We start from the raw sequence: 576,716 nt of genomic DNA on the forward strand, positions 1-576,716 counted from the left end.
TAAACACACTCCTAAACCTTGTGGAAAGCCGTCCCAGAAGAGTTGAAGCTGCTGTAGATGCAAAGGGTGGGCCAACTCCATATTAAACCCTACAGATTAAGAATGGGATGTCAGTAAAGTTAATGTGCATGTAAAGGCAGACGAGACGTCCCAAAACTTTGGGCAATATACAGGTAGTGTATGTTCTATATAGTATGTGTAGTATGAATATAATCCAGACGTAGCCTACTACATTCGCCATGTTGTCATTATTATGTGATCTATACCAGTGTCAGTTATGTCACTTCTCTGCCATTCATAAATCCTCTCCCGTGGCCTCATGGGATAGTAAAGTGTCATGCTCCATAGACTGTAAAAAAAGATGTATGCACACTTCAAAATCTTGCCGGATGTAGGTTATCTGGGTACTTTTGCCAACTCTTTTATGAATACTGTGAATTCGGACATACTTTTGTCACATATATTGTTTTACTAGTAGGGAAGTAGGCTATGCGATTTCGGATGCAGCCAATTTTATGAATACTGTGGATTGACCGTTTTCACATTTCTGGATTTCTCAGAAGCGGAAGTCGTCAGTTGGGTAAACCTCAATATCGTTGAATGAGAGACTACATTAAATATATATATATATCATTTGTGCTCCCATTGCTCAAATAGCAAAAGAAAAACTAGAGAAAAAAAGGTAAAAAATGGAGAGACTGATAATGGCAATCAGAAGAGAGAGAGATGTCAACTTTACCATCACTCCCATAGCCGCTGTATTTGAAACACCCTCACAGCAGTGCCATTTAGTTTTTTGCAATTTGATGCAAAGGTAATATAGACCTAATACTAAGTGTAGTGTTATAAATGTAGGCCTACATTAAAAAAAAAATGAAAATATAAAAAAACTTTTTACAAAACCGGTTCCATTCGGACATAGGCCAAAAGATCCGACATAAATTAACCATCTGTTCAAGAATCAGAGACAATGCTAAAACACACTGGGATGAGCTTAGAACCTGAGACATTGAGTAAATATTTGAAAATAAACAACATTTTGGGAAGCTTATGCATATTAAGTGCTGCATGATTGTGAAGTTGTAGACCTGTAAATGAGATCATCTCAATGCCAAAAAAAACAAACAAAAAAAAACATTAGCGTGTTATAGTTAAGTTTTCAGTTTTCCTCTAAGGGTGAAATATGTTTACATTTCAAACATTAAAAGTCTCAGTGAGTGTTGATAGCACGCATATAAACATCTGGTAACTGGTTTTACTGAGTGTGGGTCGATCTTTATTACATGCAGCAGATCAGGTTAAAGCGCGCCACCGCTGAACATGCGGGAGCGCGCAGGCAGATTAACACAGGATTTGAGCACTAAGTACGGGAAACTGCTGATCAGTGATCACTGTATGAACGCGCGCTGAAACCTTGTCATTTAATTGCTAAATGGATAAATGAACCGCAATTCTTATTTTTTGCCTTGCTGACCCTTATAGCCTAAACGAAGATGGACTGAAGCAAAAGTAGCCTTATCGATTGATCTGTTTTATTTGGCAGTGCTTTGTAATGATCTTCTAATGTTTCTGAAAGATGTTCGCCAAGAGTCACAATTATGAGCTGTCAAACTATTATTCTCTAATTTACCGTGCCTTTTAAATATATTGAACCAAACTGACTAGAAACAAAAGGAATTAATTGAATATTTGACTTGTAGCTACTAAGCAAAAGGTCATTTGATGAGCTTAGCTGCGGGCGTCTGTCAATGTCAGGTCACCGTTTTGTTTCGTGCCCTTCGACATCATTTACAAAGGTTACAGAATACAACCGTTTGTCGTTTTGTTGAACATGAGAAAATCTTTTTTCAAACGGGCAAAGGTATTGCCTTGGCTCAGTAATGTGACTCTGTACGGATGCTTGTTCGCCGGAGGGGATTTCGTCCATCAGTGCATCGCGCAGAGAGATGAAATGGACTGGAGACACACGAGAAACGTGGCGATTGTGGCTCTGAGTTTCCACGGTAACTTCAATTACTTCTGGTTACGAGCCTTAGAACATCGTTTCCCTGGAAGGTCGGCTGGTATGATTTTCCGCAAACTGCTTTTTGACCAAACTTTTGCTTCACCTTTGGCGACCAGTGTCTTCTACACAGGTAAATAGGCTATACCAACTTTGTCACATATATTGCACATGTTTATTTGTTCTATTTCCCTCAGTTCTTTGTCTTTACAGGTGTGAGTTTCTTGGAGGGCAAAGAGGACATATTTGCTGACTGGCGAGAAAAGTTTTTTAATACATACAAGGTAGGTCCATATGTCATATTTTACCAGCTAGCCCATCATCAACCTCTTTTACAGAGGATAATTCATTAATGTCTAAATCGAATATGGCCAGTAGTTGAAAAATCCATCTAAGGTTCAACTTTGAGTGTTTGTAGAGCCAAGATTTTCTTCTGGGGGTCCATGTCAAGGTATATAAACATGCATTAATTTCTTCTAAAATGTTAAAAGAATGGTTTTTGTTATTAAAAATAAAGGTTACTTATTAGCATCTGTGGATCCATGAAGAACCGCAAACATCCATTGAACCTTTCTGTCGCACAAAAACTTCTTTATAGTGGAAAAGAGTTCTTTAGATTATTAAAATGTTCTTCACACTAAGAAAAAAATTGGTTCTTTTAAGAACTGTTCATTGAAAGGTTCTTTGGGGAACCATAATTGGTTCTTTTATGGCATTATTGCAAAAAAAACCAAAAAAAAAAAAACCTTTTGGAACCTTTATTTTTGAGAGTGTACATTTCTATATGTGATACAATAACTTATGATTAAGTATTATGTGTTAATGTGTTAAACTCCGGACATAAGTGTCATCTTTAAAAGAGACCAAAATCTATAAAGTATTCATAAACTGTAATCATTTTTATTTAAAACATTTTACCTTTTAAACTTTACCTACCCAAGGTAGCAGCTAAGTAATAACAAGATTAATCAACATGTTATACAAGTTCCACAAAAAATTCATATATATATATATATATATTGTATGTATGTATATATATATATATATATATATATATATATATATATATAATTGTATATATGTATGTATGTGTGTGTAATTTCTTGGGTTTGTGTTCAAAGGGTGGTAAAGTTAACATGTTAATGTTCTAAATTTAGGTTATACTGAGAATGATACTGAGAACATCTAGCTTTGTATGGCAAATACTCTAAATATGTTTTTGCACATTTCAGACTGGACTAATGTACTGGCCATTCATGCAGGTAAGAGCTACATTCTGTCACCACCATGTATACACAGATAACTGTTCCATAAATACTTCTTGATCCTTTGCATTGTCAATATTCTTATGACTATTCATGTTGAATAATCTGTATTTTCTTGCAGTTTCTGAATTTTGTTCTGATGCCTCTTTATCTGAGGACAGCGTTTATGGGCTGTTCAGCATTCCTGTGGGCCACGTTCTTATGTTTCTCACGACAGAGTGGGGATGGGACAGCAGCAGTGGCCTTCGCTTGGGTCATGGCCCCCAAAAAACGGCTTCTACCTCGCAGTAACGACGAGGAGAAGTAGAAATACAGTGGCGCACATGAACAACTTTGTGCCTTTGCGGATGAATAGTTCTGTCCCACAGTACTGTATTGAGGCTGTTTATAAATCTTGTCACTTATGATCTTATTAAAAGTGATATTAAATTAACTTATAATTAACATGTCCACAGATTTCATTTATATTTATACTGGAAAAAACAAACATTTTATTTTGTATAGTTTTACGTTTGATGTGATTCAGTTTGTTTACAGAAGGGAAATTAATTGTGTCTTTATGGTATGGTACACTGTATGGTGTTGCTGGGTGTTTTAGAGGTGTGCCCTGATTCAGCTCTGACATTAGGTTGCCATTTTACCCAAATACCTTATTAATTTATCAAAAAATACAAAAATGGACATACTATGCCGTGTTTCGTCCAAACATGACTATCTTTCTAAAGACAAACTCATAAGGTTTACATAACATGCACATTTACTCATCAAAAGATTTGTATCTTATTAAAAAAAAATCTTTAATGTGATTATATATTACTTTGTGCGGTTTACAAAATGTATTTTAGTGAATTCAGTGGTTAGATTGTTTGTAGATGAGCCGTAAAGTTTCTGTTTTATGGAAGTGTATGTGAGAGGTGAGGTGTTTAACCGTGCAGAATTGTGAAACGCGACAGCTTAATAGATTTTATGAGATATTGAGGGTGATGCTGGGTAACAGATAAACAGCTTTTCCGGTACTGATTGCCTGTGTTGGATTAGGCAGGATCACACGCTTGCTAATCTTAGAAGAGCAAAAATGTCTGCTGTGTGCTTTCTCTCTGCTATATATGACCTCTGATAACAGTAGACAAAAAAATTGTGTACATGTAGCATATTAGTTTCAAAAATGCTTTTTTATTTTGGTTTTGAAATGTGTGATATTTTAGACAAATTAAGAAGGATGTTGCCATAGATCAAATACTTTTAGTCATTTATTGCATGCAATTTGCATGAAATGCACTATTTGGTTGCAACATGCATAGTACATGATATTTTTGCACAGGACTAGTGTTGGGGGTTACACATTACAAGTACTGTGTGTTATGTAATCAGATTACTTTTTTCAAGTAACTATAAAGTAGGCTAACTTTTTCAAATAAGTAACGCAAGTTACTTTGTTTTTCCTTTTATTGACTGACCTGTACAGAAATTGGGAGTAAAGGTTCAGAGGTGTTGTGTAAATATGATGGTTATAGATATGTGAGCATGCATTGACTCATCTCACTTGCACACAAAAAGATTCAGTATTCCTCAAAATGACTAAAAACGGTGTAATGCAAACTTAGCCTAGAAATCTAGACGCACCCCAGCGGCAGCAAAATTTATTTTGCAGCCAGGGTAGTCTAGCAACTCTCCGTTGACTTTCGGAGCTGTAAAAACCTAAATTGGGTCAGGCCAATCACATCGTGTATAGAGTAGGCGGGGCGGGCTTAACATAATGACGACAGAGTTGCGACTGTTCCCTGCTTGAAAACAAAGAACTGCTGCTGCTGGCGAACAGTCTTTCAAAACGGCTTTGGCCGCGACTCTGGAGGACTTGGAGTTAAGTTTTTCTTTGAGAAAAGAGCAAAGAACGGCACTTAAGTCATTTTTAAAACTTGCAATAGTAAGCAAACTTGCAATAATTAATTAAATGTGAAATTACACAAATATACATATGCATTTAATCTCATTATATTAACCAATGTCTTTGCTGCTGACCTTTGATGATCAAATTCAAACATACACAGTAAAAAAACGTTGGGTTACACATATTGGGTCACTTGGTAAGTCGTAAGTAACACTATATTGACTTTTAACCTTTAGTTTAAACTGATAATCGTTTGTTTTACTCGCGTTTTCGCGTTGTCTAAGTGCATATGAAATAGGTTCACACGCGTGTGGATAGATGAAAACTTTTTTTTTTCTGTAAACTTGTCTTTCAAAGATGATCATGAAGAAATTGCCTTTAAACCCCTTTCTGACATCCTTCCATCATCGCCATACCTCACAAATGGAAAACTGGTGTGGCCAACATATGCTGAAATGAAGCGTAGCTTCATTCAGCCTGTAAGTAAAAGCAACACTATCAAATTAGCTTTGATAAATTACACTGCTCTACGGCTCATATGCATCAATTTCTTATTTTCTTCAGTGATTCTGCTGCTTGTTAATGGGATAGTTCACCCAATTTTTTTTAATTCTGTCATTAATTACTTACTCTCATGTCGTTCCAAACCTGTAAGACATTCGTTCATCTTCAGAACACAAATGAAGATCTTTTAGATTAAATCTGAGAGCTTTCTGTCCCTCCATTGACAGTTTACGCAACTACCACTTTCAAGCCCCAGAAAGGCAGTAAAGACATCATAAAAGTAATCCATGTGACTACAGCGGTTCAACCTCAATTTTATGGACTGACGCGAGTGCTTTGTGGAAAAAAGCATAATTGTTAATTGTTGACAACACAACACGCATGCATCGAGGGGCTCTTGTGAACATGTGTTGGAGATTAATATTTTGTAAATAAGGTGGTAAATTATAGCCTGGTTAAAACCAGACCATTCTCAGTAGTAACTTTATGGTCTGGCAAAGCTCCATAGACAAATCATTTCCAAAGGGGCCTCACCAACGGACGTCGCTCAAATGCCTCTGGGCGCAGTTGGATAGACCTAAAACCAATCAGAGCGATCGTCATCGTGTAAAGTCATATGCTGCGTCCCAATTCGCCTAAGTTACACTACGCCATAAAAGTATGTACTCTTTTTGTGAAGAAAAGGTATTTACTTTTGAATGTGTAGCAAAAAAGTAGGCAAGCTTTGGGACACACTACTTTGTCATCTTTATCGGACGGATCTGTCGCGTGCATCCTGTCACTTAAACTGCCCTGTCAATCATCGTGTCACAGTTAAAATCCTCTATTAAATCTAATTTAATTTCCTACCGTTTCGGAGAGAAATGTAGTAGCACATTCATCTGCCAGTGGGTCTTTCATGGAGACTGTCCTCATGTGTTTGCAATTTGAATATAATAATGCATTTAAAAGTTGAACGGACGTCGCTGAAATGCCTCTGGGCGCAATTGGATAGATCTAAAATCAGAGCGATCGTCATTGTGTAAAGCCCGCCTCAACGTTTCTGATTGGTGCCGGGATTTCTAGGCTATGGAAATGGGCTTGAATGAGCTCTTTGCCAGACTACTTCTCGAACAAATCTGAATTTGCCGGAAGTTGTCTGGGTTTTCCCAGGCTAGGTAAATTATGGTTAAGGGATAGAATATACTCATGTCGCTCCATAAAATTGAGGTTGAACTACTGGAGTAACATGTATTACCTTAATTATGTCTTTGCTACCTCTCTGGGGCTTAAAAGTGGTATTGGGTGACTGTCAATGGAGGGACAGAAAGCTCTCAGATTTCATCTAAAAGATTTTAATTTGTGCTCCGAAGATGAACGAAAGTCTTACAGGTTTGGAACAACACGAGGCTGAGTGATTAATGACAGAATATTCGTTTTTGGGTGAACTAACCCTTTAACAGCAGGTGTAATGATAGATTAGAGTGACCATAATTTAATTAAATATAGCACTGATTTGGTGTATCTTTTACGTAATTTAACACTGTTGATGTTATCACAGTGCATGCCAGCTGAACTTTCTTTATTCTTTTAAGGTTGAAACTAACATGGTGCATTAAGTGAACAGTGAGACAAGCCAGGATCCACACGACTTGATGCATGGGGACAAAGTTTTAGTGAAGTTTTTATCATATTCAGTGGAAGCAGTTGAACAGAAGATTTTATTTCAAGCAATGGATGTGTTTAAAAACATTTATATCAATGACATAAACTATTTAAAGACCTCTGCACCCATTTGGGAGTTTTTGTAGCATGCAAACTTTAATATATCCGGAGGAGTTCCTTCAACACATTGCTGTCTCATTAAGAACATTGATCATCATCATTAGGTCCAGTAGCCAACATATGTATTTGTAGTTTTATTACTTAAGGTATGTTTACAACAACACATCAGTGTATAGTGAAGACTTTTTTTAATAAAGTTGTGTTTATTTCTTAAAGGATTTAATGTTATGAATTTGTGTATTCTGTCCATATTTGTGTAGGTTTTGAATTTTATGTGTTAAATTTAATGTTCTTTTTTTATTTGTGTGTGCTGTATATACATTTTATGTATTTGTAGTACATTTTTGTGCTGGTGCTGGTATTTAAATATAGGTTTTGAATGTGTACTGTTGCATAGGTTTTGAATTTATGTACACAATTTATGTATATTTACAATAAATACTAGACTCCACTGCCTAAGACTCCACTGTACAGATGTGAATTTGCACTTCTTTCAGCCTGAGGCTTATTCATTTAACTTTTGGTGTGAAAGGGCCTTTTTGCCAAAAAAAAAAAAACTTTTTTTGTTATTAGAAAGACAATCAAGCAAGCCCAGCCCAGATGAGAAAAAGTAACGCAAAAGTGCTAACTAGTAGGCCTACTTATTTAGTAGGCTAACTAAATAACCCAGTTAGTTTCTTTTTTAGGGAACGCAATATTGTAATGCATTACTTTAAAAAGTAACTTTCTCCAACACTGCTCAGGACTTCGAAAGGATATTTTATTTAAAATTAAGGATTACAGAATTTTTGTCCCTATTTCTAAACGTGTTAAATCTGTTTACGTTTCTAAACATTTAAATTTTCATGTTTCTAAATGTGAGTACGTTTCTGGATTTTTTTAAGCATTTATTATAGCTGTCTGGGCACAGCAAAACAGTCCTGGGATGCATTTCCCAAAAGCATCTGGAGCCTAAGTTGATCATGTTGCCACCAGGCTCATGAAGTATGATGCTTTTTGAAAAGCAATTGGTATAGCCTCAACTATAAAAAAATAAATAAATGAATAAACACACAAATGTTAAAACAAATTAAAGACATTAAACTAAATTCTGAAACTTTTCACATTGTTTTAGTACTTTAGAATTATTTATAATAATAACAACATATTTTTTAAATTATTTTATTAGTATATTAAATATAATCATATTATAAATGGTTAATATATAATAACATTTTGACTAAAAATCTGGTATCTTTAAAAAAAACACCACTGCCATCCAAAAAAGATCAGAGAAGGATTCAGATACTTTACTATAGTACGCCTACTTGAAAGTGTTTCCATACCTGAAGACAGTCGTCTATATGGAGGAGTGTTGTGTCGTACACTCGGGGCAGCATCGGGCTCGTGTCTAGGTGAGTCTGTGTCTGTGTAGTTAAGACGCACCCACCGCTCTATGCCACTCCCTTCCAGGTGAAGTTGTAACAGAAAGCTCCTTCCTTCGCGCTGCTTACCTATGAAACAAACGAAAACACTTTAAAATCCTTCCAAACGCTTCATTTAGACGGCTGTTCGGCAATTCAACAGTCCCAAACGACCGAAATAACTATAAAAACAGCTTGGAGATGGAGGCAGCGCCGGGCGGTCTCGGGCGCTGCTCTTGCGCGTTCTGGCTCGCGGTGGCTTTCGACGTATTTGGACTCATCATTTTATTGCTTGGCGTGTTTGGAGATTTGTTTTACTATGACTTTTTGATATATGCAGGCGCCATCATCATTTTCCTGAGTCTCATCTGGTGGGTTTTCTGGTACACTGGTAATATTGAGGTGCCCCCCGAGGAGCTTGAGGATGATGTGGGTTTGCTGAAGAAGGGCAGAGGTTTGGCAGGGGTTGTCAGGAGGTTCTCCAGTCGCCTCTCGAGCGGAATCAGAAACTCTTTCAGGAGAAACGAGGGAACCCGAGGTCAAGGGTCAGCTCCCCGTCAAGCAAAGCACAGAAGAGAAGGCGGTCAAGTACCAGTGGCTTTTGCAATGACCTCTCAGGATAATGTGAGCACTGTGTCTGCGGCCGTGACAGAAACACAGGTCATATGAACCATCAGGAATAACTACAGGTTAATACACTTTAATTACGTTTGATTGTCTGCATTCTATCAATAATAGACATAATAGACCAACATCACCAGTTTATCAATTCTTTGTTGAAATGTTTTATGAATGTGTCATCGCTTATTCTTGATTTAATAATTGGCATGGTATGAAAATTGGACAAGGCATAGAAAACGTTAAAGAAATGACTTTGAGGAAGTATTTGCATCATAAGTAAGGGCATATCACTCTGTTAAACATTAACCATGAAACCAACAATAGCTCAGTTCAACAGTGGAGACCTGCAATGAAAAATATGACAGATTTATTTCATATTTAAGACTTTATTCATATTCTTTCTGCACGATATGAAGACTTATTTGAGTGTGACTGCATACAATGTTATAAAGAATGTTGAAGGACAATAAAATAATATATAAATGAATAAAGTAGCAAAAAGTATTTAAAAACTGTGTATGAAAAATGTATAAAAGCACAAAAAAAGTATTTTGTTTTTAAGTGGGTTCAGCAAGGATAAATATATTGGTAGACTGTAAGTGAAAATAATATAGAACAAACAAGACACTTAGAGCAAGAGAGAGACTTTTCAAATAAAAATTAAAATGCTTGAACATTTTCTTGTTTATTTTGACAGGTTACAGAAGAGGATATTCAACCATATGGCATTGAAGCAGAGTTTGGTTTTTCTCTCCTGTTGAAACAATCATTTTTTGGACTTTGGTGTTTTTATTGAAAATGTTTACAATTGAATGGCATTTTGTATTATTTGTTGATTTGACTGATTTTGTGTTTTGTACTTTGTACTATACACTGAGATTATGCACTGACAAAAGAAAAAATGGCTGTATGACAAAAGAAATACAATTGTGTATTTTCCTACATATGATTGAAATCCAGACCTTTTCTAGTCTCCTGCTTTTATTGAATCTCATACATCTGTACTGTATACAACCTTTGGACAGTGAGAAGTGTTATTAGGTTTGCTTCCTCTTATCTTTGTTTGCTCATACCAATTTAGACTCAGCAGGTGTAAATGAAGCAGATGGGCGGCAGGCAATTTGATCGTTAACTCAACGACGGTCCTCTCTTTTTCCACAACAGTTTACTAGATATTTACGTTCAGCTTTCAGGTGGATTCACAGCTTTATTTCTCATGTTTATTGAGAAAGGTGATTTATTCCTAAACTTTGTTATATTTTTTCCTAAACTTTGACAATTTTACGATATGCCAGTGCAAACATGCATTTTAGTCTGGAACTAATTTAAGCCTTGTCTGTGAAACCATGCATGGGTTAATATTGAAATCTTGGGTGAATCTTCCGAAATGTTCTTGTCCTCGTCATATTTCACATTAAAATATAAAATAAGAAATTATATTTTGTAGCTTTTAAGTGTGACAGTTTTCAAACCCTGTATGTGTCAGGTCTTCAGTAAGAGGTCCACCAATTGTTAGATCTCACACAAATTTTACACACACACACAAAAATACAATATTAAAGGATAGTTAATCACTTTCATGTCGTTTCAAACCTTAATATGACTTTCTTTCTTCTGTGGAACATAGAAGACATTTTGAGAAATGTCTCAGTAATTTGTTTTATTTATTTTTTATAGTTTTTTTTTTTTTTTGTCCATACAATGTAAGTCAATGATAATACGATTATATACACGTTATAATATGCCAGACTAAAATGCGACACACCATTTTATATCTATGTACTGTCTCCGTTCTTTCTAACAGCTAATGATGATACAGAGGAAGCATTTATCGAGTTATCACACTTCAAACCACTAGGTGGCAGAACTTTCATTTCTAGATCACAACTGAACTGGACAGGGCCAGGCTACTTCCGTAATAACAATATTGCAGCTGTATGAGAGCTTCCGGGTGTGCAGAGCTCGGCAAGGGCTAACATCTGGGGATTCAGATTCTTTATAAACAAAACTCATGTAGTATGTTTTTCAAGAAAGAAAGAAAAAGATTTAAAAAGAAAATAAGTCTTAGGTTGTACAAACAGGTTTTAGAACAAGTTTCAGAAATCAAGTTCTTATAGGAACATGGATGGACTCTAAGGCATCATTTGGATTACAGATTCAAAATATAGTAAATAAATGAAGGAAGGGAACTAATATGCTCCGATGCTTGGCTGGGACAGATTGGGGAGCTAAACCGGACCTCATTAATACGAACATATAGTGCAGTATTAAGATCTATAAAACCTATAGATTATGCATTGTTGATTCTTCTGCATCAGCATCACAGATAAAAAAGGTGGAAAGTATACAATCACAGGCTTTAAGAATTCGCCGTGGGGCTTTTTTATCACCAGTAGCGCTGTTACAGATGGAAATGGGAGAAATGCCTTTGGTGGCAACAATTGAAAATGGTTTACTGGATATCAGTAAAAGGACACAAAAATAGTCACCCTGTTAAAGATGTTCTTATGAACTGTTGGGAATATGAATATTCACAAGTAGCCAGTATGAATTCATTATATGAATTTTTGATTATGAAATTAGTCCGACATTGGCAATATCAGCTATGTCCAATGCCGTTGGTCAATCTACACTTACTGGAAGAAATAAATGACCCTCAGAGAAAGATTTCTAAAGATTTGTTGGTGAAACAATATTTACATCAAGAGTAGCCTACTCAAATGATGGTTCAGAAGATCCTGAATCACAGCTGGACTTTAAAATAGGTGAAAGAACATCTAATTTCTTATCTGTTTACTCCTCAGAATTGATTGCTATTCAATTGGCCCTTCAATGGGTGGAACTTGGAAGAGGTAGGCTAGTCTACATTTGCCTTGTTCAATCTGTTCTGATTCTTTATCCCTTATAAGTCTGAAAAATGTAAAATATATTGAACATAGGATATATTCTTCATATATCTTCAGACCCCATTAAGAATTCATCAGTCAGGAGAATATCTATTCTTCGTATTGGACACACAGCTTTGAATCAATCACTTTTTAAAACTGGTAAACAATAGGCCTACAAGATTGTGCAGCAGCATATGGATTACAAACTGTTGAACATGTTCTTCTAAAGTGTGCTGGTTTAAAGAACTTGCTGAAAAGCGACTACTGCTTTATTAGAATATCTTAAGAAAACACATTTGATTAGAAGAATGTAGATTTTTATTTATTCTTTTTTATTTAGTTTTTTCATTGTCCTTTAACGCTTCTCACTGACTCCACCCCAGTAGGTGGCGGAAATGCACCAAACCTGGTTTGCCTACCGCCATGAAATTCAGAAAGAGAAGAAGAAGAAGAGTTCGGCATGGTTGCGCATGTGATTATTTCGATATTTCACTTATAATGCCGGTTTTATGTATAGCTTGTTTTGAACAAACGTTTTTTGTTTTGGTAAGTTGTGATCTATTGACTCGCGTGATGTAGTCGTTTTAATAACTACGCGCAGTCTTTAACGATGCTTAAAATCTTCATACAGCGTTTGTCTTTTTATTGATGATCTTTACCATTACCACCATGTGTAATGTTACATGGAGGCAGCGGTTATAGTTTACTGAATGAATTGTGAAGTTGATTTTGTTGTCATTTGTCAGGTGTCATTGACTCTAACATCTTTTTCTTTTGTGTTCTCAGATTAAGAGTTTCTGCGATACATAATGGAATGTCAGGGCAGAGATTTCCTCAATTCACCTCCGATGAAAACTGTGCGTTTTGGAGGCAATGTTGCCAACACTTTAGCTAAACTACAACAGGCGAGTAGGGCCAGATTATAAATACAATATAAAGCTAATACATATCAGTGTCTGTTAAACATGCCCTGACATGTCTGATGTGACGTCCACAGGGCGACTCAAGTGACTATGAACTGATAAAACATCAACTCTCAGATCCTGATATTAAGGCAAGTATTGCTTTTAATGGATATTTCAGAGTTCCCATGCTCAGTATTTTGTTCACCTCGTTTTAGTTTAGGTCAATGTTGACTCCATTCAGGTCAATAATAGTGGCAGTGTTGCAAAGTTCATCAGTTATTAATAAGCAATTTCAAGTTAAAGTGATGTTCAGTTTGTTATTCATTTATTTATTCTCTCGAGCCTTAATGATTCATTGGCGAATCGGTCTGAATCAAAATAATGTATACAAATCCTAATTTAGTAAGCACAAATGATTGGTGTGGGAATCCTGCAATTTGTTTACACATGCACATTGGAAATTTGCTTTCTCATTGTTATATTTCTCATTGTAGGATGCTCAAATTATCAGCTGGTTGCAGGAATTCAGGGTTTGTGTCACACAACTTGGAAAGGATCATGAGCAATTAATATATGTTGTTTTGGTGAGTGAAACCGCAATATGTCAAATGTGAATCAGATACAGTCAGGTCACTTTCGCTGTAACATACAACATGTTTCCCCACACAGAAGCTGCCATGGCTCGGCCGCAGTCAGGCTGTCGTGGAGGAATATCTGGCTTTTCTGAGTAATCTAGTGTCGGCCCAGACGGTTTATCTCAGACCCTGTCTCAGAATGGTCGTCTCTAATTTTGCACCAAGTAAGATTATTATTATTATTATTCCTTGATAATGCTTCACTCCATTCACTATGTTCAGATCACTTAAATCATGCTGTTGTTTTGTCTTTTTTCCAGAGAGAATAAGAATACAAGAGGGAAATGTGGATATTTCAGATTCTGATGACGAAGATGAAAGTTGGTGCATTTCATTATATAACTTCTTGTGGTTTGTGATTCAATTTGTGATATTGACTATTAGACCTGTCACGATTATTAATTCATCGTATGGTTGTGGTTATTCTACCTAATCACAATTATTTGAGATAACTGCAATGGTTGTGCAGTTTAAATTTCAATGACATTTTTCCATCCAAATAATGAAAAATGAAGCACTTAAAAAATGCCATCAAAAGACCACTGTTATAAAGTACAAAAGATTGTCAAAGGTCTTCCTTCATATGAAATGAAGGCTTGTGTGTTTAATCAGACTGCATTATATATTATTAATATTATTTAAAAATATTACAAAAAAATTAGGTTTACACGCTAAGTGACATGAACAAAACAGAATTAAATCACCAATCGCAATTATTTGTATAATTACTCGTCAGCACAAAATTTGTGATCGTGACAGGCCTATTGACTATTGTTTTTGTTGATGTACCGTTTTATTAATACTTTGGTAGCACTTTATTTTACAGTCCTGTTTCCCATGTACACATTATGTACTTATTATAGTATAACTCGATAATAACCCAGGACCTACACCTAAACCTAACCTTAACCCGTGACTATGTGCGCTAACCATTACCATAGTAAACATGGTAAATACGACTGCTTGAAGAATTCAGACAAATCATAAAGGCTATCACAATCGTGTATTTATTTTATCTTTCAGTACGTCTCGTCTCTTTATACCGGACTGTCTGATATCCATATTTAGGTCCGCATGTGTCATAAAATTAAGCAAGTTTGGTTTTTCGGGAGCTTCCTCTGTTTCTCTGACTGAAAATATTACTGTATTGAGACTGTCAATGGAGAGAGTGCTAAAGCTCCTCAGGTCGTATTTTTGGTTGAAAATTTGTAGAAATGATCATTTTCTAAATGTGATGTAAACATACTGTCCTGTGACTTCAAATAAACACAAACCGACGCGACTGAATTAAGTACGTGTGTCCTCTCTTGTGAAATACCGGTAAATACCATTTTATTTCTGTGTGACTAACTCGCAGTCTTGACACAAATTAATTCATTATGATCAATGTATCACTTACTATTGTAAAACTGTGGTAAAACATTGATGCTTAGGTTTAAAAACAGCCACTTTTATCATATCCAGTGATTACTTTCTGATTAGTTTTCTGATAAAACTTCCATTTGTTGGTGAAATGATGGGTTTGTGTGACGTTGTTCCAGATAGGCGTGTTACGGGCGTGTTTTAGTGAAGCGCTGTGGAGCTTCTGGCCCGAAAGTGGAAACGCAGCATGGTTTTGAGCTCGCTGCCATTATAGGTCCAAGGCTATTAGTCCAGCCCGGCCCGGTGAAAGCCCTGGCTCACATATCGCCCTTCTACTCCACTCCATAATTCACTGTTTCTTTTCAAATTCACACAGATCTGCCAAGGACCTTTGATCAGTGTCATCAAGCCTTACAGCTGATTACGAGATATGTTCCATCGTAAGTGTCTCACAAAAGCCCCCAAAGCTTCTTTTAAATATTTATCAGTCTCTAATAAACTGCCTCGCTCTTTCAGAACCAGTCGATTCCTGATGCCAATCCTCTCTGACAAGTTCCCTTTTGTGCAGAAGTCCACCAGAACACTTGTGAGTTATTCACAGCATTTAAATCCAGTACTTGAGTAAAGTAATGTGATTACATGTGTGAATGTGATTGTACTGAGGCTGTGCTACATTTCCACTCAGGAGTGTTATGTGCACAACCTGTTGAGGGTTTCGGTCTACATCCCTGACCTGAGGAGAGACATCTTAGAGCTCATCATCAGCAAGATGCTCACACTAGATGTAAGCGGCACTGTACTGATGTCTTTGCATCCGTGCAGATGTTTGACTGCTGCTTTTACATTTTTTGTATTCATTTTCTTCCAAAAAAGCATGACCTTTTTTACATTTAGGTTAGTGCACCACGGAGTGAGATTGAAGAAGTGGAAAGTGGAGCTCAGCAAGATGCCAGTGGAGCATCGCAGGATGAGTGCCTCTTCAACATGGTGAGTTCAAAACACTAATATATAACACTCACATAAAAGCACAAAAAGCCCATACTCAATGAGACTAATTTAAAGTGATAGTTCACCAAGAAATGAACATTTATCATGTATGACTGACTTTCTTCTGTGAAATCTTGAACAATGTTGTGTAGTCACTGTTTTACTTGCAGTGAATGTGAGCGGGAGCTTTCACGCTTAAAAAAGAGGCAAGATTATCGTAAAAGTAGTCTATACCAGAGGTCTTTAACCCTGCTCCTTCAAACACACCTGAACCAGCTGCTCAAGCTCTTCAGGATCGCTTGAAAATCACAAGCTGAAGCAGGTTGGATGTAAACTTTGCAGGGCAATGGGTCTCTAGGAGCAGAGTTGAAGACCTCTGGACTATACATTATTTTGATAGCAACACAGCAGGTTTGTATGAGGGAATGGGCTTACTCATTCATATCATAGTCTTTCTTTTAATGTTTGAATAGTCATAAATCTACTCTTTTGATATGGTTGATTCAGGATGAGGAAGAGGAGTCTCCACTGAATTCAACACCTGATGGAGCTGCAATGGTCCATCCCATGGCAGAGAGACTGGACACAATGATGACTGTCCTGCTGGCTTACATTAAAGACATGTGCCATGTTAATGGTCAGGGAATTACCATTTTATTAACTCAATAGTGTTTTTTTTTTTTAAGGGATGTCGGTCAAGAAGAATGTTTAATCGCAACTCAGTTAGCACATTCAGTCCTTTTTTTAGGAATGAAAACAAGAAAATCTAACCTTTCAAAAGTCTGGGGTCAGTAAAGGCATTTTTAATCTTACAAAAGATTTTTGTTTCAAACAAATGAACTTTCTATTCATCAAAGAATCCTGAAAATTTTTTATTACGAATTACACAAAAAAATTAAGCAGCACAACTATTTTCAACATTGATAATAATAAGAAAAGTTGCTTGAGCAGCAAATCATCATATTAGAATGATTTCTGAAGGGTCATGTGACACTGAAGACTAGAATAATGATGCTAAAAATTCAGCTTTGCATCACAGGAATAAAGTACATTGTAATATATATTTAAATAGAAAACACTTATTTTAAATTGTAATAATATTTGACTGTGTTTGCTGTATTTTTGATTAAATAAATGCAGTACTGGCGAGCATAAGAGACTTGGAGACAAAAACATTAAAAAATCTCCAGCCCAAAACTTTTGAATGGTAATATATGTGTAATTGTGTGAGCCACATTGCAGAATATAAATACATTTAAATAAGAGTGTTAAAATACACCAGCATTAATATATAACTAATGACATGCATTATTAATATGTGCATTAATATTATAAAATGTTCCTATTCATCATCTTTTTTTTTTTTTTTTTTTAAATCTCATTAGGCTCTTTAGATATTGAGAAAACCAAAGCTCTGTACAGAGACCTGGTGTGTGTGTTTGATAAGGTGGTGCTTCCCACTCATGCCTCCTGTCACGTGCAGTACTACATCTTCTACCTGAGCAGCTTCCATCTGGTAAGGTCCCACTTCTCTCTCATTCACAAACAATCAAAAAGCATACCTAGACATCTAAAACTATTTTCTTTTCTTTTTTTCAGGGTTTGGCTGAAGCTTTTTTGGATCACTTATGGAAGCTGTTACAAGGCCCCAACCAGCCCCCCATCCTGAGACAGGCCGCTGCTGGGTACATGGGCAGCTTCATGGCAAGAGCCAAGTTTCTGCCAGTGTCGTAAGTGACTTTATCATGCAGTTTTATCTTATCTGATACATTGGAGTTCAATATTTAATCATCTTTCTTGGCAGTGGTTTGTTACCTCGATTAGGTAATTGAACATTAATGCCTCTTTGTTGGTGTCTGAGAAAGAAAAGGGGTTTGATTGGACACGGGTACCTTTAGTTGTCAAAACATAATTTGAAACCTACATGTCAAAATAGAGTTTCCTCTCTCTTCCACAGGACAGTCAAGGCCTGTCTGGACCTGTTAGTTCCCTGGCTGCACCTTTACATTGACAGTCAGGACACGGGATCCAAAGCATTCTGTGACATCAATCTCCACGGCCCCTTTTATGCAGCCTGCCAGGCTGTGTTTTACACACTGATCTTCAGGCACAACGTCATTCTGGAGGGCAGTCTGAAGAAAGGTCAGTACATGTGGAATTTAAATCATTTGTAAGTTTTTATTTTTTTTTCTCTCATTAATTTATCAAAAAATGCATGCACAAACTATGACCACTTTTCACTTTTCAATTTATTTTGAATTTCAAATTCATTTAGATATTCTGAGGGTCTTTAAGTCAAAATTGTAGAGTAAAAAAATAACCTGATAACATAATGAAGAAAAAAAGCCTCTTCAAAGGGATAGTTTACCCAAAAATGAAAATTCTGTCATTAATTTACTCACCCTCATCTCGTTCCAAACCCATAAGACTTTCGTTCAACTTTGGAACACAAATTAAGATATTTTTGATGAAATCTGAGAGATTTCTGTCCCTCCATTGACAGTCTACGCAACTACCACTTTGCCGCTTCAAAAAGTTCATAAAGAGATCGTTTTCATAAAGAGAACCCGGATTACACCCGTGTTCAACTGATGTCAGAGGTTGGTTCGTTTGGATGATGTGAACACTGTTTTCCGAACTCGGGTGTGCACCTGTGAACCATACCCAAGTCCGCATAAAAAGGGTGGTCTGGGGTACGGTTCATGTGAACTCTGGTACGGTTCGCTAGCCTGGGAAAACCCAGACTACTTCCGGCAAATTTAGATTTGCTCTACAAGTAGTCTGGCAAAGAGCTCATTCAAGCCCATTTCTAATCCGTCGAAATCGCGGCACCAATCAGAAACGTTGAGGCGGGCTTTACACAATGACGATCGCTCTGATTGGTTTTAGGTCTATCCAATTGTGCCCAGAGGCATTTGAGCGACGTCCGTTGGTGAAGCGCATCAACTTTTAAATGCATTATTATATTCAAATTGCAAACACATGAGGACAGTCTCCATGAAAGACCCACTGGCAGATGAACGTGCTACTACATTTCTCTCTGAAACGGTAGGAAATTAAATTAGATTTAATAGAGGATTTTAACTGTGACACGATGATTGACAGGGCAGTTTACGTGACAGGATGCACGCGACAGGTCCGTCCGGTAAAGATGACGAAGTAGTGTTTCCCAAAGCTTGCCTACTTTTTTGCTACACATTCAAAAGTAAATACCTTTTCTTCACAAAAAGAGTACATACTTTTATGGCGTAGTGTAACTTAGGCAAATTGGGACGCAGCATATGGCTTTACATGATGACGATCGCTCTGATTGGTTTTAGGTCTATCCAATTGCGCCCAGAGGCATTTGAGCGACGTCCGTTGGTGACGCCCCTTTGGAAATGAGTTGTTAATGCAGCTTTGCCAGACCATAACTCAGTTACTACTGAGAATGGTCTGGTTTTAACCAGGCTAACGGTTCGCAGCTGATGTGAACGCAATCGGACTAAATTGCGAATGTGAACCGCTATTGATGATGTTTGATTTGATTAAAACTGCTTTTGTGTGTGTTCTCACTCACTTTCCTCCTGACAAGCATGACTGATGCACTTCAAGCAGAGAGGCCCGAGTTCAGCAGAAATGGACTGCCGCGTTCTTTAGAACATTTGTAGTACATTTGTGTGGAAGATAGACGCGAGTGCTGTTGTGCTGACCCTTTGAAAACAAAACCAAGCATTAAAAAATCTTAATATACTAGTGAGGCGAGAAATGCTATGCATTTGGTCGTTGTTACCTCCTTTGATGATGCAAACGCACTGTGGTTTAGACCCAAATAATCCAGCAGGGGGAGGGAGAGCGATTAAACTCTAGTTCGGACCAGGCAATCGAATCAAGTGTGAAAGCGCCCTCAAAGATCAAAGTCCTTTCTTTATTAAAGTATTTTAACAAAAGTACTTCATTGTGACGTTTGTCTGCCAAATCAAACTCGTGTGGTCCAACCAACATGCAGAAAAAAAGGGAAGTGATATAAAGAGGACCCTCTCATGACTGTGTGTCAAGGTCAATAAGTCTCTTAAAATATCAGATGTTTTTTACAGCAAAACAAGGTCAGTTCAGGTTGTAAAAAAAATAATAAAATGATAGTAGAATTAATACAAGCATGTTATTACTTTTTTATTTGCACCACATGATGTTTTGTTTATATATTTAATTGTAAAAGAATTAACATGAATATGAAGAGTACATATCTAAGACCTTGACAAATGTGTTTGCTTTTCTTTATGGTGAACACTGATCATTCTGCAGGGTTGGCGTATCTTCAGGGTTTGAATCTAGAGCGTATAGTGATGTGTCAGCTCAACCCTCTGAGGGTCTGTCTACCTGCTGTCACCAACATGTTTGCAGCCATCACCAGGTACAGCACAGAGCGTTCATCAGGTAACAAAGCTTTATGAAATGAATGCATGACAAATGAGGGCAATTTCACCCGTCTGTTGGCAGGAAGTACCAGCTCGTGTTCTGTTACACCATCATTGAGCGGAACAACCGCCACTTGTTGCCAGTGGTGAGGAGTTCAGTGGGCGGCAACTCTGTGTACACTAACACAAACCCCCTGGATACCTTCTTCCCTTTTGATCCATATCTCCTGAAAAGGTATGAAAATCATGTCCATTTCGATCTATCTCAGTGCTGGAATAATAGAAGTTCACTGGATGTTTATTTATTTATTTGTTCATTTTTACAACAGCTCTGGAAAATTCATTGAGCCAATCTATCAGGTGTGGGAGGAGCCATCCGACTGTATGATTCAAGTGCCCAAAAAGGAAGCGAGAAAGGTGACCCTGACCTGCATTCACAGTGGCCACAAAGAGGATTTCATTTGGATACTTAAAATACCGACTTTTTGTGACGCGTATATACAAGTGAAATGGCTTCTCGAACAAGAAAAAAATGCAGGGAGGGACTTGATTTTGTTCATTGGGAATTGATTAGATGGTTATGGCTTGTTATTAGGGCTGGGCGTCCGCGATATTAATGCGATATGGCTCAGCTTGTCAGTTAACTACGGCTCTTTGTAGTGAATGCCGCTCCATCTGAAAGCAGGTGATGGCGATTTACTACTAATCAAGGAACCGGCTTTACTGACGAGATGCGCCTAACAACGTCATGCGATATATCGCCCAGCCCTACTTGTTATTGTTGTGATGTCATGTGAGTGACAGGTTGCCCCGCCCTCTCGCCAGTAAACACCTTATCAGAGATGTTATTTTAATTAAAGATTACGTGGGCGCACAAAATATGTGCACGGATAAATATGGAAGTAAAATAATGTCAAATGTTTTTGAAACAAAAAGCCTGTTGAATTGCACTTCTTGAAAAAAAATAGGCATTGCATTAACCATGCTTGCATTTTAATGCATTGTATTTTTAGGGCTTGCATTTTTATGGGCTGAAATTCAACATGGTTGAATATTTAAGCTGTGAATATTTCAATTAAAAACATTTCAAACACATTTTCATTATTAAAAATTCAATAATCCATATTCACCTTTCATATTTCACTTCCAAAATATTCAAACTGTTTAAAAATACAACCTATAATATTCAACAGGCAATTTTCGGTCCATTTTATTTCGCTTTGAAAATTCGCTTCCACAAATTCGGTGGTTCAAATTCGACAGAAAATATTACGTTGACATCCATGAACTGCAGGAAGAGCAGTAGATTACCGAGCGTACTCTCCATCTGCTGTTAGTCGGCTTCACCAGCAGGTGGTGCAAAAGCTCGTGTTGTTGACGAAGACAGAGCAACAGTTAGAGCAAGCCATTCATTCATAAAACTCATCAATGCAAGTGTATTTGTGATTATTATGACGGCGGTTTTATGTTAAATTCAGTGTCTTCACAGTTACTTTCCCTGTGTAACCTACAAGCATCTTTCTCTACCGTTAACAATATTATAATGTTATTCCCCGATGCGGATATACAGATCCAATATTACATTTTTGAGGTTGACATATATTTCTCTTGGTTGTTTAGTTGCCTTAACTTTATATTGTGGCGATGTGCTGCATGCAAGCTATTAGGGTTTCCCTCAATACTTAAGGATTCACCAGCTGGACATATAAAACGCTTAACGTATAGCTTAATGGACTAATTACAGTGATATAAAAGACCAAACTCGTTTAATGCTGAGCGTTTCCCAGTGATAGACTGGCATAAAGTTGGCTTGACGTTGGACATTCGCACATTTAGGGACCGTCTCTAAAGTGTAGGCTATACGACTTTGGTATACACGTTTCTAACTTCAATAGGATTTGAATAGAACAACTTACAGTCATAAAACCAACTATAAAGTGTTCATGTAGTGTCAGGCATAATGCGCACCCTTTGGATTTTTTTATATTTATTCAATTAAAGTTTGCTATTGAAGTTAGAAACGTGTATGCTAGTGTTTTATGCAACTTTTGAGACGGTCCCTAAATGTGCGAATGTCCAATGTCAAGCCAATTTTACATTTATTAGGCTACATTTAGTCATTTATTTAGCAGACGCTTTTATCCAAAGCGATTTACAGTTAAACTAACAATAGGAGGACAGCAATATGCAAGTGCTATGACTCTTCCCAGTTTAAGCTAATGCAATACACGTAGGCATAGCCTATACTATACTATACTGTAGAGAGAAGAGAAGAGAAGAGAAGAGAAGAGAAGAGAAGAGAAGAGAAGAGGAGAGAAAGTGTTAGTATTGATCAAGTGTTGATTTTATGCCAGTATATCACGAAACGCTCTGCATGAAACTTTGCGCGTTACGTTCATATTCTTAGTCCATCGAGCCTATATAGTAGCCTACAGCCTACATCCCCAATAAGATGCTTGTAGGCTACACAGGGAAAGTAACTGTGAAGACACTGAATTTGACATAAAACCGCCGTCATAATAATCACAAATACACTTGCATTGCTGTTAAATGAGTTTTATGAATGAATGGCTTGCTCTAACTGTTGCTCTGTCTTCGTCAACAACACGAGCTTTTGCACCACCTGCTGGTGAAGCCGACTAACAGCAGATGGAGAGTACGCTCGGTAATCTACTGCTCTTCCTGCAGTTCATGGATGTCAACGTAATATTTTCTGTCGAATTTGAACCACCGAATTTGTGGAAGCGAATTTTCAAAGCGAAATAAAATGGACCGAAAATTGCCTGTTGAATATTATAGGTTGTATTTTTAAACAGTTTGAGTATTTTGGAAGTGAAATATGAAAGGTGAATATGGATTATTGCATTTTTAATAATGAAAATGTGTTTGAAATGTTTTTAATTGAAATATTCACAGCTTAAATATTCAACCATGTTGAATTTCAGCCCATAAAAATGCAAGCCCTAAAAATACAATGCATTAAAATGCAAGCATGGTTAATGCAATGCCTATTTTTTTTCAAGAAGTGCAATTCAACAGGCTTTTTGTTTCAAAAACATTTGACATTATTTTACTTCCATAGATAAATCGTTTATTATAAATACATCAATATTCCATAAACTAAAACAAACTAAATGATGGGTGTCAAATAGATTTTTCATGAACTATTCTCAGAGAATATCTAATAACACTTTGATCTCGTCTCATAGGGGTCTATGGAGGAGGAAGATGACTTTCTGCATGGAGAAACACCTCATGGAGACTCAATAATGGGCATGACTCCGGGCTCTTATGACTCCAATCTGCACAGTCCGCGGAGTGTGGGCTCGCCCCCCATCTCTTTCCTGCAGCGGCCTTTCTGATCGATCCACTGCTGTCGTGAACAGCTGGTCACAGACTTCACGCCACGAGGGGGCGCTCAAGGAATGCTTGTGTTAGCGCAGATCTTTCTCTAGAGCCATGACACACCAGCATTACTGACCCCAGTGTTTGTCAGTAGTTTTACACTCTACTACACTTTAAGACTGCATCATATAATACAAATGTGTTTGTTGCATATTTTAGCTATATTAGTAGTAAAATGAAAGAAACATTGGTTCTCAAGTTGACAGTCTAATGTTTTTTTTTCTGTTTTCAGGAGACTCTCGAGACTATTGTTATTAAATTATCACTGAGATAATTAGCAATTTTTTGTAATATTTTCAGCTTGTTCTGAAAGGATTGGAGAGTTTGTAATTAACTGGTGGTGTGTTTCATTGGTAAATGGGCATCACTTCCCATGTTATAAGTTTGAGGTATGACTAAATCGGTGTCTGTTTGTACAAAATATTTTGTAGGAAACTGACCATCATTCAAAGATGGAGTTCTGTTATCTGTTAAAGTTATTGGAATATTTGGACTTGTCATATTGTTCTGTACAAATTTCACAACATGCACAGTGAATATGTTCTGAATGTTGTGTTTGTGCAACACTCAAGAGTTTTGAAATTTGTACTCTGTAAAATAATTAACATGAAATAATGAAGTGGTCATGCTATTTTATTAAAATATTAGAAATATGTAATTATTGACTGTTTTCCTAAAGGTGTATTACTCTGTTAATTAATTTTCTCCCACCAAAAATCCAAATTGTATTTAGTATATTTTGAGTAAAACAATATTTTAGGTCAATAATTGCATTTTTATCCTTAAGCTAGATATATATTACTGTTCAAGTTTGGGGTCAGGATTTTATTTTTTTAAAGAAAATAAAAAAAATCAGCAAGGATGCATTAAATGACAATAAAGACATTTATAGTGTTACAAATGCTGTTCTTTTGAACTCGCTTTTCATCTAAAAATCTTTTCAGCAACTGTGATTTTTTTTATGTATATATATATAAATAAAAATAAAGGTTACTGGAAGGTCAAATTCAGTGATGCATCCTTAACAGAAACTGTACAGATGTGCATATTCATATCTTTTAAAAAAAAGCAGACCCACGCAAGCTGTTGCAGATTACACAAGCATTAAAACTGTCTCAGCATTCAACCCTTGGTTGCCAAATAAAAATGTTAAAATATTTTATCATGAGCCAGCTGTGGCACAACAATGTATACTGGCACATAAGCATGAGTGGATTTAAAAATAACAGACAAACCCTGTAGTATTTTAAGTGTCCAAAGCTCTACAGAATTCCACTACATATAATTATACAAAAACACACATGACACATTTGTTCTGACTTTAATAAAAACATTACAAGAAAGATATTTAGGCCACACATATGATGCAATCTAGTTAAATCACAGGACTACATGTCAGCATTTGTAGAGCATGTGCTGTTATTAATATCAACAAACCACCTCCATAACCGTACACCTCTATCCTCAGGAAATGAATGATACCAGCTTATTACACATTGATATAGGTGATGGTAGATCCTACACGCCAAGACAAAACAGCCGAATACAGCGAGCTTATGAAAACAGTAACCTGAACCATGTGCATTGTTCAGCTGAATGGATGCATTCGGGGTGGAACGCTGCAATATGACCCCCATTACTTGATTCTAGTGCCATGACAACCAAAATCCCCCTCAGAACTATCAGTACAGTGACGAGGACACTGAGATGGAGCAAAGTTACCGTCCATCTCAGAAACAAGCCACGAAGGATCCCCCCTAAAGCACTTAACAGACCATACCTGATAGTAGTGCGGTGGATGCTGGGTGACATTGGACCGACCTGTACCGCAAATGCGTCCGAGCACAGACTGGCGCGATCGGCAAATACATGAAGAGGACATCGAAGGGTTTGACGGCAAGATTTACAAGCTTTATGACGGCGAGCGCCCACGTACTTAGAAGCGAGCATGTCTATGTGTGTCTGCATAATAAAAGATTCGGACCAAAAATATAAAATCTTCAAAACGTCATAGCACTTCTCAGAACAGATACAAATAAGCATCATATCAAATGATGAAAAGTGGGGACTGTCCCAAAAATCCCTAAATGAAATGTAATACATGTACTGTATAATATAGCTAACTCTAAAAGAGAGGTCAGCTGCTCAGCCACATGTTTTTTCATTACAGTGGGGAGATATACGTCTGAATGCTCTCTTTCTCATTCTGAAGAGATCGTCTTCCTAACTCTTCGTGTTTTGCACGGCACACGCTTGAAATCGCATTTGAGCATCTCAGAGTCGCCTCTGCTGTTAATAGTGCCGTTCGTGTTTCAGATTTCAATCCCCTTGGTTGGTTTCTGCCTTTACATTATGACACCGAGTAATGCTACATGTTAAATAAGTACATGGACTGCTTTAAAAAATGGTTATCAGTTTGATCAGTAGAGCTCAGGCCTCTGATTCCAGTCGAACTATGAACTGAAGGAGTAAAAACCACACTGCAGAACTTCACAGTCTCTTATTTTCCACAGTATAGTTTCAGTTTAGCCTTGATGTTCTGAGTGAGCCGGGTTTGTCTGTCCGTCCCAGACGCTCTACTGACCTCTCCGCTCCACTGCAGGACCGCCGAGGACAGGAGGTTGTGGCCAGTGAACGAGGCTACAGGAAAAAAGAGAGCATGATTGTAGATCATGTGTGGTATTACGTAAATCTATAATATTCTACTGTACATATGATACTGAATCTGAAAGATGTTGTTTATGAGTGCATTCTTTCATGTCATATTCCCTTCAGAGGACACAACTTCCATGGTGAGAGCTGACACTATTGGACATCAGTTGTATTTTTACATAATGTAAATTATTTTTTAAAAAATTTACTGTTAGACTTGAGTGAAGAAAAAGACTAATTTTCAAACTGTCATAAATCAACATTTCAGGAAAATGTTTTGGGGATTTCATACATGTCCCCTGTAGTGGACAACGGGACTTAAAGCATGTTTATCAGGCATTTTGAGAGACAAAGCAAGTGAATATGGAAAGAGATTATATATCAATATTCCTATGAAATATTTGATATTATGAAAATGTTGCCAATTATTACACTTCTTTTTTTATTACATGTTGCCCCAAGAAGACATTAGCATAACGTATGAATAAAATATCATTATAATCATATCAATTCAAGACTATAAAAAAAAAATAGAAGTGAAGGGTCTTTACAGCCTTTTAATTTCCAGAATCTGTGTGTGTTTGCAGGTGCATATTGTTTATTATTATATGGCTCTGTGGTACTAATACTTGATTCTGATTGGTCAATCGCGCCATCCAGCGGTATGTTATCCCCTGATAACAACCGGTAAAAACTTATAACACAGGCCCAACTGTGTAACTGAAGTCAGCTCTTTACGTTTACTAGGAACGTTTGGTGAGCTAATAAAATATTAAAACACAAAATTTTGTGAACAATTATTTATGTCATCCGGGTATCGTGGACTATCGTAGACAGCTGCTGCCATTTTGCGACTATTGGTTAGTACTCTGTAATGGGTTATAAGATAATAAACAGGTAAGATTTTAAAACAGTTCCATCTCAGATCAATATCTCTTATCTCCATAATTATTTATGTGGCGAAATACCGTGTATTAAGTGGTATGACTGTACCGTATCCCTTAAATGTCCCGTCTAGCTTGAACTTGCCACGCTAGCAACTGCTTTCTAAGTGAAAGCTTTGCGTTTAAAGAGCTAATAAAATATTTCAGCGCAAGTCAATATTTCGTGTCTAATCACTTATTTATGTGGCAAGTAGCAGTGTGATAAGCGGGATTTGGCCTGAGCTGAACTCAGCTGACAGCAGCAGTTGAAGGGAAAAATGCTGATTGCTTCATAACACAATAACGGCCACTCACTTTGAATCACAGTCCTCTTCGGCCGTCACAACGCATCCCTCTACGTACTGCGGTAATGCTGCAAAACAACCGAACATTTTGTGTGACAACACAGATTTGACAACAACACAAGTTCAAATGAGTTCATTAGAACAAAAAGTCCAGAAACTGTCCCATTCTACCATATGAAGTCACACTGCACTCAAACAGAGTCGGACTGAAAGAGCTTTGAAGCAGCCACTCAGATTAGACGCCCAGAACTGGTGATGATCTAGTGCACATTTCTCACTTACTGTGATCCTCAGTGCAAAGTGAGCAGACACCATCCACGAGCTCTTTGGCCTCAGCTGCGAGCTGGCAGGCGGGGTCGGGGATCGGGGAAGGTGTGTCGGGGCTGTCATTCGCCGGAGACGCCCGTGCGCTCCTTTAGGATGAGAAGGAAATGTCATGATCACTGATAGGGGGGACCACTGCAACTTTCAAAGTGTTTGGCTTGAGAAACTTACCCATTTTCAATCCCAAATAAGCTGGTGTTGGTGAGAACTTTGTGCACATTCTGTAAAAATAGTGCAAATTATAAACTTGGATGTTCTTGAAGGACCACTGATACCTAAATACAACAGATTACAACTGATTTTAAGTCAAAAAGTGGTTTGTTTTTACCTGGGCAAAGCCAAGGAGTTTCTTGTTGGAAATCTCCAGGTGTTTCCGTGTGAGTTCAGACCTTCTCAGCTGGCTGTCAATGACGTTGAACTTTCTGTTCAGATCCATCACATCCTCCTGTGAAAAAAATGGCCTTTAATACCAGTGTTGTTAAAGTGAACTAAGAGGACGTTTACACAACACCGTTTTCCAACTAAAAAAAGAAAACCTTTTATGCGTTTTGGCTGTTCATTTACACGACAGTGGTGTTTTAGGGGCTAGAAATGCAAACATTCGAAAACAGGTTTCAAAGAGCACATTTTTGAAAACGATATCGTTATCTTCTCCATGAATTTGTGAGAACGGTGACGTCATCCGCATGCATGCTACGTTTAGTCTATAGGCATGCGTGAGTACTTGACAACCAAAACAACAATAGCGGACTACAGGACTGTGTTTGTGCTGCTCAAGACACTGAGTTTATTAACACTTCTCCAGCAAAGAATTGTATTCGCCGCTCTGTAGAAAAATGTGTACGTGCACAGGTGCGTAGTATTTCTTGACGTCGTCAACTACTGGCCTGCATAATGCAGCGTTTTTAGTCGTTTTCACAGATCCGTGAGAACGGGGACCATTTTGACAACGTTGTACGTGAAACTTGCGAAAACGCGAAGGAAAAACGTTTCCATTTTTGCTGCATTGCGGTCGTGTATACGTAACCTTAAACTTAAAATTAATTAAAATTAAAGCTGAATTAAAATAAAATATAATTATTAGACAAAAACTAAAAACTGAAATGTTGCATGGCAACTAACGCAAAATACAATTAATTTTTACTGAAGTATTAAAATGACTAAAACTAAAAGTGAAATAAAAAACAAATTAAAGCTAAACAGAAATGTAAAAAAAAAAAAAAAACTAACAAAAATGACAAAAAAGCACAAATAAATTACTAAAACAAACTAAAATTATAATTGAAAATGTAAAAAATAAAAACTAGGGCTGTCAACAGATTAATCGCGATTAATCGCATCCAAAATAAAAGTTTGTGTTTACATAATTTATGTCTGTGTACTGTGTATAATTATTTTGTATATATAAATACACACACATGCATGTATATATTTAAGAAATATTTGCATACATATACTGTTTATATATTTATATAGTTTATATTATATATAAATATAATTTTTTATATATAAATAACATTTTTCTTAAATATATACATGCATGTGTGTGTATTTATATATACAAATTTAATTATACACAGTACACACACATTATTAAAAACAAACTTTTATTTTGGATGCGATTAATCGCGATTAATCTTTTGACAGCCCTAATAAAAACTAATTTAAAATATTCATAAATACTATAATAATACTAAAATAACACTGTTTCAAGTGTTCGTCATGAACTGGACTGGACAGTGTTTAATTAGATAATCACCTGGCAACTCAATGACGTTTTCATCTTGTAAATTTCATATAAATTATATGAATCATTTTTCAGAGAACAAAGAGATGTGATGAAAGAGGACCAATTACCTTGGTAGCCTCAAGTCCTCTCTGTTTCTTTCCGGCTACCTGGTTCTTCAGATCTTTGATTTCAGCCTCCAGGAGCTGAATGACCTGCTCGTAGTCTTGTTCGGCACTGTTAGTCTGTCTCTGAACAGCCTCTGCTACCTGGAGCTTACTCTTCAGACACTTATTCTCTTCCACTGTGGCCGTGGCCTTCTGTTTCATCCACGCACATTGAAATAAGGGAACACACAAATTGACGGGTGGACAAATGTTCAGATGCTCATGTTGTGATAGTATATATTTGGTTAAATCAGCTCTCATGCCTCTTTATATTTGGATGCCATATTTTGAGACATTTAAGATTAGTCACATAGAAGAAGTCGTGTTTATTTCCAGGCTTTACCTCAGCCGTCTTCTGCAGTTCCTCCTCCAGAGTCTTCTTACTGTCTTCTGTGTCTTTCAGTAACACCTGAGAGCAATGTCAGGGATGTTCATGTCACAAAAGCTTTTTGCACAAATGTTCAGCTTAGTCTTGTACAGAGCCTCGTACATGACACGTGGAAGAAAAACAGATATTGTGGCCAATGGATATTTGATCCCACAACTTACTAATTTGTGGCCCCCTTGTAATAATTAGTTTTCTTGTGTTTTTTAATTGTGGCCACAATTTACCTAAAATGAGGGAATAAATTAATTTGTGGCAACGATAACTTGTGTTTCCCCCTGCATGTCATGTGTGGGACCTCATAGTCTAGCAAAATTTGATGGAAAGTCAACCAGGGTCCAAAATTAACTTTCTGCCACACCAATGATGTGTGAATTAACTACCCCACACACCCTTAACACAATGCACAACTTACACAATATATTCTTTGCATTTCTTCTCTTCTCTAGCTTCTCTCTATTTAGTTGTCAGAAAACCTGGCATTGTTTATTACGAATAGTATTGACTCGTTGACATATTGCTTTGTTCCTTGTAAGTCGCTTTGGATAAAAGCGTCTTCTAAATGCATAAATGGAAATGTAATGCAAATGTAAATTAAATGTAAATGTGCAAAATGTACTGACTAAAAATATTTATTATAGGTTATGAAACTTTATTTTGTATGGGAGCCCATTTCTGCCACATAAGAAAATAAATCATGTTTTTGTATATCATAATTATGACACAAAGAGTTGAAATTATGACATTCAATCATCATTTAGATTTTCTGTCAATTTCAACTGTCATCATTTCAAAATTTTAAATCAATTTTGACTTTGTATGTCATAATTTGGACTATCTCAAATTCGATTTGTCAAAATTCTGTCAATTTCAACTTTTTATGTCATAATTATGACTTTTATCTCATTATTATGATTTAGTCTATCATAATTATGACTTAGTATGTCATAATTATTATTTACCAAAGCATGAGTCTTTTTTTCTTATTGGCGAAAATGAGCTTCCATAAGTTTGCTTTTTTTTTTTTTTCTTTTTTTTTTTCTGTCTATTCTATTTATTCCATATACTATATATTTTTTGTTGTTGTTTTGTGGGTTTAGGTGAGGAATATTCCACGTGTTGAAACATGGAGTTAAACATGATGGTAGGTTTTCCACTGAGGGAAAAGTTGTACGAGCTGCGACAGGTGTTTCTAAAGTGAATCAGTCAAGACTATCATTCTTACAATTTGACTAATTAATTTACTGTACAATTGTTGGTTTATTTACTCACTAAAGCCAATTTTGACTTGAATTTGGCACTTAGCGGGTGTTCATTTTGGACCCTGCAGTCAGCAATTATAGTCCTATACTTATATATTGATTGAAGGAAGCAACACAATCCAGATCCAGATCCAAATCCAGCTACCCCTGTTTATTTCAGTACTCACTTTGAGTTGTTTCATTTGCAGCTGGAGTTGTTTGACTTCCGTCTGAAACTCCTCCAGCTCCTCACTGCTGTAGCTGCACTCTGACTCATAGGTCTGAAAGAGAGAGTGACACTGTTAAAACAACTCTTTCATAAGTGTGTGACCCTACCTCTGGGATCTGAATGTAAAAAAAACAATGAAACCAGTACCAATTCAGTGCTCATACATCTATGTGAGACAAATCCAAAGGCACAAGGCTACAAAACAGGCAAACTCTGACAATCGAAGTATTTAAGAGCTTCAAAAGACAGCTTTGATAACTTTTATGAGCGGGAGAAAAGCTCCTTTAAGATCCCTCTGAGTAAATCTCCCGACATGCTCAGCTTCAGGAGAAAGTGAAGTCTCAAATGTGAGGAGGTGCTCTGAGGATTGTGCCGAAGTTTAGCCCAAATCAAAGTCAAGCACTCCGATACTAAATCCTGCGGGTCTACTTACAGGGGAATGAAAGGCAGAGGTGTCCATCAAACTAGCTGCTTCCTGATACGAGAACATAAAGGGTCCCTGTCCCAGTCCCGCCTCCTCCAGCTTCTCTTGATACACACTGCGGGTGGCTTCCACAAAGTCTTATTAAGGAAACAGAGGCATATTTAGAAATAGCCAAGAAGTACACTAGAAATATAGAAATTTAGATTATAACAATTACAGAATCAAAATCATTAAGAACTCAGAGGCTGCATTTATTTGATCAAAAATACAGTAAAAACAGTAATATTGTGAAAAAAAATGACTTCTTTCTATTTTAATACATTTTGAAATGTAATTTATTCCTGTGAGGCAAAGCTAAAGTTTCAGCATCATTACTCACTGTCAGATATTCAGTGTCACATGATCCTTCAGAAATCAGTCTAATATGATGATTTGTGCTGTTTTATATTTTTGTGAAAACTGTGATACACAACCTTTCAAAAATTTGGAAAGTAAGATATAACAAAAGAAAAAGAAAATCACAAGAATAAATGACATTTTAAAATAGAAATTATTTTAAATTGTAATAATATTAACAATATTACTGTGCTTTTGATCAAATAACAATGCAGCCTTGTTATTCGAAACTTTTGACCAGTCTGCGTGTAGATTTGAAAATGTGATTTCAGGTCAACATATGCTTTCTGAACAGAAAAGTGGGTGCCATATAGTCTCTTCTCCTGTCACTCAGCTAAATATATCCAGATTGTTCCTCATAACAGGAGAAAGAGCATCTAGAGGGAATATTTATGTTCAGGTGCCCTTGCTGTAAGTGTTTGCACAGCTGAAGTACAAGAAAACAGGCAGAACTCTTGCTCCACCACACACTTTGATCAGGATTTGCCGAGGTGACATCTTCCTGCTGAGGAGTTCAGGAGTGAAGCGTAACTCCCTGTCAAGAGCAGCCTGGAAATATACTTAGCTGTCTAAGTTTGTACTGAACCCAATTTTTTTCCCCTGACAATCTGTCTCTAAAAACTCATTCTAAGTGTTTCAAAGCACAAACTCAAGCCCAATATCCAAATACGGAATGTGATTCCCTTTTCAAAAGGGGTATTTCCGTTCATGTCAAAATGTGATTATTTCCTGTGGTTATTTCAGGAGGATGGTAACCTTATCTTAGGCACGCAAGCCGAACCAGTAATCATTGGCATCCGAAGATGAATACGAGAGAGATTAATATTAAATGTTTTTTTCAGTTATTTCAGTAATGTTGAAATCCAACGCATTGCGTGCTAAACTCCAGATTTGTTTTCGATAAACTGCAGTAATCCGTTTTTCTTCGTCATGCAACCTGTTTAATTTAGTTATAAGCACTATGGAACAGTGCAAGTAAACTGCCTATCAAGTGGGTCTCATGTGCTCATACTGGTGATTCAAAAGTGAGGAAATATTAAAAAAATGGCACCTCAGATCAAAAGGGTTGCTGACCCCTGTTTCAGATTCATCTCCAATATTGAAATATGTGATGAATATGGGGATATAAGTCCCCATATGAATGTGAAAATGAGGAAAATTTCCTGCATCTACAGTAGTTGACAGACTGAGGATCATGTTAAGAATGTGTCTATACCTCCATATGAGACCGTTCCCTGAGGGTCTGTAGTGAGACTCTCTCTGAGCTGCCGTCTCATCTCTTCTGTTAAATCCAGACCCAGGTACGACAGAGCCTGCAAAATGATCAAACGGTCAAAAATCTTCATCATTATGGTGCTACAAGCCTGTGCTACAAATTCTTTTAATTTATTCACTTCAATTTTCCAATATTTTATTATTATTTTACTACAAAACGAGTGCGAAATGTTTCTTTAAAAAAAAGAAGAAAAAACGGTAACACTTTACAATAAGGTTCATTAACATTTGTTAACTACCTTAGTTAACATGAACTAAGAATGAACAATACTTCTTCAGCATTTATTAATCTTAGTTAATATTAATTTCAACATTTACTAATACGTTATTAAAATCAAAGGTTGTATTTGTTAACATTAGTAAATGCACTGTGAACTATCATGAACAAACAATGAACAGCTGTATTTTTATTAACTAACATTGACAAAGATTAATAAATACTGTAACAAATGGATTGGACATTGTTAGTTCATGTTAGTAATACATTAACTAATGTTAACTAATAATAAAAAAATATATGAAATGAAATGAAATAACTATGAACACTGAACCTTAAATATTTAGTATAGTATATTTTAAGAGTTGACAGATTTCAACTATGATTTCAACTGTATAGTATCTAGTCAAGCTTGAAAAGAGTCATGCTACTGCTACATACACAAGATGGCAGTGTGGTAACAGAGGTCAAGTCAGTGGCGTACAATAAATCCAGGCTTATGGTCCATAAGAGTTCAAAAGGCATTAATAAGGCTAATCAGATTAAGGCCGAACCAACAATCTGATACTGCCACAAAAATAAGATATACGGTTCAAACACCAATGGCAAGAAAACTGTCCTGTACCAGGTAAAACATCTGCTTGAAAAACGTGATGAACAGTGCAATGAACAGTATAAAGTCACATAGAAAACTTTGCACCATGTCAAATACCTGTCCGTGCAACACTTAACATAGTGTGCATTGTGCCTTTAGTCCACATTTAAGTGCTCTCGTCCATTGAGACCTAATCCTATTAATGGGCCGGTAGATTAGGGTCAGCCCCAGGATCAGCAGGATTAAATTAAATCTCTGCTAAACAACTGCACCATAACAAAGAGCAGAGACAGATATCTATGAGGAAAGTGACACTGAGATACGAGAGGTTATCTACATAAGCACTCTGTCAGTTACTTTGCACTGAGATACAGGCTCCTTTTGAAGTCAATCGTACAGATTCCAATGGGGGATTAACCCTTTAAACTCATCATTACTAAAAGTACAGGTACAAGCATAATGTCATTGCAGTCATGAATAATGCAAAATTATATATCAAGAGAATTACATTTGCGCTCATAATTTTTCTTAATAAAACATATATCCCTAAATTAACAGCATTATTTATTTATTTAATGTATTAAAATTTTTTTTAAAAACATCCTACCCAAACGTAGTCAACATTTGGCCACGAAAACTGTTTTATGCCAAATGGAGGGGGCAAAACTGAAAGAAATGGCCTTCTGTCAGTTCTGCCCAACCCACCACAGCATACAGGTGCAAAAGCTGTAGCCATAGTGGACCATTTTTACCATAACGCTGTTTAAAGAGTAGGCAAAGCACAATCATTTTTAGTGATAATACATTAACCTTACAATAACTGTTTTATAATAACCCTCTGTTGATCTGACTGTCCGTGGGCGGGAGTGTAATCTGTACTTTTCACAAAAGCCCTGGAATTGTCAAAATACTTTTGGTGACAAATAAATGTGAATTTCTTGGTCCATGTATCATGGAGAATGAGTATACATTGTTCATTTACATTGTAACAATAAAAAGAAGGTTGAAAATCACTGTTTGTGTAAACCCAGGCTTACCAGATCAAGCTTCTCTGATTTGAGCCGTATGTGGGGGTCCAGCGAGATCTTGGGTTTGGAAACAGTGGCTGGTCTCTGTGCGGTGGAGGCTGAGGGGGAAAAAGGGACGTAAAAAACACCAACTTTAAGAGTCATGCTCACATTACAGCATTTAGTGGTGAGAGCTAGTTAGCTGCTTTGGAAAACATGGCCTTAATGTGTTTTTTTCATTGTCTAGGTAGGAGAACAAATGAATGGGTATTATATTAATACAATAAAGATTATGAACTGTGTGAGGGATTTGAATCTAGGGGGCGAGAGAGATAGCGATAGAGAAAGAGAGGTATTAACGCCAGTGCTTTCAGTGGCGTGAGTATTGTTAAGCAACGCAGGGGATTTAGCTGCCTTCTGACGCTCATGACTGACAGGTTGAGCTCAGACACATCAGACTCACGCAGACTCAGACAGGTTCAATGCTGGTAATTCAGGACCAACACGCACAGCAGGGAGCTCGGACAGGGGGAGTGGATTTAACAGGTGGAACTGATTGTACACAATCCAGGACAACTAAAACAATCCAGATTAATGGTGCTTCTACGAATGTTCCACCGGAATTGCAAGCATGTGGATAGCCAAATATGTTTGTAGCATAACTATTAATCAAAGGGATAGTTCATCTAAATATGAATTGTCAAATCACCCAAATGTTGTTCAAATGCATATCAATTCCTGTCTTACATAAGGAGAAATTACAAAAGGTGAACTTGTTAAGAATTCTCTGGCCAGTTTTCCTTATCATGAAAGTGAATGGTGAGCTATCAAGCTCAAAAATCACAAAAAACTACAATAAAAGTGACCATTTAACTTGAGCACCATTTTCCCAAGTACTCTCAAACTACATATGGCAACATTAGATTTGGGGTCCTAACACAAATCACATTTTGTCACTTTTGTAGTCCATTTCAGAGCATCATGGGGGGGGGAGATTATCACACAAAGCTATTATATGACTTTGGAAGACTTGGGATATAGCATATGATTAATTTAGACAACTGTTTTGATGCTTTTTGGTGCTTGACAGTCCCCAATCACTTTGAGAAAGAGCAGCCTTGATATTCTTCCAAAAATTCGCCAAGTGATACAGGATTCAAGTGAATATGGGTGGCATCAGAAATTCAACTATCTACTGTCCAAGCTCAAAATCTGACAACTTAAGCACTTAAATCAACTTTCAAATAGTTTCATGTTTAGCCTAGTGTAGTACATTAATTTAACTAAATAACAGTTAGCCTTTATGTTAGGTGCAAACCAGTTGTAAACATCAGTTTCCATTGAATAGCAGAATTCTATAACAATCTCCACATCTCTACAAATCACAATTATTAAAGAATGACAACGAATGAGGATAAGCATGTGTCTGAGTCTGAGCACAATCAGTCTTCCTTTCCAGGAAGGACTCCCAGAAGGGCTTTTGCAGGATTGCAGTGCCCATTATTCTTCTAAGATTTTATCAGCTGGTCTGGATAAATGGGTAATTAAGCACTATACACTTCATAGATGTCATGAATGATTAGAACACTGTGCTCGTAAACACGAGGGTTCACCCAGGGTTCAAGGGCGAGCCAGGGATAGCCTGACGGACAGGTGGGTGGTGCACATCTCAGTGGGCCTGACATGCATTCATAGTGTGAACGTGAAATACAGTGGAGCCACAATGTATTTGGACACTGAAGCCATACTTAAAAATGTCTGAATGTCAAATGTCAAAATATCAAACCAAAAGGCATTTATTTTAAAGACAGCACACATTTAAAAAAAAAAAAAAAAAAAAAGGTTTCTTGATGGTTTCAATGGTTTCAAATGATAAAAAATGGATTGAAATTCGAAGGTCTTGCATTATTTGTTTGCAGATTCCACTGGGTTTGGTATTTTGCATCTAATACACAACCTTCCGATGTTTTGGATATGTCCACAGGTGTCAAAATACTTTTTGGTCCTTTATGCAGAGAAATACAGAGCATTTTGGGGCATTATTTAAGCATACAAAGATCTCAGTGTCTGGAGAAGTGACTTGACATGTTAACATCCACACAGATAGCTTCTTCAAAGTATCTAATAGCATAAAATGGACCTAAGGGGCTATCTCTGTATGGTTTCTATAACAATTTATCAATCCCATTTTGTGCCCCAAGAAAGGATTACACATTATGCACAGCAAATCAATCTGTATTAAACAGCTACCCAGCTGCTGTGAACTGAGATAAGAGCACAATCTGACTCAACATGAAAGAGGCCTTCTTCCTTTATTTGGTTATGTCTTCTAGAATTTGATTGTGTAATTTCAACACCTCACATACATGCCCGACCCCCGGAGCACAGAGAGATTACTTTGCAACTAGCCGTTGATTAAAATCCAAACACTGCTACTGACTAATCCCCAATCTTTCTCTCTCAAAATAAATAATTGCTTTGCAATAAATCCTGTTTCTCTGTGCACTGGTTCATTTTGGATGCTACTTTCACTGAGACACAAGGTGCAATCTGCAAGGTACAGAAACTAAGAGAGCAACTACTTCCAGTATTCATTCAATTCAATACATCTTTGTTGAATAAAGATGATTTCTTAAAAATCTTAATGAACCCAAACTTTTTAACAGATATTTAGATATTTATATTTATATATTAGATATTTTAATAAATTTGTTTGCTGTAAAACACTAACATAATATGATATAAATGTTATGAAATTAGAGTACTCCTTTCAAAATGGAAATACTAGCCTTATGAATAACAAAATCTGCACTGTTCATGTGGGTGATGAGAAAGGGTGGAAACTAGCTGTAAAGCTCATTAATATAGAGTTAAGGGTGTTATGAGCCAACCTTTGAGACATGTACCTGAAACCTGTATGTCTGGAGGGCAGATTTCTGGGGAGGATGAAAGGACTGGAACTGTTTCCTCTTGTCGCATCTATGAGAAGAAAGTTATGAAGCATTGCATGCTTAGTAAAAAAAACCATAACAAGGAAATTGCCTGTGAACAATGTACACAACAAGATATTGGTGTCATACTAATTATACAGAGACATGACATGATTTGTAAACTATTAAACACTCACCTCAGGAGATCGGACATGAACCTTTAACCGGCTGGGGTTGTATCCATTTCCAACCCCCCTCTGAACCCCATTATGCAACAACGGGCTGTTGGAAAAAGGTCCTTTTCCTGGAATGAAGGCAATATCCACCACTTGTTCCTGACTTCAAAGGTAAAGAACAGGGACAAAAGAAATAAATTCTATAAAAGAAATAAGTACAATGATACTGATTAATTATTAAATATTGTTCAAAAGACGTAAAGCTACATGAACCAGAGCGAATACCTGAATTTCACTTTATTGAGCACACTTTTGGCCTCCTCATACGTGACTCCTATCAACGACTCCTTGTTAACGGCGATAAGCTGATCTCCAGGTCTGAGCCGTCCATCCTATAAGGCCAAAGGAATGAAGATCCTTACTAAATGTTGCTGATCAGTCACAATTCTTGGCAGACGTTCAGTTTGAGAAAGCTGCACCAACAGCATCAGCAGGAACATAACCTACTGCACTACTCATCACCAGGTGGAGACCTCTCTCATGTCTTTACAGAGGACACCACTACAGCAACTCCATCCCCCCAGAGACACAAAAGTCACTAAAACTACACAACTGTGCCAAAAGTCTCATATTCGAGTGAATCCAATCCGCTTCCAAACCATTTCCACAGCTTGATGGTTTAGGGATGCACTATATCCACCTTATTTTGCAACACAGAAGTAAGCTATGTTCTGTGAATGTGTGAGAGTTCTGATTCATTTGCCACTATAGGTAAATAAATACAACAACTGCAGTTAACAGTGGAACAATTTGCACTACAAACCAGTGTGTTTATAATTATGACAATCCATTAAAATACATTTGTTTGCAATTGTTTGTTTGTAAAACCATGTTTGAAATATCAAGTAGCATAACAAGCTGTTTTGTACAGCTAAAATAACTGAAAGTCTTGCACATTCAAGTTAAAAATGTCTCCTACGTTAAAACTAAGGTGGATATCAGAGTCGTATCAATATCGGCAAATAATTGTTACTTTTTTTAAGTCCTACTGGTTAGTTAAATCAAATGATTACTCCCTGTATGCTTTTTTTGTAGAAAAAAAAAAAGGTACCCATCCCAATCTTTTGAACATTTGTGTATTTTTACTGGAGGACACAACAAGAATATTGAGTAAGATTAAATACCAATTCAGTTATTTATTGCAGCATTCCTCTCCTAAGTTCTAACTATGAGCAACAATAAAAATGAGGCTAGCGTTTGGAGACACCAATATATGCAAGAAAACACTAAAACTAAGGGCTAGACAAAGTGATTCTCAAAAAAAAAAAAAAAAAGACAAATTCCAATGGCTGGCTACCAAACCAAAAACATGGTAACAATATTTCAGATTGGAAGCTCTGAGTTATGATCATTGATTCTGGCTAAATTGATCTGACCTTATTTAATAGATGTTACAGATGGCCAACAATCTGACGCTGAAAATCTCTAAGGGATATTGAATATCTGAGTTTCAGCACAATAGTCCTGTAGGTGAATAGTACAGCTCCCCTCCCCGTTGTGGAGTTTTATATTCCACAGGGAGGGCGATGCCCTAGACGGGGTGCACCTGACCTCTGGAGTCTGCTGCGACAGCACTGTCCATGTCCAGAACAGCCCAGCGGAGTCTAAACCTATTCTGTCTTTCAGGAAAAGCACTTACTGGGGAAAACAATGTAAAGCAGGGGATAAATTGCTTAGATCATTTCCAGGAGATACCTACTTAATACCTACTACCTACTTACTTTAAGAGGAAACCTTTGCACTGGCTCAGGCTATAACGTAGTAGTCTGACATTCTAGGATGTTATCCTCACTTAAATCCTGACCCCCTCAGTGATAAAGATGGCTAAATGTGTTGAAGCTTATTGGTAAGGTGTAAAAAGCTGAGTTATCCTTGCATTGGGGGCAAGATTCCCAGAGGTTTATAATCTGTTTCTTTCTCCAGCTCAGACAAAACACTTCCACGAATTGTGTGACAAATCCCGCTCAACAAACTTTAAACAATTAGTCAATACATCATCAATCCTTTTTCCAAACCGTGTACTTGTCTTACTCTGATTCACTATGGTAGGCCTATTTTAAGTGTTTATATTTTAGACCTAGCAGGATGGTTTTCAAGGGAAATTGCACACAAAGGAGAGTCTGCAGGCAAATGATGACATAATATGACAATATATGATGACATAATATGCTTCAGTAAATGAATGCAATATAAATGACCGTACTTTCATTTAATACACGTGTATGTAATACACTCATGTGCATTTATAACTATTAAGTCATTAATAATTGAATTAATATATACTGTCATTTTTGAAAGTGCTACACTGAGTGATAAATGTCTGTTGCATTGTTTATTATGAAAATAAACATTTGGTTATATTAGATTTGGTTATATTTAATCTTTTTTTTTTAAGTAATCATGAGATTTGCACTCCACACCTGGGACAGGTAAACTCAGTCAAAATGTAGGAGCCTCAACTCATTTTCACCACCATTCTTGTATACAAACTTCTTTAATACTGGACTGACATGCAATGACTGGTGGTTAAATTTCCCTCTCCACATCCTGTGAAGTGATATATCGATGTTCCCTTATTCCTTATGCCGAAGCGAACTTCACTTACAGTCAAATGGAACCCACCTTATGTTTTCTATTAACTGAAAGTCATCTGTCCGGGAATCAGACCCCTCAAAATCTGCAGTGCAAATAAATTACTGATCCTTGATCAATGATTTCTGCGTGAAAACACTAACACTTTATGCATAAATACACTCAGGCACACAGTTTGTTAAAGGGAGCCAATCTCTCACCCGATGACAGTCTCCTCCAGACAGCACTTCCTGGATGAAAACTGCAGGGCCATCAGTTCTGTTGGAGCCACCTCCAATGGTAATACCCAGACTGCAGGAGCGAGCGATTGATATCAGCTGAATCACCCCTTCACCTGGGTGACTGAAACCAAACACACACACACACACACACACACACACACACACACACACACATACTCAAAATGACTAGTGAAGTACAGCGTGGTACTGAATCAAAATAAACTGTTAAACAACTCAGTATGTAAACTTTACTAGACTAAATCATTTGTTATCAGTACCTTAGGGAGCGTAGCATGGGTCCTGTGTTGTTGTAATTGCTCTGAGATCCAGCAGGACTAAGCAATAGAGGACTCTGAGATCTGGACGAAGACCCCGATGATATGCTGTCCAAGTATCTGCCTGCTGTGGCACAAAAAGTGAGATTTGGTTATTATTACAAAATACCTGATCAAACTTGACATAACACTACGTAGTTAGTAATTATGCAAGCTTATATGATAACCACCAGAGGGCAGTGACACAATCCATAAAGTTATCCATTTCAAAAACACTGGCTTGTTTAATCCACAATTTTAATAAAAGTTAATATTGGAACTCTTGGAAGGCTGTTTGTCTGAGCTAACTGTTGTATAATGTAGCAAAAACTGAAAAAATTAACAAACGGAAAATTCTCTTCAAAGATGTATATAATTCTTTGAGTGAATACAAAGTTTTTTGAGTTTGCAAGTTTTGCCAATCTCGGAAACTTCATTCGTCAAAAACAAACACAAAACGTCCAGACGAAGCCATCTGAACATAACTCCTGTAAATCTCTCATTTGCACTTTTAAATTAAAGACTCAAATGAAACTCTTTGCTGTGCTTAAAGCAAGTTACATCATTAGAATATTCTACACAGAGGGGAGAGCAGGGATAAGACTGAGCACACGCTCCGTTCTCAAGAACTTTTCCTGTGAAGCGTCTTTCCTCCGGCAGAAACAGATGTTCAAAATTGCATAATGGACAAATGCGCTGTCTTAAGCCATTTTCAAGGGCTGATTTGTTTCTCCCCCAAACATTATAATTATAATTGACTTGAGCCCCTCAAAAAAAGAGATTGTTTTTTTGAAAACACAGTTTGTTTGTCTCCTGTTTTTCATTTATATTTGAGAAAGAGTATGAATGTAGAAGTTAAAATGGTTAGGGATGATGATGTGAATTTCTTTCTCTGTTCCTCCCGTTTGTTAGCCAGTTGTGAGGATCATATTGCATGAATCAGCATTTCATAACCTTTGTCATGTCAGGAAGTAGTGTGGTTATGAAAGAGAGATATTCTAAACACGAGCACAAAAATGAATGAGTAAAAAAAGATTTATATTATGTGCATTTCATGTAAACTTGAGAGAATATACATACTTTGCTGAATAGGAGAATTCCTGGTAGATCCTGTGCTTCCGTTCGAGCCATATTTTTCAAGGAGCTCTGCAAATTCTCGACTACACAAAGACAAAAGAAGAAATAACAATAATGCAACCGTCCAAGAAAAAAAATGTAAACCTTCAAAAAGATAATAATTAAAAATATGTAGACACCTAAATAACATAACAGTCCTTACTTCAGTAACAGCTTGCACTATTCCGAAATAATAACATGTCAGTTAATTAGTTTAGGACGGAATGTAATTATGTTCACATGTTATCTACACAATCCAAATATGCTCTAAGCAGATACAGGTGCTCTCTAGAGGGCTGAATTCAGTGATTAAAATTATTCCACATCATTACTAGAAGGAAAAAGCATGACCAATGTTATAAATCTACTCTAAACGTTTCATTCTGCTGCAAGTAGTCTGATTGACTGCCAATGCCAATATAGGGCTCGACAAGGCCAGTAATTAAAAATTGTACTTTCCCTGTCAAAATTTTCATTGGTCCAACCACAAAAAAAAATAAAAAAATAATAATAATTACATTTTACTTTTAGAAATGTATTATTATATGTCCCAGAAAAATATTTTCTTTAGAAAATAGATAGATATATAGATAGATCCTTGTTCTGTTACTGAAAGATAAAGCAATGTAAATGGATTTTGGCCTATTGAGTAAAAATAAACATGCTGAGTTCTCTTTAGTTCCCAGGCCATTTTTCCACCAGACACCTCTTGAAAGTCAGATATAGGTCAACAGAAACGTCCTGGAACTGAACTCAAACCTTATTCAGTTATGGACATGTGTTCATTACGCACTGGTGCACAGGCTCAGCCACTGGCCTCTTTACCTACATGCAGGTGTCCCTGAGTGATCCCAGATATTTGCTTGTTTTAACCACAATACAAAGACTATGTGGGTTCAGAAGACTATATAAACACAGCCAAGCCTTCAATAACTAGACCCATAATTCTTTGCATTCCTCCATATCAGAGCCGAATCATATTTACTCTAAGCCTAAAATATCTAGGTGTACTCAAAGTGACAGCTTTCGAAGTGAGTGATTCAATGCAAAAAGAGCTTTTTCCTCTTTTTCCTCCGTCCTCAGGACAGGTTATCAGTGCGGATTAAAGGGAAGCAGGTCACACAAGGTTGTGATGCATATGGTAAGGAGCTGACTCTAAAAGGCATGAACGCTGTCTCAATAAACCATTGTGTGTACATGCACATTCTAAACCATCTTCCTCATAAATACACACAAACAAAAAGCCCAGAAATGCTGCGCTCAGTCTTTCGGTCCCTGAAGACTTCCAGGTTGTTGATATGCGAGTGAAGGCAGCGGAGGTCTTTGCATGGAGGCAGAGGCGTAATCCCCTCAATGCGCATTGGTTAAGGGCAGAACGCAGATTAAAGCATGGAGACGCAAGGACTCATCTCATCATGGCTTAAAATGTGAGTCTGTTCCCATTCTCCCTCGCACTCGCTCCCTCCATATCTCCATGCATGGAATGGCTTTTTCCTTCATTCATACAATCCCTGGGCTGCCAGTCCAGAGACATGGGACTGAATCTCCTACCAGTCCAGAGACATGGGACTGAATCTCCTGCCAGTCTGTCTATGTGTAAAGTTCAAAAGTACACTGCGGTCATTCCACTGACTCTCACAGACTCATATTTATTTTGAGATTTGCTAAAGATTACATTCAACAATGTAACATTTATTAGTGTTTGCACTAATCTGTTCAAAAGTTTTTTAAATATCTGTTCAAAAGTTTGGGGTCAGTAAGTTTTTTTAAAAGAAATGTATACTTCTATTCATGAAACATGCATTAAATTGATCAAAAGTGACAGTAAAGCCATTTGTAATGTTACAAAAGATTTCTATTTCAAATAAATTAAAAACATTAGAGCATTAAAAGTGCTCATGACTGAAAAATGATTGCTCGTTACTAAAAGGCAATAGACCTAATTTAACTGAAGTTTTAAAAAGTGAAAAGTCACTACTAGCATTGCCATACGCAGTGATACTGATTTTCCATTGATAGTTTTTTCTAGTGAGCGAAATGAACAGTATATGGGAGCCATGCGGGCCAGAAACTCGTCTTTGAATAGCTCGCCAAGAGACTCACAGGCACTGCCAAAACTCAGTCAGATCTAGTTTATGAACAAAATTATTCATCTTTCATTGAATTATTTAACGTGTCTTCTAAGGGGTGGACATTCAAATGAAATGTACTCAGGTCAGACAACCATAGATCAATATCAGTGGATGAGTGTGTTTAAGTGATGGCAAGTGTTTAGGTTGATTAAATGTCACCAAGTGGCAGGTTGGCAATGAAATTGACTATCAGCATTAGAGATGGAAAGAAAAACAAAAAAACATTCCTTTTTTTCAATTATTTTTTACATATACACTTCTGTGGGGTCTAAATGTTTTTTTAAGAAGTCTCTTATGCTCACCAAGGCTGCCTTTATTTGATATACAGTAAAAACAGTAATATTATGAAATATTATTACAATTTAAAATAACTTTTCTATTTTATAATATATTTTAAAATGTAATTTATTCCAAAGCTGAATTTTCACTGAATTGTCACATGTTATAATGGATGGATCAGGGGCTTACCTGGCTTCCTCATCTCTGGCAATGAGAAGGCGCATGTGATTGGTTGAGGATGCTGATCTAAGAATGTCCACCGCTCTACAATCAAAGAACAATATCAGGCATCAAGTGTTTTAAAGTGGCTAAAAATTAAAATTTTTGCAGTTTGCAGTTTCAGAGGTAAAAGTGAACACAAGCTTAATAAACAGTCCTTGAGGTATTTTAAGACTTAATTTATTTTGTTATCACAGAAAGTACATACATGGAGAATAGAAGAACAAATTAATTAAAAAAATAAGAGAGTGTCGTATGTACCGTTCACTTGTCACGCCAATCAAGCTGTCACCATTCACCTCCAATATTTGGTCTCCAGGCTGCAGGCTTCCTATTGAAACATTTACAAAATAAAAACTATTAAAGGTGCCTTGTGTAATGTCCCCCAAAAAATCAATTCATACTCCACATTCCATACCAGATGGGAGCAGTATACCTCCAGAAAGTGAGTTGGTCTACTCTAGAGTAACAACCGAGAAACGGCATAGTCTCTATGCTCCGCCCCTACCTTCACAACGACCCTAGAGCCATAGCCGAAGCCGAGACAACTCCTAATAGAGGACGTTTTGACTCCAGAGGAACGTTGGTTGATGTCAAGTGATTTTGAAATATGACATCTTCAAGCTACTCCCCTTCACCTTTACCAGTGAATATGTTCATATTCATTTTGTTCATATTACATTTTTATTGTTAGTTTGAATTACATTAATTTGACAGACAGCATTCGCTGATGTTGACCAAGCTGGCGCCAACGTAACTTACCAGAGCTGCCAACTCTCACGCATTCACCGTGAGACACACGCAATTGACACTTTTCACACTCTCTCACGCCACACATCAATTTTCTCACGCACAGAAAAATCGCGAAGCAAAGAGGACACGGAGACCGACAGACTAGACAGAGCAGGTTACTTATGATATAAAAAAATCTCAGCTCTCAGATTCTGTCAATTTTATTACGCAATTCAAACAATAAATACCGTTTTGGCGCTTGTAAATGTTACACGACAGATCCCTAGCGCACATGAACCGACCATCTCTACTAGCTAATAGTAAAAAAACACGAACACTGTTGAAAGATACAGTAGGCTACAACTTACCAAAATGTATTCCTCATACATAATATCGACCAATCAGTGTTTTTTATCAGCGTGAAGAGGTCAATAACATAGCTGGAGAACAATTATGTCAGATTTATCTCAGGAAAGCCATTTAATAAACATAATATAGGTCACGTAGTTGGCAAGAAAAAAAGAGCTATAGAGAGTATTGTGCTATATATGTGTACTATATTACAATACTAAATATTTATTATATTTTTACTTATATCATGGGCTTCAGCCATTCTTCCGCTCTCTTCCCTGAACTGAAATGTAGTAGTGGGCTGTACTTTCCACACGATTGACATCAGGTTCAAGTACGCCCACAAGCCGTGCGAGTTATTCGTGTATTGCAGTTTGGCTGGTGGTTACGTTGCCCGCATACCGCCTCCCATGGCCGAAACTGGTATTATGACACCTGTCGGGCTGTGGCTAGTAATTTAGCATGCTAATTCAGGTTGAGATCTCTGCAGCACTATAACTTGTCATTTTTTTAATGACGTCATCGCCCTTATTTCTTCTCATTCTTTTCATTTTTTGGATATTTTTACCTCAATTCTTACACATGGCACCTTTAAGACCCATAAAATGACTTGACAAACATATTACTATTACATACTACATTATAATATTCTTAATCTTTTTCCATTTCTATCATCAAAAGGTTTGGGGTCAGTACTTTTTTTTCCTTCTAAAGAAATGTAAACTTTCAATGTATGTATATTCAGCATAGATTCATTAAATTGATCAAAAGTGACAGTAAAGACATCTATAATATTCCATAAGATTTCAAATAAATGTTGTTCTTTTGAACTTTCTAGTCATCAAAGTATCCTGAATAAAATGTAGCAGTTTCAACAAAAATATCAGCACAACTGTTTTCAACATTGATAATAATAATACATGATTCTTGAGCATCAAATCATTATACTAGAATGATTTCTGAAGGATCATGTGACACTGAAGACTGGAGTAATGTTGCTGAAAATTCAGTTTTACCGTCACAGGAATGAATTACATTTTAAAATACATTCAAATAGAAAACAGTTATTTTAAATTGCAATAATATTTGTTTTTACTGTATTTTCTTACCGACCCCAAACTTTTGAAAGATAATATATGTACTCATTAAATCTGTGGTCCACTATGAAAGATTCAAAAGTACAGGCAATTAAGAACTAAAACCATAAGCAGCTAATGTTGATCACCTAAATAAATGAAATATATACTTTTGTTTTGTCACACTAGGGTACTTGTAAATTTACCATGACTTTAATGTTGTTGACTCTGTTAGCTGTGACCATAAACTCAAATTTTGTCAAAACGATAGTGTTTCACAGCTTTATACAACATAAAAAGTGTAAACAGCCCAGAAAAAGTTCAAACTGCATTTTGGTTTAAGAGATGGCCATCATTCAAGTGTTAACACTTTTTATTTTCATAATTTAGCTAATTCTCGTGTGTTTTAGCAAATTGTGGCTGCAGAAGAGACAGCATACGGCCCTCAAACCTTTTCATTTCCGTAGGACATATTAAGAACATCTCTCTCAGATGTAGGTCAGGGTTATGTCTTCTATCTTCACTTCAGTGATATCTTGTCAGAGCAAATCAAATCCGGAATGGAACAAGCTGCAAAGTCTCAAAGGGGTCACCTATGTCTTACTTTGTGTCAGAGCACTTTAGCCAAATACCACTTTTCGGGTATCCGATTTTACAGTCACCCTGGATTATCGTCAGTACTGTGAAAATCTGTCTAGATTCCCTCAGAATATCTGTCTCCCAGTTAAATACCAGCATGTTTATAATGTCTTTCCACTAAACCAAAGAGAGCAGCCAGAAAGCTAGCTAAGTTCTCTGAATGGCGAGCTAACAGCAATCGTGTGAGACGGCTAAAAACAAGCAAAGACCCCGCAGAGCGCATGCGCCCATATAAGCTCCCACACCCCGTGCTCTGTAGCAGCAGAATGGGAGACAGACTCTAATTCCAGTCCGTCAGGGGCATTAACTCTAAGCACAGGGATGACGCTAAACTCCCCTTCACACGTGAGAGACTTAAGCAGAGGTATACGCAGTGAGACAGACAATCTGTTTCATAGAAATGTAAACAGCTGCACTGACACGGTTTCCTTTCTAAATTTATGCCTTAACTTTTGAATTTCTGTTTCACATTCAAATTCTGATTTTGGTTTAAATGTAAAGCTAATCTCCAATTACAGTAAATGATTTGATTCATGATAACAAGATTGATTCACTTTGTTCATTAGCAAAAGCTGTTGACTACAATGTGGATCAAAGCAATTTAATCAAGCTCGCTGGTCAGAGCAGATTTCAACCTCCCATTGTTGACTAGCCTGAGCCTCACCACCTAGGTTTTGCTGGTAACAATGTGATTATGCTAGTCTAAAAGCTAAACCAGCATGGAAAATTCATGTCTTTCTGAGCTGTTTCTTTTTCAGGTTTTGAGAGACTATAAATTACATTGTTTAAAACCTTTAGGAGACCACCTGGATAAATGTATAAAGCTCCCCTATTATGCTACTTTAAAGGTTACTAATTCTGTAGGTCTCCTACAATAGGTTTATATGCATCCAAGGTCAAAAAACACTTGCATTGCTCATTACCTCTTTTCTCACAGTGTCTAAAATAGCTCGATGAAGTAGTGATGTCCGGTTTGTGAACGAATCGTTCTTTTGAACCGGTTCTTTTTAGTGAACCGGTCGAACCAGTACACTAAATCGGACTGAATCGTTCAAAACAGTTTGTGTGTCAGCGCTGATCCACAAGTTACTACAGTTACTCACTTTTGGACATGCCTGACACAGTCCCTCCGACTCGAAATAAACAATATCCCGGAGTATATGTTACTGCAGTAACTCCAACAGTTCCCTGAACTGAGACATGTTGTGCTGAGAGAAGTGATGAGCACGAGCAGCTGATACTGAGCATGCGTGCACTACTGAACGTACAGGTACAGCGGTTCTCGGATCACCAGTACAGAACCGAGAACTGTTTCTTTCGGACACGTTCGACACTAAGAACCGATGAGCTGATGAGCTGAGTATGCGTGGGGACGAAATGCATGTTTCTTAATTGTTGAACATTAATAAATGTAACAAAATAAAACATGTTGAAAACATGTTTATCACATAATTACTGTCTTATCTCTGTATTATTGGAAACACAATGAATGATTGTAAAACGAAACATTTATTATTATTATACTAAAACATTATTTTCAGGAACAGCTAATTTAATTTCTAAGTTGATATAAATCTTTGACGTAAACTCTTGCCAAGGTTTTAAGGGTGCTTAGTAAATGTTTATAATGTGTTAATCAATATATAACGTATTAAACATACTGGAGACATGCATCGACTTGTTAGTTTTGTCGACTGTATAGTAAGGTTTCAGCAGTTCTCAGCTCAGCACATACAGGCCTACTGCAACAGAGTTTCTCGAGTCAAGGCAAGAACTGGTTGCTGCAGCGGTTCTCGAATCACCAGTACAGAATCGAGAACTGTTTCTTTCGGACACGTTCGATACGGAGAACCCATGAGCTGGAGATACTGAGCATGCGTGATAGCACCGTCTCTGAACCAAACTTTCTTTCGGCCACCTGGACTTAAATGAGGGGCCGAATTCGGCGAAATCTACGTTTATTTAATAACAAATAAAATAAAATTGATGAAGACCAGTTTATTCACTTTATGTCTTTAAAACATATGAAACGTTTTCTCATCGCCTGTAGGGTTCATTTGCAAAACGTAAATGTAAGAAACTTATCCAAGATGATTATGACGATGATTACTATTATTTAACTGAAGTTATGATTACAAATGCCTTTATTTGAATGTATTTTTTTTATCCGCTGGGATGATAGAATTGACGTCATTACGTGAGGATGCAAAAAAAAGACCTTTCAATCTGTGATAAACTATCTTTGAGAAAACTTACCATCACTGGAAGCAAGGCCACCAGGTAAGATCCTCTTGACATAAACGCCATATTCCTCTCCTGTTTGTTCTTTCACACCACCGATCACTTTGATTCCTTTAGAAGAGACAAAGCACCACTCAAAGTAAGACGTTGTAAAATATTATTCTTACATTTATATTGCTGTTGATATTGTATTTATCAATCAAATTATTGAAACAAAACCCAGAAATCATACCACAGTCCCCGACAACAGGATGTTATGGCCATTCTGATTGCATTGCCAGTACTCACTGACAATGATGACAGGTGATTGTGAAATGAAAGATCTAAACATTCACTAATGTTATTCTGACAAAACAGACTATGATTCCTTCTTTCTCTATCCAAACAAGAGCAGATAAATCATGTTTACCATGAACATTAGACAGCTTTATCTGATGCAGGCTGAAAGAGCTTTAGCTCTAAAGTTTTATTTGTGTTCTGAGAGATTCCAAAAGCCATTTTAATAGTTATAAAGCTTACTTAACTTTGACTTTTTTATGGGAACTGATTATAGACAACTGCTTGATTATAAGACCAATTCTTGTGCACTGTGTGATATAACAGACAAAGCTTCAATATTCTGTCTACTGGGTTATGATCTGAACAAAATATTTCAGAGAAATGTTCAAAATTGTATGTACTTTGTGTTGTGTGTATTGTGTAAATTGTAACATACAATATTGTCCAAAAGTTTGGGGTTTGTAAGAGTTTTTAAAATGAATACTTCTATTCAGAAAGAATGCGTTAAATTAATCAAAACTGACAGTAAAGGCATTTATTATGATACAAAAGATTTATATTTCAAATAAATACAGTTGTTTTGAACTTTCTTTAGTCAAATAATGCAGCCTTAGTGAGCATAAGAGACTTATTTTAAGAAAGGTATAGTACGGTAGTGTACTTTCGGTTGTTTTTCACTTTGGTAATCCAAATAAATGCATGATGACTAAATAGTGCAGCCCAGCTGCTGTAGTGTGTTCCCATTTGTGTCTGATTTCAAGTCAGATAAATGAGGCTTTAAACAGCTTATGTTCAAACCAGTCTCCCTAAAATTAGGATTTACAACTGACTCTGGTCAGTATTTACTTCTAAGCATTACATACACAGAAACTTCAACTTTCAGAGTTTCAGGTAAATGCTGTGAGGCTTGAATCCCCCTGCAGGGAGTTTTTCTTTTGCTATTTGAGCAAATGGGAACACAAAAATTATATTTAAAGTTTTCTCTCATTCACTGCTACAGAAGTTTACCCAACTATGACTCCTTCCGCTTCTGAGAAACCTGGAAGTGTGAAAAGGATCAATATGGTGGAATAAGTCCATATTGATAAATAAAATAGTCATTCGCTGATTGGTAAAGTCATCGCTCTGGTTTGCTATGGAAACGAGCGCTTAGCACTGAATCCATTAAACACACAGGAATTCTGTTTTACTCCATTGAGGTTGAACATAATGAGGTTAAAAGTATTTTAAAATTATTATTTTTCAAAGAAGCATTAGATCACATTTCATGTTGACTGTAAAAAAAACTCAGGGTTTATCTTAAAAACAACATATTGAATATAGTCATTGTCTAAATGCCAACATGAAAGGATGGCAGATCCCTTATTTGAGAGACCAACAGCAAATTGGACAGTGTTGTCAGGCCATTAATTGTTGATACAACAGGAATGAGCTTTGACGCCAACAAAGCATGAAAGCCTTTAATGAGATGAGCATCTTTCACAGCCAACCTAATCTCATGAGTATTCGAAAGTATTTTACGTAAAGTGTGGTTTTACCACACGTACAGTTATTTACATTTCCATAGACACTGAAATGTACAATATTGACATCCTGCCAGCACTAAAACGTTCATTTGCAGGCAGTTCAGAAGCAGAATACACTTCCTTTGATGGACAGTACAGATTCTTTAGATTCGCTTTGGTCGCGCGGTTTAGTCACACTCATGGAATAATAAATATCCTCTTTTTGCTTCAGGCTTATCTGTTATTAATAGAAAGACAATGTATTGGCACTAATTGAGTTTTGAGCTGATATTGCATATTAATGGATTCACTTTAAGATGAATCTTTAATGAGAAGAACTGCAACCCGGTTACACAAGCTAAACTTAAACTCAAAATTGTTCATATACTCAGTAAATGCAAAGTAAGGGCTGTGTCCAGAAAAAAAACACAGTGTCACACTTTTAAGTCTGTACTTGATAGAATTGCAAAAATGCGTTGTAAAATATTTGATTTAGTGGTGACGTTTTTATTCAGAGCATCCCTCCTGAGTCTGTATTCATGAAAATGTCTCCTAAAACAGAATCGTCTAGTAACACAATGGATTGTTGACTGTGCAAGTTGGGATGTAAGAAGGACAGGTTTAAGGAGCTTAGAGCTGCCTTCAAATAATGTTTTTGATCTATTGTGAAGAGGGAGATCAGGCTGCGGTATAAATATAATGAAGACAGCGCAAGACTTAAAAAGACTGGAAAACAACCGTACCCTAAACCTATGCCAACGGTTTGCTTCGAGACTTCGCCATACGTTTTAAAAGACAAAGGTTCTGAAAGGTTTTCTTTTGCAGTAATGCCATAATAGAACCATTTTTGGTTCTTCAAAGAACATTAAAACATCTTAAAATATCATTCTTAATATGAAGAATATTTTAATAATCTAAAGAGCCTTTTTCCACTATAAAGCATCTTTTGTGCAATGGAACGGTTTAATGGATGTTAAAAGTTCTACATGGAACCACAGATGCTAATAAAGAAGAGTCTACAGCCCCTTTCGCACATACAGTCTTTACTAGTAGATTACCATTAAGAGATCACGTTCAGGAACTCACATGCCCCGAAATCGCGAGATATCGAGGAAAACATTCCACTGTAGGTAAAATTAATTAGATATTACATATAATTTGGTAGTAAACCAAAGTGTTGCACATTCTATTGGTGCAAAGATGAGCATGTGTATTTTGTGCAACATTTGCAACTGCTTTGTATCACTTATTTAGAAGCACCACCATTACTAAATTGACATAAGGACTACTGAACAGATATTTAGACGTTTATTTTAAGATGCAAAGTATTGAAATCAAGATATTTACTCTGTAAAATACCAATTTTACAACACTATAAGTGTGTCCCATTGGGTAATCAAAAGTTCTACACACACTTGCGGTCTTCATGCCCACTTGGGACAAATATAGGAAATAAGTCATGTACGTAGACAAGTGGTAAAGTGTGGGTATTTGGACAGGCCCATAAAGTTCTGTCAGAGCGGTTTATGGTAAATTCTGCTGCTTTTAACTGTTTTTCTATGTAAACATGCACTAGACGAACATCTGAACATTGCTCTGCGTCTTGTGCTCGAGACCATGCCTTCTTTTCCATTCATCAGTGCTTACTTACTATGGTAACTATTATGTGTCTCGTGTTTTTAAGAGCCAAACCACGTTCTGTGAACTGATCCCTTTACAACTGTCACTCAGAAAAAAAGGGAAAACAAAGTAACTAAAATAAATCTAAGGCACTTCTCCTCATCCAGGAGGATGAAGAAAACAGCTCAGCGTTTAAAGGTCATTTCCGATGATTGACATCACAGAGTTTACTTGTATTCTGGTACTGATGTGTAAATGGTATCTTACCGGGGAAAAAGTTGGAATGACGTTGACAGCACATTTGTGTATTTACCGAAAAAGTAATTCTGGTAATTTTACGGTAATTTACCAGGATTGCTGTGAGAAAGGGTCTTGAATAAATTTGAGTAATCCTTCAGTCTCAATCCACACCATTCTAAGAGTATTTATAATAAAATGCCTTCTGAGGTGGTCTGCACAGACTGAAGACAGTGTTTTAAATTATATCAAGATATGATAGGATATTTAGTAAATTATACAAACACACAAATGTTAAAAGAGAGGAACATCTTGTGAGGCACTTACCTAATCCATTCTCACAGTCTGTAAACTCCATAGAATGCACTGCTCGATCTACTCCATATGGACCCATAAGTGTCCTGTGCAGCACAGAGAAAAAAAGTGGAAACATGGAAGAAAAAAAAACCTTAGTAACATAGTGAGACCTGTTCGATTCAGATACATAATCAAGGTCTTTTTTTAAGAATCAAACTTCTCTCTGAATTCAGTTACATTTGAAGCAGGTAACATTCAGTTCATATCTGAATATTGTAAACAAAATGTCACTGTACGTGCTGTGCTTGTGGACTGTTATTAGCATCAAGACCAGTTATTTCCAGTGGGGAATCAGTATTAATTATTTAGCATGAATGTCCTGCTTTGGACAGGCTCCTAAAAATTTACTCTTTCAAATGAACTCAGAAACTGTGTATGATTCTGATTTTTGAGAACATAACAGTGATTAAGTTTTTGAGTCACATAACAGGGATTAAATTTTACTTACATACTTAAATCATTACGTAAATTGATGTTATTAATTAAAGGAACTCAACCTTGTTGGCAATGGAAACACTGTTACTATGCAATTGAAAGAACAAAATATTGTCTTTTTGTAGGAAATACAGTATCAGGACACTGACAGGGCCTTATGTTGTTTACCAGCACTACACCAGAAAGATTACAAGCATCCATTCCAGTATTTCCTGCAGGCTCGATGCACTGTCCTTGAAACTGTACTTTAGATTGTCAGAACCTAAGACTTCATCTGAGGCTCAAATTCAAGCTAACCATAAACAAAGAGTGTCCGCTGTCCCCAACACAGCGCCCTCTAAAACAGCCTCTTAAAATGATAGGGGGTCTGTGGAAATTAAAAAAGATATAAATTGTACTTTTTAGGGTTGTTAAAGTTAACTTGTGATTTTAATAAAATGGCTATTGCAATCATTTAAATATATTAAATAAATATGCTTAATGCAATAATATATCACATACTTTTTTTTAATATTATTTCTAATTCAAAGAATTCAGAAATCCTGAAACTAATTATTTACTTTATTCTAATAATAATTCTTGTTTGTTGACAGTAAGAAAACAAAAACAAAAAATATGCGCATATAGCATTTATATATCAAGAATCGTTACCATAAATGGTAATAATAATAATAATAAAAAAAAAAACCTGTCACAGTCACCCTAATACCTTGAGTAAATATTCATAATATTTTAATGATTTCTTTTAGTTTTAGTGTAGGCTAATGATTATGAAAATATAAAAGCCAATCATTTAATTTAGCAAACTTCATGCCTAACATCATGCCTAATAGTATAATGCTGCCTTCAGGTGCTATCGGAAATTTGCTTCTTCTGAGGCACGACTTTGCCAAGTCGTGATTGTGAGCTCATCCTCTTCAAATTTTGACTTGAGGGCGTTCATATCTATTTTTTTTTTACTAGTAAACTAGTACAATCATTTTGATAGCATGTGAAGGCAGCATAAGCATCAATAAGTTTGATACCAACCTCTGATCAATAGGCAGCTAAAAGCACATAAAGGAAGTTTTATGAATTCCATGAGGCATGTATGCATGGATTTAGTGAGTACGCACAAACACATTATAATCTCCGGGTGATTAGAGCACATTATTAGTACATCCTTTAAAGTGTTTTGAATTCTTCAAAATATAGCGGGCAAATAAATTCAAAGATGCCCTTTTCACACTGTAACTACGGTCGGTGCAAATGTGTAGGTTAGCATATAAAAAGAATGGTGAAGAAACCGTCGTTTAACGCATTTTACTCACGTTTTTCATTCTCTCACCAGTTATATTAGTAAGTACGAAACAAGCACGCTTTATAAGTGACACACCTGAGCACAGCACAGGTAAAACAAAGTACCAAAAAGTCACCGAAACCTTCAGTAGAGGACAAAAGTGGCAGCGCGCTTGTGTCGACGCTTCTCTCGAAAACACGCGAGCGCTTATCACTCACTGGAACTAATGAGCTGAAAAAAACGAGCCCAACAACCACAAAATGACAAAGCAAACGTTTTTACCTGCTAATCATGACTGCTCCCTTGTACATAACCGAAAATGTTGGCATTTTGAAGCGGTTTTTGCGCATCCAGCAACGCGTAGCGTATGCCCATTCCTCTCGTGATCAGCGCCTCGCGGAGGTCCGACACAGCGCGAGCCACATGATTCACTGCTACATGCAGCTCTAATACAGATGATCCTAAACATCACCAACTTTGCCCACAGATTAAATCTTATGCAACAGGAATGGGGGCTCGTGTTTTTTATATAGACATTTTAGAGGTAGAGATTTTCTTTTTGGCCATTGTTTAACAATGACTGAACAGGTGGTTCCCAAACAAATATCCACATTTATGAAAGGACTTTAAAGGTTTAACGTGATATATGCTGCAAAGTCTTACTGACATTAAGCTATTTCAATCCATGGGGTCTTTCAAGGACACCGGGCTGAAGTCTATTATAGAAATATATTTCTATTATGTATTATAAAAATATCTTTTTTTTTTTGCATCAAATTAGACCTGATTTGGGAATTGAAACTGATAAGATACTTTAATCTATTGATATCTATCCAGAGTCTCCAGACAAAACACAGGGTGAAGTCCATAGTCTAGTGAAGAAGTAGATAAATGTTATATTATTACTACAATAAACTGTATATATAAAAAATAAAAATAAATACTTCTAAAATGTGCTGCATGCATCCTCTTAGGTGGCAACATCTAAAAATATATCATTAAATCAACCTTACTACATTTGGTTACACCAAGAAACGTCATTGGTAAGAGTCAGGTCAGACAGAAATAGCTCCTTAATGACATATTTTCAGTTTTACAGTATCCTACTGAAGGATGGTTGTGGTTTCTTAACCTCTGATGGTGTGGAATCACACTGCCATTAGTTATTTTATGAGTCATGAAAAAAATGAAAAAATAGGAAATGCTGATGTTTTGGGAGGGTGGGGGGGGGGGGGGGGCAACATTTGTGCAAAAGCAGAAAACTCTAAATCCTTGTCCACTCAGAAAGACATATTTAATCTCTCAACCGTTTCCATTTTTAGCCAGCGTTATTGTCTATGGTCATCCCATGCGAAGCAAGAGTGCTTTTCTCTCACGCAGCAATCAGATTTATACACGGATACCAGAGGTAAAATTACACAATGGGTGGATTACACTGTCCAAATTTACTCAGCTTTTTGTATTCTTACAATACGTGTAACATTTTCAATGTTAAGTAAGTGGGTTGAAAAAAACATTCCTTGAAAAGACTAACTGCATGCATAATGTAATGAAGAGACAACCTGTTAAAAGAGATCATTGTCATTTAGTGCTCAACAAACAGTGTTGCTTGCGCCCTAGTTAGAGTCAGAGTGACACTTTGCTTTAAATGCATTGTCACTGTGTGACAACTCCTCGCTGTCATTTACCTCGACACATGTCCGACATGAGCTACAGTCCAAAACAAGGTACACAGGGTTGTTCAAAAAGCTTCTTAGGAGTGTTTGCTTTAGATTTTCTGTTGTTTGAGTCATACCTGTAACAATACAGAATCTTGGATATGTTATCATGCGAAGAGGAAATATGTGCATTTATTGTTATTGTCTTAGTTAATAATGTAAATAATGTATCTGCTGCTGTCCACAGTCTGTCAAGTACCATATGACAATCAGTGTGACCAGACTAAGGTTTCTTGTGCCAAACTCTTCTTGAGTTTGAGTTCTTCTTGTCTTCTTGTGCTGTAATGATGTAATTTGTGGACTAGCTTTTACACACACAGCCATGATAAGATATATTTTCAAAATGATCACACCAAAATACACTGACTTACAGAACTCTCTCATGAGGTTAATATGTCAAGTGTGATTTGCACATTCACATATCAAGTCATGACTGGGCAGAGTGCTTTATAGTGCACAATAATCTGCTAGGACAACCTGTCAATCAACCGTCTACAGCAAAGGCCTTCGACCCTGCTCTTGGGGAACCACTGTCCTGCAGAGTTTAGCTCCATCCCTAATCAAACACACCTGAACCAGCTAATCAAGCTTGAAAATCACAGGCAAGTCTGCTGAATCAGGTTGGAAATAATCTCTGCAGGACAGGCATCTGCGTACAGGGCCAATTCATGGTCCCACGAGATCCCTGGGTCCCGACCCTCAACCGCCCCTCTTCACAGACACCTTATCCAATGTTAAACTACAAGAGAGTGATTTGGCTAAAAAAAACTGAAGAAATGTATGTTTTTGTAGACTATAAAATAAATAAAAAGATAGTAGCCTACACAAATCTTAAGCATTTTTGTGTGCATACAGGTGTGCAATCTGTTTGATTGGTTGTACGGTTGGGTTCCTTTGCATTGATTGAGATACAGCATTGAAAGTAAAACATTTTTAAAAGGGTATAGTTCACCCAAAAATGGTTTCTTCAAAAATCATTTACACACCCTAATGTCATTCCAAAACCGTATGACTTTCTTTCTTCTGTGGGACATAAAAGAAGATATTTTGAGAATTGTCTCAGAGTTTTTTGGTTTTTTTGTCCATGTCAATGGGCACCAAACATTCTTCAAAATATCTTCTTTTGTGCACCACAATGGTTTGGAATGACATGAGGGGGAGTAAATGATGACATAAAATTCATTTTTGAGTGAATTATCCCTATTCACGAGTTCACACTTACATATAATCGAATAGGGCAGGGGGTTCCAGTCCTCACGCCTCCCCACATTTTGTATGTCTCTCTTATTTGACACGCTTAGTTGAGGAGTGGGCTCCATTCAACCGTAAGTGTGCTGCGAAGTGGACTTAAAAGGGTATTTCACCATCTTAAGATTCCAATCCGAAGTGAGATGCGACAGTTACAATCATTTAGGGTTAAATAAGATAAAAATACATATTTAATATAACCAATTTATCTAACTATAGCAACACACATATCAATTAGTTTAGGGCTTTTGAATTTGACAGATTAGATTAAGTAAAAAAGAAAAAAGAAAAAATCTGTCATCATTTACTCACCCTCAAGTTTTTGTATCAAACATCTATGAATTTCTTTCTTCTGCTGAACACAAAAGAAGATATTTTGAATGTCAGTAACCAGACATTTGACGTCATCCAATGACTTTCATAGCATTTTTGTCCATACTATGGAAGTCAATGGGACCCATCAACTGTTTGCTGGTTACCCAAATTCTTTCAAATTATCTTCTTTTGTGTTCAACAGAAGAAAGAAACTCATACAGGTTTGGAACAACTAAATGATGACAGAATTTTCTTTTTTGGGTGAACAATCCCTTTAATATTTATATGGATGTATTATATACATTATTACACCAACATCCAATGAGACAGGCATGATCTTCAATTGCAGTAATTGCAACAGAACACGTCTTTCAAGAAACGGGCTCTACAGTCAGGTGCTGTAACTCAACAAATGTCTCCATTGTCTTTCGAGATAGAAGGATGCCAATATTAAATGAAAGTATGGTAATTTATAGCCTTATATATTTATGTACATAAATGTAATATTGGAATCAAACCTCCTTTAGTATGCGTGACTTGAGTTTCGTCTGTTTGATAACGTTGCAGGGTGTTCTGAATGAACACATTTTGTTAAGGGAAGTGAACTTTAACAGATATCCTGTGCTCAGGGAGTAGGGAGCAGTGAACACTGCGTAGGGACTAGGGACCCTGTCAAACTTCATGAGTGTTCAAAATCATGACTAGTGTATTACTGATGTATTTGTATACTATGTATTATTACCATGAGTCTGTGACGACTGAAATAGTACAGTTTTCATCTCATTTGCTCTAAAAAGGCAAAATGTGCCTACATTTATAAAGCCTGATACTAAAAGGCTATAAATATCCTTTCAGAGCAGCCACTGTGATACAGGAGACAGCTGTTCTTTATTCAAGAATCTGCTATTCCCGAGAATAGCAGAACAGTAAAGCTCAGGCAGAATGGCAGATATTTAGCACTGGAAGGCTTAGCAAAGGCTTGAGACAATTTGAGATGAGCTATTGAAATGTCACCGAGAACAGCCTGAAAAATCCTACATTTTAAAAACTGAAATCATCTTTTATTCATCAGACAAAACTATTTATGAATATATAACTCACTTATGCTGTGTCTGCAGTGTCTTTCATATAATATTCTACCAGCACTAAAAACACCCTCCAACCACCTCTGATATACACTGCCTGTCAGGCACTGGCAGATTATATAGCGCAACATGCTCTAACATATTTGACAACACAACAAAACGAGTGAGTAAAAGAGTATGTTGCAGTTGCAGTACTTACATTGTGCTGTAGTTTTTTTCAAGCTTTGGATGAAGGTGACTATTAAATTAATGTTGTGAATTTCACTAAATCTTGCTCCGAAGTATCATTTATCTCACCACTCAAGAATCTCAGAAAGCCAACAGCCCTTCACCCCTCTTAAATCACTGAAGCTGTAAATCCTATGAATGATGATTCATGACAGATTGCCTGTCCATGTGATTTCTCATGATGCAGAGACTTAATTCATATGGGCTGTTTCTACATTTATTGGCATAGAATATATAGATTATATATATATATATATATATATATATATAGATTATAATTAGGCATATCTGAAATGGATGTCCTCCAAGGGAAAATATTGTTTTCTGTCTTCAATCTGTTCATTCTGATCACAAGTTGTAAGAATTGTAAACAAATACACTGGCATTATCCACCATGCAATACATGCATATATATTGGTGGAGCAAACAAGTGCCATGAAAATCATATACTTATTTTAGGCACAATGATGGTTGTGGTTAAAAATGTGGTTAAAATATTTGATAAATAATATGTTGTGTGGATAAATGTTTAAGGTAAAATAATGCAATTGTATTTTAATTCCAATGATCCTGCAGTTAAAAGTATGAATATTCTACATAGTTAATATTATCCCAAGTAATATGAAAACTGCATGGATAATAATTTGAATGATATATGATATCTGTCATCTTTGCTTGTTGGCTTATAGTGATTGACTGATGAAATCACACAGTCCTAAAATCCTGAGCTGTGGCGTGAAAGACATCAGACAGGACAAATATAAATGCATTTCACACTTTCAAGAGTCCTCAAAAACAAAATACATACAGTACATAATATAAAACACATTACTTACTAAATAAATACATTTGGATTTCTTGGATTTCTAAATAAATTCTTGGATTTGTTCATAGTTTTGTTAAAAACGTGTTTGTCTTCATTTTAGGATTTAGTTTTCAATAAATTTTAAAGCTACACTGTATATTTTTTTAAGTTGATTCTTAGCAAAAAACACTTTGTTCTTTCAAAATGATATGTGCTCATTAATGTGTAATTACTTCCACCAACTAATCAAGTATTCTCGTAAGCGTAGAATCTGCCATTCAGTATACATACGAGCGAGTCGCTCGAATGGCGGCAGCCATGTTGCGCTTCCATCTTGAAAATACATTAGCCAAAGAGGGACATACCTGGAAATTCAAGCTTCGCCTTTTCGCGCTTTTACACTCAGTGGCACCGTGACGAATGCGAGGGGGAGATTACTCGCGACTGCCGGCAGATTTGAAATAATACGGCCATCGTAGGAGTTAAAACGCCCTCGGAATGGGAGGGGCTAGAAAGTAATATTCAGTTGGTAGTCATAAACAATTTCACCGCTAGATGGGAGAAAATCCTACACAGTGTAGCTTTAAAATTTCACTTTTTGTAGTTGGATAAATCTTTGTAATTTTTTTAATATTTGTTCGAGCAATGTTTGTTCAAACAATGTTTGAATAACAAATCTATATTATAAAAGAGCATTTACACTCAAAGGACATCGAAAAAGCACATCATGTCAGCCCCTCAAAAGAAAAAATGTATTCATGTCTTTGTATGCAAATACATTTATGCACAATACACATACAAATACTATCCCTTCTCCTTCCAGCAGCCATGGCAACTACCCATTGCATCAGAAGTTTAATCACCAAATCTGCACAGTGGGTTGTTATCAGATTATCGGATAATCCAGTCCACATTGAGAAATCACAACAGCGAACCGTTTTTGGCCAGTCCCGCTTCTTGTTTTTCATCTAGGAAAAGCTCAGTAAACGTGCCACCCATTGCAGTAATGAAGAATGGGAAATGAGAGTGGCAGCTTTACTCAGGAGCCAAGTTTCCATGCTGGACCACCGAGTGTGGTGAAATGGGTTAATCTGAAACAGTCTGACAGGCCAGTCTGACCTGTTTACTAACAGCTGCATTCTGGGCCCATGACTGCCCTCCATAGGTAACAAACAGAAGCGCATCCCAGGAAATGTCACAACATATCATTATCCACTTTTAATCATGCTTGATGCTGTCAGCATAAAAACAACACTGAATGGGATGAACAATCATGAAGGGATTGTTGAAATTGTTTTTCTCATGTTACGGAAGGACAGAGATTATTGTTTAATGAGACGGCTTTGGACCAACAAGTCTATTAATGGTCTAATTTTTGATCAAATCAGAGAAGAGAAAAATTCACATATTCACAGAATATTGTAAACCGACAAAATCTACAAAAAGGAACTCCCGCACACTATCAGTACTCGCAAATGAGTATCAAAATTGTATTAGCAACGTTTCGGTCTCACGACCTTCATCAGGCATATACAAACATTCAAACTCAATCCCATTTAAAATAATCACATGACCAATCAATGTAAAGATCCATTTGTAACCAATTAGCCTCAATGACTGAATACATAATTAACACCACATCATCATGACCCAAACGTTGCTAATAAAATTTTGATACTCATTTGCAAGTACTGATAGTGTGCGGGAGTTCCTTGTTTTATGTAGATTTTTTGACCTACTTATATGGTCTTTTTTTCCCAGGCACCTATCACCTGCAGGTGATAATATGACATAATATGACAGATAAACTTTTAATGACAATAAGGTGTATTGTCAATATTACGTATAGGTGCACCATAATGTATACGTTTATGTTCTTTTTCTGGTAAGTACAAAAGCTGACTCTTTGCAGGTCAACTAATGTAAAAACATGCCTGTTTTTTTATGAATCTATAACAGTGTTGCAAATAGCGTAGAAATCAATAAACCACAACAAAGCTGATGCAACAGACCGGTTAACAAGACCTCATTATTAGGCAGGACTCTGACAAACAAGATAACAAAACAGCAAAGTCGGCAAAATTATGATGTTGATACAACCATTGATAATGGTTATTAGCGAAAAACATGCAAAAACTAAATCAATAAAAAACAACCATGCAGATAAAGATTTGCTATAGGATGTGTTGTCAAAGTATAAAATCAAGGCTTTAAAATAATGTTTTAAAAATATATATATGTCTTAGGTGTTAGCTGTCTGTGTCTGTTGTATAATCAAAGTTTGCATCCAACACAAATGATTCTACTCATTAATTGCACATATTTCATTTGATTACACTGCATTTAAACATCGCACTGAACTCTTAATGACCCCTTATTTGTGTAGAAGGCACATAGCGTGCCATTATAATGCTGTCGAGCATTTAATCCACAGACATTGACATAAATCACAGATTCCTGCAGTTACACTGAAAAAAAACGCAGGCTGGTAGAGGGAGCCCTTTCCTGCAAAACTTTTATACAGATCCAAAACTTCTATGCTGGCTATGAGATAAATGCTGCAAAAACTTCTCTGAAGCCTCATACATCGTCTGTACAAAGACACAAACCAGAAGCATGATGTTGTACGCCACATGCATTGGTTCATATTTGTTTCAAATAAGGAATTCAAAGCCAATAGAAACGCAGTAATTTTCATAGTGTAACATCAGCGCAAATCCACAACGTTAAGAACACGAGGACACAATGCCCTGTTTGTGAAACACTATATGCACTGATTGATTAAAGGTAAAACTATTGGTATACAAAGTCATCACATTCGTGAGGTTGAGCTGATATAGCATCAAACACACTGATTGTATCTTAAATCCATTAAGGTTAATTTCTTAGGTGTTCAGGTGACAGGACATGTGTTTGGGTTTACAGCGCTCACATGGACACAATGCTGAGACTCGGACACCATGTCCATGATCGGATCGACTATTTACACATGTACATTTGTTTAAGTTTTTCCTCCAGATATACATAAATGCTCAAGTAGAAATTATATTCAAGTTTTTAGCATCGATTTTAGCATAGAATAAGAAGTTACTGATGAAAAAGTGATGAAAAGCGACAAAAATAAATGAAAAAGATCAAAATACAGACTTCTTTTCTTCAAGTTAAAGTACTCATTCAATGTACAATTAAACAACATCAAAAGAGAATAAAATAAAAAAAGACAACTAAACTGTAGTATCTTGAGGAAAACTACTTGTACTTGTGTTATAATATCATGCAGCTTTTGTTATATTTAAAAGATTTTATTTTGTTACATTTGCAAACAACATGCTTCAGTTGTTCAGACTGTTTCTTCAGGTCGTCACTAAAGTACCGGTCACCAAACTCTAAATTTAGCACGTCACTGGGCAGATTCATTCTCAGGTAGGCTACGCAACCAGCTATTCCTATATTTCATGGCTATAATATTAAATGAATGTGCCTTCAGTAGAATATTCAAGAATGTGTCCACCTGTCAATCACACACCTGCTATGATGCCTGATACTGGTGATGCAACTACTGACTTTCATTTGAACTTGAAGGCTGCTGACAATCACAAACAGTGTTAAAATCCTTTCAGAGTGTGTGTTCACCTTACTTAACCTCTATATTTGGGTAATGCCTTAGATGTAAACAAAAAACAAAACAAAAAACTGCCATATACTGTTCTCAAACTGGGGTCCGGGAACCCCATTAAGGCTCAAGGAGTTGCTTGGGCATCCACGAAAAATCTGAGAGGAAAAAAAGACAATTTACCTAAATGCAATTTTAGGACTGTAAAAGTTATCGTGTTAACTTAAGAAATTGATTAATTACGTTTAATACTGTTCATGTGCATTCCAAAACATTTGTTGAAATCAATTTTAATCACTAATCTTTTATCAGCCCCGGTTTTTAAATGTAAAAAGTCATTTTTAAAAGTTTTAACATTTGACATTATTTTTAGTGGGTAGAAAATATAGGCTACATAGAAAACATCATCCAGATATTGTTTTCATCGTCTCTTTTGCTTTATTACACTGACAATATCAGTTATTTACAACAATTATTTAATTTTGCTATAACAACATATTGGCTTTATTATATAAGGCTTAATATTTTCCGTACAAAAAGAGTTTTCAGTACAAATGAGCCTATATGAAAATATAAAACTACCTTTATAGCCTATAATAACCGGCTGCAGGTTCTCTCGCAAAGGGATCATTATCTGTGGGGTCCTTGGCATAAAAAAACCCTGTTCTAAAAGAAGATGAAGATACGTATAACTTCATCTGTACAGGCTATATAAACGCAACACGTTTTTGTCAGTAGTAGCCTACTTTTTTGTTTAATAATTACAGGCTATTACAGACATTGCGCACGAACTTGACGCCTCAGTTTTTAAAGAGACTGTCCAAAATATCTATTATCATTACTCAAAAAATGTCAATGCCACAAATCTGTAGCCAACCTAATCTTTGTTAATCCGGGAATATGTTTTAAAATGCTCACGGTTACCTTTACTTTGTGGAAATAGCGAAACCTCGTCGTCAAGAACATTCGGTGTGTGACCGGTAGCCTACTGTATGTAGCGTAGGCTACTACATGCTCTTCATTAATAATGCTGATCTTTACTTGTCACATATACACAGTTAGAAACTTAAGTCGTTTACATGAATACTTGTAAAGTTTAGAGTTTAATTTAATGTCAATGGGAAGGTGGGAAATAATAGAGAGCATGCAAAACTCTAAAACCATATTCAATTCTTACCAGTAAATGAGCGAAAGTCCATCAAAACGCTCGAGCTGTCTTCCCCCGGGGTTCAGATAGGACATCGCATCCAACTCAAACGTTAAGGTTGAAATAGCCTGCTCTGGAAACGGAATTATATGCTGCTGCCTCCTCCAAATATGACCACCAGACACATCACCGCGATTTCATGTCATGCTTGTGGTTCGCGCATGCAGCTTCGCTCAAGAGTCAGCGTTCATTCAGCATTAAATCAATGATACAGCAACTGCCAGAGGGGAGAGAGAGAGAGAGAGAGAGAGAGAGAGAGAGAGAGAGAGAGAGACTCAACTATGCCAGTTTCTAATCTGTAAAACACGTGGTTTTCATGCTGACCTGGTCGTCTGTTACAAAATCTACATCTTGTCGACAGCCCTCTGGTCACATTACTTTGACTTTGCCAAACTACAGGTAGGCTAATGTCTGTGTATGTAGGTTATACTAGGATGTGTGAGTCTCTGGCTGCCTCTCAAGAACCATGACCTGTCTACCTAGAGAGCATTTTAGGGCATCAGGTAACTAAGCTTTGATTGGTTAGTACAGATATAAACTTTGTCTAGGCCTATGTGCAGCCAAAATAAGGTAAAGCCAATGACCGTTCAGCTTCAGGTAATTGAGATGAAGTGCGGCTGTTGACCTGTTCTAAGAGATCGCTGCACTGCAGCCTAAACACCAGAAGGGTTTCCAATTTCCTCACATAGACATTTGTTTGTAACACCAATATCTGTCCCTGTAGCTTCATACGTAAGTCAAATCAAAACCTGTCTACATTTGTTATTTTGGTGCATAACCCATCACTCTTTGTAATTAGGCTACTTAATTAGACTCAAAACCAGTAGGCCCTCAGTTATGTAAAGGAAACTGCAATACCTTTTACATGCAAGAAGGATCATGGGTATAAAATATGATGAAAAATAAATAAATAAACTAGTCCCACTTTGTTTTGTGCTTTATAGTTCTGCCATTTTCTGCCTTACAGTACACAGTCATTGCTCAGTCACCTTTTGTGTGACAAACTCATAAAGGACACTACTAACTCCTCCTTCATTTAGGCCTACATGAACCAGAGAAGTGAGGAGAGTGATTTGTGTGTGACTGTAAACTCATCAAGTCTTAACGAAATAGGATTTGCTGTCTTTTTCTTCAGTAACTCTGACATAGTAAAAACCGTTACACACATTTACCATGGTATTCACTTTCACCTATTGCAGTTATTGTTACTAATGTACAATCATAATAAATTAATAGAGGCCAAGGACTCAAATAGTGTAAAGAAGCTTGAATAAGATGATATGAATCAAAGCAACACTCCTGGTCAAATTAAAACTCTTTGTTGTTTGTTGTTGTTCTTTAGAACAAATTAAGTTTAAATTTAAATTTATTATAAATTTATTAACAAAACTAAAATCAGAAAATGTCCATTTGGCCTACATGGAAAGAATTTTCAACATTAACGATCAATGTAATTTGCATACAGAATTCTGATCTATGTTCTGTCTCGCATCTGTTTGCAAACCGAATTCTGTTTGGCCTTTCTTTTCTTCACACTATAAAAAAAGAGGCTGTTGAATCTGTCTATGAGGAGGACACTGGTGACTGTATCAAGTTACCACTATTTTATTGTAGAAACAATAATTTAGTATGATATGGTATTCTCTTAACTACAGTTTTACAATGAAAACTATTGTAAAAGAGATTGCTTTGAGTCTTTTGCTTCAAGTAAAAATTATTCAGTTTATTGGCCATCATACATTATCCCAGAATAAGATGGTAAATGATCGCAAATTTGCCTTTAAATGTATCTTATTTAGCTTCAAACAAGCATATTATTGTATATTCTGTTTTCTAAATGATGGTGCAAAATTTCGAGGTGTTAGTACCTGATGCACCTTTTCCAAATCTCCCCCTAGTGGTGAAGTTTGGTAACGCAGGGAAGCGCACATCTACAGGCTAATTGCTGAGACAACTTTAGTGAGACGTCAGTGCAGTTAGCCATGTCATCCTCAGGACTCCTGGCATACATACTTTACATTACTTATACTCAGTATTTAAAGTGTGTCGCAAGTTGCAGATGACTGGCACTTAATCAGTATGTTTACACACTGCTGTGCATCATTTCAGCAGGTCTGAGAGGAAGCGATATTGACATCCTGCCTAGGAAAGAAAATCAGAGTAAGAGAGCCACTACATGCTGACTACAATGCTTGACATACTTTGAATGAGATCACGTGCGGCGTAAAGAGACAGAGAGAGTGACAGAAAGGGTGTGGCAGCGTGTTTTTAGATAACATAGTAGATCAGTGCACATAACTGCCGTTCACAGTCATTCTGTCAACATTCCTCCTTATCTGAAAGGCAATGTTCCTTGTCCGTCTTAAGCAAGCAGAGAGGAATTACAGCTTTCGACAGCATGACATTTTCAATAACACATCATATTGGACACAGAACACTTATGGCTTCTTAAAAAGCATGTTTAACACTCTTTCTAAATAAATGAAATGGCTTGGGCCCAGGCAGGATTGGCTGGTTTTCTCAGACCCTCCCCGTAGTAGAATGTAGGTGGGGCTGCACCTTCTGTCATCAGACCCAGCCAAGCAGGTTCGTTCTGAATCTCATTCTTGACCTGGGTGTGGTTGTCACCTGTACTCTATGTGTCAATGCCACTCCATTACTCTTTTATACATACTTGTTACACTGACATAGCCACTTTCAGCTGTACATTTTCTAATCAGGCATTTCTAATCAAGACAAAAACAATAGCAAATTCTGAAGGGATAAATAGAGTGATTAGCCAATGGTGGCTGAAAATTATTGCTCTGTTGAGATTTTCTGCTGGGGATTTGAGACCATGGCCAGTCTGGTTTGCTGAACTGTGGCTGGGCCATAACAGGATTGCTGCAACACAGCAGTTTTGTGTGTCAAAGGGTCTTTGGGGGGTTTTCAAACTCACTGAGCCTTGGCTTCCTGCTTTGTCCACAGTCTCAGGGAGGATTCAGCCATTCTCTGAGGCTGGACTCACTCTGCATGCCCGAAACAGCATGGAAATGTAGTACTGAGATACCTAAAACACAGTTAAACAGAATCTTTATAGAAAATAGAAACTTGTACTGGTAACGATAACCCAACGATGCAAAACTATATGATACGATATGATAACAATACGATAACCAAACAAAACTTGAACCCTAAGGGTGCGGTCACTGTTGCTTGGCGAAATTTCATGGGTGATATCCAGTCATTTCAATTGGAATTTACGTGACTGGGAATTTCGCATCAGGTTCAAGTTTTCCCCACGTTAACCAACAAAAAACTACTTGGTTTGAAAGTGACTTCTGTGCTTTGTGCATCACTGCTGACAATGGACAATGTACCTCTTTTGCCCGTTCCAAAAGGTGAATAATGCAGAGAAATAATAAGTTTGGAGTGACATTAATCCCAATGTCAATAAATAAGTACGTTTACATGTGCAGTCTCAAAGCTACAGTCTCCGTCTGTCCAACTGTACGTGACACAAAGACTGTTTTAAGGATGAAATACATGCTGAGCACCACTTCTGTCTCACCTCTAGGTCTGTTCGACCAACTTCACAAACTGAATCATCCAAATGGTACAAATTCAGACAGACTAAAGCATTTACATGGTGAATTACTGTTTTAGCTGAAACAGAACATTTAAAGTAATGACCTTTCTTGGCCTCTCACTGAAACAGCATTTTCAGTGGTTTTGTAAATGTTCCTCTTTGGCTTAAAGAAAGGGAGGATAAGTAATATGTCTACCCAAGTGTCACCTTTATCTGAAAGAAAAACAGGTGTAATGCAAGACTTTACGACTGCAAAGCGTATCCCCTTCAGAGACAAAAGTTGTAAAGCCATGTTGTCACCAACAATGTCCTAGCATACCTCAGCGGATGGCTAGCATATTTGCATCTTATGGTTTCTAGGTGCATTTTTTGGGACATATTGCAAAGAGAAACTGCGCGACACACCTTTAGCGACTAGAAAATGCAGTTGTGTATTTAACAAAGCAGGTGCTGACACTCCTGCCATTGAACCTTAAATCTTCACACCCGGAAAAACCGACACTCCTCTTTCATTAGAAATCAGAAGATTGAAGAATGTAATTTCTACATTTGTTTTATAAATGTATATGGTAATGTAATATAAGTGACTTGGTTTTTCATGTTTTAATCAAATGTTATACTGTTTAGTGGAGGATTTTAAGAAATCCTTGATATGAGACTCATGCTTTATTCTTTAACTGTCTGGTAGGGCAGTCTATTTGGTTGATAGCTCAAAACTACATATTTAAAATACTTTGGTCTCTCCACCCATGTTTGGATAATGCACCTTGCACTGAGAGAAATGCAGTACACACCCCATAGTCCATACACATTTATCACAGACTAGACTCTCCCCCAGAGGAGAATGAACGGTCATTTGTACCCCCAACCACTAAAAAGTCTACTTCACTATGGCTAATTGCACACAAGCTCATCGTTACAACTTTGAATTATGTGTGATGAGTTCCAAAGCAGGCCCATCCTGGCAGAGGAATGCTAAGAAACCCACAAGTATAAATACACTACGGTACTTCAAATCTGGCAGCACAGGTCTCGCTGCTGAATTGTGTTCACATAATATTCCACACACGTCCGTCAAAATCACCTTCACTATGGGTGTGTAAGGGAATTCCGGCCTTTCACCTGTTTCATAAATTCCTGGTTCCAAACCCACTTACACAGTATTATTACAGTATTATTCATTAGCAGTGCATGCAGATATCTATTCATTTGCATATAATGTGTGATGACAGATTTATTTCTTGCCCTTTTCACTTGTAGAATATGTAGCAGCTAGAATGTGGCAACAACAATTGAAAAGAGACTTGATACAAGCACATCAGGTACAGAAGTAACTCTGCAGCTAATGAAAATGACTCTAATATGGTGCAGATCTAAATGTAAATGATAGACAAAAACCCATTCGCACATAAAGATCATTAGGAAGTGTTCTATATAAACACTGTTTGAGGAGTATGGCTGCATGTCAAAGTTAATATTTAAGCTCTTCGAATGGACTGTGTTCACTTTTAGCCAATTTCACACAAGGACTCCACAGTTGTAGCTTATCTTCGGGCATTCCTTTAGAGATGTGATAATATTGCAACGCAGCTGTATTCATTATATCCATAGTAAGATAGGCTGCTATAACACATTTCATGTCTTCTGCAGCGTCAGGCATTAGGCTCTTTTTACAGGATACTAAATATTTTTTCACTTACTTTTGCAAAATGTAAAGATTTATCATAAACAATATTATCAAATTAAATATATTGTCACTGTACTGTAAGCAAATCTGATTATTAAAATATTATCTGAAAAATATTTACTTTTAAAATTTAAATTTAAAATTAAACCATTGTTGAGAAACACTGTTAATTAATTTCAGATTTATTTGTAAAGCTCTTTTCAACTTTGACTGACCCAAAAATACATTATAAAAATAGTTTTCTTTTCGTTTACATTTTACACAGAGCCCCTAGCACCCCTTTGCTTCACCCAGACCCCAGATCACATTAATTGCATACACATTAGTGTTATTTTAGTGACATACTATTGTAGTATTTAATAATATTTTAAATTAGCTTTTGTTTTATATTTTCAGGTTTCATTTTCATTTTGGTTATGTGCTTTTGTCATTTTATTAGTTGTTTTTTTTATATTTCTATTTAGCTTGAATTTATTTTTAAATTAAAATTTTTTTTGTCATTTTAACTCAAACCTATTCTATTTCAGTTTGTTGCCATGAGGCAATATTTTCATTTAAGTTTAATTTAAAAAAAATTATCTAATATTTATATTTTATTTCAGCTTTATTTCAATTAACTAAAAGCAATTTAATAGTTTACATTTTATTTCTGACAGTATTCAACATGTAAGGGATTGTCTGGGTTTGCTATATGTGTAAAGTTCTGTGTCCTAATTTTTAGTTCATTGCTATGCTTTCTCATTGATTTGTTTATGTTTTAGGCTACACCTGTTGTTAATTTAGTTTCATTTACCCTGTGTTTCTGTCAGTTCTCGTCACGATTACACCAGTTGTTCTGTTTTCAAGTTCCTAGTTTTCTGAATGTTTGCAAAGACTATAGATTATTATATCACTTATGAATGGGAGAAACTGCAACGTGCAATATGGCGGAATACGTCGCTTCTAAGTAAAAGAGCCAATCGCTGATTGGTAAAGTCATTGAATCAGTGCAGCTGCAGTAAGAAGCTCCGGTTCCCATAGAAACCTGAGACTCGCTATTAGGACTGCACATGCCTAGCCTGAAAAATACGTTTTTTTAGCGCTATTTGAGCACAAACAGTATCTATGGGACCGTTCATGTCAGATTTTGTTGCTGATTTGAAATATGTTATTTAATTGTGAGTTCGGCAAGCAGTTTTTGAGATGCCTGAAATAGCTGCCTGGAGGCCTTGCAAATATGGCCGCCGAGTGAACAGACTTTCCTTGAAAGGGACTTTGGTGTTTGTTTAATAAACTTTGATTCTGCTGCAATTAGATCCTTCTCGTCATCGTTTTTGCAACCAACTGTGACAACACACTAGTTCACACTTGTACATGTTTATATGCACTTTACAGTTCTTAAAAGGCTCGAAGCTTCTTTGAGTCTGACGATATTCAGGTAGTTACAGCAGCATAAACATTAGCATAAAATATTCAAATATTTGAATTTGGTTTGAGGTCAATGCAGCTGATCAGTGTATTTGAGGGCTAAAGCCTGTTGACACCTGTGGACATGTTGCTATTTGTTTTAGTCTACTGCACTTATTCAGCTATAACCCTGTGTAATATTATTCTTGTTTTTCATTCATGTTTAACTGTACTTCAGATAACCAAAATGCATCCTGGGTCAACTTGAAATTATACGCCCTCAGAAATTATTTGTCCTGTGCTCTGTTTACTTGTTTGTGCTTTATGGTTTATGTGTGATTACACCGCAATCTTCACCTGACACCTGTTGAATTGGTCTTTGAAAAATACATTATTTATACAGCATGAGACCTCAGGCATGCTGGAAAATTGAATAGTAAGAGAGATACTGAACACCAAACTAATATTGCTGTTGCTTTTCCATCTGCTTCCATCCAAAAACAGACAGTAAAAAAAGACACACAAATGCACACACACACAACCCCTGATGACTCAGTGTTTAGCCATCCATCCAACAATACCCGGTTCTCATTACTTCTTCCTCCGTTGGCATTAAGAAGGGTCCCCTGACTTCTTAGCATGAGGCCCTGTTCAGAGACAATTGTGATGTTTTAAATCTGTTTCAGATATGTACAATGGCTATACAAATGAAAACTGCTCTGCAGTTTAACAAGCACATCAGCAATCAGTCTAACAAAAGGTCTGGCTTTTAAAACTCTTCATGAAGCGAAGTCTCACAAAGTAGCTGCATCACAAACAAAAGTCGGGCTGGTTATGTAAACTCTCTGTTAAGCTGACACTCTAGTATGAGGGAAAGATTTGTTATGTCCACCCAGAACTTTATGGCTAAAACAAAAGCCATCAATAAATAAGACATGCTAATTTGTACTGTAGTGCATGCGTTCATGTTTTGTTTACATGAGAAGCAAGAGTCATTATAATTTTTAAAAGTTTTTTTTTATTTGCCCTTTTCTAGCTAAACATTAAATAAACATCAAAATTAAAGTCGCCATGAACCGGAAGTTGCAATAGTCTTTTCATCCCTATTTTGATGTATATCCGAGTGAAAAATCATGTCCTCCCTTGAAATGGGGTATCTGTTAGGAACCCAAGCAATCCATCTGGATCAAATTCCTTTTGATAGGTACTCTCTTTAGTTACAATTCCTACAAAATCATGTTATGATGAATGCTGTTTGAACTATGTTATAATGTTAAAATATTGTATATAAATTAAAATATTATTAAATTAAAAATGTATATATATATATATATTTTTGTAATTCTACCTTTTTTGGCTAAATTAACAAATGTTGAACAGAATTAGTTAATAATTTTGAATAAGTTTATGTTAAATGATAGTTTATGAAACATTGAATAGGCCTCAAGCACACTTCTAATTTATTTATTTTTTTAAATCATGAGATACCCAAAAGTATCGTAATTGTTGTGGACTGAGCCTTAGTTAGGCTACACACCCTATGGCCACAATTCTATCCACATAATCACAATAAACGCCAATGTTGCTTACTTTTCTGAACGAAAAGACATAGCCTACTATTGATTAAAAGTTTGCACTGTTAAATGTATCCCACGAAAGTACAGAAGTAACAGGGACGACGCCTCTGTTTCGATAGGCTGCAGGTATGTCTCTCAGAAAGGGGCGGACACCAGCCCGTGCTTTAAATGGGCTTGATGTCTTTTAGCACGGCTAACCTTGAGAGCTCCTGTTCGTGGGAGGATAGTTGCGGTTTCGTTCATTGTGGGCGTTGTATGTGAGGTGTAGCTGTCCTGGAAGACGCTACAGGTAGTTGAACGACAGACACCAGAGTGGGATCCTATCTGAGCCATTTTAACAGCTAGACTGGTGTTGGAGAAACACCGCAACTGTCATCATGTTCAAGAAAAAGCCTGCAAAGAGCACTGCGACCATCACTGAAAAAAGGTCGGTGGCAACCGGATACACTTATACGTTTTTGTTGGGATGAGGACTTTCATTCGCGTCACTGAGGAGTCGTACGGAGCGGCGCGCGCGAGTGTTTTAACTCTGTCGCGTTTCATTATCTTTGGTTTGTAGTAGCTACATTAGCCACGGTGCACAATATAACCTGAAATTTAAAATATAAATGTCTGCTTTGGGCTTGCTTGACGTGCGGTTACTGTAGTAAAGGGTGTGGCGCTGTAACAGGTTGGATAACTTTTCACTGAGATCCATATTGCTTTACTTGCGTGATTATTCTGTACTAAACAGAGTAGACTGATGTAAATTGATATTAGAGGAATATAAAGTAATCATTTAAATGTATTATTTATGTTTTATTATTTATTATTTATTGTTAATATCAATAGGCTATTATTAATATTATTTAACACTAAACAACATTATTATTTGGCCTATATTATATTTTATATTATATCTTGTTGCATATAGTTCTCAAATTACATGTGTATTAGTACATGCTGGAGTCAACATATGTAGGAAATGTTGATTGGTTAAGGGTAAAAGTTTAATCAGAGTGACACTTTCAAGTTCAAACAAGCATAAACTACTAATGGTTTGATAGACGAGTCTTGCCTCGAGCTTTGTTCCTGCAGGACTCTATATAGTAGGGTAGTTCACTGCAACTATGGAAGTTTTTACTCTTGGAATATGGTTTCAGTTTGAGTCAAAATTATTTTATTGGTTACAGATGTACAAAAAAAAAAAAAAGTTTTCCTAAACTCATAGTTTTCTGTTTAGGTCATCTTTGGGTGTCGTTTGACTGTGCTACGCGCAATGGGTCCCTCAGTGTCAAATGTGCCAAGTTTTGTGACTTGTCATTCTGCTTTTAACAGAAACAAGGCATGACGTACAGAGATATGGGCCGTTTGCTTGCAGTGAACTATAAAAGGACAAAACCTTAGTCTATTTCATAACATTGTTCTTAAGATATCCGGATTTCATAGTTTATGTTTTTGCATTTGTACATTTTGTACATGGGAACAACTCTAGGGAAGGGAAGCGAGCATCAAATAGGCCTAATTACTTGCCAGACCCAGAGCTTCTTCTCGAATCAGATTAAATAATTTTCTCTTGACAGCAAAAAAAAAAAAAAAAAGATAGATTGAGCTTTGTTTTTCTATTTTGCTTTAATGGTTGTTTTTGATTAAATAAATTACAACAGCATTTGGTAACATAATCTCTTTCTTTAACAGTCCAGCTGTGTTTTGCCACACCTTTTGATGGGTTTCACATACAAATTCATTTATTTGAGGTGACATAGACAGTCTTTTTAACCTTCTTGCATGTGTGAATAAAACCAGTTAGACCCGTTTGAGTTTCTAACGCCCTCATTAAAGCCACCTTCTTGTTGTAATTATCATTATCATTTACATATCTCACTCATAACTCAGTTCTACGGTTGTTGTTGTTTTACAGCTCAAATTAACACAAAACTGTGTTGTGTTTTCTTATTCATGACATTATCATTTTAATCAGTTTAAGATATTTATAACTGCCATGCACTAACCTTATTATTAATGATTCATGCTATTGTATGTTCAAATAACATGCCTTGTCCTTAAGGCAAATACGGCCCAAGGTGCATCATTTGTTTTCTGATCAAGTTTAGTCATGTCCACCGTGCACTGTCACACTGTATTTTTCTAGAATTCATAGACTGCACTAAAACTGTGCTAGGCTGCAGTTATGTTGAACAGCATTTCTGCATTTTTTTCAGTACGGTTCAGCTGAGACAATATTTTTTGATAGCACCAAGGTTCTCTTAACAGATCTGAAGTCTGTGCCAGATGATGTGGAATGAAAGTGTTTCAAGTCCTGTATTTATTTTAAGAGCATCTCAGCATGACAGATAAGTGAAGTGAGGTGTTATGTTCTACAGCCAGAGATTCAACATAACAAATCTACTACATTTGCTGCAGTATTTTGGGAAAATGCAGACCGAAAATTGTACATTTGGCTCACTGTAACTATATCAAACTGCACTAACAAAAACTAATTTCCTTTAATTTCACCTCAGACCAACTGAAACTGATTTGGTGACCCTGATTGACAAGTTGCAGAGGAATGCAGACAAGGTGGAAAAGAACATCATTGAGACAGAACAGAATCTCAATAGGGTAGGTACAGCAAACGCGTCCGTGGATTACAAATAAAAGCCGTTAAGCATGTTAATGTCATCTTTAAATATGTCCATTTAGGGTTATTTGGGTTAAAATAGTGGAAAGTTTATGCCAGTGTTACTTTAGTATTATTTAAATACTATTGTAGTATTTATCAGTATCTTGAATTAGCTTTTATTAAAAAAAATAAAAAAAAGGTTTCATTTACATTTTAGTTTGTGATTTTTGTTATGTATTTTTGTCATTTAATTCGTTTTTGTTTTATCTATTTATAAATAATTTTACATAGCTTTAATTTATTATTATTTCAGTTTAAGTTTCAATCATTTTAGTACTTCAACTTCAACTTATTTGATATCAGTTAGTTGCCAAGTCTACATTTTAATTTTCTTTTAAGTTTTTTTTAAGTTTTTTTTTTTTAATGTTTCCATCTAATATTTATATTTTATTTTATCCCAGCTTTATTTCAATTAATGATTCAAGAAATCATTTTTAATAGTTTTAGTTAGCATTAACAACACTGGTGTATACCAATGGAAAAATAATCTTTAAAGGAATAGTTCACCCAAAATTGTTATTATTTATGTACTCATGTAATTCAAAACTTTTTTTTTCCTTCTATGTAACACAAAAGAAGATATTTTTAAGAATCTTTAAAAAAAAAATTGTCTCTACAGTGAAAGTCAGTGGCGTTCAAAACAACATTGGGCCTCATTGAATTTCTTGATATAGAAAACAAAAAATCTTTTGTGTTACACAGATGAAAGTCATACAGGTTTGGAATGTGTGTGTGTGTGAACTATCCCTTTAACTATTGTTACATAACTATCATAAATTGTGTTGCACATTGACGTTTCTAGGATATCAAGAAGATCAATGAGGGCAAGCCGCCCCTGTACCAGGAGGACACCAACAAGAGGATCCAGAACTCACTGGAGCTACTGAAAAGCCTGGATGATGATGCATCCCAAGCCACCCGTTTGCAGCACCCTCAGGCTGAGATGATTGAGAAGGAGTACGTTTTTATAGCCACCTTCAAACTGAAATATCTGATAGCATCTCATGCTATATGCCATGCAAACAGAATTATAAGCTGTGAATGCTTATGCTATGGGATTATGGATGACTCATTTTTTTTCTCCTCTATGAAAAAGTATGAAACAGCTGCGAGTGCGTGTGATGAAGCTCCGCGATGATCATGATCGCATTTACAACGTCAGACGATCTGAGCAGGTTCCCACCGTCAACTGGGGAAAGATGATTGATGAGAAACTGGTGTGTATCTAAGCATACCTCTCTCTGTTTCTTTCTTTCGAATAAATGATTTCAAATGCAAATGATTCATGGTCAAATATTTTTGGATGTAGGCAAATTTGAACAACAAAGGATTCGGACAAGATCTGCCCACCATCGAGAATGAAGTGGAGGAGCACAATATTTTCCACAGTGAAGTGGAGGCATTGGCTCCGTATATCACTGCAGACCGGGTACATTTTTTTAACTTATGGTTTTAAAATGAAATGCAAATATTTGACTGTTTTAAACAGTCATGCGAGTGGCATCTGTGACTTATTTGCTTACTTGCATAACAGGACGGTTTGGATGGCCAGCAGGCGAAGTACAACAAACTACTGGTGAGACTTCACTTTCTGGATTTAATTTGCTACCTAGTTATGCACTGAAGTTGTACTAGTAAAAGACTGAGTTAGTTGTCAATTCACATGTCTAAAAACACTGTGGATTTCACCAATTGTCCATTACAGGCGAGCTCCGCAGCACGTCAGAAGAACCTGCTCAGTCTGAGAGATTACATGCAGCGCTGCACCAACGAGCTCTACTGGATGGACCAGCAAGCTGATGAGCGAATCACATATGACTGGAGCGACAACAACCTGGACTACCCTGCCCGAAAGAGGCAGTACGAGGTAAGGCTTGGAAGCCATTTAATGATTGGTATTACAAGTCTCGATGGCACTAAGACTTTCGAATATGCTTTCATGATTCAAACCTCCTACTTTATAAATAAACTACTTATAAATATTTTTTAACATGCTGCTTGACATCTTCATCAGAACTTCATCAGCAAGTGTCTGGAGTCTAAGGAGAAAACCGTCACCCAGCTGAATGAAGATGGAGAGGAATTTATTGAGCAGAACCATCCGGGAAAAAATGTCATTGGGGTAATATTACAAGCCGTTCGCTATAATGATTAATTGATAACTTGCTGACTCTGTAGACAGTTTTATTTTTTCAATTTATTTCATTTTATTATTTATTAAATTATTTATTTGTAAATGTGTTTGTGTTTTTATGTATTATTCTTTATAATTACATTTTTTCAGGGTATTTTACTGTTTTATTGTATGTTTTATGTATGTAAATGTTTTAATTCATTGAGGTTGTGTTTGTTTTGGGTAATTAATCCTGTGAAATTTCAACTTGTGGCGAATGGGTACACTTTTATATGTACACTTGTTACACTTGTTAAAAAAAATCCAATAAAGAAATAAATAAAATAAAAAACATAAAAACACAGGTGGTAAAGTAGGAAGACATTGGGCTAGCACACATTAGGTAAAACTGCAATGACTGTAAATAAACTAAACTTAAGAAAAAAATGAAAAATAACATTTTAAATTAAATCAAATGTGATCATTTAAAGTATTCTCAAAATGGCAATTTCTATCTAAATAATAAGATGACGCATACTACTGTGATATAGCCGTAAATGCTTATTCTAAAACATGTCTTGGTTTTAGGCACACATGGATGCTGTGCATGCGGATTGGAAGGAATACCTCAACCTGCTCATCTGTGAAGAGAACCACCTCAAGAACATGGATGACTATCACAAAGTCAGTCTACATTTTACACACTAATTTCCTGTTCCATATTCTATATTGCTATCAGTTGCATTATTCCTTTTTCTTTTTTTTTTACAGTTCCACAAGGATGCAAGAGACACCAACGATTTGTTGAAGCGCCTGGAGACCGAGATCAACCAGAAGTATAATCCAGAGTTTAAAGACATGTACCAGATGGAGGGGCTCATTGCTGACCTGGATGTAAATATATTGTTTAGTTTGGCACCTATATTGAATTTCTTTTTAATTCATATAATGTGTATATTAAATGATTAATGAATTAAAAGGTGTCTTCGCTATCTAAGGCTGTCTGTGTTTGTATTGCCAGGATCAGGCAAAGGCCATGGGTCATTTTGACGAGCGTCTGAAAGGTCTTCAGAAGCGCAGCCTGCAGGTGCTCCCTCTGAAGTACCGCAGGGATACTCCTCAGAAACTGCTTCCTATCGAGGCTCTGTGTGAATACGAGGCTAATGAGGTATGGAGTTTGAGCTCTCGCTCACTGTATGCATGCAGCTTAGAGCTCCGCTAATACCAGTCAGTGTAACATCAGCTATTATCATGAGTAAGCACAGAAAACCGTTACACTCTGTCTCTGCTCGGGTTTTCGGCGTCCCCCATCTAATGTATTTAAATCCTTAAGACGGCCTTCACCCAAACGATTCATCTCATATAAACCTCTGGAGACGTGTGCAGGGGATTTTGTACGGATTTCACATTTGTGTTTTTTTTTAGCTGCAATATCAAGTTGAAACAGAGCTTACTTTGCTTATTTTGAACGACACAGGGTTCAATTTTGCGAGGGGAGCAGTACACCCTGCTCAAGAACAATGGGCCCAAATGGGACGTGAAGGATGCAAATGGCCGCACCATGAGTGCTCCAGGAGTGTGCTTCATAATCCCGCCAACCGACCCTGAGGCTGTGGCCGTTGCTGACAAGTGGGTATTCCTTGATATCTGTATATGTCATGCGTAAATGTGTCAGTTGTGTCTAATATGAAAACATTTTTTGTAGTCTGATAAACCAGCACAAAAGCATCAAACAGAAAGTAGCCAGTAGCAAATCTGCACTACAGGCACGACTGTCAGAGCTAAGGAAGGATAGTACAGGAGGTCAAGGTTTGTCTCTTACGTTATGATAAACTTAGATGCAAAGCTCTCTTAAAGAGAGTTAAATACTTCATTCATTCTTACCTCCATCCTCAGATAAACAAGAGCAGCAATGCCGTCAGCTGATGGCAGGACTGGATAAAGTGGTCAGTGATCTGGATAAGCAGGAGAAGGCCATTTATTCTCGAGTGCGCCCCCCACTGGAGCAAACACGTCCTGTTCAAGACAGCTCTGACAGGCTACAGGACATAAAGGTACAAAGTTTGGTGTCTTAATGTTAATTCTGTAGTGGACAACAAGTGTCATGTGTCTGACTAAATGTGCTCATTATAAAAAGTACATTCTAATAATATTCATTATCATTATATTTCAGTCACATTAGTACAGTGGTTCTCAATTGTTTTTGGTGATGTCCACTTTTAAAGAATAAAAATGTTAGTTTGAATCTTGATTGCACATTTGATAGTCATAAGGTTCGTTGACACTAAGAACGATAACTATAAAGTTAATGACATAGGATAAGATGTACTTTTAAAAATAATTTTAAATATAAAAGGATAGCAGAGTCCGCTATATCGATTAGCAGCACAGTGAAACTATTTCATTGGAATCGCTTTCAGAATAATTTTTTCTAGCTGATGAACGATAAAAGCAGTGAAAACCAATCAGAATCCATCCTGGTTTAAGACCTCAAACAGTTAAAGCAACAGACAACATAAACTGCAGCATGCACTAAGAAACAACAGAACAATATCATCCGCCGGTGTGGAATCTAATATAGCTATTGTTAAAGTTATCTTGGTCACACTTTAGTTTAGGGTCCAATTCTCACGATTAACTAACTATTAACTATGACTTTTGCCTCAATAAACTCCAAATTACTGCTTATTAATAGTTAGTAAGGTAGTTGTTAAGTTTAGACATTGGGTAGGATTAGAGATGTAGGATATGGTCATGCAGAATAAGGCATTAATATGTACTTTATAAGTACTAATAAACAGCCAATATCCTAGTAATATGCATGCTAATAAGAAACTAATAAAACTAATAGTTAAAAGTGAGAATTGGACTCAACTAAAGTGTTACCGTTATCTTTATAGTTATCATTCTTGGTGGTATTCAAAATAACAGGCATTCAAATCCAATAAAATGTGAATAATAAACTGCACATACACCTCGTTTGTTCTCGTCTATCATCAACACAGTAGACTTAAATGTGTAAAAGTGAGCAAGCATCTGAAATGACCCTGACCCTGTATTTCAGTGGCAAATGGCATTTTGACCTTGCCTTAATCCAGTATTTTCTTCATAGGACATTACTTCTGCTGTTCGCAAGATAGAGCCAGAAAAGTCTGCAAAATTGCAGGAGGCTGAGACTTTCCTCAGATCCTCTCCCAAATGTTCAAGTGCACCACAGCTCTACTCCAAGGTGGATGAGACTAACAAAAAATACAACAAAGTCGATTTGCTGTTGAAGTGTGCAGGTGACAAGTAAGTACACTTTTTTTTTTTTTTTACAACGGGATTCAAGAATGTCATGCTAAATGAGAACCTGAATTGTGAGCCTAAAAAATGTACTTTTGTAGACTGCAGAACTCCTATCAGCTGGAGAATTCTCTGCAGAATGGCAAAGCTCTACTGTCCACCTATGAAAACAAACTGGCAAGAGAGGAGGTTGCCCCATCCGACCCCACCTCACTGGAGAAGACCCAGCGCGAGTTGGCGGTAAGCTTCGTAATCCATGCCACTTTTTTTTTCTCATGATCTTTTTTTCCAAGATTCACTAGGATTCACGGACACCCTGCTATATGATTGATGTTTTTTCCAAGATTCACTCATGATTGATGTCTGATGTATTCTTGTCTCCAGGACATTACATCTGAGCTAAGGAGCAAAAGAGCTATTATCACAGAGTCTGAGCAGAACCTGAGAGATGCCAAGGCCAGCTGCAGCAATATGGCCAGCAAAGTGCAAGAGCATTGCCCTGATATTGAGAGGCAAGAAGCTGATGTTCAGAAACTCAGCAAACGCTTTGACAACCTGAACAGACAGACTGAAGCCAGGTGAGTTCATATTAATAAACCAAAGTTATTTCAAATGCGAGTGTACTTTAAAAAAATGTCATAAGAATTTAATTCAGATTAGTCTTTAGAATACTGCGTTCTGTGATTTTATATTATTTATATTGCATCTAAAATGAATTGTTTTCCCTATTAGTGTTTGTTACACTTTACAGCAATTTGTTAATATTAGTTGTTAAATTTAGTATCATGAACTTCATTTAATAATCCATTTTCATTTATACATTTACTATTGTTCACTGTTAATTCATGTTTGTTCATAATACATACATTAATGTTAATTTATACAACTTGAAATTAATAGAATTATTAAAAATTTACAGATCGCAAAGTCTGCAAAGAGCCAAAATCGCCTACGCCAACTACCACAATGACTACGACAACCTCAATAACTGGCTTTCTCGAGTACCAAACTATGAGCCACGTGAAACTGATGACATCAAACAGATTGATACAAAACTGAAAAATCAAAGAGTAACTTCTATAGTCATTTCCGTCATTACAATAGTTGCATTGTAATATTACAAATTATATTTATTTACCAAAACCATGTTTGAAATGTACAGATTCTGCTCTCTGACATCACAAGAAAGGAATCAGACCTGAACAATGTGTCAAGAAATGCACAGCTTTATCAGCAAGCAGTCAAGGTACTAAAATCTCAGTGTATTACTTGCAGAGAATTATCCTACTATCATGTTTATGCAAAGCTGTGTGAACTCCTTTGTGCCGTGGCTTTCAGGACTATGAAAATGAAGCAGAGCGGTTTAAATCCATCCTTGACCTTGAAGATGGCTTGGTTCCCCAGACATACAAAAGGACCAGACTTGAGTCTCCTGCCTTGAAAGTGAATAGAGAGGTGAATATTTTTGAAAAGTAAACAGTTTCCTGGATCAAGTAATTAGAACATTTTATAGTCTTTTTAATGAGAACAGTTTTTCTGACTGTTGAAGTTTAAACATCTTGTGTTCTAAAGGAATCTGCAATTGAGGCTAAATTCACTGAAGTGAATGCTGTGAACAAACAGAGACTGCAGAACCTTGAGTTTGCTCAAAGCCTTCTTAACCAGGTAAAACACATTATCATATGCTATGATATAACAATAGCATGATATAAGCATGGCCTTTTAGTGCTGTCAAATCAATTACTCGCGATTAATCACATCTAACATAAAGGTTTGTGTTTACATAATATATGTGCATATATATATATATATATATATATATATATATATATATATATATATTCAATTAAGTGAGATTCACAACTCTCTGCAAATTCATTTTGGGGGTCGTAAAAAGTCTTATCAGTTTTAAGGCTGATTTATACTTCTGCGTCGGACCTATGCCAGAGCCTCATATATATATATATATATATATATATATATATATATATATATATATATATACATATACATATACATATACATATACATATACATATACACACACACACACACACACACACATATATATATATATATATATATATATATATACACACACACATATATATATACATATATATATATATATATATATATATATATATACACACACATATATATGTATACAAAAACATATACATTAATCGATTTGACAGCACTTCTTTGTTTTTTTACTTATTATACACATTCAATATTTTATAATTCTTTATAGCAACCAGAAGTTTCAATAATCAAGCAAGATGTCCAGACTGTGAGATCATCAGCCCCAGGCGAAGAGCCCTGGAGAATCAAAAAAGAGCTTCAGGAAGAAATTCAGCGTAGAGACCAACTGGAAAGGGAAATTCAAAGTGTACAGACTGACATCTATTTACTAGAGGGCCAGAAACCGCAGGATACTATCGTCAAGAAAGAGCTCATCAAGCAGGTGCCTGACCCTCAACTGGATGAAGAATATCACAGGATCCAGCAGAAGCTCTTAGATGAAAGCAGGACCACTCGTGTCTTAGAGAGTGAACTGGACACTCTGCGTATAAAGCTGCGTGGGATTGAGACCGAAATGAAAGAGGGAGCTCAGCAGTATACAGTCAAAGAGGTGCTCCGCATTGAGAAGGACAGGGGACAGGAAGAAGATCTTAGGAGACTAAGAGAAGAGCTAGAGGAAGTCAAGCGGCTAAAGATGGTCAGAGAGAATGAAATCATTCTGATTCAAAAGCAAGTGACTATTCTTGCCGAGGAGAAAAGCAAGGAGCAGGAAATAATCACTGAGGAGGAAGTCATTAAGGTTCAAAATGACCCTCGGCTTGAGAGTGAGTACAGATTGTTGCTTGACCAGAAACAAAAAGAAATAAACACCCGAAAAGAACTTGAAGATGAGCTTCGATTCCTGGAGGAGAGATTAAGGCGTCTTGAAAAAGAAAAGGCAATGGCTGAGGAAAAGATCTCCATCAAAGAAGTCGTGAAGGTTGAGAAAGATATTGCTTTAGAGAGAGAGGTAGAGAATCTGAGAAGACAGTATGAAGATGAAAAAACAAGGCGCAGCACCTCACTGAGAGAGAAAACAGACCTTAACCGCAAGATTACCAGTCTGGAGGAAGAGAAGTCGAAGGTCATAATTCAGGAGAAAGTCCGTGAGATTGTTCGACCTGATCCGAAGGCAGAAACAGAGGTGGCAAATCTTCGACTTGAACTGGTGGAGCAGCAGAGAAGGTGCAGAGATTCAGAGCAGCAGCTGAGGTCCCTTCAGGATGAACTGACAATGCTAAGAAACAGAGGCCCACAAATTGAATACAAAGAGATAATCAAAGAGGTCGTCAAATACAAGATTGACCCAGAAACAGAAAGAGAACTGGAGAAACTCAGGAATGAAATTGTGGATAAATCCCACCAAACAGAGAAGTTCGAGATGGAGATCCTCCAACTCAAAGAGGAGATTCAAAGATGGAAAGACACCAAGCCTCAGATTCAGACCAAGGAGGTCGTAAATGAGATCATGCAATACAGAGAAGACCCTAAAACCAAGGAGGAGATTGAGAGTCTCAAGCGGAAACTGTCTGAGGAACAGAGGAAACGTTTGGACCTGGAAAACGAAAGGGCTGCAAATGAAGAAAGGATCAGGCTCAAGAAGATCGACTTGTCACAGGTGAGGGAAAAGTTTGTCCAGCAAGAAGTTGTGAAGATGGAGAGGGATCCAATCCTGATGTCAGAATGTGACACCTTCACTTTAAATATCAACAATGAGCAGAAACAGAGAGAGATCTTGAAAGAAGAGCTGATAAGGCTCCAGCATCAAAAGGCTGAATTGGAACTCCAGCTTGAGGAGCTGGAACGTGAACGCAGAGCACGCAGAGATGCTGAGCTTGAAATTCAGAGGTTGAGAGTGCGGCTCAATGAACTAGAGATTAGGGACAAAGAAAACAGAGAAAAGGTTACAGTAAAGCAAAAGGTTGTACTCCAGCAGGACCCTCAGCAAGAAAAAGAGCACTCTATCCTTCGTCTTCAGGTTGAAGAGGAGAGGCACAAGCGTATGCTCTTGGAGAAGGAGTACAACGCCTTGTTGCAGCAACAAGAAATACTTGAGCGAACGGAAGTGCGTGAAAAAGTTGTGCGAACCGAAAAAGTCCAAGTCGAGCGAGACCCAGATGCCGAGATGGATATTATAAGGCTGAAGAAAAGTCTTGAAGAAGAGGAAAGGCGACGTCGTGAGCTGGACCAACAGATTATCATCCTAAACTCTAAGCTTTCTGAGGTAGAGTTTACCAATACAAAATCATCTAAAGAAGTCGACTACATTCGCGATGAAAGCAACAAGCTACAGCAGGAGAACCAGCGCCTACAGAACGAATTAAGGAAGCTTCAATCCGAAATCCAGATCACATCAAAAGAAACCAGACAAATCACTGCGTCTTCTCCGGCGGAGAATAGCAGGAACCTAGAAATTCGACTGGAATCCTTGCAAAGAGAACTCACTGACCTTAAACGCATCAGAATGGAGAAGGACGAAGAGATTGAAAAGCTTCAGAAGAGTCTCTCTGCAATGAGAGTGAAGAGGGAGCAGCGAGAAAGTCACCTCCGCCGTTCAATTGTCGTCATCGATCCAGACACCGGAAAGGAGATGAGGCCTGAGGAGGCTTACAAGCTTGGTCTAATCGACTGGAAAATGTTCGTCAACCTTCAGAGTCAAGAGTGCGACTGGGAGGAGATCACCGTCAAGGGTCCGAATGGCGAGTCTTCTGTTCTCCACGACAGAAAATCAGGCAAGAAGTTTGCCATTGATGAAGCTCTGAGGGCAGGAAACATCACAAACCGTCAGCTGCAACAATATCAGAACAAAGAGATAAGCATCCAGGAGTTCGGTGTCATGCTGTCAGGCAGAGGCATATAAATTGCACCGAAAATCTCTTTTTATTTTCCCTTTCTCAATACAGTATGTATTTATTTTAAAAAAGCATTTTTATATCAATGCAAGATGGTGTTCCTTTATGGTCATGGTGCTGAATCTGGTTTAATGTTTCTATCACTATTCCTGAAGTGTTTTCATTAAAGATTAGCACTTTGAGGATGTATTACTGAAATCTAGTTCAGTTTCACTGTAATCTGATCTAAGACATGCATATAAAGTATGCGCCTTAATGATAAAGTTACAGCCCTATCTCGCTTTTCATGCACTTTTCACTAGTCAGATTAATCTATTCTCCTTTCATGTGTTTGATTTGAGATTAAAACATGAATGAAATGTGAATAAACCTGAGTACTGCGTGTTCTTTCCCTTCATCTTTATCATAAAGGAATAAAAGCTCAAACTATCTTTACAATCACTTTTTAGTTCACAAAACCATTGGGTGTCTTTCATCTATGGTTTAAATGATTACCAAATATTACACAATAAATTAGCAGACTGAAAATATTTTGATTACTTAAAATATATTACTCTTAAAAAGAGTAAAAAATTGGGTTACACTTTATTTTAAGGTGTCATTGTTACAGTGTAATTATATATTGAAGTACTGAGTAATATTAATTAACTACATGTACTTAATATAGGGTTAGGGTAGGATTAGGGTTTGATTGAGGTTTAGTTGCATGTAATTATGCATAATTTACTGTTATTACTATGGTAAGTACATGTAACATATGTAACAAGGACACTGTAAAATAAAGTGTTACCAAAAATTGTTTTGAAATTTGTTTTGCAGGAATTTAAAGCCCCCCTGAAGTCAATAATTGTATCCATTCAAACTCATCTTTGATCGCCAAAAAGGCATATTTAGAAGTTTTTTTCGTGTGAAAAAAGTATTCATGCCTTAAAATAGCTTAAATGTAACTACACCCTTGCTTCATTTAGTATACGCCTAACCATGAATATGCAAATGAGCCCTAACTCCACTCACTCCAGGGTCGTCCACAAGTTGATGTATCAGAATGGTAACGTGTTTTATGTATCGTTCTCTATAACATTGGACAGTAACGGTAATTTATATGATTAGCCTTTTACTCGACTATCAAACAGCAAATAATATGTTGCTGATGTTACATAAACCATGTTTCCGTTCACCATCTCAGAGTCACAGCTGCCTTCTGCAAATCAGCATCCTTCAAATGTTTTGAACACCATAGAACATCAGTGGAGAAAGGCATATAGTTCATCATAACGTGTAATATACATCATATACACCCGCTATATTGCTAAATGTACACGATTTTTCATATCAACAGAAAAATATACAGGGATAACCTAGCCTATCTTGAGACTCCCCTGCTTCACAGTAATGATGATATGCTAAAGCCTGCCAGCACGATGACGTGATTGGTTACAAGGTAGTTTGTGACGTAAGAAACACCAACGATTTCAAACCTTTTTGACTGTCTTTTTTCACTGCAGTTTTAAGAAGAAAACACCATGTCAGTGGTGTTGACATGAATTTGCACATGTTTTGTCTTAAAGGGGTGGTATAGTACCCCTTTTTACAATATGTAAAATAAGTCTATGATGTCCCCAGAGTGTGTATGTGAAGTTTTAGCTCAAAATACCCCACAGATAATTTTTACAGCATGTTAAAATTGTCCCTTTTTGAGGGTCAGTAAAAACGTGTTGTTTCGTGTGTGTGTCCCTTTAAATGCAAATGAGCTGCTGCTCCAGGCACAGAGGGCGGAGCTTCAAGAGCTCCTGTGTGTTAGCAGCTCCAATTACCTCACGCAGACATACACTAAAATGTCAGAAACTGTTCTGCCTTTTATGTTTAAACTGGAGTCGGACAATGATGGAGAGACTCAAGAAGAAGTGACAACGTGTAGAATGCAACAGGACGTTTCTGAATGGTTAGTTGATGAATTTATGTTGCTGATGTGGAGTTAACTATCTTTAATTAGCATATTCTGTCATGATAATCTATAAAATTGCTTGTGTGGGAACTGTTGTAAGATGCCTACAGAGTTGCATTTGTGTTACGTACTGTATTGCATGTGAAAAGACAGATGCGACAGCTTGAGCAGACTCACAAATGTGCTGCAGTACAACAACTCTTCCTCTTCTCAGCATGGAGCTGGGGGTGGGGTTTATGTAAATTTTAGGGTTAGTGATGTCACTAAACCGGGAAGAATGTTATTTTTGTCCCTACCAGCTATTCGTTGTAGTCCTTAAAAATGTTTTTCTTTCAAAGCAAATATCTTCCTCTGCTTTGAACTTTGAGCGTTGTAACTCCGCAGATGTTGGTTTGTGCTCAAACAGCAACATTACAAACTAACTAAAGTTAGATAACTGAAATCATAATCAACCACCCCTTTAAAGCATATTAAAAACACCACATAGACAATATAAACAACATTTAAAAACATGATTTTCACCACAGGGGGTTTTATAAGCCGGGGTAGTTGATAATCTGCAGTAAAGTAGACTTAAATATGAATTAAGCATTCAGACTGATGATCTTACCTTTAAGTGGATTATGACCACAACTGCAGTTTTGTAATTTCACATGAGCTTTATCAAAAGCTGATATTGTCTGAATTTAATTGCAAAAAGTTAAATCTGAGCAGGTTTGTGTTAAACTGTTGTGTAAACCAGTATAACACAGTGCCATTTCCATGACATCTCAAATTGTATTGTGTTTAGTGCCATATATAGGGAGTTTCATTTATAGAAATGTTTGGAATAAAATGGCCTCCGTTATCCTAATGCTACATTTTTAGCTAGCATTTTATCCTAAATAAACACAAATAGCTAGTAATTTTCACACTTTTTACACAATTGGACAAACTGTTTTTTAACTATTTTTGACTAATGTAATAAACTTGACTCGGGAACAAACAGTTTCCGTTTTCAAATCTTACTGTTGTAAATTCATATTTCTCTTTAAGATGGTTATCTGAATTCTCATTGGAGAACTTTAAACTTTGTATAACTTCTCATGTCCAGGACCAGCTGTTTAGAGATAACTGTTACATGAATTAAAAGAGCTATCCCCATCTACACTAATGAGACGAGAGCGCCCTACTTTGTCGCGTCGCTTGTAATGTTACTGGTAACGTTAGATGGGTGATGGGTGTAGTGGGTGTGTTCATTCCCTGCATTCAGTGCGACGTTTCTCACTAACAGTTTAAGATGGCGACCGTGCATCTCAGGATCGGGGATCTGGTTTGGTGAGATAACAAATTTAACTTTTTACAATTTAATTTCACGTCAAGGTTGAATACCTTTTTCGAGCACGTGGAAGACAAATTATCGTGGCTGCAATCACATTTTTAGTTAAAAATCGAGCATATGGCCCAGTTTATGTGTCGTCAAGCCAAACACTGAAACACCGAGAGAGCTTAGCATGCACGCTAACGATTACTTTCCATGCTCTTTTGGGGAGGAAAACACTTGATCTTAATGTGTTTAACGCTACAGGGGGGTTTCAACTTACTTTTAACTGTGTTTTTATATGAATACGGAATATAATACAAGTTTAAGTGCAGTTAAGATGGTTGTTTGCTGATGGGATCGAAACGGGTTACGCTATACACTAACGTTAGCTAACTTAGCTAGTTTCGAGGCACGATAGCTTTCTTTTATTAAAACTCTCAATCGAGCCACGGTCATTTAAAACACTAATTTCTCCTCTCAATATATTTTCAGGGGTAAGCTTGGACGCTATCCACCTTGGCCAGGAAAGGTGAGACCTGTGCATGTAAACGATTGAGTTGAACTTGTTTTTCCTGTGGTCAGCTGGTGGATAATGCATATAGAGGTCGAACCAACCGGCTGTGTTCAAAACCTAGCTATCTTAAAAGAGTTTTTGGTTGCTATTAATCCAACCAAAGCAAAAATGCTCCAAATTAAACGTTCAAATGTGTAAATAAATGATGTTTTATGTAGGCAGCTTGAGATACAGTTACTGAATCAGTAGACTATTGTGGATAATGTTTATTTACTAATCCCCAACCATTGTGTTTTCAGGTCGTCAGTCCTCCGAAGGATCTGAAAAAGCCAAGAGGCAAAAAATGTTTCTTTGTGAAGTTCTTTGGGACTGAAGATCAGTGAGTAAAAAAAAAATATATATGATAGCCATCACTTCCTCTTGTTTGCAGAGGTTTTGAGAGTTTAAACCAAGCAGATGTTGACTTTTGATATGCGTTGCCATTTTAGCGCCTGGATTAAGGTAGAGCAGCTGAAGCCGTACCACCCCCACAAAGAGGAGATGATCAAGATAAACAAAGGCAAGCGCTTCCAACAGGCTGTTGATGCGGTTGAGGAGTACCTAAAGAAGGCCAAGGGGAAAGATCAGGTTAGTATGTTCACAAATTTAAGGGTAGGGTAGGTAATTTTTTTTGGAGAGATTGTTTTGAAAGCATAAGATCCCACCCTCCCTTCAGAGCGCTCTACAAAGCCACACCTCCTCCAAAACACATGAACACGCACAGCAAGGAGCAAACAAAAGTGTCACGAGAGACTGCGTTAAATTACCTCATGTCTCAAAGCATATAACATTACAATAATAATGAACATAAACAACTTAAAGAGCTCTTACCTGTACTGCAAATTCATTTCGGCGTTGATTGTGTTGCCATTGAAACGCATAGATTTGAGTCACAAACCCCTCCGAGTATAACATCACGGGTTTCCGTCTCTTCCAAATTACAGTAGTTATGGTGTGAACTCAGCATAAGCTCGTTGTTTTGGTTCAGGAGGAACTATGGCTGCTGTCTCAGTTGCAGTGCTGCTTGGTGACTGACGTCTGTCTAACTCATATCATGAAATGCGCTGATGACGTGTGATGTCTGCGCAAGGAGGGTGTACGGCGGTATGAAAATGCATACGTTGACAGGCAAGTAGGGCATCGTATCGGACCGAAAACAATGATTGGACGAACATTTTATGGTCCTATGCCTTCCACAGACGAGATGCAAATCAGTACATATAGACCACTTAACTTAGTGATTGCTATCAGGATGTGAAGAGACTTTCAACCAGCATAACAAAAACTGTTACTGGAACAAATCAACTACCCTGCCTGCAAAGACCTGTTTCCACCTGGTATTATGATTGGTTTTCAGTGATTCCATCACAAGTGGTCTGTGAGACGCATACTGTTTGGTATTAAATGCATTTCAAATGTGAGCACTGTTCGTATTTCCTCAAGATGCTCCCCTCTTATTTCATCTCACTGTACATCACTTTCGCGTGAGCACTCGATTACTATTGACTGAACGGCTCGTGTTATGCAGATTACGAGGATCGGGAAAGGATGAAAATGATAAAAAAGCAGCTACGATTTCAGCCGTAATTAACATGTTTTGGTAAATGCAGTGAAATTTGAATTAGTGTGTTTTCTCTCAACACGTCCCACAATAATTACGTATCAGGCGAGTTGGCAATCTGTTTGAACATGTTCTATCACATGAGCCTCTACACTACCAAAGCAATCTGGTTGAAAGTGGACAAGTTTAAAATGTTTTAGACTAATTTATTTAGCACCGCCCTCTTGTGATAGGGTTGACAAACACATCTTAATACCAGGTGTCAACAAGGCCTATAAGAATCACATTGTCTGCTGTTTTTTTTTTTTTTTTTAAATGGGTAGTTTGCTCCAAAATTAAAATGATCATTTACTCACCCTCATGTTGTTCCAAACCTTTGACTTTCTTTCATCTGCTGAATGTAAAAGTAGATCTTTCGAGAGATGTCTTTTTTTTGTCCATATAATGGGTGTCAGTGAGCACCAAATGTGTTTAGTTACCATTACTAACATTTTTGAGAATAACTCTGTTCCACAGAAGAAAGTCATACAGGTTTCGAAACACATGAGAGTGAGTAAATTTTTATTTTTGGGCAAAATGTTACTCTAAAGGGCCTGGTTTCACTTAGTAACAGGACATCAAGACCACGAGACGCATCACTTTTTTTCTTTTTTTTTAACACCTGATATTAATGTGCATTTTAAATGTCACCACTTGTGAGCAGATTTCGAGGATCAGATTCATGACTCGCAACACCAGTGTGTAACTGTTAAAAAGCATATCACGGAGACAGTATGCTGTTGTTTTCAAATAAAAATGAACAGTATATAAATCTCACTGTAAACAGCATGTTTTGAACAGAATGTTTGTCATTTGTTTAGTCAAGTTCCACTATTAACCATACTATATTATTTGTTTTGCCCAGGATTACCTGTGAATCTGAGCGATCAGATCACAAACCTAAACCTTTATTTAATGTTGTCCACTTGTTATGATTGACACCCAGAATACATTGGTACCAGGTGTAAAAAGGTTATTTGAATTTGTAGGTAGAAGTGTTTCAGCAATAATTGCTCATGTTGCATAAAACTTTTTGTTTTACAGACACACTCTGATGACAAAAGCAAGTCAGATAAAGGGCGTAAAGCAGCTAAACCAATGAAGATCATTGAAGAGGATGATGAAGACGCCTTTAAGGGTGGCTCGTCGGACAAGGTTGGGAGATAATGCTTTATCATTAAATGGTACTGTGGAGGGCAAGGGTTAGACCTTATAACCTGACGCTTTTTTTTTTTTGGTCAGCTTCACCAAAGTCCTTTGCTAAGGCCATTTGCTGTTGCACCTGCTGTGGAGTCAGGTTACAATTGTATGTTTTGGTATCGGAATTGTCAAGTGGGACCCACCCATTCATTGAGACTGATGTCATCTTTTGCAGTGCGACCAATGCATCCACCTTGTCAATTTTGACTGGGTAGAGATGCAGCTATTTTAGGGCTTTGTTTCATGAGATAAAGCCATTCTGTACACAAGGTGAATGTGTCTCTCTTTCCCTTAAGGAACAGACTGATTCTGACCCAGAGCCATCCTCTGTACAACGGCTGGTCGCTGGAACAGTATCAGGATTCAAATGGGAGAGCAGTGTAGGTTACATTCACAGTTTATTTCTGCACTTTTATGGGTTCTTCACATAAAATACCCTCTTTTTTTTTTTTAGTTAGCAGTAAGACTTATCCACGGTTGGTTGATGGAGTTAGGTGCAGTCACAGCTGTGAATTTTCATAGCAACTGCACAAACACATCCAATAAGGTTTTTTTAAGTCACTTAAATTGAGCTGGTGTGAAAATACCCTAATTTTTTCCTTCACTGTATAGTTGCACCTTCCACCATGTCACTTTAATTAGTTGCAGATTAAACGGCTCTCAGGTCAGTAAGTCTCTTTGGAGAATAGTTTCCAATTTAACTCTCTTCCATTATAGCCAGTAAAGGATGACCCACATTTCCATCACTTTCTGCTCAGCCAGTCTGAGAAGGTAAGGAGACAATTTTACTGGGATGCTAAATGATTTTCTAGTTAGTGCAACCTTACCCCTGTCTCTTGCACATTGCACACAATGGCTGCTCTAATAATCTCTGAATAATTCCCTCCCCCAAACTGCTTCTGGCGATGCTATTTGGCCAAATCTGCAGCATGGCAGTTGTACTGAATTTGTTACTTATCAGAACAGAGTATGTTGTTGTTGAGCTTATGGGTTGACCCTCTAATCATGAGCTGACGTGTACTTCTTAACCTATTTTTGGCTATGGTTTTGAAGTCATGTGTAAAAGGTCTTTGTCTGGGCTGTGGTCAGGGTCCAAAATGAACACTTGTTATTTTACTACAGAACTCCACTTGGCTAAACATTTACACTTCCAATTTGGGGTCAGTAAGATTTTTTTTAAATGCTTTCATTTAGCAAGAACACATTAAATTGATCAGAATTGACAGTAAAACATTTAGAATGTCACAGATTTCTACTCCAAATAAATGCTGTTCTTTTGAGCTTTCTATTCATTAAAGAATCCTTAATTTTTAAGAAATGTTTCTTGAGCAGCAAATCATCATATTATAATGATTTCTGAAGGATCATGTGAAACTGGAGTAATGATGCTAAAAATTCAGCTTTGCATCACAGGAATAAATTACGTTTTAAAATATATTAAAAAAGAAAAGTAATTTTGAATTGTAATCATTTCACAATATTACTGTTTGTGTTATTTTTGCTCAAATAAATACAGCTTTCAGCCAGCAGAGACACCCGGCCAAGTCACTCTTGTGCTGCTGTTCATGTGCCAGTTATACTAGCAAACTGTTGAAATGACTCTTCCTTTCCTCTTGGCACTTCCTCTTCAGAGGAACATTTCTTTCTTGCTTGTCCTTCTGCCCTTTTGCTTTCAGGCGCCACAGTCAGAACAAATTGATCTTAAATTTATATCTCCAAAAAGGAGACACTGAGATCTTAATTGCCTGAGGCTTTTCTCAAAAAATGTTCATGTAGGCTGTGTCAGCCGTTTTCTTGCCCTGTATAAGTTTCAGTTAAACTGAAACTGAGCATGATAACTTGATTTTCAGTTCCTTACACTGGCTTTGCTCCTGGCTCTCACATCAGATATGGCAGTATGAGCCGCGTGACATGACAGCAGAGGATAATATAAGTGCAATCCTTACAGGAAGCTGGCAGAGTAATAAATAACATGCACTTAAGATCATTTGTGACTGTTGGGCCAAAGGGTTTCCACCTGGTTTTCCTTCCCTGGCTCTCTACTTGGTGTTTTCACCTTAATTTGTATCTAGGATCCTTTGAGTGCAAGAGTTTTTTGCTCTTTCTAGAAAATCTGAAATGAATGTTGAATTGACTTTGATTTACAAAAAAAACCCCTCCCCTTTCCTTACAGCCAGCTTCATCAATGGAGCCCATCACCAAGCGTTTAAAGATAATCGAGGAGGTGAGCACTGCCTAGAAATTCACAGCTTGCGGTTTCTTCAGTAACCTGATATATTAGCCGGCTAGAATTGCTTAGTAATTGTAATAATTTTGTGTTTTATTTTTGAAAAGGACACAAGATCAACATCTATTCAAGCAGCAGACAGCACAGCCATCAATGGCAGCATTACTCCTACAGACAAAAGGTAATAAAGAATCATATTTTTAGTGGTCTGAAATTTGGGCCACATTGAAATGAAAAAACTTAGAAATAAAGGTTTATTCAGTATTCTGTGCTATTTTAGGCTATTGATTCATTTTCCAATTAATCGTGATCAGTAGCCGCATTTCCATTACAGGTTTGCGCAAAACTTTTGCGATATTTTCTAATTGTCAATATAAAAAAACTTTTGCGAAATGGTGGCTTTTCCATTAACTGATGTTCTGCAACAAAAACGTAGTTTTTTTTTCCCTTCTCGCGATAAGTCTTTCCAAAATCATGGCAACGGATGTTGGTAGGTTTACGTATATATGCCAGCCACCGTACTAGCCATTATTTGTAATCGAAGGAGACGTAGGTGTTATCCACACATTAATGGCAAGGAAAGCCCCTTATTCTTGGGAGTGGCACATATGAGTGTTTCTCCCTCCTATCTGCTTCAATGTCTTGATAAATTGTGGCATTTCTTTGTTTAGAATCCAGTATTCCCATAATTATGAGTTTAACAAAGAACTCTTGTCTTCTGTCCAAACATACTGCGCCTTCTTTAAAGAATGATCAACTTTTACGTACGCCAGGTGACCTGTAAATGCGGAAAAAAAACTATTCCTTCGCCTGTATTCGATTGCTCTGAAAAACCACCTCATGCGAGCATATAAACTTTTTTGCGATATATATGGGAGTTTTTGCGAAATTGACATGTTTTCATTGGGCATATTTTCAATTCGCAATTTCAATTTGCGGGGTAATGGAAATGTGGCTATTAGAGATGCACCGATTACAGTTTTCTAGGCCGATTCCGATTTCCGATTTTTCATTGAGTTTGACCTGCCGATAACGATTTTAGCCGATTCCGATTTATTTATTTTCTAATCACTTTACAGCACACACAAATATTTATTTTCGATCTTTACTTTAACCCTTTCAAGTTTAAAATATTCTAACTGACACCCCCACCCCCAGAGTGAGTTTTTTCAAGGCGAACGTTCCCTTTAATGTTTCCATGGCGACGCGTCACGCGATACACCGCGGCCACAATAATACTGTATGACAGATGTGTCGCTTTTATTTCGCTTTTCCTTTTTTTATTCAAAATATTCGCAAACTTACTTACCATGTCATCAACTAGCCTATCTGATATTCCGATTCTCAAATAACATTACGTGTAAGTGAGTGTGTTTGGTCGTTAAAAACCGGCGCCGCAATGTTGTCCTGTCAGTCGGATTTACAGCACGTGAATTCATCAGTTTCTCCCGAAATAAATGCAAGAAAGTGGCCGGTGAACTGAGAAGAATAGAGTAAACTTTATAGTTACTTCCACTATGTTTGTCTGATATGAATAACACATGTCGGAAAATTATATTTGAATAGATTGTTATTGCTGCTTCCACAGACATTGTGTATTTTACAAACTCCTAATGTATTGTTTTAATCGTGTTTATGTGTATTTAAATATCTGAAACCTAAAATAAACATTATGAGGCTGAAAACACTGCTTAGTTGTGATATATGACAGCGCTGAACGCGTCCGACTCTGGCTCAGCGCCAGCCAACGCGCAAAAGCACAGTTTGAATCTGGCAGTTATGCAACGTCACTGAACATTCTAAATGTGGCGCCGTACTCTCAGGGGCGCAGAAATAAAATCCCATATATGAGACCGCACCGCTCAAAAGGTTAATCATGCGGCGCCCGAGTGCATTTGACCGGCATACAATCGGCATATGTCAGACTGACCGGCCGGTCGCCGGTCATGGCCGATCACGTGAAAATCGGCCAATTCCGGTCACCAGCCGATCAATCGGTGCATCTCTAGTGGCTATTGTTATTTTAATATTTATACACTAATATAGTGTTCATTCATATTTTGAATGAGCTTTTATTTAAAAATGTTAATTTTAGTAAAATCTTTTAGCTTTTTTTTTTTTGGTATTTTTAATACTTCAACTTCTTTCAGTTAGGTTTCAAGGCAATATTTCTCATTTTTAATAATAATTAATAATCACATTTTTCTTTCAATATTTATACTTTATTTCGGTAAAAAAATTAATAGTTTTTGTTAACAATAACACTGATTGCAATCTTCATTTCAGTGACTCTACATTCTTAAAATCCCCAGACCTGTTTTCAGTTTGTACAGAGCTTCCTGTACTGCGGATGTCACCGTGTTCTGCTGAGCCGTGTTTTGATTGCATGCAAAAACAAGCGCTCTACGCAACCAGTGTAATTTGATTAACAAACAGATTACTCTAATGAGCAGGTTCATTTTAGAGAAAATACTGTGTAGCCTAAATCTGAAATTTAAGTTAATTTCCTATTTAAACTTCACTTAAATTGTTATACTGATAGTACCTATAATGTTTGTAATGTAGTTTATTTGTTTTCACAACAGGATAGGGTTCCTTGGACTAGGACTGATGGGAAGTGGTGTGGTTTCTAATTTGTTGAAGATGGGGCATGTTGTGACCGTTTGGAATCGCACTGCAGAAAAGGTACAAACAGAGGGGTTTAAATATAGTCGCTTTCTGAAGTTACACTAAGTTTGAATGATTTTTCAACTTTTTTTTTTTTTTTTTTTTTTTTTTTTTTTTTTTTTTCATTCTGCAGTGTGATTTGTTCATCCAAGAAGGTGCCAGATTAGGACGAACGCCTGCAGAGGTTGTGTCCATGTGCGACATCACATTTTCCTGCGTATCAGACCCAAAAGCTGCCAGAGATGTAGGTCAATGTTTTGTAAATGGCTCTCTTTGTTTCAATCTGTCAAGCTGCTTTTCTTTGGTTTACATATACAGTGTTATTTCTGTTCAGCTTGTGTTAGGTCCTAGTGGAGTCCTACAGGGAATCAGACCAGGCAAATGTTACGTGGAGATGTCCACGGTTGATCCAGAAACCATCACAGAGCTCTCACAGGTAACCAACATCATCCAGACGAGTCTGTCGGGGATATGAACGGAGGAAGTCTGTAACTAAGGTTCATTTGAATCTGTAGGTCATCACGTCCAGAGGCGGCAGATTCCTAGAAGCCCCAGTTTCGGGCAGCCAGCAACTTTCTAATGACGGTATGCTGGTCATTGTTGCTGCAGGAGACCGTAGTGTTTATGAAGATTGTAGCAGCTGCTTCCAGGCAATGGGGAAGACGTCTTTCTTCATAGGTACTGCCACCTTTCATTTGTGGCGTGTGGCTGTATGAGGTTGATGTTATGTGATTTTTAACTTTGTCCTCTCCAACGAAGCAGGGGAAGCAGGAAATGCTGCAAGAATGATGCTGATCCTTAACATGGTTCAAGGCAGTTTCATGGCAACCATCGCAGAGGGATTGACCTTGGCGCAGGCCACAGGACAGTCACAACAAACATTCTTGGATATTCTTTGCCACGGACAAATGGCAAGCACGTTTGTGGACCAGAAATGCCAGAGTAGGTTTACTTGTAAATGTTTCAAAAATTCTACTAAACATAAGTGATTACAATGAAGTATTTTGTTGATCTTTATGCTAGTCATTTATGATAGTAGTTGTCACAGAGTTACTAGTAGTTATAAGTTGTAAGTTGCTGCCTTTGAATCCTCCTGCCTTTAACCATTTTCTGTAACATGGTGCTGCTCGGAGATCGTAACCTTAAGTCAAACTCTGTTATTTAGTCATCCATTGCGAACAAATTTAGGAACGTTGCAAAACTTTTAGACTATTAGTAACTATTAGAATCTAGATGCAACACTATGACAATTTAACCTTTGGAACTATTAAAATTAGGCTGTCAATAACGATTATTTTGGTAATCAGTCGGTTATTTTGATGATAACTCAAGTAATCATGTCGGAGCCGATGACATGTACCGCCGTTGCGCTTCGTGCGACCTGAGTTCGAGTCCTGGCTCGTGGACCTTTCCCGATCCTGTGCCCCCCCCCCCCCCCCCACCCCCCCCCACCCCCCTCTCTCTCTCTCTCTCTCTCTCTCTCTCTCTCTCTCTCTCTCTCTCTCTCTCCTCACTTCCTGTCTAACTACTGTCCTATCCTAATATAAAAAGGCAAAAACGCCAAAAATAAAATCTTAAAAATCAAGTAATATTTTTTTTATTTGAGGTAATAAAAACACACCTAAGCCTTTAAAATGACTTCAACTACATATATAATAGAGGCAATAATAATTGGTTCAAATAGAGAATCAAAAGCAAGTAATCATATGGTTTTATAGAGCAACACTGTTAAAATACATAATATATATATTAACAATCATCTTATGTACATGTATTATAACACATGCCTGCAGAGGGCACCAGGGTGATTGTTGTTGTTGCACTTTACCCAGCAGATAATTGTAATTTCCACTTATAACCACTGTAATTTCTTGAACAAGAATATGTGGACATTAAACATGCAAACTCAGAGCGAAGATTTAAACTTTTATTTTGAAATCGCGATGAACATTTAGCATTTTTAGAAAACTATTGATGTGTTCTCCTGTGTTTGTGTAAGTTTATAAGTGATTTACCTTAGAAAATGATGAAATGGCACACATTGCGTTCCCAGATGAACATTATAAGCAACCTAAACTCACAGCATATGCAGAAATGCGCATGTAAATGATAACAATTGATGTGGAGCAGCATTTACTGTGAACAAAGCCACTCTGAGACGCACGTAATCTACACGCATGTAAGTGAATAATAAACTTGCAGGGCATATTTATTTATTTAAATCCTAGCTTTTGTGAATTCACAATAGCACTATGCTATAGTATGGCTTTTAAATGTTTTTTATACATCGTGCAGCCTTTGAAAATGGTCTAATAATGCGGTTCATGGATTCTCGTCTGTAGAATGCTCCACTTCTGGTATTTTGGCGGTTACTCGACACGGGTAAATTGCAATCGAGGATTTTTTAAATTCGAGTACTCAAATTTAATTGAGGAATCATGACAGCCCTAATAAAAAATACAAAAAATTACCTTTATTAATTTATCATTTGATTGTTTCTTTGCAGATATCTTGCAGGGCAACTTCAAACCTGATTACTACCTGAAACATATTCAGAAAGATCTGAGATTAGCCATTTCAATGGGAGATTCGGTAAATCATCCAACACCAATGGCGGCTGCTGCAAATGAGGTAAGACCACATTTGGTAACTGAATGGATTATTTTGGAGTGTCATCTGTGAATTAATTTATTGGATATTTTATTGTGCTGCTCATTTTCCCTATTTTTACAATTCGATTACCTTTTGTTGTAATCTAACGTTCACAAAGTTCATATTGAAAAGCACCAATTATATAACAACACGCTTAAATGTAATCATTAGCTAATCTCCAAATGAATATCTTTTTAGTGGTTTATTTTTGTATTATTTGGTGTGTAGTAGTAATATTGAATTTAAATTTTTGCTGTTTATCAATATCGACCATAAAATACCTATATCAGCTTATATGTAAATAATCAGTAACATTAAAACTAGGGCTGGGCGATAAAACGAAAGCTATAATTATCGCGATATAATTTTTCTCGGTAAAACGATATCAAGAGTTCGATAAATGTACGATAATGTTTATGCGCCAAAAGCGGAACGAAACTCATTTGAACCGCGCGCCACACGGACCATTTATCCACTCGGCTCCAAACGGCAGCGCAGCGCGAGCTCACTAGACCAGATGCTTTTACTCTGATCGGTCTCGGTCACGAGATCCAGTGAGAAGTGCTTGAGTTCAGCGAAGAACACAAATGTGTCAGTGATTTAAACCAGTTTAAAGGCAGATGAAACAGCGCTGACAAACAGGAGAAACACTGTGCGCAGAACGCTTTTCCGTCTACAAATTCCCATCATTTACCATGGATTTACTGTAACGTTAGCCTAGTAATATTAACTGCACCATGAAATGTGGGATATACATATTGATTTGTATTATATTATTAATGTAGACAATGTATTAAAGGACTGATGGAATATAATTACAGTATTTAATAATGTATTTAGGCTACTGTTTTTCATACAAATACCATAGAAACCATAGTTACATTTTGCCATGAGTGAGGTTATCATGATCTTAATGCATGATACTGGATGACCAATGGTTAAGTTTAATAAAACTCAAACAGTCAGAATATTACATTTTACCAAATAAAAATTAGCACATGCAGAAACTAAGAAACTAATTGTCTAATAAAGATATTTATTTTGTTAAGGAAAAATGACAAATATTTGAATGTTCTACCTCAGATTTGTGAAATGTTCACCAGTTTGGCAAGTGTTTGTCCTGATATGTTCTGACAATAAAGAGTAGTTTAAAACCACAATTAACGCTCTGGTTTCTATAACTTTCACTTAAGAGCAAAAATCTGCCTTTAAACTTGAAAGAAATAAAGATTTGACTTTTATCGTGATAATTATCGATATCGACTGATATAAAAAAATAGTATCGTGATTTTTTTTTTTTTTTTTTTTTTTGGCCATATCGCCCAGCCCTAATTAAAACCGTAAATGTTTTCTCAAGGGCTGAATGCAATTTCTGCGTATACTTCCATTAAAGTAATGTATTATTTCATACTTCTGCAGGTGTACAAGAGAGCAAAAGCATTGGACCAGTCGGACAATGACATGTCTGCAGTCTACAGAGCTTATATTCACTAATCCTGTAGATGTGCTCTGTCCTAGACCACAAACCTCACCTACTTCTTTGTTCCTCTGTCTTTCTCTTCTCTGCTGATGAATTTTGTTGGGCACCAGTGATATGTTTTCCCATGTATAATGGGATCTCTTTAGCAGCCTAATCTGAGCATTGCACTGACTGTAATATTGCTGCACGTACACTCAATGGGAGGTTATTAAACTCCCTGCGAATGATTATTTTTATGATAGACTGTGCAGTGTATTATATCCGCATTTTGTTAAGGCTACTGCATACAATGCAGTGTTGTTTGAAGAGGCTAGGTTTTTATTTATCATTTCATATCTTTACAAATTAATTCCCTCGTTGTAATTTTCGATGTTCAGAAATCTGTAAAGTATGAAGTTCTGATCACAAACAGACTTGAGGAGCACGACGAAGATAAAAGCCACTGCATTGCCTTAATACCCATATAAGATAGATGTATTTATTTATTTTATCTCTAAAGATCATCATCATGTCAGGTGCAATTTGGCTGTACATTTTATTTAATTTTTTCTCGTTTTTGGAGGTCCCCTGTTCACTAGTTATTGATTTTTGTTTTTATTGCCTTATCAGAAATGCAGTGTTTTTTTTAAGTTGGGCGTGTAACAGTAACTCAGAAGATCCTGAAATTATTTTTCATTTACAGTGAATTTAATTCTAAAAATAGAGTCTTGACCGCAATGGAACAACTTGTTTTCCATCTTGACTACTTTAGGGTCGGATTTGTATCACAGATATTCAACTGGGCTGTGAAAAAAATAATTTTGACATTTGAAGTTTATTTTTTATTTTTTATTTTAACGTTTTTAAATTGGGCTTCTCATATTTTGTCCAAGCCAGTCATCTGGCAAATTGATATGTTGCCTTTTGATTTTCTTGTAAATTTTAATTTCCGCTATGACTCATTAGAAAGAAAAATGTAAAACAGTTTCAAGTATCGCTGCATTTTACCCCTAAATTATGTCTGCATTAGTTTATTTTAAGTTATATTACAAGACATAAATTCAGTGGCGTATAATTTGGTCATTTTGGTATTTTGTTTAAAACTCAAAACAAATACAGGGTGATTAATTTTCTATAAATTGTTGTTCTGCCAAAAAAAAAAAAAGACTTTTGATTATGCTTGATTATAGATGAGAATTTTGTGATTTACTAAGGACTCTGTAAGATTAAGACGTTGTATATATCCCCATGAAAGGGTTGGGTTATTCGAACACATAGATTGACATGCTTTCAGTTTGACTCTACTGAATTTATTAAACATGGTGTCTTAATATTGTATGCTGTTCTTTTGTCTTAGCTAATGGGTTTATTTACTGTAAATGGTTTGATTTTTGTGGCTTAAACACAGTTGGTAATGACATACTGACAACTTGATTCCAGTTGTGCAAGGAAGGTATTGGTGTTATAATCGGAGTTATTTATAATTTCATGTAAATGTGAAATTTCTTTTCTTTTTTGTTTGTGCGGTCAACTGAACCCTCTGAATAAACAAACCGAAAGTCCAACTTTCATGTCCATATTATGTTGTTGTTTTTTGTTCACGAATAATTCTTAACAATAATAATACATGCCATATATTACAAATACATATGCATGCATGCAGTAACTGATTACATGTAAATAAGTATTACACAAAATAAGTACTCCTAATCAGATTGTTACATTTGAAATACTTTTAATCAGACTAGTTTCTTTTTATTGATTACATATTATTCATACAATGGCAGTAAATCATTTGTTTTCAATTTAAATATTGCTTAGAGTACATACATTCAGAAAGTCTTCTAGTTTTGTAAAATTGCACACACAGGCCAGCCACTAGTCATGTGGCCATAATTACATGGAAAATTGAGAGGCCATATAGCATTTGACCACTGGATTTACAAAAATCATTTAACTTTTAAGAAGTGTTTTCTCAACACTATATCGAATCAACTCCTGACGAGCACATTAATATTTGAATTATCACTCAGTAAGTCATTTAACCATATTGCTATGTCTTTGGAAGGCTTTTGTGTCACAAACACATTTTTATTATAATTGTTTATTTCGATTTTAAATGTATGCAGTTTCTTCACGAACTCCAGTTTGGGAAAACCTGACGTATGTTTAATGCACTTCATGTTGTTGGGAACAAATAATGGAACATTCTCTTTCTCTTTGTATTTATATATCACCATGGTACAAGATTATCTTGTTCAATTCAATGTGATAAATAAGGTCAAAAGTAATCTAAAATTAATCAAAAACTAGTCAGATTATATTAACTAAAATGTGTAATGTAATGGATTACGTTACGAACTACAATTTTTGTCACGCCATTTGGAATCATCAACACTACACAAAAATGCAGTAAAACTAAGTGAATTTTTTTTTTTTTAAACTGCAATGCCATTACATAGTAATTATTTATTGTTTTTAATTTACAGAAATAAATATTCAAGTAGATTTTGAATAAATGGGAGATCCTCCAGGCTCCAACCAATCCTCCCCAAGCCGGAAGATTTCAAGGCTACACAAACCGGAAGTTTGGGAGAAAGGAGCGGAAAGGAGGCGGTGTCAAAAGCCTAATTGTTTATGTGTGATCCTCTAGCCCGTCACACTAAATAGCTGACTGCTCAGGTCATTTTTAACAGATTTTGGACAGCTTTATTGAATTGTAATGCTCGGAGCAGAGCTATCTTCTATGTCTGAATTAGCGAAAATGACCGCCGCGAGTCAAGCAGAGAGGACTGTGCTGGTGAGAGATTAATTTGTGTTTAAATACATGGACCAGATGCATTACAGACATGCGAAGTCGTTATGGTTTTATTATGAACAGCCATATATTCAGCTGTAGATTTCAGGTGCGTTGCAGTTGCATATGTGCATATTGCTTTACGATGCAGACTGAGATTGTTGGTGCAGTTTTGCAGCGAAGCTCCAGGGACAAAGTTTAAATGCATCCCAGTGTGAATGATTAAACAATCGAAACAGTGATTTGTTCTGCCTTATCATTGCTCTGTTCAGTTTATGTATTGATGTCGGTGTGCTGCTACTGACCACTGTATCATCTCCCAGCAATGCAACAGAATTAAAGGGATAATTCGCTCAGAAATTGTTTACAACCCTTCTGTTGTTAAAACAAATGTTAGACAGAATAGGAGCCTGAGTCACCATTGACTTTCACTGTATAGAAAAAAAAAAAGATGCAGTGAAAGTGAAGGATGACTGAGGGTTTTAGTCTCCATCATTCTGCCTAACATCTTTATTTTTGAGTTCGACAAAGGAAAGAAAGTCAAACATAATGAGGGTGAGTAAAGCATGACTTTATGGCTATGTCTTTAAGGCAAGTTGTGTTTCTAGGAGGAGGAATTTACTTGGCTGCTGAAAGAAGAGGTGCATGCGGTGCTGAAACAGCTGCAGGACATTTTGAAGGTATCTTCCGCCAAATGGCTTACGACAAATTAATTCCGTATTATTGTGCAAAGCAAAGTGCATTAATAATAGTGTTTGTGTGATTTTCCCCAAAGGAGGCTTCAAGGCGTTTTTCAATGCCATCACCAGGTCTGGAAGGACAACTGAAACAAGAGAACTTCATTCTGGGCAGCTCAACGTAAGATCCATTAAATGTGTCCACTCTGCTTGGTTAATGTTAGATTTCAAGAATACAATAATGTATGAATACAGTTTTATGGGAATGTGTACATCTGAGGATTTCTTTTTCATTAGAATGGACCAGGTTAAAGGAGTCTTGACGGTACAAGGGGAAGCTCTGACTCAGGCTGTATGTTTAACAACATCATGGAAATGAATGGCTCTGTTTTGATTCTGGTATATTAATTGGAGTTTTTAAAATGTGTGAGTCTAAATTAAATTCATCAAAAGATCAACTTGATGTCAACCAGTGGAATTGCAAAGACACTTGCAATGCAGTTTAGTTTATTATGTCAGCTCAATTGTTATTGTTATCATATAAAATGGGCAATTTTTTTTCTTTGCAGGATATTAATATCAAAGTCGCTAAAAGCAGTCAAGTCATGCATTTTGCATTCCGAGATGATAAACAGTGGAAATTGCAGCAGGTAATGTTTCTTTCTCCCTTGGTTTGATATTATTCTCTCATAAAAATAGCTGTTGAAACGCATTCTGCCTCTCCTCAGATCCAGGACGCCCGAAACCATGTGAATCAGGCCTTGCAGTTACTAAGCAGCCGTGATGAGAGTTATCACTTTAAAACTGGGGCTGAAGTCAATAAGGTTTGTTTTTCACCAGTAAAAACATCTAGCTGTTGAATTTGCATGTCACTAAATTTTGCATATTGTTGTCCAGGAACCGGATTCACAAAAATCTAGTCTTTACAATGGCACGCACTAAATAAAGGTCCTAGATCACATAATTTGTATAACTCACAACTTTCAAAACCTTTTCTTTTTTTTTTTTTTGTCTACTGAATTTATTTTCGAAAAGACGTTTCATGAGCTGAACAATCGGTATGTTGTTAAACAACAGAATGAACCACTGACGCACTGTACTTCAATCCCTCACAGCCTTGTTTTCATTCCTGTCTAAAAATATGGCACTGCCTAAAAATGTTTTTGAGAAAACAAAATATTGGTAACTTTATTCTTAAGTTTAAAAAAGACGAAAATAGCAGTTAAGAGGAATTTTATTTATTGAGTCCGGCCCCTGGTCTCCTTAATGTGGTAAACATTCTCATGAGTAAGTTTGAAGGTGTTGTGCGCTACAGGTTATTCAGGAATAGGAACATTCTTTCCTTACAAACAGTCTTAACATTTTCACTGGTATTGTATGCGAAGTACGACTGCACTTGGCATCATTTGTGTTTCAGCTCATGGATGCGATAATGCTTCAGTTGACCCGAGCCCGTAACAGACTCACGACCCCGGCCAGCATGACTCTTCCTGAGCTCGCAGCCAGTGGCCTGATGGTTCGTATGTGGATCTTCAACTATTTAAATGTGGATACTCCATGTGCTGTTATGAACATTTCTCCTGTTCTTTCTAGAAAATGTTCACACCTCCAATGCCTGGGGATGTGATGGTGAACTTCTATATCAATCTCAGCAAACTGTGTCTGACCGTGTATCAATTACATGTGCTGCAGCCTAACAGTACTAAGGTATCAAGACATCTGAAAATAAGCACTGAATATGAAAACAACTAGTTTGCATGTCTTTTACAGTCATGCTTAACATGAATGTCTGTTTTAAAATGCATCATTTTGTTTTCTGTTAGAACTTCAAATCAGCAGGAAGTTCAGTAGTGCATAATCCAGGAGCAATGTTGTAAGTGCTTATCACATTTCCTGTTTTCATGCTGTAACACCAGCAGTCAGTCTCATACAGTATCATAATTGTAATCATCAGTAATCATAACAGTGTCAGTCTGCTCTTTTTAAACAGTCTGTTTGATGAAGGTTTTCCGTCATTTTCCTCTTATTTTATTTTCTCCTCAAGCGAATACAACAACACCAAGTTCGAGGTGAGCCACATCCATAAGGTGGAGTGTGTAGTGCCATGGCTGAATGACACACTGGTGTTTTTCACCATTTCCCTGCAGCTCTGTCAGCAGCTCAAAGATAAGGTGGGTGTGGCCTGTTGATACGGTAACAAATATAATCTCACCTGCACTGTCACAATTTAAGAACATCGCATGGTAACAGAATGACATCAGATGGGTATCAGAGACACTTGGCAGTTTAGAATTGGGGCTGAACGATTATTGCAAAAAGAATAATTGTTGATAATTACCCTGATATTGTAATCACATTTGTAACAATCCTTGTAATTTTATCAAGATTAACAGTAATGGTAATAATAGCAAATAATAATATTAATAGATATATTATCATTTGCTATTATTACTATTACTGTTAAAGATTAAGAATTTTGATAGAATTACTAGGATAGTCAATGATTTTCAAGCATGTTTTTGAGTGAAATGTGTCTGGTGGTATTTCTTCAGAACTCATTTTAGTATACCAGTGAACATAAAAGTCAAACATTCAAAAGCATTTGAAAGTTTGGGGTCAGAAAAACACAGTAAAAACAGTAATATTGTGAAATATTATTACAATTTAAAATGTGTATTTAAAATACAGTGCTTAAGGTTTATTGGCAAAATGTACACTTTCAGCTGTTTGCACTGAACAAATCAAACAAAAGTAATTGAAATGGCTCAACACAAGAGATGTTTCAAATGGTTTCCCCAAATTCAACTAAAAAAATGCAACTTTTAATGACTTCTGCAGTCTCAAAATTATTCAACCCCTTCATGGCAAGCATCTTTAGTACTTACCAGAACACCCTTTTGCTGTTATGACCTGCTGCAAACGAGATGAATAACCAGACACCAGCTTCTGGCAGTGTTTCTGAGGAATCTTAGCCCATTCCTCGTGAGCAATGGCCTCCAGTTCAGTAATATTCTTGGGTTTGCGTGCTGAGACCGCCTTCTTCAAATCCCACCAGAGATTTTCTATGGGGTTCAAGTCAGGTGACTGTGATGGCCACTGTAGAATCTTCCATGACTTCTTCTGCAACCAAGCCTTAGTGGAATTTGAGGTATGCTTGGGATAATTTTCCTATTGGAAGGTCCAATGACACCCAAGCTTCAGCTTCCTCACAGACGGCATGACGTTTTCTCCTAGGATTTCCTGATACTTCAATGAATCCATCTTGCCTTCCACACGCTGCAGGTTTCCAGTGCCAGAGGATGCAGAGCAGCCCCAGAGCATCACCGAGCACCACCATGCTGAACTGTAGACAGTGTTCTTTTCAGAATATGCTTCATTCTTCTTCCTCCAGTCATACCGCTGATCCACAGGGCCAAAAAGTTCCAGTTTTGTTTCACAGAACAGAATCCCAAAACTTCTGTGGCTTATTTACATGATTTTGATCAAATTGGAGCCGAATTTTCTTGTGCTTTTGGATCAGTAGTGGTGTACGTCTTGGAGTTCTGGCATGCGTTTTGTGCGCGTCGTCCTGTACAAGCTGAAACCTGTTGCCTGTTGCCACCAAGTCTTGCTGCAGGTCTTTTGCAGTCACTCGAGGGTTTTTCTGAACCTGCCTTCTGAGAAATCTGGTTGTAGCCGTTGATAGCTTTCTTTTTCTGCCCCGTCCAGTTAGTGTAATCATGTTTCCTTTAACTTTGAACTTGCAAACTATGCTTCTAACAGGGTCTCTAGGAGCATTTAGTGCCTTCGCTATATTTTTGTATCCTGTTCATTGTTTGTGAAGGGCGATGATATCTTCTCTTTAACTTTTTGGACCATTCTTTTGACTTATGCCGAGTTCAGGTTTTGTGAGATCGCCGACAAATGCCCGAAATCATAGGCAAATCGGTGCTCATTCACATGAGTGACAATCGCGCAGTGTAAATTATCAAAGACGTGATCTGAAAGATTCGCCTGTGAGATATTTGGCATGCTAAGTATCTGGAGCTGTTGGCGATTCAAAATCCTGCTGTGTGAATGTGTTCTGACTGAAAACTACATCGGTGATGACCTACAGCCAATGAGAGAGCAAGAAACAGGACAGCAGGATGTTTGGGGAGGAGTTATAGACCAGAATATCAGTATTTTAATAGATATATTTACTATTATATCAAACCAAAACAAAGCACAAACATTTGCTTGACCAGCAGCAACAGCAGCACATTATTTATTTACCCCCAAATCTCTTTGCAGAACACACAGTCCTTGCTCCCCTCGTCTCCCCAACCATTTCCTCCTACATAATCTTTTTTTTTTTTTTCTCCTTTTCGCTGCAAATCAGCGCACAGACAATTTAGATCACAATCTTCTTGCAGGTTATCTTTTTTTAATAACAATTTCGGTCTCACGCACGCGTGATCTTGCGTTATTTCTTTAACACATCTCGCGTGTTTGGTTGTGAAACGTAGTTTGCAGACCAGACAGTTGTCAGCGATTCTTTCTTTTAAGTCACGCGGTGTGCAACCTCCTGTCGCCGATCCATCGTGCAGTGCGCACACACCAGCAACTAAATGTTACCCCATATAGTCGTGCAATGTGAAAAGAACAGTGACTACCGACTACTTTGAAAATCTTGCAGTGTGACCTCGGCATTAGACATATTTCTAACATGCAGTCAAACGTGACACTCAACAAACCTAGCTAGTTCATGTATTTTATGTGTTCTGGCTCAAGCACACCTGGTGCAACTAATGAAGCCCTTGATTAGTTGCATCAGGTGTGCTTGAGACAACACCTGGTTTGCAGATTTGTGCTGTTTTGAGGGATTCTATTCTGGGGGGTTGAATCATTTCGATTACAACTGTGTGTGTGTTTATATATAATGTAATTTTATTCCTGTGATGGTGCAACTGAATTGTCAGCAGCCAAAAGAAATGGAAATCTTTTGTAACATTAAGTCTTTTACTGAACTTTTTGATCAGTTTAATATATCCTTGCTGAACAGCAGTATTAATTGCTTTAAAAAAATCTTGCTGACCCAAAACTTTGAACAGTAGAGTAAAATGTGGCTCTGTCCAGTTAAAACTCACCGTTTGTTGTTAATGATTGGCCTGTGATTCACCATTGAAGTTGATTGATTGATTATAATGCTCAACCGGTGCAAAAAGCAAAGCAAACATTTTGACACAATGGGAGCAGATCTGAATGGAATGCTGTAATCAATACTTTAGATTATCTAATGTTCATTTCTTTCCTTTTATTTGCAGATTTCTGTCTTCTCTAGTTTCTGGAACTACAGACCATTTTAAGCTATATCTGACCAAAACTCAAGAGTGAATGATAATGAAAATGATATAATTATTATGCTTTAGGATGTTCTAGGAACAAAAAAAAATTCTGTGAACGAGTTCCATGAGATCTATTGTGGATTTACTATATGACCGATGTATTCATTTTGTGTGCTTCTTGTTCAGTATGTGTACTGCAGCAGAGATAGTTTGCGTAGTTTATGGACTGGATGCATTCATTTGAAACAGGCTCTTTAGATGAAGGTATTTAGTTTTTTGTGTTAATGCAGTATTTGTCATTGTCAGTGTTGAGTATTTGTCAGTAATATTGCCTATATTGAAGCTTACCTCATCTAATGTGTTTAGGTTTAGACAATACACAATGCTTTTGTTCTTATTTGTCACAAAGCCTGTGAAAATATTCCAGCTCATTTGTTGAGAGATCCCTTCAAACTCATTTTACCAGTGTTTATTACTTTTAATCCAGGGGCTTGTAAGTTTAACACTTGAGCATTAATCATCTAATACCAGGGACTATCATCAATGCAGCAAAGTAAAAAGCATTGAGACCATTATCATATGCTTATAAATGTGCATAAATGACCAACAGTATATTTGCCACTATGACTCAACTTGTAGAATGATTATATTAACACTAAATGATAACGTTGAAAGATGTCAGGGCTTCATATTCCATTAAAACTTCACACATTCCTGAGAATATCTTATAATCATCATTCTATGATTATGTTGATCGATATTTATCTGATAATGTTCAGGGTTTGTGATTGTTACAGAAAGGGTTTATCTGTGTTGGTAGTTCATTTACTCTACTGTCAGCCTTGTTTATTTATTGCCACATTTTTATTTATTTCATGTTAAATGCACTTAATTTGAGTCCTAATTTTTATTTCATTTCATGCATGACAATTTGAATATTGCTTAAGTAAAACCTAAGCTATTTTAATGTATATTTCACACTTAATATGGAATATTCTGTGCAATAAACATACTTTATGAACACTACCTTGCTCTTGTCCCAGTTCTCAAAAAATGATTTCGATTGAATTAACTGACCAATGCTATTGTCTAAAAGTACTTAGTATACAGGCAAATTAAAAAAAAAAATTGCTCAATGCCATTGAATTTCACTGAAATTAATCTTTTAAATAGATTTATTTTTGGTTTACAAAGTCTGCATTTTATAATAAGGTGGTACATTGTAAAAAAAAAAAAAAAAAAAATACACAAAACATTCATACTCATTTTTCCTGGTTCGTTATCATAAATAAAACATTGCTTAATCTGTTTGCCTCTTCTAAAAGCTTTTAGCAGTAAGGTAAACCATTTTCATTTTTAGATATTTTCAGAAAGTGTGTATGTTCTGTAATGATTACATTTCAGATTTAAAAGTCAAGACTAAACAAATTCACTCAAAACTCAATTCAAGGTGTTAGCTGAGTGGCTGGGATATCTGGGATAACCAGTAACAGCCAGGCTTCAGATTAAAAGATCTTTAAAAACAAGAAAATGTCAATGAAGGCTGTTTGTTAAGGGCCTGCATTCATTTCATCCAGGAATGTTGCTATAAAGTGCTTAACTAGAAAGTGGATCTGTGGATATAGGAATCTGTAATGGACAAACGCAACTTCAGTCATGTGATGTCCTGGGTAAATATTAATAGCATTTTTACACAGTTGGGAAAGGTTTGGCCTTTTATCACCCCTATAAGGAAGCATCTACCTAAAATATTTTCTTCCTCTATAAAATTACCTTTTCCAAGTATAAATAATGATTAGGTGGCATAAGTGATATAAAAAGCTATTCACATAATTGTTATTTTGTGAGTGATTTGAATGTAGTGGTTCCCATCATTTCTGGAAAATCATGGCTCCATTCCCATATTGTCGATGCCCACCTTCTGTCTTCTTGGCTTTAATGTGGAAACAGTAGCTGTTACCACAATTGTCATGACATGTATCGTTTCATGAATCTATAGATACGTAATCTGTGAGATTACAGTAGAAATCTGACCTTCTCATCGCAGCAGCAGCAACAACAGCAGCGGATGAGAACCAAAAGAACCAGCAAGAGGACCATGCCTATGAACATTTAACATTGTGTTAATGATTCTTAATTATGTATCATCATTTTTTTTTACTTAATTTAACTTGCCTATAAAGATGAAGAAAACTGCAAAGGAGGCAATGTCCCAATCTGACTGAAACATCTGCTTTGATTGTAGTCTTGAGACCACATCATTGAACTGGTTCTCAAAATCCTGTTGAATATTCTTGTCCATGACTTCGGTACGAAGATTCCTAAATGGAGGGAACGATATTAATTACATGCTGTTGCCATATACTTTGAAAACAGAAACTAAGAAAATAAAACCCAGATGCCCATAAACTAAACCAACCTGTTCAATACACAAATGTAGGCTACTCAAATGACATCCTGAATAAACAGGAAGTTGTTTTCTATAGTCTTTCGTACAAAAGAAATTAGATTAACCACAACGAGAATATAAACTATATTCTAAACTTTAGAAGAGTGTATTGTGAATTAAGACATTACAAACTAAAAGAGAAAATGACATGCTTCTAGTCACGCCATTGTTGAACTCATTCATACGTTTACTCAGTTTAAAGCGACAGATTGAGCTTTAACACTTTTATTAATCCTGGAATATTTTATCGTTCGCTTTTAAAGTAGGCAATTAATCTTACAATTACCAATATTATGAAAATCAAAGATCGCACTTCAACCTCAGGTAGATTAATCGGATATAATCTAAAATAATTGATAATCGTCCTAATTATCTTATTTCCATTTTCATAAATCGCCTTAGTGTAACTTTTCGAAGGATTCTCGATCACTCACCTGTTGTTTTGCTCTGTCGAGTTTCCGGGTTAAGGCGCTCCACCTGTCTGTCACTGCGCTGCTCATAAAGGCTGCTCAGCCTCTGAAATTATTTTGCGGAAGTGCGATGCTTGTACAAAACTACAGGGATCTAGCGCCAAAGCAGGGATCTAGCAGCCACAATAATCCACCAATACACCACTCTACCTCCAGCAACTCAAGAGCCCTTATAACCCACATTGTGATTTTTTTGTTTTGTTTTGTTTTTTTGTAACATGTAATGACATTTTCTATCGTGCATTCCCCTGGAATTGTTATGTATGCTCTAAGCATTAATACAAATAAATAATACATATATTCTACCTGAAGGGTGATTTTTTTCTGTTTATTCATTTTAATTTATATATATATATATATATATATATATATATATATATATTTGGAAACATTACTATTTTTAAAGTTTTTGAAAGAAGTTTATTCTGCTCATCAAGCCTGCATTGATCAAAAATACAGAAAAAAATGTAACATTGTGATATATTATTACAATTTAAAATAATTGGTTTTCAATTTATTATACTTTAAATTCTCATTTATTTCTGTGATGCAAAGCTGAATTTTCAGCATCATTACTCCAGTCTATCAAATGATCCTTTAGAAATCATTCTAATATGATGATTCATTATCAAAGTTGGAAACAGTTCTGCTGCTTAATATTTTTTCATAACCTGTGATACTTTTTTAGGATACTTTGATGAATAAAAAGTAAAAAAATAAATAAAAAAAATACACCAAAAATACAACAATATACACTACTGGTCAGTAATTTGGGGTCAGTCATTTTTTTCTTTCTTTTTTTTTTTGAATAAATCAATACTTTTATTCAGCAAGGATGTGTTAAATTGATAAAAAAGTGATAGTAAAGAAGATTTATATTATTAGAAAATATTTTTTTATTTTGAATAAATGCAGTTCTTTTTAACCTTTTATTCATCAAATATATTAGGCAGCAGAACTGTTTCCAACACTCATAATAAATCAGAATATTAGAATGATTTCTAAAGGATCATGTGATAGACACATGTGACACTGAAGACTGGAGTAATGATGCTGAAAATTCAACTTTGCATCACAGGAATAAATTATTTTTTAAAGTATATTCAAATAGAAAACTATTATTTTAAGTTGTAATAATATTTCACAATATTACTGTTTTTTTTTCTGTATTTTTGATCAAATAAACGCAGCCTTGATAAGCATTAGAGACTTCTTTCAAAAATATAAAAAAACGTAATGTTTCCAAACTTTTGACCTCTACTGTATGTATATATATATATATATATATATATATATGTATATATATATATATATATATATATGTATATATATATATATATATATATATATATATATACGTATATATATATATATATATATATATATACGTATATATATATATATATATATATATGTGTGTGTGTGTGTGTGTGTGTGTGTGTGTGTGTAGTTGTAGCGAAAACAACATACCATGTATGTTGTAGTACCAAACATCCACTAAAGGGGTCGCTGTCTCCCTTCATAATGACCTATGACCCCTTGTTTACGTGGAAGGAGAGCTGTTCGTGCTTCCGGGTTTTATTTCTGCAGTTCTCTGCTCAGTTTTAAAGAGATGGCTACGGTACCGGCCCAGTCTCTTCGGGTTTCAGAAATTAAAGACCCCACCGTTTTATTTGAACGGTACGGTACGGATGAGATCCGTGCGATCGAGAGGAAAGTGCGCGGAGAGATAGAGCATAAAAAGGAGGAACTTCGACAGATGGTCGGTGAACGTTACCGGGATTTGATCGATGCTGCTGACACTATCGGTGAGATGAGACAGTGCTCGGAAAGTGTCGTTCAGTCCATCCAGGACATGTACCGGTACTGTCACAAACTAAAGCAGGCGAAACACGCCCCTCAGTCCAGCGGCAAAGCAGAGGTAAAACTCTCTTTCTGGAGCACGGGGACAAAACAAACAGCATGCAGAAAATGTCACGTTTTTTGTATTTATTCTGACTTCTTTTATTCAGCTTCGCCCCTATGTTTGGGTGCTGCTTTCCTTTTCTAGTCAATCGATATGGGTCACCGTCAGATACAAATCCAATATGTCAAATATTTGTTAGAAATGTTGTACGTTATAAAAAGGTGAAATAATGAAAACTCTATTGAACTGCCACAACTGTCAAAAATAAAATCTTACAGTGTTGACACAATATCCAAGTGATATATATGGATTAGATTTTTGACAGTTGTGGCAATTCAATAGTTTTCATTCGTTCACCGAAAAAAAGACGTAACCCCAGTTTCTATCAATATATACAATAAATCCCAAAGTCAGAGTTCACTTGTTAAATGCTCATTAGCTGTATTTTTATTCCTGGCAGGGTCAGAAACAGTCCCAGGAAAAATTCTATACGATGGCGTCACAGATAAAGCTCCTCCTGGAAATCCCTGAGCGGGTCTGGAGCGCAATGGAGTCCTCGCAGTACCTGCAGGCCACTCAGCTCTACCTGCTGTGCTGTCACCTTCACAGCCAGCTACACCTGGAGGGCGGAGGGCATCAATACAGCCCCGTCCTCTCTCGCTTCCCCATCCTGGTGCGTCAGGTCGCAGCTGCAGGTCATTTCAGGTACACTGTACTACATTATAGGCTGTCAAAAAGGCATCTTTTAGATGAGTTTATTGCTCTTACCTAAAGCTAGCTGCCTTTTATTTGTAGGTCTACAATCTTATTGGACAGTAAGTCTGTGCTGCGGGGCAGGGCGGTGTCTGATCAAGCGATCGCTGAAGCGCTGGTCTCCACCATGCTCCTGGAGGACAGCTCCCCTCGACAGGCTCTTGCTGATTTCCTGCTGGCTAGGAAAGCATCCATTCAGCAACTGCTCAATCAGCCCCAGCACGGTGAATGAGCTCGATAATATGAATAACCTTTTGGCTTATGAATAGTTTAGCTTGTTCTCTTTTATTTGGTTGATTAGAATATATATCATTACATTTGCACCTGGTTGTTCTTTATACAGATGTGATGCTGCTGTCCCTCTCTTAGGTGCTGGTGTTAAAGCACAGGTTTGTTCTTTGGTGGAGCTGCTGGTCACCACTCTGTATCAGGCGTACGCTGTGTTTTATGTGCCTCCGGAGGGCCAAGTGTCCGATACCGGTTTGGGCTGTGGCCTACTTTTTACCACCTTGGAGAATGTGACCTCCAACACATCCTCTGGTGAGTTTTCCATTTTACCATTACGTTGGGATGCTTAAAGGTGAACTAAGTAACTTTTTTACCTTAACCAAACAGCTTCGGAGTCATTGGAATAGTTATATGACTTTTTTCGGATTGAATGGTGGTCTTCGCGCAGCCCCCAAGCGCCTGTGAGCCGAAAAATCACACTGGACTCAGCGTCAAAAAGTATCGCGTGATATCAGGTCTCGCGATGTAACGAATTGCTTTACGGCACTGCACATATACACAATAGGGATAGCTCACAGATGAAGTTATTAGAGGCCAGACAGACTCACGGAGGCGATTGGCATCTCACAACTTGCACTTTATTCCCAAATCGAACTCGTGTAACTGTCTGTCACCCGTTCTACCGTCCACAGCTTTACTTGATAAACAAAAGTAGGATAAGAACGAGCATCAAACTGAAATAACCCGCATACACGGGTTGTTCGAGGTGCACATACAATACAGACTGCCGACAGTTCAACGGTGCGCGCAGCTCTTAAAGGGGCTACACCTTATTTCCACTCATTACAGCTTCCATCCTACTGAACAGGTACCGGTATAGAGGGCGGAAGGGATCAGGCCGTGAGTGCAGAGACGGCTCTGCGCGAGTGGTATTTACGACAGTAACATTAAATACAAGCGACTCTAGGGGTCGCTGTTTGACAAAAACAGAAAACTGCATAGTGTGCCTTTAAGGCAGGGTTCACCAATCTCGGTCCTGGAGGGCCGCTGTCCTGCAGAGTTTAGCTCCAACCAGCTCCAACACACCTGTTTGAAAGTTTCTAGTATGCCTAGTGAGACCTTGATTAGCTGGTTCAGGTGTGTTTAATTGGGGTTGGAGCTAAACTCTGCAGGACAGCGGCCCTCCAGGACCGAGATTGGTGAACCCTGCTTTAAGGGGTCAGCAATATCAGAAATGAATGGAGCAAAAATGCCACCAAAAGAAACAAAAATTACCCCCAAATTCAAGATAAGGGGGTAAAAAATGTCCCTGCACAATAAGCTAAATCTATTACAGCTGTCTTGGTTAAAGTGAAATGTGAAAATGAATGAAAAGTGTTAATTGCGGCATTAAAATTAGATCTGCTCACGTTGCATCAGATTTCTTTTTACACATTTCTTTGCATTGACCATTATAACCAATCACACGTTTCTCTTCTGCTCGAGCTTACGAGTGCAATGGCCAATTAAAGGTGTTTAGATTGGTCTCAGATACGGAGTTTTGTTCAGTGCGCTTGCTCGCTGACTGAATTCTGAATTCTTGCAAATCCTGCTATCATCATAAATAACAGATACAATGTAATTAAGAGATTCATTTCACAGTGTAGATGTCGTGCAGAACTCGCACTAGAAGTCATAGTGGGGATGTTCTTTGCTCACGTTCTGTATTTCACTTGTTGCCAATTTAAATAACCGTTTGTTTTTCATGCTACTAAAATTACCAATGTAAAGTCTTGATTTTCTAAATGATACTTTATTTACGCAATTTATGTAAATACTTGAATGCCATCTTTGAGCAGCATTAAACAGTTTGTACAAATGAACATAAATGGTGACAGTCTATAGTATTCTGTTTGAAGTAATTGGTTAACTTTATCCCACGGTTTCACAGACAAGGTTCAAGTTAGTCCCAGACTAAAATGCATGTTTGAGCTGTTTTATCTGAAAGCCACTTGCTCTGGCATATCTTAAAATATGTCACTGCCATTGTTTTGTCTCAAGATGCACATCAGTAATGTTTTTTTCTAAGGCACGTTTATAAAAGCTGCTTAAATGTCCTAATTGAACTAAGGCCTAATCCTGGCTTAATCTAAACCCTGTCTGTGAAACCAGGCCTACGTATCTGACATAAGTCAACACAGATACATTTAATAAGTTAATAAAAATTTCCTTGGAAATCAATTACAAGGGGCCTCTTTAATGGAAAAGTAAATTTATGTCACTGTGCGATCCAGCCTGACACCTTGTTTTTTTACATTATGTGTCTTAGTCTAAATAACTTGCCTAAAAGAACCTTTTTGATGTTCTGTGAAATCCAGGGAAAGATAAGAAGGTTCTGGACAAGGAGATGAGCACAGGAAGCTGGTTTAAATACCTTCCCCCTTCAGTGATGAACTTCCAGCCTGTCCTTCGGACACTAGCGCAGCCTATACAGAGAGAGCAGCTCAGAGACACTCTGCAGCAGTGGATCGATACGTATGTCCCTCCTACAAATGTTCATTTACATTTCTCAAATGATTAGTTTTATACGCTCAATTTTCTTGTAATAGCTGTAAGGAGGATATCCGCAGTGGAGTCAGCAGCCTTCTGGTCTACGTGAAGAGTCTAAAGGGTCTGGCTGCGATTCGAGATGCCGTGTGGGAACTGCTCAGCAGCGAGTCCATCAGTCAACACTGGAGTACTGTGTGTCTGTCCCTCCTCGAACGACCTCTGGCCTTGTGGGATGACCTTTTGCAGCAGCTCTTCCTGCAGAGACTTCAGGTACTCATAACTGATTTAACCAGTTTAACTGGTCTGATGTGTTTACACCTGAAGTTAACCTATATTGGGTGATCCCAATGCAGGTATTCAGGTGAGAAAGTTTGCCGTTCTAACCACCAGTGAATAGATTTCAAGAGAAGGGTATCTGACTATATACATAATTCACCATGGCATTATGGTACTACATGTTAATAAGGCACACAAATATATAGATATAAAAATAAAAATAAACATGAAAATTTGAAAGACTGTTGCTCTAATTATTAGATTACTATTTTGATAAACTATAAATTTGTGCATTTTTTAGTTCATTGAATGAACAAGAAAAACATCTTTCCCAATGTCCAAATTAAATGCTGGATATACATTCATGATTATAATACGCTCTATATATCGTGGATAAATTGCATAAAATATTACAATATCATTATAGTAATTGTATAATATTATTAGTATTGTATTTATGTACACTAGCGTTAATTTTAGGGTCGGTAAGATTTTTTTGGTGTTTTTGAAATAAGTTTTTTGTATGCTCACCAAGGCTGCATTTATTTGATCAAAAATACAGTAAAAACAGTAATATTGTGAAAACATTATTACAATTTAAAATAACTGTTTTCTATTTGACAATATTTTAAAATGTAATTTATTCTTGTGATGTCAATGCTGAATTATCAGTATCATTACTGCAGTCTTCAGTGTCACATGATCCTTCAGAAATTATTCTAATATGATCATTTGCTGCTCAAGAAGCATTTGTTATTATTAATATTATTAATGCTTATAACAGTTGCGCTGCTTAATATTTTTGTGAAAACCGTGATACATTTATTGAACAGAAGAAACAGCATTTATTTTAAATAGAAATCTTTTGTAACTGTGAAAAAGTCTTTTCTTTTTTGGTCAATTTAAACTGTACTTACTGATTAATATTTATTTATTTATTTAAAAATAAAAAAAAATCTTATTGACCCCAGACTTTTGAACTGTAGTGTAGTGTAAAATAATCTGAAGATGTAATGTATATAAAAAATATATATATTAAAGGTGCACTTTGTAATATTTAGGAGGATCTGTTGACAGAAATGCAATATAATCATATACATAACTATGTTTTCAGTGGTGTATAAAGACATTACATAATGAACCGTTATGTTTTTATTACCTTAGAATAAGCAGTTTCTATCTACACACACTGCGGGTCCCCTTACATGAGAAGTCACCATTTTGCGCCGTCATGTTTCTACAGTAGCCCTAAACGGACAAACGCGTTTCGTGACTGTTGTTCTTCGTGCAAAGAAACTAGCTAAAGTCAGCGAATAAAACACTGACACAATGATGAACAAGTAACAATAATATTCGCAATAACTTTTCGTTGAATAATTAAGTAAACATAATTTCTTACTCTATCTTTGTAATGAAACCTCATTGCTTAACTGGCTACTCTCTGCTGTTTGCAACTTCTGTTGGATGCAATTCGCAACCTCACCACTAGATGCCGTTAAAATGTACACACTGCAGCTTTAATATACATGTTTTGCAACCCCTTTACACCTGTAATTACCACTGTCTTCTTGTGATCGAATCATCTGACATTGAATGTTAATACCATGCCTTGTCATCCAAGGTGCGGTGTCAGTTATCTCTCTAAACCTTGAGTTTATATATACAGGTAACCCGTCTCCTCCTGCACTCATGTACCCTTGATCTCTCTAGGCGATCACGCAGGAGGGCACAGAAGGGATCTCCAGCAGCTCCAGACAGTTCTTGTCTTCAGCCCTGCGGGATCTGCAGGGTCAAGCCACAGCTGGGACTTTCAGCCGCGGGGCGCAGTATGAGAGTGACGTTGCAGCTTTCCTGTGGTCCGAGTCTCAAGGCGACCTGCTCAGCGACACCGCCTGGGTGAGTGTAGCGCAACGCAGCCCGCAGCAGAAGAGCGGCCTGTCCATGAAGACCCAGGCCCTCACCCCCTGCGTTCAGACCTTCTGCTCCTCCCTGGACTCCAAGCTCAAAGCCAAACTAGATGATCTGCAGCACTACTTGCCCTCGGAGGAAAATGGCAAGGAGCCTTCAAAGACGGTCCCAGTGACGACTAGCTCTCCTATTAACCGCTTTATGGATGCTGGAGCAGTGGAGGACATTCTTAGAGAGCACTGCCTGGCATGCGTGAGGGATGTCCTCGCCAGCGTTCGTGCTGAGCTCACTAATGCCCAGAATCAGACCAGCAGCCCCAGCCATTTAAGTTCAGTGCTCTTTATGGCCAGACTATGCCAGTCAATGGGGGAACTGTGTCCTAGTCTGAAACAGTGCATCCTGGGAAAGCAGGGAGGCATGGATCCGGTGAGCAGAGGCACTCCACGACAGGGCAAGAAGTTGGGCAAAGGGAGCACAGCCAAAGCAGCGGACGTCAGCCCAGCTCAGGCTAAGTGGAGCTGTCTGAAAGAGGAACTTCTTTCCTGCAGCATGGAGGCCTATGGGATCTGGAGCTCGGCACTCACCAGGGTAAGATTATGAAGACAATACGAAACATTCTGAGGACAGGGAATCAATTCGCCAGCTTGATAATGCTTGATGATAACATTTTTATGCAGAGTACATATTTAAGGCATATATCTTTTAACATTTTAATGCTTATATTCTTCAATAAAATTGAATAATTCAAAATGCATTTCAGGCACTTGTGGGCAGCTTTGCTGCGACTCTCCATGCAGGAACTGCTGGATCCATCCTGGGTACTGCAACTAATTGGGAGGAACTTGAAATACCGGAAGAAACAGAGTCAGGCAACAGTATAATGTCCAAAATACGCCTTCCTGTGCAGGTAACAGCTACATTTCTCCTTTTATTAATATTATTATTATTATTATTATTAACATGAATACTTTAATATATACATTAAGGAGACCAAATGTGGGCTACACAATTTTTATACCTTATTGTATACTGAGTTTTCAAACTCCTCAGTGCCAAATCTGAAATATGATGATTCCCTTTTAAGGCATCACCTCTTTAAAAAAAAGTCACTTATGTTTTTTTCATGTATAGCAACCCATCTAATGAAAGATAAACAAATACAATACTTATTATGAAAGACATCAATACAAACTATTCTTGCACATAAGTGCATATTTATTTATTTGTGGCATTATTAATGTTCTTATTTTTACAGAATAGAATAATAGCAGTTAATTCTGTTATACAATTTTGTAAATGTTTTATTTAATTATTTGTTTAATTATTTCATAAAGTCCTACATTTTGTATAATACTTGCATTATATTATTTTTTGCGGACTCCCTAGCACCCCCTTGTGGCCCCCTGGATTATGTATTATTGCACAGTGTTTTATGGAATAGAAAGGATGTCTTTATATTAATTGTAAAATAATTGTTTTTCCATTTTTCTCTCTCTACAGCCATCATGGTATGTTCAGTCGTTACTCTTCCATTTGTGCCTTGAGGTCAATAGGGTTGGAGGTCACGCATTACCAAAGGTCACTCTGTTGGACATCTTGCGGAGTTGTCTTGACCAGGTGGTGAGTGAGTATGAAAGACTCACTCAGAACACACAGAGCAAGGTGAGACGATCTTATTCTTCCGTTCTTGCTTTTTAGTCACTGTTGTAATGGAATAATTCCAAAAAGCAAATGTCTGTTGTTCTGTCTCATGCCGTTCTCTCCTCCCTGTCTCTCTCTAGGATGCAGGCCTCCCCATGACCCAGAACAGAGCTTTGCAGCTGTTGTTTGACCTTCGGTATCTCAGTGCCACTCTAGGGTCCCGTCTTGAAGAGGGTAGGAGTTCCCGCTCTCACCAAGACCCAAGGTAACCTCTTCACAAGCTAGGGATGGGCACACGTTTTCAGTAGGAAGCAACAGCAATGAACTGTCATAAAAACACAATCATAGCGTGACTTGACCTTCCAACTTTAAAACAAAGCACAACCGATTACACCAAGAATAGCTTATGCCTGAACGGCAGACCTCTTACACTTTTCCTTCATTCTTGCTGTTTGTTAAAGGATCCAGCAGGTCTGTGACTCCCTGGAAAGTCACATTGATCCATTTGACCTGGATGTTTTCACTCCACATCTGAACAGCAACCTGAACCGACTCTCACAAAGGACTTCTGTAAGCATTGCCATTTATCTCCCACTAACCCCGTTTTACACATTTCAATTAGCCTGTTCTTATTTAGATTGGCATTGTGTTTGTCGTCTTTTTTGTATTGAACAGTGTTTTGTCCTAATGTTTTTTTTTTTTTAGGTGCTTTTAGGATTGTTGACTGGCACAGAGAAGCAGTTTATCTCTAGGACCAACAATATCAACTCTCAGGAACCATACAACATCCTTCCTTTGGCTAGCAGCCAGATCCGGTGAGTATAAAGCTCTTGTCTTGCCCTTCACACTGTTTAACTCATTGTTATATATATTTATGGCTAGTTAATTGCTGTCATGCTGGGGTGCTTCATTATCGTACAAGATAATAAAAATATATTTTATGTTAGAAACTTCATAAATGCATTTAGATAAGTAAAATTATACTTTACTATTTTTCAAATTGAATTTCTCATTTATACTTTGTTTTTTATTATATTTGAATGAAATTATTTTCGTTAAATATAATGATTTCATCCATTTATTTAGTTTTGAATTCATTATATTTTTAAATATTTAATTTGTGTATATTTAAATATATAATTATACATTCCTCCCCCCTCAAGGTTTGGTTTGCTGCCACTGAGTATGACAAGCTCTCGAAAGACTAATTCAGCCACACATGGAGCAGATGTCACTAGATCACTGGTAGGTTGTTTAAGCATTTGTTATGTAAAATACCTCTTCTGGTATGTTTAAAAGAAACGTGTTTATTGATGTTTATTGAAAAAAAACTTCAGTTGGTGTTTTATTTTATCATGCCTTTGCAAATGAGCCACTTTCTACCAATGCTCCCAGTTTTACGTGGCCTAGCAGAAGAGCTGCTGGATCTCGAGGCGATAGGTGACGTTATATTGCGTGGTGCTACTTCATTTTTTGCTGTGAGCTTGCAGTGCATAGTTTTGGATTTACTTGACTAGGACTTGATTCACTCTGATTGCATCAGCTGATATGCTTTGCGAATGAAACACATGGCATAGCAGCAATCAAATGCAACTGATATATTGAGCACTTGAGTTTAATACCTCTGTATCATAAGCAAACAAGCATCATGCAGTTACAGATTTCTCCACTGGCTTTAAACCTGCTAAATCTTCTGCTTGTGGTGACAATTTTTGGCTCTAAATGTGAATTTTTAATGCAATTCATATATATATATTTTTTTTTTTTTTTTTTTTTTTTTAGGTGGCTCCCTCCTCTGCTTCTGCTCCACAGGACAGTTTCCGGCCAGGAAATCTCTTCAGGCAGTTAGCAGATCAAGAAGAGGAGTCCGCAGCCCCTTCTCTCTTTAAATTAGGCTGGCTTTCTGGCATGGCCAAATAAACTTTTATAAAGTTGTTGTTTTTTTTAACCGCGTACAACACTATGTATAAATAATATTTAAAATACATTTGGAAATGTAACAACTGTGTCCTGTATTGCTTATTCTTTCAAAATCACATAATATAAAGAGAAATTGCAATCCAAAGCATTAATAAAAAGGGAGAGATTAAATGAACATTACAGTTACATCTTTGTATTTATCAAGCACATTATCTATTATTTAGTGGCTTTTGATTATTTTATTCTGATTAAATATGTGACCCTGGTCTTATGGGTATTTTTTTTTAAAAATTGAGATTTATACATCATCTGAAAGCTGAATACATAATCTTTCCATTGATGTATGGTTTGTTAGGATAGGACAATATTTGAAAATCTGGAATCTGAGGGTGCAAAAAAATCAAAACATTGAGAAAATCTCCATTAAAGTTGTCCATTTCTATTGGCGATTGTTCTGCATCCATTTTTGGCATAAAAGAAAAAACAATAATTTTGACCCATACAATGTATTGTTGGCTATTGCCACAAATATACCCGTGCGACATGACTGGTTTTGTGATCCAGGGTCACATATGTTAAGTGAATCAGAAGCACAATAAATGTAAATGTATAGTTTATCTCTATATCCTCAGTTAGTTACCTTTATTAAGATGTTGTGTATATTTAATTTAAACATTTTTTGGTTAGCATAAGAAAAAGTTAAATGGGATTTTTTTTTTTTTTTTTTTTACTTTTTAAGTAAAAAGTAATTTTTATAAAAGGGCTTTTGTATGTAGCTTTGTAATTAATTCATTTAAAATAAGAAATGTAAGCTTCTACATCACTGCGAGCACTGTTACCATGCGAGCACTGCACCAATGAACATGCTGTCTTTTATTGTTTTACAGTAAGAGATACAGGTATCGCCATGACTACTGCACACATACAAAACATGTTCACACGACAATGGGAAACTGCTATATGAACAGCAATTGAAGGTAATGCGATCTTTGTGTTGGATGAAATATCACTGTGCAAAAACAAATGTGATCTGAAAAAGCAGCTGATTTCACAGCAGTCATCCACGTGTATAATTTAACCCGAGAATATGACATTTTGTTACAGAATTTAGCCAGCTCCAAAAAACATATTTGGATGCAGCAATACAAATGATTGGAACTAGCTATTCGGCAGTGATATGTACACAGCTGTCATGTTGTACTGTTATTTTTATATATTTGCTTTTAGACTCTTAGCTCAATGTGAGACTTTGTATTGATATGTACATGTAAAAATCATGAAGCATTTTATGGGTCTCTTTTAATTAGTCAGATTATTAAGTAAAGCATTTTCCAGCATGTATCTTTGTCTCTTTCTATTTGCGATCTAGTTTGCTGGCCATCAGTTTTTTAATGTCTACGGGTCCAGATGCAGCTTCTGCCTTTGCTTTCTCCTCCTGCTCCTTCTGCCAGGTGATGATGGGGCTGATGCTCTCCCTGCGGCCCCTGGCGTTTTGCTGCAGCTGGGCATCACTAAATGGGGGAGAACAGGTCTTTTTATGGCAAAATACTGCTGGTTTGATGACATGTTTTATATTTCTGAAATGACTGGTGAATTGTTGTGTATAAATTGCAATAAAGACAATCAGTAGCAGAATTACAAGCAGAAGAGGATGAATTAAGGGTGAAAACACACATACACACTGACTTACGAGAAATTGTGTGGTACTGGTGAAATGGCCTTTTTCTGCATTTCCTTATAAACTGGTGACTTCAGGTAGCGATAAAAGGTATCCTAAATGACAAATACAGAGTTCAGAAATGTCCAGGGTGCAGCTTTTTTTTTAAACAAATTAATGCGAAAGTTAAAATTAAGTCAAGTCAAGTTTATTTATATAGCGCTTTTCACAATACAGATTGTATCATTAAGTAGAGATGAAGCAGTTACCAGTTTGATGATAAACCATGATAAAATCTCGACAGTATTGCCGTTTCATATTTTAATTATCATTAAACAATACCACGATTTGAAGAGACGGTAAATACTGTACAGCGTTAAAGGTAGGGTAGGCAATTTCAGAGAGCCTAGCAGGGTGATTCTTCAATTGGGGGCTATTTAGCCATCTTACATTTTGATGAATGAAATTTGGTTGAATTTTGTTAGAATTATGTCAAGACAATGTTTACATGTTTTGATGTAAAGATATAATAATGGCCACGACTGAGCTTAAATATAATTTGAGTATTTTATATCTATTTGCCATCTGGCACTGCAAAACGTCATTCCCGTCACAACATCAAAAAGTCTCATAATGCAAAGAATGTATCAAGGAGATCATTTAAACTCATTTATCTTGCAAACATTGTTAACCTTCAACAATACGTATAAAAAACAAAATGTTTCCATTCAGCGAATTACATATATTTTCTTGTTCTTACCATCAAAATGTGTTTTTCTGTGTTCATCAAAGCACACTTTTGTTTAATATCTGGAAAATTAAGTGGATGAGTATTGCATTAGGCTTTTCATGTAGCACCTCAAGATTGAACATAAAACCGTTTTAAAGGTATGTTTGCTGTAAATTAAGCAACGTTGCGGTAATGACATACTGTTCTGGTAATGACATAGTGTTTTGGTAATGACATAAATGAAAAGTGCATTGATACATAAAGCAAATTTAAAGGCTTAAATAATGACTTCTGGTGAGTGTTGTTGAAAGAAATGGACAGATTTGAGGATATATATATATAAATATGACACAACCATCAACTTGAACATGTTTATTTATCAGTAATTTGTTAGTCAGAAAAATATTAGACAACCTTAAAAGTGTTGCTTAATTTAACAGACCTGTGTGTGTGTGTGTGTGTGTGTGTGTGTGTGTGTGTTTTACATCACTAGTGCAGTGTCCGTTCACCCGCGTGAGGTGCGCCGCTTCTGCTCGCGCTGTTCTGTAGTTTACTAAAATTCTGAACGTGTCGCGTCTCGCATGTCCATCTATATTGCACCAAATGCGACACTGCACTCCTCTGTGAAGTCGATTGAATGAACGGTTCTCGAAATAATAAAAATGCAAACGGACATACCGACACATAGAGATTCCTGCCTTTATTACAGAGAAGAATGTTCAGCCCCCTCTCTCCGAAGGTTCGAATATTCAATGTTCATTACTACCGAAGCTTCGAAGCTCAAAAAATGGTATTCGGACCAGCCCTAAAAATCACACTATTATGCTTCTTTAACTTAATTTATAAACACATAATATGATATAGATAGTGACACAGAAAATGTCATTACCACCATCACTTGTCATTACCATCACAAGTTGTGTGTTGGTAATGATGTGTTGCGGTAATGACATTTTTTATTTTTTTCAGGAAAAAAGATGCTAGGTCATGGATTTGCTAACATCACTCAACAGCTAGTTCAAAAAGAACTTTAAATACACATAAATCATGTGAATATATATATACATTTATCAAAATATTGCTGCCACAGCATTTATGGTAATGACGCTGAATAAGTCTACTCCATGATTAGAAGGAATTCATGATTAAATTACTTACTTTTTCAGACATCAAATATCACTGTTCTTTCATGGCTGACATGTGCTCCCCTGCTAGTCTTCATTTCCATGGTTACGGCATAAACAAGTCTTACACTCAAAAATATCCTTGTTGTAATCATAGACTGTCGCGATAATGACAGTATTGTTGTGGACAATACTAAATTGTTAAAAATATTCACAAATTGCACAGATATGAACCCAAATTATGCATCAAGTGCCTTTTTAAGTTACTGTTTAAACATATATTGTGATTTTTTAATGAACTGATAACATTTTATCACATTTTCAGAGCAGATAAGTTTTAAAGTCTGGGTTGGGGACAAGGCCTGAGTGGCCAAATATTAGTGATGAAAACATTTTTAAAAATGGAAATCATACTGATTTTAGTGTATAACATTTTTTGGTGGTGCAATGAATATTATTTGAAATGACTAAATTATTTATTTTATAATATAGTATATTTAACATGAATGTATAACCTGGGAACATAAAAGTTCCCCTAATTGAAGAATCACCCAGCAATAGCAACAAGAACGGGCACGGCGGAGTCTTCAAAGCGTCAAGAGAGACGGCGTTAAATTACCTTATGTCTCAAAGCACATAACATTACAATAATAATCAACGCTTAAAGAGCTCGCTCTTGTTCCACCTGACTGCTGCAGATTTATTTAATGGGTTTTTAATAAGGATTAATCTATATTTAATTCAAAATGTATGCAGTGCAAACTGTTTGATAACTTCATTCAATTTCTGTACATTTCACAGGGCACAGGTAAATTATGGGTTTATGTGAGGATTGTTTTAAGTTCACTTAAATTAAAAATTGCAATTTTTTTTAAAGCCTAACAAATGCTTAACAAAATTATAGCTTTCAATTTCACTGTTGAATAGCTATAATTAATGTTTAAAATTTAAAAAAAGAAAATTTCATTGAGGCATCAATAGCTTTATTAGTATCAGTGATACTGGCCTTCATTCATAAAAAGATGCCCTTAAACAAGTATTTAAAATAGGCTACTGTCTTTATGTTGTTTCTACATTCATTTGGTGATTTACTGTGAAATGATTACATTATAAAATATTAAAACTTATAAAAATGTATATTAAAAACGTACATATTTTTAATTGCGATTAATCGTGATTTATTTTAGTCAATTGGCAGCACTAGTTTTATTATTTATACCCACATCTATTTCTGATTGCTATCAGGATGTGAAGAGAGTTCCACCCAGTATCACAAAAAGTGTTTATAAAAAATTGCCTACCCTACCTTTAAGTTAGCAAGTCTCACACAGACGCAGCATCCAGCGTGGGTTTCGTTTTGTGTGAAAACATGATGGAAGACAACTCAGCTCAACTCTTATTTATAAAGCCCTTTCGAAACCATTAGAATGGACCAAAGTGGACAACTTTGGACAACCTTTACAACCTAGTCTTGTGGTTTGTGTACAGCCATTCCAGGGAAACAGCAGCTCTATTTCTGCTGTTCCATAAGTGCCACCTACTGTCAGGGAGTGGATTTTCATTTTTATTCATCCTGTCTAGAGCTTTTGTTCAAACCAATGCAAATATTTCATGCACTGTTGTAAATTTTAACCAGTTGATGAAAAATAAGCTAATGTGCTTTCTAAAAATCGAAACAATTTGGATAATACGGGATCTAGAATTATTCACAGAGCAAATAAAATAACTAATCATTTCTCATTTTACTTATCCTTATTATTAATAATGATTTAAAGGCTAAAGTGCGAGGTTTCTCATTTAATAAAACTTTTTTGTCACAACTTAATTTGAACATGTTAGTAAATAATATGTTATGTTATAAGTCACCCAACCAAGTTCATTTAAAGTCCGACCATCATGGTTAATTTTATTATTTTTTAAACCAAAAATTGTACAGCGCTGGTAATTATTTTATTTATTGTTTGTTGGTTTTCAATATAAAATTTGGTCAAATGATTGTTAGTGTGTGTATCAGTACTTTTTTAACATTTCCAGCACATTTTATCAATACCGTGGTAATACTGATAACGTGATTATTTTTGTCACTATAATCGCAATATGAAATTTCATACCATTTCATCTCTATTACAAAACATACAGAATGCAAGTGGCCATCACAAAAATAGAGGCGAGAATACAATCGCACCTTTTTCATCAGCATGAAGATGTGGGTCTGAGCACCGTCCAGTACATATCGGTGAGGATGCTCCAGGCCCTTTACTGTAATACCCATTGTCCTGCCATCGATATTGATCCAGCGTGGTGCTCCCGGGGCCAAAAAGGTTCTATAAAAAAATCAAATGCTGAGAAATGGAGGCCTGACATGGAAAATACATGTAAAGCAATAATGTGCAAAAATAATGTGTATCTGACTTGAAAATGTGTTCTGCTTTCTCTGACATAGAAGCTGATGTGCCCCATTTCAACTCCTCAGCGGCTTCCCAGAAAGCCATATTCTCACCTGCGGTGAAAATGAAAAGAAGAAAAACATATTTAATTACTAATTTAAATAGTTTGCCTAAAAAAATGCAAATTCACTTTGTTTCACAAACATATAAATTATAATGATATAAAATGAAAGTAAATAACACTGGAACTGTAAAACTATTAAAACTGTTTGTTAAAGCTGAAATAAAATAAAATATAACTATTACATAAACTTAAACATTTTAAACAAAACTTTTAAATGCAACTGAAATCAAATGAGTACTTAAATTACTCAAAAAATCCAAATAGATATAAATAAAAACTAATTAGAATTAAAAAATAATAATAGAAATGACAAAAGCACATAACAAAATGACTAAAATTAAAATGACAACTAAAATATAAAAATAAAAGCTAATACTAAATATTAATAAATACTATAATAGTACATAAATAATACAAAAATGACACCATTAAAGTAATCCTCAAAGGTGTTCTTTTGAGTCTGATGTCTCAGTTGATCCAGTTCACAAAAGTGGTCTAAACCATTTGTTTGACAGATATGATAGATAATGATCATAATAGACATTTTTTTTCTTTATACCAACTATTAGTCAAAGCATTAATTAAATATTCACAAACCACTGAATTCCTTCTTTAGGAAAACCTTGAAGTCTGCACGGCCCCGTGGGTCACTGATCAACTCATAGAAGCTAAAGGACCAGCGCTCCACTCTCATCTTTGTGGGAACTTCAGCACTGTAAAAAATATAATACACCAAAGTGATATAAAGGTACACTGTAACTTTTGGCACTCTAGTGGTTAAAGTTTATAGTTTACCCAAAAATGAAAATTTTGTCATTAATTTACTCACCCTCATGTCGTTCCAAACCCGTAAGACTTTCGCTCATCAGAAGATCTTTTTGATGAAATCTGAGAGCTTTCTGTCCCTCCATTGACAGTCTACGCAACTACCATTTTCAAGCCCCAGAAAGGTACTAAAGACATCATAAAAGTAATCCATGTGACTCCAGCGGTTCAACCTCAATTTTATAAAGCTCTACAATTGGTGCTCTATTGAACCTGAGTAGGAGATTAATATTTTGTAAATAAAGCGGTAAAATTATGTTTTTTTGCACAAAAAAGCACTTAATTTGCATCGCTTCATAAAATTGAGGTTAAACCACTGTAGTGACATGGATTACTTTTATGATGTCTTTAGTACCTTTCTGGGGCTTGAAAGTGGTAGTTGCGTAGACTGTCAATGGAGGGACAGAAAGCTCTCAGATTTAATCTAAAAGATCTTACTGGTTTGGAACGACATGAGGGTGACTAATTAAAGACAACATATTCATTTTTGGGTGAACTAACCCTCTAATAAACAAAACTGCAACGTCTTGTGGAATAACATTATAGCCGGAGCTTCTTCTCTCTGTTTATGTATATGACTAGGCTACTCTACAGCGGCTGTCGTCCCACCCGGTCTAAAATAGTCCAAATATGAACACTTATTATAGGCGTACCGACAAAAACACAGTTTGGAAGATGGATTTATGATGCACAAGCTAATTATATAACTTTTGTAAACATTGAACAAAACAAAGTTATATAGTGTACCTTTAAAATGAATGAATTTAACTATGATTAGTTTAGAAAGCTCTCAGGGAATCTTACTCTGCCGTGTTCAGCTCCCAATAAGCGTCATCATCCGTTTGCCAGGGATTACTAGGGAGGCAGGGCACGAGGAACGGGTCATGGTTCATAAATGTCGCCATATACTTGACCAGGCTGAATGCAAAGAAAAAGATATGTAGAAGAAAAGCCCATGAAGCACATTTAGGTGACAACTAAAATTGATAGCGGCAACTGCTCTGTTTTGGTAGGCTAATTTTGACTTACGCTCCAAGAGATACTGTAGACTTGACCCTTGACCTCATGATTGCCTGTTGTGTGTAGATGATCTAAAATATACAGATAGAACCAATTAATCAATATCATTAAATAAAATACAACCAGTTCTCTAAATGTGTGTAAAGAATCAATGTCACTTACGATTCTTCTATAATAATCATAGGGTTTTTTCTGAAAAAGATGGAGAAACAACATCCTGTTACATGTTATGAAATGTTTCCGATAAGACGCCACAAGACCACACGCAACATGCTATTCTGCCAAACACAGGTGATATACAGTATATGTGTGATGCCTACAAAGTATCTTGCCAAACACAAACAAGCACAAGCAACTACATATAGCCACAGTCTAAATGTCAAGGAAAAATTAAAGGAGCAGTCAATGTAATGGCCTGAAATGATGCTCAGGGTATATAAAAAAGGGAAATACTGTGGCACACTATATATACACACTTGTTCATATAGTATTTCTGAGTGTTTGAATGATATTCAAGGAAGGAAAGGATAGTTTGTGCTCTCTCTCATGTGTGTGTGTGTGTGTGTGTATAGGAATCATCTTGAAAACTGAAGACGTATTAGTACAAATCTGCGTGGGAAGGAAAGAGAGAAAAAGAAACAGTCACACCAACAGATTCACAGTCTTATCTCTCAAAGCAGTCAAATAGGAGTTATACAGTATACACCACATATTATAAGGTTACATAATATTATTATGATTGATCATGACAGATACACAACTGTTCGAAGGTTTGGAGGTTTTTTTATGTTTTTGAAAGAAGACTCGTATGCTCACCAAGGTTACAATAATACAGTAATACTGTGATATATTATTGGAATTCAAAATATCTCTTTTTTGTATTTTAATAAATTTTTTAATGTTTTATTTATTCCTGTGGTGGCAAAGCTGAATTTTCAGCAGCATTACTCCAGTCTTCAGTGTCACATGATCCTTCAGAAATCATTCTAATATGCTGATTTGCTGCCCAACAAACATTTCTTATTATTATCAATAGTTGTGCTGTTTTTTGTTGTGAAACTGTGATAATCTTTTTTCAGGATTCTTTGATTAATAGGAAGTTCAAATGAACAGCATTTTTTGTAACATTATAAATGTATTAATCGTCACTTTGGATCATTTTAATGCACTCTTTCTGAATAAAAGTACTGATTTCTTTAAACGTGTTAATTTCTGTACTTTCTTACTCACCCCAAACTTTTCAACAGTAATGTGACTTATTCAATGACTTTATGCATTTTAAATTAAATTAAAATTCTGTCATCATTTACCAACCCTCATGTTGTTCCAAACCTGTATGAATTTCCTTCTTAAGTGGAACATACAGTAAGAGAAGATATTTTGAGAAATGTCTCATACAAGTCAATAGAGTCCAGTGTTGTTTTTTTATTACTTGGACAAAAACAGTTCATTCATTCATTCATTCATTCTTCAAAATAACTTTTGTGTTCCCCAGAAGAAAGAAAGTCATACAAATCTGAAACAACATGAAAGCAATTAAATGATGAATTTAATGAGAATTTTCATTTTTGGGTGAACTATCCTATTAATACATATAACAATAAGTGTAATATCATATCATTACAATCTATTCACATTCCAACAGGTCCTTTACTCAGTTTACAATGATAAGCTGCCCTTGTGTATTTCCAACAGGCCCTATGAGGGGAAAGGGTCGGTGGGTAAACGTATCTCCTCGAAAGATCAACAGGTCAAAAATCCTCTTAAATCGCAAAGAAGATTGTGAGAGAATCTTCATGGCCAGCCCAGGACTGAGACAGACACACTGCTAATCGGCTCTATAGTAAGAGCCTTTCAAACCGCACTGCGTTCAGTAGTCTTGCCTATGGAGTCCCTCCCATAGTAACATAAGCATTTAAAGGGATAGTTCACCCAACTCACCCTCATGCTGTACCAAAATTGTATGACTATATTTCTCCAGTGAAAAATAAAACAGGATATTTTGAGAATTGTCTCCATGTATTGTTTTGCTTTGTTTTTGTCCACAGAATAGATGTCAATTGGGTTCAATGCCTTTTATGTTCTTCAGATTAAAGAAAGTCATACCAGTTTGAAAATGACAGAATATTCATTTTTGGTACCCTTTAAATTTACCCTTTAATCCCTTTAATCAAATGACATCAATCATTATTGATGCTCTGGATGAGTTAGTGTGGTGACTTTTGAGGGCTCACATGGAAACTCACCAGTTACCTCCTCTGTATTAGGATCAATATGACGATCCAGGACATCCATAGCACTGTGTGTTTGTGGCTGTAGACACACATAAGAAAATAAACTGTATCCTCATCATAGTGTCTTCAAAGCAACTGTATACTAGCAGCTTCTGCCAACCACTTACTGGAGGCCTGTGGACAATCCAGTAGGCTCTCTCCTGACAGTCAAACACAACTCTGTCTGCCTTCTGACGTAACTTCCCAGCCCTTGAAAAACAGAACACAATTAAATCAAGCAAGCACTAATAACATGACAGTCCTAAAGAATCACAGTAAAGGAAGTAAAAGGACAAACCACATGGCTGATGGACACTGAAAAGACTGAAGAAGTAGTAACTAAGACAGCAAAAGAGTATAGAAACTCACTGGTACTGCTCTTTAGCTTGCATCACAATAAAATCCCATTTGTGGTTCAACCAATTGTGGAGTTTGTTATATTCCTCCTGTAAAAAATGCACAAAAATGTTGCTTTATAATGTCATTAAAGTCGACAGGAAATGGAAATTCACCCTATTCACTTTCTAAATGCATATTATTGATATTATGTGGTTTATGCACAACAAACTTCCATATTCTGTAAAACAGGTTGCATCGCGTCCGGTCCAGGTCTTTATTTTGTATGTGCTTGGTTAAATATATTAAAGGGGGGGTACCATGGTGTTTCATGTATTCAGAGTTGTTTACAGTGTTAAAGAGATGGATTCTCATGTTAAACATGGGCAAAGTTTTAAAAAAATATTTTGGACGAATAACGGAGAATTTCTATGCTGAAAATCTTACTTCCGGGTTGGTACAAGTTTCGGCTGGTTTTTTTTAGATCGTGGATCTAATGACGTAGATAAGAGTGGAACTCCTTATATGAGCATTTCTCTCGGAAAAGCTCGCCCGCGCGCATGTCGACCAGAGGAGAGCGAGACCGCGCACATCAACGCGCTTCAACAGGAAATCATCGGCAGCGCTGCATAGGATTTGTTCAAGAATGTCTCCAAAAAAGTGTGTTTTTGGATGTGAGGGAAAGCTTACCGTGTTCAGTTTTCCAAAGAACCCAGTGTTACAGGAACAGTGGATGCCGTTTGTTTTTCCGGGGCAGCAACGGAGTGTAGGAAGTGCGGTTGTGTGTTCTGGTCATTTCAGTGACGAATGTTTTATTAACAAGGCTCAGGTCGACGCTGGATTTGCAAATCGTTTGCTATTAAAACGTGGAGTGGTCCCAGTGATAAAAGACCCCATTCATGTAAGTACAACTGGATCAGATTTCTGTCTTTTGCTGGAAATCAAGCACTACCGCTTGACTCTATAGCTCCGCCTCCAGGACCTCAGCTTTTTCCAGAGAGAATCGGAAAGCTGTATTTTTCTTTTATAAATTTAATAAAACTAAACACTTTTTTGAGATATTAAGGATGCACTACTACTCTATAGGTACTCAAGATTAACATGAGATTAGGTGAAACTGTGCATGTTATGTACCCTTTAAGCTGTTTTCCTCAAGACGCCCTTCAAAGGAGCTGCCAAAAATGAGAATTACCGATGTACCGATCTAAACGTTTTTTATTTTCCTTCTTCTCACTAACATTCGAATATTAAAATGTGAATAAATCTGTTAGCTGATTACCTTAAAAGTCAGATATCGCCGGTCAGTTCATACTGCCATTAACACTTTCTCCAACAAGCGGATGCGTTGAGACCTGTTTTCCTGTTTGTTCATGTGACATTCGGCATAAAGCCTATTGTGAATGATTCACCCATTTATGTGTTTATTTATTTATTTATTGAGCCTGTAATTTTTTATCAAAATGTCATAACTCAAAGTTACAGTGAAGCGACAGACTTCTCTCTGGTGACGTATGTAAGACTTCTCCAATAATTAGGTCGTTTAAAGGCACACTATGCAAGATTTGTACCTTAATATAACAGCTTTGAAATCATTTCGATGGTAAACAAAGTCGTAGTAGGGGCCCCGACAAATCACGCGAGAATCACGGCTTGCTTTACGGCACGACGCCACATACATCAACAACATGTGAAGCAGCCTCTATGGAAGACACTAGCACACATTTCAGACGTGAATCATGGCAGAGTCAAAGAAGAAAGCGCGGTCGGAAGAGTGCAGAGATGGCTCTGCGTGAGTGGTATTTACAACAGTAACGTTAAATACAAGTACTCCACAGCGACTCTAGGGGTCGCTGTTTGAGAAAAACGGAAACTGCATAGTATGCCTTTAAACCTCGACACTTTCGTACAATCAACTGCATCATGTGCCCTCGTAATCTTTAATCAAAATAACTTTCCCACCCTCTTGTAGTGACATCTCATCTCTTCTCTGATGACGTTGTTTACACAGCATTATACCATGGTCTGGGTGAATACTCGATTCTGATTGGCTGCAGGGTGTCCATTAAAAAGTGATAGAGGACACCTAGTAAATAAACCGTCAGGCGTAACCAGGGAAACCAAGTTATTGTTTGTAAAAACTTTAGATTTCGATTGTAAAACTAATTAAAATATAAACTAATGTTTTAAAAATGTGTTATTTGGCAAGTGACCATGGTATAAGCGGGTTAATGCCCTTCGAGGTGTCCATTGTCAGGTATTAATGGACTTCGGCGGAGGCAACCATCCTCCGCTGCGCGTCGGACAGTTCACGCCTCGCCATCGTCCATTAATACCTGACAATGGACACCTCGTCGGGCATTAACCCTTACATAGAAAACCACAACCATCCAACTATTCAATCAATTCCCAGTGGACAAAATCAAGTCCTGCCCTACACTTTTTCTTGTTTGAGAAGCAGTTTCACTCGGATATATACATCACAATAGGGAAGAAAAGACTATCGCAAAGTCTATTTCATGCTGACTTTAAAATTGTTTAAAATAATAGCTTCACTTATGAGTAATCAAATTAATATTTTTACGTACCTGTTCATAAGCATCAAGTACTCCCTTTTTTCGAATGTTTCTCTTTGCCAGATAGATTGCTTTAGTGACAGAAAACACTTTTATTAGGACAAGCATGTCTCTTTAAATGGGTAAATGAAAGACCTCTGGTCAGCAGCTTTTCATATCCAGATTCATTTTAAACTGTAATTATAAATCGCACTTCATAAAGTGTGTTATAAATTCTTTATGTGATATGTTTTTTCCTTCTGCAGCCAGATGTTTGTGAATAGGCAGAATATTACAAACCGTAATCAGTGTCCTCAGCTTTCAGTTTCTGCACAGGCCAGAAATAGGGGGTCTAGACAGAGAGAAAAGGTCACCTGATTACTATGCACCATTATTAAAACATTTTTAAAGACACAAGGTCTACTGACACAATTACCTGAAAGCGGTACAAACTGCCATCTGGTTTGAGGACAAGCTTTTTGTGGTCCTGCAGAGGGTAGATGTACCCGAATGCCGCTAACATTGTACCAAATGCTTGAGCCTCTGCCAGAGGGCATTCAAGAATATTATTGTATTCAAACACATTTAAAGGATATTTTTTCAGACCATTAATTATTCAAAACAATATATTTTCACAGTTACCATCATTGTCCATGTTCATATGTTTGGAGATCCATGCAACAATGTCCTGACCTGTCAGACAAGCAGAAACTATCATGACAACTCTAAAAATAGCACATCAAGTAATGAAGTGATTTTATAAAGTAATGAAGTGTGAAAAATAAATTAAATTATTACATTACATTACAAACAACTCATTATTAAGCATGTCAGTGTATGGCCCAACACTAAATTGTGATGAAATGAAAATATTTATAACAATTTTCTTGCATTTTGAACATTTGTGTTTTATAAATCTCAAGCTTATTACTATAAGACCCAGTTAAATGTAAGATGAAGTTAAAGATCCGGCTCGCTAGATTTTTCGACAACCGTTGCGGAGATTAAAGAGCAACTTTGGAGCCTAAAGTAGTAAAGATCTCATCCAATTGAAGTCTGCTGTATATAGCCAGTGCCGTCAGATTATGATCTGGCAGCACATAGCTTGTGTCTGTATATAGACCGAAAGGGAATGTACAGTAAACAATACATGGTGATCTGTTGAGATTCAGCAAGACTCCATTACAAACTCACCAGCGATGGCATGGGGAATGGTTGTAACATTTAGCTTCTGTTCTGATCCCTTCACTCCAGTCGATGGGTCCTGCATCTGAAGCACTATGGCCTCCAGCTGTGAAATTCAGGAAGTTTGTTTAATATATGAAAGCTTAATATTTAATATATAAAGAAGTTAATATATAGATGAAAGTGCTAAAGGACACAATACAATGCTCAAGAAAGGGCAGTGTCACAACTTTTGAAGTTCAATGCAGGAAACAGGGTTCATAACAGCTATATTTAGGAAAATATAGCTGAAGCGGTGAAAATCAGCCGTGACTCTCTGTCACATTTCAGAATGAGTTTCAGTTGTACATGTGGACCCACATACCAAAAGATTTCCTTACAAAATAAATGTACAAATATTTCAAATAATACAAATCCTGCATAATTGTAAATATAATTTTTCCAGTAGATGTTGTGCTATGGCAGGGGTATCAAAGACGAGTTAAACAATTACCTTTCTTTTTCTCAAGAATTTGCCTGTTTATTTTCCCAAAGTGTGTGGCATTAAATATTTGTTAATAGTTTTCATGGTATAGACCCATAAACTCATACATTTTAAAACTTTTAAAATCAAGTTTATTAATTATAAGTCAGCAGGGAAGGGCCTGTTGACCTAAATAAAAAACACTGAACCTTTTTGTCTGTGAATCTTGCTGAATAATTTGTCAATATTCAAAAAAAAAAAACTTGTCCAATTTAAGTGTTGCCATTTTTTCTTTGTTATTACTTTAATTAACATTGTATCGTTATGTTTGATTAATATTCCCTATAATGGACATTTTTATATTACATTTGTAAGCTCATGAGCTCTGCAAGAGTAACAACTAAAATACATTTTTGTTACAGGTAACAGTTAGTCCAGTCTGGCCTTTGACCTAAAATGAGTTTGACACTTCTGTACTATGGCAACATGCATGACCTTTGAAGTTGAGAGCCGTTCTTAAGGCAAGCTGTCAGATGTGGCATGATGCCAGGCTAATTGGATTTGAATCAGAAAGCTCTTTTAGAGCGAATCTCTTCAATGAATAAGATCTCTCCCAGGAGCTAAGAATAAACACAGAATCAAGAAACAACAAGAAAATAAAATAAAAAAATAGGCCTAGTTATATATTTGAGCTATGAGAGTTTTGGTTTCCATTTTAATCATGACACTGTTAGAATCACATATTACAGAATTTCTGAAACTGGCATATTGGGGTAGCCTATATTTGCAACAGCAAACAGTGAGACAAATTGGTAATTATAAAGTATATGGTCTTTAAAAGTGAATTAATTGATCAATAATAGATCAATACACTAAATAAATCACCACTTGCTTACTTTGCTTTAAAACAAAATAACTTTACCTTTTTAAGGCAGGACATCCGCGGCCGATAATGTTGTGCATGGTCTCGGTCCGATCTTATTGTCATTTTGCAGTCCGCACAAAAAAAAAATTAAAAACAGAAAACAAATCCTGTTGTCAGCAGCCTTAATGAGAATTTAAGTTCAGGTTTTCTGAGAGTGGTAGACAGAGCAGGTCCCTGCACCACGCGCACACAAAGCAAGCATCAAAAACAGGGACTGGCAAACATAAGAAAGTGACAGCGGCCAATCACAGCGCAGCATCAGAGCATCAGGTGATGCGCTGCTGAAACACACCGACAGGCGGCGACAGAGAGAGACACACACTCACTCGACACTGTTTCCTATGGGAATGCACTTCATTTCATTTTGTTTTTCCATCACCAGAAATTGCCGTTTCAGTTACAGTCTGATTAAAGGCCTATAAGAAATTCAGCTGCTATAATTTGCATGGAGGACTGCCTTATGGGGGCCGATCAGCTGAATACTTCTCTTTATCCCAGTATAAGCATTGGGAACTGCATCCAGAGCACTAATAGTCCAAGGTGGTCGTCAGCATCTTTATATGAGTCAAGTTGGATGGGGGCACATATAAGCTCATTTTGATTTTAAGTTAAAGGTGCACTCATCAATCCCAGCAATAGGATTTTATATCTGGGCATTTTAATGCCAACAGCCTTTATGAATGTGTAACCCACTCCATAAAGTAGCCTAGCTACTTTTAAAAGACTGATACATCTAGTCTTCATCTCATGTGACTGTATACCATTTTAATGATTTTCCCCAAAAGCGCTAAAAGGTATGTTTCATATTTGATACATGAATTACTAAATTGCACTCAATCTACTAAGTGCCTTCTGTGATAGGTTATACTTTTTTTTAGTAAAAGGCCTTTTAGCATTATTCTACACTCTTAAGAAAAATGGTCCTAAACAGTACCAAATTAGGATTCTTCGGCTTGTAACAATAGCAGAACCCTTTTTGGTGCTAAGTAGAACCATGTTTATAAGGTTCCATAAAGAACCATGCTTTGAAAGTGCTATATATAGGACCTTAATGGTGGTATAAATAACCTTTTCAACAATATTTATTTTCATTAATATTAGTATATTAGTATCTTCATATTATTAATATTACTATTATTACTATTATTTTTATATAGTATTTATTAATATTGTTTTTTAGTCCCCTAACTGCCTGGTCTTATATCTTGTTGCCTCAATTTGCGTTTTACATTTTTTTTTTTTTAACAGCATGTTGTGTCATTTAGGTGCTTTTATTTTTCATTGACATGACAAATTGTAGCAAAAATGGCAGTGATCTAATAACAGTTGTTAGCTGAATACATTAATAAATAGCAATTGACGATGAACACGATACAGATGAAGACCAAGTTCCAGTGAAATATCTTCAAAATCCTCTGATGTCTTTACGTCCTTCATTATTTGTGTATTCGTGGCAGTTTCTCTCTGCAGATGATGAGGTTATGATACGGGACAGCATCTGAAATACACAATTGAGTTGTGTCTCTTCCATTTGATTATGTAAAAACAATTATGTTCATGAAGGCCAAAACTAGCAAAAAAGTGGACATTATGAGCCCTCTATCATGTTAAAAGGAAAAAGTGACATAAACGCATGAGATAACTTTAATGTTTTTTGTAGCTGGTATGTTTAGGCATATGGTCATAATAAAAAAACTTTTTTTTTTTAATTAAACAATATGGATCATAAATTCCATATCTCTGTTATTATTTTGTGGAGAAGAGAAGATGAGTATCCTTAACTGAACAGAGCTGCTCACACTTACATGTTCAGTTAAACTAAAAAGAGAAAAGGACATGATTGTTAGGAAATGATTGTTACAATTTTTAACATTATTATTTATAGACATTTTAAGAAAGAAACCATTTACCTGTTGAGAGTATGTTGACAGTCTGTGTAGTAACTGTTGTAGCTGAGCTCCAGAAATTCAGTAATGAGGTGGCTTTGACAGTTAAAGATTTGAAAATGATCCATATTGTTTGATTTTTTTCTTTTTTTTTTTCTTCTTCAAGGTCGCATGGAGAGGAGACAACTGACCACAGCACGTCAACTGACCACAGAGGTTCCTCAGGGTTCAGTTCTTGGACCCCTCCTCTTCTCCATTTACACCACATCACTGGGACACATCATACAGGCACATGGTTTCTCCTACCACTGCTATGCTGATGACACACAGCTCTTCCTCTCATTTCAACCAGATGATCCCACAGTAACTGCACGTATCTCAAGCTGTCTGGCGGACAGCTCGGCATGGATGAAGGAACATCACCTGCAGCTCAACCTGGCAAAGACTGAGCTTCTCGTCCTCCCTGACAATCCGTCTCTACAACACGACTACACTATCCAGCTAGATTCATCATCAATCACCCCTTCAAGGTCGGTCAGAAATCTTTATATCTTTATAATCTAATATTTGATGACCAGCTGACCTTCACAGACCAAATTACAAAGACCGCTCAATCATGCCGGTTTGCACTGCACAACATCATGAAGATCAAGCCTTTCCTAACTGAGCATGCAACACAACTTCTCGTCCAGGCCCTGGTCATCTGGCTGGACTTCCATCATGTGCAACTAGACCTCTACAAATGATTCAGAATGTTGCAGCTCAAAAAAAATAAAAAAATCTTCCCTCTTCCTTTAAATCCTCCCTTATTGGGCTTATGAGCAATGCCTGAATTTTGTATTTTGAGCACTTCTTGCATTGTTTTTGCCTCTTCACAATGACTCGCTTAATTTAGTCCTAATTTGTAAGTCGCTTTGGACAAAAGCGTCTGCTAAATGACTAAATGTAGATGTAAATGAAAAACAAAAAGGTGGGAATAAAGAACCCTAAACTCTAACACAAAGAACCATTTCAGTATATAAAAGGTTCTTCAGGACGATACAGTTCTAAATAGAACTGTTACTACATGTAAAGAACTTTTAAAGAACCTTTTTTTTAGAGTGTATAATGTCCACCTTTTGCATGTGTGTACATTGTAAATGCCCTCAACCATATCACCCTGTCGCCCAAGACTGGTTGCCCACTGAAGGTTGAGTCTGGTAAGTACCTAGATGGGAGACCTCCTGGGGTCCTAATGCCCCAGTATGACGGGGACACTATATACTGTAACAAGCACTGTCTTGGATGAGATGTTAAACCAAGGTCATTAAAGATCCCATGACACTTCTCGTAAAGAGAAGACCATATTCCCTCCATTGGCCCTAATCAATCATGGCCTCTCTATCCCCATCCTTTGAACTGGCTCTATTGCTCTCCACCTATAGCTGGTGTGTGGTGAGCACACTGGCGCCGTTGCTCTTTTAGTGCTGCAGACTGGTGGTGGGTGAGGAGAAACCCTTATAGGATTGTGAAGTGCTTTGGGTATAGTAGGCCTACATAAGAAAAAGCGTTCATTCATTCATTCGTTCATTCATGTGTCTTTTTGCTGTAAAATCTTTAATGATTTTTATAAAGTTAATATACAAATATCTTTTATACTCTTATTAATAATTCAAGAAGCAGTGCAAGGTGGTTCATAGAGCCCACTGGTCTAAGAACAGGTTAGCTCGCATTAATAACCCCTCTATTGACCCGGAGTGTGACAGGTGTCATTCTGGTTCAGCAACTTTAATTCATATGTTCTGGTCCGTATGCCCTGCCCTGTTTTCCTTTTGGAAGCAAATGTTTGTCTCATTGCCAGCCAACCTCTGTGGAAATCCCACTTTGTCCAATTACTGGATTATAATTTTTGTCTCATTGTCAGACATAACCTCTGTGGAAATCCCACTTTGTCCAATTACTGGTTTATTTTAGGTTCTCCGGCCTGGCCACTCTTTGCCTTCTTATTTCTCAGACTTTGTAGCCTATAACTCTTTTGGCTATAGGCGGTTAATTCAATTGAATTGGAAGAGCCCTCACCCTCTTACACTCGCTGGGTTAGAGATGTTCTTTATTTTCTTTAGGTACTCTCTTCGCCGACTTAGTGCTATTTTTTGTCAAGCTTTGGCAACCCCTTCGTATCCAAACGCAGCTTGACCCTGCTTTCTGTGTTAGATTTTGGATCCCACCTGAACCCCACCTGAACCCCACCAATCACCAGCCTAGATGATGATGATACTAATTTTGTATTGCCTGGCTAATAAACAATTGGGTTTACATGTAGGATTGTATTGGATTGCATTAAGGTTTTTTTTTTTTCGTGGGACTTCAATATATCTGTTTACCGTTACATATTTTAGTGTGTCTTTTTGTCTCCCACTGTTCCTGTTATTTTCTTTTTGTATTTTTTTGTAATGTTTCTTAAAATATATAAATAAATCTTAAATAAAAATAATAAAACTAAGCATTTAAACATCATCTTAAGACATATTATTGGGAGCTATAGGCCTTCAGTGACAATAATAGGCCTTCAGTGACAACTGATATTTATATGCGTATATTTTTATGCTAAAGCCTACTGTTATAAAAATCTCATTGATTTACATTACAATCTATCAGAATTTCAGCTTATTTTTTGGCTATATAAATAACAACTTAATCAAATTTGGCCCATTGAATGAAATTAAAATAAATAAATATAAAATAAATAAATATAATAAAACAAAAAAGTTCTCACTAGATTGGTTTTATATATGAGATACAAACCTATTTGGGGTATAACGGGGATAATTTCTACGCGTAAAAGTTTAATTAAAAACAAATTATTACCGAGTGCACCTTTAAGTGGGGGACAACAAACTCGGAACATTTTGCCCCGATTTTTCGAAGTTCGAACCCGCCCAAAACTTTCATCAGCGAGCAGAGAACTGGTAACGAAGCCCCGCCCGCCACTAGCACTCAGGCGCGCGCAGTTTCACTCCCTACTGTATCGATGAAGTTGCACAAAGATGGCGGATTTCCTGCCGTCCCGGTCCTTTCTATCCGTTTGTTTTCCAAACTGTCTTCTCAACAGCAGCGAGGCGGAACAACTAAGGAAATCTAAAGAAATTGACCGAGGTCTCATGAAAGACAAACCCTATGTGAAACGGTTAGTCAAGATACTTTTGCTCGGCGCCGGGGAGAGCGGCAAGTCCACTTTCCTCAAGCAGATGCGCATCATACACGGGCAGGACTTCGACCAGCGGGCCAAAGAAGAGTTCAAAACCACCATTTACAGTAATGTTATGAAAGGTAGGAGGCGCGTTTCTCATTCACAGACCTATGCAAAGTGGCGTGTCGGGTTTAAACTTGACTTTGAACGGGATGAGAGGACCGTGAAATGAGGTTTAGCTGTAGCGTTAGCTGAAGTTGCGCTGTAACCTGCCCAGGAGAAACGCCCATGTTATTCTCTCAACTTTTCCCCGCCGCGGTCTTGAACAAAGACCTCCGCGGAGGACCTGATTTCTGTCTAAATCGTCTCCTAGCCTGTCGTCTCATTAAACATGTGGATTCAATCTCACGCGTGATTTCCGTGGTCTAGAAAAGCAGGGCTCGGCTTTGAATTTGGTCAGAAATGACCGTTAGCGCTACAGTTTTAGTAACATAACGTCTTCATAAAAGAGCTGACTCATTTAAACTCAGCCTTGTACTTTCTAAAAGTACCATACATCTTCGTTTCTGAAATATTGTACTCCGTAGTGTCTTAGTTTTTGGCGTTTTACCAGAATCTCGGATCTGTTTAAAGAGCTGCGAAATCTCCCCTCGTGTGTGTGTGTGTGTGTGTGTGCTAATGTTTTGTCTGTCCGAGTTTTAATGCCATAACTGAAACTGGATTATGTCAAATAAATCGATCCAGTATGTTAAAGCCTGGCTTAAATTGTAAATCCGCTCTCTTGTTTGTTGGTATGCTGAGCCCGTCTCATAAATAACAAAGAGACTGGTGTCTACCAAAAGCACACCACTCAACTCATATTCAAAGCCTCTTATTTATTGGCTTCATTGTAGCATTTTTAAACTTTTTAAATGAAAAGGCGATTTTCAAATATATGTGTATATATTTCTTGTAAAGGACGTGTTTCGGGCATCTGTGAAATGGGTGGAGTCCAGGGCTCTCAGACTAGCACATGATGAGGAGAACATGGGCTAACACACTGGCACCAAACACTCACCAACACCTGTTATGGAAGAAGAAATCCAGCTTTACTATATCTGACATTTTTTTTATAGAGATACAGACAGTTTGAACCAAGCTAAAGGTGACAATAAGTGAGTTTGTTATTAACGTTTTTAGGCATGTCTTTTTTTCTCTCCCAGTATTTTACTTTAGGTTTCTGTCTTCAGATTTGCTTTTTGTCTTTCAAAAAAGGGATGTGATAAATCAGTATACCCACCTGGTATAATACGGGCTCTCCGTTTGGGCTGCCTCAGTCGGGGATTTCCAGTGCCTATTGCTATGAAAAGATTTTGAGATTTCCTGCACGAGATTAATATGTCACAGCGGTCATCATTTACAAAGGCACCGCAATGACAAATGGTTCAGCTGTGATCTCGTGGAGACTCGTCTGTAGCAGTCGCGAACATCATATCCTTCCCTAACTCAACTTAAACAGGAAGCATTTAGTCAAATGGCTGCTTGGATCTAATCCTAAGGCATTCCAGAAAACACTGAAATGTCTCCCTATAATGACTAGAGAGTAGAGACACTTTAACCATCAGTAGCATTTTAATTCCACGTTTCACTTGAGATTCTACTCGCATGTATCTGTGGAGATGTTATGTTTGAAGCAGAAAGGGTTCTCACTGTTTGACAGATCCGATTGGCCAGTGATCACATGATCTCTAACACAACTAGTTATGTTTTAGCACTGCGACCTGATGAAGCGCTATAGCCAGTACCAAGTGATGGAGAGTTACTTCCGTTCAAAAGTTTGGGGTCGATACAATTTGTATTTGAAAGAAGTCTCTTATGTACACCCATGCTGCATTTATTTGATCAAAACACAATTTCAAATAACCATTTTCTATTTTTAATATATATATTAAACTGTAATAATTTATTCCTGTGATGTTAAAGCTGAATTTTCAGCATCATTACTCCAGTCTTTAGCGTCACATGATCCTTCAGAAATCATTATAATATGCTGATTTGATAATGTTGAAAACAGTTTTGCTGCTTAGTATTTTTGTGGAAACTAATTAAAAAAAAATACAACAAAAAAAAAAGGCTTTAATGTATTTTTTTAATAGAATAAAGTATTCATTTGTTAAATTAAATAATAAAGTAAATAATTTGTTCTTACTGATGCTAAGCTTTTAAACAGTGGTGTATGTCAGTCCAACAGAATCGACTGAAAACATCAGGGCTTTTACAGATGTTCCTCTTTAGCTTAGAAAGATCAGAGGGCAGGTGTGAACTACTTTTAATGCACTTATGGAGACAGAAGTGGAGGAGGAACTTAGCAAGGTTTTTAATAAACTCTTCTAACTAGCTAAGTTTCCATCCAAAGTTACAAATTTAATTTGCGCAAAATTAAAATATCGCATTAAAATGTTTGCGAAAAAAGCATCGTTTCCATCCAGTAAGTCGAACAGAACAAAGCCATCACTTCCTGATAAACTGGTGATAATATCACTTAGAAAAGTAGGAGAAGCCACTGTATATAGCCTAATAATTTTCTAAATTACTTGTGCCTCAGAGCATGCAGATAAAGCAATAAACGTGCTTATGTTATTTTGCTTTCGGATGCCTGATGTTTGGGAGCGCAGTCGTGTAAAACAGTTCTGGGTGGGAATTATACAGAACCACTTTGCTCAGGCATTTCAGAATGACCAAAACATCGTCTTTATGTGCATGTTTTCTTATCGGATAAAAAAAATGTCTCCAATTAAATTGAGCGAATAAGTTTTAAGTGCTTTTTCGGAATTGATGCACATCTTGTCGTTTCCATCCAGCGTTAACCCCAAATGTGCTTAAAAGTAGTTGGATGGGAACATTTTTATTTAATTCTACTACTCCTTTCTAAAAGATTTCACTTGAGAGAACAGAATATCAGCCCTGAGCATTCACATTGTGTAACCGGACTGAAACGCCAGCTGTGTCAGTGTAGTTTATCCTGTGAGTTTGTTGGACAGTATGGATGAAATCCTGCCTTCTGTGATTTCTCTCTTAAGCTCTAGCAGGTTGTTTATCTTTTCTGACTCGGGCATGATTCTGTTTATAATCTTGAATAGTTTAGCCCAGCGTGCATTTGTTGCATCCTGCTGTTGTTTATAGAATTCGATGTTAAATTATAGATCTCTAGATCTCATCCAGACCTCATCTACGTCTAAGGTTCCATTAACATCTGCGGTTGTGGGACAGATTTGAAGAGGAGTTTTGTTAGACATAGTCAGTTTTAAGGTGAAAGTGCACATGCATATCGTGAGGTCACATGGACACACCGCTTCACAACAGATGTGGGATGTGTCAAGGAGGTTACGCCTCTGAGCGCATCTTTCTACACTTTCAGTTTCCTGCACAACTGAGTGTCTCTGACGTTCATAACTTTTTTCCTGTCTGCATTTTGTCTTGTATGAGTAGTTGACAAATTGACATGTCCTGTGATGACGTACGATACTTCATCTAAAACATTTTGTTCTTTTTTGCATACTTTTTGAGCTCTTTTTAATTGAGGCTAAATGTTAATATATTTATTTTTAGAAATTCATTTGCCACAATGTAAAACCATTTAAAATAAACTAATGAAGGCAAAACAAATGATTAACCATGATTAAAGACTTTGTAGTTGTAGAAGTTACCTTTACACATTCATATAGCCTACATTTTAACTAGGGATGCACCAAAATGTTGGCCGCTGAAAATTAATGGCATTTTCGTTTTTTTTGTCCGAAAGAGAAAAAAGGCCAAAAATAAGAGCCGAAAATATATACTGCCCCGCCCCTTAGTGTTCAGCGCTCGGGTTTCACTCTCGCGCTGAATTTTTTGTAACTCCGCTTCCGAAGGCGCTCAACTTTGAAGCGACTCAGGCTGTGTCTGTACCGGCACCCAGTTTGTTCTGCTCCGTGTCTGCGCTCTCTGCTCAGTCGCTCACGACCCAAGCGAACACTCACCGGAAAAGCAATGTCTGCTCAAATGACGTGCCGACATAAAATTTCTCTGTAGACTTGTTTCTGTTTGCAATAGCTGTAATGTGGTGTGGTAAAGCCGTGCTGAGCAACGCTGGTAAAATGATGCTACAAATTACAATCTCATTCACTCCTCTGCTCCCACACTGTCGTCTCATGCTCTGGTAATGATAGCTTGGACTAAGGATGTCAATTTACACAAATTGATCGATGGTCATTTAAATTAACGATCAATTAATCGTTAGCCTTCAGGGCTCGACATTAAGCCTTTTCATGTGCTTGTCCTGATCAAAGTATCAAAAGTTAAATCCAGTCATAAATACCATGACTGTTTATCAATCTGTCATCCCTGAACATGCAATATGCAATGCAATAATTTCAAAAGGGCGGGGGAAAAAAACACATTCTTTATGATTTACCAGTCAAATTTGTAACTAAAACAATATGATTTCCCTTAATGACAAAAAAGCAGGATTTCCAGAATATATTCATCCCAGAATATATTTAATGACCTCAAGTTATTTTTTTTCTACATTAGCCCATCATGTATCTAACCATCTGGTTGATGAATCTGAATGTATTGTAGTTTACATGAACGCTAAACACGTGATCGGGTTGATGTCCATGTTTATGTCACAAGCTTCAAATCAGAATACATTTTTTGAGTCTAAATGAATACACTGGTCTAAATAAAGGGCTAGTAGGATTGTAATGTAATGATTGTGATTGATCATTTAATTGAATTACTTATTTAATAATCAAATATAACAACTAGGCTAATACAATGTGTCACCAATGCATGCTAGTCAGAATTTGTAACTCCTGTTGTGGATGCGCTCTTCCTGAAACGGCAACTAAACCCAATGAATTCACAACAATTTATTACAATAGTGTTCTCATTATAATGTTACGTAATATGACAGTTAGTCCCAATCATAGTTTTTATTAGTCGTGCATTGCTGTTTGAGCTGCATGCGCTGAATGAACACCTGTAAACTGAAGCCCCTTGTTAGCTCTTTATTTAAAGCGGCACTATGCAGTTTTGGCAATTTCTTCGCTGTTTTCTGGCTTTTTGCTTGTGGGTTTCTCTATAGAGCTCCCCCTACAGCTTCGGAATAGATATTTTTTTTTTAATTCGTTAAATGACGGACGTTTTACTGTCAACACAGCCCTCATATGTCGGATTCGTCTAACTTATACTTGATGTGCTTTTTAAAATAAGTGATTCGTTTTGCTATTATTGGACTGTCTATTCATTGTCAACTGTTTTCTATAAATTTGTTTGTCTTGGCTAACATTTACTCAGCTAATGCGTGTCCTGTTTAAAATGTGCAATGTTCAAATGTAAAGACAAATAGAAGCCCTTTTTTCTGTGGGATTTAGTATCATATTTGGATATTGGAATATTAAATTAACTAGTATTAACTATAAATTTTATTAAGTATTAATAAATTAAGTAGCCTATCTTAAATTTACACACAATGTTCCTATGTTTTTTTTTTTTTTTTACTGTTTTGTGGGGGTTTCTTAATTTTAGACTAGTTGACCAGCACACATTACAGTGTTCCCCCTACAATGTATTCAGCTGCGCCGCTGGATTTTCAGCGCTGCTGGAAAATCTGCACATGATCAGTAATATCACGACATTCACTTCATTCACTCGTTTTTCCAGACGCGCCTCTGTTCATGGTACGACATAGCAACGGCAGACGCCACGGGAGAGCAAACGCTTGTGGAAAGGAAAAAGCGGTACAAACTGCGAAATTGGTACAGAGAATAAGATAATTAAATTAGTATTTTTCGTAGACCATCATATAGCCTATTGTGTTTCCCACAGTATTTTTGTGGTTGGAGGTCGGTACCTCTAGGGGCGTCTGGGGGCATGCCCCATCTGGTGCACTTTGAGTCACCCGAATCCACTGTTAAAAATAAATAATCCACCCGCCAACCGCGCAAAATATGATATTTTTTGATTTAGATATCTGCATCATCTCATCACATTACAATTATTTAAAATTCTCAGTGTTAAGCATGATGATATGGCAACATATCACACTGAAGTAGGCTGATTTAAAATTAACATTTATTTAAAATAATAGTTCTTCTTTTGGTAAAATTAGATTTCCTTAATAACCTAAACAGAGGCTTTACTCCCTTAGAACTTAAATTGTCAATGTTTCATTACATCACTGTTGGAAAATTTTATTAAATGTATGCTTCATCTTTCGTTTCAAATTCTTCAATTTGATCAATACATTCAATTAGAACAAGACACTAGGCTGTTAAGAATCAAAACGTGGGGAAACACGGTAAGACATTTATATTATTATCAACTATAAGCTATCAATCGCCACTTAAATCAGAATCATCCTCGCGTTTTCGGTGATTCCTTTATTTTTTATTTTATTTTTTGATATTGGCGTTTTAATCAGGGCATTTGTCCGGTTGGGCAAGTACAATTCTCTCTCACTTGTCCCTTAAAAAAAAAAAACATGTGTCCCGGACAAGCATTAATGTCGAGCCCTGATATGTTTTCCTTGATTGGTTTTCCCTGAAGAGAATTACGTTGTTGAAAACAGAAGTAAAAGAGTGACACTCGTTCATTGCGTTTCACCGTGATGAGAGTTCCGTGTCTTTATTAAACTCAACATATTATAATGATTTATCTGTCATCCACCCTCGGTTAATTGGAATGTTATGTTTTTATTACTTGGCCCGCCCGACCCGCGGATTATGATGATCCGCGCAGCGCTATCGGCAAACTATACGGTTTGAGAATGGACACATGAGAATGGAACCCGCAACAGAACCGTCACGGTGGAAAAAGTGTATCTGAGCATGATGTGACTGTCTGTCCGAGTTTTGTCAAGAGCCGGAGGCGGCACAAAATTTGACGGAGGCGGCCGCCTCATAATTCTCTATGCAGGAAAAACCCTGCATGAGTATTTTAGACAGAATGGTCATTTGCTTTCGCTAATGTGTGTCTATGGACTGCTGTTATTGATTGTGCTTTAGGACATGCGTATAATAGAGACAGCTCTCTTTACATGCCATTTTGTGCTGCACTAATGGGCTTCTACTTGGACATTACTCACCTTTTAAAGGGCCTTCGGTTAAATACTCTTGACCTGCCGTCAACTCACAATGGAATGTGTGGCGAGAACAATTAAGGTCTTATCCTGTTAAAAACCCTGGATCGTCTTATAACTGCACGTGAGGTCTAGAAGGGTGAAGAATATTGTGTGAAGTCCTCCATCAAATGCTTGAGTTATATTGGCAGCGTAACTGATTGTAAACAAATGGTTTAGAAAGAGCAGTTTATTTAAATCTGGGATGGAATAGGCTGGTTGGTTTCTATGCAGAATGGAGGATAACCGCAAAGTAAATCCATTCATCATTTCAGTAACCATTCTTTGTTACCAAGAACTTTTCCACCAAACTAGCGAAAATATCTGAAAGGTCACAAGTGCTCTGTCATTGTGTGTCATTGTGAGGGAGAGAGCTGCTAGTGGAAACTGGTTTAGCAGGTTATTTGTACTATGACTGCTGGAGACGCCAGTTTTTGAAAGAGAAAGACAGGTGTGAAAACCAGCTTACAATGGGTCTCTCCTACGCTGATAATCTTGAGTTTAAAAAACTAGAGACCAACACTACTGAATCTGATACTCAAACCCTCACCCAGGAGTGATGTCTCGTGCTCTTATTTGTTTCTTGGGACAAGTACATCAGTAAAACGTTAATCTTTTTTATCTTTGTGTTGATACAAACAGGATTTTCATGTTGTTGCTGTAGGATTACATTACAAAAGGGGACAGATAGCTTTTGAGGACCCAAATGAAGTTGTTCTGGTGCTTTATGCCTTTTGTAGGACACGTGCGGACCTCTGTGGAGGACATTTTGCTCTTTTGGGACTATCAATTAAGCATAAATTAAGATGAGATTTGAGACCCATTTAGACTGAAAATAATGTGTGTATGTGATGTTTATGGCATCTTGAGTGTGTGCTGCAGAACTCATTTATTCCACATATCTGTAGCATAGATTTGAAGGTTTATTGCACTAAATGCATGTTCAGTAATGTAGACACCTGTGAGCAGAGTCACTGTAGCATGTGCTGATGATGACAGCACAATTATGTGTGTCACTGGCTAAGGTGAGAGAGAGCAAATGGTAGTGAGCAATGAGCATACACTGAGTTTGACACTTGCGCAGTGCAATTGTTGTGACTCTTGTGTCGCTTCTGGCGCGTGTGCTTTTGTATGCGCACCGTCCGCATATCTGTCTGTCTTAAATATTGTCTTTTTAAAAGGAAAGTGTTCTTGCTTTGTGTATTTCTGCAGCCCTAGGTCATTAGTAATGCTAAATCCGATAGCAGCTATACTTTAGTCTATTCACATGTTTAGTACATTGAAACTATGTATTTGTTGTTGTACCTTTGAATGCTTCATGTGCAGGAATGTGTGAGAATCATACTTTTTTTTTTTTTTTTTAAATAGGCCTAGAGATCAAAACTAACAAAATAACATAATTTACTTGAGGTTGTGACAATGTTGATTGCTGCAGTGTATTTTTTTTATTTTATTTTTTTTTATTTGAATGAATTAAAAAAATTGCTTTGAATAAATTATTTAATAAATCACTCACAAGTGCTTCACCTATTTCTTTACTGGATGAATCAGCGTTTTTTTATCAAATCTCTTGAATCAAACCTCCTCACCTCACGATCCGATTCGATTCCTGTTCTTGGAGTCACAATCCTCTACTAAGTTATCACATTACTTAACCACTTGCTTAACCAACACAAAATAGGTGTTGTTTTAGAGCTTAAAGCATGAAAAAAACAACTATTTACATGGAAATATGATCTGGAAAATCATTGTACATAGCCTAACACATAGACTTTTCATATATTGTTGAAAAGGTCTCAACTAGCAGAAAGAATACAATAATAGCCTATTTGTTTCAGTTAGAGACCAAACTATACCAAGTATTTGTTTGAAAAGCGACGCCAACACGTGTAAACGGTACGGATGGGCATTTTTCAAAAATATTGTATTCGAATATTCGGGCTCATAAAAACCGAATATTCGAATATTTAAATGTCATTTAACGAGAGAGTTTTTAAAGTTTTTTTTAGTTTTTGTCACCATTTCTGAACAAGCTTACGATTAGGCAATATACACAACAAGCTTACTATATATTACAAGCAGCGCAAACGGAAAAAAAAACGCTAATAAAGCAGACTGCGCCATTATGTACAGAACGTACATGCACTCAAGTCAGCATTATCGTGTTTATATTGTTTCACGTTCATGTTGAGAAAAACAATAATATCCACATGCTCGAGTGAGAGAACTTAAAGGAAGCATACGTCTCAATCATTTTGCTATCAGAAGACATCATCTCGGATCACGATTCCCTCGGGGTACAGCTGCGCTTACCTGCAGTCGTTAATGCGTGATGAGCAGCTGCTCCCTCAGTCGACTGGTGTTTGGATTTCATGTGATTTCTCATTGTGGTGGTGATATTATGATAACTCAGTTTCATTAATAAATTTGATTGAAAGTAATTCCATTTTGCAATATCATTTTCATCCAAGTAATTCCAAACTTCGTGAGGCTGACAACGACATTATGTAATCAAATACAATTCACTTGTTAAACATGCTCCACAGCGCCACCCAGTGCATTTAATTATAACTGCGAAAATATATCGGCCCTGGTAATATATCGGTCGACCACTAGCATTAATACTTTTAGAATGCGTAACAACGCACGCTGGCTATATTTCCTTGTGCGTCTGCTGCAATTGTTTTGCACATGAGCCGTACACACCTTGCTTAAGCCATATGCGCTCTAATGATGTCCTTACTTAATAGACCATTGATAAGTTTTAGCGATTAAATTATTGACAACTAGTCGTGCAGCTCTATTAATCGTGTAGTCAGTGTGAAGTTACTCAAAGGCTCTGCATTTCATTTTTATCCTGAGATGCATGTATGCATGCATGTATTAGGCTTGCTGCGTTAGTCTGTGTTACTGGTGTTACGTTTCAGTTGGACAACAGATGCTACAATTATAAACTGAAAGGGTCTGCTCTGCTTCATACATCACAAGCTGCAGCATAGTGAAGCGGTAGTCATATTTCAATTATTATGTGACCAGAGTAAGGAGAGATGAGATGACTGACGTAGGACGATGGTGGAGGATTTGGTGTGCAACAGGTCTTGAGTGTTATTACAAAAAAATCTCATCTTGCAAAATGTGTGGTCAGTTCCACTGCACCCTATATACAGAGTACTCATCGCGAATTCGAAAAGTGAGCTCTCATTCGCAGCTCCCTGTTGTCTGCATGTTATAGGCCTATAGACAGAGTACACATGATCGCGAATTCAAAAGCGACAGTGAAAAATGAGCACGTATTCATAAGCACCGCCCACTAATTACCCTAATGGGCTACTGCACAGTTATAATGCATCCTTTCATATAGACCCATTGTCTTGTATTGTGATAAATAAATGATAAACCTTTGATGAAAATTGAAAAAAAAAAAAAAAAGTGTTTAGGGTCTAAAGTTGTTTGCTTCGTTTTGCTTGAAAACAGCATCATATTGAACTTTGTCAGTACACTGCATCATACAATGGAGAGCCACTCGTAATATTCCCTTTTTTTTTACAATTTTCCTCCTATTGCTGTCATCACAGGTGTTCGAGTGCTTGTGGATGCCAGAGAAAAGCTGCATATCCCGTGGGGAGACCCTTCAAACCAGGCCCATGGAGACACCATGATGGCTTTTGACACACGGTCACAGGGGATGGTGGAGACCAAAGTGTTCCTGCAGTACCTGCCATCGATCCGTGCCCTCTGGGCTGACAACGGCATACAGAACGCATATGACCGGCGCAGGGAATTTCAGCTGGTGAGCTTTTGGTGATCTCAATGTCATGTGAAGTCATAATGCATTTCACTTCTGTAATGTGTGATTGAGTGAAACTGTATATTTAGCAGGAAATGGGTTCTGTTCGGGACAATTGTTGTCGGCATGCGAGTCGAGTGCACTAACAATGACGCTAAACACCGCATTCTCTAGCAGTCGTCAGCGCGACTCCGTCATGCAAGCAATCCAAGAGTAGATTTCTGCAGAAATCATAGCAGAAGCGCAACAAAATAATGCTTCACGAAAAATAAAGCGCAGTGATGAACAAACAAGAGTTTCTAGTCAGTTGCTAACAGCACAGCAACTCCAGACAAACAATGACACTCAAACCCAGTGTTACTCACATGTGGACACGAATCAAAGCAACCTCCGTGTCTATTTTCAGGCCTCTCTCTCCAGCGCTGGAAAGCTTTTCTAATGTTAACGCGAGTTCTAAAGCTCTTGCCTAGTCATAACCTTTTGTTTTCCAGTGATTTCCTCTGAGCTTTTCTCTTTGTATTTTGTCTCATCTCTATTTCTGCAGTCTTTCTTCAAAAATACTCTCTTGCTTGTTCTCTCTCCTCCACTGTCATACGCTCCCTAATGCTGAAGGTTGGCTACACAGGTTTGTTGTTGTTTGTTCGTGTGTCGGTCTGACTAACTTCCAAACAGCGTTTATCAAATATCACTTTCCCCACCTATTAACTAACATCATGCTAGTTATTATGCTTTTTTTGTGTGTGCAAATGTTACTTTAGGTCATAGCCACCTACTTTGCACTACAGAGAGTCTGTGGGATTTTTTTGGCATTTGACAAGTCTTGGACAAAAATACTTTGAGACTTTAGACCTCATCTAAAAGTTTTGCAGCTTGCCTTGCCAAGATGGCGTGTGCGTACATCTAGGAGGATGTGTAAACCACATCACTGCTGTGCTCAGGCCTGGCTGCTGTGAGCTGTTTTTCATCAGTCTGCTTCTGACATCATCAGATTTTCTGCCCTAGGTTTATCTAACGTAGATTAAAGATTGCTATTCCTGCTTTATTTATTTATTTATTTTTAAACTTGGGTTGCATATCAGTATAGTTTGATAATTTTTGGTTTTCCCCTATAAATCTCAAACGATTTCTCATTTAGGCCCTGACATAAGCAAGTGCCATCTTAGCACACAACTTCAGACTTCTCTAAATGCTCTCAGTTCCTAATGCGTTGCTTCCCCATTTTAAATGTTGATTTCACCAAAGGACTTCACACGCAGTAACCAACTCCTATTATTATGATTTGTAGAGGTTACAAAGAACGAGATTGCAGATATAGACTGATCCACGTTTTCCTACATTGATAAGTAAAATTGACGTGGAAGAATTTGGGGCTGTTGCACTTATACATCATATGATTGCGATCATCCATGCAACATGAACATCATGTTTTTATGTCTCTCTTGTGGTGCTGTAGTACTTTGTGCTGGCCTAATGCTAAACAAAGTTTATCATGCATTGAAAGTGCAAATTGTATGATTCCAAGTTCATGAATGGCTCTTTAAGTTGCATGTATGTCAAACATTCTGTGTAGGTGACCTGTAAAACTGACATTTTAATTGCTGCTAGTTAATTATTTGTACGGCAATTAATTGTTGGCTAAAATAGCATGACTATGACAGCCCAAGGTGGCTGTATTATTGTGATTAAACGTGAAACGTGGTTTTTCCCTGTGCATAAGTTATGTAGTTTTTTTCATTTTAGAAATCACTGGTTTCATGCACAGAGAGTTTCCTTTTTTTGCTGGAGGATAAAGGTGGTCTTTGTCCATTTCTAGTGATCCTCTCAGCATGGGCATGTTGGGACTTTAGCAGAGCAGCGGATGCATGCTGGTTAGGACAAGAAACAACACAACATTGACTCTGTACTGCGGCCCAGATCTGTGGAACTGATAACAGGGTAGATCTGCTCTTCACCAAACTCGGGAATCTCCGTTTTCATTGAGCAATGGCTGGTCGAATGCAAATCCTTGCATTACCGCTGAGGTTTCCATACAGCTCGCCTGTTAAGTAGGCAGCCTCTGCCACAGGCTCTGGTGATTTGCATTCAGCCTGTGTGAGTGAAGGCAACAAAACAAAACACTTTTGTGCTCCGTAATCCACTAACCACGTGTGTCGAGTGCAAAACATTATCAGGCTTCCTGCTTTCACAACTCTGCCCCTCCAGCCTCTGGGGGTTATGGTATGCACCCAACATGTAACAAAACAAAACTTGTTCTAGATTCGCCTCTGGCTCCTCCTCGCTCCACCCCTCCTCTTATTTCTAGGCATTGCATAATCCTAATCCACTGCTTTAGTCCTCGCTGTTCTGCTCTCACTACCCCTGTACACGGCACTCTGATCCGTCTTCTTTTGGTAAAAAGCCAGCACATAGTTTATAACTGTCGGATTCAGTTCGGTGAATCATTACATGGTTTACTTATAGTCTTTGAGCATCTATGTGAGTCGGTGAAAAACCCCACTCACTGAAGGCTTAATCTGATTTAGGTAATACTTGCAAGACAGTGCATTTTCAAAACGCTCACTGCCTGGTCAATTTAGATGATCATGCTGCAATGTAAAATGAAACCGTCTTCAGCACTGCTAATCTCAGCTCCGATTACCGCGGGATCCATGATGTCTGCAGATTGAAGGCACCAGAAGAGATGTTTTGATAGGAGACATCCACCCAAGTGTGCTCTCTCTCCCGTTTTCCCAAATACTGCTTTCTGTGCTCTGCCCACCCCATATAGGGACAGCTGGAAACTTGTAGGGTTGGAAAGGAGCATGAAAGAGTGTTGTGTCCATTTCTGTAGTACTCTGGACTGGTGTAAGTGTGATTGTTGGATGAAGAGGGCTCTGTGGAGGCTGACCTGCCTGAGCTCTCAGGCTTGCCTATCTTTCCCCTTCCCTTCGTCCCAGCCTAAGATTACCAGGATCAATAAGAAGGATTGCATGATCCGTGAAGGAATGTTGAGCTGTGATTTCAAATGAAGACCCTCGTGCATGCCTGCAAATCTGAGGCCTGGGGAAGGAGATATTTTGCTGACCCTGTTGCTCATTATTTCTATTTATTTAATACAGATAACAATTAGGCTATTTTATTAATCATCTTGTCTGGCAATTATCTTGACATTTAGGTTGTCCAATATGTTTGACTTTCACTAATGCTGTTAATTTATACACTATTCCTTTAAGCTACACATTTCTTATAATATTTATATTTTTTTAAATGTGGTCTTCTATACATTCCATACATAACTCCCCAACATTTGTGGAACAAGTGTTGAAAAAAATGAAATAAAATTGAATAAGACATAAAAGAGAAATACATATACTGTTATGCATTATTAAAAATAAACATAACTTATATTATTATTTAAGTCTATTTCCATATTTTCTATATATATATATATATATATTTGAGCTGGGCAATACATCGAATATTAGCAATTCTATAATTGGGGAATATTGTGAAAACGATACAGTATCAGCTCAGCTCTTTTGTTGCTTGTCGCATTTGTGTATAAGTAGCATTTTATTATTACATTCAGAAATGTTAGAAGCACTATAAACGTATTTTAATTCCACTTACTCAACAATAAATCATTTAAATTTAACTATATTCAGAACAGAAGAGGAATGAAAAATATAAATTATAGTGGCATTCATCATAAACATTTATTATAAATGCCATGCCTTAACCTACTGAAACTGTGGGAAATGCGCTATACAAATAAACTTGGACTTGTGTGGCTCTCTCATTCGGCACAAATCCCAATGTGTATGCTTTGCACGTGTTTTGCGTGCTTGACATTAATCGTAATATATTGTATTATAATCATTTAAGTCGCCTTGGAAATGTTAATCATAGCACGTTTCAGATGATTAAAAAATCCTGGAAAATACAGTATATAATTTATTTATTACATCTGTATTTACCATATCGGAATCGGCTGATATGTTCATTTTTGATATCGTTATCGGCCCAATAAAAGAATTTGAACAATATCTTAAAGCCGATAAATAATGGATTATTTTCTTCAGCTGAGACGCATTAGATGTGCACTGTTCGCCATGATGGTTTTGAATCGCTTAAAAAAAATTATTGGAATTACTTCAAAAAAGGAAAATACAGTGTTAAGTGCAACACAAGTCTGTCATATAGGCTATAAAAAATAAGAAGGACATTATAATTGTGTGCTTGGGACATGGATTTTAATGGTGAGACTTTTGTTTTTGTAATCAGGCTCTCAAAAATTATATGTAAACTTGGATTTAGATTTATCTGCCAATATATCGGTTATTGGCTTTCAAATATAAATAATTATTGGTCATCGGTATCGCCAAAATTTTCATATCGATGCATCCCTATTTTTTATGAATATTTCAGTTTGCATATACATTTTATGTAATATGTTATATACATTATCAAGTGACTTTGCGTTCAAAAACATTTTGTGTGTATGTAGATAATACAGATTGCAGTGAACCAACAGTTCTCAGTGGGCTTTGCTTCAGGTGTTGCTGAGTTAACAGGACTTCCTTTTTAGCATTTCTCAGAAACTGATATCCTGGCCTGCTCTGAGTGTGTTGTTCCTGTGTGCCCACACCCTTCATTGAAGATGAACAGCACAGTGTGGCTTCATGCCCAGCTGGGGGAGGATTACTAGGGGTTTTCTTAAGACATGCATAATCCCCTCTCTACTGAAAGCCACCTCAAAAGACCTGCGTGTACCTCTTGTAGACCTCAGCTAACCCCAAGATGCAAATAAATGCTGTCATATTTTGAAATGGTATTTTATGCAGGAATGAGGAAGACTTTTTTCTGACTGCTCTCACTGAGCTTTGCTCCATCATACGCTGAGAAAGATGAGGATGATGTTAAGAAGGAAGCTGAACAACAGAACTCCTTCCTGCTGTCCTGCTGTCAGCATGCCAAACTGTTGAAATTGCAAGCGGCTAATTGGTCCATTATACATCTGAGCGTCACGGAGCATTAGCTCAAGCCCTGTTGCTGTTTCCTGGGCAGCTTGTTCCTGTTACTCACAATTTTCATTTTCCAAACCAGAGTGCGCATTGGTGTTTTCTTCCTTAAAGGGATAGTTCACCCAAAAATAAAAATTATCCCATGATTTACTCCCCCTGAAGCCACTCTAGGTGTATATGACATTCTTCTTTCAGACGAATACAATCGGGGTTATATTAAAAAATGTCCTGGCTCTTCCTCATTTCAAACTTTATGGACTAAGATAACTAGCTTCCGGCAGACGGACGTACGCATCGATTTACGGCGAAAGAGTAACCCTTGAACTTGACTCACAACGTATTGACGAACGCGGTTGCCCAGCCCTGTTTGTTTGAACCGTGGCGTGAGAGCTTACGCTACTCCTACATCATAAATTTATTATTTATGGTGGATATAAACATTGGTAAATATGTATGTTATTTTTTTATTTCTTGGTGTGTGGAGATAAACAGATTAAGATGATCAGCCAACCGGATTGTTTCTTTTACATGTTCGAAATAAAGCCATTCATTTACTCATACATCAAGTGTTACTCTTTTGGCGCAAGTCGACTTGCGTACGTCCGTCTGCCGGAAGCTAGTTATTTTAGTCGATGAAGTTTTAAATATGGATATTTTTCTTACACAAACGCATCGCTTCACTTCAGAAGGCCTTTATTAACCCGCCAGAGCCGCGTGGAGCACTTTTATCATGAATAGATGGATGCACTTTGATGGACTTCCAAAAAATATACCCATTCACTCCCATTATAAAGCTTGGAAGAGCCAGGACATTTTTTAATATAACTCCGATTGTATTCGTCTGAAAGAAGAATGTCATGTACACCTAGGATGGCTTCAGGGTGAGTAAATCATGGGCTAATTTTCATTTCTGGGTGAACTATCCATTTAAGGCCCAGATATACTTCAAGCAAAATCAGAGAACAAACTGGTGTGTCATTTCAAACAAAATCCGAGCAAAACAAAGTTCATTTGGAGTTAATTTCTGGAGTTGGTGTACCATACTGAGACCAGATGTCACAAATTGATGACTAAAGCTGTAAGTGGTTCTGGTACAGCCCTGAGTCACCATTATGAACTCTTAAAAATGTAAATAAACTTGCTACAACATCAATATCATGAATGATTAGTTCTTTCCAAATAAAGCTAATCAATTAACTGGTGAAATGGTTTTCATATCGCAATATGTATAGCAGAAAACCAAAATATCGCAATGTCAGTTTTTTCCAATATTGTGCTGCCCTCACGCTTACTGTCTGTATAGGGAGCTCATTTTACAAGATAAGATATTTGTCAATGACGCTTAATATCTGTTGCACACCAAATCCTCCGCCATCGGCTTGTCCGGCGTCATCTCTCCTTACTCTTGTCACATAATAAGTGAAATCTGACTCCTGCTTCACTGTCCTGCGACTCTGCATCTCATGCTGTATGGAGCAGAGCAGATGCTTTTAAGTTAATAATTGTAGCGTCTGTTGTCCAACTGAACTAAATGGTTTTTATTTCTACAAGTAAGCAAAATGACATTGGGGCGGTGCTGCCACGGCAAAGTAATGTAATCGGTGTACGTCCGAACACGGTGTAACACCGACTACCTCAGCAAGCCTATACAGAATTTCTCCATGGAAGTCAATGAAAGATTACAGTAAAATTTTCTGTGATTGTAATTCTGTGATTACTGACATCCTGTCAGAGGGTTTTCATGAGTCACATCCGTCTGTTCTGGTGTTAAATGAGGCCCTCATTTCTTTAAGTACATGTCTCTGCACATTTTACACTTTGGCTGATTGACATGTTTATTTGACAACATATTACCACAATAACCTTTTTGTCACGAACACACAAGTTCATCTAGTTCAATCTAATTATGAAGAAATGAACCACAGTTAACTTTCTGTACACATTGATCGTATGACTCATTTGTGCTCAGCTGTTTTCATTGTCAGTTTATAGTTCTTTGGTAACCTGACTGATTCTCTCTGCTTTTTGTCGTTCTCAGGGTGAATCGGTGAAATATTTCTTGGATAACTTGGACAAACTCGGAACACCGGTAAGCATGTAGCTGTATGTCGTCATTCTGTCCGTGCTGATGTCACATGTTTTTTAGAGACCTGATATTTATGATTAATAGTGTTTCTAAGTAATTTAGTATGCTTTAGGGTGCCTTTAATTTTAGTGGTGGGTAATCAACAATCAATGCACTCATTTTAGATTGAGTTCTGCTGAATGGGTTTAAACACAGTAAAATTTGTTAATGGAGCTGACTCTAATTGAAAGTGGAAAGCACTAACAAATTAGCCAACGCGTGTAACAAACAAAAGGTCTTTTAACCCCGGGTAAAGGAATTTTTCACACTTGAAATTTAGAAGCTGGGTTAGCACCACGTTTTTACCTAGTGTTATGAAACCTGCTCTGGAGCACCGGTTTTGCGGTGTTCGTCCAGGCAGTGACACTGACACAGCAAATGTGCAAATAAGGTTGTTAACCCAGGGTTTAGGAATATACAGTATGAAACAGCAGCGTATGAATACCGAGGATTAATTAAACCCTTGTAAATTATATGCAATGTAAAACATTGAAGCAAAATAACCCAGGATTTCATTTACATGGGGTGTGCAATGACCCAGGGTGAAACATTTTAAGTTTGAAAAGCTTTAAAGATGCATTCATGTTTGTAAATGGCAGTTTAATTTCTGTTGAAATGTGCGGGCATACATTCCATATGGGCCTGGAAATGTATTGGATAAATATTGACAATAGTTCCAGAACAGAAATTAGGAGCCTTGTCTTATGGAGTACTGATGGAGTTTGTCCAGGGCATATTAAATAAACATCTCAGCCTGTACTTGCATTCACTAGACTGATCCATTTCATATTGGATGATTAAGTGCAGTACAGAAACAGCTAGCATTGCTAAAGAGCTCTTTTATAGTATCAGTCAAAGCAGTCTTAGATGAATCACTTTATACGGCAGAGCATGAAGGAAATGGGCAATGGCAAATGCTGAAGATAATGTCAGAAAGATGAATGCCCGTCTGTTTTTTCTCACAATGCTGTGGGCCTTGACAGGGTTTCCCTGCTCACCAGCCAGCACATACAGAGAGAAGTGAAACTAGCTCTGCTGACATCAAAGGTCACGTGTCAACCCTTTCTCATAATACTTCCTATAGCAACTTTTTCGCATAACATTTTTCCCTGAGAAATTGACAGTCTTCAGTTTTAAGTTATTTGAAAGAATCAGTGGAGAAGGCACTGCGTGATTAAAGGAGAACTCCGGTCAATTTTAACATTGATCTAATTTTTTTGTACATTTGGAGTGCTGTCAGTACAGAGAACAACGACAAAAATCGGTGTTGCCTACACCGTGTTATCCTCTTTTTAAAATTTGCACCCTGTTGACTTAAATGGGGCAAGTTTTAAACCTGCTTTTAGCCTCTTAACATCCTTGATGTGTCATTACAAGTGCCCAGCCATGTGAGTGATTCCTTCAGAGTGAACGCAGGTGAATCTGACTGCAGTAGATGTGCAAGATATGAATAAAAATGATGTTATTTCAGCCAGCGCACATACCTGTATTTACATCCTGTTTTCGGCTGAAGTCCACAGTAGTCGATTGTCGAGTTCACGCGCATAGGTTTAGTACGTACGATCATGCGCCGAACTCGACAATCGACTACTGTGGACTTCGACCGAAAACAGGAAGTAAATACAGGTATGTGCGCTGGCTGAAATAACATCATTTTTATTCATATCTTGCACATCTACTGCAGTCAGATTCACCGCGTGTTCACTCTGAAGGAATCACTCACATGGCTGGGCACTTGTAATGACACATTAAGGATGTTAAGAGGCTAAAAGCAGGTTTAAAACTTGCCCCATTTAAGTCAACAGGGTGCACATTTTAAAAAGAGGATAACATGGTGTAGGCAACACCGATTTTTGCCGTTGTTCTCTGTACTGACAGCACTCCAAATTTACAAAAAAATGAGCTCAATGTTAAAATTGACCGGAGTTCTCCTTTAAGGATGACCTGAGGGTTTTCTTACTCACTCGGATAATCCATGTGATTACACTGATGAAGAATGATGAAATGTGCTGTAGGTTTTCTTAACAATCAACACTGGCCATCAGAAATAGAAAATAAGCACAATCCTACTTTCAGTGGTAATACCCCCAAAAAAATTATGATTCTCTTTACCAAATTGGGCAAAAAAAAAAAACTAATATAAAATGAATTTATAGATTATAGAGCAGCCATCAAGACTTGTTGACTGACTCAGTTTGATGGAAAAAAGCAGTCTTTACACTCATTTTTTTTAATAGGCCTACACTACTATTGTTCCATATTCAAACCATGATGACAGCACTCAGGTACTGAATTGAGTCGATATATAGGTTTTTTTTTTTTATTATTATTATTATTTTATTTAGTGCTAGAACTTTTTCAGAACCCTAGTTATTTAGGTCCCTATATTTATTCCCACTTCCTTTGCATGTTATATGTGGAGTGTGTTGACGAATTAGTTTTTTGAAGATCATTTGAGACTGCAGCTGTCACAGCGTCTGGCTGATGCACGAGGGCCCAGTGCAGTTCCCTTTGCGTCATGTGACTTGCCGCCTGCCGCTCGTGTTCTTGCTCTCAGTACTAAACGGATGTTTGTGGTTTTGTGCTCTTTCTAGACGCTGCTGACTGCAGTAAATGTGATGATTAGTATCTCAGCTTTGACTCCAGACAGCTCTGTTCATGAACCAAAGATCAGATAACCTGTTTTAAATTCACAGCTTATGAAAACAGTCACAGTGGTTCTTATTGTTTAAAGCACTAATGCCACGTGTGGAAGAGAGACCGAAAGGACCATTCACTTGTTTCCCCACATATCTTACTTTCATTATTATGCTCCTTGACATCATGCTGTCGTTCGGTCTCGATTCTCATGTCTGGCACACTAAATTTCTGTTCGGGGGAGTAAGGAAGCAGAGTTGAATGCGCTCTGGTCCGGGGCGCCGCGCCTCAGACTGGCTACTCTTCACTCAGCCACGTCACGGCAATGTGGACCCACTTCTGCAATCACACCATCAACAAACAGGAAGAGGAAACACTGCACGCTTCCGAGGGTGCTCAGAGAGGGAAATGGCCGCTTGACTCTGTTGGAAAGTATGTGTTTGTTTCAGTTACATTCATCCTTCTTGGGTGGATGAAGTGTGGGAGTCAAATGTTTGGGGAGAGACAGACCTCAGCGGCCCAGACGCATAAATATTTAGGAAGAGATGAGGAAGAAGGGTTACCTTAGGCAACAAAATGCAGGCATGCAGAGTATGTGTCAGGGAGAGGTGTGTTTGGTTGAACATTAGTTTGAATCTCTCAATGGAAAAAGCAATTCATCTTCATGTGACTAGAAATCCTTTTCACATCTTAAAGTAGGGGTGTGCGATATCATGATTTTTGATAGTGGACGATTAAAATGTCTCTGCGATCTGCTTTTGAAGAAATATCGTAGTATCGTGCTACAGTGCATTCTATCAGTTGCATTTCTGCCCCCTTCGTCCCAACATACTGTACAATGCGACTTACATTCACATCACGTTAACGCAGAGATAGTTACACTCACGGGAATTCACAAAAATTCATTATTTGCATGTGCTTTAAAGCCTTGCCGGTTTAACATTTCTTTTGCGTGCTGATGTGCTGTTCTAAGATGCGCTTTTCTGAGCGGTGAGCGCATACACCCTGTGCACTTAAAAGCCTGCCAAACAGCGCCTGGTAACTGGACTAAGTTATCTTTTGAGTCTTACTGCGCTAATACTGTCAAATACACACAAGATTTACATACTAAACACAGTATGTATAAAGTGAAAGCAAACATTTCAGAGAAAATCGGGTGCGTGTCATATGCGTGTATAGTAGGTGCGTGCCAGTCTTAAAGTGACAGTAGCCTAATAGTAAACATGCTGCACCTTGTCCTTAAAGGGATAGTTCACCCAAAAATAAAAATTCTGTAATTATTTACTCTAATGTTGTTCCAAACCTGTATTAATTTGTTTTCTTGTGCTGAACACAAAAGAAGATATTTTAAAGAATAAGGGTAACCAAACAGTTGCTGTTCCCCATTGACTTCCATAGTAGGAAATAATATACTATGGAAGTCACTGGGGACCAACAACTGTTTGGTTACCCTTATTCTTTAAAATAGCTTTTATTTTCAACAGAAGAAATAAACTGATTTGGGTTTAAATTATTTTGGGGGGAACTATCCTTTTAATGTTAATAAAACAACAAAAAAACAGAGAGAAAACAACTCCCTGCTGTTGACTGAGAACCTTAATAATAGCTTTAATAAGAATCAATGTATAATTTATCCAGTGAAGTCAATGTAGTGTTTTATTTTTATATTTGTTCGTTTAATTTCTTTCTGGTTGCTGCTGTTAAATACACCTACTGTAGCTGAAAAAATAAAGCACTGTTTATTTCATTTGTATAATATGTTTTCATTGTATATGTAATGTGTATATTTGTTCTTATCTTTTAATAACAAAGAAAACAATGAGACAGATGTATGTCTTGCATTCTTTTTTTATCTTATATTTTGTTACCTTTAAAGGCTTTTTTTAAAAACAGGGACATTAGTTTGGCTGTAATGCTCAGTCACTTGCAAAATAGTAAAACCAACATGAAAAAGAATTGTGATTAAAATCATGAATCGTGAGTTTCCTGAAAAAAAAGGTGATATAATATTTTTGTTATATGGCCAACCCCAACCTAATTCATTGTTAGATGCAGCTTAAGCTCCTTTGACCGCATCTACAGGATGCTGATGATAAGCCAAATCAGTTTAAGTGCGATTACATGGAAATTGTGATTTTAATCGTGCAGCCCTACAAATAACGCAACTTTTCCATGGGTTCAGCATCCAGACATGAGTACCGCCATGTTGGATGCCGTATCCATTCAAGGCAGACGTCTTTGATGTTATCCTGTCTGGAATTTCAGAAATGTTTCTCAGGTTTTATGTGCTAGCACTGAGCATGGTTTCTCTTATCGACTTGATATGTCTTGCGTTTACTTAGTGTAGAGTTTCAGCTGATGCAGTTTGTGTGCATTTGCCCTCACACTCTGTATTGGCCAGTGCTTCGATCCAGATTCACCTTTTTGCTAATGTTGTCCCCCACCAACCCCCAACTCTGGTATGCCAACAATGTGGAGAATGAGCCATGGGCTGGCCGTAATAGTTGTTTGCTTTTTTTTTTGTCCTGGTTGTCCTGTCCCCACAGTTTGCGTTTTATGTACCACTGATTTATTGTAGTGTTTTATCTTCAAGTTTTTTTTTTTTTTTTTTTTCCTGTAAGGAAAACCATGATGAGATCACACAATGGAGTCCACAAGTCTGAGATCACATTCCTTTATTTTAATAAACAATGTTTGATTTACGAAAATGTTAATATTAGCATAGCAATTTTACCAGTAAAAAAATCATGAATGTCTCTATAATTTTGTAAACTATTTGTTTCGTCACTCTCCTGAGGATAAAGTTCACATTATAGACAGGGTCACAAATTTAAATGGTTACCTAGAAATTGTGCAGAGTATTAAATATTTCTTCTCATTTTATGTCAAAACTTTTATTTAGTTAAACTTAATAGTAATTTCTATGTTTAAATGGAAATAAATATCTCAGTGTAGTCTAGAGTTTTGGACCCCCGCTGTATCTGTATTGCTTTAAACACTATTTCTACCTCTTAAATTCTTTAATTTCTCTCTAATTAAATTAAATTCTCTTTAATTTCAGTAAAAGACGTTTAAGAATTTACAGTTGCTACCGAATTGTTAAGAGAAAGGTGTGTATGCAGTACTAGTAGGGAAAATATCAAATTGGGTTAATGTCTTTATAATTGAACATAATTATTTTCTCTAGTAGTTTAATTTAAGACTGGAATAGACTACCTGAAATTTTGCCTAGATTTTTTCCCCAATTCGCAGTCTGTAGTCAACACTAGTTGCCCAAAGTCAGAGTTAGCCTAGTCTGCAGATTTTGGCCTGTCAGAATTGGCAGATTTTACAGAAAAGTGCAGAAAATGTCCAGATTTTCTCGAACCATTTACAAAGTTTAAATGTATGAAAGTGTTTGATACTAGTGTTTTAAAAATCTTTTCAGACTGTACACAGTTGTGTTAGTGTATTCCAGACTTCAAAAGGTATCTATCGGATGTGTGGTATGCAAACTGCTGTCGCATGCTATGATTCAATAACGTATCGTCCACCACATGCAAATCTCATTCCACCATGATTCAAGTGCCTGTGCTTGGAACTCACCAGTTTTACACCACAATCTTTTTATCATGAACATGAAGAATAGGATAACATGCATTTTTTTTAATTTGATGCCTGCTTGACCCTGAAGTCGAAGTCACCGTTAAATTTTGCTTTGAATCTTCTGTATTGTCCCTTCACGTCATCCCTGATTAATGGTTGGTGGTCCCTTTGTCTCTCTCTCTCTCTCTACAGGAGTATCTACCATCACAGCAAGACATCCTGCTGGCACGTAAGCCCACCAAGGGCATTCACGAGTACGACTTTGAGATCAAGAATGTGCCCTTCAAGATGGTGGATGTGGGCGGCCAGCGGTCGGAGCGCCGCAGGTGGTTCGAGTGCTTTGACAGCGTCACCTCGATCCTCTTCCTTGTCTCGTCAAGCGAGTTCGACCAGGTGCTGATGGAGGACCGGCTGACCAACCGTCTCATGGAGTCACTTAACATCTTCGAGACCATAGTCAATAACCGCGTCTTCAGCAACGTTTCCATCATCCTCTTCCTCAACAAGACAGATTTGCTTGAGGAGAAGGTCAAAACGGTGGCCATCAAGGACTACTTCCCCGAGTACACAGGGGAGCCGCACAGCCTGGAGGACGTGCAGAAGTTCCTGGTGGATTGTTTCCGGAACAAGCGGCGAGACCAGCAGCAGAAGCCCCTCTACCACCACTTCACCACCGCCATTAACACAGAGAACATTCGCCTGGTCTTCCGCGACGTCAAGGACACCATCTTGCACGACAACCTCAAACAGCTCATGCTGCAGTGATGTTTGTCCAACCGTTTCCTTTCAGATCTCTCCAAAATAACCCTCTTCTGCTCAGATGTTTGTACTCCACACAGTAACCTTTCTGAATAGCTCTGACGTGCTTTTATGCGAGGAAGACGACGGCCCAGCCTAGCGGTCTGTCACGAGCACGGGACGGCGGGTAGTTGTTCTCTTAAAGAGTACGCTTAGAGAAGAGAGTGCATTACACTCACACTTGTCCTGCCAAGAGAAGCTGTACGTGTCATTGAGCGGCACCCTCTCGCCGAAAGGTGCCAAACGCAATGCGTTCCTCCATCAAAAAGTGGAAGAAAGCAGGAAGAGATTCTAGCACTGTCTTTGATCTGTTACCTTTGAGCCTTGTATTACTGACCAAATAGCAAGATGAGATGCAAATGCTGTTTTAACCTTTTAACAGGAACTATGTTCTGAGCCTTTCTGTCGACACCTGCCTGGCCTTAATTTCCCCCCTCCTCATTTTGATTGGTGTTTTTAACGTGTAGATGTCTAATCAATTGTAAAATTTTAGAATCAGTTTTTTTTATATATATATATAGATCTATGAATATATTTACAGATAAACTTCTTAAGTTATGTTTCAAAACGTTTACACTCTGATTTTCCTCTGCTGATGGACAACGCTCACAATTCATACCACTTGATAAACTGAACTTATACTGTGGTTAGCCACGCTAGGCGAGCTGATAGATACAGTATGCATACAGCATAAACTCAGGGCTGAATGTAGACCACTTTTAACTGTTCGCCTTCAGGAACATCCACTAATTGTAGCTCTCCATCAGTGGCTGGAAATCACATTTCCTTGCTGGCCTGCAGACATCCTCCTCCGCTCTGCCCTAGCTAGAGTCTGGAAGAACTTCTTTATCCATCAGGGAACAAAAAAAAAACAAAAAATACGGTGTCTTGTTAATTTATTTGCTTTGTTTTAAATCCACAACCAAACTATACTGGCTTTTCGGTCAGACCCCGCTAACAAAAGCGTCTGTATTCACAAGTGCCACGTGTTTAAGGTACCAATAATTCGAACAACTTTCCTCAAAAGGGATAGATCTTACGATGTGAACCTCGTTCCCTCAATGGTTGTGTATAGCTACTTTGTATAGTGCCATGTCCGCCCTGAATACTACCGTTGTAGTAAGTATTTTATGTAAATAGTCTGTACCTCACCCTCCTCACTCTTTTCTAACAGATTTGTAACCTACACTGAAATGTATAGCTGTATTTGCCACTGCACCCACAAATCCAGAGATACTGACTCCCTGCCCGCAGTTCGCCCCATTCAAGGCTGCTCTTTTGGCTGCTTCATCTCAGCTTTTGCGCTGAACGATGCCTGTATGTGTCGGCTATGCATTCAGATGGCTGTGGACGGGCACGGCAGTAGAGGACTCTTTGTCTGGTGTCGAATTCTGCCTTACGCCCCTGGCTCAAGTCCCGGGAGGCTCGTGAAAAGCAAGTGTTACGTCTTAACGCTCCACTGACAGTGTCCTGTGTCTTCTAGTGCCATTCACTGCCCCCCCCGATGCCAGCAAATTGGGCATTGCGGAGCTTTCGTTGTCGTCTTAGTATCCGACTTTCTCTTAAACTCAACATGTTCCAAGCACAAGATTTTGACTGATTCGAACGAGTTTGTGTCATTTGAGAATGCTGAATAACCTCTAGTATTTGCTGCCTAGTTCTAGCATGCCGAGTCTTAAAACGTTGTATTATCTGCCTTTGAACTTAATAAAGCGAGTGTTATGCACTTGCCAAAACCCAGAGGGATGGCTGAGGACGGTTATGAGTCCCACGACCTCCTGTGTGCGAGAGCCCTGAGGGTGAACCCAAGTGCTTTTGCAGATGACGTCACTGTCTGATGTAGCTTTGACAGATATGACAGGTGCAGGACAAAGCCGTCACCCACTGACATACACAATGCCTCTATCAGAGCGCATCGGTTTCTGTCGTCTCCTAACAGTTGACAGGTTTAAAGGAAGGGCGATGCTGCAGATAGATACACTACTTTAGCTGTGTTCCTCCTCCGTACACTGTGATGTGTGAGAGAGAGAAACGTTTTCTCTGCTCTTCCTGTAAGAATTGTCTTTCTCACTGTAGCTTTTCTCCTAAACCCGATTCTGATCAGAGGTGGCTGATTTGCCCTTTTCAGTTTTGCCCAGATAATCAAGTTTGATTATTGTAATTATGCAAGACTTATGCCTGCCACAAAGGATTCTTAGTGCCTCCAGTTTGATGCCTCAGACATTTCTGGTCTTTTTTTGTACTTAGGTTTTTTGAATTTTGATTAATGTGGATGCTTATGAGTCCTCATCAAAATAATTCATTCTAAAGATTAAGACTGTTGTGCTCAGTACTGAATATAGACCTGCTTTTCATTGTACAGTCTAACCTATGCTTCCTCATTCTTCATCATTGACTCAATAAAATCATTTTGCAAAAACTGTCATTTGATGTGTTTATTTTATTTATTTTTTTGGCTCAGAATAACTACGTTTGAGCAATTCTGCAGCTTGTTTTAATTTCTACAAATATTTCTTAAATCGACAATGGTGAAAGTGCGATTCCACTTTGTGAACACTAGGTTGTGGTGTTATACCAAATGTAGCCAGGGTTTCAGTCAGTTCTACTTCATTTAAAATGCATGGCTTTACAAATGATCAAAATTACACTTATAAATACAATTGTATTTATATCATGGATTTTTCACGCTATTCTTAAAAGAATGTTTCAGATTTTATATAAATAAGCTTAATTTATATTAAATCTAAAACATCATTTTAAGAATAGCATGAAAAATCATAATACAATTAGAAATTGGTCATGTTATTGCTACATAAAATAATTTGTGCAGAAACAAAGATTGTGCGCGCCCTAATGGACAACTGGTCTGTGGTGCGAGGAATTCCCGAGGATTAAAAACGGAAATGTTTAAATGCATTTCAAATGTTTAATTTTATTTTCATCTGCAGTTAGTGCCAATTCATGTCAAATATAATGCAGGCGAACTAAAAACAATTGTGTCTGTGTCTTATATTTCGCTTTTGTTTAGACAAATATTCAAGTAGATAGCCAGCAGTGTAGCTACTACATCAAAACAATAGTTTTACTGTAACCTAGCTTTAAACTATGAATCGCTTTTAGCTTGGGACAGTTTCCACACAGGCTACTGCAGGCACTGCTGTTGCCACCACACTGCACTCCTCTGAGTGCATGACTGTGCTTATCTTTTGCTGCAGCGGAGCAAGATGACTCAGCTCTTTGTCCAGTGTCATGTGACTGCTTCAAGGCCGCTGTGCCTATGTGGTGTTTCCCAATAAGGTTAAACCTGTGTAGTGGCAAACAAACAAAAATGACTGAGCGGGACTCCATTATACAGGGTTCCAGAGTCATTTCCAGGTCTGGATAAGTATGGAAAATTATTTGTGTTTCCAGACTACTGCCACTGCCACTATAAAGTTTTCTAAAATATATAATTAAGAATTTCAAGCAACCGATAAAGCAGCAAAGTATAATCTAAATCAGTCTTTACTTGGCCGTTTGTATACGAATACATCACTTTGAGAAAATCAATGAAAAAAAAAAAACAGGCGACTATACCCAAAATAATGCTGTATAAACAATTTGTTAAAAATGGTCTGAAAAATCTACAGAAAGGTTTGTAAATTTAAGTATGGAAAGGAAAATCCTGATTATAAAAATCATTGTGTTTATTATACATTAAACAAATTGTCATTGCAATATTCAGAAGTGTAGCATCTCACAGGCAGAAGTCTGCGTTACATTAAAAAAAGATTTGAACAAATCAAAGAAAAAAGGCGCACAACATGTGCCTTCTCATCAAAAGTACAAAACCCAAATAAACAGTCTTTAAATACATGTATGACAAATTAAGTTTACAGAACATAAGAGGTACATAAGAGTTCAAGTCATTAAGTGCATTTAATGGAATTTACCGACAGACTCATCTCATATGCTAGAATATATGTAATTCTTTTTGCATTTAAATTGACTCCATTTCTTGAGTCAAGATACTCATCGAGTGTTTTATGTGTTTGGGGCCAGTTCTCACAGAACACACTCCACTGCGATTCTCCTTACGGATGTCTCTGAGCCGCATCTGTTTACGCGTCTCGAGACTGTTCATTCTTCCGTGCCACATCTTGTTTTTTTTGCGTTCCACTATGCTGCTTTTAAAGTCGACAAGACACAATATTCAATATTGTTCAAAGTTTTCTTCAATATTGTGATGTATATTCGAGTGAAACGGCTTCCTGAACAAGAACAAATGTAGGACGGGACTTAATTTTGTCCATCAGGAATTGATTGGATCGTTGTGATGTCATGTGAGTGACAGGTTGTCCCGCCCTCGTGCCATGTCATCAGAGAAGAGATGATTTGATCAAAGATTATTAATTATAATACTGCAATATTCCATTAAAAATGATTTGCCAGTCACCATTTCATGGTGACTATAACTAGACTGACATTTTTGACTGTTGCACCGCCTCATGTGGCGTTTTCAGCGTCTCGTGTCAAGTTATAAATTAACTTTTTAAAAACGCATCTCGAGAGACACCGAATCTCATGCTTTTAAACGCAAGAACAAGTTCCATGTGAACGGCCCCTTTAGTTTCCCGTTTCAAGTCGCAAGCTCTTGATTCCGCAGAATTCTTGGACAAGGCACAGACTACAAATTACAGCGGTAACATGACATTCTTTCACCATAACTTATAAGAAACTCTTGAATGTGTTTCTAAGTAGACAGCATCTCTGAGCAGGAATTCAGAGGCCTTTGACATTTGTCAGCATAATTGATCCCTCATTCAACGTGTTCTGACTGATGATGAGTTACTCTTGAGGGAAGGTTACATCACAATCTGCATCATCTTTTATAGTGAATGCTTGGGAATAAGTGGTGCAAATCATCAAAGCTGCATTAAACAAGGGACCCAAGCACCCTGAAACACTAGACAGCTTCGTACCTCTCTCACCTTTAACTGTGAATGAGGTTTATTCAACCTAATGCAATATAAATATGCATCATGGCCTCACTGTAAGCAGCAAAACAGCCTGAGGTTTCATTTTTTAGATGTTAAAGCTGAGAACTGAGCGTTGTGATGATTTTTGGTCAATATAATTATGAAATAAATAGTCAGCTTCGCACTTAGCAGACTTTGGTAAATGACAGTTACAGAATTGAACGCTTTATAGGTTTAATTCTTACCCTGTCTAAAAGTGTGTGGAGACTGTAGTATGCGTACTACCACAGTATGAACGGAAAGGAGTCTTGTTCCCCGTTTCAATAAATAATAGCGAGTAACACACAAAATGTAAACTTGTTTCGGGGGTTATGATTGGGTGTTCAGCAGAAGTGCAATGAAGAGTGATTAAACATTTGATTTGTGACTGTTTTACCCTGTTGGAACAGGGTTTTTGTGTATTGCAACCTTTGGGACGACATTCAAGTGGAGGATTAGGAGCATGTTTACTCTTGAGGTGAGGCAGTATTCATACTGGCCAAGGTTTGCCCTTCGCAGGACTGTCGTCTGTCTCCATGTCCATTTCTACAAAGTCAGCAGTGCCATCATCACTTCCCTGTGAGGTAGAGTCTCTGTCTGGTGTTTGCTGGTCATTTCTCCTCCTCCCAAGGCAGAATCCGGATTTGGCTGGACGCACCAGTCCAAGAAACAGAGCCCCTACTCCCATTCCAGCCGCGCAGGAGTAAAAGGCTGATCCGTAATTGTCCGTCGTGTCTACCAGAAAACCTGAAACGCCAAGATTAACATAAATGTGTGGTGGAGGCAAATTTACGAGTAACTTTGTAAACAAAAAAAGACTGGTGTAGTGTTAATCCTTTTACGTTAGTACAATGACCATGTCAAATTTTAATCGAGTAAACAATTTAATCAACAATAATTTGGATACCCCTTTATTTTCCATGCGTGTAAAAATATCTAGCTGCTTTTATATTTTAGTAAGGGGTCCCATCATATTTTCATCTTTTTTATAAAACCCCTGTTTTGTTTGCTAGTTGACAGAAGCTGTTTTTACCTCCTAGAGGTGGACCGGCCAGTCCTGCAAAGCTCTGGATGCAGACATAGACGCCAACAGCCGATGACATCCTCTGAATGCCAATCACGTCATCTTCAGCCAGCATGGGGATGTGGCTGGAGGCCACGGTGCCCAGCAGGAAGCCATAGAAACAGGAGCAGGACATGAGCCCCCAGAACTCAGTGACAAAGGTGAAGATGACCAGCACCGGACACAGCAGCACTGTGCAAAACAGCAGGATGTAGATCTTGCGAACGGGCCTGCGATTAAGGACCCAACCCATGGACAGACGACCTAGAATCTCAGCCACGGCCATTGCCGAGAGCATGTAGGTGGCGCTGTCACGTGGCACGCCTCGGCTCACGCTCAGATCAATGATGTAGAGCTGCGGAGCGAAGAAGCCCAGCGTGGCGAACAGGCCAAACAGTGCGTAGCAGTTGAAGCTGGCGTCCCTGAGCACGGAGAAGTCCAACAGCTTGGGCCTGGAGACCCTTGAGGTCTCAGTTAGCACTAGTGGCTCGTCTTCAACGGTTTCTCCTTCCTCTTTTTTCCTAAGTGCTTCTTTCTCTGCAGAGTCCCGCTCTGTAGATTCCAGGCCAGACAGGTTGATCTGAGAGGAGGTGACGGACTGGACCCCTGAGTCCACAGAGCCAATAGAGGTGTGTGTGAATTCGTTCTCCAGGTCATATTTGGATTCAGGTTCTTTAAGGGGGGATGTGGAACCCTCTGGTGTGGCAGGTTCGGGTTTAATGACTATTGGCTTCAGCAGAGCCCCACAGACAATGATTGAGGCCTGCATAACCCCAATCATGATCAAGCAGTAACGCCAGCCGATCTGCTCCTTCAGCGCATTCAGAGCTGCAGCATGAATTCAAATAAAGACACGTTTTTCAGCAGGTCTAAAAAAACATTGGGCTTTCTGTGAAAAATAATCTCTTTTATGACTATTCAAATGTATTTGACTCCCAAATAGGCTTTTATCATGTTATGTACATGCTTGGCTAATCTGTAACATATAAAATAAGTTTGCAAGTGCTTGTAAAAGTTGCCTGTGCCTAGTAAATATTAATATTCTGTCGTTATTTACTCAGCCTCATGTCACCCCTGTATGACTTTCTTTCTTCTGTGGAACATAGAAGATATTTTGAAAAATGTATATTTTTCTAAGTCCAATATCCAACAGCTGAAACATTTTTCAAAATATCTTCTTTTTGTGTTCTGCAGAAGAAAGTCATTCATATGAAAAACATGAGGGTGAGAAAATAACACAATTTCTATTTTGTGTGAACTACCCAGACGAATCTGTTGCACAACCCCTGTCGATCATACCTGGCGCGAAGGCTAGCAGGGAGAAGCATTCTCCAGTGGAGGCTATGGATGTGACGAGGGAGCGGCGCTTGCTGAAGTACTGCGACAGGATGGTGACTGTAGGCAGGAAGGTAAGGCAGTAGCCCAGGCCTGTAAATAAAATGCAAAGAGGGAGATGACAGCCACTGGTCTCTTCAACACAAGGGGCTCAGGTGCGCAAAGAACCAGGCCGCTCTCTTCCGTGGGACAAACTTGACAAAGGGCTGAAAGAAAACTGTATTTAAAAGAGACAAAAAAAGAGACAAGGAGAAGATCGGCAAGGTTAGGATCAACTAATAGTGGCGGGAAGGGAGTGTTTTGAATTTTGGGGAAAGCTAGCAGTGCATCTTTAGAAAAATCTGGAAAAATAAAAGGAGGTCACACTTTAGTTTAGGGTCTAAATCTCACTATTAACTACGACTTTTGCCACAATAAACTCATAATTACTGCTTATTAATAGTTAGTAAGGTAGTTGTTAACTTTAGGTATCAGGTAAGATCAAGGGATGCAGAATAAGGCATTAATATGTTCTTTATAAGTACTAATAAACAGCCAACATCCTAGTTAAAAGTGAAAACTGAACCCTAAACTAAAGTGTTACCCAAAAGGATTATGTGGTCATAATTTTCAAATTTTGTTTATAGAAAACATCAGCCCTTTGGAACAATAAATGAAAGAGGGACATGTGGACTGATCGGCTAGAGTGTGAATATGTTATTTAGTAAAAATGAAATATTCAAACATCTTGGCCTGGTTTCACAGACATGGCTTACATTAAGCCAGGATTAGACCTCAGTTCAGTTAGGACATTTAAGTAAAAATGCCTTGGGAAAAAAACATTGGTGATCTTGAGACAAAACAATGGCACTGACATAATTTAAGATATATCAATGCAAGTTTCTTTCAGTTAAAACAGTTAATAAAATGCAGTGTTATATTGGGAGTTTAAAATGTGCATTGTGAGATATTTAAATAAATGACTGTCTATAGCTTTCTACAGATTTCTTTAAAGAAGGAAATTTGAAACAAGACTATTTCACTTTGGGACAATGTGCTTGAATCTCATTAACGTCGATTTGTGTGTGTTACCGCATGAATGTCAACGCATGAAAACACTCCACCCAAAAAACGCTATATAAATTCATCATGTTATATAAGGGTGTGTGTTACTAAAGGTGTCAGGGATAACAAGTCATATACCAGACAGCACTGCTTGAATTCCCTATCTGTGTCTTTGAAAAAAAGAACATCATGTTTGCTAGGGAAATACAGTAATATAGTAATCAAAAAAATGAGTTTAATAATTTAGTGATATTACAGAAAATACTGTTCAAAAGTTTGGGGTTGGTAAGATGTATTAATGTTTTTGAAAGAAGGCTCTTATTCTCCCCAAGACTGCATTTATTTTATTAAAAAAATACAGTAAAAACAGTAATATTGTAAAATATTATCACACTTTACAATAACTGTTTTCTATTTAAATATGTTTGCTAATTTAATTCATTCCTGTGATGGCAAAGCTGAATTTTCAGCAGCCATTACTCTTCAAACAAAAAGAACGAAACAACTGAATTACAAATGCGATGTATGGAAAATATGTCTCTTCTTTAAAATAAGAAATTAAAACATAATCAGTTTTCACAATGTCATGCCACGCCACCCTGAGGAAAAAATTCAGTAACACGCCGCATTGGCAATAAAATAACGCAATGCAAAATTTCTTAAAATACTGAATAAATTCATCTTCATTTACTTTACATATTTTGTTATGGAACAATTAGGGTCCCAAAATATGTATCGCACATACAAACTCACACAGCAGGTGAATTTACCTGCAACGACTCCCATGGTGATGTACATCTCAGTTATGGTTTTGGTGAAGGCCGTTGTAATTGTGCCCAGGCTAATCAGGAACCCACCGAGCATGACGACAGGCCGATAGCCAAAGCGGTTGCTCATCACTGTGGAAAGAGGAGCTGTGGGAAAGATGGTGCCAATTACAAACATGTTTGAGAAACTTTGAGAAACAACACAGTGGATCGATGCACTTCCTTAAATTATCCATTTATGGTGGTGTCATTTTTACAGCAAGGGCATAAGACAGTATCACTAGCAGCTGCAGGTTTTGCTTTGGTTCACTCTCAGACTGCTTCTGTTTGAACAAGAATGATCTTTTGAAGCCCTTTCAGCAGGAAAAAAATGTGAATCTGTCCACTGAGTCATGAAATGGTGGCGCTGCTTTGTCACTGGGCAAAGTGAGTGAATCTCCAGTCAGCCATCACAACAGTCGGCATTTCTTTCACAGCACAGTTCAGCTCGCTCTCAGCACAAATGCCAAGATGAAAAGATTTGCTTGGAAGTCAGGATCTGTTTGACAGGTTCACACTGAAAGACCACAATATCTGATATGTTTTAAAGGGACAGTTCACCTAATTATGAAAAGTCTGTCATAATTTACTCACCATATGTCGTTTTAAACCTGTTTGACTATTAATTCTTTGGAATATAAAAGAAGATATTTTGAAGAATGTTGGTAACCAAACAGTTTTGGAGTCCACTGACATCCATGGTGGGACAAAAAAAACATTCAGACATTTCTCAAAATATCTTCTTTTAGAATGAAAGGGTGAGTGAACTATCCCTTTAAGGCATGGGAGAAATACAAAGGAATCACAGATCTGATGACACAGCTTGTTTCTTAATTTCCGTTTGTACGCACCTCTTTTGAGATATGCCTGGTATTTTTATAATGACCTATTTCCCCTTCAACTTCCCTAAACTAAAACTGAGTTGTGTGGTCGCTGTAGAATAAAACCTGCATTGATGATGAAACAAACTATGTGAAACTAAAAAAATAGCACACAATGGCTTCTACTGATGTCTCAAAGGTGTTCACCAGAAAACAATCTTCTTGTATTATCATAGATTAAGGTATTTTTCACTTGTAAAGCTTAGCCTACCATTTGTGCAGACACCATTTGTATTGTGAAAACAAACACTGTGAGGTACAACCAGCGCTATCGTACTGTATCTTTAAATGTCTTGACTGAATTACCTGTGAAGGCCATGACAAAGACACAGATGGAGACGACCCAAGACACTCTGCTGTTGGTTTCATTAAAGTCTCTCATGAGGTCCTGGAGGAAAATCCCAAAAGTCTTGATGATGCCGTAAGTGAAAACCTCCACGAAGAAGAAGGCCACAGCCACCATCCAGCCCCAGCCTCCATCTGGCACCTCAGCGTACACGTTAGGGCTTGTGCAGCCCTTCAGGGCTGACATCAATCCTGTCATGATGGACACTGACGTTTCTATAAATGTAAGCAAAGTGACAGTACAGAGAGTTTTAGATAGGATGTATTTCCACACCGGCTCTGATGGTGTCCCCGTGTCAACTTAACAGCGGGCTTTGTTTGCAAGCTTGTCTTTAATCTGCCTTGTCAGCTGGATTATTTTACCTTTCAAGGTGCTATAAATCCATATGCATAAAATCCTTGTTATGTAACCACTGTTGGGATATTAAAAGGGAGTGCCAGAGTCAAGCAACACTTTCAAATATTTAGGCTATATTGCGAATAATCGTATCTAACAAATTTAAGTTTGTTTATATAAAATATATATAAATATATATATATATACACACACAGTAGTCAACATTTGAAGTGGATCAAAACCTTTCATCAAAGTTATACATGAATTTTGAACAAAACCCGTTCTTGCCTTAGGACAACTTTGATAAACTTTTTTGATCCACTTCAAGTGTTGACTACTGTATATGTATGTATGTATGTATATATATATATATATATATATATATATATATATATTAGGGCTGTCAAACGATTAATCGCGATTAATCACATCCAAAATAAAAGTTTGTGTTTACATAATTTATGTGTGTGTACGGTGTATAATTATTTTCTATATATAAATACACACACATGCATGTACCGGTATATATTTAAGAAATATTTGCATGTATATACTGTGTATATATATTTATATTATATATAATTTATATTATATATAAATATTTTATATATAAATAACACATTTTCTTAAATATATATATGCATGTGTGTGTATTTATATATAGAAAATAATTATACTCCGTACACAGACATAAATGATGTAAACACAAACTTTTATTTTGGATGCGATTAATCGCGATTAATCGTTTGACAGCCCTAATATATATATATACTGTATATATATATATATATATATATATATATATATATGATGAAGTCTATTTGGCATTATATATATATAATAGCGCAATAACTCCATTGCGCTATTATTGGATATGATTGGTTAGGGTGAATCCGGCCAATCGTGGAACAGCTGTGTCGTCACCAGAGCTCATGCTGCCGCTCTTGAGAAGCTGCGCCGGCTGAGTCAACCGTCTGCTCTCGAATCTCTCTCGCGGTACTTTGATGCCATACGTCACAGTGACGTGGCGTCAGCGCTGTCTCAAGTCAGACAAAATTTCTAACCGGCATGCACTGCTTCAAGTCAGCTGCCGATCGGTCTGCGCAGCGCTGCATGAAGTCAAGTGGTGCTCACTGCAGAGCCAAATGACATACATGTCCACCTCGCTGGACTTCAAACGGGTGGAGCGATAGAGTTATGGGTATGGTTAGGGTGTGGTTAGAACTTCTAGCTCCATCCATTATACCCAAATTACATCCAGAGAGGGGGATCTGGACTTCATGCTTCACCCATGGCTCTGCAGTGTGTAGCCTCTCCATTAAGTCGAATAAGCCTATCGATGGCATTAATGGGAAGGCTAATGAAAAAGTAAGTAAGCAACTCAGTTATATATATATATATATAACTTAAATATCACTGCTTTGTCAAAATCAAACTTGAAAACATGAATGTGTTTTTTGTTTTTTGTGAGCAATCAGCTTGGGGAAATTAAAGGTACATCTTCGTGTCTGTAACATTGTGAACAAGCTTGATGACTTGATTGTTACTGGCTTTAGTGATTATTTTGGAATAAATGCAAAAATGCATAATAACACTAATTTGGTGACATTTATACTTGGTTTTAATAAATAGAACATTACATAGTTAGTGTAAAATACAAAACAGAATTGTATTTAACTTAGTCTCTCTTTTTTATGTTTTATTTAACCAGGAAAATTAAGTGTAACAGGGACATACATTTACATTTGATATATATATATATCTGACATAGGCATTATTCATTTAATTAAGTCAATAAATGACATAGCTTACTATCATAAAATAGTACATCATGTGACGCAATAAGTAACTTTATCATGCAATAAAGGGCATCTGTCCTTACACGCGCTAGAAAAAAATGGCATTCAAATGCTATAACTGTTACTTTGGGTATAAATCGTTTTAACTTACCGAGACGTTGAAGAAACTGCGGAAAAATCGGGATGTTGAAAGAAAACAAAAAACCAACAGCTCTAGCTGGCTTCTTTGTAAAAGTGTTAACCAGAGATCATCGTTTCTGCCCTGAGCATCCGCAGTCACTCCTGTGGAGAGCGCGAGGCGTTAGTAAGTCACAACCGAGTGACATATATTGAACTATATCGTTTCCTAGTTTATGTTCGACTACATTAACAACTTATAAATACTGCTATTATACTAGATCAAGTATTATCTGCCAGCTCTCTGTCTCTGTTTCCTCTCACTGAAGCTTGGCAGATTTTATACCGGCTGAAGCCGGTATTCGAGCTCGTGCGCGACTGCTACTGCGACTGCACTGAATCGTGAACGCGCATTGGACTTGGTGAACTGGCTGAATGGGCTCAAATTATCATAGGCAAATTATCTCTGCTATCTGTTTAAATAGAGAAACAAATCCTTACAAGACCTGGAGCTCATATGTCTGAAGAGTCAATATATCACAGCACTGAATTAAATCATTTGTTATTTGACCGCAACATCACTAGTAAAATAAAATATAGTTATATGAAAACACAAGTATTTCAAAATGAGTTTTAGTGAATAATATAAATCATCTTATGAACAGCATTTTGAATAATCAAAACTATGTGAGGAATTTGAGGATCATAACAGGACTGAGTGATCGTAGTTATCTAAATGCACGAGCATGCGCATGCCGGTGAGAGTTGTGGGGAGGCAATTCTCGTGCACGTGAAGCATGATAGGAGCCGGCCGGGTAAAACAGGTTTGTTCCAGTTCTGTCTCCAGCATGAGCTTACTCATTCATTAAAGATTGCATTATCAGCGTGCGTTTTAATGGTATCATGTAAATACGGACGGACATTTCAATATTTGTTCAACACCTTTCAAGGAGATTCCTTAAAACTCCGACATTTTGGTTATTTTTTACATTGCCGGCTGTGACGTCACATGCACATCCTCCCTCTTTTCACAGACACCCGGGTGACGTGCATCTAGGAAACTTGTAGCGTACTAGCGGTTATAATGCAACCCTTGAGATGAATGCATGGATTTTTTACAGTCTATGATGAATACACATGAATAAACATGAATACACAACTATAACACAAAGCCGTCGTCACATTTAAAACAGGCTTTGCTGTTGCGATATACTGATAACTTTTTTAAGGATTGCTTTAATAAAGTACGTAGTTTGCGAGATGAAGGGTTCATGGATGCTGTCTTAAAAAATATTCTATATTGGCCTTGTGGGGTCCAAACGTCTGAGACCACCAATTTAATATACATATTTATTTTGATTTTATAAGCACAACAGTTCTTAAAAAGTAAAAAGATAATAAAAAATAAAATAAAATCTTTTTATGTCCCCTTTTTTGCTTCAACTCAACAAATTTGTCTAAAACCTGACGATCATGAGGTCTCCAGCATGATTTGAGATCACCCAAAAAGCATCTTGAGCTTCAATAAAAGGAACATCTGACAAATCTCACATGTATGTTGAGGCAAAATTGGCATATTTGACTAGACCTAGTGCATAATCTGAAATATTTTTTTTTTTTTTAAATCCTTACATTTCTATCTTATTTCCAATTGCATTTCTAAAAAGTTAAATTAAATCTAAATCTAAATAATTTCTCTATGCATTTATCAGTAGATTATGCATTTATCTTTTCAGGCGGCCTTACAGAGGCCAGTCATTGAGAGATAAGTAACCAACTGACTTTGTTACCTAAGAATGGCTTGCGTCATTCCCTTTAGTAATTAGGTGTTGAAAGCTTGTGTTGTGTTCAGCACACAAAACAGAGGCATCAGATTTTTTTAACTGCAGCTGATATGGTGAGGAATATAGGAATCCTTCACTTTTGGATAACTCCAAATCGTGTTTTTCTAATTTACTATTATTTTGTTTGTATTTCTTTATTATTTTATTAATGTTTTTGAGATTGTTTTTCACAGAAGCCTAGTAATAATTAACATCATAAGATGTTGTTACACAGTAGATTTAACCATAGCAAGAGTTCATATGATCATTAAATGCTGACTTATGTCTAGTTAAATTATACACTGTGTACAGTCAGACTTTAACAAACAAGATTACAGGGCAACGCTCTGTCCTCACAATGAATAGCTGACCATCATTTTAGCTTTACTACAATGTAAGAGTGAAAGTAGCACTGAGCTGCATCTAAATATTTGTTGTTAATGAGTAACAATAACTGTGAAAAAGTGTCCTTGTGAAAAAATGTAAAAGTTGCTGTTTATGTGTTACAGTTATCATTTCGGTATCCGGTATGTGTGTGTCTATGCCAAACCCTGCATCGAAGCAGAAGACGCATTAATGTTCAGTACCCTGGACAGCTCATTTATCACACACTTCAGGCCCATTTTTTTCAATTCAAATTTTTCTATGCAAATAATTGTTGTTTGGAATGCTCAAAAACTCGGGAATGTGTTCATTTCAGGGCTTTTAGGTAAATACTTGAAGAGTTTATCATCAATACCATTCTGAGAATCTGCATTTTTATCTTCTTGGAGGCATCAAAAGGTTCCAGAAATAGTCAAAGCACTTGTCATATTGGTGAATTTATGTTTGTTGCTATCCTTTCCCCTTCCAGATGTGCGTTGTGTTAATATATTTGATAACTGACTGTAGGCTTTGACACTATAGCCCAAGGATGTAATATATGCAAATACTCACAGCTGGGAAAGCTAAAACAATGTCACTAAAGCATGTTCATTGTAATGCTTTCGGTGTATGTACAAAGTGTAATTTATGGATTTATTCTAAATGAGCCATTTTTAGAATCTGTTTTAACTTAATTGAGGCAGAAATGTTCTAACAACACAATTCATTTTTGTTTGATGGCACATTCTTTGTTTTACACTGTAAGAGGACCTTTTAAGTTATAACGGTCAGAACACTGCTCAGTATCACTTTACAAGAAGTATTAACAAATTCCATTTGTTAACATTAGTATGAACAATACTTCTATAGAATTTATTAATCTTAATGTTATAATTTCAACATTTATTAAAATCAAAAGTTGTATCTATGAATATTATGTAATGCCCCTGATCTAACATGAATTAAAAATGCTAAAACTAACATTAATATATACTGTAATGTATGTCTGAACAGCTCAGTTAGTTAATGCTAATGGGACCTTATTGTCAAGTGTTACCCTGCTCAGCTGCGCATGTGTAGATCATATCATTTCAGACTGCGTACAAAGTACATTTACATAAATGTACCTACATGTCACGTTGAAACAGTTCTTTTCCATCTGTTTGTCCTTCTCTGGCATGAGCAGGTCCTGAAAGCACTTTCTTTATTACACTTATCAGATCAGTTGTTCACTCTGACCTTTAACCTCATCTGCTGCATCGAGTCTCTGTTGTCACAACACCAGTCCTGTCTCAATGCCATGCCCTGCATTTGAGCTCTGTACATCAATTATGCTGGGCCTAACTTTCAGGACACATAGAATTACATAACCTATAAACTATTATTAGTATCCCATTAATATCCTTTTGCAAGCAAGTGCAGAGAATAACAGGCAACATAACATGACCTTAGAAGTTGAACACAGCACTGTGGGACAACAGAGTTATTTTGACGGGATTGTGCCCAAAGCTGAACATGTTCTTTTGCCTTTCAAAACAAATATTGATCAGTGAAGTACAGCTGATTTCTCACACTACCGAAGTGCTCCAGTTTCTAAGGTTTTCCATCTCTTCTCTTATACTCTTGCTGAAATATACAACGGTATAACCAAGGGATTATTCTAGCCTTAATGATCTCATATTTGTACAAACTTATATCCTATATCATTTTGTAGTGTTATCGACTATGAAATGCTTTGTTTACACTGTAAAAGGAAGACATGGCAAACTCACACTTCATATGTTTTGGTATGAAGGATCTCAAGATCTCTGTGGGCCATGCCATCAAATTTAGAGTATATGTGAGGGGGCAAACCCATCTTGAGGAGTTTGCCCCCTCACATATACTAATGTGCCACAAACAGGACTTTAATATCACCAACCATTCCCATGTTATTACGGTGTATCCATATAAATGGCCCACCCTGTATTTTATAATGTAATTTTATTTTCTTTGATGTCAAAGCTGAATTATCAGCATCATTACTCCAGTCTTCAGTGTCACATGATCCTTCAGAAATCATTATAATATTATGATTTGCTGCTCAAGAAACATTTCTTATTAGTATCAATGTTGAAAATAGTTGTGCTGCTTAATATTTTTTGGAATATTACAAATTAGTCTTTACTGTCAATTTTAATAAATTGAATACATCCTTGCTGAAAAAAAGTTTAAACAATTTATTTAAAAAAAAAGAAAAGAGAAAGACCTTTTGAATGGTAGTATCTATTCACTTCCTTTGTAACAAATAATTTGATTAAGAAAAAACCACAGGAGACAAGAGGTGCTTTGCATAATTTCATTCCTAATATATTTCCTACATATTCATATCTTTTTTTGTCTTTTGGTCTTGAGCGATCCAGCAAAATACTTTGCACTTTTACAAGTAAAATTATAGGCACATACATACAAAACATCCCGCTGTATTAGTATTCAGGATGGTAACATGTAAACATATTAAGTATCAATACAGCAAAACACATATATATAAAAAAAGTAATTCCTCCTCTCTTATGATTCAATATGATGGTGTTATAAATTAAAAGAATAAAATGCTACAGTATTACGACTGAATTAATACAATGTGTTACATAACTAGAACAATATGTGGTTATATTTCAGTCATGCACCTCATTTATAACACACCCTTCAGGGGATTGAGTGACAACGACCCAAATCCCTGATCAACTCAAATTTAAGATATTAGCATTTCAACCGTTCCGTTAATAATTTAGCACCCTGAAGTTAGTTTGTTGGTTTTTATCATTATTATCATTGTTTGTCCTTGCTCATGCACTGAGGGTCCTCCATTGACAGTTGCGGCCTCCGCCTGTTCTCTACCCTCTCACGGTCGTCTCCCCTTGCCTCGCCCAGATCCGTCACGGCACCAATTTATCTACCGGAAACCAGAACAGAGCTTTATTGTTCCCTCAGCCATGGGTGTGTTATAGACAGATACAGATCTCAACAGGAGCTAGCTGAGAACATGTTTGACCCATATCAGTTAGTCACAATGACACTCGGAAGGTATATGAAAGCAATAGCAATGGCATCTGAATATGTATCTTATAATAAATGATAAAATCCTTCTGACATCAGAGTCCTGAGCTCCTCCGTTTAAACCAATATTATTAAACTATCTGAAAGACTATAGTTTCTGATCTATCAAAACGAGACATGAAGCGTTAGCAGTAACAAGGCCTGCTGGACAACAATAAGTGCTCCACCATGTGGAGTTAAGTGAGCACTGCATCAATGTAAAGCATTATTAATATCTCCACTTGATCTTGAGATTGCTCGCATCATAAAATATCTTTGTTAAAATCCAATTAATCCATTGAGATTTGTTCAGAATATAAGGTGTAGAATGTTTATACTCCTGTATGTTGTGTGTGTGTGTGTGTGTGTGTGCATAGACAAAAATGTGTTTGACGTCATGAAATTTAGACTGAAATAGAAAAAGAGTTCTCATAGTTATCTAATGAAGCAATGGCCAGGAATCAACCCAGCATTTACTGCATCAAAACAAATAACTAGGGTGGATTCAATGCATTCATATCTTGGTCCTGTCTGTGCACAAACAAACGAATCAGTCCACTAACTTCTGCTCACGTCCATGTATATAAGATCAGAGACATCATAAAACAGCAACAGCTGGTTTAGTGTCAAAATATTTTTCAACATCTAAGATGAATACATATAAAGTGAAACACATTTGGATGATTTGTCACTGCCTTTGTTTTTAAATTATGATTAGATGTGTTACATACAGTATACACCACCGTTCAAAAGTTTGGAGTTGGTACGTTTTTTTAAATGCTTTTCAAGAAAGTCTCTTATGCTCACCAAGGCTGTATTTATTTGATCAAAAGTACAGTATGTGAAATATTATTACAATTTAAAATACAATTTTTTATTTTAATATATTTTAAAATGTAATTTATTCCTGTGATGACAACGCTGAATTTTCAACATCATTGCTTACTATTTTGATAAAGTTAATAGACAGCATTCATTTAAAATAACAATCATTTATAACATTATAAATGTATTTACTGTCACTTTTAATTAATTGAATGCATCCTTGCTGAATAAAAGTATTAATTTCTTTAAGAAATAAAAAAATCGTACTGACCCTTAACATTTGAATGGTATTTCATTACATACCGTTTATATTAACTAAATGCTATTTTTTTAGTAATAGTGATTGTGCTTAAAGGTACACTATGTAACTTTTGTTTTTGTTCAATACATCATCAATCCTTCTTCCAAAACATGTTCTTGTCTTTCCCTGATTCTCTATGGTAAGCCTATTTTAAGTGTTTGGACAGGCGGGTAAATTGATGTCACTCGTCCGTGCCTGTCTCGTCATATCCGTAAATAGAGGAAAGTTCCTTCAGCTCCTTTGAAGCGTGTATGGTGTGCGAGTGGTATAGGTTAGCTCTCACAACGAGCGAGAAAGGTTGAGATGGAGCAGCTAAATCTCGAACCTCCGGAGAATCACCCGTTTTTTAAAAAGCACAAAATAGAGGAGAGTCTGCAGGCAAAAAGAGAACGTGACAGAGCTCCTAATAAAACAAGAATCGATATTGGCTTGACTTTTCAGAGATGGCGAGAACTGAGGGATTTGAAATGTTGTAAAAGCAACATGGAGATGCTGTTTTATTACTCAACAGGTAAGATTGCATTATGTAGCTCTCTAACATCCTTTCTAACCAAACTGTATATCATATCTCTTAAGCCAAGTAGTGAATGTTTTATGATCAGTAGGAAAACCATATTCATCCGCAGTGTACAAGCACAACCAAAACAATGTTCTTCTGCAAAATGCATGCAGTTTTGTTTTTAATCGCTAGAGGGCCAAAAGTTACATTGTGTACCTTTAAGTGTCTCACTTTGCCTGTATTCACCCTGAACTTAGGCTAAATACTTACATTAATGTAGCATTACTTCAGTCTAAATACAGAGAAATACCACTGAAATATATACTAAATTATTTCATTTTTCAAAGAAATAATGTCTGGAGTGATATTTGTCATTTACGTTGTGTAAGAAACAACATATTCAGCTTCTGATGTGACTAAACTGCAACATTTGGTCCTCATCAGACCTGAAGAGGCTGGTGTTGGTTTGGTTACAGATAATAAATCACACTTAGTTTGAATGCTTGTGGACAGAGGGACAAGACAACCCCATACACTGGAATGCAACACCGGTGCTTTGACTTGGAGATGTTAGCGAATGCTCACGGGAGGAAATTCAGTTTCGTCGTCCAGGCACACAGGCCCTGCTGCGAACTCATGCTCGGGAATCACCTCGCCCTTCTTAGCTCCCCCATCCTCAGAGTACCCTGAGAAGAACACAGTTGGGTGATCATGAAAATGAGTTCAAATGTAAATGAATGCGTGTGTTTAAGGGTGTCGTGGTACCTGTGAGAGTGGCTGTAACGGGTCCAGAGGTGGGGATGGCCACGGTGGCAGCATATGACTGGCATGCTTGCGGTGGCTCTGTGAGTTCAGATTTCTCTGTCTCCTCCCACTCCTTATCTGATCCAAACAACCTGGGGGTTAAAGGCGACATCAGTACAAATAAGGTCTGCACTTATAAAGAGACTTTCATGCTTTGTTCTACGATATAAATTGCACAGTCATACCTCAAACATGAATTTTGAAACTGCTGCGCTTTAAAAAAATATGTAAGTTGCTAACTACCACATCGAGGTCTCTTGTTCGTAAATGGATTGAATGAATTGGGTCACCTCATTCATGAACGAGGATTTGCTGAGTCAGTGACTGAACGAGAGTGTGCATGTCGGCATGCGAGTCATTCACAGCAATAAAAGAAAAGGGGTGGAAGAATTATGAATTTGTAAAACTTACCGCTTACCACGCACATTTAAAACTAACTAAGAATCTATTCATTAATTTAGAGCTATTTTTAGTTGTTTTTTATATCTTGATTAATTATGCCCCACATTTGACTGGAGGGAGATTTTTTTTCTTTTTTTTTTGTTATTTTAGTATTATTTATGCACCATATAGTATTTACTTCATCATATTGCTTGATGAACTGACCAAGATGGGGACCTCCTGGCAAGAAGTAAAGTCCTTAGCACAGAGGAGAGTGAGGTGGAGATCCATGGTGGACGCCCTATGCTCCCAAGGGGGCCAAGAGGATTAAAGAAGAAAGATATAGTATTTTATATTATTTTACTATATGAACTTTTTATATTTTCAGTTTGCATTTTCATTTTAGTTTAAGTTTTAGTTTAATGTTGTTATGTGCTGTCATTTTTAGTTTTTTATATTTCTATTGGGCTTTAATTATTTTTTTATTTAAGATTTAGTTTTAGTAATTCTAATAATATTTTCAACTTCAGTTAGTTTCCATGGTTAATTTTAGGTTTTATAAGTTTAAGTTTTTAACTAAAATCTTTATTTTATTTCAGCTTTATTTCAATTGACCTAAAACGATTTTTAATCATTTTAGTTGTAGTTTTAGCTAACTGTAACAAAACTAGTCATTTTGGGGGGAAAAACACTTATGCATCTAATGCATCTTAATGAACACTCTTTCTGTAGAATCTCAGTAGAATTGTAGGCATGAAAAAGACTTAATTGTTAGTGCTTTTCAATGAATCACTTGAGTCAGACTCAATGACAAGCTCATAATGCACAAAAAGACACTACTTGTTGATTCTTGTCATCCACTGGCATGATGATGTAAAATGCAGAAAAGGTCATTGAACCAATTAGTCAACCAATCTTAAAGGAATAGTTCACCTAAAAATGAACATTCTGTCATCATTTACTCACCCTCAAGTAGTTTCAAACCTGTGTGAATTTCTTTCTTCTGCTGAACACAAAAGAAGATATTTTGAAGAATGTCAGTAACCAGACAGATGATGGACCCCATTGACTTCCATAGTATTTTTTTCCCTACTATGGAAGTCAATGGTGTCCATCAACTGTTTTGTTACCGACATTCTTCAAAATATCTTCTTTTGTGTTCAGCAGAAGAAAGAAATTCACACAGGTTTGAAACTACTTGAGGGTGAGTAAATGATGATAGAATGTTCATTTTTAAAACTATTCCTTTAACCATTTTGAGTGAACAGATTTAAAAGTTTGAAGCCTTTTGAACTCGTCCAGTTGCCTGAGCACTTACAATGGAATCCAGCATGAAAGTATGTATAGCACAAAAACAATTTATTTAGTATTTTTTTACGTGCTATATTTAATAACATACCACACAGCTCATTTGTTTAAAAAAAGAGTGAAAACTCACCTGTGCTTCTGCACCAGAGTGCACTCACCCCCATCTTGAGGGTCGATGTTATAGATGAATAGCTGCCCATCAGAGGAGGCCACAAGCAAACGTGGAAGTTTCTGGATTCTGATAGGTCAAGTGAAACTCTTGAATGAGTTTTTTCCTCAGTAAATACTGTTACTCATTCTAGATTGCTGTGTAATGCCTGCAGGACTCACATTGCCAGGGCACAGACATTCTTCTGACCGGCCATCTGGAGACGGACGGTTGCGAAGGCTCGGTCTTGACTCATCATGCCTGACACCTGTGCTGGGAGGTAGCTACTGGCTGCTGTGAACATCTTACCTACATATGTTGACCAAGAGGGAGCTTCCTCCTCCCCACTGCAAGTAAAAAACATCCACAAAAACATGGATGAACACAAACACTGACAAAATTTAGATTTGTCAGTAAAAAAAAAGAGATCCTGACTCAATTACACTGGTAGCAAGGAGCTTTTTCAGTACCTTGGGCTGTGCTGTTCAAGCTTGAAAATGTGCACCGTCTCTGTATTGCTTGAGGCACAGAGGAACTGAGCATCCGGGCTGAAGGAAAGGGAGCTGATGTTGACATACCTTTGAGGACACAAACACACAAAGGTCAAAAGCATACACAAAACAGACTCACACATACCACAGTTTACACAAACACCTTCAACTCTCTTTCTGTATGATTCAAGTATCTTCAGTGTTCACTGTGAGCTTTGAATCATCATCATCATCATTGTACCTTTTCATCCCCCGCCGGAACTCAAACAAGCGCAGTCCCTCTGGAATGGAGAAGACTCGAATCACTGTGCCCTGGGACGGGAGAAAAGAAGTGGACAGATGCTCGGAGCTGTGTGTCTACGTTTGTGTATAAGGTATAACTATGTGAATCTCTCATAAACACGTCTGGGTTGCATTTCAACCCGTAAATAGAAAAAAAACAAGACATTATATTTTGCCTAAAGAATACAAAACATATTTTAGGACAATTAGAATTGTTTATCATTGTGACATTTTATTTCTATGGAGCCCCTAAAGGGTCATGGTGGAGGGAAAAACTATGACGTGGATGGAAAAATGATGCCAATGCCTTTGCGTTCCCTCGCATATTTTTGAGTTCCCCCGAGAAACTTTTGTGAGTGAATGCAAAAGCATTGAAATATTTTTTCCCTCTCATCTCATTTTTGTCCCTTTAGGTGCTCCGTATATTTCACAATACAGCAAATCTGGACATATGGGGTCATATGATGCGATTTCTTGTTTTCCTTTTTCTTTAGTGTGTTATGTAGCTGTTTGTGCAAGTATAAGATCTGCAGAGTTACAAAGCTCAAAGTGTCAAACCTAAAGAGATATTATTTATAAAAGTTAAGGCTCAGCCACGCCTTCCTAAAACGCTTCGTTCAAACCTATTTTTTACAGTCTATGGTTCAAACACACCCCCACAAATCTACGTCAGTATGTTTCATAACACCACCCAAATGTGTACAAAGAAAGAAGGCGTGACTTTTATTCTCGCTGTATTATTGTTGCCGCCATGTCGTGGAGACACTGTTTTTCGTTGCTAAAGCCAAACTACTTTGTTCGGCCTTCCAAAAGAGGACACAATTAGAAAACAGTGCTTAAGCTTTATTTACAACACTGTTCCAGAACAGTGTCATTATCATTAATCACCTGTCATTATTGCTTTGGGAGCTGATGTTTCAAATATGGTAAGGGGCGTGACATTTCTGTCACACGCTTAAGGTTTTTGGGCCAATCACAATGCACTGGATCGCTGGCCAATCAGAGCACAACACGCTTTTCAGAACGATGAGCTTTGTAAAAATCGATGAGTTTCAGAAAGGCGGGGAATAGAGGAGCAACAATAATATACAGTATGTGTAAAATAATGACTTTTTTAACCTAAAACAGTGTAAACACATTGCATTAAACCAAATACACAAAATAATGGTCTTTTTTAGAACCATCATATGACCCCTTTACTTAACAGCTCTAACATATTTTATAGGGTAGAAATTCTGAGTAAAAAAAAAAATATTTATCCTTAATTGTTGTCTAATAAATCACAGACAACTGGAGATATCTGGGGCCTTCAAATATTCAGAAAGATTAAAATAATGTAAATATAATTAAATATTACATTTAAAAATAAACAAATATTATAATTACAACAAAATTTTAAAATTTAAATTTAAATCAGCATAAAAGCCTTATAACATACACAACCCTAAAAAACATAAAAAATGACATCATATTTCTTTTTTGCATAATGAAAATTTTGCATATGAAAATGCAATAAAAAATGCTTTATGTTAATGACAATGTGGGGTGTGCTAAACTGACATAAAAATAATCACAATGCAAAAAATCTTAAAGGACAAGTTTGGTATTTTACACTTAAAGCCCTGTTTACAGATCGTTTCTGATGAAATAGAACGGTTAAGATTAAATTTTGGACAAATGCTGCTGTCCCGAGAATTTTAGGTTTCTTTTGCTTCCCCCCCCCCACCAGTAGACTGGGTGTATAGGTGCACTGGAACACTCCTTCCTAAAACACATTAAACTTTCGTTTACAAAGACGTGAAACTCACCGAGTGGTCAGGGGTGTTCACTAATATGCTCACACAAAAATCGCTGCAAAATATGCTTTCCAACAGGTGTTTTACCATTCATTGTAAAACTGTGGACCTATTTTTCCAAACGTCTCACACCCGTACTACTTCCGTTGAGAGCTTGAATAATAGACACTCCAGCCCAGTTGGTGGCGATAATGCACATTTGCAAGCAAACCACTGGCATTTCATTGTTTGTGATCCGCCGTAAAAAAAAAAACAAGAAGAAGAAGAAGAAGAAGAAAACAACCCCATTTCAGTTTCCGGCGGCGGAGTAATACCGTACCTCACAGCACATCCAATGCAAGTCAATGGAGGAGACAAAAACTACGATAAAACCTGTTGGAAAGCATATTTTGCAGCGATTTTTGTGTGAGCAAATCAGTGGACACCCCTGACCACTCGGTGAGTTTCACGTCTTTGTAAACGAAAGTTTAATGTGTTTTTGGAAGGATTGTTCCAGTGCACCTATACACCCAGTCTACTGGTGGGGGGGGGGGGAAGCGAAAGAAACCTAAAATTCTCGGGACAGCAGCATTTGTCCAAATTTGAATCTTAACCGTTCTATTTCATCAGAAACGATCTGTAAACAGGACTTTAAGTGTAAAATACCGAACTTGTCCTTTAATGCTACCAAAAACAGGCAAAATGTAATTTCGGCATCACTTTACAATAAGTTTCCGCTTATTAACATTACTTAACTGCATTAGTTAACATGAACTAACAATGAACAATACTTCTACAGCATTTATTAATCTTAGTTAATATTAATTTCAACATTTATTGATACATTATTAAAATCAAAGGTTGTATGTTAAGATTATGTAATGGTCCTGAACTAACATAAACTAACAATGAACAGTTGTTTTTATTAGCTAACATCAACAAAGAATAATAAAAACTGTAACAAATGTATTGCTCATTGTTAGTTAAAGTTAGTTAATACATAAACTAATGTTAACTAACAGAACCTTATTGTAAAGTTTTTTTTGACCCAGACGTGTTCTTAAACGGCTTTGTGAGATTCACTAACAGGCTGTGTTTCTGTATAACAGTGGAGCTTTACCCTTTCAGAAGCACTGGCCAGTTTGGTGCCGGAGGCATTGAAGGTGATGGCGGCCAGTGGACTGTCGTGAGCTGGAATCATGGTCACAGTGCTCTGAGCAGACAAAGACACACAAACACAGAACAAAGATTTATACAGTGCATCAGGACTGAAGAGCAGGCATTTGTCTCATGTATAGCAACTAACTTAACCAAAGGAACTGCCAAAATGAGCAGCTAAACAGTTTCTTGGCCAGCGTTTTTACCAGATTGTTGGCATCATAGACAATAATTTCTCCGATGGTGTCACTGCCTGGATATGCCAGGAAAGAGTTGGAATGGTTGATGGAGAGAGCACAGAGACCTACAGAAACACATGAGTGGGTTAATATTTATTCAGATTTACACAGACAGTTAAAAATGATTAGTCTAGATTAACTGTTTTTGTTTGATTTGTTTTTCAATTCCCTTACCTGATGGGTTGGATGGTGTGTTGAGAAGGGTTTTCAGGAGCTTCATGTCTTTTATATTGTGGATATAAATGGATTCCTCCAGACAGACAACCAGTCTCTGCCACGAAAACACACACACACACACACACACACACACACACACACACACATAAAAACAAATGACATATTTACTAACAAACCAAACCACATTTTCAAGTTTAACGACGAAAGAGCACAGAAAGGCAATCATCTTGTCCAGAAGCTTTATAATTTATAAGTGGCAGGTGCCTCGCTCCAGCACAGCTGTGTTGTATTTACCTGTCTGTTGAGACGCACTGCAAGAATGTTGTTCGAGTAACTGTAGTTGCAAATCTCTGTGCCCTTTTTGAAGTGGTAGACATTCATGCGACGTGGCATGGACTGACTCACCACCACAACCAGGCTGCTGGAGAAAAGCCTTTCCACGATATACACGTCTGGAGTTTCTGCTGAAGGGGAGAAGAGAAAAGGACACATTAGCAGCAACATAAACTAAAGAAGACACATGCAGACACATGTAGTTGAGGATGAGCAACATTTAAAGGGGAAATAACATCCAAAATGAAAATGCTTCTCATAAAATCAGTTTAAATATAAAATGTAAACACAGTCATTGTGTACACTTAATAATCAGTGTAAATGTGTCTTTTTTGCAGCTTGACCCACTTTATTTTGTTCCAAAGAAATAAAAGAAATATACAAGTTGTCAGTGATATGAGGCTAAAGTATTATTTTCATTTCTTTTTTTTTACCATTACATTATCGTAAATAAGTCCCTTATGATTTTCCAAGTTTACCTTTTATTTTACACACATCAGCAAAACAGGCTGTTTCTCTGTCTATAGCTTTTTACCTGCCATCTTTGTTGTGGGCTGCAGATACAGTATCAAACACACAAGGCATTGCCACCATGTAACATAAATCAAAACAGACAAGGACAACTTTACACCCTCTGGGGTGAGTTTATCACTACATCAATACTGACAACACAACCACAGGTTGTGTTGTCAGGCATTTTCAATGTATTTGTTAAGTGACTCGTTAGAAAGTGACTACACCCTTTGATAACTTCATTATATTGCACATGATGGTTCCTCCTTTCGCACTGTAGGTTTGGCAGACAGTCATACTTGCCATTTATCAAGTTTACACAACAAAAGAATGGGAAAATATCTCACTACTCTCATGAATGCAGTCCAGTTTGTCCACAGAGGTCACAGAGAATAGTTTGTATCCAGTTTTGGTGCCCACAGCCAAAGACCTGGAAAAACAGCAAGATATGATGCTGTATCAAATCTGTTAAATGAATACATCCATTATTTGGAAGTTATTTTCACTTACTAATTACACTGTGTGCATGCAATTTATTATGTATAAACAGCTTAATACAGTCAAATATAATATGAAATATAATTAGATTGATTTTCTTGAAGGAAAACACAGATGCAATGGCCAACACAGAAACTACCACTTCATTTTTAAGTGGCAAGCTAAGTCCTTTTAAAATCCTAATACAACACAGATCCTGACTCAAGAGAGAAACATTTGTGTGGATTGTAATCATTTGGCTTACATATAAACAGAAGAGTTGATGTCTGTTACATTAACTGGGATCTATTTTTAAGGGGCGGGGGAAAGCCCACATCTGTTTTGCAGGCCCTTCATCCCTCTAGAAAAAGCTGTTCACGTCAGATCCTGTGCTTAGCATGTCCTTTTCTACTTTTATTGGAGAACATAGGTATGTCTCCACCATCACTGACCACACTGCTGAAACCCAAAACAAAACCTTGTGTTTACAGCAGGACTGTCTGACATGTGTTGGTAATAATTACCACTGTGACTGGTATATATACAAAATAACAAAATTCTGATTATTCTAATACACATGTGTTTTGCCCCAAGAGAGACAGCTGACTACAATCTCAAAGGGGCGATATATCAGATCACCTGACTCTCAGTATCATGTTTTGTGTATGATTTGCTGTGCTTGACTTTTCAGACAAGAAACCAGTGTGATCAATCACCCACTAGAAAAGAGGACACGAGCGGCTCATCTAGTCAGGAGACTGTGGACTGATCAATGCAATCTCACAATACTGCAAATGCTGCTTTGAGAAAACGTGAAAAAGGGAGCAACATTCAGTTTCTTCTCTATAAAATCATGTATAGGCCACAATATTCATAATCATATCTAATCTATAAGTAATATTAGTGGATTTTTGTTGTGTTTTGTTTGTTAGTTCAATCCCATTTAAAGCACTTCTGCTCAAAAAACATTGTACAACCATTGAAAAACTGTGCTGAAAAGCTCCTCTCTCCTATTATGCATGCAAAACACCGTTATAACATAGTGACTGGGCTTTTATGGATGTGTAATAATCAAAACAGACAGTAAATAGCGGACAATCCTTTAAGCAGAGGTGACATTCCCTCTTGTAAGGTAACCCGCTGTTAATAGCATCATAGAAATATCCGATTCGGCAGATGATGCTTACGTGGAGTCCTGGTTGAAGGAGACGCAGCACGGCCCCGGCCCCGGCCCCGGCCCGCCAGGACCGTCGGCTCCCTCCTCGATCTCCATCCCGATCCCGATTCCCAACGACCTCCTTCCCTCCCTCCGCCCTGGATCGGAGGCCTGGGATCGGTTGGACCTCTTGGAAAGATAGTGGCAAAGCGGAGACCTACTGAAGAAAAAACTGTGAGGTCCGAATAAAGTGGAAGACAAATATACTCCAACGCTTCAGCTATTCTTCTGCCTCACATTAATTAATTAAAACGCAAGTTTTTGTACATTTACGACTTCTAGCGGAGCATAGGGAATGAAGCAAAACAAAACCAGCTGATAGTTGTTGCGTCACATCAACATCACATACTAGTGGTTGAAGGAAAATGCGCTGTGTTGTCGTCCGGCTGAGCGCTGATTGGTCGAGTGAGCTAAGATAGACGCTGATTGGCGGTGAGTGCGGAATTAAGTCAAAGGGGGAGTGGTTTGGCTTTGCAGTGTTACATTTGTCCAATTTTCACGAACACATACATCCATGAAAGAGTCACTCACTCACAGCCTTTTTATTCTTGCTCTGCCGCGCAATATTTATTAGTCCTAGGAAGCCCGACTCATTTCTGCGAATCGCTTCTTTCCAACAGTTTATTGACTGATTTTAAACCGATTCGGTTGTTCTCTAACGTCATCACGTGATCATTCACATCCTGGCCTGGCATGTTTTCGGTTAAGTTTGATCAAAAATGGTTTATTGAAATGTAATGTGTTCCAGTTTGTTGCAGCCGTTATTCAGTAAATAAAATACATGAAAACATATACATAAACATTATACAAAGTTTATTATAATGTTATAAAGCGCTATATAAATTCCTCATTCATTCATTATATCTCTCGGTTAAAAAGTTTTTTTTTTTTGTTTGTTCATGTTTTATTAAAATGCTATTTAAAAATACTCCATCCGTCAAATCCTTCGTCCAGTACTCTTACACTCATCAGTTTATCAGTCATTTGCATAGTAGTCATTTGCATCTAACAAACTTTTGCAGTTGATCACGTGCTGTAGCAAGAGTTCCAACACACAGAGAGAGAAAAAGACAAAATCACCCAATGTTTTTAATAGTAATTTTTGTATTTTTACAAATCATTAAAAAACAAAACCTGAAATGCAGAAACTGTGTTCTTTCTTTAGCAGCACACTTGGAATAGAAAATGAAATGTGCATTTATGATAGTCATTTCATATAAAGTTAATTCTTTTTTTGGTGCTAAACGGTCATTTATTTTTGCACTGTTTAGATTAATTAATACTGCATCACTAATACTGCCATCACACCACAGTACATCATTATATCAATAGGATATAATTACTTTAAAGTGTAAGTATTGTAGTTAATGCAAAAAAAAGTGTCTGAGAAAACAAACAAATAAAAAATGATGGCCCCAGATTATTATTGTTTTCTGCTCTCTCCAGATCCCATGGTGTTTCAGTGCTAAAAATAACATTAAAGAGGAAAAGTCATTATTAATATAAGTACAGACAATGCTTAGACAATCTAGATTTAAACAGTAATATTAAAATGGCTCACAAGTTGTTTCCTGACAATACAATACCTTGAAATCCCAGACAACCATGGCACCATCTAAAGACACACTGCTGAATTTCTCCACCTTGGTCTTCAGCCCTTCCAGAATACATAGTTGGCTACAGTAGAAACACAGTCTTAGCAAACTGCAATTACATTTCTCTAAAATGTTCGCATAATGCAAAAGATGTTGAAATTAGACCAAAATCTTGTGTGCTAGCACACGTCAAGCCTTCTATTACGTGATGCTGTTCTGATGCAGACTGCCCAACTCAGTGTCTTCATCATCAGTCGCTCTTTTGTCCAGATTACGGAAATGCTGCATGGCAGACATGTTGCCCTTGGAGCTCTGCTTGGGAATGTCCACTTTCTTCACAAACTCTAAGCATCCAGGACCCTTGTATGAGAACTGATAAGGGCAACAGTCGTGGCCCTAAGATCAACCACACACATATACACAAATGTTATTTGATCAAAAATACAGTAAAAACAGCAATGTTGTGATTTTTTTATTTTTATTTAAAATAACCGATGTAGCCTATATTTAAATCTGTTTTAAAATTTATTTTATTCCTTTGAATGCAAAGCTGAATTTTTAGCATCATTAATCCAGTCTTCAGTGTCACATGATCCTTCAGAAATCAGTCTAATATGATGATTTGATGCTCAAGAAACATTTCTTATTATCCTCATTATTGTCTTACCGCAGCCACAATCTGAGTCTCACTGACATACAGCAAGCTCAGCAATGGAAGATGTCTTGTTGTCAGCTGAGTAACCCTGCAATGCACAAAATTTCATATGTGGGCAATCTAAAAGTGAATTGAAGATCATGCTGTGCATATTATTACTTTCAGGCAGTGTTTTTAATAGATGCATAGAATTCAAGGATATTGAGCATCATAATTTAGTTTGCTTTTCTGTGTATTTATGAAAATGGAGTTTTACTAAGCTAATTGTTATATGTAAATCTTGGTATTACTCTTTTCCCTGTGAGGCGTCTGCTACACTGATGGCGCTGTTGTGGCTAACCCAGGCTAGAGCATCACCAGATGGAGAGAAACAGACACTGTGCACCCAGCCTCCGCACTCCTTATACTCCAGAAGCACCTCCCCAAAGGGCATTTTGGATCCCCATGGTGTTGGTCCAGGCCTGTCCTCAATGTCTTTGATATATGCAGAAAAAATTCTATGACAACAAAAAAGACTTGCGTTACAAAAAAAAAAAAACATTGTGCAGTCCGAATATAATATCATTGCAATAATCAAACCTGCAGTTGAGATCAGCAGAGCCAGCTGCCAGCAGCATGTTGTTGGGATGCCAGTCTAGACTCAGAACGGTGGAGTTAATGGGTTTCTTGATATGCTTACTCAGCCACCTATAGAGGCAATCATGAACATGAGAGCTTATTAAAGCTAGATGAGAGATAATGCATAATAGTCATAGATATATTATAAGCAACAAAAGATATTACACAATCAAGTCTCACCAGTCATTTTCTTTTTCAAAGTAGCACACTGAAATAAGTTTGGCTCCACTTCCAAGAGCAAACTTGTTCTCAAGAGGTGACCACTTGACACATGTGGCAGCTCGATTGATGCGAACCAGCACCAATGTTGGCTTCCAAACCCCATCCTTAAGTGTCCACACATAGGCATTCCTATCGGAGGCACATGTCACTATACGGTTGGACTCTGGGGCCCAATCAATCCCTAAAAGTGACATCAATTGTTAGTTATGTTCATTTATTATTCAAATCTATATATTAAAAGATTTTAGTGCAACATATTTTATTGTGCAGTTTTAGTAACAGGCAAACTGAAATAGTATCAATTCATTTAGTTTCTAAATGCATGTTATTGATCTTATTGTGAACTATCCATGCGTATGTTTAATTTTTTTAAATTAGTTTTGACCTTGTAAACCACGCCCCTTTCGTACAATCCACTGCATCCTATTTTTTTTCTTTATCGATAATCTGTTTCGCTGGGATGTACATCATAATATGGAAGAAAAGATCTGACTCACTACTTCCATTTCATTGAAAAAGTGCAGAACTCAAACATATAGGCTTGCACTGTTTACAGTGGTTTAGTTCATGCCCTTCATTGGAGCGCTGAGATAATGTTTGTTTTATGGGTCAGTTTCACAGTATCGGCAGGTTAATGACTAATGTGGCAGCTATTCTCTTTTGTCTTACCTGTGATTCGCCCACTGTGCTCTGTCAGTTCATGAATCTTAATCCATTCCTTTCCTTTCTTCTGGTAAATGTGCACATCATTGGTGTTGGGGCTAAGGGCGATTTCTAATAAAAACAATATTATTAGGATTTTTTATACACATAAAATAAACCTGAAAAAATGATATTTTGGAATTTCTTGTAAACAAAAATCCACGTGTAAAGCAACAATATTACAGTAAGTTCATAGCAAAATGCTGTGTACAAATGGAAAAGTGCATGCTTTTCTCCCAAAGCCAAACTGATATTCCTCTGAGTATTTTAATGGATGAAAATGGAACTGCAGGCTGCAACATTAAGAGGCTGAAGGGATGTCATTTATATTTAAAATGTAAACTAGTTTGCTCTTACGTGTTCGGTCTTTGTTCCAGGCATGACAGGACAGAGGCTCCAATCCAAAGCTATAGAGGGACATGTTTCAACAACGAGGCCCTGGAATGCACCACAGGTGTTAGAAAGAGTATGCAATCATGAGAATGTGACTACAAAAGGAAGGCAGAGTGTTGTTAGTTTGGATTACTCCACCCAAATCTTCTTGTTTTAAATGTTCAAAAATGTTATAATTTCTCCTCTGAGCCAATAGTCACTTTCAACATATTCATTCAGATGGTACATTGTTACTATATTCACATTTTCCACAATCTAGAATCCTCACCAAAACACAACATTTACACAATTTCAATTTATTTAAATTAATTTTACAGACATGTTACAGTGTTCAGTACCGGAAAAGAGCCACTCTTCATCCAATTCCCATTAAAAATGGCAGTTAAGTTATGGTACATTGGTATGACTGAGCAGTGATTACAGATTTGCACAGCAAACAACATAACCTTACCCTACCTGACTTTGGGCAATTGACTATGCCCTCACCTTAATCTTTTCCTCTCTTTTGGATCATTAGATCCAAGATGGCGCCGCGGATGGCTGCCTCGGTGTTGAGCTCTCCAGTTGTTACACTGTTTTTGTTAGTTTGTCCTGTTTTATGTTTGTCATACGCTATCAGTTATTCCAGGGACGAACTGCTGAACATTCGGCAGCGCACACCAACTGATCACCAACCAGTTTTTGATTCTTCTGGCGTTTTGCGGAACATTGTCGTCGGTTGCGCCGCTGCACTGTGGAAACAGTATAAGACGCGCAGGCGTGGGAAGCGAGCCGGCGCGAGCCGGCGCACTCGTTAAGCTCAGGCAGCGCGAATTCAGAACGGCGCTGCCTAGCATCCATCTGGCGAATGTCCGCTCTCTCCCTAACAAAATGGACGAACTACTTCTGCTCTCACGCAAAAACAAGGACTTTACCAACTCTGCTGCTCTGTGTTTCACGGAAACCTGGCTGAACGAAGCCATTCCGGACAGCGCGTTACATCTACCGGACTTTCAGCTGTTCAGAGCGGATCGCGATATGGAGTCAACGGGGAAAACGCGCGGTGGTGGGACATGCTTTTACATCAACAGAAGGTGGTGTACTGATGTAACTGTGTTAAGGAAGATGTGCTGTCCTGATGTGGAAGTGCTTTTCATTAACTGTAAGCCGTTCTACTCGCCGCGGGAGTTTTCCTCGCTCGTTCTCATCAGTGTTTACATTCCACCGCATGCACACGTGAGTACGGCGCTGCAACAGCTGGCTGATCTGATCACAGAAACAGAACAACAACACCCGGACTCTGTTCTTATCATTCTCGGAGACTTTAATCAGGCAAAACTCACATGTGAGCTGCCTAAATTCAAACAGCACATTACATGCCCCACCAGAGACAATAATATTTTGGACCATTGCTACACCACAACAAAGGATGCATATCGCTCCGTCGCCAGAGCAGCTCTAGGACTTTCCGATCACTGCCTGGTTCATCTTCTACCAACTTACAGGCAAAAACTTAAAACTGCTAAGCCAGTAATAAGGACTGTAAAGAGATGGACCAACGACACAGAGCAGGTCTTACAAGCCTGTTTTGAATGCACTGACTGGAGTGTTTTTGAAGCTGCTGCCAGCGATCTGGACGAGCTCACAGAGACTGTAACATCATACATCAGTTTCTGTGAGGATTTATGCATCCCTACCAGGACTTACTTATCATTCAACAATGATAAACCATGGTTCACACCAAAACTCAGACAGCTTCGTCAGGTCAAAGAAGATGCCTACAGGAGTGGGGATAGGATCTTGTTTAATCAGGCCAGGAACACACTGACAAAGGAGATTGAAGTGGCTAAGAAGAGCTATGCCAAAAAGCTGGAAAACCAGTTTTCCTCCAACGACCCTGCATCAGTGTGGAAAGGCCTGAAAGACATTACCAACTACAAGACATCATCCCCCAGCACCGACAGCAACAAGCATCTTGCGAACGAGCTGAATGTCTTTTACTGTAGATTTGAGACCCCCGATCAGACACCCCACACCCGCCCTGACCATCTCTCTACACAGCCATCAACACCTCCAGTCATCCCCCTCCCCTCTCCCCCTGCACTTCAGATCAGTGAGGATAATGTGCGTCAGATCTTCAGGAAACAGAAGAGAAGGAAAGCACCAGGCCCAGACGGTGTTTCACCAGCCTGTCTGAAAACCTGCGCTGACCAGCTGGCCTCTATCTTCTCACTGATCTTCAACAGATCACTGGAGCAGTGCAAAGTCCCTTTCTGCTTTAAACGCTCCACCATCATCCCAATCCCGAAGAAACCAAAGATCACAGGACTCAATGACTACAGACCTGTTGCCTTAACATCTGTGGCCATGAAGTCATTCGAAAGACTGGTGTTAGCATATCTGAAGGACATCACTGGACCCTTGCTGGACCCCCTGCAGTTTGCTTACAGAGCAAACCGGTCTGTGGATGATGCGGTCAGTATGGGACTGCATTACACCCTGCAACATCTGGACAAACCAGGGACCTATGCAAGGATTCTGTTCGTGGACTTTAGTTCTGCCTTCAACACCATTGTCCCATCACTGCTCCAGACCAAACTGACCCAGCTCTCTGTCCCTAGCTCCGTCTGTCAATGGATCACCAGCTTTCTGACAGACAGACAACAGCTAGTCAGAATGGGCAAAATCACGTCCGACAGCCGCATCATCAGCACCGGTGCTCCACAGGGATGTGTTCTCTCACCACTGCTCTTCTCCCTGTACACAAATGACTGCACCTCTAAAGACCCCTCTGTCAAGCTCCTGAAGTTTGCGGACGACACTACTGTTATCGGACTCATCCGGAACGGTGACGAGTCTGCGTACAGACAGGAGGTGGAGCAGCTGGCTCTTTGGTGCAGTTATAACAACCTGGAGCTGAACACGCTCAAAACAGTGGAGATGATCGTGGACTTCAGGAGAAACCCCCCTGCACTCCCTTCACTCACCATCATGGACAGCACTGTGACTGCAGTAGAGTCATTCAGGTTCCTGGGCACCACCATCTCTCAGGATCTGAAGTGGGACACTCACATAGACTCTATTGTTAAGAAAGGCCAACAGAGACTGTACTTCCTGCGTCAGCTGAGGAAATTCAACCTGCCACAGGAGCTGCTCGTACAGTTCTACTCAGCTGTCATCCAGTCCATCCTCTGCACTTCCATCACCGTCTGGTTCGGCTCTGCTACCAAAACCGACCTCCGTAGACTACAGCGGATAGTTCGGACTGCTGAGCGAATCACTGGCACTACCCTTCCCACACTCAAAGAACTGTACTCATCCAGAGTGAGTAAAAGGGCTCGCAAAATCACTCTGGACCCGTCACACCCAGCACACTTTCTGTTTGAACTGTTACCGTCTGGTCGACGCTACAGAGCACCGAGCACAAAAACAACCAGACACAGGAAAAGTTTCTTTCCCCAGGCCATCTACCTCATGAACACTTAAATGTTCCCCTACTGTGGAACAAACATGTGCAATACTTCCCTCAGACATTTCATTATAGCACCTTATAACTTTACTTTATATATATTTATAATTTATAATCTTTTATTTTAATTTTTTTATTTATACCTATGTTACTTGTCACTTGTCTTGTCACTTTATATTGTATGTGTACTGGAAGCTACTGTCACCAAGACAAATTCCTTGTATGCGCAAGCATACTTGGCAATAAAGCTCTTTCTGATTCTTTTGCTAGATAGTGTTATGTCCTCTATCCTTGAGCTGGAGAGCTTTAGGAAGGCTATGTTCGTGGACTCTGGGCAGTCGACACGAATGAGATTGAGCAGTGGCAGGAAGGGCTGCAGAGGCAGCAGGGAGGAGATAAGAGAGGGTGTGTTTTTATGTTCTGATATAGGCACCTGGCCTGTGCAGTCTTATCCTCAGCATTAAAGTCACCATGAAATCAAAATAGACAACTCATATTTTTTAGGGAATATTGCAGTGTTTATTATAAATGATTTATTAATTTTTGCTTACATGACATCACAACAATAGCAATAATAATACAAAAAGTGTATTATGATTGTCAAAACATTTTAGTTAATAAACAATTTTATTAGGTTTAGTGACAACATGCTACAATGTTTACATGGTACAATTTCTGGTAAGCTACGTTTTTTTAATATTGCTTGACACAAATTTCACGATTTTAATTCAATTCTTGTGATTTTATTCAATATCGACCCATTTGGATAAATATTAGGTAGCCTAAACAAGATAGGTGTTAATTTTTCTCAAGGAAAAAAAAAAAAAAAAAAAACTCACCTATGCTGTAAACATACAAAGAGCCCTATCAGCTGGTAGTATTATTTAAGGTTAAAAATAACTAGTTTTTTATTATAATAACAACTTTATTTAATGATATAAGTAAAAATATAATATATTTTTTAAAAATAATAGTAGTAATAATAGTAGTACATTTTAGTAGTGCACATATTTAGCAAAATACTCCCTATAGTTCTTTTTCTAGCCAACTAACGTACTATAGCCTATGGTAATTAAATGGCTTCCCTTAGGTAAATGTTATGTGACATAATTGTTATCCAGCTGTTTTATTGACCTCTTTCCGCGGTTGAAAAACACTGATTGATCGATAGTATGTAGTATGAGGATTCGGAATATACATTTTGGTAAGTTGTACTGTATCTTTCAACACTTTCAACATTGTTCATTCGTGTTTATTTAGCCTACTATATTAGCTAGATGATCGGTTCACGTGCCACTTGAACTGAGGCGCGGATTTGTCACGTCACATTTACAAGCGCCAAATATTGTTTGAATTTCGTAATAGAATTGACAGAATCTGAATTGTTTTTTATATCATTAGTAACCTGCTCTGTCTTGTCTGTCGGTCTCCGTGTCCTCTTTGCTTCGCGATTTTTCTGTGCGTGAGTAAATGGATGTGTGGCGTGAGAGCGTCTGATAAGTGCGTGAGAAGCCATTTCAGTCAGAGATAACAGCGTGGCACAACAGGGAAGAAACAATATTCGTTTTATACTGACTTTAACTAAAAGGAAAATCACTTGTTTGTTTCATAGATACATGATAATAATTTAATGTGAAAAAATGCTTTTTAAAATTCTCTTTGCACGTTCACTCAAAAATGAAATTTTGTATTCACTATTTCTTTCTTCTGTGGAGCATAAAGTAGGCCTATACATTTTTATTCCATACAATATAAGTTAATGGTCGCCAAAACTCTTCAAAATATGTCTTCCGTAAAACAAAATGTTATGAGGTTGTGTAAATAATTGCAGAATTTCTTTTTTTTTTTTGGGTAAACTATCCCTTTAAATTACGTGGTTACGCTATATCACCAAATAGATAATTATATAGAAGTAATAATGGCTTCTGCTTATATAATTTTCCTTTGTAAATCACTTTGAATAGTAGTATCTGATAAATGAATAAATGTAAATGTTTAGCTATATAATGTTACATTTTGATTAAGGACCTCATTACCAGTGATGATGTGCTAGTGAAGTGGTTTAGTTGAAGTCAAGAATGCATTCATGTAGGCCTATTTTAAGGGGGGAGTAACGTTAATGTAGGCCTAATAATATTAGTCAACCATTCAGATGCACATATCGGTCGACCTAATCCTAATATTGCGGGGATTACGTGCCCCCTCAATGTCAGTGGTGGTTATGATGACCCTGGTTGAATAAGGACAACGCAGGCTTGGGTTTATGCACAGACCATTTAACCTTTTCAGCTGTCATCAGATCCAAATCACACAGGGTCACAGTGTTTTTTTTGTTTAAATGTCTCGGCCGGATGACTGTAAGATATGATTTAAACACTTAGCGCATGTAGCACATTATGTGAGTGCAGCAGAATGTAATAAACTAGCTGGTTGATAAACTCGATCTCATCGAAATACAAAAACAAGCACTTGCCCTTTAAGGTTGTGAGGAGTAACGGGTTTCCCAGATCGAGGCGCATTGACGTCAATCGTTGTTTGTGATTGGTCATAACCTTTTCCGGTGAGGCATCCATCCATCCAAGGACTGTGGGAAAGCCAGTGTAAAAGAGTAAAACACGTCGACAAACTCATCGAAGCGTCTCAGGTATGAATATTTAAAGGTAGAGGTCTTCGCTGTAACGTTTGTTGATATCGATGTGCGAGTCGACCGGCTCGTAGAGAGAGGTTACTGTAATGCCGTCGGCTTCCGTTGTTGTGAAAATGTAGCTTTGCAAGATGGCGTATTTTGCTGCTTGACAAAACTGGCTACAGATAACACAGAGCTGCAGGTTTACGCTGTTTAGCTTTTAAACACGCGCTAAATGGCGTGTACTTGCGTCGGCATGTGTTTTCTGCGCTAAAATAACGTTATGTTCACATGACCGAATAGCGTTATATTGTGAGATGCCTGTGGGGATGTGAACTGCGCATTTTATGAGCTCAGGCGCCCGGACAGGGGCCAGGGACCACAGCATACCTGACAAAATGCAACACTCTCTGATTATTTACATGGTAGAGACATAGCTGACTGTTTTTTTTTTTCTTTTCTGGATTTTCTAGTCTAGATATGTTGCATGTGCGAAGTATGGGAGCCATGTTAGCCGTTTAACTTGTTTCACTTTGACAGCACCTCCTTTGAAAGTGTTTTAATGGTTTATTGGTTTGCAGCAATATGTCTATTTATTAGCACTGGTAGTTTGTTTTTTGTTTTATTAGGTTATGACCACGAGGTCACATGGTCAAGGAAGACCTGGTAATATAAGGGAATTTTAAAATGTCAACTGTTAGGCCAGGATAAGTCATGGAATTGAATGAAATCTTGATCATTTAAATTTGTTTAAGGTATTTTATTCAGTTGGCATTTCATCAGTTGGGAAATTCTCTTTGTGAGTCCAATATTTTCAAAGTTATTTTTCATATCCCATAATGGCAGACTGGAAATGTTAAATGGTTAAAATATGTGGGAATATTGTAACACTGTAACACATGGTTGCGATTTGAATTCACAGAATTATTTACATGTACTGTTGACAGGATTGTTGGAGATGATTTTAACCAGAGGAATATCTACACATGATCTGATAATGAGAGCACACGTGTGTGTGGCCTGGTAAACCCTACATTATGGGGACAAACTTTGTGTCCCCACAAAGATGTTAATATCTGAAATCCTTGTCCTTGTGGGGACATTGTTGGTCCCCCATGAGAAAAAACTAAGTGATGCTTTTTGAAAATGTAAAAATGCAGAAAGTTTTCATTGATTGGTAGGTTTAGGGTGAGTGTAATGGGATAGAATATACAGTTTGTAGTACAGTATAAAAATCATTATGTCTATGGAAAGTCACCATAAAACATGAAAACACAACGTGTGTGTTTAAAGAAGATACAGAATCCAGAATGCTTGACAACTGTACTGTCCTCATACCAGGAACATACAAATATATTAGATGCATGATTTTAAGAATTTCCATAACAGTGTGGTATGCACAGGAGAAAATAGTTTGTCTTCATGTCTTTAGTCAAAATCTGAAAATTTGCTTCTCCCTGGAATGACATTCCTTCTCTGATGACGTTAGTTTGAAGGAATTTCGAGAACGTCCTTTAACCACCTCCCTCCACGTGTCAGTCGGCTACAAGCTCGAGATGGTGAGGAGGTGTGCTAAAATCAAGCCCCACTCTATATATGTCACAATTTGTTGTTTGTCACAACAGTTGTTTGCAACTTCTGTTTCATGAGGACTTCACAATGAAATTAGTGAATTGCACTCATGGCATTACACTACTCTGATAACTCTTCATATTTCACTATAAAACCAGTTGGTCTAATTACATTTAGCTAAGGTTTGGATTTGCTCCAGATTTCCTGGGTTTCATAAGCTGATGTGAATTGCATGTTTCAGGTCACCATGGCGTCCAGCAGTACGAGCAGTGAAGAAGAGAGGAGCTTGCGGGAGTGTGAGCGCTACGTGCAGAAGCACAACATCCAGCAGCTTCTGAAGGAATGCATTGTGCAGCTGTGCACCGTCAGGCCTGAGAGGCCCATGCTTTTCCTCAAAGAGTGCTTCGAGAGGCTTGAGAAGGTTAGTCATTTTCTTTGGAGTAAAACCTCATAGGCTTAGACTCTTTACAGATGTTCTTTACTCTCGAAAAGTGAGTTTCAGTGCCGTGAACAAAGTTTATGTCTATCAGGAGGAAGCTAAACAGATCAGCAACCAGCAGAAGTCGAGCTCTCGCTCAGACTCCCGAGAAGATGAGGTCTCTCCTCCCATGAATCCTGTAGTTAAGGGCCGACGGCGCCGCGGTGCCATCAGCGCAGAGGTCTACACTGAGGAAGATGCAGCTTCTTATGTCAGAAAGGTAACTAGCTTCTTACTTTTTCCTAGAAATTTGTATTTTAATCAGAACTTGTTGCATTTACATGTCATTCTTTCAAAATCTTTCAAAATAATATTATTGGCATGCTGAATTCTACTTTCCCTGCAGTTGCTGTTTACTTAGAAAACTTTCTGTTTTTACAGGTCATTCCTAAAGACTACAAAACTATGGCTGCCCTTGCTAAAGCGATTGAAAAGAATGTGCTTTTTGCCCATCTTGATGACAACGAAAGAAGGTAACAAATTTTGTTTTTGAATAGTAGATTGAATTATTTAGTTTAACTAATAACGTATTTCGTTTACTGAAAACAACTCATTTTACTCTTCACAGTGACATATTTGACGCCATGTTCTCAGTCACCTACATTGCAGGAGAGACTGTCATTCAACAAGGTTAGGCTTCTTTTGAGGAGGAGATGATTGTGTAAAAATGGAAAGAATATTTAGACTAATATATTGTGTTTCTAATTTCAGGGGATGAGGGTGACAATTTTTATGTTATTGATCAAGGTGAAATGGATGTAAGTGCAATTCTAAATTGATGTTGAATCAGGATGTAATATAATAATACATACATGTTTTTTAACTTGCATAGAGTTATTAAAGTGCCCCTATTATGCTTTTTCAAATATTACCTTTCATGTAGTGTGTAATATAGCTGTTTGTGAATGTAAAAGGTCTGCAAAATTTTAAAGATCAAAGTTCACAACAAATAAAGTTATTTTAAAGATTCTGAAGATTTTGATTCTGAACTGCCGAAACGAGTCGTCAGTCTCACTTCCTGTCACAAATCCATGTTACAATGTAACACATTTGCATAATGCCAGCCTATGATCTTCATTAGCTGCCTGCAAACAACGTCTAAGTAGTCCTTTGACGTGCCATCAAACTGTAGTTGTAGCTGAAGCCTGGAAGAGTTTGGTTCATGTTGTCGTTTTCTGCGCTGTGAATCCACTTTGCATGCACTTCAAAGGATGAGGATTCAGGCTCAAATTGACACGGTAAAACCAACACCATGATTACTGTTTGTATCACTGTATATACAAGTGCTGAGGAAGCCTCCGGAGCTGAAATTCAGATATGGTAATAGGCGTTTTGTTTCCGAGGGTTTAGAGAGCCTGAATCTTCGAACAAACCGTTTTCAGACTCTTTGAGAAATGAGGTCATGTGCAATGTATATTATGAGAAAATAAAGTGTTTGACCTTTGGTGCTATTGTAGTAGGAGACCTCCCAAACACAATTAGGATCCTTTAAATTAGCATAACAGGGGCTCTTTAACATTTGGAATGATAATGACTGAGATATTCATAAGCACTTTTGTTTTTGATAGGTGTACGTCAACAATGAGTGGGTGACCAGTATTGGAGAGGGTGGCAGTTTTGGTGAGCTGGCTTTAATCTACGGCACTCCCAGAGCCGCCACTGTCAGAGCAAAAACTAACGTCAAGCTGTGGGGAATTGACAGAGACAGCTACAGGAGAATACTCATGGTTAGTACACTATTTAACTGATAATTGCATGTTATGATATTATACAAACAACTTTTACTTTTTAATTTTGAAGTGTTTTGGGATTTATTAATTTTTTTTATCATTTGTTATTTTTACCGGTCTTGTATTTTCTAAAATGGCCACATTTTCTTTCTCCTGCTTAACATTTTTTATTTATTCTGTGTTTAGGGAAGTACTCTAAGAAAGAGAAAAATGTATGAGGAATTCCTTAGCAAGGTCTCCATTTTGGGTGAGTTTAATGCATTTCTTTTTAGGTTATGTATATTTGCAGGCTTGTTTTCATAGTGAACTGTGTAAAAAAACAAAACATAGCATTTGCTTTGTGTGGCAGTGTAATGTAGCTTAATAATGCTGTAAGCAAATCTTGTGAAGTGCTCAGTGATGACATTCTAACATCCTGTGAGCAGAGTCTCTGGATAAATGGGAACGGTTGACGGTTGCTGACGCACTCGAGACAGTCCAGTTTGAAGATGGCCAGAAGATTGTTGTGCAGGGTCAACCAGGAGATGAGTTTTTCATTATCCTTGAGGTAGCTTTCCATGCTCTTTTTTACACTGTTCTCATCAACAAGTCTTTGTTAATTAGAGTCATATGGTTTTGTATACTTTTTTATCTTCACATTAATGAGATCATCATGGGAGAATAGATGTATTGATTTAGACTTGTGTCCTCAGGGCTCGGCAGCAGTCCTGCAGCGGCGGTCGGAGAATGAGGAATTTGTGGAGGTCGGAAGACTCGCACCATCTGACTACTTTGGTAAATGTGTTTTTCTTTACTCTCTGGAAAGCTTATCCCAGTCATCTCCCAGAAATTCCTTTGTTAATGTAATTACATATTAGCCGCTTTTCCACTGTCGGGCCAGTGCGAGCCAGGGCTAACAACGTGCCGGCGGGGCCAATAGCCTCGGACCTCAAGCGCCAAGCTGCGTTTCCACTGTCGGGCCAGTAGACCCGCAGCGCTACCTTGAGTCTTTACTTAAAGACTCTGCCGAACACTTTACTTAAAGACACTGCCGAGGACGGTCCTAAGCCCGTCTGCATCATGTATGATTTGTCTACGTTCTTCAAGCAGTCTCTAGTATTTTCCATAATCATATACGTATTTATTATTGCAATGGTTAGCATAAGCAGCCTTTAGCGTCACATAAATATATTTCTGCATCATAAGGTGACCAGAATTGGCATCAGATCGCAATCAGAAGTTATTTCAAACTCTCGCTGGTGTCTGAAAGTGAGTTTTGAGTTGAATTTTTTTTTAAATGTCTTAAATGTTGAGGTTAGCTGATTGTCTGGTAGCCTGGGAAAACCCAGACTACTTCTGGCAAATTTAGATTTGCTCTAAGTAGTCTGGCAAAGAGATCATTCAAGCCCATTTCTCGCGGCACCAATCAGAAACGTTGGGGCGTTCTTTACACAATGACGATCGCTCTGATTGGTTTTAGGTCTATCCAATTGCGCCCAGAGGCATTTGAGCGACGTCCATTCAACTTTTAAATGCATTATTATATTCAAATTGCAAACACATGAGGACAGTCTCCATGAAAGACCCACTGGCAGATGAACGTGCTACTACATTTCTCTCTGAAACGGTAGGAAATTAAATTAGATTTAATAGAGGATTTTAACTGTGACACGATGATTGACAGGGCAGTTTAAGTGACAGGATGCACGCGACAGATCCGTCCGATAAAGATGACGAAGTAGTATGTCCCAAAGCTTGCCTACTTTTTTGCTACACATTCAAAAGTAAATACCTTTTCTTCACAAAAGAGTACATACTTTTATGGCGTAGTGTAACTTAGGCGAATTGGGACGCAGCATATGGCTTTACACGATGACGATCGCTCTGATTGGTTTTAGGTCTATCCAATTGCGCCCAGAGGCATTTGAGCGACGTCCGTTGGTGACGCCCCTTTGGAAATGAGTTATTAATGAAGCTTTGCCAGACCATAACTCAGTTACTACTGAGAATGGTCTGGTTTTAACCAGGCTAATAGTCTGGTATTATAACATGGGAAATGAGTGGTGGTATTGACCCTTACTTGATTCAGGGGAAACTCCGCCTTTGTTCAAGCCCCAGTTGGCCCACTTTGGACCAAGGTATTTGCTGGGCCAAAAACCCCTGGCCGCTGGAGGAAGCCCCGATGAGGCCGATCAAGCCCCAGAAGTGGCAGTGGAAACGCAACTGGCCCTGGCACGCACTAGTGGCGCGACAGTGGCCCAACAGCGGAAACACGGCTATTGACTCCATTAGCACAGTGTCCATTAGAGCACCTTAATGTGTTTGTTTCTCTGTTGCTCTTTTCTGATTTCCCTCCATGTGTTTCATCAGGTGAGATCGCTCTGCTCATGAACCGGCCTCGTGCTGCCACCGTGGTTGCTCGCGGCCCTCTGAAGTGCGTAAAACTTGACCGTCCCAGGTTCGAACGCGTGCTCGGCCCCTGCTCAGATATCCTGAAGAGAAACATACAGCAGTACAACAGCTTCGTGTCTCTGTCGGTCTGAGGCACACTAGGCTCTTACCTCCTCAATTGCAGGGTCCACCAATGCAAATTTGCTTTATTTTCTTACTTTTCTTTACGCATTTTCCAACACCCAGGTGCCCATTCACTTCAGTGTTCTCTCTCTGTCTGTCTGGTTTTTTCGATTTGTGCCGTACCCTGTCGCATTTGAATCCATCCTAGATTTACCATAAGGCTGATTGTTAGTTTTGCCTGAGAAACGAGCCAGTCGTTGTGCCACAGATGCCTGTCACGTGAACAGATGTTGAAATAACAAGGTCTATCGGGATTTTCTCTTGCGTCCAAATTGCTTCATGTTTCTGTATAACAGTGTTTGGAATGGAAGGAAAACAGTGGCAGGACTGATATTCATGTAGTGTATTTACTCAGTATATAAGGATGTATCTTAATTGAGCCATTGAGTTTCAGATTCAGTTTTCCCTCATTAATTTCAAGCGTTTGAATATAGGGAAGCCAAAGGCATAAATCCATGTGTGTTATATTGTTTTCTAGGGGGTACTGAAGTTAAAATGTCACCGTGTTTATCATGGTGATCAGCTTTGCTCTTTTATTGTTATAGCTGCACATATATAGTGTATGTAAAAGATTATATATTAGAAGTAAATGACCATAACCATATTTTTTTGCGCACTTTGTGATATAAATTCTTTATATACACCTGCTGTATTTCATTGTGGCATTTGATCCCTTTGCATTGGGCTTTTTTTATTTTCCTTTGGGCGTTTTGCTATACACACAGGCTTGCTCTGGACTCTTATTTAGAACAGACCGGGATTAGTTAAATCTCCTTTTAAAGTTGTTTTTTCTTTTCTTTTTCTTTTTTCTATCACATTTTCTCCCTTCTGAAATGCCACATGCTGCAAATGCTTTTATTTGTTTGTTTCCCCCACACAAAGGCCGTGTAATCTTATTTTATTCAACATTGTGTTTATGGCGGATACAGAAAAGATATTATATTTGTATGTTTTGTTTAATTGTTAAGAAGAGTTACAGTAATGTAATGGTTAATGAAATCTGAAGCTTTGTTGACTGAGTATGTGAGGATCCTCCTCAACAGGAAGTAACTACTTGGTGACCTCCTTGACCCACTAAGATCCCAGTGGGGTTTCTCTCTCGATTAGTGTATGCGAACTGCTTCGAAACCCCAAATGTCTTTTTTTATTTTTTTTTAACTGAAATAGTCTGGTTAATAAACAGGGCAGGTCTAAGAAAAACTGTTTTCAAATAATCACTGTTGTTTTTAGAGTTGAGATTTAGATTATTCACCTTACCTATATAGTCAAATGAAAGTCTTAAAACAGGGACAGTATTTGCCGCTTGTGTTGAGTTCATGGTGTCTGTATGCCATTAGGGTTGGGATCCATCAAATGTTTGGAAATCGATTTGCGATCCACTACTGCCACCACCTTAATCTCAATCAGATATTGTTCTTCGAGTTCTCCGAGCTGTGTTTTACTGGGTGGTACAATAGTGTTAACAGTTGCTGAAGGTAGATTTTAATTATCGCACAGAGATACTCTTGTATTATTTGGAAATAACTGATGTGAATTTTATTTTTGTGTTATGTAATTACAGATATCCAGCTCATTTGTACAACAGACTCATGTTATTGAAAGCAAATTTGGGTTTTGAAAAGTGCCTGATTTCTTTACTTTCATAATGCAAAGCCAACAGACATTTTCTTGTAGTTATTTCCCCCCTAATATATTCATTAATATTCTATTAGCTTGTCACCTGTATTATTTGTAATCTACAATGTTTTATTTCATCTGTATATCCAGATCCTCTGAGCAGTGTAATTTATTCAGACTTAAAGCTCCAGTAATTAAGAGTTTGCACAGAACTGTCCCAAAATTGCTGGTAATTGAAGAAAGATATTATGTAGATATTATAAAGAAAGACTTATATTTAGTGTGTTTTTATCTGACTCTGTCCTATTAACCACATGGGAGAATGGTTTTCACTTTACTCTGACGCTTGATTCGAGAGCCTTACAGCATGTCAGTGCAGATGTCTAGGAAAATAAGATGTTTTCTGACGTTCACAGATTTCTGCCCCTCTAGACTAGAATTTCAGACTCAGTCAAATCTTGGTGCTGTAGCTTTAAAAACACAGAATTTGCACCCATAATTACAGGGGATTCCAAATAGCCTTTTGATTAACCGTTCCACTGTCTTTTCAATGAGTGGTTTATGCCTTATGATGGGGTTGAATAAATGAACATGTTGAAATTCTATATTATTATGAGTCCTTAATGTTAAACTGTGACACCCGAAGATAGGCAAAGAATTGCGGATTAGTCTACTTGTTATTGCTCATATATGCATTGATCTGTTCATTTAACTTCATTTGATGACAAATGACAAAAAGTAAATCCCTTGTTTTCTGTAAAATGCATCATTGATGTTTATTGTAATTCTCTCCCCTTTATGAGTGGATTAAATTATTTTGTTCCTCTGCAAATTTTCTGCTTACCTTTTTATTATGTTTTTTTTTTTTTTTTTTTTTACAACTTCAGGCCATGTTTCTTGAAGATCATTCAGTGGTCACTGGAAATGTGTTTGTATTAGCAACCTCTACCCCCTTTTTTTTTTTTTGTAGCCTGCTTTTCATTCCCTGGTTGTGACTGCCAGTTGTGTTTTCTTCTGGAGTTTTCAGTAAAATTGTGTTCTAGTAAGTACAGAGGAATTGATATTTGCTCATAAGCTTTGCCACCAGAGCGTAGAGACTCCTGTTCACCCATTCTTCAGTTTAAGCCCTCAACACAGAGAGTTGTAAAATGTCGAGGGACCATTTTTCTATTATGCTTTTTTGTATAACTGTGTACGGTTTGATTTCATTGGATGTGCTCAAGTTGTAAACCTTTTGGTATAGATTGTCCCAATGGCAGGTCAAGCAATAAAATGATTAATTCTTGAATATGTAAGCGTCTTCTGTTTTCTGTGCTGTTTTCATATATCAAAAGTATTTCTGATGTATTTCTGTAGTATGTCTCAAGGACTACCGATTCAAATATTAACTCTTACATCCCACAATGTATGATTTGTTTATTAGGCTACATATTTTGACATCAATACCTACATTGAATTAATGGATCAAACTTCTATCCTGCTGAAATCTACCTGTAGACCCTGTGAATCATTCCCACTTTTCACTCCATAAGCAACATCTTTTAAGACTACTGTGTGTAACAGGGAAATTACATCTATAATGTTCTCTTTTACAAAATAAAATCATGTAAGCAGCTGTTTTGTAGAACTCTGACAGAAATGTTAATCTGGATCGATGACTGCATTCAGTTGTTAAAATGCATATTTTGAGGACTTTTATTTCATAATTTCATGAGAGTTAATGGGATTTTCCCAGAGATTTCTGTCATTTTGCCTCACCCTGCCCTCCACACTCAACAGACAACTGTCATTCCAACTGGCACTGGAATGACAGTTGTTCTCTTAACCCTGTCACTGGTGTACAAATCTCATTTACATCCACCGTTTCCAGTTTCTTTAAAGATGTAAACGTGTTTTTAAGAATAAAATTTAAATGTGAAGCGTTTGCTTTGTCTATAACATGAATATTTTCACAGACGCATCATAATATTGAAATGAATAGGAGAGAAGAAAAGCAGATGGGCTCCTCACGAGACTTCCGAAAAAGCACGAACCTTCTGTTCGTGTTTTTCCGGAAGTATCGTGAAAGACCCCCGACTGCCACCGACCGCTGCTGCTGCACACACAGGCACCTCAACATCACATTTCAGGCTATTTCTACAGATTCCTCGCTCGTCGGATACTACTCGTGCACTGCAAATGCAAGCCATCAAGTGTGTTGTTGTCGGCGACGGGTAAGATGTTGAAGAATAAATGGTAAAATTGCTCGTGTTTGTACGGAGGTTTCTTTGGGAGAAAAGCAATTGTTGCGAGGAGCTGGGGATTTGGGGTTGGCACAGCGGTTGAGTGGATTCAGCTCAGACAAAACTGATAATTTTATAATTATTTATAATAAATATTACTGTCATTCTTCGAGACACTGTAGGTGTTATCATCATCGTTTAAATGAGATTGTAATGAGCACAGACTGGTGGTGGCCGTTTTGTTTAATATATGCTGCTCAGGCGTTTTGTCTGTTTTTTTCCAATGTTTCAATTGATGTTTTTCACACTAAAGTAGTATGACAATGTATTGTAAACCATGCAGAAAATGCATTTAACGGATATTAAACGGATCTCGTGCAGCGTAGAAATAATGCGCGTGTACGTGGACTCGCTATGATGTCATGTTTTACTCCTACATCACTAGAGCTCTCTATTGGAAATGATCCACTCCCCTAAATCATAAAGTGATCGTGAGACTGAACTTTATTATTAACCTTCACATAATTCTTTTTTTTTCTTCCTTTATTTTTACATGAGAGCAAAATTTCACATCATAAAATTGCATTTGTTAATAATCCACAATGAAATAACAAATAGCTGCATTGCAATTGGTATTTGATAGAGATCAAGTGAAATGTTATTTCTTTTAACATTACTTATACCGTTATTTTTTAACATTTAAGTGGTCATCATATAATCACTACGCAACATAGTTTTTTTCTTACTGCTTTATTTTGAAAGAATAATCTTGATAATGATTAGACTACAACAGTAGAATGTACATATGCACTATGAATTTGTAACAATAGCTAAATAATACTAACATTTTAGCTTACAATACCATTTCTGTAACAATTCATAAGCATGAATAGCTGTTCTGTAAAATTATGAATAATTACAAAGTGTTAAATTAACTTACCTGCGCTGCAATGCTATTGTTGGGTGATATTGTTATTATAAATAGTTACATTGAAGGTCAGATCAGTCAAACTGTTTATTATCTATACTATTTGATATGATTTGGATTTATATCATGGTGTTGGTTAAATGTATGCTTAATTCAAAGTTTATTTTAGACTGTGGAGAATTAATAAAAGCTGTTTCATTGATGCAGTTGATCTTGCAACTGTTAAGGGTTTAGTCCCTGTCTCATGATACATGCTTTCTGTCATTTGCAATGGGCAACCACATTTCACAGCCGGGCTTCTCAGCCTTCAAACATAATTGTTATTTTGGCCTGTTCACTTCTTCTTTCCCCTCTCTTTTATTATCACGCTTCCTCACTTTTACTCCTAAATTTTATCACTTTTCCTTAATTCAGTGTCACCCCGCCAATGCATTTCCTGTGTACGGTCTTTGTATGTGAGTGTGTTTTTTTCATGACAACAAGCTGTCATCCTGTATTCACTCCTCATCCGGCGGGGCAGTTCATTTGAAAACAGCGCTGTTAAAGAGCTGCTGCCAGCGTGCCGTCGAGCCCAGGAGTGAACGCGATGTCTGGATGACTAACTGAAGGACTTTTCACAATTGTTTCCTTGATGTGCTGTGAATGTGCTGTCCTTGAACCCTCAGTGTGACCGTTCAGAGTATATGTTTATATGTTTTGTTAGATTACCTCTTTTTAATATAGGCAATGTGCATTTATATATGTTTATACATGGAACATCGTTGTCCTGTGAGGCACGACATTTCGTTCCTTTGTATATCTCTACATATAAACTCACTTGACTTGACTTGAGTGCTGCAGTCACACTTAGCACTTAGCATCTTTTGTATTTCAGTGCCGTGGGTAAGACATGTCTGCTCATCAGCTACACCACTAATGCCTTCCCGGGAGAGTATATTCCCACAGTGTGAGTACAGTTTGATACCTTGAACTGGGAATTATTCTGTGCTGCCTGTGTGTGTCAGTTTACTTCTGTGTATGTATTTCTGAAATGCTCTGAAAAATCTGTGTGACCCTCAGGTTTGACAACTACTCTGCCAATGTTATGGTGGATGGTAAACCTGTCAACTTAGGCCTCTGGGATACAGCAGGACAGGAGGACTATGATCGCCTTAGACCACTCTCATACCCTCAAACGGTACTTAAATATCTCTGTTATTGGCTCTGTAATCCTGAGTTATCAATAATCATCTTCTAGTTTAGCTCAGAGTATAGACATGTATTTTTATATTTTTTGACACAATGGTGTTTTTTTTGTGTGTTTTTTTCAGTTAAGATATTTCATTTTTCTTTTACTAATTACTGGCATTCGATGGAAACTTGTTTCCGCCACTGAATAAAAAAGAAAAAAGAAAATTAAGACTTTTTTATCTCAGAATTGCGTGATTTCGCAGTTGTGTGATATAAAGTTCCAACTGCGTGTTATAAAGTCAGAATTGTCAAGAGTTTAATGATATAAACTCATAATTCTGAGAAATGAAGTCAGTCTTTTTTTTCTTCAGAATTTGACTTTTTAATTGTGAGAATTTGACTTGCAATTGTGAGAGAAAAAAAATCTGAATTGTGAGATAAAAATTCGCAATTATCCTTTAAAATGTATTTTATTCCATGGCGGAAACAGGCTTACATAACATTCATAATTTTAATAATAATATTATTAAGTAGAAACTGTTGAATATATCTGTTGCCTCATCATGTTTTTGGACTCTGTTTTTGCTCTGCCTGTTCTTTGTTTTGTAAATATAACCAATAATTCATTATATTTTGCTACAGACTAGCTTTGTTTTGAGTTGGCATGTACATCATATTTCTTTTGAGCATTAGGGTGGGATTTGGGCATGTAGCTAATTGAGTTATATACAGTGGTTTTGGAAAATATGAATTCCCCACCTTTCTTCTGTCCCTTTCTATGAAAATGTACAATACCGCTCAAAAGATTTTTTTAGGACACATTCAAATGATCAAAAGTGATAGGAAAGACGTTCATAATGTTACAAAAGATTTCTATTTCAAACAAATTGTTCCTTTGAAATTATATTGCATTATATAATATTTCAATACTGATAAAGACATTCACAAGAATAAATTACATTTTTAATTAAATTAAAATAGAAAACAGCTATTTTAAATTATAATGATATTTCACAATATTACTGTTTGTACTGTATTTTTGATCAAATGAATGCAGCCTTGGTGAACGTAATCAAAATGATTCAAACTCCATTGTAAATCAGGTTTATTGGCAAAGTTTACAGACTTTCAAGTGTTTGCAATGAACAAATCAAACAAAAGTAATTGAAATGAATAATAATTGTAATTGAAACAAAATTGGTTTCCCCAAATTCAATTGAAAATGCAACTTTTAATGACTTCCACAGTCTCAAAATTATTCAACCCCTTCATGGCAAGCATCTTTAGTACTTAGTAAAACACCCTTTTGCTGTTATGACCTGCAGTAAACGAGATGAATAACCAGACACCAGCTTCTGGCAGCGTTTCTGAGGAATCTTAGCCCATTCCTCGTGAGCAATGGCCTCCAGTTTAGTAATATTCTCGGGTTTGCGTGCTGAGACCGCCTTCTTCAAATCCCACCAGAGATTTTCTATGGGGTTCAAGTCAGGTGACTGTGATGGCCACTGTAGAATCTTCCAGGACTTCTTCTGCAACCAAGCCTTAGTGGAATTTAAGGTATTCTTGGGATCATCCTGTTGGAAGGTCCAATGACACCCAAGCTTCAGCTTCCTCACAGACGGCATGACGTTTTCTCCTAGGATTTCCTGATACTTCAATGAATCCATCTTGCCTTCCACACGCTGCAGGTTTCCAGTGCCAGAGGATGCAGAGCAGCCCCAGAGCATCACCGAGCACCACCATGCTGAACTGTAGACAGTGTTCTTTTCAGAATATGCTTCATTCTTCTTCCTCCAGTCATACCGCTGATCCACAGGGCCAAAAAGTTCCAGTTTTGTTTCATCGCTGCACAGAACAGAATCCCAAAACCCCTGTGGCATATTTATATGATTTTGAGCACTTTTCTTGGGATTTTGGTCAGTAGTGGTGTACGTCTTGGAGTTCTGGTATGCGTTTAGTGCGCGTCGTCCTATACAAGCTGAAACCTGTTGCCTGTTGCCACCAAGTCTTGCTGCAGGTCTTTTGCAGTCACTCGAGGGTTTTTCTGAACCTGCCTTCTGAGAAATCTGGTTGCAGCCGTTGATAACTTCCTTTTTCTGCCCCGTCCAGGTAGCGTAATCACGTTTCCTTTAACTATGAACTTGTGAACTGTGCTTCTAACAGTGTCTCTAGGAGCATTTAATGATTTGACTTAGCCATAGCCTATTTCTAACATGCAGTCAAACGTGACACTCAACAAACCTAGCCAGTTCAGATATTTCATGTGTTCTAGCTCAAGCACACCTGGTGCAACTAATGAAGTTCTCCTCTGGCCAACGAACGAACACGGTGTGATTATGATTCAGGCTGCATCACAAGTCAGAATTCAGATTGGGATAGGTAGCATTAAAATAATCATCCCTTTTGCTTGAAGAGCGATTCATCATGCCAGTATGGAGACGAAGCTGGCCAATAAGGTCTGTGCAGAGGACCTGTCTGCTGAGGATCTGTGCCGATGGCTGTCATGTCGAAGAGGCCTACGATTACATATAGTGCCATGTAATCTGTAATGAATAATCGATGACAATGATTTTTACAAATTGCCTCCTTTTTCTTTCTGCAGGATGTGTTTTTAATTTGCTTCTCACTGGTGAGCCCTGCTTCCTTTGAGAATGTAAGAGCAAAGGTAAGGATCCACCTAAGAATACGAAATATTTTCAAAGACATCCCTTAACAAGATTCGTTAGGTGTTAGGTGCCTTGTGTTAACCAAATTTCTTTTTGTAGTGGTACCCTGAGGTCCGCCATCACTGTCCAAACACCCCTATCATACTTGTGGGCACTAAACTTGATCTGCGGGATGACAAAGACACGATTGAACGACTGCGGGATAAAAAACTAGCTCCAATCACTTACCCGCAAGGACTTGCCATGGCTAGAGAAATTGGTAAGAACGATTTCATGGGTATAAAAAAATGGTGCTATAATGATGTTTCACTATTGCCTTGGGGCTTTGTGTCATGTATAGTTGGCTCATTGGATTCTTTGGCTTTGTAGGTGCTGTGAAGTATCTGGAGTGCTCTGCTCTTACTCAGCGGGGTTTAAAAACCGTGTTTGATGAGGCCATCCGTGCTGTTTTGTGCCCTCCGCCTGTAAAGAAGAGGGGCAAGAAGTGTACTGTATTTTGAGGAACACCACAACTAATTCCTTCACTGATATGCCATGTAAACAGCGGTTTCTTCCTCTTCAGCTCTGCTGTTATGAACAGATAAGTCCAACTTGTGAGGTGATGAACTGCAGACTTATATTTCCATGGTATATCTGATGTAACAGATACATCAACATGCCAAATTTGCTTTGTTATATTATTAAACTTTGCCTTAAATTGTTGGTTTAAAACAAAACTATGTTGGAAGAGAATGACATAAGGCCATGGCATGTCTATCAGAATGAATAATTAGTTACTAAAGAACAAGCATAGCTAACTGTAAAGTTGTTTGCCCTGTTGCAACAAATGTTACATTTTTCAGAGCTTTTTTCATGTGGACATTGTGGCTATTCATATTTTATCTGCAGGTACTTTTCCCGTGTGGGATCTGTGAATGTGTCAGAAGAGATTGTGAATAGCGTTTGCGAGTTAAATGTGTGGCCATAGTCAGTGCTCTCACTTGAGGGGTGACGGTAAATACATTCTTTTTAAAGTATTTTACTTTCAGCTTTTATTGCCTGTTTAACATTTCATACTGTACCTGTGTTTTACTGTGAATGTACTGTATGTTATGATTTATTAAACAATGATAGAAATAATACACTCTGAAATATTTGTTTGCTTATAAAATACTGTTAATAAAATGAATACTATATAAAATAAACTGTACTCAGAATTGGCTGTAATGTTTAATGGACTTAAAAGTCATTGTTGTGTCTTATATTTTTTTGCTAAACATTTTCCTATGTGTGTTGATGTTTGAAACATGATGAAATGTGCCATTTCTGATTTTTGCGCAGGGCTAATATGTCAAATTGTTTTAACACTTGTAAGTGTTCAGAGATTTCTTTGAAATGTTATTTTATTTTACCTCTAAATGATTAATATTTCAATTTCGAGATAGAAATGTGTCTATGTGTGCCATTTGAACATTTATGTTTTGTTAGTATACATTAGCATTAGGCATTTTTGTTTTTATTGAACTAATGACTGAAAATTAAACCACTGGCACATACGTAATCAGTTCTTGCCATAAAATAAACCAGTATGAGTGTGACATCATTTTGAAGGGATGGTTGTGGCTATGGTCTTTTATTCATTTGATAAGAAACTGTGTAACAAGGTAATGTACAGCCAACCGGTCATTATATGAAAATAAACCCGATAATGATCGGCTGATTGTACAATATCCGTCACATAACCAGACATAACCAACACTTAAACTAAGGTGACCAGATTTCTGAAAAGGAAACAGGGGACATTTCCTAGTTCAGTGGTCAAAATATAATTGATATATCACTTGTTATTATATATTAATTAAAAAATACAATTTTTTTTGTATGATTTTGTTTTTTAATTGTTAATTACACGTACTATTATTATGTGGTCTTAATACAATTCACCAAAAACCAATCACAAATAGTAAATAGTAACCATTGCAAATTTCAAAGAGATCATAACAGTATTATAACAAAATTATGACTTTACAAAAACACATTACAAATATAATACAAAATAAATGTGACAACTTATAATTAAAACTGTATTTAACAACATTAAACATCTAATTGTATTTAATATATTCATTTTCACCAACTGAATATAGGCTACCGTTTACAGTAACGATTTCTTTAAAAAAAAATATTTAAAAAAAAATGTTTTATGTTTGCTTTTGGAGGTTTTGTTGGCCGGGGTGTATAAAACCAGTCAATCATGTTAGAATGTGTAAATATGTTTTTATCCTGACCTGTATTAATATTTCAAACCAAGACTCGATGTAGTGACGTCTCCGCGCTGCAAGACGTCGACCACGCGCACTCTCATGCCCCGGATGTGTTTGTGTGCTCTGTTTCTGCAGAGGAGGAGGAGATGCCACTACCCGTGCAGGTCTTTAACTTTCAGGTAAATCAGCGCCTTTAAATGCTTTATCGTCATCTTCCACACCGCGAGAGCGGGTAGAAGAAGCACACCAAGTTGAAGTACCTATGTTTACAATGTTAATTCCTCAGCTCTCGCAGCCGTTGTAAGCTGTTAGCTCGTCTAGCATGAGCTCGTAAGTCAGAGCGGCCCTCAGGATGCGACAGGCACTTCTCAAGTTTAGCGGCAGCGCGCGACTATCCGCCCGAGGACCTTGATCAGTGTAGTTTCGACAATGAATACAACCAACAGAGCTGTTTTGGTTTACACCCGAAGCGGTCCAGTTGGTTTTCTCGTGGTTGTTTGTGAAACACTTGGGTAGAAACTTTCTTTAGCCGGCTAAGTGTATTTAGCTAGCTATCTCGTTAGCAAGCAGTCTGTTGTGTCAATTAGCCAGTGTGCTTGAAATCAGGCTGTCTCTCAAAACAGAGTGTGCTGCCTGCCTAGAAAGTATTTCAGTCGTCGTTCAGATGTTCCGCACTTACATATGGTGCTGTAAAATACTGTCTAGGTAGGCAGCACACTAGGTTTTGAGACAGCCTCCATCATTTGCTTGCTGAGATGAATATAGAACATTTGAATATTTCAGTTCCAACCACATAGCCAAAATGGGTAAACACTGTGGAGCTGCTTCCATTTTAGAAACACTAGACACATTCAGCTGTATTAGACTGTCGTAAAAAAAAAAGTGCATTGTAATGTAGTTGATCAAGAATGACAGACCAGGTCTCATTATGCACTATGTAATCCTAAAAATGTTGGGTGTAGTAAAGTGCATGTGGTGAATGATGTAACCGCTTATTTGAGATGGGAGAATAATGGTGTTTTGAAGAATGAGTAATTGAAAACCTAATAAAATTGACTAGGGACATGAATTTTTAGGGAACGTTTCCCCCTCAATGTTTTTGGTTGTTACAATCATGCATATGGTAACAAGTATTAAAATGTTGCGTTACTAATGTAATCGTTGCTGTCACTTCTTTCATCTAATGACTTTCTTTACAACCCTCGCTTCTAGAGTACAAACATTGTCCCATTTGGTTGGTTTAGCCTATATTTTTGTATTAATTTCAACAACTTTGACTTGTTTTTGTCTCGATGCTGCTGCCGGCCCAGTGTGATTTTATAAGCATGCACCTTCTTGCAGGAGAGTTTACAGTCAGAACGGAGAGATGCGGCAGAGCAGGTTCAGGGCAGGATCAGGGAAAGCTTGTATTTGCCAGTCAGATCAGCCTCATCCTCATGGGAAGAGCTGAACTACTTCTGTCAAAGAAGCATGTCTGACCCGTTCATGGAATTTCGCGCACGATTCAGTGTGTACAGCTCGAGCTCCTCATCATATTCTCTGGAGGTAACCACACAATGTAGGCAGACAGGATGAAGCCACCTGAAAGCCTGGGAGCTAACACTCAGTGTTGTGATATTATGTTTTTTGTTTCCACACAAGATTTCTTTGGTGGCAAGGGCAAAATGTTCCTCAGAACTTCATATATTTCACATGCTCGATAGGACTTTTTGTTTATGTCACTTGAAACCATTTCTCCTGTGCAGCGTGTTAAACGTAATGCTTTCTGTATTACCAGGGGTCTGTAGAGCCCATGCAGATAGATGCTGACCCTCAGGAAGACCAGCAGAATGCGCCTGACACCAACTATGTTGTGGAAAACCCGACTTTGGTATGTTGAGTGTTTATGATTGACGGACGCTTGTATCATTTGAGGATCATTCGAAGTGTTTAATGGTCCGTACAATTGTGTATTTGCTTCCATAAGTTGTTGGCTTTTTAAATACTTTTAAATTATTTTGAACAAAATATCCTTCAGAATCTAAGTTCTTTTGGTGTTTTGATCTTTGATCTTCTTTTGGTAGAGATGCACTGATATAGAAATTCTATAATATTTTGTTTTAAAAATAAAAAACACACTTCAGGATTTAGGCATCACAGCATTATAATTTAAAATACAAAATATTTTCATTTTGAGATTTGCTAAAGATTACATTTGACATTACATTATTACTTTTATTAAGCATTTACTTTACCTCAGTGTTATCTTAGTATAATTTATATACTATTATAGTAATTTTAAATATTTTGAATATGCTTTTATTTTTGTATTTTCTGTTTTTATTTTCATTTTTGTTTAATATGTGCTTTTGCCTTTTTTTAAATATTATTTATTTATTGTTTTTAATTATTTTAAATTGTTCTATTTAGCTTTAGTTTGTTTTTTAAGCTTTTCATCTAATATTTGTATTTTATTTTTTTTCAGCTTTATTTCAGTTGACAAAGGCAATTTTTAATAGTTTTACTTTAGTAGTTTTAGTTTCAACAGTTACAATACTGCTTTACCTTTGCACTTACCTAATGCTCACTGAATTCAAATGTAAAAATTGTGGAAATGAGCATCACTTTATTGTTCGATATCCAGTAATATATGGTGTCAGTATAGTTTGCATCCCTACTTTTTTGTGACTTGACTTTTTTTTTTTTTTTTTTTTCTGTACAGGATCTTGAGCAGTATGCCTCCAGCTACAGTGGACTGATGAGGATTGAGAGGCTGCAGTTTATTGCAGACCACTGCCCCCAGCTACGAGTGGAAGCACTGAAGATGGCCCTGTCCTTTGTCCAAAGAACCTTTAATGTTGATGTCTATGAAGAAATCCATCGCAAACTCACTGAAGCTACCAGGCAATTCCAGTTCCATTTCTAACATTTCTAGCATAGCATGCATGGCTTTGACGAAGTTTGTACTTAAAATATTTGTCAATCACAGGGACGTGCAAGGTGTCCCTGATGCAGTACCGGAGGGAGCAGTCGAACCCCCTCCTCTCGACACAGCCTGGGCAGAATCCACCAGGAAAAAAGCCCTACTCAAACTGGAGAAGCTGGATACCGACCTTAAGAACTACAAGGGAAACTCCATCAAAGAAAGCATAAGGCAAGGCCAGACTTATTGTTTCTCTCTTTTTGGTATTAGGGGCTTTCGCACCGGAGGAACTTTTTCATAGTTCCTAGAACTATTGTCGGAAGTACCCGGATTTTGGCGTGTTCGCACTGCAAGAACTAAGAACTATTTTAGCTCTAGGAACTACTTTTGGAGGAACTAATTTAGCTCCTACTTCAGAGTAGGGTCTAAACCAGCGCTATAGGAACTATCCGTGACGTTAGTGTACGCTGATTGGCCGAACGCACGCGAAACACCAGCACCCGCCACTTTTAAAAAGGCTGTGTAAACGCACAGATTATAGCCTATATATTTACTCCACAAACTAACTCTACGAACATGGAAAACAGTGATAGATGGACCTCTTAACCTTTACACATTAATCCAACTCAACTTTGAGAGAACCAAGCTAAACATGATCATGTATTTCTGCTCAGCTAGCAACACTGTACATCAACCACACGGCAAACGCTAATAACTTTTCTTTACTGTCTACTGTCAATTTATAACATTTCTATCTAATAACGTATTAGACAGGACTGTTAGACAGATCGTGAACTAATGAACACGGAGAATGCGAGCGCTGACGTTCTCAGCGCCGTCAAAATAAAGGTCCGCCTCGCCTTCAAATTAAAAGTCACAACAACAAGCGCGACTTACATCACTTCAGAGTCCTACCGTCCTACTGGTGGTGCGAATGCAACCAGGAAAACGTTCCTAGGGGAACCATTAGCTCTCGGGGAACCAGCCTGGTGGCTAGTCCTAGAACTATCCGGTGCGAAAGCCCCTATTGACTGTGATTCTGTTCCGTGGCTATTTTACATCTGAATATCTCTTGCTTGTGTTCAGGAGGGGTCATGATGACCTTGGAGATCACTATCTTGACTGTGGTGACCTCAGCAATGCCTTGAAATGCTACTCCCGAGCCAGAGACTACTGCACTAGCGCCAAGCATGTCATCAACATGTGTCTTAATGTAATCAAGGTATGGATGTATTGTCCTCCCTGGCCATCAACTGGTGTGTTTAATGATACACACAGGGCCTAAAACTAACTTTTTGCCACACATGCCAGTGGTCGGTGACTTAATTTTTTTTGCTGCCCATAAATATTTTTTTACTGACCATGAAACCAAATGACACCAAAATTTGTGTTACCAATGAAAATTCACAATTTTATATTCAAATTTCGATACCACAGCTAAAACTACTAGCCTAACTAATATACATTTAAAACATTATTAAAGACAAGTAAACAGTCTGTAAAAACAATAACAAATAATCAAATTACAAGCAATAGCACAAATAAATACAGTAGAACAAAGATACAAATGAAATGAACAGTGCTTTTCAGGTTTTTCAGGTAGGTCTAACAGTAGTATAGAAACTGATCAAAGTAATAACACTGCATAGTAGTCGCTGTATACGTTTAATATAGATTAATCCTTAAAGTTAAAAAAGTTATTCAGTCAAGAGCAGGTAGAGATTTTTTTTGTCTTGTTGTTTAAGTCAAGTCACCTTTGTAAAGCTCTATACAATACAGATTGTTTCAATTGTTTCAGCTTTGGCTGTTATTCAGCTGAAGTCAGTTCAGTGTTGATTCAGTTCTGTTGTAAAGATCATCAATTATTAAATTAGTTAATTTCATCTATAAAGCAGTTCTGCAAAAAAATTGATGTCATTGTCCATCTCAGTTCTCATATAACAGAGTCAGTCAGATCAATAATATTGTTGAATATTAAGTGTCCCCAACTAAGCGACCCAGAGGCGACAGTGGCAAGGAACCCAAACTCCATCAGGTAACAGAATGGAGAAAAAAAAACCTAGGAAGAAACTTGGCTCAGTCTGGGGGAGCCCAGTTTTCATCTGGCCAATGAACGAACACGGTGTGATTGTGATTCAGGCTGTTCACAAGATTCACAAGTCAGAATTCAGATCGGGATCGGTAGCATTCAAATATTCATCCAGTTCCTTTTTGCTTGAAGATCGGATTCATCACGCCAGTATGGAGACGTAGCTGGCCATAGGGTCTTTGCAGAGGACCTGTCTGGTTCTTGTGGTCTTTGCTGAGGATCTGTGCTGATGGCTGTCGTGTCAACAAGGCCTTCACAGGGGATTGTCTAGTAGACACGGTCTCTGCTGACATTCAGGTCTGTGTTGTGGTCGTGTCTAGGTGCAGGTCCACCATCTGATCTGGAGATGGACCGGATCCGGCTGATTACGGTAACCTCGGGATAAGGATGAGACAGACAGACTAATATTAGCGTAGATGCCATTCTTCTTACGATGTAACAAGTACATCGGGTGTTATAGAAAGTGTTCCCGGTTCTGGTTGACCTAATTTATGTAGCATGACGATCATTTAACTGATTTGAATGATAGAAATTGATTATGTGTATGCCAGGTTAAAGAAATGGGTTTTTACTAGTCTAGATTTAAACTGACAGAGTGTGTCTGCTTCGCGAACAAGGCTAGGAAGACTGTTGCAGAGTTTGGGTGCTAAATAGGAAAAGGATCTACCGCCAGCAGTCGATTTTGATATTCTATGTATTATCAACTGGCCAGAATTTTGAGATCGCAATAGACGTGAAGGACTGTAATGCGTTAAGAGCTCACTCAGGTACTGAGGGGCTAAACCATTTAGTGCTTTTTAAGTAATTACCAAGATTTAAAAATGTATGTGATGTTTAATAGGGAGACAATGCAGTGTTGACAGGGTTAATATGGTTATACTTCTGGTTCTAGTAAGAACTCTAGCTTCTGCATTTTGGACCAGCTGGAGTTTGTTTATTGTGTATCGTGTAGGGCAACCATCCAGTAGAGAATTACAGTAATCTAGCCTTGAGGTCATGAACGCTAAAGAAAACTAACTTTTCTGCATTTGTAATTGAGAGCATATGTCGTAGTTTAGATATTTTTAAGAGGGAAAAATGCTGTTCTACAGATGTTAGAAATGTGGCTTTCGAATGAAAGATTGGTATCAAAGAGCACACCCAGATTCCTAAGTGACAATGAAGACTTGACGGACCAGCCATCAAGTACTATCATTGTCTAACAATATTCTAGGTTATTCCATGCAAAGGTTTTTCGTCCAATAATTAAAATCTCTGTCTTTTCAGAATTAAGTAGGAAATTAGTAGTCATCCAATTTTTTTTTTATATCAACTATGCATTTCGTTAATTTTGTGAATTGGTATGTTTTGTCAGGGCACAAATAAATATAGAGCTGAGTATCATCAGTGTAACAGTGAAAACTAATGGCATGCTTCCTAATGATATCTCCCAAGGGTAGCATGTACAGAGTGAAAAGCAACGGTCCTAGTACTGAGCCTTGCGTTACTCTATACTGAACTTGTGATCGATATGATACCTATTCATTTACTGATACAAATTGGTAATGTTCAGATTAGTATGATTTGAACCATGCCAATGCAATTCCACTAATGCCAACGTAATTTTCGAGTCTGTTCAAAAGAATCTTGTGGTCGATAGTATCAAATGCAGCACTAAGATCCAGTAACGTTAATAGAGAGATAAATCCACATTCCGATGATAAGAGCAAATCATTTGTAACTCTAATGAGAGCAGTCTCAGTACTATGATAGTCTAAATCCTGACTGGAAATCCTTGCAGATACAATTTCTTTCTAAAGAGGAACATAGTTGTGAGGATACTCCCTTTTCTAGCATTTTTGACAGAAATGATAGATTCGAGATCGGTCTGTAATTAACTAATTCTCTAGGATCAAGTACGTATTCTAATGACAATGATGAATTAATAATATTAAGAAGAGGATCTATGACTTCTAGAAGTATCTCTTTCAGTATCTTAGGGTATAGGGTCTAACATACTAACATACATGTTGTTTTTGATGATTTCACAAGTTTAGACCATTCTTCCTCTCCTGTAGCAAAGAATGAATGAAACTGTTCCTCAGGGGGTTTATAGCACAATGTCTGATGTGATAGTGTAGTAAACGATTGCTTGGTTATAATTTTCTCTAATAGTATCAATCTTGTAAGTAAAGAAATTCATTAAAGGGATACTTCAGGATTTAGCATTAAGCTTTGTATTAGTAGAAAACCTGTAGTATTTTCGAATTACCGTGCTTTCCACCCTCATATCCCCCTGAGACAAGAGATTTATGTATTTTTTGTCTGGAAAAAATCCTCCGATGACGCAAAAATCGTCATTTTGCGTCATCGGAGGATTTTCTGGCCAGAGGCTAAAGACTACAGCCAGTAGATGGCGCTGTTCCGCATGTTCTCAACCTGCCCATAGAGGGTGGGATCTCACTCACAGAATGTACACAGTGTCAGCTGTCTTTCTTTGGAGGCTAAGCTTGCAGGCTCTTGTTCTGTGGAGAAAGCTGAATAGTAGGAGAAAGCTGAGTAAGTAGGGAAAACCATCCTCCTTTTCCCGGACTTGTCCGGCGGGCGAGATCGTTCAAAATGTCCGGGATTCAGCTTTTGCGTTCTGCGGTCACCATTCATTGTTTACATGCACACCTTTTGTTTCAATCTAACTGAATTCATTCCGATTGGTGAATCTGAATGTAGTGTTTACATGAACGCTAAACAAGTGATCGGTTGATGTGCGTTTTACCATTGCTAAGAAAATTCCCGCTCCTCCGTGAGAGATGCGAGACCCGGCGCGTCTCAGTAATGACGCCACCGGCCTCGCGCCGTTCTCCCGCGGCCGTCAGCCTCGTCCTGCTCGCCACAGTTAACATGATGAATGAATGGCGACTGTAGAACGCAAAAGCCGAATCCCGGACATTTTGGGCGATCTCTAAATCCCTGGCAAACTCATCACGTAGGCTAGTCTTGTTGTTTGTTTTCAACTGCGCTCCCTTACCGGTAGGCGTGGCCTCCTAAGGCAGCGAAGCAAGTGCATTCTGGGAGTTGTTGTCTTTCATCCACATAAGCCAAAAATACATTTTCTGGCTTTTCTCAGTCTAGAAAGCTCCAAATTCAAAAATTTCTTCACATTTCTTCAACTTAAATTACCTATTTTAAATACACATTCATCTTCCCAGAGGTGAAGTATCCCTTTAAGTCATTACTGTTGTGCTGTTTGCAAACATCTGAAGTTGAAGCTTTATTTTTCATTAATTTAGCCACTGTATCAAATAAATACGTAGGGTTGTGTTTGTTCTCTTTTAAGAGAGTCAAAGTAAGCAGATCTAGCAGTTTTTAAGGCTTTTCTGTATGCAATAACACTTTCCTTCCACGAAATGCGAAATACCTCTAGTTTTGTTCTTTCATCTGCTGGTATGCTAAGGAGTAGAAACTGATCAGGAAGATTATTTATAAAGCAATCTTTAGTTGTAGAAGTGATAGGTCTACCATATTTATAACGGAGATGGTTTTGGACCCTTGGCTAAATGGAGTATACATGAGACTAGATAATGATCTGAGATGTCATCGTTCTGCTGCAGAATTTCAACGCCATCAACATCAATTCCATGTGACAGTATTAGATCTGAAGTATGATTTATGACAATTAGTGGGTCCTGACATATGTTGTCTATCTCCAATAGAGTTTAGAATGTCTGTAAATGCCATTCCCAGTGCAACTTTTTCTTTATCTACATGTAGATTAAAATAAAAACAATTAAGACTTTGTCTGCAGCCAGTACTAATTCCGATTGAAAATCAGCAAATTCTTTGATAAATCTGTATGGTATCCTGGTATGGTGGCCTGTATACAGTAGCCAGTTCAGATGTCAAACAGGATTTATCACTTACACTAGATAACGCTTTATACTTGAAACTAGACCTCTAAGTAATACTGGAAATATTACTATAAATTACAGCAGCACCTCCCCCTTTGCCTTTCAGACATGTTTATAACAGCCTTGGAAGGTAGACTCATTTAAAGTAATGTAATTGTCTATTTTTAGCCAGGTGTCTGTCAAACACAGCACATGTAAGTTATGATCTGTGATCATATCATTTACAAAAAGTGCTTTTGTAGAAAGGATATTAAAAACTCAGACAGCAGAAGGAATATTAGGCTGCTGTCACTTTAAGAGCTAATGCACTGATCCAATATACTGATACTGTCACACACGTGTTGTCTTTTTCTACTGTTTACATTTACTTAAGCCGTATCTGACTGTTTACTAGGATGCACAAGGAGACTGGTGTTTTTTTTACAGAATTTTGTGTGAATTTGTCCATTCAAGCACAAGATGATATGAAAGCTCAATTAATTATTTGCGCATGTTTATAAATGTTTGCGCAAAGAAAACTTTCCACACCACCGAGAGTAACTAATTGTGCTCCCCTTCACGTCGTCGTGCGCTTGAATATTTAAATTGGCAAGGCTTACACTATAGTGACGATGCAGTGCTGTCCTTTCAACTGTCACGAGCATCATTCACGTTAGTTCACGTTAATGTTCTCACAGTCACAACATTGCATTGTTAGGAATCATAAAAATTATACCGGTTAATTGGCGATTGACATTTCATATACTCACCAGCGCTGATTTTTACTCTCATTTGGCGAGTGTTAATTTTAGGCTCTGGATACACATTTATGAAAGGGTATTAAGTTTTTTATTTTTGGTTAATGCTTTAATGCATAAAATCTCAAAATTTTGCCTGCATATAGCAGAAGTTTCTGTTTCACAGTTGTGAATCTTTTTGGTGCTTATAGCTTGAAAATTCAGGCAATTTTCTCTAACAACTCATCTAAACAACTTATTTTATAGGTTAGCGTTTACCTCCAAAACTGGTCCCATGTACTTAGCTACGTCAGCAAGGCTGAATCCACTCCAGAGATAGCAGAGGTAAGAACAATCTTTCATCTTCTGCTTTACTGACCGTGCAATAACAGTAGAAAATGACTCATTTGACTCATAAAATGTTCATTTTTGTTTGTCTCTGCAATCTAGCAACGAGGAGAGAGAGATAGTCAAAACCAATCTGTACTAACCAAACTAAAATGTGCTGCAGGCAAGTACAGTATTTGTTTTTCAAGTATATTAAGTGTCATTTGACCCATTCTGAAGGATAAATTCAGCATGTTTTTAAAATGAATGTTTTATGTATCTGTATTATCTGTATGTGTTTGTGTATATATATATATATATATAAAATCAGTAATTTCTATTAGTCACATTTTCAATTGGTAGTCAATTCTTACGATTTGTCGTGTTAAAAAACTTTTTTGAGCATGTGATTTGATATCATCATCATCATCCTCATCTCTCTTTGGTCACATTAGGATTAGCAGAACTTGCCTCAAGAAAGTATAAACCGGCTGCCAAGTGCTTCCTGCAAGCCTCCTTTGACCACTGCGACTTCCCTGAGGTTGGTGTCATTCTCAACCCTGTTCTAATGCTACAGCAGATATGTCCAGTAATATTACCAATTGAAGTAAAGATGAATGAGATGCAGTTTTTCCTACAATTAGTAATGAGATGCTCTATTTGCTCTTTAGCTGCTTTCCCCCAGTAATGTAGCGGTGTATGGGGGGCTTTGTGCCCTGGCTACATTTGACAGACAGGAACTTCAACGAAATGTCATCTCAAGCAGGTGAACCTTTTGCTTAGCATGTTCATGCTAGGTGCCTTAATGAGAGTTAGATTGTTACTGGTTACATGTGGATAAACCTCACTTGTTTCATTTTACTCTCCTTTTATTTTCTAGCTCCTTTAAATTATTTTTAGAGTTGGAACCCCAAGTCCGTGATATTATCTTCAAGTTTTACGAGTCAAAGTATGCATCTTGTCTGAAAATGCTGGATGAAATGAAGGTAAGTTTGACATTGACAATGTGCAATTGCAAGATTTATATATTTTTTTATGTCATTTTAGTTGGGATATTGTGATTCATAAGTGTTTTATCACTGTTTTATCACTTTTATAGGATAATCTCCTCCTAGACATGTATCTGGCCCCTCATGTAAGAACACTGTACACACAAATCAGGAACAGAGCCCTCATACAGGTACGTAAATGGATATGAGGTTTCGGTCAATGCATTTGATTTAGATGTTGATCTTGACTTCTGCTTAATCTGATTTTAATGGTTGTTGCTCTCTGATATCTTGTATCCAAGAACAACAAACATTAAAATCAGATTAAGCAGAAGTCAAGTTGAAACTTTTTTTGTTTTGTTTTGCCCTACATTTTATTCTTTTGAGTCATTTGGTTGTTTTTGTTTCTATATATGAAAAACATATTTATTGAAAAAACTAGGGATGTCCCGATCAGGTTTTTTTGCCCTCGAGTCCGAGTCCGAGTCATTTGATTTTGAGTATCTGCCGATACCGAGTCCCGATCCGATACTTAATACATAAAAAAAGAATAAAGAAGAGCGAAAAAACAGATCCAGGATGTTCCTTATTTTTTATTTAATTCACCTTATTTTAACATTCAACAACTCTGTTAACAAACAGAGCACTTCTGTGAGGTAGCTTGAACAATCAAGTAATACATAAATTCTTCACTTTTGGACTTAGTGCAACAGTAAATATAAAAAAAGTCTAATATATAAACAAATAGCACCTCAACTTAAAATACCCGGCAGGCATGTAAACAAATAAAAAATAAAAGTGCTACAGTGTTTACAAAGCCAGTTATGTGCTTTTAGGAACTGCACTCCTAACTCTTACACCGGTTTCACACTGCACTGTTAGCAGAGCGTGCAGTGCGTATTTTTTTCGCCCCCATGTTACCAGATTAAACCAGGCTTTAGAGCATTCACACCGCGCGCAGAGGCGGCGTGGCAGTGCGGAGCAGAGCAGAGCAGGAGTGCCGCGATCGTTTCGGCGCCGAGTCTATTTTTGCTGCGCCGCTTTTGCTGAATTAAAGTGATAATACATTGATCATGGCCAAAATACACCACAGTTTTATCCAAAAAGTGCATTGATGATATCTATTGTGTTTTAAAAAGTCAATCAAATGACCAACAGCAATTTAAAAAGAAAACAAATGTCCAAAAACAAACTTGTTGCCATAACAATAAAATCAAAGATGAAACAAAAGTTATATAAATGAAATTATTAATAAAATAAGCTTCTTGACAAGTCTTTTCTCTTAAATGTATTTGAAAACGAAAAAAAGCAATGCCAACTTATCCATTATGGAGTACTCTGTCTGTAGCCTACACAACCCGCGGTTCAGCCGCGCGTGACAAACGCTGCCAGTGTGAAAGCAAAACGCACGTGTCCTGTTACTGCTCCTGCGCTGCTTACTAACGCGTGCAATGTGAAACCGGCGTAACTCTGTGCCACCGCATAAATATTGATGTGTTAAAAAATAATGAGAATATATATATCCGAGTCCTGATCGGGAGGTAACGTCCGATTCCGATCGAGTCTGAAAACACGTGATCGGGCCCGATTTCCGATCATGTGATCGGATCGGGACATCCCTAGAAAAAACCTTACATTTCCATAAATATTTTGTTTGTTTTCCGTTTATTATTGTAATAATAGCTGGAAAACAATGACAGACAGTGGAAACATAAAAGATTTGTGTATAGTTTACAAAACTGTTTGTGATCTTTATATAGGTAAAAACCCAACAAAAAACAACAACTGCAGTTTGCAGGTCATCCCGGTTTTTGATCCTAGCTTGGCATAGTTATATTGATATGAAATGCAGGATGTGAGAGTTTAACATGGAATGGTCATAAAATAATATTTCAGGGTTCCTACACAGTTTATAAAAGTATGTAATTTGATTTGAGTAATTTCCAGGTCTGGAAAAGTATGGAAAATATTTGTTTCCCCTGTTCAGTTTTCTTAAATATAAAATTAAGAATTCGAAAAAGCGAGTCTCTTAAAACTTTCTCTTAATGTGTGCCACTCAAACCAGCAAATGATCATTTCATTCAAAATGTACTTTCCTGTTTGGTGATCATGCAAGATCAGAGCACGATTACAGTATCAAAGTGATGTGTCACAGGTGAATATATCCAGGTTTTAAAGTGTTATACGTATTCATCACTGAGAAAACCAATGGAAATAAAAAGTGAAAATTTTTACAGATGATGATTGTTCTATATACCAAATATAATGCTGTATCATTAATGATAAACATGGTCTGAAAAATCTGCAGAGAGGTTTGGAAATTTGGGTCTGGAAAAGTATGGATTTTTTAAATGGAAAATTTGTAGGAATACTGATATCTGCTTTGAAAAGTGTCAGCATAGTTGCACTTACATGAGTAATTGCTTAATTTTGTCTTTTATTTCCCATGGGCAGTACTTTAGCCCCTATGTGTCAGCAGACATGAACAAAATGGCTGTGGCCTTTAATACCACAGTGGCAGATCTGGAGGATGAACTGACCCAGCTGATCCTGGAGGGCCTGATCAATGCTCGTATCGACTCCCACAGCAAGGCAGGGCTGCGTTCTCTCATTTGTCACCCTGATACTTCCTCTTCTGGAACAACGTTCCCTTTGCCTGTTGCTAATCTAAAATACTTAGATTGAATGAATTATATTTACTGTCAACATTTCTCTCACTTTGTCATTGAGCTTGATCTTGAATGAAACATGCTATGATACCTATTTTTGTATTAATTATAGAAACAGCCTTTGGTCATTAAAATGCAATAAACTCTGACACATGAGTTGCACCTGTGAATTAAAAAATGTTGTCTCCCTGTTTGTAGATCTTGTATGCCAGGGACGTGGATCAGAGAAGCACAACTTTTGAGAAGTCTCTACAGATGGGCAAAGAGTTCCAGAGACGAGCGAAAGCCATGATCCTGCGGGCAGCTGTGCTTCGTAATCAGATACACGTCAAGGTAACAGGGTCCCCAGGGTAATGTGTCCTCGCTCTGCTCTGCTCTTCACCTCACCATCCCCTGACCATCTCCTTCCCCGTCCCTTCAGCATGAGTGTCTCAGAGCACTTACGCTCCTCTGTATTTCTAAGGCAGTAAGTGATCTGCGTGAGCTTTGTTGTGGTAAGCGAATGTTAAAGGAATATTCCTGGTTCAATTCAACAGTGCTTTTGTCCCTCCTTTTCTTTAAACAAATAAAAAAATCTGGGTTACAGTGAGGCTCTTACAACTTACCAAAATTAATGTCCCAGTCCATATAAATGTTAAAATACTTACGGTTTCAAAAGTATGACCACAAAAAGTAGACAGTATGCAATGCATTAAGATGATTTTTAACTTCTCTTTGTGAAATGACACTTCTTTTCAGAAGTTTGAGGTCAGTAAAGAAATAAGTGTTAAAGAATGTAATACTTTTATTCAGCAAGGACACATCACATTAATAAAGTGAGAGTTAAAGCTACATTCACACTACACGCGACGCGATACCATTCATTTTCAATGGGGAGCGGGCGACTTCCGGTGACACGCGCGGTCGCGACCGTTGGCGACTGGATGGGGCGTGTCTGGCGACGCGACAAAGTTGAGAAATGTTTAACTTTATGCAAATGAAGAGCAACTTTCGGGAGCGACAACCAATAGGAGTGAAGTCAGTAGGGCGCGCGTGATCCGTCACTCTTCAGTGCCGAGTCCGACTGAGGCAAGATGAATGAGAAGTTTATTTTAGCAGTCAGAAACTGTCCAATAATGTATGATATGTCTCTGTGTACATACAGTGGTATTTGCCGTGCTGACTCCAAACCTGAATGGTTTTGTGAACTCAGAAAGACCAGTATTTGCCCATTTGCTGCAGTTAAATAGCTGCGATAGCAAAGAGCACTCGCTGTTTCTCATTCATCGTTAATATTATGCATTTTATGTACTGATTCCATTTATATTTAAACTTTTCCTTCCAAAATGTTAGCTTGTAACAGCAAGAAAACAGATTTGTTGTCTACAACTGTGAATGTCACTCATAAACATTACTAGGCAACCAGTAGTGGGAACGCCCACTAGCGACCTCACCGTCAGCCACTGGCGACATGCAGCGACAAAGTCGCTTGTAGTGTGAACGGGGCTTAAGGCATTAAATAATGTTAAATAAACAACTTTCTATTCATCAAAGATTCCTGAATTTAAAAAAAAAAAAATTCTTACACTCTATTTTCAATCAAATAAATCCCTTGGTGAGAAAGAGACTTCTTACCAAAATAAAAAACTTTTGAATGGTTGTGTGTATATACAATTTTGCTGCCAAGACAATGTAATGCTAGGTGCATTTTTGACCAAAAATTCTTTTCTTTTTTTTTTTTCATTGGAATGGTACGAAACTTGGTAAAGGTTTTGGCACTTGCTATGTGAACACAAAAAAATCATGGACTTTATTTGAACAGGTTAAATGGTCCTGAAAAAAATAGTCACACTTGTGCTCCTCGCATTGGAAAATGAATGGGAGACGAATTTCATCAACTTTTGGTACTGTGGCCAAACAAAATCTTACTGAAAGCTAATTTTTTGAGGTATCAGGCTCAATTTGAACAACTTGTTTAGATTTATGGCTTTGATTTTCTCACAGTTTTAGAATAAAACGTTTTTTTGAAAATATATATTTCATATAAAAATTGAAAATAGTATTTTTGCTGATTTTTCATAATAATAAATGTAAAATTCTATAACTTTTTTAAAGTTTACGTTTTAACTTTTTACTTCAGCCATATTCTGCCAAGTGTGGTCTTTAAAAAGAGATCAAACTTAAGTCTGTGCTCTAAAGCATTTACGACAGTTTAAGTTGGAAATTAAATTTTCAGGTCTATGCTCAAAGAGTGAATAAATGGATTATAAATACAGCGTACATATAATTTAGTACCGTAAAATCCTAAAAATAAACTCCTATAAATACAAAATAAAAAACATTATCGAACTAAAATATAGTAGATTAATTTCATTTAAATAAATAAAAAGATGTCATTTTTGACCGACGTGTGAAGAGCACCAGAGGGTTAAACCCTAAAACAAATGTAAAAATTGAAGAGAACAACTTTACTCTGCAAACAGTACAAGTTGTAACTGAAAAAATAAGCTTTACATTTCCGCTGTTAAAAATTGGCGGCCATTAAAACCATTGTAAGTGCTTCACCATGACCATTTTTTTAAAGTCTTTTTATCATCTTCACAAATGCTGTCAATTGAGCTTTAACTTGTATTGAACCTGGAATATTCCTTTAAAGCAGTCCACTAGCCTGTCATTGCTCTATTACTTGTCCAGCACTCAACTGTTCAACTAGATGCAAGTTCCTTTAAGTTCCAATGACCAGAATAACTGAGAGCTCTCTTCAGCTTTCTTAAGGTTCTGTTCCCAGAAAAGGAGCTAAAAGAATCGGAGACACACAAACATTCAAATGTTTCAGTTACACCCCTAGTCTTCATCCCTCTCGGTCACCCTGCCATACTTCATGAACATCAGCATGCGTTTCCTTCTCAGTCTGTTTTTCTCGCTCTACATGATGCTTCACACTAATACCACTGATTCCTTTCACAGTCCCCTCCAAGAGAAGGCAGTCAAGGGGAGCTCACACCTGCCAACAGCCAAACACGAATGAGCACCAACATGTGAAGACTCGACCAGATGCCTCTCTAAGGAAAGTAAAGTACACGGGGCCACTGCCGCATCTTAGGCCCCTGTTTAGAAATCAATTATTTCCCTGCTGAAGAGAGAAAAATCACAATCTAAAGACTTTATTTAAGTTGGGAAGAAGATATCTGTTGTCTATTAAAGACAAGCACACCCTGTTGCTCAAATGAAAAGGAAAAATAGATAAAAAGAGAAATGCGGCACTTAAGCTGTACTGGCCTGTTGTTCTTTGTAAAGGATGCACTTTCCTCTGTATCTTGTGACAAACCTTGATTACACATTGAGAAACCTCATCACAAAACATGCTTTTAAAATAAACATACATTCAAAAAGATGATTCAACCTGGAAAGGCTCTTTCTCCATCCGTTTCTGGTGAGATTTAGGCGGTGGTGTTGCAGATGAAAATGCAAGTACACCGACTTTAACACTCTTTATAGCGATTTCAGCCTCATCTCTGTTTAATAACATTTTGTTATTTCTCTGTTGTATTGTGTTCTGATTGCCACTCCAGTGAATCATCATGAGCTGGTCAGTGACGTAAAACAAAGGTAGACTTTACTTGCTTTTATGGCCTTGAATAAACTACACAGAAACGTTTAGAAACCATGCAGTTTTTTGGTCATTATTAGAAAGGGAGAAGGGCGACTACATTTTTCTTTCTTTCAGAACTTCATTTATTTGAGCAAAATTCCCAAAACCATTACTGTAAGTCTAAGAAACTGATAAGCAAAAAAATTAAAATAATCCACACAGAATAACCACAGCTCTGTACACACATTTACATTTATGGACAGTATAGGAGGATTCATTCAAGGATGTCTTTGAGTAACTGACCCACATTCTTTAGGATAAGGCACTGAGTTGAGTCTTGATGCTTTAAAGTACTGTGTGGAATAAGCATGTTTGGCTATAATAATAATAATAATAATAAAAAAGTCAATGTTGAACCAAAGTTGTATTAGAACTGCATACTTGAAATGCTAACAGAAAAAAAAGGCAACACAATGATGGCAAATAGGGTAAGGCATCTAAATCAGATCATTTGTAGTGTAACTGTGTTCTCTTCTAAAATGAATGTCAGTATGTGTGATCATACATGATCACGGCAGCAGAGGAAAGTAGTAAGAGATCTCGGAGTAAAAGTGAATTTATATAGGCCTACATGCTCCAAAAAAAACATTAAAAGTTGTTGTTTCATTGTTGTTGTAACATACAAATCTGCTGAATCTTTCATTTCGGAAGACAATAAATAAAATAAAAATGCAAATTTCAGATTATGTCTGCGTGAAGATGTCCATCAGTGTATTTCCACAGAATGTCCCGAGATAAAAGGCCAGATCTTCTTTCTTGGCCGAGCAGGATTGTGCGTTCAGAGTGGCTGCTTCATATACCATGTTCCTATCATTATCAAACACATAAGTTGACAAAAACACTAATTCTAATAAGCAGTCTCAAAATATGGATCCATTCACCCAGCAGCAGTCCAGAAAGTGGTGCATCATTGAAGAGAATGATTAGCACAAGTAACAGCAGCACTGAGGATACATCAACAGCAGATGTACCTTGAACTTTTTTCTGTCTGTTTCTTTGCATGTTCAGTTACTTTGGATTCATCTACAAAAATGATCCAAATTACATATAAAGAGATGAGAACCAGGTTTGGCCACGACTGCAGTCTTGAGCTTCCAATTCAGTGCAGCAGCTTCCCAATGGTAAGTGGTCAATCAGTTCAATAAGTTTTCAGATATCCAGGACATGAGCCTCCTTTAGGTCAGGGCACAGCCTACAACGGATCATGGACAGCAGTGGAATCTGTCTGACTGTTGAGTTTCCCATTTGTCAGCCCACCACCTGTATCAGAGTTACACTGACTCAAAGCCTTGGTTTTGAATCTCAATCCATGGCCTGAAACCCAACAATGGACACAGAGGAAATAGTCAGTCTTGTAGAAGTGGAAGGATATTACTAGATTCATACAGATACAAGCTGGGTGAGCAGACTGACCATAACAATAGTGTTTTCATTTTAAACATTCATAGTTAATTTAACTTTAAACAGTAGACTCAATATTTACACTACTATATATTTTGGCAAATTAAAACCAAATACCCCATTCTCAACAGTATTAAATCACTAAAAATGACTTCATTTCATAGTGTGCAATGTGCAACTTGATCAGTAGTCTCTGTGGTTGGTATACTAACCAGGACAATCAGCCACTTCCTTGAAAGCCTTCCTCTTGCAGCAGCCACGGCACAAGTTGAAGACACATTTATTCCCCTGTTGAAGCAGTAAAATAACATATATTCACCTTGTGTACATTTTAAGATTTTTAAAAGGCACATGAAATGGTTCTGTAAACACTTCGAAAATGAGTACATTAAACTTAAAACAACAGTTAAAAAGACAATCAAAAGTCTTACTTTAGGGTTGCCACATTGCTCACACTTAATGTATTTTGCTGCAGAACACAAGGAAGCAAAGGCATGTTACTTTACCTAAATCAATAAAAGAATGTCGTTCAACACTGCCGTTCAAGAGTCAGTGATTTTATTTTTGAAAGAAATTGATTCAGCAAAGAACCTGCTATACTTTTATTCAGCAAAGATGAAAGATGCATTAAAGTCATCAAACGTGACAGGGAAGACATTTATAGACTAAATGCTGTTCTTTTAAACTTTCGATTCATCAAAAAATCCTGAAAAAATGTTATTGCTGTCTATGTATCAATCAGAAATGTTTCTTGAGCAGCAAATCATCACATGATTTCTGAATGATCGTGACACTGAAGAATTCAGCTTTGACATGACAATATTACTGTTTTACTGTAAATTTAATCTAACAAATACAGCCTTGGTGAGCATAAAAGACTTCAGTTAGTGAGGTCTACAGGCTTTAGAAAACACTGGGAAAGGATTTGGTCTTACGTTTCAGCTCTGGACAGAAGTTCTTGTAGGGGTTACGGGCTTTCTTCTTCTGCTTGTTCTTGGAGAGCGAGTCGTTGGTTCCGTCACTGTCCTCCAGTGCCCTCTTCACACACACAGCTTTCATTTCCAGTGCTTTCTGCCCGTTTTCAGTGTTTGGATCCTTGGGCCTGCAAAATATCCAATCCTCACATACAAGTTCCAGGGTATACACCGCTATATTCAAACTGGTTTATGTCCATCATGGACAGAAATGAACCTCCTCAAACCTTGGGTCATTCAGTTACAGTTATGATTAATATTATACTGCTTTGCTGAGAACACAGAAATACTATGATTGTGATGGTGTCGCACAAGATCAGAAAACACATCCTCACGGTGGTCTGACGTAGGGTTGACAGATCCAGTGAGGGAAGGGAAGTCCAGTCTGATTCCATTCTGATTCATCTTTATCCAGCTCCTCCTTAAGAGTAAAAAGCCAGAGAATTAAACTCCCAAAATCAATCATAAGCCTAATGTTTATTATTGGAATTAAGTTTGTAATCAGCAATGTTCCTTTACCTGGCAACGTTGTTTCAGCTGTCTGTTGATCTCCACAATACCAGCTACGTTCTTGGCTTTGGCTAACTCCTCCCTGAGGTCTTGATGTATCTGTAGGCTGTTGTAAACATATACATACTTATTACAGAACTGACCACCAGTTTGGGGTCAGTTAGATTTTTAAAAATGTTTTTGAAAGAACTCTTATGTTCACCAAGGCTGCATTTATTTGATAAAAAATGTAGTAAAAAAAAGGTGATATCGTGAAATATTATTACAATTGAACATTTTTGCCACAAGCAGAAATCACTGGGGTCCAAGCACTAATGGCCCATGTGGATGATTAGCCAATAAGTTGAAATGTATCTTACGTGGTTTTTAGAGTAAAGTCCATCTTGAATCTTCGATCATAATACGTATACGAGTGGACTCGCATTCAACATTTAAATTCAGATGAATTGCATGCCATAGGATGTCACAGGACAATCAGAAATAAATGTGAAGATATCATCTGCAGCTCAAAACCTTATTTATCTCAAGGCCCTTTTCATTTTTATAATTTATTTCTATGTGCCCATACACTTTTATGTATGTAAATCAGTACAAACACAATAGGGTTCCAGCACCTTCAGTGCTTGGACTCCTAATAACTCATTTGTTTCTGTGAAGCTGAATTTTCAGCATCATTACTTCAGTCTTCAGTCACACGATCCTTCAGAAATCACTCGAATATGATGATTCAAGAAACATTTCTGATTATTATCAATGTTGAAAACAGTTGTGCTGCTTAATATTTTTCTGAAACTGTTACTTTTTTTCCAGTATATTTGATGTATAAAAAGTTCAAAAGAACAGCATTTATTAGAAATAGAAAACGTTTGTAACTTTACAAATGTTTTTAAGGTCACTCTTGATCATTTTAAATGCATCTCAGCTTAAAAGTATTATTTTTTCAAAAGAAAAATCAGAATGACCCCCCGAATGGTGGCTCTCTCCATTTTAAGAGATGAAAATCTCAAGCCACAGCACAATATTGTGGTCAAATGTGAAGGAACATACGTGTGGTGCCATAGTTTGAAGATGTGGGCTCGGACGTAAGACAGACTGCAGGGTGGGTGTTTCTCCACAACGTCCAGGTACTCCTCAGCCATCTCCCACACAGGTGGACTTTGGCCTTCAAACAGGGCAGGATTGTGGAGATTCCCTTCTGTGAATGTAATGTGTTCATGTTTATATTACTGCTGCAATATGAAAGATCAAAGTATCAGTCTTTCTGTACAAGTCTGTTTATGAATCTTCTCTTTGTATGAGGAGAGCGTTACCTGCACTCATGACACCTTGTACTCCAGTCTCCTCCATGCAGCGCTGAACATCACTCAGATGCTGGATGTTTCCGTTGGCGAAAACAGGAATGTTTACAGCCTCCCTTCACAAGTACAACAAAAGTTAATCACCAGGGGACTAAACACTTATAGTCAGCACCAGCAGCAAGGGTTGTATCTCTTACCGTACAGCTTTGATATGCTTCCAGCTTGCAATGCCGGTCAAAGCCCCTTTTTGATCTTTGGTTCTCCCATGAACTGTGAGGAGCTTTCAAAAAAACAGATACCAAACCATCAGTTGGTTCAAGAATATATGAATCACATATATTCTAAGTGGTTACATCTGGTAACACAAATGTTGACTAATCAATTCCAGGTTAGAGAGACCCTAAGAAGAGATCCCCATCCGCCAGTGGGCTCCTGACAAGGGCACGTAATCCCAGTTTGCTCCATATGCACTACCCCTTCTAGACGTCACTTTAGATAAGAGTATCTTCTATATGGAACACTTTACCTGGCATCCAGCCTTTTCCAGCATTTTTGCATACTTCACTGTTTTCTCGATCTCCGGGAAGACCCGGATTTTGCAAGTAATGGGCACGGAGAGTTTTTCATCAGCCAATTTAACTGTAAACAACAGCACCTGAATAAGATACATATTCTCTGCATGATTCACATCTGCACTGAGCTTTTAAAATGAGACCACTTACTCATTTTCTCAAGAAGGTCCCACTCATCTTGAAGGAACACACCATAATGGCCTAGGAGAGATTCACAAACATTAAATGATTCCATACAGGGACAAATTTGAAAGAAGTCTCTTAAAGGGTTATTTCATCCAAAAACCCATAATTTACTCACCCTCAAGATATCCTAGGTGTATTTGACTTTCTTCTTTCAGCCAAACACAATCGGAGTTATTTTAAAAATATTTTTTTAATATGCGTCAGCTCAGAGGTCACTCTTCCACCAGAACTCGACTCGTGTACGATCGTTACCGGAAGCCAGTGATTATAGTTTATAATGTTATAAATATGGATATTTTTCTTACAAAAATGCATCACTTTGCTTCAGAAGTTATAAACTTCACATTTTTACCTGAGAATATGTACCAACAAATATTTAAAACAAATATTCTAAAGTTAAATTCCTTAAAGGACAACACAATTTATTAACCCCCTGGAACCGGATATGGATTATTTTATGATGGATGGATGAGCTTTTTTTGGGCTTCAAAATCTAAGGTACCATTCACTCCCATTATAAAGCTTGGAAGAGCCCGGATATGTTTTAATATAACTCCGATTGTGTTTGGCTAAAAGAACAAAGTCATATGCACCCAGGATGGCTTGAGGGTGAGTAATTTTCATTTTTGGGTGAACTATCCCTTTAAGCACAACAAAGCAAGAAAAATTAGTCTGGACCCTTCTCCTGCGCTCTGTCCAGAATTTAAACTTCTCCCATCTGATTAACGTTTTCACACCCCAAGATCTAGATACAACTGTCTGCTTATGAGAATTATCTTGTTCCTTTGGCTACAAAACTGTTGACCTCTACTCTAGTGTGAAGGACATGACTGTGTTATTGTTATTGATGTGTTTATCTTGTTGTGCAGCTTCATATGTATTGCCCAAAACAAATTTCCCTTAGGGGACTAATATTAAAGTATCAACAGCAACAGAAATACAGTAGAAGCAGTAATATTGTGAAATTTAAATATAGTTACAATAAAAAAAAATTAAAAAAAAATTATTTTAATATATTTTAAACTTTAGATAGATTAAAGTTTAGAACTTTCAAAAAAACAGATACCAAACCATCAGTTGGTTCAAGAATATATGTGATGTGATTCATGTGATGTCAAAGCTGAATTTTCAGCATCATTCCTCCAGTCTTCAGAGTCACATGATCCTTCAGAAATCAGTCTAATGTGATGATTTGATGCTCAAGTAACATTGATTATTATCAATGTTGAAAACGGTTGCTGCTTAATATTTTATGAAAACCGTGATGCATTTTTTCAGGATTATTTGATGAATCTAAAGTTTTATTTGACATCGAAGTCTTTTGCAACATATAAATGTCTTTACGGTCACATTTGATCAATTTAATGCGTTCTTTCTTTAAAAAAAAAAAAAACACTTTTGAATGGCAGTGCATATCTTGCATACAACAGAAATGAATTGTTACCTCTTTTGGCAATCATCTGGGGGCAACCCAGATTGAGATCAATAGCGTCACAGTAATCCTGGGCAAGTAAAGCTGCCTGGATAAACACCTCAGGATCATTGGCACAGAACTATATGGAGACACCAACACAAAAATACTTAGGTCAATAACTCGCACAATCCTCTCTGTAACCTCATGGAGGAGGAGGAGGAGGATGTGTTCTTGTGTTTACTGACGCCAAACAGCCACCTGTGTGATGAGGGGTCGGTCCTCCAGGCTGACTTCGTTGTAAAGGTTCTCGCGGCGGTAGTTGGCGTCTCTGAGGAACACCTGAGCGTGTAGCATGGGCGTGTAGCAGAGCTCTGCGCCATGTCTGCGGCTCAGCAGCCTCCACGCCAGCTCGCTCTGGTCCACCATAGGCGCGACCACGTAGCGCGCGCCCTTCAGGGTGCTCCTCCAGAACTCGAACCCGCGGGGTTTCGCCATGCTGCCTACATGATGGGATGAAGTCATACTGACTACAGATTAAATCATAAGATTATAGACATGGATATTATTCACTTGCATGTTCTGATTAACATAAAAATTAGCTTCACTATACGACCTAAAAGGAACATTAATGAACACATTAGTAATGGTAGTCTATATGGATCTGTCAAGGCATTCTTGACTAAACATTTTGAAATGTGCTTCACCAAGAGACTGTGATCACGGAATGATTTGTGCTGTACATCTGAAGAAATAATAATGCATATGAAAGGCAAACACATCGACAGAGCTTATATGTGAACTACGAGCTGTCATTGTTTTAAAACAGACTGATGAGAGCAGAATACTTACAGTAGCTTGTGGTCCAGCTACAGACAGCAGCTCTGTAATGCGGCACATGAACTGCTCTGTGTGTGTCGCGGTGATACACATCCGTGAGGAAACAATATACCTACTGGTGTATTCCGTGTTGATTATGAAAACAGATTACTTATCTTGCTGGGATAACTTTTTTTGTGGTTTTTAAATGTTTGTTTTTTTTTTCGTTGAAAAGTAAAAATTAGTCATGTCATCGATCTTTCTAATGTATAGACACAATTGTTTTGTATATAATCGTGTTCGTATACGGTATATCCATAATTTGCGCCATGTTAATAATGCAGACGGATTCAGTGAGGCAATCTGTAATATATAGAATCTTAAAATCTGTTTTGTTTCGATTTTTCATTCTTCTAGATTTACAGAAGTCAGTGAAATAACACATTTACGACTGCGCCATAACTGATCACCAGGTGTCACTGCAAACCAAATAATATTACTGGGATATATAGCCTACTGTATTTTTCTTTGTAAGCTGAATTATGGATCTTAAATGTGTTTAGTTGAATGTTTATATATATATATATATATATATATATATATATATATATATATATATATATATATATATATATATATATATATATATATATACAGGATGTTTTCATGACTTAAGAAGATTAATTTTTAGGTTTATTTGTGAGATACACATGAACTAAGTGTAGCTGGTGCAGCTCTTAGATACAGGCCTACACATTCATTAACCAATTGCAAAATAAGACTGAAAGTTAATATAAAATACATGAGATATTATTAAAAGGCAAAATTATTCCATTCTTTCAACTTAAAATATATATTTATATCATAATTTGGTCTGAAGGCCAGTTGTACTGTAATCAATCTATTTGTACTGAGTTAATACATCATATATGAAGAAACACGAATGTCTGTTATCGTGACACTTCTCTTTATTATTAATAGAATCAACAAGCAGGAAATTGTTTCATCATGTTTTAGGACCTTTGTGTTGACACAGCACTGGTGAAAATACCAGTTAAGCAAGTAGCTGTAAAAGAACATACACATTTTCTTTGTCAACTCTGTTGTGAAAGTTTTTTTTTTTTTTTTTTTTGTATGCCTGTTTAGATCTTATAGGCTCGGTTTCACAGACAGTGCTTAGATTAAACCAGAATTAGGCCTTAGTTTAATTAGGACATTTAAGTAGCTTTTATAAACGTGCCATGTAAAAAAAAAAAAAATATATTACTGCTGTGCATCTTGAGACAAAACAATGGCACTTACATATTTTAAGATATGCCAGTGCAAGTTGCTTTCAGTTAAAACAGCTCAAGCATGCATTTTAGTCCGGGACTAGCTTAAGCCTTGTCTGTGAAACCGGGGGATAAAGTGTTGTTTATCACTGCACTAATACAGTGTGTGTCGGATCTAGTTCTCTTTTAGAAATCTGGTATGGCTGATAGAGAGTGGGCGTTCACAGACTTTCCTGGCGCATTGCTCTCAACGTGACTGAACACATGCAACGGAAAGCGGAGTAATCCAGTCATGTGACTTTCCTCCAGTCAGCCTCGAGCGTTGGCTGTGCTCTGACCAATCACGGTCCACTGAACACAACACCAGCTTCTGTGGGCGTTATCATGTTTCAGAAGGAGGGCTCAAACTACTGGAAAAAGTTGTTTTTCAAGACTAACTGCCTAAGTGTTTTTTATTTGTTGTTTTGAAAAAGTATTATATTCTTTTACCCAACACATTTTGGCAGCTTGTCACATTGTACAGCATCTCTAAACATGACTTTATGAAATATGAATTACATAAAGCTTAGATTTGAACTCAAATAAGCCGATTAAATATAACCTGCAATTTAAGTAAATGTAATTGTTTTTTTTATCAGCGGGCACAGGGTTCATGTTGATATTAGTAAATCATCTGCTTCATGTGATTGTACAGGTGCTAGATCACATAAAGTCAACATATTCAGTATACGATTATCATAATGTTTTAGAGTATGGTCTTGCTGGTTTCTTTGCAACTTTCAGGACAAGTTTGCACATCAATGTTTTGCTTGTATATTTCAAATCATGTGAAGTTTCAATGATAGGCCTATTTGTGACAATCAGAAACGGTTTGGTTTTAATAATGCAGTTAATGATTTTCAGGGCTTGTTTCATTACTGCATGAAACAAGTCAACTGTAACAAACCGTTGCTCTTCAAGGAAATAAACAACTTTAAACCCAATCAATATTCAACAGGATCTACTGTGAACCTATTATCTGTTATCGCCACCTGAAGACCTTTCATGACATGAATGAAAATAAGATGTCAGTTATGTGTTTAGCATCAGTTTCAACTTTGCAAACTGGTTTTGCAAGGTATATATCTTCCTGAAACATCAAGATGAACACACACAGTAAACAGCCATAGATGTAACCGGACTTTTACCATATTTAACAAAGACTTAAAAAATAAAAGGCTACAACTGAAAAACTAGTTTATAAATGTAATTCAGGAATGACAAATACATTGACTACAATACATAAATGTATTTAAAACGCATTTATTTACATCCCCGAGGCGGTGCATCGTCTAATAAAACGCTTTTACCCATAGACATACACCAACTTAAAATAAACATCTAATATATAACTGACGCTATGGTCATGAATGTCTCGAAATGTTGACAGATTTAACAACAGAAACTTTGGTTTGGTTTTCTAAACCCGAGATTTTCCAGTGGGCCGTTGTTGCTACGGGAAGTGACGTCCCTGCGACCCGCTGGATTATTCAGCTGATGGAGGAGCTTCTGTTGTAGAAGATACACACACACACACACACACACACAGAGAGAGACAGAGAGAGTCGATGGTAGATCCGGGGCCAGCAGAACAGGAAGGGAGTCGTTCTCAAAATCCGACTTCATCCTTTTTTAAACAAACTATTTTCAGGGTGAAAATTGCCAGAGCATAAAGTTCACACTTTACTCTTTTTAATGAGCCTAATATTTCGATAGTCACCGATTCGGAATGTTAGAAAACGACTGGTGAAAATCGGGTAGCTTTACTGTGAAGGGAATTAGCAAGCTAGCTGGGGGATTCTGGCTGGAAGACACTGAAGAATAGACGGATAACAAAGAGCGGATTTTCGTTTCTTTTATCAAGCTCTCCGAACAGATATCATTTAAATTATTCCCGTTAAAGCTAGCTTTATCGCTAGCTTTGAAATATAGCCATTTATCATGGAATTGAGAGTAGGAAACCGATACAGACTGGGAAGGAAAATTGGCTCTGGATCCTTTGGTGACATTTATTTGGGTAAGCAATTGTGTATTTCTTTTTTCATTTATCGAGATAGTCGGTATTATTTGTCAGTGTAATCAAGGTAAACATCATATTTTGTTTTGAAACGTCAACTCGATCGCCAGTGTCCCCCCAGTCAGCTGCTCTTGAAGGTCCTATTCAGTGTAGCTTGAAAACCCCCACTAACCATTGCTATTCTGATGGGTAGTCAGCTAACGTTAGTTTAAAAGGTCAGTTAACTGGAGATCAGTTTAAAAAGACACCAGGCCCGTATTTGATTGTATATTGTTATGAACATTACGTGACACCATTAAGCTTTTCTTGAGTGAAAATACAGAATTAGGCAGTCTAACGTTACATGGACTAATGTTACATATTGTCAGATATTATTGTCAAGAACCTGCTGTGCTCGGTGAACATTGAGCAGACTGTAGGTCTCAGATCAGTTTTATATATATATATATATATATATATATATATATATATATATATATATATATACACAGCTTTAGTGCTTTGCCATTTGTAATACACGGTTATGCATTTGGGTTGCTGACCTGTCGAGTGCATTTTTAATGTCATTATTTTTGTATAATTTGTGTGGAAGTTGTGTTGAAGCGTTTAAAATGTCGTTAAATGTCCCAGCATATCCTGTCAAAGACAATCTAATGGCGAGTTTAGCCTGTGTTTTGTGTCTTAAACGTCTAATATTATTGATGTGTCCCTTTTATTGACTTTGCTACACTGTAGAGTCTAGAATATACAGTATATTTGTTATATCTTACTGGTTTGTCAGGAGTAACAATGCAATGACTGACAGAGAAGAGGAAGTGAAGTACTTTGTCACAAGTAAACACTTGCAGCATTTGTATTGCATGCTGTCTGATCAGAGCTTTGCAACTTCTGAGTTGTTTCTACATGTTGGTAGAGGTCTTCAGTTATAAGAACCTTTATAAAAGGTCTGTTATGCTCAACTTGAACTAGCTGGCAAGTTCCCTTAGTGTGCAAGTTTCAACTTAACTTCCACTTTGTGTCGTGAAAAGCGCTGATTATGTAATGTTTGCTTTCGTCATTGGTTTTGGGAGTATTGTTGTATTACCCTGTATGTACATGTACATTTCTTGTAAGTTCTTACGTCACCACAATAAAGATATTGAAGGCTGCCGGTTATACATGGTTCTGGACATAGCAGTCTTTGTGTTGTTCGGTTCCTTTTGAAGCATTCTGCCCAGGCCTTCATGGTTTGACTTCTGACGCAAAGTTTTATAAACTACTCATTGCGATATGGGATGCATATGTTTCCTTGTGGTGTGATGAGCTTTGTTCTCTTGCACAACTCCTTCGTTTTTGTTTCACAGTTGGAGTTGTGCGCAATGATCTCATTTGCTGGACAGAGTTGTGTTTATGATATGCTCTCTGCAGTACTTTGGTGGAGGAATACTCCACGCCTCCACTCTGTACTCCTTTCCAGAAACGGCCTAAAAAAACAACCGTTAGTTCCAAAGCAAGATCCCAAATCTGAATACATAAGCCGTCCAGTATGTTCTTGCGAAATTACCCAACACTTGGTAGTTTTTGTTTTTGTTTGCGGAAGTAGATTGAGGTTTGCAGACAAAGTAGATCAGCTGATTGTTGTGTGCCTGTTGTTTACATACAGACTGGGCTCTTTGTTTCTGTTTGCTGCAGGATGGCAGGATCAGAGCGGTTGTGGACTCTAGAGTTATGTTACACATCTTGTACATGTCGGTTTGGCATTAATGGTCAACAGTACAATCCAAGTGTGTGAATTGCAAAGTGCCTAAATGTTACGCAACAGTGGTGATTCAGCTGGTGTAGTGGAAACAGTCGTGTCCATGTACTCGCTAAGGGGCTTATGTAAAGACTCCCAATATCCCCACACCTGGACCTGGGGAGGCAGAGCCTGATGAACTCCAGCTGGGGCTGAAGGAGGCCAGACCGACCTGATCAACAACACATGCTCTCACTCTACCAAGCCTCTAAAAAAGTACAGCATTGGCCTGCCTACATGAACCAGAGAGGGTGAAATACTCACAGAGCTCTCATGAAAACATGGAGCTGTCTTGTGGCTTGTTAAATCATGCAGCCAAGAGTGTTTTTATTGGCACTATGTGCATTGTTTACTTTATCTCGAGTAACTAACCTCTTAGGACTGCACATACTCAACAATACTGTTTATCAGATCATATTTGAGTGTTTTTGTCAGTATTGGACATTTATTTGTAAAAATAGGAGAAAATTAGTGAAATTAATGTTAAATAAGTTCAGGGTGAATACTGGCCAAGTGGAACACTTATGCTTATTTGTTATTGCTAAAAATTAAGTTCATATATGTAGTATACGTAATGACACTATTCAAAGTTTTGGGGTGTTTTTGAAAGAAATGAATACTTTTATTTAACAAGGATGCATTAAATTGATCAAAAGTGACAATTTAAGATATCACATATTGTCAAATGAATGCTGTTCTTTTAATCTTATAAAATAAGGCTAAATCAGTTTCCCCAAAAAATTAAGCAGCAAAACTGTTTTCAACATTGATAATTGTGAATGTTTCTTGAGCATCAAATCGCATAAAAAAATTGAAGGATCATGTGACACTGAAGACTGGAGTAATGGTGCTGAAAATTCAGCTTTGACATCACATGAAGAAATTAGTTTAAAATGTATTGCAATAGAAAAGTTGTTAAATTAAAAAAAACTTTACCCGACCCCAAACTTTTGAATAATAATATAAATATGGATTACATTTTGCTGCCATCTAACGCCAAATTTACTTGCTGTTTTTAGTGTTTCATTTTTAATTTATAGAGACAAAATGTTTAGAATTTTAATATCTGCCATTTATCAATTATCGGTCATACTCATAGCATTTAAAAAAAGGACTGAATTTGTTGCTAGGTTTAACCCCATAGAGCATTTTCCCACATGCTGTTTGATAGATAATATCATAAATCTCTTTGTTCTTAGACTCTCTTTTTGTGTAGCTGAACAGGTATTAGATCCACACAGTTTTAACATGCTGTTCTCTCATTTACCATTTAAGATGCTTATTTAGCAGATCTCTCGCTAATGAATTGAATCTCAGCGCTGCAACACAAGTATCCATCTGTCTCCGCACTGCACAAACCAACAAGCGTGTGGTCACGAAAAATGATGTGAGCATATGCACATGAATGAGATGAGTGCAACCAATTTGTTCTCCAGACAGGCTCAGGCCGAACCTTTAATCCCTCTGGAGGGCCGTGGGCCTGGTGTGCGGGACAGGGGTTGAGAAACATGCCAGCTGCCTGCAGTGGGGGGACGGCTGAATTTTATTGATCTCCAAGAATACATCATGGAAGGCTTCCCCAGGAAATTATTGCACAGAGAGTCTTATGAAGGAACCGGTGTCAGGGCTCCAGTCTAACTTTTCCACTGGTTGCACTGGTTGTGACCAACTTTCTCAATTGGTCACAGCAGCACATTATTTGGTCGCACCTTTTTTTCCCGCTACAACATAGGATTAATCAATGCATGCTGATGAATAGTTGTCTCAATCTTTTCATTTTTATATGACTTAATTCCTAAATTCCCTGAATTCCTAATGGACTATATGCACAGTTACTTCCTGGTTTTCAATAAGACAGCTCGGTCATTTCCGGTGAACATTCTGTACTCACTGTAGCCTACATCCACACAAAACCATCAATGGTTGACTTTGATGTTATATTTATATTTTAATACCATTATCACACTTAGGCCTACCTAATTTGCCAATAAAGCAGTTTTATTGTTTGCAGTCAAGACTTGAAGCTAATGTGAACGTTGGAATAAGAAACACGACATTCAGGACATTGAAGATACCAACACACCAGCAAGTGACATTTCACAGGTTTTCCAGCTGGCTTATATGGAAGTTTAAAAGAACGTGCATATAGTCCATTGGCGCGTTTCATCATCAGTGTGCAATGCGCATGTACGTTTGCTCTCTAGCGGTTAATAAACAGAACTGCATGTGTCTTGGCGGAAGAACATTGTAGCCGGAGCTACTTCTCTCTGTTAATGTCTATGACGAGTCACGCAGGTACTGGGCTACTCCGCAGCCGAGCCGACCCTGGTCTAAAATACTCAAAATATAAACACTTATTATAGGCGTACCGTAGTGATTCAGGATAAGACAAAAAACACAGTTTGGAAAATAGATTAATGATGTAGCCTACTTGTTCATTATGTACATTTCTTCCATTTTGAACACAAAAAGTTATGGACTGCAGCAGTTGCGGACACAGACCACATCAAATTCTAACTCGCACATTCTCAAAAATGCAGTCTGGAACCCTGAGTGTGCAAGCAGATGTAAAGGGAAGGCTCAAGAGCTCTAAACCATGATTGATATGCAGTCACTTGAAAATCACCATGGGCGTGCCGTTGAAGACTTGTCATTTGCTGTTGAACCATGTGAACTTCGACATCTATGTTAAGGATGGGCTCCTGTAGTGTTTACTGATGTATTAAGCGGATGTGTCTGAACATATCCCCTGTGCTATCAGTATAGGGGCGGAAGAACATTCTCTCCTCTATATGTGCCCAGGCAAATCAAATTCCACTGTACATATCTTTGCAGTCTTTGATATTCACCAGTAGTGGTGGTGTCACATTCATGGAGGCATGAAATCATAAAGATCCAGGGGAGATATTTTACAGAGAAATGCACAATGTAGGCTAAAGCACCATTCACCTTAGTCTTGACTGTCTCAAATAAAACAAACACGTTTTCAGAAATTATGGACTTAGTTAATTTAGTTTTTTTGAGGAAACTGGTTAAATTGATCCTTGTTTGTTTGCATGGGCCGTTGGCTGTCTCAGAGAATGGACTTTGCTTGTTGTGATAAGTCTGATCATGTGTCCAGGCTTTGCTCATGTTCATTATAGTAGTAATATGTGTCTAATGTGTAGCTGTTTGTCTTTCCCTGTGAATGCACTCGTTATGCGAGGCTAAAAAAGGCAGGGTGATTGGAGCTGTGTAGCCTGGTCTCGCTGGTGTGTGACGGGAAAATCTCGCCATCCCCAACAATGGACTCAGTTCAATTTAGATGGAAATTGGGCTGGTGTGAGTAGCCTTGCACACTGACAAACAGCTGTAAATCCTGGCAAGAACCTTTTAAAATATCCCAACCGCACAGGGATTTGTTTAGATTTTAAGCTGTGTTGGTGAATTTTTGAGGTGACATGTAGAATAGTGACAGTGTCGCTTTTGGATAATAGCGATGCCTTCATTTATTTGTGCTGTGGTGCATCTTTCTCTACCAAAAGGCATAAGGTCTATTTTCTAAATGCATGTTATAGATTTTATTGTGAACAATTCATCCATGCAATGTTTGTATATTTTTGACCTTGTAATTTTTAATCAAAATGTCATGACTCAATCTTAAGGGGTCGCAAAGAGAAGCGCAGCGCTGCACCATATCTTTAATATTCGAATAAATTGTTTTCTATGGCTACGTTCAAATTGCAGGCAAATGTGGCCCAAAACCGATTTTTATTTTGCTCACATGTGACTCAGATCTGTTTTTTTAATGACAGTGTGAACAGCACAAACCACATGGAATCTGATCTTTTCTATTCTGATTTGTGTCACTTACATCTGTGGTACTAAATCCGATACAGGTCAGATGTCTTGCAGTGTGACCGCAGTCTGAGCAGTCATTCATGCGACTTATGTCACAATTCTGCACTCATGGGAGTCACTTCAAAGATTTTACATACCTGACTTTATCATTACAGTACAGTGACAGCTCTACATACAAGCAAAACACGAGGGCTGGATCATAAATGTTTAAAAACGCAATCCTTTTTTCACATCCTTGTCTTTTTTTTCACATTGCTTGGGCAAAAATTTGCTGGCTTTGGCGGCAATGGGAGATGGGAGAAAGTGCAACATGCAATATGGTGGAATAGGTCCCGCCTTCTAAGTAAAAGAGCCAATCGCCAATTGGTAAAGCGAAGTCGTTGCATCACTGCAGCTGCTGTTAGAAGCTCCGGCTGCTACAGAAACAAACAGTGTTCTGAGACGCTTGCTTAGGACTTGGACCTAGGACAACATTGGCTGGTCCAACCTCAATAATTCAGTTTTTTGTCATGATTTGAGCGTTTTTAAACAACATTTATAATAGTCAGTTGTCAGATTTCATTGATCATTTCAAATATGAAATTTAATCATAAGCTTAGCTTAGTGAACAACAGCTTTGGAGAATTTGATGTTTCCCAGTTTAAAGAGGTTGGAGCTGCACTTGCATGACTGAAACAGCTGCCCTAAAGGTGTTAGAAATATGATCTCAGAGTGAAATGACTTGCCTGAATAGGTCTTTGATTATATTTCAGGTGAGATTCTCAATTATTTCAGTTAACGTACTCCCTGAGTTAGGGCTCTGCATCGTGGCCGCATTACCACCTCGGGTGTGCATTATTTTTCTAATGATTCAACGGCCCGTCGTCAATTATTTCTTACATATTCTCTTCTCAGGTCAAGTAACTTTTATTCATAATGTTTCTCCTTTAATTTGACATAAAATATCATACCATATCATATCATACCTTATCATATCATATTGTCCCTCATAACCAGTAGTATAACAAGCCTAAACGCAAACAATTGTTAGTAGTATACTAGTTTGACGTGACAGAAGAAAACAGAAAACAGTTTTGTGTAGGCTTTTATAATTTTGTAATTATTTATTGTATACGAATTACTCTGAGACTGAAAACCGTAATCATGAGCTGCATGTGTGTAAATGAACGCAGTGCCACTCTTCACTCTGAAATGTGCAGCTCATATATTTATTCATTAGGCTAAATTGCAGAATTTATAGCTGCATGTCACAATATAACGATTTCAGTTTAGTTGATTTATCATTCAGCCTGATATATTTATAAAACATTGTAAAAAATGTATATCAATTTATTCACATGATATTTGCTGTTTTGTTGTAGACCTGCATCTGACATCAGTGGTTAGTAGGTTTTAGGGGACCTTTTTCCAGTTCAGAACCACATTTCCTGTGGAAACTGTTTCAGATAGAGTAGCGGCTCCCTGTTTTGTGGAAATTGGGCATGTAACAGAGTGGTTGAGCATGTCAGTTCCCGGACTCTTGAGTAAGAGGGAAGGGAAGTTAGCAATGTTGTTGTTTTTTTAAACCAACTTATTCATCCTGCTTTTTGTGTCATGTCCATCAGGCACAACACATACTAGCCTAGTCATTGGAAATGCCAGTGTTGTCATTCTCCTTATCTGTTTTGTTTTGGGTGTCTTGTTACAGCAGATGAAGGTGGATGATTTTCAGCATCCTCTGCTCAGGATGTTGAGTTGAGGCAGATGGTGGGGCGGAAAGGAGGTGGTATAGCAGTACGCGTAGATAATTCCCACTCCCTCACGCTGGAAAGATGTGTGTGTGTGAGTCAACCTTAGATATGCAGACTTGTTTTAATCATAGTGGGCCTGCATATTCATTATATTTTTTGGTTATATTTAATTGTGTCCCAATGACTCATAATATACTGGAAGCTAATGCTTATTAAGACATCGCAAAGCCTCTCTAGTTGAGTGGATTTATTCTTCTCACCCTCGGGTATGCGTGTATTGTACGTCACAGGTACATGAGCAGATATGTTATGTTAAAGCTCCCTACTGTAGACATATCAAGCAATTTGGTTGTTTCTCCATCCACTATCAGTCTTTTGCTTTTCTGTTTGGTGACGTATAGTGTAATCCTGTCTTTTCTGATCTTCAGGCACAGACATCTCCGTGGGGGAAGAAGTAGCCATCAAGCTAGAATGTGTGAAAACGAAGCACCCACAGCTGCACATCGAGAGCAAGATCTACAAAATGATGCAAGGAGGCGGTATGTGTTTCCACACTCAGTCAGCGGCTCCTCGTGGTCTCCATCCGGCTTCTCCGTTTATACACAACTATGAGTCACATGTACACACCTCACACTGCTGACACATACATAAGAGCCTGTAGACAAATAAAACTCTTCAAAATGAAATATTTATTAAACCATTAGGTATCAAGTTACAATTTACTTGCAGGTTTTGTCATCACACTGAATATTGAAAGGTCATTTTATTGTTTTGTAAAATAGTGTCAGGCCAGCTGACAAAGTTTTAATTCCCTTTTTGGGACAGTGCTTCTTTGCCACTGGAATTCTTACATTCATCAATGATGTACATTACTTTTTTTTTTATGCCATGCACAATTAAACGTTTGTTTTTCTGAGTTTTATTCTAGATTTTTGTTTGCAAAATGTGCTGCTTTGTCACCAAGGTATTATCTAGTTGGCTGTGATAGAAGAGGGTTTGTTGAAATTGTATAAGTCTTGAAAACATCAAGAATGTGTTAAACTACAAACCAAACACATTATAGCAGTTACATTGTAGCAGTAGGGAAATTTTTTTTTTGTCAAGACCGTTTTCATGATGAATACCAGGACAAAAATGATTATTTCTAGCAAATATAAAAATTCATACACTACAGTTCAAATATTTGGGGTCAATAAGATTTTTAAATTGATGCTCACCAAAGCGTTTATTGGATAAAATCATTCTAATATGCTGATTTGGTGCAAGTAATATCAGCTGCTAAAAGCCTTCATGAACAACGACCATTTTATGCTGGCTTAATAGAGTTCTTTTGTTGGCCTCTTTAGTAATTTTGTTTGAGTAAGAGGGTTCTCTGAAAGTAAGGTGTAGGCTAGTTCACAGGATCTCCATTTCTTAGATGGTGTTAGAAAATACTTTGGCAACAGTGGGTGGCAAACCAATCGTGACCAATTCCCCTTGCCTCATCAGTCAGTGAGTCAACACATCCTTCTTCGCTGAGAGTAGCATTATCAGATCTCAAACTACTCACAGCGTTCTGTCAACACCATGAATCGTTTTCTCATTGGCTCAACATTTAGCCTTGTGAGGAAGTACGTAATTTGTGGCCCTTTTTGTGGTTGTGCATCCATATCGTGCGTAGGCACAAAAATATTTTTTTTCTTGACATTTATGCTTCTGTTGCAATGTACAATGATGGTTTATGAATATACATGAGATGCCTGAAGGATACACCCCACCCCCCGCCCCGGTTCCAGCTGGGTTTGCCCCGATTGCTTATTCTAGATAGACGGATGACAGTCCTGGCGGGGGTATTTTATGGTGCCAGCAGCAAAAGTGTGCCGTCTATTGCGTTCGCTTTCAAACACACTCGAGTCTGTCTGCTCGCTCTCAGCATGACTGAGCATGCATGACGTCCGCTCCGCAGCGCCCAAACTTTGTGATGACATCCGTGCCACAACAGACATTCTGAGTGAGCTTCCCTCTCAGCGCTTGTGTTCTCTGTGATCACATGGACCCCAGGCCAGATGGTGCGTGCGCAGGGGAGTGGGTTCAGGCGGGAGGGGCCGCCCTGTGCATTCCATCTCCTAACTGGGTCTCTTTCACCACTCCCAGCCTTATTTAGCATAGCATGAACAGACATACACACTGACAACTTTACACTGAAAAAAGGTGTGGGTATCTGCACGCATTTGTATATGCATTTTTTAGGGAGAAAGAAGTCCTTGTCTTCTATGTTATTTATTTATTCATTTTTATTTCTGGATGTTTTAATATCACAATTGCACTCTACGAGTCCATACATGGAGAAGCATTAGGCTCAGCATTTTTCTATTTTAATTCCTATTAATATAGACTGTGTCAGAGCTGTCCTGACATGAGAATGGAAAGGCGCGCTGGACGGCTCAGACCAGGAGATATATTTAACCTCCTGAGTTTGCGCAGGAATAGCTGACCTGGAAGATGTTTTCTGCAAAGTGCTGAACAGCAAAATCTCTGTGCTGGTGAAGGCAGTGGCCAGGCTCAGGGCACACATGACGGTAGACACGACAGCAGCTGCTGAGAGAACTCTGACCTTCCAGAATGCTGCTGAACCCTCTGTCTCATCCTCTCCTCGTGAATCATGAGTGTATATATATGAACAACACTAGAAAATCTAGACTGTCTGGTTTTCTGATGGGACACAAATCATATTACCTATACATGCTGTCGAATAGGGCACTCCACACTAACTCTTATGTTTCTGTTAATGGGTGAATATCCTCCTTTATTCCCCTCGTGCCAGGGGACGTGCCATATTCCCATCAAAATATGCTTCAGTAATAATTGGATAGTTTGAACTCTGTAAGAATTTCTTTTTCAGTTGACTCTTATGAAAATATTTTTAAGTAAGACCAGATCTACCTTTTTAATTGCCTATTTTAATCGTTCTTTTTTAATCTCTTTCTCGCCATGAATATAGCCGAGGTAGCTGGCATGGCATTAAACTATAAACAAACAAACAAACTAACTAACTGATGGCACACATCTGTGGTTTGCTAGAAACTGTATTTTACAACTTGTAAACAAATATATAAAGTTTGATATCAAGTTTTGTTAAAGCTTGTAATTGGAGCTTGCTTGTTTAACTAGAAGATAATGTGTATTCAACATTGTATCAGTACACATTCAAATTTAGGGGTGGGAATCTCTAGGCACCTCACGATTCGATTACGATTCAGAGGGCTGCGATGCTAAAACGATTATCGATGCATCTTTTCTTTTTTGTGTGTGACTACTTAGCACTTTTAAAGCAAAGTATTTATGACCCATAAATAATTTACTTTCCATACATTTTATTAATAAAACAAATGGAAGGGATTTGGCAAGTCAACTGTAAGGTTACATTTGCCAGCATAGTTGCCAGCATATGTCCCAACATTGCAAAGAACCAACAGGAAAAGTGTGAACCTGTACTAGCAGCATACTTGTAGTAAATGAATACAAACTTCAACATATTCTGAATCTCTAACATAAAATAATAGACTTCTATCCAACATCCTCCTGTTATGTGCAATGAGCAATATAATCCTTCAGACAAAAAATTTTTTTTGCTTTTGCAAAATCACAAACAGCTTTCATACAAAAAAATATAGAATGATGTACCAGCAGCTCTCAAACAAACATAATGCTTGTGGACTTACGCATATTCTGAAAAATTAGTTGCATACAAAGCTGCTCTTATACACAAATAAATAATAAAGAGTATAATACTTATCACTTGAAATTGTTGCTGTATACCAAAATCAAAAACAGCATACAAAAAAAGTAAATGAACATCTGCAGAGAGCACAGTCAAAATGTTACTTTTTGTGACTGGCATTGCACACACTGTGACTGGAGGGCAGTATAGTAAACCTACGAATAGCAGATCTGTTTACAGCATATTGATGTGAAAACTAAATACAGAAAGCAGCTCTCATACAAAATACAAAATAGTCCACAACAGCTTTTAACAAAGAGATGTCTTTGTTCGGATTTATGAGTTCGGATTTTGCACTCAGCCATCATGTGTCTCTGTTATGCGCACACCACAGACTGTCGGGGCACTGCACTTCCGCACTACAGAGTTCCGCCTTTTGTGGAAAAAGAACATTTAGAAAATCAATTTTTGACATTTGTGCATCAATTCAGAATCGTCCATGTCGCATCGCGATGCATCTAAGAATCGATTTTTTTTCCCCCCACCCCTATTCAAATTATGTTATGGTGTTGTGACAGCTGCCTTTTCTGGTTCACATGTGGGTGAACTGTGAGAGGGGGCACCAAAATGCTCTTGAAGTGATCTAATTGGGTATTAGCTGTCCTTCCACGGCAGCCTATATCTTTTCGTGAATCACTTCAAGGTCTTCTAGAGATGGTTGATGCTTTATAGCTGATGAGTTAGAGCCCTTTCTGAGGGTGACCAAACAGCACCGCTGGTTTATTCAAGCTAAAGCTCTGCTTGGGTTTTTTATCACATCACTGTCCTACTGAAACAAATGTGCTCCCAACCCCCCCACCTATAATGTTGTAGGTCACCTTCAGATTCTGTCTGTCAGTCCTTCAAAGATACAGGTACATATTAGTTAAAGTACATATTAGTCCCATCTATTCAGTAATCTAAACTTTCAAGATAATTTTGGTTGGCTAGGATTTTCTTCATAAACCACATTAGATTCCCTTTTTGAAGGAAAAAATCTTCTGTACTAATGGTAATTGTTTCTTCAACAGTCGGTATTCCAACTATCAAATGGTGTGGAGCAGAAGGAGATTACAATGTGATGGTGATGGAGCTGCTGGGACCCAGTTTGGAGGATCTCTTTAATTTCTGTTCTCGCAAGTTCAGCCTAAAGACTGTTCTTCTGCTGGCTGACCAGATGGTAAGGCTGTATGTAGACGGGATCACCATATAGGGCTGTTGAGGTGAAGGAATTTCCCCTTGTGGTAATTTTGAGTGGCTCAATAGCGCGATAGGCGGTATTATCGCCATTTATTTGGATTTATTTATATTTATTTGTTGCTATATAAATAAGTGTTACGATGTTTTTAGCATGCACAAAATCGAGGACATTTTCAGTAACTAATGTAACCGAAACTAAACAGCGTCTCTGCGCATTGAAAGGCGCCATTTATGGTAAATACCCTTAAACGTTAAAAGGCCGTTACGATATTTCGCTTTCCTTGGACACGGCAACCTTTTTAATGAATATATATGACTTGACCCCAAAGCCAGACACAGGTAATCGCATACGCTCAGTGGATCTCTCTCATTCACTGTCTGTTTAGGCTTAAGTGCAAATCCACGAAGCCTCTGTACAAGTCACCATGATAAACAGTCTTGTTATCATTATTAACTTATTTAACATTCAACGCACACGAAGTTCAAAACAAGAAGGGTATAGCCTTATGAAAAAAGAAAACGCGAATATCGCGGTTGCTGTGGTTACTTGCATTCCTCTGCGGTTGGCTTGTCAGTAGCGCGGTACTACAATATTGCGGTTATCGCAACATCCCTATTACCATAACCGTCGTCCTCTCCACCCTACCTATCTCTTGTTATAGGACACCCAAAATGGGATAATGACTCCAGGAAGTGGCGTCCTGATGACACAACAAGCTTTACTGTCATCCTTTCAGCTGTTTTACATAGACAACCAGTGTCCTCTTTCACTTTGTGTTTGACTGAGTATTAAGTGCCAAGAGGCATAATGTGAAAGGGCTGCTTGTTCAGCAGTTGTCATGCCTTCATTGGCTTTATTTGAATTGGTGTGCTAGGTTTGCATGAAGTCTCTCATTCAGTCATTCGACTTGCTAAACCTGTCCTCTGTTCTGTCATCAGATCAGCCGTATCGAATACATCCACTCCAAGAACTTCATCCACAGAGACGTCAAGCCTGACAACTTCCTTATGGGCCTGGGGAAGAAGGGCAACCTTGTTTACATCATTGACTTTGGCCTGGCCAAGAAGTACAGAGATGCTCGCACCCACCAGCACATCCCTTACCGCGAAAACAAAAACTTGACTGGCACTGCTCGCTACGCTTCCATCAACACCCACTTGGGAATAGGTACCCTAATATGCCTTTTGAAAAAAGTTAAAATAATATTGTAATATCTTATTGAAACCTCCTGTACATTCAGACCTGACCTGTCATCACCCTAACATTTACGATCAAGCCACTTCACCTGTTATGGTCAGGCCATCTTAATGACATAGTGTTTATGGGTGTTTTCTTTCACAGAGCAATCCAGACGAGATGACTTGGAGTCTCTTGGCTATGTGCTCATGTACTTCAACCTGGGCTCTCTGCCATGGCAGGGTCTAAAGGCTGCCACAAAGAGACAGAAGTATGAGCGAATCAGTGAGAAGAAAATGTCCACTCCTATTGAAGTCCTGTGCAAAGGATACCCATGTAAGCTTCTGCTTATACATATAAGGTTTTAAATATGTTATAAGCTTATGTTATATAAGATTCCTGTTTCAAATAAATACTGTTCTTTTGAACTTTCTTTTCAACAAAGAGTCCTGAAAAAAATCACGATTTCCACAGAAATATTAAGCAGCACAATTGTTTTCAACATTGAAAAATACCTCTTTATTTAAAAATTTGGAAAAAGTGTAGTTGACCTCAAATCTTTTTTTTTTTTATTACATTTGCCTTTTGTTTGTTTCCAGCTGAGTTTGCCACATACCTCAACTTTTGCCGATCCCTTCGCTTTGACGACAAGCCCGACTACTCTTACCTGAGACAGCTCTTCAGGAACCTTTTCCACCGGCAAGGCTTTTCATACGACTACGTGTTTGACTGGAATATGCTCAAATTTGTGAGTGTCAAATGGGTTGTCTCCGCATGGTTGCTGTATTTCTTAAATTGTTCTTGGTTTTTATTGTGGACTTTTTGACTTAATGCTTTGTGTTGTGCTGTTCAGGGTGCAAACAGAGCGGCAGAAGATCCGGAGAGAGAGCGGAGGGATCGAGAGGAAAGATTGCGGCATGGGCGGAATCCTGCTGCCCGTGGCATGATGCCTTCCAGCTCAGGCAGACCCAGAGGCACGCAAGAAGTAGCACCTCCCACACCCCTCACGCCAACCTCACACACAGGTAAGACGTCCACTGTTGTCTGTTGGTGCTTGTTTTTTTGTCCTTTTGTGCATGAGGATTGTTTTGATTTGGAGAAAACATCTCCGGTTACCTAACGTAACCTTAGTTCCCTGAGAGGAGGGAATGAGACACTGCGTCACCATTAGGTGGCACTGCGGGTTTATCCCTGCTCCTTCGAATCTACTGAAGATTTATGAAATCTTGTGGGCGAGAATACACCTGCCAATGGCGTTCAAGTGCGCGAAATAGAGGCAGGCTCCACCGCAATATAGGGCGGTGCTGAGTGCCATTGCCTCAGAATCTTGCACTGTAGCAGAGCACAGCCGACTAAGTCTCTGAGATAAGTAACACGACAGCGCACGCAGTGTCTCGTTCCCTCCTCTCAGGGTACCGAGGTTACGTTAGGTAACCGGAGACGTTCCCTTTCGAGTCGGTCTCTTGACACTGCGTCGGTCTCACGGTTATATACTAACCGTCACACCCCTAGCGACGACAACTGTGAATATGCGCAGTTAGATCGGAGTAGCCGGTTGCACTTAAGGATACAGGACAACAAAACAACAAAAAAACACATCAGTATGTTCATGAGCACAGCGTCAGCAGCCGTAGCGGCGACAACTGTGAGCCCACGTCATAGTCAATAGCAAGACTAGGAGATAAGTGAGGTTAATTACTCACCGAAAGCACGAAACTGGCAGGCCATTGCAGGTATAGACCACGGCTCAGCGCTGCTCTAAGGCAGGGCAAGCAACGCAGTATTGTCCTGAAGGTTTCCTGTCGTTTGTTCAGACAGACTCGCTCAGCGCTGCTCTTTAAGGGCATCGTCCAAGCAGAAGCGCCGCGGTCCAGGAGGCATCTTGAAGAAAATGTCATACTCGCCGGAACGTTACAGGAGAGCGGCAATCCTTTTGGGCTCCGACCCTGAGGAGTGCGTACGTCAACAGCGAGCTGTCTTCCTGTAGCTGAAGGAAAAGGTTTTGCGCGCTTGAACGCCATTGGCGGGCGAATTCTCGTCCGCGAGATTTCATAAGGCTTCAGTAGATTCGATCTTTTTTTCCCTCTCATTTGATGTCATCTTAGCTGAAAGGAAGTGGTTAAAGGGTTGCAAGCTACTACGCTCAGCAGGATGTTTGCTAAACATGACTTAAATTTACAAGCGTTTGCTTTATCAAAGTGTGGAGGTACAAAAACAGACATTTCTCCCTTCAAGACACTTAAACAGTGACCCTTGCACTGTTGTAGGCATTAGTTAGCATTAGTTAGCAGCCTTTTAAGTGTATGGTCTCAATTAGCAGAGCTTGGTGGAGTTTGGTGCAAAAACTCTTAAACCCAACATATTACCAGAGTCCTAGGAAACTTCAGTTTCTTAAATTCAAATAAGGCTTATTCTCAGTGGAGCCTTAAGATCAGCACAGTTCAGTTTTTCCAGTTTGGTGTAATTTGTGGTTCAGACATTGGAAAACAGAAGGCATTTTGTTTAGGTTAACATGACCCAATGTGTGTTTTATTCAATTTTTTCCATACTTTTGATGACACGTCTTCCTCCTTTTCTCTTTTTGCCAGGAATGGAGCGAGAGAGGAAGGTCAGTATGAGATTGCACCGTGGAGCCCCTGTCAACATTTCCTCCTCTGATCTAACTGGCCGACAGGACACCTCGCGCATGTCCACATCACAGGTACCAACTTTATGACATGAAATACTCACCCACCATTGCCTGTGTGTTTGGCTGCAGTGTCTGTCTCTGGCCCCAGCTCTGCTGCTCTTAAATGGCCCTGTCTTTATTTCTTCGGTTTGGTTAGAAGAGCTTTATAAGCAAACTTCTCCTAAATTGTTTTCCAGCAAAGAGGCAAAGGGGATAATGATAGAGACTGATAGCCATGAAAGAGTGCTCTATTATGAAAGCACTGAGAGGTGTTTTTGGACTATGTATGCTGTATAGCTTATCTAGAAATTTGCGTTCAACAGTGAAATAGACATTTATGTGAATAGATGTAGAAGACATCTGCAAAAAAGTAAGTCACACTGTAATTTACCTTGATAAATAACCTGCTAGGATTTAAAGATTAAGGAAATAGAAATTCATCTTCATTCCCATTCTACAAAATTGTATTATCATATTAAATATTATTTGTATACGTTGTTTTTAATTATGAAATATGTGTCTATTATTGATATTGCTGGGCTCAACAATACTATTTTTTTTCTACTAGTTAATATTATTTTTTATTTTTTTATTTTTTTATGATTGTTAGGGAAAAAAAAAATTTTCCAAACATTTTTTTTAGTTGTAATAAGATTTTTTAACCCAGCTATATATGTAACAACAAGAAAAAAAGTACTGCTAAAACTTCATGTGTTTTTGAAAATTATGGAAAATTATGCAGTAAAAAATTTGCCAGTTTAAAAAATGCTGCGTTGCTGACATATTGACATCAGTAAAATTTGCAAAACAACATTGTTCAAAACATCACAGAACACCAAAATTTTACATTTGCAAAGCCTCAAAACTGACGTACATAAATTAAAATTGCAAGGATGGTTGAAACTCAAGCACTGGCCCTGGGGCCATTGGGCCATCCTTGTTGTTGAGCCCTGTATTGTGTAACCAACCACTGCCACATATTTCAGATCTTATTTGCATAGAGTTGTTTTTAAAACTTGTCACACATTCTTGACATGCTGCACAGAGTCACTATTCTGTCTATAGAGTCTCTGGTAATTTGAATATTTGCTATGTTAACGTTTTTTATGATCCGCATTTTTGCGTTTTACCACGTTGTTGATTTTCTTCACAAATATGTTTCCCCCCTCCACCCACCCACCCACTTCAGAATAGCATTCCCTATGATCACCACGGCAAGTAGATGCTCGCCATGTTCTGGTATGAGAGGCAGCATTGGGTGAGTGACAGTTGGGTACAATGCCTTTTTTTTTTTTTTTTTTTTTTTAAACCTGACCTCCACTTCCCTGCATTGAGTAATATGCTCCCTGTCCCACATCACTGCTGTACGGCTGTTATGCAGCACATCACTCACGCAGAATGAAGAGAGAATTCACTACTTCATTCCCAAATGTAATTCAGATGAAACAGGCAGATCTTTAGCAAATGCTGTTTAAGTGTCTCATTGAAAAATAACATGGTGTTATTCAAAAATGAGCCACATTCGGGCACCAGAAGTAAAATCCCTGTTCATTTTCTCAATAGAGAAACATAAATCTACCATCAGTTCTGAGATCCACTTGTGAATATTATCAAACGAATGTTGTGCAAACATTGTGGAAGATTAGCACCCAGACGGTCACTTTCTGACATTACACTCGAGTTTCTGCACAAAAAAAAGCTTTCTTCAGGATAACTGAGGATAACTTCATTGACTTCTATTCAAACAAAATATTGTTTAGGATTTTTTGGTATTTTGCTTTCACCAAGTATTGTTTTTATACTTAATGACTCAGTAGTTTTATATTGTTCATTCATTTTGCATTACAAACTCTCTCTCCACCTCCTTACACTTATATTTTGAGTGTGATTCATTGGCCAAAAAATAGAGAAAATAGTTAAAGATGTCTTTGACGGATGTTAGTATTATTATTGTTTTTATTTGTATAGCCATCACCATAAAATCGTTATTGTGATTTATTTTGGCCACGATAAAAGTGTAGTAAAAAATCTTGTATCGTGGCAGACCTGGTTCTTCTCGAAGCTGGTTGATTGGTTTGGTTTGCAGCTTAGACTCGCAATTGAGGAGTTTGTTTGAAATGACTATAGGGAAAATGAATGGGAAAAATGCTTCTGGGACCAGGGCCATTGAAAAAGTGGGCGATCACTGTTCTACACCGAAACCACCAGTATTCATAGCTGGGATGCTTGCGTTCTTGATTCCGGCTTCATCCCGGTTAGCAGTTTATGACCTCACGCCCCAGTCTAATGACTCGAATGGTATTTTTAATCCTCGCAGAGAAAGTAATTCATAACACCAGATGATGTGATGCGTTACTCACAGATGGACAGTACTGTGATCCTCCGAGCCATTTTTAACTGAACTGAACTGTTGGGCTGTTGCTTATTTTTTTTACAAAAAATGTGCCAAAGCTTCAGTCTCTGATGCTCCAGAAATATTTCCCCGCTGGAAAAAAACTGCTAAAAAAAACATAATAATTGCAACTCTTGATGGGTTTGAGTATGCAATTGCACTATTATCCTCCCTTTTAGTCACGTAAATGTCTGGCCGAGATATCTCCGTACCCCGGTGCTCAAATTTGATCAGATCAAGAGTTATAAGAGCTTTCATTTTGTGCAAAAGTACTAAATTCCCATATGCACGTATGCCCACCAGCCCATAAGTCCCCACTTTCCCGAACAACTGCTAGCAGCCTACACATGATCACCATGTACTCAGCTGTATTTAGAAAACCCAATAATTGATTATTTTAATCTGGTGTTTGGAGTGCTGATCAAAAATCAGTCGCTGAAGCAGAAAGGAAGCCCAAATGCCATGCAGCAGAGCGCTGTTGATTGTGTGCTGTGCAGCGCTCTCTGCCTGTGACTGTGTGTTTCTACACTCAACTCTGTGATGTGTCGGTAACCTCTAGTTGCCTGGGTGTGGATGCCTCTCTCTGTCTCTCTCTTTTAACCCCCAGTGCTTGTCTCTGGCATGCAGTGTGACCATCCGGACTGTGCTCCTCCTGTGCCCACATATCAATGCAGCTTTATACTTACAAGCCTTTTTGCTTTCAATTGTTTGTGAAAAAAGTGTAAAACTGCTGCTCATGACCTCAGTTTACAGAAAACTGCCACCACTTCATTTATTGTTTGTGCCCTGAATGAAATGTTCACTTGTAGTCTCAGATTTGCTGAACGGCTCACCTCTGCAGCTCTTTTGTTCCCTCTGTAACGTCAGAGACGGATTCACCCCCGCCCTTTTGAGAGCAACCATCACATGATTGGCCCCTGAGTCCTGGTGGGCCCCCTGCACTGCCATGCATTTGACGAAGGATCATGAAAAATATATCGCCACCTAATTAATCACCTCAGATTTTATGCATCTGAAGATGCAAGACACAGTTAGCTGTCACCCCTCCCCCATTCGTGAAATATCCCGCCATTTGTGTTCTCCAGTGGAAATCAACAATACTAGTGTATTGTTTTTCCCCTCCTTTGTGTTTGGTGTTATAAACCTTGTTCCCCCCACTCCTGCCATATGCCCTCTGCTCGGGCAGGCCATGGGGGAGCTCAGAGGATGGCCCCCAGACTACCTAAAATATTTAGGACTCGGATAGTTAAACCCCGTAAGAACTAGCGATGCACCAAACTAATTTACAGTTTTGAAGGCTGAAATCGTTGAACAAAACAATGGTTCAATTATCTTGTGCACACAGCATGGATAAGCTACAATATGAAAACATGTTATCTTGGGCTGGGGTTGACCATATTGATTTCTCGTTTTTAATTGATCGTCATTTAATTGATTTAGCTATTTATTTAGTTGATGCATAAACACTAAACCAGCCTAAATTAGCCTTATTGTAGCACGCCTACCATCCAATAATTGCTAGCTTTGTTGCTGCTGATGTGAAACAGTCAGAGCTTTTGAATGGTCAATTTTATAACAAGATTCAAACAAATGTCGTTTTGACGCTCTTTATTGTAGAGTGACAGATGCTGTATCCAGTGTTGAGTGTTGATTTATTAAAGAAATGTTATTATTAAATAAACTTTAATTTGGGTTTCAGTTTTTGGCAGAATTTTTGTTAAATTCATTTTGGTGCATCACTAGTAAGAACTGTATAGTTAAATTGACCCAGGCTTAGTATTGTTGAGCAAAACTGGAAAACAAATCTGATTACAACCTTTAATCCTAAGGGCACAAAGCTAAAATTCATGATGAAGCTGAAAGCACGACATCATGAATCTGAAAATGGTGATTCTGAGCACTGAATTTACACCTGGTATTAAGTGAAATCTATCTCGGCTGAACCAAGATCAAATAAAAGTATTGTGCATGTTTTAAGTGCACTTTTATTTTTGCTGACAAGTCATATATATAATCAGCAAAGTTTTAAACTTTTGTTTCAGTGCTGTGGTTGATTGACATGTGAATAGGCGGTCCTTTGAGGTTGTGCACGATGCTGATCTTTATACCAGACTGTAAACGGGGGTCTCAGAGCCGTGATTTTAAGTCAGTGGTATCCTGCACATTCCCATGAGATAGACTGAGATGACTCATGGGAATAGGGGAACAATGGCTAATACTATGTTCACACAGCAGAATGATATAGTTGTCAGTCCTGTTTGGAGTGTTAAATATGATTCATTCATGCACAGCTTATGAAAGAAAGTGAATTTTATATTCTATAACCAAATACTGTCTTAAATATGGACAATCTGAAATATTTGTACGGCACAACCAAATTTATAGAGCTTTTTAAGTTGATATGCTGTATGAACAGAACCACAGTTGACAGCTAATGTCACATTATTGACTTGAAGTACACTGCCTTTCTTTTTCTTTTGACAGTAAAGGAATTTATATTGTTCCCAAAAAATTATATTTCAAATAAATGCTGTTGAACGTTCATCGAAGAATACTGAAAAAACTAAATATTATGCTGCACAACTATTTTAAACATTGATGATAATGTTTTTTGAGCACCACGTTTGAACAGTAGTGTATCTGATTCAAGTTCAATTTCTTTATTTACTATTATTATCGGTTGCTGTGGTGCATTATGCAAGAGTTAGAGAAGGGATTTGGTGACGCCCGTAAAGACGTCACGCCAAAAACAGTTGTCACTCCCAAACACTGACTGTGTGAACAGCCTAAATTTTTTTTATTGGGCTGTTAAAATAAAGTCTCCGGAAGCTACTGAGATATTCTCGGCAGCAGTTTGCTTTTGTGTCATGTGGCGCTTCTAAACTGATGTGTCTGTCTCTCCTCTCCACCCCAGGCTCTTTCTCGCGTCACCCCAAGCGGCCTGCAGTCTGCCGTACCTCGATGAGACCCTCCACACGCCTCAAGAGCAGACCAACCACGGCCCTGATCTGCACTAGGGCTTCTCCAGCAGCCTCTAACCATGTGAAATCAACCTCAACAAATCAAATCGAAACAGAGACTTCATTTCCTCCTTCCTCTTAATGCAATTAAACACACTTGAGAGTCACACAAAACTTGAGAGATGGACAGTTTTTGGTTTTCTTTTCTCCTTTTGTCACATACACCACAAACATTTCCTCACATCCACACCTACTCTAACTCCAAAAAGGCACATCAGTTGTGCTCGTTAACATCACTTTCTGCCAGACAATCGCTGGCAAGGTGGGAGGGGCGGGGGGCGTGATTCTCGCTCATCGCTGCCTTTGGCCCTCTGACACACACCAGGAGGAGAGGGCCGTCCAGAGGCCTCTTTGCAAAGCAGAGCGTCTTGGCTAAAGCCATGTATAATGGCTCTGATAGTGTGACTCACCCTCTCCTGTTGCAAAAAAATTACTTTTACACAGCTTGGAATGCAGCTGTACTGATAGCCATTGACATTTTGCTCACCGTAACATTTTATTTTTGTCTTTTTGTTTATGTCCAACAGAGATTAAATTGATTTCACACTGGCTACAGTCTTTTGCAGATGAATCTTATCTTTTTGTTCGTTTAACAGCGTTAAGCTTAATGAAACATGCATTGAATTGAATAGAATTGTTTGAAAGCCTGTTCGTTAATGTGGCAGGATGAAGACAGTGTCACTTTTATGTCTTTTTTTTGTAGTTTATTATGCGGAAGGCCAGGTGGAGAATCATACAGCAATGGTTCGAATAGTTGTTCCCACAGTACCACCTTTATACCGTTACAGCTTTTTAGATTATTTTTTTAATTTTCTTTGCACCAAGCAACCTGGCCCTCTTTATCAACTCTAGTTTTGGTCATTGTTTTTTTTTTTTATTGCATTCCCTTAAGCTTTTCTTTTGTTTCTCAAAAGCTGTGAAATGCCTGTATTGTAGAGTTGTTGATGTTATTAATGTTGCTGTTTGTTTCTTTTTTTTACCCCCCTGAACTAAGCTTAGTGCTTTTACAGTAACACAGGCACACGTGGTTGGGACAAGACTGTTGGACAGTGTCACGAAAATATATTTATAGCAGATTAGGAAGTCTAATAATGAGAAAAGGGCTTCGTTTTTCTAACCAGAGGGTATAAACTTGGAAAAACTCCTGGTAATCTGACAGGTTTGGGAATACGTTGAAACAAACTGGCACTTTTTCTTTTCACATTTGTGTTTGGGTTTGGAATGCCAGCTTGTCTCAATGAGAGAACACCAGCCATCATTTAAGCCATGCCTGATTTCTTTTTGATTTTCTTTTGACTGAAACTTTTAACAGTTGAGATGCAGGTTTTTGTTTTTCTTCAACTTTATTTACTGAGTATTACCAATGCTTTTAGTACTACTTTTCCCTTGTTTCAGAAGTGTGGTCCCTTGACTTACTGGTGCTATAAGTCACGGAGGACATGGAAGGTGAGCTTGCCTGTCCATATCATTCAGCATAGTAGAGCGTAGGCTTTTTCTGTAGTCATGGGGTGGGGGGTCTAGTGGTGAAACTCTGAAAATTCTGTTGTCATGTATATAGGATGTTTCTAGTGATGGCAAAGTACCATTTTTTTCATAGCCACTGTCTGTGTGTGTGTATCGTGAGTTTGGGGAAAAGGCTAGTGCTTAGAGAGGTGAGAGGGACTTTGTTCCGTTCTAGATTTGATAAGTTAGTAATTTTCTCTCCACTGGTGGTCTCACAGAAACAGCCGCTCCAGTACTGGTGGTGTTTAAATGTAGGCACAAGTACACTTTGTCGGGATCGAGCTATTATGGATTTCTCTATTTCATTTTTCTGGTTCATTCTACACACGACTGCTTGGCCAGTCCTTCTGCATCACACTGTGCTGTATCAGGTGGAATTATAGAAATCTTCCTTCCCTGGAAGATTTTTTTCCTCATTTGTATTGCCACTGTATTTGTGTATTTTAAAATGTGTAAATAAATTAAGTACTTGTAAGTTGTATTTGTTTTTCTTACTCTCCCTCTATTCAAAATTTTAATGTTCCCGCTCTCATGTCGTTCCCAACCCGTGAGACTTTTGTTCGTCTTCGAAACATAAATTAAGATATTTATAATAAAACCTGGGAAACTGAGTTTGTAACGCAAACGTTAACACTTCAAAAAGTTAATAAAGAGATATCGCACAAGTGAACCTTATGATTCGAGCGGTTTAATCCAAGTCTTCTGAAGGGACGTGATCGATTGATCAGCGAACATAGAGCTTCAGAAATTGACGTATCAAAAGTTTTGGTGTTATACGTAATGCCTGGTTCAGATTACACGATTTTAGCCCGATTTTGGCACGATCCGTTTGACGTAGGGTGTCGTACGTGGGGATTCGTAAACGACAACGGGCGTCGGGACGCAAGATTCGATCGTTTCATCTCGTATAGTGTGTCATAGTGGGCGCGACAACCTACGTCGCGTCTGCGATGCTTCACGACATCACGACAAAAAGACTAGCATGTTTAATTTTTTTAACGGTCCTCCACGACGGGTTCCTCAAGAGTGAGTGAGTGTGTGTGTGCGCGCGCGTGAGTGAGTTAGCGAGCTACAGTGTGTGTGTGACGCGATGACTGGTCGGAAAGCAACGTGTAGTCTGACATGTTTCTTGTCCACGACACGACACGACAAGATTTTAGGAGTCAAAATCGTGTAATCTGACACTGCTATCGTAACAGACACAAAAATCTTGTAATCTGAACCTAAGACTTTAATGGCGGGATAGAAATCCCTTAAGTTTTATTAAAAATATCAACGTATTTCGACGATGAACGAAAGCCTTATGAGTTCAGAAGGACATGAGGTGAGTAAATGACTATAAAATGGTTAAGCGGTAAAAATGGCATTGTACAGTACATGGCTCGTTTTGCCCATTAAGAAATATTTGAAAAGACAACTGACGTGTATTCAACATTTATTGAGCAGATTTGGTTTTATGTATTCAGTAGACACAGGAGAGGTCATTATCAAATAATGCAGTCATTCTTAAATTTAAACTAATGAAGAAAAAAAATTACAAAATATTTCCCAGCCTGACTCAGATAGGCACAGTGGAAGGGCAGTTTGACAGATTCTGGGGTTACTGAGTCTAGATTTCTCATAGCTGCACTGAAGATGTATTATTATTATTTTTTAAATTACAAATATTCAATCTGGTAAGTAGTTTAACCAGTAGTGGATCTGATGCTGGTATAAAATTAGAACTAATGCCACTAGGCAGTGCTGTCAAACCTCATTTCTATTACAACAAAACAGTGGGACACACTGCATGCTTTTCTGTCATCATTTTCTAAAAATAAAAGAAACAATTTCAGTACTTTGAGTACTTTTCATTTAGATTTTCATTCATTTTTGGTGCATATTTGGTGAATATTAAAAATAAATATTTTTTTGAGATTAAACTATTGAACAGCTCAGGTTGGTTAGACATTCAGAGTAGGAGAAAAAACAGGTAAATGCAAATATTGCTAAAGGACTCTTCAAATGAAGTCATAAATGCAGAGATACCTGCTCTCTACTTCACTACGCTGACAATCTCAGCATAGCAGTGACACGTTAAAAGTACAGTGTCAGAAAAGGAATTCACAGTACAATCTTATGCTGACTAATACAATAATATTGAACTAACATAAGCTTTTCAGCGGACCTGTTTCTGTCCTTTGACATTGAGACATACAAAAGAATAATAGGTGAAGATAAGTGACAGGTGCCAATCCAGCAGGATTACAGTATCTTTCTATCTGGAATGTTCTAATAATACTAAAGGAATATAACAGTACTGATCTTTATGCTGGAAATCATGGCATTTTCAGATGTCTACTTAAGCCAGTGGACCGCACTGCTCACAACGCACAAAAACAAAGCAGTTCACATATTGCATGAGGTCCCAAAGTATAATCGTTTAGAGATAGGGACATACTATTACAAAAGCGTTTTGTGTGAGAAGGGGAAACTTCAGATATCTGATGTCTCTCCTGATATCTATGAGTATGATCAGATTTTCTGTACCTGTGATAGCGGTCTACTTAAGTTTTGTGATGATGTGATGTTTTCTTAGTCAAAGGCGCTGTAATGATATTTAAGTCACCATGAAATCAAAACAAAAGATTTCTCTTTTTTTATGGAATATTGCAGTATTTATTATAAATGGTTTATCTGTGCACATTATTATTTTTCTAATCTGAACATTTTTTTTTAAATGTCCTCTTGCAACACGCCGCCTCTTTCTCAAACCGTGCAGTTTTGGTGTAACCATGGTGACCAGGCAATATTCAAGTATTGCTTAAATTTAAAAGGGGCAATTAAAAGCTTGACTCATATTTACTATGTTCCTGGTCCTTTTTTGTTCCTTTCGCTTTTTGTTGAACTTTCAGCTGTGCACCCTTCCAAACTCATTAAAGCTGCTCTTCCAAGTTAATCTATCACACTCTCAGTGTCCGGTTTGTCATTTATGGACTGATTGACCGGCAGAAAGCGCTTTCAAACGTATTCCGATTGGCTAAAAAAAGCGTCTGAACGGAGCCATTTTTTTCCTTTACTCTTTATGTCTGTCACAGAGATCGGTGTGATATCTCAGTAGTCATTTCAGTAGATAAAATAATTTTCTCCAAACCGTTCCATAAGAAAATAGCTTACAGCACCTTTAACCTAGTTAACGTAGGTGTAAGTCAAAGAAATGTCTGTGGTTTTGAGCTACAGACGTACAGAGAGTGGCTTGTCCAGATCTCTGTGTGGCAGTGCAAATGCGATATTTTGAACAGCATGAGTGCAGTGTAGGCCTCTATTATTGATTAAATATTCATCTGTCACAGCACACACATTAGGATATCACATCACTACACAGTGACACACATTAACACTGCAACTCTCAATCTCCTCTTGTTTGTGTCTTTACAACCTTTTCGTGAGCAGAAAAGGGCAAAGTCTTGATGTCCTTCAGAGGTCAGATTCTGGACTACCGGTGACGTTCATCTTCTGCCCATCTTTAACTTTAAGAAATGTTTCCACTTCTGTTGAATCCTCCGCAACACTCTCAGGTCTCGGATCACCCGAATTCTTTGGCTTTTCTGAGTTTCCACTGGTCTTGTGTGGCTCCTCTATGGGTGGCGTACAGGAGTGATTCTTTGTCTCTCCAGCCTCCACTGCAGCCTCTGGTGCCTCGGGCTTCTTTTTTATGAACAGGAAGTTGCATATGGCCAGCACTAAAGCTGACAACACAACCTCAATCCCAGCCAGCAGGAAGACATACATGTAATTCTTAGTGAAGTCCAAAAGGCGCCCTTGACAAAGTGAGAACAAGGTTTCAATGGCATTCAAATTTGACTCTCAATAGATTACAGTAAGTTTATCAAGGTTTAATGATTAGGGATGTGCAAAACATGACGTGCATAACATAACTGACTAGTTGGTGAGTTGTCAGCTTTTGTTAAGGCTGATTTAGTGCACAAAACTTTTAGTCCACATAAAAAATGAATAATTTATATAAGATATATATGATCAGAAATACAGTAAAAACAGTGATATTGTGAAATAGATATATAGATATATATAATTTACGTGAATAAAACTTGCAGCAGAACATGTGCATTGTGTATTATGCAGTTTTGTACCACAGCCATACAATGTTCATTCCGGTTTTTAGCTAATCAAATTATTTCGATTAAATAATTTATAACTAAATTCACATATAAAGTAACAAATTCTATATTTCTCACCCTGTTTTAGTTTAAGAGGAAGCTAACCTACAGTATCAGCCATTTTTAGTTTAAAATGAAATTTCAACACTTACCAGCAGATGGAGGTCCAACCAGCACGGCAATGGCTTCAAACAGGAGAACTAAACCAATGGCGCTTGAGAACTTCTCTGTACCCACAACAGCCATGAGGACCTCAAACTGCAAAGCACCAACCATGCCATAAGAGATGCCGAAAAAGATGCAGAACACCACCAGAGAGGAGTAGTCTTTAGACAAGGAGCCCACCAGATCTGTGATGCCATTGAATAAGACAGCAAAACTGAATAGGTAGACGCAGCGAGGACGAACCCACGAGAGTCCTGCGATGATGCCACACGTGGGCCGTGCAAAAATGTCAACGAAACCCAGAATGGTAAGCAGTAGGGCGGATTTCGTGTCCTCGTTTCCCAGCTCTTTGGCATAGCTCACCACAAACACTGGAGGCACAAACAAACCAAGCACCATGATGGAGGCAGCGACGGTGTAAATGACAAAGCCCCGGTCTCTGAAAACACTGAAGTCCAGCATCTTGGGTTTGGGTTTTGGTTTCTTGTCGCCATCATCCGGTGTGTTTTCAACTCCAGGGGTCTCTGACATCTTTGGTGGGAGTAAAGGCCTCATTAAAGCTCCACAAGCACAGCAGTTCAGCAGTATCCCTCCCAAGATGAGGAAGCCCCCTCTCCAGCCATATTCATACTGAAGGATCTGCCCCAGAGGGGACAGACAACACAGAGCCACCGGACTCCCAGCCGCTGCCAGGCCGTTAGCCAGCGGACGCTTCTCACTGAAATATCGATTCAGCATAATGAGTGATGGCTGAAAGTTCAGAGCCAGTCCAAGACCTGGAATCAGAGGATAGAAATGTTTACGTCACTGGATAGACATCAGTCACTCAATAAAGAAGTAAATGAAGTACCTGTAATGACTCCTATACACAAGTAAATGTGGATGATGCTCGTGGCAAATGATGCCAAGATCATTCCCAACGATGCAAAGAGGCCGCCCACCAACATCACTGGACGACACCCAAATCGATTCACTAAAATGCTGCATAAAGGCCCTGCGAAGAGTAATTTTGTACATCTGAACTGTCTGAATCTGGTCTGAAATAATTTTCAAGACATTAATGGGATAGTTCACCCAAAAATAAAGATGCTGTTCCAAACATGGAACACAAAAGAAGATATTTTGAAGAAATGTGTTTTTTGTCCATACAGTGAAAGTCAGTGGGATCCAGTCTTGTTTTATACGCATTTGCCTTTCATTACATGGACAAAAACAGTTCAGACATTCTGTTCCCATGAAGAAAGTCATACAGGTTTGAAATGACATGAAGGTGAGTAAATAATGACAGGATTTTCATTTTTGGGTCAACTATACCTTTAAGACTTTGTTTGATTGGTGGTGAAGAACATACCAGTGCCATACAGCATAGCCAATAGGATGGAGGAGATCCAGGCTGTGTCACTGTAGCCCACCCCAAACTCTCTAATCAGCTCCTTGAAGAAAACACTGACGGCCTTTGGAAAGGCGTAGGAGAAACCTGTGATGATGAAGCAGCCAAAAAGCACAGCCCAACCCCAGCCACCATCAGGGGCCTTCACTCTACAACCTCCGTCATCCAGTGCCACGCCACCCATGATGCTCTACTGCTCTGTGGAAAGATCAGACAACCACACACATGTTCTTAGGGGAATAAGTTGTAGTATGCAAGTCAATAATAATGCCTTCAAGACCCTATACCAGAAATCCCATTCAGTCAAATGACAAAGCAGACGAGTTGTGTCGTGTCTTCTGCTGCCTCTGTGAAGAATCACTCTCGAAGTCTTGGGTTTTGATGCCAGAAGACATCAGAGATATAAAGTCTGCAGAGCAACTATAGAGTCTGTCTTTGCACACTCTTATATACAGTTTTCCATATGCTCTCCCTTAAGGCGTGGCCAATATATTTCAAACATGCCACTATTGTTTATCAACATTTTACCATTTTTGGCTATGACTCCAGTCTGTTTAGGCCCCAACCTATTAAGTGCAACAAGAAGTCTCAGCTCATCCCATATTTTCTCTAATGTCAAAACGAGAGGCTCAGCTCAGCATATTGGAGCACATTCCATTCTCTTACTGTCAAATACATGACTATAATATAGTTAACATAAATCCCATTGATTATACTTCATTATATTTTATTAAAAAAAAAAAAAATCAGATTAACAGAAATATTCCACATAAGGGCAACATTGCAGTAATAAAATGCTTTGTACAGGTCTTACAACGCTGTCAATAAAATGCACAGGTCATATTTTCACACCAAAAAAATAATTTCACACTGCAAATATCTTAATGGCTTTATTCTTTCTTCTGAAATTCCACCAACAGTCTACTGAAAAACAGCCGCGGATGTCAGGGACCAACAAAATATTCATCCACACATAGACCTCTATATAGACCTGGATATATTAAAATGTAGCGCACCCTGATAGCACATGTACATCACAGGAGATGTCTATTAGATGTGCGAGTTTACAACTGGAAGACGTTGTTTTTTTTTTTTTTAGAGTGTTTCGCTCATCTGCAATTATGTCTATAGGACGTTTCCTGTCAGATGTCAAATAGACGTTTAGAAAATGTCTTTAAGATGCTTACGATTTAGAATGTACGTGAAACTGAGATCTTAAAGACGTCTATCAGATGTTAGTAAACAGCAGATGCTTTCCAGATGAAGTGATCTTTAACAGACATCATGTAGACGTACGTGTAGGCTACTGTGTACACACATGTATTAATGATACTATAAGCGGGGCAGCCGGTCTCGGAGCCCTCCAGCTCTACAGCGCCACATCAAATTTTCAATGTAAATGTGGTGAAAATGGAACTGCAGCGTGCTCTCATAGAAAGCCATTGGGGCAGATTTCTGGCAGCCACGCTTACTTTAACATGACCTAACGTAAGCCTCGCTCCAGACCAAGACATGACAAAAGGTTGGGCAGTTATCAACTTCATGCAAATATCAAGCGAAAAACGCGGCAGCCAATCGCTTTTCAATATGCAAATTGTACCGGAGTTTATGGTGAATTTAGAGCGTAAATCATTTTGTTTACAAGTTAGACGCTTTGCAGTTGTTATATATGTTAAATATTTCATTTTCGTGTCTCTTGGGGCAGTGCGAACAGTTATTTTTCATAATTCTAAATCCAACTGCCAACTTGTTTGTTGGCGTTTGTCTGAGCGGTGTGAATTGAATTCGCCGTAATATGACATTCTGTGCGTCTGTCAATCATCATTGGAGCGCCACCCTCAGGCTGAATAACGCAAGGCAAGGACATCAGAATTCTGCCAAAGGTGTGTCTGATGTGTTCAGCGATTAACTATTAGAATATAAAGCTAACTAAATGTTAATCATAAACTAGTGCTAAGACTCAGAATCTGCCCTACCCAAATTTATGGCCAGGAGCCGCTACTAGCCTACTGAAAAATGAATTAGAGAAAATGTTATTATGACTTTTTATGACATTTTTATTATGTCTTGCATATAATGCTAAAAAGTAGACTATAATTTATTAGGTTATCTCGATGAGTGAAAGGCTACATCTCTGAGCTTCTTTGTATATTTAAAATGTAGCCAATATTTTTTGTGTCTTTTTATTTATCTATTTTTTACAGTGATGGCTAATTGCCACAGCTTTATTGTTCAGAATGTTCCTCGATTCGGCCCTAATGAACTGCCTGTCTACGTCTGCACTCACCTGGTTAAAATGGTATCTTAAATGCCCTTCCTCGTCACGTTACACGTACAATTTAAGATGCGCAATAGCGGCACTTTTACGCGGTCCGACGCATTTCTGTAAAACAAGCCTCTAATAACTTAATATTTTATCCAAATCAGCTAGTATAACACTATCCTTTGTTTTAAACATTAGATGCCTTTTCACAACGTCAGTGTTCCGTAATTCTTAGCTACGTATTTCCGAGTCACCTGTTACGTTTGTAGGCTATTTGGGGAATATCAAGGGATGCTGCATGGATGCGGGACAGGCTCATGCGCAGTCCACATTTATAATGAGATGCAAGGATATTTAAGTTCATAAATACCCAGTACATCATTTATCATGCATGATATCTATATCTACAATAGCCTTATTATGAAGTGAGGCTTTAAGTGCAATGTCGATTTTTTAATAATCAATATAGCCTACATATGCAGATTTAAATTTCATAGCACATCAGCTCCGCTTCATTAGCCTACATCAAATTAACATTTCAACGAGGTCCTACAAGATCTGTGCAAATATTTATCTTTATCTGAAGAGGCTAATTAACAGCCTTTAGCACTAAAACATGTTTATCCAAATCCTTTAATTGCCATAATATGTTTCCTGGATATAAACTAAGCGTAAATGGTACTTACTAAACAAATTATTGTCTTCCACCTTCAGATTTCAGTTCTGATCACCGGAACACGCTTCTAGCAGAGCGTACGACAATATAGACGTAAATAAGAAGGAGAAACGCGACTAGGCGGTGTTCTGTGGACTGGGTCCTAGAGTCTGCTGTTGTCATGTTCACCTAATCGTGCGTGTGATGTAAGCATTTCTTTCTGCGTCTTGTGCAACTGTGTAAAAATAACCTGGCCATATCTAAGGTTCCGTAAGTTGTAAAATATTAAAGTTGCAGAACAAGAAATGAGTGTAAACTGGAAATTTAAATCTGAAATGTTCACTTTGTTATCTCAAAAAATATTGGAGCAGCTTTAAATCAAAATAGACGATTTTTATTTTTATGGAATATAGGGCTATTTATTTTTATGCATTTTTATGAATATTTTTAATGCAGCCTGTTTATTATACATGATTTATCTGTGCACATAATTATTGTTTTAATTCATGTGCCCTTGTAATTAAAATTTTTTCCTTTCCATAACCTTCTTGCAGCGAAATCTTTTCTCTGATTACGTGTTTACTGGCGCGAGGGTGGGGCAACCTGTCACTCACATGACATCACAGCAATAGCAAACCACAACCATCCAATCATGTCTTTATAGTCAAACTCAAGTCCCGTCCTACATTTTTTCATTGTTTGAAGAGCAGTTTCACTCGGATTAGATATATACGGTGGCCCAGTAGTGCACAACACAACAAAATTTAAAAAGCAAACATAAATTCACAACACAACGAAATTGCCGCAACACAACGGAAAATGTACAACACAACGGAAATAAGCCACAACACAATGGAAATGCTCCCGACCACTAGAGGGCAGTCGGAGCGTGGGAAAAGTTAGTTTTCCATGCCACTGTTCTGAGTCAACAGTCTAAAAAATGTATCAACACCACGATAAGTTTTAACAGTATGTAGCTAACCATTGACATTTATTCATTCAAAATCACCTACGTTCATTATAGCTGCATATTTATACTCTAGAATGCTTTTACGCGCTACTACCACAGCGTGGAATTAAATGAAATACAATACAATGGAAATAATTATTTTAGTACACCACCACCACCACCAATACCACACTACAAAAAGAATCATGTAAAACCCAGTAAACCCTGAGATTATTACTAGTGACAACAAAACAAAATATATTCATTAGACATGCAAACTGGGTGCCGGTGTGGTGAGAAGTTCGAGCTCGACCAGATTCGGCTCGAAGTCATTCATCTTCGGATGCGGAGCTATTAGTAACTATTAGTTTCTAGATGCAACATTATGACAATTTAACCTTTGGAACTATTAAAATTAGGCTGTCACTAACGATTATTTTGGTTATCAGTCGATTATTTTGATGATAAATCAAGTAATCATGTAAGACATGTAGCGCCATTGCGCTTCGGGCCACCCGAGTTCGAGTCACGATTCTGCCCCCCCCCCCTCTCTCTCTCTCTCTCTCTCTCTCTCTCTCTCTCTCTCTATCTCTCTCTCCCTCTCTCTCCCACCTCACTTCCTGTCTAGCTACTGTCCTATCCTAATAAAAAAAGGCAAAAATGCCAAAAATAAAATCTAAAAAAATCAAGTAATCATTTTTTATTTGAGGTAATAAAAATACACCCAAGCAAAGACCTAAGCCTTTAAAATGACTTAAACTACATATATAATAATGAGGCAATAGGGCCATGCGCTGTTCAAAGCATTCTCGTGTATAAATACGCAACAATAATTCATGTAGGTGATTTTGAAGTAATATTTTATGTCGATATACAATGGTTACATACTGTTAAAACTAATTTGGTATTGATATCTTAAGACTGCCGAACAATGGCATGGAAAACTAACTTTATTGCGCTCCGAGAGCCCTCTAGTGGTCGGGAGCATTTCCGTTGTATTGCGGCTTTATTTCGATGTGTTGTGGCTTTATTTCGTTGTGTTGTACAATTTCCGTTGTGTTGTGGCTCATTTCCGTTGTGTTTTGAATTTATGTTTGCTTTTTTACATTTCGTTGTGTTGTGCACTACTGGGCCACTGTAGATTTACACTCACCTAAAGGATTATTAGGAACACCATACTAATACTGTGTTTGACCCCCTTTCGCCTTCAGAACTGCCTTAATTCTACGTGGCATTGATTCAACAAGGTGCTGAAAGCATTCTTTAGAAATGTTGGCCCATATTGATAGGATAGCATCTTGCAGTTGATGGAGATTTGTGGGATGCACATCCAGGGCACGAAGCTCCCGTTCCACCACATCCCAAAGATGCTCTATTGGATTGAGATCTGGTGACTGTGGGGGCCATTTTAGTACAGTGAACTTATTGTCATGTTCAAGAAACCAATTTGAAATGATTCGAGCTTTGTGACATGGTGCATTATCCTGCTGGAAGTAGCCATCAGAGGATGGGTACATGGTGGTCATAAAGGGATGGACATGGTCAGAAACAATGCTCAGGTAGGCCGTGGCATTTAAACGATGCCCAATTGGCACTAAGGGGCCTAAAGTGTGCCAAGAAAACATCCCCCACACCATTACACCACCACCACCAGCCTGCACAGTGGTAACAAGGCATGATGGATCCATGTTCTCATTCTGTTTACGCCAAATTCTGACTCTACCATCTGAATGTCTCAACAGAAATCGAGACTCATCAGACCAGGCAACATTTTTCCAGTCTTCAACTGTCCAATTTTGGTGAGCTCGTGCAAATTGTAGCCTCTTTTTCCTATTTGTAGTGGAGATGAGTGGTACCCGGTGGGGTCTTCTGCTGTTGTAGCCCATCCGCCTCAAGGTTGTGCGTGTTGTGGCTTCACAAATGCTTTGCTGCATACCTCGGTTGTAACGAGTGGTTATTTCAGTCAAAGTTGCTCTTCTATCAGCTTGAATCAGTCGGCCCATTCTCCTCTGACCTCTAGCATCAACAAGGCATTTTCTTGCCACAGGACTGCCGCATACTGGATGTTTTTCCCTTTTCACACCATTCTTTGTAAACCCTAGAAATGGTTGTGCGTGAAAATCCCAGTAACTGAGCAGATTGTGAAATACTCAGACCGGCCCGTCTGGCACCAACAACCATGCCACGCTCAAAATTGCTTAAATCACCTTTCTTTCCCATTCTGACATTCAATTATGGAGTTCAGGAGATTGTCTTGACCAGGACCACACCCCTAAATGCATTGAAGCAACTGCCATGTGATTGGTTGATTAGATAATTGCATTAATGAGAAATTGAATAGGTGTTCCTAATAATCCTTTAGGTGAGTGTATATCACAATAAGGAAAGAAAAGACTATCGCAACTTCCATTTCATGCCGAATTTAAACATGCACATCCATCTCAAATAACGAAGTTAAATAAGAAGTTAAATTCGAGTATGAATAGTAACAGCTGAACTAAAGGCATTGCTTTTTGTTTGAAAAATCAGGCTTAGCTCAATGAAACATTTAGGTATTGTTCTTTAATTTCTAATGTCAGAAAGGAGCATTTATAGTCTCTGTAGCCAGTTTTGTTGTACCTTTTCATTGCCAGAACATTGAAGTTTGTTCTGAGCCTTTCTGGCGGGAACGGGACTGGCCTTTAAAATCACCCTGGGGGGCATCAGAGGATTGATCCATGCTGTGGTGTAACACAAAAAACACAAAGCCCATTGCTCTCTTTGCGTGCCAAACAGACCTAATGTGGGCCATCAATACATTCAGTCCAACACGTCCACAGTAATGATGTTCAATGCATATTTTGCTTATTTCATCAGAATTTGAATTGAAATGTCAAAATTATATAATATTTTTTTTAACCACAATGACCTATTATGGAAGCATATACTAAAGCAAAGGGAAAAGGGAAAAGAATGACAGGAAATGATAGGGATGACAATACACATTCGAGTCAAGTTCCATCTAACCTTGGTTACATGTTGACAGTTGCTCTATTTGAATGTTTGCAGAAAGGTGGGAAGAATGAAATATGGGTATATCTAACTTGCCACAAGTAAATAGATGGATGAATATTTAATATGAGTGCACAAGCATTTGATGTGTTGCTAAAACATTTGATTGGTGATATTGGTCTTATAAACGTGGATTTATAAAAAAAAAAATTGTATAGCAAAACCAGAGCTGTCAGGGGGGGGGGGGGGGGGGGGGGGAACTAATGTTTACTACATTAAAGCCCACATTTCAGTCTGTGTTAATAAAAATGAAGCTTCCAGATTTCCATGGCATTCATCTATCCTGTTAAAAGCACTCGAATCAGACTTGCGGGCCACTGACTACTGAAAGAGAAAAACCCCCAGAAGAGAATCATTGTGCCGCCAACAAATGTTCTGGATGATTGTTCTACAAAAAGAGAATGGACATGAGAGGTATTGTAGCATTCTGGATGAAAACAAAAAAGGACAAAAAGTGTGAATTATTAATCGATTAATATATTTTCGCTCCTCTCTAATTCAGATTTGTAGCCTACAGATGAATACTAGCCAGCTAGAAACTGGAGGCCTCACACGGCATAACAGGGTTGAATAATATTTTGGTAATTGGTTATTTATTCTAAAATGTTTCCATGAAGCACAGTTGTACTTCTCGTCTTGTTTATTGTCACTAAATGCACTTTCGAGTCTCAAATGATCACTTCAGTGGCTGGTTTGTTTATCTTTTTTTATGTGCAGTGCATGTAAGACGTCTGGAAAATTCGCAATACTTTTTAAAAAGGACTGTATAGCCTTTTATGAGTGCTTAAAATAAACATGAGAAATATGTGTTGATAAACAGTTCATACACTAGTCATTTATACGTCTAGTCTACTGCCCTCTAGTGAAGATTTAAAGCAACCTCTTTACACAGGATCTACACGTACTGCACTTACTCAGCCAATCAGAACTCAGGCGGAAGAAGGCTGCTCTTTCTGCTCTCTAACTGAGAGGTGTATCATTAACTGTTACTTCAAATCACTTTTATCTGTAAACTAACTAACGGTTGACGTTTTTGCATAGGGAAAGTGTTTCTACAAAAGACAAAAATAAAATGTCACCCCGGAAACGAAAAAGGGACGAAACTACAAGCAGTAAGATTCCTAAGACGGAAGAGATCAGGTAATTTAGCCTAGTTATGCTTGATCCGTTTTCTGCATTATATCTGAAGACCATGTGAATCAAAGCAGCATTTTATTTCCCTTATAAGTTGTTATAGCTATACATAGTTCATTCCTTATAACGACATGTTCTTCTCTTTGGTTGTTTATTCAGCTCTCAGTCTTGCCTCGATCAACCAGGCGATCAAAGTGTTCATGAGGTCGTAAATTACGAGCCATCCACGTTGCCAGGTATTTAATACATATTATAGCCTATGCTGCGTTTTATTCTTTCAAAAAGAGTATTGATCTTACAGGGTCTTCATTTTCTGTGGTCTAACAGCAATCCACTATGATCCTGACACAACTGAGCCCATCAGCTGCAGTCTAAAGTCTCTTGATGAGCTGTTATCATGGACAAGGAAGGAAGCAAGTCCATTTAATGTGGCCACTGTGCCCCTGGCTAGCAGGTTTCCTTCACTGGACAGCTGCCCAAGGCGTACATTGGTGTCCCATGACATGATGGGTGGCTACCTGGAGGACAGGTACAACTCAGAGTTTGATTTTAGCCTGATTTTCAACCACTGTATGTCACTTTCATGAAGCCATTTCTAGCCAGTCTTCAGTATCTTCATGGTCCTGTTCTTTCTGCTGAGGTTCATTCAAGGCACAGAGGTGGAGATGCCATATGCCTTCTATCACTGGGAGTATATTGACATCTTCAACTACTTCAGTCATCAGATGGTAACCATTCCTCCTGCTGTTTGGACGAATGCAGCACATAAGCATGGAGTGCGCTCTATTGGTGAGTCTCTTGGTGGGTTCAGTTTATGGGCCTAAATCACAGTCTTAAGGCCTGTTTACAATATAGTTTTAAGATATAGTTCTAAAAATCATTCTCAATATTACGGAATAGCAGAGTCCACACCACAGCTATAACGATAACGGCACAGAGAAACGATATCGTTGGAATCACTTTCGTTTCAGAACGATTTTATTCATTTGATGAACGATTGAAAGCATTGACACCCAATCAGAATCAATCCTGCTATAATAAGCTTGAGCATTTAGAGCAACAGATAAGCACGCTTAGAATAAACCGAACCATATCGTTCGCTGGTGTGGACTGTGGACTAATGTTGTTGGTGTGAACGGGCATTTAGGGTACGTTTGCATGACAACGATGTACTAATGGAAACGTTTTTCCTTTTTGTTTAAAAAAAAAAAAATCCCCGTTTACACACATCCGCAGAAACGACTAAAAACTCTGTATTATTCGTGCTAGGCCAGTAGTTGGCGAGGTCAATTTGTAAAGGAACACTACGCTCTTATAGACTGAACACGTAATACGCATGCGCATGATTTCACTGTTTTCACAAATTGGCATTTTTGTTGTTTAGACAGTGACAATACCGGTATTGTTTTCAAAAACTTGCACTTTCTAACCCGTTTGCAAAAGCTTGCATTTTCAGGCCCCCAAAATGCCACTGTCGTGTAAATGAACAGCCAAAAACGAAAACCAATTTTTCCGTTTAGTTGAAAACAGTGTTGTGTAAACGGCCCATCAAACATATTAGCCTTGCTGTAAAAAGCATATCCTTGTGAAAAATAATTACACTTTAGCATACTTTTAAAAAGAAGTACAGAAATAATATACTTTAAAAGAATATACTTAAGTGTGAGCTGAATGTAATGTTTTCTGACTCCTCACCCAAAATTGAAAATTCTGTCATCATTTACTCACCCTCAAGTTGTTTCAAACCTGTATGAATTTCTTTCTTCTGCTGAACACAAAGGAAGATATTTTGAAGAATGTCGGTAACCAGACAGATGAAAGTAAATGGGGTACATCAACTGTCTGGTTACCGACATTCTTCAAAATATCTTCCTTAGTGTTCAGCAGAAGAAAGAAATTCATACAGGTTTGAAACAACTTGAGGGTGAGTAAATGATGACAGAATTTTCATTGTGAAGTAAACTATTCCTTTAACCTGTGTCGTAGATTTTTCCCTATCTTGCTCCTACTCTAAGTCTACCTGGGTCGTCTCCAATCGACGTTCCCTAACATCTCCAATCGACGTTTAATATATAATCTAACTCTCTAAACTAACTCACCTGCTGCGCAGCAGAAATTAACAGACAGACTTCAGCAAATGTCCTTTAAATTCTTTAATCATGGCCGGGAGAGTACTCGAGCAATTCTCAAGAATCTCTCCCAAGAAGAAGCAAAGCCGGAGGATCTCAGACAAATTCCATTGAGAATCCCACCAGCTAAAATAATACAACAGTTTTTATAGAATAAGGAGGTATGGCAAAAATGTCATGCTGCATTACATAATTTCCCCACAATTTGATTGGTTTTCATAGACAAACCCTTCAGTTACTAGGTAAAGCAAACTTTGTTTTAATAATTACTTCATTGTTAATCACAAGGTTCAAACCTAGTCATCTGTCTAGTTTAATTTCCCATATTTGTTATTTTTACACTCACACAACCAAAGTAAAAGGGGTATGGCAACACAACATACAACATTCAAAAACACAGGACAGAACGTTTTAGTACATTGTGTTAGCATGTTAGGCCTAAAAAGAGAAATAAGGTTAGATGTTAGAAACATGGTTAGTTTAATATATAGTTTACTATTTTATCTATTAAAAATCCACCACACCTGATGCATTTCTAAACCATACGTTTATTCTTTTTTCTGTGTTGCACAAAAGGAGAAATTTAGCAGAATGTCCAAGCTGCTCTTTTCTATAAAATAGACAGCAGATGGTAACCTGTGGCTGTCAAGCACCCTAAAAGGACAAAACAGCACCAAAAAATAGTCCATGTGACTTGTGCACTATATTCAAAGTCTTTTAAAGCCATATGACCTTGAGCTTGTGAAAGGCGCTTTATGATAAAATTATTATTATTATATGACAGCTTTGTGTGAGGAATAATGAGTTAAATTTCAGTATGCTTCAAAAAGCTATTATATGCATAATATAGCACATAAGTCATAAAGACGCTCTGATTATACTTTTATAGTAGCCTGGGAAAACCCAGACGAACTTCCGGCAAATTTAGATTTGCTCTGCAAGTCAGTCCGGCCAAGAGCCCATTCGAGCCCATTTCCAATCTTTCCAAATCTTGGCACCAATCACAAACGTTGAGGCGGGCTTTACACAATGACGATCGCGCTGATTTAGGTCTGTTTTAGGTCTATCCAATTGCGCCCAGAGGCATTTGAGCGACGTCCGTTGGTGACGCCCCTTTGGAAATGGGATGTGAATGAACCTTCCCCAGACCCGACTGAGAAGGGTGTGGTGTGAACCAGGCGACTTTTATAGTAGCAGGTTGATAGCAGTGGTCTCAGTGTAATGGCATGGGACAAGAGCTGCCTGGACATTCTACAAAATGTCTGCTTTTGTGGTCCAAGGAAGAAAATCTATTAGTTTGCAATGACATGAGAGTGAGTAAATGATGACAGAAATGTCATTAACCACAGCACCTTTATAGACATTATATTGAAATTCCCCTCCAAGGCACATTCATCACAGAGTGGACAGATGGAGCCAAGATATGTGAGGCCTTCCTTGCAGATGAGGAGAGTTACCGTGCAGCTGCTGATAAGTTGGTTCACATTTCCCACTGCTACGGCTTCGACGGCTGGCTCATTAACATAGAAAATGTGCTGAGTGTGAGTAAACAAGGCATATCTGATTGGAGGATTATACAGTCACTATGTTGACATAATGTCTAATACTTTACCTCAAATTTGACTGACTCCTCAGGAGACTGCAGTGAAGAACACTGGTCACTTTCTGCGCTATCTCACAGACCAGATGCATGAGCGCGTTCCTGGCAGTGTGGTGATCTGGTATGACAGCGTACTGAAGAACGGCTCACTCAACTGGCAGAACGAACTCAATGATGACAACAGGCAAGTGATGGTCTTGAGGGCTTCTGCAGGGGGAGATTCAGGTCTGTGAGATTTATACGGTAGATTTTGTACAACTTATGCCATCAGCTTCCTTTTGTCATCCTATCAGAATGTTTTTTGATGCCTGTGATGGAATATTCACTAACTACAACTGGACAGAGCAGAGTCTGGAGAGGATGAAGTCCTACTCTGCCGCTCAAGGCCGCTTTGCTGACATCTATGTTGGCGTTGATGTGTTTGCAAGAGGGAAGGTGATAGGAGGGAAATTTGAGACGAATAAAGTTAGTAAAGTTTTTTTAGTTTTTTTTTACACTACCATTCAGAAGTTTGGGGTTGGGAAGATTTTTTGTTTTCGAGTCTCATATGCTCACCAATGCAAAAATACAGTAAAAACAGGAATATTGTGATACATTATTACAATTTTAAAATAACAGTTTTCTATTGTAGTATGTATTTTTAAAATGAACAGTCCATAATTTCTCAGTGTTTTTGGCTAAAGGTACGCGGAGAATAAATAAGCAATCTTCTCGTTTTGTTTTTCATTAGGCTCTGGAGCTGATTCGCAAGTATGAGCTTTCAACAGCCATCTTTGCTCCTGGTTGGGTCTACGAATCCCACGAAAAGGCAGATTTTCGGCAAAACCAGGACAAGTACGCTCATTTCTTGAACTAATCACAGTGCGTTTGCTGTTCTGCGATGGAATATGTGTGTAAACACACACACACACACACACACACAAGCAAACTTCACTGATGTGTATTATCTGACCACTCTTCTAAGGTTTTGGAGCTTGCTGTCTGAGTTCCTCTATATCCACCGGCCCTCGTCCAGTCTTCCTTTCATCTCCTCATTTTGTCAGGGCTTTGGAAAGAGCCTGTACTGGAGAGGACAGGTACACTACACACAATCACACTAAGATTCTCTTCTACACCTATGTGATACATTGGTGGCATTTTTCCTGGTGTCAAAGGCAAAGTTTTGATGATGAAGTACACAGATGTTTTCAGAAAACCACATAACGTAAGATCCCAATAAAATAAAATGTCTGTTGACCCTTTTGCTGCCTTGACCCTCAAAAGCAAGTAGTCCTAGTCATGGCTTACTGTGATGAGACTTCATAAAACTTGAATGCTACACTCACAATGATTGGTAGCATATCGGCTATAGATTTTTTAAATTTATTGGTGTCAGTTGATGTTGGAAATGTACTTGTTCATGTCTATTTTTTTACATTTAGATTACCTTTGGCATCATCTAACCATCACTTAAAGTTAATCTTTTCCCCTGGTTTCACAGACAAGGCTTAAGCCTAGTCCCAGACTAAAATGCATGTTTGAGCTGGTTTAACTGAAAGCAACATGTGAAAATATGTCACATGGCACATTTATAAAAGCTTCTTAAATGTCCTAATTGAACTAAGGTCTAATCCTGTCTTAAAGGGTTAGTTCACCCAAAAATGAAAATTCTGTCAGTAATTACTCACCCTCATGTTGTTCCAATCTCGTAAGACTTTTGTTCATCTTCGGAACACAAATTAAGATATTTTTGATGAAATCTGAGTGCTGTCTCTCTCCTTCATAAGCTGCTAGGCAATTTCATTCTGGCGGTCCAGAAAAGTTAGTAAAAATATTGTTAAAATAGTCCAAGTAAGTTTATCAAGTGACGAGAATACTTTTTGTGCACAAAAAACAAACAAAAATAACGATTTTATTCAACTATTCATTTTCTTCTGTGTGGGCCTCTGAGTGAGTTCACGAGATTGCCATGACGCATGCGCGAGAACTGAGAAGATGACACAGATGGGTCTCGATGTAGTGTTTAAAATGGTTCTAAAGTGTGTATTTCCTGGATGTCCGAATTGTGAGAAACCAACGAGAAAACGTAAAAGTGCCTTACCAATGCCGCAAAATGAATGGCTTACCTTTCACACTTTCCCATCAAATGATCGTCAGAGGCCCACACAGAAGAAAATGAATAGTTGAAAAAAGTTGTTATTTTTCTCTCTTTTTTTTCGCATAAAAAGTATTATCGTTGCTTGATAAACTTAAGGGTGAGCCACTGTAGTCACTCGGACTATTTTAATGATGTCTTTACTAACTTTTATAGGCTGGCAGATGCAATTACCTAGCAGCCTATAAAGGAGTGAGCCAGCTCTCAGATTTCACCAAAAATATCTTCATTTGTGTTTCGAAGATGAACAAAAGTCTTACGGGGTTGGAACAACATGAGGGTGAGTAATTACTGACAGAATTAAAAATTTTGGGTGAACTAACCCTTAAATCTAAGCCTGGTCTCTGAAACCAGGCCTTAAAATACAAAAAATTTAATAGCACTGTTAAATGTAATCTTTAGGAATCTCAAAATGTAATCTCACTCAAAATGAATATACTGTACTTTATCATGTGATGCCTAAATTCACTTGTTTCATTTAAACGATCAATTTTAGTTTTTAGTATTTTATTTTGAATTTATTTAGACAAAATAGTATAGGAAATGTTTTAAATATCGATACGTCCATAGTAATGTCTGACTATTTGATGTATGATGTAGGTGGAGATGGAGAAAAGCTGGTTCAATCTGCATGCTCAGGAGATCCAGCCTCTGTACCTCTCTGAGAACATGGAGAATGGGGGCTGGCTGAGAAGCCGCGGCTGCTCAAAGGACGCTTGGATTGGAGGCAACTCTCTGATGGTGGAGGGTGTGATTCCATCAGGACTTCCTGAAGTCTGTGCAAGGTACTGGAGGTTTTGTTTTTCCTGGAGTACAAAAAACTTACAATCAAACACCTTCATTTTGCCCCTTTGTAGGATATTTTCTCTCCATGTTCCCTTGGCCGCCAGGACGTTTGTCTCTTTTGTCTACAAGCCACCTGTGGGAGTGAAGGTGTCCTTGGAGCTTAAAACAATAGATGTTCCCCTGTGCACTTTCAATGGGACGGAGGAAATAGCATGTTAGTGGTCTTTTAGGCCTTCTTCTTCAGATCTCTAAGAGCTTCTGTAAGCAGTCATGATAAGAATGTGTAATATTAATCTGCTTTATTGGGTGTGTGTTCAGCTACCAGTGTCTTTCCAGAAGCGTTAGCAGAGGATGATCAGTTGGTGGAGCAGTTTGTTCAGAACTGTGGTCGGTGGACTTCGGATGGCTGGATTACCAAGTGAGAGTCAACCGTTTAAAGCAGGGGTCGGCAAACTTTTTGTCATGAAGTGGCTTTTTTTTTTATTGTCCCAGTTAATCAGGATATAACACCCAATTATATATACATATAATCAAATAAATACATTATACATCTCTCATACAAATAATACATCATCTTTAATATGTCTGAAGCAATTTTTCTTTTCAACTTTTTTTTAGATTTCTCAAAATCCTAAAACTTTGTTTAAATTAGACTTTGAATAACAGATTTCCAGTGTAACCCTAATAAACCTCACAGTATGTACTGTATATGTAAATGTTGTACTCTCGCATCACCTTCATTGTGATTATTCACTGGCCTGCCATAGGTTGCCGACCCTTGCTTTAAAACCAAAAAGGTTTTGGTCATAACAAACATATAAAACTCTTTTTCTAATAAAACTCAATGTGGTTTCATGCATAGATGTTTCCTGTTGAAAATGATTGGGTGCGCATTGCGAGAAGTGTGTATTCGTGTTTCCCGAGATGGAGGAGATGAAGACGTCTCCTTTAACTGCAGGATTGGAGAGATTATGGTGAGATGCACATGAACAAAACACGCACAGAACATGTTACGCATTATGGGTTGTTATAAAAGCAGTTTTCATTTTATGAGTGAAATAAGGTCTGTGGTTCACAATAAATTTAGGCTGAGACCCATAAGCCAATTATTTAAAAATATAGTCTATATATCCAATTAGTTTAAAAACAAAATGCTTTGAGCTAAAATCAGTATTAAATGCTGAACTTGAAGTGAATTTCACTAAATTTTAAAGTATAAAAAATAGGCTTTTAACAGTGTTAATAAATTATTAGTGTTTTTAAAGATTGACTTTACAGTAAGTGAGCGTTATATGTAAATGAGCAAATGTAAATCTAAATGTAAAAATATGGGGAAATGAGCAGCACAGTTAAAAATACAGTATCAACTGATATCAAGAAATATAAAAAATCTCTAATATTGTCCGATATGGTTGTTTTTTCTACAAAATAATTTACACACATTAATACATGAAATGTGAATTTAGAAATCGCTTTAAAAGCACAAGTTTCATATTTGCCTTCTGGGTTGCCCTACAGATGGACATCTTGATTAAACATATTGTCCACTGCCATTCAAAATTTCTGTAAGATTTTTTAAATGTTTTTATTTTTACGAGATAAATCTCTTATGCTCACTAAGGCTGCATTTATTTAATCAAATATACAGTAAAAACTCTAATATTGTCAAATATTATTACAAATTAAAAAAACTTGTATTTATATTTGAATATATTTTGAAATGTAATTTATTCCTGTAAGCAGCCATTACTCCAGTTTTTTAGTGTAACATGATCCTTCAGAAAGCTTTTGTAACATTATAAAAGTCTTAACTGTCACTTTTGATTAATGCAGTCTCTCTAAATAAAAGTATTCTTTTCTTTCAATCTTACTGACCCCAAACGTCTGAACAGTAGTGTAAGTGTACGAATAATGTTGGCAGTGGCTAAATTGTCCGTTTGCATTTTTGTGCACAGCTTTTGGATGCAGAGACTCTTCATGCGCCCCTGCAGTCTGTTCAAGGCATCTGCGTGAATGATGTGGTGTGGCAGACGGGTGCTTTGAAGGGACCCGGAGACACACTGAAGGTACTTTTGAACACCACCTTACGCTGGCAATATCCCATTCAGCAGGTCCGCCATTTCCGGATACACTGGAGACGTCTCCGTGGTCCTGACCCTCGGATTCCCCCTGGACCCCTGACTCTGATTGGCAGGTCTTACTCCACCCTGTACCGTGTGGTGGAGCTGGAGGTTCCTGCTGCTCCGGGTCTCATAGAGCTGGTGGTGGAGCCTGTGAGCAGAGAGGGATTCAGAGTGCCTGAGGACCGGTGGGGAAGACGCACACTCAGCTACAGTTCCTCAGGGAACCCATAAACATGAACGCTATTGACCAAATGCCTTAATACTGTATAGCTGACTTGCTGTTTTGATAGTATAAGCAAATTCTTCTTCTATTCAATATGCAGAAGAATGTGAGATGAGTTGGTGCTAAATCTGTATTCAGTAGTTCATTGATTCTGAATATTTAATTGAAAGAGCAGGAAATTGTGTAAATATGATTTGCACAATTATATCCTTTATTATAGTAAAAGCAGTTTTAAATACTAGTGTGCATTTTAAACACTAGTGTGTGAGGACCTGAGTGGTCTGTTCTTTTAGCCATTGCACAGCTCTATATTTACATTTATTCATAAGTGGCATGCAAACCTCATGAAAATAATCAAGTAGCTTCTTAAACTGATATATTTTAACCAGAGTCTCTTCATGAAATTCCATTGTTTATGCATTTGTGTGAAATCAAGCAAGGAGATGATTCCTTTTTGCAGATACATTATTATTTGTGTTTCAAATAAATGGGAATGTAAAAACAACTTTAAGGTTAGTTCTTTCTTAGGACATGTAGATTTCAGAATTCAAACTGTATAAAAATTATGCCTTTATTGTTTGCACGCATTCAAATTTACAAATTTTACAAGACGAGCATTGTAAAATGATTACATTAAGATCTCAAACAAAATGTAAAAAGAAAAAAAAAAAGTGTCAGATTTTGGTAAAATAACTGTTGATTGTCTAAAAAAGATTCACAAGCCAGTTTGCATCTGAATGAGATCCATCACTCCTGCTGAGTCACCATCTTCAACATCCGTAGAGCCATTGGCCCCTGGTCAGATGGGATCTGTGATGTAATGGATAGAGATGTTCACATACACTCATCAGGACTAAAAATAAATACTGAGAAATGCATTTTCATTTCAGGAAAACTAAAACTAAACCACTATAGCTTCTGCTGTTATTGCCATGCTAAAACTAAATGAATATGACAAAATTACATATTACATGATTTTATAAACATTAAAAAAGGCAAAAAAAAAAAAAGTGTACCATATGTCCAGCTTTGAGGATCCAGTAAAAGGCAAAGTTCTTATAAGTCTTATAGAAAGCTCCAGTCTGCCTCTCAGTTTGCGGGTCTTCCAGTGCTGTCCATTTCATCTTGTTGAAGTACTGGAGTCCATCCCATTTCAGCTGTTTCACCCACATCTCCTGACCTGCTCATAAATAAACAAATCAATTATCACTGCAGTGCAGAAAAGCTCTACTGACGACAGCCAATCGTAATGGTCTCCCTAAATATCAAACTTATGGGCAAAATGGATTACAAAAAGCTTACAGACACCTTCTAATAACATCCCCTTCCTAACAGGGTGATCTGATCACAAGTGGTCAGCTGTGGCATGTTACCAATCACACCTGGTATTAAAAGGCATTGTGTTTGACCACTTCTGTTCGGATGTCATGGATAGTACTGTCTCTACATAAACCAGTGTTTGGTAAATATGTAATGGTCTTAGTGTATGTTACTTTAAGACCCATGTTTGGGGTGAAATATATGCTGTGCTATTCTGTTCTGGTTTGTGCTTTTCTTTAAACAAAATACAATCGTTAACCTGTCAAGTGGATCATTTTCAACACACTATTGGTTACAAGTGGAGAGCCTTTATTTGTCCCGAACGAAAAATAAAGACAGTGACACACCAAAGTGACAAAAGCCGACTGTGTAGTCGCCTCATGTTGGCTGCGTCTGGGCCAGAAAGCTAATCTGCCACTAGCCCGACTAGAGGCGACATGTGGAACACGCCGCTAAAACTAGCCCGAAAGCTGCTCATCGATCATCGGCTTGGTGTGTCACGCCCCTATGAAGGATATATGGTGACATGCACAACTACCAGGTGTAAATGGTTGGCCAAGAGTTGCCATTCTGAAATGTTTACTGATGGTTGACGTCCTCACCCATTGTGTCCACGATGAGATCCAGCTGGCCATTGTAGATGGTGACATTGACACCTGCAGCCAGAAGCTGATCCACAATGTTCACCACAGGCTTCATGAAATCTCCTGCCATGCTGACAAACACGGCATCAGCTTGTCCTGAAGAAACAGGTTTCACTTGTGAGAATCATAATGTTGTTTTTGTATTTACACAGGCATACCTCTGTAAATCATAAAAAGAATAATACCTCCCCATGTGACATTCTTTGGTATGACACCAAGCTTCTGTCTGATTGGCCCGTTCATCAAGTTAGCGAGGGACTGACGGTGCAAAGGGCGAATGTGGTGCCGCTTCAGTAAGGCTGTGAAAAAACAAGACAAAACGATGCCTAAAACATTTATGTAACGCACAGAAATTTTGAATAACAGTGCATGTTGAAGGTCTCACAGAGAAATCCATCCACGGCTTGATTTGAACTGGTCTTCATCTCATCAGAGTCTTGAGTGAGGATGTTGTAGAAGTTCACACCATTTGTGTTCTGTAACAAAATAGTTTGAGGAACTAAATGAATCACATGATGTTCATTAATCCTATTTCTTTAATTAAACAATGAAACCTCTACCTAAACCCATTCCTAAGCTACAGAAAGCTCTGTAGAGCACGTTCAGCTCACCTGCTCCACAACGTTCTCTGTGATGGACCATAAGTCAGTGGCTTTTAGGTACTGGCCCTGTTCTACTGCGTCCTGCACCGCTTTTGCTGCTTTAGTCACCTCATCCAGCCCATTGTCATCCAACAGAGACTAGACCACAGCACAGACACACATCAGAGGGATTAAACACAAGTTAATGATTATGAACAGTGAATGGCTGCAAGGGAACATTTAATTTGGCCAAATCATCATATTAGAATGATTTCTGAAGGATCATGTGAAACAGAAGACTGAAAATTCAGCTTTGCATCTCAGGAATAAATTATGTTTTAAAATATATTTAAATATAAAACAGTTGCTTTAAATTGCAATAATATTTCACAATATTACTGTTTTTAAAATAAAATAAATGCTGCCTTGGTGAACATATGAGACTTCTTTCAGAAACATTTTTCTTTAAATCTTACCAACTCCGAACTTTTAAATGGTAATGTATGCAAATGTCAGATCATTACTGTAGTAGTATGTTTTGATCATGCTAATGCAATCATGCTTAATCACTGTGAAGAGGAGACAGAGGAGTTATGGTGAATTACTCACTGTGCTGTAAAGATAAGGACCCCATGTCATGACTGAATCTGCAGGAAAAACAAGCAATCGGATGTGGTTTTTGGGGGGTTTATGCAGTCATGTGAGTCAGGACTATATAATCATGATGAATGTGCATGCATAATGACTAGTAAACTGAGATGTGATAACTTAAATCAATAAAAAGACATATACTGTAGCGGTCCACAACCAGATTGAAGCTTAACAAGCTTTTTACAAACCTATAGGAGAGATCCAGGAGTCTCCTAAAGCCACCCCAGCAAAGTTGCATTTGATTGAACCAGCTTGAACTGCCTAAAGAGAGAGGAAATTACCATTCAGTTACCAAGTATTCTGAAGAGTTGCCAGATTTACTTTTGAGGAACCAATCTGACTCAAGCTCTCCCTCTTTTAGAGGAAATCACCGAAGCACATGACTTAAATTGTTTTATGAACGTCTTGTGCAAAATTGCCTCTCATGAAGCCTAAAGTGAGAACAAACATTTCAGTACCTTTGTGAGCTCGAGGGAAATAGCTGCTGCCATTTTGCCTCCGTAAGACTCCGAAAATATATAGAAGGGAATGCTCTGTTGGGGAGAAAAGTAAGATACTATGACGAATGTGAAGAGTAGAAATTCAGTCTGGTAGGTATTTTTGTTTTGCTTACTTGAAACTCTGTCTTTAGAGAGAAAAAGCTCTTGAGGAGGACCATCATGTCTGATGCTACCATCGCAACGTCCTTGGTGAGGGCGTCTTCAGTGTCTGTGTAACTGTATCCGGTGCCCACTGGGTTATCCACAAATAGCACACTGGAAGCACGCACCTGCATAGACACATATTTTTGGATGAACAATAAATTATTCACATGTTCCACACTAAGTGGTTTTTTTATTGTACATAATGCTTATATTAAAGTTATATATACAGAAACACTGAATCAAAACATGCAATATATAGATTCCATACTTCCTGAAATAAACATCTTAATCAATATTGCAGATATGAGAGTCAAGACAATATATTAGTTTACCAACCCAAGAGGTTTCTCTCGGCTTCAGGTCTCTATCAAGAGGTCCAATTTCCTCAAAATTGCCAAAACCACAGCTAGATCCCCCAGGACCTCCCTAAAATAAACAGGAGCATGAACGACCTTAGATGTACTTCAGAAAATGAAAATCAGGATGGATAAACAGGAGAAGGTATAACAGCTATGTGAATTCTGATTGAAAAAAAAAGCTTCCACTGAGATATTCTCTAAATGGAGAGGATATATGACAGTTCACACTGGTCAGAGGAGTGACTAACCTGAAGCCACATCACCAGAGGTAGTTCTTTATAACTGGCACTGGAGCTGTTGGCGTAGTACAACCACCAGAACATATGAGCTCCATCACGGACATCCACATATCCCCATGATTCTTTGGCTTGAACTGGAACACAACTACCTGTTTTTTGATGATAAGAACAACAAAAGTCAGATTATTTATTATTCGAGCTTGGAGTTTGTGCAAAACTGTCTAATTGTAAATGAAGCAGAGATTTTCTTAAGAGACGTTTAATTGGCGACAGGAGGGAGGATAGGTAAATAATTAAACGATTCCGGTTCCGATTCTTTTAAACGATTCTGTTTCGGTTACGTAAGCTATAAGATTCTTTCTTTTTTCTTGCAAAACATACAGAGATTAGCCTACATGTGTATGATATACAAGTTCAACTTTGTATACAAACATAACACAACGGTAACAGTTTTTGGTTCATTTCGAGTCGGACATGGCGACAGTAATAACTGCGATGTATATGGTATTCAATTCAGTAACAGCTCCAATTTAATTATTTATTTTAAAATGAGAACTAAGCTGTACAAACAATATAAAAAAAAACTTACATACAGCATTAAACTATAGTTGCATGGTCAAATTTTACTTTACGATATATTGTTTCCATCCGTTTTAATGTCAAATTTAAATAGTTCAAACATAAATCTTATTCCATTTGACTTTATGAATATAGTAACGAACAATTATTATAATAATTAAACCGAATATCAATGCTCAACTGAAGAGTTTTTGATTCGATAAAAAGAACCGACTCATATACGAGTCATTCGGTCTGACTGCCACACAACTGTAGGCGCATGTTCGAAAACGGTTGGGAACAGAAATTTCAGGAAAAACTTTCGGTATAATTGTAAAAATGGAACTTGGTTCACAACCTTGGGTCGATTAACTGGATACAGTTGAAACAACGGACACCATCTTTCGCTTTCACTTTGTGTCTAAAGTTACAAAACATTTTAGTATATATTCTCATGCTGCAATTGCACCCCCTAAGACCAAAAAGGGTGACTGTGCTTAAAAAATATACAAGTTATCCCTAAAAGTGTATACAGCACATAAATATGGCATACCTTTGTGAAAGCTCAGAGAAAACATGAGCACAACCAGCATGCCAATCCACGACCGTGCCATTGTTACTGATCTCAAGCTCGCTCAAACAGGCTTCCACAGTGACCCACCGGCGGCTGCTGGTGCTCAGACCCAAACCTGTGAGCAGCAATGTGATGTACGGAACCGCATCATATGACTTCAGTCAGCTGACGACCGGGGAACTAAATAAACCACCGGTATACTCTTCTCCACACCAGAAGAGGACAGCAGAGGGTGTGACAGCGTGACTGAAGCCCTCGTTTAAAACAGTGAGCGCTTCCATCGGCCTCATTGATTCATCTAACAACACTGCTCAGGCATGGCCAGCTCCTCTCTCAATGCTGTCAGGGTTAGATTGTACTTTGATTATCCTCCTCCCGCGACACCTGAGTGTCGGATGTGTTGGTTGCTGGTGGACTTGAACAAATGCCGAGTTATCGCAGATCTTTCCAGCATTATAAAGGAAAAGTTTGGCTACAGCCGTAAGACTATTTTAGACCTGTTTATTGAGGATTGCTACCTGCCTTCCATAGAAAGTATATATATAGTACGTGATAATGACAGTATAAGGTAAGAAGTGTATTGTATAATAATATGGTGGACGTTCTTGCTAGGTTAAATAACCTTTTAAATGTTGATAAGTGTTTATTTGTCATCCCCATTGACAGGGTAAAGGTATTCAGTCCTGTTTATGTTAATGGTGCCGAGGCTTACCAGAACTCCGAAGCACAAATCTTAAAGACCAAGAAAAGAGTGAGAGAGGATGAGACGCAGATCTGTGAAGGTCTGAGTAAAAAAAAGAGGAATGAAGATGCTCATAGCAATGGCTCTGCACCAGCAGAGGATGGCAAAAAGAAGAAGAAAAAGAAGAAAAAAGAGGTGAAAGAGTCAGCCACCAAACCTGCCACCCCTCAAAAGAACATTTCAAGCCCCTCTTCTTCGAAAAGCAACAGAAAAAGCACTTCCGCTGTCGCCATCAGTGACAAAACAACTCGTACAAAGAATCATGTACCAACGTCAAGTTCTTCAGATAGCAGTGAGGACGAATCTCACAAAAAGGCCCCTCCACCAAAACCTAAACCCAAGCAGAATGGTGCAACCAAAAAGCCCGCTGTGGCTGCGCGAAAAGAAAGCACATCATCGGATTCATCATCTTCGGGTGCTGTTAATAAATCCAAAAGCAGCATCACTGTACAGCCACCTCCTGTTACACCTAAACCATCTAGCACAAACTCAAAACTTCTACTACAGACACCTCAACGTAGAGAGAGCTCCACAGATTCTTCTTCCTCCTCCTCCTCCTCCTCATCACCCAGCCAAGTCAAACCTGTAGCCAAGAAATCACAAGCAGCAAGTCAGCCCTCCTCAACCACTCAAAATTCAGTTCAGTCGGTCTCGTCTTCTGTGTCTAAAGAGCCCCAGGATAAGGCAGAGAGCTCAGACTCTGATGCCAGTGAAATAGAGCTTGTGATTAAAAAACCAAACCTACAAGGAATGGGATTGAGAATTGCCGGTTTGAGACCCTGCGCCAGTGAGGCAGCAGGCCGAGGAAACACAAGAGGTCAGGAGAGAGGCAGAGGTCGAGGTGCAAATCGAGGCAGTTGGAGAGGAGATTTTGGTAGGGCCAAGGGAACACCGTGGAAACAAGACTCTCCTTTCGAGCGGCAGAAACAGAACGATTCCCTGACTAATGAAAGTTTTATTCTGCAGGTGAGATGAATGTGAAGATGTGATTTATTATAAGAGGCTACTGTTATCTAAATTTAGCATAAGCCTGCTAACAAATTCTCCACTACACCACAAAATCTAGGGTTTTCAAGCAGGGCTCTGTGGAAAAGATATGAAGAGTTCAGATTATTATTATTTTTTTATAAAGCTTGTATATTTAAGTTTACAGTAACAATTAATAGGTACTTTGCATTGCCATTTAAGTGAAATTATTGAACTTAAATATACGAGCTTGATAAAAATGATCATTCTAGAAGAAAATTTCAGATGGCACTTAAGAGGCTTTTGCATCTGAACTCTTCATATGTAAATCATATATGACCGGATTCACAGACAAGGCTTAAGTTAGTCCCAGGCTAAAATGCACTTACTTCAGACACTTACACTGGCATGTCTTGAAATATGTCAGTGCCATTGTTTTGTCTCAAGATGCACAGCAGTAATGTTTTTTTTTTTCTAAGGTACGTTTAAAAAAAGCTGCTTAAATGTCCTAATTGAACTAAGGCTTAATTCTGGCTTAATCTAAACCCTGTCTGTGAAACCATGGCCCTTAATATAAAGTGTTACTCAGAAAATCTATCTTTTTATGTAGGGGGTCCCTTGGTTGGCTAGGTTAGAATATCTGAGTGTTTGGATCAGGGGTCCCTGGGTTAGGAAAACATAAAAATTTTCACAATTTCTGTCATCCATCCAGACCTGAACAACACTTTCAACTAATAGTTCTTTGTTTTTCATACTTTATTATATAAATAAGTTACAAATGTATTAATGTAATGCATTATCTATGTATTTATTGTTTATTTTATTATTTTTGAAAACGTGAATCACTAACCATGCGGTGGATGTTTTGTGTTGTAGAATCCACCTGAACCAGCTCCCAAACGAGACTACGCCGCTTTACCCCTGCTGGCAGCTCCTCCTGCACTGGGTCAAAAGATCGCTTTTAAGGTGCAATGTGATTTGATGAATGATAATAGAAACACTTGGGGATTTTTTTATCATCCTGATAATATCATACATGCATGATTATTTATGCTCAGTTGTAATTATAATACTTCCTAGTTTCAGTGAGCACATGCCAGTGATCAGTTTTCCATGGAGATGGTCATTGAATCTCTTTGATTGTTCTCTCCTGTCTCACAGCTTTTGGAGCTGACCGAGAACTACACGCCAGAGGTGTCTGACTATAAAGTAAGCCATCGTACACCTCTGTAATGTGAATTGTGTTGTGTGCACATTAAAAACAGTCTTTGCTGTTATTTAGGAAGGGAAGATTATTGCATTCAATCCTCAAACAAAAGTGATGGAGCTTGAACTGCTCTCTCAACCTCAAGGTATAACCAACACCTTTTTATTTATTTATTATTTCCACTGTTTCAGTTATATAAATCTGACACCTGAAGCTTGGCAGCTGCTTTATTACGTGTTAGATTGCACTCTTCCTTCTGCAGCAATAATTTATTTTGTTATGTGTCTTTTAGCTCCAGTTGAGCCTGGCAAGTTTGACCTGGTATATCAGAACCCTGATGGATCAGAGATAGTGGAGTATGCTGTCACACACGGATCACAGGTACTGAAGGCTCTCTTAAATGTTACTTTAGGTTCACACACCCACATCAAGTGGATTTTAGTATGGCTGGAACATTGAATTGACCAATCAGAATTCAGGGAAAGATCTATCTATATATTTAAAAGATTTTATTATGGGTTGTAAATGCATATGAACTGATCAGGTATAATACTAAACACACAGGCAAGATTACTGGAACTACATCATTAGGTGAATGTGTATTTCATCATTTGTAATTACAATGTATTACAACAAATTAACTCCTGGCTGTTACCTTCTTTGTTGGTGGGGAGATGTTTTAGATATCAGCAAGATAGTCCGCGGTAGTCATATGAATAAATAAAAAATAAAAAAGCTTGTAGCACGAAGAGCGACTAATTATCGCCACAACTAATTATTTCTCAGCTCATGTCATATGGTGAATTCAGATTTTGAATCATAGTTACTACACTTGCTGGGGAAATGCATTTGACACAAAGGAATATAAAAGTGCATACTCCATGTTTAACACATGCAGTATATGTCCTGAGCTGACAGTGCTAATGCGAGTGCTGTTTGGCAAAGCTCTAAACCCTTTTTTGTAGTTTGGATTGTAACCCCATCCCCCAATCCCACACAATTGTTGCTTTCTGATTATCCCTTTTAATTGTTGAAGTGAATAAGGGCAGTTCTTTGTACAAGTGCGTATGCTGTGGTAGGCTAAAACAAGCCTGTCTTTGATGTCTTTACTGCAGCTGACTGAGCGCTGGGATTCTCTTCTGGAGCCCCGGCTCATTGTGGAAAATGTCGGATGATGGTCAGAAAACATGCAGCCTGAGACACACCTATTCGGATGACCATTCTTATTTTAATTTTGTTTTGTGGAAAATTCTCATGAAAGTGTATTAACCTTTTATTTTTTATTCTTAATGTCAGTTAAATAAATACTTTGTTTAAAAAAAAAAAAAAAAGGGAGTATTGGCAGTGTCTGTTTATATAGTGAGTACAAATAGCCAAGACTGTTTTTTACTAACTACTGCGATGCCGGGATTTAAAAAAAAATGTTTTTACAAATAGCATATTACTTATTTTTACATTTACTTTGTAAACTTTCTGTGAATTGCATCAAGATGATGAATACAGAAGATAAGTGAAGTCACCACACAAACCAACAACTAAAAAGCACACTTTTTTACTTTATCAAAGAATACGCATGGAAATTGCGTATGTAACTATAGCAACAATAGAGTACATTAATGCCCAGTTTATTGCAGAATGAATATGCTCCCGATCTTGACTACGCAGCTTTACCCTTGCTGGCAGCTCCCCTGTAGTGGGTCAAAAAATAGCTTTAGAGTTTCTATGTGATTTGATGAATGATAATAGAAATTAAATTATCCTAGTGATAATATTATATATGATTGTTTATGTTCAGTTGCTAATAGAGCCGACCGAGAACTATTTAATACTTCTGAAATTTAAATTGTTGCATAAACTTGTTTTTGATGCTGTTGTTATTAGGATGGAAAGTTTGTTGCATTCAATCCTCATACTGTATATACAGTATGTGTGTGTGTGTATAAATATTGAAGCATTTTGAGAGCATAGGGAGACCATCTCAGTTATGTCATTCTCAGTGCTTCATAGGAGTGGGCGTTCCCTGCGAGCTCTTTTGGTGCAATTTTGTTGCCATGACTCTCTGATTGGTTGAAAAAAAAATTAGGCAAAGAGTATACCGCCAATTAATAACATCAAAGATCTCAATTGGTCTGACTTTAAAAGTTTATAAGTTACTATTATAAAACAATTTCCCTCTCTGGAGAAAATGAATGGAGTTTTCACTTGCAGAACCCGGTCGTTGCACACTATATGCTGCATTTGTGTTTTCTCTCTGGAAGGATGAGGCCGGTAAAAGCAAACGGTTTTAAATACAGAGAGAGTCATTCAGATTAAAAAGTTGAAAATATATAAATAAAATCCTTTCATATGGACGTATAAACACTATAAAATGTTTTGTTGGAATTACAACAATCATTTGTCATGCCATTGTTGCAAGAACTAAATCCTTGGTCTCAAATTCTCTGTGTTTGGCCCATGCGAAAGCGGAGCTCTGTTGAGTAATGAATAGCAAAGATAGTGTGTATATAATAGCCTACATGAAAATGCTAAGAATATTATTATGAACTGATATTCATTCAGCAGTGCTGACAAGAGTACAGGAACATATATGATCATACTACTACTGTATCTGTTTTGAAACTGCTTTGGATTCAGAAGAACAGTCCAAAATTATGTTAAAGTGAATTCAATTGATTTAATCCAATCAGAGATTCGTTGACATTTATGTCAACTGCGTGAACCAATTAAAGCGAGCGAAACACATCCGCATCACAGGTGACGTCAGCAGGAGCGCGCGACCCCTCCGCGCGCGCACTTGATGGTTTCTCCCAGCTGAACTGAAGTGATGCTGGTCTGATGTCAGAGCGCTGAGTGAAGCTGAGCTCCGCGCGAGCAGAGATGATGGCGAGCGCGCTCACAGCATCACAACCTCTCTAATACAACGCGTTTGACAGCGCATCATCATAACAATGGACGGCAATGTCTTCCCCGACCAAGAACAGCTGTTGGTATTCCTGAAAAAGCTTAAAGAAGTGTTCGACGTGTGCGACGAGGATGCAGACGGATATATTCGGGTTGAGCACTTCGTGGACCTCGGTCTACAGTTCGGCCAAGGAGATGAAGTAAGAACCTGTCTTTACATAATCATTCTCTCATTTTCTTGACTCAGGAATGTTTGTCATTTAATACTGCAGTGCACTTTTGTACCTTACACCTAACAGTCTCTGGGAATATTTCAGTAAATCACTTTCACCTGTTTGTGCAAACAGGTCGGCTTATATTCTGTAATTGGTGCTGGACGTTTATGGTGCTGTAGTCTTATTTAGGCTACTGGCATTTTAATAATTGCACTTCCGCCAAGTAACCAAGACAACAGTCTCCTTCAACTGTGATGTCATCAGCCATCACTTACAGAGTCAACAGTTCATTTTTGTTTAGTTTTTGTAGATTTAACAGATACAACATATTCGAGGAACAAGGAATACATCACAATATTAATTCCACAACAGGCCAGTTTAATGACAAAATATATAACTTAGTTGACTTGTTGTCCAGGGCAAACAAAATATATGTCCTGAAAGGTACAGTATAGTTCGCCCAAAAATGAAAATTCTGTCATTATTTAGGTACCCACCTCATGTCAATTCTGTATGACACTCTTCTTTGAGACATGAAAGACGATATTAAATAATGTTGGGGATTAAAACGTTTCCATTCCCTTTGACTTCCATTATATGGACTAAAATAGAAAGGAAGGCAATGGGAACCAAAACTGTTCGGTTACCAACATTCATCAAAATATGCTTCACAGAAGAAAGAAATTCATGACATGGTGGTTTTCCCTTGTACTGAAGACATTGACTACGTTTACATGCAGCCAATAACCCGTTCAAAACCGGAATATTAGCAATAACCCGGTCGCGCACGGCCATGTAAACACCGGCAAAAACCCGGATATGGTCATATACCGGTTTTTAAAAACCCGGATATGATCCCTGGGGTACCCCTTTTCTAACCCGAATATTTGGTCATGTAAACGCGTATCGGCATATCCCGTTTATATACTGTCTATGGCATATCCCCATCAAAAGAAACATTGATTTGTGTTCTGCGCATGTTCTATTCGCAAGGAATCTTGGTCTTTTGAGTAGAGTTTTGTTGTCTTTGGATACAGGAAGAAGAATCGGAAATGACGCATATTGCGTCTTAAGGTTGTCAGTACGTCCAGACGCTAACCGTGCGTCGCCGTTTACACCGGGATATTGCCAATTTAATACAAATTCCATGTATACAGGAGTAACTCTCTCTGCTCACGCATGTAAACGGGTTATTCCGAATGTTTCAGAAACCCAAATAGTGACCCTAACCCGACCATAACCCGAATTTTAACAGCTTGTAAACGTACTTGACATAAACATAATAAAGGATACATTGAAAACTACATATTGAAATTCTTATTTATAATAAGCTACACATTTTTAGATGGTGATCAAAATAACCATTCATTTCATTGTCAATGTTGATCATGATGTTAAATGCGTTCTGTTTGTAGAATCTCAAGCATCGAGCGGTACTGGTTTTCTTAAATGTAGATCTTGACCTTGCATTTCTGGCTTCGGTGGGTCAGCTGTGTGCTTCTTGAAGACCTGCCAATAAATACTTTTGTCTAGAAATCTGTCTAATGGACAGCATGTCTCCTCGGAGTGACCAGTCAATACCCACCGGCCTGAGTGATGATTGCTGCTGCTGCTGCATATCAGTTGAGCTGAGTTTGTGTATTTTGGTTGAAATTACTGTTTACAGCTGTAGCGCTATGTCAACAAAATAGAGCAAGTGAACTTTTTTAAATTAATAAATTAAGTACAAATATTGAAATTGGCAAAATAATAATAACCTGATTGACTTTCATAGATTTATTTAATGCTGTACTTTAAACCGTGACATTGCTTTTCGTGGTGATCGTTTAGTTTATCGGTTAGCTGATCTGTCGGTTCAGCTTATCTTCCAGAGCATGACCAAAACAAACAACATAATGGGAATCACAGGTGCTTTGGCTAATCCTCATTATCTTTTCTTATTTGCAGAGACGCCTGTTATTCTGCCCAGTTGGGCTACATTGTATTTGTCAGTTTAGTCACTCATCGTGCTTTGTTTTAAATTTATTAGACCGTACACTGGAGAATCTGGACCCTGAATGTGCTTTCTCGTGTCAATAGGCAAGTATGAAATAACGGGTATAAAAATACCCTTTTCCTTTACTGTCACCATGGCGATCATGTCTAACACTAATGATGCTGAAAAGGCCTTTCAGTAAATCCTGGGTGGTGTTTAAGCTTTAAGATAAGGACATGCAGGTTGTTTTGGATCTGTAGGTTTAGGTTAGGCTACATAACTTTAGAAAAGATGGCTTGATTTATCTTGAGATTGTAGTTTGAGTTTTGGTGCTCTTAGTTGACCGTAGCTGAATTATTTTCTTTGCATGACAAATTATAGTCCGTTTTTTTCTGCTCCATGTGCTGCTCAACCATGTGCAACCATTCTTGGTTGGCACTTGCTGTTTTATTCAGCTGATTAAGATGTTTAATTGGCTTCCTTTACACATTCAATTGAATCCATAATGAATTGTGGTGCCTCAAGGCTCTTTGTCATTTAAAATAAGTCTCTATGGTCTCAGTGGACTGCAGTAATGGAAACGGAATGAGCAAACCTGCCTCGGTTTGCCTAAATCTTTTTCAGGAAATCTTGATGTGACTTAAATGACACTGCTTAATGTGCTTATTTCATATTGAACATGCTTACATTCAGTATTATCTAAAGGGGTTTTTAGAGATTCAGATTTATTATTTGTTTTTGTATCTTTAGGCTCTCTTATCCCAGTCATTTTGGATTATTAATGTGATCATTAAGCATTGAGATCATCTCATTTGATTTCAGAAATTACCCATGCCAGCTCAGACAGTATATTTCTACAACACATTAGGTTGTGCGACTGTATTGCTTGCTAAAGAGAGTGAGTAGTGGTGACAAATGGGATGATTTTATCTGATTGATAGTGGGCACAAAGGGGAAGGACTCCGTAAGTATGGGACGGGGCCTATAGTGCAAGGTAGCGGTAGCGGAGGCGGAGCCACCCCTCGGTCCGATAGCATTCGGGGGGTGGTTGGGGTTCCATTCTGAGGGTTGTTTCAGAGGGTGGACGATCTCCCCCTCGGTCCGTTTGCCGCGGGTCTCCGGACGGCCCTGCCTTCACCACAGAATCAGAACAAACCAAAATACAAACTGCTGCACAGGACAAATGGTATGTAATCACCTCTGAATGAGGTGCAAATTATAATGTGGAACTATGTAAATTACATTATCTCAAATGATAGTTTAACATTTTGCAATTATGTTGTGTTTTCTTTGTAACGTATATGATTTTCTGAAGTGTCTCAGCTGTAAGATATAGCCTAACCATTTAATTATCGGATTCAATATATTGGCCACATTTTCTTAATGGACCGATAAAGATACCATTCAAAATGAACATATATCGACCGATACCGATATGGAGGCCGACATATCACGCATCCCTAATTTTTATGGTGTTTTTGTATGTTATTTTTAGTTGTATTTTTTGCTGTTATTTAAGTACACTACTGATACACACCAAATCTAGTGTACACCAGAAATGGATTAATAATTATAATAATAATGTAATGACGATGGATTACAGGTAAAATTGCTTTAATTTTTCAGCATCGTTATTCCATCATTACTCCAGTCTTCAGTGTCACTTTGATGAATAGAAAGGTCAAAAGAAAAGCATGTATTTGAAATATAAATCTTTTGTAACATAAATACCTTTACTGTCAATTAAAACAAATTTGAATAAAGTATTGATTTCTTAAATAAAACTTTTAATGAGCCCACACTTTTGAATGGTATTGTAAAGTAAACTTATCATATTCGTATGTTATTTATTTATTTTTTGTTACATATTACTCTTGTTACTTTTCATTTATTTTCCGCTTTCTATATTTAACTGGACACTATTATAGCAGAATAAAATTGAATAATAATAAAAAAAGAATCCTGTAATAAGTGCAGCAAAAAAAAAATAGCTGTAAAGTTGTGCTTGTCATTAGTCAGAAGCAAATGTTTTTGTGCCATGTTGTACCATTTGCTGTGATACAGTTCAGTGCTTTGTGCAGAAGGAAGTGATGTAACAGCATGAGTGTGAGTGTGAGTGTGAGGTACAGTCACAGATGACTGGTCTCTCTACATGGATTCTGAGTCACAGTTGTGAGGAACAGTCATGATAGCAGCTTGAATGTTTGTGATGACCGTCTCGAAGTCCTGGCAGGTCTTCTCACCAATCCGTCCTCCATTTCTTTTCTTGAATCCATTAGTTGCATTCAGTCTTAAACCATTAAAAAATGTTATCACCCCTTCTTCCACTTCTTCTATTATCTCATACCCTTTCCTTTTTCTCTGATGCCTTTTTCAGGTCAGCTTGTTCTTCATCCTCCATCTAGTCTTCACCTTCATTCCTTATTCCTCCCTCTCATCTCTCCCCTCCCCTTCTCCATCTCCTCCTCCAGTCCGTTTCCTGACGCTGTATGAGGATTGCAGTGATTGATATGCATGAAGAGCACGAGGATGTTTCAGTGCAGAACGTGTGGTGAACGTGTGCCTCTGCTCTTCTTCCCCTCCCACAGGCTGCACTGTAGTGGCCTTGAAGAGCGCTTGCTAACATTGAGCACTTGACACAACACTCATTCACAGCAGCACTACTTCACAGGGACGCTGATAGATCAAACAGTGACAAGATGTGAGGGTCAACAGCATCTGACAGAGCTTTAATTTAATCGTTCATTGATGCTGTATGACTTCTCATGGCTAAGATGGAACAGAGAATGCAGAATTGAAAACAAGAATGGTGCTTAGCTCATCACGTATGACTGTGAGGACGAAGTTTGATGTGCTCAGTGAGTTTAAAGAAACAAATTGTTGGTAATAAATCTGCAGCTAATCTGGACGTGGTGTGAATTTTTTGATTTTACTGATGTAGCCAGTTTTAGTGATGGAAACTGAAAACAACTGCTCCAAAGAACATCTTTAAAGGGTTAGTTCACCCAAAAATCAGTTACTCGCCCTCATGAGCATCCTGTCATTCCAAACCCATAAGACTTCAGTTCATCTTCAAAACACAAATGAAGATGAATCTGAGAGATTTCCCTCTCATTCCCCTTAAACTTTCACGCTTCAAAAAATTTATAAAGGCATAAATCCAAGTCTTTATATTTGAGTAAAAGCCTAAATTGAATCTGTTCATCATACTGTATAAAGCGATCATGTTTCTTTAGAAGACTTGGATTAAACTGCTCAATTCATATGGATGTCTTTTATGAATTTTTTGAAGCGTGAATGTTTTGATGTAATGGACTTTCGATGGAGGGACAGAAAATATCTTCATTTGTGTTTCTAAGACAAGTCTTATGCCTTTGCAACAATATGAGGGTGAGTGATGACAGCATTTTCATTACTGTTAAAGTCCCCCTGTGGTGAATAATTTTATCTCTTAAAACTTATCTTTGATCACCAAAATGACATTTAAAAAAAAATTCTTCATGCCTTAAAATAGCTTGAATGTAACTCCCTTGCCTCATTTAGTATACGCGGTTCTATGAATATGAGAATTAGCCCCGCCTCCCCTCAACTTGCACAAGCTCAGAGATCCGTTCGTTGGCGTGATTGGTTACAAGGTAGTTTGTGACGTCAGAATCACCAGCGATTTCATCTTACATTTTTGAGTTCACTGCAGTTTTAAAGAGAAAATACTCAGCAATAGTGTTGACTTATTAATTTGTACATGGTTTATCTTAAAGCATATTAAAAACACCACATAGACTAAACAACATTAAAAGCTTGATTTTCACCACAGGGGGACTGGGCCGAGTGCAATCGGGAATTTTTTTTCGCATCTTTGATTTAAATAAAGGGGGAAAAAATAAAAGCATGTAGTTTGTCACTCCTTTACATTTTTTGTTTATTCCATTTCTTATTTGGTAAAAAACATTATGCTTCCTTTTGGTCAGTGGTGGACCCTGATAAAGGTGATGCATTCGGCTATAGCAGCACAGTCTGTTACGCCAGCGCACACCTCACCTGACCACCTCATTAAATGCAACTAATCGCTCTCCTGTTTCTCCACATCCATTGATATGCAGAAATGCAACTTTACCTTGATTGTTTAACATACTGTATATGAGGTCTGGTTTTGATTTATTTATGTACACTGTGGTCGTTATGATTTTTAAATTGGTTTTGAACAAGGCTGCATTTATTTGATCACAAATACAGTAAAAACAGTAATATTGTGAAAATATTATTGCAATTCAAAATAACTGTTTTCTATTTTAACATCATTTAAAAATGTAATTTTTACCTGTGATGTCAAAGCTGAATTTTCAGCATCATTACTCCAGTCTTCAGTGTCACATGATCCTTCAGAAATCATTATAATATGATTTGATGCTCAAGAAACGTTTCTTTTTATTGTTGATAAATGTGCTGCTTAATATTTTTGTGGAAACCGTGATGCATTTTTTCAGGATTCTTTGAAGAATAGAAGGTTCAAAAAGAACAGCATTTATTTCCAAAGACAGTAAAGTTTATTTCAGAACAGAAATCTTTTGTAACATTATAAATTTCTTTTTTTTTGTCAATTTAATGCACCCTTGCCGAATTAATTTATAAAAGTATACATTTCTTAAAAAAAAAAAAAAAGACTTACTGACCCATACTTTTGATTGGTAGTGTGAATGGTATATGAATTGCATTTTTCTGTAGGCCTCTCTGAATTACTTTCTCTCTCTGTCTGAGCTGAAGTAGAGGAATTTGGGGCAAGTGATTTATTTAGCTCATGTGTGCTCCTCTGTGTGCATGCACCATTACACAGATGCATCACATCACCTGCTTTAACGGCCACTGGGTTTCAGCTCTCTGTTAGAGCTATTGCACTAAACACCTCTTTTTCCGTGGCAGCGTGGTGAATCATCCTAGCAGGTTATAAGGCGAGAGATTCAAGACTGAGAGGTTGTCAAGAACACTTCTCCTCCTATTGGAGGTGAATATATTTAGAAAGAAGTGACGTTGTCAAGGAGCTGTGTGTGAGGTGTGAAACACAGTGACGATGAATTCTGTGTTACCATGGAACGTTTTCTCATAAACTCGAACAAGTCTGGCAGCCCTTAAGGGCAACTTTCCCATAGGAATGAAAAATGACTAATGAGATCTTCTTGATATCTCCCTCACCATACAACCAAGGTAGCTGGCATAAACAAACAAACAAACCTTAATGTCTCAATTTCATATAGATGTTCGAATGAAGACATTTGCTAGAGAAAAAAGAAATTTCAATCTCATCTATAGGGGCTTTCGCACCGGAGGAACCTTTTCATAGTTCCTATAGAACTATTGGTGGAAGTACCCAGATTTTGGCGCGTTCGCACCGCTGGAACTATTTTAGCTCTAGGAACTACTTTTGGAGGAACTAATTTAGCTCCTACTTCAGAGTAGGGTCTAAACCAGCGCTATAGGAACTATCCGTGACGTTAGTGTACGCTTATTGGCCGAGCGCACGCTAAACACCAGTACCCGCCATTTTTAAAAAGGCTGTGTAAACGCACAGATTATAGCCTATATATTTACTCCACAAACTAACTCTACGAACATGGAAAACAGTGATAGATGGGACCTTTACGCGGAGGACAAAATCCAACACAACTTTGAGGGGACCAAGTGAAACATGATCATGTATTTCTGCTCTGCTAGCAACACTGTACATCAACCACACGGCAAACGCTAAGAACTTTTCATTACTGTCTAACGTTATGTATAATAGTTTTATCTAATAACATACTGTTAGACAGATCGTAAACTAATGAACACGGAGAATGTTTGCTCAGGCTCTGGCGTTCTCAGCGCCATCAAAATAAAAGTCACAACAACAAGCGCGGCTTACGTCATTTCAGAGTTCCTACTGGCGGTGCGAATGCAACCAGGAAAACGTTCCTAGGGGAAACATTAGTTCTTGGGGAACCAGCCCAGTGGCTAGTCCTAGAACTATCTGGTGCGAAAGCCCCTTAAATCACTATGAACATTTCTCATCAAATTCTTCCAAGACCAAATTATCTGAGCTATGCTTTTCACATTTCACATTTGATAGCTTTAAACAGACTGTATGTTAACAATGGTCTGTGTGTCATCTTTAGGAAATGTTGGACAAGAACATTTGAGACTTAAACATAACTGAGAACTCTTAAGTCTTCTAAGTCACGAAAAAGCAACCGCTGAGCAATACAGTATTCACTGTTATCAGAAAAACATGGTTTATAAGATACAGCTACGCTTGGCCAAGGTGTTTGAAGGCAAATCGTCTATGAGTTGAGTAAGCGAGTCGTGTCACGTGTCAGCAGAATGTCAGGATCAGTCTATTTCTCTTGGACAGCTGTCCAACACAAAGACTTGCTGACAGTGGGAGACGACACATCCTGACAGCAGCTGCTCTACTGCATCATCTGTGGGAGGTGAAGCTGACCACTGATAATACACACAGTTTCCCATTTATCTTTAGGAAGGTACCATTCTGAACATGTCAGGTGATCGCCCTCCTCATTAAGGTGACTTTGTGCTTCCCATTCTTACGACTGTCCTCTTTTTTTCTTTTTTTCAGGTTAAGAAGTTTGCCAAGTACCTGGATCCCAATGCTCATGGCAGAATTAACTTCAAAGATTTCTGTCATGGAGTGTTTGCAATCAAAGGTAAGAGGACGGTTCTCCTCGGACTCCTCGAGCAGTATTTCATGCCCATATATACCATTGATGAATCTGTTCTCATTAGATCAAAGGGATTCTAAAAACATCAAATCATGAAATCATGAGCTACACTGCAAAAAGCATCTTTTTCCAGTAAAAATATCAAAACATCCTCAAAACTATATACTTGAGAAGAAAAACGATGTAAAATAATAATAATTTTTTTTTTTACCTTTACTGCAGGGTTCATGAGGAAATTGTTGGGGGTTCATTTGATGATGAAAAGTTAATAATGAATTAAATCATAAAATTGTAACATTAAAACAAATAAATTAAATATAAATAATAAATTAAATACATTTTAAAATACAAAACAATCAAAATACAATATAAAACACACAATCAAAATAACACACTAAAAATAATTAAATAATTAAATTTGTTTACCTGCATGTTATGGGACCATTAACCAACATCAGAGAAATCTGAACATGCAAATGTGTTGTTAAATTATTGAAATATTAACTTAAAATCTAAGGCAGTACTTTAAATTAATATTTTAGGTAAAAGGGGATCAGCAATCAAAAAAGTTTCGGAATCCCTGCTTCACCCCAATGAAAAAGGTTTAATAATTAAATAATGTAATAGAAATTAAATAATGTATGTAAATGTATCTTATTTTAAAGTTATTTTTATTGGAAAACAAGATTAAAATACTGATTATGAAAATTATTTGTATACATACTATAGCTTCCTTTCAGCCCTAAATGTTCATACTGTGGCATCAAATAAAGAGCACATCTCTTATGTTCTGTCACACACTGGTTTTAATTTCAGCACAAAGTGTGCCAAACGATGAATAAATGCAATTTTATCTCCAGACTAGTATTATCACTTCATTTTATTGAACAATTCATCTGAAGAATCCAAAGATCGATAAAGGTGCACCTCAGCTCTGTCTTTTTAGCATTCCCTTCTCTGTGTAGAATTGCAAGGAATAATGAATAGCTTGAGTGAGCACAATCTGATTAGAGATCTCTGCTTCAACGCTGAACACTCTTGATCTGCCTAATTGAAAATAACCACATTTGAACAGCAAATTTACGAGCATCTCTGGGTGTGCCTTTAATTAAGGTTTATCAGATTGAAATATTTTCCCATATAATGACAGCATAGTAATTCACTTGTTAGCGTGGGTTGTGCTTCTCAGTTAAAAGAAGGGGGGACTTTATTCCTGATTATAGTGTCAAGCATCACTATGGGATATTTTTTAGGGTTTCACAGACACCGTCTGTTACTGTGTAATCATGGTTCAGCAGTCTAATTTCACATTATTTATAGCTGTTTTAGGACACTTATTGTCTTGTCTAGATGGGAGCACTCGCTTTTCCCTATTTCACTGTCATTAAGAGCACAGTAAACAGGGTTACATTTGTCAGGCAGAGACACTCGCGCTGCTTGGCAGACCTTTGAAGCCCAGATCTGCCAGCTGAATGGGCAGGCCACAGGCAGGCACGGGGATCCGGGTACAACGTCTCTCTGTCAGCGCTCTGTGGAAGTGACTGAAGAGGTAGAAGTAAGCAGGCCAAATGGGCTCCAGGCCGAAAGACTTTGTCCCAGAGTGTTTAATGAGCCCCAGTGGTCTTCCCACTCACTCTTTCCTTAATGAATCCCCTAATCCCTGATCCCCAGCACGCACACCAAGTCTACAAAGCTAAAGCCTATGTTGCCTATCCTTTTGAGGTCCCATAGGATGCTCTGCTGTTGTGTATGGTGTATTATTGTACCACTGCTTTACTATTGGTCTGCCTTTGGTATCTGCTAAAACTGACTTTTTGTGTACAGCTTTATATATTTATGTATTGCCCACAATATGTTCCCATTTGGGACATTCCCGGAGCCAAGTCGAGCTGTGGCCCACTTGAGATGTTGCACAGAGCTCCAAACCTTCACTGCACTTCATGTTATGTGACTATAAATGGAGTCAAGGCCTTGGCTGCCCTACGCTGTGGCTCTCAGTACGTTATTTATTCATGGCATTTTACTTAGCCTGTTGTATTTCTGCAGATGGGCTTGTCTGTGTGTGTGTGTGTGAGCAACAATATAGCCTTATATTTAAGAGAACAATTCCCCTTTCCAACATAATATCTAATGTTGAACTTTCAGTTTTTATCAAAATGAGGATCTTGACATTTTTCTTGTAAGTGGAGCAAAGGAGGCCTAAATTTTACAGTGTGTATAGTTCAATAATTCAAGCATGGGTTGAGAGAAGATGTCGTCAAATAGGGATCTGAAATTTAAAGTAGCAGAAGCTGAATTATACGTACTGCACAATGGCCGCAGTGTCTGGTAAATCAGAAAGCCACATTTCTTGTACATCTGAGATTCTCTAATGAAAAATATAATAGATATAAGCAAATCCTTCTAAACTAATGTAGTTGTTGTGGTGATGCAAACTTAATCAATAGCCTAATTTTGTACTTTCATAAAGCACATTCGAAATTTGAATTAAAGTGATAGTCCAATCAAAAATTATTTACTCACCCTCATGTCATTCCAAAAGAAGATATTTTGAAGAATTTTGGTAACCAAACAGTTTTTAATCCCATTCGCTTCCATTGTATGGACAAAAATTACAATGTAAGTGAATGGGAACCAAAACTGTTTTGTTACCAACATTCTTCAAAATATCTTCTTTTTTCGTGTTCTGCAGAAAATAAGAAATGCATACAGGATTGGAACGACATGGCGGTGAGTAATTGATGACAGAATTTTCATTTTTGGGTGAACTATCCCTTTAAATGAGGTGGAATTTACAGGAATGTATAGCATATCAGTGCAGAAAAAGATTCGGGATTTGTGCCACAAATTTATACAACTTTTTTACACAGTGCTCTGGAGTACTCTATTCTGATAGCATTCAGCAGTCAGATATTTCCTAATTTTCGTTGTCAACTATGGCACTTTTGCACTGTTGCCACGGGTTGTTTTTTTCTAGCCCGCAGGTTAAAGCCCCCCCCCCCCCCCCCAAACCACGATTGCTACAGGGTTTTGGGCTACTTTCATGTTTCTCGTATGACACAACTGGTTCCATCTTTTGTTTCACTTATCGATTGTTTTTGAAAATGAAATTGATTCATTGTTGTAGTGTTCGTCTTGTTGATAGGTCTATTGACTATTTTTTCTAATATACATGTCATTTTTTATTTATTTGCTGAGTAGCCATGGATTAAGTGATGTTTAGGTTGCGTTTGAAAGCTTAAAAAATGCTGCCTTCGGAGGACGCATTCCAAGGTGGGAAGACATCAACGCACGTCCAAAACCAATGTTAGCTTCACTTCCTGTCTCCTGAGATACCTTCATCTGATGGATTTTTGAAGGCTGCGTATATGTATCTTTCACTGCCTTTGATATCCCACAATTCCGTGCACTCCATTCTGTGGCAGTTATGTTAAAAAATAAAGATGGCATCTGAAAGGTGCGGTTGGTGGTGCAGTTTATGCGTAAATGTATGTTTTCCACTTTTGATGTCATTTCTCGTGAGAAATTAGTATTGTAGTAATTAAATATTCATTTAGTAATATTCAGCAACAAGTCAGCTGCCTAAGCTTTTGAACACAGCCGTAAACTGCACCCAAACCGACTGACTGCACATTATCTCTTACTTATTTGGGCTTAATGAGACGTGTTTTCACAGGACTAATGTTTCTTTCTATGTGATTCAGGCTGTGAAGAGATTCTGAAAACTGCACTTGGGACCCCCAACATCGGAGCACAGCCATACCAGACGGACAATGGCTACTACTATCAGGTGGGCAGATTTCTATGTTTGGCTACTTGAAGGTTTTTCCCCTTTCCCACATGACATGCCCAATTAGACTGTTGGCCCCCCAAAAAACAAGACACTGGGTCTGATCAGCTGAAAACACTGCATGTTTGTCATTGTGCACATGCACCTAATTGCACCGCATTGGATTAGTGGCTATTGACAGAATCAATAGAGTCACCTAACTACTGAAAGTCTAAAAGTTGTGTATAGAGGTTTTATTGTTTAAAGGTTTCTCTGTGTAATGTGTTAAGATTTTTCTCTAGTGGAAGAAAGGGATTTTGTCTCTGACTGACTTGTATTTTGAGTTTTCCCTATTTGTGAAACAGGCAAAAAAAAATTGTTGCATAGGTTTTGGTTCACTTTACTGGGAGGCAAGCACTCCTGCTTGTTCTTATGGTGTTCATTGCACCATATTGAGGCAGGCAACCCAACAGCAAGCCAGAAACTGTAAGCACTTCTGTTGGCAATGTGTCTAGACGCATTAGGACACTTAATGGAGAGATGCATTGTTCTCTGATATAACAAGGAATGACCTTCCTTTCGTCTGCCTTACTAGCAATTCAGTGCTTGGGTTGTATGAACTTGATGGATTAGAGTAAGTAGAGCCAAAACACCGCCTCCCCCAGCATGTCAGCTCTCAGTCACACACACACACAGCAATCCATACTGCCACTGTTTCACAGGCTTCTGCTTGAGTTACCGTTTAAGCCTTGTAAAACATAACCTGACTCGGGACGTTTTAATGGCTCCTGTCAGCATGCTGTATATGACTCAATGGAGCTGTCAGTCAAACAGCTCGAGTGGAGGGGATTCCTGACATCCATCGACACATACTGTATACAAAGACATTTATATGTATTTTTATGCAAATAATTAGGCTACACACTTTGTTTTTCTTAAAGGTCTTCAAAATTCACTTTTAGCAGATATTTGTATGTAAGATGTAGGCTAGTCTTACTCTTTTGTCTTGCAAAAAATGGAGCATAAATATTAAAGGTATAATGGAGGATTTTTTACTTCCGGGTGGATCACCTATACTATTGGTCCTCCTAATTGTCAATCATTCTGGTGAATCAATCAAACTTATTCAAAAAGTGGAGAGGGCGGGTCTTATCTAAAATTCGGAAAGATCCTCCACTATACCTTTAATTAAACACCTTAATAGGGCATATACACACTTTATTGGCCAGCCTCATCCCCCTGAATTATAAATATCAAAAATAATTTAATGCTGGGAAGCAGACAGAAATGCAAATCTGTTTCTGTACACTGCAACTGTACCATTTGGACACATCAAAGTCCTCCCATTGTTGACCACAGGTCTCTTTATAAGTGAAGGTGATAGTGTGAAATCCTTCATAATCAAAGTATCTATATTGTTTTCATTCATGTTAAAAGCTGTTAGGTGTATTTTCTCGGACTTTGATAAAAAGCTTAATGAACAAGCCCATTCATACATCCAGATATATATGGGTTTTTAAATAAACAGTGCCTGTTTTCAGTTATACAGCTATTTGATATTTAGCAGAATGGAGGGTTATTTGCAATTTACACTTTTTTTTTAAATTATACATTTGTTCAGAGTAAATGTTTTCCATAAGTAAAAATTTGGCAAATTCTATTGTTGAAAACCTAAAGTTTTCACTCTTATTACTCAGTTTATAGATTTTAAAGATATAGATCTTTACAGTCAATATCAGTCAATACAGTTAGTACTACAACATCACATAGTAAGCATAAGAGCTGTTTCTAATATTAGAATGGAGCAGGTGACTGCAACAGTGTTGGCATCATCACTAGGTGGCAGTGTTTGGAAAGATATGAGATGCATGTAACTCAAAACAACGATTGAAACCGCATTCATAACAAATACAGCAACACTTTGGAGATAATATTATACATGCATGTGAATCGCAAGGATTAGTGTTTTTCATTTAGGAAAAAATGGCATTATGCAGATTTTATACATGCGCCATACTGGTCTATCCATTTGTATCATCCATCACCAGTTATAATCTAAAATAGCTTATTCATTATTGCAGTAATGCATGGATAATTTTGAGTGTTTTATCAGTCAGACAATGCACTTCGGAGTGAAGCTGGATCATAGTGTCCCTGTGGATATTAAACACTGCAGCAGCAGCAGTGAACAGACCTCCTTCACAGTCTGAAAAAGACACATTCACTCACACTAGGAATGTAATGATGAGCTTCGTAACCATATTGTCATTCATTTTAAGACACTAATAATTACATAGTAATTACACAGTAATACCCGAAAGAAACTGTTGAGAAATATGAAGAGAAAAGGAGAGAAATATGAATCATTCTAGAAGACTGGCTAATTATGTAGCTAAAACATTGCCTGTTTGAGACGTTCACAGTCTGAGCAGCATGTTTTAGTACATTTGTAATTTTAGTATCATTCATTCCTGCTCATTTGCTCTCTGGAAAATCCAGCTGCTGCAAAAGCTAACTATCATTTTTCCAACAGTTACAGGAAATGTTTTCTATATTGTTGATATAGAGGGTGGCGCAGGTTTTAGGAATATTTCCATGATACCTCCTGCACTACAGCTTTTTTCTTTATTTTATTTTTTAATTGTGTAATGGCTATCGTGTGAGGATGTGCAAATGAAGTCTGTGTCATCTACTGCATTGCTCTTTGCTTTTTCTGTGCTCTGCTGCAAACGGTTCTATTAGCACTTCAAATGAACACTGGACTGAAGCTTTGCATTGATCTTCTGCAGAGCACCTTTATCTCTCTCTCTCTCTCTCTCTCTCTCTCTCTCTCTCTCTCTCTCTCTCTCTCTCTCTCATCTCTCTCTCTCTCTCTCTCTCTCATCTCTCTCTCTCTCTCCTCTCTCTCTCTTCTCTCTCTCTCTCTCTCTTTCCAAAACAAAAAAACATTGAAATGTTAATTTTCTTTGATGAATAAACTGACACCATAAGATAGAATATCAGTGAATGGCATGATTACTTCCATGTCATGAACATATTTTCTAATTGGACCAGCATGCACCTCTCACTAATTTTGTGCCATTTCTGTGTCAGACATGTTCTCACTGTCATCTGTCAGGTAGCACAGTTTTCCGATCATAGTAGTGTAGTGTCGTGGTGGCTGTCACAAAGCAACACTGTCATAGTAACACATTGCTTTTTAACATACTATTAACAATACTATTCACTGTGTTTGGTGAAGTCTTCAAAGTGTGTGTGTATGGATAATTATATGTGTTCCCGCCAGGACACACACAGCATGATTTAGAGATTAAGGTTACAGACAGCTGATCAGATTGACCAAGCATGTTATGTCTCGTCTATAGGACCTGCTTGAGAACAGTTAATGGCTTACTTGATCTGTTAATGCTACTTATGTTAATACTATATCCTTCACTGACACACAAATGTTCTCCACTGACATTTTCTTTTCTCTTTGATAACTAAGTACACTAAAGTTTTTGATAAGACTATTAGTGGAAAATGTTTGTCTGGGGTGAAAATAACATAAAAAAAAATAACCCACAGTTGTAATTTGTTTAAAAATGCAGGAATTAATTTCCACACAGTAGATATTGAAATGATGTGTGTTGATTTAACACTTTGTGTAGATGATCTTAGTTTAAAAAATATAATTTTCATATTTTAACATTGAAAATCTGGCTCTGGGCATTTAAATAATAATTAAAAAAGGTTAAAGTTACTAAGGCACTTTTAATGTGACCTTCATGTAACAAAATGACAAAAAAGATGCTATGTCTTAGTTTTAATAAAATCACACTCAGAGACAAAACAATTCCTTTTGACAACATTCAAACGCGAAGCTCATATTTTAGTTGTGTGTGTGGAGCTGTGATTTGTCTGGGTTCATCGGTGTGTGTGTGTGTATGTGTGTGTATGTGTATGTATTGTGCTCGGTACAGATCAATTGTGATTGGAGTTTGAACTCAGAGATGTTTCTTCTGAGTGACTGCTGCTGAATGATAGTTGAATCAGAGCACTAATGAGCCTGTCACATTGATTACACTGATGGATAACCACAGAGAGAGAGAGAGAGAGAGAGAGAGAGAGAGAGAGAGAGAGAGAGAGAGAGAGAGAGGCTAGAAGAGCATGTGTTGAGGTGCTTGTCCCTTTTGTGCTCCTTTTTTCTAGAGATATTATTAATATTATATTATTAAACTCTTTTGTTGTTGACTTCTAAGGAATACAATGTGCAATTTTTACTTTCTATTCTCACAGCCTAGTAGTCTCACCAAACCTAGTGTACACCAGAGATGGTAAATAATGGATAATATACAGTAGGTACTGAAGATTGCGTGATGGGCTTTCAATTTGGACTTAGCATTTGGTGCTAAAACATGTTAACAACATGTTGAAACATGCTAGGATCATGTTAACTTTGCAATAATACATGCTAGCAACATGATAAAACATGCTAGGATCATGCTAGCAATGTTTTAAAGCATGCTAGAAAAATGTTAAAACATGCAGCATGCTAAAACATGTTAGAAAAATGCTAAAACATGTTAGGATCATGCTAGAAAATGTAAAATAATGTTAAAACATATTAGCAACGTTACATAATGCTAGAAAAAATGCTGAAACATTCTAGACACATGTTAGAAAATGTTAAATCATGCTAGCAACTAAATAAAATGTTAACAATGAGCTAAAACATGCTAGTGTAGTACACTAGCAACATGATAAAACTTGCTAGCAACATTATAAAACATGTTAAAAAGCATAAAAAACTTTAAAACTTTCAGAAAAGGCTTTGCCAAGCCAACATAAAAGTTTTGTACCGATGAAATTTACTTTCTACTTTAAAATGTAATTTATTCCTGTGATGCAAAGCTGAATTTTCAGCATCATTACTCCAGTCCTCAGTGTCACATGATCCTTCAGAAATCATTCTAATATGCTGATTTGCTGCTTAAGAAACATTTCTGATTATTATCAATGTCGATAACATAACATTTTTGTGCAAACCTCAGTTTAGAGTAATCTGTTATCAGAGGTGACTGTGTCAAAGTGTTTCAAGCAAAAAGATCATCATGTGCATCTGATCTGATATAACTGGGGGAGTGCAATTTTATGAGATGCATTATGTGAATGCTTGGCTAAAGAGATGTGTTTTTAATCTATATTTAAACTATGAGAGTGTGTCTGAGCCTGGAACATTATCAGGAAGGCTATTTCAGAGTTTTCCTGAGAATGTCTGGGGCTCTGACTGTTTAAATCTAGATTTAAGACACATCTTGTCACTGCATACTGTACATTTCTTTTCAGGAATCTTTGAAGAATAGAAAACTCAAAAGAACAGCATTTATTTGATATAGAAATCTATTATAAATGTCTTTACCATCACTTTTGATCAATTTAATGCATCCTTGTTTGGCCCCATATATATGACATGTGTCTATAGACACAAATAGACACTTTTAAAATTGACTAACTTGCCAAATATACACAACTTGCAAACACATGTTGTTTACTTTTGTGAATGTGTCTAACTGACTGTGTTATATCTTTGTAGTATCAGCTGTCTATCAGCAGCATCTAAATCTGCGCAGACATCCTCATAAGGTCCAGTATCTGTATCTGCTCAGAGCAGAATGAATGCATAAAAAGCATATTTTTGCTTAAGCAGGTGAGATTCAAGCTGTTGGTATTTTAAGCACAGACGCGTGTTGAAATGAGATGCACCGCGACAGTGTATGATGAAGATGTTTCAGTGTGAGTAAAAAGCCCTCGGCTTTCATGCACCACATCTCTCCCTTCATCAGGAGCACTGCTGCAACACTGCTCCATGTGACATTGAATTTCACAGGCCAGTGCCTGCTTCCTGTGAGCCTAAAGGAGGCTTAATTTCTTTCTTCTGTAGAACACAAAAGAAAATATTTTTGAAACATTTTTGTTTTTTGTCCATACAATGAAAGTCAATGAGGTCCAATTTTGTTTGGAACCCAATGTTCTTCAAAGTGTGTGTGTGTGTGTGTGTGAGAGAGAGAGAGAGAGAGAGAGAGAGAGAGAGAGAGAGAGAGAGAGAGAGAGAGAGAGAGAGAGAGAGAGAGAGAGAGAGAGAGAGAGAGAGAGAGAGAGAGAGAGAGAGAGAGAGAGAGAGAGAGAGAGAGAGAGGAAAAACGTATAGGATTGTAGTGACAATGTAATTTTGATGAGAAAGAAAATATGAAAGACGGATGATGTGTTCTGTCAATACTGACTGTGCAGAGAGAGAGAGAGAGAGAGAGAGAGAGAGAGAGAGAGAGAGAGAGAGAGAGAGAGAGAGAGAGAGATTGAATGTCATGTGTATGCCAAATAAAAGGACATCAAAAGTTATTTGAAAAACTCACTACGCAGTAATGAGTTCAATCACTGCCATCAAGCTTTCAACATCCTCTCCTCTCTCTGTCTGGGTTGATGTGAGCAGCCAGGTTCTTCTGAGTGCATGCGCTGCCACAATGACATCACATGTTAAGTACGAGCTTTCTCTTCAAGTAGCCAACTGTCACGCACAGCATGAGCTCGAGGTTGCCTTTTATCACTACCATTAGATAAAATGTCAGCATGTTGGTTGGAGCCATTTGCACAGCATGAATATGACCTCTTTTGCACTATAGCTTTTATTTTTAAATTTTAATTTTTCATTTTAATCTTTTATTAAATTTACTTTTAATTTAAAAGTTTACGTTGCAAAACTAATTTTGTACCTAAACTTATTTATTTCAGTAAGTTGCTAGGCAGTTTCTATTTCAGTTTTTAAAGTTTTCCTCTAATATTTAGATTTTTATTTTATATCAGCTTTATTCCAATGGCCAAACAGGATTTTAAAAGTTTTATTTTTAGTTAACAATAACAACATTATAATTAAACATTGAAATGTTTGAAGATTACTATGACTGAATAATAGACTTAATATTATGAAAAAACTATTAACATCCCCGCTGGAAAAAGACACTTAACACAGCCTAAGCTGGTTTAAACTGGTTTTAGCTGGTTTAAGATTGTCTCCCCGCCCCGTCAAGTTGTTTAGCAGAGTGACCAAGTGCCCAAACCCCCTTTAAAACCAGCTTGACTAGGCTGGGGAGCCAGCTAAGACCAGCAAATCAGCTCAGGCAGATTTATTTATTTATTAATCATTATTTTTCCAACAGACATAACAAGAAAACAAATTGTGGTCTACACAAACTGTTTATTTTCAATGTAAATGAACTCATAATTAATGTAGTCTTGGTTGCATTTTCTTATAGGCTACTTTGTGTAGTTTCTTTGCATGATTATATGGTTAGTTGTATTTCACTCTTTGGATCTAGCTTTTCTTTTTGCTGTCCGTGAGCCTATCAGAACAGACCTGTGACCCAGTTATACCTTGCAATCCACCGATTGAGACCCCTGGTTTTGGATTATAGAGGAATACAGTCATTTGTATGCACACTGTGCCCAAACTGCCAAGCCTGTGTTCACTGTGTTCCCTCCTGCTCTTCTGTCTGCTTCTTACTCTTGCTCACTCGCTTTGTCTTCTTTTCATTTTACAATCCACTCTGTGTTACACTAGTAGCTACTTGAATATTTGAGGTTTCGGTTGAGCGTCTTCATTTTTAGGACTGTTGATATTTATATGTATCAACTGATGAAAATTTGCTGTTGACCAGTATGTGTATGTTGTCTGATTCCTTGTGCTTTTTTTGGGCTCATTGGGTCTGTTTGTGGCCTCCCTCTCTTATACTCTTTCCCACTTTTCTCCTCGTCTTTCTTCACATTCCAGCAGTCCTCCTAATCTACCAGCTGTCAGTCACAATAAAGATGGGAAAGAGAAAAGAGAAAGTTAGAAGAGATAAAAGCTGTGCTCATATGCACACAAAGGCTTCTGTTTAAATTAAAGCCTGAAGCAATCATTCACACATATTAGAGAGCAGTTGCAGTTAACAGCCTAAACGTTTTCTGTCTTATATAAATCTTAGGTCTTACTAATCACTGATATACTCCTTATTTATTACCTCTCTTCATTATTATGACTGTTGCTTGCAAGCTTCACTATTGTTATTAGATTGAACAAACCCTTAGTGCCAAGTATTAAAGTTCTGTAGAGTAAGCAACCGCATAGCAACCAGTTAGACCCCTAGCAACCACCTAGAACATCCTAGCAACCAGATAGCAGACGTCTAAAACACCTAGAACACCTTAGCAACTGCATAGTAATGCCCTGGAAATCACCCAGAAATATAGAAACCAGATAGCATTTGTCAAAAAACACTCTGGACACCTTAGCAACTGCATAGTAACACCCTGGCAACCACCCAGAAATAAAGCAACCAGATAGCATTTGTCAAAAAACACTCTGAACACCTTAGCACCTGCATAGTCATGGCTTGGCTTCGCAAACGAAGATTTAGGAAGGACATCCACGTCTTCTACAGGCACGCTGATGGCTGACGAGGCCTATGCGGGACAGGCAGGTTCTGCCACAGTGGCTGCAGGTAAAGGTCTGGGCCAGGATAGGTGCTGAGGGGACACGGTTCTTTCCTCTTCTCCTTTTTGTCCTCTGTACTGGCCCTGCGGGCATCTTCAAAGAGGGAGGTAGCCTGATGGACTGTGCGCCGCCAGGAGTCGCGATCATCTGCTTGTGCTGCCCACTGACGGTGATCGATGCAGCAAGCAGTGAGGGACTTCTTCAGGGAGTCTTTGTATCGCTTTCGCGGTGCCCCGATGTTGCAGTAGCCAGAGGACAGTTCCCAGTACAGCACGATCTTAGGTAGGCGGTGGTTCTCCATCCTGGAGACGTGCCCTGCCCAGTGAAGTTGTACCTTGAGGACCATGGCCTCGATGCTAGTAACCTCCTCTGACTCGAGGACTTCAGTGTTGGCGACGAAGTCACTCCAACAAATGTTGAGGATTGTGCGGAGGCAGCGCTGATGGAAACGCTCGAAGTCTCAGGTGATGACGGTACGTGACCCAGGACTCGGCGCCATACAGGAGAGTAGTCTGTAGTCTCTGTAGTCTGCTAGAGCATCATGCTGAACAAAATGGTGAACAAAACAGTGTGGGAGCAAGAACGAGAGGTTGTTACTGTGTCTGACTGATCTTCATGAAGCTGGATGATCATGGTGAGGAACTTTGGTGGGCAGCCTAGCTTTTCCAGAATTTTCCAAAGTCCCTGCCTGCTCACGGTATCAAATGCTTTTGTCAGATCCACAAAGGTGACATACAGCGCTTTGTTTTATTCCCGGCACTTCTCCTGAATCTGCCTCAGGACAAACACCATGTCTGTGGTTCCCCGGTTGGCTCTGAAGCCACACTGTGTCTCTGGAAGGTGATCTTCTGCTATCGTGGGTACCAGTCGATTCAGCAATACTCTTGCAAGGATTTTGCCGGCGGTGGACAGAAGTGTTATGCCACGATAATTTGAACAGTCTGACTTCTCCCCTTTGTTCTTGTACAGAGTGATAATGACTGCATCACGGAGGTCTTGAGGGAGTTTTCCCTGCTCCCAGCAGCAGACGAAGAGTTCATGGAGTTCGGTGTGCAGTGCTGGGCCTCTGTTCTTCCATACCTCAGGAGGGATGGCATCAACTCCTGCAGCTTTTCCACGTGGATAGCTTTTTTTTTAGACGTGGATATTTCCTTCTTGCCTGCGCAGAGGAGTTTTCAAGTGGAGTGCAGTGTGCGCAGAACTAACCCAACTCTTTAAGCCCGGGCTTCAACTGCCATGGCCTAGCAAGCTGGGACGGTGACAGCGAGGTCCTCGGGCCGTAGGTTTTACATCAGAGTTTCCCGCTCCTAGGCAGATGGCCTGCCAAGGCTGAAGAGATCTGCCTTCCCTGCTATTTGATACCATAGCTGGTAGGTGGCCGGTGACTCCGTCATGGGAGTTCATTCGCCCAGTGATGCAGGGTGGACATCACCCCCTCACGTCGTTTAGCCCGCCAGCTGAAGCGGTGTACCGGGGTGTGGCACTAGGAGCCAGAAGTGAGAGATTTAGGAGATGGATGAGGACCAGTGTGTCCGTCCACTCAATAGTTGAGTGCAGCAATCAGGAAACAAAGGCACTACCTCTACCCAGAGCTCTCTACTCCCCAATGATATTGCATTCCTTGCCCTGGCAACCATGCTGGACACCCTAGCAACCAAGTAACAAGTGCCAAAAATATTCAGAACACCTTAGCAACTGCATAGTAACTTCCTGGCAACCACCCAGAAATATATCAAACAGATAGAATTTATAAAAAAAAAAAAAAAAAAAACAACAACAACAAAAACACTCTGAACACCTTAGCAGCTCAATAGTAACGCCCTGGCAACCACCCAGAAATATAGCACCCAGATAGATTTTGTCAAAAGACACTCTAAACACCTTAGCAACTGCATAGTAATACCTTGCCAACCACCCAGGACACCCTAGCAACCAAATAACAAGTGCCTAAATATTTCGAACACCTTAGCAACTGCATAGTAACTTCCTTGCAACCACCCAGAAATATAGCAACCAGATAGCATTTGTAAAAAAAAAACAACACTCTGAACACCTTATCAGCTTCATAGTAACGCCCTGGTAACCACCCAGAAATATAGCACCCAGATAGATTTTGTCAAAAGACACTCTGAACACCTTAGCAATGGCAACATCATGGCAACAACATTTCCACAGTCAAACAGCATTCACTTTTTCTTCTAAAACTCTAGCTGTGTATAGAGTAACAATGGTCCAACATTATTTTTCATGTTCAAACAGTTCAAAACAGTTTGTGAGAAAATTATACAATTGCAACTGTGTTTCCTTTGAAATCTGACAACAGGAAGCAAGTGGAGATCAACCACACCTGACTGAAATAACAGTCAGAAACAACTCTCTTTACACAGTTACCTGCAATAACAATCAGGGTAAAGCAGGACAAACATGTCTGAAATAGAATGGATTTGGCTTTGTAAACAGCTTCAGGAGCCAAGCACCAGTTTGTGATAGAGCTGTGTGATCGTCTTTTCATCTGCAGCATCCACTCTCGTGTTTCCACCCTCCCTGTCTCTCTCTTCCATCTTCTCAACTACAGCTCAGACTGTATGTCTATCCCTGCAGCATCACAGAGATCATGTGTACTGTATTTTGAGATAATTTGAAGAGAGAGAGCTGAATTCTGACAGAGAGCTGAGGACGTGAGAGGTGGGATGGTCCGGGTCGAGCCGCTGGGCCAAAACTAACTGCCGGTGCTGCGGCACTGACCTCATGGGAATCATGAGAAAGTGGGGCATCACTGATACACAGTAGAGAGTTAGAATGGAGGAGGATTGCTTGCTTTCTCTCTCTCTTACACACACAGATACAGTATCTCATGCACCTGCATAGGCTTGCATCTCAAACCTCACACATATGCGTTCACAAACAGAGCACAGCATATACCAGACTTCTCACTCAAAGCTGTGGAAGTGTGAGTGTACATGTGTAAATGTTCACCATTGATTAGATTTTTATTTCATCCGTCTTTGCCTCTAGCAAGAGCTCATTGCTGCTGTGAGCCTGTGAATTTATGAGAAGTGTTAATTAAGGAAGCTCTTAAGATATTCTATAAATCAGTCATAAGACCACTTTAGTTATGGAAGTTAACTCTAGTTAATTTTCCAATTGTAAAGTTAAATTAGTTTGCTAATGATAAATAATGTCATACTGTGCTTAAAAGTTCACCCAGAATTGAAAGATCTGTCATCATTTACTCACCTTCATTTTGTTCCAAACCTGTATGACTTTCTTTCTTCTGTGGAACATAAATGTAGATATTTCGACAAATGTCTGTTTTTTTGTCCATACTATGAAGGTCAATGGACACCAAAACTGTTCGATTACCAATATTCTTCAAAATATCTTCTTTTATTGTTCCAGAAAGTCATAGAGGTTTGGAGCAACATGAGGGTGAGTAAATGATGACAGAAATGTACTCTATCCTATATGAACTATCCCTTAAACTCTAGGTTAACACTAATCACTTTGATTAAAAGTGTGAAACATGGATCAAGATTACATCACTCCACCTCACTTTTTTTTAAACTATTGGTTAACTATTTCAAATGTTTTCAAGAAATTTAGAAATGTTCATTTCCCAACTGTCACGATACGCACCACAACTAAAGTAATAAAACTGTCCAGATTCACATTCATCTGTTTCAGATGAAACTGAACTCGCTTTTAGTGACACTCACTGGACATTCCACTTTAAAAGTGTCGCAAAACGTACAAGAAGCAACGTAAGATCATTTTGCAGGAAAGTCACCACATGTTCGTTTTTCCAGTGAGCTTAGATGACCCATATGAAGTGTTGTGCTTTGGATTTGTGGCATTTCTGCTTGTAGTATATTAATAATGTAACATTTCTTCATCATGATGTTTTATAATGTTTGTTGATATAGTAGTAGTATAAGGGATTTTTAAAGAAAAATACTTGGCTAATGGTTTATTTTTAGGACATTTACAGAAAACAAGAGCTTCCAGGGCAGCGCATGATCAACCCCCTATTGATTCTTTGATGTATCTGTATCTTATTTATCTATTTGCTTTATTTATCATGACACTTAAATGAGGAGAAGGTTAATTGTCTGTAATTAAGTGTATTATGCAGCACAGCTGAGGTTAGGCTTAAGATAGCAGTGTGTGTTGCGAAGGAGCACACTCACGCTCCACTCGATGTCACAGCTGTGGGACGGCTCAGCGGAATAGTTTCCTAGCAACAACCGAGAGAACGGGGCAGAGAGAGGGAGGGAATGTGACAGGCAGGAGTAGGGGTGGTGATTTGCTGAGAGGAGTGGCCAAAAGCCCAACAACTGTTGCCAGATCAGTAGCGTCTCTGTCCGTGTGTGTTGGTGTGTGGCCGCATGATCGGTCGATGCAGGTCGGAGCGAGTGTGTGTGTGTATGTGTGAGGAGGACTGAGGCAGTTTGGAGCAGCGGTGGCTAGGTGGAGATACCCGAAGCCACACGTCCACAGGAGCACTAAAATCTGACAGGACTGGTCGCTGATATTTCACCTGTTGGACTGTGGTGAGGGTGGGGATCCTGGAGGGAGACGGGGACACTAAGTCTTGGACGTCCTCAGCCAACGAGGGCTTAACCGGCACGGGCAGAGAGGATGGAGATGATGGATCTTCATTATTGAGCGGAGGGGTAAGAGGATGAGATGAGAACACTAGCACGTGTGAACATTTGCTGCAGCCAAGTCCATTGTTCCTGCTCTTTCTCTCATGATCTTCTCTCATCCTCGTTCCTGCACTGTACAAAGTGGGAACCTGCAATTGCTACCTTAAAGAGCTATTTATACCTGATTTAACCCATAACATTGAGTTTTGTTGGTTGGTTCAGTGATGTTAAATAATATTTTTGACATAGATTTTTTTCAGTGTTGCATCAATGTAGACACTGTAACAATTGCTCAGCTTACATTATCATCTTCTCCCAACAATGATGCTGAAGAGATCTCTTGGGAGCTCTCGTTGACTCCCAACAGCACTTTAGAGTGTTAAAGCTCAATGAAACGTGGTTGCATTTTAGATTTTTTTCTCATTTTAGTACATGATGTGAAGGCTCTGAGTGTGGTGGAATTCACAACCAGCCTGTGCCTTTCCAAAACGCTACACCTGCCTTTGAATGACAAGTTGAATGAATGACTAGAGAGCCGGGCTGGATTGTGTGGTAATCTGTTGGAGGGGAAAGGGGTCACGCTATTGAAATGCTAATCAGACAGTGTGAGAGACTATGCGTGTGTTTAGACTGCTTGTGTGTGTTTGGACTGTGTCGATGCGTTTTTGGCGGTGCCTGTGTGTGTTTGTGTCTGCCTTCGTCTACTGAACAACCGTTGGTGACCCCATTGTTTCCAGTTTTCTTCTAACTGTTTCGTTTCTTAAATGCCAGTCTGGTGAAAATATCTGTTCTTTGACAAATAACACAAATAACCTCCATTTTTACACCTCAAATTAGACTAATGGTGTAGAAAACTAGCAGAATGGTTGATTATTGTTGTAAGTGCACATGCTCATAAACCTAAACAGTTAATTCTGTGTCTCTTGGGAGCAGGGCTAATGGTGTGCGCTGGGAGTTGTGGTTTTGGGGGTTGTCGAGGGGGAGGGACTGTGGAGTTTTGAATACGGCTGATAGTTTGAAGGGAGTGTGTGAACATGAAAGGGGAGATTGAGGGTGCTGGGGTGGTTTGGGAAGACTCCCAAACGGTTAATGACCACCTGCTGGTAGCACCGCATCCACATTGCGTTTGTATGAATGTGTGTGGTTCTTAATGTTGAAGTAATGTTTTTTTCCACTGGCAAAGGACAATTCAGAAAGGTCAAGGAACAATAGGGTATACAGCCATTGAAATTCCTTCCCTGGCGCTTGCCTTTACCCTCTCTTGTGGTTTGTTTTGCAAAGGGGGGTCAGTCAAAGTCTTATTGGCTTCTTACACTTTTACAACCGAGTGCTTGGCTGCTATATGCTGACAATTGTTCACTGTACAGCAAAAGTTCAGTCAATACAAAGACCTGGTCTCTCTCTGTGGTCATAAAATATATATGATTTTATCGTATAATGTCGTATAATAGTATAATATGTTAGCATATTGGATTTCAGTACATGCCCTGTCAAGATTTGTAATTTTCATATACAGTATATATTTATTAAGAGAAAGAGAGTTTCTAAAATAAGTCTCTTATTCTCATTATTTTTAAGTATTATTAAAATGTTAAAAATTTTAAATGACTATTCAGTTTTTTAAATGGTAATTTATTCAGTCATTTATATAGTCTTCAGCGTCACATGATTCTAATTTGCTAATCTGGTATTCAAGAAACATTTCTTATTATCAATCTTAAACACATATGTATGTATGTATGTAGGTGTATATATATATAGCCTTGTTAGCATTTTTTCCCCCCAGAAATTTTAGGATTTTTATTTTAACTTTTGCTTGCTTTTTGACTATACATTATAAGCTGATCCTGTATAGGGTCAGTCCAGTTCTCTTGTCTACTTCATTTAAGACTACAGTTATTTAGCAGCAGGTCTGACAGCTTTAGATATCGATCCTTTATGAAATGCTGTATCAGGCCTAGTTTATTGCGTGGGCAGCAGAGGACCTGTGTGTGACATTGGCACTATCTGCACTACCATTTCATGGATACCGTAATGCAAAGCCCAGCAAAAGTTATAATTCAGTGTTATAGTTGAGACAGGAGGCTAATTGCATTTTGGACACTCTAAAATGTAATAATATGGTGCATCCAGACTACTATGAGATCTCTGCCAAGGGACAGAGGTGGATGAACATTTTGTGACCGACCTTTTAAAGTCACTCACTGGTACGTGTTTGTGATTGTGCCCAGATCTTAGAGCAACTAAATTGAGAACCATATTTTTACTTGTCTCCACATGTCTTGCTTTCAGAGGGACACCTACACAAGCTGTGGTATAATAGGGTAATTTGCTTTGCCAGGTGCCTCTGCAGTATTGATTGTGTAACTACAGCTCTGGTTGGCCTTTCTGTGTGTTTGCTGGGTTACCATTTTCAAGGTCAATAAAGAGTTCAAAGGTGTTTCGCTTTGATACCGTCCAGAGAAGGGCGGCTGGCAGTTTTAGAGCCCCGAGAACTGGATTATGACTCATGGCTCCCTGTAAATCCACACTGTCTTTTGTCTGCTGACTGTGTAGGCAGTGAGATGGCCAACTATCCAGCTGCATTTCCACTGAGATCTCAAACAAAATCAGCCAAGCGCAATTGATACGGAAAATGAGCAGCCATGCTGAATGTCCCCTGCTAGCATGTTTCTTTTGTCACTTCAGTAACGTAACTGATGGTTATGCTTAAGTGTATAAGTTTTCAATCCAAATGCTTCGCTAGCGACAGGTTCATTTGGGTCATAGCTAAAATTAGCATTTAGTTAGTTGATGTCTGGTAAATAAGAACAAAACAGTAATGTTAAAGCTAAAGCTTTTTCAAGATATACTAATTTGTACATACTTATTGTTTTGAGGTTGTTAATTTTACATTGATTTGGGTTGTCAGTTGGTCCAAAATGTTCAAAAAAAAAAATCTTCAAAACTAGCAGCCAGTGCTGTATTTGGCAGGGATCGCTATTGTCATCAGAAGTTTGAGAGGTTTTTCTGTCATGTTTATGTGCACACTTGACATTTCTTGCGAGCTGCACTTGAAAAAGCTGTGAATATGATGGTGTGCTTTGGATGCTAGCCAGTGTTGTGTTTGTGTGTGTGGGTTGCTGTCATCATGAGACGGCAGATCTGTGAAGAAGTGCTGCTCTTACAGATCTACAGAGAAAAATTAAACCGCATCTAAACATTAGAGAAAAATATTTGCTCTGCTTTCACAGAGGAAAATAATCTAATGATGTATGTAAGTGTGAGACTGATGTGGATTCCTCCATCACGCAGTCCTCTGTGTTCCATATCTACTTCACAGACAAAAACTTCTCTATTATTTATAATCAGAGATCTTTGGGACATGTTGTGCATTTGAATGTTTTCAGGCGTGTTCTGAGACAAAGAAATAACGGTTTCATTCACTATTTTTTTGAAGACATAACTTTCATTTTTGGGTGAACTGTCCCTTTAAGCCAAGTAATAAAACGGATATTGCTGTTGGTCAGTAATAACACATAAAAGAGTGTTTGATTACACAATAACTATTGACCAGATCGCACTTACACTCCAGAGGAATACAGCAGTTTTCACTCAGCATTGACATCATTATGCGTTTGAATCAATACCGGGCTGTATATTCCCGAGCAGAGTCATTGGCTTTTTAATGTTGATCTTCCTCTCCAACTCAGCATACTGTATTGTGGACACATTGGTGGGTATATTTTAGCACTTAGTGTCCTTAATCCGTACTCCGCAATAATGTATAAATCACTGAGGTAGGGTGGATCAGCAGTATTGCAGCATGACAGCATCAGTCCATCATGTTAATAAAAAGCAAAGAGCAAACTGTTTCTGCTTTGATTTTCAACAGTGAGTTGAAACATTAAAATACAATTGTGATACCCTAAATCTGAGTCTCATTACCCTAAATTTAAACTTTCGTTCATCTTCGGAGCACAAATTAATATATTTTTGATGAAGTCTGAGAGCTGGCTCACTCCTTCATAGGCTTCAATGTAAACGAAAGTCTTACGGGATTGTAACAACATAAGGGTGAGTAATTACTGACATAATTTTCATTTTTGGGTGAACTAACCCTTTAATCGGTCACATAAAATCAAATCACTTTGTCACCAAATACACAGAGTATTGGTGTGTGAAAAGATAATAGTTGCAACTGCATATAACTGCTTTCATCTGTGAAATACATTTAAGTGTAACTATGCATGATATATAAAAGAACATTGAAGTATGTGTGTGTGTGTGTGTGTGTATAGGCTTTATTTGTTTATGAAACGATGTGAAATATGTGTGTGTATTAATGCATGCCTAACATTAAAAGAAGTCTGTCAGAAACAGAGTGTAAATAATGAATGTTAAGTCTAGGCATTCCAGACGGTGCTGTCTAAGGGGGGCTGGCAGATTCAGGTTGAGTTGGACCAAAAGGGGTCTTTTATCTGGGCTCTCACTGCAGGAGACCCCTGTGTCTCCTCTTACATTACTGCAGTCAGAGTGTGTCTGCTCAGCTAGGAGAACTTCTATTATGCTGTCAAAGCTTCACATTAAGACTATGCAGATATCAGTCATCAGTAATCTGCTCCTCTTCTGTTATCTCCAAAGATGCAGCCATGTGGGAAGAATCAAAGTTTTGCTCACATTTGTGACTAGGCCTGAGATGTTTAATCTGTGGCCGGACGTTACATTTCCTTGCCGTAGGCATAATCTCAGATCAGACTGCAAACTAGAAGCATTTTATTTTTCACGAAAGGCATTTTAATAAATGCACAAGACTAGACTAAAGCAGGGGTTACTGGATATCTAGTTATCCTGCAGTTTGGGACGACCCGTCTCTGCTCACAGCAGTGGTTCTATGTTGCAGATTTTCTTAATCAGAATTTTTGTCCAATTTTCCTTTAAAAATATCTAAACATCCTTAAAACAAGATGCATTTACATGAGAACTAAATTATTAGACAATTATAAGACGCGTATCTTTTTTTAAGAATAATTTTGTTGTTGTGCATAGGTCTTATTTGTTAGGTCTGCCATGTGGGCATGAGTGGGAGGGGTGAGCGAGTATCGTGTGTGTGACCTACAAAGGAAGGTAACGGGCTCGCTGAGGTGTGAATGTATATTCATATATACACTGCATAGACTTTGATAAGAATGAAATGCTTTTCGAAAAAGATTGAAAGGTGTTTGCGATAGGAGAAAAATGTATTGTATATTATAGAGGAAAGAAAAAGAGTATAACGATTTAAAGAAAATGTATTTTCTAAAATAAAGAAAAGGGAAAAAGAGGGTACAGGTTTAGTATAGAGAAAGAGGGAGGGTCATAGGAGAGGAGAGCAGCTGACTACCACATTCCTGTGTTAATCAAGCAGTACTAATCAAGTGGAGTAGGTACTCCTGCAATACTGGAGGCTGCAGTCCTAGGACCACATTTCTAGCACCCCCTTCTCCGTATGTTCTAGCATTTTATAGCACTTACTATTCAATTCTGTATTTGTTTTATTAATTTTCAGTAAGTATAGATATACTGTTCAATATAGGGATAAAAGTATTTGTAGTTAATGTGATAAAAGACAACCTGACTTCATACGTCCATTAAAATGACCTCAGGAACAGATGGTTAAGTCATTTTAAAAATGAGTGCTATTTTTCTATGGGCAAAGAAACTTTAAAATGTGACTTCTAAGCGTTCAAATAAATTTAGAGCCACTGTATGCCATTAGCAATTTATGGCTATTTATTTCTGGAATTAGTGAATGTTTATGTCACCTTCAAAGTAGTGGAAAGTTTTATTCTATTGGATGAATTACGGTATGAATAAATGAACAGCATATGATCATCTGTGAGGGATGTGAAGTCATTTTAGTGTGTATTGTAGTTCCCCAGAATGCAGTAAAGGCTTAATGACCAGCGATAATTCTGTTTTAATAATACAGTATCTCCCAAGACATCGACAGTATCTCCTAGTTGCAAATATAAATATACTTTTATATTAGACAGAGAGAACATTTTGGTAACACTTTATTTTAAGGTGATGTACACTTTACTACATGCACTTGCCATATAATAACAGTAAATTCTGCATAATTACAAGTAACTAACCCTAAACCAAACCCTAACCGTAACTCTATAATAAGTACATGTAGTTAATTAATATTACTCAGTACTTAAATGAGTACAATAAGTCAGCTTAAAATAGAGCATAACCAAAAATGTTGATATATGTATGCAAACATATATAAAGACTCTAAAGACTTAACGATCTCTCATAGTGTGATAATTATTCTGCTCTTTCTGTGCAAATAACAATGAGCCACTGGACAGCATCAGCTGATTCACATTGTCCTTTTGCCATTGAGATGTGACATGAATTTTAATAAGCAAGTTAAAATTTTAGAGCTGCACTTGTTGTTGGAGAGCATGTATGAAAAAAAAAATGCTACATCAAATGGAGAATATATCTTATTTCTTTACGAGTGCACAATTTCTGTCTCTGCTATACAATCTAAATGTTCATCCTTCTCTTTTGTTAGACTCACCATTCATTAGTCAACTGAAATGTTTCACACCCATTCACCATGATGACCTTTGTCCTGTCTTAGTGTCTTCTGTGTCTTCTGGGGTTAATGAGCAAAGTTTCCATAACCTTTGACCCATCATCTTTTGTGTTCCTCGGCCAGAGGACTTATAAAGTTCTTAAGTCTTCTTAAGTTCTCATGTCACTTTATTAAGACCTGTGTGTGAAGAGACCACATAGTGAGTCACAGTAATCCGGTCTAGTTTTGAGCAATTTCTCTATGTCGTATTTGCATTTGATTTTTGAGCAATATGACTTTATTGAAAAGGTTTTCTATGATATCTGTTTGCAGCACGGGGAGGGGAGTCTGGGACCCCCGATCATCGTATGCACGCGGCCGTACCCAGAGTGCCAGCTGTATTCGGATGAGGAAGTAATGGGTGGACGGGATGCGCAGGAGTCAGACATGGACAGCGGGGCAGGATCTGAATCTTCTGAAGGAGGACGTCATGAGGATAAAGAGGAAGGACTGGGTGGACTCTTTCTACGTAGAAACAAGTAAGCATCATGGATAATTATGTTTTGGGTCTTTTTTAGTGTTATTTGAGCTTATGATTCCAGAATTAATTGTTTAGTTAAAATATTATTTAATGTTTAATTCAATTGAAAATAATCACATTTGATAAAATGATTTTTTTTTTTAAATAATAATGAAATTATTCTGAAATGAAATGATACTCTTTCTCTGGTTTAGCTGTGGTCAGATGGTCTCGTCAGCAGCGGCTTCAGTAATCTCAGTGGAGGAGCAGTTTGAGGACTATGGAGAGGGAGAGGATGTGGACTTCACTCCCAGCAGCCCCATCCCCGATGATGACACACGTACTAATGGTTTCTCTGACCTGGGCTCCTCTCTGCCCTCCAGGTTAACTAGCTCACAAGTACACACCTCTCACATAAAATACTGACACACTGTGTTATATGTGTGATCTCTGTCATTTGATTGCATGGATGAATATGGGTAAATAGCATGAAACCAGACAAGAACATGTCCAGGCCAAAACTAAAAGAAAGAAGAAGAAATTATTTATATATTAATTTGACACACACACACACACACACACACACACACACACACACACACACACACACACACACACACACACATACTGTATATAAAATATATTTTTATTTATTTAAAGCCAATTATTATTTTTTTATATTTTATTAATTATATTTTATAAGATCCTTCGCAGGTCCTTATCCAAATTATAATTACCAAAATGCAGATAAATTACATTCTCATTTCTCAAAATTCTGCAACACAGTTTTAAAAGAAAAAACGTAAAGCATTAAAGTCTCAATGCATTATTATGGTATTGATAAGTTAAATATGTGTAAAATAATGTACCAATTCAAAATCTTAATGATTAAAAAATAAGCAAAATTTTCCTTTAAGCAAAACAGGATTTCTTTTCATTTTTAATTTTTATTTTCATGAGATTTACTCCATGAGAATGTTATCATTGTGGAGAATTTATTTATAATTCTGACTAAAATACGATTTCTCGGATGAATGTTGCTGGGAATTTTTGACAGCTATTAATTATCTCATTGTCAAACATACAAATTTATGAAACAGTTTTGCCTTACAGTGGTACTATTAAATCTTCAGCTCTTAAATCTTCAGCTGTGTGATAATTATCCTGTCATGAACTCAATAACAGCTCATTAGACGTTCTTATAACTAAGCAAAATTTGAAATGTCTCATAATATATTATTAAATATTGTGAGCAAGAACAATCTGAATGCTCCTACTGCCAGTATTGATGATCACTTGGTGTTTACAGTGCTGGCCAGACCCCTCAGAAGATCAGACACCTGTACAACAGTGAGCTTCTGGATGTTTACTGCTCTCAGTGCTGCAAGAAAGTCAACCTGCTCAATGACCTGGAGGCCAGACTCAAAAACCTCAAAGCTAACAGGTAAGAGGAGACCGAGTTTGAAGTTAGCATATTGCTAAGCTAATGGCACCGCACTCTACTAGAGTATACAAGGATTTTGCCATTGACTTTTGGATTATTGCAGGAAATAAGCTCTGTGACCAACAAAACTTTATGAAATTAAAACAAAAAAATTAACACAACTTTTCTGAATTCTGAAGCCTAAATACAAAGTCGAAGTAAAAAGCTAAAGTTGGGCTATAACCCTACTACACCACGTCCGCATGACTAAGCTTACAAAAAAACACTTTCAAACTTGATCTAAAATCTACAAGTTTGAGTTAGAATAGTTTGCAAAAGTGTGAGGCTGTAAAAGTATATGAATTTTATGTTGTAGAATTAACCACAGACTTAACTTCAGACAGTTTAACCAAAAATCCCTTCAAAAAACCCATTGACTTTAGGACGATGGAACCTCAAGTTCTAAATGCCAACTTGTTTCCTGGTTTTAGGACTCCTGCAGCACTCTATAAGCATACAAATACAAACAAATATTGGGTAAAATAAAAATGTCTGATTACATGGAACTGTTTTTATTGATGTTTCTTTTGAATTATTGATTGAGTATTTTATTGTTTTTACTGAGCTTGATACAGTGTATACTAATAATAAACTTATATTTATGTTGTAATGATGTTTTTTTTCTGGGGCCATTTTATGCTTAAAATGTAGCATGCTGTCCTACCTTAATCATTGGTTAAATGTCCAATCCTGTTTTTAGTGCCCTTAACTGCACTGCTCTTCTGAGACAATTCTTTATCTCTCAGTTCACTCTAAGTTAAAGCTAGATATATTTTTATGAGTCTCTTTAATCACCCCTGCCAAAAGCTTTATCGGGAGACGGGTTTCATTAAAGGAGCTGTTACCATAGCAACAATGTTCCAGTCAAAAGGTTTACTAATCTTTGTGAATGTTATCAGAGACAGTGTGGGAAAACTGAAACCCTCAAGAAAAGCCTGGGGTGTTTAAGTGGGTGTGTGTGTGTGGTGGAATTTGATGAAAACTGCTGAAATAATCCTTTTATTGTCATGTGACCAAATAACATAGTTGGTACTTCAGGAGAACGACACTGCAATCTTTCCTCTGTAATAAGACTTTAATGCATCATGGGATTATGAGGATTCCACCTCATATGCTACTGACACATCGAGACATTATACTACAGACATAGACGCTCTATCACAAAACCTGCTGAGCTGCCTCACTGCATACTTCCTACATAGACAGCTGCCTTCTAAGACAGCATCCTAACCGTCCTGACCTACATGCGTTACTTCATGAGCACATAGACGGCACACAAATAGAGTGTAACAGTGCCTGTCCACTTTTTCAGCTGCCTTGGTTCTGGAAGTATTTATCCCATTCATTGTTTCCAAAGGGATTTTCAAAAAGTCTTACTTTAGAGTTATAAGTCATAAACCAATCCAACCAGGTTAATCACGACTTAATCACTGACTAGGGTTAGTGTGTAAGAGGATAGAATATACAGTTTGTACAGTATAAAAGCCATTACTTCTATGGAGAGTCCCCACAAAGATAGCAAACCAGACGTGTGTGTGTATATTTTGGTGCGATTTGCTTGTGAAAATGGGTGATTATGAACATGATTATTTACAAAAAATCTGTTTGTCTTCAACAAAAAAAGCATATACTGTTGATTGTAGCCTTGTAGGTTTGTCTTTAATGGTTTATAAGTTATAGTTCCCTTTGAAGAAAATGAATGGGATTTTTACTTCCAGAAGCCAATTGTTGCACTATAGTTTGATATTAGCATGTTTCTAAGCTAAAAGCATGACACTGTAATACGCATTAAAAAGATTAACATAAATGAAAATTAAGATTAATATTTACATATGCTCTGTAAAAGTATATTTAGCTACATACATCACTTTCTCTACCACAAAGGAATCTTTTTTTCTCCAAGTTTAATGCAGTGCATTCTGGGATTGCCTTCTCATTATTATTATTATTATTATTATTATTATTATTATTATTATTATTATTATTATTATTATTATTATAAATGATAATAAAACAGTATTTTCGAAAGCAGCATAATCAAGTGTCTACCTTTTGGAACAGCCTAGGTTTGAAACGGTGCAAGAGAGACGTTCAGTAAGAGCTGTGTAATTTCCTTTTCTCTGGGTGAATAAGTGTGATGGGGAAGTGGGATCATGTGGCATTCTGTGGCCTTTGGCTATTAATCCCCTGGCATTTTTGTCCAAATCCTCCACTGCATACTCTGCCAAAGTTAAAATGCATTCATGCAAAACATGATTGGCACCGATATGAACTACACCTCTGTAATGATCTGCAAACATTTTGATTTTTTTTTTTTTTAAAGCTTTAAAAAAAAAAACATTAGGAAGACTTCTGCTGTTGGATGACTGTTTAGTGTAAAAGCCATCAGATTTTTTTTTTTTTTCATTGCTAATTTCTGTTTTGTTCTTTTTTTTGTATCAAATATGTCAAGACAGGTCATGAAAAACTATGTGCAACTGCACTTTTGAGGGCATGTGTGTGAATGCTTGAGTGTATTTTGTTGGTTCGCAGATTGTCTGGGTCTATCATTGTTGTGGTAGTTATACGTGTTTTGTCAGTGCTGTGATGTCTGGGTTGGGTTTGAGGACAGGAGAGAGCTGACTTGTATTTCAGAGTTCAGACCTGTGTGATGTAACGAGAGAAGGGGTTTAAAGAATGACGTGGGTCACACAGTTACATAAACACAGTCAGAGGTTTATAATTAGAGTGCAGGTGTTCTATTTTTACTGAGGTCCTCCAGAGCCGTCTGATTATCAGTGTAATCTCATTACCTAGGACAAACTGACTTCAGTACCTGATCTTGGCCACTTGGGGCGATAGTGAATCCGTAATTAGGCTCTAAACAAAACTGATAACCAGAATCGAATAAACGAAACATTGCAGTGGACTGCAAGATTGATGGGAAGCACTGAGAATCAATCCATCCATCATCCATCTGTCTGTCTGTCTATATCTGTCTATCTGTCATAAATATGTTTTTTTTCTGATTTCATCTTTCAGCATCTATACCCATTAAATTGTATTTTCTGCATGATATTATATCATTTACAGTTTGTATATGATGAAAAATTGAGTGAATGTGTAGATTTTAGGAAGCTGTTTAATGTGTCAGGAGAATCTAAAATGTAAAAGAGTTGCAAAAGGTTGTAGCAGTGCAAAACTCTGTTCTCTAATCCAGGGATCTTTTGATTTTACAGCCCAAACAGGAAAATTACCAGTACAGCATTTGGTCGGTAAGTCTCTCATCTCTGTTACGTTCACAAGATCTGTAGAATATAACATTATGAAGTGCTGCATACCCATTGCCTGGTAACTGGTTAGAGAGAAGATGTCCTGACTCTCTGTTTCTCTGTGTGTTTCACAGTCAGCTCTTCCACCACAGTAACTTCAGCAGCAGTCAGGGCAGCACAGAGGACCTCTTCAGAGACAGCATCGACTCCTGTGATATTGACATCACTGAGAAGGTCTTGGAAACATAATGAAGTTGAATTGAAGATCACATTTATTGTTGAATTGCTTAATGCATAATAAATAGGGATGCACCGATATGAAAATTTTGGCCGATACCGATAACCGATAAATCTTAGATTTGAAAGCCGATAACCGATATATTGGCCGATAAATCTAAATCCACATTTTTATGTAATTTTTGAGAGCCTGATTACAAAAACAAAACTCTCACCATTAAAATCCATGTCCCAAACACACTGAGCAATATTTTCCTTTTTCCGAAGTGATTTCCATCATATTTCAAGCAATTCAAAACCATCATGTTGCATCTAAAGTGTTTCAGCTGAAGGAAATAATACATTATTTATCGGCTTTAATATATCGGCCTAATGTTCCTATCAGGCCGATAACGATAACATTAAAAATGAACAAATATCAGCCGATACCGATATGGTGGCCGATATATCGTGCATCCCTAATAATAAACTGATAAAAATCAAATAATGTTTCAGAAGTACTTGTGAAGGCCATTATAATAATGCTGTTTACTTGTGAATGTGAACTCGGTAACACTTTAATTTAAGGTGACATAGTTACACATTACTACATGTACTTGTAACCCTATATAACCAAACCCTAACCATAACTCTATAAGTACATGTAGTTAATTAATATTACTCAGTACTTATATGAGTAAATACAATGTAACTACGTCACCTTAAAATGAAGTGTAACCACAAACTCTTCTTTATTCCTATTGCAGGTGAGTTATTTGGAAAAGAAGATAACAGAGCTTGAGAACGACAGCCTGGCTAACGGAGATCTGAAATCCAAACTTAAACAGGAAAACACACAACTAGTTCACAGGTAAAGATGACGGAGATCTGACTATTAGATACATATATAATATGTTATAAAGAGCATACAGATTTTTGAATTGTGGGATCATTAAGACCATTTTTAAAGATATTAATACTTTTATTCAGCAAGGATGCATTAAATTGGTCAATTTAAATCAGTAAAGATTTATAACATTACAGAAGATTTCTATTTCTAATAAATTCTTTTGAACTTTCTATATTAATTAAAGAATCTGAAATATTAAGCAGCACAACTGTTTTCAACATTGATAATAATAAGAAATAGTTCTTGAGCATCAAATCATCATATTAGACTGATTTTTGAAGGATCACGTGACACTGAAGACTGGATAATAATGCAGACAATTCAGCATTGACATCACAAGAATAAATTACATTTTAAAATATTGTCAAATAGAAAACAGTTATTTTAAATTGTAATAATATTTCACAATGTTACTGTTTTTACTGTATTTTTGACCAGCTTTGGTGAGCATAAGAGACTTATGTAGTATATGTTTTCTAATGTCTGTATGTGTTTATTTGTACATGTTTACCCATCAGGGTACATGAGCTGGAGGAGCAGATCAAAGATCAGGAGACGCGTGCAGAGCAATGCCTAGAGGAGGAGCTGAAGAGACACAGAGAGGCCTACAGTAAGATGGAGAGAGACAAGAGCACTGACATTGAACTGCTTAGTAACAGGTACCTGAAGTCTCAGATAAGAAACCTCTCAAAAACACATATGTGAAGCATGTGGGGTTTTCAAGACCTTATATCACAGAAACACTATTCAGCAGGGGAGTGTATGGCATACTACTTTATAATGGATGATTCCTCCCTATAGGGTCCAGCAGCTAGAAGAGGAAAACGCAGAGATGAAAGTGAATGTGTGCAGACTCAAGTCTCAGACTGAGAAACTAGACCAGGTCAGAGATGCATCAAAACTCAAGCTAAAACTCCCTTCACCATCACAACCACATGACCCACATGGTACATCAGCTCATCAAGTTACGTGTCACATGATTAATTTAACAATTAAAAGACAGCACTTTCTTGCTCTGCAACACACGTTCACACACCCATTTTCACACTTGTCGCTTCTGACCTCACTGAAGCATCTTTTGACACATTTCAGCAGGCAGTGAAATCCCTGGAGCTTGTCAGTGTTAACAGCACACTCTTTCGTGCTGCTTGCATCTGCCAGTGTTATGAGTGTGAAAGCTGCTGACTGCATGACATTAGCAGCCCCGTATTTAGACTCAGAGACTGTGAGGCTTTGATCTTTGAGATGGAATGAAACATTGTGGAGCAACTGCACGACTTGATGCTGTAGCCTTTCCATAAAGCTTTAAAACTAGGCCACTGTCTGATATAGCTAAAATATTAAAGGTCCTCTTGTGGACTAGACTGAATCTGAAAAATGCAGTTTTTAGCTGAAGAAGCTACATTTATGATCAAATTGTTGTCAGATTTTATTGCTGGTTTGAAATGCATTAAAATGTGATCTTGATAGAGTTTTCGTTTTCCCCATTCAAGTTGTACTTGTATGCTTATTGCCTACCTAGAAAACAGCTGCATGGGACCCAAAATGGCCGCCAAGTTCACTTAGAAATTAAACTTCTGTCATCATTTACTCACCCTCAAGTTGTTTCAAACCTGTATGAATTTCTTTCTTCTGCTGAACACAAAAGAAGATATTTTGAAGAATGTCAGTAACCAGACAGTTGATGTACCCCATTGACTTCCATAGTAGGAAAAAAAATACTATGAAAGTCAATGGGGTACATCAACTGTTTGGAATTTTCATTATCAAGTTAACTATTCCTTTAAATGGATTTTTTTACTCACTATGTCAAGTCAAATTTATTTGTATAGCCTTTTTCACAATGCAGATTGTTTCACACAGTCATGCCTTAATGCTTTTAACATCGAACAGACTTAGGGGCTGGGTGACACGGCAATATACGGTATAACAATGGTATAAATGATCCACTGGATTGAGATGTAGCTATATTGCATTTATTATTTTGTTTAGAAGATATATCAGTGTCACAGTGATTAGACATAATTACTATATCCAAATTACTAATTTCATGGTAGAATGTTGTATATAATTGTACTGTATGTATATTTGTGCACAGGAGAAGCAGCGTATGACTGATAAACTGGAAGACACAAGCCTGCGTTTGAAGGATGAGATGGATCTGTACAGGAAAATGATGGATAAGCTTTGGCAGAACAGACATGAGTTTCAGAAGGAGCGAGAGGCCATGCAAGAGGTAGCCTAGCGCATGTCTTTTTGCAGATTACAACTGTACACATACATAAACTTAAATATACAGACCTCTCACACAATCCACATGTGCATGTAGCTGATTGAGGACCTGCGGCGCGAACTGGAGCACCTGCAACTCTTTAAACTGGAGACTGAGAAGCCCGGCCGTGGCCGTAGCGCTGCTGGGCTGTCGGAGTACAATGCCAAGACTCGAGAGATTGAACTGGAGCACGAAGCAAAACGGCTTAAGCAGGTACAGTGGAAAGATATGGCCGTGCTTATTGTGCTGTCTGTGATATGTTATCTTACAGTATCATTGCTGCTCAAACAGGTGCATGATTGTTTTTATGATACACAGTATAGTGTACTGATTCTGTGTATACTATACATCAACTGTCAAGCTCCAAAAAACACATCACAAAAGTGGCTTATGCAATATAAAGAAATTTAAGTCAGTATTCATTGAAAATTGTCCGATTTTAATGAGAATTGTTATAAATACTATACATCAGAGGTTCTCAACCATTTTGACTCCAAGGCCTGCTACTGTCCGAGACAATATCCAAGACAATGTATTTATTTATTTATTTATTTAAAGAAAATAAAAGTGGCAATAGGAAGTAAATTCCATAATTTCAGTTGATTAAGAACTGAATTGTATTTCAGGGTTCACACTTTATATGTCCTGTGAATTTACATGTTTCCAGTCATTTGTGATTAAGGGAAAATATTTTTTTTAATTAGTTTTATTCACATTTATAGCAATTTCAGCACAACAAAATATGTTATAGCCTGAAATAACAACAACAAAAAATCATATTCATTATAGAAATTTACATGACTTTTCCTGGTATAAAGTCTTATAATTAAAAAAATCACATTTTTAAAATTCCCTCATATACAGTAAGCAGGTTTCCCAAGGCTGTGGGAACCCTGGTTCTTAAATAGAAATGCCAGTTGTTGAAAGAACGTATTAAAATAAGAACTGATTTGAGTTGTTTTAGCTTATTTTGAAATTTGGAAGTGTGCTGAGGTACCCTAGTGAGAACCACTGCTGTATATTACATAGGCATAATGTATGCATATGTACCTCCTGGAATTTAGTATGAATTGCACACTGATGTATTTCAACTTCTAACAGGAGAACCATAAACTCAGAGACCAGAACGATGATCTCAACGGACAGATTCTCAGCCTCAGCCTATATGAGGCCAAAAACCTGTTTGCTTGTCACACCAAGGCCCAGTCACTGGCAGCGGAGATAGACAACGCCTCCAGAGATGAGGTGAGAAGCACAGAATACAGAACCTCACAAACTAGAAATGACTGATAGGATATTAGTCCCATTCTCAAAAATGTTTATTTTATGCAATTACGTTTGTTTTTCAACCAGCTTTTTATAGTTACAGTGTGGGTATTATATGTGAATTGCATTTAATTACTTTAAACTGTAATTCATTTTCATTTAACTGCTCATATGCAAGTGTCCAAAAAATTACATTCATTTAGCATTTCACACATAATCATTTATGTTAATGAAATCTCATTAAGTAATCACTAAGTAACAAATAAAAACTTGTACTCTTTTTAAAAGGATGCTACAGTATACAACTTTTTCACAAGGGACCTGCACCCAGATCTATTGAGCTGTGTTCACTATCGCCTCCTATATCCTCATTCACTATTCCCTATGTTACTCCACTAATATAGTCCCCTTGAAGGAGTGAATGAAAACGAGTGAGCAAATTCGGAGTCTGAGTGCGCCGGAAGGGCTGCCGCTTTTGCATAGTTTGAGCTTGCCATTTAATCATTATTTGAAGCTTAGCAAACTGGCAGCTCCAGTAATATTGAAAATATTTATCTTGAACTCATGGAACTCATTGTCATGGAAACTAGCATGTAAACCTTAATTAAACAATTGAATAATCAGTTAAAAAGGAATTTATACCTGTATGAGATTATGCTGTAGTGTAGCCACATCGGACCAGTGGTTTTGGGCGACATCTTCTGGTCAGATGTGGGAATTCATTCGGCACGACTCTAACAGGGCATTATGGGTATTCACTAGCCGTTGAGTGCACATCAGTTGTACACTCGTTGTTGCGGTGCATTATGGGATTAAATGAGTACACTCGATTATATCCACTATGGTTTCAGGCACCACTATAAATGGCTGTCCCCTCAAATAGTGCCCTATTTAAGGGTATAGGGGGTGATTTTGGACACAGCCCTGGTTTATTTGTGCTTCATGTGTCGGATTTTTGACAGTTTTAAAGGCTTTTGTGAAAACTACAGATCATACTTCCACATATTCGTATCCCTGTTCACAGACAGTCATATCGAGCCCAGTGCATTGTGGAAGTTGAAGTTCTCTTTTTTTTTTTTTTGGCAAAAAGGAAAGTCTTTTCTGTAGTCATGTTGCACCAGTTTTTTTTTAAAGCCCATCTTGCCTGAAATCCCTTTATGATTCTGTACCTTAATATATAGTTAAAGGGTTAAATAGTTCACCCAAAAATGAAAATTAGCCCATGATTTACTCACCCTGAAGCCACCCTAGGTGTACATGACATTCTTTGTTCAGACGAATACAATCGGAGTTATATTAAAAAATGTCCTTGATAATGAGAGTGAATGGCTGTTTGTCTTTGGAAGTCCATCAAAGCGCATCTATTCATGATAAAAGTGCTCGAAACGGCTCTGCAGGGGTTAATAAAGGCCTTCAGAAGTGAAGCGATGCATTCGTACAACGTAATGACGAACGCGGTTGCCCAGCCCTGTTTGTTTGAACCACGAGAGGCGTCAATTGCCGTCATTACATTGTGCGTCAAGTTCAAGTGTTACTCTTTTGGCGTAAATCGATGCGTACAGCCGTCTGCCAGAAGATAAAGTTTTAAATATGGATATTTTTCTTACACGAACGCATTGCTTCACTTCTGAAGGCCTTTATTAACCCCTGCAGAGCCGTTTCGAGCACTTTAATCATGAATAGAAGCGCTTTAATGGACTTCCAAAAGTCAAACAGCCATTAGCCATTCACTCTCATCATCAAGATTGAAAGAGCCAGGACATTTTTTAATATAACTCTGATTGTGTTCGTCTGAAAGAAGAATGTCATGTACACCTAGAGTGGCTTCAGGGTGAGTAAATCATGGGCTAATTTTCATTTTTGGGTGAACTATCCCTTTAAGTGTTTATATGATTTATTGACGCTTTGCATTCACACTAAGAACATTAGCAGATGTTTTTATCTAGAGGAACCTACACAATGTCCTTCAGCTTTACATGAAAGACTGCCATAGTAATTTGGTCAATCTCTCTATCCTTCCAGCTGGTTGAAGCTTTGAAAGAACAAGAGGAGATCAACTACCGTTTAAGGCAGTACATGGACAAGATCATCCTGGCTATCCTCGACCACAACCCCTCCATTTTAGAGATCAAGCAGTAGGGATCTGAGCTGAGAGCAGGTAGAGGACTCAAACTTGGTAGAGAGCTCCCCCTTCAGGCCGGGGGTTTGAAATGCACCTTTGCCCCTTTACACCAAGTCATCATGTACGATAGGATACAGAGCAAATTGCTTTAAAAAAAAAATCGTGTCTCTCATGTGCTCTGCCTCACACACACGAGTTACAGTTCCCATTTCCATGCTATGAGTTTAGGCTGTAAAAATGACACAAACAAGTGATGAAACTGGAATATAGAGTAGAAGTGTACTTTTCACTCTCAGTTATATATACACACTACCTCTGAGTATGTACAACTCAGTGTTGTATTCTAAACATGAACAAAACAAGTAGAATTATGATAAATATCACATGATCACACCATATAGGAGAGCGATACATGCATCCTATGGCATGTGGGGTTTATTATTATTATTATTATTATTATTTGAACATTTTAATCAGCCCTCTCTATAAAGTACTGTTTGCCTATGAATTTTAACAATCCAGTGCTGAATCAATGGACAGAGCAATAGAAAGCCATGACTGTATAATAACAATAATCTGCAGAAAAGGGAACTTCCTTTGAATGTTCTCTGCCTACATACATTGTGGTCTGCTGTGAAAATAATAAAATCATTTCAGTCCATTCTAAGATCAAATACACTGCTGTTAATGGCTGATGCTTTCAGTTCTGAAATAATCATACAGCTTGTAACGGGACTGTGCTGACCATCCTTTGACTGTAGTAGAGAAGCACAAGTGAACGGTAGAAGTACTGATGACACAGTTGTACAATATAGTATATACGTGTAGAAAGAAAAATCTATAGAAAATGTGAAAAAGAAAGGTTTATTTTTCTTAGAAGTCTGTTTGAATTAAATGATGGTCCATTGAAGTTTCAAGGAAGAGGTGGATATAGAACATAATGAGTGAGAAGTAAATGATTATGATATAATAAAATGGTATAGTTTTGCCAAGAAAACAAAAAAATTACGGCCATAATACAGTGTAGTTAAAACATTAATATCATGGTAAATGTCTCTATTAGAACAATTTATGGTCTAAATATAAAATATATGCAAAATCAAATATATATACACTACTGTTCAAAAGTTGGGGATCAGTAATTTTTTTTTTAATGGAACTAAATCTAAATCTAGATGCATTAAATTGATCAAAAGTGACAGTTAAGACATTTATAATGTTACAAAAGATTTCCTTTTTATATACAAATGCTGTTCTTTTGACCTTTCATCAAACAATACTGCAAAGCAGCACGACATTGATAATGAGAAATGTTTCTTGAGCATCAAATCAGCACATTAGAATGATTTCTGAAGGATCATGTGACACTGAAGACTGATGCAGAAGAATAAATTACTTTTAAAAATCTCTTAAAACTGAAAACTATATTATTTCATAATATTACTGTTTTTATTGTATTTTTGATCAAAGAAATGGTGAGCATAACAGTCTTCTTTCAAAAACATAAAAAGAAATCTTACTGACCCCATTATGTTACTGTTTTGTCTTGATCACATGACAGTAATATACTGATCATGTACATGAGTGAAGCTGCACATGTGATAAAAGTGCTTGAACCGTACATCCCATGAATGGATCACCATGCCACTCACAGTATTCTGTATTCCCATATTCCCATTTTACAGATTTAGCTAGTCAAATGCTATGTGAATCACTGTATTTTAAAGGAGCCAATACTGCTACATGCTCGATTGTCACAAACTAGTTTTGCTTTGTTGCACAAATTGTACTGAATCTGTTTCTTTGCATGGTCTTAATCTCTTTTTGTTTGTGCCCTTTATTTGGAATGTAACAATTAATGTTTCGGTTGTTTCAATAACTATTAATCTGATCAGTTATAGAGGAGCTTTGATATCTTTCTGTTCTACTTGTTCTGTAGCATTTTTTCACTCATTGTAAATGTTGTACAGAGAATAGTTAATATTTGTATTGATGTGCCACTCATTAACCTTAATGAATAAAAGAAAGGCTGTCTTTTATACAGTTTTATGACAAAATGGCAAGTTAGATGTGCGACCAAGTAATGTATAAATCATTTGCAACTGTTGAAAAGAAGTGACATCTCACCTTACTTATATCCTTACGTCACACCTTACTGATGTCACACAGACAAAACTCGTTCTTCATTATCAAGATAAAGAAAGGAAATTTGATTTCTTCTGAAGAAACACCCATATTAAAACCATAATGTTTCATAGAACACTTGAATGACCAAACCCTGACCCATTCCCAGCAACAATGTCATTTTTGCACATTTTGAAGAGTCGTGCTGTGTCCGTGTCCACTGTTACAGGTTAGACGTAACACAGTTTGACATTTTTCTGTGGGTCATGGTTTACGCAACCTTTTTGGTGTTTACGCCTTTTTTGTTGTTATAGAAAAGATAGACCTTTCTTTTGTCCAGTGTGTGGGTATATAACTCGATTTACTATTACTCATATATATTTACACAAGTAGGAAAGGACAAATGAAAAAAAGCTTTCAGAAAATTAAATAATAGTTTAAAGGCCTCAAGACTTATGACGAATTTGAAATGTACAATAAATGACTTGTTTTGGCATGACTTGAAATGAAAAGAGTTCTGAATTTTTTGTCTTCTCCGTCAGTCTTTAATGCATGAACAGATCAGTTTTAATCTGGAAATATTACTTTGCCTTCTTAGCTAGAACAAAATGTAACTTTGTCTTCATCTAGTGGACAAACATTGCAATATATAGCAAGTGATAACAGCATTAGACATCGAGATGAGAAACAGTAATTGATGACACCATCTGAGAACAGGATGGATTTGTGTCACCTCTTTAAAGTGATCCCCCCCCCCCCCCCCCATCATCTTCAAGTGTCACTTATTTTGCCTATGTGATCTTTTACTATATATTTTACCATATAGTCAATAATAGTTTGTAGTACCTCAACACGTGTTGTGGGGTTTAGATGGGTAGAAAAAAAATTGATTTCCAACTGACCACGATACCATGTTTTTTTGTTTTTTTTTGCAGAAATGCCACTGATATGATTTAAATGCAACATTCCTAAAATGAGTGAATATGTAGTTCAGTTGAAATGGTTAAGTTACACACTGGCTGTTCTCATCTGCGGATCTTACAGCTTCATAATGCAGGCGTTTTCAATTGGAGATTTCAAGAAATGTAACCAAAATATTATTGATTGGAGGACTAAGATCTGTGTTATGACATAAAGTTATTTGCAATTTACAGTATGTTGCGTTTTTGTGAACTTAATTTCCACAAGCATTCTTCAACTTTCTCTTGAACAAGCCACCAGGGGGTGTTATGGAGTTTTGTAAAAGTTTTAACCTACTAATAAAGTGAAACCAATGAACTGAGATGCTTTTTCTGTTTCATGACTTAAACTGAGAAATATTCACAACAATACAACTAATCAACAAGCAAAAATTATTATCTCCAGCTATTTGTCTTTTAATTTTCTTTCTTTCTTGCCCATGCTGTTTTTCAACAGCTTTATGTACATATTTTCATGCCACAGTCCTATCATGGGCCTTTAATTTGAACCGATAATAGTCACATGACAATGTCACGTATATGTGTGTACAAGTCTCATGATAACTACACTTTCCTGGCAAAAAGTGTATTCAAGCAACGTCCTCATTCTTCACATTGCTGAGGCTCTGATAAGCCAGTCACCTCCCGCACAATTCTCATTAGACACATCCACCAAGAATGTGCTCTTCAAGAATGACTTACATGTGTTTTATCACAGCTGTCTAAACAAAAAGTCTCCCAGACCCTCTCCTGAATTCACGAAACGCCTCTTTGTCTCAGGTTTTGGGGTTTTTAAAGGGATATATTTAGAAATAGGTCCTTATATGAGATGATTGCCTCACTAGAACTAGATTTGTTGTCGCTATGAATGGGGGAAACAGCATTTCTTGTCATTTTCTATCTTATCTATCTATCTATGACTGAGTTGAATATTCAACCAGAAAAAAAAAAAAAAAAATACTAGTAGGTTTTTATCCATATCCGTAAAGAATTGTTTGGATCTTTCGTACCAAAATGGATCCAAACCAAGCGAAGTTTGAAAAAATAGCTATTTGCCTGTTATTCAACATTAGCTTGTGTGGAAATTATTTATTATTTATTCAAGATTTAAAATGATTCAAGATTTGAAAAAATTATTTTACAATCCTTAATAAAACAAAGAGTCCCTTTTCTGGGTAAAAGAAAATTGTAAAATATTTTTTCTTTGCAAGAACATGCAATGGTGAAATGCTCATAATGAGACCAGGAACATGCTTTAAAGGGTTAGTTCACCCAATAATGAAAAATCAAGCGTAGCGTCAGTTCTGGCAGGTCAAGTTAGTCAAGCTCACATCAGCTGACTCTCAGCTGATACACGTCTACCTGTAGGAATACGATGCCTATCACATATATAAGCTCCTTCAGTATTATCAACAGCTATCGCGTTTCTCAGGAACGAATTACCCTCCTCCATCCCCAGCTCCTCCTCTCGTCCAGTCAGGATTTGGCATTCTGATTCCCCTTTGAATCAGACTAAAATCTCGAATTATGTTGTACATTAAAATCTTGAATTAATGACATCTGCAATACATTCTTGTTGGTTCTGTTCTGTTTACCCTAAGGGGGGGTATTGCTGCTCTCCTTGCTCTTATCCATGCTAGGCTGCATGGATGCACAGGGAGTTCTTGCCCAGAACAGAACCATACCACCAATCCTAACTGTATGCTAATTGTCAATCGTATTTGATAGTGGCCCTGCTAGAATTTCGTTCATCTTCCGAACACAAATGAAGATCTTTTTGATGAAATCTGAGAGCTTTCTGTCCCTCCATTGACAGTCTACGCAACTACCACTTTCAAGCCCCAGAAAAGTAGTAAAGACATCATAAAAGTAATTTTATGAAGCGATGCGAGTGCTTTGTTTGCGCAAAAAACATAATTTACAACTTTATTTACAAATTATTAACTATAGGCTTGAAAGTGGTATTTGTGTAGACTGTCAATGGAGGGACAGAAAGCTCTCAGATTTCATCAAAATTATCTTCATTTGTGCTCCGAAGATGAACGAAAGTCTTACGGGTTTGGAACGACATAATGACAGAATCTTCATTTTTTGGTGAACTATCCCTTTAAGGAAGTAAATAGAGGGCTAATAGCTTAAAGTCAGCTTCAAAATGGACCCTATGGTTTAAATGACCTGTCGATGTTGCTGTAGCCCACAGCTGTTTCACTCCCACACCAGACCTTAGAGTCTCCACTCTCCTGTCATGGTGTGTGCTACATTACCTCTCTGCTAGGGGAATGTAGTGCTTTATTTGGGCCAGGCGCGGCTGCTCCTCATGATTGAGCACTGCAAGGTGTGAATGACCTCCTTCTCACAAGAGCAGGGAGGACGTAAGTGAGGAACCCAAAGTACAGGGGTCTGTCCCACTTACACACTTTTCTCAGATCTCCTTTTAGGATCGGGCGTCTTGGACCATAGACTCCAAATCACAGCTGAGAATGACTTTATAGTCTGATATATAGATGAGCATTTTGACCTAACACTCAAAGCCTGTTATGGAACATTAATTATTTGATCAGATCTGTTTAGGCTAACTCATCCAAGATCAGATTTAGTCAGATTTTTTCTATATTATAAGTTTCTGACTTGATAAATCGTCACCTTGGATAGAAATGATAGTTTAGAAAGTATAGAAATTATAAGATTCTATCTGACATTTTTGTCCAAATGGAGTTATTCACATATTCTTATTCTATGACAACTTTATGTGGTTTAAAAAAAAAAAAAAAGTTGGTGTACATTTTGGGATTCTTTATTTAAAAAAAAAAAAAAGAAAAAGTTCTATCTACAAAGTCGAATGGAATGCAAAAACTTTGAAGCTCAATATCTCAAAACCATCCAGAAATCAGAAAGAACCTTATAATTCCAAGGTGGGGAAATGTATCGACAGTTTTTTATTTTACTTTTTATTTATTTATTGTTTAACAAAAGTAAGACATATTGCCTTGCGTCTAGCTGCAATATAAAACATTTAGGTTTTTATGTATTTATTTTATTTCAGTTCATGTTTATTTTAGAATTTTTAGCAAACATTTTTTTATGGTTTTAGTTTTATTATATCCCTGATCCAAACCTTTATGACTTTTTTGCATCTTTTTACATCTTAGAAAAAAAAACAAGTTTGGAAGGACATGATGGTGAGTAAATGACGACAGAATTGTAATTTCAGGGTGAACTGTCCCTTTAAGTCTCTGTTGTCCATACTGAGTGCTTTTCCCACTGGGCCCTGTTAAGGGGACTCACATCCCTCCCCACTGCAAAATCAATTGACTTCGTGTTAATTGCTCTTCTCAACATGATGTCTGCCCTCTGGCCATAAAAAGATCACAGTTCTCCCACATGTCTGGCGGGCCATCTTCACACAGCTCTTTTGAGAGAAACTGTCTTCAGTGAGGTTTCACTCTGTGTTTCTTGAGGGGGAAAATCAATCTGAAGGCCTCCTGTGTAGTTAAACTGGTAACAGAAGGACAGAGGAGTCAATGTTAGATAATTCTCTCATATGCAAGGCTCTATTGAATGTAACGAAGGAAAAAAGAATCACTGGTCATGTTGCTTAAAAAGTCAGTAAGTGTTGTTTTGGATCGGCCACATTCAGTTTCTTTCAGTCTGCTCTCTCTCTGGTTTTTAAAGGGATAGTTTACCACCCCAGAAAAAAATTCTGTCATTATTTACTCTGATGTTGTTCCAAACCTTGTTCTGCTGAGGCACATCTTATAACTAGATTACTACAGTCCATGGAGTGCATGTTGTTTGAGCCTCAGTGTTGCAAGTGAAATATCTTTATTTGTTTCATGCAGAAGAAAGAAAATCATTTGGGATTGGAACGACATGAAGTTGAGTAAATCATGACAGAATTTTCATTTTTTGGATGAACATCACTAAGTAACTGCTTTTCTTGGCCTGCAATGCAGTATGAATGACACCGCACCAAGGGACTTTATGTACGGTAGTCTCTTTAAAACTGAACATATGGAAGCTTTACGGCCATGGTGTTAACTGCAATATGGCATTGAGATCTGCATTAAGAACAGCATGGGATACAGAAAAGATAAAGACAAATTTAGTGCGACTTTGGGTCCCAAATGACACTTTGTAAAAATAAAATACAAAAAAACTTTTGGAGAGCATTGAGTGTGTGACTCAGTGTGTGTGTGTGTGCTGTAAAGGGGAACTCCGATCTGTCCAGGCATGCCTCCAGCACTCTCTCTTTCCCATATAATGACTCATAGAAACGTGTTGTTTAAAGTAGGGGAATTCTGCCCTGGTCTGGCTGCCCTGCACTTTGGGGGCTAATGTGAGACAATGGCTCATGGAAAGCTTTTGCTAAGAAGCGCTAGCCGATGAGAGCCTAAAACAGTCCCGCTGCAGTGTTTTTGGCGTATCGCACTGGAATGACATTTGGCAATAATCTGTTTGTCAGTCTAAACGCAGAGCAGAAACAGATTCCAACTAGGCATTTCAGGTTCTCTGTAACTGATGGAAAAACAGATTGCAGTGTTGAGAAATTTTCTATGTTCTGGCTTTGCCAAACCCGCCAATAGGGGAGCAGACTTCAACTGTTGCTGGGCAACTGTGCCAGTCCTGCCTGAAGAGAGTGCCAAGCTTAGAGAGAGCTGTGTGTGGAGCCATGTGGGTCGTGTTAGCACTGGCATTCCTGTTCATCTAGCTCATCTACTGCCACCAAGACTAAGAAGATCACTCGGCTCTGGATGTCTCCTGAGATGGCGCTGATGCTGCCTCGGTCTAAGTGACTTGAATATCTTCTGACACATGCCATGACCCCAAACGATGTCTATTCAATCTAAAGCATTTAATCAGATTAATATGCAAAGCAAATTCAGTCATGCACAGTAGACAGTGTGCCTGGAGCAACCTTATGAGGGCGCAGGTGGAAACCAAAGAGGTTTATGAAACTTTGAGAGAGCTATCTGTTAGCATTTCCATTCACCACAATGGCAGTTGCTCAACTTGCACAGAGAAGCCAGTTTCACACTTTAATGAGCCCACCAAAAACCTACTATAACAGAATACTTGAAAGGCCGTGGAGAAAGTTACTTTTTATCTATCAGCTGAGACTAACTGAACCGTGCTAACCAGCCGTGGTGGGAAAAACAATTTGAAAGTAATTTTACGGACCACACTCAAAGTAGGACTTAAAATACCGCATTTGGAGCTCTCGGTAACTTGAACTGGCTTGCTAACAGGGCTCACAGTGCTATGTTTGTAACCACAGAAAACAGAAAGTCATCACATGTGAATTTCAGGTATGAGAAGAGCAAATGTTTTGGAAGGGCTGAAAAACTGCTTTGGCTTATAGTCTTGAAAAGAAGAATGATGTCAGTGTAAATACATTGTTGACTCTAGATTTGAGCTGCTTCCTGAAAATCCAGGATAATCGCAGAATGTCGGAAACAATCTTTCATGAAGGAAGCCATACAAACAAACAAACAATAAATAATACATTGGCATTATTTTGATATATTTAATCCGTCGTTGCTGAATAAATGTATTAATTTATTTTGTAAATATATATATATATATATATATATATAGTCAATGCAATAGGCAGCATAAAATAAAATGATAATGTTAAGGACAGATACTGTGCATGAGAGAAATTTGATAAAAAATTATAAAATGTAAGGATTTTGTAAAAATATGATCATGAATGTATGTTTTTCCATTACTTTTACTCTTTAAAATAATTTAACCAATTTCAATTTCATTTTTTAAAGGTAGAGTAGGGAATTTCGGAGAGGCTAGAAAAAGCAAGCTAGCTTAGAAAGCATAAGATCCCACCCTCCCCCTTAGAGCAACTCCAAAACACATTAACACAGCAGAGTCTGCAAAGCGTCACGAGAGACGGCGTTAAACTACCTCATGTCCCTAAGCACATAACATTACAATAATAATCATTGTAAACGACTTACAGAGCTCTTGTACCACCTGACTGCTGCAGATTCATTTCGGCGTTGATAGTGTTTCCAGAGAAACACATCAATTCAAGTCTGAGGACGTGAACAGCTCCAGGTTGTCCCGAGAACATCACGGGTTGCCATCTTGTAATTACAGTTACGATATGGCGTGAACACAGTATAAACTCGTTGGTTTGGTTCAGGAGGAACTTTAAAAGGCGGCTGCTTTTTGTTTGTAGTCCTCGCTGACTGTCTGTCCAAAACTCTGCACCGAATGCAATGATTGGACAAAAATTATATACATGTTTTAATATTGAAATTGCTATCAGAATGTGAAGAGAGTTTCAACCAGTAGGCATATAACAAAAAAGGCTTTATAAAACAAATTGCCTATAGCCTACCTTTAAGTTACAAGATTCAACTAGGCAAGATTTTTTTTTTTAAATAGTTGAAATGACTTGTACAACCAATTTGATTATATTTGAATATGGCAGCAACTAAACTTAAGTTTTTAAGTTGAATTAGTTGAATTTTTTACAGTGTAAACATGAAATATATTGGAGAGCGAGTTGATATGCAATTGATACATGCTACAGGCCGGACTTGAACCTGTACCACTGTACTCATTATATCACATGGCTCCTTTTATTCTATGACAGCTCATCTGGGATATTTCAGCGGCGTTATTGGTATTCCTCAGGAATTTGAGGAAATGAGTCAGACTTGAAGACCTTGTCATCTTTGTTGTACACCCCGCCCATGCATCCTCCTGTGTCTGGGTTCAAGAGCTCTTGTATCTTCTGGTCAGCAGAGAACAGATGTTTTCCAGGACATCATTGAGTAAACATCTCTTCCTCTACGTCTCCTGTGCCATATACAGGTTGGAGAGTTGTTTGTCGGGAAGGTGCGAAGCCTCCACCTTCATCATACTAGAGACATCCAAGACATTTATCATGGATTTCAAAACTACATAACCGCTGTGCGCTAATGATGCTATTTTGAGACACTGGTAAAAACGTCTACTGCATGATAGCCATCTTAAAATATTGTTCTGGAGTTTGTGCGTGTGTTACTATGAGTGGGAGAAGGTCTCGTTAAGCTCGCTAGGTATGGATGGGACTTTGGGTCAGTAATATGAGTATTTGTCTGACAGTGAAACCTGCAGACATTGTGGCTTAACTACATAAGTCCAATGTTAACATTGGCTCTGAGCTTTGCATTGCCTGAGTGTTTCATCATCATGATTTAAGGCCATTGTCTCTTACTGTCTAGGCTATGGATTTCCCCCATGAGTTTGTCTGTGTGCAACCACCAATGAATAAATTTACTCTATTGCTTGTGATACTATTTTAATGACATTTACAGCATTTGAACAACATACATGTTTGATGTAGCCTAGTATAGCTACAAATGCATTATTTTATTAAGCAAAATCACACAAACACGAGTGCTGTCGTTATAAATATCAGCACAGCAGTAATTCAAACAAGCAGTTGATATCAAGAAACTTAAGCTTTACAGAAACAATCGAATCAGATTGGCCAAGCTTGCACTTGCCTCCACCATTTGTTATTATGAATGTTTCTATTATTTGTATTTTACTTATGTTCAACTTGTAAATAAGAGAAATATACGATAAATATTTCCAATAGCCCAGGGATTGTTCACTGTTTTAGGTTTGCATCTCTGCGCTTGTCCGTGTACTCCAGTTGATGGCGACAAGTTACTTGAGTCATTGAATCATTCATTGAACCGATTCGTTCAAACACTCAGATTCATTGTGTTGATGAGACACGTCGCTCAAATTGATTCTGCTTTCAGTGCTTTGACTTCTTTTGGTTATATGTTCGTTGGCACTTGGCAGAGCGACTGGCAATAATGTGTCTAAAATGTAAGTTACTTAATATTAACTCAGTTTTTGTTTGTTTTAACCATTGTATAAAAAGCAATATCAATAATATGTAATATCACATAGGCCTAACGTTAGGTGTGGGTATGAACCTTTTGAAACTCAACAGCCTCGCTTGGCTTCAGAAGAACATTTCCTGTTAGTTAACTTGGTATGTCAGCGTTGTGATTTATCTCCAGCTATATGGAGGCATGATTAGTTTTTGTCTTTTGTTACTGATAGTCCTGTTGATTTACACCGGAGCTCCGTGCCTCAGGCCTGGCCTCCCAAAGCATCGTCTCGTTAAATCAGCCTGTTCTCCATCACTGTAATATATACGAGATGAGGATGTAAATAATTAGAGTAACTTATACATCGTAATCCCCTCTAAAAGGGTGAAATTGAGTGTGACAGTGTGTATATATTTGCGTTCCCCCTCATGCTTACAGTTCATATCTCACCAACAGGATAGCATCAGCTCGACCTTTAATTGTACAAAAGAGTCCAAAAAGCAGTGCTGTTTTCGTTGATTAATACATTTAATGGAAAGAATGTGTAATATATATATATATATATATATATATATATATGAATTGATGCCTTGGGAGCTAAAAAAGAAACATTTAAAAAAAATGTTAACTAAAATGACAAGCACAAAACCAAATTACCAAAACTAAAAGCCAATTCAAAATATTAATACTATAGAATATAAATAATACTAAAACAACACTGTTCCAAAGTCTTAAGACCACATTGAAAATCAGAGATTTAAAATTTAATTTAAACCTGGAAATAAACAGTTTTCATATTTAAAAAAAAAATCATCATCATCATAGAATTTACATACATGATGTAAGTAAATGGGACTTATTTGATTATGCAATATTTAATTCAGTATTAAGATTGCTAGATCACTACTGAAGCAAATTAGTTACATTATTCACTTGACTCTTTGTACAGACAGTCAGATGTTCTTCCATTTAAGCTCAAGATACTCTGTTGGAGAACTTGTGGAGTTTAAAACTTGTGTCATTAAAGTTGGCATGAGATGGAAATTCACCCCATCTATTTTCTAAATGCATGTTATTGATCTTACTGTGAATGATTAGTAGAAGCATATTTGCATCTTTTTTATTTTGCAAATGTTTAATCATGTGGTAACATATGCCTCTATCTTACTGCAAGCTCACATTCAGCAGATCTGCCTCCATCCAAACAACAACTGATTGACTGAACCAAGTCCTAGCCATAAAAAAAAAAGTCACAATACGGAAGAAAAGATTTGCTGTGACTTTAAAGCAAAAGAGGACAAAGCAAATTGTGTTATTTTCAATGTTTTACTCAAATTGTTATGCTGATAATATAATTTGTCATTCGAATTTTCACCATTAGTCACCGACTTTTCAACCACGTTTTGGATCCATGTTTCATATTCACCTTGGAGACAAGTGGGTTTTCTGTCGTTTCTCTGGCCTCATTTTACTCCCCGTGGCCTTTGTTCTCCTCATCCAGACGCCTCTCTGTTTGAAATGTTTTTGGAGAGACCTGGCCCTCTCCCTATACGACTCCTCCATCCACGAAAACCTCCAGAGCGGAGTAACACTGCACAATCTCCCGGTCATCCTTAAATCATCCCTGGAATGTAATCTTAACAGAGTATTAATGGTCTCTCTTTTAAGCAGGGCCAGGACGGCTTCGTTAATGCACGGTGGCCTGTAGAAATGCTCCTCTCGGGCCTGACGCAGATGAGTGCTGCACAAAAGACAGGAAACAGTCTGAATAAAAACGTCTAATATAGATTTTAAATGTGAAGATTCATTGATGATTATGTATTGAGAAGATTTGTTTTCAGTGCTGGATGTCTGAACACATCCGCTTGTTTTCTCCCCCATTCTGATCATTTAATAACATCTATTTTGAGTGCTACACCTGTGAAACAGAGTATTTGGCATTTTTACAGCATGTGCTGGTATTGATGATGTTATATGGCTGGTGTGCACATGCGTCTGTGTTTGTGTTACAGCAATACGTCTCTCTCTGCATCTGTGTGCTATTGTGTGTTTGTCAGCTGTTGTGTCAGGCCATGCCCAGTTCTCCTCTCTGATTGGAGAGCAGCAGAGCCTCTCAGCGTTCCCGTGAGTAATGCTGGGCCGCTGATCCAGGGTGTGTCGACCCGCTCGTGTCCCTGCAGCTTACTGACTGACAAACCCACTCCAGCTCTCAGCCCACTGCTCACCAAACTCTTCAGCTTCACACAAGCACATGGTTATAGTTATTCGCTACAATTCCGTCCATTTCAGATAGCGAAAACCTGAATATTGCAAACATAATTTGTGATTATTTGTAGCACTTACATAACAAGACTTCCATAACTCTATCATTTAATCACCTCAGGCGAGTGTATACTTTTTTTTATGTGTAAAAAATATGCAACTCAATACAAATTAAATAATTACTAGATATTGTTTGAATTTTTTATTTGATTTTTTTATTTTTAGCTTTGGTGCAGTGATTTTTACACCATACTAAAGGCTCTGTATGACAACGTACACTATAACATTCAAAAGTTTGGGGTCAACTTTGACCTTAATAAACAACTTTATGATAAGGATATATATATATATATATTAGGGCTGGGCATCCAAAATAAAAGTTTGTTTTTACATAATATATGTGTGTGTGCGGTGTATAATTATTTTCTATATATAAATACACACACATGCATGTATATATTTAAGAAATATTTGCATGTATATACTGTGTATATATATATATAATTTATATTATATATAAATATTTTATATATAAATAACACATTTTTCTTAAATATATACAGTGCAATGCATAAGTGAATACACCCATGCTAAAGTTGACTAAAAAGAGGAATAAAAAATCATATTTTGGAAATTGAACTTAATGCCTTAATTTTAAAAATTAGGAAAAATCCAACCTTTTAGGACACCAATTTTATTTGTGAATGAATAATGTATCGTAAATAAATAAATGTTCTTCCTTAAAATACAGGGTGCATAAGTTTGGACACCCCTATGTTAAATTCCCATAGAGGCAGGCAGATTTTAATTTTTAAAGGCCAGTTACTTCATGGATCCAGGATACTATGCATCCTGATAAAGTTCCCTTGGCCTTTGGAATTAAAATAGCCCCACATCATCACATAGCCTTCACCATACCTAGAGATTGGCATGGAGTACTTTCCATAAGATCATCTCTCAATGCAAATCAAACTAGCTATTAGGCTAACTGAAATAAAACCATGCCAATCTCTAGGTATGGTGAAGGCTATGTGATGATGTGGGGCTATTTTAATTCCAAAGGCCAGGGGAACTTTATCAGGATGCATAGTATCCTAAAAATGAATAAAAAAAAAAAAACTTAAAAATACAAATCTGCCTGCCTCTATGGGAATTTAACATAGGGGTGTACTCACTTATGCACCATGTATTTTAAGGAAGAACATTTATTTATTTACGATACATTATTCATTCACAAAGAAAATTGGTGTCCTTAAAGGTAGGATTTTTCCTAATTTTTTAAATTAAGGCATTAAGTTCAATTTCCAAAATATGATTTTTTATTCCTCTTTTTAGTCAACTTTAGCATGGGTGTATTCACTTATGCATTGCACTGTATGCATGTGTGTGTATTTATATATAGAAAATAATTATACTCCATACACACACATATATTATGTAAACACAAACTTTTATTTTGGATGCGATTAATCGCGATTAATTGATCCCCAGAGGGTTGTTTGACAGCCCTAATATATATATATATATATATATATATATATATATATATATATATATATATATCATAGTTTCATCAAGGCTGCATTATTTGATAAAAAAAAATTTCTGTAAAAACAATAGAATGAAGTATTTTCAATTTAAAATGTTTTCTATTTGAATACATGTTAAAATGTAATTTATTCCTGTGATGTCAAAGCTGAATTTTCAGCATCATTACTCCAGTCTTCAGTGTCACATGATCCTTCAGAAATCAGTCTAATATGATGATTTGATGCAAGAAACATTTATTATTATTATCAGTGTTGAAAACAGTTGTGTTGCATAATATTTTTTTAAATATATATATTTGATTTGTCAGGATTCTTTGATGAATAAAAAGTTTAAAAGAACAAATTTTATTTGATAGATAAATCTTTTGTAACATTATTATTACTGTCACTTTTGATCAATTTAATGCATCTTTGTTGAATAAAATATTAACTTCTTAAAAAAAAAAACTGACCATACTTACTTACTTACCCTGAAGTTTTAATGGTATAGTTTCCTTTATTCTTTAGGAAGAGATTCTCCCAGTCTCATTCTTAGGGTCATTGACTCCTGCATAGACTAATGCATGCATGCATTTCTAGGCAATTTCTTATTCAAATGTTTCTGTGGATTCAAATTGCATTACTTAAATATTTTATCGGGATAGGATAAAACAAACCGTCATCTTGATTAAATTAAAAACAGGATGACGACAATCATTGAGCCAATTCTATTTGTAAAAAAGAAGACAGAATAACTATGCAGCTTCAAAGATGGGCTTTTATTGAAATTCATGAGATTGATTCCAATCCATTGTGAGTTAAATAGGAAGTTGATATCCTGACTTGTTGCTTCGGGTGGAAATAAGCAAGCATGTGACTAGTTGTCCCCGTGTAGGCATAAGGGCTGGAGTAAAAAATAAATACCAGAAATACTTCTATTATTTCCTTTAACAGAGCAATAGAAGACATGAGAACATTTCTGAGTAGAAATTAACATCTGGTATGTGCTTTTATATCATCCAGTACATGAATCCACAGGATGTGTGACCTTTAAAGTGCATTCTGTTTCTCAGTTTGTGTGAACAACTTGTATCTGGTCTGGATTATCTATCTAGTTCTCCTGTTTCTGACCTCAGCGCAGGTTCAGGAGGCCTGAGGGATGACATACACTAGAGATGAAGTGTGCAGAAGGACCTCGTTTCTGTATCCCATTAACATCACCTCGTAAAATGCTCCTACACGACATGAGCAAACTGACACCCATATGTTAGCTGGCTCAGCTTTCTGCAGGTATGGCATTTTTGGTTTTCATTTAGCCCTTGGCTCACACAGTGGTGATGGATTGTCAGAAAACGACGTGGTTGCGGGTGTAGGGCATGGCAGAAGAACCTACCCGACCCTCTATCGAGCCATTTGTGCATTTCTGTGTGTTGTTTTGCCCTGGCAGAAGTGGCTGCTCATCTGTGTCTTATATTAGTGTCAGGAAACTCACACCTTAGCAGTGCGTCCATCACATATTTAGAAAATCACTCTGCTAAGGAACTCGAAATAGAAGTAAACTAACTGCATAACAGCTGATGTATTAATTAGGGTTAATTTCGCATCTATTACAAAACATACCCGGTCTTAAATTGCAAATTAACTAACTGCTAATTAAGGTCATCACAATTTTGGCATCTGACAGCACATTTCGACTTCGAATGCTGATGTTAACTTCCATTAGAGAGTCATGGGTTGAATTTCACAAGCAACAGGCTCAGGATAATGTGTGTGTGTGGGTTTTCTCCGTGGCCTCTGTCATAAACACTGACTTGTTAATCCTGTGGGTCAAATCGCTGGGCTGTCGGAGAGGGGTGAGAGATGCTGAGAATACCTGGCTATATTAAGCCGACCCTCTTCATCAAAAACTTCCTCTGTCTCAATTAAAGGCAGAGGAAAAAAATAAAAAAAAGAACATTCTGTCATCATTTACACACACGTCCATGTCATTCCAAATATGAATTACTTACTTTCTTCTGTGATACACAAAAGAAGATATTTTTTGAAAATGTTTATTCTTTTATTAAAAGTCAATGGGTCCAGTGTTATTTTGGACCCCACTGATTTTCATTATTTGTAACAGGACATTTGAAACGTTGCTTTTTTTAAATGGTCCACAGAAAAGGAAAGGTTTGGAATGACATGAAGGTGAGTAAATAATGACATAACCTTAATTTTTGGGTGAACTAACCCTTTAAAGCTACATGTGAGCTCCCAGTGTAATATATATATATATATAATATATATATATTATAATTAGGGCTGTCAAACGATTAATCGTGATTAATCGCATCCAAAATAAAAGTTTGTGTTTACATAATACATGTGTGTACGGTGTATAATTATTTTCTATATATAAATACACACACATGCATATATATTTAAGAAAAATGTGTTATTTATATATAAAATATTTATATATAAATTATATATAATATAAATATATATACACAGTATATACATGCAAATATTTCTTAAATATATACATGCATGTGTGTGTATTTATATATAGAAAATAATTATACACCGTACACACATGTATTATGTAAAAACAAACTTTTATTTTGGATGCGATTAATCGCGATTAATCGTTTGACAGCCCTAATTATAATATAATATATATATATGGGATTCCCTCGAAAATGAGATGTTACATCTCAAGGGGCTATCCTTTCAATAAAATTCAAATATATATATATATATATATTTGTGTTTGGACATTTAAATAACTTAAATTAAGAACATTCATTACTACATTAAAAATGTGTAAATATTTATATTTCAAATAAATGTTCTTCTATTGAACTATTCAACAAAGAATCCTGATTAAAAAAACAAACACACATTTTTTCACAAAAATATTAGCCTAAGCAGCACAACTGGTTTGAACATTGATAAAAAATAATAAATGATTCTTGAGCATCAAATCATCATATTAAAATGATTTCTGAAGGATCAAAAATTCAGCTTTGTTTTAAAATGCATTTAAACAGTTATTTTAAACTTAATTTGAATAATATTGCTGTTTTTACTGTATTTTTGACTAAATAAATGCATCCTTGGTGAGAAGTGACTTCTTTTAATAACAAAAAAATTGGTTACTACAATAAGGTTTCATTTGTTAACATTATTTAACAAAGAACAATACTTCTAATCTACAGCATCTTCTTAATGTTAATTTTTACATTAACTAATACACTTATGTTAACAGATACACCTTTTGATGTTAATAGTTAATGCACTGTGAACTAACCAGAACAGTTGTAATTTTATTAACTAACATTATCAAAGGCTGATAACTGCTGTTGTCCTTCCTCTGCACCTGTGCAGCAGTAGATGTGCTGTGTGGCCTGGAGCTCTCATTTAGTCCATTTAGCATCATCAATTTCTACCAGTCTAGCTGGCCTGGCCCACAATGGGCTAAATTTGGGCACTGGTGCTCCTCTTTATCTCCCTGCAACAAAGATGTCAACTCCCCTGATGTACTCATTCAAAGAGCATTCAGCACAAGTGGGTCAAGCCAGTGGTTGATTCCCTCATCCAGCCTGCACAAGCAAAAGTGTGTTTTGTTTCTTACTAGGGTTATTTAAGGTTGCCTTTCAGTTTGGTAATTGGTTACAGTTTGCGACCACATTTGCCAAAAATTAATCAACACTTTAGCTCCGGTGGCGCAAGAACCCAGCAAATATGTTGCTCCATTAATACTAATTTGTTAAAACAATATTCATTTATTTATTCAACATTAAACAACAATTGTTTATTATTGATTAAGTGTAGCATTGTCATTATTTTGTTTGTCAAGAGAATGTGAGGTCTTCATTTATAAAACTATTATCTTAATATTGATATTATGATATTTACTACATATGTGTAAATAAAACACATTTGTGACATGCTAATATACACAGTGATTGCGAAATGAATGCTTTTTGTGAACCAAAAAGGCTTTTAAAACAGTCTAGGTCATGACAAGTGTCACCATATGTCAACAGTCCATTAATCTGTGGCCTGTAGTTCACAAATGCATTCAAAACAAATGGACATTATTTCTAGCAGAAGTAAGAGCTCTAGCTGTACACACTGGAGAAGTGTGTGTGTGTGTGTTTTTCTGTTTTTTTTTTGGGAAAAATCCTGTTTACCACTAGGCTAGACTCATTAAACATGATGTTGAGGAAGGGTAAACGGCCCCCTGTTATTTTGGAGCGGTCAGTTGTGTACACTAGAGCGCTGGGTGAACTACATGAAACAGTAATTCTCTGCCAAATGTGGAAGAGCATGGTTTGGGCAAGAAAACTCCATTTATACTTAGTTTAAGCATTGTAGACATGATGAACATGGTCCTTGTATTTTTTAAATCTCTTAAACATTTCGGCACTGATTCAAGCAGTGAAAAGGCACGTTGTTTGGCATTTAGGACAAGCATCGTTCATTGCAATGAAAGAAACGTATTTGTTAACTTTAAGAAACTGAGGGGTCATGACTTTTAAACTAAAAAAAATGTATAACTTTTTTATAAAAAAAAAACCTAGATGAGTAAAGTTCGTAAACAAGTTGCGAATAAGTTGGCTTGAGAAAGAAAGTTTGAAGTAGTTTTAACAGATTTTTAAGGTTTTAAGTTTACAGGTTTTAAGTTCAAAATAGTTATCGATAAACTTAGAAAACTAACAATAACATAAAATCCAAAATAAACAATAAAATCAAATCCAAACCAAAACAGACACTTCTCAGCATCATACTGTATTTGACAATAAAACATCTGCCTCAGATTAAATAAATGTAACACACCTGTCTGTTAAGATTCGCTGATTCTGAAATAAATATTTATGCATGCGACTGTCTCAGCAAATACAAGAGATATCAGCAAGAAAAATGTATGTGTGCTGTGGTGCCATTTACAATCTATTGTGGGGTGACATCAGAAAAACAGCTGAAATTGTGAAATTCCCATGATAGGGATGATAATGATTAATTATTTTTTATGTAATTACAACTTACATTTAGGGCATTTAGCAGTGCCATTAAAAACTGCTTTATCTTGACATATGACAATATTGTGGTCAAAAGATGACCAAGATACTTGACTTACAGGCACTTTCATAGATTTTTTTTATCACAGTTTCACAAGAAACTTAAGGCATAATGGATAGTTGAGAATGGTTGAGATAACGGAGACTTTCTGGATTTGCTTGCATGTATCTTCTCTTCTCTGTACATCGGCTGTCCAATTGTAAATGTTTGTAAAAGCAGATGTTTTCAAGCCAACTTTTCACCTGAATTCATCAATTTAACCAATATAAGGTTACACTTTATTTTGGTGGTCCACTTTAGACATTCTACCAACTAGCTTTGCAAACACGTCAACTACTGGAGACTTTACGATTAGGTGTAAGGATTCGGGTTAGTTTAATAAGTTGACATGTAGTTGCAAAGTTACTTATAATTAGTAAAAAGTCTGTTGGGAGACTATCAAAATAAAGTGTTAGCAGATATTAAACACAGTCTAATAATACTCTAATGAGAGTTAGTTAACATGCTGTTGCAAAATTACGTATAGCTATAGAGAATGTCAGACCATAAATAGACAATCGAAAAATAAAGAAGAAATTATTAATACACATTTATGAAAATGTCAATAATTCCATGTAATGTAATTTAACTTATTGGTTACTTTACTTATGTCTGAAACATACATCTTTTAAGAAAAGAAAGTTATTGGATCTCTCTTACAAAAGGAATTTTTATTCCTTGTCTGGGATATGAAAATGCTTTTGGCTGCCCAGATGGATTGGCAATAGACTGACTTTACCACACAGTTGGTTCTTCTTACTCTCCAGTGTGTTTATGACTGCTCATATTGCATATCATTCAGATTGTTACAGGCCCAAGTCTTTACCACATCAGGGATTCGAAAAAGTCCAGTTCAGGAAGTTGTTTTGTCCATTTTTGATCCTTTTAACCCACTGCTAAAAGGTTTGTACCCAGAGAAAAGCATGTCATGGAATTATAGGGTGGACAAAAAGTTTGATAAATACTGTTTTCAAACAAATTTGTGCCTTGTGTAAATTCATAATTTTCCATTTTATAAACAAGAGGTCCAATTTGTGCACAAATTCAACCGCACTCTGTCACATCACTTTCCGTCTTCCTAAACTGATTTGATTTCATTTTGACGCTTTTATGAAAGACACCCTGTCATCTATATGTTTGATTGACCAGACGCTCTTTAGAAACTTTCTCTGCTTGGCAAATGGTAAATAATTTGCATGTGGAATTATAGATATCATAGGGAATATTCATGCCAGATGACAGACTGTGTAAGCATGTCATTCGAATAAAAGATGTTTTGTCTGCTTCTTTAAAAAGCTTATTTTTCATGCCTTGACAGACATGCTAGGAGGGAATACAGAGAAAATTGTTTGCCTTAAACTAAAAATAAATTTGGTGGTATAGAGCACACCACAAGGCTGAAGACCGCTGGCTGGATACGGCTGAATGTGTAATTTGTTTCGTGTTCACAATAGGACTTCAGTTGTTCGTGCATCATATATATCTGTTTTTTGCACATCACTTCTTTTTCTGTGATATCCATACTTCTGCTTTCTCTGTTTCTTACTCGTATCTCGCCACTGCCGTCTCTCTTTTTTCACTTAAACAAACGCGGATTTCTTCACCTCTGCTCATCTTGTTTCTTACATTTGATAGGATCTTTCGTTTCTCCTGGCAGATCTTTCACTGTTCACAAAGTTTTGGCAGAGCTCTAACAGACCACAGGGCATGTTTGCGAATCATTTTAATCACGAGGTGTATGATTTATTCTGGCATTCCCTCTCCTTATTCCATCCAGCAGAGGCTTTAGAGTCTGTGTATCTTGGTTACGTTTGCTTTGCATTAACAATGCTATGTATATACACCCGCACACACTATATAAATATATATAGCCAACAATTTGACAATTACACCTGGGTAAAACTACTACAGTATGTAAATGAAAACTTAAAAGAAGTACTTTGATTGTGGTTAGAGCTTTGGATCAGTTGGAGCTGGACGGTTCCTACAGGCCTGAGGCCTCTTCCTGCTGCGGAGAAGAAAACAACGCTGTGTGTGTAGCAGGCACCAGAAACAACACCACTTTAAACAACTGAGAGGCGGAATTGCTGTGTTCTGTTAAAATACTGGCTTCAGTTTCAGTCAGGATCGTCAAGCACTTTTTGCAGTCCTAGCTCATTTGGTGCTCTATATAGGCAAGATAAGACATGATGACCAAAGTATATATATATATATGTATATATATATATATATATATATATATATGTATGTATAAAAAGTGATCTTGCTAGGAGGAGGGAGGAGGGAGGAGGAGGAGGAGGGAGGGGGGGAGGGGGGGGTCCAGGGTCATGCCCGAGTAAATTTTGATTTTCCCGACCTACACTCAAAAAAATAAGCTGTTGAACAAACTTGATTAAATTAAGGAAAACTTTTCCACGAAAATGAATTACATTTTTCCAACAAAATCTAATTAGTTTGAAATGATTGGATGTAATCTTGTTGTATGAACTTAAATTAATTTAGTCATTCCTGCTAGATAAAGTTTGGTCAGGTTGACTACATTTAATTTTTGCCCTGCTTAAAATCGGCAACATTATAATTTTAACTAATTTGACTCTACAGTTATTTCCAATGATAGAAGCTACTAGTGCTCAATTTAATTAAAACCACTTTTTACAGAGTAATATTGAATATTACAGGACTGCGAATGAGGTTTAATGCAAGTATACTGAGTGCCCACAGCCCTAAACTAAACACAGTCGCCACTCTTCTGCATAATGGTAACCATAATGGTAACTACAAAATTCAAAAACATTACAGAAAGTCCTCTAAGTTTCTAACATAACTGAATATTAAACACTAACATTAACAACATCTTTCCATTTACAGAAAAACACATAAATTTACCCTCCTAATGCAGTCCCTTGCAAAGCATGCTGGGAACTACAGATCCACTGCCCAGTTAGTTGTCAACAAAAATGATTCATGTAGTTTTAACACAAATTAAGTAAACTTCAGTTTTAAATATATTAGGTTGATTGGACACAATTAAATTAAGTTGTGACAAAATATTAAACAATTGTTTTACTTTTGCTTATTTTAATTAATTAAATTTAACAAGAGGCAAAAATTCATTTTTTGAGTGTACACGAGCATTTTAAGGTGTTTGAATGCAAAAAACCTAATAAAAAATTGGATAACAGTAGCTTTAAAAGCATGTCAGTGAGCAGTATAAATTACAAAATACAATCACATAGCCTATTCGAAACAGGAATGGCCTTAAATGAGAAATGTTTCAAGGATTATTTTGCAGATGTTACATTTCAATTTGCAGATGTGTCCAGAGGCATATGTGAGCAATTAGTATGAGCATTGAGCATCAACGGTCAGTTTCCGCAACTTTTTTCTTTCCTAAATGAATCAATGTTTTTGGACTATGCTGACTATGAAGCGTCGCGCTGGAATTTATTTCTGAAAATGGTATGTGTATCATCACCACACAAAATTATCACGCGAACTTAGCAGTAACAATTAACTAAATTAAACAAATGCAACAAAGCAGAACGTGAACGAACTGTGAAGCATTCATATCGAAATGGTTTCCAGATAAACAAATTCCTCAGTGCGATTGTGAGTCAGTGTGGCTCAGGAGGTGTGTCTGTGCTGAGTCACCACATCTGTGTCACCTTTCATTTCTCTTCCCCACCCAGTCAGACCACTGCCTCTTCACTCCTCAACAACACACAGCTGCAGTTTTCACTTTTTGTAAAAAGTGAGTGTGATTCATACATGTGTGAACTCTGCATCATAAAATCACATGCATGTCATCGCTTTCCTGTGAGCTTAATCAGTATTACATACTACAGTCACAAAAGTAGATCACAATGTGTGATACTCAAAGGAGATGTCTGAAATCAACATCAGCTTTCATAAGAAGTATCCATGACCTAAATGAGTGAGTGGATGACCTCCATTTCTCTCAAATTAAACAATGACAGAACCAAAACCCTGCTAGTTGGCCCAAAATCTTTTTCTTCTCTGACCTCTGATCAAGTGAGGCCTTCACATGCTGTATGTAACCTGGGTGTGACGTTTGACTCATTACTCAAGCCCATTTCAAGCACTTCATCAAGTCTTCCCATATTTCACCTCCAAACCTTTATTTGTATTTCACTTATCTTTAAAGATGCCGAAATTGTAATCCATGCCTTTATAACCTCACACCTAGATTACTGTAACTCCCTGTACTGTAATTAAACTGTTTAAGCAGTTGATTTTTCCTGAACTCTGCAGCCCATAACACTCCCATTGTCCTCCAAAGGCAGTAGGAACTTCAGGGTCATGGCACCAAAATTCTGGAATACCCCTCAATATCTCTCTAAAATATCAAAACTCAGTTGAAAATCTGAACTGTTATTCAATAATCTTTAAATCCCTCTAATTCTGTACCTGTTCTTGTTTTTATATTAGTTGTTTGTCTTTTTCTTTTGCTCACAGCGCTCGTAATGCGAGACAAGACACAACAAAGACATCAGTCTGCCTTTATTCAGTACATAATCTACCAAATTAAACAAATGGATTGCTATGTACTTATATTTACATTTACATATTACATTTATGCATTTGGCAGACGCTTTTATCCAAAGCGACTTGCATTTCAAAGTACACATTTACATTCTTATCAGTTCTTACATTGTGCTATAATGATATGGAAAAAAACTATACTGACTTTTAAAGCCACTTTTTTGTAGTCATTCAATTCTTTATTTGTCTTCTACAATAATGCAATGTCTTTGAATTATCTTCATTTGGGTTTTTTTTCTCAGACAGCAAGTATTAGTATTGATTGAATAATGCAATTCATTTGCTTAACATTTTAAACCAATTGAGATCATAAATTATTTCAAAGAAAAGAATTGAATGAGCAAAAGCCGTACTCTTTCTATACTTTTTTCTTCTGCTTACAAAGGCTGCATTTATTTGATCAAAAATACAGTAAAAACAGTAATATTGTAAAATATTATTACAATTTAAAATAAATATTTTCTTCCTACATATATTTTAAAATGTAATTTATTCCTGTGATCAAAGCTGAATTTTCAGTATCATTACTCCAGTCTTCAGTGTCACATGATCCTTCAGAAATCATTATAATATGATGATTTGCTGCTTAAAAAAACATTTATTATCATTATTATCAATGTTGAAAACGGTTGTGCTGCTTAATATATATATTTTTTCAGTATTCTTTGATGAATAGAACGTTCAAAAGAACAGCATTTATTTAAAATAGAAATATTTTGTAGCATTATAAATGACTTGATCAATTTAAGTTGCCTGTTTAAATGATTAGTTTCTAAAAAAAAAAAAAAAACACTGACCCCAAACTTTTGATACGGTAGAGTAGATAATATATTGTACATAATGTATATTTCAGTGTGTAAAGTGTCTTAAATATTGCTGTGGTCTTTAATGGCCATGCCTTTCTCTTTGGCTTATTTTTGCACAGGGACGTCCTGACCCAAATCATCTTCTGCTCTCAGCGAAGGGAAATGCTGTGATAATAGTGACGTGCAAATGAGACGTGTGGGACAGCAGGCGATCTCAAAGAGCAGCTCGAGATTCCACAGGCTTACACTCTTAAGAGTGCATGCATCCTCTCGGAGCTGAGTCATTTTCTCTCTCAGCCGCTGTGCAGGCTATTACCTGCCCCTCACTAAAATGAGACCATACAGACCGTTTATTGAGTTTGTCAGTGTGATTTCCATGTGACATTATAATAAGATAAAATGAAGCAGGGCTCAGGCTCAAGCTCAAAAAGCATACAGTGTAACACAATTTAATAGAGAGTTTTGGGAGAATGAATGTGCTCAAACTGATATTGACAACACAACACAAACTCTAAAAAGTCATAACCTCAAGCCAGCGTGTTTACAAGGCTTACATTGACTAGCGGGCTTGACAAAAAGCAGTCCGATTCAGAGCAGAATGAAGTCACGTCTTTGAAAAGAGCTTGATGGTTTGAAAGAGAAAACGGACATTGCATTGCATTAATGAAAGGGTGTATTTACTGAACCGCGTATTAACATAACCCACATATAGTGTTTTGCATTAAGTGACACCACATCTTTTGTCAATCCTTTACAGTCTGTCGCAAATACCTAAATTGCTAAATTAAGAGCCTGCATTTGAAAAGTATTTCACAAGAAGGCTTTCTTTTTCTCTATTCTCCTGTTATGTTAGAGCGCGTATGTGCGTTTAAGCCCTGCTAGGTCATGTCTGTCCACGCAGGGACGCTGAAAATTGCAAGAGCAATAAGGATTTTTAGGGGCATTATGACTGGGTTAATAAAACACAGCTGCCCCTAAAAGTCCCTCATTTTTCTTGCTGCCTTTTGGGTCCTCTTCCTAGACTCACATTTCAACAGCACGGAGCCGGCTTTCAATCCGGCGGCTGGGTGTTGGTGAGAGCCCTTTCCCTCCCCTGAGGAAGCGCAGACATGGGGCTGCTGTATCGCGTCCCTGCGCTTCTGCCGGCTGGAAGCGAGCAAGACCCTGTTTGTCAGCCGTCCAACAAGTGAAAAGTTTAAATTAAGAAGAGAGAGAGAGAGAGAGAGGGGAATTTTAACCTCCCTCCTCCCCTCAAGCGTGCATGCCAGGGGTTTATAAATTGCCCTTATAAAAAAGGGGTTTGCTTTGGGATTTAAGTGGGTAGCGGAGAGAGGTGAATGAGTTCAGTGCATTTTGGAGCGGGATTCTTTCCTATTCGGATTGGTATTTCTGTGTTTATACATGCACTACAAACATGCCCATTAGGCAGCGTGAAGTCCCTTTCAATATTACAGTCACGAGCCACGGAAATGTTTGTGAAGTTAAAGTCTACATACTAGGTTCTAATTCCAACTTGAGTGTCCTATAAGCGTGCTAGTGAAACAAATCACAGTACAATAGACAATAACAATGTGCTCAGTCCAAAATGAGCCACGATGCAATTTAAGCAAAAGCAACAGGAAGCTTTTGGCAAATAGATCCAAACAAACTTTCAGAAGTTTTGAACTTCCAAAAGTGGGATATTAAATAGGGAATCCTTGACAGAACACCTTGAGCAAACTATTTAATGTACTGTAATTCTAGTACAGTAATACTCAAAAGTATTATATTCTAAATAGTACTTCTAAGCAAAATTTTCCCATTTGAATGTATCCCATCAACAGTACATATTTTTTTATTATTATGTACGTGTGTATTATAATATACCTGTTCAGGACAGAAATGTGAGGATGATTACATGAGCCAGAAACTGGGACTTTGTAGGCCAGTTGAGAGTAAATTTAACTACTCACCTTGCCCGCAAAGACCCAACCTCTAACACATTAATGTCTTCAACCCCAAATATACACAGTTTATTATTATACATTCATTATTGATTTAATATATATATATATTTCATGATTAATAGCCTTAAAAATACAAAAAATTCACAAAATTCTAATTTAACGTGGTTAACCTAGCCTGTTTCATTCATTCACTGCTATAATTCATATTGACATAAACCAAAACATATCACATAATCTTGACATTTCATCAGGGATGAAGCAGCACATATTGATGTAGGCTATTTTCTAATCAACAATTAACTAACGTTACAGCAGATTCATTTACCTCGGCTGGACTTCCACTGTTTGAGCGTTGTATCAACCCAGCCTGCTTTTGATTTATGTCCACGGTCATAATCGCACGTATTGACACTCAAACAGTTGTAGAAAAGTTTGTCGATGGTACGGTCCAGTTCTGGTTCTGATTGCTGCCAAAGAAATGAAATAAAGATGCATTCTTCACTAAAGCCAACATAAAAGTTTCTTCCCAGAAGATGTGCGTGTTTTTTTCTGTTGGATGCGCCAAAATTGTATGAATATCCTTGCAAGTTCCCTCCTCGGTAGCGTGGTCATGACTGTCACCGCCGCCTTCTTAAATGATTTACCTGTATTCTGCAGAGCCGCGTGCCATGTGCGACAGACAGCAGCGCGCGGAGATCCCGTGCCGTTCTCAGGCCCTCCCCAAAATGCAATTCTAGGTAGCAGCACATGCATTAATGAATGTCACACTCACCTATTGTTGGTAATCTTGACGGTATGTCTTAAATGCGAAGTGTGTGCGTTGGTGTCGGAAGACATCCTATTAATTTATTTAAAAGGGCAAACATATGCAATGAGTCCCACAGAGAAACAGCAGTTATGTTGTTTAAAGGGTCGAACCTTTACAGTTTTATAATTTTGAGCTGTATTATATTCACTATATTAGCTGCGTAGCCTACCCGCTGTGTAGATATGTTTTAATTTGGAGCGCCAGCGTCCTCTTGTGGATACATGATGCATAACACTACATAACCGACCGATAGGCTAGATCAGACACCTTCTGTTACACTTGCCCAATGAACAATTTAGCTCTCTGCATTAACACAATAATAATTTATAATATTTTTCTTTAAAGACATCCCTTGCATTATAAATGTTTGTACTTTTAAATTGAGGAGTTTTTGCACATTATTCATTGTGTACAGTAGACTGGTGTTCAGTAGACTGTTCAGGCCATCATAACCATAAACTCTGCTTGACAGAAACAGTTTATCTTAAGGGTTTGCCTGAATTCGGCTCAGTTCATGTTAGTCTGGATGTCAACACGCTTTCTATTTTCTCCTGCTGAAATGAAACCTTCTGTGGTGTAATAATCTTAAAGGAAAATAAGACTATTTGTATGTGGTTTCGTCCCACCGCATTTATGCAAAAGCAAGTTAATTCCATTGATCGAGGCACGGACGGGGTTCGAACCCGCGATCTTCGGTTTACGAGACCGACGCCTTACCACTTGGCCACCGCGCCTATTGGCCGCCAGGGCGCAAATAACTTGATTTGGTCTAGGTTCGACCGAACAAAGACTACGAATAAACACTTGTTCTTTCTTATTTTTACCCCCGATAATTCTTTCTCCCATGTGAATTCACGCCTCTTCTTTGTACATATTGTAGAAGCGATCTAACGACCCAGGTTATTTTATTCCCTCTGCTAACACATCCGGTAGACATTAGATTATTAGAGGTGTCCCGGATGTGAATCAAACCAAGAACAAATGTATCGACCTCATCACACAATAAATGTTAGCACGTGTTATTGGTAATTTCATTTTAAATATGGATCCAGCAAGCAATAATATTTCTCTTGTATATGAATGATTTTTGTATCTTGTAGCTGCATATTTAGTTGATCGGATCCTATAGTCAAAATACGACGAGGCACTAATTATATACTAGCAATTTTTTTTTTTTGAGCTTTACATAAATACACATATTTATTTCACGGCCTGAAACATATAATCATTTTATTTTTTCCTTTTCATCAAATGGAAACAGCTTAACCTTGAGCGTGCTTAACCTATGTCAATTTAGGAGGTTAAACTATAGTATTATGATTTTTTTTATGTATTAGTTCTCCATTTATTTCCAACATTTGGAACATAATTTAAGTATAAAATCTTGAAAAATGTGCATTTCACTACTCCCATAGTGTATGATTGCAGAAAAATATGTATGTTTTTATTGAACTTTGATGGAGCAACAGATTTTGTGTGAAAATAAATTATAAAAGTGGTTTGTTTGTTTAAAAATCTAATAAATGACGAGGCAAGTGGGCCTGTTACCCCACACATGGGGTAAAACCAGCATGGGGCAAAAGGCACAAAGTATTTTATATTTATATTGATATTTCTAATTATGTCTAACGTTAATACTTGTTCTAAACAATCACTTTAGCAAAATTTGCACTATTTTCTGTTTATTTTGATAAATAAAAGAATTCATTTTTGTTTCATAAAAATAAAGATTCTGAAAGCATTGAATGAGATCCCGCAATAATTTAATATAGCTTTACAGTAGTAACAATAATATGATATTTTATTATATGATATGATTAATATTTTATACCACCCTTTTACATATTCTTGTTGTTGGATAACTGTTGCTTTAATTACCTTGAACAAAACTGAAAATCAATAATTAATTATTGAATTATATTCAATAATTTTAGCGATTCTCATTTGCTACTTAAATCTACAACATTTAAGAAAAAAAAAACATTAAATAGGCTATTAGATCAAATTAGCACAGAATCAACTTTGCGCTGCTGTTTTAAAAAAAAAATAATTATTGAGTGTTCATCGGAGTGGTCCAAGACCCAAGGACTTTTGTCGCACTTGAACCACGAATACACAAAAAATTTACTGGATTTGAGGTAAAAAAAAAAAAAAGTAACAAATCACATTTGTTACTTTTTTTTTTTTTTTACCTCAAATCCAGTAAATTTTTTGTGTATTCGTGGTTCAAGTGCGACAAAAGTCCTTGGGTCTTGGACCACTCCGATTTGCCCCCCTTAGAAATAAATAGAATGCGAGGAATGCTTCAGTACACAGGAAAACCTAAAAATGCTCAAAATTCAAACTAAAAATGCTAAAACTTTACCAAAAAAATATTTTTTTATACTGTCTACATGTGTATCTGAATGCATACTGAAGAGACATGACTTTAGGACCCAGTGGAACAACATTTGCTCCATATTGAGCTATGATAGTTATAAGGTCATCTGGAGGCAAGAGTCATGAAAAATCATGTTATATATATTTTTTTTTTCACAAGAGGTCAGCAAAGACACACAATGTAAGATATTTTGAGCTGAATTAAAAGGGTTATGCATGAAATTGTGTTGTTTTGAATTTAAGTTGAAAGAATGTAAAGACTGCTTAAATTCTAATTTATTCATTATTTATTGATAAAATCTAGTAATTTAAAGGAAAAAATGCATTAAAAATAGACAAATATTATCAAAATGAAATGAAAGAAGCTTTCTGGACAAAAAAAAAGTAAGTATTATTTTAGGGTTTCGGGTCATTTTGATCCGCAATGGAAGGATTTTTTTTTTTACAAAGTGCCAGGGAAGGATTGCTGAGCTTAATTTATGTACCATCTAGTGGTTTAGAGAAAAATAAAATTAAAGGATCCTTTCAATACATAAAATCTAGTGTTGTAGATTGGTTCCCAAAAAAAGTTGGTATTTTCTTGGCTTTCATAACAGTGTTGACTGCAGTATCAAGTGATGAGAGTCTCTAGTGAAATAACCATCCAAAAAACTTTTCATGGGGAATAAAATAAAATGGTGAATGCCATTATATTATGTAAAATATGTATATAAAAAAAAATATATATTTTTCACAGCTGCTTATTATTGCTTATTATTTGTGTTTGTGGACATTTGATCACATCTCAAAAGTAGATTGAGCCAATATAAGTAAGTATGTACAGACAACAGATTAAAAGTTAAAAAAAAAAAAAAAAGTTATGAGCTGGAAAGTCATGAACTTTCATAAAGCAATGAGTAGTGATTGCTCCACTTATAACGAGAGGCCCTAAAAAAAGAACTGTTCTGTTCTGATATAGTCACTATCAAACAAAACGGCTTTTAACATTCTCAAAAATAACTTAAATAATATGTCTACAGACAAATCTTTAACACAACTAGGGGCCCGCCCCGAATTTACACCCTGAACTTTTTTCCTCGCCACAATATCTACTCTGAAAAACGAATTTCCCGCGAAAATATAATACGCAAAAGTGAAGGCAGCGCGAGCGCACAGCACACTCTCTACCAAACTTGACTGCAATAACGTCCAAACTCGAGGTTTTATCAGCTGAGAGTGGAATACATTCAAGAAAGAGGGCGGGTAATATTCACGGCACTTTCGACTTCAGGCTGTTTCCCATAGGGCACAAAGCTTCTGGGCTTGTATATTCCTAACAAGTAAACAGCGGCGATATATTCCCTTCGCAACACAATAGTGGACAGACAGCTAATCTTTAAGCATACTTTCTGCTGCGGCTGGTGTCTGTGTTGTAACGTTAGTCGGCGTTCACTATCGCGTGGAATCCATATTATGATCCGATAAGAGTTCGCGAAGCGCTCATTTTTTTCACGCTAATGAGTCGTCGTTGTTGCGATGTTTTTCTACGTGTACATTTGTGTTGTCGCGAATTCCATCCGGTCTGTAAAACAAACTGATCTGCCGGCTCGTGGATGTTAACTGTTACTTTGTTGAGGGGGCGAACCGGTCTCGGCGGCTGCTCTCCCTTTGTTTGGGCTCAGGACTCGGCTGAATCCTCTGGGCTTCCGTTTCTAACATCTCACTCGACCGCGAACACAATTCTAGGATGGCTCCACAAAAGCACGGCTCCGGTGGAAATGGTTTTTACTCCAACAGCACGAGTAAAGCTGCAAATGGAGGAGCGCACGTATCGTCCGGTGTTGTGATGCCTTCAGTCAAGCGACCCAAGATGGAGCAGATCCAAGCCGACCACGAACTCTTCCTGCAGGCGTTCGAGAGTAAGTTGCTCCGGTTTGCTCGTAAATCTAACTTTTTTCACCCTCTTCGCTTTGTAAACACGATAAACTGCTGTTTTTCTAGCACACTTAATTGTATCCAATTGTTTTATGTCACACACTCCTAGTTTGAGGACTAAACAACAATACTAACCAATACTACTGTGTCCAGCAGTTCGTGGAATTTCTTAAATATGAATTTTAATGTGGATTATCTGCTCAAGTCATGCTTTTTTTTTTTTTTGTCACAATAGAGTTATTTTAAACACTTAATAGTTGTCTAGGCCACATCCTATACGAAACTTAGACACGTGCATCAAGAGATGACACGTGCTTTATGGTGATTTTATGTGTTTTAATATTGTAATATGGCATTGGGGACTTAGACTTATGGTCATAGAAGAGCAAGGGGAATCAGCAGTCACTCACAAACAACACAAAACCCTTGAAAACCAGAAGTTTCTCTACACGAGCTAAGACAAGTCGTGGCAAACTGCCATCTTGATTAATGTATAAGAGTGTCATTGTAAAATAATGGGGTTCATTTCATTGATGCTGGCTCGACGTGCTTTGTATGATTTAAAAATAGCAGCTTATTTATTTACATGGCATCTAATTTTGCAACATCAGTGTACGTGATTCTCTGCACTTCTGTTCACAGAACCAACTCAGATATACAGATTTCTGCGCACAAGGAATCTCATAGCAGTAAGTAGAGCATACTCATGAAGAAATGGTGTGCTGTTCTCCTTTGGATGTGAACTTTTGTGTAAACTAAACTTGGAGAACTGTACATGGCTGCCATAACAATAGCTTAACTGGTTGCCTCTTTAATTTTTCCTTTTCCGTCAGCCTATCTTCCTGCACAGATCTCTTACATATATGGCCCACAGAAACTCGAGAACAAGTTCAAAAAGGTAAAATGATTGCTGTATATTAAACAAACTTCATGCAAGTTAATCTCTTTGTTTGTCAAAAAGCCACACCTTCCATTTCCTTGCGTAGGCCTCACAGTGAGACAATTTGTTGACAGATTCACTGCAACTGAGTGATCTTCTTTAGTTGTAGGTGGATGAGTTAAAAGAGGGCTTCACATCTCAACAGATAAAATAACAATGTTTGTTGGCGTCCGTTGTTTCAGAAAGTGCTTTAGAGTGAACGATCTGCTAGAGAAGTCAAAAGTGGATCAGGAATCTCACAAGTAAGATGTCCTTTTATTGCAGATTATTGTGGCTCTTGTTTTTCTGAACTTGACTGAATGGGTCAAATGCATGCAGAGGTTTTAACTCCAGTCTTTTGTCTTGTAGTGTGGCTTCAAACCTGCAGCTCACTTTCACTGGATTCTTCCATAAAACTGGTAAGCCAACGTTAAGTTTAAAAAAAAAATTGTATGCTCTTACCAGCGTGTACAAATAATATCCCCTGATCCTTTAGTAATTTTGATTTGTTGTTCAATGTATCAGAGAAGCCATTGCAGAACTCAGAGAATGAAGAAAACTCAGTGTCTGTAGAAGTGCTACTCGTCAAGGTCTGCCACAAGAAGAGAAAGGTAAAACTTTGTGTCATAGAGAAGTAAAAAATAACTTGCATTGACCTTGCACACCAACAAAAATAAGCTTCCTTATTTTCTTCCAAAAAAAAAAAAAGTGTCCTTGTCTTGATATTGTATGTGCACATGAAGGTTAATTTTTAATCTGGTTTTATCTTTGCCATTGGCACATAATTAAAGACCCAATGAAATCACTTGACAAGCACAGTTTTGTGTCCTTTGTTGAGAGCATTTGATTACACAAAAATCAGCATATTGCAACTTGTCATTAAGACTTTTGGTCCCAGAAGGTGTGGTCACATTTGCCCTCATTTTTTTGTGGGAGAAATTCAGTCAATTCAATAGAAATTTCAAGTGAGGGTGAAAGAATTCCCCACGCAGATTTCCAGTGGATCTGCCATGCTGACCAACAGAAAGCTGCTTGGTTCAAAAGTGAGCTGTGCTTTATACATTTCTACACGATTGACAATAGTAGGGCTGTCTAATAGTCGACTAAACGTTATGCCAAGTTCACGCTGCAAAATCACAGGATTTTAAGTCTGATTTGCAAATCATCGAGCTCACCGTCAGGTCGAGCTGTGATTGGGGGCAAATCAGCGGGTGATCAGCCCTCGCCAATCTTTATGTGTGAACTCCTCGACGGCTCGCAGACGCCAGACAAATATCTAGCATTATAAATATCTGGAGCTATCGGCCGATTCGACATCCTGTGGACGAGCTACAGCCAATGAGAGAGCAAGGTATTGGGTTGAGATCACCGAAAGAAAAACAGCAGCAGCAACAGGCAGTTACTTTTTCATTATTAAACATGTTTTACTCGCCTCCAACTCTCTCTGAATCACAGACAATCCCTGCTGCCCACGTGTGCTGATCCATTCTTTCACACATATTCTTTGTCTTTTACTTTTTCGGGGGTTTTTCAGAACAGATCATGGCGCAAACTGCTTGCTGCGCTAATTTCTTCCCGACGTCCATGTCCGAATAAACAATTCCTTTTTCGCGTTATTTCCTGTTCCACTTTTTGCGTGTGTTTTCGTTTCAAAACGTGGTTTGGGGACCAGGTAGAGTCGTTGGGTGACAGTTGTTGTCAGCTTGTGTAGTGTGGGACCCCCTGTTGCGGATCATTTACGTAGTGTGAACACCACAACGACTTCAAGACTCTAGATTACAGACAGCAAGTCATGTAATCTGAACATCAATGCGATCTGCCGACGTTTAAAATTGTTTAATCTGAACTAGGCATTAGTCGACAAACTAGTAATAGTCGGACCTACATTTTAATCAGTCGGTTAGTCGGAGAAAGAAAAAAAACCTCCACAGGATTTGGCGAAGTCAGGCGATGACGGATCGCCAACTCGGCTGGCCCATGTGGTGATAAGTTCGGCAAAAAATCCAAAGTGTGGGGAACATTTCGAAAGGGTGAAGACCGACCACAAAAATGTGACGTGAAACCTAATTGTCCATATTGTTGTAGTGTCTTAGTTTGCTGCTATACATTTTATTTATGTTTTTATATAGGCTAATGTATATTTATTATTTTGTTAGCTTTCATTCAATGTTACGGCTATTTGTCCGTTGGACTGATTGTTTGCACTAATATATTTAAGTGTTTCAGTTTGTTGTATATTTATTTTATTCATTTGTTTATAATTTATATTTATGTCCTAAATTTTACAAATATATTCGTTAAATTTCAGGGGGTTCTTTGTTTGAAGATAAGGCTGTTATTTATATTATAGGTTTATTTTGTTTGCATTCTGATCTCATGCAACATTTGCCTTTGCCGCTGCAGCAAGCTTTGTGCGTGCTTGAGCGCTTAATTTATATTTTAAATGTTCGTTATTATGGTTTAGTATTTCTCCCCTGACTAATAGAGTAATGGCTTAAATGAACAGTTGAAGTTGGGGGCAGCCCTAGACAATAGACAACGAATCTTTTTGCCTCAAATTTCATAGAAATTTCACTAATGTGACTAATGTAATTTTATATTTGTAAATGTTAATTTAGCCAACTTTTAGTAGTACACTAGCATATATAAATGGCTGCTAAGCTAACAGACATTTTGAACTAATTTCTGTTTTAGGATGTAAGTTGCCCAGTGAAGCAAGTGCCCACAGGTAAAAAGCAGGTGCCTCTGAACCCCGACATCAGTCAGACCAAGATGGGAGCTTTTCCCACACTGGTAGTGCCCAGCCATGAGTTTGAACCCAGTAACAGCCACATGGTGAAGTCCTACTCCCTTCTGTTCAGAGTGTCACGTCCAGGCGGGAGAGAGCTCAATGGCATGACCACCAGAGACTCCAGTATGAGCTTCAGCTTTTGAGACTTAATAATATTACACCTCAATACACATTTTGATGAGGCCTGTTCACAGAAAGTTGTTATCTTCTCAGATGTTATTGAAGAGATGTCTAACAGGAAGAAGAGATATTGCTCTCATCAGGATGATGGAGAAACTACATTTGTGGCACAAATGACAGTTTTTGATAAAAATAGGTAAATATACTTTATTTAACACAGGGTTTCTTAAACTCGGTCCTGGAGGGCCACTGTCCTGCACAGTTTAGCTCCAACACTGATCAAACACACCTGAGCAAGCTCATCAATGTCTTCAGGATCACTAGAAACTCACAGCTAGGTGTGTTTGATCAGGGTTGGAGCCAAACTGTGCAGGACAGTGGCCCTCCAGGACCGAGTTTGAGAAACCCTGATTTAACACTACTTTACTTTAAATTGCTTATTCTTTTTAGTATTTAGTTGCTTTGTGTTTGCGTGTCTGGTTTAAGACTTCATTTTTGCGTTTCTTTAAAAGACGCCTCCAGCTTTTGGATGGCGAGTATGAAGTCTCCATGCAGGAGATGGAGGAGAGTCCTGTGGGCAAGAAAAGGGCAACGTGGGAAACCATACGAGATGGGAAGGTCAGTTTCAGGCTGTGTTTTATTAGTCTGCATTTTGTACATCATTAAGTAGTTTTTGGTCATTCATTTGGGATCTTTACCCCATGTTTCAGTGGCTTCCACCCTTCGAGACCTTTTCTCAGGGACCCACACTGCAGTTCACTTTGCGATGGACCAATGACGCTGCTGACAGAGGAACGGCACCAGTGGCCAAACCGCTTGCCACACGCAATTCTGAATCCAGCACAGTAGACAGCAGCAAGCCTAGTAATGTAAAGCCGCCACATGCAGTAGGTAAGATCACAAGCACTGGTCAGTGTTTACAAGTAAAGTTCAATAACTTTTTGCCCTTTAAAGCATATTGAATTGTGTGCAATACTTAAGACGATTCTAGTCATAACAATGGCTTTTGACTGGTTGCAGCTGTGAATGATTCAGTTGGCACTGATCTACCAGTAAGAAGAGAACAAACTCATGTTGAACCTCGTCAGAAACTACATGTTTATTATCAGGTGAGTAACACGCATCTGTAAATTTACCTGACGACATCAACAAAGCTTTAAAAGCAGACGGCACACACAATAAAGCACACCTATCTGTGATCCCAGGCCTTTATATTGACTATCAAAGTGCAGGGTGTTTCCTTGATTGTCTTTCCACTGTAGATTTCTGTGCTGTATGATATCAGCATGAGAGCGCCGGAGTTCATAAGTCCTGCTGTGACGTTTCGCTCTGTCCATGGGCCGCTGTGTGGTCATGGTGTGTTGTATCCATCCTCTTGTTTTCTAGTTCCTCTACAACAATAACACACGGCAGCAGACGGAGGCCAGAGATGACCTTCACTGTCCGTGGTGCACCCTGAACTGCCGTAAACTCTACAGCCTCCTCAAGCACCTCAAGCTCTCGCACAGCCGCTTCATCTTCAACTATGTGGTGAGAGACATCACCAGAAATGCCTTTTTATATTTATAAATGCATTATTTCTTAAATCACTGGGTTAAATCACATATCTAACCTTTGCATATAGTCAGTATTTGGTAGAAATGTTTATACTGATGTATAGGTGTTTCTCACCCAGCCTCATCCTAAAGGAGCCAGGATAGATGTGTCAATAAATGAATGCTATGACGGCTCTTACGTGGGCAACCCTCAGGACATCCACTGCCAGCCTGGCTTTGCCTTCAGCCGTAACGGCCCAGTGAAGAGGACTCCAGTTACACACTTCCTTGTCTGCAGGTCTGTGTGGTTTGAAAAAGAGACTGAAAGTATGTGTATCCAAATTCAAAAATGCTTTAGCTGCTGCGTGGGCTTAGCGAAAGGTTTCATTATTAATTTCTATTGGGGTTGCGGTGTGTATATATATATATATATATATATATATATATATATATATATATATATATATATATATATATATATATATAATATAGTTAAAATTTAATCAAAAATGCATTACTTGGTCATTAATTTCCCCATTAACCAGTCAGTTAAATTATTTGGAAGCAAAACAGATTGTTCATAAGAAATTAATGATGCATCTGGCATCAGTGCTGAAACAGCTGCTTTGTTCTTTAATGCTTGAAGTAATGAAGACTCAAAAAAGTAATGTGTTATGAATTTGACTGGTCCATCCGTGTTCTACTCCGTTGTAAATTGGTGAATATATGCACACTTTTTACGGCGCGTACTTTGAATTCTAGCCCGACTACCGTTCAACTGGTAGGTGTCTGAATGAATTTTTCATACACAAAAAAGTCTCTTATGCTAACCAGGGCTGTGTTTATTTGATCCAAAACAGTAATATTGTGAAATATTACAATTTAAAATAATTTTCTTTACTCCAGTCTTTAGTGTCACATGATCTTTCAGAAATCATTCTAATATGAGTATTTGCTGCTCATAGAACACTTCTTATCAATGTTGAAACAGTGTTGCTTATTATTTGGCATATATTTTTTTCTAAATCTTTTGATTTAATATAAAAAAGTTAAAGAAAACTGCATTTATTTGAAATAGAAACCTTTTGTAACATTATCAGTATCTTTATTGTCATTTCTATTGGTTTAATGCATCCTTGCTGAATAGAGGTATTCATTTCTTCTTTTTTTAATCTTACTGACCTCAAACTTGAATTTGCAATCATTTGAGTGTAGACTTAAGGCAGCCATCTGTGGCACAGACTTATGTTCTCCTTGGTGTCAGATTTGCCATTTCTATAGTATATACTGTAGTGTTGCCCAGGCCTTTTACACTGCATTCACACTTGGTGCTGACGCGAGCATCATAGTGACAACAGCCAATCACTTTTACTTTTTCGGTGTTGCATGAACGCAATTGCATAGGCGATCTGATTGGCTAACTCCTGCGTTGGCGCTTTAAAAGTTGAACGTTTTTCAACTTCTGCCACGAGTGACGCAACGGAACCCACAATTCAGTTCGGCAAAGCATTTCGTCACCCATTCAAAGTAAATGAGAAGCGTTAACTCCGAGGCCCTTGTGAATGCACCGTTACCGACCTTGTATTCATTTCTTTGAATCTGATGTTAAACACAGTGTTGCGGTCTCCACAGGCCCAAGCGCTCAAAGCCCAGCCTCTCTGAGTTCCTGGAGCCCGAGGATGGAGAACAGGAGCAGCCGCGGACCTGCATCAGCGGCCACAACCGCCTGTACTTCCACAGCGACAGCTGTGTGCCACTTAGGCCACAGGAAATGGAAGTGGACAGTGAGGACGAGAGGGACCCGGAGTGGCTCAGGGAGAAGACTGCTATGGTGAGGAAACAGTCATACTATCATTAAGACCCTTTGGTTCTGTTACCATTGAAGATGCAGCGTAGAGGACAGATGGCGTGCTGTTTGTGACTCGTGTGTGTGTGTGTGTGTGTGTGTGTGTGTGAGTGAGACGTCGTGTCAGAGGAATTATATTACATTCCCATATTCAAATCACATCTGAGAAGGATGTTACACAGGATCTGATGTAAATTTGGACTAAATCAGTGCCAGTCTGAAAAGGGTCAAATTGACCCACAATGTTGCGTTGAGTGACTATGGATTTCGCGCACTTATGAAATTGCAAATAAGTTTGATTTTTATGTCATTTTCTATTTAAATGATTTTGTTCGTCTTCATCACCCCTCAGCAAATCGAGGAGTTCACAGATGTCAATGAGGGAGAGAAAGAGGTCATGAAACTGTGGAACCTGCATGTAATGAAACATGGGTACGTATTTTCACTTCTTTCACACTGTCCTTTATATTTTTTTGAGTTTGTTGTATTGACTCTCCTCTTCCATTAAACACAATCCATGTTCCGTATGTTCGGTGTATCACCTTGCACATATGTGAGCTTATCTCTCAGAGGTTGATCACATTTCTGCCAGTAATTTGCTTCTTATTTCCTTCTGTGCAGATTCATAGCTGACAACCAAATGAATCATGCCTGCGTGTTATTTGTGGAGGAGCACGGCACCACCATCGTAGAGAAGAATCTGTGCCAGAACACTCTGCTCCATCTGGTCAGCATGCACGACTTTGGCTTAGTGAATACAGTGACTATAGACAAGGCCATGGCTCACCTGAGAGATCTGAAACCGCACAAAGATAACCAGGAGCAATCCAAAACGCAAGACAATGCTGACGGCGGATCCAGCGGCGATGGCGAAGTCAGTGTATCAAATTTAGTCAAGACCCAGAATCACTGAAACCACCTCCTCCTCACTCTTGATTGAATTAAGTGTCAGTGGGTGTCAAACGCCCCCTGGATGCGAGAACCACCACTTTCTGCACTCACAGGGTTAAAGATGATGTCTAGTTAGGAACAGGTTGTGTGGGGATTTGACCTGATGTCATCAGAGTTCAAAGCAACTCTAGATTCAAATTACTTGAAGATGCCATTAGAACTACAAGTCATTTCTGATTTTTTTTTTCTCTACTCACACAACCCCCGTAGCTCTAGCAAGTTTTTAGCACTTGTTTTAGGTGCCTGTTTTTAAAAGGACTATGAAAATAATTTTTTAATATATTTTGAATATTGATGGTTGGCAATGGCTCCTACAAACTTGCTTTTATTGCGTATTTTTCACAGGGGTTGATAAACTCCTTCTGAAAACTTGAACATATTAGTTTGGCTGGTGTAGAGTGTTTTTCTTTTGTTGTTGTTAGTTTTTCAACATTTCTGTTGGTGCCACCTCTAGCATTTTTGGACCAAAGTTTTGCTGACTTCTTTGTGGTGGCTAAAGTGAAAGTATCCACATTTATTTTTCACCACACTGGAAGACTTCAAATGACTTTTCTTTGGAATCTCGGCTTGAAGAATAACCATCAGTGATGCAGGCTGCCTATGCTGCAATTTTTTTAAGTTTGTCAAGTTTTTCAGAGCCTTTATTCCACTGACCTTGCAACACAGATACATACAGGTTCAGGGTACTAAAAACAGTGGGATGGGATGCCTTGCAGAAATGTTTACATTTGCCTTATCCATGGAAACATGGACTCTAAGCAGGGTTTGATATTTTGGTGTAAATTGTGGTGTGAACAGGTTTCTTATACTCTTGTTTGAATTTCTGTGACGTTTTGCTGCACACACAATACTGTGTCCAGTTCCACCTATTAATATATGTTAGTTTTCTCATAATGCATCTGCTCTGCTGTATCTATCAGTTTACTTTGATTCCAATGTGTTCTTCATGGTGCCCATTTGTTTTATTTTCAGGTGTTTCTGTTGAATCCTGTTGTAATATGTACATAAATTTAGTGACATGGCTTTGCTGAAGGTGACTGCATTCAAGAAAGATTATTTTAGACCAAAGTGAAATGGCTACAATGTTTGTCTAGTTTGTTTCAACTCAGAAATGCAAGTCTTCATAGTTGTTTTTTGCTGTATGCATCTGTTTTAAAGGAAAGGGATCTGTTTGTAAAACACTGTTTTATTTAGCTAAAACTGTGCACTGGTTTAAAAAAATGTTTTTGGTCAATATGTGAGATCAATTACTTAACTGTCTGATGCAGTTGCGTAACTGTGAGTGCGTAACACTCAATACAGCATCAATTACACAAGATGTGGATTACTGATATGAATTAATGTCAAAAAAAGATATTTATATCAAGAATATGATAGGAACATTATGAAACCTGCTTGAGTTTCTGAATTATGCTGAAACAAGTGCTTCAGGTTCTTTATTTAAAATAAAGGGTTTTTTTGTTTTACAATTGATACCTCACAAGTCATGTTCACACATTCTTTCATTTGTTGGTTTTATTTTAGTAAACATTTGCAAAAGAAATGGGAATTTGTCTAAATGTTCCAAACTGTTTATTGCAAATGTTACATCTGTACTGAGAAGGCACAGGCAAAATGAGGTAAATATACATGAAATGGTCACAGTTTTATAAATATAGTATCAGATATTTCATGGGTGTATCCTCATTGGGTTACAAATGTTCCCTTCTGCAGTGAGCAATTACATAGTACCTTGTAAATGATGTTGTTCTACCTCAGGAGCAAGTGAATTGGGTGCTTGGCCCCTCATTTTGTTGTGTGAAATACACTTCTTTTTTTTAAAAATCACCAACAAATGCATTATAACAGTTACCGTAAGGTAAGCCAGCTAATGAAAACATGAAATGGAACAGCAAGACGTATGTATAAAAAAAAAAAACAGTTCATCATAAAATGGCACAACACTTAAGCTTAGTGCGAACGATCACATTTCTGTGGAAACATTGTATTGGTATCTACTGATCAGTATTGTGTCGAAGCTGTGAACAGGTTGACACTAGCAGTCTACCTTATGGTAGACTTTCTAGAATACTGAGTACCAGGCAAACAAGAATAAAATACTAGTTGTTAGGTACGCCATCTCTAAATGTTACTGTGTCCTACATAAACCAACATCCAGCTATGTTTAAACAGGCAACAGTTTCTTCCACAGATACATTCTCCACTTCTGACTTGAGAAAACTCATGCAGAAAGATTGTCAGAGCATTAAAGATTGATCTTTGTTGGTCGTTGTGAAGAACTTTTATTTTGCACATTTTCTGAGCAGTTTTGAGTGCCTTTGATCTCTGAATGCTTCACTTTTTTTTCTGTGGTAAACCAGACCAACATGCTTTGCAGCTTAACACCTGCAGGAAAAGACTTTATTAGACTAACATGTAACAGTCTCTTTTGCAAACATGTACTGTTATGCAAATAACTCGACACCTGTAATGAGGTCAAAGAGTAGTGGTTGGCATCATACCTCAAAACAGAAGGTTTAATGTTATTCTGCAGTGATATCTGTGACTGATAATTATAAGAAAAAAGGGCAAAATGTGACACTGTAAGCACTTGGAAAGTTTGATCAAATTAAAGGAACTTGAGGTCTTGAATTCCAGCAGACTGGATATTTCATCATGCAACAATCAAAACACCAGCACTTTCCATCCAGGGTGTGTGAAGGAGCAGCCAAAGAAAAGGCTGTCCACCACCTGATCCAGCAGCCAATCAAACACCACTTCTCTGTTCCCTGAGCCAATCGTCACCCTCAGCTTGAAGTTTCCGCCGTCGCTAGGGTTGTTGTTGTTGCTCACAGGAAAGAGGTTGACCATTTCCATGTCAAAGGTCACAGACGAGCCAACAGTGATGGCTGGCAGCTGGTTGGTCATCTCCTTTCCGTTCACAAACACAGCACCTGGAAACGGGAAAGCACATGTTGACTTAACTCTAATGTTTGCATCGCCTCAAGAAGCCTGCAGTCGGTGAGTGGGCGGTGCAGCAGGGAGCAATCACACACAAAAAAAAACTAACTTTTTCTTCTTTAACCTTCAACAGCAAAGATGGTGTTATTTTGAGCTGCAAACTTAAATGACTATCAATTGCAATGCATCAGTTCAAAACGGACTTGAACAAAACATCTGAGTCCCAGAAGTCATCATTTTTTGTTTATTCAATTGTTTTAGCAATAAGTATTAATACTTGCCCGTTTAGTTTAGTTAAAACAGTGTGATAAACAAGCCTAGATTATTGCTAGATTTAAAGCGTCTACCAAATGTTACTATACATTGTTACTATTTACATTAATGTGGATTTAAGAGAAAATGTGTCACCATTTCCACAAAAATATTAAGCAGCACAACTGTTTTCAACATTGATAATAATAATAAATGAGCAGCAAATCATCATATTAGAGTGATTTCTGAAGGATCATGTGACACTGAAGACTGGAGTTGATGCTGAAAATTCAGCTTGTTTTAAATTGTAGTATTATTTCTTCATATTACAGTTTTTACTGTTTTTGATCACATAAATGCAGCTGTGGTGAGCAGAAGAGACTTCTTTCACACACACAACTAAATCTAACCAACCCCAAACTTTCGAACAGTAGTGTATAAACTGCATATCTTCAAAAGGTATTTAACTATATTTTCCTGCTCGTACCGTTAGTGGAGATGCAGACAGCCTGATCCCTCTGCAGTGAGTCTGTGTCAGTTCTGCTGTCCGCACACACACCCAAACTGTCACGCTTATCTGTCTGTCCAGCAGCCGTGATCCTGCAAACAAACAAAGAGCGAAAGAAATCAGGCACAGTGAGTGAGACATTTATAGGCCTGCTGATATTTGTTCCTGTAAAAATGTCTTTTACGATGATTCTGCATCTTTCCGTCGTTTTGAATAATTAATTGGTATCCGAGTAATATGATCTTAACCTATTTATAGTGTCCCACTTTCAAATGTCCCACAGTTTATCTGCTATGAGAGTGTGAAGAAGAATGAAATGCTGATGTACTTGAAGGTGAGGGTCTGGCCACAGAAGTATGTGGAGGAGTTGGAGTACAGCACGCCTCCATGACCAGCTGATGAGTCACTGCGCATGGCGATGTTCTTCCTACTGCTTAAAATGTAACCATCCACGCCAGGAAGCCATTCTGGAAACACACAGTGAAACAATATTCGTGAAACACGTTTGTTTGGAGGTGTTTTATGAACAATTTACACAGAAATATGTGTTATGAAAAAAGCCTGGTGAGATCTGAATATACAAAAAGGTATAGTTTACCCAAAAATTGTAATTCTCGAATCATTTAATCATCCTCATGCCATCCCCGATGTATATGACTTTGTTTAACTATAAGCCACTGCTTTCGGCCAACTGCCCTAAGCGCATTTACAAGTTCAGCTTGACATAAACGTAAGAGCGAGAAGCAAAGCGGAAGCACAGAGGACCGCCACTTCTCACGCCAAGTCACAACGTCCCATACTCATGAACACTTGTATGACAGTAGACCGGAAGCAATGATTTACAGTTAAAAAAAGTTTAAAAAATTAGCATTTTCTCACACACACCTATTGTGAATGATTCATCCACTGGGTCGTATGGAATACCGTCCTGATCGCTGTGTATGGTTTTTCAAGTGTCAACCGAGCGGCACCCATTCAATGGCATTATATGGACTAAAAAATGTTCTCTGAAGACAAAAAGCTGTACATCGAGATGGCATGAGGGTGAGTAAATGATGAGAGAATTTTCATTTTAGGATGAACTATAGCTAATGCTAGAGAGTGTTTGCAATGCTAGGTTTCCTAGTCTGTACCGTGGGGTGCGAGTGTGGTGTAGCCGGTCTGCGGGATGCTCCACGGGCTCCATTCGGTTCGGCCCTCTCCTCTGGCGCACACGCGGAACAGGTGGTCGATGTGCGGGTCAAGGTGGAGCACCAGGAACTCGTTGTCTTTCCCGATGTACGCGTCCTCATACTGAGAAGAGTTACCGCGACGGTACTGCAACCGGTAGTCCTGAGGGGTAAAGTCATCGTCCACCTACATGCAAAAAGAACAGGCATTACCAAGAGGCTCACGTGGCGTTAAAACGTCTGATGGGCATGAACGTGGGAGGCCAGACCCACCTTACACCAGCGCACCAGCACACCGCCTGGTCTCTCCACCAGCTCCTCTATCTGGACGGGCGGATGAGACGCCACGCTGCCGTGCCGAGCCACGTGCGATCGGAACATATGCAGCAGAGAGTCGTCCAGCTGCGCAGACAGACACGGCACGTCCACCAGCACAGGTACCTCGGGCAGACTGAGGACACATGTATTTACATATACTGTCCTTACGCAGACTCTTACTGATGTCTAGAGAACAGATGCTTTATATGATTCAATAGAAATCTTTGGCAAATAATCCTAAAGGGTTAAAGAAATATCCTGTGTTTAAAACATGGCACATCAAGTAGCTAAACTGTCCCTCAGTTAGTATGAAGTAGCACAAAACAATGCGACGATTGTATATTTTTAATAGAGGTGCACAGTTATCCAGCAACATTATTTTATCTTTTCATATTTCTTAGATAATTTCATTAAAACTAAAACTATCCAAAAACACAGACCCTGCTTAGACTCACAAGAGCCTAGCCAACAAAACGGTGGAGAGCAACGGTTATTCATGTAGGATCGGTGAGTAATGTTTTTAAGGCGGGAATTAAGTCCCGTTCACATGGGGAGGGTAACTACACATATCAATTATTCAAAAGTGTTTATTCTAAAACACAAAAGTTAGGATTGTTATTTAAATGTCATCTGAGTTAGATGCTTGGGTGATTCAGCGCATCACTGCGAGTACGGCTGCCACCTCTCCATTAAACTTTGAGAAGATGCGTCACAAAACAGATGAGTCATAAAACCAGGCATTAGTAAAGGTTAGCTAATGCGCTTTTCAATGAGTGCTGCAGTAATGGAATTACGGGAATATTGTCTTCTGAACTTCAGAAATATGTGGCTTTGTTTTGTGTTCTCAAGAGCTGAAGATCTCCTGAGTCTCCATGTATTCATTGTTCCTAGACATGAACTGAGTGTGACAGTGATTGTCAGTGATTATGAGATTGTGACAGTGATTTATCAAAGCTCTGGGCCAGTTGAGGTTTGTTAAGAGAATGAGTGTGTGCGCTCCTCACCTGTCTAACTGGATCTGCAGGGCTTTCTTAGTGAAGCTGCCCAGCTTGTCCTCCTTCTCATTTATACCACAGCGGATGGCAGCCTCCCCTGAAAGGACAGCTGTATTATTACATTCATAACTGAACATCAGGGCAACTGTAACAAATATGTGACCCTGGATCACAAAACCAGTCACATGTCGCACGGGTATATTTGTGGCAACAGCCAACAATACATTGTATGGGTCAAAATGATTGATTATTGATATTAAGTAAAGATCATGTTCCATGAAGATATTTAGTACATTTCCTACCGTATATATATAAAACATTTATTTTTGTGAGTGAATGCAGCACAATCGTGAACATAAATGGACAACTTTAAAGGAGATTTTCTCAATGTTTAGATTTTTTTGCACCCTCAGATTCCAGATGTTCAAATAGTTGTATCTCGGCCAAATATTGTCCTATCCTAACAAATACGTCAATGGAAAGCTTGTTTATTCAGCTTTCAGATGATGTATAAATCTCAATTTCAAAAAATTGTGGTCCAGGGTCACATATAATCAAATGAGCTCTAGAGGACATTATAGCAATTGCAAAATCAAAATAAATTGCTAAATAAAACTCTTAAATATTTAATAAGCTAACAATTTGATAGCTAGCAATTGTCCCAATGGCAGGGCACAACAATAAGATTTATTTTTCTGCTGGTCCATATGAGCCAGTAGGTTCAAATTTGTACTTTATCTGCTTATACTTTCAATGACCCTACAGCAAAAATTTTTTTTAATAAAATTCATTTCCTTTTTAGCAACATAATTTTATGTTTGAAAAAAAAATGTATGTAAATTATTATATTTCAATGTTTTTAAACAAATCTTTACAAAAAAACTAAAAAATATTTAGTTTTTAATTAAACTAAACTCTTTTACACTGGCTCTGAGCGCCATTATTGCTGAGCCTTGAATAGCCATTTTTTTTCACAGTTTGATCAGATTCAACCACATAATTGCTATTCTTCAACTACTTAAGCAAATGTCTGGCCTGATTTCATTTCATACTGTTGACATAAACCTACAAGCTGACATATGACAAGAAACTGACTGCTCAAACATGAGGTATCCTCTTTTGGCACAAGACTAAATCAAATGTTCTGTTCTAATAAATACTTCTTGAGGTTTTCACATACTTTAAATCCCATGAAATCAGATTAGTGTAACTGTAGTTGATGAGTCATTGTAGCTCGAACAATGAGTGGCCAGCCTCCACTTCCGCTGATCTGACAGACTCACCCTCTCGGAGCAGCTCATCAGCTGTGCTGACTCCACTCTCAATGAGCTTCTGACAGTCATCTAAGGGACTGACACTGTCCAGCTCGATGTTGTCGACTTCCTGCAACAGAGCGTTCAGTCTCTCGGTCAGCAGTCGACTCACCGCCGCCTGCACCTCCTGGAAGTGCCGCTGCAGAGCATCACGCGTCTGACTGGCACTGCCTCGCACCTGGACACACACACACACACACACACACAATGTTAAAATTTTCACATTTTACTATCTTTGTGGGGACATTTGGTCCTAGCAATGTAGGTTAAACCAGAACGAACACACGCACACGCACACACACACACACACACACACACACACACACACACACACACACACACACACACACAGACAAGATTTACATACAAACACCTCCATTACACAACTGCTGAGGATAACTTTTAAAAAATTTGCATTTCCTCAAACCATTAAGTATACTTCTTAAAGTGTATTTTTATTAAACGTTTAGAAAATGCTTCATTTCTCAGTCTACAGTGTAAAGTATAAAGTGTAAAACTCAGAAGGGCTCAGAAAAGGCCTCAGGACATAAGAGTGCACTGTGTCTCCCTTCAGTAGCTCTGAGCACCAAATGCAACAATGATAAGGAGATACTTTCGATGTTGAGATGTGCAGGATGTGTAGGATGTGCAGGAAGTGTAGGAGTGTTCATGCAAGAAAGATTAAAATGTGTACCTGATATTTTCCTCTGCTTTAAGAGCAGGAAGAGGATGGGCTAATAAAAATTTAAGATAACCCAACGAATGACCATTGGTTGAGAAAAGTTTAAACAAGTTGTAAGAAATCGTATAAAGGCCAGGACGCACCAAGCCAATGGTCGGCAAGCTTTGAAAGTGCATTTTGAAAGGAGGGGAAGACTTTTTCCACGACAACCACAGGCTCAAAAGAGATTTTGACACTGTTTTTAAGAAGTCTATAGTACTATTCAGACAGGACTTGTTTTTTAAACAATGTTTCAATTACAAATACTTTGAACAATTATTAAGTTATTTTACCTAGGGTGTCGATGAAGTCCATGAAGGTGCACCAGGTAGTAAAGAAAATGATCTATTGTTATGGTAAATTACAGTAAATAAGAAGAAATTTTGTGAAATATACACTAACGTTCAAAAGTTTGCACTCGGTAAGATTTTTTAAATGTTTTTGAAAGAAGTCTTTTACACTCACCAAAGATGCATTTATTTGATCAAAAGTACAGTAAAAATAGCAACATTGTGAAATATTATTATGGGGCTGTTGAATGCTTGATTCTGAGTGGTTGACGAACGTTCTAAGTTGAGCAGTTATTTTCAGGTAAACGCACGGCTAAAGTAGTTCCAGGCCGGTCTTGACCACATTACAGTTCCATATCACTTCGCAAAATGATTTCAGTTATTTCAAAGGTCTTCACAGCCTACAGAACCAAAACCCACAATGGCACTTTTATTGACGATTTTATTAGTAAAATAGTTTAGAAACTTAAAAGCTACATGACGTTTGGTGAGATACTGTAACTGCATTAGACTGCCATCAGTGGCTCAAGTCCTCCGTTAGAAGCTCTAGAATTATGTTTTGGAATTAGCAACGGAGGATGAGATGCATAAGAAACTATTCCCAAACAAGAGCTGTTTTAAGAACAAAAACCTGACAAACGTTTGTCAAACCTGTTTGTCAAAATGTTTTGAGGTATGGTAACCGTAGTATAAGCGGAATAATTGACTCCAGCCCGTTGAATTATTAGAAAAATAAGGCACACTCGAGGTGTAACTCCGCTTCGCGTCGTGGAAGCATTACCACATCGGGTGTGCGTTATTTTTCTAATAATTCAACGGCCTGGAGTAAATGATTCCTTACTTAAAATAACTTTTCTATTTTAATGTTTTAAAATGTGTAATTTCTTTCTTTAAAATGTAATTTCTTCCTGTGATGTCAAAGCTGAATTTTCAGCATCATTACTCCAGTCTTCAGTGTCACACGATCCTTCAGAAATCAGTCTAATGTGATGATTTGCTGCTCAAGAAAATGATTAATCATTTAGTGGAAACGTGAAACTTTTTTCAGGATTCATGATGAATAAAACGTTCAAGAGAACAGCATTTATAGGAAACAGGAATCTTTTGTAACATTATAAATGTCTTTACTGTCCCTTTGTATTAATTTAATGCATCCTTTAGTTTATCCTATATTTTTTTCTTAGATGACCCACCATTTTTTTTTTTACAAAAGCTACAAGGGAAAAAGTTGCTCATTTCCTACAGGATTAAAATAATAAAGTACTGAGTACTTACGTGACACAAATTTAAAATATTACGGAAAACTAGTCCTCTCTAAACAGGGCTCAAGTATAAAGAAACAAGCCGATAATAAATAATAATCCCTATTTGAATGCAGCAACATAAATGCTATAACAATAAATCAACCAATTAATTCAGAAATTTTAAAACGTACATTTAGTCATATATGAGGGTTACATAAATCAGTAAGTGCCACTGTCTTGTTTTGAACATGAAGTGTAGGACTGAAAGCGGAAGTGGTGAGAAGTGAATGGCACATTTCTTGGTGCATCTTTCAGACTAACTGCTTCACCTTCAACAAAATGGAGCCAAGAGTGACAGGAAGCCTGGCGGTTTTCAATGTAAAAAAAAATCCAGTTCCTCTTATCTTGTGAACATGAAACTTGCACTTGCAAAAGAAGGTTAGCTTGGGCCCTTTAATGCCACATATCAATGAACATTTGTATCTGTGACCCAGTACACTAACTTAAAACCTAGTGAAATACCACTCTTCACACTGACATAAAAGGACACGTTAAAGCCTGTAATTATAAGAATTCCTTGAGTCATATTTCTGGAACGAGGAAAAGTCTCATTCCCTTATAATCAGTGAAGCCCAATGCAGCCCTGGGCAAAGCATGTTGACAGAAATGCACAACAGAGCGCAGAGCAAAAGTGTTGACGATTAGCACCGTGGAACTAGACAGACTGTAGTCACAGTGTGTGTAGGTAGAGACAGCACCAGGAAGTGGGAAGAGAGTCTAAAATAACACAGATAAAGTGGTGCAGGATAAATGGATGAAACCCAAAAAAGACGGTGCTATTAATGAACCTTAGTGGAAAGTTCCAGACATGGCTTTGTTTGCAATTGACGCAGGAAATGCTGCTGTCCAGAGACGTGCATCATTCCTCATACGTTGAAGTCTTATCAGGATCAGTCTGAATATTTTGAGCCAGGACAGAATCCTTTGCCTAAATATTGTTATTCGTGACAATGCGCTGTGAGGAGCGCGTGGAGGGTGGAGGTGATTAGAAGTGCAGGCTCCCCATCACAGGATGTTTAGACTCAGCCTTCCCAAAGATTCAGTAGGATCGTACAAAACTCTTCAGTAACTCTTTTTTAATGTCAGATGAACACAGGCGCAAGAACAATATTCCTGGAACTTATGTTCAGCATAATGTGATTCAAAATTATATTCTTAGCTTATATTCTTTGCATATTGGTCAAATGAAAATAATTGAAAGTGAATTGACCTAAGGCCACAGTGGCAGAGAGGTGAGTGGAGCGACAGCAATTTCACTTCCCAATTTAAGCCCAAAATCACATTGTTCCATGTTTACTTCATAGTCAAATTGATCAAAATCGAAATATAAAAAAATACCTGAAATATATAGCCTAATTAATTTATTTTTCATCTGGGCACAAGACATTTAAATAAACACAAAAATTAACAAAACAGAACTGTAAATATAATTAACAATTTATTTAGTACTTTATTTAACGGGGACCATAGACAGTCCATGACTGCCCCAGAATTAGCAAATGCAACCCCATTAATAATATTATTAATAATAGAAATGAATATAGAACTGTAAAGTAAAACCCCTCATCTCAAATAGACAAATATGTATGCTAGTGTGGACCAAACACGCTTTAGCTCTGTATGTGTTCCCTGTGATCATGTATTAAGACTCCAGCTGGCTGCAGTGTGGCTCGTGGGTGACAGGCTGTGGGAAACAGAGGCCACTTGAAGGATTTAAGGAAGCATCAGTGGCTGAGACAGAGTGTAACAACTTAAAGAGGAAGTAGACAAGAAACAACAGCTAATGTTAAAGATCTAGCATCAAGCTCAACTACTGCCCAGGAAGCTTCAGTTCTTTTAAAACATGAAGAATCTTCATACAGAAGAGCCTCTAGAGCTGGAAGCTGAAAGTAGTTCTGTTCATACAGGACAAATGCAGATTGACCCAAAGATTGACCGCAAATGTTGTGTCACTGCTGTGAATAACAGAGCATGTCATATGATCATATCAGATGGGCTGCACATATGGGATCTCACTCAGACAGCTGCACACGCTGTGAGGTTAATCACAGTACCGTGGGGCGTCATACAACCACCAGTCAATGATCCAAAAAGTTTGGTTCAATTCTCTGTCCTGTGGTGGATGTGAGGAGAGACAGCTTAACATTCTCTGAGTTTAATGTCTCATATGAAGAGCAGGAAATTACAGCCTTGTTTACGCTCTGAATGAGGCATTGTGGGAGGTGGGGGAAGGAGGAAGTTGGGTAAGATGCCAGAAGCAAAGACTGAAGATAACACCGAGCAGCAGGCCGGCTTTACATCCTACAGTCACCCCGGGAGACGTGCGGCATGAATCAGCCCTTCTGTGCTGACCAACAGGCTTCCTGGCACTGAGGATCCTACTCACTTCACCGAGACAGCGGGAGTATCACTTACCCACGCTCTCTCAAAAACACCCACATATGTCCCGTTATTTGGTTACTGTGTAGGGAACCACTATCTTTGTGGAGCTGAATTGTTTCTGGCATTTTCTACATTGTGTTCGATGTAGTATTTTTATGCATTGGTGCATGCTGGGTGTGATCAGTAGCAATTTCATTACTGTCTCTATGGTTGGTCCTAACCAGACGCGATCAGATAAAAACAGATTTACATGGAAGAGATCGCTTTATCTGAGCCAGCCTTGACAGAGACAAGTAACGAGCAAGAGGACATTTAGTCAATTGCTTGGTTCCTATTCCTGTCAATGTTGCGCAAAACTGGACAGACAGATAGAAACATAGACAGATAGATATAAAAATATAAGCTAATTAAAAACATTAATAAATACTATAATATTGGATAAATCATTTCAAAATGACACGCCACAATTTTTATTTTATGGACCAAAGTGGAAAAACACTAAATTTCCAGATTACCTGTTGAATTCCAAAACATTATAAAACAAAAACTTCCTTTCTTCCTCAATTGGTGTTGCCAATTAAAGTGCCCCTATTACGATTTTTCAAATATTACCTTTCATGTAGAGTGTTATACAACTGTTTGTGAATGTAAAAGGTCTGCAAAGTTTTAAAGATCAAAGTGCACGACAAAGTTATTGTCTCCTAAAATAAAGATTTGATTCTGAACTGCTGAAACGAGTCATCAGCAATTCCAGTCTCACTTCCTGTTACAAACCTACGTATTAACACTGTAACAAATTTGAATAATGCCAGCCTATGATCTTCATTGGCTGCTCGTGAACAACGTCTACTTAGTACTATTCTATTCTGTTGTTACTATTCATATCACTGTGTATACAAGCGTGGAAAATGAAATTCAGATATGGTCATTGTGTCTGACACACGGTGTAAGTGGTAGACCAATCACAAAATACTGGGCCATCTGACCAATCAGAGCAGAGTAGCTCATGGAAAGGAGGGGTTTAGAGAGACTAAATCTTCGAACAAACCGTTTTCAGACTCTTTGAGAAATAAGGTGATGTGCAATGTATATTATGAGAAAAAAAGTGTTTTTTGACCTTGGAGGCCTGTAAACCTGTTGTAGGAGACCTCCAAAACCAAATTAGGAACCTTTAAAATAGAAAATTCCAACTCAAATTCAAATTCCAACTCATGAATTCTTAAATTCTGAATTTTGGCCAATCCTGATTTCTGCAGCGCCACACTGGGTAGCCCCGCCCACTGTGAAATCTCATTGGTCCAAAATCCCACCGTATATGAAATATCTTCTGATTGGCTGTGATTGTGTCACAATGCACAGCAGTTTCGGTGTGGACTGACATGTTGCAAGTTGTTGGAAACCTATTCATTCCTTCAGTGGCAGTGCAGAGAGCTGCAGCGTACCTGTTTGCGTGCCTGGCTGAGTCCATGCAGCCTCTGCTGTAGTTCGCTTCTGTAGTTCTGGGCTGCCTCGATGCTCTCCTTCGCCTCCTGCAGCAACGCCTCTGCCTCTATTGACATCCTTGTTGGCCTCTGCCAAAGCACAAATATCAAGGTAAAGTGTAGGAAAACATTTCCATTGATAGAGATAACTTTTAGTTTGACTAGATTTCTCACTATGGGGTTAGAAAACATTACAGCGAAAGGCTAAAGCCAAACGCCCATTCTGGAAAATGTCACTCTAACAAAGCTAAAATAATAATAACAGGAGCATGAAATTCCACACAGGCCTGAAAAACAGAGCCTGTTCCTCATGGTCTGTGCTCATAAAAATGTAACACCAACTTTATGCAACCATCAGGCCATCATTTCCACGTCATGTGGAAGTAAGGAAGCGTGTTTTGAAACATAAAAACATGTACACAGGCTTATCTGTCGAAGTTTAGCACACAGGGATGATGCAGTCATGTATAGTTATGACTAAAAGGCTCAAGCGCTATAACCTTGAGAAACCATATTCAAGTTAACCGTCAGTGCAAAATCACAGGAGTCATGGAAATTAATCACTGGCCTGAAGGTTACATGTATTGAAAACAAGACCTGATGAGATGTGTGTGCTATAAACTCATTCGCATAACAGTGTGATTCACGGTTTTAGATAGGATGGCATCAATCTGTGTGACGCTCGACACACGGCTGTGCCTGTTTGTGCTTTGACTGCACTTTAGATAGCAAATCTGTGATCAAGGAACATTGATTCTCAATCAAAAAATTATTCACATTCACAACTGTTCTGATTCTGGTTTTTGGACAGGAGAGCACAAAGTCAATGCTAGATGCAAATATTAATAATGCAACTAACCATATACTCGCAAATAGTTTTAAAAAGGAGGAGAAAACGTTCCTATATATTTTGTTGTTAACATCAAAGAAACTCAAAATCATCCATCACTTGTCATGGCAATTAATGCAAAAATAATATTTGGACTATTTTTTGTTCTGTGTTAAGAGCCAGTCACACCAAGGAACATAATGATAACTATATATATATATATAAAACGATAAAGTTTTAATAATCATTCTACTTCTATAAGAATAGTAAAGTCCTCTCCACACAGCTATAAACAGAAGAACGATATTGTTGGAATCACTTTTCAGAATGCTTTCTTCTTATCTGATAAACAATTAGCCTACAACACTAGAGGCCAATCAGAATCCACCTTGAGCATTAAAATCGGCAGATGACGTAACTGCGGCACACGCTGATAATAAACAGAATGCTATTGTGCACTGGTGTGAAATATGCTACTGTATTTATAGTTATGATTTTTGGTCTGAACAGGCCTTTAGGCTGGTAATCACATATCTGCTGGTATTTATGAACTAACTTCATAAATACCAGCAGAAATGTGATTACCAGCCTAAAGGCCTGTTCAGACCAAGAATATATTAAAAAACTTATTTACATATTTATAAACCTTCTCTAAAACTACTAACAAGAAAACTCACTTCTTTACTGATCAGGGGATCTGTTTTGAGGCTAGCATGCTACAATGAAACCACTTCCGTTAAAATGGGTGTTCCGTTCAAGTGAAAGCAACTGCACTTTCCTTACATGTGCCCATGTGGCTTAAATTTACAAGCATGACTGAACCTACCCATATACACTACCCTTAACTAAAACTACACCTTAACTTTTGTACAATAGTGCCTGTATAACACTGGTGTCATTGTGCAGGAGAGAACAGCTGCCTATTTGTTTTTGCGTATACAGGACAGGTGGATCGGCAGCTCTGTTATGCAAGCTATTAAATGTACCCTTGTTTAACACAAAGATGCTGACCTTAGTGCACAGAGCAGAGAACGAAGCTGTGCTCAACTCAACTCAAAAACGCCCTTTCATTCATACACATGTGAGAGAGAAACCTAAATAACAAACTGTGACCTGCACCAACAAGCCTGTGTTTCCACACTCATCTCCCTCATGATCAATGCCTAAAAAATGCCATGAGCTGCAACCGCTGCATATTTAGCAGATTTTGACATTTAATGATCAAGGGAAAGGGAGGGGTTCTCCAATTTCATAGTCTAATCCTCTGATTTAGCAGCAGGGTTCTCATCCAGACTGTGGTTAAGAGCATTAAGACCAGCAATTATATTATCTATTGCTCTTCCAGAATCCTTTCCCACAAGTGAATCCATCAGGGAGTACAGCAGAGGACTGGATAACTTTCAGAGGGACATGAATGACCTAGATTCAAAAAAATAAAATAATAATCTGCTGCCAAAAGACAATGTTGGGAATTCCAGGATGAGATGTCTCAGATCTGAAGATCATGTGTCCTGCTTCACAATCTGTGACCGTTCCCTGATAAGGGCCACAGTTTAAAGGACCCTTCTCTTAAGATGAAGACTATAAGATGCATTTAAACAAACAAGTCTTTATAAACTACCAGAGGTCATTTTCATCCTGCTGCCTATCAGCTTTACTGTTGTACTCTTACATAAAAACGTGAATTCCTCTTTTGGTCCAATCCAAGTATTAGAGGACAGTTATGTAAAGTGCAGTGTTTATCTATGGGCCACACTGATGCATCGTGCACACTCAACATGTTTATACATGTCCAAAACAAGTGAAAAGTACAGGAAGATGGGAGAAGAGCAGTAAAGATATATACATATTACATTTAAAATCAGCTTTGAGAAACAACTGATAACTAAAGTAGATAGAACTTAGCAGTTATTTTAAAATTTAGAAAAAAGAAGCAGTTCATGAGACTCTTCTATGAGGATCGCCACACCAACACTCATCACTGTAACTCATCTCAATTTTACAGTAAGCTCTTCAAACTGCTCCACCCATAAACCTGCTCACGAAGAGACAGCATATCTAATTGAGCACTGAAAAATAAACTGTAACGAAAAATATGCTATTATTGTAAAGAGGTTTTTGCAGTATTACCTTATGCGATTCTGTCTTGTGTCATATTAACTTCTGCTGCGGAGTTCCGCCATTGACGCCCTGGCAACAGAAGAGCTCGAGGCACATATTTTCACTTTGATACAAACCCGTCATCCAATCAGATGCCGCATCACTGTGTTTTCCTCCTGCCTGCTGTCAGTTCTAGCCAATCAGATGATTTAACCGCTCTTAACCCCGCCCCATCTTTTGTTAAAAACCCAAAGCGCACGAAGGCGTCAACAGAGTTATTTGGCGTCAGACAACAAGGGAAGGTAACTTCTGTTGATCACAATATAACTGTTGTCTTGCAGATATTTGTGAATTATGAACAGTACTGTAGCTCAAGACTTTCAGAAGAAAAATGTACAACCATCGTTGTCAGAACGCGGAATACCACATTTACTGTGAAATAGTAGACTCATGTTTCATCAGCTGAATGGTTGCTACTGGTTTGAAAGTTTTGAGTTATTGTTTTGTGTGATTTATTTTGTAAAATATACAAAAACCAGAGTCTCGTAAGCAAGCCCATTAATTTCTCTCTCTCTCTCTCTCTCTCTCTCTCTCTCTCTCTCTCTCTCTCTCTCTCTCTCTCTCACACACACACACACACACACACACACACACTCAGTTATCTAAATGGGAACATTCAATAGACGTTATGATTTTTATAATGTAAACTGAGATTTTGTCAGGTTTTGTGCACTTCTGGGTGTGGTTGGTAGCAGTTTGGTAGCTGCTTTGTGTGGGCAATGAAAGCTAATTATACACATACACAGTTATTTTGAGATGACTCATTAAATGTTGTGATATGAAACGTTACAGCTTGAAATAACTTTACAATACCAATGTACTTATATGAATGAATGAATGAATGAATGAATGAGGCATTTATATAGCGCTTTTCATATAGCCTACTTCTGTTCTGTACACCCAAAGCGCTTTACAATTGTATCAGGGAATCTCTCCTCAACCACCTCGAGTGTGCAGCATCCGTCATAACTACAAAGTACTTCTATAATGTGTGCCTCTAAATTAAAATATTACAATTTCTTGAAACCCTAAAACACCCTTTTCAGGTGTTAACATATGTAGAGGTTGCACATTACTGAAAACAATGATAAAATCCAGGTTTTAGGTCAAGTCACCTAAATAATTGTTTCAGAGCAGCTTTACAGTGATAAGCAGGAAAATAATGATCACTGATGCAAACAGAATTCAATTCTGCTGTAAAGCAGCTCTAAAAAGACAATAGTGTCATTGTTCAGCTGAAGTCCGTACAGTGTTAATTCGGTTCAGATCAGTGTAAAACTCATCAATTATTACATGAGTTCAGTTCAGCTATGAAGCAGCTCTGGAGAAAACTGATATCATCATCCAGCTCAGTTCATTTCTCATCCAACAGTGTCAGTGCAGTCAAATGTATTATAACATTGCTGAATATTAAAGCTACAATATGTAAGATTTTTGTAATAAAATATCCCAAAATCACTTGCACAGTGTGATATATTTCCTGCAGTTGTGTACTTACAATATCCCAAAAGTTCACAAAGATTTTTAATTTCAGAGAAATTCTCATTTTAAATAATGGCTCATCCCTGGTTATTGTCGCCTGTCAATGACGTAATATCCTTGTTATCCCTGGTTTCCGCTCGTACTGCCATAGTAACCATGGCGACAGACGTGGACAACTGCAACTAGCGGCACGCTCACGCTATTGTTGTTTCGTCCAAATATTATGGACCATGGCAAGCAGACTTTGGGACAAAAGGAGAACTAAAACGAGGATCAATATCAGCGTGGCGTTTTCGAGATGCCAAGAGCTACACGTCCGTGACTACTTCGATTTGACAGAGACACCGCTCCTGCATGTACTTTATTAGACAGGTGAGCAAATGTACATAAAACTAATCAATGCTAACATGATGAAATGTTAGAATATGATTAGTATGTTATTCTAATGTTGATCTAGCTTACTGCTAGTCTCATCCAGACAAACTAACACATAGAATAACATTATAACTTTCAACACACTCAAATGCAGTTTAGTGTGATAGTGTAGACCAAGTGAAACGGCGCTGCGTTACCTTACAAGCTTCATTTGTCTAATAAACTGACCTGTGTGAGTAGTAATTCTACACTTGCGGGTAGTTCGGTAGAATTAAATGTCCTCATTCCTTTATATCCGCGGGACTCGAGTGTGGCGCTGATATCTGTCTCTCATTTGCAATCGTGACCTGCTTCATATCACAGTCATGTTAAAAACATCAGTGTACTCACTCATCCATAAACATTATTAGATCCATCATGACGACAAGTTCCATAATTCCGCTTATGCGTCATCAACCTACGCCTTTGTTATTGTAAGAGGTTAGCGACCCTTAGCGGCAAACAAAATTACATATTGTACCTTTAAGTGTCGCCAACTAAGCAAGCCAAAGGTGATGGTGGCAAGGACCCCAATCTCCATCGGTGCCAGAGTGGAAAAAAACCTTGGGAGAAACCAAGAGACCAGTTCTCCTCTGGCCAAATGAACCAACATGGTGTGATTATGATTCCATGCTGCATTACAAGTCAGATTGCGGATTGATGTCATTAAGAATATTTCATCCAGTTCCAACATTCATTATGCTTATTATTAAGGTTCAGGAGGAGCCACTTATCTAATCTGCCAATCAATCTCGTTGCTGCCTGCCTGTCTCTGGTGATGGTTTTTCTGGCATCTGTCCTAGTCACCACCTCCATCCTCACTCCTTTAAGAGATTCTGCCTTATATACAGTAGCTGTCTTCAGCCATTAATAGTATCATGGGATAATTGGAGCTTGAGTTGAGCCTCATTCTTGAGTCCCCCCTTTGCGTACAGCAAGCCAAATACCCGTACCCTTTCAGCAGTTCTGATGTAACATGAACATCATGTTTATTTTTCAGACAAGTGTAAAATGTCTCTCCTGGGTGATATGTAATTCACCTATAGCCTGCATCATGTCTGAAAGTGCTTGATGCTGGCATATTTCTCCTAAAGCAGTTTTCCTCAATCTAATTCTAAAACATTTGCCTCTAGCCTCTTGCAACAGTTGTCTTATTCACTTATCTTACTGTATTATACACTCTCAAAAAGGATGAGGTCACTCTTTCGCCGGTACTCGACTCGCGTATGGTTGTTACCGGAAGCCAGTGATTATAGTTTATAAAGTTATAAATATGGGTATTTTTCTTACAAATACACACCGCTTCGCTTCAGAAGGTCTTTATTAACCCCCTGGAGTCAGATATGGATTATTTTATGATGGATGGATGGATGAGCTTTTTTGGGCTTCAAAATCTAAGGTACTATTCACTCCCATTATAAAGCTGAGAAGAGCCAGGATATTTTTTAATATAACTCCGATTGTGTTTGGTTGCAAGAAGAAAGTCATATATACCTAGGATGGCTTAAGGGTCAGTAAATAATGGGACAATTTTTTTGGTGAACTAACCCTTTAGTAATATTGTTGTGTTATGGCTATTTTAACACATTTTGTGTTGGTTATTTGTTAAAAAAATGCTTTCTATAATGTTATTGGGTATAGTCTATGTATAAAATAGGTGTTTTTATTTGCATGCATTTCATTTGCAAGTTTTAATAAAGCGAGTTTGTTTTTGCATTGCATGTTTTTGTCAAATTGTCTCAAAGATGGCACATTTCTGACAAAAATAGTGTGATTATAACACATTAGTGTGTAAAAGATCTAAACACACTTTGTGTTAAGATGGTTTACACTGGTTGAGTTAACACAAAATGTTTTATCCTTGTATAGGCATGAAATAGCACAATTTATTTTGTTTCCAACACATCGGTTTTATGAGTGTTACAATTAAGTGCTCAGTGTCTTATTTCAGAAATATTTATGACTGCTAAAAGCTATCAGAACTGTCAGAAGAGTGTGTTTGACCACATGGAATTTGATATTTTCAAATATTCATATTGAATATTTTCATATTTTATGAGATGCACGTTTTAATGGAGTTCAATACATGGTCTTTATATAGGGTGGTAGCCACAAGAGGCCTGTCTCCACCCATTCACTGCATTCTATCTGCAAAAAACTGACAGCTGAAATTGAATGTGCATAGTGAACACTAGAGGTCTGCAAGATGTTATAGGGTATTTTAGAATTGGTTTTCTATTATGTAACACTGGGTGGCGCTGGATCACAGTACAGCGAACAGGACAGGGTCTGTAATGTCTGGATGGAGGATGTGCAGGTATGTTTGATGATGGTGATGATGAGGGCAAATTGGTGAAACCATATTAGAGAGTTAAAACACAATTGGAGCAAAATGGCTTTTCATATCATATGTTTAAAATCGTTTAAAATATTAAAATATCTGGGTAGTTTATAAATCTCTTGCTGTTGCTAATTTTTAGGCTACTGCTAAACCAGTGCTGTAGATGCAGAACATTCTGGGATGATAATAATAATAATAATAATAATTATTATTATAAAAATAATAATTGATGTACAAATTAAAGAATTTTCAGAGATCGCCTATGATGAAGATGAAACATTATATGGACTTGTTCAGACGTTTGAGTCCCATGTCACCCTCATGTCGTTCAAAACCTTTATGACTTTCTTCTTTAAAACACACTGATTTTGGTTTCCAGCATTTTGAAGATTTTGTAGCCAATTTGATTTCCACCTTTTTGAAGAATGTTGGAAACCAAACAGTTTTGGTAACTATTGACTTCCATTGTATGGACAAAAACAAACAAAGAATCATAGGTTTGGAACAACATGAGAGTGAGTAAGTGATGATAGAACTATCTGGGTGAAATATCCATTCAAAGACTTTGGGTGACAAGATCAGTAACTTTCCTAATTTCAAAAAAAAAAAAAAAAAACAAAAAAAAAAAAAAAAAAAACCTTATATAGGCATAATATTACAGTTTTCTTTTCTGAGGTGGTAAATCAAGTGTTAAGTAGCTGTGAACAGAACATGACAGACAGTCATGGATCTGGATCCTGCTCTGAAAGAGGGTCATTGTGACTTGGATATAAGACTCTGAAAGAAACCCCATGTAGTTAAGACAATAACTCTGACCAGGCATTCAGGGAACAGTTTTGTTTTATAGGCTTCATGCAGCCAAACTCTTTGTGTATCCTACTTTGTAATCTTCAGGCTCCTTCAAACTGAAGAACTGACAGCATTGTTGGGTCTGAGAGGTAAGAAAAACAAAACTGCAAGTGTTATTTTATGTCCTATGTATTCTTTTAACTTGTAAGAAAACAAATCTGGAAAATTGCATGAATCATAGCATCCTACAAGACAACGGAAATGCTCAATCTTTATGGAAATCTTCCTTACAGCATCCAGATAAATGACAACAAATTCCTTTAAACTAACTATATATTTTTATGTTAGTACTTTTTAATAAATGAAAAAGTAATTCAATAGACTATTTTTTTTTATATTTTCTAATCGTGATTAATATATTTCACTAGATTCTACTCATTACACTGAAAAAAAAATTATTCGTTGAATTTAATAAAAAAAAATTATGGTAAGTGGTTGCACACAATTGATTTTAGCTACATTTAAACAAATGCATTAAGTTGAACTAAAATTGATTAAGTTCAACTTAATGCATTTGCATAAATAGCTAAAATCAATTGTGTGCAACCACTTACCATAATTTTTTTTATTAAATTCAACTAATCATTTTTTTCAGTGTAGATATAATCCAATATCCATGCAGTATCATCACTAATAGTTTTTCATTACCTGCTAATAATTATTTTTTAGTTTTGCATATTAGCACCTGATAAACTATTGTTAATGTTTCTCATGTCACTTGTTATTTGCTTTATTTTTGGTAATGAATCGTCAATGGTTTTGTTAATAATTGTTACTAATGACAATTTAGCAATATTTGGAAAATGGAACTTGCCACTATTTGACATAGGCACTACTAGAAGCAAAGGAAGTATTAGGGACTAATTCAATACTACTGACTATCGTATTATTTATTAATTACAAATAATTACTAGTAGCATAAAAATGTTTCGTTTTAAAGGAGAAATGTGTTTCCAGTGCACAGGTGAGTTGTCCAGCTGTAATCCACCTTTGGCAGTTGGGCAAAAGCTAGGTTACAAAACAAGATCATAACAAAGTTCCCAGTGCCAGCTACAGGGTATAATGGTGTTTTCAACAGCATGTCTTTATGATACAGCAGTGCATGAATGTAGACTCGTAGCATGTGGCTGTCAACACTGGAATAGGGGGGTGTTCCTACACTTTGGGACCGCCCTCTGGATGAAGCGGAGCCATTTACCACAGCAATGTCAGCCCAATCCACGGCTGGGGAAATGCACATTGCACGCTCCTTGTGTATTTCCATCGCAGCATAGAAAATAACGGGTCGAGTACTACGGAGCGATGGCACCGCCGACTGACGCGTCTTCTGAACAGCCTCACGGATCCCAGGAAAAAAATGCTCGTGGGAATTTAAAGGAACATTGATTTTGCTGTATTTTAAAGCATCGCATCTACTCCGCTCTCGCTACCAAAACGTGATTGAAGCTGATTTATCTGATGATGGTTTTCTAGAACAAACTGTTCAGTTTTGGCCATCACAACGCAGACTGAAGATCCAATCCATCACCGATGCGTTAATCGCAAGTCCGTCGCCGTGTTGCTTGTCTTCTTGATATCAGAATAAGAACATCTGTGATTCATAGGAGCCAGCTGCACCAGCTCTATAGTATTCGAGCATCCTTCCGCCAGTGTGCATCATCATCACCATCATCATCATCATCATCATCGCGCCCTGCAGGTCCATCGCAAGAGGGAGGATCCGCAGAGGAAATCTCCGGGCAACACCACACATTCAGAGGATGCTTTGGATGTAAAATAAATAACGATGGGGAAAGATCATGAATTACTTCAAGCGGTGAAGACTGAGGACCTGATGACGGTGCAGAAGCTCCTGCAGAGGCCCAAACCCGGGAAAGCAAGTAGGTCTTGCTTGATTTTTTTTAAAAAAGCGTTTGCGTTATTGCTTACCATGTTGTCATGGCTGGTAGGCAAGAGAGATCGTAAGTTGTTGGGTGTACTTTCTGATGAGAAGGAGAACACTTGCCATACCTTTTAATTATGGCTGTATGTTTAGGATTTCACTCAAGCTGTTGAAAATACCAGAATATGTTGTGTTTTGGGTGCTGATGCTCTCAAGAAGCTTCCTAACTAGCATTATCAGCAAGGTCAATCAGCTTGGTGAACATCTTGGTTTTGTTGGTCCACCAACTAGACCAGCATAAACCAGCATGGCAATTCATTACTGGGCTGAGCTGGTCTTTTTCAGAGGGGTCCCATGTTGAATACTGTGATGTTCCAGACTTTCATATGATTATGGAGCTGATCCTGATGAGCATCACATCACTTTTTTTAATTTAAGTAATGATAAATGTTTTTGAAAGCCCAATATATTCACTTGATTTGCAATGTGATTCTGATGCTTTCCCCTTCGTATAGGCGTTTCAGAGGTGGAATGCTGTTTGTGCGTGCATAAAAAAAGAGTTATATGAACATTTTTAGGAGTAAAATGTCTTTCAACAGGCAACAACTTCTAGACAAAGCTGGGTGGTAAACATGATTTATTTTTAGAAGGGGGGGGGGGGTGAGGATGCATTTCAGATGGTGAGAAAAACACTCTCCCATTGAGAACTAGATTTGCTTGGCAGGTTCTCACTGTCATCTGAAAAGCAAGCGTGAACATTCATATGCCCACCTGGACTGAGCTTCTCATCGATGTTCTGCCTCGAATACCACAAACTGAGCTGGCTGCACATCAGGATGCATTGTGCTGGTCTGCTTTCTATCTCCTCCACCACATCTGTGACATTATCAACAGCATCTCACACAACAGCTCGACTGAGATTTCTTTGTCTTACGTGCCTGTCTGCGCAGAGCATGTTTGGATTATAATAACCCCTGGGGCTCAAGGCAGAGAGCCACGGCCGTCATGACGCTGAGCACCAGGCTGTGTCTCGGCACTCGTCTGCCTGTTCTCCAGTGTGGCATCAGCACACTCCTGCTCTGCTAAACACTGCCCCCTGTAATGATGGGGTGAACGAGCATGAGGTGCATCCACATCACTGCACTTTCACAATAGGAGAGAGAGGAATGAGCTGCCAGCGAGCTTCATCACTTGGCTTCTTGCCATCGAAGCAACACGTAGATGTAGGCTGTAAACGATGACAGCTTTTTGACATTGAATATGTTTGATGCTGCTCTGTGGGAAAAGCTAAATCTTGGAGTATTATGTCTTTTATAGTTGGTTATTTCAGGTCATGGTTGATTATTGTAAGTCATTTAACTTAGGAAGACTCAAATTGTGTTTATGAAAATCTGTGTTGAGTTCACATGTTCATGTAACATAGTTTTTTGTCACTCAAACAATGAGTCTGCTTCTTCAAACAGAGAGTGATATGCCTCTGTGAAAGTGTTGTTGGTTAGCTTTTATGTAAAGCTCCACCTCTGTATTGGAAACACAAAGCTACCCAGAAGCCAATTAGTTCCAGTCAGAGCAACTGCAGTCTCCTGTTTGACAGTGATTGGTTGGTCTGGATGCTCTCTGTGCTCTGTAACAAAGTTTTGGTCAATTGACTGAAATGCAGCACCTGCATTTGTTTTGTATGAAAATCCTATTATTATAAAATCATAGCTTATTAGTTTAAGGACTGTAGCTTTGAACAATCAAGTGGCTGATGTCATTGATGCCAACATTGAATTGTTGTGTGTTTGACACATGCAGTTTCCCTTATACATTTGTAAACATTTTTAATATGAATGTAGAGTTTATTTCTGGCTATTACTAGTTGCCTAGATGTACATTTACATTGGTACAGCATTTAATTTAATTTTAAAGGGGTCCTATTGCTTTTGAACTTTTTCAACATTAGTTAGTGTGTAATGTTGCTATTTAAGCATACATTTTTTTTATATTTATATTATTAATATTTAAACGCTTTTTTCCTGGGCTTTGTGAAGTCACAATGCTACTCATTGAAATAATCCCCATCCACGGAATTCGCAAAAAAAAGTGCGAGGCAAAATTATATGTCAAAGAGATGCTGTTTTTTCGACCCCTTTTCCAAAACTTATTTGTTTGACCTTCCTAAGGCTGATGAGAGTGGTTAAAATTGATTTTAAACACTGTTCCTAAAAATTATACCCCAACGTTTATCTGTGTGCTGCACATTTTACGGAGAACAGTAGACAGACAGAGTACAATGCAGGCTATACGCACAAAAGCTTCTCCTGAAATGGAGCAGTTCCCAATTTGTCGGGACAATCTGTTATTTGTGGATCACAACTTGTAAGCATGTCTTATTATTTGTAGTTGCGTTTCTATTAACAGTTCCTAAGTTTAATAGTTGCTATGATGTAAACAAAGGGCAAAGCGTTTGCCTCCGCTAGCCTGCTAACTAACATTACAGTATTGATGTAGTGTTTACTGTAGCATTTGTAAGCTCTTGCTTTTGTAAGACTGTTCACCGCCCCTTAGGAAAATTAACCTTGGTTTTGTGATAGATTACTGTTTGTATTACCATAGTTTTCAGACAAATATCATAATTAAATGGTGTAGAACATCATACCTAAAATGTATAAGAAAATTACGGGGGAAAAAACACACTACTCTGAAAATTTCCTGTGAAATCTGTTCTTGTAAAGTCCGTGCTTGAAATCCGTTCTGGACGATCCTCTTGTTTGTTAACATTCTGAATTCTGAATCAGACTGGGGAGAGAGGTGCTGTTATAATATCTATCTATCTATCTATCTATCTATCTATCTATCTATCTATCTATCTATCTATCTATCTATCTATCTATCTATCTATCTATCTATCTATCTATCTACCTACCTACCTACCTACCTACCTACCTACCTGTCTATCTAAAAATAGCTTGCATCACGTATATTGTAAAATATTGGCAATATTATGAGGTGAGTTCAGACAACATCATAAAACATCCCTCAAAAAGTGAAACGAAGCTGCTGGCCGAGCTCATATTTGCACTCACTGCCAGTCAATATTAAGACAGTGGCTTGGAGCCCTGTAGCTAATCCAAGTAATCATTACTTTCACTGCTTAGTGTGATGATTGAATTACAGTGCAGATGGCTTTGAGTGAGTCGCAGAAGAGAGAGAAAGAAAGGAGGAAAGAGTGCTGGGAGGGAAAGCAAGAGAAGCAGAAATAAAACAGCAGAAAGACATCAGTTACTCTGACATAACGAAACGTTCACATCTCACTGGATGGTTGGCCACCTTTGGGGGATTTTAGTGGTGAGCACGACTCTTGATGTCTCACGCAAGAAGCGTTTGTTTCTCAATGGGGGGGAAGCTCCTTTTCTGTTCATTTATCCGAAGCACTGAGGTCTGAATTCTGAGGTGTTACTGTGTATATGAGCCCAGAGGGAGTGTGAATTGGAAAGAGTGTTTCCAGACGATTTCTGCGCAGCATTTTTCCACATATTCAGCACATTCTCCACCTTTTCCACAAGCATTCAATGCAGAACCCTACAGAAAGAACATCTGGAATACAGTATATCTTATTGCAGTAAATTGCTGATTAGATTCATTAGCCTGAAGTGAGTGGAACATTGCAGAGCGTGACTCAACATACTGATGAAGACATGACGGGATGGGTTATCTATTCTCCACCTCTACAACCTGTTCACATATCCCAGCAGCAATTAGAGACAAGCTATTTTAGCAGTCGAAGCATATGGGGTCCCAAAGGGAAAAAAAACTCAGATCGTTGTAGGCCTCGCTCACTCTGCTTTCCTCTGCCGGCTTGATTCTGATGTTTTGGAGTGAAATAAATCTGGTGAGAAAATGAAAGTAGGGGTGTAGTAGTGTAGTGCTATATTGATGGATGACAGTCAGCTCACCGAAGTACTAATACTGTTGAGATTGGTTGGAGGATTTTTTTTCACTGTATATTCATAAGCTCAGAGTCTGCAGCGGGTCTCCATGGAGACATCATATGTGTGACTATCCAGGACAAGTGTAAATTAAATGTAGATGCTTGACATGGCATGCTTTATTAAATGTCCAAGGTTGGATATCTTATTGGGTGGTCAAATGTATATAATATAGTTCAGTAAGTACTCACAAATCTCTCTAAAGAGCTGAACATCGAATTACACATTTGCGGTCGTCTTCCAGGATGTTTTCTCTTTTCACACAAATAATTCAAATAAATCCTAATAAAAAAAAAACAGAGTGAACACAGAAATAGTGGAACAAATGGTTAAGTGTGAAAGTTTTGTATTTATTTGAGAACCTAGAAATTTTTTTTAATATTTTTTTTCCCTCTGTATATGCTATAGTATAGTGTTGTGGCATTTTTCAGAAACTAAACCATTTGGCATCATTAAAATAACAGCAATTACACATTATCATAAAAATGTCCAAATTTGCTTGTATTCACCCTGTATTATGAAGCCCATGCATAATGCTGAATATTAAGCTTTTTAGATATAAAACACATTTGTCTAAGAAATGGGTAATTTTTTTGATACTATATTTAGATGTGGAATAGACATTTATTTAGTTGCTATTGAGTCAAAGCAGACCCCCCCCCCCCCCAAAATAACATCGATGACAGGACAAAAACTGTTAGAGCTGTCAATTTATGATAAAGTTTCTTATTCTGTTGTTATCTTATGTAATTAAAAAGTCACTTGATGTGATATTCAAAATATGTTTTTGAAATTAAAAAGTGTTTTTTTAGTAGCCAAATTTTTTTAGTTGTATTAGTCTATTTTATACTAATAAAATGGTTATGTAAAATGTTTCAGTGCTCAATTTGTTAACATTAGTTAATAAGGTAACACTTAAGTTAGGGTCCAATTATCGCATTTAACTAATTGCTTGTTAGCATGCATATTACTAGGATATTGGCTGTTTATATTTATAAAGCACATATTAATGCCTTATTCTGCATGACCATATTCAACATCCCATAATCCAACCCAATACCTTAGAACTATATACAAATTAACAGCTACCTTACTAACTATTAGTTAGCAGAAATTAGGAGTTTATTGAGGAAAAAAAACGTAGTTAATGTTAGATAATAGTGAGAATTGAACCCTAAACAAAAGTGTTACCGTTAATTCATTAGGTATCATAAACAAACAATGTACAACTTTTTTTATCTGCATTTTTTAATCTACATTAATGTTAACATACTATTATACATTGTTAATTCATTGATAATACTTGAAATACTAATGGATTAGAATTGTATATGTAGAAATTAACATTAAACAGATTAATTCAGTAAATGCTTTGATAGTATTTATTCATTGTTATTGTCATTGTTAAAAGCTGAATTTTCAGCATCATTACTGCAGTCTTCACAGTCACATGACCCTTCAGAATCATTCTAATATGATAATTTGATGCTTAAAGAAGCATTTCTTATTGTAATACATGTTGAAAAAAGTTGTGTTGCATAATATTTTTGGGGAAACTGTGATGCTTTTATGGACTCATTGATGAAAAGACAACAGCATTTATTTGAAATAGAACAATGTTAAGTCTTTAATAAGTTTAATGCATCCTTGCTGAATAAAACATACGTGCATCTATATCATTCGATAAAGGATTTGATACCATAATTGTGCAAATTTCCTTCCCAATTGTAATGGCTGCTGACCCTGTGAGCACATATCCATCCAGATCTCCTCATTCACACTCCAGATGGGAACTTTAATCATGCCTGAGTCTGTAAGGATCAGATGGATTCAGGTTTGCTAGATATGTGATCCATTTGTCTGCTGTAGCCCGGCAAATATGGCCTCCAGACAGAGACATCTGCACTATTTCTCAGCCGACAGCCGCAATTCTCCACACAGCTGCCTGTCGGTCAGCTCACCCCAATCCAACATCTGGATGTGAAGATCCTCAATATCTCTCAAGATTCTTTATTTTCAGTAACATTGGGTTTACTGAGTCACTCTTAGTGAGTCACTCATTAAATCTGTTTATTTGCAGTGAGGATTATGATTAATGACTCTTGCAGTTGTTAGAAACTCATACTAATAATAATGTAAAAAAGTGTGTGCACTTTCCAAAGGTTTAGTAAAAATGTAAAAATCTGTGGTGATGGCATGGAATATATTTCAGAATATGTAAGAAAGAAGGAAGTACTCACTTAATATCATTAGAAATTGATTGAATTGAAAAAAAGGGTGTTCTTTAAATAAAAAGTAACCATTAATGATATAGAATAAGGATTAAATACACCATTTCAAAGTATTCATATGAATGTGTGCTGTAATACATTAAAAGTTATGTGTATTTCACTTTATTTATATTAAAAAACAGCCTTAAAATTCAGTTTCAGTTATCACCATTCTGCTATATTGTTAGTTTTCAGGCGATGTTCTGTAACACTGCAGCATATAAGAAATGACAAAACACACAGTCCACTTTTTCCACCCTCTCTCTCCGTCCACCCACCTCCACTATACCCACAACTCCATTGTGTGAGGTTACATAACAGCATCCTCTGTTTCTCTTCACACCTCTCATTGATGTTCACAATAGCGCAAGGTTTTATAGACTTTTTGAACCGTACAAGGGCATTTTTCAATTTTTCAAACAGCCAATTTGCTGATTTTTCTGTATGAAATCATCAAAACTGCAATTATGCTCTCAAGGCTATCATAAGGAAACTTAAACAGATTTCATGTGTACCACGCTGTGGTGTCTGATCAAAGTGATAGCGATAAGCACATTTATACATGCCAGAGTATGTGGCTGGAATCAGCAACAGTTAATGTGCTTAAGAATGCTGCAGACCTCCTCTACCTCCAGGATTATGTGGGTCAGGTCCCCAGATTAAGGTCATGTGTTGTAAATGCTCCAGGGGACCAAGGCAAAAACAGGACAATGGGTGGTTGACATTTTCTTAGTCAACTATTGTTGTGTTACACATACTACAACTGATACCTCATTTTGTTCTATATTATCTCTGCTTTTACAAAATGCAAAAAGGTCATACATTCTACAATACATTGCTATAATGTTAAGATTAGTTTAAATAGAAACATATTTAAATAGAAAACAGTTATTTTAAATTGACTTCTTTAAAAAAAAAAAAAACTTTTATATGTTTACAGCATAATGTTGTGATGCCTATTGTATAATGGGTTTGCCATATTGCATTATAGGAGTAGAACCAAAATAAGTTATAGTGTAAATGGTTCTGAACTGTTCAGGGAACGTAATATTCTTCTGACAGAACTTCAGAAACACTGTCAAAATAGTCTCCCACACATTCTCCAAGAGTTTCATCTCTGCTTTCCTAGCTCCCATGTGTAGGATCGTTTCATTTGTATAATTTTTCTTTTAAATAAACCTCTTGCCGCTCACCAGATCACACTTTCCCAGAGGGGGCGATTGAAGCCAGGCATTTGTCTCTGCAACGGACCCAGTCTGTTGAGGAAACGGACATTTTCTCCCCCTTGTGACATTAATCTTCCTCCCAGTGTAGCTCCAAGTTATTTCAAACCAATCTAGTCTGTGAATTAATTCTCTGCACTCAGGCCCACTTTTAATAAATCATAACTCGCACTTTGTGATAAATCAGTCACGCGCATGGCAAAAGTTTCACCTTTTTGAACTGTTTTCTTTGCCTGTTCTCTTTTAGCGATAATGAATTTTCTAATGGATTCCTGATGATGTCATGTATTACATCCCTATCAAGCTGAGGGGATAAAAACACATTTCCCTAAGCTTTTCCATTTGATGAGACCTCATTGCTTGAAATGGCAATGAACAAATTAAAGTTATAATCAGATTTTCCAATAATATTCTAAAAAATGTTTTTTCATTTGACCTGTTTGTCTTATCTTAACATGCACAGACCATATAACAAGCTAGCCTCTAATAATGGAGCTAATTGAACTTTATGATGAAAGGTTTTGGAATGCCCTTTAAGATCCATCTTTAATCTGGTCAGAACTGCATCTTGGTACTGAATGTTGAAAAAACATTTCCCATTTGTCTTCAGTTCAAAGAATTATTCCACTATTCTTGTTCTCTCAATAGTGAAAGGGCTTGTAGATGTTTTGATGAGAGCAATCAGTAGGCTGTTTGCATAAAGATCCTTTTCTTTGTGTTGTCTGAGGTTGAAGGTAAAAAATATCATGGAGGCGGTCTACGGTCTATAACTGAAGCCTGTTCACACTAATTAAATCCCTGGAGGTTATTGTCTATTGGTTTCTAGTATGCGTTCAAACTCCATGTCATAGTCATAGCCTTATATATTGTGCCGCTGCTCATTTGCATAAAGTTCTTTCTTATGTCACAATGAAAATGTCATTCAGACACTTTGTCTTTGCAAATCACTGTCAGTGTGAACTCCTCTTTAAGACATAATCTCCTGTCAGGTTGATTCTTAAGAGTGCTTTAAAAGAATCGGCACCGAGAGCTCCATCGCCTAAATAATGTAATAAAACAGTGCTTTGTGTTTCTGTGGAATCATTGATTTTTCCGCAGATTCATCCATTATGATTGTGTTCATACATGGTCATAATACATCTTATTTTGTGAAAATGCATGTTTCCATACTGTATGTGGCTACGTTGTGGCTCACAATACTTGGCTTTGCCAAACCAACATGGTACAGTTACTCGTGGAAATCTGAGTGACTTGTAAGATTTCAGTTTCCTCAACTCTTAATTGATATAATGATAATGGTAACTACACAGTAACTATATTAACATCCACACAATTGAGCGATAATGCTGCAGTTTTGTCATCAGCCTCTTGAAATCCTTAAGCTCTTTAAAGTCAGCTGAATTCTGAATAGCTGTCAGTGTTTTATCATTCATCAGCTGAATTTTTTGTGTGAAAGTGATTCCAATGATATCGTTCATCTGTGTCGTTATTGTTACTTTACTATTCACATAGAATTAGAACAGTTGTTAACATTTTCTTGTTACAGTTATCGTCCTTGGTGTTAACTGCCTGTCTTGAATGTAATGCGGCGCTAACAACCACCAAAATACACAAATACAATTTTGATCTAGGTTGGAAACTAGTTAACATTTAGTTTGAAAGCTCAATTTAACCGTTGTGTAATTTACAGTCAGAGATGTCCATTGAAAAAAAGGGCTTATCTTGTATTTGGATTTCCGCACTAAGGATTATAATCTGCAACTGGTTATTATTGAGAATTGAATTTCATGCCTATTGACCCAGTGACAGATATCTCACCTCTCATCAGGCTCTGCAGGTTGAGGATGTTTCCCAGCAATCATAGCAGCCCTAGCCTACTGGTGGACTGTTTGCTGGCCTAAAGAGATCGGTTCAAATATCAGGCTGTTTCTCCTGTGTGTGTGCTAATGGTGCCCAATAGGGCAGCAGGCAGATGGTGCCACGGTTTACAGGTGCCACACTGTGAGAGTGGTCCTGGCAGAGATTAGGGACTGAGAGCGCTCGTGTTGGGATGCCCAGGATGAAGATAAAAAAGTTGCCCATAGTTCATGATGCTGTTTGCTTTGGAGATTCACATATATTTTTGTCTAGTTCAGCTCTTTGGCTGTGATAAAGTTGGATGCATACTGCATTGAGCTGAGCATACATTCCTTCAGACTGTGGCATCACTCAGGAGTAGCTCTAGATAACAGATGCCTTGTCCTGGGGATCTGTCAGACCCATCCATGCTTTTCTTATCGTTTGCTATCTTTCTCTCTCTCTCTCTCTCTCTCTCTCAAACAGATGCCTTCGTCCTGCAGTGATGTGTGGGTAGAGAAGGCCCTCCAGCACCAAATTATACTTGACATTTTTTGTTGAATCTGTAATTTTCCTAGCTTTCAACAGACAGCTTTTAGTCTCATATATTTAAAGTCAGTATGAAATGGAAGTTGCTATTGCTTTTCATCCCTATTGTGAGGGAAATGGCTTCTCAAATGAGAAAAAGATGTCATTGGGTCAATAAGATGTCAATAACAATTCTCAAGTTTGATTTTGTAATGACTTTAAAGGAATAGTTCATAGTAAAAAAAAAAAAAAAAAAAAATCTGTCATTATTTACTTCCCCTAATGTAATTTCATACCTGTACGGTCTTCTGTAATCTTCCCCCTCAATAGGCTGTTAAACGGTGGGCTGTTGCAATGTTGAACTCAGGGCCCCTGAATGATTCATTTAGACCAGTTTTGTGAACTGAATCAACCGATTTATTGAAAAGATCAAACATAAAAGAATGTTTCAATGTTACTGTGGCAATCAGGGCGGGGCCGAGAGCAGTGGGAATGGAGCAGGCCGGTGGTGCGAGTGCTAATGAGTGTCACCTGTGCGCCACACCGGTCTCGAGTATCACAGAGGAGCTCCAGAAGGGTAAAAGGAGGATTGACAACAGTGAGGGACGAGAGAGGACCAGGCCTGGACTTTATGTTGCTGCCTTGCTTTAGTTTATGCGTCAGTCATCTGTGAGGGGCTGCCGCTTTACTTTCGATTTGTTGTTTATTTATTTTGTGATTAAAGTTTTACGTTGAACATTTGTCGGTTTCCACCTCCTTCCCTGAACACAAACCTTGTTACAGTTACATTCTGGCATGCTTTGCAAGGTCATATATAAATTTAATGAGTGTTTCCCATGGGTATGTTTGAGTGTGTCTAACAGTAGCTTGCTCACGTATTAGACTACTCATATTACTCATGAATGCGTCAAGAAGAGCTAGAACTGAATAATAACTGTTTGGCTTCAAAAGACTTGAAAAAAGACTATGGAAACTTGATTCTTTCACCTTTTGCATCCTGCAGAAGAAAGAAATTCATCAGGTTTGGAACAACATGAAGATGAGTAAATGCTGACAGGATTATTATTTTTGGGTGAACTATGGAAAATAGCAAGCTACAGTAGTGTTTGAGTGTAGATAGACTACTCTCAAACATATCCATGGGAAGCACTCAATAATTTACATGACCTTGCAAAGTTTGCCAGAATGTAACAGTGAGTCGACTGCTGGAATTACCCTTATTAACAATGTTTCACAGCTAACATTTGAAATACTATATTCCCACGCTCATTTATATTGTGGTGTGTCTTTTGACTCCAAGTATATCATTGTATGTCTGTTCACCCCACCCTTAAACCAATATCCATGGAGATGACTTACAAAAATGGGTTATTGTGGCAACTTGCATTTCCAGTTTCAGCTATAGAATTAGTCTCATTGTCAGCGACTTGTTTGGATAGATGATAAGCCACACTGATAGCGCTCCATGAATATATAATTTGAGAAGTGCTGCCAGCTCCTTACCAACATCATACTATCAGCGTGTGTTATCTTAGAGCGCAGCTCCAGCTGTTAGCTAAAGTGCAGTGTTAAGCTTAAGTGGAGGCTCTTCAGGAGCTTGACAGGGTCTATGAGCTGGAACACACTACAGTGAACGGGAGCTGTTCTTCAGAGAGTCCACTGGAGAATGGAAGATAATAGAAATACTATCCTTTATCTAGCCTTTAACTCTTCTCTGGTCACAGCCTGTATTCACAACACAAGATGCAACTTCACACACTGGGTGCATGCAGCTAATAATTTTTTCTTTTGTCTGCAGCATTTCTCCTAATCACTTGTCATGTATGTTAGTTTTTTTGTTATTCATTTTTTATTTATTTTAATTTCATTTCATTTTATTTTGTGGTTCTGCTTGGCTCAGTAGAAAATCATTAATGGGTCAATAGAAAAATGTAGTACATGAAAATAACTGTTTTCATTTATAGTCATATGTCAGTAATGCTTAATTGATTTAATTTTTCCAATTAAGTTTTTTTTGGCCTATCAACTTCTCAAATAATTATAAATTGTCACAGTTGCTGCTTTACTGCCTTACTGCTTGTGTCCAGAGTAAATGTGATGTAACTGTAGGTTGTGATGATTGACAGATTACAACCACGATATTTGCTTGACATGTAAAACACTAGATTTCTAATGGTTGATGTCCTGAGGACAAGATGTGTTCCATAGTCCTTCCAGCCAACGATTAATCAGCTGGGTTTGAGTGTCTGCTGATGCAGCGTTATAGCACTTCATTACATGGATGAGTGGTCTTAATCTATCCTGCTAGTCCTTAAACCACAGAGTCCTCATTATTGCTACTCCACAGGCTCAGCCTCCTCTCTCAGTATCCTGCAAGACTGCCGCCTTAATCTCAGTCCAATATGCCATTTCCTCCTATACAAACGTTGGCCTGATTCCATATTCACTGGCTAACTGCGCTTTTGGGAAATGGGAGCGGGCTTGAGTAGTCCTGACCCCCTATCCTGTGCAGCACAATGCAAGAAGCCCTATCATAGACAGGAAGGAGTTTGGTTCCTGGCACATGGAAAAAGCTCTTTGTGTTCCAAGACCAAGCGAGGAAAGGAGCTCGAATCTCCCTGCTGGAGGAGATTAGGCCCTGGAAGAGTATCAAGAGCAGGGCGGTTTTAGTGGCACTGTCGTTCTGGGAGCCGTTTTCTTCATATATCCATGTGTTGTGTGTAGCATTTCATCCTGTAATTCACTCACGCTGGATTTGTTTACTCCTTCTGTGGCAGAAAACGAGTTTAAATGGATAGTTCACCTCCAAAACTCCATCATGTCGTTCCTAACCTGTAATCGTAATGTAAAAATGCTTTAAAAATTGTAGTGCATATGTGCAGCTTAGAGAACAGGTACACAAAGGGTTTCTCAGGCACATCAGGAGTTTGTTAAAACATGAATGTTAATGTTTATGCAAATGTAAACCAATTGCACATCTTTGTACTTTTTTGTTGATCTTTTTCGAGTTGATTTCTCTTTGCACAGTTTGGAGTTGGTAAGAATTTTAAAATGTTTTTGAAAGAAGTATCATATGCTCTCCAAGGCTGAATTTATTTGATGCAGTAAAAATAGCAATATTGTGAAATATTATTACAATTTAAAATAACTGTTTTGTATTTGAATATATTTTAAAATGTAATTTATTCCTGTGATGCAAAGCTGAATTTTCAGCATCATTACTCCAGTCTTCAGTGTCACATTATTTTCTTCTCAAGAAACATGTCTAATTATTATCATCATGTGCTGCTTAAAAATGATGCTAAATTTTATTTCAGGATTCTCTGATGAAAAAAAAATTCAAAAGAACAGCATTTATTTAAAATAGACTTTTTTGTAACAATGTTAAAGTCTTCATGGTCGCTTTTGATCAATTGAACAAATCCTTGCTGAATAAGTGTTCATTTCTTTATATAAAAATCTCACTGACCCCAAACTTCACAACAGTAGTGACTAAAGTACTGATAAATGTTTGTGATGAAGAGTTGTTTGATTTCATCTATCTCTGCGTATTGGAAGCTTCTATTGTCACCAAAACAAATTGATTGTGTGTTGCAATTTAGTTAAAGTTTGGTCTGTTATAGTTTCGCACACATTTTTTATGTTGCACCTTATATTTAATTTTTTCATTTTTTTTTCAGTCCAAATAAAATGGATTAAAATGAATCAATATGACATGGCAAAATACTGACTAAATTTACTGGGTCAAAAGGCAAAGATTGTGACCAAAAAAAAAAAGAAGAAGAAAGGTTCTGACACTCATCCAAGTGGTTTCAGCTATTATGAAGTGATGGTGGAGATTCCCTGGCACTGATCCGCATCACAACGTCATAACACTCATGAAGCGCTGCCTCCAGATGGTGTGCATCACAATCACTGTGTGAAACGGGGCACATTTGCAGGGGTAAAGATGAAAGGACGAAATTCTAAGTAGCTGACAAGTCCCGAAGGCCCACCCTGGTTCAGAGATGATTTCATCTTTACCCTGGCAGTTGGTTACATTTGTGTCTTAACATTTGTAGATTTGACTGATAGCATGTGAGTGCAAAGCAGTTATATATTTCAGACCCTCAAATCAAAAAAGAGATGCCATCAGTTATCATCACAGACTGAAAAGGCCTCTGCTTTTTGGCACTGGAACAGTTGACAGTGTCCTGTCCTAAGATTTGTGCACCCTCAGAGGAACGTTTCCAACACAATTCCCATTAAGTGGATGCTTTCATTATGACAATAACTTGGATAGGGATTCTATTTCTATATATCTTGTCAACTAATGGAATTTATGATTGCTGATGGATGGCTTCTGCTCGGGGTGACCTGCGGTGTTGGCTCCTTGCTGACATTTGTCGAGCGCTCCGTAATGGAAACTGAGTGTCAGAAAGCACAACATTTCAGGCAACAGCATTTCAGGCAAGCACAACAAGTAGCGCTAGATGCAAAAAGAGTTCAGAATGATCTTTAAGAGATAGTTAACTGAAAAAATTAAAATTATTTTATCATGTTCTCACCCTCATGTCACCCTCAAACAAGATTTGTGTGTGTAACTATTCCTTTAAGTAAAGAAATAATGAAATTAATCGGAATCAACAGGAAGTTCCTTTTCAAATCAAGTAGTTAAATGTTGACGTTAGATGTCTTTAGTAATTACGCTCTCTGCTTTCTGCAGAGTGTCTTAAAAGAAACTGATCAATGAGATTTTATGTCTGTATTTATGTCAGTCATTGTTATTCAGAAAATGCAGTGAAACATTGCTTATTCAGATAGTGTTTAATAAAGCATGGTTCATTATCTCTTGACGATAAATTATAAGGTTAGATAAATCTTATGCTACAAAAACAGAGCTTGTTCACTTGCACATGCACACGCACACTCAGGCCTCAATAGTTTGAAGTTGTGATTTTAATTAGGAGAGCATTAATGATACAGATAGGCTGTAATTTGCTGGTGGGAAAGAAGTACTACAGCCTCATTTGACCCAGCATTCATTATAGTTGCAGTGTGAACTGTGGAAACTAGAATAGACAAAGCAGTCCCATGTAAAGCCTTACGAAGACGTGCCCGCACACAAACAGAGATTTGATGATATTTTGGCGTTAGCTCCATGGAAACAGGCCTTACGGATTCAGGGCAATAAAGCTGTTACTAGAGCTTGCTCAGTGTGCAGGACATATCAAGGCTGTGTCTTCGTAATTCATGGAGGTGACCATGATGGGACATGCACATCCAATAACACCCCACCCCCACTGGCAAATCTCTCTGTTCTTCACTCTCAGTCTGTTCTCACCTTTCTTTCTATCTGTTTTTGTGCTATCATATCATCTCCTCTCTTGCTGTGTCCGAATTCCCATAGTATTCAATGCAGAACTTGCTACTTGATTATTAATGAAGTATCTTACGTAGGTTTGCTGAACAAGTACAATTTAACCACAGTGAACAACTTTTTGGTAGCTATTGCATTTACAAATCTCAGAGTATGCAGTAAGTCATCTGGGTATTGTACGCCTATAATGTTTTATGAATTTTGAGTAATTGAGCATTTTCTATTTTAAAATACTGCTTTTTTTGCAGTTTACTCATCTACTTTATATGAAATGATAATATTTCGCTCTGTTCTGTGACTGCTGCAATCATGTTTAGAAAGATTACATATTGTTTGTTGGTAGGTTTAGAGGTTGGGGTGGGATTAGCGGCTCAAAATATCTTTTGAATGCTATATTGTTACTAAAAGTGACATTTTCCTACACATTTCTGTCCATTACGTTTTAAATATTCTCAATCATGTTTGGGTTTGGGGGGTTGGGTTAAGGGATCTACAATTAATCTTTAAAATGGTGAAAGGACAATTATATCTTAATGAAATAAAACATTCGTAAATATTTTACATTTCTTTAGCTGTAAATACATAATGAATACGTTTAAATGTTGTCAATACTTTCTTATTGTACATTTCAGCATCTATTCAAACATACAATAGCCTAATGTACATTTTAAAATGTACTTTATTCATGTGATGGTGATGGTAAAGCTGAGTTTTTAGCATTATTACAATCCAGTCTTCAGTGTCACATGATCCTTCAGAAATCAGTATAATATGTTACATTTTATTCTCAAGAAACATTTCTCATTTTTATTAATGTTAAAAACAGTTGTGCTGCTTAATATTTTTGTGGAAACCATTATAAAAAATTGTATATACATTTTTGTAGCATTATAAATGTCTTTATTCTGACTATTCTGAATTTAATGGATACTTGCTGAATAAATGTATTCATTTTTTCAACAAAAAAATAAAAAAAACTTGCTCCAAACATTAAAACGGTCGTGTACGTGACTCATGACTCATGGCAGAAATAGTAAGAGTTGTAGTATGCTATTCTTAATTCAGCCAATCTTTATACATTATATATAGTAGTATAGAATAATAGTAGTCAGAATCGGTTTGCCCAAGGCTCTTAATGTGACTTCCTGTAGTATCGTCAGTTCCCTGTGACATTCTTAGACAGAATTCCTAAACCATTAAATGCATTGCTTAAACTCTTTCTCCGTTTACTGCAAAAACCATTTGTTTTTCTCAAGAAAATGCCAACTTTTGAACATATGGCCACAATTACGTGTAGGGAAGCATGTTTTCAATCTGCCAGTTTCATGATCTGAATGCAGTGTAGATTGAGACTCAGAATGAAAGAGATGGTTCCTGTGGCTGTGTTGTTTTTATCTTCAGCTCTTTGATACAGTATGTTGTGCAGTAAGTTGTCATTGGTAATTGCAGTGAATAAGTCTGAAGGCTGTTTACCAACTGAGATGTGCACTCTTAACAGGTCAGCTTGCCTCGGCCTTGCCCCGGCTGTTTTTGTGTGCTGGTGAGAGCTGGCAGGCCGTTTCGTGTGAAGAGTCTTGTTTACTTTGCCCACCATCCCATGCTTGTTTGTGTCCATCATTCTCCACTCCACCTTATTTGTCTTGTCGCTGTGGTGATAATTGTGAGTGTGATTGGTGAATGGTGGTTTGTTTAGAATGGATGTTTAAGTAGTCTGGCTTGTGGGGGACGGTATGATTTTAAGGCACACTTAACACTAAACACAAAATTCCCCAAGCAAGAGAGATAAAGAGGCATGAAGGACCACATTAGTCTGATCTGGAGTGAGCAGGACCCAAAGGAGGTGCAGGGTATCCCCGTGAATCTGAAATGAAAGGAACAACAGAAGTTCTGAAAGATAATGTGTTCAATTAATTAACATAATATATCATGCATATAATTTTGTCATGAAATAGGCTATTGTCAAATTTTTATATTATTTTATTCTTACTTAAAAAGTAATAAAATTATACTTTTATTCAGCAAAAATGCATGAAATTGATCACAAGTGACAGTAAAGTCAAAATAAATGCTATTCTTTTGAATTTTCTATTCATCAAGGAAAAAAACGTATCATGGTTTACTTTACACCAAAATTTTAGCACAACTGTTTCAAGATAACATAATAATGACACTGAAGGCTGATAATTCATTTATATATTTCAAAAATTACTGTATTTTTGACCAAATAAGCTTCTTTCAAAAACATAAAAAAATCTTACAGACACTTTTTGAATGGTTGTGTATATTTGATTAAAAGTAGTTATTGTAAATATAACGTAGTTAAATACAGTAACATAAGAAGATGTATTTGTCACATTATATATTATTAAATATTCCAGATACATCAACATTGGAATTAGGGCTGTCGCGGTGAAGGATTTTCCCTTGCGGTAATTTTGAGTGGCTCAATAGCGCGATATGCGGTTTTACCGCATTAATTAATTTATTAATCTTATAAAATAATATTTATTTATTTGTTGCTATATTAAGTGTCACGATGTGGTCAGCATGCACAAAAACGAGTACATTTTCAGTAACCAATAAACCGAAACTAAACAGCGTCTCTCCGCATTGAAAGACTGGGCGCAGTTGTAACAGCAACGGACTGTCTTTGAGTGAGTCATTAAACCATTCATTCAACAACACGTTCAAAAACGTGTTCATTAAAAGATAGTAATGAAACAAGGTAAATTATTTTTAACTTTGAGCTCCACTTTTCAAGGCTCCGCTGACCAGCAATGCGTGACTCACTGAGTTTTGTTTCCCGCGACCGCGAGTTCCTCGCGCTGTGGATGCTGACCAGCGCTGTCGCTGATGCCATTCATGGTAAATACCCTTTATTTTAAACGTTAAAAGGATGACAGGACAAATATTTAACTTTCCTTGGACAGGGCAACCTTTTCACGAATATGACTTGACCTCAAAAGACAGACGCAGGTAATCGCACGCGCTCAGGCGATCTCTCTCATTCACTGTCTGTTTAGGCTTAAGTGCAAATCCACGAAACCTCCGTACAAATCACCATGATAAAACCATGATCGCCACGTCTTATCATTATTAACTTATTTAACATTCAATACACATGCACGAAGTTCAAAACAAGAAGGGTATAGCCTTATGAAAAAAGAAAACACTCGAATATCGCGGTTGCTGCGGTAACTTGAATTCCTCTGCGGTTGGCTTGTCAGTAGCGTGGTACTGCGATATTGCGGTTATCGCGACAGCCCTAATTGGAATGAGGGTATTTTTTGCATGAGAAACTTTTCTATTTGCATAACTTGTACACAGATAACAGCGAACGAGACCCAGTGATATTATGCTTTAGAGACTGTAGTAGAGTTCATGGAAGTGTGTTGTCTGTCTCATCGTTCTCTGTGTCACAGACTCTTGGCTCAATACTGGAGTGTGTTCAGTATAAGAGCCGAGTGCAGGCTATTACTGTCAGAAATGGCATTTACAGTGATGAGGATATTTCTTCAAAACCACAGGCTCCGTGCGACCTGGGTGTCCCACATGCTGAGAAAGAGAAGAGAGATATAGAAATGGAGAAAAAATAGCACGGCTTGCAGACAGCGCGCTGGATGTGCTTACATTAACTTTGCGGTTTCTCTGTTTTTGCATGTTGTAGAGAAGCTTCAGTTTTACTCTTATCGGAATGGTCCTGGCTCTTGCCTACGCATCAATAACAAACCCTGCAGGACAGACGCAAGGCTGCAGAGCTGTGTTTATGCCCAGGCTCTGTCAGAGCTGCCAACCAGGGCTAATTTAATTGCATCACCTCCATCAAAGCAAAGCAGAATCAGCACACAGGATCCAGAAAGCAGATGCAGTGTGTAAGAGTTACAGGTTATCTCCCAGATGGACTCGCCATGTTTAATTGACCAAGAAAATGAAGCTCTTAGGAAAAGATGAAGGTGTTGTAGTTTAAGAAAAAAGAAAAAGGCCTCCAGTGGTATTTAGCATGGCTGCCCACAAGCCTTATCTAGTAGTAGTGCTCTTGACACATGCTATGCTAATGTGCTCTTTATCTGCCCTCGTTACACTGTGTTCTAGCCAGGCGAGATGCGTCAAGCATTCAGCTAGATGTCATTTGTCTGTCCATGCTAAATGTGAAACAAGAAACAGTCTAAATATTTGACTTGAATATAAAGTAAAGTGAATTTGGTGATAATAATACAACCAAGAAATACAACCAAGTCATCAACAAAATGTCCCAACGGTCATTATGGCTTGTTGGGAAAAACACTCTAACATGAAAATAGCCTTTTGACGGTTTATCGGTTGTATGTGGTTAAGACGCTGTGTTAAGAGTATTGTCTGTGTGCCCTCAGACTGAGATCACAGCTAAAAAAAAAACACCCCCAGCTTTTTGACCCTGTCAAAAAATGATGTTTATAGTTTATAGTCAACTTATACTGACACCTTGTGACGTGAATGTAGCATCACGCTGCACGCAAATGTAAATGTTTGTGGCTATTGATGCCGCTGGAGAAATGCCCTATTTGCAGTCAACCATGATTTACTGTGTCCAATTATAAGAGTCCCATAACAAGTAAAGTGAGTAGCATTCGACTTGTTTTGTGGGATTGCAACACGTCGGCCCCCATGAGGCGACCCGCTATATATGTGCAGTAAGCCAACGTTTATTAGGCTACTGAAATGACTGAAGTCATCTCATGTGAGTAGACATGATTTTAAACATATTTTCATAAGTTGTTTTGATGCCTTGTAAAACTTTAATTGGTTCTAATTTGGAGCACTCATTTCAAGAATACGAGAAGTGTAGGCTATTTCGTCTTCAGTTGCCTGTCAAATGAATAAAATATAAGACACAGAAATATTCTGGTAAATATTTATACCCCGTATTCCAGACCTGACATTTACCCAAACAGTGTTCAAACCGCTTTTCTCTGTTGTTTAGAGGATGACCTCTGCTGTGAAAAGAAATGAGATGACTCTTTTTTTCTTTTGCTCTTCTGTCTCTATTCCTTTCACCCTCTCTATTTGCTTTGCCTGGAGGAGAATAAGACAGACAATGCAGCAATATAATCCAAAGTTTGCTGTGTTTAATCTCATTACACTAAAGCTGAATCCATGAATGACCCAGAGAAATGGAGACCCTCAGCCCTATACAACCCCACCTGCTTTGACCTTTCACAACCAGAGTGTCCCTAGCTTCAAAGACGGCCAATTCTTTTGAAGCTTGTGATATGGCTGCGAGAGCCAGCAAGCCTTTTAGTTTATCATGAGCCAAGAAGAACAATAACAAAACCTCAGTGAAACCCAACCCACATCAAGAAGAGTAGATACTCTTATATTATAGCATTGTGGAGGCCACCAAATTGCTTGACGGCAGTTACGTCTTGGCTTCGGAGACTTTTACCATCCCCTTTCTGTGTGAGCTGTTCTTTGCTTAAATAGTAGATTTTATGATGTTTGCGACGGGCTTAGTGGTGGTCTGTTTGTTGACATCGTTTAAAATGCTTATTTGACTGTTTTCCAGGCTCCTAATACTCTGAAACACACACAGCCCGCCGTTTACTGCAGTAACAGGGACGCTGCATGTTTGTTACATCTCTTTGCTAAGCTCTCGGTCCACACACAACAAAGCTCCTCTGCTTGCGCTACAAATTGAGATAAATGAGGCTGATGTTTACCTTGAATTGGAAAGCAGTCTGTTGTTGTTTATTTACCACTTGGGATTCGAGCATGACTCTTCTATACAAGTCTGTGTTATTTGAGACAATGGTGTTAAGCTTTGGCATTTTCAATAACCGTCACAAGAGTGGTACTTTATTAAAATACACAAGGAGTTGTGCTCTTGATTGTTGACATAATTGACATAGCCAATGGCCTGTGTTTGACCTGAGGTTACTGTTAGTCATCAAATGAACGCAGAGTGTCCAAGCTATTTATAGGGATACGCTCAAGACTGCCCTGAAACAGCTGCACGAGTTCAAAGGAGGCCTTGCGTAAGTTTGTACATGTACTATTGTGCTTGTCTTCAGATAGATACATGTATTAACAAAGGCAAGATTGTGCAGATGGCCATTGCTTTATTTGTTATTGAGGCGTGTTTGAAGTGAACTTGGAAAATCGATTGTTTACCTTTTTAATAAAAGTCTGTGGTGACATTGTGGACGTCTTTGAGGTGCTTCATAATCTTTAATCAACATGAAACTGCTTCTCTATAAAAATAGTACATAAAAATAGTATCATCAACCAATAATTATTTTCAAGATCTTCAAAATATTCATAGAGATCACAGGATCTCTCATACATGAGCATGAACATCACTTTGTTTTAAAAAGTTGTAGGAACAGTTGGACTGCCGGTTGTGATGTCATGAAATGGGGAGGACTTAGCTCATGAATATTAATTAGCATAGGCTCAAATAATTTAACATGCTCTTTTATTGTGTTGAGATATCCTATGAGGTGCACTGATCCGAAGATCAAGTCTGCATAGAGTATTTTTCAGAAATTGTTCTCCACACTGACTTCATAAAGCAGTAATTTAGTAATTAGCAGTTTAAATGACTGTTTTCTATTAAAATGTAATTTATTCCTGTGATGAATTTTCAGCATCATTACTCCAATCTTCGGTGTCTAATATGCTGATTTGCTGCTCAAGAAACATTTATTATTATTATCCATTCTGAAAACAGTTGTGCTGCTTAATATTTTTGTATAAATTTTGTGGAAACCGTGTTACTTTATTAATAATAACTACATCTGCCACTGCTGGCCTTATGATTTTCAAATCAGTGGATAAAATATGTATTGGCAACAACTCTTTAGTCTAGTGGTAATATTCTTCTGATGATTCTCGCTTAAAATACAAAAGGGCTCTGGGTTCCAATCTGCCTTAAAGGAGAACTCCGGTCAATTTTAACATAGAGCTCATTTTTTTGTACATTTGGAGTGCTGTCAATACAGAGAACAACGACAAAAATCAGTGTTGCCTACACCGTGTTATCCTCTTTTTAAAATTTGCACCCTGTTGACTTCAATGGGGCAAGTTTTAAACCTGCTTTTAGCCTCTTAACATCCTTGATGTGTCATTACAAGTGCACAGCCAATGTGAGTGATTCCTTCAGAGTGAACACGAGTGAGTCTGACTGCAGTAGATGTGAAAGATATGAATAAAAATGAAGTTAATTCAGCCAGCGCACATACCTGTATTTACATCCTGTTTTCGGCCGAAGTCCACAGTAGTCGATTGTCGAGTTCGGGCACGTGATCATAGGTAACTAACTAACTGCGCGAACTCGACAATCGACTACTGTGGACTTCGACCGAAAACAGGATGTAAATACAGGTATGAGCGCTGGCTGAATTAACTTCATTTTTCATATCTTTCACATCTACTGCAGTCAGATTGACCTGCGTTCACTCTGAAGGAATCACTCACATGGCTGGGCACTTGTAATGACACATCAAGGATGTTAAGAGGCTAAAAGCAGGTTTAAAACTTCCCCATTGAAGTCAACAGGGTGCACATTTTAAAAATAGAATAACTCGGTGTAGGCAACACCGATTGTTGTCGTTGTTCTCTGTACTGACAGCACTCCAAATTTACAAAAAAATGAGCTCAATGTTAAAATTGACCGGAGTTCTCCTTTAATATAACTTTTTGTTTTTGTGAACCAAATTTGTATATCAGGAGGCAGGAAACAGTCTGCATTTTGTTTTGTGATTTCACTAGAATGGATAAAAGGTGCATTTCTGAGAGCTGTGTGCTGGAGAGAAAATATCACTGCTGATGATTTCTGCAGTGGATAATGGCAGTGACCACTCAGAAAAGTATTCAAAATTATGCATTCCACCATTCATTATAACACACACAGACACACACACACACACACACACACACACACACACACACACACACACACACACACAATGCTTGACAGCTGGAGATTTGACGTGTCTGTATTACATATTGTTAGGATTGATATTACCACTGACATAAAATGTGTATTCCCACCATAAATGATACCTGTGTAGACATGGCCTCTTGTCTTTGATTGACAGGAGCTCCATCACTTCTGATCCATGTTGCATAACACTCTTTTGCACTTCAGTTTTGCACTCTTTGATCTAAAGTCTAAGAGATCTTTTGTGGAGTCTGAGAACTGCTGGATCACTGTTTCTCAGCCAGTTTTAATTCAGAAGTAAAAAGATCTGTCGTAGTAATTTGAGGGTAGGCTAGGAATGACATTTACAGTATTTACATATTCTGTCATGTGTATGTAGTAGCACATAAAAACCTCTCAGACTAATGGCCTCTTATTATCGGCTGATTGAATTTGTGTTTGTTTGTGTGTGTGTGTGTGTGTGTATTGTAGTGTGTGTTAATGGGTCTGTGTATTTCAGCCTGCTGTGTACCTGAAATATTCCAGAGCTTTTAAGTGGGTCTAATCATATCAGTCACCAGAGCTTTGAAGCTCTGCTTCTGTCTGTGAATGACTGAGAGCATCTATAAACATCTGAGTGATCCGTTCTAAAGGATCCTCTGCTACCAAGGGAATAAGAGGCTTTTTAATTCAGCCTGGGAATTGTTATGATTTGAATGATTCCAGCTTCTGTAACGTTTCCGTTATTGATTCTCTTTGTAATTTCAAGGAATGTAAGGGATGTACAAAAAAATTATTTGAAAACAATTCTTCTCACATGCATAATATAAATAAGAATGGAATGTATTGTCTGTTAGTATTGCATTAGTTGCATTAGTTTAGTTATTTTGTGAGGAATGTCATATGTCTGTGAAAAACTAAGTTTAAAGGAGTCTATACACTGTGCAAAAAGTGTCACTTATACCAGAGTGTTTTCAAACTTTTTGAACCAAGCATGATGACAAGAAATCCCCCTATAAAGACAGCTGTATATTTCCATGTGCAAAGACCCACTTAGTGTGTGAACAAAATATTAAGTGTGATATAAAGAAAATTAAATAATTTATATTCAGGTTATTATATCTAATATTACTCTAATGGGTAGAATTAATATGCACTGTCAACTTAATGTAAATATTAAGTAAATATTTTTCATATAATATTTTAATAATTGCCTTTAGTAGAGTGACAATACAAAAGCCAATTATTTAATTTTCTTTAGAATATCACAAAGCTCTTTTCACAATACACATCTTTCCAAAATCTAACAAAATACTGCGTTCAACTTGACAGCCCTGAAAACATATTGCATAAAATCAGTTTCTTTTTTTCTCAAATTCATTCAACATCTGATGTGTACTATAACAATACATTCCTATTTCCATGTGATTCATATTTCCAGTGTCACTGACTCTTTTTGATCTGATTACTTTTTTATTTTATCTGAATTATTATATGTAGTATAAAAGTCTCCTTTATAAGGGTGTGAGAAGATGGATAAAGTGGTGGGTGTCTTGCTCTAACTGGCAGCTGTCTGAGCACATTGGAGACTTTTTGTGCTCCCTGTTGTCCTGCTGTCCATCCTCGACTCCCCACTTCTTTCATGGGCATCAGAAATGACAAAAGACCCTTTAACCCCATTAGAGAGAGTAGAGAGTGCAGAAATTGGCAGAATGGTAGTGCAGATCTTTTGAGGCCACACATTGACCTTTTGACCTTAGTAGAGTTCTTGTGACACCACTGTATGTATGACTTCACACAATGAAAGTGAAGCATTTTGTTTGTTTCATTACATCATTCCTTCTTTCATTCATCCATTTATGCTTGATTCTTTCTAAAAAATGTTTTTTTCTTCATTCCACTTCACTCCCTGTGGGAGTTCCAAGGTCAACAGCCCTGATTGGGATCTGTTAATTGTGGATGCTATACTGAGTATGGAGAATGATGTAATTGTAGCTGATGGACAGATTCTATTGATTTCTTATTTAACCCTCTGTTTGAGTCCTATGGACATCATGGTAAAGGTCAGAATCTCTATTAGAGGTCCTCTGCCTTTCATTTTGCTCTCTTTGCATTTCAATGGCTAGCCTTTAATCTTTTTATTTGTAGATATTGACCATATATCATGGATTCTTAAGTGAACAACAGTGTTCCCTCTAATTTTTTTTTCTTGCTGTGACATTTTGGCCACAAACATTCTTTAAGTGACGTGAAGGCCAAGTATGGTAACCAATACTCGGAATTTGTCCTCTGCATGCAACCCATCCAAGTTAGTGCACACACATTAGGAGTAGTGAGTAGTGAACACTGAACACACATGCACACTGCAAACCGTGGACACACACCCCCAGAGCAGTGGGCAGCCATTTTTGTTGTGGCACCGAGAGCGATTGGGGGTTCGGTGCAGCAACACTAACTCTATAGTGGTTTGCCCGAGCACTGCAATTATTTATCATTTACTAGAATACAATCAAATGACTTTCCTCTGTCATGTTTGCATCTGCATTTTTGGCATTTTATTTTTTCTGCACGGCTGCAACATAGGAAGGGGAACATTGGTGGGGAACAGCTTAGAGGAAACATTGGTGAACACTATTTTTAAAAACTGTGACTTATGGATAGTTGACCCAAAAATGACAATTCTGTCACGATTGTCAAAATTCTGTCATTATTTTTATCTAAAAAAGTAATTAATTACTAGATACTAATTAAATCTTTAACCATGTAATTAGATTACTGTACTAGATACTAAGTATTGCATTCCTTATAATTACTTTCTAAATCCCATATCAACCTAGACCATTTGAACAGTACAAGGATAGACTTACAACTTCTCTTTTAATTTTGACTAAAGTGGGAAAAGGTTATATTAAAAACATACATTTTAACATTAGACCTTAAATTTTGATATTAATTCCACTATTGTTCTATATCGAATTTTTCTATATGCCGTATTTAATGCAATTACATCAGAAGTAAATATAATTAAACTACAGAAAAATTAAAGGTAATCCCTTACTTTACTTTTTCAAGGGAAAAGTAATTAAATTACAGGAATTCATTACTTAGTAATGTATTTGTTACATGTCTGGTTTTGGATTTCTTTTCATGTTCATGATGTTCAGTTTCCCGCCACTCATTGTTCCCAGGTTCACCGTCTTCATTAGTTCATTTAGTTCAGCTGTGTCTTGTTCATTAGTCTCGTTAGCTCCCCTTGTTTGCCATGTATATATTCCCTGTGTTCTTCCTCTGTGTTTGGCGGTTGATGTTGGGTAATGTTGCTCCTAAGTTTATCCATGTAATGTTGTGTTTGATGATTAAAGTCTTCCTTCTCCAGTAATTCCTTGTTGTGAGTACTTCTATGCACCACCTTATGTAACAGTATTACACCCACTGCCCTCATATGAATCCAAACTTTATTTCACCTGATATTAGAGTTTTTTTAAAATTATTTTTATCAGTTGAAAGTGGATGTTTAATTGGTGGTTTGCAGTCACGTGATTGTGATGACGCGCGAAATTCAAATGGAGGGCAGGAAGTGAAGAGCGGAATGGATGAGATGGAGGAAAGTCTGTATTGTACTACTTTAGGCGCTATTACAAGAGAAAGATATAGACAAAAAATCTAAACATATGTTGGATGTGATCCTTGCGTTATGAAGAGGAGTGATTTTTCAACTGAATTGAAAGATTTGCCTGTCATTCTTTTTTGTCCTGTGGATTAACGTTAATCCGTAACGTTAACCCTAACAACCATTCAAGGCTGCGGCGCTTCTCGACGTTACTTTCACGGCTGTTTACTTTACGTTATTAGGTTAACCACTCTCAAAGGTCCGCCGAAACACCACTAAACCACTGAAGGCTGCACCCTCAAAACACTTTAGGCAGCTTTGCAAATGTTACGGGTTTGTCTTCAGTTACAGGGGTAACTTACAAACTCAGAGAAAAGAAGAAACAATTACTTTGACTTTACAAAGTTTGGAAACTGATACGTTACACAAACATAGCCACATACAGTAAGTTGTATTAACTTACCGTTGATGAAGTGATCACTACACACACACACGGGCATTTTCCGATTCGGCTCCTCCCGACCGCAGACGTAGGTTTGCAAGCCATTTTTTCTGGCGTTTTTCGGTCAATTTCTTGCATTTCCCCCCTTATGAACAACAACTTTTGGTACATGATAAAAACTCCTCATGGTTTCTCGGTTTGATCAATTTGAGCAACCATAAACGACGCAAAACATAGGCATTTTGAGTTTGTTATAGTGCTTCCTAAATGTAGCAAATCACTTCGTGCCCTCCATCTGCATTTCGCGCCATGGCAACGCAGTAACGTGACGTCATATGCAAACAACCTATTGTGCAAGCTCATTTCCCACATTTTTACATTTAGATTACCTTTGCCATCCTCTAACGCTCACTTAAAAACACAATTTAATGATAATGTTAAATGTAATCTTTAGCAAATCTCAAAATGAAAATCCATTTTTCGTATTGAGCATTATAATGTTGTGATGCCTAAATTCATTTGTAGCATTTAAAACGATAGATTTTAGTTGTTAGTGTTTCACTGTAAATGTATACAATTTTATTTATCAACCATTTATTGATTAACGGCCATAAAATGAACATAATTACTGCCTTATCAGTATCAGCTAGAATTTCAATATCTGTAATACGCTGTTAGTCATTCCCCTCCACTGCAGCTCTTAAATCAATGGTTTGAAGTTTCATCACAAATCACAAGAACCAGTGGCATTTAGTGTTAATGACCACAAACTTAATGTTTGTAGTTCATATGACTTTTGTAGTCCATTTCAAAGGGAATGTTTTTTTGATATTTGGGTGAACTATAACACAGTAGTACAAGCCTATGCATGATGAGAACCTTGACACTGAAACGCAGTTGCTAGGAGACCAGATTTATGCCGCTCATGGCAGGATCAGCAAAAACTAGCAGCAAACATTATTAATGGCTGAGGACAAGATCAGATTTTGATTGCGATTATTGTATGCGTGTCATTTGTACATATCTAATTGAGTTCCTCTCTGATAGTTACATTAGCTGAGGCAGAGCTTGCCTTAGATCTGCCCAGGTTGTTTTCTTTAGCTGAATGGCTGTCTGAGAGGAGAGGAAACATTGGTATTATCCATCGCTGCTGTCTGAAAGCCTCTGCGGTTTTGCTGCACTCGATTTTCCATTTTTTTTCTTATTCTATTATGATGGAGCTATTCTTTGAGTTCAGGTTTCATACAGGCAGACTCACAAGGGATGATATTTTGCCTAATCAGAGGGTGAAACCAGCATTACGGTGGTGTCATTAAACTCATGTCGTTGTTAAACCGCCCAGTTTCCTCTACTTGTCGGCAGAGGGTTTGTATTAAAGGTTATACAACTGACTGAGATCACAGAGGAAGACATGTAGGCTTTCAAGAAGACTTGTCACAGGAGAAGAGAAACTCTATATTCTCAGTGCTGTCGTAGAGTAGCTCAGACCAATACGGCAAGGTCAGGAAGAAGCCGTGATCTTCCATTTAACACCCATGCATTAGGTGTTTCATTTTGTTAAGCAACATTCTGTTAAATATTTAATATTGTATGAAATGTCAGGGGGGTCAGAAAGGGTTAATTTTCCTTATGTTAGTCCTTTAGATAAACAAGAAAACAAGACCTTTGATTGTCAAATGGTTGAGTAGCACAGAATTACACCATCATATTGTTGATTTCTAAGATTCAGATTCAAAGAGTTGTTTTGTAACCATAGAGACTGCATCTCCAAAAGGTTCAAACATAAAGATAACCTCAGCATCGCAGTCACAAACACACTATCCTCGTTCATAAACACTGCACATCCACTCCCACACACACATGCATAATTTAAACGAGGTTTGATCAGAAATGAAGCCTTTTGCGAGGACGGGGTCAGATTTCATAGCTTGCACACAATGAATATCACTGCATTATAACGTTTGTGCTTCATTTTGTCCATCGTTATTACACAAAAGTAAACGTAATTCAGTAAACCACAGCAGTGACTACTGTACACTAAATAAAGGTTCCAAAAGCAGATTAGAAGAGTGGCACACATTGTGCGTACCATGAGCACTACAACTGACCTGAGAAACATGTCAGTGGATGTATATGTGTCTCCTGTATTTATGTCGACAAAACTAGCTATGCCAGCCATTCGTGAATTAATCATTCTTTTGAGTCGGTTCTTTCTTTTCAGTGATTTGGTTTGATTCTCATTCGTTCGGACTGCTTTTCTACTGAATCATCTGGAGCTGTTTCTCAGCCAGCAGAACAAACAGACAGTAGGCCTGTAGAACATGGAGAGCAAACAGTGCTGGATGAAATGGTTATTCACTTACGAACAATTAAGAAAATGTAACTGCTGTTGTGTCATGAATAAGCAGCCATTCACACTGCAAGTGTTTTTGTGTCCGTCCATGCTGTTTTTAATTTCCTATGTGAACAAGCACTAGATGGATTTGACGATTTCATTGCTTTTTGCCATTTTCATGTTTTAAAGTTTAAAACGTGTCTAGAGACACGTTCTTTCTTCTCGGGTGTTTCATTGCTCACATGATCGTTTGGTCTCAGATCTTATAGATGTGTAACAGTTACATTAATGCTAAACGTACTCAAGAAAATTTTAACTTCTTTCAGAGTTGAATTTTTAACATGAGCATGTATTGAATTGCTTAACTACTTAGTGTTAGGAAAAAAAATCCCTCAGATGAAATCATGCATGGTGCCCCTGCCATAGAAAAAACATTTTTGGTTCTCTGAGGGACCTTTCAGTGAACAGTTCTTAAATTAACCATTTTTTCTTTGTGAAGAACATTTTAATAACCTAAAGAGCCTTTTTCTACTCAAAATAACCTTTTGTGCAATGGAAAGATTCCATGGACGTTAAAGGTTTTATTTCAACTTTTATGTTTTAAGTGCCCCTATTTATGCTATTTTAAAGTCCCCCTGTAGTCAATAATTGTATCCCTTAAAACTCATCTTTGAAAAAAAATCTTAAATACTCATCAATGGTGTTGACTTATGAATTTGCACATAGTTTGTCTTAAAGCACATTAAAAACACCACATAGACATATAAACAACATTAAAAACTTCACAGGGGGACTTTAAAGGTTCATCATTTTGTTTTGGAGGTCTCCTACAATAGGTTTACATGCATCCAAGGTAACAAAACACAACAACCTTTTTCTCATAGCATACATTATACATCACCTCATTTCTCAAAAGGTTCTGAAAATGGTTCGTTAGAAGATTCAGTCTCTCTAAACACCTTTCCGAGAGCTACTCTGCTCTGATTGGTCAGACGGCCCAGTCTGTTGTGATTTGTCTACCGCTTACAGCGCTTGTTGGAAACGAAAAGCCTATTACCACCCATTACCATATCTGAATTTCAGCTCTGGAGGCTTCCTCAGCACTTTTACAGTGATACAGTAACGATAGAGTTGGTTTTACTGTATCAATTCAAGCTAGAGTACGCTGCGGCTGCGCAGAAAACAGCGTCTTTTCGACATGTTGACAACATAAACCAAACTCTTCCATGCTTCAGTGTTTGATGGCGAAAGTACTTAGTAGACGTTGTTCGTGGGCATGCAGCTAATGAAGATCATAGGCTGGCATTGTGCAAATTTGTTATAAAACCTATACATAGGTATGTAACAGGAAGCGAGAATGGAATTGCTGACGACTCATTTCAGCAGTTCAGAATCGATTCTTTCTTTTAGGAGACAATACATTTTTTTGTCGTGCAAAACCGCTATAACAGCTGTATAACACTAAATGAAAGGTAATGTTCGAAAAAACATAATAGGGACACTTAGAGAGTGTAGCACGTGTGGCACACATGCATACAAATGCAGATTCTTGTTGTCAGGAGCTGTAGAGCCACTGACATGTCTTGTAGTGGGAGCATTGACCCGAGGAGACCCTGCCTCTGTGGGGGACACGGGGGCAGCAGATGCTTATGGGATGTTCTTCTCTGAGTGGCAAACTACAACACAAGCAATATGGCAGAAGTTAGCATGATGGACAGGCCCAGGGCCCACCCAGGCTTCTGAGCATAGCATACAGCTTTTGCCCCCTCTCATTCACATGCTAATGGCTTTCTCACTGCTGCGCAAAGGAACGAGACCCTTCGGAGTCCAGCCAGCCTAAACACAACATCCACCTGCTGCTATAACCAGCTTCAGCTGCGTAAATATATTCAAGAATGCTCCCCTCATACATCAGTTAGAGGGTGTACAAACAGGATGTTTTTTGCTAAAATTTTTTAATGGTCTTTGTACACAGGGCGTTAACGTCAGCTTGCTTGCTAGCTAAATAACAGAAAGACTCTACCATCTTCTATAAAAGGTCTTATTAACATTTTAACAAGTTGTGTTAATTAATTAGTAAACTGATGCATTAAACATGCAGAGAAACTGGCGACAAGCCTGGCCGCTAAATGGCCCTACGTTCTGTTACATTGTGTCTAGCTGTCCTGTCAGCTGTATACTGTCATCATCTCCAGGCTTTACGTGAAGAAACATTTCCACATGTGCCAGAAGATTTCCTTATCATTTCTTAAGAAATATTTTGGTTTCTTTTTAGTCAAGCAATTGAAAGTTTTTTTCTTTTCTCAGCTTTGCTATCTGCATTTTTGTGCTCTTAAGTGCCATTCAATGACATCTTTTCCAGCTCAAATTAGAAAAAGAAGTTTAGTTGCAGTTGCTGACTAAAAACAGATGTTAGTCTCAGAGAGTTGTCATTATGAATTGCTGAGACTTGAAGATCAAGTCCAGACTTTATTCCTGAACAACTGAAATATTGTTTTGTTCAGCATATTACATAAGAATTCCAAAGATAAATGCCATTTTCACTAAATATCATTATTTAATATATGTTCAGTCAAAGGTACTTCATTTTTAATATTTTATTAATGGTTTAATAAGTTTTTATTTCTGCTGATTCAGAGGACATGAAAAAAATCATTCTTGAAATCAACCCAAGACGTTTGCAACCCATGTTATTTCCATAATGTGACATTTTGAAGTAATACTGGATATTTCATTAGAAAATGTAGGGCTGATATCAATAAGAACATCATTGGATCGTGAAAAGTTGTGCATATGACAGGTGGTTGGAGTGGAGGGGTCGAACTCTTTATTTATATAAAGATTTATATTATTTATATTAGCAGAGGGGTTGAACTCTTTGTTTATATAATATACAACATACATACACATACAAACATACACATTACAGACATACAGTACATATTCATTCTCTCTCTCTCTCTCTCTCTCTCTCTCTCTCTCTCTCTCTCTCTCTCTCTCTCTCACTCTCTCTCACTCACACACACACACACACACACACACACACACACACAAACTGCCGTGTTGTGTTTGGCTCAGGATGTCATAACACACAACATTGAGCTGTCAGTAATTAATAAAACATTCTTATTTATGAAGGATGTTTAACCACATGCCTGATTAAGACGCTCCTTTACACTGCAATAAATTAAGTGGCCAATTGCAGGACACACACAAGAATCTGGGAACACGTACTGCTGCTTCTCTCACACACAGACTAGTAAAGGTGGATTATGTTATATTTGTAACTGCAAGAGTTACATGTTTTAAGCAGCAATTTTGAGACCACTCTATACAATCTAATGGTTATTTTATGAGTTTTATCTCACTTGAGTAACATTGCTAGAACAGCTGTACCTGTTTCTAGAGCTGAAATAGTGCTGTTGGTAAAGCACAGGGACATGAGCGGACACTTTGAGGTCCAAGCATCCTGCCTGAGTAAATATTAATCAGTTTGCAGTTTACTGTAAGCCAGGCGATACCAAGCGTACCTCCATAGAGGTGTTTCTTTAGCTGAAGAAGAAATCTTAAGAGATATGCAAAGATTTTTTTGTGAAAGTATTCTGTCTCAAAGTGCACAATAAAGTTGAATTTCAGTGAATGAATTTCAGTGGGCGAGAAAAAAACATCACGGACATCTTTACAGCACTTGCAGCAGAGTGCAATGCATTGCCATTTATCTCCCTCTTGTATATGAACCAGTGAACTACTCGTATTGTTCTAGAAATTAACATAAGCATATTGCATTCACAGTCTTTGTTGGCAGAAGTATGTGTTTAAGATATTGCTGCTTTTACATAAAGATGGATAATGATGAACAAGTCCAATCCAATGTAACAATTATTAAATCCCACCAAAATCCCATCAAAACCTTTTCCCTCCCATTTAGTTTGTTTTTTAGTTAAACATATATTTTAGTTAATGTACTAACATTTTTCATGTACATTATTTAAAAATAATGGTTCTTTATTGGCATCTATGATTCCATGAAGAGCCTTTCTTAACCCATTTATGGAACCTTTATTTTTTTCTCATTGATGCCATAGAAGAACCATTTTGGGTTCCCTAAAGAACCTTTCAGTGAACAGTTCTTAAAAGAAGCATTTTTTCTTAGTATGAAGAAAATTTTAATAACCTTTTTCCACAATAAAGAACCTTTTGTGCACTGGAAAAGTTCCATGATTCCAATAAAGAATCATACCATGCCTTTCTTTTTATGAGTGTGGAATATTTCCATTGCACAAAAGGTTCTTTATAGCATAAAAATCCAATAAGGAGAAATGCTTATTTTAAGATCTGTTCACTGAAAGGTTCTTTGGGGAACCCAAAATGGTTCTTCAATGGCATCACTGTGAAAAACCTCTTTTGGATCATTCATTTATTTATATTTAGTCCGAGATTTAGATTTAATTTAGATTAAATAAGTCTGAAAAACCAAAGCTTTGGCAAAACAGTTATTTCTCTTTCTTTTAATGTAGCTGATATTTTCTCTGCACTGCCACCTGCTGTTTCTGAGAATAGAGCAATGACGGAATGCGTAAAGTATAAAGGTGTCCGAACTGGAGTGAGCTGTGCATGTAGTCTGCGGAGAGTCGACGGCATCAAGTGAGTGTAAAAACAAGGCTAAAGCTAGAGCAACAGTTGGATGCCCAGAAGTGGATTCGGATGTTAAGATGTGTTTGTGGAGAGTGATCATAGAGAGGAAGTGGATGAGGAAGTTGTTAATTAATTGAGGAAAGAGGCTTTTTGCAAGGCCTGTCACACACTGTTTATATTAATCTAAATGCGGGCCCCTGAGACATGCTTGTGCAGACTCGTCTGTGCCATCCTCACTCTAATTAGGGAACTTTGATCAGGACAAACTGCAAAGATCCCAGGGACCACTTTAAAGTATCACTAACCTCTACTGTAAACAACACTAATTCCCGCTCCATGGAGTCCTAAAGTTCAGTCATCATAGTGTGGGTAATGAGAGGGGAGGTTTGATCAGACTGAGCTGTTTTCATGCATCCTTTCTGAGAGCCGCCCCCACTTTTATCTGTGACCTGTAGGAGACAACAGTTTGTTTGCCTTCTGAAATTCAGCTTAGTTCCACCTGGTGATCATTTTACAGCTATTATTGGGGGAGATTAGCTTTCTAAACATGGAGAGCATTTGATTTCATTGTGTAAGAGTGCGGTTCATAGGGATGCAGCTGAAGAAAAGAGACCAATGAGGCACGAGGTGTTGTACCTTTGTGTTTGACAAGTTTACGCAAAAAGAAAGCAGACTGGCTTCTCTCAGTTCTCTGATATACTTGTACTCTGTGTGACAGCATTAGGAAAGCTACTTTGAAATGCCAAGCTACCCTTTTGAAAAACATTTAGATAGAGTGACATTCAAATCTTATAAACATTAGTAATTAAAGTAACATAACATATAATGTCCTGGCAGAAAATTACCACTTACTTTTCTGTTAAGTTTATGGACATTTCCTTCAACCCTAAAACACAATGCAATGCACAGTTTAAAACTGTAAAACAGCTATGAATTTCTTGCAGAATTCCTCTAAATATTATATTGTTTTGAAAAATAATACAATTTATATGATATCTTCATTGTTAGTTGACTGTTTAGACTAGTTGTTTACAATTTAATGCCAAGGTAATATAACACAAAATAAAGTGTTAAAAATGTACATTAAAAAATGTTAACATGAAAAAATGGGCTAGATTTACAATGATAAACCATTGTAGTCTGGGAAAAGGGCCCATTATTGTTAATTTGTACATTGCTACAGAAGAGAAGACATACAGTAAAATGCTGTGCAGATGTCTGAGTAGGGACTCAGGTAGGTCAATACATTACACAAATTAACTAAAAAACTAAAAAAAACTACTGTCATGCTACAGAAATTCTGTCACTGGCTGAACGATTCTTCGAGTCCTGTTTGAGCATTCATAGAGAGAAAACCCCTAGATGACTGGTACAAGTTGTTTTACTTTATTTTAAAAGTTTTTGAAGGGACAGCCTCAAGATTGTTCCTCGGAAAAACTGTTGACGTTGAATAGAGAGTAATGAAGAGATGGTCTGTGTCCATTTTGGTTCTTCAGACTGTATTTATAGTAAATGAATTCCCACTGGCAATGCTACTGAGCTCTTCCTGGCTTCCGCTGCTGTGCCATAGAACAATACAGTCTCTGTGTGAGTCTTTAATACTGTGTCTCTGGCCACAGCTCACAATCTAAAATGTACACTCGCTCCTCTCCTCTGACTATTTATCGCTTCCTCTGTGGACACAAGACACTGGCACTGTTATGTGCCATCCGCTGAGATGATTTTGTGTCCTCTGACATGACACTGGGACTGGCATGATGAACAGTGTGACAGAAGTGTTTTGTTGTCTGACAGATGGTGCTACTGCAATAGACTGACACAAAGAAGATGTGCTATATTGAAACACGTTGGGTCTTTAAGGGTAGCGTGTTTACGCTGGTTTGTGCTCGTGTATGTGATGCATTGATGTGCCAATGGCCATTCAGCCTGCCACATTCGGTGAGAATCAAATTACATAGTTTTTACTTTGCTTTAGTCTCTGCCAATCATTTGATATTGTAGACCTTTTGTGTACTTTTCTTAAGAATTACAAACTCTAACCTGAACATAACATTTGAGAAAATAAAGCTATTCAGTTATGTCACTAGCTGATGACAGGCTGCCATTTCACAATTTTAGCCCTCGTGTGGTTATTATTAATACTGCTGAAAAACAGCTTTAACTAGCCAAATGTGGTTAGCTGGTCTCCTAGCCTGGCCAAACTGGTTAGGTTGGTCTGTTTCTTTGGCACTTTTCAGATGGTCAGGTGCCTTAAACCAGTTGGATGACAAGCTAAACGAGCATACACCAGCACCACCATTAAAATGGAAGACTGTGATAGAGACCCTATAGCGGTGGCAAGGAGAATCACACCAGGCATCCATTTAAAGGTCGTTCCAAAAGAAGTTTAATACTTTAAAGGCAAGGAAGTGTAGCCTGGTTAAAACCAGACCATTCTCAGTAGTAACTGAGTTATGGTCTGGCAAAGCTTCATTAATAACTCATTTCCAAAGGGGCGTCACCAATGGACGTCGCTCAAATGCCTCTGGGCGCAATTGGATAGACCTAAAACCAATCAGAGCGATCGTCATCGTGTAAAGCCATATGCTGCGTCCCGATTCGCCTAAGTTACACTACGCCATAAAAGTATGTACTCTTTTAGTGAAGAAAAGGTATTTACTTTTGAATGTGTAGCAAAAAAGTAGGCAAGCTTTGGGACATACTACTTCGTCATCTTTATCGGACGGATCTGTCGCGTGCATCCTTTCACTTAAACTATCCTTTCACTTAAACTGCCCTGTCAATCATCTTGTCACAGTTAAAATCCTCTATTAAATCTAATTTAATTTCCTACCGTTTCGGAGAGAAATGTAGTAGCACGTTCATCTGCCAGTGGGTCTTTCATGGAGACTGTCCTCATGTGTTTGCAATTTGAATATAATAATGCATTTAAAAGTTGAACGGACGTCGCTCAAATGCCTCTGGGGGCAATTGGATAGACCTAAAACCAATCAGAGCGATCGTCATTGTGTAAAGCCCGCCTCAACGTTTCTGATTGGTGCTGTGATTTCGACGGATTAGAAATGGGCTTGAATGAGCTCTTTGCCAGACTACTTGCAGAGCAAATCTAAATTTGGCAGAAGTTGTCTGGGTTATCCCAGGCTAAAGGAAGTGCAAAAGGTCCATACAACAGTGGATAAGAGCAAAAATAAAAACAAAGGTTACAAAAACAGTCTAAAAACTATCACTGTTGAGGGACTAAAGTAGCACCAACTTTTCTCACTAACTGTTGAAGACCGAAGTTTCTCATGCTCAAGGAGCATTAACAACCTTTGCATTAAGCTCCAAACCACTCTATGCTCCCCCTGCCTCACTTCGGGAACACTCTTAAATGCGTAATTTTCCCACCTTTAGTTAATTGTAACATACCATTTTCTGTAAAACTAACTCTTGTCTCTCTATACATTTCGGCAAGTTCCCTCAATGATAGTTAAGACAAAGAGTTTAAAAACAATCAATAAATACAACATACAGGCAAGAGAAAAACAAATATTGTCATTTGCACAACAACTGATATTTTCTAAATGAGTTAAAATGAGCATTTCCCACCACCCAGGGTATGCACATCCCTAGAGGTTAGGCCACAGTTTTGGGGGATGGAGAAGCAACACCGGCTCTCCATCACAAAGACCAATTAAAATAGCAAACGCCATCAAGGTTAAGGTGGAAAACCAGTTTAATCAGCATACACAAGCTAGGCCAGGAGACCAATTAAATCAGCTTACATGAGCTAGGCCAGGCTCAGAGATCATCTTAATCTGTTAGACTAGGATGAGAGACCAATTAAATCAGCTAACACCAGCAAGGTTAAGGTGGAAAACCAGTTAAATCAGCATACACCAGTTAGGCCAGGCCGGTAGACCAGCTAAACCTGTTAGAATAGGCTGAGAGAGCAGTTAAAACAGCATACACCAGTTAGGCCAGGCTCAGAGACCAGCTAAACCATCTTAAACCATCTAAGATCAGAAAACCATTTTTTTTCTTTCTTTTATTGGAGGTATGTGTATGTTAACTTAGTCTGCAATGTTTTACATGCTCCTCAGAGGCCCTCTTTAAAGAGATTTGCTAAATGTTCTATGCACGCCACTGTGAGCTTTTAACTGAGTAAACATTCATCATGTAGTGCAAGCCTACACATAAATCTGCCCGGTGCCTCCATGGCAAACCCACACAATCCTTAACAGCCTGCCTTATGCAGAGATAGAGCACTGGATCTCAGCAGGATAAGGCTGATGCATGCTGGGTATGCAGCCTCTGTAATTTGGGAATGATCAATGAGGCTTCTCTAGCCGTGGCAGCAGTGCTGTGGGAAATAGATTAGCTATCAGCGTACGAGGAGAGGCAGACTCACCTGTGGGCTGCAGATCCCTTGAGGAGACGCAGCCCCACACTAACACTCTCAGCCGATGACACTTGAGAAATGAACCTGCGTGCATGCTAACATGCCATTACGAGGAGTGTTTGTTTGGTTTCGTGTAGTGCCACAGAGAGTTTACAGGAAAATAGAAGGGTATGTAAAAAGCTTTTTTTCAGAACGTGTTTTAATCTGTCCTGTTTTGTGAGTGTATTTGTGTGCGTTGAAAGTAACAGAGTGCTGAAGGGATTGTGTGGGTGCGCTGCACTAATTTTTGTGCACATGTGTAGGAAGAGGTAGATGATGCTTGTTGCCTAGCAACTCCATTACAGCTCCACAAAAGACATGATAAGAGAGCTGCTGTGCCATAAAATATTACCGTACTTTTGCGTAAAACAATGTTGAAACCTTTATACACCCCAGCGGCTTCTCTTTGTACTTTAAGTCAAGAACAAAATAATTGTGGTTTTATGGAAGCTTGATATGAACTTGTGTGGGATACAGGAAGGTGAGATCCCGGAATAACCCCATGCAAGGGAAGAGCACCAGATGGTCTCCTCTGTTTTACCTGGAAGGGAAATGCCTCCACAGGAAGTTCAGGAAGCAAGAAAAAGCAGGGGTCAAACTGGATCAAAAGCTGCTTACAGCTACAGAGAAGTCAAGCTGCGCTCCACTGCTGAGGAGCAAACTGCTGTTGACATGCTCACGTTTTATCATACACGTCCTCTATCTGAGAAAAATTGTTTTGCTTTTTGTTTGGACCATAGCAGATGAGATATTTTTGGGAGGGAGTTTATGAGGAGGTCCTGGGGTTATTCACTGAGGAGTCAAAACAACCCAAAACAAAACCCCCTTCAACTCCCCCGCCAATACAGTGTCTGCACAAGTTTGCAAAGAGAAACTCATAAATAGTACAGCTGCAGTTAGGAGACAATGAAAAAGTTAAGCTTGTTCCTATGCTTTTAAAAGCACTCTGGCAAAACATCTGCCATATTATTATGAAGTTTTTGTGATTGATATGTCAAAATTAAATTAAGAATGCCTTTTAAATTTCAATTTGATTTCTGAATTTGAATTTAGGTAGCGGACATGAGTCCAGAATGGCAATTTGAATTTTGAATGTAAGGATGTATCAACATGCACCAATGCTACATTTTTCTGAATGTCATAATCATTTGTTAACAAACAAGTATTAATCACTTCAATGAGCTCATTATTTCTGCATTAAATTATTACATTGTTTAAATCAATAATTTTTTCGCTTACTGTGATTTTGTATATGTACATTTCTGAAATACGTAACTTAAACAGTTACCTCTGATAACAGATCACTCTAAATTGTTATGTGGACACATGCAGTTTCTGTAAAGCTGCTTTGAAATGTGTATTGTGAAAAGCGCTACACAAATAAATGTGAATTGAATTGAATTTAATGTATAATTAAAAGGAATTGTAATTCACAGAAATTCTTATTGTTGAAATTAAACTTTAGTTTTAATTTTAAAAGTATAAAGAGCTTTAAATGCCTTACAGAATGAAAGATACAGCTAGATCTTCAATTTGAACAATCATTTTATTGTTTCTTATTTTGAATCTAATAAAATGGATAAAAAAAGAAACCCTAACAAAATTCATGCTGTGAAATGTTTTGACTGAAAAGTGTGCTATATTTCTTTACAATAAATGCTACTCGGTTTGCTATTTTGTTATTTACTACTTTTCAAAAGTTTGGTGTCGGTGTTTTTGAAAAAAGTCTCTAATATTCACCAAGCCTGCATTTATCTGATCAAAAATACAGTAAAAATGGTCATGTTATAAAATATTATTACAGTTTAAAATAACTGTGTTCTATGCTAATATATTTGAAACTGTAATTTATTCCTGTGATCAAAGCTGAATTTTCAGCATCATTACTCCAGTCTTCAGTGTCACATGATCCTTCAGAAATCATTCTAATATGATGATTTGATGCTCAAGAAACATTTATTATTATTATCAATGTTGAAAACAGTTGTGCTGCTTAACATTTTTGTGGAAACCATATCTTTTTTTCAGTATTCTTTGATCATTAAAAAGCTCAAAAGAACAGCATTTATTTGAAATCTTTTGTAACATTGTATTTTTTTTTTTTTACTGACAGTTTGTTATGTTTTGTAATGTTTACTTTCTGAAGAAGCATTTTAATTGGTTTTAAAAAATATACTGACATATTTTTTTCCCACTGTGTATTGTCAGAATAAACTGTTACTTTTGAAAGTTCTTTTGAATGAAACCTTTTTGAAATCAGATGATGTAGTTACAGCATGTACCAGCAAAGGGTGACAAGGCCATTCTAACCAGCTAAACTTTGACCCTTTGGTTAGACAAGATTGGGATACCATTACTTGCACATCCAAAATACACAATATCCCCCCTTTTAACAATGTTTCAGGGTTCACTACAGTGATAGCCGTGTTAAAAAGTATGTGTAGATAGTGTGTGTAAAGTGTGTCTGAGACTGGGAAATAGTGGAGCGAGGCTGGGGAGCAGTCCAGAACATGGAAGAGCCGCCCCACCAACACTAGCCAAGAGAAGAGGCAAAGCAAAGGAACGGGGCCAAGCTTTAACTAATCACTTTCCATCCGCTCTGCCAGCACCATGGAGACTCAAACGTTACTATTAGCCACCTGCCAGCCCTGCCGGCACCAAACCCCGATATGAGGTTTGGTTTCGCCCCAGTTCTGTTTGAAATGGCCATCGAGGGTGATCGCAATCAGGCCAGTTCACGAGCTTGAAACGGGAACTGCTCCCAAGTTACTTGGACACTTGGAGCCATTCCCTCCCTGGGCTGGAGCCTGTGCTCTCTCTGCCTGTTTCTGATCTCTTTGATCCGCTGTCAGCATTTGGGTGATTGGACTGTAGGAAGAGCACCTCTCAGAGGACGCTTTCCTTTCCGTCTTTCTCATTCACTCTGTCCTCCTTATGAATGAACAGTGGAGTGTGTTGTGTTCGCACCGCGGGTCCCTGCGTGTAAAGATGTGTGTCGTGGAGCTCACACCGGGAGCAAAAATGTCTTTATTAGACTGCTTATGTGTGCTGTAGTGTGAAGCACAGACCTCAGCAGTCAGATCGGATGAAGGGGTCTCATTGTGTGCATTCTGGGAAAACCCCAAAGTAACGACTCTGGAGGTGTGGACATTTTCCTGCTGCTACTATAACAAGCTGAGAGCTTGACACCGAGAAATGATCTTTGATGCTAAATGATGTAAATGGTGGATAAAACTAAGGTTTGGATGTGAAATGGGATATGAAAGAGAGTTGTTGCTAAGTTTAGCTTAGCTATTGTTTGCTTTCCCAGTAGGCCATTTTCCTCAACCCCAGAGACATCAATCAATGCTGGCAAGCCAATGCAAATGCAGCTTTATAATCAGCCTCTTTTTTTCACTGAAATATTTTAAAGGGCTTTTGTTTATGCTTACAAAGTTAGACCTCTTTCTAAGCAACCACTGACTTGCAGAAATATACTGCTGTTTTGTGTATACGTTTTGGGGAAATTTACATTTTTTATTTAACTCTTTCCCCGTCAGCATTTTTGAAAAAAAGCTGCCAGCATCTTAGATCATTTTAACAAGTTTCACGACCCCCAGGATATTTTGTTGTATGAATATCTGAACATGCAATATGTCAAAAGAAAGAACAGACCCTCTGCTTTTAAACAAACAAACGAACAAAAAACGTTTTATTCTAGCTTCATGCATTCCTTTTTTATCAACACTTGAATCTAAGTAGGTTTAATAAAAAAAGCAACATTTAGAAAAAATCGTGTTTTTGTCAAAGGCTAACAGTTACGTCTGGATGGGATTCAGAATGATGATCAAAACAAAGATGGAGTAGATCGAATCCATCAACACCCCCAAAGCTTCACAGTCCTGTAGCTCATCCTGGGTCGACATTTCATTCAGTAACATTAGTCAGTTTTGATTTATATAGTTGATTTTACAGTGCTGATTTTGCTGTCTTAATTTCTTCATTTTCAAAAGTTAAAGAATCAAGCTTTTATTTTGGCGAATACCACAGCAAGCCCTTAAAGCTTCTCTTTTGTTGACAACAGCCAGTTCTTAAGTGCTTCACGTTACAAGTGTGGGAAGATGGTTGACGCATGTTGCGTTCCTAAAGACATGTTATAAGCAACAAGTTGATTTAAAATATACAAATTTTGAAAAATAAAACATTAAAATAGCACTTCAGTAAGTACCATGCAATGACACCTCGTCCAAAAAACATTCCAATTCCTTTTTTGTACTTTGTTGCAGTTTTTTAGGCTATACCCTAAAGCTGTCAAAATGATTGTAAAATATTGCCTCACAGTTGATTGCCTCACATGATTTATTGTAACACCAAATTATGTTTCAGGCCGTAAGGTCCAGCTAGCATTTTTATAAATCCCGAACTGTGCATAAAAATAGTGTTTGCAGTCTTTGAAGTCATTTTTGCATACATAACATTTATTCATGAGACCCAGCTGTGAGTCACTGTTGTGGGTGACTTCCAAAGTTATTCCAGATGTGTCACAATGGCTACCGTATACAATTTGTCACAGTGTATGGGTTTTGTGTACTGTTCTTTTGTTTGTAAACTTGGTCTGTCAAATTTAAGCCTTAGTTAATCCTCTTGATACAGTTGAAAATTCTGAGCTTTAACCATTGCTGTTGACAGAGCCTTTCTATTGTTAAACAAAAAATTACCAATTGTTCTTTTGGCATGGTACCGTGGTAATATTGTTGTATTTTTGGATCCTAACATGATGGTAATGCCATGGTATTCTTTCACACATCTTAAAATACAATTGAAATACTATTGCATATTCTGTCGTAATCATTTAGTAAAATAATATATATTAGACCAGGGGTTTTCAAACTTTTTGATGCCAAGGACCTCAGAATATCATGATCTCCTTGCAAGGGGACCCCTTCCTAAAATATAAGGTCAAGATTTCAGTGGAATATTAAGTGTCATATTATAGACGAAACAATGCATTGTATCCTTTTATTTTTGTTAATTAAATAATTTACTTTTACACTGCTGTCCAAAAGTTTGGGGTCAGTAAGATTTCTGCTTAATTAAAATGAATGAAAGTAATGCATTAATGAATGAAAAAATGAAAATTCTGTCATTAATTACTCACCGTTCCAATGTCGTGGATGTCGTTCCAAACCCGTAAGACTTTTGTTCATCTTCGAAACACAAATTAAGATATTTTTTAGTAAATCTGTGAACTTTCTGACCCCCCATAGACAGCAACGTAATTGCAGCTTTCAAGGCCTAGAAAGGTAGCCTGGCAAGCCAGACCTACATCAAGATGTTAGGTCTGGCAACTCACCATTGGCACGGCTCAATCCGAGGGGCGGGATAAACGGTTGTCTTTCAAATTCCCTCTGCACGCAATAGGATAGCGCTACAACCAACCAGAGCGTTTGCCCACCAGCGGAGCTAGTAGATTAAACTTTTGCCGTATCTGGTCGGCAAAACTACGAACACATCTTTTTTAAGAATGACTTAAGTGCCGTTCTTTGTTCTTTTGCTGCCGCTAGGGTGCGTCTAGATTTCTAGGCTACCAGAAAGGTAATAAAGACCTTAAAATAGTCCATGTGACTACAGTGGTTCAACCCTAATGTTATGAAGCAACCAGAATACTTTTTTTTGTGTGCAAAAAACTAAACAAAAACAACTTTATTTCTTCTCTTCCGTTTCAGTCTCCAACGCTGTTCATGTTTTTTTGCATCTTGTCATATCTTCTTTTTTTACCTAATGTTAGAGTAAACCCATCCCTGAAAATACTAGCCTACCTTTTTGTAAGTGAAACTCAACTGGAAAACTGTACATTTCTATGGCACAGTACTACTAGTCAGACGGCCTAGTAGAGTAGAGTTTTGGCAGCATAATCACAATACTTCTTTTTATGTTCCAGGAAAGTTTCAGGCGTTTTCACTGTCTATTTCAGATTAAAGAGCACAGCTGCAGATCTAGGCTATAAGATGTATTCTTGCTGGAACACATTTCCTTACTGTTCTTCATCTGGCATCCAGAACTTTCAATGCCTTTGACTCATCACCACTCCAGCTTGTCTCTGAAATGCTCAGGGCCTCATCTGTTGTTCAGAGGTTTTGTAATGACCCCTCACCCTGTCTTTTGTGCATCACCAAGTACACTACACTAGTCCAACTTTCGGATGGCCTGCAGAGAGAGATGAGTCACAGAGAACCCTTTCCACTACATCTCATAACATTCTTCTGTCTGGAAACAGCGGATATGCAGAATCAATCGTGGCCGGGCAGCATTCGCTGTTTCTCCCCTTGTTGCTGTCTCTAGTCCTGTAGTCAACTCTTTGATTTTTCCATTAGAGCTTCTGTCTCTTTTATCCACTCCAATATTTTAGCACAAAGCAACAATGGATGTCATGTCGTAGTCCTTTAGGAGGAGACATTTCTCCTCAGTCAAAAGGCAGTCAATCTGTCTCCCGTGTGCTTCTGTTGGAAACTTCATTCAGTTCAGGTCATTTCAGGTGTGAGAGTGCTGTTGTCATTTGGGGGGAATGTATTCTGGCTTGACAGCTGTTGTTTACTTCTTGTAGACAATAATAGTAAATGCTGAGTTTTTTAATGAGACTTATTTGTTGTGGGCTCATTATTTTTTACAAAGAGGCAAAACTCCTCCTCTTGTTCCCAGAGCGAACATCTCCAGGCTCATATTTGTACCTCTAAATGTTTTCATAAAACAAAGCAACCTAGTTCTGTCTTTGCAGTGTGCCAGTGTGATGTAATCTTTTGTTTTCAGTTTTGATGACCAGACTATTCAGCGGGTTAACTGTGGGCACTATAAAAAGATCTGAAGGAAGTATATACAAAACAACCCTGAGAGAAGTTAGGCTGAGTTTACCTAATTATTATGTGCATTGAAGCTAAGGCTGATGTTTATTATTGTATTGCTTATGGAGCTGAAGAATGGTTTAATTTTCTATTTACTATTGTTGCTCTTTATTAATGGAAGACAATTGGAACATCAGTCTCAATCTTCCTTATCATGTATGTGTCCGTAAATATATTTTAAAATGTAATAATATTTCACAACATTACTGGTTTTACTTTACTTTTAATCAAATAAATGCAGCCTTGGTAAGTATAAGATTACTTCTTTCAGAAACATCAAAATCTTACCATATATATTTGGTTTATAGGCCTGCTGAATTTTTTTTTTTCACTCAAAGGCAACAAGTCTGGCTATCAATCACCAGACCAAGCTCAATCTTTTAAGATTGAACATTAGTCTGGGGAGTCTGCTCTGTATTTTCTCCTGCACAAGAGGCGTGATCAATGGGCATAGTTCAAAAGAATCTGTACGCAATTGGTTAGTCCTTCAACCAATCAGCGACGCGAAAACTCCAGGCAGGAAACGTGTCAACAAACGTGTTGGTTTGGACCATTGATCAGCGGTTTGCAGAAGCACCAATGGCATCGAGCGATTTTTGCAGGTTGTGCAAAAAAAAAACATGAAAGTGAGTGGTATTTACACCCACTCGAGCGATTTGTTTGCTAAACTAAAGAAGCCATTGTGCATCGTCTAGAGGTTAAAAGGAATTGGATTGGATTAAACCCGCCAATAGCGAGGCAGGTGGATAAGCCAGTTTGTGATTGGACACCGCAGATTTGTAACGCAAACAGGATAGAAGAATGTACAGGTTTCCAGCCTGAGCTGCAGGGCGAAATCAAATCACCGGCAGATCGGGCTGGGTTACCACTATTTCCCACAATTTAAAACAAAATTAGTTACAGGTCATCCTATTGATGTAAGCAACTGAATAATTGATAAAAGATGTGAAAATAGAGTCTCTAAGTAGAATCCATACGTCTGCACTTTTCACATTGCCATTATTGGGATTAGTGCTAACATACTGTACAGTACCTTTCATCTAAAGGATCTCGTTTCAGAGGCCAAACGGTTGATAAACAGTCCATCCGAGAGCAAGAGCACAAAAGCAGCAGCTCACTGTAGATAGATATTCTCCTCTGTAACCTTTGTATCTTGAAATAGAAGCACACTTGTTTCCTCATAAACACAGGCAGTCATTTACTGGGGACTTACTCCATCCCTGTGTTTTATTTAATATCAGTCCCCACTCTGCTCTGTTTGGACACATCAGGCCAGGCCCGAGAGGTGAAAGAGTTAAAGACAGAGCAGAAAAAGACACACAGATGTTCTCTGTCACATTGAGCTGCAGCTGTTGACAACAGCCCTGTATTCAGGCTGACTGATGTAGATGGCTGCGAGCAGCTCCACTCCAGATGGAATACGGACCTCATCTGGCATATTCTGATCTGCTTCCAAATTCCACCGCTCATATTTTAGGCCAAATAGAAGCCCTTTTACCAGGTGTTAAAGATTTTATCACCTATAGACCAGTTAAATTGGTGAAATCTCAAACACGCCAAAGCCACAGGCTTCAAAACGTCTAGATGAATAGAGACTGTGAACATTCCTCCTGTTTACCATTGGTTGATCAAACAGAACCTGTCTCAAATACATGCCATTGTTGCTGTGTTGAGTAATTTGAAAGAGGGTTTTGAGAGTACTTTTTGTGTCCTGGTACTTGTCTTTCTGCACAAGTTGGGATTGGAGTACTACGGATTCATAATATATCCATCAATTATCGCTTTATTCTTATTAGGGTCGCGGGGGGCTAGAGCCTAACCCAGCTTCTTAGGCCACAGGCAGGGCTCACACACAAACATTCACAGCTATGGAAAATTTGGTGTCTACGAATGACCTGTGCTGCATGTCTTTAGAGCAGGGGTGCCCAATCCTGCTCCTGCCGATCGACTGTCCTGGGGTGCGTTTCCCAAAAGCATCGTTGGCCAACTATGATCGTAATTTCCATTGAACTCTATTGGTAACGACGGAACTTGCGACCATAGTTGGCTTTGGGAAATGCACCCCTGCACAGTTCATCTCCAACCCTAATCAAACACACCTGAAGCAACCAATAAAGGTCTTCAGGATCACTTGAAAATTAAAGGCAGGTGTGTTTGATTAGGGTTGGAGATGAACTGTGCAGGACAGTCAATCGGCAGGAGCAGGATTGGGCACCCCTGCTTTAGAGTGTGCGGGGAAACTGGAGCACCTGGAGGAAACATACAGTATATTCATTTCATAGTATTGATTATTGGAGTTTTTATTTATTTATCTGTTGATATTGAATATCTATTGGCCAAAATTAGATATTTAGTTGTGTGCATTTGCCCTATTTTTACAATTAGATTACCTTACCTGTCATCTAAATCTCGCTTAAAATGAATCTTTGAAAACACTAATTTAGACTAATTGTTAACACTGTTAAATGTAATCTTAAGCAAATCTCTATATGAATATCCATTTTCATACTCTACATTATACAGTTGTGTTGCCTCAATTCACTTGTAGCATTTACAATTCAATTTGTGCTTTTATTTTTTGTTTTATATATATATATAAAAATTTTTTTTTTTTTAAATATTCACATTTCATTTTCAAATTGAAACAAAAATAGTGTACAAATGGGGATTTATTTGTGTCTGATTCAGTCTCATAGACGCTGCATTTGAGCACCATGGCACGAGGTGACTGAATTCTTCCTTTAAACCAGCATCCTGGTCCCTTGGTGGCGCTGTGAGTGAAGCATATGGGATTTATGGATGGAATAAAATGCGACACCAGTATTCAGTCCTCCACAGAGTCTCTTAATGGCTGTGCTGCTGTTAGGGGAAGTGATGTAGTGAGCGGCCCCTAGAGACAGGCATAGCATTCTTCCCCATGTCTGCTGGGAAACAGGACAGTTTGCCATCCACTTGTATGCAGGTCCATTTGAATGCAAACTAAAAATGGTCATGCTGTATAACCTCAAATGACAGTAAAAGTATTTGGTTTTCTGTGTGTGACAAGGATGCATGGGTAACTGACAGTACTAAACAATAGTTCTGGCCCACACAGCTGAGAATAATGATTATCCTGTTGTTCCTTCTCTCTAATTAGTACAGCCAAACTATGAAGATTATGTGATGTTTATGTAAAGGTATACATTTCAATAATTGATTATGCACCAAAAAATAATCATAGTCCTATCTCAAGGCGTTTTCAGTTGTAATGCAGTGCAGAGTTTTTGGTACAGAGAGTGTTATTTTCACTGCTGGTCATGCTGCTCTTGTACACCCTCAGTATTCTAGTGTGTACTCAAAGTTCCTCACTTACACACATGCCCTCAAAATGACAATCCTAAAATAGAGAAGTTTCCAATGCAAATAGGAAATTCAAGCCTTAAATTAGATGCACTGGTCTCCAACACTCATCTTTGCAAATGTTGCTATTTTTTGCTACGAAAACTGTATATAAATCCCTAGTATCATAGAACCTGCTGTGAAATGTCCTTACTCCCACAGATTACTATTGTTGCTTTTTAAACATACTTATCCCTCTTTCCCTCTCTTTTTTCTTTAGAGTTGCTGGGCTCTGCCAAGAGGGTGAACGTCAACTTCCAGGACACTGATGGGTGAGTGGGACATATAAGGACTTTATATGGCTCCATGTGGTAGACTCTTGTAAACATGATCGTTCCTGTCTGACTGCCAAATATCCTCGGGATCTGCCAGAGCTTATGTGCACTTGTTGGTTTAGAAAAACTTTTATTCAAGTCTCTTTCCCACTGACTGAGGACAGATACACTTCTCAAATTTACTTGTAACAATGTGTTGCTTTATAACAATGTTTTGAAAGGTACACTATTGAAGATTTTTCATTTAATCTTAAGTTAGAAATAAATAAAATACTAGTAAATAAAAATGGGTTATTGCTTTACAGTAAGCCTTCAATAACGTTTTATATTCAGAGCTGTTGGATCTGATTTGGCAGGAAATGTCCACAAAAAATGAAAATTAAGTCTTTATATGTTTCAACCACAGATGGCGATAGCCCAGTATTTTGTGCTATACCTCTTAAATGTGGCTTAAGCGTCCAAATACTCTTTGGAACTGTACATTGCTGATTGCTGATAAAGTCTAACTAGATTATGAGAGTATATTTGCTCTCATCCAAATTGGTTCTGCCACATTCAATAATTCTTTCAGCCGCACTTGATGTTGTTTCGTTTTATCCAGTTTGTTTCAGAGGCAGAGAGCATTGTGTTATTTGTGGCAGTGTTATTTGTGCTGACGTCATAGTGAGATGAATCAGACTTTTGTTGGGCTGCCACTTAAGGAACAAAAATATATGTGATACTGCAAAATATAATGCGATATATTACATAATACATTTCTATATATGGGAAACTAGTGCTTATATTTTTTAATATACTGCAATATATGCTTTGACCATGTATGGCTTTATATTAATGAATATAAAATATTTATAAAAATATTTATATATATATTTATATTTTAAAAATAACATTACATGTAATATTCACAAAGTTTTATCTTTTATTGTGTAGTCTACATACACTGAACAAAATTATAAACGCAACACTTTTGTTTTTGCCCCCATTTTTCATGAGCTCAACTCAAAGATCTAAGACTTTTACTATGTACACAAAAGGCCTATTTCTCTCAAATACTGTTCACAAATTTGTCTAAATCTGTGTTAGTGAGCACTTCTCCTTTCCCGAGATAATCCATCCACCTCACAGGTGTGGCATATCAAGATGCTGATTAGACAGCATGATTATTGAATATATTGATCATTCATATATGGGAAATATATTTTCGTTCCGTAAGGGGCTCCTGTAGAATATTTTTCCGGATGTTGTATAAAGACAACCATGCACTCTTCTATAGTTTTACCTGAGTACAGCATGACTGAAAAGAAGACACTGTGTTGAGACATAATGCAAAAGGTGGTTTGTGGTTTGGAACAGAGCAGAAAGAGACCTGGATTAAAGCACCAATGTTTCTAGTGCTGCATGGTCAAATATTTCTGTTGACGCAGCACAAACAGGGATTCAATACTAATGTGGAGCCAAACAGTGGAACCAAGGTTTTAACAGATTCTCTGTGGTATCATCAGATATCATCTTGTTACAAAACAATGAAAACAGTGCAAATCAGGAACAAATGATTCTTATGAACTGATTCTTTTGAATGATCCAGTCAGGTGTTAGCCATTTGATTCGGACAGAGAATCATTCAGAGCTGTTACTAAATTCTCAATTGACTGAACAACCATCTTCATCTAGCGATACCGTAATTTGTCAATCAACTTGCATTTTAAGGAGCCAGTAGCTCCCTAGCCCTTTTTTGTGTGTGTCTTTAGTCAGTGGAGCACAGTCTATTCTTCAGCCAGTAACGGTGGTGGTATGGAGCACGAAGAATTTCACATATTAAAACACACTCGTGCGCACAGTGGATGGGCAGGCAGCCACAAACACTCACAGATTTTCACATGCGCAGGCGGACAGGGAAACACACACTGACGCACACTCTCACACATATGCAGTCAGGCTGAAAATACACAAACATTATCTAACAAAACAACACAACCACTATCTCAAATGATCCAAAATACATATCTGCTTTAAGCCCAGAGATCCAAAGATCAAAGCCTGTTTTATTTTGCCGTAATCTGTCAAGCTGTGAAACCAGCAGAATAATTAAAAAATCTCTTCTATTGATCACTGTCATTGAACAATGGCGGCATTCATCATCACAGCTCCGCTTCATCGGTTTTAAGGAAATGAAAGCTGTAACTCTAAACCGACGGATACCTCTGTGCAGCCTGAATCCTCACACACGGTCTGTATTTACACATGCAGCCTTGCTCAGGCCGAGCTCACATTTGAATCAGTAAGATAAATGACTTGCACATTAATTCCTTCTCCATAGACTATTGCTTTCTACACAAAGATAAAATTATGTTGTCTGCTGAGTGGAGAATAGAGCTACAGTGAGAAAATGGAGTGCAGGCTAGACTCTCTTGTCTGAGGTTAAACTGCCAATATGGGCTGTGGTCCATCTAGCCTTGAAATGACAGCCAGACAACATCACCTTCCCCTGCGAACATCTCGCACCATGTGATTGATGAGGGTACATCTACAATGTCTAAAATTTAAAGGTCCCATATTGTCAAAAATGAAATTTTTCATGATAACAGAGGTCTAGGGTCTATGTAATTACCATAAAAGTTTAAAAACAGTCAATCCACAGACAAATGCACACAGTCTGCATAAAGTAGCTGTGCCTTTTCACAAGCCGTTGTGACTTCCGTATAAATGTGATGTCAGAACTACTCAGTCACCACCCCGAGCACTGCTCACCATCCCTCCATCCTTTTGCCCAACCCCAGACAACATCGTTGCTGAGCAACAACAACACGGAAACATGTCGAGAAAATGCTGTTCAGTCGATGGATGTAGAGACCTGCACTCCCGCGGGACCCAATGCAACAGAGTGCGGCGCAGGACTAGATTTGATGGCCGAGTGCGGGCGTAAGGTACTCCTGTATGTGTGGGTTGCGGGAGAATAAAACGATTCGCCGCACTCCTGCAAAATAGAAATATCTAAAAATAAAATATCTAAAAACAAATAAATTGTTATTCATATGTTGCACAGAATAACTAAAACTAAATAAAAACGATTTACAGGCCAGAACGAGTTTCTATTTATAACATGTTCGCAGCGTTGAGCAATGTAGCCAATCACAGACATATGAGTTGGTTTCTTGAACGCAATGGCCAATGAGATGCATTGAAGATAGAATCCACTCACCGCTCAAAACTGAGTTTTTGTTCAGTGCTGAATTCTGCATGCTGACAAATCCTCTGATTATAACAAACGAAGTGTTGACATTATGAAAGATTTATTGTGCAGTCAGCTTCATTGATAATAACAGAGCTTTGTGATATCGCGATGAACTGAGATATCAGCTTTTTAGGAATTAAGGCAGCGCACTTTGCGCTATTTCTGTCATGCCAAACCATACACTTAGTAGCCTATGCTTGCTTTTATGTTAAATTAACAGTGGTTTGTGAATGTTTATGCTTTAATAACAAATAATGTATCACCATCATTACAGGTGTTTTATTTACCTTACTTGTGAGCATCACCAAGCCACAGCAGGCTACAGCATACATGACCCTAGTTACCTGTGGTTGGCCTGGCCATCACTCAGAAAACAACAGGCCAATCAGAAGAGAGGCTCATGAATGTTAAGTAGACAGGCCAAAATCGACCTGTTCTTGGCAGAGCTCCTGAGAAAGGAGCTGTAAAAATATATTTAGATGGTTTTTGGTACTTATAGCGCAAATATATATTCTTAAGGACATCAAAACCTTAAATAAAACTTCAGAAAGGTGTACAATATGGGACCTTTAAGTTATATAAAGAAAAGGTAGTCTTAGCGTGTGTTCACGTGTGTTCAGTTCGGTTGGCTTGGTTCTTTTAGTCTGGGCCAAAAAACAAACAAAATACATTTATTCCTGGCCCACTTCGCGTTCAGATTGGCATTTTTATCACGAACCAAAAGATACAGAACCTAAAGGCATAGGGATACGTTCACAACCTGATTGGTCGCCTTTTATGACCTATTGCCTATTTTGAGACAGAAATTACTGAACATCCAAAACAATGCTGTGTTCTGGGCTAAACTTGCCCGTTGTATGAGCATAGCCTACATATAAATACATTTTGACCAGTTGAGAACTCATGAAGAGCTTATCAAATGTGTAAAGGAGTCAGAACAGCCGCAGGAATCCCTCCGTCACACACACAAATGAAGATCTGCTGCGAGGAGTTGCGGTTCTGATGCCTGTACCGAACTGTGATGGACAACATCGCGACTATGACAGGAAAAAAGATATGCGTGAGAATTCTGTCCTTTTTAGGGTATCATCTTACTGTTTTTGGTTTGTTTACATGTCTTTGGTCCGTGTTGCTTTCGTATTTTATTCGAACCGCTCCAGGTTTCGGATGGCAACGTTCACACATGCTCAAATGAACCGCACTAACATAGCAATCGCACCAGAGTTTGTTTTAATCAAACCAAATATGCCAAGTGTGAAGACACCCTTAGCGTGGTAACCCTAACCCTAACCTAGTGTTCCAGCATTGCTAGGCGATTGCTGGGTGGTCACTAGGGCATTGCTAGGTAGTTGCTAGGGTATTACTAGGCATTTGCTTTGGGGTTCGGGGTGGTCACTGGGGTGTTGCTAGGGCAATTGCTATAGAGTTCTGGGTGGTAACTAGGACATTTCTGGCTGCTAGGGAATTGCTAAGTGGTTGCTTTGGTATTCTAGGGTGTTGCTAAGCAGTTGCTGAGGGTTCTGGGTGGTCACTTGGGTTGCAAGATTAATCGTTTTTACCAATAGGGGGCAAGAACGTAATTTGGAAAAGATGCGTGCAAATGAGAGCAGTTCAACTCCACAACAAAGTGTGTTTGTAGAAGAGAAAAATCCTGCAGATGACTTGGTACCTAAAAAAAAAAAGCACAGCATATGTTTGGAATTATTTTGGATTTCGACGTTCTGAGGTACTTCAAAGGCAATTACTTTGTAAAACCTGACAAACGTCTGTGTCGACCTTGCGAGGCAACACAACAAACCTGTATCAACACCTGCAGAAGTATCACAGACAAATCTATGATGAATGCATGGCCAAAAGCTCACTGATAAACACACTGACTGACATCTAAGCAAACTTCAATTGCTCAAGTGTTAGAAAGTTCCATACCCTATGACAAATCTTCATGAAGGTAATGCGAAATAACAGACGGCATAACAAGTTACCTGGCTAAAGATATTGTGGCGATTGATCACAATGGCATTGCTAAGCGGTTGCTAGAGTTTTCTCTGTGGTTGCAATGGTGTTCTAGGTGTTTACTAGGGTGTTACTTATGCATTTGCTAGGGGGTTCTGGGTTGTCACTAGGGCATTTCTAGGTGGTTGTCATAGTATTTGTTGAGGTCGATAATGGCATTGATAAGTGGTTTTTATAGTGTTCTAGGTGTTGCTAGGGTGCTACTAGGTAATTGCTAGGGGGTTCTGGGTGGTCTCTATGGCATTGCTTGGCGTACTCTTTGTGGTTGCCAGGGCATTGCTAAGTGGTAGCAATGGTGTTTTAGGTGGTTGCTAGGGTGTTATTTAGTCAGTTGTTTTAAGCTGAATGTATGAATGTAATTTGATACTTATGACTGATCATGCCCAAACGCGCCGAGTCAGACAGTTGCGTTCAGTCTGTGTTCACAGTCTGAGTTTAAAATCTGCTCCAGTCATTGGAAACAGTCTGTAAGTGTGTTCAGCTCAGTCTTAGAATATTTCAGCTAGTCATTATGTGTGTCCCCTGCTTTAGGGGTTCGAGGTGGTTTGTGGTTGTTAGGGTGTTTCTAGGTTTGCTTACTGTATGTTATAAGTTTTAATGACATTCAATGTAATCTTTGGGGATTTGCTTTGCCTGTTTTTCATGCAGGAGATAAACTTTGTAATGCTGATCTCTTAAAAAATACATTATAACAATATGACTCATGCCTATAGCATGATGTGGGAAAGTTTTTACTAAGTTATTGTTATTATTATTGTTTTATTTGAATCTATATTCACGTCAGGTAACCTGCAATTGTCATGCTATTTCTACCTGATCTTACCCCTAATTTTAGTTTTGTTGGTGTAACCTTATAGCCTGGCAAGCCAGACCTACATCAAGATGTTAGGTCTGGCAACTCACCATTGTCAGGGCTCAATCCGAGGGGCGGGATAAACGGCTGTCTTTCAAATTCGCTCTGCATGCAATAGGACAGCGCTATAACCAACCAACCAGAGTGTTTTCCCAATAGCGGTGCTAGTTGATAGATTAAACTTTTGCCGTATCTGGCCGGCAAAACTACGAACACATCTTCCTGTTTTAAGAATGACTTAAGTGCCGTTCTTTTCTCAAAGAAAAGCTTAACTCCAAGTCCTCCAGAGTCACGGACAAAGCCAATTCGAAAGACCGCTGTTCGCCACCAGCAGCTCTTCTTTGTTTTCAAGTAGCAGGGAATTCACACGGAACCGTCACAACTCTTCACAGAGAGCCACAAAATCACTTTCCAGAACATTCTCATTCACAATTCCATGCTGGTGGAATGATCTCCCCACCCTCATCCGGAATGCAGAATCCCTGACAACATTCAAAAGACAGTTGAAAACCCATCTCTTCCGTGAGCACTTAACCTCATAAAAAATTAAATAAAAAAATAAATAAAATAAAATAAAAATAAAAACACTTTCCTTTTCCTTTAAATCCTCGCTTATCGGGCTTATGCTACTCTGAATAATGCCTGAACTTAGTATTTTGAGCACTTCTTGCGTTGTTTTTTGCCTCTTCACGATGACTCGCGTAATTTAGTCCTAATTTGAAAGTCGCTTTGGACAAAATGCTAAATGACTAAATGTAAATGTAAACTCTGTCGTCATTATTTAAAGCCCGCCCACCGACTCTATACATGATGTGATTGGCCTGACTAGAGTTTGGTTTTTCCAGCTCGAAAGTCAACGAGCTAGTTGCTAGTTGCACAGCTAGTCTAGTTGCTAGACTACACTGGCTGCAAAATAAATGTTGCTGCCGCTAGGGTTCGTCTAGATTTCTAGGTTAGTAACCTTACATATTAAGGGTGATTCACTAATGTTAAATAATTTTTTTAATAAAATCAATGAATTTTAGATGAAGCACATTTTTTATTTTGCCATGTTTTAGAGTTTTTTTCAGAGCATTTTGAGATGCATCGGGAGTAGCACCCTCAAGCGCATCCTTAGTTGATACTATAATAATATATTGGCGAAACAGATTTGGCGAATGCTGCATATTTGTGTTCGTGCTGCGAGAACGTCAAATGTATATATTTACAATGTGTTTTTGCAACGGTAAGCAATGGAGCTAATCACAGACATAGTTGTTGATCTCTTGAACGCTATAACGATTTAGAGGTGTTTAAGTTACTCAGAATCCACTCCTCACTCAAAACACAAGATTCAGTGCTATTCAGTGCTGAGTTATGCAGGCTCGCAATTAACAATCTAATTAACAAACAAAGTATAGAGACGATGTAAGTAAGAGATTTAATGTGCATTTTGGCAGCTTCATTGATTGTAATGGAACTTTGTGAGATTGTGAGGAACTGACAAAGCGACAGTGTTTTTTCATACTGCTAAGAGGACCGACGGCCAATTGCATGCTGCAAAGTCTGGAAGTGACATCTACATATAAATACTGGATTTACTCTGCATGGGACAGATTAATGACATATTAAAATAGAGAAGCATTAAAGCAATGTAAAGGCAGACTAATAGATTAATAGAAAAAATATTCATAGCAAAATATTTTTGAAATTCTATTTCAATTATTGGTAAAAGTGATGAATTGTAAATAGCCTTAAATGTCTCACTATATGCTGCTATGGTGGAGCCGTTGCTTAGCCTACATCTTTACTTTACTAGAGCACCCTCAGTAATTTCAGAAGCACCCTTAGTGATTTGATTCTGGAACCGGGCCTGATCGGGAGCATGAGAGAAACAGCAGGAGCACAGTGTGAGGGATGTCAGGTGCATGATGCTGAAAGAAGGATCCTCAGCCCTGTAGTAGAAAGTTCCGGTGGGTGTCTGCTGGAACAATAAAAACAAAGGTGCTTTTAGATGGGGCGTGCACTAAGGCTTGATTTAAAGGCTTGTTGTGACAATGTTTTAGACAGATTTGTGAAGGCAGTGCGTCTCGGTGCCACAGGCACTCAGTGTGAAGGTCATTGGCACTGACAGCCACACAAATACACACTCTCATTGCGGTCAGAGTTGAGGCCCAGCAGAGCCACAGCAAAATAGCAGGCTTTCATTGGATTCTAAGATAAGCTCTATCTGAAATGAGCTTGACAAACATTGCAGCACGACTGCCATCTGCTGTGAGGCTATGTTCACAGGGATAATCTTACCATGTCATCTCTCCTGCTGCATCTCACACATTTCTGTCTAACTTTCTAAGCCACGTACCATACCAGCTTTTAAATTGACTATGGATTATACCAAACCTGTTTCTCCATTTCTTCCAGGTGGATTCAAGGTCTGTCTAGCCATAGGGTTCCTAGACATTGTTTAGGGGGGCTTTGTCCACGTCTTTCATATCAGCCCACATAAAAATCTCAGATTAATCTAGCTGTCAGCCCCCTAAAAAAATCTAACCTCGCTTTTGAAGCAATAAATATTTCTCTCAGGCACAACAGTTCATTTCAGGTAAGAAGCTACTGTAAGACTGAAATTCTAGAATTGCCCACACATGATAGTGTTGAGCTACAGAACATACATATAAAGTTGAGGGTTTATTCAGTTTTGGTGCTGAGGATTTTGAAATTCCCCCATGCAGCTGACTTAAGTCCATCTGGGATGTCTACTGGCAACATTCACCCTGGGACCTCTACTGGCGACATTTACCCAAAACGTCTACTGACGACATTTATTGTCTAGCATATCTACTGGCGACGTCTGCTGAGTCGGACGATGTCTGGCCTCCTATGAACACTATCACTTGGGAATAAGGTCTCTGTTCCACTGACCTGCTGCGCAGCAGTAACCAGACAGACTCCAGACAATGCCTTTGAATATGCTTTAATCACGTCCGGGAGGATCTCGGACCAATTTTAGAGAATTCCCCTCGACCAAAGGAGTACAGTTTTTATAGAATAAGTGTTAGGGCAAAGGAGACTTGATTCATTACATTATTTTCTCTAATATGATTGGTTCTTCTTATGTATAATTCTCTGTTCATTGGTAAAAGCTTGATGCTAGGGTCATAAAGTTAAATATATATATATATATATATATATATTCAGACAACTGTCTAGCTTTGTTATATTTAGACAGCATCTAGTTTTGTTTCCTCTTTTTTTTCTATTTCAAAGCACACATCCAGACACAATTTGGCCAAGTGTTGGGGACATTTAGTTTGCAAAAGCATTAAATGTTAATCCTGCAAGAAAAAGGGATGTTAGTTGTTTTATTAAAAATTAAAAATTTCCCTCACAGATTCATCATAGGATTAGGCTTGCTGCGATAGACTGTATAACCGGTGTTACCGTGTTCGGCTGTAGGCTACACCGATTTCATAACTTGCTCACCGCGGAAATAGATTTATAGAAGCAAAAACCATTTAGTTCCGTTGGACAATGGACACTACGCTACAATTTTTAACTTAAAAGCATCTGCTCTGCTCCATACAGCATGAGATGCAGAGTCGCAGCACAGTGAAGCAGGAGTCAGATTTCACTTATTACGTGACAAGAGTAAGAAGAGATGACTGAAAAGACGACGGCGGAGGATTTGGTGCACAACAGATGCTAAGCATCATTGACAAATATCTTGTAAAATAGTCAAACCCTGTACACAGAGTTTACAGAGTTTACACAAAAAGCGAGCGCACATTCAAAAGCCATTTCAATCTCGCACATATTGAAAGTGGCTCCCTGATGCCTCAAATTATAGGCCTATACACAGAGTATGCGTGATCGCAAATTGAAAAGAGAGCGCACATTCAAATCCCTATATACCGGTGTGAAAATTACATCGCCACCTTTCTAGGATTTGTGTGTTTTGAGTTTGTTCACCGAAATGATTCGTTCGGATTCATTCATTGATTCGTTCAATGTCCATTTCTTTAGATGTGTCCATTTCTTTCGCTAGCAAACGGTGACATTTAAACTATGATTTTTATGTCCTTTAAATCATTGAATTGATTTGTTTAAAAAAACAGATTCATTATTACTGTATGTCATGATTATGTTTCTACCACATGGTAGAATTCTCTAATTAAACACACAGCTTTAGCTCAGCAGATAATGTTAATTTTTTGTTTGTTGAGAGAACAGTGTGCAATACGGACTGCATTTACGGATCAAAAATGACCTCCTTTATAAACCTGCTTCTTGCTGATGTTTTCAAAACACACAGCTTGTGCAGCTACGACTCAATGGCAGGATTAATGATGCTGTTCTTTTATTGAATTCATTACCACGCTCAGTGAGCATTAGTAAAGTCTTAATTGTTCTGTCTAAACCCAATCAGTTAATTATGACTTTTCATTTCATGAACTGCAACTATGCAGTTTCTCCCATGCAATTCGTCATCTTAAGATTTTTAATATACTAAAAGTTCCTGTTATTGCTGCCAATCAATATAACAAAACAAATCAATTCAGTGAAGGCCACACTGCGAGTTGCTTTGAAGCCATACAACTCATTTTTAAAAGATGACATTTAGTTTAAACATTTTTCATATGAGCAAGAGTTCTGGTAAACAATTATATCTGAATTGGTCTGATAAGTAGCATAGGTCAGTAACAGTATATTTAAGCTCATTAATTTACTGTAGGCCGTTCAAAAGATTTTGATAGAAATTAATTTGTTCAGCAAGGATGCATAGAATTTATCAAAAGTGACAGTAATGTTTAATGTTCTGTTATGCTGGAATTTAAAAGGGGTTTCTGGTATGTCGGAGATTTATTGGGGTTACCACTGTGGTGAAGAGTAGACTGTGGGTAGGTTAAGGATTGACCGAATACCACTAAGACTATATGTTGCTTTTTAAAAAAAAAAGCAATGGCTGTGTACACTTCAGCACAGTGGTAGTCTCTTTGCTAATTACACAAGTACTAGCAGTTAGCAATAGTACAAGTACAGTAAATGATTTGAGTTTATAGGTTCTGATTATAATGGTTTTATGCAATTTAATTAAGTTCCAGCTACTGTACACAAAGCTTTTAAGTAGTATTATAGTTTAATTTAATATAATGTTGACTCAAATGGAATAAGTTCACTGTATTCATAGGGCTGGACGATATGGACCAAAAGTCATATCCCGATATATTTAGGCTGAATATCGATATACGATATATATCCCGATATTTTTTCCGTAAAGTGAGAGCAAATATTCAGTCAAAGTCAAAGCCAAATATGACATGTTAAAAGTAGTTTTATTGAAACCAGCTATTTCAGTGAACAGTTGCAAAATAAATCAAATGAATAAATAATAAACAGGTTTCTTCACATTAGGGCTGCACGATTATGACAAAAATCATAATTGCCGATTATTCCCTTCGAATTGTTATTTGCGATTTATTAATTATGATTATCAAAGTTTACATTGAATATATATAAACAAATTTTGTGTAAACATGTTATAATTTACCTATATATATATATATATATATATATATATATATATATATATATATATATATATATATACTTAGTTTTCCCCTTTACTTAACATGAATTGTAAGAATATGACTCATAGTAAAGACTAGTACTAATAAATAAACATTAGGCCTATGCTAAAGCTATTAAATAGCAGTCCCAAACTAGTTTTTGTTAATACAATGTTGGTATGAGCCACTACAGTCATTTAAAAATATAAAAAATAACACAAAGAAAAATAGTGGCATTTTGGGGTTAAAATGGAAACGACAGTTGCCATGGTGAATACACAATATTAACAATAACTGTTAATGAAACATGGAAACTGCTCCTGGTGAATAGAATGAAAATCATACCTGCATTACTTTTATTTCGTGTAATTTACAACGTAACGGCGTTGCATGCTTGTAGTTTCTTTTGCACTTGATCAGTGAGGCGATACACAGCGCGCGCCGCCGCATTTGCGCGTGCAATTGAGTGTGCGCTACGAGAACAGGATAATGGCTGACAGGACAAGAAAGTCCGTTTTTCTGAGGTGAAAAACTTTATTTCAGCGTACACTTATGTCACTGCCTGGTAGTTCCTATTGTGCTGGGTTTTCTGAAGTAGTCATGATACGCCTTTCGTAACATAACATGCTCTAAACACGCACGCAGAGTGGAAAAGGAGGAGCGGAGGCAGCAAGGATCACAGCGCAAATTTGAACTATATCGATATATGCGATATGGTCTAATTTCATATCGCATTTAAAAATATATCGATATATTTTTTATATCGATATATCGCCCAGCCCTAAGTATTCATAAATATTAGTTTTTAAACTTAAGTGTTTTAAGCTAATCAGTTCCTTAAATGCTTTTAGTTACCTTAACGTTGGGTTTTACAGTGTACAAAAGATTTCTATTTCACGTAAATGCTGTTCTTTATGTTCCCAAATCAGCTGAACCGTCTGGGGATGGAGTCTCCATTCCCCGGGATGTGGGACGATTCAGCTCTCCTGGAATGTAAATGGCTCAAAGTGAGCTCAGATGCTTCTGACTCCATAAGAGGAGATGGCAGGCGAGTTGCGACATACGGCGGGAGCGCAGACCACCTTGTCGGTTGATGTACGCTACTGTCGCCGTGCTGTCTGAACGGACTAGTACGTGTTGGTCCTTGAGCAATGTTCGAAAACGATGCAGAGCCAAACGTACTGCCAGCAACTTGAGGCAATTGACATGCCAAAGGAGCACTCCGGCCCATAGAAAGGAGAGATTCGACCACGGGGTGAAGGTCTGACGGCAGGCCTGAGTAACTGGTACTCGGAGTGTGCCCTGTTGCCGTACCCATTTCGGGACTCGATTGCGAAGCCAGTGCTGAAGCGATCTCATATGAAGCAGTCTGAGCGGCGTGGTAGCCGCTGCGGATGCCATATGCCCCAGGAGCCTCTGAAATAACTTCAGTGGAACCGCACTCCTGGAAAAAGCCGTAACACCAACAGCACTGAAGAGTTGCTCGTCTGGTAGTGATATAACTCAGAAAGGCTTGCAGAGGAGTGAAGAATACTCTTGGCTCCGAAGCAAAAACATAATGCGAGATTGCCGCGCAGCTCCTTTTATACCCACGCGGTGGGGCGGAGTTGCGCTATGCAAATTCCGCAGACCCAAGGCATTGTTTTGCCATTGGCTAGTTTTGTAGAACTCGAAGGTGATAGGCTTCTAAGCGAAACCCACATTTCGTCAGTCATTGACGTAACTTAGAGTGACTGACTGAAAGGGAACCATATTATCTTCGGTAATAGAGATAACAGACATCTTGTGATAATAAGTGTTCTCATAAGAGGCTTAATGTTCTTTCTAATCTGAGATCATTCCCTTAAATGGGAGCACTAGAGGAGCAATGGTGGAGCAAAATTTGATTTATGAGCAAGGAAGAGCCTGTCGTTTTGCTGCCTCTCCCTTTAATAAAACAATATGAAACTGCCTTCAAATGAAAGTGTTACAGAGAAAGAACAACTGAAAAACAGTAGAGCTGAAATATTTCAGAAACGGATATTATCAGCACCGACACGTAGGATTTTCTCGTTTTATGGCATTTTGTTGGAGATAAATGTTGAAGAGGTGGAGGAGCCAGTAGAGCAGTAGATGTGCCTGGATTATTACCCATGATTAATTTGATTTGTCTGCCAAAAACCAAATGTGTGAGATCATTGATGGAAGAGCAACAGTTTATTCTATTTGAACAAACACCATTCAAATTAACAGTGAAATGCGGAGGTCATATACAGTCTGCAGAACTTGTAGCGTCATGGCTCTGCTGTAACCCATTGGAGGAGGTTTTTGTTTAACATGGCTGCCAAATCTTGCTAGTACTGTGACATTTCTAAGAGGGTGCAGACAAGTTTAATGATTCGATATAGTCCCCTGGTAGTTATAAATAATCCAGTAAAGTGTTAATAAAATGATTACGTGTGCCTTGAGGGCATGATTGTTCTTCCGGTATCGATAACTCAAAAGTCTGTGTGTAATATATTCATGTCTCTTTTGTGAGTCAGTGTCACATAGTATATATGTACATTTGGGTCCACATTTGAAAAAATTATAATTACATTTAACTAAATATGATATAATTTTATATACATATTATATATTTAATTTATTGGGGTGTGTATAGTTTGGGGTCAGTGCAATTTTTAATGTTTCCTATGTCTCTTATGCTCAAAGCTGCATTTATTTGATGAAAAATACAGTAAAAACAGTAATAATATTTTCTGTTTTAATATAATTTATTATATAATTTATTTGCAAAGCTAAATTTTCAGCATCATTACACCAGTCTTTAGTGTCACATGATCTTTACGAACTCATTATAATATGCTGATTTGCTGCTCAAGAGATACTTATTATTATTATTATTATCAATGTTAAAAACAGTATTTTTGAGGAAATTTAATTTTTTTCAGGATTCTTTGACGAATAAAAAGTTCAAAAGAATAGCGTTTATTTGAAATAAAATTCTTTGTAACATTCTAAATGTATTTTACTTAAAGGTACAGTATGTAATATTTTTGTAATAAAATATCCAAAAATCACTTGCCCAATGTGATATATTTCCTGCAGTACTTACTTGTACTTACAATATCCCAAAAGTTACCAAAGTTTTTTAATTTCAGAGAAATTCCAATTTTAAATAATGGCTCATCCCTGGTCATTATCGCCTGTCAATGATGTAATTATCCCTGGTTTCGGCTCGTACTGCCATAGTAACCATGGTGACAGACGTGGACAACTCCGTTACGTCTAGCTTCCATGAGCACGCTGTTGTTGTTTCTTTCAAACATTATGGACCATGGCAAGCAGACTTTGGGAAAAAAGCGTGGCGTTTTCAAGAGCTTCACATCCGTGACTAACTTCGATTTGACAGAGACACCGCTCCTACATGTACAGTACTTTATTAGACAGGTGAGCAAATGTACATAAAACAATTCAATGTTATATAGCTCAACATGATGAAATGTTAAAATATTAGTATGTTATTCTAATGTTGATTTATCTTACGGCTAGTCTCATATAGACAAGTCAAGTCAAGTCATGTTCATTTATATAGCGCTTTTAACAATGTAGATTGTTTCAAAGCAGCTTTACAGAGATAAACTTATAATTTAAGGTAACAGAGAATGTTTTGGCTTCATAGCGGTTCTTTAATAAAGTTATTTTCCAGCTAAAGTTAGTTTTGATTGATTCGCTTCCGTCGCATCATTTGTTATTAAATTAGGGGCCGCTAACACGACACCATTCCCTCTACACAGACTTTAAACGCGAACCTGTGAGAAACGCTGATGGCGTTCACATGCGCATTTAGAATGGGTTCTATAGTTATGTGCATTTGAAAATACGCAGGTTTGGAATTCCCTACAAGCCAAGCCTAAACAAAGTACTGGTCTTTCCTTATAAATTTTGATGCAGAATTTTATTTTATTTTGTCACTTCGGGGCAGGTACGTGAAACGATTTTTCCTGACAACGCTTTATCTGGAGTGGTAAAGGGATCCTCCATAGGGAGAGATTAGTTGGCACTTCAGCACTGCGTTGACATCGGGTCCAGGCGAAGGTCCTTCATCAGATCTGGATACGGCCTGGATCCGGCAGGCTGTGGGAAAACCTCGGGATAAACAAAGACACTAAAATTAGCGTAGATGCCATTCTTCTTATGATGTACATCAGGATTTATGGCAAGTGTTCCCGGTTCCGGCTGATCTAATCTATGCAGCCTAACATTGAATTATAGGTAAGGGATAATGTATAGAGAGGCGGTTGTTATAGCGAATAACAAGCCCGACAGGCTGAACGAGACCCCGACGCGAAGCGGAGCTGTTTTTCATGGCAACGGTCTGTTATACTCCGCAGCGGTCTGTTATAAAGAAATAACAGACCGCATTCTACATTGGAATTCAGCCAAGCCATGTAATAAAAGTCTATAATGTATTGTGTGAATGCTAGGTCAAAGAGATGTGTCTTTAATCTAGCTTTGAACTGACAGACTGTGTCTGCTTCCCGGACAATGTTAGGAAGACTGTTCCAAAGTTTTGGTGCTAAATAGGAGAAAGATCTACCGCCAGCAGTCGATTTTGATATTCTAGGTATTATCAACTGGCCGGAATTTTGAGATTGCAATAGACGTGAAGGACTATAATGCATTAAGAGCTCGCTCAAGTACTGCGGAGCTAAACCATTTAGTGCTTTGTAAGTAATCAGCAATATTTAGAAATTGATGCGATGTTTAATAGGCAGCCAATGCAGTGTGCAGTGTGCATTCGTCTAATATAGCGAACAAACTAACACATAGAATAACATTATAACTTTCAACACACTCAAATGCAGTTTAACAGTGCTGCGTTACCTAACAAGTTTAATTCGTCTAATATATATATATATATAGTTGTAAACAATATCTTATCAGACATTCTGCTCAGTCAATGGAGGAGTGCTGATTGTGCTTCCTTTTCGAGGGAACGCCTTAGGCTTTAGTTCCCTCATTAAGAAAAGTAGGTCAGGCGACGTGTGTATATGTGTTTACCTATGTCTTGCTCTACACATGAGAAAGAAATACATACACGCATATATGAATAGACAGGGCTTACTGTATCTGACCCACTAATAGAGAAAGTGCCACAGAGTGAAGGGAACATGAATATTGTATTGCATGAGATGTGGAGCCTGGGAAAAGGGGGACTTTTGGTGGGGAGACTGGCCCATCCCCCAGCAGCTCTTCTGCAGTGGCACAGTGCAAACCTCCATGATAGTGCCAGTGAGAGAGGAAGAGATTGGTCAGACCGGGTTCCTGTGAATTTAATATTCTGCTCTGAGCTGAGGGTTTACATTCACAACCGTAGCTATGGTTACAGCAAATTTCATGCACCAATCACAGAAAGTGAGCTGTGACAGAAAATCCAATGAGGGCTTTTTGTCTTCTCCACTTTGAAAAACCTTCTGCACTACTGGGTTATGAACACAGGACACTACTGCACTCTGGACATGTTATACTGTATCATTATAATGCATTGTGAGAAAATACTCAGATTCGTTCTATGAAAGTAAAGCTGTCATGAATGTGTATAGATAATAATATTAATTTGGTGTAATAGGTTTTTATTTTCAGTGTTTATGCTATATCATATATATATATGGGTATGTATATACTATATGTTATTTAGATTATTTATATATAGCATACGTAATATAAATATAAGTATACAGAACTATTTTTCTGATTCTGATTGGCTAAGAGCCTTTTCCAGCCATGCGATATTCCCCCAGTATCAGCACTGGACCGTTTCACCATACCTTCAGCGGCCGTTCAGCGCTCATGTTCCCGCAGAGAACAGTGTAATCTCGGCCAGTCCTTCGGGAATTTGCCGCAGGCTCTTATGTAGATAGTGTTATGTAGAAACACGAGATATAATTCATTTTGGTCATATCAAATGTCAATTTTTGGTCTTATTCATCTGCTTCATTGATTTGGCTAGCTTAATTGCTTAGCTTAATTGATTTGGCTAAGGGCAGTTTCATAACTTTATATCTATTTATTACATGGCTTGGCTGAATTCCAATGTAGAATGCGGTCTGTTATTTCTTTATAACAGACCGCTGCGGAGTATAACAGACCGTTGCCATGAAAAACAGCGCGTTGCTATGGACGCGGAACGGACTATTTTCTTTGGCGGAAGCAATACAATCGTTTTTAAATCAATAAACTCCTTTTTAAATCAATAATTCGTGTCAAATTATTTATTTATTTTGTAGGTAGCCATGTAATAAGCGGGATAATGTATAGAGAGGCGGTCGTTATAGCGAATAACAAGCCCTTCAGGCTGTCAAGACCCCTCCGCTTCGCGTCGGGGTCTCGTTCAGCCTGTCGGGCTTGTTATTCGCTATAACAACCGCCTCTCTATACATTATCCCTTACATATTTAAATCCTGTAGGTTACTATAGTGCTGCTTTTGACTGAACTATTTGCTTGTGTTTATTTCAAATTGTACAAACTTCTTATTCTTTTGATAATAGCTTATATTGTTTATTTAAATATTATTGATCAATAAGTAATATTATATATAAATAATGTGCCATATTTGGTATTGAGAAAGGGTCCGTTTGTGATTTCGACTTCAGTGACAGTTACATTGTTGCACCATTAGATGGCAGCAAAGACCGTTTTAATTAGTGAGTCAGTAACAAAGACTTTTATATTGAAAAGACGAAACAATGTTGTAAACAATAAGCTGCGTCCGAAATCGCATACTTTGTGAGTAGGTACTACATTTAAATTAGAACGTACTTCGCGACCGTTAAAAAAGTACGTTCTATATAGTATGAATACGGGTAGTATGAATGGAGTCCGGACGTACTACATGCGCCATGTTGTTATTGTCACGTAACATGCGCGGTCACATCAGCGCGAAAATTTAAAGAGCCCGTTCCACTGACTGCACCAGAGCAATGTTTTTAGTTCTTCTTTCCGCTTTCGTCTGCGTTTTTACGTCGTTCGTGCTCACAATTCAGAGTCGTCGGTCAGTTGCTCGCACACACACAAACCTATGAACAATGACAGAGGCTGATTTTTGGTAAGGAAAAAGTAATTTATTTGCTTGTGATAGTGCCATCAATGAATAAACATGAATGAATCAATAATATGCGTGTTTATCTCTGTCGATTCATTCATGGATGGCAATATCACAGTGTGTGTGTGTGTGTGTGTGTATATATATATATATATATATATATATATATATATATATATATATATATATATATATATACACACATATATATATACACACACACACACACACACACACACACAGTGAACAATAGGGTAACACACTGAGGTCAGATACAATACACACACACATTCATTCATACATGTGTATATATGAAGACTTAAGACTTAAAAGAAAAGAATTCTTCTAAAATGAGCATTTTTATCAAACTTGTATTATTTAGGTTCAGTAATTTCACTTTAATGACAATTAATAGGTCCTTTTCATTGCCATTAAAGTGAAATAACTGAACATAAACATACAAGCTTGATAAAAATAATCAAACTAAAAGAAAATTCCAGATGGCACTTAGAGGCTTTTACATCCTAAGTATTCAGATATATATATGTGTGTGTGTGTGTGTATATGTATGTATATATATATATATATATATATACACACACACATAAGAAATGGATCATATACATATAATACATATACATATAAATAATCCAACACAGAAAACAAGTGTCTTGTCGATTCAAATCGTATTTTAAAATAAACTATGAACACGTTACAGATTGTGAGCCCTACAACGCCAATTCTTCATCTATATTTTAAAGATGGAGCTGACCTCCACCCCTCACGGTAGTCCATCCAGTCACTGATTGGGACCATGGGTGGAAAAAAAGGACATCGAGGTGCTGGTGTTCTAGCTACATATCACATATTTGAGCTTAATTTTTTACAAATTATTTACTTTAAATTTAGGTAGGAAAAATTCAAGTGGAAATCCAAAAATTGCCCAGGGTGTAAAGTTCTCATCTTGTACACATGCTTTTAAAGAAACAGATTTTAAATTATTTTAAAGTGATGCCCAACAAATGAGATTGTTAGTAAGAAAGTCCCTTTAGATCTTTAGAAACCTGTGAAGGTTACCTTACTGAAGCTGCTGACGTTCATTTTCTTCCCTCAAGATGACACTTTAATAAAAAAAGTTTTAAAACTTTTGCTTTTGGTGGTGCTTTAAGCTCTATTATACTACTTTTTGCCAAAGTTTTGTGATTTTGTTTTAAACTTTTGTATTCTGTATCCATTAAAAAGTTAAATAATATACAAAAATAAAGCAAATACATTTTAAAGGTGTCTGGGGTGTGTGGATATTTCTCTTCAGTGTGGCACTCATATTTTTCAGATATACCTGCAATTTGCTTTTCAAAAAAAAAACATCTTACAAACAAAATAAGTGCACACACAATACCCTTTAAAAATATTAATTACTCCATGCCACATATTAAATACTTCACAACTGACAATCTAACTACTGTAAATCCCTGGGAATTAAGTGTTTTGTAATAAAACTTGCTAAAACAGCATTACAAAATGAACTTACTAACAAATAAATGGAAAGAGAGTGTGTAACATTTGTTTTCTTTATTATAATTTTTTTTTAGCAATTTCTAAAAGCTGGAGGAATCTTTCCTCTCCCTCTCGTCGCTCTTTCTTTTCTTTTCTTTCCTCTCTTTCATTAGCCACTCTATAAGAACACAGGTGTGGTCATCAGCCCCTGCAAAATCAACACAGAATTTAACATTAGTGATGAACCATGGTCAATCTATATTATTAAATTAATAGTAATGTTGGACAAGTTGAGGTAAGTTACACTTGATAACAGTAGCTTGCTTTGTAGCCAACACATATTACATATCAACACTGGTAAAGAAGAAATAAAATCGTTGTAAAATTAAAAAATAAAAGTTGTGTAACCCTCTCATTTAACTGAGAAACAACGTCGTTGTTTAAATAAAACAGTGTTAACTGACAGACATTAGCTCGTTCTGTTCGGCAATAATAATAATGATAAAATTGTCATTTTGCAGCCAATTCACAAACTTGTACCCTCGATTTACATTATTTAAACTTTTAACAAGTCAATCGTTTACTTGTATGATGTTAAACGAATACAATTTAACCACAAATAAACAAAAAGTGTGTTGTAAAGTACTTACACTTGTAAACAGCCGCGTCTCCGTTTTCCGCCATTTTCAAATATAACGACAACAACTCCTCTCCCGTGGCATCATGGGATAGTAAAGTGTCCATCGTATGCGCACTTCAGAATCTCGCCGGATGTAGTAGATCATCCGGGTACTTCTCGCCTACTGTTTTTCGAATTCTATGATTTCGGACCAAGCGTGCCGCACAAGCCCTGAAAAGTGAAGCCAAAACGTCTCGATCGCCCCCCGGTGGCTGGTCCTAGTATAGGTCATAAGCCCCGCCTCCCCATGTTATTCAACGGGACTTGAGACCAACTAAACAATTAAATTACACTTCAAATATCTTTTTTCCAAAGGCGGTTTCTTTTATTTGCTGTCGTTTTTATCACGTGGATGTAAGTTCAAGTGTCTGTTTCAAAAATAAGTTGTTTTTTAGTTAGTTACGTGATGCGTTGGTGTAACGTCATGATTGACAGCTGTGATTGACAGGTTCTCGAGCGAAGTAGTCACTGAAGCTCCAACGGACATTTTTTTCGGGATCTTCGGAGGACTGAAGAGATTGTATTTACTTTATTGTTGTACTGCAATCATTTTTTTAAAAAGTGTGCAGAATCCACTCTCCCTGAGTGCATTCTGCGAGAGTGAGGGCGGAGTGTTGATTTTCGCGGCTTTACTTCCTGCTCACTACTGCGCATGTCTGGTCCCGAGATCGCTACTGCGCAGACTCAAGTTCCAATATGTCAGCGCCATATCGGGACTCTAGCGGCTTCAGTTCTCATCAATGGAAGAGAGCGAAGGGGCGTCGTCCATCTTTTTTTACAGTCTATGTTTCGGACATACTACTCTGCTCGCGTAGAGATTGATAGAGAAATTGGACAAAAAATATACATTTTTAATTATACAAATAATATATGTTTTTTTTGTTTACTTCTCATCTATTCATTAATGCTGTGTTTTGGGGGATATGAAGTACTTTTTTACCTATTTACTGCAAAATTCCTCAACTACACCATTAGCATACATATGAAATATAGTTTTTTTATGAAAAAAACACATTAATGATGATCAAATTTAACTATGAGTTGTTTCTGGATATTGATCTAGGTGTTAGATGCATAATTCTGCCATCTGCTGGTTAGATGTTTTTTTGTAGCTAATATAGTTTTAGCCACAAAGTGTAATTACCATATACTTCCAGCAGAGGCCCCATAGAGATCCATTCATTTTTCTGGATGTGACTTAATGCTCTTATAATAATAGCTTTTTTATGAATTACATATTTAAACATTGACAAAATACTGATTTAATGTATTTTAAAAAGTTTAGAATTTTTTTTGTTGTTGTTTGAGGTCTTTTGAAGTGTCTTATTATTGCAATAATGCTATATAAATTTGCAATAATATCTTTATTGTTTGTCTCTCTGTGTGTATTTGATCTGTGTGTAGTCATGTTCTTTCCACGTTGCATTTGTGCTCTCATACCATACCTTCATTTATGTGTGAAATTTTTTAGATTTATGCAGAAATTATTGATTTTATTTCACAATTTCAGTAAAAATGCTCTCTATTGCAGTCACACCCTATCTCTGTCTATGTGTGTATTTGTGTCTGTGTGTGTGTGGGCGCATATGTGTGTGTGATAATGTTCATTCCACATTACATTAGTGCTCTAGTACCAGGCCTTCATTTATGTGTGAGAATTTTCAGATTTATGCTGGAATTATTGATTTTATTTGTCAATTTCTATAAAAATGCTTTCTTTTGGAGTCAGACCTGTGTGTGTGTTTGTGTGCGCGAACATGTGTGTGTGCAAGTGGTCATGTTTGTTCCACATTTCATTTGTGCTCTAGTACCAGGACTTCATTGTGGTATTGAAATTTTCAGATTTATTCTGGATTTATATATTTTTTTTGACAAATGAAAAATAAAAAACATTTTTTCTTCGATTTTCCCATTCATTTCAATGTGGGGTCATATTGACCCCAAGGGACAGATTTGTGACTTTTTTTTTTACATACCTTTAGAACGACGGAATCAAGCCCAGTTTTTTTCTGTGTGTATAGATAGATAATGTAGGAAAAGTCACCAAATTTTATTCCACTGAGATGAAGGGAACCATTTTTTTTTATTAAAGAAAAGTCGCTTGGGGTCATATAGACCCCAAGGACCAATTGAGGGTTAACTGTTAAAAGGACAAAGACAAAGATATCACTTTCCTGAGCGGACATTCAAACTAATTTTGTGATTATGACTATAAGGATTGACCTGAAGAATATCAGCAAAATGTATATAATGCACTCGTTTTGTCGATCTCTCTGTCATAATTCTCTACTCTACATAATACAATAAGCTTCAATGTAGCGACGTTCATTCGTTACTTCTAATTAGTAACGGAGGCTTGGGCTTAAGGGGGGGGGGGGTGAAATGCTCATTTTCACTCAATCTCCTGTTAATCTTGAGTACCTATAGAGTAGTATTGCATCCTTCATATCTCCAAAACGTCTTTAGTTTTATTATATTTAGAAGTGAAAGATTGGCTGTACCGAGTCTTTCCGGAAAAAAACGAGCGGCTGGGGGCGGGCCGTGTGGGCGGTGTGCTATAGCTGTGCTAACTGATCTAACAACAACACAGAGAGACATTTGAAGTAGTTTACTCACCGTGACTGCTCGATCCTTAAGCATTAGACGATCTGCAAATAAGTCGATCTGGGCTTTGTTTATAAAACAATCATCGTCGAAATGCAGGGAACAAAGAGTCGTGCACAACCTCCGTTGATGCTTCGAAAAAACAAACTCCATCCACTATTCCCTTAACGCTGGGTTCTTTGGGAATCTGTGCAGGGTTGTCTTGCCCTGCCAACCAAAAACCCACTTCTTTGGTGACATTGACTTCCCTAAAAGCCGAGCATAGCGCTTTGAGGTAACGTACTGCTTTCGCTCTCTTCTCTCTCTGGTCTGCGAGTGCGCGCGCGGCCGCGGAGAAGTGCCCTTAGGACCCATATAAGGAAATTCCGCTCTATCTTACGTAAGACAGAGCCATACTCGAAAAAAACTTTCCGAAACTTGTGACAAACCGGAAGGAGTATTTTTGGAACAAAAATACTCCTTCAAACGTACAACTTAACTTTTGAAACTTTGTCCATGTTTAGCATGGGAATCCAACTCTTTAACAGTGTAAAAAACTCAGTATGCATGAAACAGCAATTCACCCCCCCTTTAACGTTAACTGTCAATTTGAGATTTGAATCCGTGGCGGAAGGAAGTAGTTCTGCACAAAGGTGGGGTTTTAAAGACAATACGTTATTGTTTCTTATTTATCTGACGTTACACACTTGTGCCGTCGAACTGTTGTATAAACGCAATATCACACTCGTAGCTGTGTGATATGTAAGGGATAATGTATAGCGAGGCGGTTGTTATAGCGAATAACAACCCCGACAGGCTGAACGGGACCCCAACGTGAAGCGGAGGGGTCTTGAATCAGCCTGAAGCAGCCTGAAGCAATCAGCATTCACTATGCGGTCTGTTATTTCTTGATAACAGACCGCTGCGAACTATAACAGACCGTTGGCATGAAAAACAGAGTGTTGCTATGGACGCAACCGTAGAGACGGAACGGACTATTTTCTTTAGCAGAAGCAATACAATCGTTTTTAAATCAATAAACTCCTTTTTAAATCAATATTTTGTGTCAATTTATTGATTCATTTGGTAGGTAGCCATGTAATAAGCGGGATAATGTATAGGGAGGCGGTTGTTATAGCTTCACGTCGGGGTCCCGTTCAGCCTGAAAAGGTTTGTTATTAAACATGCAACAAAAATCACCTGTATTAGAAGTTGAATTAAGAATCATTGAAAAGTATAACAGTAAGATAGTATAATAGATCAGAACATTAATTTTAATTAAAATGAACAAAAAAATGCAATATTTCACTGATGCTTTGGATGAACAATATATAATTAGTGGCTGCAGTGAGCTCTTGGGCTCATCACTTTGAGAACCACTGCACTTGCTAAACAGCTGAACAAACAGGGACACATGCACACCGATGATTGAGGTTCTTGCTCAAACACAGGCTTCTCGTATTAACTTAAAATTTCAGTCCTAAGTTATACAGTAATTCAAGTATATGTGGTTGACTGTAATGCCTACTAAGTCCTTTATAAGGCATATACTGTATATACATACATACACAGTTGCACCCCTGGTATATGATAAAAAATGTATATATATATATATATATATATATATATATTTGCATCGTTTATAGTTTTGATCTTTCATTCAAATATTCGCAAAAATCTAGCCTTTCATTGAAGGAAAATAATTGAAAGTGGGGGCTAAATCACATTATGAAATAAATGTTTTTCTCCAAACATGTTGGCCACAATTATTGGCACCCTTTTATTAAATACTTTTTGCAACCTCATTTTGCCTAGATAAGAGCTCCTTTACTGTTTTCTCCTATAATGCCTGTTGGTTTGGAGAACACCTGAAAAGAGATTCTTTCATACAGAATCTCTCCGGATCCTTCAGATTCTCAACTCCATGTTGGTGCTGCTTCTCTTTGGTTCAGCCCACTCATTTTCTGTAGGGTTCAGGTCAGGGGACTGGGATGGTCATGGCAGAAGCTTCATTTTGTGCTCAGTGACTTATTTTTGTGTTGATTTTGATGTTTGTTTTGGATCGTTGTCCTGATGGAAGGACCAGCTACTGCCCACTATAAGATTTCTAGCAGTGACTACTTTTGATTTTTTATCTGTTGGTATTTGCTAGAATCCATGATACCATGTACTGTATCTGAACAAGATGTCCATGACCTCCAGGAAAAAATAGGCCCACAACATTAAAGATCCAGCAGTATATTTAACTGTGGGCATGGGGTACTTTTTATTCCTGTTTGCAAAAAAACCTATCTGGTGGGTTTGCTGCCAAAAAGCTATTAGTTTCATCTTAGCATAGAATCCAGTCCCTTTTGAAGTTTCAGTCGTGTCTGACAACTAAATATGCTGGAGTTTGTTTCTTGAAACCCTCCAAAACAACAGGTCGGGATGTAGGGGTTGTTTGATTTATATATATATATATATATAGGATTATTTGAATGGAAGTAGCAAACAAGGCACAACTGCAATTTAAATGTGAATAATACTAATAAATTGTGTATATCAAATTAAAATTACAGTTACATCCTGTTTGTTACTTCAATTCAAATTTAGTAATGCAATTTCCATTCTTAATTCAATTCTGAATGGCGCACAGTCCTAAAATCTACATCCTGTTTATGTTTTGTGTCTGTTATTCACAGATTTTCACCACTGCACCATGCAGCTCTCAATGGAAATGTGGAGGTTATATCACTGCTGCTGGACTCTCAGGCCTTAGTTGACATCAGGGACCAGAAAGGTACCAGAAAAACATTAATGCAGAAAAAAAAAGTACTGCATTGCTTTAGATCTCACTTCCTAATGATCTTAAACAAGCTTAACTCTACATGCATGTTTTAGGAATGTGTAGTGCAGTAATATCAAAGCCTTTCCTCTCGTGTTCCAGGGATGCGGCCTCTGCATTATGCAGCATGGCAGGGAAAGTCCGAACCCATGAAGTTGCTGCTGAAGTCAGGCTCCTCAGTGAACGGTCAGTCTGATGAGGGGCAGATCCCCCTGCACCTGGCCGCTCAGCACGGACACTATGACGTAGTGAGTACATACTGCTACAACACCATGCCCACTCTTCTTCAAAGACGGTGTATGATAAAAGATCCAACATGCTGTTATGGATACTGACATCTTGGAAGCAGAACCTGGGGCCGGATTCATGAAAATCATCTTAAAGGGTTAGTTCATCCAAAAATGAAAATTCTGTCATGATTTACTCGCCCTCATGTCGTTCCAAACCTGTACTTTTGTTCACCTTTGGAACACAAATGAAGATCTTTTTGATGAAATCTGAGTGATTTCTGTCCCTCCATTGACAGCTGCACAACTACCACTTTCACGCTTCAAAAATGTTCATAAAGAGATTGTAAAACTAATTCATATGAATTGAGCGGTTTAGTCCAAATTTTCAAATCAAAACTCGATCACTTTATATGATGAACTGATTTAATTTAGGCTTTTATTCACAAATTAACATTGATCAGCAAACATAAACAGAAGCATAACCGATCCTGTTTAACGTGCGAGAACAAATCTCATTGGTTCTTGCTGAAGCTCAAATCTGCTGCATAACACGAGAATGAACCTCATTGGTTGTTGCTGAAGTTCAATCGTGCTGGATAACACACAATAATGAACCACATTAGTTGTTACTGAAGTTCAAACGTGCTGCAAAACATGAGAATTAACCTCATTGGTTTTTGCTGAAGGTCAAATCTGCTGCATAACACACGATAATGAACCTCATTGGTTCTTGCTGAAGCTCAAATCTGCTGCGTAACACACAAAAATGAACCACATTAGTTGTTGCTGAAGCTCAAATCTGCTGTGTAACACAAGAATGAACCACATTAGTTGTTACTGAAGTTCAAACGTGCTGCAAAACATGAGAATTAACCTCATTAGTTCTTGCTGAAGGTCAGATCTGCTGCGTAACACACGAGAATGAACCTCATTGGTCCTCGCATGTCAAGCGAACATGCTTGAGCTTCCGTTTACCACAACTGATGTGTGAGTTGATCAATGTTTATATGGGAATAAAAGCCTAAATTAAATCTGTTCAACATATAAAGCGATCGAGTCTCTTCAGACAATTTGGACTAAACCGCTCAATTCATATGGATTCGTTTTACGATCTCTTTATGAACTTTTTGAAGCGTCAAACTGGTAGTTGCGTAGCTGTCAATAGGGGGACAGAAAAGCTCTCAGTTTAATCAAATAAATATTTATTTGTGTCCCGAAGATGAACATAATTCTTACAGGTTTGGAAAGACAGAATTTTCAACATGGGGTGAACTAACCCTTTAAGAAAGAAGTTAAGAAAGTTCTTAAGATACATTCATTCTAAGAAGTTGACTGTCACAGAATGGAAAGGACAGGATTGTGGGATAATGCAGGATACATCTATGCTGCCTTCAAAAATAAATCAGATGAAGGTATCTTAGGAGACAGGAAGTGAAGCTAACTTTGTATTCGGACGTGCCTTGATGCCCTCCTCCCGTGTAATGCAGCATTTTTTAAAGTTTTCGAACACAGCCAATGACGATGTTAACAAAAATAACCGAAATAACCATATATGGAGCTTACAACGCTTAGTTTTACTATGCATATCGTCATTTGCATATGCATATTCATCCACGTGATACCATGTTTAGCGGTACGAGACTGTAGGAAAATATGAGATACGGATGTGCCGTCACATTACATTGCTAAAAATCATTTAGTAGCCTAGCCTGGCCTTATATTTGAATACATAAATCAAAATAGTATAAAATACATTTCAGAGAAAGTTTTTCTCAATCTTTTCCTCTGGCCAAATAGTATTTTGAATTGCTTTATATTTTTAATGGAAACAGATAGGCCTTATTGTGCATTATTGATCCTTATTTGCACGAAAATATGTTCTGCTATTATCATGCGCTAAGCAATCCTCGCTGTAGTTAAAACATTAAAACACAGCGTGCCACAGGAAAAGTGTTCAAAAGCATCACATCCACTACAAATATTTCTATTTATTAGAATATAAAAAATGTTGTAACTTAATGATTTCATGTAATTTAAGTACTTAACTCAAGAATGGCATATTTAATCTAAAATGTGTATATCAGATGTAAAACATAGTTTAAATCATTATTTTATTTATTTAAACTGTTATTATGAACATGCACTGTATTTATGAGTAGGACTCATAATGAAGATTTAAAGTGGTTTTCCTTCATCTGCCGTCAGTCCCTCAGCTCACCATCAGTGTCGCCAAACTGCTTGTCTCCAAAATGTTCGTACGCATGGGTCAGAGTTTGCATGCAGGTGCACAAATTTTCCCGTCAAGTTTGTTTTTATAAATCACAACTTATGCGTTGGAAGTGGCGTACGCCTCTTTCAGGGCCTGTTTTGTGCGTACGCACCACTTATAAATGAGGCCCCTGATGTCTGAGGACTTCCATTATAATGCTCACAAACACACAAATCAGTTGTTTGGCAAATGGTCCCTTTAGTAAATAAATTTGTTGTACCAGCAATATCTCCAATTTTTTTTTCCTTCAAAATACAGTAGAAATGTCAAATGTGATAATGATTAGCATATGTCACCCAGTGCACAAGAGAATACCTGTTTTTAAAGAATATTCTTTTCAGGAATATGAATTCTTCTTAAATGTTGTCTTAAGAACAATCTTAAGGAAAAAGATGAGAACATTCTTAAGAACATTTTTTGGGGATATTCTTGTTTTTAAAAGTAAAAAAAGAAAAAAGCAGTTAAGAAGAATTTTATTCTTAAGAAAGTTTCATGAACCCGGCCCCTGATGAGTAAATGCTTTGAAGCGAGATCATCCCACACACACGCATGTAGTAAAACGCACATGCCTTCACCTCTTTCTCTGTCAGAGTTTCTACCGCTTAGTGAAGAGGCAGTTTCAGTAGATACTGTGGCTATTATTCTATGACACTGTGCGTTTTGGTTACGTGATGATCCTGGTTCCAGTGGCCTTAATCCATGCACAGCTTTTTTTATCACCAAACACCATAAAAAGTCTATATTTCAGCATAAAAACTACAGCTAGCCAAATTGAAGAAAAATTAAAAGGATTCAGATCGCATTATAATCAATGAAGCTGTCTCTGAATCTCTTATTTACATTGTTACAATGAGACGATTCGAACGTGCAGAACTCAGCACTGAACAAAAAAAGCTGGAGCGGTGAGTGGATTCTGACTAACTTAAACACCTCTGATTGGCCACTGTGCTCTAGAGATCAACGGAAATGTCTGGGATTGGCTGCATTGCTTAACGCAGCTAAAACACTTTGTAAATAGAAACATTTAACGTTCTCCAGAGCGCAAACACAAATACACACTGGAGCGTTCGCCAAATATTTTTTGCAAATATGATATTATTACAGTATCAACTAAGGGTGCTCTTGCTTTTGTTTAACAGTGCTTAGCACCCCTGTAGAACCATGCTATGCAGTGTTCTAAAACAGGTTTTAATTCTGGCATGTTAAATCAGAGTTTAATTTTTTGTTTTGTTGTGTATGAGCGCATCCCGATTAGGAAAAACATCCTCTAACCCCAACCAGCTTTTTTTCACAAATCTCACCCTGGGGATGCACAATAAAATCCTGGTATTAGTAATCTGTTAATTACTTTCATGTTATGATTGATAACGTACAAAAAAATTCTATATTATATTGTTTAAAATAAATCAAATAAAAAATATACACAAATTAAACAATAAAACACTCAAGAAATAAAATATATTTTTTTAAATATCAATATTTTTTATTTTTTTATTTCCATACAGCTCACTGGATATATATTTTGAGATTAACTTATTCTTGAGCTAAATGTAAAAATAGGTGGAATAACATGTTTTTAGAAATATTCTATAATATATATATACACTACCGTTCACAAGTTTGGGGTCAGTAAGAATTTTTTTTTTTTTTTTTGGAAAGAAGTTAAAAAAAAATGAATACTTTTATTCATCAAGGACACATTAAATTGATCAAAGGTGACAGTAAAGACATTTATAATGTTACAAAAGATTCTATTTCAAATAAATGTGGTTCTTTTGAACTTTCTATTCATCAAAGAATCCTGAGAAATAAAATGTATGACGGTTTCCACAGAAATCTGAACTGTTTTCAACACTGATAATAATCATAAATGTTTCTTGATCATCAAATCATCATATTAGAATGATTTCTGAAGGATCATGTGACACTGAAGACTGGAGTAATGATACTGAAAATACAGCTTTGATCACAGGAATAAAGTACACTTTACTATATATTCACATAGAAAACAGCTGATTTACACTGGAATAATATTTCACAATTTTTACTGCATTTTTAATCAAATAAACACAGCTTTGGTGAGCAGAAGAGACTCAAAACATTAAAAATCTTAGCGACCCCAAACTTGTGAACGGCAGTGTATATATTTAATATTTTACTATATTAAAATGAAATACTATGACAATATCAGCTATGGTAGTGATATATGCAACTAACAGCTGGTTACCTGTCCACAGTCTGAGATGCTTCTGCAGCACCAGTCGAACCCCTGCATAATGGACAATGCTGGGAAGACACCACTGGACCTGGCTTGTGAATTCGGCCGTGTTGGGGTGAGTCACACGCTGCTTTTTTTTGGTACTGTCAAATTACTTGTATATCTTTTTGTTTCTGTCTGTAATTGGCTTTTGTGTGTGTGTATGGTCTTCTGTTTGCCCTGCAGGTGGTCCAGCTGCTGCTGAGCAGTAACATGTGTGCAGCTCTGTTGGAGCCCAAACCCGGAGACTCGACTGATCCCAACGGCACCAGCCCACTGCATCTCGCTGCCAAGAACGGACACATCGACATCATCAGGTGAGCTCTCTGAGCCCCAAGACTCAGATGGAAAGACAGGATTGTGGCTTGAATGCTTTTCTAAGAATAGAAGCCACACCTCCAGTCCGCCATTCTAGATCTCAGGCTGTCCGTGCCGGGTCGATGTTGCACCTTTGTTTACCAGACACTGAAAGTAAATCAGGTCACCTTTTCTAGCCACTAAAACATCTTGGGATAAGAAATCTTGGTGATGATTTACAATCTTTTTTTTTTTGTTAACATTAGTTACTGCATTAGGTGGCATGAATTAACAATAAGCAAAATATTTGGTTACTCTTTATTATAAGGTGACAAGATTACATTGTACTTACTCAAATAAGAACCGATTAATATTAATTAACTGCATGTACTTACTATAGAGTTACGGTTAGGGTTTGGTTTAGGGTTGTTACTTGTAATTATGCATAATTTATAGTAAGTACATGTAGAAACATGTAACTACGTCACCCTAAAGTAAAGTTTTGCCAAAGATTTTCACATTATTTATTAATCTAGGTTCATTTTTAACTAATTTAATTTGTATTATTACCAATAATAATAATTATGCAGTTATTCAATAATTCGTGTTCGTTCATAATACATTCATTATTGTTAATTTCTATAACTCGAAATGTTAAAAATGTACAGGTAGAATGTAGTATATGTAGAAATTAGAATTTACATTTGATGCTCTGCAAGGAACGGGTCATATCCACCTCATACTGAAATTCTTTAACAGAAGCAGTGCATGTTTTTCATGAGAGAGTCAGAAGCTGCTGGCGGGATTTGCGCCGCATATATTACGGGCGAATATACATCACACATAGGAATTTCTCGTAACGCATCTGTAAACCTGTTGTTTGTGTGAAAGGAAATTTTACAGCCCACAGCAGCACGGCGTAAGAAACGATCCAGATTCTCTTCAACACCCAGAAGGAGGCTTTAAATTTCAGAGATTGTGTGTATTGATTAAAACCTGCAGCAGTTCTGGGATGAGACAGGAAAGTTTGAGTGAAATTAAGAAATAACACTTGAATCATTTATCATTGTGAAGAGAAAAGCAAAATTATGTAATGTTTATGAATTCACATGTTTATATTTGTTTTATTATAAGGCAGGCGACTGTTTACGTCCTCAATAAGTGTTTAAATATGCTGTCACAATCAAGGTGAAGCAGGTTTTTATATAGTCGAGCTACAGTCTTCATCTGTCAAGCCTACATATCATAATACTTAACTGAATTTTGAAAGGATTAAAAACATGTTGCATGCCACTATGTCTTTCAGAGTGTGCACACAACTGCAAGGCCAGTTGATAAAGCCTGCATGTAACCAGACTGGTTACATTTACATGCTTTTATACAAAGCAACTTGGATTGCATTCAAACTATACATTTTTTCAGTTCTTTTCAGTTCAACGCCATGACCTTGGCATTGCTAGCGCCTCTGCTGTTTGAGCGACATGAGCTAGACTTCAGTAAGACTAAAGCTTTTGCATGAAATTTTAAAAAGATGATTTATTGCTTTAGACTGAAATTGAACTTTTAAAATGGTGTAAATTTTTTAATTCATGTAAATGCACTTAGGGGCCTTTCTCATGTGTTTTTGAGTTTAAAACTGTATGACGCAGGGCAGTGGAATGAAAGAAAAGTAAGGTACGTTTTTTGAAAGGTTGTTCTTTAACTTGAACGCCACGTTTTTAGAACGCATATCATCCACGAGATGCTGCAAAAGACAAGATCAGAATGATCAAATATGTCTGCCTGGTGTATGTACTTTATGCTGAAAAACATTGGAAAATCAGCGCAGTGGAATGCAAAAATGTGCTTGGATTATATTGTTGATTGCAGTGTTATTTGCTTAAATGTTGAGATGAATCGCAACAAAGGTTTTTAATAAATGAACTGTCCTATTTTTATGCAATTTTGCATCACATGTAAATTTATCTTGTTAAGGAAAGCAAGACAAAAATACTGATTTAAAAAAGATCATTTGTATTGTCCTTTGAATCACTCTGCATTTTATCTGAACCAGCACTTTTCATTTTAAGAGCTAAGAAAGTTGTTTTGGTCATAAACACAATCAAAACATTGTAACATGTACTGGAGCTCTGGGATGGAAAAGTAGATGGGGGAGGGAAAAGCCTGCATTATATTAATGGAAGTTGACTTCATGATCCATTGGTGTGATGTGACGCTGGGACACACTGTGTGTGTTTGAGTGTTAATGGATCCATGTGCTTGATGAAGTGCGAGTGCAAACAGACACTGATGCTAATGAGCAAAAAATTAGCATGTGAAGATGATGCAAGCAGCGTGTGCAGGTCAGAAGCGCTGGATTTACTGCCGCTTAACAGTCAGTCAACATGTAATGCAACATCCATCATGTTCAACAAAGCCATTTCTGCACCAACGGAATTGTAAAACCAGTAATTCCCCAAGCCATTGTTTGGACGAAGGGGTCCAGTTGGCCATACTCTGAACTACACTATTCTGGGGGCAAAAAAAAATATTGTTCCATTGATGGCCCTTGAGTGTAAAAGTGTAATAGGCTGTAATAAACACTACACCAGAGTTATGAAATACATAATTACATATTGTCTGAAATATATATTTTATATAAAATTATTTTATTTTAGCCACTGCTTTACTGAGTATTTAAAAAAAACACAACTTCATGTTTTATCTCACAATTCATTTTCACGCCGTTGATCTTTGTGAGCGTGTGTTATGAGATCTGAGCATTATCAGAACTGGCCTGGAGCTCAGAAAGCTAATTAGAGAAACTCTTTGATGAGCTATAAGTCAATTATCATGTGACTTCCCCCTGCATTATCATATAAATGCCCAAAGGTCCTCATGCAACTATTTACATTGAATGAGAAATCCATTGCTCCAGATCTCGGCTCAGCCATGCATTTCGTGTTATCGACATACAAGCCAAAGTGAGTTAGAAACTGGACAAGTGGTGTCCTCAGCATATCTGTGCACAACCAGCTGCACCTGCTTGTGATGAAGGGCATCTTTCCTTCTTTCCACTGGGAACATGAGCATGGTTGAGGGTGCACGTAGCCAGCTGTATTCCTAAGGGTGTGCCAGGCCCCATCCACTCCCTAATACAACACACTGCCATCCATCATTGTGACAGCCAGACCTCCTCCATGATCAGACAGAGATGAGAGGACGATCAGAGGTGTTCTGCGCTTTGTACAAAGGCAGGACAGCGCAGAACACCTCTGATCAACACTGCACGTCAGACATTTTGTTGGACAACAGTCGGACTAACACATTATCACAATGCATCATATACCCAAATGTTCCATATACAGTATGATTGATTTTTATTAAACAAATTTTAGTGTTACTTTTCCTTTTTTTTCCAGTGGGTATCTAAAATTAAACTGCTTTTAATTGTAAAATCAGTGCAGTTGTCAATAAGGATCAGTACTCTGTGTCAATACAGATGTCAGCATGTGACTGTTTGTCATTGTATATTCTAGTGCAGGGGTGTTTTCTTTTCCTTTTTTTTTTTTTTTTTTTACCTTAGAGACCCATAGAGAGTGCTTGCCAATTTTTGGTCACTTGAATGACACATGTATGTGTATGTATTTGCCATGGCATCATTTCTCATTTTAATTTAACTTGATATAAAAAAAATAAATAAAAAAAAACTGAAATAAACGTATAAAAAATTAATGCACATATATAAAAATAATAATAAAAATTACAAAACAAGAAAAATGACTAAAAGTGTAGTTACATTGAAAATCTAAATCAAATCAAAATGAAGTGCATGAAATGTAATCATTTCATTTAGAAGAGGCTTTTAGATTTCATATAGGGGCTATGAACTCTCACAGAACGCAATTTACCATTCCACTGCTCTACTTTTCCATTGTTTTTCAATGTAAACTCGCTAGACGGATGTCTTTAACCGTTGCGCTCGGGTCTCGCGTCTTTTGCAGCATCTCGCGCATGATACCGCGTTCTACAAATGCAGCGCTCGAGTTAAATTCAGTGTCTTCAGTGTCACATGATTCTTCAGAATTCATTCTAATATGATGATTTGCTGCTCAAGAAGCATTTATTATTATTATTATCAGTGTTGTGCTGCTTAATATTTTTGTGGAAACTGTGATACACTTCCATTCAAAAGTTTGGGGTAAGTAACAAACAAACTATGAATTGACAAGCTATTCGACTTGGTCAGTGTATCATAAAGGAACATCTCCATGTGATGGTCAGGTCTATCACTGCGCATTGACACTCATCATTAATTAGCCTGCCTGAATTGTAAGTGTTGCAGTGCCACACATTGTGCCCACACAGCACCCACACCTCCCTCTCTCACCAATCCAGCACGAGTCCAGCTCTGATCAGCCTGGAGCTAATTATAGGCCATGTGAATGTGCAGGTTACAGCAACAGTGTGGGCTATCGCAAGGCTGTTAATTACATCATTAATCCAGTAGCCCTAGAGGCCGTACGCATTGGCCGACCCTAAACAGATGGATGTAGTGAGGGAAAATATGAAAGCTGGCTTCATTTGTTGTTCATATCTGTGAAAGAAATGGATCATGGCACCTCTAACCAAAGCCGTTACCTTCATATTAAAACGCTGTCTCCTAAACTTAATGTCATGTACCTGTGTTAACGCTCTCATACCTTTAATTAAATGTGTGGCCATTTGCCCACTAGCAGAAACTATGGTTTCCAGTGTGGGCCCATGCTAAGTGATGGATGTCTCAGCACACAGTCAGACCAATGTGTGCTCACCCAGCCAGTCAATATGCTTTTTAATCTCCTGTGTTTTCCAAGAGGGTTCGAGCACGAGAGGGCATTATGCGGCTAAAAAGGGTCATTTTGATAGCTAATTATAGGGCAGGTGTCTGACACCGGGCCAGGGCCAAGTTCTCTGCTCTCACCCTGTTTCCCATCCTCCTCTCTGAAGCCATGACTCAGGCCACCTGTCGTAATTTAATTTACTCTAGTGTCAGAAGGTCATGCTCTATTTAATAGAGGTTCTTCAGTCTTCAGGAGGCTGATTTGTTTTTTTGGGGGGAGCAATTTGCAGTGCTTACAAGTTTAATATAATTACATGGCTCTCTGGAATAATTGATTGGTCAAAGGTGGCATTCTGCTGTCAAATATTTTATATAATAATAACTAAACTGTATATTCTGCTCAGCAACCAATCTCATACACTGCCTCTCTTATTACTCTGTGGTTTCTTTTTCTTTCATAATAATATCATGTAAGAACTGCGTAAAATAACGTTTTAATAACTAATTCATGACTATTTATTTATCTTGTAAGTAGCTGTATAAGCAGGCTAATGTACAGTACAGCCAGCTGGTTATGATTGCATAATAAGCCTCATCAGGAAGATGATCACTGATGTCTGTAATGACTTTATATTATCCCTAACATAAGTGCTGGCAACATGAGGACAATAATAACAAGCTTAAAATGAAAATCTAGGCATGAATTCTGTTCTCGGATGTGTGCGGTTTGATCACAGTGGTTTTCAGTGGTTGTGTCAGACTAGTTACTAATTTGATCCACTCTCAATAGACTGCTGATCCAGGCGGGCATCGATATCAACAGGCAGACCAAAGCGGGCACTGCCCTCCACGAGGCCGCACTGTGTGGGAAGACTGACGTAGTGCGCCTCCTGCTGGATGTAAGTAGAAAGAGATAGAGCAACTTTATTGATCCCTGAAGGGAATTTAGTGCACAATAGCAGCCTAATAAAATAACATCACTAATTTATAGTTGTCAGTAAGCACCAATGTTAATTTACTGATGGATTTACCCACACTGTTTGTGATAACATTGATTTGTAATAAAGTATTAATAGTATACCTGACTGTTATACCTCAGTTACATAATAGTCTTAATCCAACTCCGCTAGTGAACAGTCCACTTATTTAGTCTTTTCTAGTTCGTTTGTATGATATGGTGGTTTCCTGCAGATTTGGCCTGTTAGGTGGTCTATTTTTTTTAAACTAGTCCACCACCTGAAAAGGTTGGATATCCACTGCCCTATCCCCCCAACACTATACATTGAATTACTTTGAATAGTGAATTGTTTAGAAGTGGCTAGAGTTTTCAGTCTATATACCCTCTTATCTAAATGGTAAGTAAAAAGATCAAACTTTTATGAACATTGAGAAACATTTCTACCATGTTAGTCAATTGGATCCCAAGCATTATCTAATATTGCTTTAACCTTCTCCCTACAGAGTGGCATCAATGCAGCAGTGAGAAACACATTCAGCCAGACAGCGCTGGATATCGTCTATCAGTTCACTGCTACACAGGCCAGCCGGGAAATCAAGCAGATGCTACGAGGTAAGAAAATGGGATGGCAATAAAACCGAAGAATTTTTTGACATTTTTTAATATACATCACATATATTCATGTATATATGTTTATTAGTGATGTGTAGTAGATTATGCAGTTTTATGTCTACTTATCTCTGTGCAGATGCCTCAGCAGCCTTGCAGGTCAGGGCCCTGAAGGACTACTGCAACAATTACGACCTGACAAGCCTCAACATAAAGGCTGGAGACGTTATCACGGTAATTTTCATAAGACTTGCTCTAAATCAATTCAGAACCTTTGAAAACAGTTCATTTAAACAGTTTGTTTTACTCTCATGTATTATATACATTTCAAACAGTGTTAAATATGCTGACTATTTTAAAAATTCACAATGTTTGTTTTAATTTTGGTTTACATTATAAATTCTACATTAATCCTTTGTAATCATAGTAGTTAGTTCAGTGTACTTTCAGAATTTCTCAACAGAGGGCACTGTTGCCTGTGTTTTTCCTCAGACCGTCAAAAATAATTTAGACACACATCAGCTCCTTCCCAGAGAAAATATATATTTTTTTTGCTCTATATACAGTATATTTGGAATGATCTAATTTCCTTTACCTCAGAAATTATCCAGGGTTCAGCACAAAGTTTTGAAGTCACAGAAATCACAGAACTGCCCCAAATATTTAAATGTCTTACCTATACTATCATTTATCGACATACTATCGTTTTATTCTAGGCTTGTTTAGTTAAGTTTTTATATGGTTTGAAAAATGCCCTCACAAAGATAAAACATAAAATAAATAAATAAATTGAAAAACAATTCCAAATATTGCCATATACATGATATATACACTACTAAAATTATTTTAAAGAAATTCAAACTTTTATTCAGCATGGACACATTAAATTGATAAAAAGAGATTTCTATTTTAGTAGAAATTTTAATGGAAATTCAAAGTCAAATCAGTTATTTTACATTGTAATCATATTTTACAATATTACTTTTACTGTGTCTTTGATTAAAGAAATGCAGCCTTGGTGAGAATAAGAGACTTCTTTCAAAAACATCTTACCGACTTCAAACTTTTGAACGGTATAGTGTATAAAATAAAAATAATTTACATTATATAATAATTTCTGCCACTGGTTAATGCCGCCTCATAAACATAAGACTTTAAATGAATTCATTTAATTTTGACATTACAAAGTATTAAAAGTGCCCAGACAATGCATATTGCCATTATAGATGATGGATGATTATGATTCATTACTCTGTAGGTTCTGGAGCAACATTCAGATGGGAGGTGGAAGGGCTGCATCCATGATAACCGCACAGGGAATGACAGAGTGGGCTACTTCCCCTCCAGCATAGTGGAGGTGATCAGTAAGAGGCCTGGGGCTGTGGGTAAGAGACGACAACGGGCGGGTCAGTGCTGCCTCTCACACTCACAGATGCATAAGTGATGCTGCTGAACTCGCATGACCCTGATTCTGTTTACAGCCAGCTGTTCATGATGCTCATGTGCACTGGATTGAGAGCCAGACAGGGCCATCTGCTTTTGTGGCAACAAAAACAGGGCAAATGTAGAGCTCTTTTCTCATCTCGTAATGTTGTAGTTCATGCTGTCAGGGAAAAAAAAGCTGGTCATTAATAGTACCTTAAAAATAGTGGCCTTGCCTCCATCCATCGATTGACAGAACAGCAGATCTGTGTTGGATTTTCACAAAACTCTTACCCACTTACTTCGACACTCAAACATTGGTCAGTGTTGCGCTCACTATATAGCAAATAACAGTCCATTTTTTTTCACTGTTATTTTTTCATTGATGGAACATACAGTGTCACCAGATAAATATTAGTGTGGGGGACATCTAGATCTTAGTTCACATTGGCCAATAAGTACCTCTTCATCCGTGCTGGAGAACGGATGAGAGAAGAGAGGAGAAGAGACGAGACGAGACGAGACACCTGATATTAAATAGATATTTAGATTGTCACTCATTGGAAGAATCATTGGGCAACAGAACACTCTTTTGTGCACTCATCCAGATGCATATGATCCATCCAGTGCGCTCTTTCCATTCAATGGGTTTATGTCCGGTTGATATCTCAGCAGGGGTCTAATCTGTGTGTTCATTGTGTCTCATGCTTCACTAAGTATCCATGTCTGTGTCTCTGCATCTGCTGCTCGGTCTCCATCCACATTTTTGTGCGCCTTTTAGAACTCCTTTCTTTTAGTGCCATTTTTACTGAAATTGCAGTTTTTATGAAAATAAAAAACATTGTTGATATGAATGTAATTAGTGAAGGAGGACAACTATCTCAAACAAGCCCTGCTGTGCTCATACAGTAGCAAACATAAATGGTCAAATTACACACTCGCACACCCACCCTCCCACACACAGACTGACTGAAAAGAGTCACGCTTACTAAACTTCTCATTTGAGAGGGTAGCTCTACAGTATTTCTCCTCAGGCACTTACAGAGACAAGTATTTGTGTTTTACTACAAGCACCAGCTCATTTCATTTCACTAACCTTGCATTTCCACACATCAACTCTATTTCAAATATATGTATATTATAAAAATATCATTCATCCTTGAAGAAATAGTTATAGCCATTTCACTCCATTCTCACACTAAACAGCTCGAAGTGAAAAACAAGCGTTTTCTTCCTTTTAATTTGTCTTTTATTGTTTTTCCGTTTTGAATTTTGTGATTGGTTGTGATTTTTGTGTTGGGTTAATTTGCTTTCCCTCTCTTATGTGTAATTGTTTTGTTTGTTGTGGTGGTGGTGGTTGCTGTGTTGTCGTATCTAGGTTCATGGAGTACAGTCACTTGTACCCAACAGTATCAAAAGATACAACTCTGTGCGCCGGTGTGCGGCCCCGTGTCGCCCGCCGTTGCCATGGTGAATGGGGACTCGTATCATGAGATTCATATCCTGCCGCCTCCTCCACCTCCGCCACCACATTCCCATCTGCCACTTTTCACTTCCTTTGGCTATAACAGGTCCCCAAACACCTCAGGAGAGCCGCACAGTGGACAAGGTACAGATCCCCTAATCTGTCTCCACTGTATTATTATTATTATTTATTATTATTATTGTTGTTATTATTATTCACAAAGCTTTAAGGAATGTGTTAAATTACAGTATTTTTCATTTAAATAGTCTGAATACAAACAATGATCAATTAGTTCCACTAATTCCTTAAAGTTTTCTGAAATTATTTTCCTGAAAATTATTATTTCTGAGCTTTACATTTAATTTAAAATTAAACACATTTAATTTTATTTTCTGACATTATTTTGGTTGTTGATTTTTTTTTAGAGGCCAAGAATGATCAAGATTTGGCTAGTAAGTTCTTTTAACCAGCACAAAAGAGGTTCATGGGCCTCTCTTTGTTGAAGCTGTTATCTCTCCTCTTTTACCCCTAAATTTTCCCTGATCTTGGTGCTATATTTTCCCTCTCTGTGATGACCACACTTTGGATTCGCTCCACTGCCCCTTTCAACCATTCACTCGTACACGTGACCAATAGGGAATGCGCAGCCAGCCTCTCACCCCTCCATACCTGCATCTCTGCACAGCCATTTGTCTGTCACTGAACATCTGTCTGTTTCAACTCTCCTTCGTCTCAACTCTACTGATCTGTCCATTCATACTAACTCTGATCCTTTCAGTGATGTGTATCAAACCAAACTTTGATATTGGTACGGAGCACGGAGATATTCTTATGTTCTCTGGATTACCGTAAATTGTAATATAAATATGTCTGTTTTAGTTGTAAATGATCAGTAATAATCAGGCCCACATGGAATCTGTGCCCAGCAGAATTTGAATGGTGGACATGGCAAAATATTTTGACTAATCTATTTTATTTCCTGCTCACTTCCTGTAAAATGTTGAAATCCATTCTGAAGAATTATGCTGATTTTCTCTTAAAAACAGCAAAACAAATCTGCACATTCTGTCTGGGCCAGGGAATCGTAAAACAAACATAAAGGGACAGTTAAAATTCTGTCATAATTTTCTCACCATTATGTTGTTCCAGTTTTTTCTTCTGTGGAACATTAAAAAAATATGTAAGTAGAAAAAAATGAAAGTCAGTGGAGTCCAAAACAACTCGTTCATTGTATGGACAAAAACAGTTTTAGAAAAATATCTTATTTTGTGTTCACAAAAGAAAATCACACAGTTTTGTAACAACAGGGGGCTGAAAAAATTATGGCAGATTAGGTGAATTATTCCTTTAACAACATAATAGTCTGGTGAGACTGTCTCTCTTCAGTGATTAGAGACCATTGCCATAAGATGTTATTGCATTTATTTGTATTTAAACACATTTACGTACACTTGTGGTTTGATGTCTTTGGAGTCCCTAATGAACTATGCTCCTGTAATGCACTGCAACTCCTCTTATTGTTAAACCTATTTACATATATAATCATATATCTCTGTATATATTATATATGTTTTACCTATGTGTATGTGTAAATCAAGGCATATATATATGTATATACACATATATACAGTACATGTTTCTTCTTATATATTTCATGTACCTCTGTATATAAATGTTCATATATATTTGTGTTAGATATACAGTATATATATATGCGTGATTGCCTTGTGTGTGTGTGTTTGAAAGAGAGAGAATGAGGTTTGTGGTCAAACAGACTGCTAAAGCACATACATACAGTATAGTTAAGATTTCCTCTTGCCTGACCTGTCCAGAAAACCTCTGATCCCGGGCAGGTGGCCAAGCCAGGGCGCAGTTAATGGTGGTTTCTGTGTTAAAGGTTCTCGCGGCTCAGACTCCAGTCCACATGGCTCACCCACCCCAGCCGGTGGTCCCCAGGGCGGCAGCAGCGAAGAGATCTGGGTGCTGCGCAAGCCTGTGGCAGGTAACAGCAGGACTGCCCCTTCCTCGTCCTCCTCTTCCTCTTCTCTCATGACTCCTCCTACTTTGCCACGCTCCTGGTGCAGCTGCTGTACGCCTGACCTCAGAAACCTCCTCAGTTGCAGGCGTGTAGGCGCATCGAAAGGCTCTCATTCGCTCTGTTACAGTAACATCCGTGGAATCGTTCCCTCAAGAGCACACGTAGAGACAATCCACAGATGTGTCTGTAGCCCTGTGGCAAACTGCATTTTCAATGAATGCAGTGTGGGCTTGAGTGTGTTTGTATTAGTGACTATGCTAACATGTCTTGTGTCCATCAATCACCTGGTCTTTCACCATTGTTATGTAAGTCTCTGTCATCCCGTGTATCAGATCAGTGCATTGCAGAGGGGGAGTTCATAGTGGTGTGATTGGAGCAAACGTGATGGTATGGTCCAATGGGGCTGACTGTGTTTGTGTATGTGTTTGCTGGGGGCTTGTTGTTCCAGGTGGAGACCGCAGCAGTGTGGGCAGTTCAGGGAGTGTGGCCAGTGCCCGATCCTCTGGTAGTGGACAAAGCGCAGGCAGCAGCAATATCCTTCACGCTCAGGCGGAGGGAGTTAAGGTGAGCTATCTGACATGCAAAGTGACTCAACTTCAAATGTGGTTTGAGAAGATACCTGAAAGAATTTGTTCATTTTGTTATTTGTTGTTTGTCATTCATTTTAAAGGCCTCTCATCTATTGCCAGTATTACTAGATTTATTACAATCTCTGGAAAAAAAACAGGTCATAACATCCTAAGATGAACAGCCTTGTCAAGTTTAGTTGTGTTTTGGAATTTTACCAGCTCAGCCAAGGTCATCTACAAGCCCTAACCAGCCCAAGATGATCTACAAGGCCAACCTTGAGCCCAGTTCCTGGTAGTCCACCTGAACCATCTTGAATGGATTACAAAAACATAAATAATGAGCTTCAGCTCCAGCTAGAAAACATTTAAAACCAGCTACCATCTAGTCTTCCAGACCAAATAAGGTGGATCAAGATGATTTACAAGGTCGACCTTGACCCTTACAAGCTAGCAGTCCAACTAAACCTGCTTGGACCATCTAATCACCTTAAAAGACCTCCCAACAAACAAATCTACCAGCCCCAACCAGGTTGACCAAGATGGTTCATGAGGTCGACCTTAACCCCATTAGCTGGCAGTCCACCTAAATCAGCTTGGACCTGAACAATAAATAATCAGCTTTAACCAGCTACCTTGAGGAGATGGTTTTAGCTGAATTTTCCAGCAGGACCTTTAATACGTCAGAGAAGAACCTGTTACTCGGTCTCACAAAGCTTTGTTCTTCAATAAGGGGGTGCACTTGAGGTCCAATTTGCATAGTCTGCATTGATATTTGTATGTTATTTCTTGATCTGATGAGCTTTGTTTATCCTGTAGCTTCTGGCCACGGTTTTGTCACAGTCTGCTAAAGCTAAAGAACACCTGCTGGAGCAGACAAAGTCTTTGGAACACCCTTCTCATGCTTCCAGCAACAAGGGTTAGTGGGAATTTCAAATGACTCTTCTGAAAAGATTTCATATGAGAGTATCTTGTCACAAAGAAGTCTCTCCATCCAAAATGTTTTTTGTTTTTTGAACAAATTAGAGACTTGGCTCCTTTTTTGTGCCAGATGGTTGCACTAATTGCTGTGGGTGGGAGCATCACAAAGATCTGATTGGCTAAAGGAGTAGTTAGTCAAAAAACATAACAGGGATTGGTTGTGTAATAGCAATGCTCCAATGTGTATGAATGATCTCATGGTCCTTCTAGGATCTTCCTCACGCAGTCAGAGTTTGTCAAGCTGTCCACTCCATGAGCAGCCGTATGGGGAGGCGGTGTCCCAGAGGAAAGGGGAGGCGTTGCCTGAGGGGAAGGTAAGGAGACTCCTACTCAAAACACACTGTCCTGTTACCTCTCCTCAAACAAGCATACACTCTCTCAGACACACACATACATATAGATGCACTGGCACATCCAGGATGCTTTCCCAGCACTTCCTCTCACAGCTGGCCTCATCGGTATTACGCGCTCTCGGTTGTCGTCAGGACACGGTGAGTGGGCTTTTCCGCAGGCTTCCTTGCACGTTGTCCTCAGCTTCAGGCTTCTATCAGCCGCTCTGTCTGATACTGCTGTCTAATATTGACAGCGATTCCTTTCACTGTGATCTTTTCTGATCATTCATTTCATTTTCTTTGCTACATTTTAAAGTCCATTCCAAATTATTTTTTGCCTTATTTTCAGTAATTTTCACCTTTTGATTTCTTTTCAGAGAGTACCCAACAATGTAGACGTGTGATTTAAATGTGGAGTGATATGGTAATTGAGGCAGGATCAAGATTTAGTCTGTCTATATTGAGACATGAAGAACAGTTATAGGGATAGCTATAGGGAAAATGAGATTATTACACTGATATTTTTTTAGACAATTTTTATTTTTTAACACAATACCAACAAAATATGACACAATATAGGTATTATTTATCCTTTATCTCATTAAATGAGATTGTATGTTGCAAATTGGTAATGCATAACTGACCCTCGCAGTTTTTGATGTCATTTTTACACTCAGCTGATATCAGAAATTCCACCATTTAGTCATATAACAGAGAAATGTGGCTGCCATATCTTTCCCAGCAGGACTTTTGAGCTGCTGAGTAGAGCTGCTCCATGCTGGACTTGTGGACTAAGGGCCATCTGTTCAAAACAGCCCTATTTTCTCTGCTGCCCAACTCCCTTTTTGCCTCCCCTACACAGAGTTACAGTACATCCTCCTACATCCAGGAAAGTGGCATTCAAAGCAGAAACTGTATGAACCACTACTTTTTAAAAGCTGAACTCTTTGGTTCAGAAAGGAGAGTCCTTATTTGCTAAAGCTTTGTCCCCTGTTGCCAGAGCAGGTTCCTGGAGCAAGAGCAGTAATACTGGACTAAGAGCATTAAGTCCAATTTAATACAAAAAAAGTAGGGTGGACTTTTTAATTATTTAGGAACTTATAAAGTTTAGTGAAGCTGTGACATTGGTCATTGGCTCATTTGTTGGCCTGGGGTCTGGTCCACCTTCAGCCACGGGACCCAAACAGTGATAGACTACCACCTATCTTCTCTTCTAGAGCTCAGAGGCTGTTATCGAATGGCTGAGTGAATTTCAGCTGCAGGTCTACGCTTCAAACTTCATCAGCGCCGGCTATGACATTCCTACAATTAGCCGAATGACCCCAGAGGTAAGAGTTGTCCCCCCCCCCCACCTCCTTAAACCACCCTAAACTATTTACGTCACTCCCCTCTTCCCTAAATGTAACACTCACAGACCCACCCAAAGCACAGAAAAGAAGCAGTCAGAAGATAAAAACGAATCAACCAACAAACTCTCCTTGGATTTTGAAGTGAAATGGCTTGCAATGAGTCTGTACTGAAGCACATAAAGCCATGGGCATGGCTCACACAGGCTTTATGAGACTCGTGGCAAAGGATGGAAATATCTCACCCAGAAAACCCCCCAGACATTGTTGCCATTGTGGTTATCAAATGTGTTTCCTATTATGTTATGTTGGTATCATGATGACCCACATAATAACTTAAGCATATGTACATGCTCTTGTGAGCTATGTATTTATGTGCATATAATTAAAATTAAAGCATTTAATCAAATGCTTTTTTCATTTGCAAATATTTTACAATTAAAGGTAATTTCATGAATTTTCATTATGGAGTGCAAATCTTTTACTAAATTGAACTAAACTAAATTGTTACTAAAACTGAAATTAGTATTCGAGCAATTAGAATTCCTGGAAGCAAACTCGTCTACCATACTAAATTACATTAAACCACTGCCTTCATGAGATTTACATATTATTATTGCTGAAAGCAGAATTAACAGGGGTATTTTGTTGAAACACCATGGACATGCTCAATTAGGATATGTTTATATGATTATGTTTGGGGTACTCTGAAAAGGCTTCTTTTCCTCACTTGCTCCTCACTTGCTCCTGGTATTATTTTATTATTTTCCCTTTCCCATTTTTTTCATCAGCTTCTATCATCTTTTTTGTGTATATGTAATGTAATGTTCATAGAATATGCGCCACTTGGTTTAGTGTGTATGTGTGTACAAAGGTCTTGGGGTTCTTGAACGTGCTTGGTTACAGATCTGATGGTTTCTGGGACTCCTATATGTATTTTCAGGATTTAACAGCTATTGGAGTAACCAAACCAGGACATCGAAAGAAGATGACCTCAGAGATAAATAAGCTCAGTGTTAATGAGTGGCTGCCTGACCAAAAACCGGTGAGTTTAACAAGTGCAGACACAAACACAAACACACAGACAACATTGGGTTTCCATGTTTTATGGGAACTTTCCATAGACGTAATGATTTTTATACAGTACCTGTACAATCTGTATAGATACCCTAACCCTAAACACAACCCTCACAAAAAATGTCCTGCATTTTAACATTTTCAAAATAAATAGTTTAGGATGATTTAAAAGCTGTTTTCCTAATGGGGACCAAAAAATGTCCCCAAAAGATATAACATTTCTGGTATTACTATTTTGTCCCCAAAACGTAGGAATACCTGAACATACACACGCATCCAGATGTAATTTGTCTTTATTTGTATTTAATCTGTAGGCGAATCTTGGAGAATGGTTATCCATGATTGGGTTGAGCCAATATCACCAAATTTTAGTCAAAAATGGCTACGAGAACATTGACTTTATCACTGACATTACATGGGAGGACCTTCAGGAGATTGGCATTACAAAACTTGGTAAGATAGACAGTGGACTGGGATCCATAATCTTTAAGTACTTCAAAATGATTACACGTAAAACTTCTCTTTTTTTACCAAACTGCATAGGCCATGTTGGTTTACAGTACTTCTCTAACCAAATTTGCTTAGGACACCAGAAGAAGCTTATGCTTGCAGTGAAGAAGCTGGCAGAGATCCAGAAGGCCTCTGATGGTCGTAACGCATTGCGTAAAAAGCCCCCAGCCGCTCAGGAGGTGATGGCAATTGAGAGCCCACCCCATGACAGCGGAGAGTGTATGTCTCCTAAAATGAGCACTTTCCAGGACAGTGAACTGAGCGGGGAGTTACAGGCAGCTCTTAAACACCCTGCTGATGTGCAGGACGGCACAGAGGTGAGAACCAACAGTGGTCCGGGAGCACAGCACCGAGCCCGCAGTCTGCATGAGAACAGCATGAATAAGAGCCGAGACACAGAAGAGCCTAGCGGGCCACCCAGAAAGGAGGCACGTACCATGCGCCAGAGCAGCCAAGGAGGCCAGAGAAGTGTCTCATCGGCGCAGCCAAAACCACGTCAGTCTTATCCCCAAGGTGCAGGACCACCCTATACTCCACCACAAACACCCACCAAAATGAAGCCGCCCGCCTCACAAACGGTGAGCAACCCACCGGGTAAACCAAAACCTAGTCCTCAGCTGCTCCAGCAGACAGAGAAGCCCATGACACCTCGTGCTCACCCCCAATCCCCCACTCAAATGTCCCATCCACACCCAGCTGCCCAGCCTGTGGAAACCATGGAAGCTGCACCCCAAGGAGCTGCTGTCTCAGTGCCACTCCTGTGCCTGCCACCAGATGGAGACGAAGCTTGCGATGAGTATGGTCTGCCTAAGAAACGTGCCCACAGCCTGAATCGATATGCTGTGTCTGATGGTGAGCAGGAGCGCGACGAACTGAATGTGACAGATTCAGGAGGAAAGTATGCCACAGTACAGCACCGGGTGGGTCGCAGCAACTCAATGAAAGGGCAGGCAGAGAAGAATGTCAACCGAAGCCAGTCCTTTGCACTCAGGCAGAAGAAGAAAGGTCCTCCTCCACCTCCCCCTAAACGCTCTAGTTCGGCTATCTCAAGCTCCAGCAGTAATCTGGCTGAAGTGCCCAAGGAGACAAGCAGTGGACCTCTTTTGGATGTTCCCTATCAACCACAAAGACGTGCTAGTGACCTGGGTGGCACTGTAGACACAGGCAGTGCAGGAACTGTAAGGAGCATTGCGGCCATGTTGGAAATGTCCTCTATTGGTGGGGGTGCCAAGGGTCTTGCTTCACAGAAATCTGGAGGTCACTATCTGCAGGTAAGGTGATTGTCAGTACCCCCTTGGGATGATACTCAGCATTTTTCATAAAAATGTCTGTTAGCAAAATCTGTCATAGTTAAAACATGGTTGTTTCTCTACAGGTGGGTTCTGCTGGAACAAAGCAGCGTGATGCCATTGGACTGGATGGGGAAGTAGTGAACCGCCGCAGGACCATTAGTGGTCCTGTCACTGAGTTAGTAGCAGCTGCTAAGCGAGGACCAGAGCCAGTCCAGGATAAGCAACACACTGAACCCCAGCCAAGCTCTAGTGGGAGTTCAGCAGAGAACCTTCCGTTTGCTGAGGATGGAAACCTTACCATCAAACAAAGACCTAGACAGGGAAAGGATGAGGCTGAGAGGGGCCCAGAAATGTCATACTCTTTACCCCAGGAAGACCTTTCATGTGTGGATGCCACAGCCTCGCTGAAAAGGAGGGTCCAGAGCACCAAGCAGCAGCCAAATGGCACCAAGTTCCTGCTCACAGAGTCAAATACAGTTAAGCGCCGCCCCAAAAGCAAAGACAAAGATGCAGAGGAACAACAGGATGGGCAGATGCACGTACCATATGAGAATGGGACTGGCACTATTAAAAGACGCCCTGTGTCAGAGGTGACCGTTTCAGAGCAGCCCCGGCCACAGGAACATCCTGAGAACTCGCCCCGTCGGGACAGTCCAGACCTGGAAGGCCATGTCACTGAGAGTGCCCCTCGTAAGTCCGTCAAGCCTCCAGTGTCTCCCAAACCTGTCCTGGCCCAGCACATAAAGAAACAAGGACCACCAGCTGCCATCACCAAGAAAGCTCCATTTCCTGGACCAACTGGGGCACCTGGCAGCCCAGGTACTACACAGTGCGGGCCTTTCACTTGCCCTGTCTTTACACAATTATGTGAGTATCCCATAAAGCCTTGTAACGTTTAAACCTTGTTGAATCAAAGTCCGCTCAGTCAGTCTCTCTTCCCGTCTCTCTTCCTATCTCTTTTCTCTTCTATTTACAGTCGAAGGAAAGAAAGTACCTCCTCCGATTTCACCAAAACCTACACCTCCTCCCACAGCTCCCAAACCATCCAAAAATGTTCTGCAGTCATTAAATACGACACCTAATCCCACTCCCACACCCTCTCCAGCAAAGCAGACTGTCACCAGAATGGCCAGTACTGCTTCTGCCCAGACCAACCACCCTGTCAAGGCTACAACCCCACTAGCTTTGAGTGCGCAGACCCCACACACACCTCAGTCTCCTCACACCCCACACACACCTCAGTCTCCTCACACCCCACAGACACCTCAGACACCCCAAACCCCACAGACGCCCCAAACTCCCCCAACCCCTATCCCTACACCCCCACCTGTGAAGCCCCCTCGCTCCTCAATCAGTGGGGTATCCATGGACAGTTCAACTGGATCAGCATGTGTCGCAGGGGTAGTGACAGCAGATGCAATGCACCAGAAGATAGAGGAAACCAGTGCCTCACTGGCTGCGGCCCTGCTGGCAGTAGAAGAGAAGATCAAGGAGGATGGGCAAAAAGAGTGAGTGTCATGAAACATGCAAAAATTGTATGATGTCAGTGACATGATAGACCAGTAGGAATCTAGTCTATGATGGCATCTAGTCTGAGGTTAATATTTCTTTTCCAAGTAGTTACAAATATAATTCAAGTCCTTCAAATCAATTCAGCAGTTTTGAGTCTACATCTGTGGTTATTAAGAAACAGACTTCAAGCAGTTTTCCACCATCGTGCTGAATACAGCGAGTGCCAGAATTGTATAGAAATTATTAGTTATTTTTCTTTTCAAAACTGCCTGTAGCATGTTAGCCAATTTAAACATGAAAAAGCTGAACAGTTGAAGAGGCTTTATATTGGCAAGGCAACTGTGTATTGACGCAATCTATGATTGAGACACCCTGAGGAAACCACCTACCTTTAGTGACAGCGACACCAACTGATCAAATTTGATAACTAAAGGCAGATCTGTTCATAGCTTTTGAATTTATTCTCTTTTAAATTCACCACTGGGGGTGTGTTGACCAAATAAATCTATTCAACCTTTGAATTTGCATGTCTTTTTTGACCCCACAACTATTGCTTGCAGCTACATTTTTTCTTATTTTTAAAAGATATTTAAGTGTGTGTTTTGATTCACAGCTCAATGACTGAAAACAAGAGCACAGTGAGCATCCTAGACGACATCGGCAGCATGTTCGATGACCTGGCCGATCAGCTGGATGCCATGCTGGAGTGAAGAGCACAGCATGTGTCTCTGTGGCACAACCTCAGGACCCCGGGAGAGCACAAGGGCACAATGACCAACAACATACCCACCTACCCCTTTCTAGTCCTCATCCCTTGCTCCTCTCACCCCCTATTCTCCTGCTCCTTCCCCATTGTCATGAAACACCCGTCTTCTCCTCTCTCCCTCCGAGTTGGTTTTGCACAAACCCGAGTTGATGTACCTCAGAACTGGGCAGAAGGCCATCCAGGGCTTTAAACATCAAAGACAGAGCAGAGGGTGGAGAGGCAGAGGTTGGGTTTTAATACATAAAGCTCAACTCTCTGTCCATGGAATATCTCTATCTACCATGAGCAATGAGTAGTAAAATAATAATATGAAAACAATAATTGTATATGAAATAATAGTATGGTATGTGTACATTGTAAGCATGAGGAAAGTTTGTATCTATAAAGAAAAAAAATCTCATAGTGAGAGTCATGCATTAGTACAGTTATATATATATATATATATATATATAAATATAAATATTTTATGTTTTTATTTCATGTTCAATGGTACATACAGTGTTGAAACATTAAGAAATCTATAAAGTTTGATGACAGATGTGGATTTTTCTATGACTATAATGAAGTTTTAAAACAAAACAAAAAATAAGGCTGGCTTAAACATCTTGTATGTTTGGCTGTGCTCTGCTGAAGAGTATTGTGGGCTGTGTTGAATGTAGTGACTGAAGTGGCTGTTTCACCCCCTGCTCTGTGCTTGCTCTGGGCTCCCGCTCTGTGCTGCTGCTGTGACCCTTTATGTTTCCATATACTTTTTGCCTGTGTGAACTCATACATTCCTGCTCCTGCACAGCCTTCTTCCTTCACCTTCCCTCTTTTTCTTTGCCCTCATCATGTGCAGTGTCCTGTGTGCCTTAACGTGAGAGGTGACCTCAGTGCTGCTAACACACACAAGCAAACAGGTTCAAGCTGAGATAGGCCCGATGTCCATGTGAGTGGCATTGCCTTGTGGGAAGGGAGGGGCCTGTGTGCTCTGATTTGGCGAGGCGTGACCTCATCCTTGGACATCTCTATGCTTAAGTCATCTGCAGAAAGGGGATACACAGTGTAGGCCTTGAAGTCAAAGTGAATAGCCATTTTACTTCCACGATGTAATGCATTTCCAGGCCATACAGCAAATGCTAGAAAATATACAATGATTCTGTTCTTTGGTGATTTAAAGTAGGTACTGAATACCAAAATAGCTATTTAGCTATTGATTAGCATTATGCAAGTGAAGATCAAGACAAACAAATTTTTCTTAGGAATAAAGTGTCAATGAATTGTTCACAACAAGACCAGGATTGTGCAGTAAGTAAATAGAGTCATGTTGACTTGTACTACACGAGTGACCTGAGAAACACAGGCGAGAACAAGGTACACGGGTCCAGTGACGGTTGGCGGTTTTCGGAAGGTGGGACGTCAGGAAGCACAAAGTGAGAAAGTTGCAAATGTGTGTGTGTGTGAGTGGCATAAAACAGCAATTGAAAAGAAACATGCATGTAAGGTGTTATGGACTGACAGTGTAGTGAACTAACAAGGATTTTGCAAACATTAATGTAGCCTTGATGCTCAGCATTTCCACCCCCTGGTCAGTGAGCTTGGACAGGTGTGTTTCCACTGGAAGCCTGCATGCAGTCTAATCTCAGCACATTGCGCAGTGGCTGTTTAAGGGTGTGAATGTACCATGGTGTGCCTGCTTTGTATTGCATTCCCCCCAGTATCATCCAGACAGACATTTCCTTAATGACCAAAGTAAGAGCACTAGTCCAAGATGCAATTAAGCTTGGGTCCATAACTTATTCTGAAAAACATAGCAGTATCTAGGTTAAACATATTCACTGAGACTCACATTAAGTGACTTTTACAGGGACATATTGAGGGTAGAATGAGTGATGCTTTTACAGTTTGGTCTCTGTGGACATGAGATGTTTCCAGATGCCATGTTCACTCATTCATGGTGAGGGCACAGTTTGCTGTTATGACAGCACCAAACCTCTTGCAAGCCTCTGAATGTCATTATCTCATTGCCAGCAAACTCACAGTCTCTCATTACTTAACCATCTTTGTTGCCATGACAATCTGCCTGCTCATTATTTGAATCGTCACAGTATCAAAATGATCTTAAATGCAATTTAAGAAAGGGCCCAAAGGAAGGGGAACATGAGCAAGAAAAATAGTTGTGTAGGTCCCACAATGCTTTACACACTTTCAGTAGCTCCATATATACTTAATCCCTTCCCCGGTTCTCCAAAAAAAAAAAGAGAAGAAAAAAAGAATATTTGTAATATTTAAGTTATTAACAGAGATTATTATAGATGTTTTCAAAAAGTATTTAATGATGCAGCATCAAGAGGGCTTGTTGATGAAACTGCAAATATTTGAGACAAAAGTGTCTTCTTGGCTCAAAGAGTTTTAAATGAATTGTAAATGGTCATTTTTTTAGAACTCCAGTTTTCTTTTTTAAGGTAACTTTTTGTGATAAGTTTTTTGACTGCCATGTCTTCAGATGAAATAAGTTGTATATTATGCAATGTTACGTTTTTTTTTAAAACATGTATGTGCCTTGCTTTAGTTCTTTTCATTTTGTCTTTCATGTTTGAACAATGTGTAGGGGATATGTGGCCGGTCTCAGCTTTCGTCCACCAGATGTTCAGAATTATATCCCTCTTTGTTGTGGTCTACTCTGTGGACAGAGTGCAGATGTCTGGCATGGGAATGGCTTTTATAAAAGCTTTATCATGCCCATCACTTCAAAGGACTGGGTGTCGATCCAGTGTTAATTGAGTAGTTACAACCCTGTCCCCACTTCTGTGTACTGTATATAGCTGGATGTTTGTCACTGTGAAATCATCCCTTTTTTAAGCTTGATTTCTCCACTTTAAAGTTCTCATTTCTGTCAGTTTCTTATTGTCATGTTTGCTTCTTTTTTTAATACCAGAGAAAAAAGAAAAGAAAAAAAAAAACAATGAAAAATATTGAAATTCTGAAAACACTGAAGTCAGACTTGTTGTTGGTGCAAGATGTTATTTAATAATGAAAGCTGTTTTCAATTCCATCCTATTTGCAGAGACATTAAAAAAAGAAAAGAAATCTGCACTGCTCAGTGTGTGCAGGCTGTATATTGTGTTGATGTTCTGCCATTGACTTGTATGATACCTGCTGTGACTGGCATTGGGAACAGTGGTGTGCTTGCAGTGACTGCATCAACAGCCACCTGCTCTAAATAAACATTATATACAAACACTCTCATAGCCGTCCAATTACTGAAAACCAACAAGGTCAGCTGGAAACTGCTTAACACCAGTGTTTCATTAATTCACGTATATAATACTGAGCACTTGTCAAAAAATTTTTAAATTACAAGCTGGTACCAAAGGGTAATACAACCCTTCACAGATTTATTTGATATAACTGAATATGTATTAAGGACACTAGAGGGAGTCAACGGCACGTTATGTGTGAATTAAAGATAGCGACTGAATATAAAAGACTCATGTACACTCAATACAAGCATTAAAAATCTGTCTTATGTATTTTATACAAGAAACTTATGATAGTTTGCATTTGAACATTTTTAACATCGCATCCTGTCATAAGCTTAATGGAGGGGAAATATGGGAACACTGCTGAAATCGGTTCATTACTTCCATAATTGTCCTATTTGTGTGGAGCTGGATTGAGTAGCTCCATGCCACTAAAAGGCACTGTGATATCCAAAATATCAGCTGTTTTTATGCCTTTTGTCTTAATTTAGCATTGACTTACCTAGTACGCTTCAAATTAAAGGGATAGTTCACCGAAAAATGAAATTTCAATTTACTCGCTTTCTGTGGATATTTTGACAAATTTTGATAACCAAACAGCTTTGGTGCCCATTAACTTGTATGGGGAAAAAAACAAATTTTCTCAAACTAAGATACCATATTAATAATCAATAAAAGAAAATGTCATAGAGGTTTGGAACAGCATGAAAACAGTTTCATTTTTCTTTTTTTTTTTCTTTTTTGGGTGAACTGTCACTTTAAGCTGAGAGGAACTCAACCTCACACTGAACGCAAGATTGTGTTCCCCTCCATTCACCTCATTGTTCCTTCTTAAGTTATCCTAGGATGCTCAGTGATAATGAATTAAGTGCCTTACATTTGAACTTTCTGTACAAAATGATTTAGTAAGGAAATCCTTTGGTAAGGAAACATTGCAGTATTTACACAAGCATGATGGATGATTAGGTCATTACACTGTCATACAAAGGTTTCACATCAGTCAGCAGGCAGTTAGAAAATATCTGAGCAGTTCTGGGCGTTCAGTTGGCACTATCAAATCGGAAATAAAAACATGGGCACTGTGTTGTCAATGCTCTGCTGTTTCAGGCCCAAGTTGGTTTAGTGTAGGTCTTCATTCAGCCCTGGGATGATGGTCACTCCATGCATCTCCACTGGCATCAGACTGAAGCTTAGGCACTCACTTAGTCATGAGACTGTGACTCACAAGGTTCAACAGTCATCGCAACATTTCCGTGGTCTCCTGGGAACATGACCTTGGACTGGATTCAGCTTCATTTGGAATCAAGTTGAAGTCTTACCAAATCTAAATCATACTTTTGTAGGAAAAGCGTATAAAATACAGTGTTGCTCAGTGTTGGCTGCGCTCCGCTGGGTGTTACTAAAGACTGCAGGTTTGGAGGTTCTGTTTGCTGTCGAAATGTGTCCGGTATGTGGAAAGCAAACAAGCACCATCCATCCAGCAAATAAACCCAGACGACATTTTACTGCAAAGTTCACACGGGACAGATACCCGGGGTTCACAGGGTCAAAGATAAAAACATTTCCTGTCCAATGTATGTTGCAATGTTCTCTTGAATAATATTATTCATACTCGTATATAAGTCTGAGCATCAGAGTTCATGTTGGTTCTGAGTTTCATGGGATTTGTAATAATAACTAATAATGCTCAGAAGTCATGTTTAGCATGTCCACACCTGAGGAAAGGAAACAGAATCCACTGTTAGTGCTCATATACAGAGATATACAGATCTCATGCCAGTAGAAAATGGTTCAAGGAATGGTGTAAACAGTGTTGCTCAGCTGCTTTTAAAATAGCAATAGCAATCATCTTTGAGTAATGGTGTAGTGTCATCAAAAGTAAAGGCCGTTTTTAACGGCACATACTGATGAAATAATCAAGTCCGATTAATTCTTTAACAACAACAATCCACGTAAGGGCTGTCACGATTCCTCGATTAAATTTGAGTCCTTGATTTTAAAAAGTCCTCGATTGCAATTTAACAGTGTCGAGTAACCGGAAAAATACCTGAAACTGCATTATTAGATCGTTTTCTAAGGCTGCACGATGTATTAAAACCATACTATAGCATAGTGCTATTGTGAATTCACAAAGGCTGTGATTCAATTAAATAAATATACCCTGCGGGTTTTATATATATATATATATATATATATATATATATATATATATATATATATACACAGTACCAGTCAAAAGTTTGGAAACATTACTATTTTTAATGTTTTTGAAAGAAGTCTCTTATGCTCATCAAGCCTGCAGTTAAAAAAAACAAAAAAACAGTAATATTATGAAATATTATTACAATTTAAAATAATGGTTCTCTTTTTTAATATACTTTAAAATGTAATTTATTTTTGTGATGCAAAGCTGAATTTTCATCAGCAAGTACTCCAGTCTTTGGTGTCTTATGATCCTTCAGAAATCATTCTAATATGATGATTTATGATCAATGTTGGAAACAGTTGTGCTGCTTAATATTTTTTTTATAACCTGAGATACTTTTTCAGGATTATTTGATGAATAAAAAGTTAAAAAGAACTGTATTTATTTAGAATAGACATCTTTTGTAACAATATACACTACCGTTCAAAAGTTTGGGAACAATAACTTTTTTTTTTTAAAGAAATTAGTACTTTAATTCAACAAGGATGCGTTAAATTGATAAAAGGTGATGGTAACGATTTATATTGTTAGAAATGTTTTTATTTTGAATAAATGCTGTTTTTATGAATAAATGCTGTTAACGTTTTACTCATCAATGAATCCTGAAAAAAGTATTCCAAAAAAATATATTAAACAGCACAACTGTTTCCATCATTGATAATAACTGAGTATCAAATCATCATATTAGAATGATTTCTGAAGGATCATAAGACACTAGGGATGGGACGATACACTTAAACTCACGATACGATGCACCTCGATATGCCAGGGTCACGATACGATACGTCACGATACGATATCAAAACAGAAAAAAATATTACTGTATAACAACAACTTATTATGGTGACGTTGAAGGTGGTGGTTCATGTTTGATGTGTTGGATGTGGTGTACGGAATGACAGCATGGCATAGCTTACACACAGTCTTAAGGCCATGCACACTGAGTCCGAAATTCGCATTTGAAATTTTCGCACGTTAAAAAAAAATTCGACCTCACGTTATGTCAATCACGCTTGCACACTGACCTACGAAACTTTCGTCCGTAAAAAAATAATTCGGATTGGGTTCGGTTTTCTGCGTTTTTCGCATCCACAGACAGTGTTTTGAGAGGTTTTTTGAAAATTCAGAGCCACCGTACAAGCGAACGACAAAATCCAGAATGACGTCTGACAAGTTGATACACTTCGTCTCGCAGTACTGTATGAAAAACAAAATGCGGATTACAAAGACACTGAATAAAATATAACCTGTATACAGCTGTTGTCTACCCAGCGCTTCTGTCGGCCGCGCGCGCGTGTGTGTATGTATGTGTGTGTGTGTGTGTGTGTGTGTGTGCGTGTCCGTCCATAGACATACTGCCTGTTCAGGATCGACTGGTTCACGGAAGTTGGTGGTCTTCTTTTTAATATGTGGCTCCAGTATCGCTAGCAAAGCATCAAACTGTTCCACTGACATTCTGAGGTAAATTTTGAATCGCTCGGAATAATTTCGCAACTCCTTGATAAGGAGGTGAAACTCTCCTTCCTCTCGGCGCAATCTCAGGATTGGATGGACCCAATATTTCCTTTCTTTTTTTCTTTTTAAGAAGAAAGAGTGCAACAAATTCATCCTCACTGCTTGATGAATCTTTTTGTATTTTTTGCGTTTTTTTCCGCAAAGGTTTAATAAATACGCATCGGACTCAGTGTGCAAGGTTTCTGTGCGTGACGAATTTTAAGGCTGACGAACACGAAAAAACGCATACGAAAATTTCGGACTCAGTGTGCAATGGCCTTTAGTTTTACCCTGCTTGATCAGCAGATGGTGCTGCCAGCCTGCCACCATAGACTGTATGTCTGCCCCATATAGGCTACATACACACACATATAATACACTAAATTATTTATATACTACGCAAATCATGCAGCAGTGCCATCTATCTTTATTTCGCGAACCATTTTTTTCGACCTCGATGCGTTTCGTCACGTTTTGTATCGCGATATTTCGTCAAACGATATTTCGTCCCATCCCTATAAGACACCAAAGACTGGAGTACTTGCTGATGAAAATTCAGCTTTGCATCACAAAAATAAATTACATTTTAAAATATATTAAAAAAGAGAACCATTATTTTAAATTGTAATAATATTTCATAATGTTTCCAAAAGGTTTTTTTTTTTTTTTTTTTTTTTTTTTTTTAACTGCAGGCTTGATGAGCATAAGAGACTTCTTTCAAAAACATTAAAAATAGTAATGTTTCCAAACTTTTGACTGGTACTGTATGTGTGTGTGCTTTACTTATTTACATGCTTGTAGGTTACATGCATGTCAGAGCGGCTTCGTTCACAGTAAATGCTGCTCCACATCAACTGTTATCATTTACATGCGCATCTCTTTTGTTCGGGTTGCTTGTAACGCAATGTGTGCCATTTCATCAGATTTGTAAGGTAAATTATTTAAAAACCTACGCCAACACAGGAGAATACATCAGTATGTTTCTAAATATGCAAACTGGTCATCGCAATTTCATTTAAATGCTGTCAGACTTGGCAAGCTACGGTTTCAAAGCTGCATCCCAAAACTGGTTGTAAGAGCCTCTGACCTTCACTGTGCTGTCCACAGCTCCAGAGAACAGTCTTCCTCTGGATACAGCGAGCGCCGTCACACTGCCCTGGTGCCGCAGCAGAGTCTGGGTGCAGATCATGTTGTCCATGCTCCACACCTGCACAGGTAAAACAATCAATGCATTAGAGGTTTCACAAATCCCCCCATTTCACATCCCATACCCAAGCCTTGTCCTTACCCTGAGAGAGCGATCATAGGAGGCACTAAACACTTTGGTCTGATCAGGGGTGGAGATGACAGCTAGGGCGTACACTGTGCCCACGTGGCCCGTAAGCGTCCGCACCTGTTCTTTGGACTCAATGTCCCAAACCTAGTTCATATGTGAAGATGTTAAAAATGTCCTGACATTTCCAGGTTGTCCGTGACCATTACTCTCATATGTAAAGCCCTGCAAAGCGTAGACATTAATACTTCTTACATGTATGAGGTTCTCATAGGTGCCACAAACTATATGGTGGTTGGTGACTGCAATGGAGTACACACTGCCTCCAGAGGTCTGGAGCACATGCACACACTCCAGAGAACGGATGTCCCAGATCTGAGGGGAAAGAGCATACAGACCATTTCACAAAAATCCATTTCATTTATTCACTCTAGATAGTATGCAAGTTTTGCATGATATGTTAAAGAACGTGTTCAGATTCATAAAAAATAAATAAATTACTAGTGGAGAACTACACTACTCATAATCCTGTAGAGAGATTCTCCATGGACCAACCAATCAGAGAACTCACTGTTACCAAGAAGACGAGAAGAGTGCCAAAAAAGCTCAGCAGCCACCCACTCAGTGGAGCAGGGGAATAATTGAGTCAGTCTCTCTACACTCTCAATTTAAAACAACTTAAAGACTTAAACTTTGATCACTGTTGTATTCTATAGTAGCGTGTTTGTGTTCATTCTTTCTCTTTGTGAGCATTTGCCTGTAGTCTGCTTCCTGCCTGCTATCTCTGGAGCCATAATTAGACAACTTGAGACAAGCAGCTCGGGTTTATCGGTCTTATCGGTTTTAAAAACAACTCGGAGAGCTGCTCTCGTTTTTACCAGTTAGACGGAACACTAAAGGAATTCATGAGAACAGCTTCCAATCTGAACTTTTTGAGCAATTGGAACAATTTGAGTAATAAAAAGGTGTCTAATTCATTGAATTAATAGAACTAAATTTTTTATATTTATATACAGTACATTCTACTGTACAATAGGTCCCTTTAAGGCAAATCATTTCACTCGGCGGCCATCTCTGAAACGCCACTCGGGCAGCTGTTTCAGTCAAGCAAGTGCCGTTTCTATCTCTCTAAATAGAGAAACATCAAATTCTCCCAAGCTTTTAATTAAATTTCATATTTGAAATCACCAACAAAATCTGACAACTGTCTCATAAATTGTTTCTAAATGGTCAAATCATGACAAAAAAAGGTTGCACAGTAATACTTAATCAAATCGAGATCTGGACTAGTTCCTGTAAATATTAAATTAAGTGTACAGCCCTACTTTTGTTTTTACATCTTTCAGATCTTACGGATTCTGCAAGGATTTCTGTCAAAACTGACCATATAATTAATCAACCTGCATATTGTCCTTTATTATATGGACTGGGCGTTCCTGAAGCAACTGACAGAGCTGTTTTCTATTTAAAGGGATAGTTCACTTTGAAATTAAATTTTGGTATGTTTTAGCTTACCTCAAGGGCATCCAAGATGTAGGTGTCTTTTTTTCTGCAGTAGTTTCAATTTTGATATTTTTAGGTCAAACCGTTCTTATCTGCATAGATATATACACTAGATGTCGCCTTAAAGACATTCGTTCCGATGAACTGCCGTAGACAAGGCGACAACTAGTGTATATATATCTATGCACCAGTCTGCGTACACGTCACACAGCAGGAAGTGCGCGCGCCCTCAGATCACTTGGACGTGGCTGTGTATAAGAGGTAAAAACGATATAAAAACCGCTCGTTTCGTGTCTTAGGCCATCAATGTGTACTTACGATGGGGAATTGTTTAATTTGGACGATGGGGAATTGTTTTAATTTGGACTCTGTGCATGCTCTTTGAGACAGTGACCATAGACCTGCATTATAGGACTGACAGACAAGAATGGTTTGACCTAAAAATATCAAAACTGAAACTACTGCGGAAAAAAAACCACCTACATCTTGGATGCCCTTGAGGTAAGCTAAAACATACCAAAATTTAATTTCAAAGTGAACTATCCCTTTAAACAGTTCAAAGTTTAACACTTCTAACCTTTATGGTTTGATAAGATCCACTGTACAGATGATTCTGAGAAGCAACCAGAGCTCGAACCCAGTGATTCAAGCCAGTCAATTCCTTCTTTAGCTTCAGCTCAGTGCCCACAATATCCCACACCTACAGAGAGAGAGAAAAAAAGATGTTTCAACACTTTAAGAACATCCAGAATTGGCAAAATGGAAAGTCCCAGAGAGATGAGATCATTCTACTGTTAAGCCTCCACCCCCACATTCCTCCCACACATCACCATGGTGATATTAGCACAGCGTGTGCTCTTCAGACAAGCTCTCAGAGCCAAGTGGACCTAATTCTGCTCCACTCGTGCCTCAGTAACCCAAGTCAGTGCTTTTCTCTTCTCTGCTGGAGCACCGATCGTATCTCCACATCACTTTAAGAAAACCGTACACAGCTAACGTGCACATCAGCAAATGGGGCAGAATAAAGCTCAATATTAGCTGCTTGATCGGGCTTGTGTCTGCAGACACGCACATCTTTTCTTCAGCAGGCACCACTGACCTTAATGGCTTTGAGAGAGCCGCTGAAGAGCATGTTGTGAGAGGACACCAGAGTGCACACAGGGTTGTCATGTGCCCGGATAGTGTTCACTTTCTGCAGGGTCTGGATATCCCAAACCTGAGGAAGAGCAAGTGCATATCTGCATTAGATTCACATGGACCGTGTCATGAACAGGGATGTGCCAGACTAGTCGATTAAACGATACTGCTGCTGCTAGTCGACTTGGAAATACTAGTCGTTTACTTTTTTTTTTGCACATTTAATGTTTTGCTTTATATTTTTTATACACATATAATTAAATTACTGTCATGTTAATGTTACATTTTAAAATTAACATTTTAAAAAGTGTATCTCTGGAGCAGAAAACAGATTTTCTTTTCTCTCTGAGACTTGCAGCGGGTTCAGAGAAATGCCCACTCGAAAGCTGAACAAAGTGAAGGGAGTATTTTGAAAGCCTACACAAAACTTCTCCGTTTTCTTCTATGCTGCTTGCTACTGCCGGGTATGAGAGACAAAACAGTATGAAATTTTATATCGGAATAAAGGAGAAACATTATGAATGAAAGTTACTTGACACTTGAACAGTTGCTATATCAACACCCTAACGAAGAGAATACGCTTAAATAATTTATAGTTGTCAGCACAAATCAAGCTTTTCATGCGTTTTTGCCTAAAATTTGTTAAAATAGTCCAAGTGACTACAGTGGCTCAACCTTAAGTTTATCAAGTGACGAGAATACTTTTTGTGCGCAAAACCCCCAAAAATAACGACTTTATTCAACCATCTCTTCTCTTCCATGTTATTCTCCTAAGCTGTTGACGTAGTGTAACAGTGCAGCGCTTCTGGGTTGTATGTCAGAATGTAGGCTCACTATTGGCCGACGCTGGTAATGTGTGCGACGCGTGTGATTCTGGCCAATAGTGAGCCTACGCTCTGACGTTCAACCCAGAAGCACTGCGCTGTTACACTACGTGAACTCACGTCAGAGGCCCACACAGAAGAAAATGAATAGTTGAATAAAGTCATTATTTTTGCGCATAAAAAGTATTCTCGTCGCTTGATAAACTTAAGGTTGAGCCACTGTAGTCACTTGGACTATTTTAACAATGTCTTTACTAACTTTTATGGGCTGGCAGATGCAATTACCTAGCAGCCTATGAAGGAGTGAGACAGCTCTCAGATTTAATCAAAAATATCTTAATTTGTGTTTCGAAGATAAACGAAAGTCTTACGGGGTTGGAACAACATGAGGGTGAGTAACTGACAGAATTTTCCATTTTTGGGTGAACTAACCCTTTAACGTTTAAACTGAAATTTTGAAACAGACTAGTCGACTAGTCTAATCCCCAACCCTTTAATGAAATTAGTCGTTGCGCACATCCCTAGTCATGAACAGGCCTGATATGAAATGAAATATGCATTTCAGGAACACTCACAATGATCGTGCAATCAGCTGAGCCACTGTACAGCTTGTTCCTGCAGCAGAAATGAGAAAAGAATATATAAGATCTCCTGTCCACTAAAAGCCAACATGAAACATTGGCAAAAATGGTCAATTTTTATTACTAGTTGTAACATTTAATACACTACACTGACTGGCAAGGAAAAGTCGTTTCAGATTTCGATGAAAGATTATGAAAAATCTAAAAGTATTCTTCCAAATCCTCAAAATACTTACCCCTGAATGCACAATGCCAACACTATGCCATCATGGCCCTCTAGGGTCTTCTGGCACTTGTATGTGGTGCATGTGTCCCAAACCTATGTTGAGCACAGAAGTACAGAAGATTTATCTGGTTGAAGAGGGATCCTCAGAAACCAAAGGGACAGCTTGCTGATGGCAGGTGGAATTACCTTGATGGACTTATCTGATGACCCACTAAAGAGAAGATCACCGGTAGAATACACACACAGACACCACACCGGACCCTGGTGGCCTACAAATGTACCCTTGCATTTGAAGATCTGCTGCGGGTCATAGGCTGCAAAACATTTCATACAGTCAGATGATGACATATTTCATTATATTCACAGAAATTAGGAGTATAAATGAGAACGAGACACTCACAGCCCAGTATACCCATATTGAGCCTGGCATTGATGTGGGAAAGTTCATCCTGCAAAAAGAAGGGATGAGTTAGAAAGCTCTTAATACTGTTAAAACCAGTATAAAAAAATATTTGGTAAAACCAGAGCGAAAATAGACCAACATTCAGCATGGAAGCATCTCGTCGGAACTCCATCAGATCTTCACTGAGCTTGCTCTGATTCTCATCCAGCACATCTGCCACATTAGCACAAGAAAACAACAACAATTTGACCACTTTTGGCTTAAAACCAGTTAAGAGGTTAAGAATTAGCTTTGTTTCCTCACCGAACTTGAGCTCCAAGTTCTTCTCCAGCTGGTCTAGTTTCTCCGAGAGTTTGCCCAGCATGGAGCGCAGGAACGAGATGTCCTGGTCCTTCTGCGCCAGTGTCACCTGCATCTCATGGAATCTGTCATCCGTCTGCTGGAGAAACTCCTTCAGCCCCTCGAACTTACACACCTCCAGGTGCGTCTCATATGTATCCTGATTCCCAATAAAGGTGCAACTGGAGAAAAGTCGGCAGTGGTAAATTCAATGTTGTTTAATTTCCTTGTTATGTGTAACATCATCTATGGAACTGAAGGAAAGAATGTTAGCCTTTTCAAACTTCCATACCCATATTTAGAATGAGGGCACTTGATGTGTTCACACTCTTTCAGATGGGCTTCCAGGTTCATGGTGAGCAGTGGAGGGCAGTTGGGGTTGTTGGGACAGCGAACAGGTCTGTAGTCACAGCTTACTTCATGATCTCTGCCACACACACACACAATACAGCGTAATTAAAACCCCTTTGCATAACTATTAGGGTGGTCCTTATTTTTAAAGTATCCAATTGTCATGCTCTTAACCCTTCAAATTGTTCCTTTATATAAGAAAATAGAACATGCCAATTTTTATGGCAGTAACATAATAATTACTGGTAGCTCAATAGCTTTAAACTTTCTGAGATTTTGATGATTTTCATAAAAGCAGATCATTTGATTTGGTATTGTACCTGGCTAGTAAAATTCCAAAAAAATCTCCATAAAAGCATCTAATGCACCATATATTCCTAAATATGTATTTTAGATACATATCTCAGTTTACTTATTGTAGAAACTAAATCCAAATTAATCCATCCATGACCCGGTTTAGCAGATTTACCTTTCCTGGTGGAATCAATACATATTTCTATTGATGATCACCTTGGTTATTGTTTTGGTTTAGAGCACATTTTTTGGTTTAAAAAATTACAATACGTTCCTTGAAATTGACCCGGAACTTTGGTCTAATCAAGCAGATTATCAGGAGGCACAGGCAACCATACAATGAAAGTAGTCAATGATCACGCCGAGAGAGGAGTGGCTCTGATTCAAGAATACAATGGCTATCTCACACACTCTGAAGAACAATTGCAGTTTCTCCTTCATGTGGTGGAAGATCACCGACGGATCTATCCAGACTGCAAAAAGTCAACACTGGCTGCTGAGCATCAGAAATGAGGGATTGTTGAAAACTTTGTGCTTTTTTGAGATTGTTGTCATTGTTGTTACGACAATGTTGCTCTGATTTCAATAAAATCAGTCCCTCCAGGATTTCACGATTTTTTTGTGTGATTTTTGCGATCAAAATGACTGATTTTGTGGTGGTAATTTCCAGAAATTTGCGAAAAAAATTTGCGATTTTTATATTTTATAATTAGGACATCACATTTACCATAAAAGTATTATGTCAGATGCACAATAGTCATACATGACATAAATCACAAACAAAATGCATAAAGCTTGTTTATTTTGGTCTAATCAAATTCTCATCAAATTAACTTTTAAAACAACCTATGGGCACAACCAGGAACATCCAAGAAATGATTTAAATAATCAAGTAAACACTCAGTAATGAAATAAGAACACAGGAACAAATAACAAAAAGAAACAAAACAGGACAAATAAATACAAGGATACAGTTACAAACAGTGGATAATTTAGTTTTTTTTTTTTAATTGTGCTGTAGCTATTGTTGTTGCTTGATTAACATTAACAACACTGACAACAGCAGGTAAATTAGGTTACTGTCACTTTAAGACCTACTGCAGTAATGACAAACGTCCCAATCAGTTATTACAGATAGTTTTACGTAAATACTCGCCAAGATGAATATTTTTTAAGTAATTGTTGCTATGTGTATTTGTTCAAGCGCTATAAAGAGAATTTACGCTGACAGGCGGTGACACGCAGTCAGACACACACACACACGCACACACACACACACACACACACTGCAGTCAGGCAGTCACTCGGTCAACACAAAACAATTTACCCCCACTCTCGTGCATGCTCTCGTGCAATATATCAGGATATTGCTTAGCCCGCTCCTTGGCGCTTATGTGAGAGGGCAGGTGAGAAATTTTCTTTCGCCATGTTTCTGACAGACCGCTCACAGACATAACGTTGCGTGCGCAACATCTGTATCCACGTAAAATGCATTGAAACTTTAATTAAACTAGAGATTTTTCAATTGGGTGATTATAATTTAATGTTTTGTGAGGTCTTTTTCATTTTTGTGATTATTTTGCGGTTAAATTAGGAATTATGCAGGATCGCAAAAAAATGCGACAATTTGTTGATTTTGCGTTGTATTCAGCGATCACGGAATCGCGAAAAACTGGAGGGACTGTAAAATGTAGTTCATTTGCAGCAACTTTTAATATTACTTGCATATCACAATAACGCCACACAGCTTAACATAGGCAATCTTCCACATGATTGAGCTACCTCTAAATATCATTTTTTTTGTCACCATTTTTGCATATTTCTAATTTTGAAGTTAAAAGGAACAGTTTAAGAGGTTAAGACACTAACATTTTGCCAAAAAAAAAAAAAAATGGACTTGATAAGGACCACCCAAGTAACTATGTCACAAAAACAGAAATCAAAAGCTGACATTGTGAAAAGAAATGAACATGCATACTCACTTCCTGGTGCTGAGCTTTATGGTGAAAGGACAGCCAAGTGGGTCAACCTCAAAGGCACCGGGCTTGCCTGAGGCAGCTGGCCGACAGCCGTACTTGCAGTGGATGAAAAGCTCACCAATTTGCTCAGCCACCGCTATGTTATTCACTACCACTGTTAGCTTGGAGTTGTCCACAGGGCATTTATCTGTGGAACCACAAGGTTATTGGCAAAACAAAATAGTTACCCTATGTTGAATACATAGAGTGTGAAATGACAGCATAGAAAGGAAATGAAACAGGAACAGAGCTAGAGACCTGCACTCGTAACTTAAGGCCACTCCTGCTAATGGCAAGCAAATTTAGAAATTGTACATAAATATCCAGATAATTTTCAGAAAGAATTTAGACCCCTTATTTTTTCACATTTTATCTTGCAGCCCTATGCTAAAATGCTCTAAAAAAAAATGTTAACATCAATCTGCACTCCATGCTTGATTAATGGCAAAGCATAACCAGATTTATGATAACTTTGCAAATGTATTAAAAACAAAATAAAACCTGAAATATTTCAAATTTATATTTTTGTCTCTGTGACCATAATTTTCATGATAATGATATTAAATCACAATATATATATAGAAATCTAAAAGAGCAAAACAACGTAACGCTATCAGTCAAATTCATCTTTAACTTTGTTTATTTTGTGTTTTCTCTCTTTTGGCAATGAATCACATCAATGAATGAATCATATTACGACACTCCTAGTTACGCCTTTTGTTTGAATCGCTCACATCAGCGCTCCTCTTCTCCTCAACTATTGTTCATTCAACTGATGTTAAGTTTCCTAATAAAGGTACTAGCCAACTGTAATTTTTAATTGTGGAAATTGTGTTGAGCCCTCTCTGTACTAACAGTCATCATGAGAAAGGTGAAAGCAAGACAAATGCGTAGAATAAAAATGCTATGCTTACCTGAGGTCAAGGCACATCGCCTGCAGAATGTGTGCTGAGGAGGAAGAGGAAGACAATGAGAGTGAATAAGAGCTGAATTTGACTTTTTCATCTACTCAGCTATTTTAAGTGTAATTCATCTCTCAGCAGACACTTGTATTTTGGTGTTCAACAGCCTGACAGTGCCGTAGGAAACGGGTCAATGAGGCGTGCTGTTCACGGCCCAAACAGGAAATCAATACATGGCCTGAAACCAGATCATGAACGACAGCCCTATCCTGAGGGAGAGGTGAGGGGACGGCTGGCTGACTCACTCCGCAGGTCGTGATGACGGGGTCCTTGAACACGCTGCAGCACAGCTGGCAACAAAGCTTAACTGAGGGCTGCTCTGCAAACACCTGCGGCTCCTGGGTAAGAAAAGAGAGCAAGGGCGAGAGAGAGAGAAAGTCAATCTCCTGCTGGGCAAAGGTGCATGTCTGTCAGCCTTTCGCGTCACCACGCTAGATCAACATGTGAAAAGGAAACAGAAGATTGCTGACACTCACTGTGTCTTCCTCTTCCTCGTGCAGGGAAAAGGTGGAGCGCAATGACATGTTGGACTCGGAGTGCAGGGAGCGAATCGAGATGGCAGAGTCTGAGCGACGAGGGGTACTGATGGGCGGCTGCAGGGACAGAGTCAGTTTATTTGTTTTTTTGTTTTAAGTTTTTTGAATGACATCTGAAAGGTATTCCAGAAAGCAGATTATGTGACACATCCGGGTAAGTGTACAGATAAGTAAAAAGATTACCGTAACTTCCAAAAACTGAGGTGACTTACAGGGTATACAAGTAGCCAAAGCAACTTATTCTCTGAACATAACCTCCTCCGGAGAAGTATTACATATATATATATATATATATACATGCCCTATTGATGAGGCTTCAGTGGTCGTGACAGATATTTGCACAATATTATAGTTATATTTTTTCTAAAATTATAAAGCACTATTATAACAAAGCAATGATTATTTTATTTTTTAATCTATTTATTTTATTGTCATCTCACACATCATGGATCTGCATTCAACAGGTTCTTTTTTTTATTTCTATAATAAGAAACGGACATCTCATCTCACAAAAAAAGTAGAAGCAAAATGGCTAAACATAAAAAAAAACTGTATACAACCATATTATCTGTGCAAGCAAAGACTGTTTTTTTAGTTCAAGCAATCCTTTTTTTAATATATGTATTTAAATTTCTTATTTTAATATTTAGCAAAAAACAAAATTCTAATATATAATTTTAATATTTAGCAACAATCAATTTAATTTGTGTTCGCATTAATAAAAAACTGATTAAATGTTATAAGATAAAAATAATTGCACAACAATTGCAATTGCAGGTGGCAATATGCACTAATAATGTAAATTGCTATTAAACGAAAAAAGTAGTAAGGCGTGAATCCCCTTAGCATCCGTTCCCAAGGTGACTCATGGATTCGGTGCACTGTTGAGAAAGTCTTTCGCTGTGTCCAAAAATCGAATACTTCCCTACTGTATCATATGCGAAAAACAGTACGGCAAAAGAATAATATGTATGAATACATAGTATTAGTAGGTGAAGTCACCGGATGACCTACTACTTGCCGTGATTCTGAAGAATGCCTTTGATAGACACTCTACTCAGGATTTATGAATGGAAGAGAAGCGCTGATGCTGAACTGATGCTGGTAGGTCAAGTGACCGTAACAACATGCTGAATGTAGTACATCCGAATTGCATTCATATTACCCATATTCATACTATATAGAAGAACATACCTTTTTAAAGGTTTTAAAGGTCCACTCTTAAATACGAGTGGGAAGCTCGGGATTTTCACTAAGCCCTGATCTTTACGAGTGAGAAACATGGTGGAATACCACAATACTTAAAGGTATTTAGCTGTGATATTGTCAGGCTTTTCTAATTACAACGAAGTAAGCTAATTGCCAGCACAAAATATGATAGCATTATAATATGTAACGATAAAGTTTACAGTGGTTTCATAAATTAATTTAAAACATAAAAAAGCAAAACACACCTGATGCACATTTCTTTGTTCTTCATTTTCTAGAAGTAGAGTTTAAGAACCTTGCTGTATTTTTGTGTAATTAATTGAGACAAAGTACACAGCCATCTTACTCCGACAAAAGTGATTTGAACTCACCTGCTGTCATAAACACGACTTCTTATCTCGTAAATATGAACTTCCCAGGAGGACTTGATCGCACCATACATTCTAATTCAAATGTAGTACCTGCTCCATACGCGATTTCGGACGCAGCGTTTGTGTTTTCCCCATGAACATGCTCTGAGTTTACGGAACTTACTCATGGTTGCATTTTTGGAACCGATAATCGCAAGAAAGGTTTGGGTTAATCAACCGGGAGTTATGTGACATTAAGTTGACCCTGCTTTCTGGAATAAACAAAAAGCAAAATATCAAAATTCCACTCTACAAAGAAAGATGTGTTACCAAAATCATCAGTAGTAAAACATTTTTTGTACAACAAACTGGATATGGTCCTTAACTAAAAAAATTAGATTTAACTACTTCCCGCTACTCATAAATAGGCGAGCTTTCCTGTGAATGTGCAAAACGATTGAAAGGAGGAGAGCACCTCAATGTCTTCTGATTCACTTACATTTGGTAGAAAAACAACACTGTGGTGTCTGGGAAAAACTAAACAATATACATAGCCACTCATAAACAGTCTAAAAATAATCAGAAAATAAATGCCCAAACAGTAATTCAGCTAACCCAAAAGCCCACTGTGACGCACGTCAGCAATGACAAAATTGAGAGGGTTTTGATTTCCATTCCTCAATATGTAAATGTGATTGGCTGTTTTGAAAAGAGATGGCGTCGTGATTACCATGCCATCATCGTCGTCACGAGGCGAGTAGGTCAGAGTGCTGGAGGTTGAAGGGGTTCTGCGATGCTGTTTGTAATTGGTTTCCGCTGAAAAGAAAGCGCACAGTTACAAGCGACTGACTGAACCTTGTTGCTAGGCAAATGCTCACATGGATTTCTGTCCAATCAATGCTGATCTAGGTCATTTTTAACACCGGTAATTACTTTCATAGTGGTTTGAGGTACGACACTCAAAATGTAAATGTAAGTCAACTTGATAATCTTTATTTTATTTTTTTTAGGAATTTTAAAACAGCTGTACCATACATCATTTTTTAAATATTTTGTTTCCCTGAGGACCACTTAAAATGTTTGCCTTCTTTTTTTTTTTGCACTATTTTTGTTTTTAAATGCCTTTAATCTGACTCCAAGTAGTCCAAAAGATAATGCTGACCTTTTGCTACTTGAGGGACTGCTGGAAACGTGGATCCAAAACTAGCTTCCATTTTGGTCTGCATAGAAAGATTATGAAAGAAGAAATCAATGAGATTTTTTACCACTTGAAGTCTTCACATAACTCAATAAACGCAAGTACAGATCACACTCTTACCCGTTTGCTGATATCAGGTGAGGGTACAGTGATAGTGGCACCTGCCACAGATCCTTCTGAGAATTGATCGAAGCGTGACGGTTTACTACAGCTCATAATACAGCAAAGCCCTGTGGAAAAGATCTGCTGCAGCCTGTAGATGAAAGGGAAAAATATCATATTATTACATATAATATAATTATGTTATGAAACAAGATATTATGGTACATAGGCATGTCTGTGATATGCTATACTACTTCTGATACTATTGGAAACAGCACTGTGCTCATTTTTGCTATTTAGGCCTAGATACTACATGGAATACCTATTTTATGTATAAAAAAAAATCAACCCACAGGATCATTTAAAATAAACTAGTAGTAAAATGTGATTAAAGTGGTGAAAAACGTTTAAGAAATGGTGACCTGGTAGAGAACCTAAGATATACATCTTACAATATATTATTTTGACATTATTTTAAAATTCAAGTATTCATAGACACTTTTCCGTCAACTACCGATTCTCGAAACTGTGATGTTCACTCTTGTTATTATATGTGTGTGAAAATACATACATATATATATATATATATATCAAGCTGTGAAGACAATCACACATTTCCAGACAACACAGCGTTTCATCTGTCAAAATAAACAATGACGGAGGCTGTATGTCAGCAGAACAGAAATGACAACTGGCACAACATTAATGCTTCAGTTTTCTTTATGTCAAAAAATGGTGAGATTCAGAATGGTGCGATCACAAAAAATGCTGTTAAACTAGACAGCTAACGTTAACTATGTTTTGATTCACAGCCAAGATTTTGTTAGCGGGTGATTGCGAAAAATGGGACAATGTCTTTTAAGCATCGGATTAAACGGTAATAAAACACATAATATGCTTATTACACTATATTAACAACAGCAAACATGTTAAAAGACAAGCCAGCACGTACGTTTGATGATGTACTAGTGATCCGCATGCCTAAAGTGAGCTGGCTAGCTGTGTTGGCTAGCTGACGAAGTTGTTTTTTCGACCAGCTTTAATAAAACATCGGATTTAGCTTTACGAAATGTAGTTAGATAGACCTCTAGCTCTGCTATAGAAAAGACAAGCTGACAAGATACATATCGCATGTCTATTTAGACAAACAATGTAGGTTCTCACCATTGATGCTAAATCAAAGTCTGCAGATGGTCCAATTTTAATCTTTCTCTCACACGCCCAGGCTCACACACCAAGGGATTGTGGGAAATGTATTGCGGAAGAGCAAATACGCTTCATTGTCGGGAATTGACACAACAACAAGTTCCTGGAATATTCAAGAAGACGATCAGAACAATACGGTTGAATCATTATTTTTAATGGGTATTTTCCAAGTCACTTTAAGAGTTTAACGTCAACCATTTACTATAGTTTCATAATGATTCATCTTAGTGAGTCGAATCTTTTGAAATCTGCAGGGTGCACCGCATTGAGTTATGTACTTGATTTGCCCAACTGATTCAACGCCGAGTCGTTCAGCAAGTCTTATTTAAGTCTTTTGTCTGCATGTCTTGAAGACAATATTACCAAAGAAATCACACGCTTCAAAAGGTAGAGACTTCAATGGGGAACAAATAAACATGGAAGTGAACGAGAACGATTTGTTCACATGAAAGATTTGTTCAAAACACCGATTCGTTCACTTAAAAGATTCATTCATGAAGCAACACTAGTTCCCATTCGACGACATGCACGTAACGTTACACACTTTGTTAGTAGATATTTTTGTTATGATAGAAAGGTATATATAATTCCGTTTTTGTACAACTACCTGTAGTCTAAAGTCTAGTATTCTGCATCTACATTTTTGTTTACATTACTATTCTGGATCTACCATATTGAGTCAATTAGTTAAACGGAAGGGGGCGCTGTTTGCTCAGACCCTGAGTCTGGACATGAATTCAACTCCTCTGTAATTCACATTTCACTCAGCAGATCAGTAGAGTCTGGCAGCAGAAATGGTTCTATCACTATAATTTAGACAATAATACTCTTGTGTCTACAGATGTTCCTTAAATTCTGCCATGTAGTTTTTGTCAATAACAGATATTTTAGTGAAATATTTAGGAAATTTGTAGTGTAGTATTTTGTGAATATGTAATGCATGTGAAAATATTATAATACCTATAATTGTGCCCATTTAAATATATAAAATCACAATATACAATGATGCGTTGTGCACTTGTGAGGGTGTATGATTTGACCTGCATTCACCTGGCTGGAGATGCTCAGTTATGCTGTTCTCAGAGTCACAGGTAAACCACTTAAGGCCAAAATAAATGCAGAAATGTTGTGAATATAGAATGTCTTAGGCTGCTACTCTCCATTAGAGTAGCTTACCCCCCCCCCCCCCCCCCCCCCCCAATTTGCTCTTTGTGATAAAGCACTAATGGCAGAGTTTCTCATGGACACCCATCAATTTAGGACACATGGGATATGTCTTTATCTCCAGAATGTGGTCCCAGGCTATTAAATAGTATCTGTGTAAATTCTCTCTGATGAAGCATTACAGCCTCTATGAACGGCTGTCCTACCTGGCACTTAAGATACTCTTTGCACTGTTAAGCCAAAGAATAGCCAGCGGACCCATCAAAAGCTTGACCCCATCGGCAGTGCAGGAAGTTCTTCATTCAGGATCCATTAAGCGTATTCAGAGCAGAGCTCCATTCTTCCCATATGCTTGTGCAATAAATGATGGATGCAATAAAAATAGGATGTGCTAAAGTTAGATGGCCGAAGGGAGAACAGGCCAGTGGCTATTAGTCAGTTTCTGCTTGTGAAACACAAATATCTAAAGAATACACCCTGAATGTAAAATGCAAATTCAAACGGGTTAATGCATGGTGTTAAATACAGCAAGGTTATGATACTGATAACATTTACTGAATACACTTTGAAAGCAGTCTCTTTGGGGGTAGTAGAAAATACTAGACTACACACAAATCACTTCAGTTTGGTCATGACATGAATGATAATGAGTTTGGTAATCTAGTACTGTGGTCTGATACAGATTTTATGATGGAGGTTTGCTGTCAGACTATTTTTGTGTGTACAATCTGGTTCACCATTAACTAATCAAGCATATATTTTGCACATACTTTGAATTACGTTTATCTCACATCTTGTGGTTCGCTTTGTTTAGTGACAGCAACTTCCTCTCCATCTTTGCATTACCTGGTCTTGTGTTAAATTATTATTGTTTAGTTTTGTCTGTCATTCATTGCATGGTGACGGTGGTCCCACAAAAGTAGGCTCATCTGATCCGCTGCTTCTGCTGTCCCACGGGCATCTCCTCATCTTACACCTCGTGATGTTGCTCTTGGGTGTGATACCACAGGAGACTGACATGAGTGCTGCTCTGAGATGAGCAGATGACAGATGCCCTTGTATCAGCCAACAGGCAAACATTTAAATCTCCCTATGTGAGCAGTTTACAGCCGTAACATCTTTGATGGAATTCTATTGTCAGTGCTGTCAGGTTTATGTCAGATAGCAATATTCGTGACATAATTAATACAAGCCTTGAATTTGTTCTGTTTCTGTTCTTTATGAATGAACGGTATTATACGACAAATACACTCGTTTGACCGTCTAGCACTTAAAAAATAAAAAAGCATGTACAGTATGTGTCTTGTGGAAAAACATTGTTTTGGATATGCGTTGACTCTGCTGCTCTGTGCGGATGAATGTGGTTCAAGGCACCGGTGTACAAATGGAAGCACATCTTATCAGAGCAACTAAATTACTTTTTTGGTGTTTTTTTGTTGATTTCCCAGAGGTTTGCCGTTTTTAATGATCCATGGTCAGTTTTTCTCGTTCGTTGTGACAACAAAATTTCAGCTTCAAGGTTCCTGCTACTTTTTTCTATGTACCAGGCCCGGCTCCAGCTTTGGGCCAAGTGACATTTTATAACAAAAGGAAGAGGTCTTTAAAGGGACTCTGTGTATAAACACACAGGGCTCAACGCTAAGGAGTTTACTGGTTGCTTGCCCTGCCAAAATTTTCACTGGCCCCACCACAAAAATACATATAGTATTTTAATAAATAATGTTAAATAAAGACAGTAAACAGTCAGTAATAAAATAAGAACTTATGAACAAATTACAAGCAATAGCATTAATAAATACAATAGAATAAAGACACAAATGAAATAAACATATTTCAGGTAAGTCCAACAGTATTCAGGAACAAAATATAGCCTACTGTATAAATTAACCTATATTAATCCTTGTTAAAGCTAAAGAAGTTATTCAGTCAAGAGAAGATTTAAGCAGAGTTTTTTTGTTTGTTTTTTTGCTCTTGTTCTTTAATTAATGACAAGACAACAGCAGGTATATTAAGCTACTGTCACTTTAAAGGAGACATATCATGCTTTTAAATCGTTCCTTTTTACATATAAATCATACATTTGTAGTCTATATAAAGCGGAACTGCAATGCTTGGGTCTGAATTCCTCATTATTATAGCTCCACAGGCCCCTTTTCTACCCCTTTTCTGATGTGCGTCTGAGAGCAACTCGTTTTGGTGCGGTCTCTTTAAATACAATTGAGACACTTCATACCCCGCCCCCTCTCCAGTTTGCAGAGGTGACACTCGGTTCAACTCCACCCCGTTCGGCCATTTTTGTAGTTTGATAGCAGAGATACGATTATCTAGCGGCACAGAAACTTTTTATTTACACGTTATTAACAAAATGTCAACAACGGAAGACTTGTCCAGCCAGCCTTACATGTTCGAGCCAGAGTCGGAGCCGGAGCGAGATGAAAATGAAGACGACGAACCTGCAGAACAACGTCTTCATATGGATGTATCGCAATGGTGTGTTACTGTATTTACGCATGAAACTTTGGTCTTCCGACCTTTTACCACCGTGTCGATTTATTTTGATTAATATGTGCGAGGGAGAGAGAGAAAGACAGCGTCTAGTTTGGAGACGGTGTCTTGTTTACATTTTCGCCTGGCTCCGAAGAGAGAGAGAGAGTGCGTGCGCGCGACCGGGTCTCTCTCTCTCTGCTCGTTCTTTCAGTTAAACATGCGCCCTGTCACAAGCGTGGCAGTTCATCTACATTAGACGGTGTAATGAAGCGTGTGGGTTACTACATCTAACAACCGAACATTTTAACTTACCCTCTCGTAACTTCTGCATCTTTTAGCTTGGACTAATAAATTGCAGCGAGAAATAAAAATGGCGGATTGCTCGAAGTGTTGGGCTGGAAGTCAATGTCCTTATTTGGCAGTTCCGCTGCAAATACTGTGACGTAATAGTTCACAAAACGTCATAGATAACAGAAAAATCGGAACAGGTTGAAAAATAAGGCCAAAACAGAATATAAAGATATCAACGAAGCACCTGAAGAGAATAATTTCAACTTTTCTGTACTTCTAAACACTCCAAATATACAACAAAATGCATTTAAGGGCTAAAAAAGTGGATTTAGCATGATATGTCCCCTTTAAGACCAAAAGCACGGATCTGACACACATCAGATATTCTCAAAACTGTTTACGCTCATTAAGACTTTTTATTTTAATTCAGTTAAAAATGGGCATTTTGATATAATTTTGTGTGTATTTTCCCATTTAAGCCTGATAAGATACAAAAGAGAACACAGCTGTGTGTAGGCCTACCGAATTGAGTTTCTATCGCATCTTCTTGTGTATGAACAGTTAAAACCGCTTGAATGTTTATGAGGACAGCAGCCACGTTGTAATACTGCTTTCTCATATAACAAATGGATATCAACCGGCCGAAAACCACGATCACCTTCAAAATCTGGAGCTGAATTAAACATTGCACCAATTTTGCAATTGATTGATATTTGCTGTGGGGTCAGGGTGGGCTCCCCCTTGTGGAGCCTTGCCTGCTGCGTACGAATATTACGTGACATGCACGGAACGGGCAAATGATGAATGAAATTCGTCCGATAGCTCTTTTTAAAAAAAACTTTTTTCTTCTTTTTTTTTTTTTTTTACATAGTGTAGCTTTAAATATGATTGACAAGCGACATCCCAAAAGCACTTAATTAGTATAAAAAATGTTGAGGGTCACAGCATCAGTATTCTACTCCTCCATTACAATTTAGCGGTGTTGGGCGGTTTCTTTCACTAATGAGCGATGAGTTAGAGATGAACCCGGAGCGGAGCTGGAGTGGATTACAAGAAATCTTTGAGCAAGGAACGGTTAGGAAGGAAGGGAAACGCTCGGTGGCTCACCGTCACACGCCGTTCCACACCGGCTTTCAGTCTGTCGCATGGCAACACGCAAAGCTTGATGTTTTGGTTGGAACTATTTTAGTTGGCGGAGAGAAAATAAATAAGAACGATTTTTCTTTATTAAAGCAAGAGATTCGTGCTGACAGCCGTGGTATTCCGAAAGACACTCTTGGATATAGCATCAGGATATAAAATAATCGCACAGCTAAATAATATAAATGTTTTCTTTGACAGAAAAGCTTCATCTTCGAAGCATAAGTAGCCTAACATGTCGAAGCTCAATTTGTCCATATTAGGGCATAGATACTGGATCAAACGTAGGCTAACCAGAAGAGTAGGAGCAAATCCGTATGGAAAATCTAAACACTTACACTGACAATTCTAGCGAATAGGCAAGGGACATCGGGCGTCCTTTTGTCTCCAACATTAGAAGAGGCATTTAGACTTCAACAGCATATAACCGCCCCCCGATCCCCCCCTCCCAGACAGATTTGCCCCAGCACCTCCTCTACATTGGCCCAGCAGCAGCGACTGAACAGCGTCCTTGCACTTTACTAGGCTGTAACCACTGCCATCAGCTCAACTTCTTCAGCATCGTTTATTTCAGCTGTCTCTCTCTCTGCCGCTGCTGTCGGAGCTCACCAGCCTATCTTTAGTCTCCCTGTCCAGTCTGTTGGCTGTCTACAGCGGACACACAATCGTCCATCGCTTGTTTTCGCCAATTAGACACTGGCGTATGTGTGTTTTTTGATCAATCTAAGGACATTTCCCATAGATAAGAACAGTCTGCGCCAAAGACGGGCTTCGGGTATTACCCAAAGATACATCACCGAGGTAAGCGACACAATTGTGAATTCATATCGATCTAATCTTTTCCCGCGATTGACTCTTCATGGCAGTTGACACAACTTATTATGTTGGCGTGAAATATTTGCGATGGACATCCATATATTGTTTTTTGTGTGTGCATTTTCCATATTGTTTTTCCCCTCCCACCATCACCGCTGTGGCTCCCAGCGATTTGCCGGTGTTATATAAAACTTCGATTTTCAGCGTCCTCCTTTTACCTCATCCATCCCTCTTTTTTGATTAATAAAATCATTGGGTTATTTAAACGTAGCCTATATTTACAGGAAGAAGGATAGGAAGAAGCCTACAATTCAGCCTCAGCCTGCAGTATCTTCTTAATAGTTGTATCTGCTCTGTGAAACCTTAATACACCCATTGGAGGTAACTGAGATACAGCAAGTCATGCTGGTCTTCATCAGATGATATAGCTACAGAAATTAATCTATCACATTCATTGATATATTTGATTAATCTTCTTTGGTTCTTTCCGCACCAGGTCTATCTTCTGTTTAGTAATTGTTACATTTTAAATTCATTTTTTGAACCAAACTGAAATGCAATCCCCCCCTATTTGGATGCGATATACATGGTGATGACCTACATCATTGAACGACCTACATGAAGAACTTGGCTTGGGAAGTTCATCCTCATCCTCCATCTAATATGTCACTTGTCATAGGCTACTGTACTGATGAGTAGGCTACACATAATATTATAAACAATCTAACAAATATAAAATGGTAGGCTATATCATTCATTGACATTAACACCCGTCCGCCAAATGCGGCTGGATTTCAGCAGTGGCGTGTAACAGTCACTCACTAGCCACTTTGGCGGGTTGAATTTTAAATATAGCCTAATATACATTTTTTCAATTTTTGTCTTTTAAAAAGGCATCTGAAAAAAACTAAGTGCAATTTAGTGATGTCAGAAATATTGACTTTTGATACCTATACTGAAATATCTGAAACGCTTCCAGTACCCGTTTCCCGCAGAATAGATACACGATACCAGCTGAGCTTTCTTTCTCTTCTCTCCGACAGCAAGTTGACACACAAACCCGCCTCCCCTCACTCACTCGTTTCATTTGCTCCGGATGAATATAGTTGCTGTTACAGGTCTTGAATTTCGGTGTGAAACAGTCAGAGCTGTGCGATATAGCTAAACAATTTATCACGATATAATGTATCATATCGTTCGGTATCGATAGCCTAATTATTGACATTTTTTATAAACTTTTTTTTTACAGACAAGTAGAAAAGTTTGAATTGAGTTTTTTTTTATGCATTATTAAGGCAAACAACAAATTATATTAGTTTTAGCAGTCAAAACTAAATAAAATTTAAACAAAATTATCTTCTTTATGTCTTATATTAAGATAAAAAAAGTAAGTGTTAAAGAAACTCTTGAACTTAAAGAAAATGTTACAAGATGTGTGCAATGTAAAAGTGTAAACGTAGAACAATCAAGGCAAACTTTGAGGTAGATCAACATCGGTAATAAGTAGGGGTGTAATGGTTCACGGTTCGGTTTGATAGGACACAGTGGTGTCACGGTTCGGTATGTTTTCGATACGGCAAAAAGAAAGAAATGCCAGAGAAATGTCCTTGATTTTAAAAAAATATATATTAAAAGAAAAATTATTCATAAATAAATGCGAGTTTTCCTACATCTTGAAACTTTTCGTTTTATAAATAGGGTTAAGTAGGGTTTATCTTTGAAGGATAAACAAATAATGTTTTGGTCATCACATTAAAAATAACATTTAAATAATATAATATTTCAGTTTTGAAGTGCTGTAAAAAGATGTGTGATGTAGCCTACTTGAAAGCATTTTACTATTCCTGCCAAACTTCCATGGTTACAGTTAGTGTTACTACGTTAAATCAATGGTGAATGTTGCTGAACTAGTTCATTCATGACACAATGTTTCTCCTGGTGGTTTCCACGCCAGCGCTGTTTGATCTAATAGAGGTCTACGTTTAATAACAGAGAAATTTGAATGCTTCTCACTAAATCTCGCAGTGATGTTATTACTTCTGTGGCGAATTCGAATGCTTTCTTTACTGGACCTCTTAGCGCTGGCTAGTTACAGTGTCGCTTGATCAAGATCGGCTCGCGCTGCACTGACATTGGTCCAAACTGAGCGTGAAACACAAAATAACGAGTACCGCAGTTTTCGTTCCGCTTTCATTACGTTTGCCATTTGATGTTGGGCAACGTTGTGGTGGTCGCCCCTTCTTATACTGTCTATGGTGGTCGCGCCATATTTAACTTTGCAGTCCACTTACGAATCACGGTCGAATAGAACGCACCTTCAGTCAACATGATGTGTAGAGCGCAGTTCATGGTTGCATAGCAACGACAAACGCAAGTGCTTTGGAAAGAAGTAGACGCGATAAATTATGTGAACTAAGATCTACGGGCTTTTTAATTATTTTTAATTTAATTTACGGGCACGCATTTTAATGAAAATATCAAACGCTATATCGAACATTTTTTTCACATAAACACAGTTATGTTTTAAGTGAAAGTAAAGAAAATGCATGTGTAACAGTATAATGGATCCGTGCATCAGGTGTTAAAGTGGCATCAGCCTAAGATACCGGCTGCCAAATTTATAAGATAATAATATTAAAAATATCTATATGGCAGTTTTTTCCCCTTCAATGTCAATATTGTGGCCAGTGAAAATGCTGAGTGGCTAATAACTTTGGTTATTAACAAAAAGTTAATGTCAAGCCCTGCCTTTATCAATAATATTTGGTGCATGACTAATGGGTGGGGGGGTGGGGGGAAGGTTTATGCCTTGCGGCAAACTGCTGTATATTCTGGGACACTATTGATTCTATATTTGTTTAGGGTCTCAGTGAAGCACTGAAATCAGTGTATTTACCTTCTGGAAACAACCGATTTCAGCTTCCATTATATTGGGACACAATGTCATGAATTTCATGAATATCTCCATATGAATTAAGTATTTATGGATGGTTTGAGAAAAGTGGACATTTTTAGAGCATTACAGTTAATCATACAGTTGGCAAAACATCTTTGTCCCCCAACCATTTCTGAACATTACGTTTGATTTGAAGAACAGCACAGTCTCCCAGCTGCTCTGAGTGTGTTTAGTCTCAGATAGTGAAATCAGAGCTTTTAGAGTGAGAGGCTCCAGTGTCTGGCTGGTGTTGATGGGAAGCGCTTAAAAGCCTTTATGCGACGGATGTATACAGGCAGCAGAACACCTGCATGCTGAACTGCTTCTGCTCTCTGGCTCACACATGCCCTAACGCTGGACTCCTCTCAACACTGAAACCCTCAAGACGCCAAGTCTGATCCCCCAACCCCTGCTCAGAGAGGAGCAAGCATTAGACAAGCATCTCATTGCTCAATTCTTTATTTATCTCAAAGCTAAACACATGCATGCAGTACATCTCATAACAAGAATATAATAGAATATATGTGGTTATAAATGTGGTTATGTAGAAATGCTTTGTCAGGTAATCTAAAATGTGATTCATGTGGTGACATCTATTTTCACTGAATAACTATCTGTTATTCAAGTAAAGAAATATAATGTAGCTTGACTGAGTCAGCATTACAACATTAGATTACACAGAAACAGTCCCTTAAGTTAACAACGGCACTTTTTTTGCTTTTTCAATTGTAAAACAAAAACACAAATTAAACTTTGAATTAAATGAATTCATCAAATAATAATAATAATAATAATAATAAATAAAATATATCACATATGCCATTATTTGATGAAAAAAATTATTGTGGTAGTCAAAATAACTTAATAAACATAACAAAAATTTGCTTTGCATTGTTAGTGGTCATTACATTATTTTCATATCACTTCACATAAGAAATCTGTTCAGCATGGACATACAGATCACATCCACAAAACATTAGTTGTTGCATACACATCAAATTACTTGAGGGGCTGGTTTGGCAAGATTTTTAATTGCAATCCACATTGACTGATGCAAAATCAGCTGTCAAAGATACATCAACAACAACATACATCTATTTTACAGTTTCCCGGTCTAAAATGCCCTAGAATGGCTGTTGAAAGAAAGTCACGTAAAAGATACACCAGTGCAGTTTCAGTAGGAAAATTGTTTTTGTAAAACGATCTTCTTTCTTGTTTCAATTTTGTTGTTTAGGTTTAGTTTGATCACTTCCACATCAAGCCACAGCCATGGATGAGATGGACTTGCCCCAGATGAAGAAGGAGGTAGAAAGCCTCAAGTACCAGCTGGCCTTCAAAAGGGAGAAATCCTCAAAGACAGTGACCGAGTGAGTGTGCTCTCTTTTGTTCTTCACACTGTGATAGTCTCTGTTCCAAGTTCCAACCCGTATATTTTATGCTGTCGCCCCATATCACAACAGAAAAGATAATGACTCGTTCTACCCTCCTTCTATTTTTGGTGCTGTACATCACATAATCAAGCACAGAAAATCTAACAGCAAGTCATCAGAACATCATCCATGTATTCTGTCAGCTTATTATACAAATACGTAATTCTCATTGGTCAATTGTGGCATTGAGCAATCCAGTACATTTGACTGCTGGTTTGACAATATAGTGCTTCTCTCATATCACTCTCTCTTTGCATACAATACAAGTTAGATTAGCTAATAGGAGCATTTTCACAATTTTGCTGTGGTAAAAATTGCCTTTTTAAGAGCTTCAGTTTCAGTAATATGTTCAAAAGTCTCTTGTCGGTTAGATTTTTTTAATGTTTCTGAAACCAGTCTCTTATGTTCACCAAGGCTGCATTTATTTGATCAAACATACAGAAAAAAAACACATTTAAGATGTAATGTATTCCTATGATGGCAAAACTGAATTTTCAGTGTCACATGATTCTTCAGAAATCATTCTAATATGATAATTTGCTGCTCAAGAAACATTTCTAAAATAAATGGAACCAGGTGACACTGGTAGCACATTCACGTTACAAATGACTCCCCCTGCTTATACGTTAAAAATAGATGGATATAGTGAGCTTAAAACCTCAGCAATGGTCATTGTTGGTCCTGTTATTTTTTTCATTTTTACTAGAGGTAATATAACTTATACAAGTAAGAAACAATTAAAATATTAATAAAATAACAATATTACTTATTTGGTAAATAGTCATCTAATAAGTTGAATAGTGTACAGTTATTTTAATTGTATTTTTTGCCTAACTTATCCACTTAACATAGTTCATACTTCCTTTTTTTTAAGTGGAGAGTAATCCATTTTGTCATTGGTTTTCTCTAAACAGTTTCCTGATTGAATGACCCTAATGTCACCATGAACTCATAACTGCAGTTATTTCTGATTTTGCAGGTTCACCTCATGTCACTAATTAGGCTGCCCAGAGGTCAGGTCCTCTTGGTGATTGTTCAGGACAAAGCTAATGCTCTCAGATCTCTGGTGCTTTACTCTCCAATTCGAGAGCATGCATGGTCTCTTAGTCACACCCGCCACTGTCACATTATAGTGACATCTCATTTCCCTGCATCCCAGGGCTCCCTTCCTGAAGTATTCACAATGGTAATTTCTCTGTTACAAATTAAATTTTACCAGCCAGCAATGATCAGCCCAGTTTATGCCAGCGTAGTGGTTCCTCCAGTGTTATTGTGCAGTTTAGCTGAACAAGCAATTGCGAATCCATCATAAAGTTGGGTCATGATGACTAAATTTTTTTACTTGAGTCTCGGATGAATCTAAGATCATCACTCTCATCTTGGACACATCATTTCTATTAATCGCCTGTGATGGATGGTGCTTCTGCAAAGAGTTACGTGATTATCACCCTCATTTATCATTTGCTCAACATGGGTGCTGACTTACATGACCCTAATTTCATAAATCACTCAGCATTCGTGTTCAAAGTCACAGACATCCAGAACAAGTCTCTGCTCTATTTACCCCTAAATAATAGCCATTTTTTTGCATCAAATGCGAGGTTTAAATACTTTAAATACGTTGCACAATTTGCAATGTGTCCCGTAATGATGAGGGACCTTCTCCTTCCTCTCCTTAGCCTGGTGAAATGGATCGAGGAGTGTGTGCCCGAGGACCCTTTCCTGAATCCCGAGCTGATGAAGAACAACCCATGGGTGGAGAAGGGCAAGTGTGTGCTTCTATAAAAGCGTAGCAAGCAGCAGCAGCGGTCGCCCCAGCCCTCCGTCTGAGCCTCCACAAGCCTGACAGGATCACACGGCGCTTGCTCTCTGTTTCATTCCCTCATCATGAATGTACAGCAGTTTAGCATCCACTGCACAAAAAACACACACTCATACACAGAACACTAGCTCTATATAGTCAGAATTTGACACTTTGACATGCATTACTATTATATTTATAACCATCGATATATATCTTTATATGCAGTTAGTGGAATTTCTCTTTGACTTCAGTGTTGTCGCCGCTGCTTGCGCGCTTGATCTTGAGTTCAGGCATGTAGTGTCGACATGAAAATGCCAGAAAAGGCCTGTTAGACAACATACTGCATGACAGAGGTGAGAAGAAATGCCTCAAAAAGGCAAAGGCAGCAAATATTTGAGTTTCCCTCTGTTACGCAGCATGTTCATTTCTCCTGCAGGCTCGTGCACTATTTACACCACAACTCACCACTCTCACTTACAGACCATTTTTAAACATGTACAGATCGTTTTAATTTATTTACTTATTTATGATCATTAATTTATTTATTTATGGTTTGGTTCACCACCGAAGCTGTCGGCGCCGACTGCTTTAGAAGCTACAATGGACCTGCTGTTGTTCAACTGCACCCTTCCTTCCTTGAAAAGCTAAAGGATAAAAAAAAACAAAAAAAAAAACAACGCATCTTGCCAGGTCACCATCAAATACTGCCTTGTACACAATTTCCTTAAAAAGAATGTATGTGTGTTGTGAGGGACTTGTAAACCATCAGCACCCTTAAGCATTGAATGGATATGCAAACAGAGAGGTTGTGCACTGGCCAAGGCTTTTTCTTTTCTTTTCTTTTCTTAGGATTAATAGCTTAATCTGCACTTATGGCAAGGATGTGGGGTTTATTTATGACTTTTGGTTTGTTCATGTTTTTATATATTCAAACAGTAGAAACCTGTCTAATTATCTAGATGTGTGTTACATATGAGAATGCTTTGAGAAAATATGCATAAGATCAAGTACTAGTTTAATAACAAGCAATAAGTGATTACATTTTTTATTGAATGTTTTACAAAACATCTTATTGAATAAAGTAGAGGATTTTTAGACAGCTTTAATGTAATTTGTGTGTTTCAATTGGGTGTGTGTCATGGGTTGGGCAATTTATTTCTGTGTGTTTACACAATAACAGTTATATTGAGATTAGTAATAAATGCGGCTGTCAATTTAACACGATAGATAGATAGATAGATAGATAGATAGATAGATAGATAGATAGATAGATAAAATAATTAAAAATATAATAGTGATAAAAAAAACTAATTAAATCATGGCCCCTCACCCCAATAAGGAGCCCTGCACATGACGTGGGGAAAATAAAAACATGATAACGTTGGACATGAATTAAGAATTTGTGAGTTCCCACTAATTAATTCATTAATCTCCTTGTTTTAGTTAAATCAGGGCCACGTTGTACTTATGTCCTAATTTTTGTTAAATTGTGGGATTAAAACAAGGGAACAAATTAGTACAACATTGGCACGATTTAACTCGTGGCCACAATATTTTGTGCAAGTCATAAGAGATTTCCCTACCAAACTTGAATTACTACCTTTATGTTTTTGCAAGCCAAAGAATACCAGTAAGAGAAACAAAACAGCTGAGGAACATATGGAACTCAACTGAATGGTTTCAAAGTTTAAAGTTGAACTGCTATTAACTTGACAAAATGTCTTACAAACACGACGCTCAAAGCACGAGACATTGAAAAACAGCAGAATGTGACACAAAACCAGAGACATATGTCTGCATATGTATACATAGACCAACAATTAAGAAACAAGATTCTGTATCCATTCTGTATGGATGCCTCCAAGACATAAACAGTTTAACAAACTGGACTAAAACTCGATTGCTGTGAACTTAAGGCGTGTGACAGGCTTATGTTCTATGATACTGAAATAAAACAAACTATTGACTTATAAAGTCACTTTTTATGTTTATTCAGTGCTTTCTTCACAATAATGTAACATAGTCTCTTCAAATTATCTTTATTTGGGGGCTTTTCTCAAAAATAATTACATTAACATTGATTTATCAGATGCTTTTATCCAAAGCAAATGAAGAATACAAGCGATTCATCCATAACAATATTGATGAGATTAATTTAAACTGACATGCAGTAATGCATTAAACTGTCTTTAACAGATCTGGTACCTCCTTTGCAAATGTAAAGCCATAAAACAGATTTGGTAGAACAATTTTGCCAGCACAATGAGCACAGTCTGTCATATTTTTATCCCAAATCACTGCAAAAAAAGCATTACAAACTCATTCTCTGCTCAATAATAGAACACATGAGATTATTTTCTTCCCATCTAAGGGAAAATTGTAGCTCTACTTTACGCACACTCAGACTTCACTCTGTTCAGACCCATCTGCGTATTGCAAGTGTAAATTTGCCAGGCATTTTAATCAAAGTCAATACATCTTCATGCACTTAATGGACCTGCGAGTATCGGCCGTACAGCCGTCACCCGTTTACCAAACAAAGATGCCATGAGTGGTTCTGGGGGCCGTGAGACTAACACGGTGGATAATGGCTCACTCTCTAAGATTAGGAATTGGTAATCCTGATGCCCGTTGCCTAGCCACACATTCACATGATTGCTCTCTACGCCGGTTGAACCCGCAGCAGATGACACTCTAATCTGCCCAAAATAATCCACTCTCTCAGCCCCCATCAAAAATCTCCATTTCTAAATACATATGGGATCCCATGGACCAATAGTCTGCTTAATGTACACATCTGGGGTAAAGTGCTTCTCTGACGAAGTCTGACACAATGACCGTAAATCTGCATATATGGCAAAGCTTAATGACTCTTTAACCTAAATACGGCAAATGCATCCTATATCTGGATCTGAAATGGGGATTTATGCTAAGAAGGGCATATGGACTGCGAATGGACATAATACAGGAGAGAGTAAATGATGGGTTCTGACTTGTAAAACCACTTGCTGCTCGAAACACTCTTGCTGTTCCCTTTGAGGATCTAAAAAAGATGTGTTGTGTGAAGAGAAAAATCTCAAGAGTGTAAAAGTGTGATCCAGGCAGTATTAAACCCTTTAAAATCACATAGGTCCAGTTCAGATGAAGTTAACACTTTTGTGGTCATTTAAACATAATCAGTGTCAACCTAAATCAAATAATGTTATTTTTAACCACAAGGCAAGGCTAATCCAACCTTTTAGCTCATGCATGACCATGTCTTAAGCACATGATGAACTGAATTTGACCAAATTGGGCAAATTAGTCTATTATCAACTCAAATCAACTTTTCTCTTAAGTCATTAGTAGAGGTTTACATATTAATCATTGTTTTCAAAGAAATATATATTTATGTATATGTACAAATATATTGTGAAAAATATATATTTTTAAATTGTTATAGGTAACAATAAATGTATAAAAAATAGTTACATAAAAATATAAAAATAGTTGTGTATAAAAATAGTTACATAAAAATATAAAAATAGTTACATAAAAATATAAAAATAGTTGTGTATAAAAATAGTTACATAAAAATAGTTAATAGTACAAAGAAAGAAAAAAAAAATTTTTCACTGACCAAATTCATTATATTTAGTAAATATAAAAATATTTTATTTTGATGGCTGAACACACTCCAAAAAAGTTGGGACAGAGGCTAAATAAAGGACTATAGAATATCCAGGTTTTGAAACAGTCCACAATTAGCAGGCTAACTGGTAATAGATGAGGGTATCGGGTATAAAAGGAGCATCCACTAAAGGCTAGGCCTTTGCAAGCAAAGATGGGTCATGGCTCGCCACTTTGTGCCAAATTTCATGAGAGAATTGTCAAACAATTCAAAATCACATTTCTCAATGCAGGATTGCAAAGTATTTAGGTCTTTCACCATCTACCATACATAATATTGTGAAAAGATTCAGAGAATCCAGAGAAATCTCCATGCATGAAAAGTCAGGAAACCTCTGTTGAATGAGCGTGACCTTTGAGCCCTTCAGACGGCATTGCATGAGAAACCATCATGCTACGGTGTTAAAAATAGCCAAGGGCCCGGGAGTACTTTGGAAAACCATTGTCACTTAACACAGTCTGCCCCTGCATCAATAAATGCTACTTGAATCTCTGTTCCGCAAGGAGAAAGCTTTACATCAATTCTATGCAGAGAATTGCGGCAAAGTGCTGCAAAGCTGCAAAGTTCTCTGAGCCCGAGCTTATCTCAGACGCAACAAAGTGGAAATCTGTGCTGCGGTCAGATGAATCCACGTTTCAGCTTATTTTTGGGAAAAACTGACTTTGAGTTCTCAGTCCCAAATACAAAAGAGACCATACAGAATTTCATCAGCAACAGGTGGAAAAGCAAACATGTCATGACTTGCATGTGTGTGAAGGAACCATTGATGTGGAGGTGTATATTGGGATTGTACGGAGACATATACTGCCATTAAAGATGACATCTTTCCTGGGAAGCAAGACAATTTCAGGCCTCATTCTGCACGTACTACAACAGAGTGGTTTCTAGACACTTTACACCATAGAGTGGATGTGCTTGACTGCCTGCCTGCAGTCCAGATCTGTCTCTTATTGAAAATGTATGACCCATCATGATAAGGAGAATCAGGCAACGATGACCACAGACTGTTGAGCAGCTGTCTTGTATCAGGTGAGATTGGGTAAAAACTCCACTTGCAAAACTGCAACAATTAGTCTCCTCAATTCCCAAATGATTAAAAAGTGTAATTAAAAGATGTGACACAGTGGTAAAAATGCCTCTGTTCCAACTTTTTTTGGAATGTGTTGCAGCCATCAAAATGTGTTTATATTTTCAAAACACACTTAAGTTGATCAGTGAAAACTTAGAAAATCTATTTTGTGTCCTTTTGTCAGTTAAATAAAGGTTAAAGAGAATTAACAAATCAGATTTTATTGCATTTTACAAAATGTTCCAACTTCTCAGGATTTGGGGTTGTACTTTAGGCTCCATGAGTAGTTCATTAAGGAGCGGCACACAACTTGAGACTCACAAGCATGCCTGAATCATTCATTCTGATATCGGGGTTGAGAGATGGACCGCAGCAATGATCAAGTAGGCTCCTGAAGACTTAATATAGTATATGTTAAGTAGCGTGCAGTATGTGGCCATTTATGAGCCATTTCTGTCACAGCAGCGTGGCTCTTGTCCCCTGGCAAAGGCAACTGATCCAGTTCTGTCAGTGCACTCTTATAATGTCAGCCTACACATATACTTTAGCGCTGTCGAACACCTGCACGCCTCACTCCATTAGCCTGAGCACCAGGGGAGACGGGTCAAGCCGAGGTCATGCTTCATTTCCTCAAATGAGGACAGTGCAAAAGATTCTAGAGACACCCATTTTTTCCCTCTCCCCTCAAAACTCTTCTGTTCCGCGCCCTGGGCTAATTGGAACTGGCTGAGTGGAAATTGAATGAGTGGAAATGTGTGTTGGGATTGTGATCTTTGGCCCACTTTTGGTACATGTGCAAATGAGCTCAATGAGGAAAATGTATGGTTGTAATGCTGCGAATGGCAGATCTTATTCACACTGAACCTGAGTGAGAGGTTCCTTCCCAGGGTACGTGTCCGACGACTCACAATTCCGAATCAGCCATTTTACAAGGCAAACAAAAACAAACTGGAGCACGGCTGCCCATTATTCCACTGTGGTGTCATTACATGGCTGATTTAACCCCAGTGGGCCTGCTGTGTTTGCACAACGATCTGGCTGAACTGCCCAAGAGGGACTGAATGCCTCTTATTCTGTGTAACATGGCCACTCCCACTATCACTCAGACAACCCAATCAAACTCGCATCTTGCCTAAGAAAACACGTACATTGTGAGTCTTTAGCAAAAAGCATCATCCTTCATTTCGCCTCACCTTCTAAGTTGTGCATAAAAGCTGTCACTGCCATCCCTCCTTCAGACAACAGGCAGTGACAGGAAGTATGTGCTATGACGTGCCTGTGTGCCCCAGCGGTCCCTCTTTAGGAGATTAAAGCCCCGAGCTGACAGCTCTTTAATCTCTGGTGCTTTGTTAGCAGAACATGTGGTGTAGAAGCAGCAGTGCCTTATGGGAAATAGGTCTGGGACGAAGTCATCCACAACATTTCACATCATCAGCAGCTGAGATAGAGGTAAAATCATCAAACGTTACCCTAAATATTAATCGCTGAGGTGACCCAAAAATATGCATCTTCTTGAAATTTAGAGTATATATTTGTATATGTGCATATATTGAGTATGGTGCACAGTCCACGGGACATTCCAAACTGTGCACATCATCTGTGTGCCTGCTAAGACTGATGGCAGCTGTATATGCTGTATGTCTCACTGTGGAAAAATACTGACTCACTCTAAGTTACTGTGTGACATGAGGAGAGGGAGCGGCACTCAGGGAATTCCATGGCAACATGCTGACCGAGAGACGACAAGATTCTAGAAACATTCCAAAAGAAGGGACCACAGTCTTCCTTTTATAGCGCTCTCCTGTGTGCTTGCAACGGTTGGAGATTTGTCAGTGTACCAATGTTTATGGTGAGATAATGAGGTTGCATTCTTTGTTTCTACGTCGTTCTCTTGCAAGGTACTTAAAAAATAAAAAAAAACATTTAAAATTAACTTGCAGTTGGGTTTAAAATGCAGTGAAGTAGAGCATACAAATGGTTATGGATTATTAATAAATCTAAGAGGAAATATCATGCATACAGTGCAGACTCGAGCAATGCACAGCTGAAATAAAATATTTAGTGGGCAGTTTTTGAATGCACGCTTTAGAAAATGCCACCCGCAGTGAAAAAAACTACAAAACCCTTCTTACAGATTTATGCAAAGCATCAGATTGGAGCAGGATCACACATTTAAAGTAGAGCAAAATTAGTATGTAAAATAGTATATAAACAGTCTACTACAGTTTAAACGTTTGGGTTTAATGCCGTAGTAAAATGTAAAAGTTACTATCTGAGACTGGATGAGAATTATAACATCAGATACATAGATTTCTTTCTTCATCCAACCTGGTGAGATCCACTGTGCATAATCTCAGAGTAGATGATGCCACTTTTCTTTGTCAGTTTTGTTCTCTCTTGCTCCGTCCCTTAGGTCTAATTAACCAGCTCAGGCTCAGCAAAGCGCAGTCAGCCAATTCAAAGACATTAACAATTCATGGACACACATCACAGAAATAACCAGACCTTCTCTTTCCATTTGGCTCTGGAAGGGGGAGGGTGGGTCAGGGAGGTCCCTGCTAGAGAGCGGGGTAGGTCTATCATGTAATCGGCTCACTCTCTCCTCCAGTACAGCATCCTTTAGCTTCATCCCACGAGGTTGCACACGCTGGAGCACTCTTATGAAACTGGAACCCTGCCATAGCGATTGAATGATGCGCAGTGAGAGAGTTCCTTCTGCACCATCAAAGAAGGACCATCAACACTGCATGACCATATGTATTTTTGCTAAAGCAGCAAACACTTTAAAGCAATAGCTCATCCTAAAACAAAAATTCTGTCATCATTTAAGCACCCTCATGTCGCTCCAAACCCGTACAAATTTCTTTATTCTGTAGAGAACAACAGATGTTTAGCAGAATGTCCCATGTCAAAGTGGATGGTGAACAGGACTTACTTTCATTAAAGAAAGTCATACATGCTTGGAACAACACTGATGATGACATAAATGATTATTCATTTTTGGTTGAACTACTTTTTTTAATGGGCTTTTAATATAATATATAAATTTGCATTTAGTTCATTGTAAAAACACAAATCCAAACCAATGCAGTATAATATGATATAATATATAAATGAATTGACAATAAAAGAACCCAATCATTTATAACATGAGCTGTAATACTGTATATAAACACACTGAGTTCTAGGCCTATATGCCTCGAATTTTGGCATATCCCAGTCCAGAGAAAGCTGCTCAATAAAACATTGCTGTCATGGTAAAACTTTAATGGCTCTGTCTTCAAGCATTAACCCACATGAACACACATTTAGGGCATCTTTTCTGCATAAGCCTTAGTTGAGCCCACCCGCCACCACCTCCCCACTCCTAAAATCACCAGAGAAGATTTAACAGTCATTTAGCAAATCAAGCTCCCCAGCCCAGATCAAAAAGCATTATATCTGTTCAAATGGTATCATGGATGACTGTGTATTAACCCTTTTTCCATGACAGGTGGATGCAGTGTCGGTTGCTGCCACAGTACACACAGACAACGGTCGTGTGTATTCATTTGAAATGTGTGAGAGTTTTGTGTTAAAAAATGGATGGTTATCATTTACTCATCCTCGTGACATTCAAAATCCAGATTTTCTTACTTCTGTGCAACACAAACAAAAGGTGAATTTTTGAAGCTGATTTTGGCCACTTTTTTTGTTTCGTAAAAAACACCATTATTTATTTTAAATCGTTACTTTATGGCAATCTTCCACTATTCTGCAGCTCCCAAATCAAATGGAGCTGTCAAAGACGTTTGGTCATGAGAAACACAACAACCAATCGGATGTGGCGTTATTGGTAAAAGGCGCCATTTTTTGTAGTCCTTATGGCTTTTTGTAGTTCATTTAAGAGCTTCGACAAATAATCAATTAAACAATGAAATATTTATTTATTTATTACATTTAAGCACCTATCAGATAAAAAAAAAAGTTCCTTTGATTCGAGCTCGACACTAAGGTCACACTCACACGTAAAGAAATCCATACTGAACATGTAGACTATTTTTACAAAAACACCCCACATCCACTGCCAGAGTCAAAGACAATAAGAGATTAAGCGCTAATCTGATGATGGGGCACTCCCGTAAAATACAATAAAACAAAATAGATCTCCTTTTTCATTGGAGGCTGTTGATTAAATCAGCTTCCCTCGCTATACAAAAGCACCATGATCCCACAAATCCACTATAAAGCCTTGCTCCTATAATGTCTTGAGCACTTTAGAGGATAAGCAATTATTACTGGAGGCCAAGAATAAGTATATAAGTATTCAAATATGTATTCAAATCCATTAATTAAACTGATTGTGTGCTAGTTTAAATAATTAACTATTTAAAATATTTATTTTTAAAATAATTTGTAGATATAGGCCTATATTAAATGCCAATTTGGGGAAATTGTAATTATGTAATTAGGTTTTTATGAAATAAAACATAGTACAAGAAATAATAAAACGCATATTTGTCTAAGCATTCTCATTTTTATCCTTTTAATTGCACATAACTAAAATCAACATGGTTCTCAAAATCACTAATATCTTTTTTTAAGTAAGGCTGTTCCAAGTAAATGTGCACTGTTTGACGTGTGGTGTTCTCTGTCTCTGTCACACACACTTACACATCACATGCATGTTGACATCACAGTGAAGGTTGCAGGATTCAACAAAGCAGAAGTCTGCCCTCCATCGTCCGGTTCCCTGAATATACACTTTCAGTTTAAAGATGAAAGAAGAACCAACTCATTCTATCAATAAGACACATCATTAGATTACATATTACAATACAATTAAAACTGTATTACTTTTAATATTGTATTAATAAGATCTTGATATAATTGTGAAGCATTCACAAAGTCCATTGGGTTCAAATACATTACATGCAATTTGTTGAATATTATGTATGAAATTCATCAACATCTGGTGGTAAAAAGGGCACATAAATCACATTATGCATTAATTGTTACAATCTGAAAAGTCTCCTCAAAGACTGAATATTTTAACAAAAAAAAAAAAACAGATTATCAACCAATCATAATCATTAGGCCAAATTATATATTTACAACAATTACCATTTCTTTTCTCTTTTTTACTGGTTTAAATCCAAATGCACCCACCTTCCTCGAGCTGAATAGATTAGTTTCGTGCGGGTTTGATTGCTGGGATTTTAAACAGAATATTTACAAGCTCTAATATCATAGTGATTCTTTCTGGCTGACACGATAAGCTGCAATGATGACTTCTGTATGACTAATTCCTCTCCCTCAGGCTGGACTGGAAACACAAGGCTGTCCTATGTGGTGAGAAATCTCAGAGCTGCACAATCCTCTTCTTCCAACTGTGGTAAAATATGATTCACCATTCACATCTCTAGAGAAGCAGCTATTCTTGGTGTCTTAATCTTGTGCACAAAACAAAAACTCAAAAGAAACGCTGGGGCCGTCTGTGTCTCATCATCATTATCGTCATCTGATAAGGAAATGCTGCTTCACAGGTTTCAAGGTTCAGGTTACTTGCATAAAAGGACATGATAAACAGCTGTGCCAAACCTAAATGGACGAACTTCTGCTCAGTCCTCTTTAGGAAGGAAGTCCAAGTCGGCGCTCTGGTTAGTGAGGGCCTGTTCCAGCAGGGCTCTTTGCGTGATAGCAGGCAGGTAGAGGAACACGTAGAGGAGCCCCAGCAGCAGAAGAGCGATGATCAAAGGAAGACCCCAGTCTGTGGTCATGACTGGGTCTTCGCAACGGGCCTGGAGAAAAGAGCCCTGCATTGTGCCGGTGGCCGACGGAGAAGGAGACAGAGAGAAGTGACCTTAGCGTTCCCCGGTCCGCAGTATAGTCCAGAGACTGTTTGGAAGTGCGTGTCTGAACGCGTCCCTTTTGGCAGGACACACCTGCCACTAGCCGCTCAGCTTGGCACCGAGACACAGCTGTCAATGTGACACTCCAGCCAGATGTTACTGAATCTAGGAGGGACATCCCCAGACTGACAGCAGACACGGTGACCTACGTCAAAGACATGCAGAACTCTGATGCCATCATTAGTAAACATCAAGCATAAAGTGTGTTTCATCCTTTAACTCCTATTACCTGTGTGTGATTGTTGACTTAAGCCACTCTCAAGGTGGCATAAGGGTAACATTGCTATGGCACAGGGCTGAATTTAAATGTTATGCAACACTGTTTGGGAACATCACACTATGTTTCGACTAATACCTGAAGCCAGCACTTCCTCGTTACCACAAATCACCTCCCAAATCTGGAATATGGATTATGCTTGCATAACCATAACGTGATTATATAATTCTTAGTAACATTTTATGCATCATACAAAATTGCCTGCACTTCTTGGATAGAATGGGATTCATTGTGGGATATTTTTACACATTTTTAAACCACAACAATTCTTCTTCCTCTTATTAAAATAAAATATATACTTTCCCAAACAAAGATGTAATTGAATCCATCCATCCATTTTCCAAACAGTCCTATGTCAATAGACATATTAAATAACTAATAATATAGATAATATCAGTAGTGTGTTTTCATATTTCAGTAATATCAGAATTTAACACCAATTCTCCAGTTTGAAAGCCACTGTTCTATTTTTGTAATGCAGTTTTATATATGAAAAGATGTCTTCATATGACCTGTCATTTACAATTGTTAAAACATATTTTAGAAAAGTTGTTTCATTTGATCAATATCATCAAGGTCTATACTTGTAAGGGTCCATTATTTATCCAGACAGTGCTATATAAACGTTTGTTCCACCTGTAACATAAATAGGATTCTGTTAAATTATGAGCACACACCCTCCTTTAAACTGATGTCAGAAGCAGGAAAAGGATGGTAAGCGTGATGGTGCTTATAAATGCAGTTGATGTAAGCTGTCTTAACCTCCACAGAGAAAGGCCTCTCCCTCAGTGCCTGCAAAATCAGGTCACCTCACTGTGGAGCACCAAAGCAAGGACAGGACTCACAGTGCTGGTGAAACCTCAAAGGTGTCCATTATTTTTCAGACACAAAAGCATATTTCACATAATTGTCCCCTCTGTTTGGTCTTTTCATGATTGAATCTGATTCATTCCCTGCTGAAAAATCCAGCATAAACCAACATGTCTAGGCTTTATACTTGGTTTATGCAGGTTAGTGGTTAGTACTGGTCCAGGCTGGTTCATTCTGTTAGTGCTGATAGTGCTGGTCCAGGCTGGTTTATGCTGATAGTGCTGGTATAGTCAAGTCAAGTCACCTTTATTTTTATAGCGCTTTTTACAATACAGATTGTATCAAAGCAGCTTCACAGTGATAACATGAAAATAATACAACAAAGTTTGTTTCTAGAAGAAAATTGCGTCATCGTCCACCTTAAGTAAGGCAGATCAATAATATTGTTGAATATTAAATGTCCCCAACTAAGCAAGCCAAAAGCCAAGGCAACAGTGGCAAGGAACCAAAACTCCATCAAGGTGACAGAATGGAGAAAAAAGCCTTGGGAGAAACCAGGCTCAGTCGAGGTTCTCCCCTGGCCAACGAACGAACAGTGTATGATTATGATCCAGGCAGTATTACAGGTCAGAAGTCAGATTGGTCGTGTCGATGAGGCCTTCACAGGGCTGATGAGGCTGGCACTTCAGGATGCGTCATGGTTAGGTCCAGGTGCAGATCCACCATCTGATCTGGATATGGCCGGGGTCCACCTCACTTCAGTAAACGGAGAGACTGGTTGACACTCTCCGTACTGAGTACTGCGTTGTCGTCGCGTCCAGGCGCAGGTCTTTCATCGGATCTGGATACGGCCTGGATCCGGCGGAAGAGGAGAGACTAGTTGACACTTCAGGACTGTGTTGTCGTCGCATCCAGGCGCTGTTCCTTCATCAGATCTGGATACGGCCTGGATCCGACGGACTGCGGTAAACCTCGGTATAAACAGAGAGACTAATATTAGCATAGACGCCATTCTTCTTATGATGTAACGAGTACATCAGGATTTATGGGAAGTGTTCCCGGTATAGTGCTGGTCCAGGCTGGTTTATACTGGCTAGTCCTGGTATAATGCTGGTCCAGGCTGGTTTATGCTGTTAGTGCTGGTATAGTGGTGGTCCAGGCTGGTTTATGCTGGTATAGTGCTGGTCCAGTCTGCTTTATGATGGTTAGTGCTGGTATAGCGCTGGTCCAGGCTGATTTATGATGGTTAGTGCTGGTATAGCGCTGGTCCAGGCTGGTTTATGATGGTTTGTGCTGGTCTAGTGCTGGTTAGTGCTGTATACTGCAGGTTAGTGCTGGTCCAGTCTGGTTTATGCTGGTTAGTGCTGGAATAGTGCTGGTCCAGTCTGGTGGTTATGCTGGTTAGTGCCGGTCTAGCTGGTAGACCAGCATATTCATGCTGTTCTCAAGCAATGTGCATGTACCATATAAAAGAAATAAAGCCAAACTGGTTTGTAATAAGTGAATATTTTAATACTGTTATAGGAGTTGTTTAATCATCCTCTGGTGAGATATTGATTTTATTTTAAGTTGATTTCATCTAAGGTTGTGTGGCTGTGAGTCAATTGTAGTTGTTGTGTTTCTGCTCATCTCTTTTTTCTGTTCTTGTTGTTTCTCTTATCTTCAGTAATTCTGTTTGTTAACTGTAGGGGTCTAATGCTCAATCATCACTTGTATAGTGCATTTACTTTCTTTCACTAACTGCAACATTGCTTCAGTGTTACTTTTACACTCTATAGATTAGCACCATATGAAAACTGAGCAAAAACCAGCAATGCTGGATTTTTCAGTAGGGTAATTAATGTTGTCAGATTTTGCAAAGATTAAAGGAATGCTAAAATAGACAGACATGGCTAATGAAGACAAAGTTAGAACGCCATTAGAAGGTCTACTCTAGACAGACAACTTGATATTTTATAATGTGTGAACAAGGCCTTTAAAGGGAATGTTTTGCAATTTGGATGCTAGTAATTTCTCTGGATGAAGAACATGAACTTAATCATGCTGTTGCTGCAAGGTTTATTAGGTAATTGTCATCAGGGTCAAGATCATTTTCTCAGTGCTTTATTAACAGAATTTGTGTTACATATAGGTGTAATATTGTATGGGTAGTTGACATTTAAAAATGAAAATTGAGAACACACCAACATCATACCTATCAAATGAAACATGTTGAAATAAAAATAAATAAATATGACACCTGCATTTCCATTTCCTTTCACCACAAAATTGACCAAATAACTGGCTGTTCAGAATATCCAGTATATCATAATTCTATCCATCCCTTTTTTCAGGCAAAATCTCTTTATTCACAGGTTTAGTCATAGGTTTTATAAATAAATTAGTCAGATTAGTTGATTGTGTCGCTAAAAACATACATTTGTAAATTACAAACAAATATTTATTTTATATGTGAACAAGGAAACATATACCAGGAAATACACTATATGAGCTCATATTTCATGTCTGAGCTAAAGGACAGATTAAATTCATATTTATAACGTTACAAAAGACTTCAATTTCATATAAATGCTGTTTTTTGTCTGTTTTTATTAAAACATTTTCTATTCATCAAAGAATCCTGAGAACTGTCATGATTTTCAGAAAAATATAAAGCAGCACAATTATTTTCAACATTGAATAATAGAAAATGTTTCTTGCAGCAAATCATCATATTAGAATGATTTCTGAAGGATCATGTGACACTGAAGACTGGAGTTATGATGCTGATAATAAATTCAGCTTTGATATCACAGGAATAAATTACATTTAATATTATATCACAGTATCACTGTTTATACTTTATTTTCGATTAATGAATGCAGTTTAGTGAACATAAGAGACTTTTTCAAAAACATAAAATTTTGAACGGTGTTGATATATTTACTGCATACAGAATGTAATGCCAACCAACCATATCAACTGGCATTACACCAAAGTAATTATATGACTCAATACATATGATCCAGGTTGCGAGAGGATGGCATTAGATAGCGTTTTCCCAGGAAGAATTACATAACAGCTCTACAGAGACAAAACTCCACACTCCGAATCAGGAGAGAAAGAAATAGCAATTAAAGGACAGAAAGAAAGGAGGCATGCTAACAGTGCCTCCAGTTTTCCTTTTCTCTTTAAACACAGGCAGAACAAATGATCTCAACACACACGATACAGTCCTGACTTTGGCTCCACTGGCTCTTCTCAACAGATAGCATGTCCATCGCCCACAGACATGGAGGCTGTATTATATAAAGCCCTCCTGAAGCCCTGTCCGCTGCAGAGATGACTATACGATGATGGCAAGACTCCACATCTTACTGTGCATTTACACACACACACACACACACACACACACACACACACACACACACACACACACACACACACACACACACACACACACACACACACACACACACACACACACACACACACACACTTTCCATATATTTTTATACTGTACAAACTGTATATTCTATTCCCTTACACAAACCCTAAACCTACCCATCACCCAAAACTTTCTGCATTTTTTGAATTTCAGGACAGAAGTGTCTAGAGACTATTTGGTTTACGAGGACATGAAGAGTCCTCATAAACAATGTTTTCATTGTAATACCCATGTCATTATACAAATTTGTGTCCACATAAACCACATACAAGGACACGCTCTCTCTCTCTCTCTCTCTCTCTCTCTCTCTCTCTCTCTCTCTCTCTCTCTCTCTCTCTCTCTCTCTCTCTCTCTCTCTCTCTCTCTCTCTCTCTCTCTCTCTCACACACACACACACACACACACACACACACACACACACACACACACACACACACACACACACACACACACACACACACACACACACACACACACACAGTACCTAAAAGCACATTCTCTAGACACTATGACCCCTGAACTATTTTTAGCTCAGCTAGTGCTGAGAACTTCACAGCTAAGAGATGCATTCAGAAAAGTATGAAAATAGTTTGTTATTTAAAGAACCCTGACAAACACTGTAGAGGAAGTCATCTCTAGACAAGACAGAATAAAATACCACATTAGGTGATGAAAACAGTGAAAGTCTTGCTTATGTGACTATCAAAACAACAGATATACAAGGAGATAAAGGCTCCTCCTCAGTGCTTGGAAACATAAACAGTTTCTTGAGTTCAAATGCTGGATATGTTTTCCTGATGTAAATCTATCGATAAAGACTAAAATGGGCAAGACAAATCCTCCCACACAGACGCCAGCAGCCAATCATAAACACATTTCTCTATCTGATCTAATAAAAATAGATTTTTAGTAAACTGCTTCTGTTAAAGATCCACGAAGGGCAATGGGCCGTGATAGGGAGTGTTTTAGCTGTGTTAGTTGTGGGGACACACAATGAATAGCTGTGTGTACAATCTAATAACTAGTCGATACAACGTCAAAGTGACCTTTGCTGTGACATTGTGATAACTGATCTGTGGTATTGTATAACTATAAGAGAATTTCAAGCTGACAGATGTGGTCAGCGAGGGATTACAGGACCGTCTTACACAACACTGCATTTGCTTGAGCATATTTCAGTCAAGGTGAGGGGGCTGTGTATATTCAGGAGGCTATTCCCAGGCTCAAGAGTAAACAGAAATACTGCAGAGCAAGGAATTTATTATGTGATAAAAAAAACAAACATTGAAAATGGTAATTAAATTAAAGATAAAAAATTCTACTATTTATAGTGGAAGCTCATTGTGCATAGCCTACTAGAATTTATGATGGATCCGTTACGATTTTACTATAGGCTATTATTAGTGTGCATACTACACTAACTTTTGCATAGTAAACGTTCACATCATTTTGACATAGGCTAATCATTTTGATGTACGTACTGATAAAAGCTCATCAACCACGTGGGTGAGAATTGAGCCCACGAGCACAGACCGCTATGGATTAATTAGGCACGTTTTAAAATAATACCGCCTCCGTAGTCCGTACTGCGGGAGTCAAAACTGTGAAACGATACAACAGCGCCAATACGCGGTCAAACCGTGTTTGCATGTAAAATAAGTAAATATATAACACATTTTCAAAAAAGAAAAAAAAAAATCTAATTTGATGCGCAATCCATTTTGAAAGCATAAAACATTTATATAAAATTTCTAATAAATAACCGGAAACGTAGATAAAAAAAATAAACTAACAACATAGCATTTGCATATTTCTGGTTTGATGATTTTTAAAGATTGTATGCATCTTGCATATAATAAATACATATTTAATTATCTCGTTGACATTTTTGTATATATGCAATGGAAAATAAATTTAAATATTTCTGTCACCTTGTACGATGCTCTACAAGTCATAGAGACGTATACTTAGAGTCAAATTCGACCTCTTCAGACACGTCGGCGCGCCCGCCATGTTGGAACGGTCAAAGTGTCGTCACCATAGACTGTAAAAAAAAAAAAAAGGTCGTCACTCACAGCTTCTCTTTGTGAAACCGCCGAGATTTAAATTCCCGAAGAAATGGATAACCTTCCACAGGTGAAATTGTGTTGGTTTGTATTTTTTATGCATTAACTAAATTTTACAGGTTTTTAATATATGGTAACTTTTTAAAGTTGTGTTTGCTAACGCCCTCATTTTGTTGTATTGTGTTAGTTGAGCAAAATCATCTGCTAGAGTTTATTGTAGATATAGATAATCATACATGCGTCTAACAACGGTTAGACGACGCAGCGGACGCAGTCAACTCGCTCTCGAATGTTCACGGACCGGCTTTGACCGTTCCAATATGGCGGATGACTTATGTATCGCGAACGCGGCCTATTGAACAGCCGCTTACGAGGCATCTATGTATCTATATTTCTATGCTACAAGTGGTGTCTTGGTACTAACCGGAAGCGGAAATAGCGAGGGAGCGGTTGACAGCTGCTGGACATCATCAGAAGGGGTTCGCCAACAAAACAATAAAATTGTGCAGAAATGGAGCTTTGTGAAATATTATACAACAAGGCTGAATACATCGAGACGGTATGTGAATACCGTCGATAATATCCTTGTGATGAATCAAGCGGTTGCAAATATAAAATTCAGAATGAACTGACTGTCTAGTTTGTCTCTGCAAACCGAATGTGTTTTCTAATAAACAAAGTGATGGTTTGACATAACTTACCAGTCAGTAAACGTCTGTATCAGTTGCATATGTTGTTTATTTAATTACTCGGATCAGCCCAGAGCTGGACCGTCATGTGATAGTAACGTTCACATCTGATCTCTCTAGGCATCAGGCAACAAAGTCAGCAGACAGTCGGTGCTTTGCGGCAGTCAAAACATCGTCCTCAATGGAAAAGTGAGTTTCCCCCCCCTTTGTTTCGTTCTGTTATTTTCCCCAGGCAGTGTGTTAACTTTGTGAAATTGGCTGTTTTTTTGTTTGTTTTGTTTTTCAGACCATCGTGATGAATGACTGTATCATCAGAGGAGATCTTGCTAATGTCAGAGTTGGGCGCCACTGTGTCATTAAAAGTCGTAGTGTGATCAGACCACCATTTAAGAAATTCAGCAAAGGGTGAGTAAAGCATGTGCATTCTCGCAGAACCTGATTTCACCAAGTGCAACATGTTCCTGGATCAACATCTTTTTTGATCCTGGAACAACATTCCAATCAACCAATCAGATTTGAGGGACAAGTTTACAGTTTATGTCAAGTTTAGGCTTATAACCAGGGTTATGTGCTTCTACACCAGTGTTATTCCCTCTGAATTTCAGCGTAGGGTTAGGTAGGTGTAGGGGTAGTTATATGGTAACATTTTCGGACAGGAATGTTGTTTCAGGATCAACAAAATATGTTGACACAGGAACGCGTCAAATCAGGACGTGCCTGTATTCTTCCTAATAAAATTGAATTTGTATGATTTAACTTGCTTGTGTTTGTTCTGTGTGTGTTAGAGTGGCTTTCTTCCCCTTGCATATTGGGGACCATGTGTTCATAGAGGAGGACTGTGTTGTCAACGCCGCTCAGATCGGATCATACGTCCACATTGGCAAGAACTGTGTGATTGTAAGTATCCCCCTCATCTGTATCCTCTCATTTGTTTTGTGGGTGTGACATTTGCAGTGATAATGTTTTTTCAGGGTCGACGCTGTGTCTTGAAGGACTGTTGTAAGATACTGGATAATACGGTCCTTCCCCCAGAGACAGTGGTTCCTCCATTTACAGTATTCTCTGGCTGTCCAGGTCAGCACCTTCAGATATTCTATTTTATATGAATTTAGAATGTTATGAATGTGATAAATTGTTTATTATAAATCCTGTTAATTATTATTGCAATCTGGTAATGTAGTGAAGGGAATTTATTTTATTTATATTATGCCAACAATGAATTTTAGAAGTGAATTAATATCACTTGCTAAATGTAAGCTTCTTTGTTATTCTGTATTTCAGGCTTATTTTCAGGAGAGCTCCCTGAATGTACCCAGGAACTGATGATCGACGTTACCAAGAGTTACTACCAGAAGTTTCTCCCTCTCAGCCAGATCTAGGACTAAACTTCAGTTTGTGCCTCGCTCACTTTTTCATTCTGGGACCAAAGGAAACTAATATGGACTAATATTCCCCAGCCTTCCCTTGCTTTAGGTCACAATTGTAAATCTTGAACAACAAAGAAATGCTACTTAATTCTGTTCACAGTTGCAGTAAAAATCCCTGGCTGTGTTCATGGCTATGTTAACATAGAATATAAAATTTAAACATATATGTATTATACGCAACCACCACATATCTCCTGCTTTTCATGTCAGAATTTTTAGATTTCTGTTAATGTCTCATACCACTGTCTTGTTTGCGTGGCTGGTAAACATATCACAACACAGTGATTAGTTGTTAGACTGAAGGACCTTTATTTATTGAACAGTAAAATTTCTGCAACACTAAACCTTTTCTGTGTGCAAAGACAGATTACAGATGGTAATAAATGTTTTGTTTTTTATAAAGAAAAGAACATATGTATGACTCATTTTAAGTGGTCACAGCATGTTTTGGGGGCTTTTACTAAACAACACACTCCTTTAGTAAAGTGCGGTCACATTAGTGAATTTTTTTTCTGCAAAAAAAGGTCTATTGTCAATAATGTAGCAATGTATGAAGCACAGCTCACACAGAGATCACTTTCAAATCAAGCAACTTTCTGTCGGTCAAAGCAGTTAATCCATGTGACCAACGGGAACCTTTTGAAGGAATCTGCATGGTGAGATCTTTCCCTCAAGCAAAATTCTCTATCATGTGGATTCCTATTGAAATGACTGGATTTTCAAAACTCGCTGTACAATGGTTAATGACTGCCTGCCACTGTAGCTGTGTACAAATGTTATTTAACGGTGTAAGGAACAGGATGACATGCAAGAAACATACTCAGTAGATAGATGCACTAAATTTCATTTTCAAAGCTACACTTTCAGTTTTTGAGGTAGGGATCGTTCAGTATATTTTAAGCAATGGATTTCTACAAACATGCTTCACACAATTCAAGTACAGAAATTAAGACCTTTCATCCATGTATAGTGATACTTAATATAATTTGCCTGTTTATCTAGTGGGAAAAAAATGGTGAGTCTAGACTGCAACAAAAAAATGATAAAAATCATAAATTATTGAAAACCAATTGATTTAAAAACATACAGATATGCATTCATACAATGAACAATACCATTTGTACACATAGCATACTTGTTACGTAATAGATACGTAATTGGGATTTTTTTCTCAGCTCTCTAATGTTATGCTCCCTTTCTTCTGACTTTTTTTGTTTTTCAAATTAAGTATACTCTGCTGTTCAAAAGTTGGGGGTCAGTAAGAAATAGTCAAATAATAAATCCTGTTCTTTTGTACTTCCTATTCAAAGTATCCTTAAACAAAATGTATTGCAGTTCCACAAAAATATTAGCTTTGATAATAAGAAATTTGCCTTGAGCACCAAATCAGCATATTAGAATGATTTATGAAGGATTGGAGTAACGGCTGCTGAAAAAAATTGTTTGCCGTGGTAATCTTTAATCAAAATCTGAAATGTTACTTCCGGTCTGGAATGGCGTTCCTTCTCTGATGATGTAGGTTTGACGGCTTGGGTTGAAAACGCTTAACCACTCCCCTCAAACCGTTAGTCTGTTAAGAGCAGAGATGGAGAGGAGGAGTGCTAGAGTAAAACCCTGCCCTCTGTTCAATATTCCCTTTCACTTGGAAATACGTCACAACACTGGAGAAAAGTCGTTTGCAACTTCCGGTTCACGGGGACTTTAAGCTTTGTAAAATTCCCGCTTTACAGGAATAAATTAGATTTTAAAATGTAAAGAAAACAGTTCATGTA

General features: G+C 37.8%; 31 protein-coding genes and 2 long non-coding RNA genes across 78 annotated transcripts in view; 20 read left to right on the forward strand and 13 right to left on the reverse strand.

Annotated features, from left to right (window-relative positions):
* Positions 1-1,305: 1,305 nt before the first annotated feature.
* Positions 1,306-4,679, forward strand: mpv17l (MPV17 mitochondrial membrane protein like). Its single transcript, XM_079886232.1, has 4 exons — positions 1,306-2,135; positions 2,216-2,286; positions 3,235-3,264; positions 3,389-4,679. The coding sequence occupies exons 1-4, from the start codon at positions 1,832-1,834 to the stop codon at positions 3,572-3,574; spliced, it is 591 nt and encodes a 196-aa protein (XP_079742358.1). The 5' UTR covers positions 1,306-1,831; the 3' UTR covers positions 3,575-4,679.
* Positions 4,680-8,949: 4,270 nt separating this feature from the next.
* LOC307161430 (transmembrane protein 238) lies at positions 8,950-10,220 on the forward strand. Its single transcript, XM_079876130.1, has 2 exons — positions 8,950-9,515; positions 10,145-10,220. The coding sequence occupies exon 1, from the start codon at positions 9,028-9,030 to the stop codon at positions 9,493-9,495; it is 468 nt and encodes a 155-aa protein (XP_079732256.1). The 5' UTR covers positions 8,950-9,027; the 3' UTR covers positions 9,496-9,515; positions 10,145-10,220.
* A 2,498-nt stretch (positions 10,221-12,718) lies between these two features.
* Positions 12,719-23,993, forward strand: rrn3 (RRN3 homolog, RNA polymerase I transcription factor). 3 transcript variants are annotated; one of them, XM_079875957.1, is made up of 18 exons: positions 12,719-12,807; positions 13,122-13,240; positions 13,333-13,389; positions 13,735-13,824; positions 13,910-14,039; positions 14,136-14,195; positions 15,614-15,677; positions 15,754-15,823; positions 15,923-16,021; positions 16,132-16,224; positions 16,732-16,861; positions 17,610-17,740; positions 17,824-17,954; positions 18,182-18,366; positions 20,509-20,617; positions 20,704-20,856; positions 20,951-21,038; positions 23,831-23,993. In XM_079875957.1, exons 2-18 carry the CDS (start codon positions 13,145-13,147, stop codon positions 23,981-23,983), a joined length of 1,839 nt encoding a protein of 612 aa, XP_079732083.1. In that variant the 5' UTR covers positions 12,719-12,807; positions 13,122-13,144; the 3' UTR covers positions 23,984-23,993. The 3 variants fall into 3 exon arrangements, with proteins under 3 accessions (XP_079732083.1, XP_079732082.1, XP_079732084.1); XM_079875956.1 differs by having other exon boundaries at positions 12,756-12,881; XM_079875958.1 differs by lacking the exon at positions 12,719-12,807 and adding an exon at positions 12,817-12,885.
* A 1,340-nt stretch (positions 23,994-25,333) lies between these two features.
* On the reverse strand, positions 25,334-67,341 carry LOC307161293 (syntaxin-binding protein 4). 5 transcript variants are annotated; one of them, XM_079875916.1, is made up of 22 exons: positions 66,872-67,341; positions 54,939-55,012; positions 50,986-51,081; positions 46,193-46,262; positions 45,902-45,976; positions 43,266-43,345; positions 42,150-42,273; positions 41,851-41,992; positions 39,284-39,390; positions 39,020-39,161; positions 38,799-38,871; positions 35,923-36,011; positions 34,015-34,111; positions 32,412-32,539; positions 31,938-32,030; positions 30,467-30,532; positions 30,088-30,276; positions 28,559-28,675; positions 28,402-28,451; positions 28,189-28,319; positions 27,917-27,974; positions 25,334-26,666 (listed from the first exon to the last, which is right to left on the reverse strand). In XM_079875916.1, the coding sequence occupies exons 1-22, from the start codon at positions 66,934-66,936 to the stop codon at positions 26,603-26,605; spliced, it is 2,130 nt and encodes a 709-aa protein (XP_079732042.1). In that variant the 5' UTR covers positions 66,937-67,341; the 3' UTR covers positions 25,334-26,602. The 5 variants fall into 5 exon arrangements, with proteins under 5 accessions (XP_079732042.1, XP_079732045.1, XP_079732043.1 ...); XM_079875919.1 differs by lacking the exon at positions 66,872-67,341 and adding an exon at positions 65,715-65,733; XM_079875917.1 differs by lacking the exon at positions 66,872-67,341 and adding an exon at positions 56,965-57,145.
* Positions 67,342-75,314: 7,973 nt separating this feature from the next.
* ppl (periplakin) lies at positions 75,315-88,268 on the forward strand. The gene is made up of 22 exons (XM_079874811.1): positions 75,315-75,546; positions 77,621-77,720; positions 78,584-78,738; positions 78,878-78,998; positions 79,091-79,210; positions 79,316-79,357; positions 79,487-79,648; positions 79,796-79,903; positions 80,483-80,578; positions 80,666-80,788; positions 80,916-81,062; positions 81,372-81,523; positions 81,600-81,703; positions 81,791-81,948; positions 83,007-83,185; positions 83,281-83,419; positions 83,564-83,757; positions 84,099-84,249; positions 84,342-84,425; positions 84,518-84,634; positions 84,752-84,844; positions 85,434-88,268. Exons 1-22 carry the CDS (start codon positions 75,497-75,499, stop codon positions 88,101-88,103), a joined length of 5,265 nt encoding a protein of 1,754 aa, XP_079730937.1. The 5' UTR covers positions 75,315-75,496; the 3' UTR covers positions 88,104-88,268.
* A 2,994-nt stretch (positions 88,269-91,262) lies between these two features.
* Positions 91,263-105,276, forward strand: glyr1 (glyoxylate reductase 1 homolog (Arabidopsis)). Of its 6 annotated transcripts, none has more exons than XM_079875985.1 (16): positions 91,263-91,357; positions 91,836-91,872; positions 92,157-92,236; positions 92,346-92,484; positions 94,541-94,651; positions 94,993-95,076; positions 95,414-95,467; positions 96,870-96,920; positions 97,031-97,104; positions 99,509-99,608; positions 99,724-99,834; positions 99,925-100,026; positions 100,106-100,268; positions 100,353-100,532; positions 102,097-102,221; positions 103,662-105,276. In XM_079875985.1, the coding sequence occupies exons 1-16, from the start codon at positions 91,320-91,322 to the stop codon at positions 103,734-103,736; spliced, it is 1,524 nt and encodes a 507-aa protein (XP_079732111.1). In that variant the 5' UTR covers positions 91,263-91,319; the 3' UTR covers positions 103,737-105,276. The 6 variants fall into 6 exon arrangements, with proteins under 6 accessions (XP_079732111.1, XP_079732113.1, XP_079732115.1 ...); XM_079875984.1 differs by having other exon boundaries at positions 91,264-91,357; positions 100,350-100,532; XM_079875987.1 differs by lacking the exon at positions 95,414-95,467.
* On the forward strand, positions 95,356-220,712 carry prkar1aa (protein kinase, cAMP-dependent, regulatory, type I, alpha (tissue specific extinguisher 1) a). 2 transcript variants are annotated; one of them, XM_079876073.1, is made up of 11 exons: positions 95,356-95,368; positions 213,281-213,460; positions 213,570-213,737; positions 213,899-213,990; positions 214,086-214,147; positions 214,229-214,275; positions 215,086-215,244; positions 215,434-215,494; positions 215,673-215,794; positions 215,940-216,021; positions 217,597-220,712. In XM_079876073.1, the coding sequence occupies exons 2-11, from the start codon at positions 213,287-213,289 to the stop codon at positions 217,767-217,769; spliced, it is 1,140 nt and encodes a 379-aa protein (XP_079732199.1). In that variant the 5' UTR covers positions 95,356-95,368; positions 213,281-213,286; the 3' UTR covers positions 217,770-220,712. The 2 variants fall into 2 exon arrangements, with proteins under 2 accessions (XP_079732199.1, XP_079732198.1); XM_079876072.1 differs by lacking the exon at positions 95,356-95,368 and adding an exon at positions 211,372-211,485.
* On the forward strand, positions 106,276-113,377 carry rogdi (rogdi atypical leucine zipper). The gene is made up of 11 exons (XM_079876526.1): positions 106,276-106,501; positions 107,107-107,178; positions 107,274-107,356; positions 107,473-107,527; positions 107,745-107,825; positions 107,904-107,999; positions 108,593-108,691; positions 108,769-108,882; positions 108,999-109,048; positions 109,220-109,346; positions 112,461-113,377. Exons 1-11 carry the CDS (start codon positions 106,424-106,426, stop codon positions 112,500-112,502), a joined length of 897 nt encoding a protein of 298 aa, XP_079732652.1. The 5' UTR covers positions 106,276-106,423; the 3' UTR covers positions 112,503-113,377.
* On the reverse strand, positions 113,454-115,440 carry smim22 (small integral membrane protein 22). The gene is made up of 4 exons (XM_079876539.1): positions 115,365-115,440; positions 114,657-114,802; positions 114,516-114,583; positions 113,454-114,414 (listed from the first exon to the last, which is right to left on the reverse strand). The coding sequence occupies exons 2-4, from the start codon at positions 114,781-114,783 to the stop codon at positions 114,367-114,369; spliced, it is 243 nt and encodes an 80-aa protein (XP_079732665.1). The 5' UTR covers positions 114,784-114,802; positions 115,365-115,440; the 3' UTR covers positions 113,454-114,366.
* On the forward strand, positions 116,946-127,416 carry cog1 (component of oligomeric golgi complex 1). Of its 2 annotated transcripts, XM_079889218.1 has the most exons (15): positions 116,946-117,321; positions 117,767-118,011; positions 118,102-118,283; positions 118,429-118,599; positions 120,645-120,801; positions 120,876-121,086; positions 122,803-123,588; positions 123,761-123,907; positions 124,501-124,662; positions 124,782-124,906; positions 125,103-125,211; positions 125,347-125,456; positions 125,805-125,886; positions 126,037-126,081; positions 126,424-127,001. In XM_079889218.1, the coding sequence occupies exons 1-14, from the start codon at positions 117,013-117,015 to the stop codon at positions 126,049-126,051; spliced, it is 2,811 nt and encodes a 936-aa protein (XP_079745344.1). In that variant the 5' UTR covers positions 116,946-117,012; the 3' UTR covers positions 126,052-126,081; positions 126,424-127,001. The 2 variants fall into 2 exon arrangements, with proteins under 2 accessions (XP_079745344.1, XP_079745343.1); XM_079889217.1 differs by lacking the exon at positions 126,037-126,081 and having other exon boundaries at positions 126,424-127,416.
* On the reverse strand, positions 127,421-142,381 carry rgs9a (regulator of G protein signaling 9a). The gene is made up of 17 exons (XM_079889235.1): positions 142,160-142,381; positions 140,784-140,880; positions 140,232-140,282; positions 140,026-140,132; positions 139,890-139,941; positions 139,623-139,681; positions 137,071-137,147; positions 136,830-136,911; positions 136,682-136,741; positions 134,591-134,620; positions 134,438-134,499; positions 134,213-134,326; positions 133,181-133,296; positions 132,485-132,572; positions 132,258-132,396; positions 128,252-128,334; positions 127,421-128,072 (listed from the first exon to the last, which is right to left on the reverse strand). Exons 1-17 carry the CDS (start codon positions 142,223-142,225, stop codon positions 127,916-127,918), a joined length of 1,440 nt encoding a protein of 479 aa, XP_079745361.1. The 5' UTR covers positions 142,226-142,381; the 3' UTR covers positions 127,421-127,915.
* Positions 147,019-174,065, forward strand: gna13b (guanine nucleotide binding protein (G protein), alpha 13b). Its single transcript, XM_079865530.1, has 4 exons — positions 147,019-147,357; positions 157,934-158,148; positions 165,187-165,237; positions 171,688-174,065. Exons 1-4 carry the CDS (start codon positions 147,075-147,077, stop codon positions 172,258-172,260), a joined length of 1,122 nt encoding a protein of 373 aa, XP_079721656.1. The 5' UTR covers positions 147,019-147,074; the 3' UTR covers positions 172,261-174,065.
* Positions 177,567-185,397, reverse strand: slc16a6b (solute carrier family 16 member 6b). Its single transcript, XM_079864313.1, has 6 exons — positions 185,052-185,397; positions 182,726-182,980; positions 181,503-181,646; positions 179,653-179,781; positions 178,324-179,181; positions 177,567-178,037 (listed from the first exon to the last, which is right to left on the reverse strand). Exons 2-6 carry the CDS (start codon positions 182,961-182,963, stop codon positions 177,781-177,783), a joined length of 1,626 nt encoding a protein of 541 aa, XP_079720439.1. The 5' UTR covers positions 182,964-182,980; positions 185,052-185,397; the 3' UTR covers positions 177,567-177,780.
* On the reverse strand, positions 189,529-201,555 carry wipi1 (WD repeat domain, phosphoinositide interacting 1). Of its 4 annotated transcripts, XM_079876035.1 has the most exons (14): positions 201,476-201,555; positions 201,180-201,365; positions 199,863-199,945; positions 198,964-199,133; positions 198,667-198,763; positions 198,460-198,557; positions 198,216-198,308; positions 195,280-195,350; positions 195,018-195,125; positions 194,730-194,894; positions 194,530-194,637; positions 192,672-192,802; positions 192,492-192,592; positions 189,529-190,138 (listed from the first exon to the last, which is right to left on the reverse strand). In XM_079876035.1, coding segments are annotated over exons 1-14 (1,464 nt in total). In that variant the 5' UTR covers positions 201,478-201,555; the 3' UTR covers positions 189,529-190,087. The 4 variants fall into 4 exon arrangements, with proteins under 4 accessions (XP_079732161.1, XP_079732162.1, XP_079732164.1 ...); XM_079876036.1 differs by lacking the exon at positions 201,476-201,555 and having other exon boundaries at positions 198,964-199,130; positions 201,180-201,434; XM_079876038.1 differs by lacking the exon at positions 201,476-201,555 and having other exon boundaries at positions 198,964-199,130; positions 199,866-199,945; positions 201,180-201,393.
* LOC307161410 (actin-related protein 2/3 complex subunit 1A) lies at positions 202,406-211,541 on the reverse strand. 2 transcript variants are annotated; one of them, XM_079876097.1, is made up of 10 exons: positions 211,315-211,541; positions 205,358-205,438; positions 204,968-205,072; positions 204,257-204,479; positions 204,038-204,145; positions 203,749-203,955; positions 203,471-203,546; positions 203,009-203,199; positions 202,795-202,885; positions 202,406-202,673 (listed from the first exon to the last, which is right to left on the reverse strand). In XM_079876097.1, the coding sequence occupies exons 2-10, from the start codon at positions 205,419-205,421 to the stop codon at positions 202,668-202,670; spliced, it is 1,071 nt and encodes a 356-aa protein (XP_079732223.1). In that variant the 5' UTR covers positions 205,422-205,438; positions 211,315-211,541; the 3' UTR covers positions 202,406-202,667. The 2 variants fall into 2 exon arrangements, with proteins under 2 accessions (XP_079732223.1, XP_079732222.1); XM_079876096.1 differs by lacking the exon at positions 211,315-211,541 and adding an exon at positions 205,850-205,901.
* Positions 220,713-221,465: 753 nt separating the features above from the next.
* On the forward strand, positions 221,466-227,995 carry rac3a (Rac family small GTPase 3a). Its single transcript, XM_079876116.1, has 6 exons — positions 221,466-221,630; positions 223,442-223,513; positions 223,627-223,744; positions 226,340-226,402; positions 226,503-226,662; positions 226,773-227,995. The coding sequence occupies exons 1-6, from the start codon at positions 221,596-221,598 to the stop codon at positions 226,901-226,903; spliced, it is 579 nt and encodes a 192-aa protein (XP_079732242.1). The 5' UTR covers positions 221,466-221,595; the 3' UTR covers positions 226,904-227,995.
* A 717-nt stretch (positions 227,996-228,712) lies between these two features.
* gps1 (G protein pathway suppressor 1) lies at positions 228,713-246,534 on the forward strand. 2 transcript variants are annotated; one of them, XM_079876141.1, is made up of 14 exons: positions 228,713-228,825; positions 230,424-230,516; positions 231,348-231,529; positions 231,615-231,779; positions 232,635-232,770; positions 238,505-238,582; positions 238,688-238,748; positions 239,020-239,105; positions 239,236-239,330; positions 239,445-239,550; positions 239,664-239,744; positions 242,008-242,145; positions 242,421-242,555; positions 245,169-246,534. In XM_079876141.1, exons 1-14 carry the CDS (start codon positions 228,793-228,795, stop codon positions 245,241-245,243), a joined length of 1,464 nt encoding a protein of 487 aa, XP_079732267.1. In that variant the 5' UTR covers positions 228,713-228,792; the 3' UTR covers positions 245,244-246,534. The 2 variants fall into 2 exon arrangements, with proteins under 2 accessions (XP_079732267.1, XP_079732266.1); XM_079876140.1 differs by lacking the exon at positions 228,713-228,825 and adding an exon at positions 229,330-230,191.
* Positions 246,535-246,536: 2 nt separating this feature from the next.
* dus1l (dihydrouridine synthase 1-like) lies at positions 246,537-253,128 on the reverse strand. Its single transcript, XM_079876158.1, has 14 exons — positions 253,058-253,128; positions 252,467-252,708; positions 252,239-252,347; positions 250,759-250,809; positions 250,563-250,675; positions 250,234-250,316; positions 250,049-250,152; positions 249,786-249,933; positions 248,748-248,844; positions 248,564-248,649; positions 248,190-248,356; positions 247,686-247,723; positions 247,467-247,542; positions 246,537-247,167 (listed from the first exon to the last, which is right to left on the reverse strand). The coding sequence occupies exons 2-14, from the start codon at positions 252,701-252,703 to the stop codon at positions 247,046-247,048; spliced, it is 1,431 nt and encodes a 476-aa protein (XP_079732284.1). The 5' UTR covers positions 252,704-252,708; positions 253,058-253,128; the 3' UTR covers positions 246,537-247,045.
* Positions 253,129-255,848: 2,720 nt separating this feature from the next.
* On the forward strand, positions 255,849-277,938 carry csnk1da (casein kinase 1, delta a). Of its 2 annotated transcripts, XM_079894414.1 has the most exons (10): positions 255,849-256,351; positions 264,124-264,234; positions 268,466-268,614; positions 269,574-269,802; positions 269,977-270,147; positions 270,411-270,559; positions 270,665-270,836; positions 272,400-272,512; positions 273,669-273,737; positions 277,786-277,938. In XM_079894414.1, the coding sequence occupies exons 1-9, from the start codon at positions 256,276-256,278 to the stop codon at positions 273,699-273,701; spliced, it is 1,203 nt and encodes a 400-aa protein (XP_079750540.1). In that variant the 5' UTR covers positions 255,849-256,275; the 3' UTR covers positions 273,702-273,737; positions 277,786-277,938. The 2 variants fall into 2 exon arrangements, with proteins under 2 accessions (XP_079750540.1, XP_079750539.1); XM_079894413.1 differs by lacking the exon at positions 273,669-273,737.
* Positions 277,939-280,813: 2,875 nt separating this feature from the next.
* On the reverse strand, positions 280,814-288,227 carry slc16a3a (solute carrier family 16 member 3a). 2 transcript variants are annotated; one of them, XM_079894395.1, is made up of 5 exons: positions 288,056-288,227; positions 285,068-285,304; positions 284,567-284,710; positions 283,704-284,492; positions 280,814-283,194 (listed from the first exon to the last, which is right to left on the reverse strand). In XM_079894395.1, the coding sequence occupies exons 2-5, from the start codon at positions 285,288-285,290 to the stop codon at positions 282,851-282,853; spliced, it is 1,500 nt and encodes a 499-aa protein (XP_079750521.1). In that variant the 5' UTR covers positions 285,291-285,304; positions 288,056-288,227; the 3' UTR covers positions 280,814-282,850. The 2 variants fall into 2 exon arrangements, with proteins under 2 accessions (XP_079750521.1, XP_079750522.1); XM_079894396.1 differs by lacking the exon at positions 288,056-288,227 and adding an exon at positions 287,394-287,593.
* A 4,714-nt stretch (positions 288,228-292,941) lies between these two features.
* Positions 292,942-302,653, forward strand: engase (endo-beta-N-acetylglucosaminidase). Its single transcript, XM_079883048.1, has 14 exons — positions 292,942-293,164; positions 293,318-293,394; positions 293,486-293,687; positions 293,799-293,947; positions 296,674-296,828; positions 296,923-297,071; positions 297,181-297,352; positions 297,618-297,721; positions 297,852-297,963; positions 299,622-299,806; positions 299,879-300,021; positions 300,126-300,225; positions 300,670-300,781; positions 301,763-302,653. Exons 1-14 carry the CDS (start codon positions 293,097-293,099, stop codon positions 302,159-302,161), a joined length of 2,127 nt encoding a protein of 708 aa, XP_079739174.1. The 5' UTR covers positions 292,942-293,096; the 3' UTR covers positions 302,162-302,653.
* A 53-nt stretch (positions 302,654-302,706) lies between these two features.
* scpep1 (serine carboxypeptidase 1) lies at positions 302,707-307,897 on the reverse strand. The gene is made up of 13 exons (XM_079883118.1): positions 307,703-307,897; positions 306,601-306,740; positions 306,330-306,419; positions 305,963-306,118; positions 305,808-305,882; positions 305,538-305,610; positions 305,308-305,345; positions 304,729-304,857; positions 304,503-304,593; positions 304,303-304,416; positions 304,076-304,213; positions 303,170-303,333; positions 302,707-302,963 (listed from the first exon to the last, which is right to left on the reverse strand). Exons 1-13 carry the CDS (start codon positions 307,761-307,763, stop codon positions 302,901-302,903), a joined length of 1,332 nt encoding a protein of 443 aa, XP_079739244.1. The 5' UTR covers positions 307,764-307,897; the 3' UTR covers positions 302,707-302,900.
* Positions 307,898-307,932: 35 nt separating this feature from the next.
* coil (coilin p80) lies at positions 307,933-311,954 on the forward strand. Its single transcript, XM_079883096.1, has 7 exons — positions 307,933-308,291; positions 308,390-309,431; positions 310,308-310,397; positions 310,593-310,640; positions 310,714-310,783; positions 310,931-311,019; positions 311,754-311,954. The coding sequence occupies exons 1-7, from the start codon at positions 308,041-308,043 to the stop codon at positions 311,811-311,813; spliced, it is 1,650 nt and encodes a 549-aa protein (XP_079739222.1). The 5' UTR covers positions 307,933-308,040; the 3' UTR covers positions 311,814-311,954.
* Positions 311,955-313,466: 1,512 nt separating this feature from the next.
* On the forward strand, positions 313,467-359,183 carry rab11fip4a (RAB11 family interacting protein 4 (class II) a). 2 transcript variants are annotated; one of them, XM_079883069.1, is made up of 15 exons: positions 313,467-313,739; positions 322,337-322,424; positions 326,144-326,229; positions 346,247-346,452; positions 346,649-346,816; positions 347,743-347,877; positions 351,135-351,170; positions 351,302-351,401; positions 352,151-352,254; positions 352,812-352,952; positions 353,095-353,176; positions 354,392-354,529; positions 354,623-354,778; positions 355,667-355,810; positions 357,854-359,183. In XM_079883069.1, the coding sequence occupies exons 1-15, from the start codon at positions 313,587-313,589 to the stop codon at positions 357,968-357,970; spliced, it is 1,854 nt and encodes a 617-aa protein (XP_079739195.1). In that variant the 5' UTR covers positions 313,467-313,586; the 3' UTR covers positions 357,971-359,183. The 2 variants fall into 2 exon arrangements, with proteins under 2 accessions (XP_079739195.1, XP_079739196.1); XM_079883070.1 differs by lacking the exons at positions 313,467-313,739; positions 322,337-322,424; positions 326,144-326,229 and adding an exon at positions 338,974-339,390.
* A 9,144-nt stretch (positions 359,184-368,327) lies between these two features.
* LOC307165487 lies at positions 368,328-385,677 on the reverse strand. The gene is made up of 3 exons (XR_013822489.1): positions 385,430-385,677; positions 370,319-370,633; positions 368,328-369,207 (listed from the first exon to the last, which is right to left on the reverse strand). It is a non-coding gene; the product is annotated as an uncharacterized lncRNA (long non-coding RNA).
* A 3,727-nt stretch (positions 385,678-389,404) lies between these two features.
* Positions 389,405-400,262, forward strand: suz12a (SUZ12 polycomb repressive complex 2 subunit a). The gene is made up of 16 exons (XM_079883058.1): positions 389,405-390,189; positions 390,848-390,894; positions 391,039-391,103; positions 391,328-391,387; positions 391,494-391,543; positions 391,650-391,735; positions 393,819-394,038; positions 394,129-394,231; positions 394,548-394,653; positions 394,746-394,926; positions 395,056-395,144; positions 395,422-395,565; positions 395,711-395,868; positions 397,203-397,401; positions 397,769-397,848; positions 398,038-400,262. The coding sequence occupies exons 1-16, from the start codon at positions 390,018-390,020 to the stop codon at positions 398,327-398,329; spliced, it is 2,052 nt and encodes a 683-aa protein (XP_079739184.1). The 5' UTR covers positions 389,405-390,017; the 3' UTR covers positions 398,330-400,262.
* Positions 400,176-415,115, reverse strand: crlf3 (cytokine receptor-like factor 3). The gene is made up of 9 exons (XM_079883106.1): positions 415,000-415,115; positions 412,002-412,130; positions 405,833-406,040; positions 404,559-404,646; positions 403,510-403,687; positions 403,201-403,423; positions 402,396-402,534; positions 402,047-402,159; positions 400,176-401,300 (listed from the first exon to the last, which is right to left on the reverse strand). The coding sequence occupies exons 2-9, from the start codon at positions 412,116-412,118 to the stop codon at positions 401,032-401,034; spliced, it is 1,335 nt and encodes a 444-aa protein (XP_079739232.1). The 5' UTR covers positions 412,119-412,130; positions 415,000-415,115; the 3' UTR covers positions 400,176-401,031.
* Positions 401,289-402,507, forward strand: LOC307165490. The gene is made up of 2 exons (XR_013822490.1): positions 401,289-401,367; positions 402,351-402,507. It is a non-coding gene; the product is annotated as an uncharacterized lncRNA (long non-coding RNA).
* A 6,059-nt stretch (positions 415,116-421,174) lies between the features above and the next one.
* Positions 421,175-523,395, forward strand: caskin1 (CASK interacting protein 1). Of its 22 annotated transcripts, none has more exons than XM_079888453.1 (23): positions 421,175-421,995; positions 471,000-471,051; positions 497,227-497,324; positions 497,472-497,617; positions 502,106-502,201; positions 502,312-502,442; positions 508,014-508,122; positions 508,685-508,793; positions 508,930-509,024; positions 510,049-510,196; positions 511,591-511,821; positions 512,103-512,129; positions 513,575-513,679; positions 514,164-514,279; positions 515,101-515,200; positions 515,473-515,753; positions 516,812-516,922; positions 517,884-517,985; positions 518,332-518,470; positions 518,561-519,798; positions 519,903-520,638; positions 520,796-521,327; positions 521,945-523,395. In XM_079888453.1, the coding sequence occupies exons 1-23, from the start codon at positions 421,902-421,904 to the stop codon at positions 522,039-522,041; spliced, it is 4,893 nt and encodes a 1,630-aa protein (XP_079744579.1). In that variant the 5' UTR covers positions 421,175-421,901; the 3' UTR covers positions 522,042-523,395. The 22 variants fall into 22 exon arrangements, with proteins under 22 accessions (XP_079744579.1, XP_079744561.1, XP_079744577.1 ...); XM_079888435.1 differs by having other exon boundaries at positions 421,176-421,995; positions 519,903-520,686; XM_079888451.1 differs by having other exon boundaries at positions 421,176-421,995; positions 518,603-519,798; positions 519,903-520,686.
* A 3,582-nt stretch (positions 523,396-526,977) lies between these two features.
* On the reverse strand, positions 526,978-543,605 carry traf7 (TNF receptor-associated factor 7). Of its 4 annotated transcripts, none has more exons than XM_079888645.1 (21): positions 543,510-543,605; positions 542,364-542,496; positions 542,208-542,265; positions 541,776-541,861; positions 539,427-539,543; positions 539,196-539,288; positions 538,903-538,936; positions 537,953-538,136; positions 535,618-535,752; positions 535,290-535,507; positions 535,126-535,199; positions 534,984-535,032; positions 534,770-534,897; positions 534,594-534,676; positions 534,352-534,391; positions 532,915-533,031; positions 532,393-532,515; positions 530,568-530,687; positions 530,328-530,459; positions 530,127-530,246; positions 526,978-527,054 (listed from the first exon to the last, which is right to left on the reverse strand). In XM_079888645.1, exons 2-21 carry the CDS (start codon positions 542,457-542,459, stop codon positions 527,040-527,042), a joined length of 2,022 nt encoding a protein of 673 aa, XP_079744771.1. In that variant the 5' UTR covers positions 542,460-542,496; positions 543,510-543,605; the 3' UTR covers positions 526,978-527,039. The 4 variants fall into 4 exon arrangements, with proteins under 4 accessions (XP_079744771.1, XP_079744772.1, XP_079744769.1 ...); XM_079888646.1 differs by having other exon boundaries at positions 543,298-543,555; XM_079888643.1 differs by having other exon boundaries at positions 534,984-535,199.
* A 4,928-nt stretch (positions 543,606-548,533) lies between these two features.
* On the forward strand, positions 548,534-557,595 carry gng13b (guanine nucleotide binding protein (G protein), gamma 13b). Its single transcript, XM_079888677.1, has 3 exons — positions 548,534-549,434; positions 553,619-553,751; positions 555,494-557,595. Exons 2-3 carry the CDS (start codon positions 553,654-553,656, stop codon positions 555,597-555,599), a joined length of 204 nt encoding a protein of 67 aa, XP_079744803.1. The 5' UTR covers positions 548,534-549,434; positions 553,619-553,653; the 3' UTR covers positions 555,600-557,595.
* A 15,514-nt stretch (positions 557,596-573,109) lies between these two features.
* dctn5 (dynactin 5) lies at positions 573,110-574,996 on the forward strand. The gene is made up of 6 exons (XM_079888698.1): positions 573,110-573,387; positions 573,638-573,706; positions 573,804-573,922; positions 574,303-574,414; positions 574,489-574,591; positions 574,799-574,996. Exons 1-6 carry the CDS (start codon positions 573,340-573,342, stop codon positions 574,894-574,896), a joined length of 549 nt encoding a protein of 182 aa, XP_079744824.1. The 5' UTR covers positions 573,110-573,339; the 3' UTR covers positions 574,897-574,996.
* A 595-nt stretch (positions 574,997-575,591) lies between these two features.
* Positions 575,592-576,716, reverse strand: part of rpusd1 (RNA pseudouridine synthase domain containing 1) — a 3,091-nt gene continuing 1,966 nt past the window's right edge. Inside the window, exon 6 of the mRNA XM_079888688.1 lies at positions 575,592-576,716. This exon is cut by the window's right edge and continues 698 nt beyond it. The gene's annotated coding sequence lies outside the window, so the exon portion shown is untranslated.

This window comes from Squalius cephalus, assembly GCF_949319135.1.
Source record: "Squalius cephalus genome assembly, chromosome: 1".
Classification (NCBI taxonomy): domain Eukaryota; kingdom Metazoa; phylum Chordata; class Actinopteri; order Cypriniformes; family Leuciscidae; genus Squalius; species Squalius cephalus.

Coding starts and splice junctions, on each gene's coding strand:
- mpv17l (XM_079886232.1), top strand. CDS start 1,832: ATGAGAAAATCTTTTTTCAAACGGGCAAAGGTATTGCCTTGGCTCAGT. Junction 2,136..2,215: donor GACCAGTGTCTTCTACACAG/GTAAATAGGCTA, acceptor TTGTCTTTACAG/GTGTGAGTTTCTTGGAGGGC. Junction 2,287..3,234: donor AGTTTTTTAATACATACAAG/GTAGGTCCATAT, acceptor TGCACATTTCAG/ACTGGACTAATGTACTGGCC.
- LOC307161430 (XM_079876130.1), top strand. CDS start 9,028: ATGGAGGCAGCGCCGGGCGGTCTCGGGCGCTGCTCTTGCGCGTTCTGG.
- rrn3 (XM_079875957.1), top strand. CDS start 13,145: ATGGAATGTCAGGGCAGAGATTTCCTCAATTCACCTCCGATGAAAACT. Junction 16,022..16,131: donor GCAAGATGCTCACACTAGAT/GTAAGCGGCACT, acceptor TTTTACATTTAG/GTTAGTGCACCACGGAGTGA. Junction 16,225..16,731: donor ATGAGTGCCTCTTCAACATG/GTGAGTTCAAAA, acceptor TGGTTGATTCAG/GATGAGGAAGAGGAGTCTCC.
- LOC307161293 (XM_079875917.1), bottom strand. CDS start 57,032: ATGCGCAAAAACCGCTTCAAAATGCCAACATTTTCGGTTATGTACAAG. Junction 55,013..56,964: donor GGAGCAGTCATGATTAGCAG/GTAAAAACGTTT, acceptor TGTGCTGCACAG/GACACTTATGGGTCCATATG. Junction 46,263..50,985: donor TGGCCTTGCTTCCAGTGATG/GTAAGTTTTCTC, acceptor ATGTTTCAATAG/GAAGCCTGCAGCCTGGAGAC.
- ppl (XM_079874811.1), top strand. CDS start 75,497: ATGTTCAAGAAAAAGCCTGCAAAGAGCACTGCGACCATCACTGAAAAA. Junction 79,211..79,315: donor CGTATATCACTGCAGACCGG/GTACATTTTTTT, acceptor CTTGCATAACAG/GACGGTTTGGATGGCCAGCA. Junction 79,358..79,486: donor CGAAGTACAACAAACTACTG/GTGAGACTTCAC, acceptor TGTCCATTACAG/GCGAGCTCCGCAGCACGTCA.
- glyr1 (XM_079875984.1), top strand. CDS start 91,320: ATGGCGACCGTGCATCTCAGGATCGGGGATCTGGTTTG. Junction 94,652..94,992: donor AGGGTGGCTCGTCGGACAAG/GTTGGGAGATAA, acceptor CTTTCCCTTAAG/GAACAGACTGATTCTGACCC. Junction 102,222..103,661: donor TGGCGGCTGCTGCAAATGAG/GTAAGACCACAT, acceptor ATACTTCTGCAG/GTGTACAAGAGAGCAAAAGC.
- rogdi (XM_079876526.1), top strand. CDS start 106,424: ATGCTCGGAGCAGAGCTATCTTCTATGTCTGAATTAGCGAAAATGACC. Junction 107,826..107,903: donor AACAGTGGAAATTGCAGCAG/GTAATGTTTCTT, acceptor GCCTCTCCTCAG/ATCCAGGACGCCCGAAACCA. Junction 109,049..109,219: donor CATAATCCAGGAGCAATGTT/GTAAGTGCTTAT, acceptor TTTCTCCTCAAG/CGAATACAACAACACCAAGT.
- smim22 (XM_079876539.1), bottom strand. CDS start 114,783: ATGGACAAGAATATTCAACAGGATTTTGAGAACCAGTTCAATGATGTG. Junction 114,584..114,656: donor AGTTTTCTTCATCTTTATAG/GCAAGTTAAATT, acceptor AAATGTTCATAG/GCATGGTCCTCTTGCTGGTT. Junction 114,415..114,515: donor GCTGCTGCTGCGATGAGAAG/GTCAGATTTCTA, acceptor TCCACATTAAAG/CCAAGAAGACAGAAGGTGGG.
- cog1 (XM_079889217.1), top strand. CDS start 117,013: ATGGCTACGGTACCGGCCCAGTCTCTTCGGGTTTCAGAAATTAAAGAC. Junction 123,589..123,760: donor GGAGCTCGGCACTCACCAGG/GTAAGATTATGA, acceptor AATGCATTTCAG/GCACTTGTGGGCAGCTTTGC. Junction 125,887..126,423: donor CAGATGTCACTAGATCACTG/GTAGGTTGTTTA, acceptor TTTTTTTTTTAG/GTGGCTCCCTCCTCTGCTTC.
- rgs9a (XM_079889235.1), bottom strand. CDS start 142,225: ATGACAATAAGATCGGACCGAGACCATGCACAACATTATCGGCCGCGG. Junction 136,742..136,829: donor GGATTGTCCACAGGCCTCCA/GTAAGTGGTTGG, acceptor GTGTGTCTACAG/CCACAAACACACAGTGCTAT. Junction 134,621..136,681: donor TTGATCCTAATACAGAGGAG/GTAACTGGTGAG, acceptor CATCTTTTTCAG/AAAAAACCCTATGATTATTA.
- gna13b (XM_079865530.1), top strand. CDS start 147,075: ATGGCGGATTTCCTGCCGTCCCGGTCCTTTCTATCCGTTTGTTTTCCA. Junction 158,149..165,186: donor GGCGCAGGGAATTTCAGCTG/GTGAGCTTTTGG, acceptor TGTCGTTCTCAG/GGTGAATCGGTGAAATATTT. Junction 165,238..171,687: donor TGGACAAACTCGGAACACCG/GTAAGCATGTAG, acceptor CTCTCTCTACAG/GAGTATCTACCATCACAGCA.
- slc16a6b (XM_079864313.1), bottom strand. CDS start 182,963: ATGACAGGATTGATGTCAGCCCTGAAGGGCTGCACAAGCCCTAACGTG. Junction 179,782..181,502: donor CACCATGGGAGTCGTTGCAG/GTAAATTCACCT, acceptor TTTTATTTACAG/GCCTGGGCTACTGCCTTACC. Junction 178,038..178,323: donor GGCCGGTCCACCTCTAGGAG/GTAAAAACAGCT, acceptor TTGGCGTTTCAG/GTTTTCTGGTAGACACGACG.
- wipi1 (XM_079876035.1), bottom strand. Junction 199,134..199,862: donor GGACTGCATTCATGAGAGTA/GTGAGATATTTT, acceptor TCTCCCCTTCAG/CAGAAACTCCAGACGTGTAT. Junction 194,638..194,729: donor AATGTCTGTGCCCTGGCAAT/GTGAGTCCTGCA, acceptor TTGACCTATCAG/AATCCAGAAACTTCCACGTT.
- LOC307161410 (XM_079876097.1), bottom strand. CDS start 205,421: ATGTCCCTCTATAGCTTTGGATTGGAGCCTCTGTCCTGTCATGCCTGG. Junction 204,480..204,967: donor GCACAGTGGGCGAATCACAG/GTAAGACAAAAG, acceptor TGTCACTTTTAG/GGATTGATTGGGCCCCAGAG. Junction 202,886..203,008: donor CTGCATCAGAACAGCATCAC/GTAATAGAAGGC, acceptor TTTCTACTGTAG/CCAACTATGTATTCTGGAAG.
- prkar1aa (XM_079876073.1), top strand. CDS start 213,287: ATGGCGTCCAGCAGTACGAGCAGTGAAGAAGAGAGGAGCTTGCGGGAG. Junction 214,148..214,228: donor AGAGACTGTCATTCAACAAG/GTTAGGCTTCTT, acceptor TTCTAATTTCAG/GGGATGAGGGTGACAATTTT. Junction 215,795..215,939: donor AGTTTTTCATTATCCTTGAG/GTAGCTTTCCAT, acceptor TTGTGTCCTCAG/GGCTCGGCAGCAGTCCTGCA.
- rac3a (XM_079876116.1), top strand. CDS start 221,596: ATGCAAGCCATCAAGTGTGTTGTTGTCGGCGACGG. Junction 223,514..223,626: donor GGAGAGTATATTCCCACAGT/GTGAGTACAGTT, acceptor TGTGACCCTCAG/GTTTGACAACTACTCTGCCA. Junction 226,403..226,502: donor TTGAGAATGTAAGAGCAAAG/GTAAGGATCCAC, acceptor TTCTTTTTGTAG/TGGTACCCTGAGGTCCGCCA.
- gps1 (XM_079876140.1), top strand. CDS start 230,117: ATGTCTGACCCGTTCATGGAATTTCGCGCACGATTCAGTGTGTACAGC. Junction 230,192..230,423: donor CCTCATCATATTCTCTGGAG/GTAACCACACAA, acceptor CTGTATTACCAG/GGGTCTGTAGAGCCCATGCA. Junction 239,331..239,444: donor CGAAATGTCATCTCAAGCAG/GTGAACCTTTTG, acceptor TTTATTTTCTAG/CTCCTTTAAATTATTTTTAG.
- dus1l (XM_079876158.1), bottom strand. CDS start 252,703: ATGGCGAAACCCCGCGGGTTCGAGTTCTGGAGGAGCACCCTGAAGGGC. Junction 250,676..250,758: donor GGACCTTCTTGAGAAAATGA/GTAAGTGGTCTC, acceptor TGTTGTTTACAG/TTAAATTGGCTGATGAAAAA. Junction 250,153..250,233: donor AAGCATATCAAAGCTGTACG/GTAAGAGATACA, acceptor GTACTTGTGAAG/GGAGGCTGTAAACATTCCTG.
- csnk1da (XM_079894413.1), top strand. CDS start 256,276: ATGGAATTGAGAGTAGGAAACCGATACAGACTGGGAAGGAAAATTGGC. Junction 270,148..270,410: donor CCTGTGCAAAGGATACCCAT/GTAAGCTTCTGC, acceptor GTTTGTTTCCAG/CTGAGTTTGCCACATACCTC. Junction 270,837..272,399: donor CACGCCAACCTCACACACAG/GTAAGACGTCCA, acceptor TCTTTTTGCCAG/GAATGGAGCGAGAGAGGAAG.
- slc16a3a (XM_079894395.1), bottom strand. CDS start 285,290: ATGGGTGGCGTGGCACTGGATGACGGAGGTTGTAGAGTGAAGGCCCCT. Junction 284,711..285,067: donor GGCTATGCTGTATGGCACTG/GTATGTTCTTCA, acceptor TACTCTTCGCAG/GGCCTTTATGCAGCATTTTA. Junction 284,493..284,566: donor GTGTATAGGAGTCATTACAG/GTACTTCATTTA, acceptor CTCTGATTCCAG/GTCTTGGACTGGCTCTGAAC.
- engase (XM_079883048.1), top strand. CDS start 293,097: ATGTCACCCCGGAAACGAAAAAGGGACGAAACTACAAGCAGTAAGATT. Junction 297,722..297,851: donor TTTCGGCAAAACCAGGACAA/GTACGCTCATTT, acceptor CACTCTTCTAAG/GTTTTGGAGCTTGCTGTCTG. Junction 300,022..300,125: donor TGGGACGGAGGAAATAGCAT/GTTAGTGGTCTT, acceptor GTGTGTGTTCAG/CTACCAGTGTCTTTCCAGAA.
- scpep1 (XM_079883118.1), bottom strand. CDS start 307,763: ATGGCACGGTCGTGGATTGGCATGCTGGTTGTGCTCATGTTTTCTCTG. Junction 305,883..305,962: donor CTCTAAAGACAGAGTTTCAA/GTAAGCAAAACA, acceptor TCTCCCCAACAG/AGCATTCCCTTCTATATATT. Junction 304,214..304,302: donor AAAGAATGTCACATGGGGAG/GTATTATTCTTT, acceptor CTGTTTCTTCAG/GACAAGCTGATGCCGTGTTT.
- coil (XM_079883096.1), top strand. CDS start 308,041: ATGGCCAGCTCCTCTCTCAATGCTGTCAGGGTTAGATTGTACTTTGAT. Junction 309,432..310,307: donor ATGAAAGTTTTATTCTGCAG/GTGAGATGAATG, acceptor TTTGTGTTGTAG/AATCCACCTGAACCAGCTCC. Junction 310,784..310,930: donor ACTGCTCTCTCAACCTCAAG/GTATAACCAACA, acceptor TGTGTCTTTTAG/CTCCAGTTGAGCCTGGCAAG.
- rab11fip4a (XM_079883069.1), top strand. CDS start 313,587: ATGGACGGCAATGTCTTCCCCGACCAAGAACAGCTGTTGGTATTCCTG. Junction 347,878..351,134: donor AAAAACCTCAAAGCTAACAG/GTAAGAGGAGAC, acceptor TTGATTTTACAG/CCCAAACAGGAAAATTACCA. Junction 354,530..354,622: donor AGCGAGAGGCCATGCAAGAG/GTAGCCTAGCGC, acceptor ATGTGCATGTAG/CTGATTGAGGACCTGCGGCG.
- suz12a (XM_079883058.1), top strand. CDS start 390,018: ATGGCTCCACAAAAGCACGGCTCCGGTGGAAATGGTTTTTACTCCAAC. Junction 390,190..390,847: donor CTTCCTGCAGGCGTTCGAGA/GTAAGTTGCTCC, acceptor TTCTGTTCACAG/AACCAACTCAGATATACAGA. Junction 394,927..395,055: donor AAAGCCGCCACATGCAGTAG/GTAAGATCACAA, acceptor GACTGGTTGCAG/CTGTGAATGATTCAGTTGGC.
- crlf3 (XM_079883106.1), bottom strand. CDS start 412,118: ATGTCAATAGAGGCAGAGGCGTTGCTGCAGGAGGCGAAGGAGAGCATC. Junction 403,688..404,558: donor CTGCAGATCCAGTTAGACAG/GTGAGGAGCGCA, acceptor ATGTGTCCTCAG/TCTGCCCGAGGTACCTGTGC. Junction 402,535..403,200: donor CACCACACTCGCACCCCACG/GTACAGACTAGG, acceptor GTGTGTTTCCAG/AATGGCTTCCTGGCGTGGAT.
- caskin1 (XM_079888435.1), top strand. CDS start 421,902: ATGGGGAAAGATCATGAATTACTTCAAGCGGTGAAGACTGAGGACCTG. Junction 497,618..502,105: donor AGCACGGACACTATGACGTA/GTGAGTACATAC, acceptor ACCTGTCCACAG/TCTGAGATGCTTCTGCAGCA. Junction 518,471..518,560: donor GATTGGCATTACAAAACTTG/GTAAGATAGACA, acceptor CAAACTGCATAG/GCCATGTTGGTTTACAGTAC.
- traf7 (XM_079888643.1), bottom strand. CDS start 542,459: ATGAGCTGTAGTAAACCGTCACGCTTCGATCAATTCTCAGAAGGATCT. Junction 533,032..534,351: donor CAGCTGATTGCACGATCATT/GTGAGTGTTCCT, acceptor GCTCTTCCTCAG/GTTTGGGATATCCAGACCCT. Junction 530,688..532,392: donor GATCTTATCAAACCATAAAG/GTTAGAAGTGTT, acceptor CTTTCCCCTCAG/ATCTGGGACATCCGTTCTCT.
- gng13b (XM_079888677.1), top strand. CDS start 553,654: ATGGATGAGATGGACTTGCCCCAGATGAAGAAGGAGGTAGAAAGCCTC. Junction 553,752..555,493: donor TCCTCAAAGACAGTGACCGA/GTGAGTGTGCTC, acceptor TCCTCTCCTTAG/CCTGGTGAAATGGATCGAGG.
- dctn5 (XM_079888698.1), top strand. CDS start 573,340: ATGGAGCTTTGTGAAATATTATACAACAAGGCTGAATACATCGAGACG. Junction 573,923..574,302: donor TTTAAGAAATTCAGCAAAGG/GTGAGTAAAGCA, acceptor TGTGTGTGTTAG/AGTGGCTTTCTTCCCCTTGC. Junction 574,592..574,798: donor AGTATTCTCTGGCTGTCCAG/GTCAGCACCTTC, acceptor TCTGTATTTCAG/GCTTATTTTCAGGAGAGCTC.